Raw genomic sequence first — 558,837 nt, forward strand, 5'->3', positions numbered from 1 at the left:
TTCGTCCTTGTTGAAGTTTTACAGCTATTACTTCTACGATGGATTCATCTTACTATTTCTACCCCAACGACAACGTTCATGATGTCCTCCTAGAGGTAAGCAACATTTCTTAATATCTTTTCTTAATTGATTCATTGTGTGATAGCATGAATTTTAATTCATAATATGACTTTCTTCAGGCATTTGCCATATCTTCGACGACTTCACTGAGGCAGCAGCAGCAGCAGCAGTCTCTCCAGACATCAGCAGCAACCCCGATGACTTCCTCCAGATATTATAAGCATCTCTGATGACTTCTTCCAGGCATCAGCAGCATCATCGATCTACGGTCGGTGAGTCGCATGCTTTCAAGTTCCTCTGGTCACTCAATCATGTCGTAGGACAAAAGGTCCAAATGGGCACGGGTGACTGGTTGTAATTATGTAAATTGTTTAACGAGCATAGTGATAACAAGTATACAATTTATACCTGTAAGCACTACACTTTATCTTGTGTGTATCATTTATTAAATCAGCTGATAGTGCAATTATTCTAAGCTGATAGTGTTATTGTTACGGCAATGTTGCTCCTGTACCATATCGCGGTACTATAATAGTGTCGTGAGACAAGTATCGCCCCAATGCTAAGAATACTGTCTTAGCATGATTTTACCACGGAATTCGTTCCATCCGTTGCCATTGGCGTGCCAATCTATATGTTGTCTGGGTACCTGTTAATGACACTGCATTCAGAGCAAATTCCTAGAATGTTTTTTTACGTAAAAATGTATGCAAATGCATTTTAGAACTATTATCCTGATCGATTAAACCAAAGATTGTACACATTTTGTTTCGATGTTCCGTGTACCGCACGCAGTACAATCAATACCCTTTCCGCGAGAAGTATCTAGGGAAGAATGCTCAACCTTCTACCATCTTCTAACATCCCCATAGAGTTGTTTATTCGTTCTCTGTCCTTGGTGTTTGATTCTTCAATTTCTCTTCAGATAGAGACTTTCTCCATCCTTCCAGGTCCTACTTAACGCGCGGGCAGAGGCTAATGGACATCAAGGCATTAACATAACTAACGCATACTTATTTCCTGTTACTCGCATCATAAAATATCACGCGAACTCTCGATTCCCTGTTTTCCTGTTCATGTGAGGCCGAATGTTTCGAAGTTCGTGAGTAGCCAGAAGCTTCTGTTCGCAAAACATCGGTCCCCCAGTGCTGCTATACATGTATGTATGTACATATAGTCCTTCTTATATTTATGTGTATTGCTTTACTTGTACTAGGAGTGCATAACTCCTTGTGTCAAAGATGGAAACTTTACAAAAAGGCTTACACAATTATCAAAAACCAGAAAAGGAGAACTCGATGCTCAAAGTAGATATCTAAACCAAGACAGAAGTTGGGGAGATCGAAACTGTGACTCTAGTTTCCCAAATGAAGGACTTTACAAATTCATAAGTGTACTTGTGCACTAATAGCGGAAACCCATAAATCCCTGTAATAAAATATCTGCACGCAACTGTATACCTCTATGGAACTTGTCCTGCATCGCGCAGACTTGTGGATTTTCATCATTATGAATGTGATGAACACCCTATACAACATTAGGAAAGCACAGGGTGCATTCCAAAGAAGCTTTTTGGATATGGTCTCCTGGTTCCCCACAGTCTCAGTTTGGTATCAAATGGCCGCCAATAAGCGGGCCAGTCACGAGTCAGCAACGAAGAAGCTTTATAGGTCCATTCGCTCCTCCACAGCTTCCAAGATCGTGGAAGTCAAACAAAGACGCTCTCGAGAGGAATCTGTCCGCGTTGCTCCGTCTTCTGTTGCTCTCCTGATTCGTTGGCCGTTTCTGTTTCTTTCAAAGCCACTGGAGCGGCAAATCCTTCTATCCCCTGAGATATTAAGGGCGGTCCCTCAACAAGGCTCGTGCGAGATTCGCGCCTTGATGCATTCCTATTCCTTCTGGAATCGTCTTCAGAGACAAACTCGACTTCCATCCCGTGAAAGTGAAGCCAGTCGTGGACTTCCGGTACATCTTTACCGCGACAGCTCATCATAACTATATAAGTCCTCCAAAGAATCAGTATGTCTAATTAGGGATGCAATTGCATACTGTTCGTGGTAACAAAAATAGAAATTATATCAAATCAGTTATAATGTGTAAACTTTTTGTTGATCCCATCATATCTTGATCTACCATCAATCATCTTTGCAATATGAAAAACCATATTCTGGAGAATCGGTGTCTCCGCAGAGAGTTTAGACAAATGGTTCGAGTGTCGTGCAGATCGGTCGCAGTCGAGGAATGGCGACAAGCACGATGGTCAGTTGTTGGTCTTTTAAGGGATTCAAGTAAATGATTTCGCTTCTATTGAAGTATACGAATCCCTATAAGCCTTAATAACCTGTTAAAACCTAACATTTTGGGCACACGTGACTTCAAGAAGGAAACAGGAAATGAAGTTTCAAATTTAATGATCATTACGTAGGACCACCTTGCAAAAGAAGGAATACTCGACGGAAATAAGATTTCACAAGGGATGAGTCGACCCTACACGGTCTCATGGTGTCCTGGTCGAAGGTGTTTCGTATTACACGTGCCTGTAAGCTTGAAACATCCTGGACAACACCGAAAACGTCCCGCTGGACAGTTTTGGGGGAAATGCCCGGCGATAGAGGCGGCTCCTTCATAATTTCATGCTGTGCTCATGTAAAATTAGCATATTAATAAGAAAGACGGCGACAGCGGTCAGGATAGCAGGATGAAATCGCAGGAAGATCATCGTCAAGGTTCCTCCTTCCACTTCCGAGGATCCTTCACGGCTCTTCAGGTTCTCTGCGTCCCTGGTGATCGAGTCTCCGCATTTAGAACTCAATGGAGCGGATCTAATTGCGGTTATTACGATGATATCCGGATGTTATTGCCTCGAGTGGCCTCCGCAGACTTATGCGGTTACTTCATTACGACCAAATAAGCCTGGCCTGACTGAGTTCCCTTAGGTAACGTGCAAGCATACTCCAATATTGCACTTGGGAACAAATAGTTGCACATTTATGATAAATAAACGTAGCACCGTGTATAAAAATGATACATGTTACAGTTTGCTATTTAAAGATTACTTAATTATGGTAACAAATTGTACTTTGTTCGTTTCTGTATCGATTCTCTATCTGGATTGATAATCACCCTTAGAGTATAATATGATATGTAGTTCAATATATATGGACGTAAGAGGCATTCGTTTTATAATGGGTCCAGAACATTTTTTAACGTAATTAATTGTGATCACAAAGGTGATCATTGGGTAACAGGCTAGGCGCGTTTTAAAGAAAGTCAAATGCCAACCTGTTTCCGGGACGGAACTCCAAAGGTACCATGGTCTCCTGTTAACAGGGATATCACTTTTCATTTTTTTCATATCTCGTCGTGGTCTTTCGGTGGTTTGGGGGTCAGCCAGTCGATTCAGTTTCTCATTTCCTCCTATTCTTCAGAAGAATACCGACGCTCTTACTGTTTCCGTTCGAGTGTATGCCATGAAACGTGCTACGAAACTGCTTCTATAATCTCCACTTAATTTTCCACGGTGAATAGTCAAATCACTGTAATAATTAATTTCGTAATTAGTATCACCATGCGGTGGGTCCAAGAATTTTAAATAAATTATCTCAAAAAGTCTTCTGAAGGTGGTAATAAGTATTCTGAAAGAGACAGACGTCTTACTACCGTGAAAAGCCCTCGAAAAAAAGGGGGATCGCAAAGATCAGAGGTTGGGTCAAACACCTCCTTGGGTTCCGCGGTATTTACGATAAAATTCGTTCGATGGAAAGTTCCTCCATAGGATCCTGGACCCCTGCTACCAAGCGTATCGTGATTTGCTCTCAACGCTACCTTTCCTCCCTTTCTTTTCCCTATTCGTGTAGGGCCAACACGAAAACGTCCGACACAACACTCCAGACCATACCTAAGGAACATGGGATCCTGATTGCGGATGTATCGGGAACGATTCGACTTTCTCCTCAATTCTGATATCTCTAAACACTAAGACAAGCCAACCGGAGATGTAATGACTTCCTCGACTGATGTCCTTGCGAAATCATTTACATGTCGTTCATGCACCTCACTAGCATACTACTCCTTGAATTAATAACGGGGCGGTAATAATGACTGGTAAAAAATGTTTGACTACCATTTATGCAGTAATAGGAGAATCGTGTAGGAAGGTGGCCATACAGATTTGTAAGTTACATCACGAGATTATTATATCGTATACAGGCTGTAATTGATGATTAGAATGGGGAAGTCGAGTGATAGTCTTGTATCGGAACTAGAGGGACAGGTCTATTGGAACCATTAGGGACACGACGTGAACACGGGAGCGCATTTGGTGCCATATTACATGCGCAGTGTAAACAACTCCGTTACATCGATGTAGCAGGGGAATAAAGCGTGCGAGGAGGTACGATGGCGGGAAACTAGCTAACCAGAGGCACATATCGCCGCGAAGCACAACACTGGGCATTCGATATCCCCTGAAGAGGCATATAAGGGGCAATCCAAAGGGACAGAATTGAATACAACAGATTTTGCGCATTTTACCACAGATAATGAAATCAGAGATTCTCTCAGGGGACCTTTCTATTGAGTTATGTGATAAAGTTAGGATGTATTCTAGGGATTTTTTTATGGAAGACGAAGGATACTGTCCTGTGTTATATAGTCTCGTTATCCACAGTATTTAGTGTGGATAGACGTATTCATATCTTTCATATATTGCAAGGTAGGAAAGCAGCATGCTCAAGAGCTTCGTGTTATAGTGTGGTCGTCATATTTTCATGGAGTACAGCATCTCACCATGGCAACACCCCAGCGGCCATTGCGTGATACCAGTTATGAGTATGTGCTGTTGTGGAGAGAAGAATTATTGGGCGTATCTAAAGAGATACTTCATAGGCATTTAACGATGTATTTATTGTACATTTTGAATTGTTCGTTCAATCTGACTGTATCTCACGATTCGGGATACCGGAAGCCTTCAAAGCATATATGATTCGAGAATCTTATATTCACCTTGCAACATCTGATGAGATCCTGTTCAAAATGCGTAGGTGTGTCTCGTCGAAGAAAAAGCGTGTAGGGGGATGAATATATGATGAAATAACGTTCCACCGCGCATCCACCGAAGCAACAGTCGAAAGCTAAAGGAAAGATTCCAACTTGAAACCTCGATGGGCATACCGAATCGAAACTCTTCGAGTTCCCTGCATTGGATATCGATTTTATTGGAAAACAATGAAAAAAATCTGGAATTAATGTCTATGGCAAGTATCATCTTTAAAATATAAATGAACAATTGAAAAAATTGATAGATGATACATTTTCAAACAACGACTGATTCATCCCTTCAGATAAGCCAGATCATCCGTTTCACCTTAAGCTCCAACTCTCAAGACACTTAATTCAATCTACATACAACCCCCCTTCTTATTATCAACAATTCTTAGCTTTAGAATCCAGTAACTCGTCGATTCTCCCAGCGTGTGACAAAACTCATCGAAAGGCGACATTAGCTCGCGAGGATCGTAAAAACTCGTTTTCCCCACTACCAAACCAATGGATCCCCAGGAACGCAACTGATGGGCCGAGTTCTCTCGACCCTTGGCGGCCCTTACAGGGGACCAGGAGATCTCACGACGAAGAGCCTCGAAGGCTAAACGAGCTCCATCCACGTGCTGTGATCCTGCTGAAAATGCGTGGGCGCGGTCTCCCCGAGGGCTGGCCGAGGCCAGCGAAGGTCGCACCCTTTTTCGACTGGCGTACGCCTGGCCCTTTCGTCCAACCTCGTGCGACCATCTGTCCCCTACCAGCCACGCGACCGTTGTCCTCCGACCTCTCCACCTTTCTTCCCGGCGATCCTGAAGGAACGGCTTGTCCCGCCGGAGGAAGTCCAAGCGCAGGCGCCATGCAACGGGACGCCACGTGGGCTGGTTGCTCGCTATGCATCCCGGTGAATGCCCTTCGTTCCGTTTGGCAAGTGTTCACTCGTTTCTAAAAACCTCCACGACTAAACGAGACTTTCGCCAAATTTAGAATACGTCTGCCAACGTGATTTTAGTCGATGTTAGATTTTATCGTATCTAAACTTGCATCGCGATTAGACACGTCGTTACAATCGCGCATGCGACGTCGAATCGCTTTTCGTTCATCATACAGGTCAGCCCACCCTTAACCTCCACCCTCGTTTTCGTCCAAGTTCCCACCAGTATTCATTGAGCATACACCGACAAGGGTACGGCTCGCCAACCCCTCACGCATGCTCCTACACCCACCTACCGCGGCTACCCTATCGATGCACAGTGGGATCGGTGAAAAGGCGAACAGTGTTGCGCAATGCGGCATGCGCGATTCATTAGGACGCTCTTCGCCTCTTCAAGCCGCGATGCCTGTGTTTACGCATGCCAGACTGTCGATTTGCCGGCCTACCAGACCCGCCTGATAGATTGATTCGGAAGTCCCTCCAAAGCCGATCGGAGGACAATAAGCTAGCTTCGTGGGTTGTCGTTGTGACTCGATTAATTCCTATGCATTCTATACCTTCAAAGAAACACCGTACGATAACAACAATTCTACTGTAACGTTTCGAAAAAGTATAAAAGTTCCCCCACTGAATCTATTAAACCGTACAGTCAACACGAAGAATCCCATTAGAAGTCGATAGGAAACCAGAGCGCAATTTGAAACGCGACCGAGATACCATGCAACCCACGTACACACCTGTCGACGGTCAGTAGATCTCCCAACGCGACACTCGACGCCCACTCCAGTGGCTCCGGAACGCTCCCAACGAGAGCTCCCACGCCCCCGTAGCCTAGACGGCCGGCGCCAAGGCCAAGTTCACCTCGTCCGCTTGCCCGTGGCGTCTCTGAACCGGGGTCGGTTCCTTCGCGTTCCTGTATTCCTGTTCGAAGAGCGGGGGCGGCTCCCGCGGAGGGCAGGCCGTCAAACTCGCGGGGCGGAACCATGACGTGAAGAGGCGGTGCGGAACCGCGACCTCGTGGCCGCCGGCACCCGGTGCAAATCCGTGGACGAACGTCCGCGGCGGGTAGATCCGATCCCAACGGATCCCCTCGGATTCGCGCCGCGCGGCGGCGACCGTCGCTGGGAACGGGCCGTGGCGCCTGTGGAAGGCGCGAGAAAACGGTCCCCCTGGATGGAAGGCCGCTACCGAGACGGAAACGCCCAGGCGTTAGGTGGATGCCTGCGTGGCGTCGCTGATGTACGCCCAGAAGACGTTGCCGTGCCTCTTAACCCTAAAACCAACGATGGGCAATCCGCGACCCGTTACGGTTACGTACACGTGCAACCCACTTGGCTCCCGATCGGCTGAACGGAAATACGTGCGATCGATAAGGAAAGTTCGCGTGCGCGTTTCGAATTTCAAATTTAAGGGGCGACGGTCTTGGGACTTTTGTCGGTCTATTGATTTAGGAGAACGAGTGAATGGGGAGACAGGTATTAGGTGGGTCGTTCGGAACTTCAAGTAATTCTGCTATCCCTTCTAATGTCTAATGTTCAATTATTTAAACGTTTCACGCGTTCTAAAACGAGATAGGTGTATAAGCGATACGTTCAGCCTTTCGATAACTTCGTACAGCGATACAGCACCCCGTGTGATTCACACCCATTAAAGGGGGTCGACAGAGAGTACCGTTTATCCTCGGCAGGTCCAATAATCCCACCCCCAGCTTCAACTACACAATGACACAATCCATTAATCCACCGAACCGCCTCCTGGCGGAGAATGAACCGGCCTGGTGCCAGCCCTAGGGGTGTCGCACCCCAATTCGCCGTCCCAGCGATCTCTTCGCCGTTCATCCTACCCTAACCATCTTGTTTACTCTTGTATTGTCCGGAACCATCGTCGACCGTCCCTTTGTTGCCTCATTACCGGGTAAATCCCCATCGCGTTTAGGAACGAGGACAAAATTCGTGGCACGGATTTATGTTCCCCTAACACTTTTGTGTGTCATCCAGTAATCAGCCTGGTTGCTCATGGTTTCCGGATAGAGCAGGTCCATCGATGGTCTGAAACGATTTAATGGTCAGACGTACTGTTTAGCCTAAGTACCCTCGCGAGGCGTTCGACATCGATGGCTTCGATGGTGGCACGGAAGATGGCGATGATAATGGCGTACGGTTTCGTTCTGTAATGAGATGCGGTTACGGGACGCCGTGTTCATGAGGGGTATATGTATGAATATTAATTACACCGCAGGTGACACTGTTCAGGCCGCCATCAGGACACAGGAGGTCTCCTGGTTTGAATAAGGAGGCTAAAAACCCTTTGACTCGGGGTGGGGCTTGTGGTCTAGGCTGGGGCTTGGTCCCGGGGGAGTTGGGCCGATGAAGATCGTGGTTGGCTGCAGGGGAGTTCCTAAAATGTTTGAAGCCAAGTTGCAACAGGTTTCCAGAGTATTTCTTGCCAATATCGATCCTCGTTAGTTCCATCTTCAAGACCCTAAAAATACTTCAAATATCGAGTCGGATTCGATGTACACGGATTCATAGATTCTTCAGAATCCGCCACGGTTCTCATATAAAAATACACGGTACACAATTTCAATTCTAAAGACTAAAAATATGCTATCGCAAAGTAGAATATTCCAGTGGCTCGAATACTCGAACAGTGCTCGAGGGCTAAATTGGTAGGCCTAGCACGACCAAATCCCATCGCTAACCTAGCCTAAGTCTTCGAACAGCGCGGTTCCCGAGGGGTTCCTCGCGAGGATGCTATCCTGTGAAAAAAGCGTGGGTGGAATCCCGGACGAGGCGAACCCTTTCTCTCCAACGAGGACAACCCAGATCCCTGACGGGCTGCCCTCGATCACCCGCCGTCAATTTCCCTCCACCGCGTTCTATTCGTTTCCCTGACCTATCGTCGTCTGTCCATTCACCGAACCGTCCGCGAAACGACAGTTTCCGAAGAACAGGACAGACCATCAGAGCAACATAAGTCCTTAAGGGCGTGCGGGCCTCGGATCGTACACGAGGGAACACCTTCTTGCCTCGCATGCTCACCTGCTTCGAATATGTGAATATATTTTATTCAACCCTTTCCCTCGGGCCACGGATTAAATTATTCCTATTAAAGGGTTGCCCGTCGTTCCGTCCGGACCGAACTGGTCGCTGCAAACGTAGAAACAGCCGTGGCTCTCTCCATCGAGCGCAATCACGCCTCCGATTCCCGTGACGCGCTTTCGAAAGCATACTGCTCGTGAGCAAACCGTGTTGGACTGCAGTCAGGGTTACGTACCAACGCGCTCAGGCCAGGTAGGAATTTCGTACAACCGCCAACCAGCTTCTGTTAGCCTGGGACTAGGGGATCAAACCAATAGACTGCCGATAGCCCTTACGATTATCGGAACGATCAGAACTCGACCCTTCCCCCTGTCTGACTCGGGTTCCTCGAGTTTGATTCTAAGAACGACTTAGTCAGCGGAACCCGCGCGGGTTAGCTCGAACTCCTCCGCGTTGATCGCACCCTGTTCCTTAGTCGAGTTATGATGCCATCGATCTGATGCCTTAACGGACAGTTTTGACAGGTGATGATTGCGAGTTCGCGCGCCTGGTAGCTTGCGAAGTAGCGGAGAACCGAGGATTAGCCGAGGACTCGCGTGCAAGGTACCTACTACTTAATTTGGGCAACCCGCGTAACCCCGATTTACGGGTACTATGAAACATTATACGTTTGGTATTTATGGATACATTGTTCCAGAATAATAATACGATTCCTTGAAAGATTACAGAACACGTTTGTCTTCGTTTATCATACAGTTTCTTCGCCGGACACGTCATATATCTTGGCTTTCGAGAGTTTCTAATCGTCGAAGTGTCACGACCAAGAACATGCCCATATCCGTACAACATTAACCGCTTTCTAATCTAACAGCAAGTGTTCGTCTATCGATAGAGGAAGTATGAGAACTGACCCTAATGGTAACAAGTGCTGCACATAAGAGTGCATTTGAGGAGGCCTCATTAGCTCCTCCCGTTATCCATCTCGTAATTAACTCATCCTCTTTTTCAACGGACGCTCGAGCCTCGAATTTCGAGGGTCCATCGAAATCCCCTCCACGTCACTGCTGTCCAGTGCACGGCGTCCGCTCGAATGGTTTTTGGGGTGAACGACCTGGGCGAATATTAGGACACCTCTTGCACGGTTATGTCTGCCCTGTCGCGATGTGTGACTCGAAGCACTTGAACGACTAACCCTTTCCTTCGGGCAGTGTCGCGCGGCCGTTCTCATATGTGAAAGCGGGCCGATCGCCCGACCGAATCGACACGGACCGCCTTACCTGCCGCTTCTTTTCCCGTCTCGCGGATGTCTTAGCCACGCGGACGTCTATCAGGAGCGACGCATCGGCGACACGCACGTTTTTCTCTCGCGGAAACGATAGGAAAGTTCGGTTTTCCCGAGGCGCTCATGCTGCTCTGATAGCACCGGAAGCCACCGATTGATTGGAAACCGAACGAGGGACATCCCACCTGATCGCGGGACCACCGCGACGCGGCTATGCCGTCCTGGTGTCGAAAAAAGTCGGACGAGACTTTTTTTTTTCTCTCGAACCTCTGTCCTGCGATTGCGTACGGGGGTGGGTTCGACTCGTGACACTTAAGGGTGATCGCGTGGGGAGGAATGATGCGATCGATGAATCCTTTGATGCCTTAACGAGGTGCAAGTGACCATTATGGAATTGGAGCACGTACATGCGATTCATCGATGTATTTATTTATTTTATTCGTTTATTTATCGTAATGGATCTTTAGTCATTCAAAGGGTTTGTGTTATGTAACTTTGAGTCGTAAGGGTTCTGATGAGGTTGCGTTACTGTGGTTGGAGGTATTATTTGCTGTACTTAAAGGTTAATGGTCTGCGTCGTTTGGAGTGGTATGGAGAGAGGCAAGAGAGTCGATCAAAGTGTATAACGGGTTATAACGATATTGTCACGAACAAAGAGAAGTCGAGGAAATTCCTAGGGTTACATAGCTCGATAGGTGGTAGTAGCGTCTCCCTTTGTGTATCGAGGGACAAAGGGGATGGAAACATTCCTTTTCTCACCCTCGCTCTGTATTGCAGAATATCCGTCTTATGCTAATGTACAACTAATAATTAAGGAGAGTAAAGGAAATCAAGTCTGCCTTATTACTATCATTAACATCCTAAAATGTTAGTGTCAATTCGTGTGCAAATATGGCACACGTGCCAGGATCATACCCTCAGGTTTTGTCCTTCGTATCAAGGGTCTTGGTGCTGATATCGAGGACCAATGTCCGTCATCGAACCGAGAATCGATATCAAGGGATATAGAGTATAATGTGACGAATTCTAAGTTATTTTAGAAAACTGTACGATAGCGAATACAAGAATTTTTCCTAACAAGCATAATACTGTATTTTGTTAGTGATATTTCCAAAGGGTAGTGACAAAATAATCAAAGCGAAAAATTCTTTATTCTGTATCTTCGTTTCAAGTGAAGAAACTTGTTCAGCTCTGCTTGGCGGGAGGTCGGAACGGAAAGAAAGAATGGCTCGATAGGTCATCGCCCTGGCGCCGGTGGCACAAAGCTCAGTCCAGAATTAGCGACCCGCGCACAGTCGTAAAGGGGGAAGCAAATGCCAATTGACCTCCTCGTGGCCCTGAGGGCCGGATAGAGTTTCTATGAATGTTCCGTCGCCGCCCACAACCCTTTCTCGTTCCTCGGCACGTGCGTCTCCCACGATTCTCGGACGTGCGCCTGGAACGCGATCAGCTTTGAACGTCTCGATGGCCACGAACGAATTTCCATGCGAACGGCCGCGGATAAACGAGGGAACACGCTAAAGGGGCGAGATTCTCGCCAGTTATGGCTTCCTGATCGCTGTCACCGCATTCCTTTTATGCGGACTCGCTCAAGTGAAACGACGGAAATTAGGAATCCCCTTGAAGCCGCCATCAATCAACTTAAAATCTCTCTACGCGACCGCGATTTACTTCCCTACGTGGATTTTAAGTCCACGTTTGCCTCACGTCGTCGTGAAAAATCCATGTTTCTATTAAGAGCACGTAGAATATATCAAGATTTAAGTTAGGGGTAATTTTCCAGAGGGTAAACGAACTTCAATGCGCGCCTGTTTGCAGGCATTCACATTCGATCGAAAGATGGCGGCTGGAAGGGACGTTATGACGCTCGTCAGTGTCAGTTCGCAATGTCGAATGTGACGGATCGATAGTGACAAGTGGGCATCGAAGCATGCTACCCTGTTACAGCACCCCAAGATTCTTTTGTTCTCCACGAATTGTCGCGGCTGGTGATTTCCTTCGGCATCGGACGACCATTTCTCTGACTCATATTACCCTGTCACGTGGAGATGTTGCTCCATTGTCCTCAGCTTTCTTGGCTCGTCCCAAGACACCGGTTTCGACGGTTCGAAACGACGTCCAATTGAAATCTGCCTCCGCGCGCGGATCCGGAGAAGTTGAGACGTCGGGACGTTTATCGATCCTCCGGTTCTCAGAGGTCACGTGACAAGTCTGACTGGGTGGCTATGAGTTACGTATATATACAGCTGCGGAGGTGGTGGGTGAGAAGTTGAAATGTTCTTGGTGGTCTCGGTTGTCTCTGCTCCTTTCAAACGTTAACTCCACCGCGATCATTCACTCCTTGCACCCAGTTTCTGCAAATTACTTACTGCTCATGAAATCCTGATACTTAATGGTATTTGACTGCCATCATTACTGGTGATTGATCCATCGACGATCATAGCAGGATACCATGGCAATTCCTATCCAAAGGGAACCCGTGCCTTACTCCAGGGATCGAATACTGAACAGGGAATTTGTTGATTCACACTGTTCCCATTAAAGATAATTTCTCAATTATAATCGCAGAGACCAAATTCGATTCGTCGTTAGTAAGCTTCCATTCGACAACTAAAAGAATCCTCGCTCTAAGGAACGGTTCGGTTGACAGATTAAGTGACTATGTATATTAGGTCCTGCAAAAAAAGCTGGTGTACATAATAATTATCCTTCATAAACTACTGATGCCTACGTCCAGGAATATCTGTCTTGATACGTGGCTAGTACTGCTTGGATCACGGACGGTCATGGCGTGCAAGGAGTTCGAGTCGAGTTTCTTCCGGTGAACACAGCCGACTGGGAGCTACGTGCAGGGAAACAAGGAACGCGGCAACGTCATGGTGGTGACGTGTCGGAATTAAAAGGCTCCCCGCGAACCTCCAACATGATCATACCGTCCTAGTACCGTTGACATCTGCGCGATTTATCTTTCTCCAGCCGGGACAAATTGAATTTACTCGTGCCAGGGTGGGGCTTAGTCCCTCGTCCTCGTGTACAAAGCCTTGGCGGGCTTCATGCTTCCCTGATGGTGCGTGTGCTCGCACTATAAAAACAAAACCGTCGGACATGTCCACGACAGGTGAATCAAAGGGACGTGCGTGCACACGGGCGGGCAGGTGCGGGCGAGCGTGTATGAAGCGGCGGTCGTCGTCGATGTCGGTGAGTGCCGTCCGCCTTCAGGAGACCAGAAGGTACGGTCCGTCAATGGTCAGACACGTATCAAGTTATGCTTGCCTGGTGACGCTCGTGTCTACTCGTCTCTGTCCGTGCGACAAGCGAGCATAATTTACGAGGCCCGCGACCCTTCGAGTCTGCCGCCCTAGTAGCCGGGAATGACTCGCTAAAGCGAGGAATGCGGCTGTAAAATGGAGGAGGATTAAGCGTTCTTGGTGAACAGAGAAGTATGACGCGTGCAGATTGATGATGCGAGACGATCCGTTAATTGGGTTTCTCTTTTTTTATACGATAAGTAGCGCGCTGGCTTGTTCTTTCATGGCTGACAAATGGTGACCAAGTCTAATTGGAGGCTTTCCATAAGAATAAGGCGTATCTATGTATGGAATTCCTGTGGAAATGATTCAGCATCGAAAAATAATGAAAAAAGTTTCTGTAAACAAATGTCGTATCCCATTTCGTTTAGAAGATACAGCGAATTTTGTTTCGTTATGGTCAGACAAGGCTGGACAGAGCCTGTAGTGTACCGTCAATTAAGTAGATTCAGCCAACGCAGTGTAGGTATGTTCAGCCAGGTGTAAGTAGATTTAGCTATGTCTATACTAACCAGTAGATTAAGCTAGATTCGCCCCTGCAGCTACCGTGCTACACGACCGACAGATAGACTAGAATGCAACTAGCCAGACACAGTGTGTGGCTGGATCTACTTACAGTTAGCCGAATCTACGTATAAATAGCTCATACACCACGATCTTCATCAGCCTCTATCGACCGCAATTCTAAAGTGTCAAAGATTTTAAATAATGGAATTTAAAGGGGAAAGAACACAGAATATGGACATATTTTTTCAGATTTTTCTGAACTCGGGAAGAGGATAAAATTTGGAGAACAAAAACAACTTTTACTATTTTGCGTGGAAGCACATTTTGTTCCAGTAAAATGCAAGGGTAGATTATAATATACTGCCATGTGTCCCAGATATCCAGATATTCGCGCGAAACATCCTCCCCAAGGACGACTGAACCCTGCGAGTCCATGGTTTCCTAGTATCGTTGACATCCGAGCGATTTGTCTTGCTTCCCCACCAGGCAAACGCATTTTATGGTACGTTTTACGTGTCCTTGGCCAATGGCGTGCCATCCCGTTTCCTGTCCACGTTGGAAGCGCCAGGAACACCAGGTTCCTGACAGACCTCGTTCTCTCTATAATTCCCTGATTCCATGTTATTCCAAACTGTCAGAAAAAAAATCGTCCAATTACTCTCACCACATTCATTCCCCTCCATAACACACTCATAATGACGCTCCTCGTAAAACGATAATTCAATTCATGGAAACACCGAAGGATATCACCTGGACAACGTATAAAGATTGAACTCTTCCGCTGAACATTAAATTTTATTCTCTCTGACTTTACGTCAGACCACACAGTTGCAGTAGCGACATTCAATCATTTATATCTTTATACAGAGGAAGGTATTGATTATAGATGGAAGATGATATGTTAATGCGTGTAATTCGTCGCTCTGTCGGTCGCGTGCCATTCGGCTCATGGTTTCCTGGTCGGAGCTTCCGGAAGTCGGTGGAAAAAAAATTCTGCCCGGATCGAAGTTAAATGAACCCCCTACCCTGCTAATTAACCTGATATAAATTACCCTCCTCGATGAAAATGGAGCTGAATCCCAACAACGCTCTTTTCCCCTCATAAAAGCACAGTGGTTCTGCGAACACTTTCTGATAAACCTTCCATCTTTGCGAATCAATCAAGTTATTAAAAAATATATTTTACAATAAACATAATCCACTTAGTTAATTAATTTAATTATTTTTATCCACTTTCATCCTAGTTTCTAGAGTTAACTATCGATCAACGGAACCATTTTACTCCACAGTGGTAATAATCGTTTTTACGTAATAATTAATATAACTGATAATTAATACAACTTCGAGGACGGCTTAAAAGGGCGCTCTCACGATCGTGGGCACGTTGTGCTGAGTTGAACATAAACTTTGGGAGCAGGAATGCATGAAACTGCGTTGGGATGCTGATCGAAAATTGAATGGGACACCTTCGAAGGACAAGGGAGCCCTTTTATGGCAGTACGAGGATTGTTGGTCCCTAAAGGGCATACGCCTACGCACTTTTACTAGGAAACCATAAGAAAACGAGTGGTCGTGCCCTGTCATGGCCCTTTGCGAATCCTCCGAAAGGACTAAATTCGTAACAACCCCTTGCATGGGATGGAAAGGGACAGAGATATGGACAGAAAGGGAGAACGACGAGAAAGAATGGAGGAATGCTACAGAAACGCTACTTTATCTTCCACTCCACTTAAATTTCCCCTTTCCAATTTCGAAAGCTTTCAAAAATTTACCTTCATATAAGTTACGTTGAAAGATTCTTAGAAACTTATAAAAAAAAATCAATCCAATCGACCTGGGATTCGTACAGATTCTAAAGCGATATCCATTGGAAGTATATTCGACGCGAAAAAGTTACAAGGATATTCGATAAGAAATTTGAAAAAATTCGTCGATTTTCATTTAAAATGCTTGATTGTCCTTGGAAGCGACAACTTGAAGAAATCTAGAATACCCTTTCCAAGTGGTGATACCAATATGGAGGCATGTTCTCCTATTCAGTGTCACCAGTCGACTTCCCTTTGGTATCGAGTGACAATTTCGACGAAGGGCGAGTGCCGCGCTACGGTTGTGGTGAATTTACACGGGCTTCTTAAACCCTCTGGGGACGTTTCACAAAGGGCCACGTTCACAGGATGTTAGAAGACGATGGCAAGTGTTTTAGGGTTTCTGGCCATGGTCACCGCCACGTGCTCGTACGAAAAGGGCCACGGAGCAATGGCCGTTGCCTAAAATATGGCGCTCGACCCATAACCACGACAATGTACATTACACATGCTTTTTAACCGCGTAGTTTTACTAAAAATGCTAGTAGAATGCATCTAAAGGATCTAGAATAAATGGAAGTAATCAGTTTTTAGTTGAAGGAAATTGAAATGATTTTTTTCCGGATAATCATTCATAGACTTCAGACGTGTCTCTACAGATTTATGAGTCCACAGTCTAACTGTGAGTAACAAGCATGGAATTTTCATTTCAGATAGCACGGAGAAAACATGAAAGGAAAGTATGCGCAGGAACAAAAATAACTTCGATGCAATTTGTGGCACGATTGATACGATGGACGTTCGTGGTAGTATCAGAAGGTGAAATGTCGGGAATGAAACCGTAGGTCGCGGTGTTATCTGAAACTTCCCACCCTGACATCGTTTTTCTTCGATTCCTTCTCGAATCCACGAAAGTAGGCGAACAGCCCAATTGAAATCGGTGATCAAATTTGAAGAAACAAGATGGACTAGACGAGTGTCATTTCGTGTAATCGATGCTCTCGATGGATGAACGATTTTAATCGCTGTCTGAAAATTTCCGCCATTTTCGTCCGCGTTTCGCAGGGAATACCCTATCACAAATACTCGCGTAAATGAATGGGGATCGGATAGGGCAATGTAACAGGCTAACAGGGGTTAGAAGGAGCGTCTCAAGGGTCCTGAAGGCCCCTACATCTCAGCATCAAACGGAACCAGCTGAATGGCGTGCCTCCGCGTACATACACGCGCATACTTCCCTTAATTCCTATAGGAAACCATCCAAATATAGTGTCTTTCAAACTTTTCACTTCGCATCTCACCGAACTTTCATTCCAGTTTCGTTAATTATCGCCGTCAATTTCCCCAATTTATTCCAAATTCATCAGAACAACGAGATGTAAATGAAAAATATTTATTAACAATTCAAAGTACGATTAAAAAATTGTGCAAATTTTCCAAATGTCACTTGAGATATTAGGAATCATATAGTCTATTTGAATACTGTATCATCGATACGAATATCACAACGCAGAAGCTACGAACACAGTAAAAACATGAAAAATAAAAATGAGAAAAAGTAAAAAACTATATCCATGAATAAACCACGATGATACCCTTGAAACCACCCGTGCAACCCCTGTTACATCCCCGAACAATATGAAATAGCCCCCGCGAACGCCGCTACTCCCACTCGTTCGTCCCTCACCGAACCACCCCTCGAGGGTGCCTACAAAGGGTAGCTCTGACGTTCTGACACCCCAAACGGAGGTGTCATTCACAGCTTTCAGGGCAATCACGATGCAACCCTCGTACGGTTCCGTTACCAAGCTCCCAGGAACGCTCAGGAAGAACCGCTGGGCGTTAGGGGTGGTTTCGCGACACCCCCCAAGCAAACACGAGAGACATCTCAGGGGTGTCCGTCAGTAGGCACGTATGAGGACACAGGAGGTTGTTTTCATAGGGGTTGAAAGCCAATAGGGGATGTTGAACGTACTGGTTTCCACTTACCAGGTCGTGTCCGTTGAAAGGAACCCCCATAGCGACGACTATTGATCCAGGACGCTACTCGAAGCACGTGTTCATCGATCGGTCGCTCGGTTCATTCAGAGGTTTCGCTGGATACGTCTTTCAATGGTTTCTGGGCTTCTTTCTGAATGGTGCTGCCTCACGAGTGTGAATTCTAAAGCTGTTTCATTTCGAACAATGACCACCGCACTCAATTTTGTGTACCAGAGTACATTTCTGTCTATTTAAGAACTGTTTTGGAGCAGGCTTCGTCTGAAATGGAATGTGATCTCGTGCAGTAAATTATTCTCGATTGACGTCACTCTGATCGCCATAATTCTCGCGATGTAGCGCAATCTGCCACCACAAAAGCTCCGTCGACGTCACGACGCCGCACGAGCGAAATAAACCAACGCGGATTGGTAGACGCGACCGACCGCCTTTGATCAGTCTTAATTAGCCGCGAATTAGGACAACGAGCGAACTGAACGCAGCCGTTCGTTCCAGAACGTTCCAACGAAGAAAGACTCGCCTGTCTGGATTCCATGAACCAGTTGAGGCCCTCATGCACCTGGACGTCCGTAGGACGTTCTCTGCATCTTGTTTCTCGTATACTGGAAACACTTTACATTCATCCGCTATTTTTTACCCGACTTCATTCAACTTGATTTACCATAGAAACATACGACAACAATTTCTTTGAACTTCAATCACTTCTGACCATTTAATCTTCAATTCTTAATATTTTTATATCCAGAGAAGAATTCAAATAGAATTTTGTTCAATTAAAAAACAGATACGTACGAGTGAAATGTACGAGTAAAAATAATTATGTTAGAAAGAATCGTTGCAAAATTGATTTCTGTGGGTTTGTGGGAAGAATTCGTCGAAGAGCGTTCGCGAAACAGAAGAATGCGACCAACCCTCTGGGCCAGACGGACTCGGAGCCGCTCGTCCGGTTCCGCGAGGAAGTTCTCCGCATTCGTCCAGACTTTGTCAACAGCCGAGGAAAGCAGAGCAACGTGGCAGCGGTAGTGGGGCGCGATAAAGCGTCGTCGTACACATTTTTCAGTGATTAGTGCGCGCGGTCTGCTCGATCGGTGAACTCCGGTCTCTGTTCTTCCGCTGTTCGATTCAGCTGTCCGTGACTTTGAACCCTGCAACGTGTCGCGTTCCTCTCAGACTTCATTCAATTCTTACACGGTGTACGTCGACTCTTAAGTTCGAACGATGAGGGTTGAAAGGGGTGACTGTTTTCCTTTTTTTTTTTTTTCTTGGTCGACTAATACAAATTTTCAATATCCCAGTTAATATGTTTTGTTAGTTTGATAATATTAAGTGTTAGATTCGTTCAGTTTTATCTTCTCATTAGAGATGACACGTCCGATTCTTACGTAACTCGTGTTATCTATTTTTCAGATTTGTTCAACAATATCAAAGTCGTTTATAACATTGTTGTGTTGCATTAATCGCGGCTAAAAATAATAGCGACTATTGGGAGAAAAGTTTCCTTCAGCGGACGTCGGTATCAATGTCCGAGAGCGTTTATTTTGTAACGAATCGGTTCTGCACAACAGCTATCGCTATTTGCGTCAATCGATTTTCCCTATATAGCATCATTGTTACAGACAGAATATCAGTATTAAGAATCAACGGGGATATGAACGGTCCTTTGTAATCCCAGAAGAACGAAGCCGTTGTCCAATCGAGAGATCTCGTAAAACTCTCGCAGGCTGACTGTGATCTAGCAGAGACCGCTTTCCGATTTATCGATACAACAGCGTTTCTTCGCGCGTGTTTCTGTGCCTCCTTGCAATTCAATTCGTGCGACGTCAACCGCGAAACATAAAAGATCATGAAGAAAAAGGAAGAGGAGAATCGCTGCGGATAATCTCGTTGAGTATGCAACAAAGCGAGACTCGAACTCCCCAAGTGAGAAAGTTTAAACTGTGATCGTTTTGTTTGGCGAATTTACTTTTCTCGTCGACGCGGAGGATTTCGCGAGCCGTACAAAATGTTCGTGAACACGACGATGCTGATACTGGCGTACACAGCGAACATGATGGCCACGTTGCCTGAGAAGAATAATTCTAAGGCTGCTGAGGCCAATGTCCAGAGGATCAACGTGACCTCGACAACTTTGTCCCCGGAAGAGGAAGAGAATCAATTCGATTTGATGGATCGTGAGTAATTTAAAATTTCTTTCAAATAAAATGGAGGAAATAATTTTTTGTTTAATTATCAGAGGCAGCGATGGTCCAAGGTATATTTATTTTTATGTATGCTAAATTAAATGAATTGAAGGTGACAGGAATTTGTAGGATATAGCTGGAACATTAGGGGAGACCCTTCCATAACACGGTTATAATTAGCTATTATCGTTCGTTAACCCTTTAGAGTGCTACGAAGCTTGCAATTAGAATTTCTATATTAACATATCCAGTGACGAGATTCTTCTGGAATCTAGACATCAGGAACGCGTCAGAATTTATTACTACGTCTCGTAGAAGACGTAAACATTCAATAAAGGGGAATTTTATTACCACATTAATGTTTGCGAAGCGTACGTTATCGTCTATCAATTATTAACTGTTTACTTCTTGTGCACTGTTTTTATTGCATTCACGACTGCACGTTGCACTATGAACTGTCAATTTCAATGTTTTCTCTTTGCGAAATTCGTACTTTAATCTTTAGCAGACATTCCTGGTTGCGACATAAGAGAATCCTAAGAGCTCGAAACCTCCTATTTAACTTATAGACGGTGCATTTCCACTCTCGTAACAACGCGAAACGTGCTTTCATTCGGAAGTCACGTGCGTGAAGCCATAAGTCTCCGCTGCGTATCTCTCTGCGTAAACGCTGATCGTTAATCCGTTTCGACGATAAAAATGCGGCGAGACGTTCGAGGAACGGACATCTACTCGGGTTCAGTGCAATCCGCGGAGATAATGCGTTAACACGCGAGATAACCCCGTAGCTACAATGTTGATCTATCGTAAATAGCGATACGCACTACTCACGACTTGGTCAGGCACATACGTTATCCGAAATGGCCATGTCCAAGCATAGGCTACAGCTAACATCCGACGTGTTCGCGATTCATGATTCAAAACCATCGACGCATCTCTTCTCTTCCCACAGAATGGTACATGTGGCGATGTTTCGAGCCCTACGGCTGTTTCTACATCGGCTCGCCATGGTCAGGAGAGAACAGACCAGTATCGACATTCCCAACCCGTCCCGACAGCATCAACCCTCGTTACATACTGTACAACCGCGAGAACGTGGACAAACCCTACCATTTAAAGATCGACAAGCGCGAGATCATCCGCAACGCGCCACTCAAGAAGAAGAGTTACTTCTATCTGATCATCCACGGATTTCTCGAAAACGGCGACAAGTCGTGGATCATGGTACGTAATTTCAACTGGCTTCGACGCGATTCTGTGTGAAACTTTGTCGAATAATTCTCTAACTCGATATTGCGATCGACCGTTGAAATTTTTATCGCAGAGAACAGTGAAGGAATTATTGGTCAGGGAGGATTGCAACGTGATGATCGTGAACTGGATCGACGGCGCGGGTCCACCGTACACGCAGGCTGTGGCCAACACGAGATTAGTGGGCGCCATGACGGCTCGCCTTATTTATCAGATGATCGAAATCCGGGGCGTGAACCCACTGAAGATACATTGCATAGGGCACAGCCTTGGCGCGCACACGTGTGGCTACATCGGGTACACTCTGAGGCAGAGATACGGGTACAACCTTGAGAGGATCACTGGTAAGTCGAGGAATCCTGCGTTCGTGTCTGTCGATGCCCTTTAAGGGGAGACGTCCACGCTTTTGTCAGACACCCGAGTTTCGCGCGAGTCTAGTGAATTTCTGAGATGTGACTGTAGAACGTAGAGTACGATGTGGGCTTTAATGGTTCGCGTGACACGGTTTACGTGTTTTAAAAGATGTTTGGATAACGCAGAGGTTCGCCAGAGGCAGAAGTACCGCTCGAGACCGCGACCTCTGCCTCACCGCCGTCTTGTTTCACTTATTTCGGCGCGTGTTCGCGGTACGATCAATCGTGTCGAATAAAATTAGCCCCACCAGTGTGAGAAACTGACGGAGACGTACGAAGATAGCCGAGCGAATCAGAAATGATCAGGGTAACAGTCGAAGGAAGAGAGGAACGACCGAAAAAGTGTGACCATTTTGTTCTCACGCGAGGGATTGCGTAATTAATTCCCGCTAAGTATAGAGTAGTCGATATCCATTAACTTTAACTTGAACGACCGAATAATGCAATTGAAGAACGGTGACTGTTACGAAAGAGCAATCGATAGTAACGATAAATATTATAATGAAAAAACCATAGAAACAGAGGCAATAACTTATACTTCGTTCACTACTGCCTAAACTAATTCCTTTTCAATAAATTTCAGTCTATACTATAGTAAGACTCTTCGAGTACATAAATGCAATAACTAAAACGATTTCTAGTATCAAATTTCTCGTACAAAATTCTCTTCGTTTTAATTTGAAACAAATCTGCGACGAAGCAATCACGTAGGCCGCAGTGGAATCAGCCCATCGAAGCCAGCCACACTCCACCCTTCTAGCTCCCTCCACACCCTCCACTGGCAACCCCCGGGAGCCACGAAACCACCGTCGTAACCAGCCCTCCAATCGCCAGAAATCCTCCTCGATGAGAACCGTTTCCCATTTCCGATCAATCCACCCCTTCTCCAGCCCCTTCGAAGGGGCGCCCGCGGGGTGGGTTCGATCGGATTGACCAAGCCACTGTCACGTAAGCTATCGATCCCATCGGGAATTACCAGGACACCATGAGCCAATGGGAGCTCCGCGTGGCACCCAGCAAACGACCAGGCAAGGGTCGGTTCGCGGTGCACAGGATCCTCCTACTGGCTTGGCCCTCGAGCGCGGGCTGGGTTGTTCGTCGGGGTTGGAGGGTGGTTGTTGACAAGGTGTGGACGAAGCTGGGTATCGACGTTCGAAGACACGCCCGAAGACAAGATCCGGTAAACAGAGGGAGTAAGGGAGCAGCAAGGGGCAGGAAGTAGCTTGGAGGGTGGATGTGGTTCGAAGGGATGCTCAGGGGTTGAACTCGGGACTTGGGCTGGTTCTGGTGGGAACGGTTGGTGTCGCGAAGCGAGATCGGGACTCGATTGTCAAATAAGGAATCGTCCCCGTTTAAACAAACGCGACGACGATTATTCGCGAAACGTCGGGATAAATGAGAACGCGTTACATTTTCGCGAATGTACACTCGTTATCGTAGAAGTTGCGAAACAACGCGGACGACCGTGCGTACGAGAAACTCGAGCAAATGAAAACAAGCCGGTGCGAGGTTCGACAATCGACTTCGTTTCACTTCGTAACGCTCGAGGCGTGCGAGAGCAGTTGCACGCGCGAGCGAAACGTGGAGAGCGTACCGGTTGCAGCAACGCTCGCCAAGGCGTCTCACGTCCCGCACACGGTTTCTCTGTTTCAAGGCCTCGATCCCGCCGAACCGCATTTCAGCAACACGTCCACGATGGTACGGCTCGACCCGTCCGACGCCACGTTCGTTACGGCCGTCCACACCGACACCGGTCCTTTTATCAGCGGTGGCTTCGGGATCGCCCAACCCGTCGCGCATATCGATTTCTATCCGAACGGCGGCCGCAATCAGCCTGGTTGCAACGAGGGTGTTCTAGATTCCATCACCTTCGAGCGCGGCAGTTTCGTTCGCGGTGAGCACTCCGTCCTTTTCCATTCTTTCTCTATTACCATCGAAACGTTCGTCGCCTCGAACGAACGCATCGATTATACCTCAGACGGGCAGATTATGATACGCTTTATTGTAGGGATGAAACGATTTCTCAGCTGCAATCACATACGCAGCTACGAGTACTTCATAGAAAGCATCAACACGAAGTGCCCGTTTCTAGCGGTTCCTTGTCCATCCTGGGACGTGTTTCAGAAAGGCAACTGCTTCGATTGCGTGAATCAGTACTGTCCAAGGTTCGGATTGGACGCTGAACCCGGTAACTACCATGCGTCCGTTTACCTCATGATCGGATCGTCCAAGCCGTTTTGCAGTTTGTATTCTATTGCTGTTTTTATCGTCGATGGTTTCTTTCAATGATTTTTATGCTCTACCATTTTTTCTTGTTCGTTCGCGACGTTTTAGAGGGTCATTACAAAGTGTCCATCATCATCTCGAAAACGAACGAGAGCCTGGACCACGGTGGCGAAGTGGGTATGTTCGCGATCAAAGTGCTCGGCGAAAACGGCGAGCAGACGGAAAAAATGCCGCTCAGCAGCCAGTCGAAGTACTACGAACCGGGTAGTACTCATACGGTGGTGTTACCCGGCAACGTGGTTGGAAAACCGCAAATGGTCGAGATCGTGTGGGAGTACCACGCTTCCGTGTTCAATCCTCTGACGTGGAGGCTGCTGCACACGCCGCACGTCTACGTCGACTCGTTAAGAATCGACAGCCTGGAGGTCGCTTATGGGTATGTACATCACGTTCGAATTACTCGTACGTGGTCTTGGAAATGGAGGAGCCTTAAATCGTGTCAGAAGTATAATATTGTATGCATCGTCCTGCGAATAAATACGAGTAGAGTTTTTATTTTACACTTTTAACTCCTACTTCTTCTGTAATTTTATGGTTTTTTTACGTTTTTATAATTTTGTGTGTCCAATGCAGGATAACTGTCTGTCCGGACAAATCGAACACCCTGATCGCCAACGAGCCAAAGATTTTAACCATCGAGAACTGTCAGTATACCGAACAGAACACGATCTCCACGTGAGAAGTCATCGAGTTCAGGGAAAATATCGCATATCAGAGATCTTGAAACGTTGATTGATTTCATTTGCATACGTACGGTAGACGATCGAATCGACGTAGATACAAGTATATTTATTTAAGCGTTGATTAGGTTCATACGAGAAAAAGCTAGCGTCTAGAGATTGTTAATTTATAAACGCTTCATCTTACATTATCGATTATATTTATAATAAACGAACTGGACTGTGTATCGAATTAATTATTGTTAACGCAATCGCGTAAGCGGACTATTTTTACCATTTACTGGTTGTTTGTTGATCCATTCATTTTTTTTTTTTTTAATAAATGAATGTATCTTTTTGTAATAATTTCTGTAATTGTCCTCAGTATTTTTCAGATTAACGTATTTGGGTCATTTAACATTTAGGACAGACTTCGCTATGGAAAAGTGAATGGAGGTATAATAGTACGGAAGATTTATTTTACTAGAGAGATTAAGCTGGAAAGTGAGGCGCTCTGAAATTAACAAGTGAGAGGCACCAATCAGACCTCGTATGTTCCAGAACTGTATAACAGCTTTTTCGTCTACCCTGTGACAATCAAATATTTGTTATTAATCCTTACCTGTTTGTTCGCAGAGTACTCATTCGATCCGCTTTCTAATTACGCTCGACTTTCAGAATTATTTTAAATTCCATCTAGCTTTTAATAAGGTTAATTAACATTCCTTAGGTGATGATTTAAGATTTTCAACTGAACGTCTCTTCCTTACTTTTGTATTGCTTTCGGCTCCGCGAGGTGACGCAAAGAGGCTCGTGCTAAATCAATTTGGCGCTATTCACTGACCACGTGAATTCTTCAGAAAGTTATTACGTAATATCATTTGATGAACAACCATCGGATCGATCATTGCGCAAACGCCTTCGCGAGAAAGCTGTTCTAAATGAAAATCCACGAAATGTCAACCACCCTCTTTCGACATTTCCAACCGCGTAAAATCGTATAAAACATGGAAATTATTTACTGTGGATGAAAACCTCGGATAAACTCCTCTATTATTCCTAAAACAGAAAAAATGCATGAAACAATTGGCCAAAACTTTCACAATGCATCGCCACGGACTCCCACGGTACATCGCCAGAATCGCAATATGCAAATTCCCACTTACATCCATTGCAACGTCAGACAGACGAGTTCACGGTGCATAATTTGGCTGAGGAAGGAAAGCAGACATCGCAACGAGTTCCAGAGGACGGTTAGAACGTAGCGAGACGAGGGACGCGCAGCGACGATCTCCTCGAGCGGAAAAACGCGACCTCCCCGAAACGGAAACCAACGTTTTCCGCTCTCCGTCTTTGTTGGGGCTGGATAATAGTCTCTGGTTCCGGTGGCGGTCCCAATGGCGGTGCAGAGCTTCCTTTCACTGCCATTATACGCGCGTGCCTCTTTCACCTCGCCGACCGCTTTCATGCGACGCGGGTAAATCGTTGCTCGCGGAAATCGGCACGAGCCCGTCCTCCTCGACGGTTCTCAGCGATCTACATCAGTGAAATGGAAGCCTTTTGTAACCAACGGTGACATATTTTGCAAGAACGAAACTAAAGGCTAGCAATTTTCAATTGAAATGTAAATTTGAGCCTTTTCTCGAGCTTTGAAAAATTCGGAAAAAATATCCTCGTAATCCATGATCTTTCCTCTTTGAACTTCATTTTTTAGATTCACGAAGACTCTAAAATTGTGGGTGTGACAGTCCAATAACCATGGCGAGGTACAGTAATTCGTGTACCTGTGCTGTGAGTAGATTCAGCCAAGCGCGTCGTCTAGTCGGCCGCCTAGCACGGAGGAATCTACTTGTGAGTATCGTGAGGTGATGTATCACCACATCGCGATCTTCATTAATCCGTTCTGATTACAATTTTCAACTTTTAACAAATTTTTTTAGCGGAATTTCAAGAGGAAGGTTAGCAGAACGTATATACATACGTGAGATATTCTTTTTAAGCTTGCAAATAACTTATTTTCAACGAGAACGTAAGAATCATCTTCCTATTATCGTAATTTTTGTGCTCGATCTTTACTCCGGAATTTCTTCATCCTTTCTTTTTGCAACGCTCAAAGCCACGAGTTCTGAACATTATCGTGGCCTTAATACATAACAAACATCCCGACTCGGCTCTTTTCACTCGCAAAATGCTTTATTATCCAGAAGTTTCAAAGCAAACCGCCTTCTGTTGTTGCTTCCCTTTTCAAGGAGCGGCTGTTCAAAAGCGACATCAATTATAGCACGCGCGTAATGCTACTGATACTCCTTCGCGGGGACGAAGGGAACGCGGTTTACTTTCGAGCCGTAGGTGGAAAAAGGAGACGAAAAGGGGTGACATAACTCGGACATATGCCCGCGGATAACATTTCGGTCTTATTACGTGATCCCCGCGGGAGAAAGCCACAACTCCGCGCGATTTTATTCGATTCAATTATGGTCGCTTCGCGATTTCTGGTTTACCAACCATTCCGTTGGATTATGTAAAAAAAAACGAACGATTTTCCACGGACCCGCATGGAGTTTCTCTAAAATTGCTTGTTACGACTTGAGAATTATCGCGGACTATTACAGCGGTAGCTGAATTTATTTCCCTCGCTTTTTGCAGCGATTACTACTTCTTAGGAAGAACGCTGGCAAAATGCGAATTTTTTAAAATAAAGTATAAACAGTTTCGAAACACTGGTAGCTATAAAACGCGAGCGTTGTTAATAGAAGAGATATGTCCATTCGTTCGAGTAGCTCCAAGAGAATTTCTCCGTTGCACCACTGAATTCCTTTAATTTTACGATGGGAAAATGTCGGTCGTTACGAATACTTGTCGCTCGAAAAAAAGTTTACGATGAAACGGTGACGCAGTGGAATGACGTTAATCTTCTCTTATCCACAATCGAACTAACAAATTTATATTAAATAGAGTATTATAATATACACTAACCTTTGTCGAACGACAGAAAAAGGAGCATCCGGTTCACTCGAAAAACCGAATTCCAAGCAAGGTCGCGGAAAACCGAGCCAACAGTCCCCAGCAAGCCAGCCAATCCACTCGCCCTTCTCCCAACATTCGCGGAACAACAACAACCGAGCGGTGGGTGCGAGATTTTGGTTCGCTCGAGCGAAATGCGCAGGTAAGAGCTCAGTCGAGCGTCGGCCTCTCACCGCGTCGCATCCTCGCATACAGCAGAGGTGACTCGGGCGACTTTGCGACACGAGAAACGGAAGCTGCCGCCGTAGACAGCCTCCAGCAGCTGGTGACTGTGATGTGAGACCGTTTCACCGGAGGATCAGGCGGTTTCTTAGTTGTCAGCTGACCGTCGTCGACCACCATGCGACCGTGGGAGACGTGAGGCTGTGACATGATAGACAGACACCGAAAATGTGAGTTCATTTTATCATTAAGATTCCTACCCCTATTTCGTTGAACGTATGTGTCTGTGATAGTCGTTTCTTACGTCCAAAGGTTACATACGATACGTGCGAGTGTCAATTTCGTGGTAGAGAAAATTTCTGCAACTGCGATCAGTACGATCCTGATTAGGACACTTGTTTGATAATACGTGCTCGATGCGTGCACCCGTGTATATTGGTTACTGCGTATGTTGGTTAGCAGTCAGTTAGCATATTACGAAGTTATCTGTAATTATCAGTTAGTTGCAAGCTCGACGAGTTTTTGGAAAAAATGGTTGGAGTCGACAGTGTCAGTGTCAGGGCCGCGGATCGTGGATCAGGATAACGTGATAGGCAGTTTCCGCATAAAGTTCGCGGCGAACGATGGATTAATAGTTGGGTTGGAGGACGAAGGAACGGCACAGCTGGTCGATGCAACAGCACGCGCGTACGCCGGTGAAAGCAACCGTTCACGACGAATACTTAATGATCAGCTGATTAATCGTTTTGCTTAGGAATTTTCGTTGGAAAATTCGCACCGTCTTATTTGAAGAGGACAACCGTAGTTTCTAGATTTGCAAATACTTTATTCCCTACATTTAGAAAAGGAAAAGCAGACGCAATTTTCAGTTACCAGTGGCATTGCTCAATTTTTTTTTTTTTTTTGCCTTTACTTTCCGCTATATAGTTCATGCAGATACGTATGGAAATTATATAACTGATGAAATCCAGGCAGATAACGAATAATAATATATATTTCGTGATTGCAAAGTAAATCATATTTACACGTAGTTGTAGCCGTGAATACTGACATTTACGAGGTGATTAATCGTAGCCAGGAACATTGAACCTAACATTTTTAATGCTAGTTTTATGCAACTAGTAGAAATTTCGTGTTGTACAAATAGAATATGAAACCAGTACTAATAATCACTGTAATTATTTCTATAGCCGTTACATGGAACTCTCACGTTCACCCGTGATTCGAGGCGATCGGTAGATTTTACTAATTCATAGTCAGACACGAAGTAAATTGTACGAACGCAGTCTTTGTTTTATCAATAGTCATTAACTTTACATTGACATGATATAACATCACTAGAAAGAATCTTGCAAAACGTGATATCCATTAAAAATCGCATCGCTAACAACGTCTGCAAATATGAATAAAAACCGATATCGAGACGTAACCAATCGAATTTCCTCAAACGAAATATGAATCTACGGAGCAGTATTAAATTCTGACGACAAATTTGTTCAATTAATAAACTTAAATTGCAACATGGCCGACGTACCGAAGCGTAACGAGTTGCCATTCAATTTAAAAGAAGAGACGATCTCTTCGTCCAGTTTTTCGAACGAATCTGTATCAATGCCATTCCCTCGATCGTAATCTACGACCATAACAATACAACTAACAAACCGTTCGTCCCATTCAGTCGCGTCCCAGCCATTGCCCGCTACACATCGAACATTACAAAACCAGGAGTTGTTGCATTCTGTTGCGCGAGGCACGTTTTCAGGTGACCCTGGTAATCGTATCGTTGAACTGGATTGAGGAAAAAATATCGGAGCCGCTCGTCACACGGGTCACGATCGCAATTTCCATTCGTGGACGATTCGAATTCGCCGCACGCGGCGGTGCGCGTCTTTTAACGGCGGTGTCCGCTGGCGGAGTTTTCGGGAAGATTAGCCAGCAGGAAGCACCGAAACGTGTAATAAATCGTTTCTAACGATGAGCGACGAACGTCGTATCGAAAAGCTCGGTAAACGATAAAAACAGACGCGCATAGCCGCGTCCAAATTGCTCTGGACGATCAAGAAGAGCCGAAATTGTCGATCAATTTCAAAGACATGTAAACGTGAAATCGGTCGAGCAATCGGTAATATGTCAGAAATGTAATAAAATTGGAGTAAATCGAATGGGAACACGGCTCGATCGCAGAGGAGCGTGGAAAGCGTAGGAATCGCAGAAAATAACCGGGGATTTTTCTAAAGGCAACGCTTGCGAGTTAGAAGCAAGCGTTTCGTACTTTCTCCGGAGACATGCCTGCGTCCACGTAGGCGTGCACAGGCCCGTGCGTGTACACGAGTCTAGACTTTTCGTCTGACCAACGTGGATTATCGAAGCTCGACCGCGTAGGAGCGTTTCGCAAGTGCCGCAGGAAGTTGGCGATCGTCCACGCTCCCAGAATCTCGTGCGATTGCTAATTAACCTCCATCGCGTTCTACGCGATCCTTTAATCTTCCATTTCTCCCGCATTTTTCCTCGTTTCAACGGAACGTTCGAGACGAAACTTTGAATTGAATCCAATCTCGACGATCTGACACGCGCTTCCTGCGGTTTTCGTTCGAGATAAAGCAAAGATGGCTGCGAATACCAACGGTGGTAACAATAATAATCGCGCGATCAATTCCACGGATTAAACAAATTAATTCGAGCTACTCGCCAGGCGGAAGTGCACGAAAATAATATTACGAAGCCGCGGAGATAATTACTGCGCGATTTGAAAAAATGATACACTAACCAGGGGCCGTGGAAAGGTGTATATATCATCGAGACCCATTGTTTCCTGGAAAAGGCGGTCTCGAGGAAGCGATCGCGGATCCATGAATACGCTCGACCAACCAACTACGTTCGAAAAGTTACGAGAGACTATTTCCATTGTTGATCGACTTCTTTGGGATTCAAACGAAACGCGATAATAGATCTCGAAGGGTAGAAAAATGGTTTCAAGGATCCACGAGACGAGGCAAACGCGATTTTTTTCAAACGATCTCACCTGCCCTGAAAAATGAAACTTACCGATTCGAGCTCAATGTAAACTCGTTCCATGCCTCTCGATAAAAACAGGATTCGTTAACGCTACCAATTACGCCAGCCGCAGCTCGCGTTTCCAAATGATCTTTGATAATATCGAATAGACCGAGTTTTATCACGCGATTAGCACGAGACGCGAGTTTTGCCCATCTTGCGAAACTTTTCTGTTTGATCGTTCGACTCTCCCGCATCGTGTCTCGATTTTTTTAGGTCACTTTGCATAATCAGAGCACCACTTCAAAACAATGCCGTTCGCCTCTCTCGCGCGGACGATTTCACGCGCGAGCGTGATCGCGATCCGTGGCGAACAAAAAGAAATCGTTTCGAACGGGACGCCTCGATAAAATGGAGAAAAGATTCAACGTTCGAGGAAGTTCCCGTTGGAGATCGCAGTCGGATTCGCATGGTCCGCTACGCGCGGCCAACACGCGATTCACTTGGCTCATTTTCTCGAGACGTTATCCCAGGAAATCATCGAAAATTGGAGCCTCGTCGATCATTTTTCATCGCGATGTTTCACGTCGAGAAACGAGTCCGTTTTTCTTCTAATCGGATCTCTGTCCTTGGAAAAATCAGGCTGTTGAGAATTTTCCACGCTCGTTCTTCGATTCTCCTTCGCACTACTCGCGCAGTTCTTTATCGTTCGCAATTTTCTAGACCGCGCTGTCGCTAGTCTTTATCATTAGAACCATTAGATTGCCGTCCGTTCGAGCATCCTTCGTTTCTCGTCGCTGAAATATGAGAGAAACGCTTGGATCGTGCACGCGCAATATCAAACGGCGAGACGCAGCTGATGCAGCTTTTACGAACGGGGAAAAATGCATCGAATCGAAGCATCCGATGTGGTCATTACGTAGAAACTTCGGATGTAACAACCGCTTTCGCATCGTCCGCGTCCGCCTCTGCATCCTTGGACGGGCGCGTCTTCCGGCTAAAACAGTCGCACGACTTCCGCTATCTAGAAAATTGTTCGATCACCAATCAAGCTTAGCTATCGATTTTGTTCCGAACAAAATAGGAAAAATAAGAATCGTAATTACTCGTCGAATGATAACTTCAGCTAATCTGATCGTTCGTGATACAATTCTATGCCGGAATGTCGCAGAAAATTTATATAATTGCGTTTATACAATTTATGCGAAATGACTAAGAATCGTTGCGACGTTGTGTCTCTCAATTAGAATGATCGTACATTTATATTCGAAGGTTGATGAAATCAGTCTGCGCTTAGATGACGACTGCATTATCGCGATTAGTCTTGGGCAGGCGTGATAAATGTTTATCAATCACCGACGATTAATTCGCGTTCTTAATGGTTTTCGAGTAATATTCTCCCTCGCGTCGGTAGGAATCATAAACAAAGCAGAAAGTGAAAACCTGTTCCACGATCAGGGAGCATCAATCCTGTAACTCGGAGATCGAATCGTGCTCGAAGGAAACTCTTCGCGGCGGCTGGAGATCGACCCGTGCACGCTGTATCGCGATGAACCCTTGAACTAGAAAGTAACCGAGCGATTCCGAGGAAGGAAACAGCTGCGACGATCTGGCAAAAGTCATTATTCACGATGGAAATGTCAGAGGCGGAAAGCGCCGTGGGACGAGTCAATCTTCGCGTTTTTCCGTAACCCTCTGAAACGAGACGTAGCCGAACAATTACGTTTCGGTTCCTCGAGAGCAGCTTCGACGCGCGATAACATCGCTCGAAGGGGAGCGAGCGTTTTACGAGGCGACGGTGTGCGATTAAAAAAAAAATCGCGCGAATAATTTATCAGGTGGATGAAAAAACGGACGTGGTTTCATTGAAAGTTGGAAAGGCAAATTTTTGAAAGTTGCCGGCTGATTTATCAGGAAACGCGTTTCCTGGACACTACGTTGGTTTATCGTCGAAACGCATTCGCCGCGGTGAAATTCACGCAGCAATAAAGTCGAATTCGCCCAGCTGCGAGTGTGTCCTTTCCTCTTTCCTGGCTTTCTTTCATTTACAGAAGCCGGGAGGCTGCGGTTTCCGTCGCCTGTTTGCCAGTATTACAACCGATACGCTCTCTCACCGCGAAGTGTAATCTCGTTATACAAGATCATCTATAACCTGTTACAAACCGTACTCCTATCCGTTCTTATCGTCCCGTTTACCAGCTTCTTACGCTACGATAGCTTCTTACCCGTTATCCGCTCGTTAATACTTAGTTCTAATCAGCGTGACAACCTCGACGTCCAATTTCACCCCTGGAACGCATATTTTATTCGAACTTCCATTAGAGCCGAATTGTTATATAAAGAGATCGGCTCGTTCTATCCCGTTGTAACTTTCTACTTCGCAAGAAATGGACCTCACCGATTCGTATCGAGAAAATTCTCAATTTCCCTCTGATAGCGGCTTGAAAAATTAGCCTGCTCGTTCCGCGAGGCCTTATCTGATCGCGCAGACAACGTTAGCACGCGCGACTCCCCTTTGAACCACCCTGTAGACCGTCCGCGAACCGCCAAACTTTCCCCGTATCGACTATCTCCATCTACTTCCACCTTGCAACCTACGGTAAGCCAATAAATCTCGTGGTACCGCGTCGCCAGGCTGTAAAGCCCGTTCCTCACTTGGGAACCGCGATGCCTAAAAATCCATGCCCAAACAGGGGAAGTAGTGGTGACTGGTCATCATCGACACTCGACCAGTGACCGGAACGGTCGATTAGTCTCGTCGAAGGCCAAGAAATCGACTCGACTGGGTACAGACGCCGGCTATTTCTCGTCAGACGGAAGGTCGTTCGTTACGAAGAGCACTACCATGATGCACGTCCGACGATCGTTGATTAAGCGGACGTGAAATTGTCGAGAAAGTCGAGGTTAGGTCCCGCCTCCCCCCGTTTCCTGTCCGCAGCTCTCACCCCCTTCCTGCCTGCGGCAGAACGCTCTAATAGGCGCCAAGGAATGTGGCAGATCGTCATTAGCGTGTCAACGCGATGCACCTGAACTTGGCGGTCAAGGGAACGGCGATTTGTTAAGGGCTGTAAATCAACTCTTTGAGTAGAGGTCTCGATCGAGATAAATTTAATCCCTGACGTGTACGAGTCCATAAAATCATTGAAACACGGGGCGAAGGAATTGGTGACCTTATAGAGTCGCAGTCCTTGACGACGATCGTTCTCCAGCGGAGAAGAAAATGGAGAAAAAAAAGAAGCCAAGACGAAAAAAAAAGAGAAACGCGAGGAGAATGGTCGAGTCATCCTCATGACCTAATCCACTGTCCGACAGGCAGAGAAATGCTTTCGGTTTTTAGTTACGTGTAACGTAATCGTGTCTTTCTCTCTCTTTCTCTCTGTCTCACTCCTGTTTTCGCAATTACGCAATGCGCGTGGTCAGAAATTCGCAGTCCACAAAATGAATTCCACTGTTACGTGTCTCAAACTTTTGCTTCGTCGAGATACGAAAACAGTGATTCATCGAAAATCTGTCGAAGTACGAATAACTTAATGACAACGGACAAGAGAAGATTAATCAAAAGCGAGGAAGGTTGCGCATGGTTATTCTTGTTCGCGGGATTTCTAACTGAATCTTCATTAAACGATCGAACGTCGAACGTTAAAAGTATCGTTCGGGAATGAACGATCGAACTTGGACTTAATTGCAGCCGATTGTTTACGTCGATGAAAGGGAAACGAGGAATCCATTGCGCGTACAATGGCCACTTTCACTGTTTGAAAAACCAGTAAACAACGTTTCGTTCGCAAGGCAGCGCGTGAAATTACACCACCAAGGAATTTCCAATTATTATTTTACCTCTTTAAACTATTAATTACCCTTCGGATTTCTCTCTCGTCCGATGTAGCTGATAATTTTTAGAAATTTGTCACAGAAAAGGTTAGTTATTTTCAATTGGAAAAAACCGTTTCTAATGGAGACGAAAAAAAGAAAAGGAAGAAATTGCTTTCTCTGAAGATTCATTTCGAAGTAACAGCGTGCGAAGAAAGAAACCTCGACTTCGTCAAAGAAAATGCAATAAAATTGCATTCCTGCGCCTCGATTCTATCGGGCAATCTCAGTAATTGCCACGGACACTCGAAAGATGTTGTACAACGCTTGCGGGACTCGTGGAAACGCGGCACTTCCGGTACCAACGCGCCGCTATTCTTCCTGTACAATTAGCGACGCCAGTTCGCGAACAATTATCAACTGTAATCAATTCTTGCAACCTTACGTTCACGCCAAAGTATTAAAAAGAGCAATAACGCAGCTTTGAATAAAAAATTCTACTGCAACATCTTAATTAACAGCGATTCGTAGAACGCCGTTTAATCCTAGGCTAAAAACGAGACCAAAAAGAACGTCTTGGATGGAAATTCCGCCACTTTCGTTTTACGAGCGACAGTCAAACATTCTTTGCGTTCATGAGAAGAAAAAGATAACGTTCTGCCTGGTTCTGAACCTGCAATTTGTTCAGAGAAAAATTTCTTCGCTGCCATTAAGAATTTACAACGTCGTGTCCGTATTGTGACATAAAAAATTGATGGCGATGACGTAACGTAAATTCTGGCCTCCAAAAAGTGATGGAGGACAGTTAATGGTGCCTCGATTAGATTACATGTATTACAGACACTTTTTTATTTATACTACTGTGGTCAGGATTGGTTTAGAGCTCGTGGTCGTGGCACGGGTGGTTTTCTATTGCCGGTAGCTGAGATACAGTGGGAGAAAAAGAAGAAACGACACGACACCGCGTAAGTGGTATGACGTATACGTACGCGTTATTATGTACATATATGACGTAATACACGTTATGTGTAATAATATACAAGTTATCATGATGTAATGTCCTACAACTACGATTCGCACAAGCATTGTTGCGCGAATTATCAGATCATTGTTGGGACACTGTAAAAGACACCGCTTTCTACTTCGTTTTAATCCTAATTACTAATGAAATTATTTCCTATAATTTCTTCCTCTCTGACAATTAGAAAACTAGCAACTATTATACAAATTACAACACATACATCCTTACTTAACCATAGAACATTCCAAATTTCCTTAACTATTACGTATCAATCATTGTAAACATGTAACTTATTGTAACGATCACGAGAAAAATTTCCCTATGTCTCTGTGATAATTAAAAGAAGATCCGCAGCTGTCAGTAAAATAAAATTGCTGCCAGTGCTCGCTGCACTGACCAAAAATCCATGTTTCTTCGAGTGACGAACGCTTCTAAGGGAAAATGATTCGAAGAGGACGCGCATGGGATGACCGATAGCAGGACGACTCTTCGACACGACGAGACCGCACGAGCAAACATTTTTGCTCTACGTCCTGTCCGCTTTCGCCTCGCACGCCGTTTTAGATGACTTTCATCCCGCGTCGGAGCGTTCCCCGTGCTGGACGGAAACAAGAAAGCGAAAAGCCGGTGGAGCGAAGAAAGGGGGAGGAAAAAGGCGGTGCGTCGATTCAGGGGAGATGAGAGAAAGAAAGAGAGGCGTGTGCAGGAAGTGGTACAGCATTGCCGGAGGGAAGGACGTCGAATCTAGGCCACAATCGTGTTCTTCTCTTCTTGTCTGCGCGGATATCGAGGCCCGCCAGCGGTTCTCATCTCTCGTTTCAATTAACCGGCATAAACAACTTGTTTACTTGTGACACGTTCCTGGTTTATTGCTTGACAGGTGCGCGAGAAAACGAGCTGCGAGCCGCGTACACCGGAGCCATCGTAATTCAACGAGAATGGAGCTGAAAGTCCATGCGATTATTAAAGTCCGTGCAATTAAGGAAACAGTCGATTAACCCTGTTTCATCTTGGATTAAATTTCCAATTGAAACGTTTAAATCGTCGACAATATCTAGAAGAACTCGCTTCCGCTTCCAATATCAATTAATAAAGTCCTGTGGCTCTTGAGAAAGGAGAGCGAATCGTCGATAAATTCCATGGACTGTCCCAGAAGATCCATAGACTTCGTAAGTGGGACTGTTAGAGCGAATTTCCCCGTCATTTTCTTCGACCGAATTTTTCCCCGCGATTCAGGTCGCGCAAGACGACTTCCACGATAGCTGACGCGCGCGAGACGCGTTTAAACGTAGGTCTCTTGCTTTCTGCAGTAATATCCGGCCTGCTGCACGACGGGGGACGTAATTAGAAAGCTCTAAACGCGAGTTATTCAATTTCGTTGAGGCTGCTCGTCGGAGGATACGAGATCGTTCCATAAATTTCTTACAATCGACGACACATCTCGCGTGGGCTGTATGCGCGGTAATTGGAGTAAAACGGCAGCATCTCGACTCGTTTTATTGGGAACAGTTAATTAATTACGTTCGAGATTTGATTCAGGAATAAAGTACATCTAATTTGAATCTTTATTGGATTGTTCGCGCGTTCTATCATCGTCTTTCACACGCGCTGCGCGATGCGACGCGTTGGAAATCCCGAATTCGGCGCCAAAAATGAAATCCACGACGAGGAAGTTGATTTGCATCGGAAGGGGAGAGGACACGGCGCAGATGCGAATCACTGGGGATGCCTGGCGCCGTGGTTACACTCTCGCTTTCGAAATAATAATTATTTAATACCCGAACCAACGGTGAAATGCGAGCGACCGGTTTTTTTGGCCAGCTCCCGGACCATCCACCGTCCAAAACCCGTCCCTCCTTCTCTCCCCGGTCCGCCATTCGACCACGCTTTCCACATAACCGCGCGTGGTGAGCGCATTTTCGAAAAGACGATCCCTGCTCAATCGAGGAATTAAACTGGACTTTACGTAACGGGACCCGGTAAACATTCGCGTGCTCTTTGGGCCCAACGGTTTCTACGAGCCCCTCTGGGAACAGTATAAAGTATCCCTGGAATTATGCAACCCACTCGACGCGCTGGCCAAGTCTGTCGTATCTCTGGGAAACCTATTTTGCCACGATTCTTAAAAATTCCTCTCTTTCCTTCGTTTAAATCTTGCAGCATCGTCAGTTCTCTACTCGACGGGAATCAATATTAAAAAAATAAATCGCAGAAGCTGTGATTTTTCTACGAAGTTAACAAAATACCACTTTGGTGGAATGAAAAGGAAGTATATTTCCAACTGCTCGATTCAGTTGACAAGAAAAAAAAGGAAACGAAATTCCTCCGAACATCCCCAATTCTTCGTTCGATCGTACCCAATAATTATCATACCAAACTCTGAACGTGACGCGCATGCACGAGAGCCAAACGCGGTTCCGTCGATGATTCCGATCGGCCGTTTCGCGGCTGCCGACGAGAAATGCAGAGGAACAGGTTATCGTGCGACATTCCGCGCGAACACCGACCTCGTTCATCGTAATACGGCTTCCCGAGGCTATGCCCGTTACTTTTCATCCCGTGCTCCCCTTTGTTCCGGATTTTTCTCCCGCGGCCAGCCGCCGCTCCGCGCGACCGTAGCCTCGGATCGTATCGAAATCTCGCGACGGAACTGGTAGAAAGTATCGATGCGTTCTTTCCTTTTCCATCTTTCCTCTCTTTTTTTCTTTCTTATAACGCTGATTTCTCTGTATTTCCCGATAATAAGTCGCGTAATAATGACGCGGGAAAGTCGGGTTGACGGTCTATCTATTGAGACGCTAGAGGAGAGTTTTCTGAGTCAGTTAAAAATTACTTTAAATCAGGAACAGTCGCGATATTCGCAGTGTACATTCAATCGTACGTCGTTTAAACCTACAGGAATTTATTTACAATTTTTATTCGCGATCAGAGACTTGTAGCAGCTGTTTTAAGAAAAATCGTTGCTTCATCAATTCTTAATATACATAAATAAGCTATGTACAGATTGTCCCTACTAAATTAGAGAATTGATATTGATTACGTCACATTTGGACGGTGAATTAATCATTTTCAATGGCACTTCCTGTATCCTTCCACGTACTGACAATTAATCGCCGAAGTGTACTCCAAAAACAGCCTGAGGGCATCATTTGTCCCGTCGAATAAACGTCTGTGACGATGACCCTGAATATTTCACAATTTAGTAACATTTAACCAAGGTCCCGCGATCCACGAAGGCCGTGTCATTCTCCCCTACTGAACGAATCGGTCTGCGAATCGTTTCATCCGGCTCTCCGATTCATTTGGACATTTAGTAACGATTTTATCCTCCGCGAGGTAGGATTTCGCATGTGCCACGTTCTCTCGACAATTCCCTAGTGACTTCGTCTCGTTTCTGTTCCTCGATATTTGACAATAGGGCAACAAATTGTTCGACGCGTTTAATACGGTTGCGCCCGAGTGGTTTTAAAAAAGAAATTCGCATAAACAACAGCTCTAACGTCACTTTCGAGGCGTTTCAGGATTCTCGAGTTAACGGCATCCGCTTAAAACGATTAACAGAATTCACGTTCGTCGCGCGAGTTTCCGAGTGCTTAAACGAGCACTCGACACATCCAGGCAAACTCGAAGAGCTCACGGAGTTTTGCAAATACGCGAAACCCCGTTTACGTAACGGCTGAACGGCAATTAAAGTCAGAGGCAGCAGCGAGTGCGCGGCGTCTGACACGCGACGCCGCTTTCTACTTAAGACCGCGCTGACGATTAAGCCTGCGTCACAAGGGACGGACTTCCTGCCAAATTATTTCCACCCTGACGTTCGCAGTGTACAGTTGCCTTCTCAATATCCCTTTCTACATTATTAACCAAACAGAGTCGCCACGAGAGAATATTGTTGTAAACTACGATTTTCTTTCGTCCACTTAACTTTGCGCACGTTGCACTTCCTTCACTGCTAAAAAATTATAATTTTTTCCATAATAAATTGAACTTAAGAGGTACACCTATCAAATTGATTTTTTGTCGAAGAAAAAAGGGTGAACGAAACAGCGTGTGAAGATGTTAATCGAATGTAAATGAACCAGTCGAGTTTACCTTGATGATATCAAGATTTTATCAATATCAGATTACATGTCTGATCTTATCGAGCCAATTCTACTTACACCTTGTAAATCTTTGTTCTTTATTTTTGTAGAGATAGGAATCTGTAGGCTTAATACTGTTGTGTTTATCGAGGTTGGATTAAACTGCACCTTGTAAATCTTTGTTCTTTATTTTTGTAGAGGTAGGAGTCTGCAGGCTTAATACTGTTGTATTTATCGAGGTTGGTTTAAACTCGAGTCCTTGGGGTTTGTTACAGGATGAGGAGGAAGAAACAAGGAGACATCGAGGGCGAAGGGGCATCGATCCTGCTACTCGTCGCATTGGCTCCTGTTATCTGCTCCGCCGGAATCCTGGACCCTTGGCAGTGGGCACGTAGTGATCGAATCGAGGTCAACATTCCTTGGCTGCCATGTAATTATTCATTTGCCATCCAACCTGTTTAACAAGGGTAACAAGTGATTTACAAAGAGAAAAATGTATGTTTTCGCGGTTCGTTTTGTTAGTCGAGAACGAGACACGTTGCTACGACGAGCTAGGCTGTTTGAACATAACCAGGAGCTGGTACCACCTCATCCATCGACCATTAAATGTATTTCCTTTGCCGCGAGAAGTCATTAACACGAGATTCATTTTATATACGAAAGAGAATCCTACCGAAGTGAGTACAGAAATTTGCCAATAATTTAATCCTTAATGTTAACCAGAAATGTAATCAATTTTTGTTTTTTTTTTTTACTTCATGCCAAAGTTCTGGGCGAAGGAAAAAATAAAAATAAAAGACAGGCTTTCCTTGACAGCTTACAAGGCTGTTGTTCTCGTACATATATACATATCAAAATGCCAGTTATTTGAATCATAATCGTTTAAGGAAATCTACAAGCAAACTCTGGAATTTATTCACTGAACAGGTTCTCTCCGGGATGATAATTAATCCCATAAATCATTTCTGCTCAGAAAATGGAATTAAATCCACGACTTGTGACGTGTAAAGCGTGTTTGTTTATGTTAATCGCATTCTAAGCGATTCATAATTAAACGGAGGATAAAAAGTTGAGAGAAAACCTATTACTTATCTTCTGATCTTCGAAAATTTATAAGGATCGTTCACGTAGATCTTAACTGGTAGATTATACAAATGTAGAAACAGTACATTACACATTGCTAATCAATCTCCTTTTCTACAAGATTAAATGAAATTTCATATCATAAACTTTAGCGATATAAAAATAAGATATTAAGTTGAAGTATATATATTTTCCAGTATTTGATCTCTTTTTATGTCAGAGTACGCCACGTAAGATCTTTTGATAAAAGCCGATAGACTAGTATAGACCCATTTACCATCATATGGAACCCTTCCAGGGTGAACTCCTTGGGTACCTCTCTACATATACCATAATAACTTATTTTTGTTACAGGGCCAGGTGTTGATAGTCGCTAAAGATAAGTCGATTAAGCGATCATACTTCAGTCCAAAGAGAAAAACGAAATTTATTATACACGGATTTATAGACACTCCCCTCAGCAATTGGGTCAAGGTAGATCTGCATTTAATATCGAATTGCTGAAATTAAATTTTGTTAAATTCGCTAAGAACCTAGAATTATACTCGCAATTTATTTTCCTGAATTACTGCCGTATACAGGAAATGAGAAATGAATTACTGAAACACGATGATTACAACGTCATCATAGTTGACTGGGCCGGAGGAAGTTTGCCGCTTTACACTCAAGCGACGGCCAACACGCGACTGGTGGGCCTTGAAATAGCGAATCTAATCAAACACTTGCAGGTAAAGTGGATTTTTAACCCGATTAGACGAGCTGTTCGAAAAAACTTACGAAAACTTACGAAACGCTGCGCGTGTGACTTAATCTCATTCTCAAACAAACTTTTAGATCACTTAGGTTCATTTTTAGGTGGTACAGATATCTCAAAAGCAGAACTCGAGGAAATGTCGAATTCTTGACTTGAATGATGAAGAAAGCTAAAAGTATGTTGCATAAATCTATAACTTAAACAGCCGGTCTTTTCTTCTCCACTGCTTTCGGTCTGGTGAATGTTACCCTTAATTTAAAATTTCATTTACGCAAGCTTGGCTTCCAGAAAAGTTTATGTCGACAGTATCAATTTATTTTACTTTCGAACACAAACAGTCTCAAATGAAAAAATTTCCGTAGAGTCAATGTATTCTCCACACAGGACTAATAATTGTAGAGAATTATTCCAGTTGGTAATTATTACACTTTATTAGTCAATCATTTTTCATATATGGCTACATTAATTGTAATACGACATATACACATACATATATAAAATCTTATACAATATTTCACATAATACATAAATAGCATTTTCTACAGGGAAAATAATAAAAAAAAAAAAAATTGAAGTACCGTTTGTTGAAACGCAGACCAATTATGGACTGGACCCAAATGATGTGCACCTGATTGGACACAGCTTGGGGGCCCACACAGCTGGATACGCAGGTGAAAAATTGAGCGGAAATATCGGTCGCATTACAGGACTGGATCCTGCGGAACCCTATTTCCAAGGCATGCCTAGTCACCTCAGGCTGGATTACACCGACGCCAAATTGGTGGACGTCATTCACACCGACGGCAAAAGCATCTTTTTATTAGGTAAAAGAAAACCCACTGGGTGTACGTAACGCTAATTTCATGCGAGTTCTAACGATCCCCTGCCGCAGCTCAATCCAAATACACGCGCGCCCCTTACGAACCGTAACCGCGATTACCGCCCTGTTAGACTAACTTAGTACACGATAAGGGCTTCCAGGGTACGGAATGAGCCAGCCATGCGGTCATCTGGACTTTTACCCCAACAACGGTAAGGAACAGCCAGGATGCACGGATTTGAGCGAGACCACACCTTCTCTACCGCTAACTCTGATCAGGGAGGGCCTGGAGGAGGCGTCCCGGGTTCTGGTCGCCTGCAATCACGTGCGTGCCATAAAGCTGTTCATCGAGAGCATCAACTCGAAGTGTCAATACGTTGCACACGAGTGCTCCAGCTACGCTAGCTTCCTCAGGGGCGAGTGTTTCTCCTGCAAGAGCAACAACAGCCTCAGTTGCGGGGTCATGGGCTACCACGCGGACACCAGTCCAGCTCTGGTCAGGAGGCAGGACATGGGGCAGGACGTGCTGTCCTTATTAGGCTCGAAATTCTTCTTCACCACTGGCAAAGAGGATCCTTATTGCAGTGAGTGTTAAAAATTAGTCGACTTTCACGAAGCTTTTTTCATCTCGCGACAAATTTAGGGAAAGATTTATTTCTATACAGAGGGTTTAGTCGCGTAGCCTTCGCTTTCTCGATTTCTTCTGCTCCTTAATAAAGAAAATGAAGGTGTCCACGTCTCGAGGTGGTCGAAAAATCCTTGCTGGATCTTGTTAGATTGGCGCGACTGCCGGTACAGGTTTCTAATCGAGACGAACATATGTAGGGCAGAGTTAAATCAGCTTCGAGGCACGTGGTAGTTTCTCATCGTGACGATAACGGGGTGAAAGCAGCCTGCCGCTGTTTGTAATAATAAATAATCGAGCGATTCCTACGTTCGCAACTATCCAACCTTGCTTGTACCAGTGCCGAAATGTTAGCAGCGATAAAAATCGTTTAAAATTCTGACTTTTACGAGACTTTCATTGTAATGCTTGCGTCATTACGCAAGAAATATTTCTCCTAGCAATCGATCTCAACCATTTTCTAGGAAGGCATTATAGGATCACCATCAATCTAGCCAGACCACCAACAGCAGAAAGCTGGGTCCAAGGCTTTATGAAAGTCACTCTCCACGCAGAAAACGGCATCATTCGAGACGTCGATCTTACTCCTAGGTAATTCCCCTCATATTTGCTCTATTGGTCTCTAGCTTGCGAAAATATTCGACGACGCTATAAAAGTGACTCACGGCGAACGTGCGTGAACGGTACTTTCGAGAAGATAAACTTTACTGCTTCTTTCACCCACGACTTGTAGCGGTTACATGAAATTGGAACACGGATCGACAGTGCGAATGGTCGTCGCGCATCCAGCTGGGGCGTCCGGTGAAATCGGAAAAGTCAGACGCGTCGAACTCTCGTGGACGTACGACATGGACGTGTTGCAACCCAGATCCCTATGTTTCTTTTGGTGCAACGATCGTCTCTACGTGCACAGCGTCACCGTGGATATCATGGAACTTCCAGGAAGGGGGTGAGTAAACGTGTCTCGTGAACTGTTTAAAAAATTCCTACTTTCCCATTTGGTCCGCGAGAGAATAAAATTTTCGTTTTAACGTTCGAGAATCGTATCTCGCGAAAGTGAGAAGTATGCAGTTTTGTTTTAAAACAAGTTTTGCGCGCCTATCGACGAGCAACCCGTCATACATCCGTGCTTCCGTCGGTAAAATCGCACATCGCTAGGCGCTCCAAATTTAAACTCGTTAAATCATGAAATACTCGCAGATATTTTTGTTCACTCTCGTACCTCGTTTTGTACGTAGAAAAAGAGAAGCAGACTCCACCAGTAAACTGTGTTCGGCAAGCAGGCAGGAGTACACTGAGATTGCCAGTGGTTCCACGGCATCTTTCATCGACAATTGCTGACACTGACTTATCGGATGCAATTATTTGAGGTTTGAGGTTTTCGTTCCTGTGGACAGTACAGAAATTTAAAGAGGTATCTCCGCTCCTTTAATTTAAAAGAGATCATAAGGTTTGGTAACACGAGTGATCCAAATCACGAAAATTGGATGGTTGTTTTCGAAATCGTAGAGTAATTACGATTACGGGAAGTATTCGTAAAATTGTTCATTTTCGACGAAAAAGAGACAAGGTTCGTTTCGACAAAAAATTTATTTAAAAAAAGAAAAAACAATCGTACTTCCATATACATAATAGCAACTGAAAAAAAGAAGGACACGAGGTGCACGAGTCACAAGTAAAAAAGAAGTTCGTAAAACGGCAGAATACTTATCTTTCGAAAGCGAGATGTCGATGGAATTATTTTCACGTATCACAAGAAAGTATTTAAGTAGAAGTCTAATAATAATAGTGTTACAGCTAGGATCGTTTTACAAATGAATCACTTTTACGAGGGAGTTCACATTCTTTTCTTTTCTTTCCTTTCACGGAAGGTGCGTTGGAATACAAAAATATCGAAAGCTCGATCGAAGTGTTAAGTGTGTAATGCGTAAGGATAATCGGCGCGTGTCTGCAGCAGTATTAATTACCATCAATTTACTTTGTACATCTTGTATATATAAAGTTGGATAGATGTAACTAGATAATGCTAGTGTTAGTATAAAAGCAGATAATTTTGCGAGTGATCGCGGCGGTTTTTGTGGCGAGAACTTGCTAACGCGGGAAACCATTTGGTTCAACGTTCGAACAGTATCTCTACGTACACTTTTATACACAATATTTACATTAAAAAAAAAAAAGAAAACAAAGAACAAAAAAAAAGATTCCGTCCATACGACCTAACATAGCGACAATCGTTTGTGATATTTTTTTCTCTTCTTTTCTTCTTTTATACATATATAATTTAAATACTACGCTTTCTTTAAATACATAATTTACTGGTAACTTTCGACGTTAGAGATTGTACAAAAGCTGAGAACAAGAGAGCAGCTGTATACGATACTATATCTTGTACTGCGTATTGTTGAAACGTCTTAAGCATTAAAAAACGATTTTATATATATATATATCTCAATGTAAAATATAAACTCTCGTTATGCCATACAACGACAGCCTTTCTGGTTAACAATCACGGATGCTCGGTAGTATCTACGAAGAATATACGATCTTTTTCTTTTCTTTCTCTTTCTTTCTACAAAGGTAAGTTCTCTGAGTGGCTACGGGAAAAGAAACACACTTGATACAGCTTGCTAATCTTTTGCAATGTTTACTCCTCGATAAAACGTTGTACACGTCAAATTCGTATCGCTTATACAAAAAAGATCATCGCGGAGTGCAGATCTATACACGGTAACACATGATTTCCTTATTTCATTTTTTTTTTTTCTTTTATCTTACACGAGATTCAACAATTGATCGAGTAAAAAAGCCGTCCGCGTTTGTTCAACACGGTTAACAAGGGTTTGGTAAAATATATAATATGAATATATATAGCGATATACATAATATAATCTAATAATCTCTATCTGTATAACGTATATAATCTGCGTATAAATAATAAATAGGAAAAAAACTAGAGGAGCAGTATCGGGGATCGGCGTGATTAGCTTGCGGTGGTAAGACTTTAGCGCTAAATTACACATTACGAACATTCAACGGATCTATTGGAGGGGTCATCGTGTGTGATAATGACGAAAGAGAAAAGAAGAAAAATGAAAACGAAAAAAGTGAAATATATAATAGAGAACAGTGAAGTAACTAACAATACACGTGAATATACAGCTGATTTCATTTGGCATAGTAGTCTAGAGCGTTCTTTTCATTCTTTCTAGCGCGCAATAGAATATGGTCAGTGAAGATCATCGACCCAAGCGGTATCTAATGACTCGATAAGAGCACGAACAAAAGCCATTTCTTTTCGTGCATTCTCCAAGATCACACGCGGATCCTGCGAAGTGCAACGCAATATATTTGGCGCCATCACCATTGCTAAATTGTTCGCGTCCATTTTAGTGCGTACGACGACTTCCGGCCTGGCGAAAATCTGGAACAAACGTTTCATCAATTGAGGGGACTAGAAACTGGGAGAAAAGAGGTCATTGCAGCGAGATCGTTAGCTTCAATTAACCTTTCCTGGTAAATGTATGACAAAAATTAGCGAAACACGTTTAATTCGTACGATCAGTCACCGTTCCTTGCAGTCTACGCTGACTGTATCATTATTTAAATTATTAATGTGTCGATCAGCATTTCTATCATCAAATTTATCGTTATTTTTTTTTCTCTTATTGAACATAATGTATATTTATTGTCGTTACCATGGAAACGATATCATCAATTGAACGATATCTTTGATGGACTAAGTAAAAACGTTTACCTGAAGGAATCGTATAAGGTGACAGAGAACACGACGATTCAAGTCAGGTAGCCGGTCTACGAGCGCAGCAACATTGGCCGCCGATGCGTCGACGTCGTCGTGCCTCATCGACACGCATTCCGTGTAAAATGAATCAGGTATCAATGGTTCGTAAAGCTCTCGAACCCATAGTTTCAACAAGGAAGCGGGCGCGTGCGCGTCCAGCTTCCTTATCAGCTTCGCGTTATCCTCAAACTTATCCAAGCACGACTTTAAAGCACTGACTTCGTCCGCGTCTGCGGACACTCTGAATATACCCTCCGTCAGGATACCGCCACGCGCCAGCACTTGCCGCGTTAGCGTGGTTTGTATCCATGGTAACTCTAGATTCGGATATCTGTCTCTCTGGAGAGCCATTACCTCCGACAGCGTAGCCCCGAACATGGACGCTCGGAAAATTTGAATCTGCAAACGAACAAAAATGGTTGAGAACAGTGTGATGGCTCGCGCTGATAGATCGATGGAGATCCATGAAACGTACTCTTGCTTGATCAATGTCCTCCATAGTTGCCTTGCGAGGCTGTCGCTTGCCATGCGCTCCGATTCGTTGTAACCGACGACAGGCAACGGTCGCATAGTGACTAACTTGCACGTGAATAGGCCACTTGGCCACCTCTGGGAACTGGAAATTGGGATCACGATGCCTGTTCATGTAACCCTCGAGGTAAGGCTCAAACGTGGCGCTAGGCGGAACAAACGCTAGGCAGACGGCCATCAGCTCCCATCCTCTGCGCAGACTGTCCTTACGCGGGTTCTCCGTTGTCTGTCTACAAATCTGTACGTACAACTCGTCCCGCAACGGTGGTTTCGAGTACGCTGTGTTTACAATGTCCATAGCTACACTATCCAACGTCATCCCCACGTTTGTCTTCCGATCACCCATGTACACTTGCACCAACCTAAACAAATTGCAAGCCTCGCGTTTCAATAGCTTTTCACCGTCCACGACCACCAGCATCGGCTGCGGTATTGGATCTTTAGACCAGCTAAGGATATCACGAACGCTGAACTTCTTCCTGAACAACAACCTCAACCCCTTTGGACGTCCGCAGTTCAAATTCAGATTATCCTGCGCGTACTTCTCGATGTCGCCACCGCCAGCACTGTCGTCACGTCTCGCCTCGTCGACGTCGGTGCTTTCGACAACGCTGCAGACGGCGGGAACAGAGCTTATCGCGGGGGACGGTACTAACGGTTGCCTCGCAGCAGTCGTTACAATGGGCTCGCGCGTCTCTGGTTGCGAAGAAATGGTCGGTGGTGACGGTGGTCGTACTTGCGGCCTTGTTAGAGTATCCGCGGTGTTGTAGTACGTCGCGAACCCGGCGGTATCATAGTTGCCCAAATCTGTAACGGTTACATATCGGTTCAGTATTTTACCTTAATTTACGTATAAATAATAACTAACCTGCATAAGGATCTTCGAGATATTCTTGACTGGAAGAATCGCCTTGGTTGCTCGCCGCTTCATCATCCGCGAACTGATCATCGGAATCATCGTCAGCCCTCGCGCCAACTTCGCCCCTTCCACCCTCCTCGTCCAAAGAATCGTCACCTTCTTCTGCTAAATCTTGAAACTTGTAACTACCTATAAAATTAAAGGATAAAAAAGAAGTGTTACTAGGTATTTCTATAAGATGCTGGATTCAAAGTTTTATCACCAGAGACATACTTAAGAGTTCTGCTTGTTGCATAATATAATGCTGAAGTGGCAGCCAGGCCTCGGATAACAGATTTCCGTAAGACGGAGGCGGACTCGGGTTACCGTTGCTCCTCTTCTTTTTAGTGTCATCCACTTCCGTCAGCCCTTCCGTCTCCTCGCCCACGGCGCTATTATTACTGCTACTATTACTGCTATTGCTACTGCTAGTATTACTACTAAGCCTTTGCCTAGGTGGCTCATGACTCTGACTGATAAGATATCGCTCGTGCATAGAATCGTCATCCCTGTCCCTTCTCCTCGATTGCTGTTGCTGTTGATGCAATTGCTGCAATTTTTGTTGCTGCTGTACAAAACTGTAACTGCGAGCCAATGGCTGTGGTACACCTTGAGAAGTGCATTGAAAAAAAAAGTAAAGAGTTGACAATTAATTTGATTATCTTTAAAGGCATAAGAAGCATAAAGAAGACACAAAGGCGGTAAAGGAACTTACAATCCAACGAATTATTGCACGCCGTATTCCTTCTGTACTCCTTCTCTCTATCACGTTCCCGTTCCCGTTCCCTCTCCCGTTCCCTCTCTCGTTCCACAACGTCCATGCTCCTCTGTTTCGACGCGTTGCTCAGAACAACTACACCTCTGACGAGACTCTTGGAAGGCTCGTTCCTCTCGGCTAACGTCGCGCCGTACATATCCCTAACGTTCGCCTCAGACAGTGATACCGAACAACCATGATGCCTTCTCCCTATACTACCAGTATTATCTTGCTTATTCATATTACGCGGATGCATGGAACTTGGATAAAAGGCTGAAGTGTTTGTCTTGTCCAAACTGTTTACTCTTTCTCTATGATGAATCTCCCTTTCCCTATCTCTATGATAACGGTTACTACTTTCCACAAGGGAGCCATATTTCTCACCCTGCGACTTATAACTGTGACTCAATTGAACTTCTGGCGGACGGTACGGGGGCATCTCTTGCCTGAATATCCTGGACTCCATCAATGAATCACGATATGGCGAAGTACTTGGTTCAGGACCATACGAGCTTCTACTACTTTCTCTTCCTACAACAGTACAAAGTACGGATTAAGACAATTTTTTTTTTTTGCATCTCACCTTTCGCTCGAACAGAAATATGTGGCAAAGTTTAATCAGACCGTGTTCAACAAAAAGGAACCAGTCTGTTCGAACATTCTATAGGAGTAATCTTTTTTCTGTTGTTGTTACTTGTAAACTACGTAGGCTGGTTCTGTTGTGCAAAACGCGGACCGATTCTTTATGAAATTTAACTCACATTCTTACCATTTTTATTCTTCTCCAATTCTAAATTTCCTACCCGACCCTCGCGTTGCGAATCGATGAATGATTTCTTCTTAAAGAGCGGAGTGCTCGTCGAGAGAGATAAACCTAGTGGCGGTGGCTCGCCCAACGGCACCGATTTGGTCTGATTCTTCACACTCTCTAGAGTGCCGCTCTTATGTCCTCTGGCTTCCAATGTACCGCTATGTTGTCTAGGCGAGGATTGCACTTGACTGACTGTCGTTTGGGTGGCAGAACGATGATGATGCCGATGTGGAGAGTCCAGCAAGCGATAACCAGTCGATTCCAAGGACGTTCGACTATGAGAGACGGAACTGTCGCTGGATCGACTAGAATCCTGAGAATGATTATGCTGACGTCGCGTAGTGGGCACCTCATGGTGCCTATGATGTCTGTTATTGTGGTGGTGATGGTGATGATGATGCCGTCTAGAGGATGGTGATGGCGATGGAGGAGATGTCTGGAGATCGACACCAACGCTCGGCGTTCTCGTTTTATTTACACTAGCGGTTTGCTATGGCAGAAATTTAATCATAAGTCATTTCTTTAATGTCAGTAAAGATTTCACGAAAAACATTGGCGATCTTTAGAACTTACCAATGAAGAAGATAAATTGGAACTTTCTTGTTGATGATTGAACCTTACTGATCGGCTAACCGAAGGAGTTTGCGTTTGCGTTGATACGGACTCTTTCTTTCTTGGCTCGGTTGATTTCTGAGTATCAGCTCCGCTGCTACTTGCTGGCTCTGTATTCTGTTTCAACGTCTACAATACAGATCAAACAGACTTTAATCATTTTCTTTTCACTGTTAAATTCAGTGCTAAAATATGCCTAATATCTATTAAATAGCAAACGTACTTTAAAAAAATAAAAATCCTTAAAGAGTCTTATCAGAACGTTACTAACGCAACTTAGGATCATCGCGGTAATACAAAATAAAAAAAAGTCGATTTTTTTTAGATCCAATTCGCGCAAACACTCCATTAAATGATTCTCACGCTTGTGGCATGGTATAATGTAAACCAGAGTTTTTTTCTCCTAGCTACAAATGTCTATTTATAGCTGTAAGCAAAGCAGACAGCTTGCACACTTATATCCCCAACATTCTACAGAGAGACTACATTGATGTATAGTGGTATAGACTAAGCTTCTAAATCATTATGTCTGTACGTACTGTTGAATTTTTATCTTTAGTAACTCAAATACTATGTTCAATGAGTAAATGTATATAATGTAAACAGACATTCATTGTTATCTCGGGTCCCAAATGTTTGTCTGACCCACCTAATTTTTAGCGTAGCATCAGAGATACCTTTCTAGGTATATCATAATTTCCTTGAATTAAATATTTGTTATTAAGCAAAACTGAGTCACTCACCTGAAGCTTTGCTAAAGGTATTATGTCACAGTCACTCGGACGGTGCCATACTGTTTTCTGGGAGGTTGCGTTGTAATAGTAAAACCGTGAAGTATTATGATCAAACAATTCCCACCACTGATTGTTGTCTGTCTTTTTCCTGTAATTGAAAACACAGCTGTGAACTGTATACCTAAATATCTAACATTTGTGAAATTATTAAATTTCTATAATATTTTAAAGCTACAGATTTTAATTACTCGGTTGGAATGATCAGAGATTGCAGAGAGCATTCAAATTCAAGTCAGGTATTAAGTAGAAATCTCGTTTGGATTATAAACGCTTCCTGTATCATAAAAGGAAAAGCTTACGCTATGATAACTTTCACCAAGTTAATTAGAAAGACAACCTAATCTTGGTCAAGTAATTATCTTTCTTAATGAGAAAGTTGTGTTTATAGTATTCTTTCCAAAGTAATGTAGCGTAAAACTAGAGTTGAAACTTCCTGGTAATGATAGACAATTTTTTTTAAACTCTCTTATAGCGTGGTCTTAAGTAAAACTTGAGTATAAAACCTTTGACTGTAGAATTATCAATTTTGTATTTTAAATAGTATTGCATGCGACATAATTAAAAATATTTATTACTAGACCTTATTGTTTGTAGGAAATTGAAATATGCAAACATGCACATAATATGTAAAAATGTACAAAAAATACCTAAATTACACATTATAATATTTAAAGGGCAAAACAAATCTTTACTTAGGTTTCATTTCGTATAAATTTGCTTAGACATCTATATCAACAGTTATAGATTTTGGAAAGAAAGAGGTGCATTCATTGCAAGTGCGAAAATCTTTGTTAAAAGTGAAGTAAATATTTTTTAAATCCATCTTTTTATGCTCCTTATTCCGTTGTCTTACTGTAGAAGGATTAATTGTAATTAAAAATATTAAAATTAAAGGATGTAATATATATTTATATCTTACACTGGTACACCAGGTGGAGGGTCCCATACACATTCTCCGGTCGTAAGATTAGCATACATATGCTCCTTGGTACGAGGTTCTATTATTTCCACCCATTCCATTCTACTGCAATTACACATAATGCTTATATATATATCTTTACAATTTTACTTATCTATATACTCAGAATTTAATCGAAGATTTATTCGAAAGGAACACGGTATTAAAATTCACTGTAGTTAAACCTAATAAAATAGCCCTCACACGTTCGATCATTAAAGCGTGTAGGGTGCCACTCGAAGATAAATTTGTTGCTCCTTTTTATCACTATAATTAAAAACTCTAAAAATAGTGCGGTAAAGTGAGAGAGAAAAAAGGTGCAAACAGTTAGGTGTTCGATGCACAGATTAAAACATGAAACACAGCGGAAGAAGTGTTCTGAACGTTTCGGATGACAGCCGATCGGATGAAACTCCTCGAGATGAAAACTAAAAATGCCACCCGAATTAGCTGCAAGTTATAAATAATTAATCAATATCGTACTGCCAAATGCACGAGGGAACGGGACACGACGAAGCCACTTTCATCGACGATTTTTTTCCCGATAATGAAACTATCGATAAGCGTGCGGAGGCTCGCGAAAAAGCGGCGACTGTCACCGTGTGCAGATAAAAACAAAACGGGGAAAAGCGAGGCTCGCAACGAGGGAAGAGAAACATTTGAAATCGAGCGAGGAGTTTCGCCGTAATAAAAGGGTGTCCACCCCCCCACCCCCATAACCATAAATTGATAGGAATGCTGGCTGCAATACGAGCAACTGTCTGATGTCATGCTATCCGTTTAATTGACTGAAATAGGCAGCAGAAATCCATTCGTACACATAGTTGTATACAAGGAAGAGAGAAAAGAGAAGAAAACGAGGCGAGTAAAAAGGAGAAAAAAAAAAAGAAAAAAACGAAAGTGGTGAAAGACACAGAGAGGTAGAGAGAAAGAGAGAAGGAGAGAGAGAGAGAGAGGTAGAAAGACACACACGGCTTCGATAATGCGTGCGAATTGTAAAATGCGAAAGAATTTCAAAGAACAAGACCCACCCAGTTCGATCGGTGAACAAAGTAAAAGTAAAGAGAAAACCGCGATTGTGCGTTGAGGAATTACGACGAGCCTATCTATCCGAAGAAAACTGGGACGGGTCACTGGGAAAAAAATTCACTATCGATCCGCGAAACACACAGCCACTATATATCGTGCCGTATTTCCATTCCCCTAGAATCGAACGATTTGTTTCTTACCCGTCGGATGCCATCACGGGTAATTAATCCGGCGGTCAAGGGGACAGAAAACACTTCACGTCACTCGGTGAACACTCTGGTGACACTTGACGAGCACGACGGTGACACTTCGATGTCGCAACGTCCCATTTCCACGAGCACGAGCGACGCAGCCCCTTCATGGCAGCCTACCGGCGGCCATCTTTTTTTTTTCTCCTCCTCGTTTTATCGTTCCTGCCACTATAGCGAAACGAAAACCTCGCTTTATGTATCCTAGATATCGGGCACGTCCAAGGATGCGCTCGCACGCTCAACTTTTTTAGCGCTGCCACGCCGGTGAGTACTTATTGCCAGTTCGAGTAGCGATCGTCCCTGATCGTTCGTCGATGACATATTCGATTAAGAACCGCGGGCCCTTCGTCTGCGTCGTTTCTGCTGTTAAACGAATTCTAGAAACACCCAAACGATTCGTTCGATCGAGGCGCTCGCGATCGAGTTTTACATCGCGCGCGCGAGAACCATCGCCAGCCGCGTTCCCTATGCGAATCGACGGTGTCTCATAGTTGACATCTTCGATAAGACTGTTATCTCTTTCTGCGCGATAACGTATGCCTCGCGTCGTTGAGGTTAGGAACGCTGACGGCCATATCTTTCCCCATTTCGACGGCTAGAATTATCTTGACAGTTCACGACGGTTCGTTCGTACTTTTCGATTTGAATCGAACTCGTCATCTCATCTGTTGACGCGTTACGAGCAACGGCAGGTTTGATGCGAATCCCGCGCGCGGATACGAGGCGATTTGAAACTCGATATTATAAATTCCGGATGATATTTTTAGACGAATCCGTTTTGTTCCGCCGGTGAGAGAAACAAAACGTCGTTTGTATTCGTTTTGGACGTTTTACGTGGGGAATTACACGCCAGTCGCGTGATAGTCTCCCGATTTTTAAACGCGTGTAACGAGAAAAAGCACGAATTCACGTAAACAGTGAACGTTTCTCTTGGCTGCTCTACGAGAGACAAATACAAACGACATCTGCACTATTTTGCGACAACTATAACAATTGTTTTAACGCTATCTTTCCTACCATCTAGGTCGCATTACGATAATAGTACACTGTAATTTTTATTCGTAAGTTTCGAAAAACGATGAGATCATTCGTTAGATTTGAGTGACGCATTCACGGTAAGCAACTTTTGTTAACAATTCACGTAATAATCAAGTGAATTGCTGGCATTTATATCGATTTCTAACCTTAATTGCGTATAAATATCTTTTATCGTGTTTTGTAAACAATATCCGTTGAGATTTCTGTACTCGATCTTTATTATTGTCGTTAATATCAAGTGCCATGTAATTGTACAAATTTCTATGTTGTATATTGCAGTATAATTCTCACACGTATAATTTTTAAAAAATTCAGAATCCGTATTAAGATAAATACATTCAATTTATGATAGATCGACCATTCTATAGAAGTGTAATAAAGTATTTACGTTGGCTGCTGTGATACTATAATGACAGCGATTATGGATCAAGAGGTATTAACAGTGCTAAAGGTGCTAATGATAGGAGAGTCGAATGTCGGGAAGTCTAGGTAATCGTCTTGGCAAATATATTATTCGATCGCAATTTAATTCGGATGAGTTGTGTTTACATTAATATTCTTGTTACTAGCATATTGCTCAGATTTACAGAGGATGAGTTCCATGAAAATATGCAAAGCACGGTTGGCATGGATTATAGGACTAAACAAATTACAATCGATGGCAATACAGTGAAACTTGCAATATGGGTCAGTCGTAGGATGTAAATCGGGGAATATTTTATAAATAGATAAACGAACAGAAAATTATTACAGGATACCGCCGGACAAGAACGTTTTCGTACCCTAACACCTAGTTACTACAGAGACGGTCAAGGAGCTATATTAGTGTACGATGTTACAGATAGAACCACTTTCATGAAGTTAGATACATGGCTGAACGAGTTGAACACATATTGCAACAAAACGGATATCGTTAAAATGGTAGTGGGTAATAAAATAGATTTACCAAACAGAGAAGTAAGCACCGAAGAAGGTCTACAATTTGCCAGAAGGCATCAAACTCTATACATCGAGAGTAGCGCCAAAACAGCGGATGGCATCAAATGTTGTTTCGAAGAACTCGTGCAAAAGGTATAATGATTTATTTCTTGTAGAATTCGCCAGGTACTATTAGCGTGTATTATTTACAGATAATACAAACACCAGGTCTTTGGGATCGACATGCCCTTGTTAAATACGGTAATGGTAGTATGGGTGGTGCGAGACATAGAGGTCAAAGGGCAATACAATTGGCAGATGATTTACAGGCAGCCGACACTTTCACAAACACTTCAAATTGTTATTGCTCTTTGATTTAATTAACTGTAATATAAAAGTTCTGACGGTGATATTTAAAAGGGAATCATACCTCGAACATGGTCTAAACTTTACTTGAAAAACTAAATAGATATCGAAGATGTGTAAGAACTTTCCGAGACAGACGTGAATAAATAATTACTGCTTTGTGTATGTTACGAAAAGAAATGATTCGTATATGTATCAAAGATATATGTATGTACACACATATATGAGTTTGCTTGTAATTTATATATTCTTTGTTAAACAGTTAAATTTTATATAGCTATTTGTAATACAAAATTTATATTCGTGTAAATACATATTATGCATACGTGCGTAATTTAATGATTATTAAATGTCGGTAAGATTCAATGATATCACAAGCAAACATACTATTTTTATCTCTTGCAGAATATACATTGCTTTATACATATTGTAGCATTTGCGATTTTAAAGTTGTCTAGTTTTTCCTTTTTTTATTATTAGTATATTACCGATTTGATTTCTGTATTTGCACAACAAATGGAAGCATATCGTTATATACATATATATATATATATAAACATAATATATGATAATATATTTATTAGTTCTGTACTTTACAAGATAAAACAGTCGTGTCTCCGTTTTTAGTAAAGTTTATTTAATCTTTTAATTTTCTATATGCTTGTTATATATAAAATGTGATTGAAAGAATAATAGCTATCCTATCTCTATTAAAGATATTTTAAACTGTACTTGTAAATAAACTTGATTCTGCATTTAAAATATTCTTTATAATTAATTACTTAATACTGTTTATTACAAACAATTGCCTGTTAAATTTGTTGTATTTGATTTTAAATAACCATTTCTTTTGTAAATGTCAAACATTGATAAATTAATTTAATTTCCATCTATATATAAGAAATGCACAATGCAGCATTTCGTGTTAAATGATCAATGTCATGATAGAGGCAATGAAAATCTTTATGAATGTTTACATAGTAAAAAGTAAAATATGTTCCATTACCATAATTATATTAAACTGTTAATTCTATTAGCTACACATACAATATTATCCAAAATCTGTTTGTACCATTTCTAGAGAAATCTCTTCTGAATCGTGTTCAACCTGTTCATTAACGTCGTCGTTAGAAAAAATATTGCCAACCAGTAGTAGTTCAGAAATAATACAAACCATCTGTAATGCTAGTGATTCTAAAATCAGTTCCATTACTGATACATCAGAGCATTTACAACAATCCATTTGTCAGTGTCACATTCTAGCAAAAAATAAATCTGCAAATGAACTAAATGCACAACGATGTGATTACTTAAGGTAATCGATAATTGTACATCTTTAGAATAGTATTTTTACCGTTTAATTCACTATGATTACAGAAAAAATGTTATGGTACCATTATCATGGGCATTAACTAGAACTCTAAAATCCAAACCATCAGATCCAATACATTTTACAGCATATCAATTATTACGTTGGGTGCATGGTAATATTTCTCAAACCAAAAAGGACACCCTACATCAATTGATTGCACTTTCTACTATAGCAATGGATCAAAAACTTATTGTTAGTATCATCTTTTTAATATTTGAACAATAGTTAGGTAAATATGTTGCACTGTAAGATAATTAGAATATATATAATTAATTTCACATTAGATGAAAAAGCATTCAGAAAAAGAAAAGTTAAGTAAAAAACTAAATGAAGAAACCATGAGGAATACCCCTTGTAATATTTGTAATCATCAAGAGATATGTCATATTAAAAATAATGTTGAAAATGTGTAAAAGGACCCCTAAAAAAATTAAGAATTTATGACTCTTCTGAAATACATAGTTTATGTAAAATCAATGTATCAGACCAAGACTGACGAGTTTCTAATCGCATTTTAATTCCTTATCGTTTTGATAACAAAAAAAAATGCTTCAAAAGAAATTACTTAAAAATCTCGTTTATTTTATAATTTGCCTTGTACATTTGTTTCGAGTTTACAAAAAAATGGTGCAGCGTAATCCCGTGGAAGTATTATATGGAACAGAAATGGAATGAACAAGTGTTGGATTCATTTCATCGCAATACAAAACATCTCCGAATACAAATTGTGGCAGTGATTCTAATTACAGTCTTTCTTAAACATATTGAGAATATTGGTATGAATTGTTTTTTATGAATTCTTGTGTTACATTGTCAGCAGTTCTAAAATAAAATTGTATATAAAATTTCGATTATATTCACTACTGAGACGTGGATAGCCTTAATTATAATACGTATACATGAGTTTTCAATAGCATATGGTGTGTCCAAAATCGCGTTTTCAATTCATTACAAGAACCTCCCAAGATATATTCTATACAATACAGTAATTAACATTGTATATCTTCTTGTTTCACTGAAACTTTCGCTTGTTCAGTGTAACCGTGAAGCAATCCTTTAATTTAAAATGTATGATAAACAATGCTGGATTTTGAGAAAAATATTGTCCTATCCCGTAGTTATATAGTTAAAAAAACGTCCCATAACTTTGAACACTGATATAAATGAGTTTATAAAACGCTCTTCGCGCGTTCAATATAAAAACAAGTATTTAAAATGTAAAGTCCGTCTTTGCTCTGTATAGTGGCATGTAAAATGTCTCTATACATATATTGAGTATAAGAATGATTTCTGCTGATTTAATGATTCAGGTACTACTGTAATGAATCAATGACATACAGACTATTTGCATTTCTAGTACATTAAAATAATGAAAGGTAAATGTATAACGGCAGTATTTGTTAAATTCCATAACGTATTCTTTCCAGTTCCCAGCACTCTTCCTCATACGTGTTCAACTGTTTCTGTTCTCGTTAACGCTAGAACTACCAACTCTGAATGTATACCTAAATATTCTATTCACAGGCGATCGGGGAAATTAGAGTGAGGTATCAGTAAAAAATTGATATAAATATATAATAACTTTTCTATATCTCAACGGGGGTCAACATAAATTTTGTCAACAAAGTAGAACCTCGATTATCGAAACACCAATCTATTGAAGAAAATAGCTACTTTCATTCCAAGAGAGAGTAATGTTCTCTTGATATTAATATTTATAAAATAATTAATATCTTTCATACAAAAAGAGAATTATTTAAATATCGTGTGTTATTCGGTCTGGATAAGCAAGGTTCTACTTTATGTTCGACTTTATGTTTTTGGTAATTGTGAGAAAAAGAAATCTAAAATCCGTGAAGATGACGGATTTGGTAATTCCAGCGTTAAAGGCACAGGCTGTGAGAGAAAGAGAGTGTACCTCAATAAAATAGCAACGTATCAAAATATATTTTTCGCATCTATTCGTTTGGTCTATATCCTGAGCTACTAACAGAATGGGGTTCCCTATTATGGTAAACTTTTCATCGTTTTACGTTAAGTAAAAATGGAAGTATAAAGTAGAGAGAGAAAGAGAGAGAGAAAGAGTTAGAGAAAGAGTAACAGTTAAGTCTATACACTTTATATGGACGTTTTTCGCAGTCTATTAATAAACCGTTCACAGATCTTTCAAACCTTTTTCTTTAAGTCGTTAAGCTAACTTATTTAACCGACGGTGATGTGTTTTTTTCATTTACAATACGACTTTCTCTTTTTATTCCCTTCTTTAACTGTAATAATGCTTGCGATGAATACAGAAAAAAATATTTCCGAGCTTGTCGACGACCGTGGCAAGGTTCAATCAGCGAAATTTATCTCGAATAATCGAAAATTACGAATTGTTTACGATTTTAAACGGAATACACTTGAAGTTTGTTAATTTTAGCTTTCTCTTCTTCAGATTCATCTCGACAAATCATTAGCGTATGAGAGAGACCACAGGTAACAGCAGTAATGTACAAACCTTCCAGCGCTTTCACCTCCATGGGAGTGGTCGAGGACTTACGCATTTCACCGAAACCCTGTAATTATTAATCGAAGAAGAGGTGATTTAGCTTAAAAGTCTCTGCAGAGGGTCTATTAACGTATTTATTAAAAAATATTATACAATTATTTACCAATTCACCGAAAGTGGGGCTAGCACCCCAAGCGATAACCGAATCGTCCGCTGCGACAACTACGCTAGTCGATGAACATCCGACGCATCTAATCTCCCAGCCAGACAAATCCTGAATCGGTTTCGGATACATGTTCGCCTCTCCTGTACGTTTCGTTTGTCCAAACATTAAGGCTGAACCGTGCACGTTAATGGCGATACTGTAAGTACTACCACAGTGTACAGCTCTGACACCGCGATTAGGCGGCTCCAAGTATTTGATCAGGCGGGGCACCAACTCGTCCCGTTGCTCGTTGTGGCCCAAACGTCCTATACCTCCGAATCCCCAGGAGAATGCGCGATTTTTGCTGTCGATCGCGACGGTATGATAGTGTCCGCAACTGAAATCTGTGATCTCGACGCGGTCCAACGGCGTTACATGCCCATCTTTCGCTCTTTCGATGTATAAAACGATTCTTTTAGGCACTTTCTCAAAATGAAAAGCCATTTTCGTACTAGTTATGAAGTATTTTCCGTCGGTATTGTGGCCCAACGCCCCGTATTCCGGGCTCCCAAACGAGTGTAGACCGCCTTTAATGTCCAGGATCATCGAGAACTCTGCACCGCATCCTACTTTCACTATTGGCGGGCCGGAATACTTCACTTTAGTGGCAGAGATAATGCTGGTATCGGATTTACCGACGCCGCACTGCCCTAATTTATTGTCTCCCGCGGCAAACACAATGCCGCGACTTGTTAAAAACAAAGTATGATTGCGACCGCAGGATGCTCCTATAACCGTATGTCCTTTCAATGCTGTAACCTCCGTCGGTTCATCCCGGCGCTTCGTGTCGCCAACACCTAGTTGCCCTGGAATTATTATTTTGTAAAACTGTATTAATTCGAAAACGGTACTTCAAATGACAGTACTCTTAATATAACGGGAAGTTTACTCTAGCCAATAACAAAGTATAACTTTGCGAGATCACTTGTTAACTTGCAAAAATTGTTAACCCGGTGCCAATCAGAAATAATACGGTTTAACGAATCCTGGGAAGTTCTAGCTTTTCGTTCGAGTCTCATTTACTTACACGTCATAATACTTAATTGTGAGATAAGTTTTGTTTACCTTTAGTTCATTTACCTTTATCATTTCTACCAAAAGCTAAGCATCTGTTATCCTCGGTAACGATAATACTATGGGAGGCAGCTGGACCAGAAGCGACTAATCTGATTCTGGCGCCGTTTAGATTTTTGAAAGTGTGAGGGGTCCACAAACTACGTCCGACGTTAGCTTTCACACCTTTCGGCGGATTCTTACGGCCAGCCATATCCCAGTTCGTGAGGCCGCACATGAGCAAAGTCCCCGGCTTTCCCCATCCACCCTGTAACAAACGAACGTGAGTCCTCCGTTCATCACAAGACAAAGATCATTCGATAAACTTTACCAAGAACCGACTCTACGATCCATTCCAGACATTTCTCCCTACAGTCAAACAACTCAATTCCACGAGATATCTTTACTTCACGCTATTCGTCTAATTCATCTCTCGGTTCGAGAAAATAATAGATTTCTATCCAGACGAGGAGAATTAGGCGTCTAGCGGAGAAAATAGCCCGCGAACGAATACAAAACTTCGTACTATCCGGCGATCAGAAAATATAAATAGCGCAAATAACGGTGAACCGATCCTCTCTCTTCTGAGATGACCTTTTTACAGGAGCGCGGGGAATGCATGGCTGCGAGCCGCCCACCAGCGTCGTAAATACCAATGTTGCTTTCTCGTCCCGTCAGAGCCGCGATTCTAATCTCTACCTGGGATAAATGACCGTATGAAAAGGATGGAAATGGTTTCACCTCGGGTGGCGGCAATTCCGGGATACTGGAGACATCGGTAAGATCATCTTCGGCAGCATCCTCACCGTCGGCATTCGAGCCGGTCTCGGCGTCATCGACATCCGACTCGCTCGAGATGTCCTCTTCGTCGTACTCGACTTTCCGTGATTTCGCGCGGCCCTTCTTCGTCGCCTGATTCTTACGCTTAGTCGACATATCGACCTGATCCACACTATCTCGAATTTAGGCAGCTAGCTGGCGGAAATCAGTTACGCGGGACGCGGATACATACGATGACATTAATCGATGTAATGGCGCTGAGACCTGTACTGTTCGACAAACGGACAACAAAAACGCGGCCACCTGGCGCTCAAAAATCATAATAAAACCATGCTCCAGTGATAAGTACAAAGCAAACTCAAGTTTATGATTGTAAATCGCCGAGAACGCGCTCCACGTTCCGTCAGTTCCCGTCTACGCGGAACGCGGGAACGGAACGATTGCTTTTGAACCGTGGTAACATTTCTTTTCCACTGAATCGCGATTTTACATTTCATTTCAATCGTAAACCTTTGTTTATTCCGCGTAATTCAGAATTTTACCAACACTTAATATTATCGTTACTGTTTACTCATTCATTTCTATTCCTGTTTAACAGCGACATAGATTTTCTTCTTCGAAATATTCTTGAAATTGATACTAGAAGAAAGCAAATTATTAGCAGAACAATTGTATAAAGAGGAAGAACGAAAGATAACGTAATATTGTTCGACGTAAACTTGAAATTATTCGAAATGTATTTCTCGAAATTTTAGTGCCTGTTTTTTACGAGCCGAGTCGCCACTTCCAGTTTGGTTGAAAGCAACGTCATGATTAATTCGCATTATTCTTTCAGTGACGTGATTATTCCGTCCGTTTCGTAAGTTTACGATAGGTATATATATGTGTACATGCTTTCAATTCGCGTCAAATCTGACAAGTCAGTTACTCGTGCTACTTCGAGAAAGTTACACGTTTTAAGTTTTGTACTCGAAGAAACCATATTGTCGAGGTTCACATGTTTTTCGTGATAAACTCTACAAATTACTAATGGTGCACTAAACGACGAAATTACTCGAAAATACTTGTATCTTACTGTGATATTTGTTAAACCTGAAATGTTCATTTTGACACGTCAAAGGAGTTGCAACAGATCAATTTGAGCAAGTAACTTGAGGTATATTTGCATATATTATTATAGCATAGTATTTCTATTCTACGTATCTTTCCAGATTTACTCAATTGTCGATAAGTTTCTCTTATTTAAATCTATGATCTGTCAGTTTTCAATTTCGTACAGTTTAGAGGTTAGACATGGTGCCTAAAGCGTTAGAGGTTATGACGTTCAATTTTTGATTATCATCGTATATTGACTAAATTCTTAGAATAGTTTCAATCTCGTTTAACTTATTTCAATGTTCTTAAATATTAAAATGAAACACATAACAATTAGAAGATGTATAACGTTTTTTATTTGCGACATGTCTCATACAGGTTAAGTTATGATTTTGTAATTTTGTATCATTTAGAGTTTACGATTTTTATAATTATTTTACGAAAGTTGGCAGATAATAATCAGTTGTTATTCTTAACAATTTCATCTTCTTGTTGCTAACGTTACCATCGTTATCATTATATAATTATAAAACTTGTGTAATTTTCATTCTAGATTCTTCACATCAAAGATGGAATTCCCAAACTTAGGCGAGCATTGCTCAGAGAATAGTTGCAACCGATTGGATTTTTTACCTCTAAAGTGCGACGCTTGCTCAGCAATTTTTTGCACCGAACACATATCATACAACAATCACAGTTGCCCAAGCGCTTATCAGAAAGATATCCAAGTGCCAGTTTGTCCTCTTTGTAATGTTCCAGTGCCTGTTAAACGTGGCGATCCTCCAGATATCGCTGTTGGACAGCACATTGACAATGAATGTCAATCGGATTTGAAAAAACCTAATCAGAAAATCTTTTCCAACAGGTGATTATAGACTTTCGTTCGAAAGTATAATTCCCATATTTTTTCTAATAAGTATACGTGCTAGTAGAGCAGAACAATCTTTGTTATTTCAGATGCTCATCGAAGGGTTGCAAAATCAAAGAAATTGTGCAGGTGCGTTGTTCTGACTGTGGTAAAAACTTTTGTTTAAAACACAGACATCCAACGGATCATGAGTGCATAGGTAAAGAAGAAACAACTCGGAGAAAGAGACTCGATGTTTTAGAGAATAATTTAAAGGTAAATAGAAGGAACGGCGAGATATTTAAGAATTATCAAGGCAGTATGAGCGAAGATGAGGCGCTTGCCAGAGCTCTTCAAGCTTCGATGCAAGAGGAAGATGGGGATAGGCGAAGAACACTCGAGGCTGTACCTTCCGGAAATAGAGATAGATGTAGGCTTTCGTAAATTTTAATTCCATAGAAATTTTTACAATCGCTTCAAAATACATTCTTCAGCTGCACGGATGTAGGAAAATTTGTTAAATCTTTCAGACATTTTAATCTACATTCAATAACTATTCATCTCTTTCCATATAACTTTAGCTTTCTATTTCACTACTTAATCTATTTCACTACAAATTCCTCGATCTTATACTGAATAATCAAAAGTTATATCAGGTTACATCTTGCTTAAATTTGGGAGCATGAACTTTTACTTATTTAAAAGTATCAACATGCTGTAGGTAATAATTTAAGTGCAAGATGTACATAAAATAAACATTAAGGACAATGGAACAATCTATTCCATATAACAAAGAATTAAAAAATAATAAAAAAACACAAATACCTGTTACTTCTCACATACATATAGTTTGATCTGATTTTATATATCAAATCTTTTGTCTTCTAGATAAATCTATAAGCAATTTTAAATGTATAAAAATGAATATGTACAGATATTTTCATTAGAAATATTATTTATATAGTTACGTTTTACTTTGTTTGTATTATTTGATTATTTATAAGTTTTTATGACAATACTATATCATCACGTTCACTCGTTTTTATACTATTTAATTAAATCTCTGAGAATGAAGCAATATAAATTAGTTTTTATATCACATAGATTATATGATATAGAACAATCCTATTCCTTCTGATTTTATTAACAGATATCTCTATCATTCTGAAAATGTGTCATAACTTCCACAATTATTAATTAATGTTGGTATTGAAGTTATCACATAAAAATAATTGATAAATATCGATATAACAAGCTTTGCATTTTTATACTTTTTTAATATGTGTACAGTAAACATTTTTATCTTCAACTTCTCTTGTTTCAAACAAATCTCTATTCCTCGTAATAATTTAGTAAAATATTTTAATTGTACAGTTAAACTTATATTTATATAATATAAATTATTCCAAGTATGCACTATATCTAGTTTAAACATATATACACTATTTTCTAGAGTAAGAGTACTTATGTTTGTCTAGAATAATTATAGTATTAAAAGTTATCTTCAATTTATGAAGAAATAAAATATGAGAAATCTAATGTATTTCTTTCCTACTGTTATATAAATAATTATAAAAATTGGGTTTATATGTTTAAGCAAAATATAGCAAATACATAAACTATTATAGTTATACTTTTTGTACAAATGTAAAATATGAAATTAATTATAAAAGTATAAGAAATTACACACATGATATTCGCATTGTAAAGAGATTGTTTTAATCTTACAATCTAATCACTAAATAATAATTAGTATTAGTAACGTTACCTGCCGAATAAAAGCGATTTGAAGAAAGCAATCAAAGGGCAGCCTCGAAGTAGAGTGCCTTAGTAGATGAAGCTTAATTTTTATTAAAATGTACATTCGATTTATCGAATAAAACACAATCAATTTTTAAATTCGTAAAGAATCTTGAATAAGAACAATATCAATACAATATCAAAAGTTTATATTTTATTCAGCAATTGTATTTGTGTGTCGAATTTATATATAATATAATTTCACTTATTTGAAAAATCTATAAATAAATTGTAAATTTATCAAATAAATATACAATTCGTTGTTTGTCTTTAATCTTGCGTTTAAAGTCAAACAATATACTATATTCTAAATGAACATATTAACGAATTAATTGTACTGAAAGACACTTACAAACAGCAAGAAACCAGCTTTGTGTATATATATATGCATACATATTTAAACATTATTTTTAATATCGTAATAATTTCGTAATTAATAAATCAAAATTTTCGGAACAGTATTTAGTGCATTTACCTTAAACTTAACTACACTATAAAACGGTTTATCTTAATGTGTAGATCGATTTTCTATGTTCAGAAACTATATATAGTATCTAGTTATTATGATTAATACATTCTGGTCGCATCCTTATTCAGACTGAGTTTGTGATAGTTTGCATACTTATGGTTTTCACATAAAGACAAATAATATACAGCTTAAAGATTTAAATACTTTTCAATAATAAATAATTGGCATACATACGCACAAGATTAAAGAAATACACATTTAGTACCATTGTATTGATTGATATAATATTAATATTGAAAAACAAATCATTGACTAAATAAATATCCGAATGCATGAAGAAAGGAAAATCAATTCAGTGAGAGAAATCTTATATCTGCCTGAACAGAAAATAAACTTGTATATTATTTTATTAAATTAGAGAAAAAATAACTTGAATTATTCCTTTCTTCAAAATGTCAATTGACTAATCTGCTTTTGATTTTTACGCAGGTATTTTTTCCTAAATAAATAATAACAATACTATATATCTATATATACGAAAAACACATTAAAAAATGTACAAGATAATTAAGAGACATCATTTCGACTTTTCGTGCATTTTTATGCATGAAATACAATACATGATTATGCGAAAATAATTTCCTAAATCAATATTATATAGCGGCTTTTTAACAGAGATTTTTCATGATGTAAAAACGATAAAATATTAGATTTTTACCGTATTTGAGATATACGATTAAATATCATAACAAAATATCAAAATTACTATCTATATTAGTGTAATAAATATGATCTTTATTTTCCAACTTTTCCTAACTTAGTGTCTGTCTTGGGATTGGCTGTGATAGTTTGCACCCGCACGATCACTTCGTTAATTTTCGTTTGAAGATTTCTAATGTCTTGAATATAGAGAAGGGCAAGAATCTTCGCAGCATTTTCCACGGCAGGTTTCTTCAGTTGAAAACCAGGGTTAATATTCATTACAGGAAACGGTTTGCCACGAATAATTTTAGAATTAGGATTTTGTAGACATTCGGAATTTAATCTCCTTTGTACCAGTTTACTACAAGCCTTCAAGGTGATCAGATGGTTTGGATGTCGTGGAATTCGAAGTAGTTTTGCTACAGAGTAGGTTCCATCTTTGAATTGATTACTGTCAACTAATAATAATAGAACAATCAAACAAAGGTAATGTGCGTTGTTCAATATTCAATATATATATATATATACTCACAGTCTAAATTATCAAGTGGATTCTTGGACTTAAGTTGAGGAACCATTGCTTCCTGCTTTATTTTCAATTTCATGTCCTTCACATTTTGCGAGTACTCCTCAACTAAAATATAATAAACATATAATTATTACAGATACTTATCAAATTAAATTATCCATTTCTATTGAACATCGCTATGTTATAAATATAATTATGTAATGAATGTTTGCACTGGCATACAAAGTGTTACAAATAAAAAATTGTATTTACCATTATTTTCCGCTTCCAACCAGATTGCATGTCCGACTAGCCATTCAAGTTGGTCTATCATGTTATTCGAAATTGGGCAATTAACATCCTTGCAATACTTAGCAAAGGCTTGCGGCCAATTTTGACTTTTTATATCACGTAATTCTTTTCTACTTTGTATATCGTACTGTCGTATTTTTTGATCTTCCAGCCATAACGCTACCTTACGATAATGCTGCGGATCTACAACATTTTAATCACATGTATAGTTTTAATATTATCTTAGTAATTAAATACAAAATTAAAGGATAAGGACACGATATGATTCTTAATAGAATAAACTAGATTGTCATTAAAATTCATTACAACTTATCATAGTACAATTAAACATTATTACTTTCTGTGTAGTTTAATCTTTAACCATCAGAAAGGTATGATACATTTTTATTTATATCTTTAGGAATTTTCTTCAAATAAATTTACCTTGTGTCTACCTTTCAATTTTATCTAAATTAAACTAGTTAAATTAAACATTGTAAAGCGGTTAGACTACTTAATTGTTAAACAATAAAATCGTTCAAAGAACAGTAGAATTTTCGAAAATGATAGATTTTACTAGAATCTTGTACGATATGTTGTAATTTCGAGCCAGTATTGTGTTATATTAACCAACCATTTATGTTAACTTTATCCCATTCCACGAAGCCGAGGGCTTGAAGTCTTCTTTTAAACATGCTCGACATTTCGAATAAATAGAATTTTTATAAATTAAACGTACAAAATTTGGAAAAAAGCTTAGTTCACTTCACGAGATCTGACGTTACATTGACGCTAGACACATGCCTTCTTTACCAAACCGGCGAATAGAAATGTGTCCAACGTGTCTTAATGGTTTTCCCTAGTAAATGTTGTTAGAAGTACAGTAAAAACAACTATTTGCTTTTGTCAATTCATTCGGAATACTTAACCTAGGTTTTTTCAGATCATTTGATTAATTCTTCAATTATTTTTGTTACGTTTATTTGCAATCATACGACTTCGCGCAATATTGGGTCACGTAACTCAAATCAATTCAAATGCTAGTACTGTTAACTAACAATAGCTTTCATACTACAATTTTATGAAATTATCTCTTTTCAATAACCTAAATGATATTTCTGACAAATAAGCATGTGGCACTTGAAATCTCTACACGCGTATTTAGAGTCAATGTGTAATTGAAATACATTACAGTAAAATCATGCGAGGGTAAAGAAATGATTCTGTACATTTGTAATATTGTATTACATATTATTTCAACATGCATCATATCGTTTAAGTAATATTGCTTATATTAAGTTTAAGCATTTAAAAAAAAAAAAGTGATATACATAAGAATTCTTATTGTAATTTATTGTACATTTCGATAGTTTTATTGTAATTCCTTGTATACTTCAATAGTTTTATTGTAAGTTCTTGCATATTTCAATCGTATTATTCTAATTTATTGTATAATTTAGTAATTCTATTGTTTTTCCTTCTATATCTCATTAGTTTTGTTGCAATTTCTTTTATATTTCCCGCTATAGAGGTAAGAGAGAGAAGAATGCTATAAGAAAGAGTGAGATAGATGCCGCTGGCTATACTTTAGAACCCCTGGCGCCATCTCTGTGAGAAGTGCTCAAACTGGTCGCTCAGCATTATCGACAGTGAAGTAAACTACAAAAAACTACTAGAGCCATCTGTTGGAGAAGCTCTGAAACTAGTCGGGTATTAGTTTCACTACTTTCCACAGAGATGGCGCTAGTAGTTTTTTGTAGTTCACTTCACTGTCGATAATGCTGAGCGACCAGTTTGAGCACTTTTCACAGAGATGGCGCCAGGGGTTCCAAAGTAGAGTCATCATCAGCTGTCTCACTCTCTCCCACAGCTTTCATATACATCATTCTCTCTCTTACCTCTAAAGCGGGAAGTACAATTTATCTTCCTCGTTCTATTTAATGAAAATTAAGGTATTTCTTTAAATAGTCGACAGTACTCTAAAATTCTGTAATTAAAATGAGAGAGAGAAGCAAAGAGAAGGGGAAACGAAGTCAGGAAGGCAATGGATGCTGGTGCTTTGAAGATTAAGTGTATTCAGATGAATATCCTTAATTAATCACTAATTGTCCAATAGTATACTTCCAAAATTATAAGGAAAAGTGGACTACGAGGAGCTGAAAGGTTTCCATAGAAGAAAGAAGAGGATAATCTATCTATATCTAATCTATATTTATTCTTTGTCATTATATATAAACTTTAAAGCATAATATTATATTTGCTGGTATATTATGCCGCTGTAAGAATGTTCTACCTGTAAATTTATAGAAGAATTCAATAAATCTTTAATCATTACTAATTAATTGTTTAATTAATTAACAACCTATCCAGCAATCCTAGAAACACCAATCCCAATCCTTAAACGAGATAGAACTCGTAAAAAATAGTCCTGTACAGAATTAAACCAGTTATCAGGAGAACATGAAGTCATAGGAGGTATCGGAAATTCCAGGAATTCTTAATGACGTCATTTCCAAGAAATGGCACGCTAAGATACCTCCTGCGATGTCATGTTCTCCTGATACAAAGTCGATTTTCGAGGTTTCGATCGAAAAATTGCGAAAGTATCAGGAGAACATGACGTCACAGGAGGTATCGGCAATTCCAGGAATTCTTGATGACGTCATTTCCAAGAAGTGGCACTTTCGGATACCTCCTCACATGTTATGTTCTCCTGATACAAAGTCGATTTTTCGACCAAAATCTTGAAAATTCGATTTTGTATCAGGAGAACATGACGTCATAGGAGGTATCCGAATAGAGCCACTTCTTGGAAATGACGTCATCGAGAATTCCAGGAATTCTGGCGATTCCGGGAAGTGACGTCATTTTCCTAGAAGTGGCACGCATACCTCCTCACCACTTATATTCTCCTGATACAAAGTCGAATTTTCAGGATTTTGGTCGAAAAATCGGCAATGTATCAGGAGAACATGACGTCATAGGAGGTATGCTTGCCACTTCCAGGAAAATGACGTCACTTCCAAGAATCACTGAAATTCCAAGAATTCTCGATGACGTCATTTCCAAGAAGTGGCACTATTCGGATACCTCCTATGACGTCATGTTCTCCTGATACATTGCCGATTTTTCGATCAAAATCTTGAAAATCTGACTTTGTATCAGGAGAACATGACGTCATAGGAGGTATCTGAATAGTGCCACTTCTTGGAACTGACGTCATCGAGAATTCCTGGAATTTCGGCGATTCTTAGAAGTGACGTCATTTTCCTAGAAGTGGCCAGCATACCTCCTGTGACGTCATGTTCTCCTGATACTTTCGCAATTTTTCGATCGAAACCTCGAAAAATCGAGTTTGTATCAGGAGAACATAACATGTGAGGAGGTATCCGAACGTGCCACTTCTTGGAAATGACGTCATCAAGAATTCCTGGAATTTCCGATACCTCCTGTGACGTCATGTTCTCCTGATACATTGCCGATTTTTCGATGGAAAACCTCGAAATCCGAGTTTGTATCAGGAGAACATGACATCACAGGAGGTATCCTAACGTGCCATTTCTTGGAAATGACGTCATTAAGAATTCCTGGAATTTCCGATACCTCCTATGACTTCATGTTCTCCTGATAACTGGTTTAATTCTGTACAGGACTATTTTTTACGAGTTCTATCTCGTTTAAGGATTGGGATTGGTGTTTCTAGGATTGCTGGATAGGTTGTTAATTAATTAAACAATTAATTAGTAATGATTAAAGATTTATTGAATTCTTCTATAAATTTACAGGTAGAACATTCTTACAGCGGCATAATATACCAGCAAATATAATATTGTGCTTTAAAGTTAATATGTAATGACAAAGAATAAATAATGTGATAGATTATCCTCTTCTTTCTTCCTCTTCTTTCTTCTATCTCTGCGGAAGGTAGTGAATCAAATGCCCAACTAGTTTTAGAGCTTCTCCAACATGTAGTTTTTGAGTAGTTTACTTCGCTGTCGATAATGCTGAGCAACCAATTTGAGCACTTTTCACAGAGATGACGCCATGGGTTCTAGAGTAGGGTCAACGTCATCTGTCTCACTCATTCTTATAGCATCTTTTTCTCTCTTACCTCTAAAGCGGGAAATATAAAAGAAATTATAAAACTGTCAGATTTCAGCATATGTTTAACATATTGAGTATTGACAGACATTTTAGTTGTTGTTGGCCAATGCGACGTATATGTATAAATACGACATATTATACTTCTTAAGTTACCAAATTAACAGAATATTATACTAACTAAATTATAATTGAATTTGACTTCCTAGTGGTACATTTGCAGTAGAATATTTCTTGCTTCTATTATTATAATTCTATGTACATATATGGCGGTGTTTATGTAACTTTAACAATTTACTAATATGAAATGATACCAAGTGAATATTAATTCAATTTTTAAGAATAATTACGGAATATTTATATTTTAAACTATTCTAATTAACAGTGGAATTGCAAACGTTTTACATCTATGATTATTGGTAATTAAAGTACCTCAGTTTCAACAGGTGATGACGTTCCCACGACTGCAAGTTGCGCATCCCTCATTGTACCGAGGCAGACCCAAAAAAATGTAAGTGAACGTCCTCGCATGTGTATACCGGGTGATTGAATCAATTTAAGTGTATTACACGTGATTTAAGTGTAATATGAAATGTTATGGAAGAAATTACTCCACTTACACACCGCCTTACATTTCCATTTCATCTATACAGGAAATATAAACCACCAACGATGCGTTAAACGTTACGAAAACGTGTACTCAATACTGTAAGACCACTCTATATAAGCCATATATAAAGATGTGCCGGAGGCTGATGTCCTATTCTTCGATGAACCGCCGTGAAAGTTTCCTTAGATCCTCTTCAAATATTTATGAAAACTAGCATCACAAACGTGCACGGATAATTAATTATGAAAAGCGTATTTTTCGTTCAAGAAAGGAAAATGTGATTAGTTGACAATTTGGTAACAATCTTCGATCAATGGTGAGCCAGGAAACATTCTGAGACGGTGCGCTTTTGCTGCAGTTTCGATCGATTCTAATTTCACGGTTCTCTCAAAATATGCGGTCGCAGTTTCCTAAAAGAATTACCGACAAGGTGAGTAGAATAGAAATTGTTACTTCTAAAACGACAATATTTTAAATTATACCCGTAAGATTCTTTGAAAAAAAAAAGAATTAAAAATGCTTCATTTATATAGATTTTAATCTTATTAGGGTTGTACTATTAAGGAATCCTGCTTGTTCGCCCAAACGCTAAACTGCAAGATCAATAATTACAATACTGTACAATTATAACGATATCTATTGTTACACAAACCTCTCCGTATTAAAAAACGTTGATCTTGAGATTTAATAAGCCTCTAAATCAACCGATCACTTTTTACATCTTGTCGTTATTCGCGCTTGCCAATTGAAAGTGCGGTTGCCTAATAGGAACGGTTCGCAGTGAGCAAGAAAGATGGATGAATATCGATTGCCGCGTTCACTCGGTTCCTTCAATGCATTCGACTCTTTCTCACGGAATGAGAAACGTGCATGTCCTTTTTTTCGATTTACGAGACGCAGAGCGTGTTAATCGTGCCCAAGGTTTGGGATTCAGGTTACTTTTTATCTGGCAATCATGCGCGAGAACCGTTGAATGGGGCACCTACGCATACACATGTCTATACATTACTGTATATACCCACTGGCTCCAGAGTCTACATAGCGGCACTCCTCCGGAGTGCAGTAAACGCGTTGTGCAATTCAGAACTCGATCCACGCATACGCGATAGATCCTGCAGTTCTTTCGAGTCTCCACTGCAACAATCGCCTGCAATTTATATTTCACAGGTTATTTATAATATTTAATTTTATCTATTTGCAGGCTGTGATTCTGTGCTGTTTTTTCAAACTAACCATCGCCGGCGTTCTTCAACAGTAAGATTACACAACTCCGTAAACTTTCGTTAACCACTAGACGTTCTTATCACTGTACAAATGATATTAACAAGTAAATTCCTACGAGTTCAGAGATTTATGTATTGGTAATAAAAATAACAACAGTATTCGCAAAAATTATACAAATTGGAAAGATATCGGAAGAGATCAGTTTTCCTAATTAAAAGAGATTCATCTACGGGATATTTCGTTCACAGAAGATTTCCTTGCACGCCAGTCGATGCTACCTCCGCGAGCGGGGCGATAGTGCCCGTGGCTTGCGCCCTGAAATCGATCGGGAGCAACGTCGAACCGGCACCTCCGGCTTACGTGAAGGTTTCTACGCCGATTTCGTACAGGCCACTGCCAAAGACATCGTCGCTGGTGTACATTGCTCCGCCAATTATCAAAACAGCCTCCGCTGTCGTTGCGAGTGAGACGAAACGAGGAAAAGAAGCAGAAAACACGGTAACTTCACAGAAACCAGGTCCTAGTAAAATTCTACGCGTATAATTTGCAAGCTATGCTTGGCCATCTGAAATATCGATTGCTATAATTATAATATAGAAACTGAAAAGAAATGAAGAAGATTACAGTACGATACAAAATAGTGTCCGTGGCAAAATGTATAAAAACAAAGTAAAATGGAAAAGGATCGTTAGACTAAATTAGAATACGTATTTCCATCAGGCCTATCCAAGATACTCGTTCAACTATGGTGTCTTGGACGGATATACAGGTGACTCGAAGTCAGCGTGGGAAGAAAGGGACGGCGATACTGTGAAGGGCGAGTACTCCGTGGTGGAGGCGGACGGGTCAATTCGTACGGTCACGTACACGGCCGACGATCATAACGGCTTCAATGCCGTTGTTACGAGGAACGAGCCACCGAAGAATGTGAAGCAAGATGATAACTTGAAGGCATTCCTACCGGCAACTATCGTTCTTGAACCTCATTAACCCCTTAACGTATACTTCTTTCCAAGCAGAGTGGTGAACGATGTGATTCCGTACTTTATACGCTACAAACGAGAATGATAGTTTTAGCACAATAATTTATAGTAAACTATTGATAGTTTATTGAGAATATGTTTAACTTTATCGATAGAAATTATTTATGTCCATTTATTTAAATTAGGTCGGGTATCAATTTACAAAATGTAATGAAAGTTCAACATACTTTTTATCCTAGACGTCTATAAAAAATGTTATACAAACGTGCAACGAAGAGGATGCGAAATTAAATGGACATCGATGTACGTTGAGACTTCTAACATTAGAATAATAGTTTATTACCTTCGTATAGATATAATGAAACGTGGAAAATAGCGCGTCGAATGTCTAGGAGATTTATCATACAATATGCACAATTATATTCTATAGAAGCGGTAAAATGTTACAACTAGAATGTTTTCGAGTCAATAAATATAAAATCAAGTGAATGAAATTATCTTACAGTCGTAATACCTGATAGAAAAATCGTGTTACCTGGTATCGCTAATGTCAAGCTTATTATGTAACTTGTTTCACTTGCCCGTTGTAATGCTCAATGTTTCACGGGTGCTATCGCGGGGAATGAAGTGAGATCTGATACGTGTTAAACAGAATCCAACGGAGAACAAAAAGAGAAATACAGTTCCATCGACAGCCCCCAGTAACTTAGGTCCTTTTCAGAGCGGACACCACTTTCAGATTGTTCTACCTGTTCCTGGACCTTTTGTTGCTATTCTTTTTCGCGCTATTTCCCGATTTATTCTTCGATGGCTCTTTCCCGGTATTCTCTTTCAAGGAGACGTGCTCAAGGCTGCCGTTGCTCGCGTGCCCGTTGGCGAATTGACCAGAAATCTCGGCTGAGGACGCGACGGATCCGTTCTGACTGTATTGGCTGGTCACTGAGTGGTTTTTCCCGGACGATTCCTTGTTACCGTTGCTGCTACCGCTGTTCGCGGTCATCCCATGAGAATTGACGAGGCTGCAATTGTCTTCGCTGCCGCTGTTGCCGATCTGCGACTCCGATTCGCTGTACCGGTCAACTGGAATCAAGTTTAGAATGGGAGATCCGCGATCCCTGATCGCCACGTGGCTCGATCGACCAAAACAACATTAACTCTTTGAGCACCCTCCCTGGAGGCCTCACCCTGGCATCTGCCATTACGATGGTTTCCCTATTACATTATTATAATCATTATCATTATCATCACATGCAAATGAATGAATTTTATTGCAGAAAACCGATGGTGCCACTTTCACAGATTATTCCCTCGTGCTCAAAGAGTTAAGAGCTTCACTACCAACATCGCATGTACTGTAGGGTGCACTACTACATAATTTTGGTGGAACTTGAATGGTTCACAATTTCTCATTTTCATTTTCACGGTGTGCCATCACACAGGTGTCACTGTCGAGTTATCACTATCCCGTAATTGAAGAGATTATTTATGGCGTAAACAAAATTGAGTACGCGTAAAGATCTAATCCAACAAGGATCGTCTAACGTGTTGTACGCGAACGACACGTTTATGTTAAAAGATGCGGAGAAATTTTTAATCGTTTGACCGACCAAAATCTATGTTTTCTACTTAATTTCATAGCTTTCTACCATTACAGATTTCTCTACAACTTAGACACAGAGGAAAGATGAACAATACAATAATGATGCGAGAGCTAACTGTTTTCTACGATTTCGATACATACAAGTAAAGCAAATTACTAATACACTACGAATGTACACGTAGAACATAGCAAATGTAACAGACAAAATCCAGATTGCATAGAACGTTTTAAAAACGTTCATAAAATTTGTATGCCGCCCGGAAGACGTCTTTGAGGTAGCCTGTTTTGCAACATAAGACGTTTATAAAATACTTTACTGTTTTATATGTTGGAAACTGTTAGAATATTCGCAAGGCATTTTTATGCTGTCCAGGAACTGTTAAATCGAGAACAACGTCTTATAAAACTACAAAACAGGAAAAAGAAATAGATATTTATTATAAGTAGATGCAGAAAAGATATGAATGTAGATAAAAATAAAGAGAAAATATCAACAATATAAAATACAAACGAAAAAGTTTGAAATGAATCATCATTGAAATAGACTGTGAAAGAAAATAAATTAAAATTTATTTATAAATTAAATACAGAAGAAAAAACTCAAATTTATTTCGCAAAAATTCAAACTGATTATTAAGTATCCTTCAAATTTCTTTTTTTTGTTACTTCATTAATTCAATCAACTGTACTTCATAATAATCCACATTTATTATGTTTTGTTCTTTCTATTGGAAGACAGTCAGATCGATACAATGACAAGAAAAAGAAATACAATTAAGGATAACTTAAGAACTAAAATAGAATTATTACCAAGGAAAGGACAAAAAGAGAAGTCGGAACGGAGGATAGGATGAGAAATAAATTATACTCTTTCTTTTTCCGCTTAAAGAATTAACTATCTCAGGAATATCCATTGAGGTCCTTACTTTTTTCCTGGGTGTTCTCGACAAGTCCACTAACAGCCTGCAAAAGATGTATACTTCCAATTTATTAAAATTCTACCATTATTCTGCTCCATCATTCATAAAAAATGTACAGCGAAAGACTTTATATTGAAATAATGTAAGATATGTTCTCGAATTTTATAAATCACTCATTAAAAGTGACAAAAAGAAAGGATTAGTAGATTAACTAAAAGTTAAGTTGGTTTGTATAAATATTTTGGTTCATACTAACAGCCATAGAGGTGATCGAAGATTTTGAGAATAGCCTTTCAGCCTCTTTGAATTTCCTATTCCGTTTGTCTGCTTTGCTGTTCGTATTTTTATTGCTGGCCAAGTATCTATCCCACCCACGAATTATGTTACCGTATAATTGTGTGTCTTCCAAATAGCTACCCTCGAATGCATAGATTTGACGTTCTAAATTAGCAAGAGTGTCCTGTAAAATTATAATACCTTATGAAAAATGAACTATACACATTATAACGTAACTTGAGATACTTGACAAATTTAATATACTACGAGCTAAAAATTTGTCAAATAAATAGTATTTCACAATTAATAGTAGTTGGAAATTTCGAAAATTAAAGTGAAAAATAGCCAAGGTGTCAAGTTATTAACATAATAGGGAAAGGGCAAGAAGTTAGGTTATCCTAACCTCAACGCATCTGAAACGTAATACCAACAATTGCGTGTTATTCTTTACTACAACATTCTTAATATATCAGAACGTATATAACTGTAATTACTATACACCTACAGGAAGATAATTAATTTAATTGTATCAAGGAGACGATTCGCCAGGAAATTGTAAATGCGTAGAAAAGAGAAACGCAGTTGTTTCGATACTCACAGCTATTTCTGCCTTTCGTTTCACTAATTCAGCGAGATCTGCTCGTAGATCGACGGAGGATTTCGTCGACATCGTGTATTTAAAATGTATCGATAAAAGTAGCAACAGAGCGAGCTTTTTTACGTGAGAACGTTTCTCTTTACGAGCAACAAATAACTCGTCCGACGGGAACTTTGCTGATCCTCCTGAAGTCGTCCGTCTGAGGTCTAAATCAAAACATTGTCGACGTAAAGCGGTAATATTTGAAACATTTCCTCGAGTTGAACGCGGCGAGTGATTAATAATGATAAAACAAGAGTAATCGTAATTATTGGAATGATACCAAGTGAATCGAGGCAAATAAATCAAGCGATAGAAGTGTTTCCATTTACTCCATTTCTTCCATTCATTCCTTTCTGTACTGTACAGTAACTTCAACCGTGAAATATAGACATTCGAAACAACCACAACGACCCAATTCCTAGAACAGTAATGAAATACATCTCCAATTACAGGAATTAACTAAAAATTATACACGTTACGACAAAAGTCGTGGGATATTAATATTGCACAGTAGCCAGCGGCGGAAAAAAAGTTGAAGTTGCAACGTAGCTCTAAGAAAACTATTAAAATCGCTCTGGCTACCTGTTGCAAACGATTTGAACTAAATCGCGAAACCAGAAATTTTGCCGTCCTCGACTTTTTTTTACATAATTGTATGTTTTTCGCTATATAATTCAGGGTCGTATTTGCAGAGAACAAGAAATGGACGACTAAAGTGTGAAGTAAAGAGAGAGAAAGAGAGAGAGAGTGAGAGAGAGGGAAGGCATATAATTTCTCCCCTCCTGGTACAGCAACAATATACCTTCTTGACAGTTGCAGTTAATATATGAAAGAACTCAGTCCACCTATGCGAATCACTATTGTTTATTCTTAACTCCGTGAAAAGGATTTATCTTAAAGGATTTTGGTGGCTGACTTGATTTTAATGTCGAGTTGAATTCGCAGAGCAGTACGTGCACAAGAAGAAGGGTTGAAAGAGAAGAGGATGGATCCTAAAAATGAAACGGAAGGCATTAATGAAGAAATTAGCTACGTAAGATTGTTCGATTTAATTAAAAGAAAACTTGACGATAATCTATTTAATTTTTCGGATCTATAAGTATTCGATGTGTTTCTATTTCTTTTCTGACAATTCCTCTGAATTATTTGTGCAATTACACTGTTAAGATTATTAATCAAGCTATACCGTAGTAATAATTGGATGTAAAGTTATTAATATATATTCTTATTGAGCTGAATGTGAAAAATTGTTCGATATAAAATCATAGTTTATAATAAAAATTATCAATCTTACGCAAAGGACAGTATTCCTTTTAATTTACACGTATTTACTTATGTTGTAATAAATTAACTAACTTGCACTGTTTCGTTTTTTGAAACACTGAAACTATCGTTAATTACACTGTTATGAAACTAGATCATAGATTATCGTTGGTTGCGTAGTCTCTCTCTCTCAGTCTCTCCTTTTTATCAATAACCATGAAGATAAATGTACGTATTGCATTATCATTATGCATGTCATTTGTAATACAATAAGAAACTGGACGTTTTCTCTTCAAAGGAATGAAAGAAACTTACCTTGTCAAATTGCCATTGTTTTTACGAGATCTCTATGTATACATTTATGTATACTTGCTTTTATAGATTTTTATCATTAAAATTGTTCTTATATTTTTATAGCACTTCCGTAATAACGAATTATTGGCTTATTGATGTCCATTTATAAACAGAACTTTTTTCTGAAAAGAAGTGGTGGTTAAATGACTTAGTCTTCCTTATTTCTGTTTAGAGCTGCTTAATTTTCCGTGTTTAAAGTGTATCATGGAATTCTTCGATCCCACCAGCGAATCAAGATACTTTCTTTTTCGCTTTCTCGTTTGACAGAACTTGAATCTTCGATAGTCACATCGAAGCTACGCATCTGTACACTTTCTCCCTCAACGTACATCTTAAACAATCAAATTAAAGGTCTGAAGTGTATACAGGCTACATTTTCCGCATCGTAGTCAACGTTAATGAAATTCAACCTGAGTGAGAAATAAACTGTTTCATCAATTAAATAATTACGCGTACAATTCGTCCAAATTAAAGAGTCAAAGAAATCGCGGGGCAAAGTATACAGATCACAGAAATCTAATTATAATTATCGTATATAATGGGGATGTACATGAAGGATTTGTTGCAGGATCGTAACGCGCAAAGAAAAGTTGGTCAGGTAAAAAATACGTTCTCTTTCAGTTTCACAACACAATGTTCTACATTCTTGTTTAACTGAAACAATTAACTATTTAACGTTCGTATAAATGTAAAGGTTGCATGTTTAGTATTAACGTACTTACAGAGTGTCGCGACGAATGTGATGCAGCAGGTACATCATGTGTCGAGAGAGAGACGAGGAGAGGCTTATGGGAAGTTCAAAGGATTCCGTGGATGTACCATTTGGCTAACTGGACTCTCAGGCGCTGGGAAGACTTCTATTTCGTTTCAGCTTGAAAACTATTTCATTTCTCAGGTTTTAAATGTTTTTGTCAAATAATTTGAGAAACAATTATTTTCCCAACATCGATGATTACTTTTGAATCGTCCTAGAACAAGAATTTTCTTTTTGTAGGGGATACCAGCCTACAGCCTCGACGGAGACAATGTTCGTCAAGGATTGAACTGTAACCTGGGTTTTTCCAAAGAAGATCGAGAGGAAAACGTGCGAAGAGCAGCTGAAGTGGCGAAACTGTTCTCAGACTGCGGTATAATCACTATCTGCAGCTTCGTGTCGCCATTCGAGGCTGACAGAAGGCTAGCCAGGAAGATCCATGACGATTTCAACCTGAAGTTCTTCGAGATCTTTGTAAAGGCTTCCGTGGAGACCTGTGAAGCCAGGGATGTCAAAGGTCTCTATGAAAAAGCAAGAAAGGGCATGATAAAGAGTTTCACAGGTATTGGCCAGCAGTACGAAGAACCCACAAACCCTGATCTCGTGGTGAATACAGAGGTTTACAATTTGCAAACGTCGACAAGAATGGTGATTGAGTTATTGAAGAAGGAGGGTATTCTTCCAGAGATTCGTAAGGGGGTTGACGAGTTGTTCGTTGAGGCAGAAAGACTCGATGAGGCGAGAAGAGAGGCGGAGAATCTTTCTAGTATATTACCTTTTTTCTTATTAATCTCATGGCGATTATAATTGATCCCAAGCGCGACTTAATTTAGAATTTATTTCAGGTATCGAAGTTACGGACATCGACTTACAATGGATTCAAGTGCTTGCTGAAGGTTGGGCAACTCCTCTCAGAGGTTTTATGAGGGAAGACCAATATTTACAAGTCAGTATAATTTTCTTCGTGCATTACACAATAATTATGTACCTGAAAATTTGCACCCAAACGATTATATTATAAATTATAATTGTAAAATAAAGATTATCATACAATAATAAGTTGAACGGTGTTTCCATTAGTGTCAGCATTTTAAAACCATCGAAAAAAATGGAGACACTATTAATCAGTCGATACCAATTGTACTGCCGGTTAGCACGGCTCAAAGAGAGAGGTACATAAATGCACTAGGGTTGACCTTGAAGCATAAAGGTCGAGCTATTGCGATTTTGAGAAGACCAGAATTTTTTACTCATCGAAAAGAAGAAAGGTTTGAACAATATTAATTAAGTATCTATTCTCAAATTCTCAGCATTAATAATAAAAAAAAAAACAAAAAAATTGTAACAGATGTTGCAGAGAATTTGGAACGAACGATCTCGGACATCCTTACGTGAAAATGATCCACGAATCGGGTGACTGGCTTATTGGAGGGGAATTAGAAGTTTTGGAAAGGATCAGATGGAACGATGGCCTCGATAAATACAGACTCACTCCCAATGAAATTCGGAAGAAGTGTGAAGAATTGGGGGCAGATGCTGTTTTTGCCTTTCAATTGAGAAATCCAATACACAATGGCCATGCACTGCTAATGCAGGTTTCTACGATTTTTAATTCGAAACATTTGAATATTCATTAGTATATTTTATTGATTGATTGTAAAAGTCTTATATATTATAAATTATAATAGGATACGAGAAGATACCTTGTAGAAACGCGTGGTTTTAAGAAACCTGTTCTTCTACTACATCCTCTGGGAGGATGGACGAAAGATGATGATGTACCGTTACCAGTAAGGATAAATCAACACCAAAGTGTTCTTGAAGAGGGTGTGTTACATAAAGACACAATTCTCGCTATTTTCCCAAGCCCAATGCTTTATGCTGGACCTACAGAGGTATTAATTAAGTACTCTCCCCATTACCAGAACGATTGAACTAAATTTCTAACTAACCAACAATAAATCATATAAATAACGGTGTCTTTCCGCTTAATTTTAGGTGCAGTGGCACGCGAAGGCAAGAATGATAGCCGGAGCGAACTTTTATATCGTTGGTCGCGATCCTGCTGGTTTACCGCATCCTGATAAATCCAAAACACCAGATGGTAATATTTTTTATCAATAAACAATTAGCTTAAATGTTAACTTAAAAATGGGAAACTTAACATTATATGCTCTCCCATTTCCTCTTATTTTACGCCTTTTCTTTGTACACATATATGCTGAAAAAATGGATAAAAAAATCATAGTAAATTAAATGTGATATTAAATAATTAATAAGATTCAATTAAAATTAGGAAATTTATACGATGTTACACATGGTTCGAGGATACTGTCTATAGCACCAGGTCTCTGCGATCTTGAAATAATTCCATTCAAAGTGGCAGCGTACGATAATAGAGCGAGAAAAATGGCATTCTTCGAACCAGAACGATCGCAAGACTTCGATTTTATATCAGGAACTAAAATGCGAAGTAAGTTAATTTTTTATTAATAGCACAAGTAACATAAGTAAATTAATATTTACTAAAAATAGAATATACTTTATAATTGCTTAAAAATCAATTCATTATTTCAGATTTAGCCAAATCAGGCGAAAATCCACCAGAAGGTTTTATGGCACCAAAAGCTTGGCAGATCGTCGCAGATTATTATAAAAAGCAATTAAACAATAGAGTCTGAATATTCAAACAAACGATTTTCATACAAAGGAATGAATTTCATGAATGCAACAATATTTGTTGTCTAAATTTAATTTAATATAATTGAAATGATAAATAAAGGTATCTATTCTGCATTGAAAAAGATGGCTTGTCCTTCCTTTATAAAAAACAATAATCACGTAGGGTACAAGTGAATGCACGTAAAAGTAATTTATTTGTAACTTTGCTCGTTAAAAATGATCCTCTAAAAGGTGGGAAATGGGGAATGAAAGTAAATAACTTTAATTTATTTTTCTCTAATATCGATATACATATACGTATATACTTACGTATATTCATTTATATCTATGTATATATGTTTACGTTTATTGCATCAGACACGAGAAATCAGTAACATAGAGCTCTTTCTCAGGGACGTACTCTTTTCTTTAAGGGTTACCTTACTTTTTTTCTGTTTCTCGTTCACCTTTTGCTCAATCGAAAGACAGTGGAAAAAGAAGAAGGTACAGCGACTAGGATTTAGTCCGTTCACTCTCTAACGACACGCTGCTTCTTAGTCTGGTACACCTAGTGAAAAGAATTAACTTTGACCTACGTTGACTTCGAAATTTTAAACGAAATTATAGTATTGATCAATAATTTGGCTTCACCCTCTTCCTCAGAATCGGATATTCGGGTGGCCTGTAGGGAGCTCTGCTTCGACAGCGTTCTACCATGAGCACGAGGCCTAGCGGGTGGCGATTGTTTGTTCCAAAGCGCCTCAAGTTGATCGAAGTGTTGAGACTGAGCGAGGGCTGCCTGTTCCGGTCCTAATCCGGACGGGCTGCTCGTTAATCCGACTTTGCTTATCTCGTCCATTGAGGCGCTCACGCTGAATCGTCGTTGTAATCCATCCTCCACTGAAGACGTTAACGTCCCTGAATAAAAACGGTGCAATATATTAATTAAAACTCCTACGGATAAAAAAATACTCGTTATTAACGATACCTGAAGTAAGATGCCCGTATTTTCTATGCCACGTGTCACTGTCAAGCGACACTTCTTTCTTCAGCAACCTCTTATTCGGCCTCTTCGGTCCAGGCGGCCTCAGGTCCCTAGTATCGCGCCAGGGTGCCACATAATCTGGCAATTTAACATATTGCGCTGGAGTATTGTGCAAACAAAGGATAGGCATGCATTTGTGCTCCAGCAAATGCAATGCAAGCCTCGATAGGTCCGTAGCAACCTCCAGGCTTAACACAGGGACGTGTAACATGATGCTGCTTAAAGGGCAACCCTTTTTGGTGTCCCAAGTGATTAAACTTTTGTCCTCGCTACCGGAAGCCGCTAAACTTCCGTCACCTGACAATTTGACGCAAGTTATATAGCCCAAATGGCCTTTCAGAGTGTGGAGATCGCTGCCAGTATTTATATCCCAAACGATCAGATTCGCGTCCCTAGACCCAGACACCACGATGGATTTATCCAAGACGGAAACTCCGACGCATGTAACGTGATCTGTGTGGCCAACGAGAACCTGCGTAGACGTTTGTTGTATGCTTCTTTTCATTTTTAAGACAATTGTACGCGTAACCAAACTTGGATATAAGATACTTTATCAGATAAGTGTTACTTCAATGTATAATATATTGATCAAGAAGTACACGAACCTGTGACAATTTACCACCAGCAAGCTGCCAGACCTTCAAACTCATGTCCCTCGAACCCGTAATCAGCGATCGAGAATCTGGAGTGACAACCAGACAGGTAATTTCCTGAGAATGTGATACTTGGTACTTTTCTTCAGGGCCAACTCCCAAACTTATTATTCTCAATTGATTGTCTCCTGTCCCACATACCGCGTATCTGGAAATTGAGAATTTAGTTGTAGAATTAACAGTATTAAGAAGATGTACTGCTCTATTAAAATTGTGTCAATTGTTACTTGACCTCATATCGGAAGAAACTGTAAAACAACGACCTGGCCCGCACACTGATTGAATTAGAGTGCCCGTGTCGGCTGCCCAAACTCGAATGGTACCAGCTCTATCCGAGCTGACTATCCTTCGACCATCAAACATAGCAGTTACCGCGGTAACAGGCGCTTGGTGTTTGAAGGTTGCTACCACTAAACCTAAAGTCAGACCCCAAACGCGAACCGTCTTATCCTCGGAACCTGTATTCGATTAAACTTCCAATTAATAAATTTCTAAAAAAAAGTTCATATGTATACGTGTACATAAAATAAATATGCAACTTTTATAAACTTGTATAACTAAGTATTGCAAAAATAATATAATTCAACATTAATAAATGACGGAGAATTCGGAAACATGCGAAAAGAAAAATAACAGTATGTATTTTAATATGCAAAGTATGTCTAAACGAAACACTACTTTCTATCGCTATACCTACCGGAAGCAACAAATAAACCGGAAGCTGAAAAGGCAATACAGGTCACACTAGCGATATGTCCCTCGAAGGTGGAAAGTAACTCATGCGTGTTCAATTGCCAAAGATTTACAAGCGAATCGACTCCACCAGTCACAGCCATTGCACCGTCCCTCGATATATCCAAACAAGATATAGGAGCAGTGTGCGGATGCAATGATTCCTGTTTACTGGATTTTTGGGGTTTAGTGTGAGCCTCTTCGCCACGAAAACTCCAATAAACCACTCGATCACCGGAAGCTGTTATAAGAAAGTCGTCTTTCTCTGTCACCTTTCAAAAAAAAATCATTTTAAGTAACGTATGACAGAAAATTAACATATTTGTTTCTTTACCATTGTAGAAGCTTATTGCATTGATAGTATCGTGTTACCTTAACAGCCGTGACATCCGTCGAAGGATTCGCTGGCAAAGTTCTGGTCAGTCTTCCGCTGTACATGTCAAAAACGGAGACCTTGCCTTTGGTACCGCCGGCAATGGCCCTTCTGCAATCCCTCGCCAAACAAATACTCTTCACTTCCCCTTGGTGTCCTCTCAACGTGTGGATCTCGGTTCCTGTGGCCAGAGATCTTAAATACAACTTCTGGTCCTCGCAGGCCGCTAAGAGGAACACGGAATCCGACGATACATCCAGCATTGTGACTGCAGTGGGCAAAACGATACTCTTTAAAAGCGTGAATCTGACCAGGCACCATAAACAGACCGTGCAGTCGGAGGAACCGGAAACGAGGATCTCGCCGGCGGAATCGACGCGAATGGAATTCACTGGACCTCTATGGTGATCGACTTTGATGAGAACGTCACCGGCTAAAAGGCTGGTCACGATTATTCTTGAATCCTCGCCTCCGCTAAAAGCAAAAAGGTTTGATGTTAATTTTTGGCGCAATTCATTGTGAACAATATAAGTAGGAGTGGTTACAATTAATATCACGTAATAATAACTTTAAATAAATATTAAAAAATAAATGTATTTAAATAAAAGAGATACAACGAATAAATCATTTTATACACATATTAAAAAAATATATCTAATTCTTTCTAAACTAAGGGGAAGACATTTGGCCTTGTACAAGATGAAACCATGAACCTGACAATCACAGAATTCTTGAGTGCGGATGTCAAGCACAGAACTGGGGCAATATGTTCTTGGATCCGAAGCTTGAGGGTAAATTCTTTCATGTCCCAGACTATAATCGAAGTGTCTTCCGACCCTGTCAGTAGGTACTGTGAGTGCTGTGTCACGGCCAAGCAAGAGATTGGATTCGAGTGTCCTAAAAATATTACAATGCACGTTCTAGTATGCTCTAAACAGACCTTGATTTTTGTATAAAAAAGAAAAAAGTGTTTTCCATTCAAAAAATTAAGAGAATTCATAAAATCAATATCTTCAACCAGCGTCGAATTCCCCTTTTATTTCTTCACGGAATGACGTGAAATGCGATGATAATATCGCATACTTAAAATGCCACTTTAATCTACTTTAGAAACTACTCCTATATTCTCGTAAAAACCAACTACGTCATCTACTTTGACTTGCAAATTAAAGTGGCGCTATCGTTTAAGCACATTTTAAAAGCAAATTTAAAAACAATTCGTACCGTAAACTTTTCATGGCAATCGCCACGTTGCATATAAATCGACAAGTTTGTATTAATTTTCATTTTGCAACGAACAAAATTTTCTGAAATCGAACGAATGCTCGCTTTATTATCAGTTACCTTTAAACGTGTGAACCAATTGTGCAGACATCACGTGCCATAATTGAGCATCTCCCTGGAAAGGAACGATGATAACGTGCTGTCCGGAAGGGGCTGCCTCGACGAGTTTCACGCCTTGCGGACAGGACAAAGTGCGAATTTGAAGAGGTAGGGGAGGTTGAAGCCACCCACTTAATGGTACCAATAATGGTGCCGTGTAGCCGTCGCACCATGCCATCGCTGCCGTAACCATTCTACTAACCTTGAATCAGAAATTCCCCTTTTTTTCTACGGAGACCATTTCACAAAATATCAATATTCTAATGCTGTAAATTAATTTTTACCAATATCATTAAACCTTCGCCATTTGAGTTTATCAATTTATAACAATTACCTTATAATTTAAATATTGATAAATATAAATGTTAAGCTGTTTACTCACTAAATCACCGCCATCTTCAGCAACAGGTCTCAGCCAACAGATCAATTGCGCTCCCAGTTGCAGTGGATCTCTCGTTAAAATATCACTGGACTTCCTTACTGTATAGTACACAAGTTCCAGATCTCTCTCCAGCAAGTATTTCCTTGAATGTTCAAGGACGCATCGCAAATAACTAACGGAGATCATTTGGACTGCAGCCAAAAGGAAATCGAACGCACAGACTGCCAGTTTCTTCAACTTTTCAACGTCCCCAGCTCTTAACAAGTGCAGCCAGGCTTCTTCGACGTGCCTCACGTTATAGGCTGTGTCCTGTGACCTAGGTCGGCTTTGGAACGGTGTTTCCTTCTTGGGTGTCTCTTCTTCCGGAGATGATTTGTCGTCTTTTTCGTCGAAATCCTCCGAGAAGAAAAGATTCGCCAATTCACCGTGGTAGCTTTTCACGATCTCTTGGTTATGGAAGTATCTTTTTCGAGCTAGATCACGGATTGGATACCGCCAAGAGAAGAGCATTCTTCCGCTCATCACGCGAACCTACGAATAATTTCGTTTCTGTTTAGAAGAATTTTGTTATTCATATTTAAAGCAATACCTTCAAGAATTCATTGAAAGTTCTCCTAACTAAGCACCAGGTCGCAAAATTGAAGTGTGCCTCGTCCAAAAATAGTGGCCCATCGCCTCCAGTAGGCATAATCATTTCGAGAATCTCCGTTTCGGATAATCCATACTCGGTGGAGGCCAAAATAGCTCCAATTCTATTCGCCGCGCGTTCACCAACTAATTTCTCCATCGTGTCCAAGACATTTTCCTTTTCCAGCAAGTCAGAACTGGAATCTTGGAGCTCGATTAAAATTTCGTTGCTACGTAATCGTTCTTTTTGCACAGGGGTAAGCCGCAGCAATTCGGGAGGAAGAGTTGTGGTTATTATTAAATGGACGCCTGGAGGAAGCAGAAAAATCCTATTTTGGAATTTCCATTAGCAAAATTGAAAAGATTAACCTTTTCAACGGAATTTATAATTTTAGCGGCACGTATAGTCCTCCTCTGTGGTTTCTCAACCACCCTTACCTGGCGGCAAATTTAGTGGCAGCCACGACAGAGCAGCGACGATGTCGCACTCGAGCGGATGTAATCGATGAAGATCGTCGAGTAGGATCACCAGTTGCTCATTCATCGGCTCCTCTTCGATCCGTCTCATAATTTGTCCCAGCCAATTGTTCAAATAAAGGGGATCGAAAGAGGCGTCTTTAGGTAAATTCCCGTCCAATAAACCGGAAAGGAAGCCGACGTGTTGACAGAGCACTCGAAGCAGTTCGAGGCTGTACGCTGATCGAGGGGTGGAAGCGCAGCAGCGGACTACTTTGAAAGTGGCACAATCTAGCCAAGAAGCAGCGTCGGTGTAAATTCTTGACAGCAAAGACGATTTCCCGGAATATTTGCCTCCTTTTATAAGTATTGGCCCGTGCTTCTGTGATTTGCCTGTCGAACGTTTGGAGACTTACATAAATAACGTAAAACAGATGCAAAGAATGAGAGGCAATAGCCTCGCAATCCACAATTCTCGCGATAAAATTACCAGCTATCAAAGTCTCCTTAATCCTCTCAACATTCTCGTTCTCCTCGCAAGGTTTGATCTCTCTTAGGCGCGCCAGGTGCATCAGACTCTCCGCATAGATCTCCTGCACCATCTTCTTTTTGCTCTTAATCTCTGGATCAACCTCGATGGAGGCATTCACTAGAGTTTGCACGCGGTTCACGATTAGACGGCAAAGATGTGCCAGATATCCTTTGTGAGTTCGGTTGTCAGGATTAATGCCGCCTATCTTTTGTTCCACGTCGACGTTAATTATATTGTCGGCTGGCAGGCGACTGCTCACCAACGATTTCAACGACGCCACTGCCTTTGGGCTTTTCCTGCCTTTCCAAGAGCGTGTCACCGCTATCACACCCTCACCCGTTTCGTCTAATTCTGTAAAAGTTATTTCAGGGCTAAGTGATAGTGGGTCTTTAATTTAAGATTCCGTTAAACAATGTTTTAACGAAAGAGAGACTGTTGGAAAATGGAAGAAAAATGATTTTCTTCTTTAATATCGAAGCTTCTGCAATTTGCCATTTTCCTTTCATCATAGCGATTTTTTAACGTTGCACTGACTGCTTGGTCGTTAGCCACGCGTCATTAGCTATGTGGTCATTAAATCTCACGTGAAAGATTAATGGTCTCTAGCTGGTTTACCGTGTCCACTGTGTCTATCTATTTTTAAATTGCTTCTTGGTGATTACAGTTTTAAATAGAGCAATCTCACAATACAATGAACACCTCTAAAAATAGCTTGACTCAGGATTTATTTAATTTATCAACGACTTACTTAAGGCATACTCGAGCTGTCTCTGCGCGCTGCTCTTCAATATACTCTTTATCTCTTCGTTATCACAATTTTCTGAAATCGCAGACTCAGCAGCCTTTTTCAACGCATCCCTAATCGTCGGTTCTGAACTGTGCCAACTGTCTTTCGCAGTTCCCAATCTGTCAATTGCGTACACAACACAGTTTTTTTATACTGATCCGGGACAAAAACAATTTCAGGACATATTCTCTTTTAACAACTAACAAAGCATCGGGTGAAAAATATTACAGAACAGTACGAAACAAAGTTCAGCCAATGATTTAAATCTTTTTCAACAAAATGACGCCTCGTTTCTTCCGTGAAAGCTCCGATAAACGCTCGCAGAAATGACGAGGACGCGAACAGAAGCCAGGACAAGAATAATTGTGCGTGGAAGTCCTAAAAGAGCAAACAGGAAAAAAATGAAAAAATTAGGACGAACGAGAAGAAAGTTCGAGTGGATAGAGAAACCTTATGTAGACGTGGAAACGGCATTAATAAAGAGAAAAATGGGAAACCTGTGAAAGGAACCAAGGGTAAAAGAAGAAATAAAAAAATTACCGCGCGATAAACATTAATACAATAATAATAGTAGTGCATACAATATAATAATGGACAACATAAGTGAAATTACAATTCTCATCACAGGTATCCCGAGTTCGATCATAGTAATAGAACTTTAATATAAAGATACTGGTAACGTTCGTGCAAAGAAATGTTCCATTATTGGAAAAAGTCAAGCAAGATACAACAGAACAGAGTACGATATAAAAATATTAAAAGAAGGGGAGAAAAAAAGAAAAGACAACAAGGACGGCGCTATTTTCATCATGCTCTGAGTGAAACCATGTGACCTCACCGTAAAAGATTCCTTCCAATATTGGAAATGAGAGAAACATTGCAAATGGAAAAGGTTCCATATAAAAAAAAAAGAATGGAGAACTTAAATTAAGTACAACAGAACGCGGCAGAGTATACCAACATTTACGATTGGAAAGAAGGTATATCACAACCATGAAAATAAGACGACCACGCGTCGCAATTCCCGTCGTGCAACGAGCGAAACCGCATAAATTTTTCATAAAATATTGGAAACGACGGAATGTACCTCTACCAAAAAAAAAAAAAAAAAAAATGATAAAAGTCGAATCGGATAAAATAAAATACGACGAGACGGTGCATTAACGTTTAAGGAAGAGGAAGCAGTTTTACGTTTAGCAATATCCATAAAATGCCTGTTCGTTTTTTAAATATACAAACTTAGGTCTCGTATGCACGCTTCTGCGATTAACGTGTACACTGGGACGCGGCAAAGGTAGCCAATGTTTAAACAAAAAGGGGAAAGCTCGTTACAATCTCGAGGGCGAGAAATAAAAGAAGCGAAACGGTCACAATGAAAATAAGGACAGCAGAAAATTGCGGGCTCAGATTGGAATAATAAAACCAGCGTCCGTCCCTCTTTTATCGCGTTCACCCACGCCTCCGCCATTTCCATTCCACGTCCATGCAACAGTGTATTAAAACGTAACTACCTGCCAGCCTTTAGAACGTAGCAATTATTATCGTGTTCGTAGTGCTCCTCCAAGCTGGTACACCGGCTCGAGAGGGTTTCGTATGTACCGGATGTCAGCTTCGTTGGTACCCATCCAACGTTGTACTCGTCGCCAATTAGCAGCTTTGAAACAGAAATTTCGGATGTTAGAGGTGATAGTTTGTATGGCGATTAGTTACCATCGGTGGGGTGGTCTTTTTAGCGTGGGCGAAGGGGAATAAAATGACGGTACACTGTTAATGTAAGTGACGAAGGGATGGTTTCATCGCATGAGAGTGATAATGGATTGCCGATGACGAGATTTGTAATAGCTCTTTATGTCATTGGCACATAGAGTTCCTTTTATGATAGGTAAATGGAAAAAGTATAGGAGAAGCGTGCGTTATTATTTGTCAACTAATTGAAAATATAATCTGTACTGGTACTAAAATATCGGTATCAGAAAATAATATGTTAATAGTGTAGTGTAGATGTTAATAATTCTACGTATCATGATTGTTATCTCACCAATAGGAAGCAACCCCTCGAGTGTTGGTAAGCAGCGTGTATTTCGTCAAAAAAGTGTTCAGCTAAGAATGGATTTCTATCAGGATTCACGTTCGTTGCATATTGCATATCCACCAACAGGACCTACATTCAGTTCATAATTAATCAGGCTAACTTAATCACACTGAAATTAAATGAAACGTTCTAGAGAGGTACGAAAATAGGACAGGGAAACGTTTGACAAAATAAATTTCACTTAATGTGTAATAAACAAAATTCATCAGGGAAATTCTGTTCCTTATGTACCTCGATTCCCATGTCGTCATAAATCGATTGCAGCTCTGGACCGACCAGTTCCAGTAATTGCTTCCTTTCCTCTACAAATTCTAGAAATATTAAAAGCAAAAAAAGGAATTATAGTAGCACGATCCCCCCAAAAGGAAAGAGACACACACGACCACTATTAAATTTCAAACATTTATAAGCACGCCCAGCAATTCCAAAATAATTTCATAAATGTTGTAAAAATTTCACCGAGGAACTTAATATTCAAGAAATTCGCGGTATAGAAATTCATCCTTTTAAGAGACAAGAATACAGCTTTCCCTTTATTCTGTTTACTCGTGGACATCGTTCTTTAATTATCTCGAAGCATAAAAGTTTAACGATCCTCCGTTAGACCAGAAATTCTCCGGCGATAACTCTTTTAAACAGGTGTCCTCGAGAAGACGTTTATTGGAACACTTTTACGTAGTTTCACCTCGCTTTACAGACGCCCCTATTTAAAAACAAAAAGTCAAATACAAACAGTTGATAAAACAAAGTATAAGTATATATATAATTCGCACACATGAGTGTGTATGTACGTGCAAATAAACGTTTCATACCCGTTGTAAATTGTACATAGCTTTTGTTTTGCAACAGACCCCGTGTAACCAGACTTGGTAAAAGTGCAATTTGATAAAACAATAAACACGTGGGAATACGAGTAGAAGCATTGACAGGACGAACGGACAATTTCACACATAAACGGACAAGTGAATGGATTAACAAATTGCTTTATTCAGCGATAACCAAGTTTATTAATTTTTCCCTCTTTGGTTCCACCGGTTTTCATGCGTACTGAATGGAAATATATACATTGAACATTCGTGATAAATACAACTGAACGCAAATAATGTGTACACGGATATAAAGAAACGCATTCGTCAATACCCAAGCAATTAAGGTGGCTGCATACACCTATCTTTTCTATCATCGATTAAGTGGATGCGGCCTCTTTAACGAATAAGTTTAACGAATGATTACGAGCGAAATGAACAGATAGACAGACACAGATGTGAAATGACGAACACACGTGCCAAAAGAGCAATTGATCACATTGATTCATAGACAAATTATGATACATATGCGCGTGAACGTATAGTATATAATTTTTTTAAATGAACAAACGAAGCGTATTTTTGTTTCTTTAACCCATCAGACACCAGAAATACAGATTTGTCCCTTAAACGACACACTTTTCACGAATGCCATTCTAGCATGGCTTTATAATATTGTGAGATAACAATCAAGCGATAAAATGATTTTTATTAACAACTTACTTGAAATCTGTGTCATTTAAGAAACGTTAGATATAGACAAGTCAGAAAGTATTTATAGAAGAAAGTGATTAGAGGATAAGACCATTCCGTTCTCCAGCGATGAAAATTTTAATGAGTCTCGGCGCTGGCAAGTTTTTAGGAGGCGGCCCGCCCTTAATCACCCCGGCGATAAGTTCCACTTCTAGATTCATTTTGGTGCCTCTCAGCTACGCGACTTAGAGCAACATTATCTCCTCTCCGTGGAAATTTTGCTGAAGCATGCACTGGTTCAATGTGATTAAATAATTACACCTTTGAATGGGAAACGAGATGAAATTTTCAACTTTCGAACGAACATTATTCCGTTTCAAACTTCTCTAACTGATTTCCAACTAACTTAACGAAATTTTGATAGATCAAACTTTAATTTACAAAATACTATTATGGAACTAAAAAATCTTCAAATATTTATAACAAAGTATAGTACATTAAATAATCACCTTTATTTTTCAATATTTTGGGTCCATCGATCTTTCCTCTTTCTCTTCTTTGGAAATATTTCTGTTCCTCGGTTATTTTCAGCGATAACAATAAAAACAAATCTATTTCTGGATAATCTCCCTAAATGTGGTCCCCATGGACACCGTACAATTATACAATAGTATATTTTCAACGTCTACGTATAATTTCAAATGCAAACAACTCTATTCACTATAATATCGATGCCTCATGAACTGATTGTTTTTCCTTATTAGTTTTCTGTATTGTTCTGTTTCAGTTTTTTACTTTGTTCACGACAGGAATAAGTTCTTTCTCCTGCACACTAATTAATATCAATATTTTTTCTGCTACTTTTCTGTCCCATAATTTCTTTATTTGGTTCGCGATAGAAATTTATTTCTTTTCGTTCTAATAGTAATACTTTAAAACATTGAATACCTCTTAACGTTAACATTAATAATAATAATCTCTCGTATTAATCTTCAATATATAATATATGTATATAGATGAATATATATATATTCTCAGTCGTCAATAGAAATACGTATAATAGATTCGATCTGCTAATTAATGTATGTCGATTTAATCAATTAGGTAACTTTGTTCTAGATTGTCCTCGCTTTGTTTTTGTTTCTCGTTCTCCCTCTTCGTTTGTTCACACTTTATTGTACTTTCCTCGGAAAAGACTCTCGTTTCCTTTCTTTTTTTCGTTTCGTTTCTTCGAGTCTTGAATTTCAGCGTCTTTTTTTCTATAAATTTCGTTTCTTCTTTATTTCTTTGTACTGAATTTATATTGCTGGTTAAGGTGGTCCTGGTCAAATGCCGATACGCATTTTCTCTTGCTTCGATTTTACCGCCAAAGTTTTCTTCGTTGATTACATTGAGCTCATTTCTTGGAATTCTAATGAATCTGCAACAGAAAAACGGAGCAAGCACATTGAGAATTTTTCAAATTCACATTCCTTCTTCTCTTTCATTCGATCCGACAGTTGTTGTACATATTGGAGGAGGAAAATACTTGACCTAGCAAAGACAGCCTATAAAACTAGACCGTTATAAATATCCTTCATATAAAAGCGACTAAAAACGAGGATGAAACGAAGAAATGAAAAGGAAGATTTACTTAATACCGTTCTGTACGTTTACAATAAGTAAAACCAAACCAGAAGATCCGGCACAATGAAGAACTTAAACAAAATTGCTCCACGAGACCCGACGGAACCTACCCCAAGTACTCTGCAAAAATAAAAAGATATAAAAGAAAAGTTCAAAGAGGATAAGGTGGCGCTCGAGAGTTTCGCAGTAATCGAGAGTTCTCGCTTGAGCAATCTAACACGTGGACCGTTCGCCCAACAGTAAGTGTCTCTGCTTCCAAGCCACGGATCCACGAGGTAATCTTACTAACGAGCCTTCTACCAGCTCCGCCAGGAAACGCATCTCTCTTTTTTTCTTCAATTTTCTTTCTTCCTTTCTCCTCTCCCCTCATTTTATTCTCTTGCAACCTTTTCAAAAGCTTCTCGTGCCACCAGAGGGATTCCAACGATGTGATGGCTGGAAAAGTTTGGCCTCTGAGCGAGTTTCCCGAGAGAAATTTTATATTATGTATATCGGGTGTCACGGAAGGTGGTTGTTATTCTTTGACACGACTGAAAAGAAATTGTATAAAAAGTGAAAAGTGAACATTTCTCGAGGAGGCGATCGCGTGCGTACGGTGTAACTTCGAGAGAGCATGTACAACGAAGTCTGTTGTACGAGATTCTCGAGTAAAGAAAATTAATGTCCCTCCCAATGTGTAATGAAATTTCTGCCACATACGATCCACGTAATTAGAGCCAATCGATTATCCAGTCTGCCACCACGATGGTGACACGAGACAGATAATTAACCAGCTTGATTCATCGAATTATTTACCAGAGAATATTACGGTTTTCCTCAATTCTACCATAATAATACTTCGTCAACGGGCCTTTACATAGTAACGCTATTTGCATTTATAACAGCAACAACTTGCGGATACTTTCCATTCAGTCCGTCTCTTTCGCCCATTCGCTCCATTCATATTCAGATATATTAATCCCCAACAGGATTTCCTGCAGCACGGGAACGTGCGTCGAACAGCAGATTTTTTGAAAAACACTAACTCCGCTCTGCGGAAAACTGAATTAAGCGGGAAAATATTGTTTTAGGGATGGAAAATTGTGCAAACTATCCACGTCCGCATTAAAGGGATGAGAATTGCACAAGCTACGCGGGAAAAATAAGGCGAGTAAAGGAAACGAATGAAATTTTTAAAACTCCAGCATAAAATCAAACGAGATGACAATGTTCGTTGCTTTAAGAAAACCATCCCGTACACGTTCCACCTTACTTCATCGTTCGTGGCATACCAACCTACACTAATCACTTTAGAAACGTGATTACGACGCGGTTGGGGGATAATTTAGTGCCCAACGAGAAACTTTGTCAGGTCTAAGGATATTAGGGGTCTAGAGAACACGTCGCCTTTCGGACGAATCTGATACGTCCGATCCATCGACATCGACACCCTGGAATTGGACATTAGCGTGATTATCGTGGCGCAATCGAATTGTGGGTAGAAAACGTTAGTATCACCTCGTGAGAATGCGAGATGTAGCACCAGTACCGATGCAGGGGAATCTGGCGATCCGGGTCAGACAGCGCGGTGGTCGACAATGCCCGAAGGCTGCGATGAAAGATTGCTAGGAAATTTGGTTAACGGCCAACTCTGCCGAGCAATTATCCAGATTAAATTCACCCGTGATAATCGGATCCATCGACTCATACTGCTAACGAGGATTGATGAGAGAAGAAAAAACGAATCGTTTCACGTGTGAACACTGGTAATACTAACGGGAATACCCTACATCGACTACCCTGAAAAAAAAAGAAAAGTGAAAATTCTACACGAAACTTATGAAACATGTGGTTCTAGAAAAGTTTCTACGGTAAATCCTTGGTAAGAAAGCTACAAATATTGGAGAAGTAATAAAATAATGTTTACGCTATTGACTGCGCGAAAAAGATACCGCCAAACAATTCCCGTCCACGTAGTGTTCTCCTTTGGGTTGTGTATATCTTGAGATGAAGGTTAATGAGGGAAGTTTTGGAACTCGACGGTACAAAAAGCTGGAAAAGAAGAGGTACGACATTTATGTAATGCTACATTAATTAGTTTTTCTTGGGGCAGGGGCTGCCAACTTGCCTTTCGCAGAAGCTTAAAGCTACATCGATTAAATTTGGGGCTCCAAAATAAAATTCATTTCACAGGAAACATCACTTATTAATATTAATATCTTAATCTCACTTAGGTGTTGCGTAGCGGCTTGAAAAATGGGTCGTGTACGAGAACATGGTGTCTCCTGTCTAGCGTAACTTTTTATTATCGCGGCACACACCATCTGGCCCGTAATTTCACCTAATTACGGTTTCGTCCTGACGCGTACACCCGTGCAGGACAAAGGCTTAATTTCAAGGCACAATCGATAACGCGAGAAATTCGTTGCCAGGCTAAAGAGCATTTTCTGCATAGGATTGCAGCGGGGTTGCATATAGTGCACTTAACATCAATAAAGCTGCCGGGGATACCGTGTTATCGCGCGGAATATTGCAACTGCACCCTCGAACAGGAGCAATCAATGCGAGAAAGAATGTATTTTAGGAGCCTGGGCATGCATTCCTGGCCAAACTTGATATCGTTCCTTAAAGTTTTTGGAATTAAAAAATGTTTAAGACCTAAAGAATGTACGTCCTCGTAGCTGGAATGCGTCTCATCATTTTTCCAGTGTTGTAACATGCGTTGGTAATGGGGCAAATGCCAAGGACGACAAACCTGATGGTCAAATAATAAACATTTAATGACTAATTAATGATATATTAACTTTGATATTACGAGACATGATTATTTATTGCCATTACCATAATTGTCTATAGTTTGGCCTTTTGCTTCGTCCAAAAAGTACGTTTTATATGTAGAGAAGAGAGTATTATCCCTTTCTTTCATTTATTGTCAGTGGCTCAATTGTACTGCAAAGAAAAAAATGGTAGAGAGAAAATGACGAATGCTTCAAGGAGAACTACATTTCCAGGGCCAACTTTTTTTTAGCAAATGTAACAATGCATATATATAGTCTACAGTTGTAGCCTTTTTTTCTAAATATTCAGCAATAGACAATTAATTTTCTGAATGTTATTTAAAAAGGAAGAAAATATAAAATACCATTCGAAGAAGAAAAGACAATTGACAATCAACGAACACAGCAGCAGCCAGCTCGTTTCACTTACTGGCAAAGAGATTGATCATACTCCCGCACCACGAGTGCTTCTCACGCACTCGTGTCGCAACTCGAGGCCGTTTTATCGAACGACGTGGAATGGACCTCTGTTTCTCCACTATTCTGTCGCAAAGGTGCTTGAAAGAAACCTAATGCGTCGCAATTATCGGAAAGAAGAGCACAGCCAAGTCGATTAATATTCAATTTTTATATAATCACTATGTAATTGATGCATTAAATGCACGATAAAAAAAGTTATCAGAGGTCTAAAGGGTTTAAAGCGCAACTTGATACGGTTCGATGCAATTCAATTACCATTAAACCCCTCTGCGCCTTTTATTTTAAATTCGAAATCAATGCATAAGCGATATTTGGATTCAGACCCCAGAAAGGGTTAATTACCATATCGGAATTACTAGAAACCTGCTTATTATTCATAGCCCCGTGTAACCATGGAGTGTAAGACAAAGAATAACGAGAAATTTCAATTTCACCACCGCTGAAATTGTGCTCGAAGAAACTCTAATGTTCCCCGATTATGGTCGAATCGTAGCTCGCGCTAACGAGCGTTTTTCCCGGTGTAACGAGGGAGGAAACAGGTCGTCGTGGTGGCGCGTGCACTTCACGTCACCAACAAGAACCAGCCGAACACGGCGGGGCATCCTTTGGAAAATTTCATCGGTACCGTGAATCCATTAAAATCGAGGGGGATGAAACTGAGCTCTCGTGAAATGGGAATCGAGTCGGATCGTGAAACGGACACGGCTCCTTCCGCATTCAGGAGCCACTGAATCGACGAAAACGGATCGAGCACCGTACCTGGAATAGGAAGTTCTTAAATCTCTGTGAAGTGGAGTTTCATCTGATAGCAAACTACTATAATATTCACCTGGAAAAAACGTCGAATTCAACCCCTCTCCAGCTAAGACTTCGTCTATTTATGAAAACGGGGATTATAATTTAATTTCATGTTAGAACAACGTTTCGCTGGAATCACCGAACACGTCTAAATGATCGATCTTATTAATTCCACGATTTCTTAATTCCATTACGAACTTTAAAATTCGATTAAACTCGAACCCCTCGAAGTTTCCACGGACTTGATGAATTCCAATGTCCAACGTACCCGGACACCAGCTGTTTCTCCTTTTTCTACCGGCACAATTTGCATGCCCAACAGTGCGATTAACGTATCGTGCTCCTAAGTCTGGCTATAAAAAAAGAAAAGCGTGGCTTTAAAAAAAAAGTGGGAAAAGAGGACGAGGACGGGGAACGGGAAGCAGTGACTCTTACAGAATGAAATAAATTAAAAGAAAGGTGTCTCACCAGGTGTATTTATAATTGCAACAACTGCGACCCGATCCACTGGTCCGCGATACGTGCACCCTCCAGGTGAACCTCTGAACTTTTGACCCGGCTGGCCCTGGAGCCAAGATGCGCCGATACACGTGTACATCTATGTGTCGTAACGGGTTGGTGAAATTACGTGATTCCAATTATTTCTTTCTGACAAATAAACGAACGCCCCTCTCGCTCGTAGAGTCGGCGAATTACGTAATTGGAGCACCGTCCATGCCCTCAACGAGCTAGCCGGCCAATTTTTATCCGCTTTCGGCGGTGAAACGTTTCCAAAGCTGGGCAACCGAGATCGAACGACATGGAATTTCTGATTCGATTAATTGAAGTAAACGTGAGGAGAGAATTTTTCGTGAGACAAGACGTGTGGAGAAATTGAAATTTTCAGACTGTATGACAACAAATGCACCTCTGAAAGATGCCACGTCGACGATACGTTGCGGTTATTGTACTATTTTTATAATGTAAAGGAAACGCAAGTAGAAGCGCGGAAGGAAAACTTCCAAGCAAACTCTGCATCGTGAGTAAGAGGAAAACAGCGAAGAACATTACTTCATACTTCCTTTCGAACAAACAAACCGTGCAATAAAACCAGCAAGTTCGAACAGAAACTCTTACGAAAGTAACATCCGCCACCTTGCTGGGAGTTTCTAAAATCGAACATCGAGAAAGAGAGAGAGAGCGCGCACGCGAGAGAGAACGAGAGAGAGGCAAGGCACAATACGGCAGCTTTTTATTCCCCTGAACCCGGGGACGCTTTTCGTTACGTTCGAACTGCCGTGCGGAAATTTCATCCGAACTCCCTTTTCTAACGCCCCGCTCGGTTTAGTCCCTTTTGTTCGCCTCCCAAGCGGATTCTGCACGCTTTCAAACACTGTCGATACGTTTCTTTAACGCCCGCGCTGAATGGAACCATTTCTCACGTGTTTCTTCCGTATAGAATGCGGGCCAGAAGTTTGGGATCGCTGCGATGCTTGAAGGGACGACAAAGGATTGTACGCTTGCGTCGATGGTAAGGAGAGGTTTTTGGGAAGAACATCTCTAAACGCTAGAAATAGAAAAATTTGTTGTGAAAAAAAGTAAAGTTATTTTTAAAACTATTTTTATAACGTTAAAAAAAAAGACTATAATTTCAACAATTGCCGCACGATAAATTTTGTTGGTCACATTACGGGTATATTTAAGATATCAAATTTACACCATACCTATGCGTAACAACATGCGACGCACGATTTCGCGAAATCACAGCAGCGTGGAACAAAGGCATGAAAAGCACGCGAAAAACAGCACGGCAATGTTTTCAAAACTCGTACAGCTCAAGCCGTGACGGAAGTACGTGCAATACCGTGGAATGGAACGCACGGGAATTTTCCTGTTCGCTTTTCCAGCTTTGGTTCTAATTTTGCACGCAAATATTGCGTGCAAAATTAATTTACAGATATCAATAAACGACTAAAGTATAATATATACATGTACATGTATGGAATGTTATCTAATATATTTTAAAGTATTTCAAGTCTACACGTACAAAATTCCGATCATGCTAAATTAGTCTTGCAAAGTATTTCGTTACTCGACTAATAATTCTGAATGTAAAGCAAGTAATTCGAATAACGGCGAGCATTCTTAAATTTATTTTTGTAATATTGTAAGATACGGAAACGTTCCTTCCTGGTAGTCAATCCAATTGTAAAACTTCTTCATAATATTGTATTACATCAATGCTGTTCTTAGGAGATAAAGTTTCAGACGTGTTCGCTTGCAACGTGTCTGACCATAAACTATCCAATTTCCCTTATGCTCTTCCACCGTCCGTCCACGCTTCCTTCGCTCTAACTCTTGTCAGTAGTAGTCGTACACAAATGAATCACGCCGTACGTTGACACGATGTTTTATGTCTGCATTAACGATTCTAGGTTTCTTGCCATCAGAAGGACCGAAATGACGAGGAAAGTTCGAGCGTGCTCTCATAGCCCTTCGAATAAATTACTTCTTAGAGGAAAAACATACGACAACGAGCAGATTTTGCTACTCGTTTGTTCTTTTTACAGATCAAGCAAACAAACAGGGGTGTAAAGAGAATTTAAAAATAATCGTATGAAAAATTCTATACGCTGTGTGTTTACATTGTCGTTGTTGTATGCGACATTTTAGACAAGAAATTGTTATGCACATCGGCATACAATAATTTTTAAATGTTATGCTACTTTGTTTAAAAGTGCACAACGAAGTGTTTAAAAATAATCGCTTAAAAAACTGTAAACATAATATACTTCTATATTAATTTTTATATATTATTATTATCATTATTAATATGATTTGTCTTTCAGAACATCGAATCAAACTTAACAGAAACTTATGAAATACTACGTGAAAATCGTACCAAATTGCGATGCGCAATAAAATAAACCATTGAATATCCTTACCATTTGTCCACAACCTATCGATTGTAAATATTTACATCCCTCTCTCTTTGTACCTTTAATCGACGAGACAATAAACAATAAACGAGCAAAGCGTTACGCGCAACACGCTACGTACAGTGTATTTAAATTGTAGATAACGACGCGAAAAAGAACAAAGGGACCATGCAGTCGTCAAGGAAAAAACCCAAGCGCCACCTGTCTATCGATAAGCGATAATAATTATTTTTTAATTCATCGCGGTCAAAGAATCAATCACCGCGTCGGTAATACCGCCAATTATCTTCACCCTATCGATCGGTAAGGACGAGCCAAAATGGCGGTGGGGGGTGTTTATCGAGCTATATAAAGCAAGCTTCAAAAAGACAAAGAGCTATCCTGAAAATAAGAATCGCGCGCGCAACACCCTTATCCCGCCAAAGTTGACGATGCATTTCGCACAGAATATAAAAGAAAAACTACTAAACGCGTGGCGAGAAAAAAAAAGGCGGGATAAATAACAGGAGGATGAACTAGAGCGGTTCCAGGACGAATTGGAGGACTGAGTGTGTACGAAGAGGCACTTACCGGTCTGTTGTCTCGACTGGAACGAAAGACAGTACCCCTCGCTGCGGTCGCCGCACCACTACTGACACCGGAAGCCTGACCACCGCTCGACCGAAGCGATAGGTCGGCGCGCATGCGCGTTAGACCAGTTTACCTGGGAACAGGTTGACGCATCGCCATCTGCCGAAGGGTTGACCAATCGAATCTCTCGCACTTTATCATCCCTTAGCCGAGAGCTAGGAAAAATTTCAAATAAGTTTAGAGAGATATCGTGAATTGACATGTTACCGTTTAGAAATTTTATTTCGTCCAGAATGTTTATGTTAGGAACAAATATAAAAAATGTAACAAAAAGTAGATTCGATACAATTATGTTAATGTGTGAGAGATGAAAAGAAAACTACGGGTCGTTCTATTCGTTGAGGTGTCAAATTCCAAAAACGACGCTATAGTATTCAGAGTTTTATTTGTCGCACCTCTGACAGCGCAGTTTATAATCCTGAACAACTTACATTATCCGTCTACCTTTGTTTCCTTTTCTCGTTGAGTTACGATTCGTTCGAATCTTCGAAAAAGAAATGTTCGAATACTTGTCTTCTTCGCTTGGCAGCATTGGTGGTAAGAGAAACGGAATTTTCGAAAACTCCTGTTTCTCTGCACAGACTTATCTCGAATTAACCAAGTAAAACATAGTATTCATATACATATATATATATATATATATCCAACAATGAGTATAGTCGCACGGTCTCATAGCATCTGTGAAGATATTAAAGTTGCACACCACTTCTTTTAGAACATGTCTGAGTGCTATAATTGACTGAAAAGAAGATAGACTTATATATAATAATGTGCACATTATTTATTACCAATTGTACTCTCGTATCATTTATGTAAATCGAAGTATAAGTTCAATATGTAAACAGATTTTGTATTCTTTAATTATACAGCTAATTTCCAAAATAATTTTCCTAACTTTATGAATTTCTAAAGTATTAAACATTTTCTCTGGAGTAGCTCTAAGAATAAATATACTCCTACAAGAGACATTTGAATATATTGAAAAATGTATTTCATTTTACTTGTAAGAGTAATTTCTTAAACGTTCAGTACATAAATAAAAAGCATGCACTTAATCTCAATTTATTTCTAAATTTAATTAATCAGAGTTCAATTTAAAAGTAATTCTCTATCTGAGTCACAATTATTACTACAGCAATCTATTAAAACCGATACAAATCATAAAAATGTAAAGGAATATTCTACTGCCATCCAATCATAAATTTCACATGTATCTCACTTCACATACTTCATTTGAAATAAACGAAATATAAAATCACATAAATTTGAATTGTTCTTTGATTACCCCATGATTTGTACTCTCTCTTCCATTCCAAACCAAGTCACTAAATGTGGTTTTCGAAAAAAAAAAAAGAAACAAAATGATTACAATTAGGAACGATTTATGTACTTGCATTGGTATGCAACGTGAATCGTGTGTTCATGTGATATCGTGCTTTCATATTTTTTTTTTTTTAAATACATACACGTCCTACGTGCCTCGTATACCCACATGGAATTTCTTCGTTTTGTACTTCTGTTTGTATGTCTACAAATTGTATTCGTAAAAAAAGAAAAAAGCATTTCCTTATAAATGTGACGTTACATTGTGTTCTTCGTTAATTCGAGACCAGTCTATACATATACATATATACACGTACATCATACACGCATGTACACCTACGTAGGTTCCACACAACTCACAGCACGTCTCATTAAACATGATAAGCAAGTGTAACATTCTTTTATCAACAGTCCTATAAAGAAAATACTTACTGACAGTTGTTAAACAATTGAATTGCACGATTAACGCAATCCACGGACGCAAGTGAATCTTTGATAAACGAGCAAAGATGCTCATTATAATAAGATCAAAATATAAAAATCTCGTGTCTCAATTCATAATTTTCATTTGTTTTGGGAACAGAGCTTTTATTCTCTTACTTGTCCTTCTGACGAATAAATAATATCGTTTCACTTCCTCCTTTACTTTTCTTGTATTTATACTATCTAAGATTACTGATAAATAGACACACGCTACAGTATTTTGAGAGCGCAAAAATTTTCATTTTAGGGCAATCGAAGTGCAAGACGAATGCCAAGCATACGCGATGGAAAGAAATTCCATACCTGAGTTAATAAAATTATCACACAACCGCTTCCCTTGCAAGCAACAATTTTTAAATAGCGGAGTAGCAGAGTTTAGAATGGTAGTAACAGCTTAAGTACTTAACTTGTTCACAGCATAGTACGAGAGACTCTGGTAAACTATATGTTATATCACACCAAAATATGATTATTAAAAGATGTTTAAATCGTTTCTAATAAATTTCTAATTTACAAAACATGCAAGAAGTTTGAGTATATAAAATATTATTTTATCAGTAAGTAATTTTTTTCATAGGATCATTAACAAAACAATAATATCACCATACCACATTTAGTGGGACATTTTGTGCATACCATGTACAGACTGTTTCATAAAGAGTGGTATATTCGAAAGAGGTGTAAAATTCTTGCATGAAAAATAAGATGACATTTAATAGTTCTTTATGATAATTGTTAAACATACCTTTATCTTAATGATAATTATGATTAAACATATGAATACTTAGAAGATGTAAATAATTTCAATATATCACACCGCTTTCCGCATAATTCTTTGAAATATCAATATATTGGTACGTAGACTAGAAAGCTAATTTCTGTCACTATCTTCAATCACCTCGATGATAATAACGACTGTGATTAAAAATATATAAGTTAGTAGTAAAGAAATAAAAGAGAAATTAGAATTATTATAACACAAACCACCGCGCTTAAAAACGATTCTTATCATAGTAGAAATAAAATAACACAAATACTCAAAATGGATCTTTTATACACTTTATAGCTACCATCATAAAAAGTGACCGAATAAAAAAACACTTTAAGACTCATCTTATTTAGAGCACACGAATTTCTTCTTTCTTGGACACACCATACCTTATGAGATACATACTCTGCCTGCGTATATATTGCTTTATATCATGAGAGCTGATAAGTCGTAATTCGTAATTTATTGTAACAATTTTTGCTTGAGGTGCGCGTAAAATACGACAGTTATTTACAAAATTATTTCGGCCAAAGGGGAAACTTCCTGCGATACATGATAAGCAAGTCTAGCTGGCTGATCATTTTGATAAAATATATTACAATTTAATGCATACGAATTATTGAAAATGATTGATTAAAGATAGAAAGTAATAGATTTCGTAAAAATTCTCGAAACTCGACACGATTATTTGAACCTGTCGAAAAAGGTATACATATAAGTATCTTCAAGTGAAATATCTAAAAAACAAAATTTATCGTCATTAAAGATTACGGAGAATTGGAATACTGCCAGAGAATTCCGCCAACATCATAAAATCGTAACTAAAAAGAAATGTCTTAAAACAGGAAAGCATTATACGAAAAGAATTTCAAGCTCTTTTCAATCGATAAGCTTTGAAAGATATTGCAACTAAATGAGAATAACGATAATCGTTACAATGATCGTTATAATAGTAATAAAATAGTAATAATAATTACAATTCAATTATATTTAAATGCTTTAACACTTCTTAAAACAAAAATAACATTCATTCCTATATACGTGTAGGTACATATATGTATACGTGTAAATACTTACCAATATACATACATATATATGTATTGATACACATAAATGCGTGCAGATTCTACATATATATGTATATGTATATGCATATGTATATACACACATATATGGTTATTTTTTATACTCCTAAGTGGTTCATTCTAATAAACCGATTAAACAATCGTTTTAGAAGGTTCGTATTATTTTGAACACAGTTCACGATTGATAAACACTTTCACTGTAATCAACAACAAGTTTTGCTCATTAACGTTTGGTTGTCTTTTCCGTTTTTCGTATTCGTTCAACCTCAGAAATGATTTCCTTTACTATTATTTCACTTGAGTCTTAAGGTGTTGCAAGAATTCATAGTAACTGAGAGAATTCTCGAAACGATCTTCAATTAATCGTTCGACAAAGAGTGTCCTGAAATGGCTGTCGTCCCTAAAAATAAAAGATTGAAGATTTTACAACAATATAAGTAACTTAAAAATTAAGCCAGCGTCGAAACGACGGTGCGTGCTTCGACGTTTAAAAATGTGTTGATCACTTCAAGAATTTAGAGCGTGACGATCTTCTATTAAAGATTTAAAAAGAGCTTACCGAATAATTTGTACAGAAGCTGCATACGGTTTCTCTTCTTGCAAACTAAATACGAAATTACGCAACCTTTCGCTCTCTACTGTCTCGATCTCCGGTAGCTCATACTAAAAATAAAATTATTTTCAACTATACGAAATCTCATAAACTATATCTATTATGTATACTGTTATTTCAGAAAGTTAGCTAATTTAATTGTTAAACGTGAATTTTAGAAACATTATCTTACGAATTCTTCCGGTATCGAAGGGAAAGCAGAGATTCCAAGTACGTTACAGCAGAAGGAAGGATGAATGTTCTTGCCGATCAGAATAAATATTTTATCACCAGCATCCATCAAGAAAGCACCTCTGGAGTCAAGTTTCTCTGCAGAAAGGTGTAATCTAGGTGGTTGCGGGCATAACTTCCCATCGATATCTTTCGCATTCCGATCTTCAAGCGCGTGAACCGGATAAAGATCTGGATAGATCATCTGGATTAATTGAAACAGTGGCAGAGTTTTCAACTGGCACATCGCGAACACCCGATCGTCGAGTCTGGTATTTGTCCCTGATCTGAAGGCAACCTAGAAACAAAAACATTTATATAATACATGAAGAGAAGCTCAAGAGATTATAGATAGGAAGAGGAAGATTGACAAAAGTGTATTCAATTAATTCTTACGCATTTGAGTAGAGCAATAATATAAAGAGGCAGTAATTTTAAGCTTCCTGGAGCAAGAAGTCCACCAGAGGCCGCTGATTGAGACAATTTGTAGGCTGTTAAGACGTCTATGGCTACGTTTATCAGAGCATCTCTCGCGTCAGACAAAGAAGACTGCTGAGATCTGTCTACAGCTATAAAAATAAAACCGTAATATGTAAATGAACTCACGCAAATCAATGAGCATTACTAAAATATTTAATTCATTACTAAAAAAGAAATCTTACCCATTTTAGAAAGTAGGCCTACTATGCACTGTTGATCAGCGGAATGAAGGACATCGGACAAAGTAGACACTACTGGTAGGCACAATGTGTGTACCCTAATCCTCCTTTCACCTACAATATACATTTTTTTGTTAATTATAAAAAAAATGTGCGAACAATAAGAGATAGAACTTACTTAAAAATATTTAGTTACGCATAAGTATATTTATTGCTTACCTTTGCTAGATGTGTAAAGTAAAGCTGCTTGGAAACAGACACTCTGTACATCCGAAAGGCTTTCATCTATAGAGATTTGCATCCCAAACCCAGCATCCGGATTAACGTTAGGCAAACTAAGAAGATCCGTCGATCTAACGAAGAAGTTTCCGTGGAAAGTGTGAATACTCAATCCACGTGTGCACCGTATTCTCATCACTGCTTCGAAACCGATCTTTCTGGTGAGATAACGTCTCAACATTTTATCGAGAGTTTCCGCAAACTGTGGTTTCGAACCGCGAAATAGAGGAAGGTGATATATACAACCACCAGAAAACTTGCACATACCAGCTAAAACAAATAAAATTTGTATCAAAATATTAATAAATTCAAATAACCAATGTATGTATAACAAATGACACGTACAAAGAGTAGCTAGATCACAGTATTGGCTGTTCAACAGAAATAGATCTACTGCGATTTGTTGGCCACTGCAGTCTAGCGCCAATCGTTTATAAAAATCTGTAACTGGATTCAAATGTGCCACCTCTTTGCTCGCTCTGTTATTCGGGTCTTCTCTTGCTTGTAACACTCCTGGACCAATATTCGGCAAGCAAGTTTGGAAGACGGTCACGCGTCCACCAGTTGGTGACTAAAAATACAATTAAATGTAGACGTTTACACTTTTTTCATATCATTCACTTTATATGCTTCGTGTTTAGCTTCTCGAATATTATTTCTCACATACCATAAGTTTATAGGCAGCTTGCAATGCCGCACCCAACGCACTATTCGTATCATGTGTTCCTTGGAATTTTGTGGGTAATTGGGCTAGTAAATCTCTCACTAATTCTTCGCGTTCTTTCAAATTAACAATTAAATTTTCCGGACACGGAAGAAACACGTCTGCATAAAGATATTTTTATATATTTAAAGGGTTTAATGTGTAAGAAGAAGTTTAAGAGGTAAGAATTATTTTTTTTTTTTACCATTTATGTCAAGCATAATCATTTCCTGAGGCTGTGAGACGTTGTCGGGTATACCAAAGAAATGTATCGCAGAATCTACTGCCAGAAATCCGATTTGCGTTCTACCGTCGCCTGGCAGCCTTGATAATTCTTCTGAAATTACGTTGCATACTATGCTCAGGTAACCACTCTCTACTGCCAGTCTCGAAACGTCCAAAACAAACAGATATACAGCTGGCTGTGGTGGACGTAGCTTAAACATATTTATCGTTCCAATTATTTATTTGTTTTTAAAAAAATTTCGGTCAGTCTTAGCATAAATAATTAAGCCTTATCTTACCATGTATTCGCTAGGCGCAATGAATTCAATTGTACTAGTCTTTACTTCTGGCCTCCTTGACGGATCTCCATACGATTTTGTAACAGGATCAAATTGAAATTCTTCCGGCACTGTTCATTTGGATTAATACGTTTTAATAGAATAATAAATTAAACGAAGCATTAAAATGAACGAATTGTAGACACATTTACACTTACATTCATTTACTCTATAACACAGATTGCATTTCCACCTTTTTGAATCATTGAAGTATACGAATGGATTAATATACGTTCTACAAGCACGACATCGAACTATTGTGCTGCATTGTATTACTGGTAAGTGCTAAAAATGCAACAAGGATTTGTTACTTTCAATAATCACAAGAATAGTTCTGTATCTTAGAAATACAAAATTTATATCTTCGCAAATCTAGATACGATTCTAGATCCAAAGAATTATATCTCGATTGTTATCAATATCGAATTGCAATCGTTTTTCTAAGATAGTATATGATATAGAACAGTACTGAATTGGGAAGAAAATGTTTTACGTACGTTCAAATCTTTGAAAGGGTGTATTAAAACTCCTAGGGGTAATCTGGATTTTTGTAACAACGAATTTGACTCTGGAATTTTTGTAAGCGTGCAGCGGAAAATACTGAAAGAATTTCCAAGATTATTAAAAAATCACATACAGAAGCCATAGTAACTAACATTACCATAATAAATGTCTCAATTTATATACCAGTGTTTTAAATAATTAAAAAAATGTACATACAAAGTACTTACTCTGGACTACAATTAACACTGTCTAGAAACTCTTGGTGAAGTTTGATCTTTGGTGGTTCTACCTTCTCTGCAGGTAGAACATTTCTACATTGCAAAAGATCAAGGGTTTCCATTCCCTGAGAAAAAATAAATATTCATTGCTAGTGATTTGTTACACAGTGATAATGAAATGAAGATAATGATTATGAAACAATATAAAGAAATTACTTAGAAATTATTTAGGAACATGTTTGCTTTAACTACTTACCCATAGTTTATTGTAGCCAATTTGTGTGACATTCATCATGTTCATCTGATTATTTAATTGATTCATTTGATCAGGGTACGATTCTGGATATCGTTTACTCATTATATCTGGCGCCATACTCATTGGAGTTGGTGGCTGATTTACATACTAAAAAGATTAAACATTTTCCTATATAATGCAACTATACTGAATAAGACAAAACAGATTTCTTTCGCATGAACTCATAAAACGAAACGGATGAAAAATATACCCTTCTCTGTCCAGAGAATCCTGTACTCGGAGTTGGAGTTTTTCCTTGAACCTGTCCACTACTAGCCATACCGTAAGGCATTGTATTTGATACAGCTGTTGGATGTGATATACTATACGCATTTTTTCGATATATTCTTTGCTCCCCAAAATTTTGCTGATAGATATTCTGTCCTCTAGGCGGTTGTGCAGCAGGTGGTATAGCATCTTGCTCTTGTTGCTGACCGTACGATTGTGCACCTTGCACAGTGGTATTTAGACCATCCGTTTTATACGGTTTCGAGTCTAACGCCGAATTTTGCAGTAAATTTTGATCGAACCCTGCCACTGTTTTCGGAGGTTCTATTTGAGAATTTACATTAGTACTTATCGACTCGTCTCTTGGAGGACCTTGGCTTGTCGTAACTGGCACTTGGTACTGATTCTGGACGTTATACATTGGAGAATATTGCTGCGCTTGTGGTAACCTTGTTGGTGGTAGCATAGGTGGTGGTGGCATTGCAGTCATTGGATTTGTTGGAATTAATGGATTTGGTGGGTTCATCGGATTTGATGGGTTCATTGGATTTGGTGGATTCATTGAATTTGGTGGATTCATTGAATTTGGCGGATTTATTGGATTTGGTGGATTCATTGAATTTTGTTGCCCATTCATTGGTGGCATTGGAGGCATTGGAGGCATCGGTGGTCGTTGTAACGGTGGCCTGTATTGATTAGGAAGGTATGGAGTTGGCGATGGATCCCTTGAAGTTTCCCTCGATGGATCTCGTGATGACTGTGATGATGAAGTACCTAAGTTTGAAACATAGTACTTAATAAATTTTGTACATGTGTGTGGTATCGGTACAGGTAATCGTTTTACATAATAAACATTTGATAAAATTTTACCAGTAAAATTATAATTAGTTGGTTGCATGCCATTATGGTGTGCCGCGCTTGCCTGTCCATTTACCATTTGAGGGGGAGCACCCCCTTTTAAGCTACCCCCAGTACCGTATGTATGGTATTGATACTCCGTGGGTTGAGACATGTCGACAACTTCCAAAGGTCGCTAAAAAATTATTAATATAAAAAAATGGTATTTGCCTATATCTCAACCTGTAAAATACTATACTAATTTAAAGTGTACAAGTGACAAAGTTTATATGGAAACTACTGAAAGACTCTGTACACAAAACTATCGATCTTAATCAAATATTCAAATTTATAATTAGTAGATTACATTTACACATTTATTTAATGTAATTGCATAGCAATTAAGGCAAAAATAATTTTAAATTATTCATTTGCAATCATTATGGGAAACCCAATGTTACTATGTACTATAAACTTTGCACTTGTTTGACAATGTATACATCCGATAAAAGCATAAGATACTATACCTAGAAGGCTGAATATTGCCTGGTGAATTAAAACATTATTATGTTATTCTTATACTACATTTATCCAATTATCTTTTCATGTAAATAAATAACTACCGTCTTAATATCAATAAAAAAAAAAAGGAAAAGAAATAATGTAGTTTCTTCACGTATATATTCATAAACCGTATATAAACCTGATTAACATAATTATGCGATTAAAACAAAGTAAAGTAAAATGAGAATGAAGTTCATACCAAAAATGAGGAATGTTGAGAAGCAACAATATCTCGATACCGTGTATCTAATTTGGAAGAAAAATACGAGGCGAAACAGCAAATCACGATAAGGCAAATCGAGATGAGTAATATTTAAACGAAAACCTCACGAAACGTAAATACGATAAATGACTGAAAACGTTCCAGTCGACTCGTATATACATTGAATATTTTAATCGAATAAATTGGTCGCGAACGAAAGCGACGAAACGCGCGATTCCTGGCGTGAAAAGACAGAATCGACGAGGCAGCGAAATTACGCGATCAGCGGGGCCACGACAGAACTCGCGTAAAGTTCACGAGGAACAATAACACAAGGCTGATACGAACGGTGCGCACGGGAATGATATGACAAGAGGGGAACAAATCGACAGGTGTGGAGAAGTAACGCGAGAGTAAATAAAATCGGGACGAAACGCGCACACCTTTGTCGCCTCGAAGGCGGACGCATAATTAAAACGCTCGCCTGGGAAGCCAGCGGAGCGAGGAGGATCGTGGCTGACTGGGAACGAAAGATTCGCGATCGAGGGAGGAGAGACGAGATGGCTACAGGAATTTTCAAAGATTAAGGGACCAGGGGGAGATCGAAAGGTTAAAACGTCACGTCGAGACGGACTTAAACGCGGGCCACCCCGAGTTTTCACCCAGCTTTCCCACCGTGGACACGGTTCCTCACCTTCTCGACGAGGTTACCACGACGATGACGCAGAAAAGTTTATACCTCCTCGCACCACGAGACGTGCATTGCACTTTTTACAGTGTAATTCGCCGTTAATTATCGAAGAAACGTATCTCGTCGACGCGACACACAACATTACGTGGCAGCCCAGTTGATTGGGGCGCCATTTTCGTTCGACGGCCCGTTCAGGAACTAGACGGTTGAAATCATTGACGCGCGTGTACAGAGCTGTCCAACGAAAACGGTCCTCGCGTTCGCGAGAAACTTGTCTGCCCTCGTGCACCACACAATTAACCTTTCCACTGACTGTCGATGACGTTGCGTTGTCTTGGCGAAGAATGGTAACACTGGTCGTACATCGACATTGATGGTAAAGTAGATCAACGATCGACAAGTGGCGCCATCTCTGTGGAGAACGCTCAAACTAATCGTCGTTTAGTTTCAGCGTTCCGCCCAGAGATGGCGCCACTAGTGGGTCGGTAACTTATTATCGGTAACAACGTTCTTCTGATTTGATAATTGTTCAGAGAAATGGTATTACTGGAGGCTTCTGAATTCAATATTATTCGAGAAATATAACTATTTATAGATGTGTTAAATTTTGTTAGTAAAATCGGTCGTGTATCATTATTAACAATAAAATGAGTGGCGCCATCTCTCGGGAAGTGGCTTAAGCTAATGATCGAACAGATTCAGTATTTTTTACAGAGATGGCGCCACTGGTTTTTAAATGTTCACTTCACTGTTGATAACGATGTGCGAGTAGTTTCAGCGCTTTTTGCAGAGATGGCGCCACTGGTCCTTAAGTAGTTCACTTCCCTGTCGATAACGATGTGCGAGTAGTTTGAGCACTTTTTACAGAGATGGCGCCATGGGTAATTAAATGTGGTTCGTGTGAACTCTCGCGCGCGTTGTTGCGTTTCGAGTAAATCGTCCTGTATATCTGGAGGGTGCTCAGAAATGTCAGTAAAAGAATGATAAAGCCTGATTTTGCATATTTAAATGTATAACATAAAAACAAAGAGTTAATAACATTGAAAAATATACCAGAACCGATAATAATTGTATGACTGTCGGAATTCCGATCTGAAAATTTATTTCCATATCAATCTGACAATTGGTCACAAAATATACTGTTTGGTCAATTTCTTAAAGCTATGTACACAGATTTTTAGTATCTTTCCCTCTTTTTTAATTAGTTAGCTGATCGATCACATTTAAATTATATGATGAACGATACATATAATCCATATACGTATCGATTAATTGTTACATAGTCGTGGAAATTTCTCACATTCAACAACACATTTAAATTTGAAGAATAAGTTTCAACATGATATTGATCTAATAATGGATACATCGAATGGATTGAAATACTTTTTTAACATAAAATAGTATCACATTTACGCATATCCCGAAAAGACATCGACAACAGGAAAATTTATAGTAAATAATAGAATATCCTACGATTGGAAAACATAAAAAAAATAATTGTATTTTATTCTTTTTTTTTTTTAGAGTAAACATACATTGAAAATTGACAGACGTGCTTGAAAATTGCACGTTTACGTTACCTTCATATTATTTTGATCATTGTTGATTAAAAGATCATTAGACAGGAGTAAGGAAGAATCACGTTTTGCTCTAAATTGAAAATACTTTGCATTTTTTATGCTATTACTTTAAAAAAGATTGTACGTTTTTTGTACTTCTTTTCCTTTTTCAATTAAACCATGCGTTCGCAAATTTTTTGTAATTTTTCATTGAGTTTTGGATCTTCTTTAATTTGGTCTGTCTTTTGACATAACGTTATTAGATCAATTTTTTTCAGACGATCTTTCAATGCATCTGCAATTTAAATAAAATTAAATGTTCCAGTATAATATATATTTTATACACTCTATATTAATTGTTTCATACCTGAATTAATAATATTGTCCATTAAGGACAGAGCATTGTGCAAAATTGGAACTTCCAAATTGTTTACGTTATTAAAGAAACTGCAAAGCTTTTCTTCTATGTCAGCCTCGAGTAGGAGATTCTCACATTCGGTCAAGGAAATTGTGGTCAGTATCACTAAGCTAATTAAGGCTTCGTTCTGCATTAAAACATGCGGTGCGGATAACATTTTAATTAAATGCTTTACTGCTCCGTGTTCTGTTACCGCAAGTGCTACTTCTTTATTCCTGGTGTCAAATAAAACATAAATATTAACACTCGATAGATTTTAAAATAAAGTATCTTCCAATGAATACTGAGCTGTTTAAAAATATATTGTATGTCGTGAAAAATTTAGGTAACCTGCTGTTATTAATTAGCCAAGCAATCAAACGATTTGCTTCGCCCTGAACTCCAGGGTGTTCTTCAACTTCACACCATTCTACAGCTTTTTTTATCAAACCATCCCTCTTCCCTAACTCTGTAGCAACCTCACCTGCAATAGAAAGCATACAATTTATTCTGTAATAAGTATTGAAAAATAACTAATTACTACAAACGTACTTTGGCCATCGATAACGATTCTTAAAGTTCCCAATAGCTTGAATACAACTGGATAGGACGGTATGTCCAGCATAGAATATAAGATATCTATTAACCCGTCTTTTAAAATTAAAGATTTATTATCCACAGGAATAACGAGATTCCTTAAAGCGCTGAGTAAAGCATGTTGAAATCTTATATCACCAGCGTCCGTATTCTTTCGAAGCAGTTTCAAAAGATTATGATGAACACCTTGCGTAACCATTAGTTTACAATGAGCATCTGTACGTGCAAAATTGCCCATCGCTAATACCGCTGTTATTTGTAAATCTCTGTCCTTGCTTTCAAGCCACTCGACTAGCTTTTTATACACGATACCATTACTGTCATCGTACAAACTGTTCATACTGTCATCTGAAATAACATATATTACGATACATAACGTGATTAATATTTTAATTCTCTATTCGCATCCTTATTACCTCCAGTTAATACCAGAACAATTAAGTTGCAAGCAATCTTTAGTACAGACCGTGTTTCTTCGTCTGTACAGTACGGACTGTGTTTCTCTAAAAGTTTCAACAATAATTCGCACACACCCGCTTTGGCAAGCAACAATTTTGCATTCTCTGAAATTTAAACACACATTCAACATAAATATCACATTTGACATCGATTTTCAACATTTTTGAAAATATGACGATACCATCTTCTGCCTGCCCATGAAGAAGTTCCAAACACATTTCAGATAGTTCTGATGAGGTATCAGTTGTCAAAATATTTATCAAAATTTTCGTAAGCCTCTCGTCTAAAAATATTATGTTCGCATCGTTGAGTATTCCTAGTATCAAAAGAGAATGCATAGCAGCCTCTCCACCTGTGATTCCGTCAATTTCGAGAATACTGCAGATAATGGGTACTATTTCCTGTTGCAATGCCTAAGAAAAATTTCCTACAGATTAATGTATTAATTATCCATGCACGTTCTTATAGGACATTTTATACCTCTGTATGAAGAGATGGTCGATCGATAAGAAAGTTTAAAAGAAGTCCAGCAGCAACATTACGAAGAAAAGGTGCACCTTCCACATCCTTCAGTATAATACTTTTCTCCAATACTGCCACAATTGCCATTAATCCATTTTTGTCCTCAACAAATTTCTTACCATTCTCTAAAACAATATTTTAATTAAAATTTACTAAAGATACTTAAATGCAAAGAAATTTATGTTCTTATTACATTAAAATAAACTTAACTCTATTTACTTGATTATTGTATCAATACCTATACTGATAACTTTTAATCCTATATCCTTCGTAAAATCTCTTTTAAATTGAATCTTCTTAAATAAATCCAAATATATATAATAATCTGAATTGTTGATTTTAAGTAAAATCATTTCCAGTAATAATTCGATAATAATTTATATACAATTAAAAATTTATACCAAGCTGACCAAACAATGTATCGCTCAAGTCACTATTTCTAACGATATAGCATTATAATAATGATGGTGTTAATGTTAACTACATACATGAACAAAATTTGGATCATTAGGGATTAAAGCTCCCTACCATTCTCGTAACAAATGTTTCCCAAAGCTCTAGAAGTTTGTGTCAATATATCGATGCGATCCTCCTTTAATAAATCTATCAATGCATTTACTAAGTCCATAGTGGTACACTTTTCTCTTCCTCTTTCACTCTTTGCGATCTCTGCGATCGCTTTCGCAGTCTTCGCAATAATCTCTTTGGATTCATGCCGCAGCAACGTTAAAAAGACATCGTCCATGGTAAATTCAGTGGCCTCTAAAGAAGCGAATAAACATTGTTCCTTATGAAAACAATAAATCCACAGGAAAACAATTATTACCTCCAATGGAAGTTTTGCTAACATTGACGATAGAATCTAACACTTGGATAATATCTTCAATTTCTTTCTCAGATTTCACAACAAACCTCAATTCATCGACCAATTTATCAATATTATGTTTCAATTCACCTGGAACGATTATTTAAACAATTAGCCACTCATTAAAGACGCCCATATACTAATACGCATAGGTAGAAAAGATTATTTGCTCGTAAATTGAATGCATTAAGTATCTTAACCTATAAATAATCTATGTTTTGACATAAAATATTTAACACAAACGTTCAGAAAATTCGATTAAAACTTCTTTCCAAATACGGCACATTGAACACATCTTTTTGTAACATTACCTTCCATCATTTTTTCGTATTGTAATAACGAACTCTATATGAATTGAATTTGTGCTTTTTTAAAATATACTAACAAAATTTATTTAACAGTAAAGAAACATCTTTGAACATCCTTTCATAAATCGTGAATACGTAGAGAAGAATCGCTAGAAAAGTTAAAGATTTCTGCGGCTACATAACTAGGGAAATCTAAACTCAGGTTCATATGTTATCATCGAACGATCCACAATACTAAAGTAACCATGTATGCGACAAAAAGATGTTTTAAAAGATGTACATTTAATTTAAACTAGTATTACTATTATTGTAATCTAAATTACTATATTATATATATTATACATAGGTAACATATATTAAATAACACATAATTTATATAGTAACCACCAAAGAAACAGCATGGTGATGGCTTCGTGAGTTCTACTATTTAGATGTTTTACAGTATTATAACAAATACGCTCAATTATTGATATTCAGATAACGTAATACGTTATAACGATAAATGAGAAAAATAATATAATGTAAAACAGTAATCATGTCAGAGGCAGAGAAAGAAGCAAAGAAGAAAAAAGAAAGGTTTTATGGCAAGTATTTCATTTCTGACTTATGTATGATAATTTGAATGTTAATATTATATTATATATAACTACGTTAATGTAAATTGTAATTCATGAAATTGTGAAATTCTAACATTGCACATAACCTATACTATCAATATGTTTACCGTTTCATCAAGATAAAAACCTGCAAAATTTCAACATGTTACTAGACTTTACCATAAAGTATCAATACTTGTTTAAAGAAATTTTTTAAACGTTACAATAAATTGTTAATTTACATTTCAGGTACGTTGTTCCTTGGTGGAATAGCAGGACTTTCTGCACTGATTGGTTTCAGCAATGCTTTAGCAACAACTAAGAAACGAGATACCAAACATTTCGATATAGGTTTCATGGGAGGCAAAGGTCTTCACGAGTCTGGTGCTGCACTCGCCACAAGAGCTTTGTTCTGGGGAACTGTATGGGCAGTTAGTGGTTGTGGCTTATTGTTCTATGGAATTTGGAAGCTTTCAGGGGCTAAGACTGCTGAAGAGTTCCGATACAAAATGGGAAACATGTTGCCCAAAATACCAAAAAATGATCCGCCGCAAAGTAGGACTGAATTTGAAAACCTTACTGACTTATTAAAATATGTTTCAGAAGAGTGGGGTAAAGAAAAATAGTTTTATATATAACTATCTGCCCATATACAAGTTAGACGGAATCAATAATTTTTACATAGTGAGAGGAAATTGGTGATGCATAGATAAAAAGTTTTATAGCGATTCGTACACAGAATAGAGTTTCAAATGTATGCATTACATGATCTTAGAACCTTGTGCTGGATACTGTATTCATATTTTATATTCCATATTTATGTATATATTGTTTATACATAGTTATATGTATTAATAAACAAAACCGAATGGTTCGACTCGCGCATATTGCATATATGTATATAATTCTAAATCACACAACACAATTTAAAGAAAATGTATAGTTACTTATGAGGAACAAAGTCTTTATAAGATGAATTGTTCTAGTTTATAGCAGTAAACTGTTATATTAGCATAATTCTGTAAAAAATAGATTTGCTTTAATTACACTTATTTATTTTAAATTAATTGATAAATCTGTAAATTTGTATTATATACAACTGTTTCCTATTATTCTCTTAATACTATTTTAATTATCTAAGACTTAATGCTTGTAAATACAATAACGCAATTTTCGAAATAAAATCTGTACCAAGTGTTACTATTAAAACAAACTGAATTAAACTTACCCAACTCATTATAGGAACATTTATAGGAATATTCTTTTTTTTTTTTAACTTAGGGAGACTATCACATAGAAAATTATAAAGAAATGGTTACAGAATTTAAATACCTGATCATAAATAATAATGGTTTAATTACATTCGACATTTAAAAGAGTACCTTTTATATCTCTCATCATAAATTATTATTATTATGTAATATTCATGTATATAATAAAAAAGCATAGGTAATAACAAATTAAATTATACTAATTATATAATTATATTTTCTGCGTTCCACGCTCATCGTATTCATTTCATTCACACGCAAACATACAACTTTTACTTCGGTTTTGTTTATATATGTGTATGTTCTTTCCTGTATACTTGTCAAATCATACCTACCCGAAGAAAACAGAATGAACCAAATTTTTTTCTCTATATTATTATTCCTATATAAATTTGTTGCTCTTTCGTTAATTCTTGTTCGCTTTTAAGCACGGAAATTGAATGCTCAATGAAGTTCGCATAAACAACCATTAGTTAATAGCAGGCAGATTTTTTCTCGTTTTTGTTACTCTATTTCGTATTTCGTTGTTGATATGGAACATCTCTTCTGAACTTCTTTTCCAATTGCTTGCAATTTTGTTACAAGCATATTCTACGCTTCTTAACCCTATGGAGGTCGCAATAAACACTGAGGTATCATACGATGCTATGTCCATAAGATATATATATATATATATATATATTTATCTTGAATTTTTGTAGGAAAATAAAGAAGATTATTACCTGGTAAAGTTTACGAATAGTATGAAGAAAAAGTGCTCTCAGCATATACCCCACAGATACTGCAATCCTCTGATGAGGGTTCAATACTTCTCTGCGTACTTTCTAATTGGAAATTCTTTTAAAAATTTATTTCTTGTTCTTCTCTTTAAAAATGTCATTAAACAACGATGATTTAATGTTACAAAATTTTTCATCGCAGACATAACAAAAAGCGTAGCGTTTAATCGTATTATTTAACATTATAAATATTTGTATCTGATTTTTACCAAATAGACCTTCTTTGTTTTGGTTTCTTTTATGCGCTTAATAATTAGCCGATTAGCCTTACAGTTAACCGGTTGCGGCCGTAACAATAAGTGAAGCAGTACTCAGTGAAGTAATGGCTTAACTACTAATCAATGTTTACAATATACGATCGACACAAAAGAGCAGTGATCAGTTACTTAATCGAGGCCTAGGAAAATCCTCTCGAACGGATACAAGTATTTGCAATAATTATTAAATAAGAGGTTTTATTTTAACATCAGTTAAACGGAAGTTATAGTACTAATATACATACATCTCTTATAGTACAAATTATATTGTAATGTTCGATAACTGTACAATAAGTTTCACAAATATATAACATTAACTTGAAATATATTTTCTGCTTTTCTATATATTAAAATAACGATGACGCTGGCTAATATAATATTTACGGTAGTTAGTTTATTCTTTATAAATATCAAAGTTAATGTTAATTATTACACATTATAAAAACTTATTGTTGTCGATATGGAATATCGAATGACACATTAATGGAACTAAACTGTACGGACAGTATATATATCAACTTATTGCAAATACTTTTTACAAACTACTTTACACATTTTTTGTTACTCATTTCATATTACATTACATATTTTTATTCTGTCTGCTTTAATAGTTACAAGTGTTACTGCTATACATTACTAGAAAGGATTTCCTATAAACTCGTAATTTTTTCTTTCATCCTAATGTATTCTTTTTTTATGTATATATATATAATAACTTATATAAATATTTTATATAAGAACAATTTTCTCAATTCTTTTTATCCACCAAATGAAACACGCACCGTTCAACCAGTACCACTAGTTACTGTGTATTTTAACATTATTTATACTAAAAAAAATAGGCAAGTTGAATTATCTAAATCCGAGAATCGAACACAAAAATACTTTAGTAATATTTCCTGTTAAATCAAATATTGTCTTTGTTAGAGTTTTCTTTCTGCCACTAGCGACATACTCTTGATCGAATAAGTAAAAGGATGCGCATGTTTGGACTGAAATAATTGCTATTATTCTATACAAATTAAATATTTACTAAAAGAAAAAAATTGTACAATCGTTCATAGGACTATCTATCAATCGTTCTAAAATTAAATATAATAATGAAAGCAACAATTTGGAATAATCAGCGTGTACTTAAATCACAATTTAGGTTTCGAACCTTTATTGGCAATATTTGTGCGAATTTAAAGGAAAAGAAAGTAAATGTAATTGGTCGAATACAACGCGCATGAGACTTTTGGAAAAAAAATATTTAAACAATTTCAAGTATGAAAGTGCGCGTCGATCAGCGGCGTGAACTGTCGTTTCAAATATTGAATTATATTTTAATAAATTTATCCCGGCTAACGAATGTTGCTATTCTGACCATGAGACTAAAGATGGTCAGTTCATGTTTCAAAGAACAGCCAGTCTTATAAAAATATGATATTCATGAAAGACGAAAACTAAATTTTTGTAATAAGGGATCGGACACACCACGAATGTTTTTAGCAATATACAAGTCCAACAACTGTTTGTCTTTTTTTTGTTAATTGAACAATTCATGATCTCGAACTTTGTAACTCTTCTCTCTCGCAATGAATATTGCAATTTTTTATTACCATTATATAGACTGTACGATATAAAAAAATGATTACAAAAAATAAATGGAATGAACGTTATTGTAAGACTGGCCCTTTGAATATTAAAATACATCGATGAGCGGCTTGTTTTATTATTTCTAGTGACATAAAACCGTCGTGATAGAAAATAGTAAATATAAATCTTCTTGTTTTTCGTATTAAGCTTTTCTCCTAAATGGTTATGAACAGTTAAATCGCACGTAACAAATTGAAATTATAAACTCCAATTATTATCTACCATCGCTTTTTTTTTTTTACTATTTTCTACAAAGGAAAATCTCAGCTTGTTTTGACGGTAGGCCTAAATGAAATTTCACTCTTAATTTTTCCACTCTTCTTTCTTTCTTTTTCCAATTTTTATTTTAGTAGAACGAGATTTGGAAGCAAATACTGTTTTTGTTTCATTGCCTAGTAATATATAGTAATGTTTTTATTTTACTGCATAATATCAAATTTAAACTTAAAGAAAAAGTTGTAATAGTTGGATCGTAATATTTTTTAAATATTAATGTTAAACCGTTTTCCACATTCACATATAAATTATAATATGTCCTTCATTATACTTTAACGTATCTATACATTCTTATATGCATAACAATAAATATGTTAAACATATTATTAAATTTAATAAAAGTATATCGTATTTACGGTTAAATCGCGATACGTTTAATATATTAAATATACGCGTCTTTACAACGTATTATATTATTATGAATATCTTCATTTAGGTATCTCCATCCTCGTTCTACCAACGCTTTTTGCAGTAAGCTAACTTCGAAAAGATGTTTCAGAAAAACTGTTTATCAAGGATTGTTTCTAAAGAAAAAAAACCTCAAGAAATGCCTCTAAGAAGCTCTGTTATTAATTTGCTGATAACGCGTCTAACGACTAGTCCGTTGAACGAGTTATCACCATAGATTTATCGTTAAATTGAATGTGCAACATTTATAATATTATTGTAAAATTCAGTGTGCTATATCATCGCATAATGCATCATCGCACCAGCTTTATGCTACCGCAACAATGTTTTACGACACTCGAGTTGACAAAGACTTCTAAAAAAACATTTCCAAGGGGCATTTATTGAAAAATCCATATAAAAAAAAAAAAAAAAGAAAAGAAAAAAGAAGACAACATTCCGTTCGTGCATAACATTCTTCGAAAATGTATTTTCAATAAATGCCACTGGAAAGCGTCACTAGAAAAAGTTTTCAAAAATTTCTCGTGTGCTATCCTTAATTACCCTTGAGCTTTTCGTACTCCATCGCATTGCCGTTAGTGTAAATCTTTTTGCTGGCTTTTTTACCAGCCCTGGCGGACAAGTAAGCCTTTTGGAAGAATTTAGCGAAAAGAACAAAGTAGCTGAAGTACATGGTCAGACTAAGTGTGACATTGACGCGAGAAATATTGCAGTCGATCTGGCCGCTTTTCAGGTACTGATAAGCCGTTACGTTTATAAAGCAGCCGATAACCATTTGTGCTAGCTGCAGCGCAGTAATCAGCATCGAAATACTTTTCGGTGGCCTATAGCGCATTGCTTTCAATGCGTAATAGGAGTACATTATAGAGTGAACGAAGTAGTTCATTACGACAAACCACCTGGCGGATGCCGTGTACTCTGAGTACGAGAACCATGAGTAAAGAAGAACTGTTATATGATGGTACCAGTGTAGAAAGATCAACGGCTGCTTTCGTAACACGATGAAGATTGTGTCGCCAAGCTCCGGAAGCTTGGACAGGACGAACATCCATGTCCAGAAACCAGACACACAGTCTTGCTCGATGAAGCTGAAACAGATAACGATTACGTTGTTAACAATTGGACGTTAACAATTTGGAAACATTGCTTCGGGAGAATTTAAATGGAGTGGAACATTTGGCGCTCGACTAATATGATAATTCATTAACACTTCAAGTTTGATGTTTGTAACCTGTCACATGCAAATCAAATATTTATTGGATTATTGGCTACTCTGTAAGGCAGCGATTCTTAAACTATGGTTCGTGCACCTCCGGGGGTCCGCAAAACAATTTTGACATTAACTTTATTTATTAACTGTATTAATTGTTACTTAAGTAGTTATTGAGCTTAGGGTTGGAATAGGGTCCGCAAAAAAAAATGTCCTCGGACTATATAAGTTTAAGAATCCTTGGTTTATGAGATTATCGAACCAGAAATTAAGTCTCAAAAACGACGTAAAATGCCTAGAATTGAAATGGTATCTGCAAAAAAAAAAAAGTAGTTCAAGAGGGGATAAAACAGCTAACAATATTTAAGTAAACAGTACAAGATCTCAAATGAGAAGCGAAGCATAGACGCTACGGTATAATGTGTGTGCGCGTGTGTTAAAGTTCCTAAAACATCAATGGTCTATAATCTTAAAAAGGTACTCAAGATCAGAAACGAAATTACCTTGGTATACAAACACTATGGTGAAACCCATAATGCCTCAGCACGTGGATCAATTCTGGCGCTGTTCTGGTAAATCCAATAATGGAGAACGTCGCGAGCAGCGTATTCCACAGTGCAAGTATGCCTCTCAGCTCGAATTTCGGTCTATTCGACATGTACTGCTGTCCACCGAAAATTATTATCATGTAGATGCCACAGTAGTAGAAACAATTCGTCCAATTCTTTGTCATCCATATTTTAGTGTCCAAATGTCTGAACGCTTCTTCGAAATTGAAGACGTACGAGTAGTTGGGTACAGTGACCTCCATGTAATCCACTTTGTTCATCTTGGTATTTTTCTTTTTTCTGTCCGCTTCTCACAAAAAACTTAGAGAAGCACCTTCCCCTCGTCGTTGCTCGCCAATAGGCTGAAAACAATAAAAAATCGTCAGCATACATATGCAATGATATCTCTAAAATTTAAGGAAGACATGACAAAAAATCATTTTTTCCAGTATTGTATTTTTGCGAAATAAAATATTCTAAAATTGTAATGCATGGGAACATACTGAAAATTTATTTCCGTTTCATTGAATGAACAAAAAGCAAGCACATCCGAAATCGGTCATACGTCTTCCTTATTTCAACTTATTTGCAAACCAAGCAAGTTTTACATATGAATTGCAAATTTTTTAAATCTGAATAATTGCGATGTTGTATGTTTTAAAAATATGCATGCCTTTTACATTTTACAAGCATGTGCAATTTGTGTTCATATATTGTTATTAGGTAAAAATATGTATAACTAATCTTGTTGCTTGTTCTGATAAGATTTACTCACTAGTCTTTTGTTATAACATGAATATTTCCATATATACATATCAGAAAAGACAAATGTTCGTACTAAATAATTATGTGAAATATCTATGCAGCTAGCAATCAGTAATCAGCTATTAATCGACGAGATACGATTAAAATTGAAAACAGCTGGACCTTTGATCAATTATTATCTGAGTTATTTGATGAGTGGCATTTTAAGTCAGTGTCATTACGAGCAGTGCCATGCTTTCAGTTGATCAAAATAGAAAGTAACTAAACTTCTAATTTTGATCAAGACAGAGCCACTTGAAATTATTAAAATTATTAAACTATTAGCAGTCAGTAATTAATCAATTATTCCAATCATCTTAGATAAAAATGTTCTATGTATCTACCTTTTTTTCTCAATATTTTCAAATATTCCAAAAGCATATTTCTTGAACTTAAAGAAGGAAAATCATCTCTCGGTGTTCTCATTTCTGATGATTTCTGATGGTGGTAATGATGATTCGAAACGCAATGAACCGTGTAAAATTCCTAAGGTCGAATCGAATGAAGTCGAAAGAACTTACAATTTTGTTTAACTTTTTATAACGTTTATAAAAATTCGACCCTATTAAAAACCATTGCTACCTTTATAAAAACAAAACGATTATTACTTATCAAAAATGTAAAAACAACCAACATCAAGTTAAAATGAATCGTGTACATTGTCACATTCTGCATAGCATGCATATTATTAAAGCATCAATTTTAAAGTCCTATTTTTGAACAAGTCATGCTATTATGTCCATTATCCTCCACGTCTCGCCTAAGAGACGTATAAACATATTTCAAAGTGTTGCAATAAAGAATTGTAGAGAGGCCAATTACGAAACTACAGTTATCGTAAATTTCAAATTGTCAAATAGAATTTAAATATCACGTTCAGTACGTTGAATATTTTCAGAAAATTGCCCGGTGTAATGTTTAACCGGTTCCCCTTCGGTGAATATACTAATATCATCATCTAAGTGGGGAAATCATTAATTCACAGTAATAGGCAATCCCAGATGTTTCCCAGAACTGATTTTTCGGTTAGTTTCATTATTGTGTGTTTAACCTTTCGAAGTGAATTCAGTTCAAAACAAAGAGAACGAATATTGTAATTATGCCACACTGTTGAAAGAAAAAAATGAATGAACTTGTTATTTAATTTTCCTGGGATAAACTGAACAAATAATTTGATGTCTAGCGAGTAAATACACCATTCTATAAGCAAGTACCATTTTGCTGGTATCAACCATACTGATCATAATTATGTCAAAAGATTGATTTATAATTATCTTAATTTACATTATGCTTCACCTCATTCACTTATATACACCATGACCCACTTTTTCTAATCACTCTCTACCTCCTTTCTCTTTTTCACACCATCTGCGGTCTTTAAACATCCAGCCACGCTTTTGCCCCCTTCCTCGTTCAAAATTTTTCGTCCACCTTTAACCCTCCAAAAAGTATTTTCAAATATTAGATATTATCCAAACATACTAGTTATACTTTTTAAATTTAACGGACATTTCGATGGGATTAATTTTAGAATCTTCCGGATTATATGCACGTATGCATCTACTTCTCTCATATTATTCAAAGGAGACATGTGACTTCTGGGAAACTGAGGAAAAAACTGTTAGTAGTATCATTTTTAAAGTAAGTACATACATATGATAATTGAACTTTATCATAAAATGAATATATTATAAAAAAGTGACATCTTCATATGACACGTCAAATAAAAAAAAAGGCTATGAATCAGTATTATCTTTTACAGTTTAGTGAATAGAAAAATAAGAATATATTATATAATATATGTGCATACGTTTTGATCTTTCTTTACACCGACGCTGTTTCTCTATACTACTACGAGTCATGATTGAAGTACAATATTTTGTTTAGTGACGCACTCAACAGGGATGTGTTTCGTATTTACGTATATTGCATATTTAAGCAGAATTTACGTCAGTTAGATTTCCGTTCTTGAATGAAATAAAAGGTATACTTTGTGAAGTATTATCATGCATCGGCATGTAAACGAGCAAAAAATGTTAACGGCGTGGCAATAATATCTGTCGACATTACATATTTATAAGAATATAAGAATGATGAAATATCCAAAATTAAAACCATAATTCCTACGAACTAATATTAAACAAGTACATGTATCATCATTTCATTTTTCTGACATTTTTTCACTTATTCGACAATTATTTTCAATGAAGTTAATAACAAAATATCAATTTATGTATTATGTATTAAGCTTGTTGGATAACAACGTAATCGAATAAGCAGATTAACAGTTATACAAGTGAGGCCTATCACAGGCAATGTTCATTATTTTGATTTTTCTTATGCCCCTCTGTATTTTCAAATATTCTTTCCTCTATGTTATTTTATTATAAGAACCTATGTAAAGTATGTTAATTTAGTGTTATGTTTAATGTTATCTATGAGGTTCCAATCAAGAATAGGTTATCAGTAAAAATTTTTGGAAGTCAAAGAGATACACGTGGAGCGTTGATTTGTACAGATCGATATAACAAAAAATGTTTACGATCATTCGCAATAGTCAAAGGTTAACCACATTTTGATATTCTAAATATCTACAATTCAATTTCTTCTTCGAAAGAAACAGATAATACTCGAATCCGTATTAGTGATTGTTTATTTTTGTGTGCAAATAGTTATAATATAATATCTGTCGACCTTTATTTTATAATTGTTAGCGTAAAAAAAAAGGAAATAGTACGTAATATAAGAAATGTAATGGAAAATGTATTAATAGAAAAAAAAAAGGAAAGAAAAAATTTTAAAAATATAAAGACAATAAGAAGATCCTACTCCATTAATCGGTTCAACGTTTTATGTATTTAAATTCAAACGACTTCTACTCTTGTTTTACATTTGCGTAACAATTTTTTCCGCGTCACTTAATTATGATTCTATCCAGTAAATAAAACCGATATTTCCATCCTATGGATACAAAGTTAGTATAAGATCGATAATTAAAACGGATAATTTCAATCAAAAAGTTCCATCTTCTTGGAATGAATGAATGATGAGTGGAAACTAAGTTTACTAAAAATAAATAATGAAGGTAAGAAATTGATGAACATGCAAACTTCACATTTAAATACTGCTGCGTTGTTATTATCATTCCGACGTGAACTTTATGAAAATGTGTAATCACTGTTTCTACCAATTCAAAATAGAATAGACATTAAATTTTACAGATTTGATAAAATTACAGAATTTTTTGCGCTAAAAAACATAGCAAAGTAAAACTCAATTCTTCGCAGTACGAACGTAAACATAAGAGTGTAGTAAAATATGTACAATACCGATGTTCTCGTATGTAACCTTTGAAAAATATTTACCTGAATTATACGACGCAAAGAGAAACTATAGTTGTATGAAGGAATATCTAAAATTAACTGGAAAGTAACATGTAACATTTTTTACTTTGTTTGATATCTAGTATCTCTCAAACGTATCACGCCATTTACTTATCAACACGAAGTCTTAAAAATGTTTAGTTTTATATCATCCTCTAAGTATGCATTTATTTTTCCATCAAAATATATGAATGTAGATAATGTACATGAATAATCAAGCTAAAATAAAAAACAATATTAATGTTACATTGATTATGTATTTATACAACTTTACGAATGATCACGCACGTGTCAATCATAACATTACCACTACTTTATAAAGAGTATAGTGTGAAAGGTGCTGACCGCCACAAGAAATCAATGCGCGCGCAGATCAGCTCATCGTTTGATGGTGTAACGGACGAATCAGCTTCTGTTTGTATAGACGGTCAAAATAAATACGATTGCCCATTGTGGGCAGTTTCGAGTAGGTTTTCGCAAATTGTTCTTCCTGACAAATTATACGAATTACCTTTTGTTACTAAATTGCAATCGAATGAAACATAAAGCTCGATCGAAGCACAAAATTAGGAGACATAATACTCATTCATAAACATAATAGTTAATTTTTAGCCATTTTCCAATCTTATACCAACTACTTTATATATAAATGTACTAGTCAACAGAGATAGTTACTAAGATTTGCCTTGGATTTATAATTCGACACTCAAAATTTAATAAATCGATTCATTCAATCGAATAATAGCAGTTCTGACAGAGTGATTCAATTTAAATCACGATGGAATGCCAACATACCTACAACCAGAAAGTTAGTTACGACACTTTTAAATTTATCATTTAAGAAATGAAATGCACGTAACATTATCTGTTTCATCCTATAGCAATATTGCGTTAGAACAGAACAATCGAAAATAAATTTCGTTAAATGAAATGCATCACGAGTTATTGTGTGGTAAAATAAGGGACATTTGACATAAAAAATCTTTTGATTCTCGATATTGAGACCATTTTAAGAATATCTCTAAATACTGAGCTTGTTAATAGCTTGTTCATAAAGAAAGATTATTAGTACGAACGTTCAAATTATAACTAAAAAAATTTCATTCAAACAATTAATTTAAACGAAATGTAGCAGAAACTATGAGAAATAGACATAATAAGACAATAAGTAATACACGTAGAAATACTTCGTTAAAAAATGAAATTGTAATTAGTATTGTTGGAGAATAAATTTTGAATGTGACAAAAGTTTTAATAAATATCCATAAAGAGTAAATAGTGATGAATAAAGAATAAAAAGTAAATACTTATTTAAAATATAAGCGGCTTTAATCAATATAACGAATCACTAATACAAAAAATTTCAAATACATAATTACGAACTAAAATATGAAATACCAATACACAGAATAAAATAAATTACCAACTAATTATGGCATCCAAATTTTACTTGCACATTAATAAGACTTTCGTACGAATAAGAGAAAACCGATGTACCGCGAGCAAAACTGTAGAATTCAGCAGAAACGTGAAAAATTCTCAGGTAAACTCCGAAATACACGATATTCGGCAAGTTAAACTTTCACGACACCGATCTTGATTGATTAAAGTTAAAATCAGGAACGAGAATTTCCTCAACGCTTTACACAGAATGAGTCGCACGAATTTCACAAAAATATTTGCCAAACAATTCTAGACGAGGAGCGGAAAACAGGCAAAAACGATGAAAATATTTCTTTGGGCATACATACCTTAAAATGGGCCGAGGAAGTTTCCGAACAAGTTGATGGAGGAAGAAGACACAAGGTGGATCACAGGGAATCGTAGGTTTACTTCGTTTTATGCCCACGGAAAGACGGATACTCGCATTAAGAAGCGGGCAGTCGCGGCTGCCTGTTTTAAGTAGGCATATTCGTTGAACACAACGAAACAAGGTTGACTTCCAGCACTAGTAGTTTTTACGCACGCCGCCGGCCCATCAAGATGCAAATGGTAGAACACCGCAAGGCGCCATCTCTACTTAAGTGGCGCGCACGCGCATTTCCTATATATATACCGCCATCTTATAGTGTATTATAGAAACTATAAATAAATACAAGCAGAATGAAAATGAGAATGCTCGATCAAGGGATTTGTCCTTTAAAAGAATTACTGCACCACGCAACTATTTCTAGAAAACAAAAATAAAAATCTACTCGGCTGGCGAGTTTCAAATTATATTCTCTTCGAAGTCATATATTTAAGTCTTTTTATAGCAAAATGAAACCGAACAGGATAGATTCCTACTACATAGGTTCTTGTATATGCTAGAACGGAACTAATCGTGGTAAATCCCTACTTGTTTTAGAAATGACCGTTTGGTGCAGCACTTACCATCCGCCATTTACAATCCGCATCCACCTTAAGGCTGATAATGTAAATCTAACGCACGGGTGAATGTGGCTTTATGTCCTGAAAAAAAAAAGGAAAAAGTATTCGATGTATTAAAAATTGCTATCATGTTCTAACTTGATAAACAGTGTTATTTTGTAAACTTTCAAATAAACAAATCCACTTTAATATAATCATAATTGCTTTGATAAACTTTTTCACATTTCACGCAATAAGAAAATGTATCTATTAAATACAAACTTACACATACGAGTTTCTTCTCTTAGAACTTAATTAATATCGGGTACTACGGGAAAAACACATGTTTATATCTTTAACCTCTTTCTCAAGTTAACTATATACAAAGTGAAAATGTGACTGGGATGTAATTAGAATTAATATATAAAATAATCAAAATAAAATTACTTGCTAGTATATATCAAATAGACTTAACACTTTATGGAATTTATCTTCATGTATAAAAAAGATTGTAGAACTAAATAGTAAACAAAAAATGAAACGTTTAACCGAAGAAAAAACGAAACTTGTCCTAGAGAAACTAACAAAATAGTACGTGTCATATGATATTCAATTTACATTGAAATTAAAATGAAATAATTTGCATATACTATTCATATAAATATTACAATCAATAACTTTGTACTTTACGTTTTAGTATCGGAACCAATGTAAAACTATTAATTGACAGACCAGATGGTGTTTACTGTTTCCGAGAAAAGAAAGGCAGAGTATACTATGTTTCAGAGAAGATTTTATCATTAGCAAGTATGGTGAATCCAGATAGATTAGCCAGCGTTGGGACATGCTTTGGAAAATTTACAAAGTCAGGAAAATTCAAATTGCACATCACTGCATTGTATCATCTGGCTCCTTATGCACAAGTAATTATAATGTTTTTCTGTATACTTTCTCAAAGTAATTAAATTTTACTATATTGAATACAACCATTGAATGCTAATGATAACATAAAATTTTGTATAATTTAAGCCTGAACTTTTGAAATATGTATGAAGTCACCTTAATATTTCCTTTCAGCATAAAATCTGGGTAAAACCATCAGCTGAGCAACAATTTTTATATGGACATCATATTTCGAAGTCTGGTTTAAGTAGAATTACAGAAAATACACCTCAATATCAAGGAGTAGTTATTTTTTCTACAAATGATATTCCACTGGTAAATGAAAAAGTTTTACTGTTCATTACTGTTTGCTAGAAACTAATTTTTGATACTGTTTTAGGGTTTTGGTGTCACAGCCAAGAGTACAATGGATTGCAAATATGCAGATCCAATGGCAACAATATGCTTTCATCAAGCTGACATAGGAGAATACATTCGATCCGAAGACTCTTTAATATAATAATAATGTATAAAAATATTTTTTATATTTAATTTTTAAACTGTTAAATAAGTGATGCTACAATTAAGAATTATATATTATATATATTATGTTTAGAAGAGTTATAATTATTGTTTGTATTTAAAAAGCCAATAGAAGATTTCCTAACTAAATGTAGTAAATTTTATTATAAGTTCAAATAACTTTCAATAAAAACTTAGTACCTTTTTTATTTTACAACCATCGTACAACGTGATAATTCTTTTTCCCAACTCTAAGTAACGACACATTATTACTCAATATATGTATACCAGGGACAATAACTTCTTCCATATTTGTAATTTTTTGATAATTAATATAAAAACCACCAGCTTCAATAATTCTTCTTGCGTCATGGTCTGTCTTAAAACAATTTGCTCTTTTAGCTAATTCATAAACATTAATACCTGGTTCAGCTAGAAGCTCTACTACAGTGGCACCGTCTAATATCTGTATTAGGTCATTCACATTCATTCTTGCTAAACTATCGATAGACTTGTCATAGAGTACAGCTGATGCTCTTTTTGCTGCTACTAGTCCCTCTTCTGCAATGAAACAGATTTTTCGTTTTATTGATAACTTACACTTTTGTTATCAAAAAGTATTCTCTTACCCCCATGAACTAGTAATGTAACTTTCTCGGCTAGAATTTTCTGAGCACTTCTTAATTCAGGCCTCGCAAAATGCTGTTCTACAATCTTTTTAATTTCATGCACAGGTAAAAATGTAAAGAAGTGAAGAAATTTTTCTACATCAACATCCTCTGTTCTAATAAAATACTGGTACAATTGAAAGCTAGAAGACTTTGCAGGTGAGAGCCAAACTGCATTGCCAGTAGATTTTCCAAATTTCTTTCCACCCTCTGCGGTAATTAGCGGTAATGTTAATCCATAAACTTGATCTTTGGTATACCTAGTAACTAAATCATAGCCAGATACTATATTTCCCATTTGATCTTGGCCTCCGATTTGAAATTTACAGTTATATTTACGATGTAGATGAAGCCAATCATAGCCTTGGAAAATTGGATAAGTAAATTCTGTGAAGCTCATACCACTATCAGATTCCAATCGAGCCTTTACAGATGCACGACCAAGCATTGTACCTATTCTAAAATACTTTCCAATTTCTTTAATAAAGGAAAGGAGATTTGTGTCTTTGTACCACTCTAAATTATTTAGTATTTGTATAGGAATTAATTGACTATGGTACTTGTAGAAGAATTCTGTATGATTTCTAATGATTCTTTTAATATCGTTTTTTATAGATTCCAAGTTTTCTTTTAGTATAACATGTTCTATTTCTGTTCGTTCTGATTTTCTATAACTGGGGTCACCGATTAAGCCTGTTGCACCTCCCAGTAGAATAATTACTTGGTGGCCACAACGTTGCCAGTGTAAAAGATTTATAAGAATTAGTAAATTTCCTATATGTAAACTTTCTGCTGTTGGGTCGAATCCTGCATATACACATTGCGGCGGATTCTTCCATAGCTTTTTTATATCGTCTCTAAAAATTAAACTATTTTCTTATACAAAAACATTATAACATTAGAAGTGAATATAGCGCAGTAAAATAATAATAATCTTCATGCAATATGTACATGATACATAAGTTTTCATACAATAACACTTACACGCAAATAACAGGAAAAATATCTTCATACAGTTGCCTGTTCTCGACATCTAATACGTATTTCGCAGAGTGTAATTGACGGCTATTAAAGTACTTGACGAATGAACGTAACCTCAATAAGTTGTTCATTTTTTATTAATTATCAGTAAACTTATTTAGTTCTCAATTTCAATAATAATATCAGTCACCTATACTTAACCATTCGTTTGTCTCGTTTATATTTATTTAATCGAGTATGTACCGGCAAGCATAACCTCTGATACACATTCTGAAATACCGATTGTGTAAAAAAATTACAGATTTTGTTGTACTACCTCCTGCAATTTACATTCAATTTTTAAGTAAATAAAATCGACCCCAAATAACTTAAATCTAACACATAAGCCTTGGTGTGCTATCGTTTTAAAAAGACCGGTCTATAAACTATAGTACAAGAACTATAAAAGCGCTAGAAGTTTCCTTCTTTGTCATTTGAGATGAACGTCGTTAATACAGGATACTACCATTTCTTCAGTAGCCCTCAAATATTAGAAAAAACTATTTTCATGCTAGATGGCAACGCATTTGTAATGTTTAATTAATTTTTTCCTATTAAAAAATACATAATGTATGTATGTATCACACATATGCACATCTAATCATGATCACACAATACAACATTTATTATGTTTTAGAAATATCATGCTCTATTTACCATATTATTAACTCCAATTATCTCAATCATTCGCAATAAGTTTTCTTATGTTCCTCAGTTTTTATGCCACTATATCAATCAAAATACCGGCCAAATCGATTCCACGAATCTGAACTATGTTGCAGGAACATGAAAATCTTACATTTATCAATTAAACGGCGTTTATAGGGTAGAAATATGTAAGAACTGGTGTAGAAATCGCGTTCTTCTTTTGAAGGATAACAAGTAGCTTCTTTACAACCGGAGAAAACGCCGATTGTACGAACCATTAAAGGACAAATAGATCCTCACTGATTGCCTTGGCTGATGTAACGATTGCGTGACTATTCCAGCTCGAGAAACTTCAGTTTCTCGATTACCTTTCATTGGAATATATAGCGTTCACATTCATTTTCACGCATGGGGATCAGGATTTTTATTAGAGGCCAACGAAAGGTATTGGATTATGAAGAAGTGGTAGTATGTATGCATGGTTGAGTGGTGGAAGACTTCTGCTTGTTTACAGTTTAATAAATGGACAACTATTTGTAATGGAATCTAGACACGTTACAGCATTGATAGTTCCTTAGTCTGATGTCATAGTTTGTTGAATTTAATCGATACAATTATTTCTTTTCCAGCCGCAATATTTCTTATGTTTTTCTCATTTCAGAGTTCTATTTTTTTTATAAACTTTCTTCGTTAATTGTGCAACTTTATTAAATTGTTTTGGCAGTATGTAAATTTTCATTATAAGATTCAGCGGACACATCCTCATTGAAATTTCCTTTTACATTCACTTAAATTTTATATCCGAATACGAAATATCATTTCGAACGTATTTCGAAACAGTTTCCAGATTGCTTCGTAATTGTCGTTTCAAAACTGTTGAGCAACAGTTTCTAGGTTCGAAACAAACTGGAAATAGCTTTTTTTTCAAGCTTCTTCCTTTTCTGCCACACTATACAAACACTTCTCCAATGAAACAATTCCAAACTTCATCAATCACTTCAAACACCTTCAGTTTCAATCGTAATCACTCCTGATGGCCAGAAAAACAGCATCATTTCCCCGGACTTTTCCTGGAATCCTTTCCATAAAAGACAATTTCAATTCCTTTCCAACGCATTTGCTATGTCTCTCTTTTGTAAGGCGGTCGACGCTACAAGATTCTTCCCATGACTTTATTTCACAAAGATCTGATAAAAAAAAAAAAAAATACCACTTCTGTTCTATCAAGTCTCGACATCGTTACAATTACGCTCATCTCTGAATCACGCTCATTTGAAATTTCATTATGTCACAGGTCTTCCGAAGATTTAAATTTGACAATAGTTTTAAAGGTGGCCGTACAAAGAAATTTCCAGATCTCGTTTTCTGATTGAGTTTATACTATATACTTTGGTATAAATTTATCTTCTTTGCGTTTAACATGTTAAATTTTTTATGTTTAATGCGTGGTACGTGTCCGTTAATAAATTATGTTGCTGAGTACATGAAATATCGCAGTTTAGTCGTAAGTACGTGTGTTGAAGATAAACTGAACGGAATCACGGTCAAATAAATCTCCGTGTACACCGTGAACATAATGAATGCAATTGCAATTGCGGACACGAACGAAGTCACGTACGTACATACAAAGGTGAAATCTTGTGTCAGTTTCGTTTTAGGAAATAGAAAGAACGGAAGAGATTATGCGAGTACATGATATTATACGTAGAAGTATTTTGAGACTGTTTCAACGTGGATTATTATAAAAAGAGGGCAAAAGAGAGCAAAAACAGATGGTGACAAGGAAATAGATTCAATGTGGCATGAGGCGTTTGAATTTCAATTTGCTGAAAACTCCCTTTCTAACGCACTGTCGCTTTTTATTGTCTTTAAGATTCAACACCATGTTCCCATGACCGTTTCACATGCATTCATCACAGTTACACTTTTCCGTGACTGATCTTCGACAAAATTTCACTCTTAAATTTAATCACCAAGCGTTCAAGCTTCATTGTTCTTAACACTCCTTGTTGCAGCTTTTTCATATAATTTATTGTTTCATGGTGCCTTATCTTTACGTAACGTTCGGTCGTAAATTATAAGTTATGGTAAGAAATGCTTGAACAAGATTAATTAATGGAATGAAGAATATGTATTGCAACGGTTTGCATTTAGTTACGGTGCTTAAGCAGTTAAATGGCCGGATGGAGAAGTATTAAAAAATACTTTGCTACACGGCATAAGAGAAAAACTGTAAGCCGTGCAATTTGAAACACTAATTTGCAAAAATCAGAATTCCAAGTTAGAGCATCCATTAACAAATACCTACGTATGAATCACACCGCTTAGAACAGGAGTTTCATAAATTTCTAAACGCCAAAGTTGCCATTTCTTAAAGCAATAACAGATCGTGGACCATACGAATGAAGCACACCAAAGTCCGCTCGAACGACTTATCTTAAGGAATGAGAAACGATAAAAAATATATAGATCGGCAGAGCAGTAATGATGCACGCATCGCGCGACACTCGTTAGAATTTCGATTTGCTGAAACTTCCCTTTCTAATGCACTGTCGCTTTTTACCCGCTTCGGGATTCTACTCCATGTTCCCATGGCCGTTCCGCATTTCGATCGGCCGAAAGAATCCGCGAACCTTTCTACCTCCGAGCGGTTCTCCTAGTGGGATGTCCGGCGTTGACTGATCCACACGTATACCAGCCAAGAAGGTGCATACATAGACGCAGCTGGCTTCTTCTTTTTCCATTCACCAGACTTACGCGGCTGAGTTACGTGCTCGGTCGTTGTTACTCCTCGTGGTGTCTGTTCGCGATGTTCCATCCTAGAGGGGCGATTAAATCGTCCACTCTTTCCCTGTGATTCCTCATCGCCAGCGGTTCTCATGCGAATTTCACGGGGAATATGACGACATGTGACAATATTTAAGGATATTTGGGGTAATTGGTGTTACTTCATGCTGTTTCAGGATATCTAGAGCTATCCAACGACGTTTTCACATTGTTTCTGATCCTTTAGTGCTATCAAACTACATCTGACATTGTGTCAGATTGTGTGGCGTTTTCTGATGATTTTTTAAGTTGTTTGACGTTATTATACGCTGCACAAATTCTCGGCGATGTTGTACAAGGTTTAATCCACCGCTCTGTAAATTATACAATTCTTTACTGTAAATAAATAACGTTACTGGATTAAATAAAATCAGATACACCAGATAAGAATCTATGAGTAAATGAATTTCAACACTTCCAAAAAAAACGAGAAATACACTGCGTTCAACGTTTTTACTGTCGCCCGAAATAGGTCGTTGAATCTTGAATTGTAATGAACACCGCAATGATTTCGCTCGGTGATAAGTAAAATGCAAAAAGCGATGACGCTACATCGATCACATCGATTCGCAGAAGAAGGGTATCGCGCGCATCTCCACATTACGAAACTGAAAGTCTTCCACTTCCTGCGTGGAAGCCCCGTCCTCGAGAACGGAGAAAGGGAACCTCGAAAATTTGACCCACATCATTTTTTTTCCACGAGTACGCAAACACGGTACTTTCTTTTTTTTTCTTTCGCGGCTGCTTTTTGCCTTATCTCGGAGGTTGATTATCACATTCTCGGATCTCGATACTCGCGTGTATTTCTGTTCGATCATTTAAATGGATCAATTTCTTAAAGAATGATTTCCCTCGATATTCAATCGACAGATGGGTTATCATTAATTGTAGTTTCTGTCTTTTGACACTTTCATTTTTCCTGCAATGTTTTCTCTTCAAATGCTTAATGACATCACGCAAACGATTTCATTTATTCATCTTCAAATCTGTAAGAAAAAAATGGAAAATTTTCAAATTAAAAAGTATATCTTAATTAACTGGAATGTATAATCGAATGAAACATTTATGTAGACGTAATTGTTACTTTTACGTAAAAGTTTAGAAAATCGTTGTCTCAAAGGAAGATACTTCCTGGATGTTCATTTAGATGAAAGTACGTTTAACCAAGCTCATGTGATTTATAGTCAAACGTAGTACACCGTTTAATGGTCATCGTTTTCTCTTTGCTCAATGAAATTTCAAACAATGTTTTAATGAAATTCAGTTTAGACGATGTTACGAATTCATACAGATACAATATAATAATCAACTATGGACAAGGAATTTTGCTTCTAACATCCCTAATACTTTCACTACGATTTCAAAGTTGGTACATGTTACGATACTTAATAGTTCGAAATGAACAATCTTCGAAGTACTCAATACTCGCACTATCCTACCGCTAAACAATACCTTAAAACAGTCCTACGAAATTCTTTGTAAAATAGATATTCTCAGAAGCCCTGCAACAGTCTAGAAACGAAAAAGAAAAGAATACTATCGCACCTGCATTACGTAAAACGCAAATTGGTATGTCTTACAGTCAAAGAGCGCCAACAAGCAATCACACACAAGCGTGCATTAGATGGATTTAGAAAGTGCGTACCTCTTGTACAGCCGAAAAAACCCATCGCCCACCATGACGGTGTCCGATGATCAGCTTGAGCAAGCCTAAGGGAGCCAAAGTTCAGGGACGAATCGAAGTTCGACAGGAAAGGGTTCACGAGGATTGGAAGAGTCAAGTTCGCGGTGTGTCGGAGGGAAAAAAGCTGCAACGAGATCGGTGACAGTGGCGTGGAAAGAAAGAGGGATAGAGAGGGAAAGAGATTCGCCAGGCTTGGGTCTCATCAGCATAGGTGATGGGTCGAGATGCGAGTGGGGCCAGGGCTGGTATAAAAGGGGCACCGTGGCATCTGTGGAGCATCAGTCCTCAAATCCAAGGAACAGCAGCAACCATGAGGGCATTCATGGTGAGTGGTACTTCTTTCGTCTACACGCTGACTCCCTTTCATCGATATCCTCCTCCTGCCCGCCGATTATGCTCTCTTCGCGGATTTTTCTTTCAATTCTGGTCCGTTCATATCGGATTTCTTCTTTTCTCTTGATCTCACTTGCTCGTTTTTCTTGCCCTTGAGTTTTTTGTAGTGGTTTGGAGGGTGCAAAGTGTTACTTCAAGCAAAAGGATTTTGGATGGAGTAGTAGAATTGGGTGATAAGACTGATAACGTGTAGCAGGGATGTAGATTACCTTGACAATCGGTAACACGTGGATGGAACTTTTGTTGAGAACGTGAGACCTGCAACAGTTTAGAAAAATTTAACGTTACTATAACTTGATAAACTTGAATGGAAATTAAGATACTTGTCCACTCAAAAATCAGTAGAATCATAGACTCGGTAATAGATACGATTCTCACTGGGCAAATAAAAATAATAAGAGGATCAAAATAAGTTGATCGCAAAAAGTGGCAAGTAATTGTCTCCGCGTGAAAGTAGTATAGCTATGCGAGATCCGAAGAGAGGAAAGAGAAAGAGAGAGGAAAGGAAAATGAGAATTCGTGGAGAGCTATAGAAAGGGAGAGGGTATGGGAGAAAGTAGAGAAGAGTGGGAATGATGTCGACCCAAAAGGCAGCACAGATGCAATTGTGCTCAATATAATTGCATTCGATGATCGTATCAAGATGCATGATTACTGACAATATAAGAAAAACTTTCCAATCCCATGTAATCTCATTTCCTGTACTCCATATTCCACTGAATCTTTTGTTACCTTGCTCACTTTTCACGAAACTTATTCCATCTTTTACATATACTTTTGACCCTTTCCTTTATTCTTGTATTCGACCATTATTTTATCTTCTTATGCCTGTTACCCATTAACTTCCAACTCCTTCACGCTGCTCCTGTAAAGTTCCAGATTTGATCCCAGATCAACGTTGCATAACTTAATCGATTGATCTTAATTTTCCAGATCGTGGTGCTCGCCGCTTCGGCGATGGCGCGGCCAGAAGCAGGTTACTCCTATTCGCAACCTAGCTCCAGTTACGGAGCTCCCGGAGGCGGAACCACCGGACTTGGTGGTGGACTTGGCGGAGGATTAGGCGGTGGACACGGCGGTGGACTTGGCGGTGGATTAGGCGGTGGATTAGGCGGTGGATTAGGTGGTGGATTAGGCGGTGGATTTGGCGGTGGTTTCGGCGGTGGTTTCGGTGGTGGCGCCGGCGGAGGTGGTGGATTCGGTGGCGGAGCCGGCGGTGGCGGCGGCGGTGGTTTCGGTGGTGGCGCCGGATTTGGCGGTGGCTCCCTGATCCAGAAGCACATCTACGTGCACGTGCCGCCACCTGAGGCGCCGGAAGACAGGCCCATCAGGCCAATCGCGCCACCGGCACCGGCCCAGAAACATTACAAGATCATCTTCATCAAGGCACCTACTCCGCCTACTCCAACTGCTCCTGTCATCCCTGCTCTTCCTCAACAAGATGAACAGAAGACGTTGATCTACGTGTTGGTGAAGAAACCGGAAGAGGCGCCAGAGATCACTCTGCCCACCATTGCACCCACTCAACCAAGCAAACCGGAAGTTTACTTCATCAAATACAAGACCCAGGTAAGAGATGCTTTGTCCTTTTACATGGAGTAGTCTTCTTGTAGACAATTACATAGCGTGTGATACAGATTTCTTTATGTCACATGTCTCTATGAATGAGGCTGTGCGTCAATTATTTTCTCCAAAGGCTAACGTTTGCCAAACCTATACTAACGATAGCAAACGCTAATTCAATTACAGAAGGAAGTTACCTCTGGTGGTGGCGGCGGTGGCGGTGGAATCGGCGGCGGAATCGGCGGTGGTATCGGCGGTGGAATCGGCGGTGGAATCGGCGGTGGAGTCGGCGGTGGAATCGGCGGTGGAGTCGGCGGTGGAATCGGCGGTGGAATCGGCGGCGGCGGTGGAATCGGCGGAGGAATCGGCACAGGGCTGGACGGCCACGGCGGAAGCGGGCCAAGCGGGCCCAGCACGTCCTATGGGGCGCCCGGCGCTTCAGGCCCTTACTAGTCACTCGAAACGCCCGTTGAACCCCCGCAGCTCCTCCTCCACCCGCAATCGAACCCATTTCTACGCCCCGCGACACGCACGCATTCACGGCTTCGGCCACGGCTTCAGCCACGGCTCAACGGCGATCCTATTGGACGCAACACACTGTGATCCCACGTGGACGACCGCGGTGACGAGCAGGAACAGAACGATCGAGCGTACAATCGATGGTAACACGAGGCTCCTGCTCGCGATTCGGTGTTACACGATTAGCAAGATTAGTAAACGAACAACCACGATCATAAGGATGACCGTGACGACCACGATGATGACCACGATCATGATGATGATAACGATGATGATAACGATGATTATAAGGACGACGATCATAACGATGATGATGATGATGGTGATTCTAATGAACGTTAGGAACACGATAACCAAGACGACGACGACGACGACGATTAGGATTAATGTTTTTTATACGTTACTTTTTGCAAGAAAACGGTGGCGAAATAAAGCTTTTTTATGTATTTTTACATAAAATAATGATGTGTTATTTTACCTAATCTTTAAAACCCTTTAGCTCTTGCGTTAATTAGATTTACGTTGAGTTCTCTATTGGAGTCTTGGATTAGCAGTTTGAATCAAAGAGATTTGGGCATTCTTTTCTGAGACTTGTTATAAGTGTTGTAGCAGTATACTTTTGCTTTTCTTTCATTGGTGTTGCTAAAAGTAATGTTAACAGATGAGAACAATGATCACGTTTGGGATATATCAAAATTATAGAAACGTATATTGAATTTCCAAATATGTAGATACTTACAGATACTGTTGGTTCGTGCAAATTATGGAAATGTAAAGTTAAGCCTGATCGATCCTCCCACCGTAATTCCCTACATGGGCCGGAGCATCGCGAACTTTCAGTTTCTACTATTTGTGCTCCTTTTCACCTGTTTAAGAGGGCCAGAGAGAAAGTTGTCTGTGAAATCGTCCTTCGAGAACAAGCATGCTTCCTCGAAAAATAAAAATCGTCATCCTCTCCGCCGAAATAAACTTTCTAGCAAAAGTAACACAAATGTAAAATCGTCGTAAAACCAAAACGACGCGGATTAGATCATATCTACTACTTTTATGGTTTAACCAAATGATCTGAACAACCTAAAAACGGAATGACTTACTTAATTCCAAACCTAATCTTTTGACTCGTAGTCGAAAGTAACAGTATAAAAATAACTTCAGAAAAAATGAATTCCATACGTATTTTCATTGTTTGTAATTCGTAGATTAAACAACTTGATAAATGGTAAAGAGCTTGTGCGCTAGAACTGTTATAATTGTTATTATCCAGTGTTCAATGCTCGTTCAGTAGCTTGTTGAAGAACATGATCTCGCAACGAGGATCATAACATAATACTTATAACTACGTTCACGCAATGGTTGAGGTAACAATCCAGATAACGATCGATAGCCACAATTGCACCAGTGACCTGTGTTTATCCGATGACAATGACGACAGTAATCGTAATTTTGAGGTAATACTAAGGCTACGTAAAACTGCATTTTTACACTGCATAGTATATAAATAACAATGACTAAAAAAGCACCAATTTTAAAGTGAAACATATCATAGTTTACGTATATAGAAAGTTAAAAAATTATCAATTTTATGTTAAATATTTTTAGAAAGTAACACAACTGGTATTGACAATATGAGAGATCGTTTCTACTTCTATCATTGAACAAGTAAAAGTCATTCTAATATTCATTAAACTTCTATATGTACATTAGGTGTCCCGTAATGTTCAGAGTAGTCATCATTATGGTAATAATCTCAAGGTAAAAATAATGCAATGGGAAATTCAGCTGCACGAGGCCAAGTTTCACTTTAATTTCTCTGCATTCGCGGGAGCACGTATAACGAAACTCTAAATTGACGCAGAGTCATTAAAATATTGCAAGACGAAGTGACCTCGTGCAACAGAAACGTTGATTGCAAAACATTGAGAACTTTGAACCAAATAACACGAGCGGTGGAACATTTACAGAGCAGACATTCGATCGTTTCGATACGCAAGTGTTACTTTGGAAATGAAAGGATATTAAATGAGAAGATTTCTCTCGAGCAAAACGGCTCCTACAAATCGAACGCAAACAGAAAGCACGTTAAGGACTTTTAATTCGCACTTCCCGCGAAGTCAAATGCCAAACGGAATCCACGCTCTAACCACCCTAGTCGTTTCGAAAGTATGTTTGTTAAAGGAAACATAGGATTACGTTAATCAGACGGTAAATAATTTCCATACAACTTCAGTATGACATCCACGCGTGAGTAGAGTGAAACCAACTCTGCCACGCGGTTTCGTATCGCTTAATTCAGCGCGTGATGAGATAAAACGTGCAAACGGCGCATTATGCAACGAATCCTGGTCTAAAATGTTATACAAGCTGGCAGGAGCGTTGGGCCCACGCCACCCCGTGTGGGAAATCGTAGCGTGGTCCACCAACGCGCGCGGTCCGTTCGCATGAACGCTCGTCACCGTTGCGTCACGTACGCGCGTCGACAAAAGATTCGTATCAACCACATTCAAACTTATGCGTACTATTCTTCTGTCGTCTTTCAAGATTACATTTCGAACGAAGACTAAAAACGTCTTGCTTGATACGTTAATGGTCAAAAGTTTAATTCGTTATTCTTTACGGTTTGTTTGATCAGAGAAGAATGGATCATAGAAAAATACATTCATCATTCGACTGATATAGAAAATCATGTCTTGAATTAATAATAAAAAAAAAAATCACGCAATACCTTTTCTAACCCTCTGAACAACACACCCTGTAATAGTACCAGTACTTTCAAGGACTGATTTGGGTCTACACCTCCTAATGACTCTCATAGCAATATGTACGTGGAACGTGATCGTTTTCCAAGTGTAAACGCTTTATGTATCAGTCGATGAACTCTCCGACCACCAGCAGCGACTAATTTTTACGAAAGCAAAGCGACGAAGGTTCGCCAAGGAGGCTCGACCTCGGGGACGTTCTTGGAGAACGGCTTCACAGTGACAGTGAGAGGCGGGGAGAAGAGAGGGGTACTTTACCTGGTAGTCGTCTTCATCTTGATTAGTGGCTGTTTAAGAATAGTGAAAGTTTCTCCGGCTTGCGTCACGACGCCTTTCCCGAAGAAGACGCGGAAATCGACGCCTTCCTTTTGCACGGACGATCGATCTTTTCCGCAACTAACTTTTTCTAATCCGCCCTCCATACTTGATGATCGTTCCCCATATTTGATACTTTCGTCTCTCGTTTCTTTTCCTGAAAGGTAAAATTAATGAATATCTTAATAACTAAAATAACTAATGGACAAAAACTTTCTCACCTAAACATATTGCTTAAACGACACGACAGAAAATAATACATTTGAAATAAATGTTTGCTATGTCAGCCAGTCTTTTGCTCAGGAGTTAAGGGCACGTGTGATTAATGATTTTGACGCTCTTTGTGAAAGAGAAAGTGCACCTGTGCGGTGATAAATCTTCCAACACGAAAGGGTACGCATTATTAAACGCCTATAAAGTCCGTTTGACTGGATACGAAAGAAAGTAGCCGATAGAAATTTCTCTATCGTGTTTTCAATAAAAAGTGGCTTGCTTGATCCAAGATTTTGTTAAGCAAAGATAACGTAGTAGTTAATTTGTATGCTCACGTTCTTGTGTTGAAATCTAAGATTTGTATAACGCCTGAAATCTAAGATTGTATAACATCTGAAACATAGGTCGAAAAGCTTTACTATTTTGCTATTTTGCATTAATGACGCGTACCTATAATCTTTCACGTGATAACTCCTTTCCATTGAAGATATAACTTCCTGCTTGTAGAAATCTCACAAATCTCAAGTTACAACTCCTCCCGAGTCATCAGCGTCAGTGACCCATGACAATCGCTAAAAGGACCTACACCAAGAACGTTCTACTCTCCTCTCTCTCTCCCTCTCTCTTTCTCTCTCTCTCTCTCTCTCTCTCTCTCTCTCTCTCTCTCTCTCATACTAAAAGAACAGAGAAAAGTCATCGTGACTGCATCAGACACTCTATACCATTCACCATATCCATAAATACAGCTAAATATAAGGTAGAAAATAATCAGTGAAAGGTGTACGTGGCAATCGATACAGCAGGCAATAACGAAGCAAATAAGAAAACAAGTTAAAGAACCAGACCACTCTGAATTACACAACATTTCAGTAGAGATAAAAAACAGTTTTAATAACTTAAAATTATTATTATAAGTTAGGGATATTGGTATATAAAGCCGTCTGCTGATTTCCTAATTCGGTGAAGAAACTTTGTTACGTAAAACAAAATTACTTATGTAATAAAGATAGACGCATAAACAGACTTTCGTGCAATCTACTCGATTTTACGGTATGGATTAGTATACTCGTTCGATTATGTAAAATTGCAATACAGACGAGTATAATTTTCAAACGAGTATAAACTAGATATCCGAATGTCGCACTTGCGTAGGTGATTGAACCCAATTTGCCAGAAAAAGAAAGAGGAGAGAGGAGAGATGGTGACAAGGAGGCCAGATCGAAATTCGTTCCGATTTTTTCAAAGGAGGTCGACGAATGACCTTTCGAGCTGACCGGCTTCTCGTACTTCTCTTTTCACGGTATAGTAACGATACTCTTGATCCCGCGGTCTGTTGCAGGAAGTCGAAAAGGGGATTCACGTGGTGGCCATGTGAAAGTTGCCTCTTGGCAGACGTTGCTCCTCTCTATAGCCCTCCCCCTCCCCCTTCCACTCCCCCATCGTACTCGTCTTTCTCGATAGTTTTCCAGGGTTTCTCAGGTAAGATTTCTTACGAGAGCATCTTCTCAGCTGCGTAAGAACGTGAGAGAGCCCGCTTTCGTTTCCTTTTTCTTCCTTTCACGACGCTAACGCATTCCGCTTTCCCCTCGATCGCGTCGGTAGCATCCTTCATCTCTGTTCCACTCCTCTCACTTCTGTTGTTGGTCTGTCTTCTTTTTTTTCCTTTTGCTTGGTGGGTCCTTTCATCGGTGGATTTATTGGACTGCTTGTACGTGTCCGATTAAATCTGGCTGAGCCTGAAAGAGATAATCCTTCAGTAATTTAAAAAAATCGTCGGTATTGGAATTAATGCAAATAGTATTGGTATTAATCAAATATACAAGACAGTACATAGTAAGAGAAAGAATTATTCACTAGATTCTGGACTTTAATTATCTCGATCAGTGGATATAATTGAAATTTGGATAATAACACGTTTCACACGTGACTTGGAACCTATGCGCCTTTATGAAAGTGCGTATGCTTGATTTGAAATCTAAAAACGTAAATCTAATCTAAAAATAACCGATTGCTCACCTACTATTGATTCAGGAAACTACTGAAAAGTAGTACAATTTACAGTTATAGATATCGAGTAGCTAAAGAGCTGAAATTGAGGATAAACGATTAGAACTGAATGCACAATAGAAGAGATGATGATTGATAGTAAAAGCTCAGAAATTCTTTATCATCTGAATATCATTCTATCATTCAAATATTGTGTTACTTAAACATGAAGAACCTGTTAACAGAAGCACGCAACGTTCTCTAAGTAGTGCAGATAATCAACGACTTTTCGCCATGTTTAAACAATTCATTATGAAGCCGATAATAAATCTAAGACGCTCGTTAGTATTTCCTTCGCCAGTTTTTCTTTGTTTCACTGAAATATGGACCATACATCGTAGTAATTCATTTCTTCCATGTTTCTTCCTCTCGAAATTTCGCAAAATCGAGACGTCGAGGCCAGCGAAGAAATTTCTAGACAACCAGGGATTGCTTCTAACAGATACCAGGCACTCTGTGACCTCGTCTTGATATACGTCTAATCTGCATGGAGTGACCATCACATGATCGATCGCGTTATGCTCGCACGAATCAAACGATTCAATATATTTAGAAAAATCGTATTCTATAAAAGAAGCAAACATTATCATTCTAATGTTATAGTTACTTAATTACTATCGATATATAAAAATAAAAATTCAATATTGCTAATTATATTATATCAGTTATATACACTGCCTTCATTTTACTTGTGTTATATATTTCCTACTTACTCAAAGTATTTTTTATCACATAATCTGTTGTTAGATAATTAATTGAATCATTACCGATCTTCTATTGATTAGTAAACGATTTAATAAAGATACCATACTTTCCAATAGTCTATTATATACATGAAACAATTAAATAAAAAAGAACCATGTTCATATATTATACTTTCTTCGGAATTTAGTTATTGTGTAGGCCAAAATTCACACACGAGATGTTATCGCTAATTGTAACAACAAAACAACTATGAAACATGGAAACTGTGTCAAATTGAAAATTAAGGAATCGTGGACGATTCATCGAAAGTCAAGCGTCTATAATATTTAAAACAATGGACAATAATTACCCAAGCCTGTTTGGATGAACTTACTTGTCAGCTAACAGGCTTAATTAGCTATTATATCTTCTACATATTTAATTACAAGTTTCTCCATCATTTAACCACTATCTCTCCTGAAATTTCCTACAATAGAAATTAACCCTAATTTATTCCCCCTAACTACCTCAAAAAAATCGTACACGATTCCAATGAACGACGCAATCCGATCGATTCTACAATTTAAAATCAATCGACGTCTCGGATCATTCGAACAGATTGCAGGTAACATAAGAAAATGGAAAGTAGAGAAACGCAATTGGTATTTTGCTATTATGCAGCTTATCGGCTCGTCCGGGAACGTTTATTGGCCTTTTGACCTTAGCTTTCACTCGATTAGGTTCTTCCTTGTTTCACTGCTCGCATACTATAGTCATTTCATTTTTACACGCGTCTTGCATCCATCTATCTCGTGACAAGCTCTCGTGTTCAATGCTTCTAATCGGTTTCCTTAAATGTGTTATCGTTATTGTATATGTATTATATAACGAACTGATATTCTGTAACATTGTATTTGTTAGAACCTGTTATTGTTACTTTGTGGATGAAAATGCTTACACGTAACTTCATTAAAGTTATATTATTTGCATAATTATCTCTGATCGCACTTAACACAACGTGTGACAAATGTTACGTGGTACGACAAGAGAACGATTTATGAATGTGTACATAAAGAGTCAAACCTGTTCTGTTGAGATATACCGTGTAGCACTTAAGATGCTTAAACATTTCAAAGTAGTTTCAATTATGATGATTCGTATAAATAAATCTTAAGTTTCATTTTATCAAATTATTGTACAAATCCAGATTTATCCTCTAGTAACAATTAGTAAGTGTCGATAGTAATTTTCAGATAAATTAGCTTACTTGATATTGAACATTTCTTGTGTCAGTGTAATTTACAAATAATTGGAATTATACACGAAGAAAGAAATTCTATCATACTGTAGGCATACCTATAAATTAATTTAAATTCAAGATTTAAAATATCTTTGCAACAATGTTTGAAATGAAATTGACATTGTTTTGAATTTTGTAATCCAATTGTACAGTAATATTGCATATTACTTGCCTCAAATACAGTTTTTTGTGGGGAGAAAAGGATATTTTTTCTACATTCAACTTTAGACAACAAACGATAACAATGGTAACGGATTTCTCACTAGTCCATTTTTTACTGACCGGGATCGTTCTACTTGATATTTACAAATGAAATGATAACTTAAATGTACTCGTACTTTTAAATATCTTAGCTGAAAGAAATTAATACGAAGTTAATAAAGATCTCTTTGTAGGTTTTTTTAGCCAATTATAGTTTTGTTTCTCATAATTTTACCAAATTTTAAAGAACCACTTCCTTTCAGCGTATACTCTAGCGTCGCGATACGTTCTTGAAAACGTCGTCATTTTGCTTGTACTTTATTTCTTGTATGTGCGCGCCAATTTTAAACAGATGACACAGATAACTATAACAATAAATTGGGATAATAAGAATAGACACATTGTTTTATATTTTAATCACATTTCAATGTAAAAATATTTAAAATTTTTGTAATAATCATTCTATAAATGCATTTAGATAAACTTTCAATAAACAATCCAAAATTACAATGTTATTAAAACCTATTTTCATATAAATCTGTCGGAATAAAAATGACCGTCTTTTTTTAGCATAACATATCCAGACCACTGCAGAAGTTTTGTTCATTGATATTGCACAAAATATAAAAATTTCTATGCCAAGAAATTGCTTGCTCATTTTCCTAACTTCTTAATTGTGTATTAAAAATAGAATGAACAAATCTTTTCCGATGACTCAAGTTCATACAATTTGAAAAAGACTAAATTTAAAAAAGAAGATAAATTTTCGCTTAAGTATTCTCAGTATATTATAATACTGATAAAAATTTCTTTAAAAAAATAAAATTTAATTTAATATTTTGACTGCCGTATCATCCGTATTTAGGTGACAACAAAAATTCTGAACAGGCAATGTTACACTTGCATAGCAGTCAAAGTATTAAACAGTTTAAAAAAATAAAGTAATCCATTTTGTACAGTTAAAAGATTGAACTAGAAAAGAATCAAAAAATATCATTTAAAATCCATATACAATTAATATAATAACATTCGCTAAAAATCAATTTCATATTTGTGCCTGAAATTTCTAAAGGGGGCAAATACCGCATTTTGTGATATACAAAATTGTTATTGCTACAAGTCACAAAAAATAAATTCATCAGAATTTTCAGTAATTTATAGACATATCCTACACGGACGCCAAGTCATTTCATTTTTAATGAATCATTAAAACATCGTAAAACCTTAAGGATCCCTGATTGCTTAAAATTAACATGCTAATTTTCTTTAATATTGCAATTGCTCGATATATATAATGTATGAACAAATAGTAAATACTATATAATTAATTACAAACAAGGTCATTAGATTAAGTTATGCATAATCGAGCAATTGGAAATATTGTGATAAAAATAAAAAATATCTAAATAAATTAATATTTTTCTAACTAGATCAAATGATTTGTTCAAAATGGTCAATTCTGAAAATTTGTGCAAAAATATTTGTAATTCCTTTGCCTATACTTGGTACATATTAAAGACCATTTTGAATAATGTTGAAGGCGGCGCCCAAGGCCCAACTTAACTCGTGTCCATTGATCTTTTTGTAAAGCTGTTAAAAAAGAATAATATTAAGTATATGTTAATTAACATGAAACGTTATATCATTGTCCTAATAATAATGATGATAATGATAATATTATCAACAACAACAATAATAATATACATTCTCCTTAAATATACTCTAATTTTTAAAATATAAATTATATAAACTTACATAGAGTTTTGTAGTAGGTTCCAAACCAAATCCATCGCGAAGTAGAATATAAATAAATGTTAAGTCAAGACAAATGAAAGGTTGATCTGTATTTGGATAATCACAAGCATCCATTGCTTGTTTTAGAAACGCACTTACTTGGATAACTCCACCACAAAAGGGGTCGACTAGACTAACCTAAAGTATTAATAAAAAATAAAACTATAAAATTACTTATAAATGTATTAGAACTTTGTAAATGTTTTTCGTCTATCTATATTAAATTTTTTTATGTATTCTTAGCATACTAGCATCCAAATATTATATTATTGCATTAATAATTTACCTCCGTGGCACGGTCAAAGTAATATGAAAACGCGTAAATTTCATGATCTTTTAAACCTTCAGGTTTATTTTTAATCATGCCAACATACTTTTCAATAATTTTTAAACATTCTGAAAAATTAACGATTGGCTTGTCCACTTCTCCGCCGGCAAAGTTTTGCGTTTTGACCAACTTATGAGTCCCATTCACAGGCCCTTTAACAAGATAATTAAGGCCTCCGTAACTCCATTCACTAGAAACTATTGGATTCACACATTCAGATCGTACTTCTATCGTATCTTTCTTGTTCACGTTATCCAAGTTCATTCCGTGAGTCAATATCTCTTTTCTCGCTGCCATAAGGCCCATACCCAGGTAGCTGTGTGTATAAACACTCATGTTGTGGCTAAAGATATTAACAGAGTATATATGTCCGTCGAGTTTCTTCTCCTGCATAAATTTTAAAAGAAAATTTTTATTCTATCAAAAAATTGTAGCTTTGATGTCTCGTTTAAGTTCTACCTGTTCTGCATTAGGCGAAAATGTCACTTGCGTTGAACCTCCACCAAGATCTAGTGCAGCAACAGTGTTACCGGGATTGTACGCGTTAAATCGTTCCAAAAGAAAATTAACAGTGAACCAAGAGAAAATACCTTCATCAGTTCCATCCATTATAGAAATCGAATTTTTTGCAATCTAGAATACACATACAATTAATGATAAAAACCTCAATTAAAGACTGAAGCAAAAATTTAAGTAGCAAAATAAGCATTTCTTCATTATGTGATCGGATTTGTAAGTATTTTACATTAGATACATTTAATGTTTAAATATGAAATCATTGTTCATAATAACTGAGTGTTGTTTAAACAAAGATGTTAAAGTGTATGCTATATTATATTTCTGCAACTTTTAAACTTTGTGCAAAAAGAAAAATACATTATTCCTTTAATGTGAAATTCATGCAATATACTGATCTATTACATACACCACCTAGTTTCATCTCCAGGAAGAAATATGTGTGCAATCCTACTGAAGAGAATAGAAAAAATATTTTATCACTGATGAATAAATGTTTAAAACAAGGAAACCATAATATAATGAAGACATGAGGATCTTAATAAATATGTGATTCAGAATTAAGTACACACAAAAAGCAATTTTAAATTGACATATTAAATAATTTCATCTGTTTGCTCAACGTGTAATTTATCAAATTAGAATTATATAATATGCCAATTTATAGCTATGTATGCTCTATAGATTCAGAAAGAGGAAACAATGATAATGGAATTAAAGCGAATCACATGCTGAAATCCTTAAAAAATTCAAAAATTAAAGCAAGTTAATTATTTATTCTTAATCCAGAGTAGATGAGTAGATCTATAACAAGGATTTACTAAATTTTAAACATAATGACTACATACTTGAAAACCTGATTCATCAAACATTCTCCGACACTCTTGAAGTATATCTTGAGCTTTGTGATTTGGCAGAAGTCTTAAACCAGCAGTTGCTCTCATGCTGAGAGGTGTGTGCTGCCATTCTGATCGTGGAATAACATCTTTGACCTTGTCCAATAATACTGTTAGAGACTTTGCTCCTTCTTTAGGCTTGTCTGCATAAGCACTAAGGCCCGGTTTCGTTTCTGTATAAAGTTCATCGTCCAAAATTAAATTGCCACCAAGTATCGATTCATGGAAACTGAATGCCAATGCACGACTGCCTGTTGAACCAGCGTCTATCACTACAACGTAAAATGGTTTCTGCAAATTGAAGGAAAAGGCCAATGTATCGATCGCCTTGCTTCCAAGCCGTACTGGCTTTAAGTCATACCTGAAACAAATAAAAAGTAAAATTATTGAAATAACCATCCATAATGTTTGTATGGAAAATATTGGTACCAATTGATTTTATGTAATCAATCATTTCCGTAAAAATTAATATATTTATGGTGTATGAAGGATGGTTTATCTGTCATTTAGAAATTCGCAAAGTCATAAAATGCAATATAAAAATTAGTAACCATCCATATAGAAGCATTCGCATTATAATTATAAAGCAATAAAATCAAATACTTTAATTCATATACTTTTATCTGCTACCACTTAGTACTCTAACATCTCTATGTAATTGATATCATATTTATATCGTGATTTAATAAATGAAGATGATAGATCAATAAATTATCTATGAATAGATGATAATCTATTAGTTATCTAGAATAAAATCAAGATATGAAGCAATATTTTGTGGATCCTTTGTAAGTCATTTTTAATTTATTTCTAAAGATTGTGTGTCACTCAAAATTTCCAGTTTCTGCATAACAAAAAAAAAATATTAGTATGTTAGCTTTAACAAATAAATGAACATTAATAAATAAACAGATAGATTGAGAGTAAGAAAAACATATCGTACGCTATTGCTATGTATCCCAGGAACAGAATTCCCAATGAAGCAACAACAAGGAAGTATCGTTTTCCTGGATGACCCTTCTTAACTCGAACTTTGGAATCTGCTTTAAGATTATCTTCATTTTCAGCTTTTAACTAAAAATACAATACATATTCGTATCATTAAAACCATACTCCTCAACAGTAAAAACATGTAAGGTTCAATGGCAACATTTAGAAAACGACTACCTAATCTAGCTCTACGAAGAGATTAAGAAAAATATTGTTTCAAATACTATAAAAGATCATTTTGTAATGGCAAATGAACTTCAACGATTAGCTAACCTCAAATCTAATAAAATTTCTATCGATTTGACACATGGAACGTGCAATCGATGAATAAAGTTCAAAGAATTTCAGACTTACTTGAATATATTGCATCTAAAATGCAATACCAAGCAATCTGGTATAGACAATGAAAGCAGGTTTTGTTTCTTAACTCGGAGAGATTGTTAAGGAAAATAAAAGCATCACATGTTCTAACGAAACGCGGAAGTTTCAAAATCTTACAGATATACTATACCTGTCAGTTTAATACAGAACTTAAATTTAAACATAAATGAATTGCACAATTTTTATAAAAGTTTCCACTTACAATTTTAAATATATTATCATTCAAGTATTATTTTAATATAAAAGTTTACCTATAAATCTACGAAGGTTATTAACTAATTCAAATATATTTATATTGTTAATAATATGTGTTGTATTATATTTGTATGCTAATCCATTCCTTAAATTAATATATTTCTTTAATTTTAAACGAAATTCTGTAACGTCGTAAGTAAACAACGGAAATAGGAATATATTGTATTGCCAATATAGTAAAATTCCCTTCGAATGTTTAAATTTCAAAATTGTTTACAATTTCAATTTATCATAAATTAAAGTATCATAAAATGAATCAACGATTTGTTAAATGCGTAAAGAAATACAGGTATTACAATTTAGTAGTTTAAACAAATGATAAACGTTTAAAATGCTCGTCACATGTGTAAATATTCAGATTAGTTTAATTTAAATCTTACATAACTAATCTATTGATTATAAACGAGTATTATATCATCTAATCGTACACATTTCGTAAGCACTTAAGGCACAATCATCGGCATTGTACGTCAAACAAATGAAGAACAACATTATATTGGTATATTTCTACTTCAACATTTGAACTTATACAAAAACCATATGCGATGCGAATAACCTAACTATTTAGGTTATACGTTCGTTTTTTTTTTTAAATTTGAATAAAACGATTATTTGTAAGTTGCGTTTGAATCTTAATTTAAATACCCTGCACGAATTTGACCGAGAATGAAAATTTGTGAACCAACCTTTCTACGTCTGACGTCCATGACAGAAATTTTGTCCCGAATAAAATAAAGAATGCGGTAAAAATGGAAAAAAATGTTGCAACTATTACTAATGAGACGCTTTGCGACTATTCGGCCGCTAGCGATACGTTCCTTGACGTGACGATCAGATGACTGTCCTGAAAGATTGCTTAGAATATGTGACAAACAAAATGGCGGTGATAATGGTTCAAGGTTTTAAGTACGCTTCATTTAAAAGAAATAGAATATCGTGAAGGTGAACAAAGAATCCATTGTTATCTACTGCTATTTCAACAACTGATAGAAATATCAATACAGTTGATTGATGCGATCATATGATCTTGGCACAATGGATACGGTTAAACGCTAGTCATGTTCTTTTTTTTGCTACTGTGCATTCAAACATTAATGTAATTAACAGAGAGTGTCACAAGTTTTATACTATTAATCAATGATAATACTAGCACGTATCAATTAATACATCCATACGTTTGAAGTGTTTTAATCCTGTAAACAAGGCAACAAATACTCAATCCCAAAATAAAAGCATTAAATTTGATGAAGCGAACGGAAACGTGAAGCACTAAATGTATCGTACGAAAACAATTAGTTTTATTTTTTAAATAGTTTACTTACATAGAAAATAGTTTCTGTACAAAATAGCACTTAGTTGTTACGTATGCATATGTATTTTTAACCTTGAATTTAAATAATTAGAGCATTTATTATTATACGATATTGCAATCTAAACAACTAACGATTCAACTAAATTAGTTTAATACATAATAGTATTAGAAATAAGACTTTCATTGTAAAAATTAAAATATGTTGTATTTTGTAATTGTAATATAATTGTTGGAAAAAACATATTAATGCTTCACATTTTCTAATTCCTTTCTTAGACAGAATAATCTAATAATTTGTAAACTCTGTTACTTCTGTTAGTATAAGGAACTATGTTATTCAAATGCATGCATATTTTTGTAATTAATCAGTGTATAATCTGTGTAACAATTAAATTTAAGTAAAATTAAAGTATGATGTAATTTCCTCAGTAGCTGGAATTTTCCTTGTATCACATCAAAATTCTTAGAAGATTTTGAACACTTTATTATTGTTATATCATATGTAACGTTATGAATATATTATTATTACTTTTATATAGTTCAAAAAATGGTCATTAATAATGACAGCTGATCATTATTTTTGAATTCAATTTGATTCAAAACGAATTTCGAATGCATTTAGTGCGCGTTCATACAAACGCAATTATAAATTATTTAAATGCAATTATATCATGTTAAATATAAAATTATAACATGATAAAATTGAAAAAAAATTATATACGTATAATATATACAAAAACAATGGGAAAAACTAATTATATACCCTGAAGTAATTTCTAATTGCTTCACTTACAATAACGCAATTTACAAGATCCAATAATAACGAATTATTCCAGGTTTATGATTTTGGCTTAATCAACAATTAATTTGTGACAAAATTTTGCCACATCATACATTTCTATGTATAGTTATATGTAGTTTTCCTGCGGGTACGGTTTTTCGAGAGTCATCGTGAAATTGCATATTAAAAGGCGTAATTATTTCATTTTTTTCATTACTATCATAACAATATCTTTTTGCGTAATTCTACTAAAAAAAATAAATGTATGTAAATATGAAGTATGATTCTACGATTTTTTCAAAAATGAAAATAGAAAAGTAATATATATAAGTAAAATTTTTTAAACAAACAAAATTTGTATTTGTGCTAGGTGTCTATCCTGGAAAGTAAGAGAAAAATATAATGCTTTCTTTTTTGTAAGAAGTTAAGTTTGCAAAATTACCAGTCAGCTGAGCATTTATTAAGGAAAAGTAGAATAAAATGGCTCATATAGAAATTGCTCAACGTAAACCAAACTTTTTGAAAGAAGCTTCCATTCAAATTGCTGCAGGAGGTTCTGCAGGTTTCGTAGAGGCTTGTATAATGCATCCTATGGATCTTATTAAAACACGCTTCCAACTGCAGGTCAAGATGAGATCACCGGATACTCTTTATTATACAGGCACTGTATTGTTAATTTGTACATATCTTCATTTCAATATTACTCTTATAGCTGTTTCACTAATTTCCTTTGGAAACTTGAAAATTTATAAGTACCTTTTAGCTTTCTTTTATATTTTAATATCATTATCACAGGAATTGGTGATTGTATGAAAAAAATGTATAAAAATGAGGGTTTAGGTGCATTTTGGAAAGGTATATTACCACCAATCATTATGGAAACCCCTAAGAGAGCTGTAAAAGTATGTAATCTGAAAAAATTTGCTTACTGTTATTTTCCTTATTGTTTAAGAAGAATAATATATTATTAGTATATCTTTTGCTCAATTCAGTATATCTTTTTTTCAATTTTTTAGTTTTTCTCCTTTGAACAGTATAAGAAGATTTTTAATAGTAATATATCTAAACCAGTGGTATGTATTACATAGTAATTTCAGTTATTCCATTAAATCGTTCAAATAATACTATTTTATACAATAATATTTTTTTTAATAATAATGTCATTGACTTTTAGGCATTTTTTTGTGCTGGATTATTAACAGGTGTAACCGAGGGAATTTTAGTAAATCCATTTGAAGTAGTTAAAGTACAAATGCAATCTAATCGTAAACGCATCAGTGATAGCCCATCGACTATTGCCGTAACCAAACGTATTATATCCGAACAAGGTTTCGGACTTAAAGGTCTTAATAAAGGTTTGTCTGCTACAGTGATGAGAAATGGTATTTTTAACGCTTTCTATTTCGGTATTTACAATTCTACCATTCCACAATTGCATAAGCAGCAAGAGTATGTTCCAGAATTTGTTCTTAAGGTATGAAATATGTTAATGGTTAATAGATTTAGAAACAACTAGTTTCATTTAATTATACCTAGTTACTCAGTAAAACAATACATATACTTGCTACAAATATCAGAGTTGAAAAAATATTACTATCAATCATATTATATATACCTTTTTAGTTTGCTATAGGTTTTATATCTGGGATGGTAGCATCCTGCATGAACATACCTTTTGATGTTGCAAAAAGTCGTATTCAAGGTCCCCAAGGAGAAATTCAATATAAGGGTACCTTACAAACAATTTACTTGGTCTACCACAGAGAAGGGTAAATAAAATATATTAATTTATAATCTATAATTTTGTTTAGCAATTATTTATGTAACTGCTTTTATTTTTATAGTTTATGATTATATTCATTTTAGATTTAGAGCTTTGTATAAAGGATTACTACCAAAAATATTACGATTAGGCCCCGGCGGTGCTATTATGCTTATAGTTTATGACAAAATGAAGGCATACCTCAATTTACAGTTTGGTGACTAACTAAAAAGTCTAAAATATGGTGCAGACTAAATTGTGCATTTTTTATCAACATTACCAAAAATTGTTTAGAAAAATTGTTCCTCAACAAGTGTAATTTGATGGTTCTTTTGAATGTGTGTTTTATGTAAGTAATTCAACCATGTAATAAATTATGTAATTGTCTTTTGTAAAACTTAAAATATTAATAATTAATAAGAATAATTCATACTTAATCGTCCAATACAGAATCCAACCACTTCTCTAAGTCTAATGGCTTTGTAGATGTACTAGGTGTATGTTTTACTTTACAATCTGAAAAAAACATACATTTCAATACCTGAGAGAGAGTTGTTAAAATAAAGAAAATTAAAATTATATACCACTGCTCAGAGAGAGAGGTAAAGATTTCGCTAACACCGAAGAATCATTTACAGGCTTTTGAAGTGACAATAAAAAGTCTAAATCGTCAGTTGAGCCTTCTAGTGAATATTCACTCGAAGATTCTTTGTCGTCATCTTTTGTATCATTAGTAACTGTAGTTTTCAAATTGCTTAACAGTTCCTTATATTTTTCTTTGCCTTGCTCTGCGTTATTATAAATATCTGCTAGCTGGTCATCCTAAGATAGTTAACAACAAATCAATAATACATTTTTGATTAATGCATAAACGCTTATGGTTGAGTTCTTAAACTTACAGTGAAATATTTCTTGTCAATATCAACAGTTTCATTGAATGGAATTGATTCTATTGCTGCAGATAACAGCTTTAAATCAAGCATAAAAAGTTCAGAATATTTGGAAGCATCGACAGTCCAGTCCTTTTCTGATTTGAAGACAAAGTGATCGTCTTCAGAAACTGGAGCATTCAATAGAAATTCAAAGTCCTTTGCATTATTTTCCTCTATATGTATAATATCTTCAAAGTATGGCTCTTCCTTTTTCTCTTTCTTTTCCTCACTTTCTTTCCCTTTTTCCTTTCTTTTCTTATTTCTAAATTTTACGTATACATATATAAAATATAATGCACAATGTCTTATTGTTTAATAAAATAATTATACTGACCTTAATTGATTTCTTTTAGGAGGCATTCTTTCTATTCCTTTTTGTCTAATTTCATTTCAAACCTAACCTATAGTATACCTGTAGAGTAACCTATTGAAACTGTCAACTACGATGTAAAGCAAATTACGATATAGCGTACTTGTGATCATGTGACCACTTCTCATTGGTTCATTTTGGCGGAACTTTAAACTCACTCTCTAATAATATTATTTTTGACAATAAAATTTGATATATATATTTTCTCGAATAAAAGTAACAGAAAACCATTTTCATTTTTTTAACTAATGAAATAAATGTATTACATTACTGTAGAATTAATTACATCTTTATTCATGCATATATGTGTATAAGATATTTTTCTGCAATTGTTTCAAAATTTTTCATGTTAATATAATGTTTTAATATTGTATTTATAAATAGAAAATATTGTAAATAACAACGCGTATATTTGTAAAATAATAATTGTTAATCAATGTCCATCAATAATAAATGTTGATGAATATAATTTAACAGAGTAGCGTAACAATAATAAATTGTCTATAACCAAAATTTACCATTCAAAATTTATTCCTCCTTAGGAGACAAAATACTAGAACTGATGTCACTCAATAAAGAAGATGGTACTTGTTCAAAATTTTTTACTGATTCCTCTTCCTCAACTTTTGGAATATCGTTCATCTTTTCTGCTTTAATATCTTCTTTTTCTTTAATGGGCTCAATCAGTCCCAAACATCCCATAGTATATGTGCAATTAATATTGTCAATCTATTGAACATAATTAAATTATTAAAATTATTCTTTATTATGTTAGATGTGTAAAATACACACCTCTGATGCCGTATAATCTATGGCACTGGTAATGGTTTCAGTTTGCAATATTTCTAGGAGAGTTTTGAGCATCTTTGGTCCCATACATCCAAGACATTGTTTATTATTATAAGCTTCTTTTGCAACCTACAGAAATAATTTCAAATTATTACAACTATCACTAGTCGGCTGTTGACCTATAATAAAAATTACTTATCCATCGTACTAACTCTGTGCGCTTATAAAAAATGTTTTGAAGTTTCATTTAAAAATATAATAAAAAATTACTTGCAAGGCCTCGTCAAGGAAAGTACTGGCATCATTTAAAATACTTGTTAGTACTTTTAACTGCTTCTCTTGTTTGTGAACTGTTTCGACCAATTGTCGATTTTCTTCTCTAGCCACCAAAACATTCTGTTCATATTGTTTAATCTCCTTATTCAATTTTTCGTCTTTTTCTTTGACAATGTCTTCCAAAGTCATTTGCAATCCCCTGAGGCGAGTATTGGTCCTCTCTATTTCTCCATAGTACGTTAACAATGATTGGAATTCCTATGGAATTTGTTTAATATTTACTTTCTATTATCCGATATGCTTGATAATATATTTTTTAAGGAATTATATACAACACTTGAACAATTTGTTGAATAGCGTCTCTTTGCTTTAACGTCTTATTCAACGTTATGTCAGATTCGGCTTCGAACAATTCGCATTTCAGTTTCAATGTTTGTTCATTCTTTTTGCGTTCGGTGTTGATGATCTCCAGTTCCCTGTTGGTTTTCAACAACTTATCAAGGTCCCGATTCAACGCCACATTTTCACGAATAGCACGATTCATCACATCCGTTATTCGCAAAGTGACTGCTTTTAGAAGCTTTTCCGACAAAATTTGCAAATGTTCTTTCATCTCCTTTTGCAACCTAAAGGTTCACAGTTAATTATAGTTAAATATAAAATACTATAAAATTCCGAACGTTTAAATATGAGTAATATAATTGAACTAATTCATTTATCGCAAATAATTTAATACTAAACTGTAAAAAAGCAGTGCATTTCTTAAATATAGTTTTATATTTCCGTCGAAGTAGACGTACATCGCTTTTCCAACTATTACGGACTTTTCAGCTTCGTAAAGTTCTTCCTTATGTCGCTTCTCCTGTTCTTCGATTTCCTTCTCCTGTTTCTCAAATTTTTGCATTAAGTCAAGTCGAGCTAATCGCCAATCTTCCAGTGCATTTAATTTCCCAGCTAATCAAAAAAGGTATTTAAATAATGATAAATAAATTACTACAATGTTTATTAAAAAGAAATGAATATCGTATACCAGCTAATTTAACTTCTGCACTCAAATTGCTTTCCATTGTACGGAACTCCAGTCTCATCGCTTCTTCTTTCTTCTTGTAAGCTGCCAGTTCATCTTTTCGTAATTCCTCTAAAGCAGAGAGCTTCTCGGAAAGTTCCTTCGACTCATCGATTTTCTCTTCCAAACTTCTTTTCAAATAAGCAATCACATCCGAGCGATCCTCTTCCAATTGCCGGAACTTTTCTTTCGTAAATTCAGCTTCTTCTTCCAACTCTTCATTTCGACTCCTTAATCTAATTTTTAATTATGTTAGTCCAAAAATTTGATAAAACGCATATTGTTTCATTTTGATTATACAAAACATTGTTATTAATTGTAAATTTTGTAATATTTTTTTTAACCACCTTGTGCAATTTGAACAACGTATCTAACATTAAAGAACTTGCAAAGTAAGTTCTCGATTAATCGAAATTTTACTGCATTTGTTTTTTGTTTATTTATACCACATATATGCATGTGGGTAAAGAAATTTATTTACCGTGCCAACTGTCTATTTTTGTCCAAAATCTCTTGCTCATAAGAGAGGGTTTCCCTTTCGTCCATGCATTTCTTTTTCACCTTTTTCCGTTTACCTTTGCCTTTCTTCTTTCTGGCCCGTTGCATTTTTATCAGCTATATTTTATATTTACGAACAATTTGAATCTCTCATATCACATTAACGAACAATACGTTAAATCGTGTCCTGTTAAATCGATAATTTAATGATTCCACGGTAACGAAAAGGACTTGACAATCTTTCTTATTAACATATTATATTATTGTACTACCTATTGAAACATGAAACTTAAGAACACGTACATTATTGCTATATGTGATATTAATATTTAAGAACTGTTATTGAAAAATATATATTAATATATAATAATACATAATACTTTCTTAACGCTGTAATCGGCGAAGCATTGTTTGTACATTAATATATAAAATATGTATCTTTATACAGATATTCGCAATTTCATCCAAGGAACAATATTCAAAACAGTATATACTCGCAAATATTTAAAGTAATTAAGTTTATGAGCTATGTCGAACTGAAATATTCTATATAAATTTATTCTAACAAACCTTAAAGATTTTTATACATTCTCGTAGAAATATATTTTTTAAAAACTTACCTGTTATGATTAATGTTACAATTAATGTTACGAAACTTAAACGATTCTACTTTTCACTTTAAACGTTGCGCTTCATTCGCAAGCATTTATACCTCTTTTTCGTAATTTTATATTGTTACATCTTTATATTTTTTTCGAAATATGTATATATATATATATATATAAATTTATTAAGAGATAGTAAGCATTAAAGTGTACTGCAAATTATAAAATATTTTATAATAACTAAAAACTATTAAAAAAAACAGTCTATTGAAAGGAAATAAATAACGAATGCCTAAAGTTTGAAACAGTTCAAATTCATAGAGTTATGAATAATTGCAGTTTTATAATGCGGCGTTCAATGATTTCATAATCGTACGTACAGAAGACAAAAAAACAGCATGTTTCTGAAACAGAAAGCTAAGAATTCATGAACATAATACAACATAACGAAGCAATTTTAGGATTGCACCCAGACGAATGTAATATAACGTATAGTACAACATGCAATTAAACGTGAACATTGTATCGGATATCGTCTTACATGCGTCTGAATGCATCCTAGGTATAAACAAAATAAATACAAATGGATTTTACAGAAATTGAAACACACTCACACACGGCGAAATCTTGAAGTACAAAATGTTCACGACTTCCATAGAAACGAATCGATGCGATTTTGTGCAAACAAGGTGGTTCAATAAAAACAACATATCAGTATGCACGCAAGTGCATATATTTACGAACCATCAGTAACAAATTTCATTCGATCTAAAAAGAAAAAGAGGAAAAGAGTCAAACAAAAGAAAAATATTAAAGAACTAGTTGACTCTAGGCTGAGGTGGTGGTTGTGGCCTGCGGAAGTAAATTATTAAACTGAGCATGCCAGTGAGCAGTCCGATAAGGTACAGGTCCCAGTTCTGGCCTAACAGCTGGTCCCATTTATTTAAATGGTCAACGAGGCTAAACTCTTGCAGGTAATCCAGCCCAAAAAGGAACGAAAGTTTAATGAGGGCCAAGGCCACAGGAATTCTTGCATCTGGACTAGCTTCAGCTGCAAGATCATAGCATCGTTTCGCTAGATGTCGATCTTTTGCTAGTCCCAAGCCACGTTCGTGCATATATCCTAGGTTAAACATTGCTTGCGCGTTGTGTTGTTGCTCAGAGGCTGATCGATAGTGACTAGCCGCAGCCTCGTAATCGACTTTTGTTCCCCGACCGTAATAATGAGCATCCCCTAATTTCACCTATTTAATTACATAAATGTTCATTTAAATACATTTTTCCCTTTTAAAATTAATTATTTAGAGACGACTAATAAACATACCTGAGCCGCAGAATATCCTTGAGCTGCAGCTCTGGCCCATAAGGCGAGTGCCCTAACTAATCCCTCCTCTTCTGATAATATCGTAGTCTCTCCTTTATCCAGTATAAAGGCAGCATTACTCTGCGCAACCTCGTAACCCATCTCCGCAAGGAGAGCATAATTGACAAAAGCCTCGTTTATTCTTCCTTCTCTATAATCTGTGTGAGCAACCATAAGTTGGTCACTCCATTTACCTCTCTCAGCGACATTTTTTAAAAGTTCTACAGCTGTGGGACAACTGCGCATCATTCCTGTACCAGTGGCATGCATTTGTGCTAAGTTGTAGAATGCTAATACGTGACCAGACTGGCTAGCCAAATTGAAGTATTTGTTGGCTAACCTGTAATCACGTCTTACTCCTGTACCACCTATTGTACGATTGAATTATTAGTACAAAAAAATCTCAAAAGAAGTTATTAGCTTGAGCTAATTTTTAAGAACTTACTAAAATACATATTGCCAAGCTGAAGCTGTCCATCGACCCATCCTTGCTCTGCAGCTTGGCTGAAATACTGAAGCGCCTTGGCAGTATCCCTTTCAACTCCTCTTCCATAAAGATACATAAGACCTAAACCACTTTGCCCAACAGGGTTACCGAGCTCGGCAGCTTTTTTGAAGTACTTATATGCCGTTTCATTATCTTGCTTTACTATGTCACTTCCTTCTAAGTAAATCTGTATAGAAAGATAATATGTATTATTAAATATAACTATAAATTAAGTAATATAAACTGTTGAACAGTAGGATGATTACGAATTACAATAGAGCCATGATTATTTGAACTATATAATAAATAATTTATATAGAAACGTGATGTATATCACCTTTCCTAGAAAAGCCATAGCAAGAGGATTCCCAGCATCAGCGGCATGTTGAAAATATTGCAACGCCCTTTCATGATCTAGTGGTACGCCTCTCCCACCCTGATAATGTAACTGCCCTAATCCCACTTGAGCTTGTATGTCACCCTTCTTTGCTAACAATTGGTAGTATTCTATTAAGTCTTGATCAAAGATCCCCGAGCTGTACGCTGGATTCTCTTGTTCGTCCAAAAGTCTAACTCTCTGTACAACAGGTCCCCCACTTAAAGACACCTCTTCCGCGACTTTATTAGCCACCTTGCGATAAAAGTCTAGAGCTCTCTCGCATGAAGCTGGTGTTGTAATTCCAGCCCAATAACGATAACCTAATGCCATTTGTGCACGAGTATCTCCACCAAGAGCTGCTGCTGTATAATGAAGAAGTGCCTTTGCCTGTGAAGCATTTACTCCACCTAATCCTGTTGCATACAAAAAGCCCATACCCTGGAAATTATTTATACATATTGTTTTACATAAATTACCATAATCATTTAGTAGTACCCTCAAATGATTATAAAAATTTGGTACTATAATAATGAAATACGAACTTAAAATAAATCTTTGTAGGCATACTATATATTATTCAAGTAACTTATATATGTACCATATGAGCGGATGGTAGGCCTACTTCAGCGAGTTCTTTAAATATCCCATATGCTGCTGGAATGTCTTGGCCAGAAGAAGCTGAACCATACTGAGTTCCTAAGAGTTGAGCCCATGCCAACATCGACCAAGCTTCACGGTGTCCAAGAATTGCTGCAGATGTTAATAATTTGTAAGCCTCTTCTTTATTTGACCGCGTAGCATTCAGGAGACTCTGCGCTTTCCTAAATATTTGCTCCGCTGTAAATTTTTTGCAAATTTATTTCGTTTTACAATTTTTACTTGACAGTTGTTTTTTTAAAAGAAATTATTAATATGCCATAAAGGTTTAATTAATTTTTACTAAAATACCTTCTCGTTGCGCCGGAGTAAGGGGTTCCCCTACCACTTCACTAAGCCATTCAAGTTGCCTTTCACTCCATCCTTTGATATCCTCTTCCTCAATTTTTAAATTACTATTTGGTACATCTAAATTCTTAGTCTGAGCTATCATTGCTTTCATCCAAACATTCCTCATTGCAGGACTTTCTTCCTTTGGTTTTGGTTCATTTTCTACCTTTTCTTTCCTCTTTGTGATTTTATCATTTGGATATGGTTCTGAAGCTGGTACTATCTTCAGGATTGTGTCATGCAAAGCTTTAAGCTCTTGCAAATGTTCAAATGCATTCTCTTCTAAACTTACATCCTCTTCTGCTTCCTCGTCAGAAGTATCTGAACGTTTTTTGGAAACTTCAGGTTCAGAAGCAACAGACATCACCAACAAAAGTATAATCAACTCTTTTCTTAGCTTCATTTTGTCGATTGTATTTTGATTGTACTTTCGTTAATCAGCTGACCTTAATGTAAGTGAAAAATAATAATTATTCTGTTTAGAAAGGTTTAAAAAAAAGTTTGATGACATTAAATTATTTTTAATAATAAAATCACACACAATGAGAATATATATGTGAACAATTGTATACAAATCTTCCATATATAAAGGTCAAAAGAGATATTAGATTATAAAAATTTATATAGTGAACTTAAGTTTTATTATTAAAATGAAAATGATCATTTCATGAGTGTGACCAAGAAGAAACGTTAAAATACGTTTGACACAAACATTATCTGTACTTTGATAATTGCAAAAAAAAAATGTTACTTTGTTTTGGTATGTAACCTAGATATCGGCACGCACTATGTAAAAAGATGAAGTCAAAATAAAATAAATATATTGGGAGCCTTACTTTCAGTTCGAACAGCTGGATAAAAACATTCTTGAATTCATCTCAGGATACTTTTCCGGAGAATTCAGCTTTTCGTGACAGAAAGACAAAGTTACGTCATTGAGACACGTCAACGCACATCTTTGGTTATCGCTCAAATAATTTAGCGCGGTTATTTGCGAAAATGTTATCCACTCATGCTAAACAGACGATATTTAAATTAACAGTAATTATTAACCGTGAATGTTATGTCCTACGTTTAACAATCGATGGATCAGCTGTTTCGTGATTGCTTTGAAAAATTTTCCACACTATATTGTTCCATCTGTTGAATAACTGAAGTTAGCTCTAAATTGCACTAATAATGGTTAAATTTTTTTAAACATTCAAAAAAAACAAAGCTAGCACCTGAAAAAGTTCTGATTACTGGCGATAATGAATATGTATTCGTGCAATGAATTTTATTCGGCTTACTTGACAACATAACCTGCAAACGTGTATGAGACGATGCTATATTTACTTTATCCATAAATTGTAACATGCAATATAGCTAAGATACTAAACACTTGCAGCAATATTCGCACGAATACAAAATTTGTAAATTATTACAATTAACCGTTTCATATTAATTTTCCACTATCTTTTTCGAATATTTAAGCTTCTGTTTCTTTTTTCTTTTCACGTGAAAGATGGATTTATATGGGAAAGATAAAGGAAATATTTCATTACCAGCAAAATTACAATCATACGAAGATGATGATCAAAAAGCTAAACCAACAATCATTAACTTACAAAGAACATTTTACGATATTAAAATTGCGGATATTAAAAATAAAATAAACAGGTATAAAGATACAGTTAAATTTCACAAAGACATTGTTTTAATATGTACATAAATAAATTTCTATGCTATTTTGTTAAATTTTTTATTCTCTTTCTCTCTCTCTCTCTCTTTCTTTCACTCTCTCCTTTTACAGATAGTACAAAAAAAAAAAAAAAATAAATATTAAAGAAAATATTTAGGTTAGAAGAAAGAAATAATGAACTGTTAGAAGAAATCGAAACTACAAATGAACTTTCGGCTACAGTAGATTCAGAATCGGCTGAAGAGATTGGAAATTTAAACAAACAAGTATTAGCTCAAAGTAACTCGGTGGAAAGCTTAAAAAGTAAAATCGATACCGTGGAAAAAAATCGAATAGAAGATAAACAATCTCACGAAGAAAAAATTAAGTTGTTCAATGAAAAGTATAAAAAGAAGAAAGTTGAATTGGTTTCTCAGCTCAAAATTTTAAGTAACTCGCTAAATTTTACGTCCTTACCTTTTTTTGCCTATTTGTATTTTGTTGTACCTTTTATAAACTGTATTTTTTTTTTTGCAAACAATTAATTCCATAAATTAAAATCGTTTTTCTAGATGCGAGAATTAATGTTTTGGAAGAATTCAAAAAAGCACAAAATGCTCTAGAAGAAAAGCTTAAATCAAACGAGATACAAATGGTAGAAAATGAAAAGAAAGTAAAAGAAACTGTAGAGATCATCGATCAAAAGATTGCATTCAATAAAGAAATGTATTCAATTTTTTCCATAATACATACGTTTTGTTTAAGAAAATTATTTTTTCTTATATGAGAGTAAAACGTATGAAATTTTGTCGAATGCGGATTTCTTCTATTTAGACTCAAAAATGAAATGTACGATTGTCTTCTACATTTGGCGGCACAGTTTCAAGTGGAAATCAATAAGCATATAAATTTACCAAATCAGAGATTGATGCGAGAAAATATCATGCTGAAAAATGAATTATTACAAATTTCGCAATATATTTCATCAAAAACGAACGCTCGAGACACTCTTAAGTATACTTCTCAGATATTACATACTGAAATAGTTTAAACCATATTTTTCTCCTTTTTACGACGATAACTATCTGAAACATTTCTTTGTCCTGTACACATAGACGTTCCGTTACCGAATACATAAAAAAAATCAACTTACGATCATCGTTGGTGAAAGAAAATATAGTAGTCGCGAAAGTGCAGCATGAAGTATTAATATATTTAAGAAAGAAATTCCGAAACTTAAAAGAACAGCTTTCGTTTATTAATGTCTTCGACCCTGCGTCAGAAAAAAGATATTTGATGTTAATAGAAGAAGCTCGTCGGGATATGAACGATGTCAATTACCATTTATCCTCATTGAAAACTTTACTTGATAAAGAACGAACGAAAGTTAGCGTCGCGAAATATATGCTGAAAAGATTAGAGTGCAAATTGAGAGCAATTACCGAGACAGTTTATGACTTAAAATATAACGTAACGTGTTTACTTATGGTATGCCAATATTTTTTTAAACCGTTCATTATTTTTTATTTTAAAAGATAATTAGTTTGATATATTTTAAATTGTAGTGTCCTTCTGCACGCAAGGATTTAATAATGTTGAGTTGCATCGAATTGTTTCTGTTTCTGAGGGGCATACTTGTCAAAGGAGAATCTAAATTTCGAAGTCACATTATTCCATCGTTAGTAGCAATATATATTAATAAATATACGAAGGACTGTTATATTTTGCTAAATAAATTATCAGGAAAGTCATTAACTAAATGTTTGTAAATGAATTAAGATCTGAAAGTATACCACAAGAATTGGAACTTGTCCCTATAAAGGAAATTCCCGAAGGTATCGACTTCAAGATAACAGCAGACTTTGTAAAGAAAGAACCAATAATTAGAGACATCATACATGAAGTAAATGGACGATTGTATCAAATTATACATAATATGTTGCGATTATATGTTAACTTTTAACTGTTTATTTATATTAGGAAAGAGAGGTCAAAGATTGGGAAAAAGAAATGTCTATCGAAAGTAGTACATTTGAAGAAGTTATTGAAAAGATTTTAGAACCTACTGCACCAGTAGATTTACATGTAGAAGATAGCTATGAGTTATTTAAAGAAACCGAATATGTAGGAGAATCTTTATTTGATATCGATGAAGAATAAATTTTTTGCAAATTCGTATAGTATGTATTACTATTAATGAACTAATAAGAAATTGTAAAACATATGAAAACTTATTTTTTTAATTTGCGATATTCTCTGTTTTTAACAAAATCATATATTTTATTATAAATTATTGAATCATATCTTTCAAAAAGATTACACAATGCTGTGTATATATACATCTTATAATAATAAGTTTAATTAATCGAAACCTACAAATGTCTTCACGCACAATGTGTGATTCTCATTATTTTCTTGTTTATGTACATACCTTTTTAATAGTTATGTATAAGTTATTTCACCCGAGTCACATCAATTTTGTGATCTGGTTTTATAAAACGTTTTACTTTAGCTTTGTCTCGTTTCCTGTAACAATAAAAAGATACTATTAGTTAGTATGAATATAAAGAAACTTAGTTCCCTGCTTACTCTAAAATTTAATATTAACTTTCCAACAATTTTATACAGTAGAATATGTTATACTTACAATTTAATATTGGAAGGTGCAACAATATTTCTCTGCTGAAGAGACTTGAATCTGTCTTTTAATAGATTACCAGTCGGTTCGGCATTTCGCAAATTGCCGGTCAGTTCATTTGCTAATTTAAAATCAGGTTGCAAAGGTTCAAACTTAACTTTGCTAAGGGTTTTAGTCTCCATTGCTTTAAGAGCTTTATTTTTCAATCTTTTTCTTCTTAACATGCTTTCTTTCCTTTCTTTAGTAGCTATCTGCTTATCCAATTGCTTTAATTTATATATATCTGAAATTTTCTTTTTCTCTACTTTTTCCTGTTTCTTTTTATGCTGCAAATCTCTTTGCTCCCTTTGTTTACGCCTTTGTACTCTGGTTTTTTTCAAATTCCTAACAGGTGGATTTATAGACTTCACTGTTGGATCATCATCCTCATCCTCATTCTGATCCCTATCCTTATCCTGATTTGTATCTCGCTTGCCTTTTGGTTTTAAACCCTCTGATAGTTCTCTAATTATGTCATCTTCTTTCTCTTCAGCAGAAACCTAAAGTAAAATTATAGCGTAATAATAATTTATCTTTAAATGATTCATTTTGTATTAACCAGAGAAAGATACCTTTTTAAACATCTTTGTAGTAACCCTAGCTAAATGCTTTTCTTCCTTTATCAACTCCATCTCTTTCTGTGCTATTTCATGCAATAATTTCTGGTGATCTTCATAGGAAGGGTTATAAGACGTTCCAGGATGAGGCGCTTCGACTGCTGGTAGAATCGAAGGTTTCTTATGCAGAGAAGTTGGTATTCTCTTCTTTTTTACACCAAAATGTGTCAATGTATGTCTGATGGTGTCCGGAGACATCCAATCCGTATCAACTCCTGTTACAATCTTCTCTTTCCAAACGTCAGTATTAAACTCACCTCTCTTTGGTTTACTTAATCTTTTTTTCATTGCAACCAATCTATTTTTCAATTTTAACTTCTCTTTTAGCTTTAAAATTCCCTTAGACTTTCTGATAGCCTCTTTTTTTACAATGAGAGAATTTTTCCTTTCCTCCTTGGTCCTCACACGGTTTCTCTTCGCTATTGGATCCGGAACTGCTGAATGAGGTTTTAAAATGTTGAAACATCGTGGCTCTTTGGACTTTACTAATTCTCGACGCTGTTTTTTAGAAAGAACCTCAGACGTAGTGGATACTTCAAATAGCTCAGAATCCTTACGGGTATCAAAAGAACCTAACCTCTCCTCCAATCGAAAATCCTCCAAAAATTTATCGACATCTTTTACGTCCACGTGTTTGCGCCAAGCTTTTTTCGTTTTCTTTGAAACTTTACGTTTCTTGGTTCTAATTGCAGTCATTTTATTGGAATTAATAAAGTACTATTTGCTGTAAGATTTGTAGTTTTCAAATACAGCGTGACCTCCTGCTTGAAGCGTGGCTCCTTGCTTATGCTTCTTCTGATTGGTGGATTCGTATCGAGAATCATCTAAAAGTGATGAGAAGAACCATAAGAGAAGTGATTTTGAAAAAATACTACAAGTTTCTTTACGATAGTTTAGCAAGATTTCAAATCACTCCTCGTCGTGTATAATTGAGTGAAAAGTTGTAGCACGATAAAATACCGTCCCTAAGACAAAGAAGAAAAAGATAAGTATTGAAAACGAAAAATAGAAATACCGATATAGGCACAATTTTCATTAGCGTGTTATTCGATTGAGATAGACTTCAGATTTGAAGCGTAGATAGAATGGCGTGAATTCTTAATCGATACGTACGATTAGTCGTCGAAGTGTAGCTTATTGCCTGGAGAATTATCGATTTTATATGAATACGCCATAACGTGTATGCTCACGTAAAGATTCAGCTTGTTCCCGACACACGTGTTGCGTATGCGTATACACACGCGCGCATCACCTGTGGTGCGGTCAGAAGGCTGGCCACAACAGCAAAGAAAAAGTAGTACTTACCGATGGCTGTCATCGCTTTTTCTGACAGATGTTTTTTCGTGCTCTATCACGCGAGTTTTGCCTTGTCCGAACAGATTTCAGCGATAATCACACCTTCGGGCCCTCTGTGAACCTGATATAGTCGCGATAAACTGAGTAGCATCGGGTCGGGCGTGCTCGTTTTAAGTTTAAAGGGTGCGTCATCGGAATTCCAAGGATCACGATCGTTCGAAAAGATCGTGCAAAAGGGGGCCGCGTAAAGTATAAAAAAAAAAAAAAAGGGGGAGAATAAAAGAAGTGCGAACCAGGAATCACGTGAAATAGAAAGAGAGACTGAAAACAAAGGGTATGGCGAAGACATATGATTATTTGTTCAAGTTGTTGCTGATTGGTGACTCAGGGGTCGGCAAGACGTGCGTCCTCTTCAGGTTCTCCGAGGATGCTTTCAACACGACCTTCATCTCGACCATTGGTAAGTATATCCTTTTTTTTTCCCTTCTCCCAACCGATTTATCCTTCCTTCCATCCTCTTGTCCGTTTACTCCCGATTTGTTGCTCACCGCTCTTGTGTTTAATAGTAGCATTTCCTTCACGAACGTTACGAACTATCCATGAAATACTCGCACACTATCGAAACGATTAATTATTGGGGCAATAATTTTACATGAAATTTTTTATGTTAAATGCAATAAACGATAGCATGATCTTTTTTTAGAATTCTGTCCTTGCAGAAGGGAACAATTCAGCTTCAGTCCGATACTTACTTATACAATGATTATTTAAATGTATTTAACAGTTACGCAAATAATTCAGAATACAAAGGTTTCCTTTGCTAAATACAGTATAGGAGAGAGTTACGATAACGTGATTGTACAGTCACATTTTATACCTAATTGTACATACCTAAGGCCTCTTTGGATATCTACCGTAGATTGTTTATTTTCATTTACCATTTGCTCATGTACAAATGAATACTTGGAATTACTAATAGTACTCCTAATTATATTCATTTATTTGCTTGTTTACCTTCTAGAATTAATTTGCATATATGTATATATGAACATGTACGCGTAACATGTATTTTTATTTTACCTCTATGCAACAATCTATTTATGTGTTTTTCGAAACATTTGTGCAATGCCATAGAATATTTTTATCAGTTCACATATTTGTATACAGATAACGTAGTTATCGTTTTATCATTATTTGCTTATTTATATACATAATTAATTAAATTACTATTTATGTACAAGTGTCATAATTAAACGCATCTATTAGCAATAATAGTATTAAAATATATGTACAACCTACAACTAGAAAAGGTACCGGCATATCGAAAGTTAACTTTAGCAGTTACACAGCAAGTAATTAAATATATCAAGAAAATTTCAAATTATTTAAGAGTTATAAATGTTAATTTATTTACCAAAAGTAAATATTAATTCATTTATTAAAATCTAAATAACACTGAAAAACTGACAGTACCTTGTACATTTATTTATGTGAGAACACTAATAAACTGAAAACGATTTTTTATTTATAAAAAATTATATGTATATTTACGCCGTTAATCACAGTTAACTGCTCTTTTATTGGGAAATCATAAATGAAAATGCATAGACTGAGCCCGACCAATTATTAAGGTCACCCTCCTATGTTTGTGTACAATATATATTTAGAATTGAATGAGATCAAAATAGATGTAGTTGTTGTCGTTTTCTTGACATCAAAACAAAAGAATAATATTGAGAGAATGAATTTATGTTTCTAGTATTTATTGCTTGCAACGATATTAGAAGTATATTCAGTAATTTTACTGTAGATATGTACATATACATCATTATCTATTTATTTACCAGCTGAATAGATTTCTTTGGCCATATTTATTTACGTTATACATTTTTTTCTTTGTGCTTCCAGGAATTGATTTTAAAATAAGAACAATAGAATTAGACGGCAAGAAAATAAAACTACAAATATGGTAAGTACTATGTAATTTTAGATTGATATATCTAGAGTAAATTAGTTCAAAATTATTAGAGAATCTGTTAATATCGTTTTAGTAATATTATTATTAGTAAAAATTCTAATCTTTCTCTCTTTCTTATAAACTTTTTTGTACCGTTAAAAAGAATCAAAATAATTTAGACCTTAGTTCTTTTTTAGGTAATTCTACCTGTACGTCCTAATAATACACCTTAGTATTGACTTTTAATGCTTAAAAATATAACAGAAATTTATTAAATGTAATTTTTTTAATATCTGTTGCAACATAATTATTCTACGAATTTGTAAAGGGATACAGCGGGACAGGAAAGGTTTCGTACAATAACTACAGCGTACTATCGCGGTGCAATGGGTATAATGTTAGTTTACGACGTGACCAACGAGAAGAGTTTCGAAAACATAAAGAATTGGATTAGAAACATTGAGGAGAATGCCTCAGCGGATGTTGAAAAAATGTTGTTGGGTAACAAGTGTGAGCTCACGGAAAAACGGCAAGTCTCGAGGGAACGAGGAGAACAGCTCGCTGTCGAATATGGAATTAAATTCATGGAAACCTCTGCCAAGTCCAGCATTAACGTTGAAGAGGCATTTTACACCCTTGCACGAGATATTAAAGCTAAAATGGAGAAGAGATTGGTAAATATCTTTTTTCGTTATGTCGTCGCTTCTAGTTTCTCCTTTTTCTTTCCCCTGTTACGACAGTGAATCACTTGCAGTATAGCAAATAATAATTGTAATTCTAGTAATTGTGGAAAACATGAGACATAATTCAGTTACAGGTAACTGTATTCTCGAAATATGTCATTATCAGATAAACGTGCATTATATACGTCGGAAAATATATATTCGTTTATCATTATGCAATCAATACAATTTTTATAGAATTTCTGTACCTCATATGAGAAATGCAAATAGTATGTGAAATATCTTTTCTCAGATAAGATATCGTTAAAAAAACGAAAGATAAAGTAAAATCGGATTCCTAAATTAATTCGCGAAGGATTATTATAAATATATGTAATGTTAATATTTTTCAGTGATAATTCTGGAAATCAATTTCACCATTTCCTAGAGATTAAAATTGACAACCTGTTTTAGATATAATTTAGCTGCTTTCACAGATTTGTTTTAGCAAATAGTTTTATATTGATTAACCACCGTTTCTTTGTTTCCTGTGTCTGTTTCTCTGTGTTTGGTGCGGGTCTGTCTCGGCAGAAGGTAACTCTTGCTCTCTCTATATATTACATATATCGCATGATTTTAGTTCCTTCTTTTTATATACATTTGTGGTTCACTGTATCGAAATACATACATAAATAATCAACTAACAATTATTACATTATCGTTAACTTCATGGAAAAAAAAAAAAGATTAATTTTGATACAATGTGGCTAATACTGACGTCAACTAACATTACTACTTAATCATATGACATTACTATTGCGCGTATCTTATTTTTGCTTACATGGAATGTGATCTTTTTTATGCAGCTACGCTTTTTGTTGGTTGACACGATACTTAATACATGTTACGTAATATTTTTTACAACTTTCTGTTCGCTACGCGTTATGTAATAATATGCATATTAGTTGCCGCTTAGATGTATATACTAACGTGACATAAACACTTTGTAAATCTAATGTTTTATTTCCAATATAAAACGATGCCTTTTTAAGTATGCGAGGACTAAACGAAAAACTAAATGTATTATTTTCGTATCGTTTGTTAACAGTTCGATAGTTCATTTGTTATTTATACTCGGGCATATTACTTAATTGTTGGGTTGAGAATCATAGCGATGTATAGAAGTGGAAAAACATTGAGTTACACTACGATTTCAGCTTTGATTCTCAGCCCACCATTGTTGCATAGAAATAAATATTTAATGGCGGGATTGTTTTATACAGGAGGCGTCAAATCCACCGAAAGGAGGAGGACATCAGCTAAAAGCATCCGAGCCACAGAGGAAGCCACCAAGTTGGCTTGCACGATGCTCTATACTCTGACCCATCAGCCGGTATATTTTCGACCGTCACCCTCTACTTTTTATCTTCGGTCTCCTTCGCTCGCTGCACGCCGCGGGTACTTCTGTGATTTTACTTCTTGACGGCCACCTTCGTTTCCCTCCGCCGCTGCCGGTCTCTCTTTTTTACTGATTATTCATAGGAGCTCTTTTATCCTGGAGGAGAAACTGTCCTTCCCCTCTGTACAGAGCTGGAGAAATATCGATCGTCGTAAATTACATTACTAGTCGTCAGCAATTTAATATTATTGACGATTGACTATCCAAAATTATCGATATGTTGAATAATCATTTTCACGCGAAAAGACATTTTGTAGTTGATGTTCAAAAATGCAAAAATTTGATTTCTAAATTCATCTACTTTGCAAGGAAAATAAGTTCAATGCTGCCGATATAAGTATGCTTGGAATAACGCTGACAGTCGTAATTATATTGCTAATATACAGTATAAATACAGTGTTAAAAGTGAGATCCGAGTTTGGAAATTCTCTGCGGGTACATGATCAGGACATAAAAATATCGAATAATCGATATTTCTCCATTTCTACCTCTCTATTTCTGGAAAAAAAGGAAAGAAAAAAACACGTTCTAGAGAATTTCCCAAAGGAAACGAATCTCGAATTGTGATAATTTTTGATAATTTTTTAACGACGCTCGAACACCATCTAGTAAACATCACATCGTTTCCACTTTTATCACGTTTCATAACGAAGTATAATACCGGGAGTGCAATTGATCGAGCGGTCTTAAAACGCTTAAACGCCGGACAAAATCGATAGAGTGTCGAAAGAGGTTGTAATTTTAATTTCTAGACCGATCAACGAGCAATTTAGAATGTAAATCGACTTCGAGGATATCGCGCCTCTTAATAATCGCGCGATTCTTAAATTTTCATTTAGTGGGTTATATACGTTGCAAGCTTCGCTGTGAATGAAAGTAACGACGACGACAGAAGAAAACCGGAAGTTGAACACTTGTGAAAGCAATAAATCGTTGACCTGTTTTTTTACATGTTAACTTATGTTTGTTTTGCTTCCATATTTTAATAATTACTCTAGGACTGCGTAGAAACAGTTATGCAGTGGAAATAATCATGGACACGTTCTGGACTAGTTCTACAAATATAAAAACCAAAACACGATATATGGATTTTAATATATTTAATCCTTTGTGTAATTAATAAAATTTCAACTTGTAACCAAGAAATAAGGAACCAAAACAAACTTTATAGTACTTTAGAAATCTTCGTTCTCGCCTGCACAATCGTTCGAATAAGATATTTTTACGAGTTTAGGAATTTTGCTTGTATTTTATAAAAATCCATCTACGTTAAGTGTATTCTTAGAATGCATAGAGATAGAAGAAGGACAAAAACACAAAATGTATTTTATATTTTGTGTTCGCGCCTGTCTCGCTTACAAAGTTTCTCCTCCACGTTTCAATTAATCAGGGGGTACGATCGTTTTTTTAAACGCAGGTTTCGCATTCGCTTTATTTATGAACGAATAAAAGAAAAGGGAAGTGAATAGGAAAGAAGAAATTCCTCTCCACGTAAAGTGAGAAATTTCCTCTTTTTTAGAAAGCGTTTCGGAGCTATTTCTTTATAAGACATTGCAAAATATTAAAAGAAAAAAAAAGCAAAAAGAAGGGGGGTGCGGATAGGTGAATAATGTGCGGTCACATTTTTTATATATAAATATATAAATAAATATATAAATATATATGTATACACATCGTCAAGTTAGCTTTTTCACCGGATCGAAGAGAAATTCTTCATTGATTAATTCAATAATTGATTAATTAGCGCAAATTCAGGACTCCATAAGAGAAGGCTATTTCCTTTCCAACACTTTTTATTTCTCCCTCTTTTTCTCTATTGTTAAAATAATTAAAAGAAAATGAGGAAAAACATAAAAAAAAGAAATATCGAAAAATGGACAACGGACTTCGTCTTCGTTTGAAACGCTTGTTGTAATAGTTTTTCTTTTCCAAAGAAATAGGGGATTCTCTTTTTCTTTGTTTTTTTTTGCGAACGAGAAAAAGAGATTCCGGTCTGTTTCCACTTATACTTAAAATATACGATTATTATAATACATTTTATATTAATCCTATTCGTCTATTTTTATTGTTGAAACCTGCCTTTCCTTTAATATAGAGTCCAATTTTTAATTGTCATCCTCATTACCACCATCATCATCATCATCATTATCATCATCATCAATATTAACCGATTAGTTGCGATAATTAGTTTTACATGATTCCATTTGTATATTATTAATATTATTTATATTTAGAAACGACTTGACGTCAACAATGTCTATTTTCGAATTTTTCTAGTGAATAGACACGGCGCTATTTAAAGAAGGAAACTATAATGATTGCGTCGCGCGTACGATCAATTTTGTTTTAGAGGAAGAAAATTTGTTACACATAGTCAAGTTGGTATCAAGAGAGTAAAACTTCCGGTTTCTAGTTTTAAATGATAAGGCACATTGAAAATGGCAACGAACTAACGGCTAAACTCCCCTTAGGTACAATCTCAACCGCATTCAAAGCAAAGGTGGCGTTGTATATAAAAATAATTCATTAGTAATTTTTTAACATATTTTATAAATGATAAGCAATGTATTCTTATTTTGAAAAATATTTTATCGAATCGAAATAAACTTAACACGTATCAGATGTATCGAGAAATTAAGATCAAATAAATGTTGGTAATCATCAAGTCGAATTGAGCCCATTCATTTGAATGATGTTTTTTATCGATCACATGATATAGATCATTACTCTATTTTTGTTAAATTGATAGACAATTCATTGACGATCATGTCTAATTTTTCTTCAAGCGGTGCTGAATCCCGTAATTTTGATTTTAACTCCGTTATCATCTCCTTTAGCTGAAAAATTTGCAAACAATTAGATACAAATACGATAAATAATGTCTACAGTGTGACCATGATTTTATATAATAGACCTTAAAACACAAATTTTCTATTTCTGGATGTAATTTGTCATTGTTAGGTAATTTTCTCAGTTCATTTACAGAGAGAGTAATTAGTTTATGTTGCAAACTTTTTATCTGTGCTTTGTACTTTTCGATAACTGCATAGGAACAAAGACCAAATGTTTGTAATCTTTTGTTCAATTGAATTATAGATTTGGCACTTTCCGATAAGTATTTCTGTTCTTTCGAAATTTTTGTAATATTCCTAATTTGAAAAACCATGAAACAATAAAAGTGGAATTTAGGAGTATATAATACAGGAAAAATAATCTGAAGATAACTTCGTAAAAATATCAAAGATATAATTCTATATGTAAGGTATCTGCTAATTTTTATCTTTTTTTACATGTCAACATTAGCAATAATTTTTGCGTTGTCATTTTTTAAATCCATTAATGCTTGTTCTAATTTTTCTCTCTGTCGAATTTCCCGCTGCAATGTATTTTCTAAGCTTTCATGTGTCAATTTGAATTTCGCGATTTCTGTTTGGCATGTTAAGAGTTCCTGTGTTAAAATGTCGCGTTCCTTAATCAAACTTTCATAATTCATTGATAAATTGGAGAGGTCGATTTTACTACGCATTTTCTCTTCTTCCAAACGGTTTATCATTTCTGAGGTTAATTTTAAACGATACTGTAATTCATTTGATAATTTCTGTTCATTTTGCAATAGAGAACTTTTTGTGCATAACTCCGAACGTATTGAAAGATTTTCTTTTTCTAAAGTGTCTAACTGTCTCTGAAAAAGAAACATATATGAGAAAATTGTTTTAATTTATATTGAAAAACCATTAGAATTGCACTTACTATATTTCGTTGAGCCTCGTATATCATCTCGCGAAATTTTTTCTCAAATTGAGAAATATCCGGCATGTTCGGCCTAATATTCTTCATCTCTTACTTGTTACTTAAGAATTATGTTACTATTTAACTATAATTATACCTTTTCTTGTTGTATAAAACAATGAAGATTTCCTTTGTTACAAACTATGTTTAAAGTTTGGAATGTTACAGATGTCATTTCGATATAATCGACCTATCGATTAAATCGATCTCGAGGAAGCAAAATAGATAGAGGGTAAACATTGGTACAGATATATAAAACAATTTATTTTATTTGAAATTTTCAATGATTCGTGCAAAGAGTTAATGACTATCCATAAATTGAATGTCTGAGAGTAATAGAACCGTGTTCGGCAATGGTCTCGGTTGCGGACTCAATACTGTAAACGTTTGCCTCTCTACATCAACGTTTGTCCTGTGAACAATAATTACCCTCAAATATTAATGTCTCTAAAAATGAAGTAAATATTGCAAGCATTATGTGCATTTAAAACAATTTTTCTACAGCTCTCCTTACACGCAGACAAATCCAGCAACATTAGTCTGCACCACGTCGTCTTCTGGCGAGTCAGCAAACGAAACTGACAATAAGTGGTGAAGAAGATTTGGTCCAGGTGTAACAGCGACCAATTTCGTTAAATTATCCTCTGCCTTCATTCCAAGAGGCATGCACGACGCAGGAAGCACAGGCGCTCCAATTTTATACAATCTAGCCTCGCTCCATTTCACTTCAAAACTGTGTGGATAAAGAGGTGTTCTAGAACCATAAAAATATTCCCTAACACCCTGATCTCTGGCTTCTGTTCTTTGTGCTTGACTCCTTTCCACAACACCGCCGCTTTTCGGCAGAAATACTACTTTGACAAAGTCTGGCATATCCCTAACAAGTTCATTGTAAAGTCTCTCTTGATCGAGTACCAAAATTGCATCAACCTCAAAAGCTTGGGCGGCATGAGTCAACAATTTGTATCCTTCTCCTTTTACCCAACCACAAGTATTTATTACAATCCCTGAGACTCTGGCCTTTTTATTTGCTTGGAGTCTGTCAGAACATACTTCTGCGAGACGTGTTACAAGTAAATTATAAAGAGCCACATTAGCTTGTGGAAATTTATGTCCAAAGTGGAAAACCAATGGTGCTTGCTGGCTGAAACCATCTACTACATTAGAAGGCCGCTCTACCAATAATGCTCCAACAGTACCAGGTATCGCTATGTGACCCTGGCTAACATCTAAGTCTACAAAAATTGGTCTACGGCCCATCCTAACAGCATAATTTAACAGAAGTCTACAGAGTGTAGATTTTCCTACATCGCAAGGGCCTACAACCATTGTTATTGGTCCTCTGGTATCATCCTTTTCAGCAGCTTCTCTGAGTCTTTCCATCGCAGCATGACAGTTTAAGTACAGGCCCATTGGTGTCTCTTTTGCGATATAGCTGACATCAGTTTTTCCAACCACTTCTATCGTACATCCTTGCCAGGTGAACACAGCTACCTTGGCACCAGCGGTGAATTCATATTTCTTTCCTTTTACTAATTCAGTACCAAACACTTCTGCCAGTCCGCTTTTTAACTACAAAAAGAATAAATTGCGAATATTTTTAAAAAGTGTAGAATATTATAATGCTTACTTCAAGCGCGACTTTTTCATTTTTTGTTTCAACTTCAAACCGCAATTCACAGTCTGGATCCAATTTGAATTCCTGCGTTTGAGTTTTTTCATCAGTCATTTTTTTTTAAATAAATTAGTACACATCACATGCTTCTGAACAGTTTATCTTTAACACTTTTGCGTTGTTTACTTGTACCCTAACCTGTACGATAATATTTAATACTATCGATACTTCTGAAATGAAAGTTACGACTATCGACAGCGCTCGATGCACGTACTTATCGATAGTACCGATAGAACGATAACACCACCGGTGCCACGCGTACTAACGTCGCAAGTTTAGTAGTCCAACCTTAAAAGAAAACGTCAGAGTATTTACAAGAAAAATGACCGTGATAGCAGTAATTGCCAAATTTTGGCAAGAGTACACAAAGACTACATCGAAAAGGCTTAAAATAATAGACGCTTACTTGCTTTACGTGTTTCTAACCGGTGTTATACAGTTTGTGTATTGTTGCCTTGTCGGCACATTTCCGTTCAACAGTTTTCTCAGTGGATTTATTTCTAGTGTTTCGTGCTTCGTTCTTGGAGGTATTGTTAAAATTGATATTTTTAATTAATTTCAATAACTAAATAACTTAGGTAGTTACCAATTATCGTATCGATTAATATTCTGTTTTGCAACAAACACATACACATACATACACATATACCATCTGTTTCTTTTCTTGTTGCATCAAAGCTTAAGAAAATCTTGACATTAAAATTATTTTTATATGATATTTATCGATAAATAGTTCTTAAATTGTTTCTCCGGTGTGTGTTTCAGTTTGTTTACGGCTACAGGTCAATCCTCAAAATAAGAGTCAATTTTATGGTATAAGCCCTGAGAGAGGATTTGCGGACTTTATCTTTGGGCATATAATTCTTCATTATGTTGTAATGAATTTCATTGGTTGAAAATGAAAAGATTTTACTTGTAAATTTGATCAATAAAATAGTAAAATCATAATACATTGTTCTATATAAATCGCTGTTATATATAAATTGGATTAAAATTGCTTTATTTATGTAAACTATATCTTTCTCTTAATTTAAAAAAAACTGTATGGCAAATAAGAATACTATATAAAATAATATTCCATAAAATAAAATTTTTTACTTTTACATATTTTATTCCGAGTATTTTGTTTCATTTTATGTGAAACATTATTTAGTTCTGTGTTTAACATTCAGATATAAATAAAATAGAATTTTTGTACTAAAAAGAAAGAGGAACATTCCTTAGGAAATATTTTTTTGTATTTTGTAATGGATATTAAAGCTCTAAATATGAAAGAATAACAAATAGTTTTCTTCATCGTATTACTATTAAATAATAGTTTATTTCCAAATATACGTATTCTTAGATATTACTTCCTTGAACGCATTAAATATTTACTCACAATTATACTTACATTTTATATATATGTATACCTCTAAAATCAAACATTAAATATAATAAAATTAATAACAAAAATTGCAATAACCATTAGCTATGAAAAACACTAAATATATTTTTATCTTTTATTCGAATGAAAAGGAAAAAAAGGAGAAATTACCTTCAATGGTACATTCTTATTGTTATCAGTCCTCTAATCCACCGATGAGTATATAATTCACAACCAGTCGATATTAATTGTTATAATCTTTTTTCTATTTTTATATATACGAACATTTTAAGAAAATCTGCTCATGAATAGAAAAATAAGATTTTAACATAAGTCCGTTTAAAAGAAAAGAAAAAAGTAAACAAAAGTATTAAGATAACTGAGAAAATATTCTTCTTGAAGAAATGAACAAAAAAAAAAAAGAAGAAAAGTTGTTAAATGATATTCTAATTCTTAAAGACAAACATATTGACATCATTAAGAAGAGTTACTTCTTCCTAGCATGTAAGAGGTTGAACTTCCCAAGGACTTTCATTCTTCAACATAAAATTAAAGATCTTTGGGAAAATTTTGCAAAAAGATAAAGAATTAAGATTTCTGAAAAATTGTGTTTCTTATAGAGACATTATTTTAATAAATAAAGAATAAAAAAATAATTAAGCGAGTAATACTTTTAAGTTAATCCTTATTATTGCTAAAGAATTAAATGGTTAATACTTTAAGTTAATTGTCCTCATTTTTTTCTTAAGAATATTAAAAAAAGGCGTATTTTTAAGGAAACTATCTTTTCCAAGAGGAGTGTATTAATTTTGAAGAAAGCTACTTGCTAAAAGTTGGGATTTTAAATTACCTTATTAGAATGACGAAAAGAAATACTTATAACAATGGAAAAAAGCAGTTTTTACAAAGATTATGAAGAAAGAATGGATAGAACAAAAAAATCGTGTCTAAAATCATATTTTCTTAAGTGTACGACAATGATTATGGTCGCTGAAAAAATTCTTAGGAACAAATATAAGGAATAAAGTATATGATTTTCTAGAAAAAAAAATGCAAGAGAAGGAAAGGAAGATGTGTAAGATTTGAAAGCAAAGGAACAAAAACAACAGAGAGGAAAAGAAAGTAAATGGACGTCGGTGGACGTATACCAATAAGGAAATCAGTCGTTATACTCTTCTTCGAAGAAGATGGCCGCTACGAAGCACGAAAAATTAAAATTTTTCATCGACATGTATCCCCCTCTGCTTTCCCTGTCTTAAGAGGTGGTAGTAGAAACACGTTGGTCGGTTTCATGCTTTTTTCGACGTTTTTCAAAGTACCTCCTCTTAGCAGCAAGTCTCATCAGCTCCTTGCGACGTTGCAAAATTTGCTCTCGTTCGGACGATGATTTGGAAAACCGTCCTCCTAGACTGGAAGGTTCTTCACCGCTATAAAGCATTCGTTGTGAAAATTTTCGTGTCTATCAAATGTTACATAGTCATTTGAGAGGGGGGGGGGGGGGAGGGGGGTGTGCGCGAGAGAAAGAAATATTACCTATCAGCAAGAGGAATGTCGAATTTTGGATCCGAGGGTAGCGGCGTCGAGGAGCTATTCAAAGAAACATTCGTTTCATTGCTGCTGGTATGGATTTGAAGGACGGACTCCGATTGCGGTTCTTCGATTAAATGATGAGGCGATATCAGCACTCCATCGAGAATATTTTCAACTGTCCACTCGACTGACCTTGTCATTCTGAGGTCTTCTACAATTAAGTTTCGAGGGAAATGCGGGAATAGCTGCTGCACCTGTTCCAACAATAGATAACATAACTTTTATATTTATTCAATACAAAACATTATTTTCTCATTCGATTAATAATATATTTCGATTGTACAAAATAAATTTTAATTGAGCTTACTTGTCTGATCATGGTATCCATTTGCGAGTTACTATGTGCAATGGTAGAGATATTGCCGCGCAGTCTATTATGTGAGACTTCAACGGAGAAACTTGGTAACCAGGAGACGTATCTCGAACCATCGAAATGGAAAAAGTGATTTTCATTTCGTCTGGCTGGTGTTTGCGGTTCAGTTGGTAATTCCTGCGTATTTTCTCGGTGACTGGGTTGCATGCTTAAAGCGAGCCTGCAAGTTGGACATGAAGTGTCCTGTTCCAACCAGGACTGTAGACACGAGTTGTGGAAAAGATGGCCGCACGGTAGTTTTCGAGCGGTTTCCATCTTTTCCCAACAAATAGCGCAGTTGTCTGAGTTCTCTGCTAACTCTTCTTGAGTTGCCATTGGATAGCTATAATAAATATTTTAAGAGTTAAAGGATATTTATTTGAATACTCGAGTACCTTTTACAGGTACTGTAATTATGAACCTAAGAAGAACTTACTTTTGTTCCATGTGATTTAACACAGCAAGATAGTTTCTGTGTTTTGTTATCTTACGTTGTATCTCATAGAAGAGATACCTGAGTTGCATACAGATTACAAGGGAGGCCATACTTAGGAAGATATTGCTCCAAAGTAGCATATGTATGTGATGAAGGAAATCTACAGCTAATACTATCAATTCTGCTGCTAGATCTGTGTAGTAGGTTAAAGGACCTCTTTTGTCCCAAGACCGTTGCGAGGAGGTTCCAGCTCCTCGAGTGTCGTACAGGTGAATAATGTACCTCACCATTACATGAATCGTTCTGACACCTAGTAAAATGCACTGTCAACATAAAAGTAAATGTTAATCTTATTTTTATTTATTTTTTCGTTACATTAAAATAATTCTACGATGCGATATTCATTTCGACATTTTTTGTCATTTTTATTGTCGATTTAAAAATTTTACGTTACCTCAGCTGCAGTGAAGACAAACGTGTTGAAAGAAACGAAGAAGAAAGCCGCAGCTGTACACAGAAGTAACATAAAGGAGGATAATGCGAGAATTGTCGCGAGAAGTCCTAGCAGCCTCGCATGACTCCATCCTGGTGTCGTTGGTGAAAAAGATAACTGGAAAATAATTAAAATGATATTCGTTGATTATTTATTAAAAGCCTGCAGTTTTCAGAATGTTTGTACTTATAAATTTATATGTAACATTGATGACAATACTGTAAAAAAACAATCTGTAATTCAATTAAACATATAGTATAGTAGTATGCTTCACAAGATCAGAAAAGCAGTGCATATGAGATAAACCAAGGAAAATTAAGTGCCGTATTACTGAAAGCAGCGTTAACCTGGATACCTCTATTCGATTATACTAATGAGATTCACACGAATTTATTGCATAACAGTGTCACGAGATTCTTCATTTTCGTACTGTACCTTCGCTCAATTTGCACATTAGCATATTATTTGTTTTCTTTACCAAATTTTTAGAGCTTCCATTCATTTTTACAATTTTCTATTTGCAACATAATGAAAATATCTAGGGTCGACTTATAATTTTTCATTACTCAAGATCACTGTTATCCGTTTATGCTAACCGATCGAACGTGCACTGGTGCATGTCACGAACTTACTCGAATAAATAAGCAACATTGATTCACCGTTGCTATAAACTACGTATAAATAAAAGATACTGCGTAACGTGGCGTGTGTGCCTGCTGAGACTTCAATTGGGCGCATGGTCTAGAAAACTGTTGCCTACGAGTTTATAAATATTTGAACATTTTGATCGATTTATAATAGCACGCAACATTTTTTAAATGATACTTTTATGTTTCCATAACAATATAAATTTGAGTTGCTTGTTAAGAAACTTATCAATAATGTGTTGAAATTCGATGTATGATTGATTAGATTAATAATATATCGCTAATTGAATTACTTGATTGAGAGAATATCACTTATCTAATTTATAAATTAACAATAAAACAACATAGAAATGAAAAACTTTTTGAATAACAAAATAATTCTTTTCTTCCTTTTTTTGTACGTATTTTAAAAAATCGTGATCTCTGCAGTTCTGCAATAAAATTGTATTCTTATAAAATTCTCTTTAAAAAATAGATAAATATTTCTTAGTGGTACATTCCAGTGCATATTGTATATGCATAAATGATTACCTGTCCAACTTGTTTAGCTTAATTATTCCAACTTAGCTTAATGTACAGTGAAAGGAAAAGATATTATACATTAGTATAGCCTATTATAGAACAATTTGTATAAAATTACTAGAGCCTACCAATTCTGTCAAATCTAAAATGGGCAACATTGTCCATTTGTACTACTTAACAAGTTCTTTGTCCAAATGACTAGAATTATTTACTTTGTGTCATTTCACGAAATCTGTTTAATTAGACGATATAGTGGCGAATCTACTTTGAACTTTTGCAATGTGTCGTTTAAAATGCGCGTGCCAACTTGACCGACTCATCTGTCCTCAATTCGCGTTCTTCTTTAAGATATGTTAAAATATTCAACTAATTCAATGATCTCGTTGGTAGTCACGGGAGAGTATGACTTTATCAAGGTCTATCAAAAGTAGAATGTCTGATTAGCGGCAACACGATGGTGGGGAATTTTGAAATAATTTATTTTAAGGACCTATGTTTCTTCGTCAAGTTTACGTTACATACGGGACAGATGTGCCGGTTATACTGTCTTTATGCACAGGAAAGAAGTTTGACAGGAAAATGTATAATATGTTTGAATTCTAATTCATGAAATTATAATATACGCAGTATCTTCGTACGGTCCTGAACGACAGCTGGAATCCTTGGTTTCTCTTAAATCTGCCAAATCTTTTACAACCTCCATATTTTTCCCAGACGCTATACTCGAATTAATTGGGCAGAATGCCAAATTTGTAAAATTGTGTAGATTTATGTTTTCTGGTATTATTACACGTACTGTAACATATGCATACAGTTTAATAACAGAATATTGGATTCTAATGTAGATTTTTATAAAATTTCATGTAAAAAGAAAAAAAGTAGAATAGCCTATTTAGGCCATGAAAGGGTGAATAGAATGCTTATTGCGGACAGGAAATCACTTACGTATTCGAATCGATCCTTGCAGAGCTGGCTGAGTAGGCTTAGGAAGCCAAGCGCGGTGAACCAGGCCCACCATAGTACCACCTCGTCCATATACTGTACGTTTAACACACCGAAGACGAAGATAAATTTGTAGAACACGAAGTTCCAGAATTTGTCCTTCAGATGCTGCCTCTCAGAGGCCCGGAGCTCGCCGAAGACGAGTTTCTGGATCGTCTTACCCAGTAGAATTAACACACAGTACGCCATGTTGATCAGGGTCTGTCGACAAAAGAAATAGTCAATGTTGTTTTTTTATTAACCCACTCAGTAACAGCATTGCATAATGTAACAGTAAGTAATTTTGTTAAAATGTTATTTTCTAAATTTGTTCAAGATAAAAACGAGACCAACAATTATGTTTGATATCTAAATTCCCCTGGAATGATTTCGAAGTGTACTGTATGTTTCGAAATCTGATATCTCAGGCGTTACTTTTTCGATACTGGTTATTCTTGCTTCAAGGTGCAGGAGTATTTGGCACGTTTCCATCTTATGCACCCTACTGAAAATTGTCTGTCAAAAACCTGCAGTAAGTTCACACCACGGTAGAAATACAAAAGCGCAAGTAAAAAATCTATAAAATACTGCATGCAAGAAACTGGAACTTTCTCCAACATGACTCTTTATATTTGTTTGGTATGCGGTTACTTTTAATAGAAAGATTTCTAAATGGAGAAGGCATTCCCCCTATTAAATTATATATTTAAAGTTATCCCTAATAAACGTAACAATATTCATGTAATAATGCTTAATCAACAATCATAGGCTAAAATTTTTGTTAATTATTATTAACTGTTGTATATATTTGAAGAATTCAGTCAGTTTACAGGATCAAACGTTCATTTGTATCGCTATGCTGGTCGTATTTGTTTATCAGACGCCTTAAATGCGTCTGTGAGGATGGCCTCCACTTTGGCAAAGAGGGCAGGAAGTAAAAAGTGACGAACAACGTTTGTTTAAGTTGCGTACCAACAATGGTGATGTCTGCCAAGCATCTTGAAATAACGTCTAATTTTAGTGTCAGCCGAAAATTTTATTCATTTAATATCTCAAATAGTTTAAGAAATGCAATTAAATGATTATTCAAGAGTTTCGGATAGTTCATTGGGATGATCGAAAGGAGGATAATTCACACTAATTTATCACTTTCAGGTTAATGAGATGAATGGAGATACAGGGTGATTCAATAGAGATTCTTGTATATTTTACTAACGCTCTTGTGTAAGTCAACGACAGCAACGGCATCAAGAAGTCATAGATAGTGGCGCCAATGAATAGGTTCATATCTTTTTCACGTGTCAGCGTCATATGAGAAGAGTATACGATCGAAAGGGTTAACATGACCTCAAAAAAAAAAAAAAATCGCTTGTTTCTCTTATCAGTAATTGTTTCACATTGCAAGTAATATCTATCACAGCTATCATTTCACAGCAGAGAACATTAAACCGGTGAATCATGGAACTTTCCATGAAATTGAAGATTCGTAATGTCAGCAGAAAAAATGACGTGATCCGTAAATGATTTGCTTTCGAGTATAAAATTATTAATGATCAATCTAATAAAATAATTATGTATATCTGTTAGATGTCTCGTATCAGAGAGAAGACAGCCCATGAGATGGAGTTGCCTAGAAACCTGATACAAATTATACTAGTAGTAGCAAGAGAAAGGAGAAAGTTCACCAGTTACGGAATAGTCGATAGAAGTTGACCCCAGGGAAGCATACAAGAGGCCACGTGTCCTGTTGCACTCGCTCAAAGCGTACGATACAAATTCAGAGCAGACTTCACTTATTGGTTCTAACATCGAGGAGAGCCTCGAGTACTCTTTATAGACTTTTAATCATTCGATTTAAATTGAATGATCGATGAAGAATTGCAGTACTCAATTGAAGCCGAGATATTCACAATGAAAGTTGTATTGTATTTGAAATTGTACTTTCACGACAGACTCGCAGTCCCACTGGTTCCAGCAGAGCAGGATCGAATCCCACCGGTCCGAATAAATCCGCCTGTGAGTTACAACTTACCCAGATACAGATGGGCTCGTCGAGCATGCACTCGAGCAGCTCCTTCAGATGCATCACGAAGTTCCTCGGATCAGAGTCGATGTCGCTGACCGTATCGCCCTTGGTCTCTACGTATGTGTGGTTGCTCTTCCATGTCGGGTCCTTGATGATCTGAACAGCATAGTAGACCGAGCAGGATAACACAGCGAAGCTGATCGTTGTGTATACCCGCAGATTCGGGATCGGAAGTCGATCTAAGAATTCCATCGGCATCTTCGTGCTTCTTACGGTTCTCTGTTTCCTATAAACAGTATTTGTACGGATTGTGTCGATCATAAGCATTGTTTAACGTAGACGGCATTCAGTGATGGAATAAACCTGACGAGTTTAAAGCTAATTTAATTAAGTAATTTACACGTTGGTTGATCTTCAACCGAATTGAAAGTATCGCGAAGGAATGTAAAAACATTAATCCCATTGGCCATGCGGCTGAAATTCGATCGACAAAAATACCGATCAGTTTCCTTTCGAGGTTCGATTCGTTACTCGTGTTCTTCTAGAAATTTCTAAACTCTACAGTTTGCATCTTTCGATGGTCTATCAAGGATAATTTGTTACTCACTAGAAATAGACTTAACTGATTTCGTAATACTCTGATCCTCGTTACAGTTTGTTTATCGATTTAAACGTAACGAGTTCGAACGCCGCGCACGCACACTTCTTTATCCAATTACGTGGCGCGCCTCCGTTTATGCATGTTACTATGCATTTCTTCATTACATAATCAGTTAGTTAAAAATAGTGATTCACTTAAAATGATGCTCGGCACTTTTTTTTATCATCCTCGAAAGTTCTTGCACAAGTTGTAAACTATGCATGTAAATGCATTTATCTGGAGAGGTTAAATGTATTCAAAGAGCAACACCTTAGGCGTAATTCTTAATTCCGTTTTTGTACCAAGTCGGTATTGCAATTTATTATCATCAAGCCAAAAATTGTCGTACACAAAAAGTAACAAGCAGTGATACACATTTAAACGTTTATAAAATGTTTAACATCTGAATTCGCAGCTATCAGTATGTAGTCTGTTATCAACGCGGGTCATTCCAGATGGTGCAACTTATAAAATACGAAACTAATGCGTTCGACCGTTAGTAGGGTCAAACATTAACGCAGACCCATGAAAATTCGAAAAAATCCATGTGTGCCAACTTAAGAAACGGTGTCCGAAAGACAGCGGTTGTCAAGGATAATATAGCAAATTTTTGTCATTATTCCCGGATATTTCCTGCAATAAATAACTCTCAACAGGTTTTATCGTGCTGTCAGTGATTAAACGTCTGTCTATTCAACGAGAGACAAATAGCATGTAGATATTTTACGGCATTGCTGTCCCATCAATTTCATTTAGTTTTTGTCTGTAGATTGTTATTTTATAAATATGTTACTTTATGTTGTTCCCTTTCTTTCGCCAAAATGAATATTTTATATATATTAATATTAAAAGGATACAATAGAAAAAAGATAACTTGAAATGTTATTGAAAATTAACAGGTGAATACATTATTCAAATTTTTTTCTATGAAAAATGATTGGAAATATGCATTGTTCATAGACTAACTGCTTAATATGAAATAACACGATAAAGCGAATTAAAATGACCTTGAAATTTAATAATTATGTCACGAAGAATAAAAGTGACTGCAGTTACGAATTTGCTGTCAGCTGTTTTACATCTTTATTATCTTATCGTTTAATAGATCATGTTTTTTCAGTCATAAATGTGCCTCATTATTTATGTTTATTTACATATCTCCTTTGTTTATCAAGTTAACCTTTTTTTTTTAAGTACGTACTGTTACATATGCGTACAAATTTTTATTACTTGATCCCTTGTTTTCTTTCAATTAACTAGGCAGTTAGATATAATCAAACAAAAGTATGCATTTATCTCTTTTTCAGTAAATTTGTGTACTTAGTTTCTGATAATTTCATATACTTTACCATTCATCCTTCTAATTTACTTATCTTTGTTTCTCATTGTAAACGCGGCATTCATTTCCTTACATCTGCTACTTACTCTGCTTATTCCTGGTATTTTCTAGTTCCCTAAGCTAACCTTGGGTATCCATATCATATTCGCATATAATATAAGAATATATTACGTTGTACATACATATTAAATAACATATTACATACAATCAATCACACCCGATATCACGCTCCTATAAAAAGACGCTCCACCGATATGGAACAAGTGGACTCACCTGAGACTGACGACTGAAACACGTTGCCCTTAATCCATCGTCGAAACTAAAGAGTATACTTTCGAAAATCAAACAAATGACGGCTACGAGCCCACTTAACGCATATCTGCATTGATTTTTCGGAAAAAAAAAGGTAAGAATACCGCACGAAGAAGAGAAGCCGGAAGGCTGCTGACAATAAGAGACTTTCTCGGTCGAAATCGTTCACCAGTTAATAGCACACGCGGTCCTACGCGGTTTTACATGGCACACATATGGGCAGAGTTCGCGAATTGGCCGTGTTCAAACGTATTTCGAGTTGCTGGACCACTTTCCTCACTACCGTTTCTTTAGGAGAAGGTTTCGGGATCTTATTGCGACACAATACGACACAATGTGTCACGACAACTGCAGTGCTCGAGACCGCTATGGAAACTGGCTGCACAGTCGGTAAAGAAGTATCGATTAGTCTGGGTGTGTAAAGTGGGGATGACTAGGTTAAGTTTGCTAGTTATTGATACTGCGCGCGAAAATTTGGATCTTTACCTTTCACTTAAATTGTGTTATGTACGCGGTCCTAAAATTTAATATATGTCGTATATTTCGTAAGTATACAAATATATACAAGATTATTAATTTAAATGTAAAATGACAATTCTCTTATTCTTTTGTACTAGAAGATTAACCTTAACTTTGTGTGATCCTTGCTCTGTGATTCTTGTTTATTATCAGTAAAGTGTGGCATCCTTATTTATCTTTTATAGGTTGAATTTAAATTTAAGTTTATTTAAGATTAATAAATTAATTAAATTATTAATGATAATTATATAACAGCTAAGTCGGAAATTTCATTATCTAGATAGATGGCGACATCTTTCAAGTGTTTCGAGAATCTTGTAATCGATAACACAGTTAGCGCTAAATCTAAACAAGAAAATAGAACAAAAAAGAGCATATTTCTAAAGTTGTGCAATAAATATCTACATGGAATTGTATGTGAAATTTAGAAAAATTATTTTATAGCATTTACTTCCTGAAAATCTATATTATATAGGTATATAGAACATAATTCATATTTATATTTAGAAGATGACTAGTTTTGTTAAAATATAAATAATTATGTTCAATCATATTAGGTATTAGATATTATGGTGTATTATGTTGTATTTATCATAAAGAACTATGCTTTTACATACCTACTACAAGATATAATATCTTTATAATAAGTAAAACATAAACAAGTAACAGTGCTTTACATCGTAATGTTCTTTTGATTTAAATTTCTATTTTGCAATGACAATTTACAAGTTTCAAATTGTTTTATCGTGCTATTAGTGATTGTAAAAAATTGCAAAAAAAGTGGTCATGTAATTCAAGGTAGACTCGTTATTTTTTGTTTGATACCTTTTTTGCTGGTTGCGTTGCCTTAGAATTATCGAAAACAGCGGAATAATAGTACATATGAAGATATAATCCTTAAGCAATAATTGTACATAAATAGGACAAAGGGTCGCGAATAAAAACAAAACATACGGGCATATTATTTTTTTCAATAAAAGTCAATAATTCTTTCCTCAATATTCTTGTAGCGCGCCCATTTACTGTCAATTACACCTGGAATTTGAATTCTTAGTAACTATCGATAAGTCACGAGTATCGATATTTTTCCGCCTTTAATCGGAGAATTTCGACTTCGATGTTAAAACTTGTCTAATTATAATTTGTACATGGCGCATGTGATAGCCGTCTGCGCAGCATTCGCGCAAACGCAAACAGGTTATTGTTTCAATACACGTTCCTGTGAATCGTAGACGGACGGAACGGGAAACCGTGTGGCATCATTCCTATGCACGCGTCGAACACCAACGATAGTTGGTAGAACAGTAGCGCGGTTGCTTTCCGGGTGATCGGCTGAAATATCGCGAATCGAGGTTACGCATGCGCGTGCCGTTCCTTCTCATGGCGCACAACGAGTGGATTTCTTGAACTATCGACAAAATGTAGCCGCGAACGATCGTCTTGTCCTTTCGACGGCTGTTTACCGCCAATGGTATTTATCACCGATGCAACTTGTTTGGTAATTGCTAGCATTGAGGTTGGTGTTTACTAAGTCTTCAAACGTGTTTACGTACACGGTATTTGAAGCGTGGAGGGGATACCGCTCTTTTCACCGGCGTTTTAGGTAATGAGGACCCTATTAATTTAAAACAAATGTAGATTTGGCTTTCAGTAAAGTAGTAGAGAAGTTAGAGTACTATTGTTTACTTTTCCTTTTCATTTGACACAAAATAATGTGATATTTGTAGTTAGGATTTTGGTTAATATAGTTTAGGATAAGTTCGTGTTACTGAATGAAGAGGTCGCAATGAACGCTTTTTGAAAAGAAGCGGGTTTAAGTGGAAGGAGTTGATGAATGCAAATGAAATTAATGTCCATCGAGTTCTTTATGTTGCTATACTGTTTAGACCATGTTACTCATCATTACTTTATCAAATAATAATTACATAAAATGACATAACCCATAATTTTGTTACAATATCGAAATAGTTAAACAAATCTGGAATACGCTGTTTGGATAACTTTATCAGTATCACATTTTGATAAAAACTACATATCTCTAAGGAATATTTAATTTCAGTTATACGAAGCTACACGCAACTGTGTATTCATACAACTACGATTTACTTATCATGTTAAATGTGCATGTAAAAAGATAATAATAACGTGGTTTATGTACGAAATATTCCATTCTGTCTGAGAGATTGCGGAGTAAGATTCGGATCAAGGAACGTATGCCAGAACGTTTTTCAAACAATTATGTCAATTGTTTTTTACAGTCAACATTGATTCGTTTAGTCTAAAATATTGACCCGCTCAATGACCTAAGATTCATTTCCTTTCCTTTGGATAGACTTTTTTGTCTATGATATAAGTGTTTCGCGTTAATTTCGATAATAATTTGTATATGTATGTATCATCCGTTATATTTATGCAAGAAATTCATTTTATATTGATATTCTACGTAGCATTGTTCTGAGTTACCATTATCTAAACCATTTAAATTTTCATAACATCATGTTTTTTGTACATCTGATGTTGTAAATTGTATGTCTGAAAGACAAATCTATTCTAAAATATCTATGAGACATCTAATAGACATATGAGACGGACATCCTAGTAGCATTTGAAATTTACTCTAGTACCGTTTACCCCAAAAACAGACGTAAGATGATTGTCTATATAAGACGTCCTGTGCAATCCAGAGTAGTAGAAGTATGCTCATATATCTCATTTTACCGATTTTATAGGATCGTTTGTCTAAATCCTTTTAAATTTCTTTTCAAATTGATACAATCTCGAGGACTGTTCGTTTCATTCTGACCAGCTATCTCATCGTTCTGCGCTAGATAAACAACTGCTCCCACTGCATCTGTCAAGTTGACGATTGACTAATCTTCGGCGAAGAAAAAAAAGGAAAGAGGAAAAGGAACGACAGGTTCGACGACAACAAGTCAGCAAAAAAATATCTTTCCCAGTGGCCAGATGTATTTCCGAAATATTTACCGTACCATTTCAATGCGGAGTTAGAAATCACGGTAAATCGTTCGCCTGCGAATTTATGAGCACACATGCGCATCGGTGTGGTGTAACTCTGGCGGCGTCCTTGAAATGGAGGGGCAGACGAGAAACCTCGAAGGGCTCTCCTCATCTTCTGGGGACGGTGAGTGATGTTATAATATCATTTTGTTTACTAAGCAGTTAAAATGCTGTTTTCTTATACGATAATTTACGTTGCATCGATTGCACTTGGACAATTATTAGCAAATACTTTGAAGATAAATGATAATTCAGAGTACATGGCGCAGTTGAGAACTGTGGTGTTTGGTTGTTAGTAGACAGTTAATTATATGCGTTGCATACTAGTGAATTAGATTTGTATGTCTAAAATTGAAAATATATAGCAAATACTAATAGTAGTTTCCCATGGAATTGTATCGTAATTAAAAGCAGAAAACGTCTTATTCTGCAGATCTTAAGCAAAATTTTTGCAGAATTTATGTTTTGTTATAAACACATGTTGATATGTATTAAAACGATGATAATAAGTATATTTATAATTTTACACATTCGGTATGAATAAAATAAAAAATTGCCAAATACAAAAATGCCAACATGAACCAATGCATGCAAATACATTTGTAAACATTGGTTCGATGTGGAGTGTAAATATTATGAAAGAGATGAACTTAAGAACATGAAACTCGTAGCAAAATTATTTTACTTAATATCTGAAGTATACATATGTATCATTAATCATTTCGCATACTACCGTACGTTGTGATCCATAGAGTACACAACTGTACGAACATTATTCAGCGTTTAGTATGTTAAGTGGAGTATCATATGCATTTGTCAAAGGCTGTAAATGAATACAAGAGATTTAGGTGCAGGATTGCAGTTACGAGTTTGTAAAAGTGTTTACTATTATTATTACAATGAGATTACAAATTAACTCTTATCTAAAATTTTCATAATAGTTTTAGACATGGTTGTTATGTTTTTATAAATGAACAGAATTGTTTTTATTAAGAATGAAATTTCTACAGTTAGAGTTAAAAAGGCTATTACACATTCATCTTCATAATCATCATAGAAACCTTGCTAAACAAGTGATTGTTCCCTACATATATATTTCTTTTCAGTTACCCAAATCTTAACTTCATGCTCTTAATGAATTGATTTCCATTAGGTTTTCCAAGTTCCATGAATTCTATGCGAATAATAAATAATTCAAAAATCTTGAGAATAGCTACAAAATGCACTTGCCATGGAGTACATTAAACGGCTATTAAGAAATTCCATTAATTACGAAAGTGTCCCCTTGTAAATCCGTACACGGTTACGCAATTAATACAGAGATTCCGCCAGTGTGCGTGTATTTGTTAGGCACGCGTGTGTCTCGCAAAAATCTCGGGTGAAACGGAGCGAGACCTACGACGATAATGCTCAATCATCCCGCTCTTGCTCAGGCGTGATAACCCCGTGGACCCTGGGCTGCGCAGCAGCGAAACTGAATTCATTCGCGTTCGTTTTCATCTTTCGTGCCTTATAAGATGAAACCACGCTTCTGATAGGCTTGTCGATGCGAGACATCATTGGGGATAGGATACTTCCTACTCCTCGCGTGCTTCACACGTGCTGGTAGGTGCTGCGTGGAAATTCGTTTGATATAATTCGAAACAATATAGAGGAAATTCTAAATTTTTTACGACAATCGGAATATTGTTAATCATCACTACATTTTAAAAAGTGATACGATGATATCCGCTACAGATTTCAATCTCTATCTGGAGATTATCGATTCACAATTACAAAATTTGCCACACGAAGCTGTTCCAAGATAAGATTCGATCTCAAGGCTTTTTACAAGTCGTTAATAATAATACTTATGAAACGAGAAGATTCTCGATGACTGTCGTCTATTCTCAATTTGACATACTAATTCCCTATTACGTAATTATTCATATAATTATCATTTAAACCTATCGAGCTTCTAGTCAGGCTCTGATATATTCAATCGTTGTGAAAAGCTGGCTTCGAGTTGAAGAGGCTTTTGAAACGATTCGCAACGCTCCCGATGTTTTCTAGTGTGTAATAGTATCGATTATGAAATACGTACAGGCATAAGTAGGTTTGTGAAGAATATTGACGAGGACGTTTGTGACATAAATTGTTGGACTTAGAGAGTGAGAATATTCTTCTATAGGAGTTAAGATTTTTGGGTTAAAAGAATTTCAGGTGTAAAATGAATATGTTTTCCTTCCAACATTAGTAACGGTTTAACTTTATTACATACTAGTTATGATATTAGTTAATAGTAATTGCTTGTATATAAACGAATAGATAATAATTATTCTTCATTAACTATTATTATGTTAAATCACTATAATGTTTTCTAAGGAACATGTGACAAAATTAAATAATATGAATTCCGTGCTTTCATCTACTTTTATTTCTGTATTCATTGATTTTTTAAATTCGATAATTACAAAAGATCGACAATCTTTGATAAATTCGTAATCATCCATACCGTATCATGACATCTACATGGTAAATTCTCACTTATATATATCAATTAATTCGCGAAACTATATAACAGTATCGTTTGAGTGCAAGGCATTTATTATGAAGCAATTGATAAGAGCCGATAAAAAGGATTAATGTCGATAAACGCATAATCAATGTTAAGGAGAGGAAACCATGACCTTCAATTCAAAATGACATTTATATTCAATAAATTCGAGTGTTAAATTTGTTTAAAACTCAAATTCCGTATCGATTTCGAACAGTTTCTATAATCACAATGAAACACGCATAAATTTATCAAAAAATAATTAACCTGGAATAGAAATGTTTTATACGATAACGTAAAACCCTTTCTTTTTTGGAACAATTCCTCCAATCGTTGTCGTAAATGTAATCCGTTACAGGTTGGTCAGTCGCGATACAGGTAACGATTTATTTCTAATCTCGTATATGATGCATGCAAAATCTCATATTCAATTCTTTTGAATATGCGTATAATGATTATAGGAACATATGTTGTTTTCTATGCTACAGGTGGATATTAACATTCACGCATCTCCTCTTCAACAATTTGTCATCTTATTTTAGACCTAGACACGTGCTACGCTATTCGCTTTTTAGTTTCTGTTTTTATGAATAAATTTAGAAATCCTTTTCATGTGTCGTACGTGGATAACGTTTGGAATTTTGTTATTTTTTTTTGCACCTTGTTATCTATTCGAGAATAAACTTACCTTCAAGGCTGGTGTATTCACCTTTTTAAATAGCTGGAACACAGAAAGAGCCAAGTAAATGAAATAAAGATATAAACATGCACCAATAATTTTACTTTGTAGTACAAGAAAAAAATTGATTTAGTGTAACAGATATTCACTTTTAAGGAAGGGATGTGTATACCTTCAGTGTGCGTAGGATATTGGGTAACCATCATTACTCCATCCTCTTAATACCTTTATTGCCACGAAAAATATCCTCTCGACATAGTTGATAAACGTTTCAAAAGTTTCTTACGGCGGGTTTGGAATTTTTCTACTTATATTCTATCACGTGACCGACGCAAATTTATTTTATTAAAATAACAAAACTAATGTCGTAACATGGAGGGATGGCTTTAAATAGTCTCACTGGAGAAGGAAGAGGAAGGGATACATAATCTTCTTATCGCGTGCAATATGTGTCATCAATTTTGCAGATTACCGCTGCTTAGAAATAAAGTCACCCTTGACTCAGTCTTTGCTGGAAAACTGTTTGCTTCGCCGCCGGCTACCGACGGCGACCAGTAAACAAGCAATAAAATGTTATTTACTAGGCTGTGTAAAAGGGGAGGACGGTGGTAAATCGACTGAAGGGCTGTATCTGAGTCATTGAAATCTCTGACAGTCAATACGTATACGTGCTATTTGTATTTACCTCTTTTGGCGCAAAAAAGAATAGGGATTTCAAGATAAACATGCTTTTGCTTCCTACGCATATTTTCTTAGATATTCACTAATCTCTCTAGACAATAGCGTGCTTGATTTGATAAGAATTTGGTGAATGACGAACGCTTTCGAAGAGATTATTATTGCTCTTCTAAATAGAGATAAAATGTTAGAAATAAAATGTTAATATGCTACAATAAGTTCCTGTCATTCGGCAACGAAGAACTACGTCTTTTTTAAGTGCTTTTAGCACAGTATTACTCGCGAATGCTGTAATTTATTGTAGCTACGGCTTCGACAATTATTGATAACACTTATCAGTTTGTCCTTTTATTACCAGGGCTTTAAGAAGCTAGGAAATGGAAAAATAACGATATAATAATTATATCTAACGTGAAAGAAAATTAATCTTAAAACAACTCTGACGATAATGTAAGTAAGTTTTAGCAGAATTTATATTTAAAGCATCGATACATATATAATCGAATATTTTGGTTATTCATTATATTTTATAAAGATAAAAGGTGTACGAACTCTCTCTCTCTTTCTTTCTCTGATCGAATTGGGTGAGCCATGTTGGAGAACGTTCGCATAATCAATGCGACGGGTATTCTTCGGGGTTATCGAGTGACCTCTTCGTTTATAAACTTTATTATGAGCAACCTTCAGTTTACCATGCGCTTGAAACGTGTCGTGATTTGTTAATTCGAGGCTTTTCTTGCTCTTTTTGACCAATTTCTTTGCTCATTTTGTCTTTGGAGAGATAATTATGCCGAAATATTGAAGAAATGCGAAGCAAACTTTAAAGGAACTTTGGAAAATCGAAATACTAATTATTGTAACTTTTCACTGATATAATTTAATTGAAGAAGAACTTTTTTATCTCATTTTTTCTCATGATACAAGTAAAACTGGTTTTTTAAGTCAAATGAACAATCTTTAACAAAAATTTTTTCGTTATCAGCATAGACAAAGACATAAAGCACATGGTAAACATAAATGTTTTCAATGTACGAAAATGTGATGTTTGCTCTTCAACTCATTTAGTGGAACTTTTATTATGCACTACATACTTTCACGATTTCTGCATTCGTAAGGAAAATAGTTACATAACATCTTGAAAGTGTTATCAAATATAAGTCTAATTATTTTCGTAATTTTCCGTTAGTTTAATGAAACTAATGAGTGAACTAGAAATATTATTTGCTTTTTATCGTAACAGTCCCTCATTTATATCACTCAAGCCTAATATTCTCATTCTCTCGACATCTTAATGTCCATTTCTAACTTTCCTTCGAACAGTTCCTCGACTATTTTCTTCATATTTTCCCTGTATAATATAATGGAAGCTATAAATACAAAAAAGAGCAACAAACTAAAGTATATTGTTGTGCATTCGATTTATTAGTTGTACAAGCGGCTGTACACGCAACTATCGATATACACTGATCCCCTCCACGGGCCCATATTGCCCCCCCCCCCATCCCCACCATACCCGTACTGTGTCGAGTGACGGAACGATATTTTGATGTTCAGTCGCACGACGACCTTCGTGCGCGATGGTTGTATGGTTTTATGTATATCGTAGTCGTTTACCACGGCCAACCGTACAGTGACAGAAGCATGACAGCCACGTGAAGGGAACTGTTATATGTGACTGTGTTGTTCCTGTGCACGCGCACACAACGCTTTTACGCTGAGTTTCCGCGGCCAGTTCGAATTAGACGAGATAGAGATCGAAATGCGGTTCGACGATCAGCTTTTCGAGGTTCTCGGTAAGTTTTGCATTCGTCCATTTGATGATTATTAGACGTAAATAAGCGCGTGTGCAGCGAAAGTAAACATTTCGTTTTCTTGATCTGAAGAAGAAAAAAATAAACTTATTGTTGTAGAAAAATGAAAAATACCTATTCTCAATGTAAATAATAACATATGAATAGAAACTATAGGTTCGAGTATAGTGATAATGCCAATTCTGTTGAGTACACTGAATACGAATATTGGATCGAGTACTTGAAGTTGTATAATTGTGGGAAAGTGCAAATGATAGGAAAGAGTAAGAAATTTTCCTAATAATGTTCTATTTCCAAGTACAGTAAATCTGTTACCGATTGTTGAACCATAGTTTACAATTTAAGGAAATAGCAATCTTTCAACCGATACGATAACCGTGTACCTTTTTACTCGAACGTTAATTAATTAGGACTGTAGGACATCGTAGTCAATTAAAGTTAATTTAACAATCACTATCTGCAAGAGTTTTTTAAGAATCGTGATTAAGCACGTTCTTGACGCAGCGAATAACATTTTTTCTTTCTAAAAATGGATACATGATTTTATAAAGACACTTTTGAGTTTTATTGTTATGTGGAAGTGATTTAAAGAGAAGAAATTTCTTTGGAAAAAATTCCTGATAATCGCCAATGGATTTTCTGAAATATTTCTTCTTGTTCGAAAGATAATGGAGAGCATACGTGAAACACTGAAATTTTTCCACTGAGTAATTAAAGTTTAGGTATCTCAGAACACACGTTTGCACCGAGATTTTTATTCCAGCGTAATTATCATTCGGGCAGCCCACCCGATAGGCGGGCCAGCACATAAAATGATTCATTTGGCGCTCTCTTATTGTCTCTCTGTCGCCAGCAGAAAATGCCTCGTTCCTTTTTCTGTTTATCGTAAACTGACTCATTTGCTAGCCACCGGCTTTGTTACCATTTTCTTCACCCTCGTCTGTCTCTTTCGCATCGTGTTTTTTCCTTCTCTCCTCGCACGTCCTTACATGGAAATATTACATTCGCGTAGAAAATAATTAATCAAAGTTCTTTGTCGATCGGGAACTGACCAATCCCGATGGAATTTCTTCTTGAAAGTTTCATATCTTTTCGCACGTGCGTGGATTAATCGAACGTGATACTTGGTTGGATTGTAAGTAAGGTGGTTCGTCGCATCGATTGCCATGTTGAAATTAATTTGAAATGAATGTTTTGTATTCACTTAGAAAGGCTTGTGGGATGATCGGGAGGTGATTGAACATTTTTGGAAACGATAAGAGTTGGCAGTCGTTTGTATTCGTATAAATATTCTTCTTTGTTACTGTATTATATAAACTTAATGGTGGTTACTTAATTTTGTGTTCGTAAGAAAATACAAATATTTTCATAAAACAATTATGCATTTTGTGTCATCTTATGAATGAATATATATCACGAGTGACACGATCTCAAGTTTCTTTACTCTTGACGCAAGTTCTTTGAAGCAAAAATGCTGTTGGATGATTTTGAATGTCATTCGAGTGGCCAGTGACGCAAGATACATCCTCCAACCTTCGATTCACGTAATCTCGTAGTAGGACTCATCTTGCTTCACGTATTGATACATACTTTTCCGTTTTCGATAACTTTAACATAATCTTGCTCATTTTTAATGAAATTTTTAGTGTAGCTTATTATAAAGCCATAGTTAATATATACAAATGATTTTCTCTGATAAATCATCTCATGAAAACCCATTAAAAGTAAATTTCCAAATAGTTTCTGATCATACGCGTGTTTTTTAATGTTCACTATTTCCCTGAATGTTCTTTAAACGACTTTCGCGTACATACAGTTCCAAAATCAACCACCAATACTATTTATCCGTCAAATTCGCCCTCTCCCCACTACCAAAATAACGAACCAAGCTTTTTCCCCACTATTGGGCTTTTATATCAGCTCAATCGTGCCCCACTCCAAGCTGTTCTTCGCGACTGAAGCTATATCCATTCTATGCCCCCACTATCGGCCCGCGGGACGAGCGCAAAACGCGTCAGCTGCTCGCCAGTCATCTTCGCGACATTGTCAAGAAAGGATCGAAGGTCGTTCAAGCGGTGTTTTATCTACCTGTTCGTCATCATCCTTGCACGAGACTTTTCAACCCCTCACACGGTCTACCTGTTAAGCACATAAATGGACACCGGTTAGAGTGTGTTTCCGGTCGATTTGTATAGAACGATCGTGCACGATGGTCCGGCAATTGCACAATTAAATACCGCGTCGCGTTTGTAACACGCACAATTCGTTGGTCTACGGTCGCCTTAGTGATAAGAACGATAATGGAGGCTACCTGTGAGGTGCTTCTTTCGAAAATGATGGGAAGGATCGGTGAATGATCGATCAGTAGTTTCGAGGCCTCGTCCGGTGGTCGTGTCCGTTGGAATTTTGGAAATGGGGCTGGCAGGTAAATTGTCTTTACTCGTTGGTGTTTAGGCGAACTTTTCCTGATTAGCGATAGGAATGTGCTGGTCGTCGTTGACGCGCTTAATGATTTGTACCTCCTTTTTGGAGTGTGCGGGGAGTACAGCGTGTTTCAGACAACGTATTCAGAGTTTGAACGTTTGATATTACTTTCAAGAAAATTGAAAAAGCATTACGAAATAATTTCAGATCTTCTCCTGTAGCAATCTGCAAAATTAAGAGAGTTGATATTTTTTCCTAATCGATCGTGTATTCATATCTATACAAGATAGACACCTAATTAGACACAGGGTGCTCTAAATTTTTTTAGTTTGTTGCGCACCGTGAAGGTATGATAACTTGCAGTGTTTATTGGTTATATTCATTTCAGTATGTACGTGAATCTTATTTATACATGTTATGATATTGTTTAATAAGTATAACTAGATTAGTCAGTTACAAAACTAAACAACATTTGTGTAAGAGAATTATTCCATGACTGACTGTTCTAAGAACTGAATATTTATAATAATTATATTGTTACATTTGTTAAATGCTAATGACAATAAATGTCCGCACTCAGATCTGTCGCGTTTGTAGAATCGATTAACGTTGTTATGCAATTTTGTATGCGTGTGTTTATATAGAACGCTTGTTATATGAAAAGCGGAAAATTTCGAAGACACCCGGTTTGTAGGCCAGTTTACGTCGTGTAATTAACCAATATACGCCCACTCGTGTTTGATTATTTATTTCGGAGCATACATTCGTGATTTCTCCAAATATTGCGGTTCGCGACAAGAAACAGAGGGGAAACCATTTTTAATAAAATGGTAATTTCCTGTTTTGGCTAGGGTATTAATTTTATCGAATCGTAATCTATAATACAATGAAGATAATAAACGTCATTTCAATAGTATCATAGATAAGATTAAATAATTGTTTTACAGATTATATATGAAATGAAATAATACGAAGGATTAAATTCTAATTGAATTTTTATTTTAGTATAAGCTTTTTGTATTTATCTCTGCGTTTCGAATGGCAGCTGAAAATCTAAAGAAATAATAGAAATACTCGATGAATTGACATAATTGATGTTAACTGCAAAAGAGCAACTAATTATTGAATTTTTCGACAGGCACCATTAGTCAAATAGACAGCGTATGCATCAATTCATTTTTTACGCGATTTTTAGTTGTAACTGAACACCTGGAATTTTTTGTTTATGTTAATTAAAACGATTTATGATTGCCAGTAAAAATTATTCTATTGAAACGTGCGCAATTTATGTTAATTTATAACGTAATAATTTTTCTTCCATTCGAATAGTAGGTAACATCATTAATTAGCTGAAATTTTAGAAACCCAACTAAGAATTATAATTTAATTTGCCAAAAGTATTATATAATATTCTTCATAATAAATTATTTGGCTTCTCTTATGGTAAATTATTATTGTGCTTATATAAAAATTATATAATATCTATAATAATTTGCACGCAGTACCTTGTGCTGATGCAGTTCCGAAAATGAATTTAGTACTGAATAATTAGTAGAAGTGAAAAAAATTTCTAAATGTTATGCGAAAAGAATCGCTTTATTTATTTTTAGCCCAGAAATCTCTCGTTTACCGGATATGGTGCATTTTACGGGACCCGCTATAAACTCGTAGTGGCACAATGTGTTTATGCGTTGGAATATTTATTGCGATTTGCATACTGCAATTTACGATTGTACAATGCAGACATGGACAGCAGAAATGTACTGCATTAATAGAAAAAAGATAAGGACACATTTATATCTTTAATTACAAATTCAATTAATTTCATATGAAACTGAGATAGAAGAGAAAATTTTATTAGTTCGATAAGACATCCAGTAACCGTATATGCATAGAAATCGCTATAAAGGATGTAACAGAAAAATTACGTATTAATATTCGAATATGACAATTTTTTATGGGCTATGAATCGCTGTCCGTGAAATCGAGGGAATCATTCGGGTATCGGAGGGCTATTTTCGAACGTTTCTCTATTTGCTTATGCTAATACTGTTTTTAGTTGACAAAGATGAACTGTGAATTAACAAGTAAAAGAAGCTTTTAGCTGGAAGAGCTCGCATTAATTATTTATACTGTTAGCCAATCATGTAGACGCATCTCGAAAAAATATGAGGGTTCACTCGTTTTTATTTTGCTTCTTCTCGTATTTCGTTATGCTGGGTTTTTTTTTTTAAATAAATAGATGATAAACAGCATAAAACTGATTAAGTTTCGTAGACTTAGAGTTAACGAAGAACATTTTAAATTATAATGTGTCTTGCAACTATTATATTTCCCGTTTAAAATTCGGATATGATTTATACAACTTTGTTTCTTTTTTAAATGTACCTTAAAAACGTTCTCAGATACTTTGAAATTCAAATAGAATCGTATATGATTTAGTGTTCTAAGATGCAAATGTAAAGTTTCTGTTTTACTTGAACTTTAATCCGATTTGTCTTCAAAAATTCATTGCCTCGTTTACAAAAAGTGTTATGTCATTAATTTGTAACTTATATCGTATAATTCTGTCTTCGTTATATTATTCTCGAATGAATGGAATCTTTCTTAAACGTTCAATTTTTGAAATTGAAAGTTTCCTTATTTTCAATGTTACAATGAAAAAAATTCTACAATCGAAAAGGACATCGAAGTGATCTTCAAAACCTGTTAAGTCTAATTCAACTTTCAAACAGGACTATAATTTTATTCGCGTAACCTAATTTGAATCTTCCTTTATTATCGAAAAAAATTGATTAAACCCGGTAAGTTTTTATTTATGTACATTGGTTAACCATCTTGTTCGTCAACTATATTCTTGCTTGCACTTTTTTGCTTGGTGTCTGGAATTAATAATTAAAAAACGTTCAAATTATGGCGGAAATTCGAGTTTATAAAGTCCAGTTATTTTCTCGATAATAGTCTATCAGTGTGTTGCAATGCCATCACATCGTGCTATTGCCAAATCTAGTTACTACATTGATAACCAAAAATATTAACAAGTAAATAAACTATCATTTACAATAGTTTCAAAAAAGTATTAGCATACGGTCCTCAAAACCGTAGTATTTAAGTATCAACCAGTTAAGTGTAGAATTATTGAATTTTAAAAATGTTAAAGTTTAAAATGTAGGAAAGGGTAACGGTATTAAAAATGTGGCGTCAAAGTGTGATTCACATCGGATTACTTGTTATTCTGTAACATGATTTTTCAAGTGTTAATAAAAATAGTGACATTGGTGGCAATTAATCATTTTTTCGATTGAGGTCAGTCAATTTTTTTTTTTATTACTCGACAGTTATTTTCTGCTGCTTTAAGATCGCATGCATTTTCATAAGTTATTAATAACCACAGTATATTATCAAAGTCAGTACATAACTGATTTATAATCACATAATAATGAACGTGCTGAGTTTTTCCGTCTTCCTTGAAAAATATCATATTCTAAAATTACTTGGTGTTCTTATGTCACCTGCCATCATTCATTTACCTTTTGTATTCAATTTAGAAGCATTCACCCATTAATCATTTGTTTGTGTTCGTTCGAAAATACTTGCCGCGCGTCTTTGAGACATAGGCAAGTCTCTTCAACTTCGATTAAGTAAATTCAACGGAATCCGATCGGAAATGGCGTTCGACTAGCAAGTGGAACTGGAATCCAGTGGTTCGTTCCCTTACGTAATATAATGGGACCCGCACGCGACGCTTCTCGTTACCTCTCTCTATTGGTTTCTCTGCTCGAATGCAGACACGATCCCTGTCCCACGATTGCTTTCGTAATTCCTATTATTCAACATCGTGGATGAACCGATTGATTACCTCGTTTAGGATGACACCCGAGCGCGATGAGCATCGGACGGTGTGCAGCCGTCAATGGCGGCACCAAAATCGAGGACTTTAAGTGGAAAGCGGAGATGAGGTTGCTAAATAGGAAACCGTTGGGAAACGAGGCCTGGGTATCTCTATGGTTGTTTTGTAATGGGATTTCTTGGCTCAGTTCTGGAAATCGCGGTGGCAATTGACGAATGCCTATTTTCTTCGACTGTTCCGCGGATTTCGTTGTCTGCGCTTTCCCACGTTTACAGTGAGAAGTATATGCAACGAATAACGGCAGTAATATCATTTAAATGTCCGAAATTATAGTTACACGAGAACGTGAATGTTGGAGACGGCTTCATTTTGCTTTGACTTATATAATGAACAGAATATATTGATATTAGCACATTGGTTAACTCGAAGATACTTGGAGCATGTTTGTGAATATAGTAGCTTACTAGCCTTGATCCAATTCTAATCTTAATGGAAGACACGTTTTTGTAGATTTAATTGTCATATAGGACTAAGCTAGTAGAATGAAATATTTTCATAAATTGTCCCACTAAATCAATTATAATAAAAGGGAAGTTTTGAATTAGGGAAACGATTGTAGTATGTATTTGTTGAGTAGGTGTTACCATTCTTGATCAGATAGTAGTATAGAGACGCGTATTAAGACAGTTGAATATAGTATCAATCCAAAATACTTATATTTAAACACCGTTTATGCGATTAACACGTTGTTAATAACGTTTAAGCGTAGATCATAAACGGTTGTCAATGTTAATTCAATGAAAATCTAATTGTATAATGATTATTATAAGATTTTGTATGATCTTACGTAATTATTAAAGCAAAAAGATGGGGAATACAAATTGCATAATCTCGTTAAGTAATCAATTCATTTATTCATTTATAGCGACAGGAGAAATTACGTATTTGTAAAAAAATTTATTGCAGCAAAAAATGTATGAATAATATTACAATTTCGAATAAAGTTCAGTTGTGGTATATTTGCTAAAAAAAGTATTTAGTTGTTCAAGTATATTAAAAAACTTAAAAAAACGCTGGAATTCTGTTTAATGAAACGTTACATCAAAGATATCGAAGCCAGTGGTATAAGCGGAATACGATATTGAATTGTCAACGAAAACGCTGCAACCAGGATCGCTTTAATGAACAATTAATCTCGAATCGATGGAAAAACATGCAAGGGGACGGCTTCGTACTTCGCGCGTGGAAAACATTCCACGTTTCTTGCTCGTGAACCAAGTCGACGACGACTTTTATCGCCCCACTAAAGATTTCTTTCGCCCATAACAAAAAAGACCGTTCTTTTTTTGCTTCCCCTCCCCTCCATCTGTTTCCCCGCCACTCGCTCTCCCACCGTTTCGTTATCGATTTTCGTTAATGTTAATTTTCATAATTAATTTCAATAATTGGTCTCGCACATTTTTTGCGTTTGCCCATTTAAAAATTGTTCCCTTTTCTGCCTCTTGTGTGGCTCCATTCGTTTTTCACCTTATCTATATTTTTCTCCTTTCGTTTTTACTTTTAGAACTCGTTCATACGTCACCCAGTTCTTAATAATTCATTGCGTAGCAAGCGCATTAATAATGCATCAGGTGCAATCAGAAGTTACGAGTTACACGGCCTAAGGGAGAGAAAATGAACGCGAATTGGGGAGGATACGGACGCAAACTAGCTACAAAATCCTCGAATGAATAAAACTAAATATTTATCACATCTGCTGACGTCAGACACCCGTTACACTCGCGATCCAGCTATTCCGTACACGTAAACATTATAAAATACCAATTTTTATTCCGCGTATCGCTTTTCCTTACTGTTTTCATAGAGAATTGTATAGTCTGCATTGGGACGATCTTCACCAGCAACTGTACATGCAACTGTACATGATCCATGAATTACGTTCGTACCCACCCTCTGTTGTCACCTTATTTATATAAATTAAATAACTTTCCAGATATTGAAACTTTCTCCCTCCTTTCTTAAACTGCTTCATCTCTGTGACAGTTTATTGCTCTTCTAGAAATTTATCTTGCTCACAGGAACAGACATGAACCAGTGTATCTTATTGATGTCTACGCAGGGTATAAACGATATATTCTATCGCAGTGCGTAATATTTCAAGTGAAAATTCTCTGTGTACGATGTAAAACAATGTTCGACAGTTGTTTTACATAATTCTTGGATTTTATTAGCGATTAATCAATTTTATTGTACAAAATTGCTCGCTTGTCTTTAGGATCTGTAAAATCTATCATTGTTTCAGGAATTTTTTATTGTCTTGGAAGAGAAAATGTTTCGTCAGGAGTTTAACAAATTTTCACTTCCTCGATGAGGATTTCGATGACGATCATCGATCGCAAGGCCACGTATACTTCTCTAAGTGTAATTTTTCCACGAAGAATCGTGGCCATGGCCCTAAGTAATTATTTGCACGCTAGAAACGTGTGTTTGCTCTTATACTTCATCGTTAAATATGACATTCTTGCTGGATACTCAATGACAGCTGCAGGATGATAGGTCAGTGGATCGAAGCTGGGTTAATTTCGCAAAAATCCCATTCCCTTGCGTTTATTATGCATCGGGACGAAGAGAAGGTGACACATTAGCATGATAAGGTGGAATGTATAATAACCATCTAGCATTGACAGTACTTTTTTCCACCTGCCTTTACCATTATCATTAACCATTAGTTTTTTGCCGGAAAATCGTGAGAATATTCAATTTATTCAAAGTATCACCTTTAAATGATGCTAGAAATTCCATGGGAAGTATTTGTGTTAAGTAAAAGTGATGAAGTTAATGATATCTGTGGTAAACTGATCGATTATTTTCGCGGGCCAAGATTAATTTCTTTTTTTTGTTTTAAACAACGCATTTCTGATAATATATCATCTTGCAATTGGTTGATCGTAACCTTGAGTGGAACTTGTGCATGATAAAAAGCAACGCTTTGACTGATGTACATCGAAAAGAATTTACATTGAAATTCTTATTTGCAGATTCGTGTTTGATTTTGGTGTTAGACGGTTCGTGTTGAAGAATTGCGTTTTATGCAAATATGCTCAATAATGCATAAAGAACTGACAGAGACTCGATGAGACAACTGCGAGATGAAAAGAATATTCTTTTTTGAATAGTGAAGTATATAGTATGTGTAATGTAAAAAATATGATGTATACGTACATAGCTTGGTAAAAATTAATTACGTACCCGGTTTTTTTAGTGAAACATTTCTTAATCTACACATATCGCATCTTAATTATTAATTATACGGCACGCAGTATTTAACTCGATACCAATCTGATATATCGCGGTCCACATTTTGCGTCCATTATGCTCGATCAACTCTTTACCCGCCTATCCGCTACTAATTTTAGCAGTTATATCGTTGGGATTACGTAAAATTTGTCTAGTGTCGCGCGTGTGTAAATATTTCTGAAGTAGGTTTGCGTTGGATTCGTGTCAGACTTGGGTTATTAAGTAATGGTCGCCCATGTTTAATACGCAGAGGAACGTGATTCGTTTGAATGCGAGTGGAATCGGATTTAAATTATTCAACATTTCGATGGAAATTAATATTGCCAAGTTTCCATGAAATTTGCTTGGAAAATCAACGTTTCGTTAACACATTTATTTTTTTTTTACCGCGATGGAAGGTTTAAGCTTACGAATACGTGTCAGTGCATACTAATTATTTCTAGTAGCAGCCATATTCACCTATCATTGTAGCGAAATAATCCCAACTTTCAACTTCACTTTCAACGCTTCGACAACTATAGAGAAAACTTTTACAGAAATATGCCAGAGGTTCAGCAAACAAACGTGTTCCTCCGTGCTTGTCAGTGTGACACTTGCCATCGAAGCAATCGGTGATTTAACGATCCAGTCGAGGATTAGGAATATGGTGGATACGAAAAAGTCTACGAGACGCCAAGCATCTCGTCCGCGAGATCAAGGCCCGGTCAGCACTCAGTCATTCTGGTTTTTTTGCGGCACTCAATACGGCGTTACAAAACCACTGGCTCGCTTGCACGGTGTCAAGGTGTTGCTCAATAAATCCCATCAGGTGGAAGGGAGAGGAAAAAAAGGGAGACTTGCTGGTTAACAGGTGTTTTTACGTTTGCTGTGCTTTATTTATCCGCTTGCCAGTCTTTTCCTCTTTCTCTCTCTCTCTCTCTCTCTCTCTCTCTCTCTCTCTCTCCCTCTCTCTCTATTTGTCTCCCGTTTTTTTTCCCCGCTTTGTTGCATTCATTGTGCATCATTTGCATCGTGTGGAGAGGTAATGCGGTCGTTTAAAGAGCTTTTTTCATGTTACAAATATGACTAGTAATTTAAAAATGTTTACTGGTAGGCCTCTTCGATTTTACGTTTGATGTTTTTTCTTCTTTTAAGTAAAGTTCTTCGAATGTCAGAGAGCTTGTATGTTATTTCAACTTGTTAAGACTTCTTTACACTCTCTGTACCATCTGCACTATTTACGTAATTTTTGTTTCCTTCATTATTTACGAAAATTTGTTGAGAGCAGCTCAGAATGCTAATCGGTTCCTAAATCAGTCGTTCCGTCTCGATTTTCCCCGAGCGTAAGTCTTAGTCGGCCCGAATTTGGAAGTCAGAAATCTTAATTTATCCACTGACAGTTCAAGCATGCCGTCATTACTCTATTAATTCCACATTTCTACCACTATTTGTCCCAAAAAGTCTCGAAACATGGAATCTGTCTGCGAGTAGGGGAAAAGTGAAAGTCCTCTGTGGAACTTAGAAGGGGCCATTGCCAAATTGTTCGCTCTCACACTGGCGACCGTTAATTATCCTCGGAGAACGTCTCTGTCAATCGTTGCAACGAATTGGAAAGCCTCCAAAATCGTTCCTACGATTGTGTCCGTCGAACGTAATGGAACGGTCACGTATGAGCATTACGATGAAGATTGGTAGAGGAGGAGGCAGAATAAGTCGCTCGTGAATCGCGATTATTACGTCACGAGGATCAGTTCTGCATGTCATCGCGTGTCAGCAGAATAACTCAGGGGATTCTTCCATAAATACTGCCACGTGAAATTTATGGGAAAGTAGACATTTTTTAGTGTTTAACATTTCGTGATTATTTATCGTTTCTTCTTCTTCTTTGACGCAGACTCTCTCTTATTTGTTTCTGTTTTCTTTTCGAAAAAGCTGGATGAGAGAGACTTATTTGAGGTTAGGACAGTTTTATCGACTCTATTAATTGCTTAACACGTGCTACTGTCCTTGTTGAATTTGTACATCTTTTTCTTGATGATGCACGCATGGTGCTTAGGGAGCTATTGGTGTCAGTATGTGTGTAAAATTATGTACACACGTGGTAGAATGATTTAAAATGCAATCCGCTCATAAAAAATGCCCTTGATGGGTTTTAAACTTGTATATACTAATAATAACTAATTATTTTTAGATTTGTATTATTCTTACTATAGTGTGATTAAAATTGAATTGCCTTCTTTAGGGAATTACGGCTCTTGTGATTATCGCCAAATTAGAAATTACGTACAGGAATGTCGATTACATTCAGAATGAAATTTGTACTGTCTGGCAGAAATATCGAGACGCATAATCAGAGACATAATCGTTAGAAGATACCAGTGAATAGGGTCAGGAACTAGACTTTGGCTCGCGTTAAGGCAGGTCTCGTTCACTTTGGTACGTGACGCGGAACAGAACCGATATATTGCAATAGTAATCTTTATATATCGTTCGCTGTAGTTAGTTACATCGTATGTATATGTGCTTAAATTTCACTTGAAATTCAAAGCTGGTATTGTTGGAAATCAAAGTTCTAAACGTAATCGTTTTCTTGTTCATTACTTTGGTCTTACCTTACCTTCTTAAATTGCCCGTATTATTTTATATGTTCTAAGCCTATTGATATATTAATTAGAAATAGATTTAGTTCATTCACCTTAGAATTACAGTTTTGCAGGTAAAACTATAAATTAATTTGGAAGATTATTTTTTATTTTCAAATATATCATGCTATTCATAGTCTGTTGGCTTTCCGTAAATGGTTTCTGCCCGTTTCATTATTGAAGGGAATCCTTTATCTATCGCGGCCAGAAAGCGTGGAAAATCTGCGAGATAAAAGAAAAAAAAGTATGAGATGTCAGTGATTCAGAATGGTACGGAAAAGAAGAAATGTAATGCGTCTACTTCCACGGGAATTGGATGTTTTCTGCGTACACATAAGACGCATTGCAGGTGTGAAAAAAAGCTGGGAAAAAATCGAACGTGCGTCGATCCTTGGAATAATTTATAACGACGTCTTCATTAGTCTTTACTACTATACCATTTTTCACAGTGATCAATATTCATCCTTTTTCCTACCTTGTCAGTGTTACGAAACGCTTTTACGACGATCTCGATCTTCTATGTGCATTTAATTCAAATCTGGAAAAAAAGTTTTAAATTAGTTCAAAGAATTTTATGGGCGAACTTGATTTCAATCGATGACAAGAAGTTACAGTTCGAAATAATAGGTCACTGAAACTATTTGATTATTTTCATTATAAAAATGAGTTTGGTAAAAGTAGTTTTATTCTACGTAGAGATTAAATATAACTTCCCAAATAAAATAATAGACAATGTATGTACAGCGTGTATTCATTCATATGTAAAATAAAACATGAAATATCGTATTTCATTTGTCGGATAAGATACATATTTGATGTAGCAGAATTACTTGTTGTATTTTAGAGTAACGTTAATAGACAGGTTAAGATTTAACGTTAGCAGTACTTGGCAGTAAGCACGTGGACATTTGCGAAAATGTTTATCACGAATATTCAAATATTACCTCAAGGACCTCGAGTACTTTGCATACTTAACCCCGTAGTGACCTAACCTGATATTTTACCTCATGAATAGACAGCGGTGTGTTTATGTAAATTCATATTTTTATAAGCAGCGCTAAAGAAATGGAACCTAAATAAAGATTTGTTTCGTTCTCTAAACATCACACCGTGCATCTTAGCAATAGATACCTCACACGTTTTGCATATCATGCATGAATTTAATTTTTCCATTTCTCCTTGGGGGAAAAAAGTTCGTACTTTCTAATATTAAATTTTGCGGTGTTTAATATTACGGATTCCAGAAATGCTCCGCGTCGAATTCCATAAATTTTCGGCTACCAACGAATTAAAAATACAATTTCCTCGACCTTCGAAGAGGATGGACGAAGTAAGCGGTGGTCGAAGAGGATTGGAAATTGTTCTCTTTGTTGTTTCAAGTAGTAAGAGCGTATCGATGATCTCTTGGAACAGGATCAAACGTTCAAATATTTATCTGTCTTGTTTTCATGTTATTTTTAAGAGTGTTCGCGATAGTCGTTAAGAAATCATACTAACTTTGTCGTAAAAATAGGCTCCTGATCAGTGTTAGAATAACAGGCGGTTTAGAGAGAGAGAGAGAGAGAGAGAGAGAGAGAGAGAGAAAGAGGCGTACATTCAAATAACACGTTGTAACCAAAAGTGTTGCCACTTGTAGAAATGTAAATCGAGATTTATACGACTGTGCACAAGGTGGAATTAGAATTGAAATTTAACGTTCCAAATGAATATATTATCATTTCAAAATAATATATAGTAACATTATAAAAGATAAGCAGGACACGGATTTCGATTTAAAAAAAGGAAAGGAAGAACTACCGGTTGTCACGTTCTCACTTCCGCAGAATTAATGTGAATTTAAGTTGCAGTCGTTATCATAAATGCAGCGACCTTCACAAACGTCGTTTAGTCCAAGATTATGAAATTCACTATTTAAAAACTTCAACTCATATAAAGAATTATTTAGTACAGAATGGAAAAACTTGTAAGAATGTATACAATGTTTTGTAACTGATGATATAATCAGGGAGGAAGTAATTCGAAAGTATAAAATAAAGTTTGCTCGTTCGAAACCTCGTTTTTTTAAGGAAAGCAGATTAAAAGTTTGCACGATTTAATTCAGTTAACTGCTTTGCAACTGAAATCAAGTGTACAGCTACGCATGTAAAAGGTTATTATACGATATTATACTATGCACGATGATAAGACTGCCAAGTTCATGTGTACTTACGAAATTTATAGAAGTAGAGGCTCCAAATGGGGAAATTGTGTTCTACATCTCTCTCACGTGACGAAATATCTGACTACGTACTCGCTTATATCGAATAATTTTAAAGTAATTCTAATTTTCAACAATTATATTCTTCATCGCTATGTAAAAACTTGGGAATCCTCGGTACGCTTCGTTAATTAAATTCGAAAGTTGTAATTATTTGCTCCGAAGTTTCCTCCGGGAAAACAACAAAGTATCAGACATGCGTTAGAATGCGTGATTGATAACGAGCGAAGCTTATCAGCGGACTTATTACGAAGCTAAAGTTTCGTGAAAGAAACGTGCTAGAAAAGAGATGGACGTTCCTTATCATTGGTATGTCACATTATTTGTACGTCTAGGACCGATAAGAGAACCATTCCCGTTCTAAAATTGAGATTTTAAATGGCGCTCCGTTTACCATCTTTGGGTAATGTCGGTTCCTGCGCTTTTACTAAATTTCCGTCCAATTCTAATCGATTCTTAATCGTGCTGGTTTCATGAGAAACAATGTTAATCGAGTTCCAAGAAAATTCTTGCCGTATCTGGGTTATTGACTCGGCCACAGGCTTGATAAAAATAATCTATTGGGCTAATTTTAGCTTCGTCAATGGCTGGCGGGAAATTCAAAACGAACAGAAATTAACACTAGCTCATCAATCATTTCTGCGGATCATTGGCAATGGTATTTATGTTTATAACATATTGAAATAAAAATTCTACAACAAATCGAAAAGTTATGCATTTTATACAAATTCAATTTGATTTAAGAAATGAGATTAGGCTCGATTAGGAATGTCCATAGCGTTCAATATTGATTCTTTAGTAGAATATCTTGTGAGAAGATATTTGTGGAGAAACGAGTAAACTAGCAGTCTCCACAACGATGATAATAGCTATCGTTCGGTTTACGATTTTGCTTGAAACTGGATCACTTGCTGTTCACTGTTTACAGTCAGCTGGTTTGAACTAGGTTTAGAAAGTAGCTACGCCAATCGTAACTTATTTCTGTTTAATTGCAACGTTACTTATACTAAATTCATCGTCCCGATGTTCGAGTAGAATCTGGCGACGAAAGTGCCAGAGGCAGCCAAAAACGATAAATACGCGACGAGGACATACGAAACGATAACAAAGTGTATAAGAAAATGATAAACAGCTGGGCGTTTATTTGAACGAATAAAGAGAGGAGATATGACATATAGAATGATTGATGTATAGATAAACAGGTGCATATATATTAAACTAATGTAATACACGAATAATTCCCTCCGTTAAAGGGAAAGGAGTAGAGGTCTTTGAACACACGTGCTAAACGTGACGTTAGAAGAGTAAGAAGAGAAGAGACGACGTTAAGAAATTTGGTAAATTCGCTTAATTTTTCTATAAACGAATTAAAATCTGTTTGCAGATGCCGATCTGAGCATGGGCGCGGGCGCTGCTGGGGGCTCAGTCCTCGGGCTGCCAGGATCGGGTGTGGGTGGTGTGCTTTCGCAGCATTGCGCGATCTGCGGTGATCGTGCAACCGGGAAACACTATGGTGCCGCCTCTTGCGACGGGTGCAAGGGTTTCTTTCGGCGGTCAGTCCGAAAAAACCATCTTTACACTTGCAGGTCGGTAGAATTGCTTTCTTTGTTCATGAATCGAAATTATTCGATGCTGAGGAACTCCCGTTTCATAGAGTAGATAAAAAAGAAAGCGTTTGGTAATGTAATTTTTGTTTCAGATTTAGTAGAAATTGTGTAGTAGATAAAGATAAGAGGAATCAGTGTAGATATTGCAGATTACGAAAATGTTTCAAGGCTGGCATGAAAAAAGAAGGTAAGTTTTGCTGTATTAAATAAATAAATGCAACATATCAAACAGTTTGTAATATTGCTCTACTTCGTCGACAAAGGGAATTTTATTTGAGCGAATAGAACATCTAGCATGTATCTGATGTCGTTTCTAAAGTATCATAAGCATAGTCTGATGCTTAAGGGTCTTTTTAGCAAACTCGGAGGTTCACCTTCAGCTATTAATTGACGCTTCATAGTTTCCACTTCTGTGGAATAATAAGCTTCCGTAGAGGGAGTCGAGTGTTGCCGTAAAGAAACTAAATTCTTTGTTTATGTAGCAGTTTTTTTTTATTGCTAAACCAGATCAGATTATGCGGAGCGGAAATATCTGAGGTGTTTACATTTGACATAAAAATTGATGTGAATAATAAATTAGCATTGAAAAAGTAACTTACATGTTTATTATACGTGTTTACTTAGATTAAAGATAAATACTAATATTTAGTACCGTTACTTGTTACCCAATCGTAACATTTTTTTGTACTAATTATGCGATCAAATCTACGTATGTGTAAAATTTCACCATCTTATGCATTTCATTGCCGAACGTCTCACAAGATATGTTCGAAATGTAAATTTGTTCCTATAAATATAAGACAAAAGAAACGTTTATTGCAATTGAAACACTTGTGAGACAAGATGGATAGGAAACGAAGCGAAAGAATGGTGAGAAACAACACGAGCTCGTTAAGCCATCAATCAGTGACTGATTCAAAATAAACACACCAGCAACGTACAAAGGAACTTATGCGAATGAATCAACTACGTATAAATCGTTATCATGCAAAATGAAAATACATTTGCAAAGAAATAACGAGGTTTCTTTTTTCCCGATTTTGTTTCTACGCAGCCGTACAAAATGAAAGGGATCGAATAAGCTGTAGGAGGCCAAGCTACGAGGAGCAGAGCAGTAACGGAAGTGGACTTTCTGTTGTATCCCTCCTTCAAGCGGAAATGCTCAGCAGACAAGTTGGTGCGGCCCTCGAGGTCAGTTTGTATGAATTATTTTAATATTAATTACATGTAAATGAAAACACTGCTGTGAGAGGGAAGAAGCTTCAAATACATTCACTCTTGGAAAATTAAAAATAACAAGAGACAGTAGTACAAGAATGAAACAATCGTAAGACGAAGAATTTGTCAAATTTCTTAAAAAGTGATGAGAGACTTCGTATCAAACGTGGTAAATAAAATCTATGCTCCGTTTATACAGACGTGAACGCGCTAAATTCAAGGTTTATCCTCTTCTTGCTTTCTCGGTATTAATAGAAGGAATTTAATGTCACAGCATTAATGAGTATAGGGAGAAGGAGAATTAATAAGGTCTTGGAGAATAATACATGTTTCCTTAATGTAAATGACAAGACCGTCAGACATCCGGCCGTTTTTCTTTCTCAACGGCGGATCGTTATTTCCACATCCTTGAATAATGCCGAAATTATTTAAATTCTTCGTCGTTTTGAATACAGTTGAACCATTGTTGTGGTTCACTTTAGTTTGGGCCAATGCATTTCTGATTTCAACTTTAGTACACGACTGAATAACCGCGTAAAGGATAATTCAAAGTTATGTTAAACAGCTAGGCAGCCCGGGCGGCGACATCGACCTCAGCACGAAACAGATCGCTAACATAAACGACGTTTGCGACAGTATGAAACAACAGCTTCTTATCCTGGTCGAATGGGCCAAGTACATACCAGCTTTCAGTGAGTTAACCCTCGACGACCAAGTGGCCCTTCTTAGGGCACACGCGGGTGAACATCTTCTTCTTGGTGTTGCCAGGCGTAGCATGCAACTGAAGGATGTTCTTCTCCTTGGGAACAACTGTATCATCACCAAAAATTGTCCTGGTACATATCTTTCTCTATGCTCCATTCTTGGGTGCTGGTTGAATGTCTTTTTGTGGTAATCCCTTGATAAGAGTTAAAATATACCCGTAATATTAATTCAGAATGAAAACTCAATGGCATTATAGGCTAACAACTTATTAATATATCCTTAGAGCTATAAATTAATTATTATTTGTGCTTATATAAGACGTACTACGGATATTAATTTAAAATATATTCAAAACTATGTACATTTGTTGTTAAACTATTCGTGACGCTAAATGCAACGTTATTTTTACATATAAGATAAAAAAGAGTTAAAACTATTTACCTTATGACGTTAAGTGAAAATCATATAACATCATGTTTGCACTGCGTTTCGCTCCTCTTCAAATCATTTACTAGCAAGATTGAAATACCCTTACATTTTAGATGAACGATTTAATTGAATCTAGAACCCAGAATTCTTCAATATAGAATTTGTGAACTCATTATCGAGGGATTATAAAAATAATTTTCTTTGTGATCATATTTTGTAAACTAACCCAGCGTTGTTCGCTTACTAATTAAATAATTGTTTAAAAACATTCATTTATTAACTGCTTTAATAATCACATAACTTTAATAAGGGATATTTGGAGAGTGATCCAATATTTATATAATGATCAAACTTTTCTGGATGAAAAATTAAAGTAATTCTAAAAAAATAAGAGAAATTTTCAGAAGATACTATATAATGTTATTTTCCAAAATAGATCACTAATACCGACATAACAAGAGAAACTCTAGTACCGAGATTTACAATCGATGAAACGAATACTCCTATTTATATTTAATTTGTGCTCTACGTCATTTGAACAGCGTGTCATTCAAGCACTAATCATTGCAGACGTCATTATAGCCTTTACGATACTGATTCATAGGAATATGATTACCTCGAAGTTGCTCTGTGTTATTATCTTGATTAGCAATTTCGAAAAATGAAAATTGTACGCAATCTCCTTAAAAAAAAAACGATTAAAATGCAATCAGTTCATTTCTTATGTCAACGTTTTATTTTGTTCGTTTTTATATACATATACGAAATAAAAAATTGTTTGTATATTAATTAATATTAAAAGTAGATTTTCTAGAATAGTCATTCGTTATGCGTTAATGCATATCCATGATTAGAAACTCTGAGTTTATTTTTAGTTTTTTATTTAACAGTGACATTAATTTACGACAAATCTGTCTAGTTTGCGTGATTATTTGCAATTAATACTATAAGAATTAATATTCATATCAAGGAATCAATAGATGATTCGTAGCCTCAAGAATTTTATCATTTATTACCGATTATCGAAATAGTTATTCCCAATCATGTTCGGTCACACCCTGTTGTTCATACAAACAATTTGAATCTCCGATTTGGATCAGTACTTGTTAATTGAATGTTTATGCAATCTTGAGTAATATTTTTGCAAATCATGCAGACACACACACACACACACACTGATAATATTTAATGCGTACAATAAAGGGAATTTTAGAATTTCCTCCAATCTATATAAAAATCCCAAATGAGAGAAATTAAATATTAAGGTTAATCTGATGCTAGTATAATACTTATAATAAACAAAATTTTATTTTATATTTTATTTTTGACAAATTTCTTGAGTTCTTTTGATCAGCTTTCGATCAGCTATCGATTATCACGTCAAAATATTTTTTTCCGTAGTTGCCTGATAGCAAGTTTTATAAGATGAAACAGCTGAATGTATTGTTATCCTAGCTTGATAAAAATTTTATCGTATTATTTCATCTGACGATGTCATCGACAGATAAGATTTTAATAGATTATCAATTTTGCAAGAGATGAGTACCAGTTATGTTGGTTTTAACAAAATTTCCCAACGACTATCTCTGTTTATGCGGTTGATTTTAGAGTATCAACGTGGATTTGCAATTCTTACAATTCATTCTTTCAGGAATAAACCCAGTATCGTTTATGTTCTATATTTTTTTTTTTTATTATAAATTTGTACAAAAACAGGTCTGGCATATTTCTATTTAGGAAAATATCGGTGAGTGAATAACAGCATGCATGTGAGCAGTGTATACTAATTAAAACAATGTTGACTAACAGTTATCTTTAGAAGATCCACAAAGGTTCGGCAGTTCCATACTTCAGAATCATTTCTAAAGTATCTATCATTAAAAGTAAATCGATTCAATCATTTTATTCGTTACTATCTAGGTTTCGTTGAATTTTTGTGGATAAATAACAGTGTACGATGATCAATTTACATCGAGAGGATATAAAATTGTTTGAGATAAATGTTGTACGAGACAGTCAATGGATAGTTTTAATTCTGTAATTTTATAAAGAAATTTTCTATATAATATAATAATGTAAAGAAAGGAGAAGAAGCTTCTTGCGCTAAAAAATAGTGAAATAAAGAGGCGACGATGAAATAATATATTTCAAGTTTCATTCGTTAAAGTAATTTGCTAATTATCAAGCTTTAACGAATAGATAGTCTCGTCTTTACGAATAAATTGCACGAATGGTACTTGGGGTAGTAGCTAGTAGACTGAGCCCGGCCTTCACGTTGCTAAATAGTCGCACAAGCATGAGTGCAGACGTGGGCTAAGTTCGAGATTCGTTCGGTTGATGGGTTTTCCAGCTTTTCTTAATACCTCACCAACTACAATCCGGGCTCAGTCGAGTGTTAATAGGTGCCGATAGGAACGGCCTAACCGTGGTTATCAGTCATATCTTTGTCCTCAGAGGGCCGTAATCAGGACCTGGATATCAGTAAGGTGGGGATCAGGGTGATGGATGAGCTGGTGAAACCCTTGAACGAGGTGCAGATCGACGATACTGAGTTCGCTTGCTTGAAGGCAATCGTTTTTTTCGATCCCAGTAAGTATCTTTCCAGTGCGGAGATATTTTTCTGGACGTGCTAACTACATCTGCTAGGTCAGAGGTCCATTTGATTGAATCCGTCGATTTAATAAGTTTGGAATATATAAACTGGTATAGCAACATAGTATGTACATTCTCCTATCCTATGACCATAGTTATCGATAATATCCAGTTTAGTTGTGACAAGTAGAAGACTGCGTAGAATTTTGCGTGTCATTCGACGAAGATTTGCCGGCACGCGAGAACGATTGTCTCAATGAGATTTAATTGACGATCGGCGCGGTCACCGCCGCCATACCAAAACGAATTGCAAACGATCGCAAGCTTGCTCTGCTTTTTCATATTACCTACGACTGGATCCTCTAATTTATTCAATTCTTTCAGCCCCTCTGTTTACGGTATTTTCGATATCATTGTTTGATCAGAAACGCTGAATTGATTACGGTAGTTCCATGTACGTCCTGCTACTTATTTTAGCTGGTAGATCACATTTCAATCGAAAAAATTGTTAAAGTTGTAAGACCGGAGAAATGAAAAGAAGTATTTCATTTCTGTGTTAAGGAACTTGATAGAATTAAATTTTTATACGCCTGTCATCGAGCAACTCACCTTACACCGCCCATTTTCGTAAGAAGTTTTAGCGGAACTTCCCTTAAATGATGTATGACGAGTTGTTGATCTATAGGCGTTTGAAATCTATCTTTTATAATTATATTACTCATAGAAATCATTGACTATATAATATGCTGTTAATCTTGTAAGAAACTGACCTGGGCGAACCTATATACATTTTACAACTTTTTTTTAATCATTTTTATTAACAGATGCAAAAGGATTAAGCGAACCACAGCGAATCAAGCAGCTGCGTTATCAGATACAGATCAACTTGGAGGACTACATAAGTGACAGACAATACGACAGTCGTGGTCGATTTGGCGAGATCCTCCTAACTTTACCAGCTTTACAGTCCATATCCTGGCAGATGATAGAACAGATACAATTTGTTCGATTGTTTGGTGTCGCGCACATTGACAACTTGCTGCAGGAAATGCTCTTAGGTGGAGCAACAGCAGAGCTAAACGGTGCTACTACACCAATCGCAACTTCGAATGCTCCTGGGAGTTATGTGAGCAGTAACGAGAGTCCCAGCAGCCCTCTAACTCCAGCCAATGCTCCTCCATTGAGTCCTCAAGATCATCTTTTGACTAGTGGAAGTCCTGTCATGATCTTGAGGGATCTTACGCCCATTCAAAGTCAAGAAGACGTGACGAGCGTGACTGGGTTCAGAATGTTCAAACAGGAACCTAGTCTTGAGAGCGAGTCCACCTTTTAAATTATGTCTAAGGACATAAATGCATTAAGAACGACATCTTTTGAAAATACTGGAAGATACTGAAGAATTTGTTTAATATAGCTTAACTTTAAGAATATTGAAAGATATTAAACGTGGAAAGAAAAAGTTTGGAGGATACAGGACAAACAGATGAGGAAAGGATGTTGGCAGAGTTTGAAGTTGGTGTACTTTCTGGTATGTCAGCTGGTGACTATACTGCTATGGTGTGCGTAGGATGGCTGATTTTCTAATGTTCAAAGAAAAGGCAAATGGAAATATGTTGGAACGTCTTTTAGAAGTTTCAGTGGAAAGACTTTAAAGTTACCAAGAATGGTGGAAAAAATTAGGAGGTCAAATAAGGTGCATTAAGTTCGCATTTTTATTATCTGGATGGGAAAGTTTTGCACAGTTTAAATATGGTGCATAATTAGAAATCACGTAGACATTCATTTTGCAAATATCGAACGGTTTAACAAATCCTACGTGACTTGTGAACTGCCTCAGATATTTTTCTTGAAAATGAAATTATTCGGCTATGAATAATCGTTCGCTGGATAATTTCACAAAGAACTTTTTGAAGTGGAAGTGTTTCTTTAAATATTTGTGATCTAAACGAATTGAGAGAGTTTGTTGAAGATATCTAAAGATGGTAAACAACATGAAGGATTATCTTCGGACATTTTTAAAGATCTCAAGAGACACGATAAGATTTCGAGAAACGTGTCGAAGATCTAATGAGATCGGAAATTAAAAATAAATTTTTTAAATCGTCTTCATTCTACCGACAAAACTGACATTCAGACTTTTGACGATCTCTAGTGATCTTTTTGAACAATTTTTAAATGCTAGTGACAAATCCCTATTAAAAATACAAGTGAACACATTTTTTATATTCAAATTTTACACGTTTGTAAATGTAATTGCGGTTTAAGCAAAAGAAGCAAATAGAGCAACAGGAGATAGCCTTTTATTTGAAAGTACAGTTCAGTAGTTTTTTTTTCGTAGACTAGTAACTCAGTTTGCCAGAAATAGAGTGTAATCGTCAGAAATGTTACCATATTCCCGAATACAGAGTAAAAGTCACGCTCAATCGATTGCTCAATTAATCATTAATTACCTTAATCATAAGGTTTAATCAAAATCGGTCGATTTAAGGAGAAGATTCTTTTGTCACTATAAACTTAACTTAAATCACGCGATGACACAATCGTTCATTTTTTTTTTGCATAATATTTAATAATCATATTTGACAAGTGAAAGATCGAGGGAAGCAGTAAAACTAAACACGACGAGGGTCCAAAAGAATGAACTTGAACTGAAAGCTATAATAAAAAAGTAAGAAAACGCGCAAACCATCGTTTTCCATTTTGTAGAAAACTACAGATTGTAGATCCTCATCGTCTCCCTCCTCGATTTTTCAATTATTATCGAAATAAAAAAAAAGAAACGGTTTTTTGACTTAAAAGAAAACTAACAAAAAAAAAAAAAAAAAAAAAGAACGACACTGCGTTTATTCGAATTTATTATTATAATAGGAACTACCATATTTTATATATCGTAGGGACGTATTTAACGAAACGGAAAACTTTTTCTATTTTAATATCCAATTTCGTCGAAGAAATGATATATTTTTTTAATTTGATCTTGTTTTATATAATTACAAGATGGAATGCAAACGACCGACCTCTGAATGCAACAATAATGATTAATTTTAACTGTTATATTCGTAGGAAGTAAGCGTATTGTTATTTATACAAAGGGTTTATTAATTATATTATTTATAATATATTCCTACAGAGACATATTTTTATTAACGCAATAAATATATTGTTATCCCTGTTATAAAGAATATGCATTGTATTATACGTACGATTAGCGATTTTAAAAGTAACGAAACATTTTTATATGAATAGTCTGTCTTTTTCGAACGATACCAGACGAACGCGCAATACATCTCATAGTTTCTTTTTTACTTCACTTCAACAGAGATATGTATACATTTAAGAGAACAAAACAAGAGTTATAAATAATTATTGTACATAACATTTGTAAGAATATAAGTTATACGTCGAACAGACACTGATATATTTACAATCAGATCATCTTCATGTACCGTGCAAGCGATAGGATATAAATTCTATTTTCTACAGATATTAATGACAAAATGACGGCAACATTTCTATCTTTGTCCGTTTAAAAGATTTTCTATTTATCAAACGTTTGCGTATGAAATTTTATGCAAACTTATTTAAATAATTAGGAAGTATACGTATTAGGATCGTTTCGCTCTAGTAAAAATATTTATTATAACGAAGAGAAATGTTGAAACTATCACTCTGGGCTCCATTCACCTAAAGCATCGTGCATTTTGAAAATTTTTGACGAGAAAAAATAGAAAAAAATTTGAAACATTTTTCTAATGTTCAATGATATGAAGAAACTACTATAGTTAGTAGAAATGTTTATGATTAAAAATTTTTATAAATCCTATGATATATATTGTATATTCTTAGGTTCCGGACGATTTTAAATTCACATTCCATAGAAGAAATAAAAAATAATTAGCGAGTAGTTAGCACCTCTCTCAATGAGGACAGGAGCATACGCCATTGCAATGCAATTTTTTTTTAGGGAAGGAGTACGCGTGCTTTTGTTAATGTCCTGTACATTTGGAATGCACTTTGGTTTCTAGTTTTATTCCACGAGAAATTTCTACCACTGTTCAATGTATTTAGGAAATTTCAAATTCAATTGAAAATGTCATTAAACATTATGTTATGTATACATATAAAATGTGTGGGACATAAATACTCTTGATCTAGAAAAGTGAAGGAATACCATGCAATTTGTAACAAAATTAATCTTACACTTTATTAATAAAAATTCAGAGTACATAGTAATTGATATTTAAACGAACTGAAATCATTACTGTACAAAAAGTGTATAATTTTAAGTAAACAAATTGTTAATTCCAAATGTGCATCGCGACTTCTGTTAGGTTTCGTATTTATGGCCGGCTAAGAAGCAATAATGTAATTAAATAAATGTAGATCTATTTTAAGGTATAGAATTACGATTAGCACATAATGCTAGAGATGAAATTTTCTCTCTAATAATACAAAATATCATATAAATAAAATTTACAGTTTTTCTTTTTTTTTTATGTAACATGAGTTTAGACGTATACACGAATTGTAAATTACTGAAAGTGATAATATATATATATATATATTATCGTTAATCAACAAGGAAATTAGTTGAATAAAAATAAAATTTACGACAAATTTATCCGCTTAATTTGTAATTGAGACATAATTTTATACTATTTTCCGCGTTTCTCAAGGTTTATAAGAATACTAACTTAAAAAATAAATTCAATATAAAAGGAGACCCTTTATTTATTAATTACATACAATTTTCGAATTATGGAATATTAATATACCTTTAGTAGAATACTACAATATAAAATAAAAAAATTCCTTAATTTTCATTTAATAGAAAGAGTCAAATAAATTGTATCTCCCGCTTTAAAGGTAAAAGAGAGAATGATATATAAGAAAGCTATAAGACAGAGTGAGACAGATGCTGCTCCCTCTACTTTGGATCCTCTGGCGCCATCTCTGTGAAAAGTGCTCAAACTGGTCGCACATAATTATCGACAGCGAAGTGAACTACTCAAGAACTACTAGCGCCATCTCTGCGGAAAATATTGAAACTAATGCTTGACCAGTTTCAGCGCTCCTCCCAGAGATGGCGCTAGTGCTTCAGTAGTTCACTTCACTGTCGATAATTATGTGCGACCAGTTTGAGCACTTTTCACTTATAGCTTTCTTATATATCTTTCTCTCTCTTACCTCCAAGGTGGGAGATATAATTATTACTTTTACTCTTTGTGTTCAACGAAAATTAGGGAATTTATTTAATCAGCAGTACTCTAAAATTCTGTAATTAAAATGGGAGGTATTGTTTGTCATTTTCTTGGAGGGCTTACGGTTTGGAAAATACAATCAAAAATATGAATGAAACTGCTGTTTCTCTGAAAAGAACAAAAATCCCAATTTTGTCTGCCATTTTTGCAAATCGGATTTAGATTTATATGAACTTTTTTATTGCTTTTTAGGTGTAGTATTAACTGTAAAAATCTTTCGCACGAGTAGTAGTGAATCAGCCTTGTATATGGGATTTGTTCAAGTATGAAATCTATCTGTACACTTGTTAGAAAGAGAGGGTAGCTCTTTGAATTAGATTACTTAAGTAATTACTTAAGTAATTCATAGTTGTACAAGATGTAAAAGATTTAGGAGATTGTAATAGATGATTTTCGCGCGTATAAGTCAATTAGAGGAACAATTGAAGGACGCTGTAGGTGGTGTGAGGATAATAATAGAGGATACTGTTTCAGCTTTGTCCCTGCCACCTGCGTATTAATGACTGTATTTTCATAAGGATATTAGCAGCGACTCAATTAATTTTACACACGTTTCAGGGTAATTTCGTTTGTTTAATTTGGTATTTCGAAGAAAAACTCTTCTCCAGGTATGTCGAAGAAAGTAAAAGGACGAAATGCGTTTTATTTCTTTATGGTTGACTGGTGTCAGAAACAAAAAAACGGTAAGAAGAGTTTGAAGGAGGCTGCAGTGGATCCAAAATGTAACGAGGAGTGGAGGAACATGACGCCCCAACAAAAGGGGATTTATGAGGCCAGGGCGAAAGATAGTAAGGTTAAAAGCCAAAAAACCGCGGGACTGAAAACAGCGATCGGGGAAAGCATGAAAGATGTCGAGGCGCGCGAGAGAGAGGAGAAAGAATTTGAGGAGCTTATGCACCAATACATAGAATCGGTCGTGTTGATGGGTAAAAGACATAATAGTTTAGAAAAGTTGAAATTCATGTTTATACACGTGAACTGGTATTTCGGAAGGGACGTGGGTATTAACACGTACGAATTCTGCCCGGCCGAGTTTGCGCTGGCAGAGTTTAGTCTAAAAGATGGTATCGTTAATGTATATCATGAAATATTAAAGGTAACTATACCATTAGGTTGGAGGGCAGATGCAATTGAGTTTAGCCAGCAAACGCACCAAATACCTATAGAACTAGCCGAAGGTCAAAGTGACTTTCAGCTTATGTACAGCAAGTTCATCAACATTTTAGAAACGAATAAAACTGGCAACAAGTTTCCTCCATTGTTTACCATAAAAGAAATGACTCCTGCAGTAGAATCGTTGCTAATTAAAATGACTAAGGCTGGCAATGGATCGATCGAAGATTTTGTAGTCTATTCCATAGAAGCACTTTTTGGAGAATTACGAAACGCTGCTGTGCAAGATGTGGACGATCAGAGCATACCGCTAGTAATCGCTGAGAATGAATTTAAAAAGGATAAATTTTCCTCTGTACGAGATCTCGAATGTGACTTTCATAAGAATATAGACGGTACATCACTGTATTGTAGCAAGGCTGTAGTAAGACGATGGGGTTTCACGATATGCGACTACTGCTGTGAATATGTCGGTATAACACCTATCAATGATATACATTGTCCTATTCCTCAATCGTACGTTCATCAAGATGATCAAAACAATGAAAAACAAGATGCTAGTAGCATTGATTTCTATCTTAAAAATTTAAATATAGCGGACAAGCGAAAATTTATTGAAATGAATGGAGTATCTCAAGATCATAGAAGGAAAGTATCTGAACGCAATTATAACGATGAGCAACATAGACGTAACCTGTGTAAACCATTGGAAATAATTGACCATAGTAAAATTGACGCGAGCGCTTCAAGCTCAACAGTCGTAGATATGCCGTCACGGCCATTACGTTTACCCAAAACAATGGCCCAAGCGCTTAACGGAATAGAGGATACTTCCAATCTATTTAAGCAAGAAGATTTCCCTGTAATTGGAGGAAGAGGTATTATGTCTAAGAAACAGACCACAGAGATTAAGTTTCCTCTAGGAAGGGGACGTGGATATCATTAATCGTTTAAGATGTTTGACATAAAAGAAGGAACTTTACTTTGTTTATAACTTTTATTTTTATACTAATGCTAGATCTACAAAATGATGTTATATTAGCTATATCTGTGAATAAAACGAAGACTATTTTTGTACTGATAATTCCGAAACATTTAAATTCTTCCTCATTTAACATCATTTTTCTTTAAGATGGGCTACTTTATAAATGAAAAAACGAATTTTTTAACAAAATATTACATATATTTGTATTTTCTTTCAATATCATATAAAAAAAGAATGTTTCTTGGTACATATTACGTAAAATACTCGTTACAATATCAAGTAACTACACACAGTTGTCTTTTATAATAAAATAATATGATTCCTAAGTACAATAAAAAAATTGCTTTAGAATGAGCAGGATTACATTAGAAAATATCACATTCTTTTTCAATTATTTTACGTAATTTACGTTACGTTATGATAAAATAAAAAAACTGAATATTCATGCACTTGCATCTAGCTTATTTTGTAAAAATAATATTAATCGAGCTCGCAGTGTATACGTTTTCGTTTTTTCAAGTTAGTTGAGATCTCGGATGGCAGAATGCTATTAGTGCCCGCTTTGAGCCACTCTAAAAGCTTGAGCTTCGCTTTACGACCACTAAGAAATAGATCTCTTTCGAGTCGAGGAAGTTGACTGATCAGCATGGGATCGGATATAGGATTCTGAGCCCAATCCATGACTACCCGGAAACGAGACTTAAATGTCTACAAATGAAAAAATAAAGTACTCTCACGTACACAGAAACATACTTAAAAACTACTAAAATTGTAAAATCTAATACTTGATTCCACTACGACTCACTTGTAACAAACTTTCTGTGATTTGTTCAGAATCTCTATCATTCAACTTTCTTACGTGTATTCCTAACTCGTAATAGAATGGACTCCAGTTACTTAAGACGATAGCATCAGCATCCGCATCCAAAATTTCTCTGTTAATGTACAGATAGAAACAAATATAAGTAGGAAAATAATGAGAGAGTATGAATTAAAAACAAAACAATTAAGTAAACAATAAAATTAGAACCTGTATCCTTCCTTGTATATTTTTGGTATATCGATGCTAACTACCGAGTTTTGCAAACTTTTCAATGGCTCTGCCAACCACAATGGAAATTCAATTTTTGATCCTACTTTTAAGTCATCCGTTCTAGATGAAGAATCGAGGAAACCTTCAAATGTAACATTAATAAATTAAAATAATGTAATAAACAAATTGTTATGGATGTTGTGTGTGTTACAGGATAAATGAAAAGTTTAAAACTGAAAGTACAGAAAAGTACTTTCAACAAACTCTAATTAATTAAAGATTACCTAGTCCAGGTAATTCTACCTCAATTTTACATAATATTCTTTCCTCAGAGGATAGAATATCATTTATTGCGAAATAATCTGGCGCATAGCTCTGACAACAGGCCATTATTTAAACAATGAAATTATGTGGTATTTAAACATATCGAATAATATTCAAAACAAAGACAAATCGTTGCGAGCATTTAAGTAAATTAAAAAAGCTTGTGGCGCCATCTATTCGAAAAGTGTTGAAACTTTACGGCGAATAGTTTGAGGACTCTTCACAGAGATGGCGCCACTAATCGGTTAATAGTTTCCTTTGCCAATAGAGGCTGCGCTATCTATTCGCAAAGCTCTGAAACTCTTCTTAGAAAGCTCGTTCACTGCCATCTACTTCCACTCCTTGGAAGGTACATTTCGTTAGGAAATGGTCCCAAAAACAGTTGAATTTAATTTACAAAAGGATTTTAACAGAAAATAGAGACGTTCGTCATTAAAGTGTTATTATTAAGCGTAATTATTTGTTAATAGAAATTGTTATACAAACTCGAGCAACGTGATAGTATTCGTTAAGAAGAAAATTTTTTATCAAGGACCCCAGAAACGCGCGATTCTCACGGAGTGCTATCAACTATGTATCGCGTAATCTATGAACAGAAGGTAAAGTTGAGTTGCGCAGGAGCGTTGCGCAGTCAGTTAAGCAGAGTCCACTGGCGAAAGTAGTGGGGCTGCCCAGGAGAAAGATGGCCGCCACCAGCGAGGAACCGAGTGTTATGGAGCCTTCTCAGACGAATTCCAGGCAAAGCCAGCCCGTCGATCCTTTAAAGGTGCTCTATCCGATGGTAAACGAAGAGGAAACGCCGTTGCCACGCTCGTGGAACCCCAAGGACAAGTTCAATTACATCGGCCTCTCCCAAAACAACCTTCGTGTTCACTACAAAGGTACGTCCGACCAGTCTCGATCTTTCTCAACGTTTTACTCCGCCGCTGGTACCGTCCTCGCGGACGATTTTTAACGTCTACAGAAACGAGGGATCGAGGAACGATCCCGGCCAATCGGATTCGATTCTAGCCTGATACGGACGAATCGTTGACGGAGCTGTAATATCGATTGAAAATGGCAGGGTCTCCGTTTCGCGTGTGTCAGCGACCTAAACAAAGGAATCAGCTGATCGGTCATGGTCTCTATTCGACTTTCCCTCGATCGCTCCTATCCTTTATCATGCCCAAACGTATCCCTGGAATATCCGCCCCGACGATCGAGGCCCCCCCGTCGACCCCTGCCGTTTCACGGCCGATATTTTTCCCACATTCGTGGAAAAAATGAATCTGCGTAGGGAAGGCGCAATGGCAATGACAGCTGCGATGTTTGAACAGTTACTTTCCTCTCTCTTTCTATCCCATACCTTCTTTCCCTTTCTCCCTCTCTCTCTCTCTCAATCTCTCAATCCTCCTCCACCTATAGCTCCTAACTCCCCCTCCCTCCTTCTTCTCCTCAACGTTTTCGTCGTCGATCAGTTTCGAAGTGGACAAATTTTACCATTGAAATTGTTCGAATCACGCGTTTCTACGCGTTACTGAATAGGTCGACGTGAACCACGATGCCGATAAGGACCGTGTTATTGTTGTTATATCCTCGTTTCCAAATTATTATCGCGCGTGGCTGGTTCATATACCGAGAATGTGGTATTTTCTAGTTTGAAAACGATGTTTATCATGTTAACATACGCTCAAGGACACTTCTCTTTTTAAGTAAATATACAAAAGGCAGTTAGATATCTTGTTTATCCCATTTTATTAATATTCTTTTTTCATCTGCGATTGCTTGTATCGTTAAATAATTGATGGTAGTAAGCTTCGAAGCAATGGAATTAGTAATTTCATTGTATACATAGATCGTTACAGGGATAAGATAGTAATCTCTGTGAAGTGCATCGTAGAAGAAATGGAAGTGTAAAATATTTTTCCATTTCTAATCGGACCGGAGTAGATTATACATTTTCTGCGTCAGATGTAACACGATGCATTATTTCATTGTTTTGTATATAATTTCTTTAATCGTTATTCGGTACTGACTTTTCTCAGTTGTACATATACATCAAAAGTGTTTATTTCACAATTTCATACTCGTTTTCAAAATATATAGGTAGATTATAAAAGAACATTTGCGGAGAGTAATAATCTGGTTTCTTCTTTATTCTTATCTATCATAAAGCCTTTATGTTAAGATTATTAAAATGGTAATGTGCCTTATTATAATTTAATTGAGAACGGCTAATGCTATTACCTCAATTGAAACTTATAAGAATACTGCCTTTTCAGTCTTTACATTTACGAGTAAATAACATTGTAACGTGTGGTAATTCCATTTCTGAAGTAAAATTTAAAAAGATATGGTAAAAGTTAAACAGCGTATCTTATTTGATTAATTATTGGCCATAGTATTTCTTCCATAACTTGTAGTTGAATGATTTTTGTTGTTACTTCATTCTTCCTTAATATTTTTGTATATTTTAAATCTTTTATATAATTTATTCATTATAATTATTTAAATTTTATTATACTATTAATATTTTGAGATATCTTTTTTAGATAATTTTGGTAATTACACCAATATTTGTATATTTAAGAGATTGAATAATTTCCAGCTTTAATTGTAAGTAATTAAATGGCTGTTTACTAAAATTTGTATTATTCAATTAAACTAATTAGTTTTTCTGCTAAATCAATCAGCATTTCTCAGAGAGGAACGAATTAGATTGCAAATAACTCTATACAGAATTGAACAAAATGGCAGAATTGAAAGAACGGAATTATCATAAGTTGTTCGAATAGAAGGAAGTCGAACTTAATGTAATGGGCATCAAATCAGTTCTATACTATTAGCAATGTTCTTGATCGTATTTTCACGCGCGCTGATTCTAGCTCGTTCATTTCAAAGTTTTAATATTTTATTAATGAACATAGTGACAGAAAAAAAATAATTTTATTTATTTTATTTGCTTTTCCAACATTCTAGTTAATAATTTTCCTGCTTACATCGTGTGAAACTGCAAGGCACTTTTTAATTTTAATTTTCAGATAACGGAATGAAATATTTCCGCGAATTACTGATGCTAAATAATTTCATCGAAGATATTCAGTGGGCCCCAGCAGTTTATTCTAACATCTGCGTAGTATGTCAAACAAATCAGTGCAGCTTTATTTATTAATCACGACAGACGGCGTGTTTCGTAAATTAATTTGTTACATCAGTATTTGGGCATAATTTACGCCCGATTGTTTCGATGCGAAACGACACATGGCACAGGCAGGTATCGCTATCGCTTTCGTAAGGCGCGTTAATAATTCTTTTATACTTAATTAAATGTGAAATGTGGCTAACTGTAGGTTATTGGGTCGACAAACTGCACCGTTGCACTGCAAGTGCATCCAAGATTAGCGATTAGATTGCGACGAACGGTCGCTTCTGTTCGCAAATTTCTTAACCCCCCTCTCCGAGTTTTTCACCGTGAATCACTTTCTTCGGACTTGTATTAAAACGAAAGTGACACCTTTCCCACGTTTTATCTCTGAACAAACAATTTCAGAATTGTTTCTAAATTGGTTCGAGACCTTCTTATTTTCTTTCCTTCTTTTTTTAAATCGTACGTTCAATCTGAATAATTAAAAAGGCTTTTTTGTATTTTTTAGAAAAAACCAGGGAACGATTTTTTTCTTTTTTGAGGCGATATCGAAGGGGAGCTAAAAAAAATCCAGGAGAAACCGCCTGGAATTTCTATTCCATTAGAAGTCTATTTATTGAAATGAAAGCTTATTCAATGTCTAATTAATTAAAATTCTGCTGAGAGTTTATCTTTACTACCGTGGAATGCCTCTTCGATTGTACGTAGAGTTTCAAACATTTCACGACACCCTGGAAGAAATAGAATTAGTGGTTAGAATATCTTAGCTCAACGAGGCGGTCCTCTATATTTGACCTATCCGAACGCATAGTTGGCAAACAATATAGGTAATGGGAATGTTTCAGGTTATGGAAAAACTCACAAAGACGCCGCGAGTGTACGTACAACGCACTGCATACCGGCAGCCTGCGGTCTCTACTATTTCGAGGTGAAGATCGTCAGTAAAGGGAGAGATGGTTACATGGGAATTGGCCTGTCTGCTCATGGCGTGAGCGTGAACAGGCTGCCAGGTTGGGACAAGCACTCGTACGGCTACCACGGGGACGATGGGCACAGTTTCTGTTCATCCGGGACTGGCCAACCATATGGGCCCACGTTCACCACCGGGGACGTGATCGGCTGTGGTGTGAATCTTGTCGACAACACTGCCTTCTACACGAAGAACGGACACCATCTTGGTATCGCCTTCACCGATCTTCCGGTTGGTTGCAACATTCTCTGAAACATCGGATATTTAAAAAACTGTTCGGTTACGTCGTAGAAGAGAACTCGTAGATTTGGACCCATAGACCTTTGACACAGCTGATGGATTGTTGGCTATTTAGGGTTTTGCTTGAATCACAGGATGAAGGTCAGAGTTTTTTTGTAGGATACCAGGTCTACGGGTCGTCGTAAAGCGTTAAGATTTTAAGGAAATTCGTCGAAAATTAACTAATCTACAGCCCTTTCCACTGTTCCTAATTGTCTAAACTGTAGTACCCTCCTCGAACGTTTTTTAAAACAGTTTAGATTATATGTATGTAAATGTTTATTTACGAGGAACTCAAACGTGTAAAACGGTTTGAAATGTACAGTAATTGTTCATTTTACAGCCAAATTTATATCCAACGGTGGGTCTTCAAACACCCGGGGAGGTGGTCGATGCGAACTTCGGTCAAGAACCGTTTGTTTTCGATATCGACGACATGCTTAACGAACTTCGCGTTAAAACAAGATTGCAAATTATAAACTATCCCACACCAGATCACGGGCAGGGTCAGTGGCAAGCAGTCCTTCACAAGTAAGTTGAATTTTCGTAGTTGTTATATTATTTCTTACATACCACATACTAAAAGTTCTTATTTATGTTTTTTTTTTAGAATGGTGTCAACGTATCTGGTTCATCACGGTTATTGTGCCACTGCCGAAGCGTTTGCCAATAGTACTGGTCAAGGATTCGAGGAAGATCTTAACTCCATTAAAAATAGACAAAGTAAGCAAAGCGATTAATAATCTTTTTCACTAATTTTTTCATATAATCAATACGCTAAGTCTTCCACGTAGAAGATAATATTTGTATAAGGAAAAACATGCCGTTCACGTTCTTTTAGAAATTCTAAAGTTGGTATTGGCGGGCAGAATGGGCGAAGCAATAGAGTTAACCAGTCGATTATACCCTGGTCTCTTAGAACGAGACCCGAATCTTCTTTTCGCGCTCAAGTGTCGGCAGTTCGTCGAGATGGTGAACGGCAGCGACTCCGAAATCACTCAAAACTCCAACGTCAATCAAACTAGCGTTATACAGTCTACGAAGGCTTACACCAAGTCGTCAGCGAACGGTAATGTGGAGGAGATGAACATGAACAACACCATGAACGGCTCCACTGAACAGCAGCTCGTTAACGGACAAATTGAGAACGATGTAGATATGGAGGAGAATGTTATGAACGGAGTGAAGAGTAATAATGAGAATGGTTACCAGAACGGTGATCTGAACACAAATGGATACAAGTGTCAGAACGGAGAGGACGTTGATATGGGTGAGACGCTATTAGGTTGCTTCCCGTTCGCTTGATTACTTTAAACGCAATAAAATCTAAATTAAAGTTATATAAACGCATAAGACTTTACAGGATACAGTCAATTGCAATATTTCGCTCTCTAGATTGGTCCATATATTTTTTCACTTCTTCTTGTATCGCGAGAACTTTATATAAATATTGGTCCCCTTCAATTTTTTCCCAGAAACGAACAGTGTCAATCAAACTCTACAACAACAACAACAACAGAACGGTAGTTGCAATATGGAAAACACGCTGAATAAGAATAACAAGAAGCAGCTTTGCGGCGGGGACAAACAGGCAATCGAGAAGATGTTAGAATTCGGTAGGCAATTGTATTCTCAGTCGATACATCTTCGACAGCAGCATGGAAAAAACGAAAGCAATAAAAAGATGCTCCAGGATGCGTTCAGTCTTCTAGCTTACGCGAATCCATGGAACTCGCCGGTTGGGTGGCAACTTGACCCTCAACAGAGGGAAACCGTTTGCGCGAGACTCAACTCTGCCATACTCGGTGAGAGAGATATTATTACCTACGTATATTTCTTTAAGAAGGAAAGTTGCAGTAACAATTGATGTGCTCCTCTACTACATAACGTTAACTCGTTAAACCATTGCATAGATATATACATACAGGTCGGTCAATCGAGTTTTAACATCGAACGTGAAATCGATTGTGAATTTAGCCTTTACACGAGACTCTGATGCATTAAAGATGAATTAATCGATAGTTCGAAAACACCCTGTATGTATTCTGGCACGTTATGGCTTTCAGAATCGAGTAACTTGCCACGACGGCCACCGTTGGAAGTCGCAGCATCTCACGCGAGAGAACTGGTACGGCTGATGTCTCACGCTGGTCTTGGGGCATGCGGCTTCGCGGTTGTAGACAATATCATCCAATATTGACGGTGCCTACCCCTGCTGCCACGTCTGCTTCTTCTGCCGGCTCGAGTTTGGTTAGTAACTCTCTTACGCGTACATTACGCATCGATTAGAAGAAGCTGGGGATAGTTGATACACGCACTACAGTACGTTACAGAAATTCGCCTCGTGACGTTACGCGATCTATAACGGTAGTTGTGTACCAATAAGGAAAATGGGGGAAAGAAATAGAGAGGGAGAGAGAGAGAGAGAGAGAGAGAATGAGTGAGTGAGGATCGTCAGTTTTAAATTAAGTTGTACTACATTTGTGATAAGAAGAGGATTTATACGTCGTGGACCGTTCACACGGTAATGACTTTATTGATTTTGTTCACTTTTGCTGATAATAAAATGTCCGTTCTCTGTGGATTGAATAAAGCATTTTGATTTTCGTTCACTGTTCCGCTACTCGAGGAAACTGGTTCTTTTCTATGGTGTGTCGTCTCGTTCTCCGTTCTCCCAAATTTAACTGATACCTACACCTTTTCTGACGTTTCTCTGAAATGAATTTCATTACACATTTTCGACGAATACGATACTCGCTGTTCGTTTTTCTGTACAAAACGTTCCGTAATCGATGGTACGACTGAGAAGTTTAAAACGGAATAAGTTAGAGGCGAGGAACAGTAGTTTTTTCTACAAGTGTTTATATTCGGAATAATGGATTCTAAATATTAATCAGGTGTCTGTACTTAAGTAAGTGGTATACCCGGTGAATATTTAAAGTACGTTGCCTCGAAAATGGAGACTGGTACGAACGAATTCTGTTCTATGATTTTTGACTTATCTCCTTATTCGTTTGTTCGTTTAGGTTTTGCTATTCAAAAGAAAATGATCGATATTATTCCCTATTGAATGGAATTTATGTGAATGCGAGAGAATGAGAGTGTAATGCGTTTTAGCTTCTTAAATTTTTGCAAGTTCTTAGAGTTTTTTGAATGACAATAATAAATTCACTTTGATGTTGTTGTGCAATTAAGATATTATTATTATTATTAAATATCATAGAGGCTGTTTGCAATTGTGAATCGTGCAATTAACCGAGGGCTTTCGTCATTTGTCAAGAGATTGATATACCTCAATGTATCAATTATCCCTGGACTTTCGAGACGGGAACGTTTTTTGTATCTTTGTACATTTTTTATCTCCGATGTAGATAGAGGTTCGATTAGCCATTCATATATATAATTTATGACCATTTACATCTTGTAAAGAAAACAGAAGAGTGCCACGGCTCTTTAGTTGAAACATCATTTTGTAAACAATATATATAATATATATATATATAAATAGCTCTTAATCCTTTTTCATGTAACTGTTACATATAATTGACTTTATATATTTTTCTAAAATTATACGAGGTTTTAAAATACAACACCGTCTCGTTAAATCACTTTTAATACCCATGCAAAATCGTTTTTGTGTTCTCATGCATTAAGAACTACAAACATGAATTATTATTATTTTTTTTTTTTTTCTTCTTTTTTGTCTTTCTTATGAATGGTGCTGTAATTTAGAAAATAAGACACAGGTGTTGTGAACCGTTCCACGCGAATTAACGTTTTGTGTCACTGCACCTGTGATAATAATAACGAAATACGTGTAATTCTGTTAGTTTAAGTGTTTTATGAATTTTTTTCTTCGTCAAGGAGTGCAAACAAGTACTCTTGTTGCGAGCAATCGTTTTCGTGTCGTAGTCATGCAATGTTCAGTGTTAGAGGAGACATTTCAATTTTATGTTTGCGAATATTTTTAAAATTATGTATGTTTCATTTTTATTCTATAATCTTCACTTTTGGTTAATGTGATGTAGAGAATTGTAAACGTTTGCCAAAATTTTATCTACCCATTAAAATATTGTATCATTTTTTATTGTAACTTTTGCAATACTCATTGTATAAAAGATAACTTGAAATATAATTTAACGATTTAGCTTTAAGTTTGATAAATTTTTTTTTTTATATATTTTATTAATTATTACATCTGTTAATCCATGATCTTTCTATTATATGGATAAAAATTGAAATATCATAGCAATATATTCTAACAGTAAGGACATTAAAATATCTACATAAGTATATCCCTTTGTTTGCGTGGGGTAGCAAATTTTTAAGAATGAATGAAGAGTATTATGTGAAAGTGTTATAATATTTAATATTGAGTATATTATTAATAAAATTATACGATTATTGTCAATATTTATATTAACCATAAAGAGTTCAAAAAATATTTTATATAAAATTCACTATTGCCTTCATGAACATTCCTTATATTTAATTAACATCTATCTATTGGAACATTCATTTTTTTACCTGCATCATGTTTTCAAGTTCATTTTATATATATCTTTGGAAGATTATAGTCAGTATATAATATGGTTTTAAAGTTCCATTTCCTCAATTAAAAAAAAAAAAAAATATTAAGTTCGAGAAGTATGCTAAAAAAAAAAAAATCATTAATCTTCTCACACCCCCATCGCATATTTATAGGTTGCCAAGAATATCGTGAGAGGAGAGCTTGGTGTTTAGATGTGGGCTGTTAATTAGAATAGTATCTATAATCTTTTAAGTACATTCGTTTGTATTATTTTCCCATAAAATGAGTCGTTAAACGTTGTTGAAAGAACGAAGTTCAATGGTAATGCCGTTAGAGATTCGTATTGACCGATTGCGATCTCGTTTGTTCCAGGATGTGGAGACGGAACGTGGAGCAGATAATACTTTTGCAGCAACAACTTCGCGACATCGCGTGCCTCTTCAGCTAGAGTCCGGAAGTTGGCTCTCTGGCTCGATCTCACACATGTACACCCGACACACAAGCGAGTTACAAAATACACACGCGCGAGACCCACCAAAAAAATGTACACGATGTTATGCTGGCAATGGATACGGGAACGTGGATGATTGCTAAACCGGAAATCATCATTACAAGGATCATTGCACGGATGTAACGAAAAATTTCTCAGAGCATGTGTAAGAGAAAATTGTCTCAGAGAGAAGCCCAACGTAACGGAAGAGAAGATGTTGAAGGTGTTGAATGAAACCGCGGAAGAAGAAACCGATATAATCGATGGTCGAGATTAAGATCAAGATGGCAGGCAAAGTTCCAAGGAGCTAGATGGCGCTGACGGTTAAAGGAACGCCAGAATAATCTAGTAAGGGAAATTACGATTGCGAAGACGCAACTGAGAGGATTCTCACTTGACGATTGTAAATGTGATTCTGAACGAGGAAGAGATCGACGATCGAAGACGGAGGACAAGCTTAAGGATGAGGATGCGAATAAAGTCGAGGATGACGTTTAAACACCTGCCAAGACGACCCTTTTCTCGTTTCCTCTTTTTAGCCCTGTAATTCATCATCATCGTGAGGTTGTTCCCTCGTTCCCATAATCGACCGCCACCGAGTTATCGAATCGTTTCTCGCCACGGGACATGCTTTTGTATTTTCGCCTAGTTTCCGACCAGCAAAACGATCAACACCTCTTCAGGTAGGTTTTTCAACCTTATTTACCTGATAATTATTTTTCCTCCAGCCTTTCGTCGTTTCGCTTCACCGCCATTGTTCCCGCTCTACGTTATTCAATTCAATTTTTGCTCTCCAAAATTATTCCTACCTTGATCTCCATCATCTTGATTGGATTAGTTTTCGATGAAACGATTGATCGAAGCGTAACGTTTATTCAACGTCGATGAATATTTTTAGCGTTTTCGAAAGGATTTTACTTTTTTTCTATTTCTTATCGGTACTTCGTCCCGTTGTTTATTCCAGTAATTTTATGCCCTTTTACAACGAAAATTTTAACATCACATCTCCTTTCGCATAATTACTGAGATCAATTATCGCATCTGCCCTCTTCTTTTTTTTTTTTATCGAGAAAATTAACGAGAAAAGAGCCTCGTCGACTTAACTACGATTAATTAATCCCTCGTCGATTATCCTGATAGCCTTTCTAATCGTATTGTCAATGAGTCGATTTTTGTATTAATTCAATTATCAATTAACTCTTAATGGAAGTAAGCAAGGCGAGAAAGAAAATTAATAAGATTATAATATAAGTGAAATAAAGGGAGTAATATTCTTTGATCTTTTCATTGTCGTAAGTTAAGGTTAGGACAGACGAGAGGACCGTCTTTCCTTTTCGACGATCGTTCAATTTCCGTCTGATCTCTGTAGCAAACGAACAGACTTTCGATAAAGCAGTAACCCTTTATTTTTAATCATTTCCTCCTTCTTGGTATTCACTTTTTTTCTCTCTTTCTCTCTCTCTCTGTCTCTTTTCTTTTTTTTTAATCGTCGTATATAGGTTGTTACTATTTTCTATTGTTACAAATTGTTATAAACGATCTGTCGAACGATCGTTAAGTTTTTTCCTTCGATTTTACTCGTCCTAGGTTCGATCGACTAAACGAAACAAAAACGGCAAGAGAAATAAATCGTGTATTAGTGAGATATATCGTGTGATTGTGAGAGGAACTTTGTAAAGAGGAAAAGGAAAAACGACAAAAAAAAAGAAATGCTAAAATTGAGCGACGAAATTTACAAAAAAAAAATATTAATTATGCGATCCTGAACGATTGTAAATGATCGAAGATTATGACAGTTATATAGTGAAGATTAATAAAAAGTTGTATAATTAAAGAGAACGTTGTAAAGTATGCGCTGTTTTCTATTTGTCTTTTCTCTCTGATAATTAATTTGCGTGAAATATTTATTTTTCTCTCGTTAAACAGAAAATTCTAGTTAGTTATCTTTTTTATTTCGACAGAGGTTTATTTGAGATTAACGCAGAAATTGTAGACTAAGTTGACGAGAAATTGTTGAAAATCTTTTGCACTTAACAAAACGTTTTAAATCTGAATAAAAGTGGCTGTTCTCTCGATCATATAAGATATACAACTACACTTCTTGGATATGATTTTTTGGAATGCGAAAAGCAGAATAGACTGTTCGATTAAAATAGAATTACTTATATAAAAAATTTGTCTTTTCGCGCAAAATTCTATCAAATGATTAGGAGGAACGAACAAATTTTCGGCCACGGAACGAGGGAACGAGGGGGAAAAGGAGGAAGTAGAAGATGGAACAAGGAAGGTGTTGTGAGAAGAGTAATTAAATAATAACAAATATTAACGATGACGAAGATGCAAGAATTTACACTTAATTAATTAAAATAGAAATGGAGGTGGATGGAGAAATGAAACAAATCAATAAATAACAAAGGATATATATATATATGTATGTATGAAACAATCTTGTATTCTATGATAAGTAATTGTTTTTTATATGCGACATAGTATATTATATTATACAATATGTGATACGTATATACATGTGTATGTATGCATACGTGTAAAGGTATATAAACATGTATATGTGTATAAATGAAGAAGGAAAAAAAAAAGAAAAAAAACGAAAGGATTAATAGCGTACGCGTGAGATATCAAGGACAAAAAGTTTATTAACTATTTTATGTGTGTGGGTATATGTATAAGGCACGCATGTCGCCGTATGTCCGTGTGAGTTGTATGTATGCGTTCGTGTCGTTCTTCATACATATACGCAGACATGGCGAACGAGTGCAAGAGAGAGGGAGAGACTGGTTGGCGTGAATGTGAGACAGAGATCGAGTGTATGCGAGAAAATTCGTTGATTTCAAACGATTAATGGAAGAAGAAAAATACAATTTGACGATTTTTAGTGTTAAACGTTTTCTTTACTATAGGTAGAGAGTCTCGAGTAACTTGCGAATAATACAGTACGATTTGGAGACACTGTTCGTTGAATTCTGATTCTATATCATTCGCTTCGATCGGAACCCTGAAAATTTTGCTTACGTACGTTTTTTTTTTAAATTAGAGGGCAATTGCAATCGGGATTTTTCGTTGTTCTCTTTCTTTTATCTCTATAAGTATCGCGAGAGATTTTGTTAACGTACGTAGAGAAATTTGTTTCATTTGAATTTTTCACAATGATTTTGCCATTTTGTCGTTTTACGAAGGTAATACTTTATAAGACATTTTTCATTTTATTAACAGTAGGCTAAACAATTTTTGCTAATATGCTGTGAGTGATTAAATTTGTTTCTTATTGCGTTAATGTTTTTTTTTCGTATTGCTCACTTCCCTCTCTTTGAGAATATGTATAATAGTAGTAAGAAGTAGTATTCGTTTAATTTTGTTTTCAATCGTTACCATAGTCGATGCTACATAAATTTGTATTTTCTTACTTTACTTTAGAACTGTAAAGATTATTGCCAGCATTGTTGTTACTTTTTATCATTATTATTTTATTTCCAGCATAATTTTTAAAATTATATGTATTATCCACAGTTGATATCGTCGATATAATTGAATTATCGTTTGTTGGTCATACCGTATACAAGAAGACACTATCAGACGTACAAAGAGGTTTCACATTTATGGATTCCTTAATTTCTTATTATTTGAATATTTTGTACTTTATAGTAACATAACAGATGAAGAAATTAATACTTTATCTTGTCAGAAGGTTGATGAATATGAATTATCATTTCAGTTGGCGTTTGTTACAAGCATGGTTATGAATATTTCGTGAAAGCTACAACAGATCGATAAAAGTGTCGCACTTTTAAATGAAACAGTTAATAAATCAGAAGACGTGTAATTAGCAGATCGTGTCAGAAGGTTAAGAGTCACCATATTTTTGTCTCCCATGGACACCAGGGGTCTTTGATACGGTTGTCAAGTGTTCGTCATCAATTTCTTCGTGAATGTAGCCATGATGTCATCCAGATTTCCATTTTAAACCTCATCGTTTGAGGGACCTTTGACATTACGCGAGGAGAAACTGTTGGAAACCCGCCTTGGGGCAGTCGGAAGGGATGCAATTTAAGTGTCTTGAATTAACCATTAATTGGTAGGTATAAGATATTTGAATTACTTTAATCCATCATATATTGTCTCGATTTCTCGTCGAACTGCAACGAGAGCGAGTAGTACATTCGATAATAATAACGACGCATAGGTAACCGCAAAAGAAATGATAATATTACCTTGATTATAACAAAAGCAAATACATAATTATAATTGAATTGTAGGTAATCGTGAAGTACGCAGCATCCAAGAAAACATTCGAGTGTAATAGCGTATCGTGTAGGAGCCGATGGGCGGACGGAAAATTTGAAACGTTCGACCGGGCGATCCCGCGGCGGTCAGTCGATTCTCGATAATCGAGGACGAAATCCCGCGCATGCGCGTTATCTCGATCTCTCCTCACCATCTCAGAGACTTAGGTGGTGGGGTCAGTCGGTGGATCGATCGACGTCCCGTCGAACCTCGCGGCCGTGAGCGCCGCTGCGCCTCTGGGCGGGGCGAGAGGGCGCCTCAGTCGTCTACCGGAGCCCATCAGGGACGCGTCCAGCTCCTCGAACGCTTCGGAGTTGCTCGTTCGCTCGGATCCTCTCTCTTTTCTCTCGATCAACCTCCCGAACGGAAAAACCCTCTTCGCAGCTTTTGAGGGGCTGTGTTCGTCCACGAAACGGGAGGCGCTACGCTCGCGAGATCTGTCAACGTGCAGAGAAAGAAACAGAGAGAGAAAAAGAGAGAGAGGGAGAGAGAGAGAGAGTGAGAGGGAAAAGGAGAGAGAGCAAACGTGAGAGCGGGTTTTAATAGTGTTCTTTCTCCGGGATAACGTCCTTCTTTCCTCGTACCCCGTAGTTAGTAGTACGAAACCTGAAGCTCGAGTGCAGAGTACTCCATCCTCGGCGCTGTACAGTTCCGGCGGCGCGGATCAACCAGTGATCGGTTCGACGCGGCGCCGTCTGCATCGCACGCGAAACGGACCCCCCGTTCGCGTTCAATTATTTTCTCCCCATTTTTGAAGGCAGCCGGCTCACCTCGTCGCGCGTTCGTTGCGTTCGCCTGTTCGAGTTCGCGCGGTTCCGTATCGATTCGAGAGGTGATACGGGCGTACGCACGCAGAGATACACGCACGTCCCAGTGAGAGAAGTGATAGATAGGGTATACGTTTTCCTACGGAGAGGTGCGTACCAAAGGGTTTCCGAAGTATCCATCGGGGAGAGGCGTCTATGTGCGCGCCCGGAGACACGGAGAGCTACCCTGGCACCTAGCGGACGACGTGGGGTGGCTTCGCAAGTGAGTTCCCAGCCTTTACGCCCTTATTTCCATTTACTCGCCGCGGTTCCTTTCGACGCTTACGACACAGCTTGCGTATCCGCGTAAAGCTTGCCCCGTGATCCTTTATTGATATTCAATTGTGCACGGGGCCACAGCGGTTCTCAACGCACCTCGTCGACGCGCACTGTACTTTTTGACAGTGTGCCTGACCGCTGGAAACGTCGCGAAAAAGGTTCGTTCGCAGTTGCAAGCGTTGGATAATCGCCGGTCCCGCGATCGAATTTAACAGCGAATTTTTTTTTGTCAGGTATCGAAGAGGAGTGTCGAAAGGAAGCGCGATCGAACATTTCGTTAGCGTTCTTTTTTCCCATCGCTGCGGGATCTTGAACGGGGCTACACCGGCACAAGTAAATTCCCGAATAATCAATATCAATCTCGTATCGAAATTCTGCTCTCTGAAATAATTGTAAATTTGTTCTTTTACTTTTCAATTATCGCTTTATTAACTTGTTTATGAACGGAGCAGGATTGTATTGCGAAATGGTGTTTCTAAGTGCTCGGATATATCAATACCATGATTTTGCTATTATCCCTCATTGAGCAATATTTCTCTATAATTCGTGTGCTGTCAAAGCGAGTTTTATTTTTGAAACCAGAGAAACCTTCGAATATTTTTGACCCTAGTACTTCCTTTCCTCACTGTAGCCGTACCAGTCTGTTCGTCGACCCGAGTTTTAAACACCTTCGATAGATCACGAGGTTTAATTGATATCGAATTGCGACTGCTGTGACAGTGTCTCTCAACTAGGATCGAACAAATATTCTCTCGTAGGATTACAAAACGGGTATGTTACACGTCCTATTTGTTTCTGTTTATTTGAACGAAAATCTTTTTTTTTAGAAGTAACGTGCCATCTTGAACATTTCAGTTCAAAGACGTTTAGTTTAAGTATGAAAGAAAAATTAGCAGTTTGTAACTTAGGCGTTCACATAAATTTTATAAGTGTTATCTATCGTTTTTCTGCTAAATTCGTGTACAACACGATTCTTTATCTATATTTCTCAGTAACTACGAGAATAGATTGCAATGATGTAACTTATTCGTTTTCAAAATTTCTTAGAATTAAAATAAACATTTTAAAAGTTCTACATGATATGCAATACTTTTTCTGAATCATATAGATGATATGTAAAAATTAGAAATTTAAAAAGCACAACGTAGCAATTCATGTAGGGCGTAATTTTTATTACATATAGAATGACGCTTCCGCTAACTTTTCTACTTTGTATGAACATTTTTTATAAAATAATTGTAAAGTACTTTTGTTTCTTTCTTATCGTCGACTTCTGCCTTCCTAGCCATGGAATTAACTTTTTCCTTGAAAAGAAATGATAGCGTAGCACATGAAGTTTATAGCACATATATATACATTGTTATAATAACACTATGTACTCTTCTATATACTCTTCTTCTGAGTAATTTTCTGTTTCCTCGATGTCTAGGTCGCTTTTCGAAAAGTTACAAATCCAGAATAACATACAGGGTGTCCAGGATTATCCGATACCTATTATTAGAAATTCGAAGTCCAATCATTGTTTAGTCTCACGTTCTTAAACTATTTACCGTGGAGAAGTAATGTTTGCTTGAAACATGGATACGTATAGGGTGTTCTGAAAATAACTGATTACCACCCCCCTCTGGCGGCTCGAAATTTTTTCCATTTGTTCGCTGGGATAAAGTAGTTCCTTCTTGAAAACGGGATCCTTGAATGAAATTCTGAAAAACATGCTCCACTCAGATTAGAGAAAAGAGAGAGAGAGAGAGAGAGGGAGAGAGAAAGAAAGAGGAAGATAGAGAAACGCGACATTACCGATGTTACAACGTTTAAACGTTCGCCCTCGAGCCGAGGCCTCGTTCCATTTTCGAAACTTCCGAAAGGATGCTTTTATGCGACGGATCGTCAGGCGAAAGACGTGTCTCCTTTGAACCCGCGAGAGAAAATAAGGCCGGCAGCGGCAGCTACACCCTGAGGAACGCCGCGATTTATTATTGATACTGTAATTCTGAATGAGTTAGGGCTCGATTACACGCCTCAATCCTTTCGGATTGAAGAATCGAATCTTTTTCTTTCCTTTCACCACTACAGATTTTCCGTAGGATCCTCTATTTTCTTCTTCTCGATACTTTCGGATATGCGTGTCAACTCTAAACATATTTTTGGTTTTCCATACTGCATGAAATTTTCAGGAATATTCGTAGCATCTGTTCAACGTAAATATCAAGATTGATAAAATGTTAAATTATTGTATTTATAAATTTACGTGGCATTTTGTTCGCCGCAATTCATTTCCTTCGTGAAGTATGCGTGTATAATGAATTAAAAATTGTAGATTATCAAGCAGATGACTCAATGAGCGTTTTACTATCGTTCGCGGTTTCCTCATTAACACGGAACGTATAAATCGTAACAATTTTTTCATTCTTAAGTGCGAGTTTCGAAGCATTTATTGACAATTGCATGTAAAAACCAATAAACATAAGAGTACAGTGTAACCAGAAATACGTATATCGTGTCAGAGTGTTCACTATATTTTCAAGAAATCGATCACAGTAACACATGTTGTCTAATGAAAATGTTAAGGAAATTAAAATACTCGTTCTTGGTTAAAAAAACACAGCAGACTCGCTGTCACATTCAAAAACTTTGCCAACAACAACAAGTGTTAAGAAATAGCCCACTTCTACTCTAGACAGAGTGACAACGAGTCTGAAGCTGTTGCTTCACATTTTTCTCGGTGTTAACATTCGTTGAAAAACATTTGTTTACCTGTTTTTTATATTTTTTTTCTTTTTACCACATGTGTCTGAGATCGTTTTGCAGAATATGGTTGAAAGGACGATCTGATATTTTCCACGGTAGAGCCTCGGGTCATTTTATTTTTATTTAATGCTATAACGTTGCATGGTGCACGCTAATGAATATAATTATAACGACGAGCAACTGAATTCTTTTGAAATTAAAACAAATATTATAGCAATATTTATTTTCAATATCAGATTGTTATTAATATTCAGATGTTTTTAATGTTAATTAAAAATGACCAGATTCATCTCGAATTACCTTTGAATTCTTGTACTTGCTGATTCAATTATTGGATTGAAAACTATATTTTTAGTAATGCACAATACATGTACACGTAAATCTGGTTGTTGAATAATTAATTGTATCATGTTTTGCGATAACAACTATTCTGACGGCTTTCCGTATCGGCGTGTTTCGCTTTACTTTTATTTTAAACAAGCGTTATCTTGGAATATTAATTATCATTTCAAAACACGGAATAATCAGTTAGACCTCTCATTTATACACAATTCGCATTCAAAGCATAATATTAATCCTTTACTCTGGAAATGAAAGGAATCAATTGAATTTGAAAAAAATTAATCTCTGCATTGCCACGAATGATCGTAGAATTTCTAGAGCTCGTTAAAATCACAGATATCGTTGCGTCGTTCCTGAAAAAATTCATCGTTACGATTATCAAATTGTTCGACGTAAAAATGACTATTATTCCGTTTCGAGCGGCCCAATTTTCTCAGGTAATGACGAGAACGGCTCCGTTGAAAATTGATTGATAAATGGATGCGCTCGCACGGCGTCGATACGCGTTTGCAATGTAACAACGCTGATTGCGAACGACGTTTATCAATCTAGAGTTCGTTTACACGCTCGATAACTTTTCAGCGCGATGAGTAATTTGTTTGTTGCGCAGTGCAAGCCGGCGATACCGGTTTTAAACGCGAGCTTTTTAAATTATTTACATTTTGCTCAAACGTACACTCCATTAATAATCAAATCAGCATTCTACTTTTTTTAAATTACAAATGTTTTCCGTGCTCCACGATGTGTTCCGTAAAATAATCGTTCGAATTAAGAAATCGTTCGTGTTCGAGGTATCTTATATTTTTCTTTCAATCTTACAAAAAAAGATTACGCGAAAATATTTTTCAATGATATTCAAAAGCACGTAGGAATCATGAGAAAATGGAAGTTAGCGTAGTGACCCGAAACCTATGACCTGTGAAGTACAGGTTCGATGCGGTGAAACGATTCGATCGATTACCAGGGTGCATTAGCTCCCATTATCCGGTTAATATTTCAGCCAGAAAACCGCAAATTGAGGCTGTTCGTTCCCTGCGATTATTGTTTACCCTCCTCGAGTCATCGTTCCCTTCGTATCAAGAAAGTGTAACGCCTTCCTTTTTCTAAGCCCTCGTTCCTCGAGCTCCTTAAACGACAACACGCGAAGATCATCACGTATCCATCGATGCATTACCCATTTGCTTTGGAACTTAATTCGTAGACCGCGTCAATTCGAGGCGAGCCGCGAAGCAACATCAGCAGACACGTCGCACGCGTTGCTTCCAGTTTTCATGGAAAACGCTCGCTGGCCGGCGTGGCTGGGCACGTAATTCCCAACGCAACCGGCTAATACCATGGGATACTCTCTCATTAGCATTATTATCCTGATCCCTTGTTATCGTCCCTTTATTACGCGTAGACGATAAACGGTGGTGATTATTCTGTTCGCAGAGCTAGTGGTCGCGGGAGGTTAAATTCGTCCCAGGGTGGCGGGCTCCGTCAGCAGGAGGCGGCGAGCGTCGCGGTGCAGCAGCAGCAGCTAGTGAGGAGGACGACGAAGACGAAGACGACGCCGTCGAGGATAAGGAGTCCGAGGGTGGCGGCGGTGGTGACGCGCAGGTGGTGGCGGCGGTGGAGGGTGGTGGAGAAAGTCTCGGGGCGACACCAGCGACGTGAGCCGCGAGCCGTGCCGGTGGTGGTGGTGGTGGCCAGGAAGAGGGTAGAGTAACGGTTTCCGGCCGGCGAGGGTAGGGACAGAGGCTTGGTGGTGGCGTTTGTAAAGGCAACCTGTGGCAAGATGGGCTGCGCTATGTCCGCGGAAGAGCGGGCCGCACTGGCCCGTAGCAAGCAGATCGAGAAGAACCTGAAGGAGGACGGCATCCAGGCCGCCAAGGACATCAAGCTACTGCTGCTTGGTGAGTGCGCGACGCTGCTCCGTCGACATTGAAGGATCTGCGAAATTCTCCGCTTCTGAGCTGTTGTACTTTTAGAAAAAGAAAAGAAGGAACAGAAGATCGTAGAGCACAGCTTCTGCTTGCGAAGTCGCGTTGAAAGGTTGACGAGAGGAAATAGCGTGATACGATGTATAATATGATTCGATCGATTAAACTGTTGTACAGTAATGGTTTAATGGATCGGAGAACGGGTAGGTCGGTAAAGTAGGTGGCGCTTGGAAACAGGTAACTCGAAATAGTAACGGTGGGATTGTGTTGCACATCGGGCAGATTGGTATTGATAAATGAACGGGGTGTTGATATTTAGAATGTCTGAATTGATGTGATTAAATGCAAAACGGTTAGAGACAAGTGTTTGTTATGTAATAACGAAGCTGGTCGTTTGTACACGTAGACACGTTTAGAGAACATCTTTCTAATTATACTGGTCTGTTAATTCCTAAATATTTTCGTTACCTCCGGATCACGTATTCTGGGCCCGGATTAAATTTTTAAAAACTTTCCTTCGTTATTTACACTAGAAAGAAATCCGTAATGATATTATTGATTCTACGTTGTTAAGTACCATTAAATCTAATTGATCGATTAATTAGTCACGTGTGGAGAATTTCCGGTTACCAGTAGGCGGATGCGTGGCGAGAAATTTCAGCTGAAAACAATTGCTGCAGTCGTGAAAGAGCATTAAGATTCAAGTATCTCATTAATTAGTTCACCGGTCTCGTAAATTCCGTTTCTGCCCGGCCTGCCGTTTGCTTTTAATGAGTCCCCTGAATAACACCCGCGATCGTGACACCGAAATTAATGAACTGTATCGTAATTAGCGTGCAATTATTATCGCGAACGTGCACTCGCAAAATCAACGGCTCCGATTCAATTACGTTACTTTCACACGGCCGCGGAATTAATCTGTCGAAATGCAGGGCCATTGCTTTCTTGGCGAAAATGTAGGCCGCGATGTTATCAACAGAGATTGCATGAAATACGTAAACGTACAATTCACGATTTCATTATCCTACGTTCGTACGGTCACCGGTTGCATGTTAAACCATCGATTGCATATTTTATTACGATTAATTAATTAGCGATGTTGCTCCATTTAATTATTTTCTAATTTGCCTGGCTACGAGGCGTACCTTTCGACCGACAGAGGGGAACAATTTCGCGTGTCACGATAATTATCATTGTTCGTTAATTGACGGGTTGAAGTTAAACGAGCATTCGAATTAGCGAGTGATACAGACGGGTCGGAGTAGAAAGAGCTGCCCGTGTGAGCTTCCTGCGGCATAAATGGGATGAAAATACTCGTGGAAGACGCAAGCAAAAGGGATGACGTCATTGGTAACACCAATAAACAGGACCCAGATTTCCCTCGAATAATCTCGGCATTTGAATGCCGAGGAGAGAACCAGAAATTCTTTGTCTCTACCGCGGGATCGCACGTGAGATTTTCAGATATCGATGACGGATACGTGAACGAGAATTAGAAACGCGTATGCTTCTAAAATTAAGGAGGAAAGGCGCGCGTTGTTTTAATAATTTGCCAGCAAATTTTTAGCTTCAGTTATCCTCTGTCTCTTACTTGAATTATTTTTTTTGTTCTTTTAACGATCGCTTTTTTATTAACGTTCAATCGCAAGCTATACGTGGGTGCTCTTTAAATATCCAAACGGAGGGAAATAAATGCAAAGGAATAGTGAAAATTCCAATGGGAAATAATCGCGTGGAAAACAAAAATAGGGCATTTGTTTGATTAACTGGGCGGCTTTTAGTCATGTAAAATTAGATTTGTACAGAGCAAATACGTGTATTTTTAGCGTATTGTGTTCCAGAATTTGCCGCAGGTTTCAAGGAGCATAATAGACGAATTTACTATTCATTGGAATTAGTTTATTTCGGGCCTAGATTACAAACATCGTGTCCCTTAAATACATGGTGCAATGGTATAAAAATAAATGTGAACTTTCCGGAATCCGGCACTTCATCCGCGACAAGGTTGAGAGCGCGCGATTTACCACTTCGCCCGACGCACGTGCTAACGTGAATCTTGCGAACCTGAACGACGACAGAGTGATCATTGTTTCCGATGATTCTGGCGTGCGCACAACAATTTATTGGCGTTCGGATTACACCGCGTGTCAATCATGCAGTTGCACGGAATCGTAAAAGTCGTGTATCGGTCGCGATAACGCGAGTAGGTAAGAACAAATGGAGTGACGAGCGTGAGAGCAATAACGAGAATGCCCGTAATATTAACAGGAAACGGCAATAAAACCGATACGATGTAAATAATGAATTTGTGAACCGTGATTCGTAATAGGCGCATGTCTTTCTAATATTTTTCTCTCTTTTCGTTTACAATCTCGTCCCTTCTCCTACTATATTTTCTAAATTTCAAGTTTCACGTTACACGCGATAATTATACATTTTAACGAGGTCCTCGTGCACGTGAAATTAGGGAGAGGGGAACAAAAGTATTCATGAAATTCCTAGTTAACATTTATTTTAATATCCAATTACCACGCCACTGTCGCCCTGCGTAGAGAAAAAGGGACAGCAATTAACTTCTTCCGCCTGCTTTTCGAAAATTCCAGTTTAAACAGCGAACGAGCGTTGCGTCATCTAATTATAGTCGCGAACTGGTCAAGTTGATTCACTTAGACTCTGTTACACACGAAACGGTTGCCGGGTTACATGTGCTCGTCATAATGCGTATTTACAGCTTGTACCGATTAAAGGGCCATTTAGTCGAATGATTTTTTATCGCCCCGTTAAATTTGATGCCCTAAAAACGCTCGAGCGTTTCCGTGTGCACACCCACGCGTCCACTTAGGCGATGTGCGATGGAAGAAAAAAAATTGGCGAAACGGAAACGGAATGTTGCACGTTCGAACGAAGTAGAATCGGAACTGTTCCAGCCGATCGATACCAGTAGACGTACGTGGCTCAGTAGGAGCACTGGGTTCGGGATGAAAGAGCTTTTTAAAAGAGGGGGCGACCCGCCACCCATAAGCAGGAAAACAAGTTCCGCTGGCACAGTGGGCCGCGTCATTTCCGGTCCCATGCTTCCGTCCCGAGCGCGCAGCTTTTTCCGTTTCGTACATCTTCTTCTACCGGTTTTACTCCTTGGCCAACGGAGATTGAGACGGTTTCGCGTGAAAAATAAGACCTCGAAGGCTCCTACTGGGGCCAAAAACCAATACTCGATCGGTTGCTTTGCGTTCTTGTTTTTCTCCACGAACTAGCTAATGCTGTTGTCGTTTTCCAGGTGCTGGCGAGTCTGGGAAGAGTACCATCGTCAAACAAATGAAGTGAGTAGCAACGAATCGTTAATTTTCCGTGGCACGGATTAAATCGAAAGAATCTCGCCAGATATGGATGAAAAAAGAGGCATTGTTGTCTGTTAACTTCATTGCGAGTATAGCAAGTCGATTGTTCGGCACGAAAAATCGTTAGCTTCTACTTTGTAAGACCAGTTGCTGATGGGACGTGTTTGAAATCTTGTTTTCCCGTGAATGGGCTCATTCATGGTGTCCAACGAACAAAGCCACGCGTGTTCAGCTGCCGTGGAACATCTCTGGAACACTAGATCGCAATTAACCCGCCGATTATTTAACGCGAAACAAATTTTTCGCAACCGTCATCGCGGAATCGAACGCAGCTTCGAAAATAGAGAATCCCTTCACTAGAACGATCGTTAACGATCGCTAACGATCGTCCATCGATCGAGTTTCACCCTAACGAGTGACCATTATCTCGTTTTACAGAATTATCCATGAAAGCGGATTTACACCCGAAGACTTCAAGCAGTACAGGCCCGTAGTGTACAGCAACACGATACAATCTCTAGTCGCTATTCTCAGAGCGATGCCGAATTTGGACATTAGCTTTTCGACCAACGAGCGGGAGGTAAGTTGAAGTGACACTTCCGGCGAGATGCTACTTTTCAGCGCAACATGTGGCACGGACAAGAGGAGACGAATAAACGCTCTTTGATCGACGCGTACCTACGAAGCTTGCCAGATCAAACAATCGATTTATCCTCGCTGCCTTCCATTGAACTTTGGAATTTTAAAGAACAGTCTCCCCCGCACACGACCACAGGCTGCCGTTTAAATTATTTCGGCTCGAATCGTCCGGCTAAATGGAAAGATATCGATCCGGCGCATAAAAGAGTTCGCTGGCGTGCTCTTCACGAGGGCGAGGCAGAAGAAATTCAGGCGGAAGCGGTGGCTTTTTTCTACGTGAATCGAGTGCCGCATAAATTAAAGGATAAAGGGTGTATCGCTCTCGTGGCGAAGTCAAAAATTATCGATAGCCCGGGAGGCACTTAAGCGATCGATGCGCATCTCGAAGCGGGCCGTGAAGAGCACGGCTCTTCGGGATATTTACCGATCGTGCTGCGTCGCGGCTGCGTCGTTTACCTTAGAGCCAATAACGAGCCCCTGCCTCGAAAACAACGAGCACGAGGGTCCGCCTCGAGAGCCGATTGATCCGGCTCCTTGAACCCAGTGCCTCTCAATCCGATTTATCTTTCCCTCCTTTCACTAATCATTTTTATCATGCCGCGCAGGCCGATTCAATTTTAAAACCGGTCACTTGGAAATTGTTGCCGGATCGTGGACGCGGCGCTCGTGAAAGTTTGTCAAATCTGTAAATCGATGGTGAATTACGAGGGGACGATATGTTCGCCACGGTGGTCGTGGAGCAGCCGACATTGACGCGTGTAACAAACATTGTTGCGTACCCAGCAAGATTTACGTTCAGCCTGTAACACCTCCACTGATACGTTTTACTATATCTTTAAGTGGTTAAGTAGCGTTCACTTGTTGAAGCATTTGGCAAAGACGCAGTTGGAAAGAATATGGTGAACGTTTGCAGCCAGTTGGGCGTTTCGTTTGAATCTGAACGTATTTTTCACCTGTTGATCGAATCCTGCCTTTGATTATCGATGCAAATCGACATTGCGTATGCGAATTAGAGTACGATATAAAATTGCACGTTTTTGGAAAGTTGTCGGGTACGAGTTTTCCTACGGATTTCCAAGGCCAAGTGATTTCCAACTGCACGCTCTGCTGAATATTTTTGCGTCCATCGATATCTGATTAGCTCGAATCTGGTTTTTCAGCCGGACGCGAAAATGGTGTTCGACGTGATCCAAAGAATGGAGGACACGGAGCCATTCAGCGAGGAGCTTTTGGCTGCGATGAATAGACTCTGGGCCGACAGCGGAGTCCAGGAGTGCTTCGGCAGGAGCAACGAGTATCAACTTAACGACTCGGCGAAATAGTGAGTGAATTTATATTAACACCGTCCAATTCAATCGTTCTTCGTCGTTTATTCGCTTCTCGAGAACATTTCCATCCATTGTATCCGTGTTCCGGGTTTATTATGAACAGAGAATCGATTTTGTACGAATTCTTCTGCAACATAGACATCAAAACGAGGAAACTACATGCGAGTTGCTTCCTTGTACTTATCAGGGCATATTATGAATGCAAATTGATTGAAATATTATGTACGCGAAAATGTACACTTCATATATACATATAAGAAAGTAAATTACGCGAGGTTTTCATTGTATTATCATAATGCAAGATCAAACAAACCGTCGCCTCTTGCTTAATTTCTTAAGGCAATGTTTGTTGCTGGAAGTTACTCGCAATTTATATTCAAGTTTACGCAGTTCGTGGGTTACCTACTTGATCATCATCGAGCATCGTTAAATAATGAAAGAAGAATAAGGGATGGGAATATTTGTAGTGGAAATGCTCGATGCAGAAATCTCATATGCGAGATCGCCTCGAGCATTGACACGATTTTACTATGTAGAGGATATTTACAAACAAATTTAACCGAGAAATCGTCTGCCAAAGTCCTTGGCTCCACCACTACCTAATTTGGAGTAGATCCAAATCTAATAGAAATCCAACCATTTCTGATTCCATTCATATTCAACGGTGGTACCTGCCAACTTCTAACAAATTAATTACTATTTGGCCAGGGATCAACGATTTCACTACGTTTACGATCTCGTAGTTTTACTACGGATTGTACTCGTCGCAGATGTTACAGAGAATTGATACGATTTTCCTTTTTGGATTCATAATCGAAACTGGGTCAGAGCAGGACTTGTTTAGCTACAAAAGACGCACGCGAATCGTTGATAAGAATTATTAATTACTTTCTCGCGATCGAACGAGGTACCGTTATGTCATGTGGCAAATTGTTTAATGACGAGTCTCTGTTAGCAACCTGTTGTGTCCTGATTATAGTGTGCGTAGCAACAAGCAGCGCATAGAGGGGTCGCGATTCATTGCATTACTCCTCTGCGGGTGTTTGCAGATATTTTTTTTTTTAATGTAAAAACAAAAGAGCACTTACTCGCGTTTTCGATAACTGTTTTTTTTTTACATATCTCACAAAATGTAAAATATAAAAGTAGCTTACGCGAGATGTTAAAAATAAAAATACTGCGAGAGAATGGTTTTTAAATATTTGCCACGTGAAATATGATTCGAAATTCAAATTCGGATTGGGAAAGGTACAAAGTGGATTTACTCTGTACCTAGTTGCAGCCACGTACCGGGTGGAACAAAATCGCGTTCGTGGAAATGCTTTTTGATTACTGAATGATTTGAGTAAAATACGAACAGATTTAGTATGACCTTTATTTCCAACAATTTTGTTAATTTGTTACATCGTTCTTGATGTTTATAAAAAAGAGGAAGGAACAAGCAACGTTTAAAAGCTTCGAGTGTTGATCAATCTTAAAATCTTAATTGAACTTTTATCCAAAGTGATCTAGCGTCCATCGCGAGGGACTTTAAAGGGACCCAACGTCGACGATGCATGCGCGTGTCGCGGACCAAGTTTCTAATCGCACAACGTTGTAGCATTGCCCAGCAATTCTTGCTCCAAGTTGGAAGTCGAGCCCAAATTAAACTAAACATTGCTCAATGTGCATTTAACGCAACAAATTTCATATCTCATATGGGCGCCAGTCTCAGATCAACTTTTTGAACTTTGTCCAATGGAGAGGCTGAGTGGTAACGTGGCCAATAAAGAGCGGACAGAAGCCTAAGGAAGTTGAAGGATTCGAGCATTCCCCTTTTCAATTTTTCCCTTTTTCCTTCTCTCTTATTTAGGTTCAGCGGTGTATTGATCGGCGATGACGTCACGCCACGCCCGTGTCACGTGGCCTAAAATGGCCGCCGACACCAACCCTCCACCACTTTTCTGCCTATTCTGCTACTGTGTTCGCTCGTTTTCACCCCCTGCCCACAATTGTTTCTCTTTTCATTCCGTTAACGCTTCTCTGTACGCTGAGATGAGCTAGGAAATATAGCGACACGCTGCCAGCGAATGAAAGGGTGAAACAGGGGGAAGGAGAGGGGCAGAACAATGGGGGCGAGGAAAAAAAAAAGAAAAACACAGCACTCGTCGTTAGAAAATTCGTGATAATTGGACACTTAATTATTAAGGAGAAAGGAAACTAGGGCTAGGGTAAAGGGAGGGAATTGGATGCAAGGACACTGGAATTTTGACTCATCTTCAGGGAACGTAACTCTCGATGAGAATATTTTTAAGTCCAGTTTAACGAAACATCCAATTCCTCGATCCCTCTTCTTGTAAAACTATTTTATCCTCGACTTTCTTGGGGATAAAAAATTTGTTTCATCCTGTTCATTTGTTCGTTTCTTTTTCTTTTTTTTCTGAAGTACGATGGTCGAATTCGCGTTGCACCACCCGGTACACTTTGGCCATCGTGCTCCAGTGTCGAAAATAGTATCGTAGGTGGTAAGTGAAAAGCGAATGATGCACGATGTTTTTCGGGAAGCAACTGGTGATAAAGCCACGTTGCAACTCGTGCATACAGGGTGTGTGAGCCGTGCAAATAAGAGATTTCTGAGAAACGTAAGCTGTTACTTGCTCGGTTATTGGTTATCAGCGTTCCGAGTTATCGACGACGAAAGGCGATCCGCGTATGCAAATCGAAACTAATTCCCTGCACACCATTCTTTGTTAGTTACGGAGAATAGTTCACCGTGTGTGCCACGATTGACATCAACCTTTCGTTCATTCGAACCATAACGTTCTCCTGTAACATATGTTTTTCTCAATTTTTTGTTTCATCTTCGTACGAAAAAATTTAATGGAACCTCGTCGAAACAATAAAATAGCTTATCACTTTTTCGTACACCCGATATCGATTGAACTGGCCGATATCTGCGAACGATGGCCACGAAAAGTAATATAAAACCCCTCGCACTTAGCGATAAGATGAAAGTGCTTGGGTCTGCTACAGGTGCATCCAACTTTGGCAATGAATGACGAATCGGAAATGGGAAAATCGATCCTGGCTCTGATTACCATTGGAATTTCGCGTATTATCTACCTCGTGGAGAGCGTGCCTCTCAGGAGCATTTATTTGCTGGAAAGAATAACATTTTGTCTAAACTCTGACATAGAGTGGATATAAATTATATATTTGTCAAAGAGAATTGTACTGTTATACTTCTTTAATCATTTTTTTCATTTGCAACATGAGATGAGAGATACTCGAGTCTAAAAGTAGCCAGTTGGAGATTAAAAATATAATGTCCAGAATAGCGTCGATTCGGGGAGGAGAGCACGAGCTTTCAAGAACCACTAGAATTCTCCAATCTTTAACGAAAAATAATACTCACACCTTGTTAATTGTATTTATTGTACGACTGCTTTTTTTCTATGTCTGCAAAAATGTCCGACTAACGCCTTGCTCGTTTGAATTTCCAGCTTCCTGGATGATCTAGACCGATTAGGGGCAAGGGATTATCAGCCTACGGAGCAAGATATTCTAAGGACCCGTGTTAAAACAACGGGCATAGTCGAAGTCCACTTTTCCTTCAAGAATCTTAATTTCAAGTGAGTAGCTGCAACGAATTTTTACTTGGCGAGGAGGATCTGAATCTATTCAGAGTGTAAGAATGAACGAGGGAAGAATGAAGAGCTGTCGTTCTAATCTACTGTTTACACTCCAAGTGGAATGCAGGTGCATTTTTATCGACATCCACCGGTAGAAAGAAGCGTTATCTGCTTAGGATGTTTAAGGTGCATCAACAGAGGGGAAACTGTTTTCCGTTCTCTATTCGAAAGATGTTACAAAGTATTGCTTCAATGTCTCAGTGTTTTAGACGATCGGTTCTAAATTCTATCGTACAATGATTAATATTCATTTTTATGTGTGAATGCTTGAAAAATTATGCGCGTAGGTAATGTAAATTGCGAGTGTTAATTTAAACTGGCGGGCAACTTTGACGATCCCGCCCGTGAAAGAAGCAAATTGAGTAAAGAATGTGGAGGAGAGGGTGACGAGAGAGAGAGCAATGACTTATGAATGATTGAGCGTGAATCATTGGTCTGATAATTTAAGAAGCCGGGAACGAGCATTCCTTCTTTCAATTACTATGGCGTTAAATACTCTGTGTTTCATATCTATTTTCAGTAATCGAACGATAAGACGAACATACGCTATAGGAATTGAATAAATAGTCAAGGATGCGATATTAAATTCATCTTTCTGGTTTCTGTTACGACTGAAAACAATTCAGATAAAGAATCATCTCGAATTTACGCTCTTTTTCACTCGGTTTATTTATCGTTGTTTCAATGCTTCTTCTTCTTTTTTTTATAGATTATTCGACGTGGGTGGTCAAAGAAGCGAACGTAAGAAATGGATCCACTGCTTCGAGGACGTTACTGCGATTATATTCTGCGTTGCAATGTCCGAGTACGATCAAGTCTTGCACGAAGATGAAACGACGGTGAGAATTCGAATATATTTTTAACAAAAGACGCGACCACCAACAATGGCGTGCTCCAATTTGTAATGTGTGTCGAAAGAAATTTCACTGTGGTGGAAGAGAGTTGAATTGGAAGCTTAAAACAGAAATAGTATCACTGAGTATATGTATGTAAAAGGACACGCGATACGTCACGCTAGCAAAATTCATGACAATAGTGTAATTCAAGAAGCTGAGGAAGCCTAACTTCGTTTACCCGCTAAAGAACCGCATCGAAAGTGCTGAAACTCTATAGTTGGTCAAGATATCTAAATGTTGATCAACAAAATTAATATTATTTCCATTCAACTGTTCCTTTACATAAATATTAATGTACTTTATATTGAAACGAACATTTCAACGCAATGATTATTTGGTACAGAACCGAATGCAGGAGAGCTTGAAGCTGTTCGATTCAATTTGCAATAACAAATGGTTCACCGACACCTCGATCATCCTGTTCTTGAACAAGAAGGATCTCTTCGAGGAGAAAATCCGCAAGTCTCCGCTCACCATTTGTTTCCCCGAGTATGCCGGTAAGAATAGGTTCCTTCTGCACGTTTTAATCGTAGCCAGAATGTAATACGATATCTTGCTGTTAATAGATTAATGCGAACGTTTCCTTTCCTATTCGATCGGCGTAAGAAACGATTTTCGAAGGTTTAACGGGCATTCAGATACGTTTGTCGCTTTGCTGCAGGGACGCAAGAGTACGGCGAGGCGGCCGCGTACATCCAGGCGCAATTCGAGGCGAGGAACAAGTCAACCACTAAAGAGATCTACTGCCACATGACTTGCGCTACTGATACAAACAACATTCAATTCGTGTTCGACGCAGTCACAGATGTCATTATCGCCAATAATCTCCGTGGCTGCGGTCTCTATTAGGATAAATATTCCCGTCGCGGAGCCGATCGACCGACACACACTCACACTCACACACATGAACACGACAGGCATGCATTGCGAGCACACGGAAGCGTATGAGGAATGAGAGACTGTCAGCTGCCGAAAGAGAGAGAGAGAGAGAGAGATCGATTGTGTGACAGAGGGAGAGAGAGAGAGAGAGAACGGCTGAAAGAACGTGCGAGAAAGAGAGAGAGTACGTAAGAGAGCGAGAGAGGGAGAGAAAGTGATACACCTACGTATGTACCACCGCTACTACTACCGACCACCTGCGGATACCTTCTCGATTTTTTTAATCAAACACCCCTTTGTGGCGGACCCTTTCGACGTTCTTTCCTTGACACACTGACACCAACGATTCGAAGTCGATTCCAGTGTTTGCAAAAGGAGGCGTTGCCTGTGTGTCGAGACGCGGAGGCTTGGGAACTCTTTACCAGGAGGAAGTCCTCCGAGAATCAAGGAAGAGACGTGCGGAGGTCAGAAAAGGGGAATGTTGAAAGGGGACGTGTGCAGTGATCGATTCAGATTTTTCATAGATATCGCGACGAATCGCACAAAGACCAATCACGATGTACACTTGGATCTTGGGATCCTTCATCCGATTTTGTCGTAAATTAGGACGGAAGGTACTGAAATATTAAATATAATTCATCGTTCGGGTAGAAAATTGAATCGATTTGATTTTTCTGTGTGTCAAATGATTTTTATATTTTTCGTTATTGTTTATTTATTTTTTTATTGTTTGATGCTTAAAGGCGCGCGCGTGCGCCTTTGTATAGTACAATTATCAAATTTGTTTTAAAATGAGTTTAAATTATTAATTTTTTCAGTGGAATTAATACTTTAATATCTTTTAAAACAGATGATAGATCGTCTCGCGTAGAATTCTTTAAGAAATTAGCCACTTAAGGTTGGAAATAATTTATTTGAATAATTTTCCAGTTAATATGAATTTAATTTTCTACCTGAAAGTATCGTACAAGACAATTTATTACGTGACACGCGAGTTTTCTTTTTCACGTTGTACTGTGACAATGATATTTTCAAATGTTTTAGCTCTATTTGAACAAGTATATTACGTTTATCGCCGGTCGCACAACTAGCGCGCACAACAAATCGATGAAAAATCTATACGTTTTCTCTGTTACAAACACGTACAGGTACTTTTTATTTGCCGTTAGCGTAACATTCAGTTTCCGATCCGTTCATTTGAATTGGAGAACTGAAGGAGAGACGCGCAAAAAGAAGCCGTGCGAAGAAACCCAACGTGGCGTAGATCGAGCTGTAGGGTAAAAACGAAATTACAGAAACGTCGATGCGCCAATCGAGGCGGCCAAGTGCTATAAAGTTACACGAGGGAAAAAACATGTACGCCTCAAAGTACAGGAGTGCAATTAAAGCTCGACATTTGAACCTCTACGGAGGCTAATCTAAGACGAAGCATTTTCGCGTCAGATGTCGACGACCTTCGACGAATGACTCTTCGTGTCTGAAACGATGGATTCTCGATCATTTTTCTTCAACTAAGAATCGAAGACTTCGAATATTTTCGTTTCATCGTCACGCACATTCACGCGATTCTACGCACACGAACGCACGAACACGCAAGCACACACACACACACATATACACACACATATATACACACAACTCTATATATATATATATAGAGCATGCGTTGAAGTGTTTGCAATGCGAAAAGCGTCTCAGGTTCCACTGGAACGAACTACATAGGATCCTTGAATTTCCGAATTTCTCTCGAATAATTTAATTATTTTTTTACCTTTCTTTCGATCGGGATAAATGTGTTTGAACAATAAGAGATATAGTAATTGCGTTTTCACGCTTCTTTATTCATCGAAAGAATCCCTGTTGGCTCTAAAAACGGACATCAGTACAGTCGAAACATTCCACGTACAATCGAATGCAATCTTTTCCTGTTTTGTCTTATTTTTTATTTAATTAACGCAATGCAATCGCCAATTTTCATTACCGTTTTGTTTAATCGATTCGAACGATTTTTTGTGAAAAGGATTTTCTGGGACTGCAATTGCGATTAACGAATGCGGGGAGTCTCGAGTGAATTTTTTCGGCAATTTTTACCAAAGATACAATTTCTTTAACGATACGAGGTGTAATCTTAAAAGTTTATTTCGTATTTAAAAAATCGTAGCATGTATTCATTGCATAGAACTTATTGGACATTCGAATGTGTTTGAAATAATTGCGATTGCAATTCAACGCTACTTAATTGTAATATAAATTCGAATACCGAGAAGTGTGTTTGACCAAAAAGAACCAAAGAATCGAGTAGAACAATAAAATTACAAATGTAAACGAAAGAAAAAAGAAAAAAAAAAGAAGTAAGAACAGAAAGAAGAACAGAAAAAATATCGAAATTAACCGAGCGATCCGAATTATGTACAGAGGATAGAATTTTGCTCTTAAATGGAATTAAAAAAGAATCGTTTCTGCTTTTCATTTCTCTTTCGCGACCGCCGCGAACAGCAAAAACGGAAAGGAAACGTTATCGTTGGTTCGATTTTTCCGAATTTTTTTCTCTTTTTGTTTCTACACGCCGACTTTGCGAATTATTTTTATATCGTTAGTTGGATCTAGGAGATAAAGAAAAAGAAAAAAGAAAAAACAAAAAAAAAACAAGGAAAAAGAATAGTATTACTGTCACCGCCGTTGCCATATTATTGTAAAAGTTAATATATAAATTCTAGGGGTATCGATTTATTAATTAATTAAGTATTCCTATATGTAGTAGCCGTAATTATGTATAAAGTAAGTACGTATATAGAATTTCTAGTCAAATAGAGAACGTGCTAGCTCGTACGGAATGTGTAACGATCGGGGAAGCGAATTGCTTTTTTCAAATTTTCCCATTCGGAGTGACGATCTTTTTATTTCCCTCACGATCAGTTTCCGGTTCGATTCGATCGCTTGTAATCGATAATAAATCGACAGGATAATGATACTTTTGTATTTATAGCGTGCCGTTGTTCAGTCATAAGTTAAACGTGTAACAAGCGAAAGGAAAGAATAATAATAATAATAATAATAATAATAATAATAATAATAATAATAATAATAATAATAATAATAATAATAATAATAACACTAATAATAATACTAATAATAATAATAATAATAATAATAATAATAATAATAATAATAATAATAATAATAATAATAATTTTTAAGCGAATCGAGGTTGAAGAATAATTGTAATACGAAACGAATGTGCAATTTCGAGTCTGGAAATTGTAATTCAGTTCTAATTATAATCGCCTAGGATAAATGCAATGAATTAAACTGTATACAGCAGTGATCGCCTTGGGACTGTTCATTCTTGTCGGTTATTCCCCGATCAGGCGTACCAACAGCGATCCACGCTGCTAGTTACATTTTTCCGCGTTTCTTCGCGTTGTTTTTCAATTTTCAAAAGGGGTAGGGTGTGGGAAGAGACGAGCTTTGGTAACTTGAAATTTTCATTCATCGACTTAACGACTGCACGGGTCGGGATTCTACGTTTCTCTGCTCTTCATTTCTTCGCGTTGGAGTTTTTAAGTTTTCCCTTAACTTTTTACTCTCTCTGTTCGTTCGTTGTTCCGTGGCGTGAAATTCAGGGATTTTCAACAGGATTGCCGCGAACTTTTTCGATTTTACCGCAACGTATTTCTCTGCTCTCGTTACTTTGCATTAGATCGAACGAAATGATTAAATCTTCTCCTTAATAAGCACACACCTTCATTGCGACTCGTTGTCGAGGCAACATCGACTCACGATTATTCGATCTGCAACTTGCAACCGGTTAGATCGACCAACTTAATTCTCACCGATGCGTTTCAAGCGATAATTAACCATCGAGACGTGCAAATTTTGTATCCGCTTGTAGCGAAACGAGATTAGACCGCGGATAGGGAAATCGTTGCTCTGAATCATCGAGAACCAGCAACTCACGATGCATAAGTTCCAACTAAAGTCTAGAAACTCATTAAAAGGGGATAACACGAGAAAAGTGAGAGATGAAAACATTCGAGTAAACAGCAAATCGTTTGCGAATAACTAAGAAAAAAATCTTCTCTACTGAAGAGCAAATAATAGTTAAATAACAAACTGGAAGTAATATTTTTCACGAGAACGCTCTTATCGCGAAGAGTGATGCGTACGCGCGAAAGAGAGAGAGAGAGAGTGAGAGAAAGCGAGAGAAAAAGTGAGGAGTAAATGTTGTCGAGAGTAACGGAGCGAAGAATGAAAAAGTGGCGCAGCATTTGCGATTAATCGAATTGCTATCGATCTTGGGAGGAAATACAGGAGGAGATACGTTCAGGAGGAGATGGAGATGATTAGAAGGGGTTAATAATTGAGGATTTTAACGTACCAGGGAGATTAGTGGTGAATCAATATTCGAATATCGCGCCAGGGTTCCTGGATCAGGATTGGTGGCCGCGCGGTGGAGGTAGATGGTCAGGCGGGGCAAATACGGAAGTAACTAACACTAGTGTTATTATCGTAATTGTAACGATTAATGGTAACGATCATAATCTTATCGATAAACGCTAAATGATAATAAGGGTTCGTGGATGCGAGGAAAAAGAAGCATAAAAGAAATACGAAAAAACGAAAAAAAAAAAAGAAGAAGAAGATGATAACATCGCGGGTGATGATGGTCGAACGATGATGACGCGCCCAACAAAAATCGTTTCGTAAAATCATTCGTAGATCTCGACGAATCGACGCCGTTTCTTTCTTACTTTTATTACCTTTTCATTCTTTTATTGTGGATAAATTGAGAGAGAGAGAGAGAGAGAGAAAGAGAGAGTGTGCGTGCGAGTGAGAGTGAGAGAGTGAGAGAATGAGAACGAACGAGAGGAAAGGAGGGGGAGAGAATGAGCGAGCTACCGTAAGGGCAACGGGAATTTCTCGATGGATGAGAAAGGGAAAATTGCGAGAGGAGGATGCTCTCTCATTATACATATATAAATATATATAATTATTATATAATAATTGTCCATACATCTTGAAATGTCGAAATAAACGAACAAAGAAACACGAATGGCTTTTCTCGTCTCGCTGCGTAATTTTTTGTATCTAATGAGATGTATTTAGAAATTGCAGTCACTCCAATGGTGCAAGTTAAATAAAGTCAACTGCAAGTCTCAGGAAAGGATCACTGGAAACGGTGGCCCCTGGTAACTTTATTCGTTTCTGTCGATCCTTTTCTTTATTTCATTTTTCTCTTCGAATGCAATCTTCAACAACGCAACTTAGTCACAGTAAGAGCACTGTGATGTTACTTGTGCCGCGTGACATCACTTCCATAGGCATTTACGCAAGCACTCGTCGATGGTTCTGATGGCACGTGGTAACACGACGTTCTGAAACATCATAGTACTACTATATCACGCCTGTTACATGTTTATTCAGGAACTTTTTACCCTTTTAGCTCTTGCTCTGTAGTTCTTTTTCTATTAAAATTGACAATATGTAGTAAATATATAATGTCACGCGGCACAAGTGACATTACATTGCTCTTACTGTGACGAAGTTGTCGTTGGGATGTATATTTTAACAGTTTTATTCTGATCTATCGTATATCTCCCGTTTTGGAGGTAAGAGAGAGAAAGATGCTATAAGAAAGAGTGAAACAAATGATACTGACCCTACTCTAAAACCCTTGGCGCCATTTCTGTGAAATGCATTCAAACTGGTCGCACATAGTTATCGACAATAAAGTAAACTACTCAAGAACTACTAGCGCCATCTCTTGGAGAATCGCTGAAACTGGTCAAGCATTAGTTTCAGTACTTTCCACAGAGATGGCGCTAGTAGTTCTTGAGTAGTTTACTTCGCTGTCGATAATGCTGAGCGACCAGTTTGAGCACTTTTCGCAGAGATGGCGCCAGGGGTTCTTAAAGAGTGTCCATAATATCTGTCTCACTCTTTCTTATAGCCTTTTTATATATCTTTCTCTCTCTTACCTCTAAAGCGGGAGATATAATTTATCTTACTTTTTCTATTCAATGAAAATTAATAAATTTCTTTATTTAATCAGCAGTACTCTACAATTCTGTAATCAAGATGGGAGAGAGAAGCAGAGAGAAGGGGAAACGAAGTCAGGAAGGCAATGGATGCTGGAGCTTTGAGAATTAAGTGTATTCAAAGGAATATCCTTAATTAATCATTAATTATCCAGTTGTACACTTCGAAAATTATAAGAAAAAGTGGACGACGAGGAGCTGAGAGGTTTCCATGGAAGAAAGAAGAGGATAATCTATCACATTATTTATTCTCTATCATTATAGATTAACTTTAATGTACAAATTTATATTTGCTGGTATATTATGTCTCTGTAAGAATGTTCTACTTGTAAATTTATATAAGGATTCAATAAATCTATAATTATTACTAATCAATTGTTTAATCAATTAAAAACCTGTCCAGCAATCCTGGAAACTCCAATCCCAATCCTTAAACGAGATGAAACTCGTAAAAAATAGTCCCGCACAGAATTAAAGTAAGAGCGAGCTGAAAAGCATTAATTCCTGGAAAATGACGTCATTCCCAAGAAACGTGGAAATTCTTGGAATTACTGGTGACGTCATTTTTCAAAAATACGAATACCTCCTCGCACGTCATGTTCTCCTGATACAAAGTCCGAAAATCGAGATTTCTCGAGCAGAGGCAATTTCTGAAATTTGAATTTCCCGCGCTTTTTTCGGATACCTCCTATGACGTCATGTTCTCCTGATACATTGCCAATTTTTCGACCAAAAATCTGAAAATCCGACTTTGTATCAGGAGAACATGACGTCACAGGAGGTATCGGTAATTCCAGGAATTCTTGATGACGTCATTTCCAAGAAGTGGCACTTTAGGATACCTCCTATGACGTCATGTTCTCCTGATACAAAGTCGATTTTCGAGGTTTCGATCGAAAAATTGGCAATGTATCAGGAGAACATGACGTCATAGGAGGTATCCGAATAGTGCCACTTCTTGGAAATGACGTCATCGAGAATTCCTGGAATTCTGGCGATTCTTAGAAGTGACGTCATTTTCCTAGAAGTGGCAAGCATACCTCCTATGACGTCATGTTCTCCTGATACATTGCCGATTTTTCGAACAAAATCTTGAAAATCCGACTTTGTAACAGGAGAACATAACATATGAGGAGGTATCCGAATAGTGCCACTTCTTGGAAATGACGTCATCGAGAATTCCTGGAATTTCAGCGATTCTTGGAAGTGACGTCATTTTCCTGGAAGTGGCAAGCATACCTCCTATGACGTCATGTTCTCCTGATACTTTCGCAATTTTTCGATCGAAACCTCGAAAATCGACTAAGTATCAGGAGAACATGACGTCATAGGAGGTATCCTAACGTGCCACTTCTTGGAAATGACGTCATCGAGAATTCTTGGAATTCCCGAAACCTCAATATTTTCGATCGAAACCCCGAAAATCGACTTTGTATCAGGAGAACATGACGTCATAGGAGGTATCCGAAAAAAGCGCGGGAAATTCAAATTTCAGAAATGGGCACTTTGCTCGCGAGATCCCGATTTTAGGACTTTGTATCAGGAGAATATGATGCGCGAGGAGGTATTCGTATTCTTGAAGAATGACGTCACCTATAATTCCAAGAATTTCGACAATTCTTGGAAATGACGTCATTTTCCAGGAATTAGTGAATATTAACTTTATCTCGTTTAAGGATTGGGATTGGTGTTTCTAGGATTACTGGACAGGTTGTTAATTAATTAAACAATTATTTAGTAATAATTGAAGATTTATTCAATCCTTACATTAATATTAATAATCAAAACATTTAATTACACGTTTCTTCTTTTAATAACTCTTCCGCTTTTTTCTGTGCTGCTTCAATATCTTCTTCTGTTACTGTTTGCTCCAAACCATATTCTTTTTCAGTTTCCATAATAGATTTCAATTTTTCAGCCTTTTCGAGATAGAACACCTTCTGTTCTGCTTTTAACTGGTCCCTATAGGCGTCCAATTTCTTTTGAATAATATCCTTGCAGTAATTTTTAGTTAATCTTCTTATCGAATCTTTCCGTGACACCATCTGAGGCTTTCTGTGGTCAATTAAAAGATAAACGATATGTACATGTTAGAAGTATGCGGCAGAAATGTACGCATAGAAAGAACATAATCGTACCGTGGTTCAGGTACATATACAAGATTCAAACGCTCAAGGACCCATTCGAACCGTCTATAATCATATGAACGTAGTATCCTTAAATACTTGTTTCTTTTTTCAACCGTCTCTTTCAAAATTGTTTTTACTTTTCCATTTCTTGGATGTTCTTCAATAACTTTTAGAAGATGAGGTATATGGCTAGTCAACAGAGCGACTGGAACAATTTATTCCAACAAGTGTTATTATATCCTTTGAATTGATGTTATATGATTATCGTTAATTACTTTATACCATCATAGACTGTAATTCCTTTTTTATAAGATAAAACATATCGTTAATTGCGTTACATAGAGGAACAAAGGTAAACGTACTTTTGACTTCCATAGAACCACGATCGCAAATATGTCTTTTCACGAGTTCCATTGTTTTCTCCCTCTGCAAGCTGACAAAATCCTTGCCCGGTTGAAACGCTATGCTGAACATTTTCTTCACAAGATCGTCCGCACTGCATTAATAATCGATCGATTAACGATACGATCCCTTGGCATATGTTTTACAATCTTTATTTTCATAAAGAAATTAAGACAAGTAGAACGCAGTTCGAAGTAACGAAGGAATACAGAAAAAATCCAATGTATTTATTAAAAAACATAAATTTTCATGAACTATGACTATTTTATATGACTATGAAGCGTAAGGATGAAAGTTTCACTCACTCTTCCCACTCCTTCGAGTTCTGATAATACTTTTTAAAATCCGTAGGCTTTATGGTTACAGGTAATCCTACGTCACCACTTTTTTTTGGATCGTATATTGGGACTCTTGGTGGTCGTTTCCAATTAATTTTATAATCTTCAACGGTTGCAGCACCTCGACTCACATAACCTCCCAATGTGTAAACATTATTCAATCTCGAGTTCATTAATTTACAAGAGTTAGTTAACAAATTCATTTTCGCTTGTAGGTAATTGAAACGTTGCGATTCGAGTCAAGTTCGAGGCACGAATGACGTTAATTTGTACGCATATATTCCTTAATTATTAAGAGATCGAACCTTACGCTGTACATCTGAAACTTACAGGTTATGCTCGATTTAAATGCCCAATGTTTATCGTACCGCATGGAGAACGCATTCAAATATACGCGGGAATTCTTACATCATTTTAGATTTACACGTGAACTTAATTAAACAAACATAAAAATAAATATCCAAACTTGGTTCGTATGTGCTAAGTAAAAAAATGTTTATTCGCTATACAATCGTATTTAACAGTAAAAAATATATTCATTTCATTACGAACAATACTGACTTCCCCTGGCATAAGTCTCACTTGCACTTATTAATGTATGCGACGTTAAACAGGAAAGGAGAAGAAGTCGATGGTGAAAAGAAAGAAGAAGAAAAGAGAGTAATGAATTTGAGGAATTTGATGTGAATGAAAATCAAATTGATCCTTATCATGGAAAGAACCAACCAGAAATAGAGCCAGAGCTTCTCGATCTTCCTTAGAAACTGTTTTTATGTGTCAATTCTGCCTACAATTTCGAACCACTGTCGTAGAGCATCGCTAAGAACCACTGGGAGGCTATCCAAGTCTCGAAGTATAACGTAAAATGGGAATGGAAAGCTGTCCATGTAGGAACGTATGCCCAATAGTTTACCACCTTCGAAAACGGGCATTCTTATGTCTAGTATCGAGTCCTAAAAAAGACGACATAAATAATTTCTTTGCATATAAAAAATATATCCAAGAATCGTTCCTCTAACTTTATTCATTCGCTAGTAAAACGTAAAAGTTCTTCCTCCTAAAATATTCAATAGAAACCTGATTAATTCCTTACCTTGCTGAGGGGATTGTCAACTACTATAAAAACAAGGAAAATGTTCAGTAATTTAGCACGCCTTACGGCTGCAGTCACTTTATCTATTCCTTCAGAAAATATTCCTCTACCATCCGATAAGATGGTCAACAATTTCGCGTTATCAGAGGAACTGCTATGAGACGCGAACATTTTTATTGCGAAGTCAAGCAGCTGGCTCATCATAGTCTTCTTTTGCTCAAATTTCATTTCTTGTATCAACCTGAAAGAAATTCGATTTCCTTGGATGAAGAAGTTCAATTTAATGTCCGATTGAATTTTATTTAGACAACGTTTTTTAGTAACAGTTAAACTTACCTTGCTCCACTCTCTTCTGTGAAGCTTTCACCAAAAGGATGAAGGATGTTCACTCGTTCCCCAAAATTAATAACTGCAAGCTGGCCAACTTCTAAATAAGTCATCGCCTTGCCAATTAACGAGAGAGATTCGAATGCTAATTCTTTCGAGTGATTATCAGCCATGCTACTTGAATCGTCGATGGCTAATACAATTTGATAATCCCTCTTGGAAGGTTTCGTGCGCCTCAACCAAATTTTGTCCTTTCGAAACTCGCTGGCGATGTAAGGGATTACCTTTCTCATGTTTATACGTCTACCAGTTCTGTAATCACCCTTCAGATGAGACGTTAACGTCGGTTCTAAGACTAATCTTAACTTTTCAGACAGTTCTCTGGCAGCTGACTCGGTTAATGTGCTTATCGAGTTCCAAGCATTCGCTGCTTCGACTGAAGACGGTACTCGAGACCATTGACCTAACATCTTTTCAATTTCACACCTCTTTTGTTGAATATCCTCCATGGATAAGTCGTATACTTCTTGCTCCAACTGTTTCGTGTGAATGGTTGATTCGTTTCCTCGTAAAACGCGAGTAGTTTCCACTATCTCGCCCTCAACTTCGCCTCCCAATTCGATCTGTTCAATATCATCTGTTTTCTTGTCTCTGGCATTCGTTGACTTGTTCTTTTTGCTTTCAGAAACTTTCTCGGATTGTTCTTTCTTCGTTTCTTCTCCACGATCTTCTGTTTCGGATTCCTCGTGCATTTGAACGTCATCATCTTCTAGTTTGTTATCCGTTTGCTCTTCTTTGTCTAAAAACATCGTTTATGTTAGTATATGGTGTGGATTATGACAAATAATAGCGCAAGATGTAATTCAAGAATAATGAATTTTAATAATATAGAAATAAGAAGAAACTGACCTTCTTCTAAGTTCAATGTTTGCTTCTTAATTTGCTCTTCAGTAGCAGCGTCGAGAACGTAATCATCGAACTTCTCAGTACTCTTAATATGCTCGTAAGTTTCACTATCACCACCGCCTTCGTTCTTCTCTCTTTCTTCTTGAGCGTCTAACTCTTCCTGCGTTACAGCAGTTTTTAATTTCTTTGGGGCAGGTAGATTGTCATCGTCGGGCAAACTACGATTTTCATTGCTTTGTCCTGGTTTCCTTCGCGTTGGAACTGGTGTAGATTTTTCCTTGCCAGAGACAGGAGCGTTCTCTTCCTGTTTGGCTGTAGAGTGACCTGTGCGTTCTTCTGTTTGGGATTGACCAGTTCCTGCAAAACGTAAGGGAGAACGGTGTTTGTAAATAAAAATTGCACATACATAGTTATTGCGATACAGTTATAAAACAGTTTTAAATTACCATTATCTTTCTTATCGTCTGTATCATTTTCTGTGGTGCTTGTGTCCATCTGTTCTTCGTTCGACTGACTTTTCACTGCGTCTCTAGAGCCATCTTTCTTCGATTCGACTTCCTGCGAAGCATCAACTTCTTTGCTACCTGCATCCAAACTAGCCGGTGCTTTATCCTCTTCCATCTGTTTTTCCTCCTCCGCATCTTGTTTGTCTGCATCGTCCTTTTTATCCTCTTCAGAATTCATCGTCTCGTCTTTCCTTTTGTCATAGTCTGCATTCGGATCTTCTTCATCGTTGTCTTCTTCATCGCTGGAATTCGGTTGCTTATCCTCTTCAGGCCCATCTTTCTCTTCAGATTCTTCTTTCTCTGGTTCCTCTGGTAATTTCGACTCTTTCATCTGATCGATATCGAAAGGATCCTCTTGCTCGCCCTCAGGATTATCCTCTTTCATTTCCTCATCTAAATTAACATCTTCCGGAAGATCGAACGGTTCTGGTTCGATTTCTGGTTGATGTTTGCCGTGATAAGGATCTATTTGATCTTCGTTCACTTCAGGTTCCTCGAATTCATTGATCTCTTTCTTCTCTTCTTCTTTCCTTTCACCATCAGCTTCTTTTCCTTCGTCTTTATTCTTGGCCTCATCGTCGTCCTTTCCGCTCAATTCTTCCTTCCCAGTTTTCTCACCTGTCCCTCTCTCTTCTTTCTCGTTCTCTCGAGCATCGTCTTCATTGTTCTCTTCCTCATCCTCGTCTTTCCAAATTTCCTCGTCAAGCTTCTCCGCGGTTTCGTCAGTTTCACCCATTTCTTTATCAATATCCTCATCGTCGTCTTCGTTGTTCTCTTCGTCTTCTTCGCGTTCGAGATCTTGCAAATGACCCTCAAAATTCTCAGACATCTCTATACCCTTCTCTTCTTCCTTAATGTCCTTTTCTTCCTCAGTTTTCTCTTCATCATTTGGACCTTTGGTTTCTTCTAATTGATCTTCAGACTCGATCTTCTCTGAAATGTCTTTCTGGCCTTCACCATCGGCCAAACCCATCCCACCTTGGGCTGTGCCACCCTCTTGCTCGTCTTCAGGAGCGTCCAAATTCTTTGGCTGACAGAAACCATTTTTTGCTAAATCCAGGAAGACGTTCAATTGAAGATAGAGGAACTTGCAGGTCAGACGAAACGCTGCTACTTGTTCGTACAGATAGTAGTACAGGAAGAGGGTATATTGTTCCAGAAGAGGTACATATTGCGAAAGTAACCTGGAGAAACGATACGAATTATAAGAACGTGTGTATTGTAATTTCTGCAGAACTTATAGATTATAAGTAATACGCACCGCATGCAGTGATGTCCAGATTCTGGGTCGCAGTCATAAATAGTGTTTAGCAATTCTCCAAACATGCGTGATATGGTCTCCAGTCGTAAATCTGGAATAACTTTTTTTAACGATCCTATTAGTCCCTCTGTCATCAAATTCTCTTCAAAATCATCGGAGGATTCTTTTTCCAAGTCATTGTTCTCTTCGCTCGACTTTTGACTGTCTTTAAGTTTGCTCTGAATGACAAGAAGAATCTGTGTAGTTAACATCTCTAATTTCGATTCACATTTTAAATTTGTCCCACTAGATTTTTTAGACGACGGTACCAGAGATCTGAAGGATCGATAAGAATCATCAATCTTCTCTAGACAGCTGCACACATCTTTAGAAATAGGACTATCTACGTTTTCGAAGCGCTGAAGAACATCTTTTTGCATGCCTAGGATTTTTTGGTAACTTGCTTCAAGGAAATCAACGTGTCTTCGATGCAAAAGGAATACTTGGCCCGACTTCTCGATGGTTCTTGAAGCTGTGACCAATGAATTGAGTTCAGTGGCTGTACTTTTGACCAAATTCAAGAAATTCTTCGTCACGTTAATTAATTCTTCTGAAACTACATTTTCTTTTGTAACGGATACAGAATCAGTTTCATTTAAATCAAGGAGATTCCCTTCTGTTATGGATTCCATTGGACAACTTTCCAAAAAGATTACAATTTGTTTGATGGACAACTGTAACGCTGTTAATAACTCTTGAAAATTTTCCATGGCAACATGTAACATTAATTGTTCAGGGACATAAACCGTTTGAAGCTTTTCTTCCGTAGACACGGCCTTAGTCACATCCTGCATCATTAACATAATATTGGTCACCTGAATTTTAAATGGAAGGAAATGCTTGAAGAAATTTGCAATAACTTCTTTCTGTTGATGGGCGAGTAGCATAAGGTGAACTGAAAGCCCGTGGCAACGTTGAATATTTTGGACTTCCAGCTCACATTTTCCTGAATTTAAAATAGCGTTGAGGGAGTTCAGCTTAATTAAAGATTCGTAATAGTACTTGCTGCAATCGGACCATTGTTCAAGTAGCATCTCTTCTACGTTCTCATTCTTATATCTTCCAAATTCATATCTACGGAGCTCTTTCAAGTCTAAAGGTGTGGATAGAAAATTTCGAATTTCATGCTTTCGATTTTTCCAAGTTAAAATGCCTAATCTGTAAGAGAGTCCAAGTCTGCTAAGTGTTTTGAAATAATTAGCCAATGCCATTTTCTTCTGTTGAAGCGTGCTTTTCAATTGAGCCTGTTGTTTCGCCTTCGTTAAAGTCTTATCGATCTCTAAATTCCTCAGTTTCTTGCTCTCTTCCATACTTTCTTCTATGAAGATTTCAATGTCTTGTCGGATGTTGGGAAACTTGTTCTGTACAAGAATATATTCGCAATAGTTACAAGCTTTACGAGTTAATGACCCTATTCTCTTTGGTTGCATTTTGATTTCGGACATTGAATCGATCAAAAAATTAGAAGGCTTAAGTTCTGGCCTTAAATTCTCTCTCAAAATATCTGCGTTTGTCTTCACAGTCAGATAAGATGCAACATTTTGTTGCACGCTTTTTTGGAATTCCTTGACAAACTTATGCAAAGTCCTACGTGTCTTTTCAGCGGTGTTCCTTACAGACCAATAACTTATATCGTTCCACCTGGTAATTTTAATAGTCTCTTTCAATTTCTTAGCAATTGGTTCTTTCATTGTCTTTATTTGATTTTGAACGTCGACCTGGAACTGACTGTAGTACAGTAAGACGTTCCAGAAGATGGCTGATAATTCATTTCGTCTTTTGCTTTCTTCTAAATAATTAATGTGTTGATAAAACAAATTAATCAATCGAAGTCTCGTGTCGAATTCGATCAAAGATGATTCCGTCAAGAAACGTTCCAAACTCTCAATCATTTTCTCCTGTGAAATATTTTCGTTTCCTTCTCGAGCGTCTTCCGCAATGTACTGATCAACTAAATTGAATAAAAAGAACCACCACTTGGAAGCATCAGTTTTCAAATCATGCTCAAGCACTTCCAACGAGTCTTTCCATCTTGAAATTTCGAGCTTCCTCCAGCGAAGGATCTTCTCGCCAAACGACTCGATGAATTCCGCCAAGCTAACGTCGAATCGAGCATTCTCCTCCCACTGTTGTATCTTAGTTAGCAGTAATTCTACTCCAACCAAAAATCTAGATAACGGAGAGTTGATTGAGAAACTGTACAGTCTGTCGATTATCAGTTTGATAGAGATTAATATAGGATTTTCAGGCCACTCCTGTAGAAATTCACTGATCCGTCTACAAAGTTTGTCGAATAGCGGCTGGCATTCTTCAACTTCAGGGATATTTGGATCCCTGTAGAAATCATAAATGTTTCGATCAATGCCTCTTGCGTCAATGTTAGATTTCTGTGCGATTAATACGCTTAAACTGCATATCAACTGAGAAGACATGTTCTCTGGCCATGCTTTTACCAGAGGCCCCAGCACTTCGAATCTTTGAGCCAGAGGTTCAACGAAGTTAGGCTCAGACTTGATTTCGCAAGTTTTTAACGAATTCATTTGATCAGAATAGTTTCTTAAGATGTTCCAATGGATCTCTTGAATATTTCTAGCGTCCTTCGTGGATATCAGCTCACTAAAAGATTCTTTCTTATCTGAAACACTTTGTGGGATTCTTTGGAGCTCTGGGAAGTCTTGCTGATAACCCGGAAACATTTCTGCCAACTCTTCGAAGTCCTGCTGATAGCCTGGAAACATTCTCCAGAAGTCCATCTCCTCCTCTTCTTTTGCCTCAAATTTCGTTCTGAACAAACTTTGCTTCTCTTTCATCTCCTCCTCCCTTCGTTTCTCTTGTTCTTCCCAAACGATTCGAATCTTCGCTAAGATCTTACTTAATTCTTCCCAAATTAACGCGATGTTACTTTTAGCAGCCAAGGAAAAGTTTTCAAGCTCCTTCAAAGCGATCATGGCCATCGTAAACCTATTTCTCTGAATGCATTTCGAATTCATCTGCTCCCTGAAAATGAAGAGGAATTTTTCCGAAGAGCAAAGACTCGCCAGGTTTATATAGTCCTCCAGATTTAGACTGATAATAGGGAAACGCAGTAATTTGCAGAATATATCGCTACACGAGTTTTGGAAGTGCATGTTTGAAATTTCGTGAATTAAAATTGATACTCCGTGATGGAGCGTGGTTGTGGCGTACATCATTGGTAAAACCAAGTCTGGAAAGTTAATCATGAAGTTCCTCTCTAATTTTTCAGTGAACCTTTCCAACGATTTCTTCCAGATCGCAGCCTCCTGCAATTTTTCTCTATGCGACTTATGCAATTCTCCTCTCTGAAGTTGCTTTCCCACCTCGTTCAGGCTGTTCATTTGCTTGAACATCGACTCCAACGAGCCGATATTTTTGGAAAAGTTTTCCAGCTCGTCTTTCAGAGATTCGAACATCGACGTTGGTCTAGCTGCCTGGAAATTTTCAAAGCTTCTCACTTGAGTCGACAACATTTTCAAACGATTGACTCTCGATGATGTTCTTTCAGCTGGTAGAGAGGTACCAAGAACGAAGGACTGCAAATTCTCGATGCACATCAGGTGTTCGAGTTCCAAGATGTTCTCGCGTGCGTATTTTGATTTTAGAACGATTTTTCGAATTGGATCAATGTATCCCAGGTCGTGAAAGAGGAATATTTGCAGATAACCCAAGATCAGCCATGCGTTTCCCCTTTCAATCCCATCGTTTTTCAGCTTTAACTTCTTCTTTATTTCTTCCAACAGTTTCATTGGTTGCAATAGTCGATTTTGTAAATCATTTTGTTGCTCATCGTTTAATTCGAAACTGTGTATTACTTTCTGAATGGAAAGTAAGTCTATGTAACGATTTAAGTAAAATTCAAGCATTGTTTTATCATTATTTGTGGTCACAGAATCGAATAGACGATGATTTATCCATAGCATTGCGTTAATTGTTTGTAATAGCTTTTTACGGTTTCTGTAGTTGCCAAAATTGATTATCTCTCTCTTGCCTCCAGATTTCGTTAGGAATAGTTCAAAGATTAGTTTGTAGAGAGTTGATATATTTATAAAATTTGTCTGAAAAACAAAGAGAGAATGATGCATAAATTAAAAATGAAATATCTTCTCATGGTTACTGATTTAAGTTAATACGTAATAATACAATATTAAAATGGCAATAAGTACTTCTAAAATGTTGGAATTGTCCTCTTCATCAGCTTCTCTGCCATCAGACCAATGTAAAAGGACACGAGAATTTTTAACAGCGAAGGATCGATCCGCAAACTGTTCGAAAGAATAAATAAATTCAGGGAACAAAGTTATCTTCCGTTCCACATACGTTTCACCAGAGTTTAAAGTTTTCATCAAACCAAGCAACTGAGCTGGTATCGTTGGAATTTCCTCGAATTTTCTGAACACACTTTCATCGTAAATTATGTTGGTATTTTCTTCATCAGGTGGACATTCACACGACTGTTCCTCATCCGCAATATCTTCAACAATCTCAGAGGAAAAATGTTTGTTATACATTACGCGAACTTTTTCATTGAAATAGTATTGTTTGCACAATCTACTTTGGAAATAAGAAGCTGAAAGCAGGAAGAAAAATTCGTAGATTGGCCAGATTTCGATATCTGTGAAATTTTCATCGATTTTATTGGTATTCCCCTCGCTTGCTTTAAGTTCTATAATGTCCTTTGCAATTTCTTCAATCTCCATTGAATCTTCTTCCCTGTTTGGCCTTGCCCGATTATTCTTGAAATTTTTCATGTAGATCTCGATTAATTTCTTTCTGATGGCCAAATTTTCAGCTAAACTAATGGAAATGATTTTTAATCTCGTTCTTGATAAATCAGTTAAGTCCTGGTCTGTAATTTGAAGCTTTTTCGATGCGAATTGTAATTTTTCATGGAAAACAATCGCATCTTCAGGGAAAGGGGCGACTTGAATTGGCAGAATCTTTTTGATTCTTTTTCGAATTTTTCGTAACTTATCCACGCCAATTAACATGCTCAGATGTTTATTCGAAAAACTATCGAATTCCTGCAGTATTTTCGAGTCGAAGAATTCCTTATCGAAAAATGTGAACAATTTTTTGAAAAACTTTACTAGCCATTTGTAGTGAACTTTCAGAGACGATGAAATTACTCGTACATCGAAAAACGTGCCTTGCGATTTGTCGATCAATTCTGTTACCCCTAATTTGTGAAATCGTTGGTACCATTTTATTTCATCTCGCAATGCAAGGTAATTTTGATCGTTTATTGGTAATTTTCCGTTGCGAAGAATAATGTTGATGAATTTTTCAGATCCTTCGGTTATCTTCACAAATTGTAGTATTAATGGCTCGTTCTTTAAATTGGTGGACAGTCTCTCTAAAAAAATTGAAAATAGTTAGAATTTAGAATGAATGCATCGTGGCACTAGACGCTCGATTAAAATAATATCCTCTATGATCACAGTGCTATACAATTTTCGAAAATCTTACTCGAACAAACTGCAGATGAGTATTCTTCCAAATTTATAACATCTTTGCGTTTTTCAGCGTTTCTCTGCGATTGACAATCCAGCATTATTAATCGAAAATATAACGCAATAGCTAAATTATTAGACCACGTCGAAGGATCGATGCAATGCAGTGGAACATCTAAGGCTGATTTATCTCTAAATAAAAATTCCATGGACTGAACTTCTTCGCCTAGGCACTCGTTATATCTTCCAACTTCGTCGAGTACGGATTCTGTGAAAATCTTTGAGCTCCACATTCGTCGAATCGCGAGATCATCCAGGGAAGATCGTTCGTAAAAATCGAGTAAAAGAAGTTTCAAGAATCCCATCGGATCCTTAATGGGAGTGTGCTGAAGAAGATCCTGGAAATCAATTCTATGCGGGTCTATGGAGATGCTGAGAAAATAGATTTAATATATTAATCATTCAATATTTTCAAAGCTAATTATATTCATTGCGTTGATAAATCATAATTTTGGAAATTAAACAGATACTAATATACATTTTACGACTAAGAACCTACTTTAGTTGCTCCACTGCAGATCTGAGAAGAAATCCCTGCTGTTTGACCATCGCTAGCCTCGAGTTCTTTTGTAGATCGCTCATTTTCAATGTTATTGCATCGAGATCGTAACATAAATTACATCCACCCTGTTCAGAATTCTCTGACAAGATTTCATCAATTTTTCTTAAAGCTTCCCTCTTCGATCTGAAGTCGAAAGTCCCGCAAAGCACCCGATAAGAATTTCTCAATGAATTCTCGAGGGTGAAACCCTTCGACATTTGTTGGCTGGTGAACGATGCCACTTGTAGCATTTCATTTAGTCTGTATTGCTTGTCATACAGGCTCTCATGAATTTTTAACAATAATTTTTGATGATTCACATCCCTAATTCCGCAGTTGATTAACAAAGATAGAACGTCCAGCGGGTTGGATGGTAAGACTTGTTGCGGCGTTGGTATGCTAATTTCAACACCTCTGTTTCTCATGGCTCTGTAACAATTAGAAGAAACAAGATTCTCATTATTAACGTATATTTTAACACATATTTCATTCTCTTTATGTTAAATAAATCAGACGTATACGCTGACCGCCAGTTTTAACGAGAACTGAACTCAATAGTAATGTCTTACTTATTGGAATATTTGATGATTTCACACTTATAGAAGTGTAAATCTAACTTTAATTTGCATAAAGTTAATTAACAATTATATATATCATTATGACATATTGTTAGGAGCATTAAATTACACATTTTAATGTGAAGATTAATAAATTACAGCCGACTCTTGTGCAGCAGTGATAGCGCATACGGGGTTGCAATCAACCGTGAACTTCCCAAGGTACTCAGGAGGGGACAGGCCAGGGTGGGGATGGGGAGTAGATAAAGCGTCTGCGAGCGCACTGGACCCTCATTTGGTGCCTGGGCGGTGGGGGGAGAGGTCGTCCTCCGGGTGCAGCGTGATCAGAGCGGATGGAGCGGTAGCTGGTGACGTCAGCGCTGTTGGTGGAGGTGCTGATGGATGCTCTGGTGGTGGAGGTGCCTGGTAGTGGATGCTCCAATGGTGGAGGCACTGATGGTGGAGGAGTTGATAGTGGAGGCACTGATGGTGGAGGCGTTGATGGTGGAGGCGCTGATGCGTGTACTGGTGGTGGAGATGCCTGGTAGTGGATGCTCCAATGGTGGAGGCACTGATGGTGGAGGCACTGATGGTGGAGGCACTGATGGTGGAGGCGTTGATGGTGGAGGCGTTGATGGTGGAGGCGCTGATGGGTGTTCTGGTGGTGGAGATGCCTGGTAGTGGATGCTCCAATGGTGGAGGCATTGATGGTGGAGGCATTGATGGTGGAGGCATTGATGATGGAGGCATTGATGGTGGAGGCGTTGATGGTGGAGGCGCTGATGGGTGTTCTGGTGGTGGAGATTCCTGGTAGTGGATGCTAAAATGGTGGAAGCATTGATGGTGGAGGCACTGATGGTGGAGGCATTGATGGTGGAGGCGTTGATGGTGGAGGCGTTGATGGTGGAGGCGTTGATGGTGGAGGCGTTGGTGGTGGAGGCGTTGATGATGGAGGCACTGATGATGGAGGCATTGATGGTGGAGGCATTGATGGTGGAGGCGTTGATGATGGAGGCGTTGATGGTGGAGGCGTTGGTGGTGGAGGCGTTGATGATGGAGGCACTGATGATGGAGGCACTGATGATGGAGGCATTGATGGTAGAGGTGTTGATGGTGGAGGCACTGGTGATGAAGGCGTTGATGCAGAGTTGCTGGACGATTATGACGACTCTTAACAACTAGCCGGTGAGTTTAAAAAATTTGATTATTTAAGTAATAGATAGTGGAGTAGCGATATCAATAATATTGAAGCGAATTTAATTAAATATATATTATATATAAATGTATGATGTAATAAGTTTTGTTGATTATCTGAATCTTGAGAGAGCGAGAATTTACTTACCATTTATTTCGATAATTATTAGTAAACGATATACTATTCTGTCTATTTTTACACAATTAATATTAAACGCTTCTTATTAATTCGATGTTGAAATATAAACGAATTTGAGCACTCCACTGTCTATAAATGTACAACAATTTGAATTGTATTGGGTCCCTGCGTAGTCACCTCCACGGGGTGGGCCTGGGTTCTTGGTAACGTTTTCGAGAGATTGCGCTCTCGAAAACGGTATCATGCTAAGGACTACGCGCGTAGATTTAAGTACTGATGTAAATTCGACGCTAGAACTACCAAAGCATTTAAACTGATTGTCTTATATAGATGTCATATATTAATTTTTAAAGTTTTCTATAACTTTGCATCAGTTAAAATTTCTTTTTCACTTGTTATATTCTATTATTTGCTTTCCCTTTCGAGTATTTTTACCTTTTTGCATAACTATCATTCTACTTTGTTCGCATGAAATCGAAACACTTTTTAATTGCGGGTAGTTCTAGTGTCGAGTTAGTTGTAAACTTTGTAATGGATTGTAAATTGTATAATTGATTATGGTGTTGTTTAAATTAAGTTAAATTAGATTTTCGCCGCTGGATCGCCGATGGAGCGCCGTTGGAGCGCCGTTGGATCGCCGCTGGATCGCCGAGGGATTTTAATTCTGATTATTTTTCTTTTATATTGTATGTTTCATGTATATTATGTATGTAATACCCTCATTCCCTTCTTCTTTCCTTATTCTTTTCTGTAATAAAATTGTAAAAGAATACATTTCCTTATCCAAAGTGAGAGAGCCATTTCTACGATCGCGTTTAGTCAGTACCGATGAACTTGCGTTAAATACTCCCTTGAGCATTCTAAGTTTCTCTGCGTGAAATCGCTTCACGTAGTTTTCTTCTTCCGTATTCGTTCGAGATTCCAGTTTAAATCGCCACGCATCGAGACAGTCGATACTCAATCAAACTGATGTGGTTTTCGGAGCCCATCGAGGTCTTGCAGCCCTGGCCGATTGGTACGCCCGGGAGTACTTGGCCAGGGTATGGGTTTAGCACGTGGATGGACCTCTCGACGACGTCGCGACGTTGTTTTCCTACCCCGTGTCGCTGGGGTTTCGGCCTGCTGTAAGTCGGCACGGATGGTTTACTCGGTTCGTTCTTTGTCGAGAGCAATGCATCCACTTGCTACGCCTTGCTAGGACCTCGATAGTACCCGCATTCACCATTGGGGAGAGCGTGGTATCAGCAGTTTCGACGTAAGACGTGGCATAAGTGTAATTTGCTCGCGATTCGCGTCGGGTATGGTCCACCTAGTGACTAGATCATCGGGTTAGAATGCTCTCGCGAGGATCTAACGCAAGTTCATTTTTGTTCGTTTTGCTCGCGTCGCGAATTTAATCTTGCTTCTAATTAGTTTTCTCTTCTAACTTTAGTTTCATCTCATTTTGCTTCCATCTTCTTAAGTATCGTACCGAGTAACACTTGAATTCTTCCAAAGTGTCCGTAGATTCATTTTAGAAATTTCACTTTGTTTAAGAGAATGGCATTTCTTGTCGTCCCTTTCGTAAATCCATCCATACTGCAGTCTCTAGAATCTATGTAAAGAGAATGTATTATGGATTCCGCGTTTAAATGATTAAAGTAGAGTCAGTCCTTGGTACCTTCTGTACCAAGAACACCTGAATATAATGGAGGGTGGATGGGATTAGGGTTCTTAGGGATGGGTCCCTGCGTAGTCACCTCCACGGGGTGGGCCTGGGCCCTTGGTACCATTTTCCAGAGACCGGTCTCTCGAAAATGGTACCAAGCTAAGGACTACGTGCCTAGATTTAAGTCGAAATTTTCCAAGTCCTTCTCAGGACTTTGAAAATTTCTATTCGATTGTATTTTGTAATTGTATAATTCGATTGTAAATTGTATAATTGATTATGGTATTGTTTAAATTAAGTTAAATTAGATTTTCGCCGTTGGATCGCCGATGGAGCGCCGTTGGAACGCCGATGGATCGCCGTTGGATCGCCGAGGGATTTTAATTACAATTATTTTTCTATATATTATGTATGTAATACCCTTATTCCCATCTTCTCCTAATTCATGGTTATTTATATATATATATTGTATATGTTTTATGTATATTTTGTATGTAACACCCTTATTCCCATCTTCTCCTTTCTAATAAAATCATAAAGGAATCCATTTCCTTATCCAAAGTGAGAGAGCCATTTCTACAATCGCGTTTAGTCAGTACCGATGAACATGCGTTACATTCTCCCTTGAGTATTCTAAGTTTCTGTCACTTGAAATCGTTTCACGTACTTTTCTTCTCTTTTCCGTTCGTTCGTGATTTAGTCTTCCATTTCCACGCAGCGAAATAGTCGATACTCAATCAAACTGATGTGGTTTTCGGAGCCCATTGAGATTTCGCAGCCCTTGTCGATTGGTACGCCCGTTGGGTACTCGACTTGGGTATAGGCTTAGCACATTGGACGCGCTCATCGCGGTTCGTTCCGAGTAGCTCCTACCCCGTGTCGCTGGGGTCTTTGACCTGCTGTAAGACGACTTGGGGCGGTCTACGGAGTTCGTTCTCGTCGGTGGGCAATGCGTCCTACTGCTAAGCCTCGCTGAATTCTTGATGGTAGCCGCATTCACCATTGGGGAGAGCGTGGTATCAGCTGTTTCGTTGTAAGACGTGGCATAAACTTCATTTGCTCGCGATTCGCGTCGGGTATGGTTCACCTGGTGACTAGTAGTGGACCATCGGGTTAGAATCCTCTTGCGAGAATCTAACGCAGGTTTCATTGGTACTTGTTCGTTTTGCTCGCGTCGCGAATTTCATCTTGCTTCGAATTAGTTTCTTTTCTTAACTTTAGTTTAATCTCATCTTAGATATCGTACCGTGGGACACTTCAAATTTTCTAAAGTGTCTGTAGATTCACTTTACAAATTTCACTTTGGTTAAGAGCATGGCATTTCTTATCATCCCTATCGTACAAAGTCCATACTGCAGTCTCTAAAATCTATGTAAAGAGAATGTATTATGGATTCCGCGTTTAAATGATTAAAGTAGAGTCAGTCCTTGGTACCTTCTGTACCAAGAACACCTGAATGTAATGGAGGGTGGATGGGATTAGGGATTATTCTAGGGATGGGTCCCTGCGTAGTCACCTCCACGGGGTGGGCCTGGGCCCTTGGTAACGTTTTCGAGAGATTGCCCTCTCGAAAACGATATCATGCTAAGGACTACGCGCGTAGATTTAAGTACAGATGTAGATTCGACGCTAGAACTACCAAAGCATTTAATTTTGCAACAACTAAAATTTTCCTTTCACTTTTTATTTTCTATTCTTTGTTTTTCCTTTCAAGTATTTCTACCTTTTCGTACAACTATCACTCTATTTTGTTTGCATGAACTTAAAATACTTTTATTGCGGGTAGTTCTAGCGTCGAGTTGGTTGTAAATCTTGTAATGGATTGTAACTTGTATAGTTGGTTAAGCTAGAGTCTAAGTTAAGTTGAATTTAGGTTCTCGCCGTTGGATCGCCGATGGAGCGCCGTTGGATCGCCGAAGGATCGCCGCTGGATCGCCGAGGGATTTTAATTACTGATATTTTTCTATATAATATTCTATGTGTATGTAATTTCCTTATATCCTTTCTCTCACATCCCTATCGTACAAAGTCCATACTGCAATCTCTAGAATCTATGTAAAGAGAATGTATTACGGATTCCGCGTTTAAATGATTAAAGTAGAGTCAGTCCTTGGTACCTTCTGTACCAAGAACACCTGAATGTAATGGAGGGTGGATGGGATTAGGGATTATTCTAGGGATGGGTCCCTGCGTAGTCACCTCCACGGGGTGGGCCTGGCTCCTTGGTAACGTTTTCGAGAGATTGCCCTCTCGAAAACGATATCATGCTAAGGACTACGCGCGTAGACTTAAGTACAGATGTAAACTCGATACTAGAAATATCAGAGCATTTAAGCTGATTGCCTTTTGCAACTTGTAGATCCTCAGTAACTTTCTATGTAGATCTCATAGAGTAATTTTTAAAATTTGCTATAGTTTTCCATGAATTACGATTTTCTTTCAACTACTTATTTGTTACTCTTTGGTTTTCTTTTCGAGTATTTTTTCTTTTTAATTTAACCATCATTCTACTTTGTTTGAATGAAATTAAGATACTTTCATTGCGGGTAGTTCTAGTGTCGAGTTAGTAAACTTTTAATTGGATTGTTAATTGTATTAAATTAATCAGTTAAACTGTTGTTTAAGTTAAGTTAAGCTTAGGTTCTCGCCGATGGATCGCCGATGGAGCGCCGATGGAGCGCCGTTGGATCGCCGTTGGAGCGCCGAGGGATTTTAATTATTGATATTTTAATATGTTTCGTATATTTTATATGTATGTAATTATATGTATGTAATACCCCTATTACCTTCTTCTCCTTTATAATAAAATTGTAAAGGAATACATTTTCTTATCCAAAGCGAGAAATAGTCACTTCCCCAATCCGTTACCGCTTATCTATCAAAGTAGAACAAATCGTTCTCTCATAAATCGGTTCGCGTTTAGTCTGTACCGATGAAAATGCGTTACATACTCCCTTGAGCATTCTTAGTTTCTGCTACGTGGAATCGCTTCACGTAGTTTTCATTTTTCTTTTCTCTTTTTTTCTTTATTCGTTCGTGATTCCGTCTTCCATCGCCACGCAGTGAAACAGACGAGACTCAATCAAACTGATGTGGTTTTCGGTGCCCATTGAGATTTCGCAGCCCTTGTCGATTGGTACGCCCGTTGGGTACTCGACTTGGGTATAGGCTTAGCACATTGGACGCGCTCACGCGGGTTCGTTCCGAGTAGCTCCTACCCCGTGTCGCTGGGGTCTTCGACCTGCTGTAAGACGACTTGGGGCGGTCTGCGAAGTTCGTTCTTGTCGTTGGGCAATGCGTCCTACTGCTAAGTCTCGCTGAATTCTTGATGGTACCCGCATTCACCATTGGGGAGAGCGTGGTTTCGATTGTTTCAACGTAAGACGTGGCATAACTTGCTCGCGACTCGCGTCGGGTATGGTTCACCTAGTGGATAGTGTCGAACCATCGGGTAGAATGCTCTCGCGAGATTGTAACGCAGATTCATTGGTACTTGTTCGTTCCGGTCGCGTCGCGAAATTTATCTATTTTATCTTCAACTTAGCTTCATTTCTCAATTTAAGTTTCATTTTCTTAGTACCCATTTTTTTTTGCAATAGAATAGAATTTAGATTATCGTATCGTATTCCCTTTTGCGAAACACTGAAATTTTTCTGAAGTGTTATTAGAGTCACTTTAAAGACTTCACTTCTGGTAAGACAATGGCATTTCTCGTCATCCCTCTCGTAAAGTCCATACTGCAATCTCTAAAGTCTATGTTAGATTTTGGAGAATGTATTATGGATTCCGGTTTTAAGTTCGCGAGTAGAGTCAGTCCTCGGTACCTTCTGTACCGAGAACGCATGGATGTAATGGTGGGTGGATGGGATTAGGGCCATAGGGCTGGGTCCCTGCGTAGTCACCTCCTCGTTGGTGGACCTGGGTACTTGATAACATTTTGCTGAGATCTATCTCAGCAAAATGATATCATGCTAAGGACTACGCATTAGATTTAAGTAGTACGCGAACCACTTTCATTTAGTGTGTGTTGCAGTCGATAAAAACGAATGCGGAACTTGGCGATCTACGATAAAGTAACTTCGAACTGATTGTATGCTTCTGATTAAACTGTGGCAATTCTAAGTAATGGTATTAGTTTTTGGCACAGAAAATGTGGAGCACATTTGGAATGTCCACCGCTTACCTGGATATTTCTCCGTGGCGAGGATCCATTGTGAGGAACAGTCGAAAGTTTTCGTGAGCCTTGACGGTGAATACATTTCCTTCTTGATCGACGCCCCTTTCACCAATCCTCAGAGCGCCGTTCGGTTCCAGCAATTCGTTCAATCGGTCCAGAATCGCTGGACTGCAGAGATTCACTTGATCCAGTAGTAACCACGTACCATTTTGCAGACACTGGAAATGGATACGAGATTCAGTAGTCGAATCAACTAAATATTTCAACACATGCATGTACTATATAGAAATAAAGTAATTTTTAATGAAAACCATCGAATCTACCATTCATTCAACACGACCCAATAATTATTATTAAGTTTAATCATCTCTGTACTATAAAAAGCAAAAGTAACGTGTTTTATCTGAAAAAAGAAGAAGAACAGTATTCTTTAAGAAGATAAGCATATCTATTCGTTAGAAAAATATGGATCTGCATAAAATCCAGCAGATTTGCTCATCGCCCCTGGTTCTCTTAAACCAGACAATATACTTTAACGATCCGCTCGAGCAGTAATATTGTTAAAATGAAATATAAAGCGGTCGCTCACCTTCACCAACACACTGTCGACCCACTCGAATTTTCCACCAGCGTTCAGACATTTGTCCCTTCCAACGGCGATCGATAGATCAGCCAGTTTTCTCTCGATCTCTCGCAGCTCCGATTCGCAGGGAGATCCTGACGCTCTCATAGTCGACACCAGCTTCGATAATTCCTCGGTTTTACGTAGAAACAGCTTCGTCTCCGTCGACATGCTCGTCCCCATTGTTTTATCGTCCCCTGGATTCGAATAAAGGATTCGTAAACCGAGAACATTGTGTCGCTGGGAACGGCTCGCGGAAAAACGAGAGAAGAGAGAGCCGTACCTTTTTTTATTTCCATTCCCACCCCCTCTGTTAGGGGGTTTAATATACGCGCGCATTTAAGATAAAGAGGCTATAAGGGCAGCTTAAAGGGGATTGCCAAGCCAAACGTTTAAAGTACATCAAATTGCGCGACAAGCTACGATAAAGAAGGAAATATTGATTCGATTGGAATAACTTGCATCAAAGGATCCAGATAAAAGAATTAAACAAGTCATCCCAATCGAATCAGTATTTCCTTTCTTACTAGCCTGGCTAATATTTTGCGCAAGTCGCATCGAAGGATCCAGATGGAAGAATTAAACAACTTGCGCAAAATATTAGCTAGCCTAGTTAAGATACAATTTAGACGCGATAAATCGTCGAACGAAGTATTATTCGCGAAGTAAAACGCAACTAGTAATTCATGATGCCACAGCGTTTAGAGACGCTGTACATACCACTGAAAAGTTACGAACTGAGGGAGAAACTTAGATCCTCGCGAGGTCCTCGAGAATACGTAACGAGAATACAAATTTACCTTTTATCAGCTGTGCTTGAGCTTTTTCGTAAGAACGCGAGGGATATTTCTAATTAGTAGAATTTCTACATTTTATTCAAATTATATATTAAAGATCGAATAATATATTAGTAAGTTTGCAAGGACTTAAAATGTACCTTCAGACACGCGTCGAACGTTCTCCAGAAGAGCATGGAAATGGACGATCGCGTCTAAGTTCTTCTCTGTCAGATTCTTCTTAACAATCCCAGTTAACAATGCTTCCACGCGTTCCAATAATTCTTCCAAATGTCGATTGTAATCAGTCTGGAATAAAAATACAGCGAGAGTTAGTTTCTTTCGAACCACCATTTTGGTCCCCGTTTCGCGGAGCATCGAAAATGAGTTAATGCAACGTGCACATTCGATGCGTTGGTACAGGTTTCGAGGGCAGGACACTTAAGTTGAAACAGTTCTCCCCTGCACTATCCACAAATTGAAAAAGGTTCCTGGGCCGGCTTCATTAATTTTCTCCGCTTCCACTTAAGCGTCGCCTCCACTCGATAATTGTCTTCTTCGTTTTCGCCTGGCCACTCGTCCGCGACTGACAAAGGAATTGGTCGATTCGCATCCCCCGTTAACGATACTACCCTTGGTCACGCGAAACCTTCTCCATCAGATCGATCATTTTCCCATCGTCGATGCTCTTTGAAAATTACTTGGCACAAAAATCGAACAAAATATGGAAGCATAGAAATTTCCTTTTATCCTTAATTATCCTATTATTATTATTATTCTATTATTTCTTTTATCCGTAAATAACTATTATTCCTTTTATCCTTAATTATTCTATTGTTATTATTACCCTATTATTCTTTTTATCCGTAATTAACCCTTTGCAACGCGAGACAACATTAAACGGAGAAAGAAAAAGAGTTTCTGTTTTTAAAATCCCAAACTTCGTCAACTCTTTCTTTTTTTTTTTCTTCTACGATCAACCCTTTAAAATGCGAGGTAACTACGAAAGTTTCGCTGCGTTTGTCCAGCGGTTCTAGGCGAGAATTTCGCTGAAATATTTCGAGACAGAGAGGCAGAAAAAAGAGAAACGTGAAAGAGGAGGCGAAAGGGGGGGGCGATAAATTTTAATTAACCAGCGTAAATTGTCGTTAGGGGCGACCGTCCGGACAGAAAGCGGGGCGCCGCGCATTTTAACTTCTAATGTTGTTTCCCTTGTACACATTTCTCTCGTGTCCACTGAAAACGGGGTAAACAAGTAGAATAGGGGATGGTAGAAAAGAGAGGAAAAAGAAGGGTAGAGCAGAGAGACAGGGGTTGGTGGGAGACGACAACTTTCCTACGCGAATAAACGGACCAGCGAAATGCAAATGAAAGAATCAGGGTGGGCGGCAGGGATGAAGAGGGGGGTGCGAGTATCGAGAAATATAAAGGAGAATCGCGTCCTGAAATACTGCTGAGAGGCAAAATTACAAATAATTCCAGAACCAAAAGGATGTTTCTGGCTCCACCAACATTTTTCGTTAAACTGCGATCTTTTTTTCTCTCTCCCTCATCTTAAATATTTCATTTCTACAAAAGTACGTGTATTTCTTTTCCACGCTGCGTTTGTATTTAATAAAAAATGCAGAAGATCTCTCGTTGCTTCTTAAAGAAACGCGACGATTGCGAATCTCGCGTCCCTGCACGACAGAGCTAACCGTACCCCTCTAATAAGGACATCACGCGATCAGGCTTGTTATGTGGGCGAAAGGGGTGATTCCTCCGGCAAAGATGGACGCTGGAAAATCCATACCACCGAGGACAGGGTCGACGGAGATGCATCAATCACTTTGATTCGCCCAACCAAGGATAACACCGAGGAACACCCCTTTCCACACCCTAAAAGCAACATCTCGCGTCCCACGCTCTATATCCAACCCTCTTTCTCTCGTCCACGATCCTCAGTCGATTTGTGGAACAATAACTCGCACATTTACGCGTTCGAGCACGCTCAGATACGATTCGTGCGTCCTTTCTCCGTTTCTCGAGCAGGAAAAGGAAGCATCTCTGGGTCCTCAGAATATTTCGATAGATACGAGTCGTGGACAAAATTATTCGCGTTAGAGGGAGGCAACCTTATTTGTCATTCAGCAAGCGTGTCCTGCGAGACTGTATTCTTTTTTTTTTTTGGGCAGAGTTCGGAGATTTTACGAAAATTGCTTTCGATGGTATTTCCATCCGCGAAAGTTCCAACTCCGCCAGGTCCCGTCGGGGATCGAGCTATGAATCAGAAATCACGCGTCGAGGGACAAAGTAAACAGTGCTGTTGGTATCGTGGCACGGTTGAAAGGTACAAATGGAACTTGTGGAACTTCGATTTCCACGAGGATCGTCCTCGTGAACGGTATTAACGTCCCCCCTCGCCCCTGCGCCAGGCGAAGAGCTCAGAGATCCGTCGAAAATAATTTATTCCCAGCCATTCGAACCGCGGATTACGATAAGGGGCTCATTAGGGGGATTAATTAACGATTAAGACACAGCGATGCGTATTTGAAGGTACGAGTTATCCAGTGTCGTTAACGAGGCGGTTTTCTTTCTTTTTTTAACGACCACAATAGGGGATGACATCGACTTCTGTCTCGTTTCGACTGGTTTTCTTTATTTTTTTCTTCCTTTTTTTTAAATGGCGAATTCTTTATCTCGTTTCCTTGAGCCAGGCATTCAGAGGCCTTTTAAGATTTAACGAGGACGTGGCTGCCTTTCAATCTTACCGGTGCGAGGACTGAAAGGGAGCGAAATATTGTCGCACCGGCTCTTGCTGACCATAATTTGCCCGCCAGTTGAATCGACGCCCCGAATTTTCCCACCAAAAAGAACTTCAGCGGACTTTTCAAAGCTAGACAAGGTTCGATCTTCTATTCTCTTTCTGCTGACGAGGATTCGACATTTCCAGGACAATCAACGCTTCAAGTTATCCAAACTAAACTGTAATTAAACTAAAAAAATATCAAATTAAAGAAACGACTGATGATACGATCAATCATTCCCAGTCACATCATCGCAAATCTAGCATCGTACGTAATCAAAAATTAGTCTTCCAGTTGAATCGACGCCTCGAATTTTCCCACCAAAAAGAACTTCAGCAGACTTTTCAAAGCTAGACAAGGTTCGATCTTCTATTCTCTTTCTGCTGACGAGGATTCGACATTTCGAGGACAATCAACGCTTCAAGTTATCCAAATTAAACTGTAATTAAACTAGAAAAATATCAAATTAGAGAGACGACTGATGGTACGATCAATCATTCCCAGTCACATCTTCATAATTCTCACATCGTACGTAATCAAAAATCAGTGTTCACGTCGTAAAAGAAATTGGACAGAGGAGAATAAGAAACGTCGAGATCGCTTGAAACAGATTCCACCCCCGTTCGAGGGGGTCGCTCGTTGGACACCAACCGGATGAAGATCCAGTAAAATTAACAACCGTGAGACGCGGTGGATAAACGTTGGGATAATCGCGAATCCTTCGACTCGGAACGAATTAAGAAACGATGTTGTCACCGAGCCACAGACAAAAAGAGACGCTGCCTCCGCAGTGCCGTGGAAAATCAATCGACGGGGTGGTGGCCGTGTGGCGAAGGGGTGGCGCGTAATTCCACCCTCGCAGGATCTCGCATCTCGTAAAAATATCTTGTTAAATCGCGCGGGGTTATTACCCACGACGACTCGTCGATTTCGCGTGTTACTCATCGAATCTTCGTTTCACGCGAGCTCGAAGTCGTTTCGAATGTACGACACGATTAATCTCGCGCGACTGCGACAAATACAAACATTAATTTCCTCGAGAAGAGGTACAGAAAGTCTTGGATCTTTCTTCGACTCGTTGGAGTCGAAGTTATTCTCAGCTTTACGAAATCGATAGGGAAGTATATCGATACTATTCTTATCGCGATGCGCAGTTGTCTGGAAAGTTTGGTCCAGTTCAGTTTAAGTCCCTATCGAGCAACCAAAATGTATTTCCGGTTAAGATACGGAACACGTTGGACCAAGAGATAGTGCGCGCAATATTTAATCCATCGAAAGAACAGTGGAATCGTGTCGATCGATCTTTGTATTCGAATAACATGAATATTAAGACGATTGAATTTAAATAGATTTTTAAATCCGTTTACGCAAGCCAGAGGGGGCGAAAGGGCGAAAGGGGGTTCTTCTAATTATTAACGCGGGGAGATTACCTCGTTAAACATTGAAAGTCGATAGGCTTGAGGAACAGGGTGGAAGAATGCAAATGGCGCTTTGTAATCCCTCTGCAGGCTAACAGGAATTAATCGGGAGGGTGAAATCGCGGGGTTGAGTGGCGAGTCGACGAAACGCGAGGAGGAACGACAGGCACCGTGTTTCGTTTATTGCCTGGGTATGTATCAGCGAATGGATTTAACAGAATTAATTCTCGAGCGTCCTCGAACGACGACAGTCGGCCATCTTGAAGCGAAAGCCTGTTGACTTCGATGCATCCGGTGGAAATAAATGTTTAGCAATCCGACAGCGCGGCCAGTTCGAAAGTAATTAACGGTGGAAACTTGGAATGAATTTCGATGGGTAAATTTGAAGGAGCTATTAACACGTTCCAGTTTCTGGCCGCGATCTTGGCGCGCGGTTGAAATTCTCTGCTGCGTTTGTCGATTTTATTAATAACGTAAGAGGAATTGAAATTAGCGCCAAGTTACCAGCGCTCCTGGGCGCGAAACCGTCGAAGAAAACCAGCACAGTCCGACACTTACGCGAAACCATAACGTTAGCCCAAACTTTTGATAACTTCCTCGCGCGACTGCAAACAAGCCTAACTCAAGCAAAACTCTAACTCGCGCAACTGTTCTCCGGCTCGCTAGAACCGTGAAACGGATTTAAACCTCGCTTCTCCGTTGCTTTTCTCGTCGAGCATCGACGATCGTGGACAGTCGGATCTTTGGAGCATCGACGAGTCTGATTTCAATTCGAAATCGCAGGTGAAACGGGAGATGAAAACTGTCGGGACCGATCGATTTCTATTCCAGTAACGCGCAGCTACTTTGCGTACCCCCACTTTTTAATATGCAATGACACAAACTTTCATCCTCCTGTATAATCGTAAAAAAGCAAAAAAAAAAAAAAAAGAAAAATTCTCAGGAAAAAAAGAAATTCCACAATCTTAAATGAATATGCAAACTATTCGTAATGACGTACGTAATCGTCAGCGTTATCGATCTTTATCAGAAGGCAAAAAAAAAGAAAAGTTCTCGGAAAAAAAAAAGAAATTCCACAACTTTGAATGATTATGCAAACTATTCGTAATGATTTATGCAATCATCAGCGGAATCGATCTTTATCAGAAGGCAAAAAAAAAGAAATTCTATAATTTTGAATGAATATGCATACTATTCGTAATGCGGTACGTAATCGTCAGCGGAATCGATCTTTATCAGACGTCGAGGTGTCATTTCCGCTCGTGGGTGGGACAGGTGATACTTTCCCTGGAACTCTGATTGCCTCGAACAGGGTGGAAGGTGGCGAGGAGTGAATTAGAGACGGAATTCGGGGCTCGAAATATTCGTCTTAAACTCGAGGCTGCGTGAAAAATTAACGGTGCAGGCACGAGGGATTTTTCACGGCGAACAGGCATCCGGAGCGTCTTATTATTGGAGCTGGTGGTTGGTATCCGGGGTCAACGTTCACGTTCCCGATTATTCAGTGGGCGAAAACGCGGTATTAATAAAGACACCAGGGGATGGTGCAGAATATTCTAGTCAAGGTTGGAGGTTGCTCGAATAAAATATTCCGCACCCTCCATCGTTTCGATCCTATTGTGAACGAACGAAGAGAACGAGGTGTTCGTTTGGGATTCAACGGATCACCATTGAACGCTACATCGCGGCTAAAATATTAACCCATCGAATCGCTTACGGTTTGTGATCGTTAAACATCGAGTCGAGTACGATTTCATTAAAACGCGATGAGAGCAGCTTTTTTGTACAGTTTGCAGAATGAAATACTATGAGCGTTAATTTGAAACGCGAGGGGGAAATAGTGGGAGGTGAATGCAAATGAAAGAGTGGCTGCGAGATTGAACCTATTCATTTTCGACTCGCGTGTTCATTATAATTGATAATGCAATCATTTTGCACGTGCAAAGTGTTTATGCAGCCACGAATACGAACCGTTTTCACGGTACGCAGTCTGGTTAACACGTGTATTACGAAGACTTCAAACGCATCGCTCTAGAAATAGCTAGTCACTCGCGTTATTAATTAGAATAGTATGCTTATGAAGTCTCAAGTAATTACGCGAGAAGTTAAGATAAGACAGTAACGAAGAGCAACAAAATTGCGATCGAAGGATCGCTAAAACTCTTACGCCTGACGCAACTCTATACGACTGCTCGCGAACACTCGCGTTGCCTTCATTCAGGGGCTCTTACTTCTAAGCCACTCATACATCAAAAATTCTCGAAGTTCCTCTTCAAAGAAACAAAGCTTCGACCAAAAATTTGTTGCTCTTCATTTTCATCGTATTTTACCTCCCAGAACCATCATTTGATATTTCTCTCAGAGATGTACCAGTATAAAAAACGATACAAACGCGCGCAGTAAATCATTCGTACGAACGTAACAATGCTCGCCTCGCCCAAAAACGCAGCCGTCAGTGGAGGAGCGCGAGGGTCGATCTCGAAGAGGATCGTGGATAATCCGAGGCGTCAGAATTTCTCCCGCAGGACGAGTCGCAGAGTTCGAGGCCCCCGAGTAGCACTCCACGAACCATCGGTATCCCTCAGTTAACCCAACCCTCTCACCCTTCGCGCGACTCCTTCTCACCTTCTCCCACTCCTCTTACCCTTCTCTCTCTCTCTCTTTCTCTCTCTCTCTCTCTCTCTCTCTCTCTCTCTCTCTCTCTCTCTCCTACCCCCATACGAAACAACACCGAGAACACGCTCGAAATACGCGCGCGCGTCGATTCCACCGGAGCGAGCGGACGTTTCGTGGCCGCGTCCCTGTGTCTGTGTGCACCCTCGTATCAGGGGCTCCATCCACTTGGAACTCAGTGCTCTCTCGCACCCCGAGCCGAGAGAATCGCAGGGGCTCGCGGACGTTCCCACTGGACACCCTGTACACGGATCCTGCGCTCTTTCCTCCCTCGACTCTCCTCGTCGCGCGAGCAACCCCCGTTAAATTTCACGTGCACAGAGGCCGCGCGCAGAAGACGTACGTGCGGCACACGCGTCACCGTTGGTGCACGTTACGACCAGCACTGGGACAGAGGGAAGGTTTCTTCGGCCAGTGAGAAACGTGGTGGTAGCCCCGGTGGTGTGGCGTTGCCCACCGGGTGGGCGGTGGGAACGAAAAGTGGCGGTGCTCGTGCTGGTGCCGGTGGCAGGCTAGAGGGTGGTGATACATACGATTAACGTAAATATGGTGAATTTTCACGGAGACACACCCCCCAAGGAGACGTGACACGAGGGGATGAGAGGACCGCAGGTGGCGTGCTGCGAGCGGCTGGATTCGAGTCCCGCGGCTACGGGCTGCCTCTTAGGCTGGACCTTAGGGTGAGGATTATATATCCCGCGACTGAACTTGGACTAACGGCTGACGGTATAGCTGGCTACGCTGGTTAGAACAGAGACGGGATCTGGGTTAATGGTTTATTAGCAGCCGCGTCTTCGTTAACGTTGCGTCCGTGTACGGTTAATTGGGACGATTAGATTTTTCGCTCGCTCCGCGGAGGGTGGCTTTTTTTAGCGCGTGTGCCGGTGACACTAGCACGACCGCAGTGATCGAGGAGTGACGGGCTGAATTGGCTTTTCCTTTCTCTTTCTATCTAGCTCTATCTCCATCGAGCTTTTTTATCGAGTTTGCTTTGGAACGAACGTTTTTCAACCCTTTTTCGCGTGGAATATTTCGGGGGTTGTAGTTAGAGCACTTTATATTAATTACGATCAGAACTGAGTTTTATATTGGTTTTTTTTAAAATAATTGTCTGTAATCGTCGCTTTGGTTAAGAAGAATTAGAATGTGGGTGGTTCGTGAAGCGACCAGCTGATTTTTCTTTTTTGCTCGCGTGGAATATTTCAGGGGTTGTAGTTAGCGCATTTTATTAATTACGATTGGAATTGCGTTTTATCATGGTTTTGTTTTTAATAATCGTCTGTAATCGTTGCTTTGGTTAAGAAGGATGAGAATGTGGGTGGTCCATAATGCGACCAGCTGATCTTTCCTTTTTTGCTCGCGTGGAATATTTCAGGGGTCGTAGTTATCGCATTTTATTAATTACGATCAGAACTGCGTTCTATCTTGGTTTTGTTTTTAATAATCGTCTGTAATCGACGCTTTGGCTGGGAAGAATGAAAATGTGGGTGGTTCATGGAGCGACCAGCTGATCACTCCTTTTTTCCTCGAGCTTCTTTTGTCAGCCAAAGCTTGTTTCATAATCCCCCGTGATGAGATCTTTTCCAGGGGGTTAGGTTGATACCTTTTATTAACTCTGATTGAAGTCTGCGAGAATATAAATTATGATTGATCGCCGTTCTTTATCCGGTTAGGGGATTCATCGATTATAATCATCTGCTTTAAGTCGAGTCCAAGGGTGGCTCAGAGCCTACGCATTGTGACGTTACCATAACATTTTGGAAAAACTAATCTCTCGTCGATTCGATTATTTAATGCGGTTACGCGGATTTAATTCCTTTCAGAGCGGAAAGGAAAGGGAACGAGATTGAAATGTCTCTGGTAAAAAAGTTCACTCCACTACTCGAGAGGGGCGAGCGCTGTTGAAAGAATCTTCTACCCCCAAGAAATAAGATGAACGACAAAGGAAGTCACTGAATTTTAAACGGAAACCCAACGACGATCGATGACAGGTCCGCGAGGCGAAAGCCACGGAAATTTTCCCTGGCGATCGATCAACGATGTTGTGTCTCGTTTTTAAGATTACAAGGGATTAGAGATCCTCGAGGGGGATGGAATGAAACAAGATTTATACGTACCCCAGTAAGAACCTGGAGGCTCTCACTTAAGAAGTAAAAACGCGTTACCTTGGGAATTCGAGTGGAAAATGCTAGTAAATAAATTCCAACTAGTATCGCGTCTGAATTAACAGACAAGTAAAATAAAATTAATGAACAAGTGTCGTCTATCAAATTGAATTGCAAAGCGAAACGCAGGAAATCAAGTTAAAAGTCAGTTGAGGGGAGGAGGTAAGGAAGGAATCAGAGCTCGTTTAATTCAACCCTCTCGCAGTTCCCGTTTTATAGATTCCATAAAAGTGACCCTACAAGAGCGATTCGTCTTAGAGGGTCATCAATCTTGGGGAAATGAATTAACCAAGCTTAAGAAACGTCCGAATACGCAATCGAATCCACGCTATTTCTCTTCTTCCTCCCCTTCGTTTCTCCTCAACTTCTTTCAACTATTTTTTTTTTTTTCTCTTTTTCCAAGCGACAACCAGCGAATGCGATCCGATTAATTTCGAGGCTGGGAAAGTGTGTCATCGTAGGAGGAACGCAGGCGAACCCTTGAAACAATCTTTCAGGCCTGCCGCCGATTGAATCGCGAGAGCACTTCGGGCTAATTAACCCCCAAATAGAGCTTAAGAGAGTGCACACGCGTTCGTCACAATTAACCCTTAATTAATAATCGCGGACACTCCCCTTTACTTTGCTCGACTATCGATACCTCGATCGTTTCCTTCGACATTTGTACTCGAAAGAAAGCTCGAAGAGAGCTTTCGAATTTTTGAATTTCTTTCTTCACCCAAGGGGATGAAGATTTGAGAAAAAATTAAAAGATTTGAAGAGAAAATTTGAAGAGTTCTCATTTTTGAAAAGAAAGGAAATTGGTGGATTCTCAAAAGATGGGAGCAGTCTATGTTCGCGTTTGATTCTGTGTAATTGGAAGATAAAGGGAGTTGATTAAGAAACCTGTGGCGAAAAAAATCTGTTCAGTCAGGGAACGAACGCAAACGTCAGCGAAATTGGAGGAACGACGGGGATTCTTCACGCTCTGCGGGTCCAATAAACGTGGAACGTCATTAAGAGTAGCGTTAGGGTGCACTTAAGTGCCCAGGAATGTGATCTTGTTCCCTATGGTTACGAATACCGCGTGAAATTGCCTCTTTCCATGCATAATTAAATCGTCGGTGATACCATTTAACTATTACCGTGCCCTCTCGATTTTAAGATCGACGATAAAACCATCCCAGTAACGTTCATTAAAAAAAAAAAAAAGCAGCAAACCGTACGACTACGAATGTTGATCCCCATTTCTATCCAATTAACCACTCTTTTGTCGCGAAAGAAAATCGTGATCGCGATTCTAAAGCGTTTTGCACTAAAAAAAAACCAACCACCCAATTCCATTCAACGATTTAAACGCGGCGAAACGAAATTAAAATAACAATCCCCGAGACATCGTAAAATCCTGTTACGCAAACAGCCGTGAAACGAACGTTCCACCCTCGCTCTTTATTAACCCCGACGATTTCACGCCCGTCATCGCGGTTCACACGAATTTCCACGCGTTTCCGCGCCTGGCGTAACCAAAAATTGGGGAAAGCCTGGTCGAGAGGGTGAAAGAAAGGGGTGGAAAAAGAGAGAGAAACGATTTAGGCCGCGCGATTCACCGCGATCTCTCGCATCTCACGGTCGTTAATGCCACCCCCTGTGAAATAATAACTTTTCAGGCTCGAACTACGGGGATAAAGTAACGAGGCGCCTTCGTTGGCTCGTTAACGGGGCTCTGCACCCGTTAATTCGCGGGAACGCGTGTCGCATAATTTATCCTGCAGCCTAACGTTCGCCTGCCTTGATCAACGACGATGCGACGTAAAATTACGACGATCGTCGAAGAACAGAATTTTTTTTTATACATTTTTTGACTTTCTTTTTGTCGCGAAGTCACTAATAAACGTTGAGCTACAGATGGGCTCTAGTATAGGTGGTAGCGATCTGCTAGAGTGTCTGAGACGTTAAAAACGGATGGAAAGGTACGAAAAGTAATTTACAGAGAGCCTCGAGAAGCAACGTCAACAATACCGTGCACAGTGCAGCGCGAGATATAAAACAGCTGGAATCAGTGTATTTGGTGAAGTGCTACGGGAAACAAACGAATATCGACACTCGAGCGGATACTTTTATCCTGGAACCTCTGTTCTCGCATCGACAAATTAAACGGAGAACAGAAATCGTTCTTAGAAGAATTTTCAGAGTCGCGAGCTACGTTCGATCCTTTCAAACATTGAATTATACAATGGTGAAAAGAGACACTGGCAAAGTTCAAAGCGAAATTCCAGCGTATCGCGCGTACACGTGCTTTCGTGGCTCAAAAGACACGCCAAACCCCCTCTTTGTCGAGGAGTTCACAATAAGGGGCGAGAATAAAGCGCGCGGAGGCGCGAAATAGCGTCACCCGTTTTTCTTTTCCTCTATCGTCGCTCAGGTTAGGATGTTTTTGACTCTGAAAGGGGATTCTGCTCTAGGAAACGAGCCGCGTTAAGACGAGACGAGAATTCTGCTTCGAAACACCGATGGAGGCGCAGCAGCCTCCTCGAATCGAATCGAAACCGTGGCAGCCAACCGTTACGGAAACGAACCGCGCGGACTTCCTGGTTCCGCGGCTTTTCCGGTCCCAGCGCCGCGCGTGCACGTATTCCAGAGAGTGTCTTTCCCCTAATTTCGTTAGCCAACTTCGAGAACAATTTCGACCGCGCGCCAGATTCCCATCGAGCCAGCCTGTCACTGCTAGTCTGTCAAACTGGATTAGACGAGGAATTTTTCCGAACAAATTGCGGAATTCCTGCAATTCTGTCGTAGGACAATTTTCAGGCTTTTCAGGCTTCGATTTTCGTACACCTTTTTGTCTATTTCATGGAGGAACAATTTCACGTTGATTTTAAAAGGTTAATACTATGGTAACTGCTCAGTACTTTGCTGTAGCAAATAGAAACGAATTATATAATTTACAGTGGTATATCAAGGTGTTTGTATTTAAATATCCGTTGTTCGATTAATATTGATAACATCAGGCTTCGATTTTCGTACACCTTTTCTATATTTCATCGAGGAACTGTCCCCCTTTTGATTCTAAAAGGTTGCATTATGGTAACTACCCAGTATTTTGCTGCAGCAAATAGAAATTAATTATACAATTTACAGTGGGATATCAATGTGTCTGTATATAAATATCCGTCGTTCGATTAATATTGGTAACCTCGCTTGAATAAATCAATTATTCGAATCAATAATTCGTATCATACGGTGGAGTATAAATTAAATGATACAGATGGTCGATGGTAACCGATAAAAAGTTCATTAACTGCAGAACGTCCAGCTCGATGGACATTTTAAATGTTATAAAATGCTACGATCAATCTAGAGACCATCTCTACGGTTTGTCAATAGTGTTTTGTCGGTTTCTAGCCGAAAAGCGTATAACGTTTCGTATTAACTGGTATTATGCAGCTCCCAGCGATGTTTCGAACGTTTTACTGGGACGCATATTGAAATGTGCTCGTGTGTTTGCTTCCATTTTTACTCGAAATCGTAGTTTAAATGAACGAACCTCAGAAATATCTCACATATTGAAAAATAAATTTTCGCCTACGTATATTTGTTTTTTATTAGCAGAAACGACGTACGTGTTTGTTACAATCCGCTGTCAAATTGTAATGGTAACAGGTGCGATAATCGCGATGAGAGCCACGCGTGCAACACGCGCGAGATTGCCTGGAATTATTATTCGCATCTGCTGGCAGACCACCGGTTAACCATGAATTTCATTATGTTCAATTTCGTTAAGCAGTTTGCTCTTGAAACGCTACCAGCGTAAAGACATAATTGTTTCTGGTGATCACAGTTTTCCACTGACCCCTTCAAAATGAATCACAAATTCTCGTATCGTTCGATAAATGCCAGCGGTATTTCCAGTTTCTCCGTTTTTCGTCCCACGTGAATTTCAATTCTACATTTTTCGAATACTCTCCAATGGAGAAATTAAATTCGCGATACTATACAGCCAGATGTTTTTCATTTCGTCCCACGATCTTCATTTCTACATGGAATTTTCCCGTCCCTTACCCACTTTCATACCCAATTTCTCGAAGAAATAGCCTCGACGTAGAATTGCACCCGCTGATCCTGATATTGAATTTTTCTGATAACTACAAGCGAATTTTTGTCAGAGCTCGTAACACTGCCCCACGGTTCAGACTTCGTTCTTAAGCTATCGCTGAAGAAATTCTTTAAAACAGTCGCTAAATCGCCTCGAGTCTCAAGCTAGATTTCAAGCTAATTGAAACGCAAAATTATGTATAACAATCTTCCGCGATATTAATGCCATCGAGGTCGAAGCGAAATTCCGTCTAATTAGAATGGGAAATTTCGTGTAACGCGCTTTGCTCCGTCTCGCAGGGGAGAAGAAAAGCGCGTTGAAGAAAGGGTGCGCGAGACAAGTATATTAAATTAATTCCAGCCAGGGGTATCCAGAGGAATTAAGCCACGGTGGAAAATTAAAACGAGTAATTCCGTAGGAAGCCCGAAAACGGTGCAATTTCGTTCGCGCGTTTGTCTACGCTGAACTTGGCTGCGTTAAAAATCGTTGAAAACATTTAGCCATCGTTGAAACACCATCTATGGAGAAACGCGTCAGCAACTCGTGGGCTGTCACTCCGTTATGACGCACAGCGCGTGGGACGTCGCAAACGTAACGACGCACAAGAGAGAAACACGTCAGCGGTTGAGAAAGATCCGTTCTGTTTTCGCAGAACGAATCGATATAATTCGCAACGATATTTGTACGCGTGAATCTGGCTTAAAGCTGGTCAAACACCGCGCGCTGTAACGCGTCAGCTGGTACCGCGCTTCTTCCTCCGAGCGATCCGATTCGAGCCACCGCGCGAAACGTTACAGTCGACCCTTTAAATCATCGCGGATGCACAGAGGCGGCCCACGGTTCCGTGAAACCAGGACATCGGAACAACAGACACCCAGGCTCGATAATTCATTATGCAATCCGCAGAAACGGACGAGCGAAAGGTGCTGGGGAATTTAGAGAGGCCAGGGATCCCCCTCGGGCGAGATAAAGTGTGGCGAGGAACGACAACTAATTTACCAGCGTTTGACACCGAATCGATGTTAATTAATAAATGCACCAGGCCATCCTTTTCGAATTAACGCGACGCGAGATCTACGAGCCTTCCAGCTCGCCCCTTTCATTCTGTTCCGCTCGACGATCCTGCGCAACGTGCGTTTAACGAGGTCTGCGTACAGTTATCGAGTGTCCCAACAGTTTTTTTGGAAAATATCGCTTGTTTTTTACGTGCATCGTACAATAAGATCGCGAGTTAACTTTCGAGGACTGTAAAATGTGAATGATTGTTCCAGTGAATCTTACGCAACGTGCGTTTAACGAGGTCTGCGTACATTTATCGAGTGTCTCAACAGTCTTTTTGGAAAATATCGCTCGTTTTTTACGTGCATCGTACAATAAGATCGCGAGTTAACTTTCGAGGACTGTAAAATATGAATGATTGTTCCAGTGAATCTTACGCAACGTGCGTTTAACGAGGTCTGTGTACAGTTATTGGGATTTTACACAGTCTTTTTTGGAAAATATGGCTCGTTTTTTATGTGCATCGTACAATAAGATCGCGAGTTAACTTTCGAGGACTGTAAAATGTGAACGATTGTTCCAGTGAAATTTGTATCTGAAACGAACGGCTGACGTTACTGAACACCTGTTGTAAACCCACCCATTTCGAGATTATCCATCAATTGCTCGGCAACCCCTCGACACGTTAGGTATCAATCATATAGAGGCGATCTGTCGAGTGTATAAAAAACAACGAAACTGTCCACTCTTCAAATCGAACGCGTGAACGTATCGTAAAGATCGGTTACCTTGTTTCCATTCGTTCTTTACAATTTTTATATACAACTCGACAGTTCCATCGCGATTCTAAAATCAAATTAAGCGATGGTATAAAAATTAATCAAGAAGAAGATTACGTTCAAATCGAAAGTTTAAACGTTGAATGGGATTTAAATGTCGCCAATAAGGCACTGATTACCTCCAATTGTCCAATTCTTCAAAAGTTCGCGATTATGCAGAGACTGAACCATTTCTCATTCTCTGACTCAGGAATAATTCGAAGGGGATGGAGAAGATGAATTACTCGCGACGATTCGCGACACGTCCGACAAATTTTTGCGGTTGATACGACAAAGATCGTTGGTTGCATCCGTTTCACGGGATGAAAACTGGAGTTCCCGAAATAAATCGCCGTGGAATGCAAAATGCACGCGGTCGTACATCACACTCGAGGATAGGAAGAGTCATCCAACGCCACGTGCGACCAGGAACCGCGATCCTTTTTACGACTCGCGCGAGCCCTGATGGGTTGTTTCATATCGGACGGGATCGTTGGGACAGTATGCCAGAACTTTATCCTCGATGCGACCTCGTAAAAAGACGAGTTTAACGACAGATCGCCACCACCTTTCGATCGCATTCGGGGAATTGCTACGGACGATTGCTTTGACATGCGATTACGTGACCGATGGCACCCTCGTGTCCGTTCGATTCGATTCTCATTGGCTACTTCGAGAAATAGAAGAGGGATCTATCTTGGAGAACGCGACGTTTTACTGTCTCGTTCTTTCTTCTTATTTTTAAAAGAGTAAGCCAAATTATCCAAACGCTATAATAAATATTATTAAAGAGGGCTTGTGGGTTTCGAATAGTCGAGAAATAGAAGAGGGATCTATCTTGGAGAACGTCGTGATGTTTTACTCTCTCGTTCTCTCTTTTTATTTTTAAGAGAGCGACGAAATTATTGAAACACGGACTGATAATAAATATAATTAAAGAAAGGGTGTCACTTTCGAATAGTAGAGAAATAGAAGAGGGATCTATCTTGGAGAACGTCGCGACGTTTTGCTCTCTCTTGTTCTCTCTTTTTATTTCTAACAGAGTAAACGAAATTATTCAAACGCCATGATAAATATAATTAAAGAAGGGGTGTGGATTTCGAATAGTTGAGAAATAGAAGAGGGATCTATCTTGGAGAATAGATTCGTGTCGAATGTTGGGCTGACTAGTTTAAAGAACTAAAACCCTCCAAGAAACTACCCTGCTCTGTTCAGTTGTTCGAAACAGCGGAAACAGAAAAAGGGGGTGTTCCGCTATCAGAGTCAACTAATTTCAGGTTGTTTCTAATTAAATCCGGGCTACAGGAACACATTCGTAGTTGGAAAATGTTAAAACCGTGCGAGCAGACTTTCGACTTTAAAAACGAATACATTCACGAGGTAGTTGGACGGGGTGGAGAAAAAGTTGACGCAGAGAGAGAGAGAGAGAGAGAGAGAGAGAGATGACGGGAGAGGGTTGAAAACCGTGATGGCAAAGTGGTTGCCTCGCTGCTAATTTGAAGCGAGCGTAGCAGGCCGCGAGAAAAATAATTAACGCCATGGGTGCAGCCTGAGCCTCTCAAACGAAGGGGTGGACCAGGGGGATCCTTCGCGATTAACACGCGAAAGAAGCGTTAAGTTAATCCTTCGTCAATTTCCTCGTCAAAGGGTCCCGCTAGACAACGCACGAACGGGGGTTGCAGTTCAGAAAAAAGAAACGAGGAAAAAGAAAAACACATTTTCCTAGCTTTTTTCAGCGGTTGGCAACGAAGAGGAATTTAAATGGCACAAATTTAGCAAATATGTATATACAAAATAGAATAACCGGAAGTTGTAAAAGTCAGAGAGAATTTCAGATTTAACTCATAAATAATGAACAAACGTCAAGGAACATATAAACTTCTTTTTATTCTATGAGACAGAAGAAAAAGGAGAAAGTTTGTCGATATTGGTCTTCTAATTTATTTACATTTACTACTCGTTTATAATCTATACTAATCGCTTCTAAATACGTATATCTCTACCACTTATTCCCACATCTATCTACTTTGTACTGCTTGTCCACTTATCTGTCTATCTGTACTACTTGTTTCCCCATTTGTCTATCCACGCTACTCGTTTCCTCGTTTGTCTACTTCTACTACTGGTCTCCCGTCTCGTTTACTTATATCACTTATTTCTCGATACCCTCGCGTGTCCCTTCATTTATCTACTTCCACCACTTGCCTCCAAACGTATCACTGCAGCCACCGTTTTTTTAATTCAATTTCACCCTCTAATATTCCTCGTGTCATTTCATTAGACCGTTAAAAGGGGTAAATTAGAGGAAGGCGTGTACACCACGCGTGTACATCAAGAGTTTCATGAACACATCCATCTATTATGCGAAATGCAACCAAAAAGAAGATTCGTTGATTCACAGAAAACTCATAAAACTGTTCACAGTCCTCCGCAAGAGGTCATCAGGCCACTTTTACCCCGTTTCACCACGACTTACTCGTCGACGCGGGTTATTTTCGTAGCCTCGAAAGGGCAATCGGGGGTGGCGGAAGTTAACCGTTCCAAAGCCAGCTGGAAAAATAATACAGACAGCATTGCTCTCGTTTATCTTTCGCGAGTGGCTTCGAATCCTTGACGAACCTACCCTAATCACTCGATCGCCAACGATCGGTGGCTGCAAGAAAAATAATCCTCGAAACTAACTTCCGTCGGTCAGCGGCGGTGAAACGTTGATTCAAGGGTGGTGGAAATTAACTGAGCCGCGGTTGAAGAATCCATTCGTCCGTAGAAAAGCAATTACCCCTTGTCTCGCTAGGCATTTCGTGGAGAAACGTTTCGCCCCGTTATTTTACCTACCCTCGTTAATAAACATTTCTGAAATACTCGAACGGAAACGATTCGAAATAGTTTCGATATTTAATCGAATAGAACGCAACCGCGTTAATTGGCGCTCTGTGTACGCTAACAATCGAGGCAGCGTTGAAATTACGAAACGATAATAAACGACCGTTAATGAATAAACGGGAACGGGTTTAGGAGGTGCGTCGATAACTAAACACAGCCTGCTAATTTGTATGCTAATTCTCTAATTTAGGACGCTCTAGCCAGAGCTGAAACGGAAACACCCTTAACGGGACACGCTGCGTCCTGAATGAACGATCGTGCACACGACAAAACGACGCGTTTAAGAATAGTCGACGTGCCATCTCGAGGACGGTGTCTCACCGTTTCATTCGTCGAGAATAATTAAACGTCGAATAAAAACGATCGCGTTACGTCGAGCTGGACGAAAATTTATTACCATCGAGACGGGATCTGCGATCTTATCGGGGTAGCAATACGAGGAACGTAGTCCTGTTTCCAGCTGGTGGAAATTCAATTGCAATGGCGGCTCTGCCCGCGGACCGTTCACTCATTACAGGATTCAGGTCAAGTAAAAACAACATTATGCCCGTAAACCCGTGACGGTCGTCGATGGGACGTGCACGTCCACCGGAAGTGTAACACGTGCCCTGACAAAGGGACCAGCCCGCATTCCAATCGAAGTGAGACCGATCGAGCGTTAATCGATTAACGAGGACGATAATGACGGCTGGGCTTATACAAACGAGACAATGGTATATCACGCGAGGATCGTTTCCTGCGCGATATCCTCAGGGATTAGCTAATGAAATCAGTGGAACGACTATTGGGGACGCGTGGCGCGTTCCAGCGACCGTTTCCCACGATTCTCAGGTAGAAACGGTTACTTACGTGGAGATATGTAACATTTCGAATGTTATCCAGTGTTTTGATCGTTCGTGTGAAATTTCTCGCGACGTACTATTTTGAATACAAATGAATTTCTGATCGACGAGAGCGGGCGCTCGAGTGCTTTTTAATGGAAAAACATTTCAATCTATGCAGAAATTAGAGAGAGAGAAAAGAATCGATTTGGGTACGAGAATAAATATGAATCGTTCGAGGAGTAGTTTTAGATCGACGTCCCTTTTTCTCGCGAATATTCTTGTTCGACACGAGGCAAAGACAAGGGAAATTCTGTCGACTAGGTTTTTCACAAAGGATCGACGAAATTGAAGGACTGCGAGAGGAGCTGCGTCCGCGTCGCGCCTTCGAAAAGGATCCGATATCAGCCTGCGCCTTTTAAGGTCCTTTCAGAACACCTCAAAAGGAATATAATCGATTCCGCCCCGTTCTTTTTCCTCTCCACGCGTCTCTCGATAACTTCTTCCGATTTTCGAGGCGTTTCCCTCTCGTCGATCTCGAATCGATCGCGTGTAATAATTGTTGCGCCGTTTAAGAGGGTGGCTTTCATTCGAAATCTGTTGCTCACTTGCAAAATTGGATCCAAATTGTCTATGAACATGGTTTTCATTGAAAACCAAACACAAAAATTAATCTCTTGTCCTCGAGTGAGAAGAGATGGCATTTCTTTACAGATATATATTTCTATTTAAGATTTCTTTTATATAAAAGGCCTCGCACTCACACATGATTAGCAACTGATGCTTTAAATCATCAGTTCTATATGTTTTAACTTCAGTTCAGCTCTCTACAGAGAAGCTAGGCAAAGGTCACATCCAGTGCGTAGAAATGAAAGAACAATTATAGAAATCGCTGTTGATTATTCATAAAACCCATTTCCAACAGAACATCATTTTATCTCGAAGGGGGTGAGAAGTTCTGGTAAGGGAGAGAGACTACATAGAGGCAGAGAAAGTTCGATAGCAACGAATTTTCAGCGGGTCACAATGGCGAACTCTACAAGTATTATAGTTTGATTCCGCAAACCTATCGCAGCAGCAGGGATCGAGCAACTTCGGGAGATTGGGGAATTCTGTCAGTCGCGAAATTGCATAGTTCGAAAAACTGCCTGGGAACTTTCGCTCGAACGCTGCTGTACACCGAGGAAACTTTATTATAATATTTATTCCGCACGAAATCGAATCGAGTTTCGTCTAAAAAAGAATACATAAACAATCGAACGAAACGAGAGACGAATCTTGGAACTTTAGTTGCGCTTCGAATTCCCCACGTTAATTGCACATCCCGTGCAATTATCTACGAGCGCTGCTAGAACGTGGCTGTAGACCAAGGAAACTTTATTATAATATTTATTCTGCACGAATTCGAGTAGAGTTTGGTCCCAAAAAAATGCATAAAAAATCGAACGAAACGAGAGACGAATCTTGGAACTTTATTCGCGCTCCGAGTTTCCCACAAGGAAACTTTATTACAATATTTATTTCACGTGAATTCGAGTCGAGTTTCGTTGACTAAAAATACATAAACAATCGAATAAAACGAGAGACGAATCTTGGAACTTAATTCGCGCTCTGAGTTTCCCACGTTAATTGCACATCCCATGCAATTATCAAGCGTCTACGTTCATTCTACGAGCACTGCTCGAACGCAGCTGTACACCAAGGAAATTTTATTATAACATTTATTCCACGCGAATTCGAGTCGAGTTTCGTCGACTAAAAATACATAAACAATCGAACGAAACGAAGAACGAATCTTGGAACTTCACTCGTGCTTCGAATTTCCCACGTTAATTGCACATCCCGTGTAATTATCGATCATCTACGATCGTTCTACGAGCGCTGCTGGAAGCAACCATATTAAACGACGGGGATGAACGAGCGAGGCATTAAACAAAATAACGTAGTGATTACGAGTAACATTCTCAGTTGAAGAATTCTGCTATAAATCGATAGGGGCCTGTGCAACAATTTCGACGCAACAAGCTGGTAAACGGTGGGAAATTGTAGGTGTGTATATCGAATGAAATGCATGTTGCATCTCAAATAGCTCTCGCAGCGGTGCAGCGTGCCGAATTCTACCTCGAATGGAACGTTTCGGACGAGACAATTACCTCGTGAAATTCGCAGGCCCGTTGGAAAGAACCGTGAATCGATCAAACCCACCCATTTCGATTTATACATCAAATGCACTCTTTCGACCCTTTCTCTGCTTCAAACGCACACCAAAACGAGCCATACTTTTGCTACAATACTTGCGAAACCTTATTTTGCATTTAGCAACCATGGCTATCGAACCACAATCGTACAAATAAATTCTCATTCGTTAACATAAATCGTAACTAATATAGTACAATACAAATAATCATAATAATCGTAGCAATCGTTAACAAATGTCCAGCGAAACTTGGCTCTCGCGAGTAATCCCGTGCAAGGGGGTTGATAGCGTGCGTTGGAGACACAGAGGAATCGAGAACCGTAATCTAAGTACCAGAATCTTCACATGTAAAAACGTTAAAATCGAATGCAAAACAATCGAGACTTCTACTTCCATGGGCGACTACACCCCCCATGCTGGAGTTGAAAGCCACAACACTTGTAAAACATTATTTCCATCTAACAATCGCAACTATCAAACCAGGATTGTACAAATAAATTCTCATTCGTTAACATAAATCGTAACTAATATAGTACAATAAAAATAATCATAATAATCGTAGCAATCGTTAACAAATGTCCAGCGAAACTTGGCTCTCGCGAGTAATCCCGTGCAAGGGGGTTGATAGCGTGCGTTGGAGACACAGAGGAACCGAGAACCGTAATCAAAGTGCCGGAATCTATTCCGTGTGCGATCTTTGTCCAATGACAACAGGCATTCTACCCCGTTTGGGCTGCGTTTCACGTGTAGAAACGTCTAAATCGAAAGCAAAACAGCCGGGACTTCTACTTCCCTGGGGCTGTACAGGCGACTACACCCCCGTGCTGGAGGTGAAAGCCACAATACTTGTAAAACAATCGTAACTAATATAATATAATAAAAATAATCATAACAATCGTTAACAAATGTCCAGTGAAACTTGGCTCTCGCGAGTAATCCTGTGCAAGGGGGTTGATATCATGCGTTGGAGACACAGAGGAACCGAGAACCGTAATCAAAGTACCAGAATCTATTCCGTGTGCGATCTTTGTCCAACGACGAATCGTACCATCGTCAACAGGCATTCTACCCCGTTTGGGCTGCGTTTCACGTGTAGAAACGTCTAAATCGAAAGCAAAACAGCCGGGACTTCTACTTCCCTGGGGCTGTACAGGCGACTACACCCCCGTGCTGGGGGTGAAAGCCACACGGTGCTGCTGCCGACCGACATCGACCTCGATGCGGATTTATTCTCGAGCGTAAAACACGCGATCCTCTTTGAAACTGAACAACGATAGCCGATAGAAATTGGATTTCGGGTGCGGAATTTCGGGGAACACGGGAGGGAGGAGGAGGAGATACATTTTATCGCAGCGATCGTTCTCGATGGGTACAGAAATAAATGAAAATCGTTAAATATTGCAAATACCCTGAATCGTGATCGTTTATCAGAGGTTTGTTGTATTTTATGTGCAATAATTAGGGTTTATTCTACTCCAAGTGCGATTTTTAATAGTTTTCTGTGGTCTACGTGTATTTATCAAGGGTTTACCATATATATTCTATGAGAAATTTACGTTTCATTAAGTACAAACGATATTAAGAATTGCAGGTTTGTTCCAAGCGTGCACATTTTTCGCGGGCGAATGCACGCATTAGCGACGGAAGTGATGAGTAAGCGAGGGGTGGAAGCTCGACGTTCACCATTTCCGAGTGATTTGCCACGTGTCACGTTGCCCGCGGCCACGATTCGAATATGGGGTGACGTGCAGTAGCCGATGTAATTTGCCGTAGGGCAGGGTCTAACGTAAATTTTTGAGTGTCTCAGCGCATAAAACCGGCGATTCTGCGATATGAAGTGACCACGTTTACGGCCAGCCCCGTTGAAAGGTTCTGAATTAACTATTTCCGTGGTACGTACGCGTTGCACGTCGCTACTGGGTGACCCGAAATACCCTCCCCGCGGACGTACAATTTTTACAACCACGTCCAAGCAATTAGCCTTTTAATTCTCTTTCGATCCAATTCGGTTAAGTGGATCGCATCGATCGTTGAAACGTGGAACGTTGGCTAAACGCGTGAAGGATGGATCGGTTTAATTGAAAATTAACAATTTCCAATGGAAATATATAAAGTAACAGCACGATCGATGTACGTGACTCGAGTACGGGTACGAACTACTCGAGGAACACTTTCGATGTGAAAGGGTTGCTTTCGGTTAGATTGGGGCTGGAATTCCATCGATGGAGAGTAAACGAAAATTATCGAGGTAAACGGAAAAATCGACGAGGAGTTTCGCGAAAGTGGATTCGCAATTTTGCCTACCATCGCGATGAAAATTGTAGCATCCTAAATTGATGGCGGAAAGTTATATACAGCGGCAAATAAAGCCGCTAATTTTATCCAGAAATTGATTACGATCACGTCAAGGAACGGAACGGGAGTTTGTTGGATCAAGTTCAGAATTTCCGGTCCCCCTGACCCGAATGCCGCGCAAACATGTTATAAATCCGCCAGGTTTTTGGACAACCGAGAAATTAACTTCCTAACCGTATCCTCGGATCAATAAAAGATCTCGCGACGCTTTTCATCGATGAAAACGCGTGACCTAGAACCGTGCGAAAAGGAAAGACCGTAAAAAGTACGCGAATTTCCGTCAATTCGAGATCACTCGAATCGCGCGATGCATAGAAAACTGCGATACTTCCAATTTTCCATGTTGCGCCTCTCTCAGCGATCACGCTAATAAATAAACATACTTTTCGCCCACCACGTATGAATACTCTTTATACGTTCAATTTTCGTTCGCTGTATATTAATAAAAAATAAAGTACAAACCCTTCGCGAAACACGTATCGCATTTGAAAGGCAGTACCTGGAGAGTGAGTAAAAACGTTGGCTACATAACGAATATACCGGCTGGACATGGACGACGTGATATACTGCGTCATGTAGTGCATTGTCTTTGTACGTGTATAAGCGTGCAAGCATCGAGCTGGCATGCCTGAGATAGAGTGAAGGAATTCTGAAGAAGAAGGGATGAAATATCGAGCAGTATATCGTAGCCGTGCTCTCAATAGCTTTGAATAACCAGAACTTGTAGCTCCCACTCCACTTTAGTTAATCCAGAAGCTTTCCCGTGATCGGTAAACGTCGACTCATCAATACTCTAACCATCAGCGAGTCAACTTTTTCCCCATCCCACGGGACAGTTGATGTCGTCGTGCAATTTTGTTCGACGGTTTTCGACAACAATAAATTGTCGATACACACCAAGAGCGACGTCGAGACGGACGAAGGATACAGATCGAAAGTTCGTTGGAAATGGACAGAAGTATTCGCCACGACGAAAACACCAGGCTGCAAGAAAGTTTGGACAAACGGAACAAGTGGGATCAGAGGAACTGGAAAAGAACACGACAACATTCCAACTAAGTCAACCACACTCCGCTAGTTTTGAGAGACTGTTTCTGATCGTCGCGAAATGGTCCATCGTTCTTGCTATGAAGTCAGAGACACTTCGTGCGATTGGCTGCGTAACGATAGATTACGTATCGTATAAATAGAGAGTTTAGTAAATTCAAATGGTACAGAGTTAAATGACTCGACCTGTATATTTTATTGTACACAATTAAACGTTTCTCGTCGTCGTTTTGGTAGGGAACGTTCTTTCGACAGGAAATTGCTCGCGGTATATACCAACTGTAACCTTTTACTCGCGCTCTCAAGTACCTAAATACACGTACATATATCTCCACCAGGAGACGCTACCGTGACAGAACCATCCGCGCAGCAGTCACAAAAGAAACGGCGTTCCTTTCCATAAAGCCGCGGAATAAAACGAGCATCCGTTCTGAGATAAATTCCAAGGCGAGACTGTCTCTCAACGGTTAAAATATCATCGTCTCGCGGCGAATCGCGGCTGCGTCCTCCCCGCGACCTCTTTTTCCGATGGCCCAAACGCGTTACCGTTTTGCTCGATCTCTTCGTTTTCCGTTTAGCCACGGATCGATGCTCCCCCTCGCAGATCAGCGAGCAGTTCAGCTTAAATTATTCGCGAACGCGCGACGTACCCTGGTTTTAATATTAACGTTGACACACTGCCAGCCACGAACAATGTCCCCGCGTAATTTCGAAAATCTACAGTTGGTCGCCGCTGGCAGTGTTCTACGTCAACACCCGAGATCTACAGGCTGGCTACACTGTTGGCGCTGCTCTACGTCACTTTCGAAACGTACAGCTGTTAGCCGCCGGCGTGGCTCCACGTCATTCCAAAGTCCGTGGCCGGCTGGTATATTTTTTATTTCCGCTCCCGTTTCTGCGCGAGCACCCCCCCAGGCGACCCTGCTATAGATTTTTGCAAATTGCACGCGCGGAACTGTTAAGTCACTTAAAGCTCACGCGAGACAGTTGCGTTAGTTAAAAAAGTACCCTTTTTTTTCAATTTTATACGCTGCATCGAGGAATCTACTTCACTACATGCAATTTGATCGACACTTTCATACGCGCGCAAGAGTTAAGTCACTTACAGTTCTCGCGAAACAGTTGCGTTAGTTAAAAAAGTACCCTTTTTGCAATTTTATAGGGTGCATCGAGGAATCTACTTCACTATATGCAATTTGATCAACACTTTCATACGCGCACAAGAGTTAAGTCACTTAAAGCTCACGCGAGACAGTTGCCTTAGTTAAAAAGTACCCTTTTTTTTCAATTTTATACGCTGCATCGAGGAATCTACTTCACTATATGCAATTTGATTAACATTGTCACACGCGCGCGACAGTTAAGGCACTTAAAGCTCTCGCGAAACAGTTGCGTTAGTTAAAAAAGTACCCTTTTTGCAATTTTATAGGGTGCATCGAGGAACCTACTTCACTACATGCAATTTGATCAACACTTTCATACGCGCGCAAGAGTTAAGTCACTTAAAGCTCACGCGAGACAGTTGCGTTAGTTAAAAAGTACCCTTTTTGCAATTTTATAGGGTGCATCGAGGAATCTACTTCACTATATGCAATTTGATCAACACTTTCATACGCGTGCAAGAGTTAAGTCACTTAAAGCTCACAGAACAGTTGTGTTAGTTAAAAAGTACCCTTTTTGCAATTTTATACGCTGCATCGTGGAGTCTACTTTATTATATCCAATTTGACCAACATTTTCATAGAGCAAGATCTAGTTTTCTTAGATATATGTGTATATACGGTGTTTAATTTACTAATCCCCTGATTCAAGTTGCTTAGAGGCATCGCGACTACTCAACGCTCTTGTACAATACGTTTCTCGGTGTTTAGCTGGATATTGACGCTCGCTGGGTGGAGACACAGCTTTGGTTTCAACGCAGCTGCATCCCTCCGCGCGACGAGTGATCACACGACCCGTGGAATGGTCACAAATACCGTCAGACGCGAACGCAGAAATCCAATTACCCGAGGCGAGCTCTCTAACGTGTAGCTGACGTTACTTTGTATGGAATTACGATAATGGCGAGATTTTAATATCATCCGTGTCGATTACCAGCGGAACGTTTCTGATATCGTTAACTTCGATTCGTCTGGCGTCCAAATTAACAAATTATACCTTCAATTTCGAACACCACGTAACGTAATCTCATCGATGGTATCAATGTTATTTTTCCTTTTTTTTTTGTTAATTGCAGAACGCAGAAATGACCGTGGATATTGCACGTTATTCTATATTTGGCGAATGTTACGCAAGAGAAATGGGTCTGGTTGACTTCTTCGTACGTCCAGTACACGAAGATATATATATACTGATATATATATGTGCATGTACGATCTTAAATGAGAAAAATAACATGGCGGAAGTTGAATCGAAACGGTGCATCGAACGAAAACAAAGTAACGCAGAAAAATAGCTCGCAGGTAGAGAGAAACGCGAGCGTTCGATATTCTTGCTCGCAGGGGGTTGATTCTGCGAGGGGCGAAAAATTCACCCACGATTTTTCCGGGCACAAACTCCGACTGGACCGTGGCCAGGGATCGCGATCGTCTAAGTAGAACGGCTAGTTAAAATCGATCACTCGTCGCGTCTAATTTTTACTCTCAGGTCGTCTCGAAAATATTCGCTCGTTTTTAAACGAATGGAAATCGTTTACCATTTAATTAAACTACTTTCCCCTCATTTTTTACCAGTCAGTCTAATTACGAAGCTTCCGAGCTATTTAAAGTTTTAATTACACCCATCGATCGTCTCAAAACTCATCCACGGTGGCACGCTGGGTAAAATCTGAAACGTACATTCGAAAACTTATTTCATTTGAACATTATTAGAGTGCCACTTGTCGCGCTGAAATGTTTCTCGAGAAAATGTTACTCGTTTCTCGTTCGTACCCTCGCGGAACCGAATTCTTATCGCGAGGATCGGGTGTATCGAATCTAAATCGAAATCTGACGCAGTCACCCCTCAGCTACAACCACGCGAACAGCAATGTTTAACGCGGTTGGTACGCGGCGAACAAACTGGAAACAACGTCGCACCCATAAATTAGAATGACTTTTTGCAATCGCACGGAACGTATGCTCAGCGGTAAAGGGTCGCGTCTACCGTCAGCGTTTCTCATTGGACAGCCGCAAAACTCGTTAGCGGGGTCGCCAGGATTAAAATCATTGCGAGCGTTTACACGAAACGCGTCCAACTGGAAGTGGCTCAATCCGCTGTCGTCACTTTTCACTGAACAGACACCAAACCGCTGTTCCTCTGTGTCTGCCATGCGACAGGGTTAAAATCACCACCCAAAGTTCGTACGATAATTAGAAAGGGCAATTGACTCGCGTGTCTCGAAATTGAACGAATTGAACACGTTTCCAAAAAAAAAATAAAAAAAAAGAAAAGGAACGATAACGTTTGTGAATAATTTCGAGTGCAAATTGTAACGATTGGATAAATGTAAATGGATTTTTTGAACGCGATACTCGATGACTGGAAAAATGGGCGTGGTCATCCGGGGCGGGAAGGGTTCATTGTCTATTTCGACAGGGTAGCTGGCGGAACTGGAGCTATTTAAAATTTTAAAGAGCAACCGACTTTCGCCAGGCAAGTGCCATTTTAAGCTTCCACTTTACTTTCCACGGAATTCCTTCCTGGCCCGCCTTTTTCTTAACCAGAACCGTCGCGCTCCAACGGAAGGGGTTGTTTCTCTTAGCCGCGATACGCCCTGACGGACATTTTCCCGTCGCTCCTCTGGATTCAGAGAATCGTCCGGATAGTTTTTAATCTCCATCGACTTCGATATTTAATCGCGAGCACCTCGCGATAAATCACTTTTTACAAAATCAACACACCCTTCGCGCGTCTGATTTATGGTCGCTGGTAATTTATTTTACTCCCAATTTCACCGCTGATTGTTTATTGTCCCCGCGTCCGCGTAATAAATTGGCAAGCACGGGAAGCTCGCCCGTTCGTTCCAGCGGGGTGATAATTTTCATCGTCGAGTAAAAAAAAAAAAACCAGCTAATTGTTCCGCTAAAATCCGTTCGTTAGACGGAGACTGTAATTTCCGCGCGTCCGGAGCGGATTAATAAAAATCGCACTTGTTGCGTATTCGTAATTACTGAGCTGTTATCGTTGTAATCAGCAGTCGCTATTTGGACAGCCATTAATGCTCCAATTATAGCCATGAGCGGCTGTATTTGTACGCTGGAATTGTACGGAAGTCGTGGGCGAAAAGTGGGGGGGAAAAGTTCCACGTTTTAATCCCTCGAAATTGAGGGAGAAACATGAAAATGAGAGGAGCGCCAGTGTATCGCGCGAGTCGAAGGTAGGCGATGTTATCGCGGCGGGAAGGAAACGCAGAAAAATGTTTCCGAGGGGAATTTTCATGGCTGGCTGTAAAAGCTCGCAGCAGCCCCGCGCGTCCGTAGGATAGACCCGTAAAAGGGGTTATCGAAGGTGGAAAATCCGCGTCTGCTCCCGCTGCTTCTGCCGGTGGACGGCATTTTTGTTTTATGCATGAAAGCCTGTCTCGAGAGAGGGAAAGAGAGAGAAAACCCCGCCACCGCTACAGCTGGCACGATTTTCGAGGAATTCGCGAGCGTGAAACTCGAGTCGCTTGCGCCTGAAGAATATCGAAAGGCAAACCGCCGAGGTCCCGCGTCAATTTTATATGGTTACGTCAGCAGCGTCGCGTTCAGCCTTTTTCACACGCGTATATATAAATATATGTATATGCACGTCTCAGTGAACGTTTCTGAATCCCTATTGAGAGCAACCCCGGATGCGCGAAAATAAATCATACGTTTTAATTGGACGCGATTTTGGTTCGTGATTCTACGTTATCTGACGATTCTACGTTTCTAGAATCTGCATTTTTTCCAACTACTTGTATTATATATATGTATGTATTATATTAAAATTAATGGAAATGGTGCAGAGTAAGAGACAAGCCCCTTAGACACTGCAACGCGTACGCCTGCCTGCAGACCATATAGTCGCGCGCCTGCAGTGCCTCACACGTGTACACACACCCCTGTAGAACCCAGTTACACCAAAAACCTGCATTCTGTTCCACGAATGTGCATCGTACACCGACAATTTCTAACTGGTAAATGGAAAAATTAAATTAGCACAATTTATACGGTGCATCGCCAGGCAAGCTCACTGCAAACGCGTACGCTCGCCTGCAGACCGTGTCGTTGCGCGTCTCCCATTGCCTTACAGGCGTTTAATAAAATTTCATTTGAAAACAGCCTGCCATCCTGAAAACTCGTACACGTAAAAAGTGTACACGACAGACGTGCCATAAATTGAGACGAATAAATAGATATACAAATGTAACAGATAAACCTGAAGTGAAACGAAACGCGCGATAGGACGTATAAATAAATAAATAAATGAATGTCGAAGTGTGTCAGGGATACCTGCAACCATCGCGGACGCAGGTGCAACTGAATGCAATTCCGTATTAATCGATACCCTCCGGCTACCTGCCGGAAATCGAACTAATCCCCCGGATATTCATCAAATATTACACGGGTTTTTATAACCTCCGATATCGAGGAATTATTCGCGCGATAGATAGTCGTTAAGCTAATTTACGGGGGAAACACGTAAAAGGGTGGTGAGAACGAGCGAATACAGGCGACGATAGAAATTATTCGAACGACAGACACGCTTTTATTCGTTTATTCGTTTCCACGCGGACATCTCGACGAGCCGAAACAATTTTTTTTATTTCACTCGAGAGAAGATTGGGAGGCTAGATTTTCGAGCGAACAGCCGCTCTTGTTACCATTCAATCGAGAGTCTTAATCGAGGAACAAGAGACGAATTAAGAAGCAGAAGGAATTTTATCAACGCTCGCAGCCGTTCGCTACGAATAACAGAGACGTCTCGTTCCGAAAGAAACTTCTCTCCCAAGTCATTAATGCACCTCCGACCCCCTTAAGATTCCCATTGAGAACTTCCGACAGCTTTGTGCGAGGGCGAACAGCAATTTCTGATACAACGGCGAGATTAAGTATTTTTTAGAAGCCGTCTGGAGAAGATTGTGAAACGAATTACTCTTTGAAGAAACGAACGGAGATTTCAGGAACGAGCTTCTACAAATTCTCGCGAGCAGAGGAACACGCTTCCGCGATCTTGCAAAATGAATCATCGCGGCTGTAATCGAAGCGTTCGCTCATAACTTCCGTCTCGTCCGACTATCTTTTAGCAACTCTGGCAAAAAAAAATGAACAAGAGTGAACTTTTTTAATACTAACTTTTTCAAACGGACGTTAACAAACTTTCCAACGAGGAATTACGTCTCTTCGGTTCTATATACCCCTCGATTTTGAAATATAGTTTAGCGGAAGTGCGCACCAAGCGTCCCGCGTTCCGAATCCAGTTTGCGAGACGTGAGAGGACTAATAAATGTTCGTCGAGCGATTTTCCGGATTTTGCACACGAACCGCAAATCCTGGCCAGGTAACGCAGCCCAGGGGCCTCACCCTTAATTTCGGACAGCCGCAATCCTAAATTGCGGTCTGACCGTCTCCCCTGAGTTCACGTTGCTAAATATATATCACCATCGCGTCTGGCTAGCAATGGTAATTTCTTGGTTGTTAATTGAACGAGAATGGAATACCAAATCAGAGCTAACCGACAACACATTCGTCCCTTTCGAACGTGTAAAAAGCACAATTTCCAAAGGTTTAAGTTGCTTTATATTTTATTGCAAAAATAAGCAGAGCAAAATTGCGCGAAAGGATGAACCAGATTGGTATACGTTTAGCGAAGTGGCGAAATTCTAGACGCCGGAAAAATGCTCGAGCGAGGCAGTGGCTGCGAAGGGGGTTGTTAAAATTCGAACGGCATACGCGAATATCGAATTCTCCTTTAACAATAGAGCACGATCTAGCAAGAATTTCCTGGTACAACGCTGGGTACAACGGAGTTTAAAGGCTAAACCGATGAATATGTAACGGCGAACTAAGCGCAACCACCGTTGAACTTTATGCGTTACAGTCTTTGAATACACCGGATACACCGTGTAGCTTCCGTTGTACCAATGCGCCAAATAGAGGGTCGTAAATAAAAAGAACCTGAGACATTCTTCCATAATTCCAACGAATTATCATCCGAAAGCTCGTCGTAATTAATTCTGCTCGACAAAAACAAGAAAAAAAAATTCATATCCGTGAAACACTAGAAAGAGTTTTCGTGTGTTTCACCGTCCACGAAACAGGGAACAGAGAACTCTGCTACGAGGTAAACTCGAGCCAACTCGATATACGAAAATACGACCAACCCCCAACGGAAACATCGCTAAGGTCCATCAAGCGAACTCGCCAAACAGCAATAATTCAATACCCTGATGAAGCTGAAGATACACGTCCACCAGGGAGTAAAACTATCGAGGGTTGTTCTCCAGAGCCAAATTTATTAACGGACGCGCCACTGAGAGACCTACACGTTTACACTGGTTAACTCGACTCCCAAGAGCCATTGGCCATAGTTCCACTCCCTGGTGACGGTGTACCCAATATCACTGGCATTGATAAAGTTACGCCCTCGAATCAACGTTACGTGAGCCCAAAATGACCAAAGTTCCATCGACGGTCAACCAGACTAATGAACAATTTGGCAGGTGAATTGATGGCAATGATCGGGGCCAACCTGAGATTCGGAATCGGCGCGTCGGGGAACGCGTCCTCGAACGCGACCAAGGTGTTCCAGTGCCATCCAGGGGGCGCGACGGAGGCCACCCTCATCTTCAGCCTAGGCGCGCTGGGCATGGGCGCCAATTTTCTACTGATGGCCCTGATCCTGGCGAAACGACAGTTGCGCAGGTAACGTACCTCGAAACCTCCAAAAACTCTTCAACGGGACGCTTCGCGTGTGAACGAGCAGTTGGCTGTTACAGTACACACTACCTGCACCATCGCCAAGTGCTCTTAACGAGGAGTGGAGGGCGTTTGTTCCTTTGTAACTAGCTGATGATGATGACCGGAGAGGAGTACGGTTGATTTTCTCGCGGCTAATGCGAAACGTTGATGAGAGAACGCGTTTGTACAGATCGAAATTGTAATATTAGAAATTAAATTGTAATATTAGAATTTCCAATAATATTAGAAGAATTTCTAAGAATGTTAAAATTTCTAATAATATTAAAAGAATTTCTAGGAATATTAGAATAAATTGTAATATTAGAAATATTTTCAAACTGACTAGCCCTATCTGGAATCGCGTGGGGTGTACTGTAACGCGTGAGAAGAGCAAAAAAGAAAGAATTATGTAAATGTTAGTGAAACGGTATCGATGATTGAGTGTAATAAGATATCTGATCGTGTTTCACACGAAGGTGGTCGCAAGGGTTGCTGTTCCATCAGGCGATGGTGGACTGCGCCCGAGCCGCGATTTTATTGCCCCTCGGATCGAGCATCCTGAACTGTCAGCCGATGACCAAGTGCTCCCTGGTCGAGACAGCGTTTCTACTGTTGGTGACAGTCTCGACGGTGAACATGTTGACGACAGTACTGAACGACAGCCCGATTTTCCCGGAAACCGACGAGGAGGCAGACCTCGCCGCGCCGTTGCTCATGGACTCGCCCCAGGCAAGTATTTACTCCTCGTCCACCTTCGTTTTCGTTTCGTACCCTACCTTCTACCTTCTCGAACATCGCCAGAAACAAAGAATCAACCTTCTACCTTCTCGAACATCGCCAGAAACGAAGAATCTACCTTCGACGATTCTCGACATCGCCAATGTCAATTTTATCCCACTCTCGAGAATGTTCAGCTCTTTTCATAAATGAACATCGCCAGAAACGAAGAACCTACCTTCTACGATTCTTGACATGGCCATTGTCAATTTTATCCTGCTCTCGAGAATTTTCAGTTTATTTCATAAATGAAGAAACGAAGAATCTAACTTCTACGATTCTCCACATGGCCACTGTCAATTTTATCCTACTCTCGAGAATTTTCAATTTATTTCGTAAACGAACATCGCCAGAAACGAAGAATTCGAACGCGACGCTCCTTAAATTGAAAAGCGAAACGTTTAGAGACAGTTGGCTTCCAAGGTAAACGGAACTAACTGGTTTGCGAATTAACAAGTTAATTCGCGAGCAAACGAGTGGTCCGCGGGTTAATGTTAAACGCGCATATGACTACGTACATTAAGTCATCAACGTTTAAACTAGTTAGGAGCCGTGCAAACTTGGGGAACGGTGTAATCTTGTATCCGTGTTATCTTCAGCGGTACGAAAACACGAAGTCGACGAGATCTCGAGTGAAATTTCCAAACGAAGAATAGATTAATATCGAATGAACACTCGTCAAGTGCATTTACGATTTTACGGTCAATTGCTTATTTAGAATTCTTCCTCGTTTTCTACTTTTTCCTTTTCGTCAACTTCGATAGCGCAACTTCGATAGTTCAATAAATCAATAACACGTTATCCGCTTCAAAGTGGAGCTTTTAATGGGCCGTAATGGGTTAATCCTTTCGGCCCCATTACGATATACAGGCTGACCGATCCGCGCGTCATCGCTAAATTTCGCTCGTCAATTTTCGAAAACGAGACGAGCGTCCAAAGTTAACGAAATAACGGATATCATCAGAAAGAGTCGCGCGATAAAATCCATCGGAACGCCGCAAGTTCGTTTTCAGTGATTTACGGGAACGACGAGGGGGAAGAGCCAACCCTCCTCTTCCTCCTCTTCCCATTCGCAAATGAAATTTCCCTCGAAAATACGTTTCTTCGTACTCGCGTGCATTTCCACGCTCGTGTGCCTCGCTTAACTCAATTAGATACTTAAGCGACGGACGAGTGCGTTTCAGCTAGGCTCAAGTCTCAGATCGATCTAACGAGTAGAGTTGATGCGGAGGGGGTGGCTCTAAAACGCGACTTCCGCGGTCGAGTCGAGTCAGGACGCGTGAAGTGTCGCTAAAAAATTTTATTTATTGTCCAAGCTACGTCCCGTTGTGTTTTACGATCAAGAAGTTTCGTTCGAATTGAATAACTCGCAGTCTGAACCAGGACAATTCGACAATTCCCTAAGTTTGCTCTAATTGCTCGTACAGAGGGCTGAATTGGATTAAGTACGGGAAAGAATAGTTCGTTGGGGTTAATTGAAGACGTAGCACGTAACTGATATCGCTATATCTATATAGAGTAATATAAGTCTCGCGTGGCTATAATCCAGGAAGTGATTTCGTACTCTTGGCTACTGTGCAACGTATGCAGTTGCCATGGTAAGAGATAGCATTGGCACAACTGGTTGTGTTCACTGTAGTTTTCGCATAATGGTTATATACTTCGAGCATATAAAATGTTTAAGATAAGATTCAAGCCTCTATACAATTTTTATATTGTATAAAAATAAAATATAAAATCTGGTTAAAGAACAGATTGTTTTTTTATATAACCATTGTACATAGTGACACAACCAAAAGTACTTATCGCAAGTTCTATCAAATGAATACACGAATCTGCATAATAATCGTAAACTAGGAAACGTTCATCGATTACATCGTCGTTATCAGACAAGATTAACCGCGAAGCGAAAATTCAGCGGATCGAGACGATAACGTCTCCCCAGCCAGCAATAATGTAACAAAAATTCCAATGTACGTTAAAATTATTCTTGGAAAGAGATAGATATGTAACCGATTTCCATGAAAAGAATTCGTCGGTTTTAATGACGAATGATCGATTTAATCGAGCGCACAGAATCACGTAGAGAGACTTCAGAAATAAAAGCGATAACGATTGCCATTCGATCGGACGTACGAACGATTAAAAGACCGATTAATAGGTGATCGTGGCGTTAATCGAGTCCCAGCGACGTTGATAAAAAGCCAGCACGATTAAACACGTCGCGTCACGGCTAATCCAGCCGCGAAGTCATCCCCATTGCGGACAGTTTACACCGCAATCGACCACCCCTTACCGAGTCCGTTCGCTCCAACAATGCGTGTCACGCCTCCATTATATATCCTCCGCCTGCAACCCTTTCCGTGTCACTGTCTACGCGAGCCTCTTCCTATTTCCACTTCCGTCCCGTTCAAAAGGAACCACCCCTTCCGAGTCCACCGCGCGGAATTACGTCCTTCGCGGCGTTCCTTCGTGAATTTGGCAGAAAGCTACCGATTCTCTAATTCCAAAGCTCACGCAAGGGTGGAACACACATCGTATATTATTTATATAAATATAGTATTTACATTTATAAGTATAGAGCAATCCTAATAGAAAATCACAGATTTAATAGAAAAGCAAACGTAGCTTAGAGAGCTACAGAGCTTTTTAGAAGCAAATTAGCTTAGTAGAAGAAGACGTGAATTTGGCAGAAAGGTACCAATGCTCTGATTTCAAAGCTCACGCAAGGGTGGAACACACATCGTATATTATTTATATAAATATCGTATTTATATTTATAAGTATAGAGCAATCCTAATAGAAAATCACAGATTTAATAGAAAAGCAAATGTAGCTTAGAGAGCTACAGAGCTTTTTAGAAGCAAATTAGCTTAGTAGAAGACGTGAATTTGGCAGAAAGGTACCAATGCTCTAATTTCAAAGCTCACGCTTCGTAAAGGTGGAATACACATCGTATATTATTTATATAAATATCCTATTTTAATTTTTAAGTATAGAGCAATCCTAATAGAAAGTCACAGACCTAATAGAAAAAGCAAATGTAGCTTAAAGAGCTACAGAGCTTTTTAAAAGCAAATTAGATTAGTAGAAAGTTGAAATATAAAATAATTACATCGTTTCCAGTGCGTCTTGTTTGGAACGTTCATGATATGGTTCGCGAGCATCACGATCAACCTGGGCCCAACGTTTCTGAGCGGGGCCCTGGCAGCCAACACGGAATCAGGGCACAACGCACCGAGTTGCCCTTTGGTCCACGGCCCCTTCCGCCATTACATACTGAACGTTCTCTGGATCGCCATCAACATGATCTGCGTCGCCCTCACCCTCATCCATCTAAGAAAACTGCACAAAGACCTGACCAAGGCGAACGTCGAAGCGGTACGTACCATTGTGGACAACGTTTTCACCAGCCTCACGCGGATTCGCGTTATTTCGATCGGCATGCATCATCCCTTACTTGCATCTACCCCACACCTATCGCTGCACGTGCATTGTCAGCGTCATTTTTTTGTTTAGGAAGATACCACGCGAGAGAACTCAGAGTCTCTGAATATTAAAAAAAATCGATGACATTTCCAGTATCATTTTTTAAACAAAAACCTGCAATTTTTCGAAACTGCAATAGTTAATGCATGCCAAGGTTAACGCAAGAGGGAGATTCATGCATTGTCAGCGTCATTTTTTTTTTAAAAAGATACCACGCGAGAGAACTCAGAATCTCTGAATATTAAGAATCGATGAAACTTCTAATATAATTTTCTAACCAAAACTCTGCGATTTTTGAAGACTACAATAGTTAATGCATACCAAAGTTAACGCAAGAGTGGGATCCATGCGCGCGTTTCTCATCGAAGCGCATTCCTCAATCGAGAATGGCACATTTCTAGATTTACACTAGGAATAGAGTTGAAAACTGGATGATTATTTACTGGACGAAATCCAGTTCTTTGGCGGGAGATACACCATTTGACGCATTGAGCGCAAACCATGTCTGACTACAGACGGAGCACTGTCACTAGCGCAGCCTGTCGGCCAATCTCTCTCTTTCACTTCCTGTCATTCATCACGCGTATCTGCCTCATAAAGGGTGCCGATAGCAAGCTTTTACGCGCCGATTTCGATGAAAGTTTCCGGCCAGATGGAGACTCGAGTAGCCTGTCCCGCTTTTATTTAAGCTCTTAATACACTTTCACGCAATTTCTACCGGAAACCCTCTCGTCTGGCTTCGTTAACATTCCCGACGCTCGAGAATAAATCATCCCCTATTACTCCCCACCCACTCACTCGCCATCTTTCCAAGCAATATTGCTCGAAACCACTTTACCATTGATATTGTACGCTACAGAAGGAGGTCCACGGTTATATCGTTGCGAAACACGAGCCATCGTTGCACCAGTTTATTATTCGAACAGTGTTCCCTGCAATTTACCAGTCGGTTTGCTGCAGCAACGTAAACTTTGCTCGCGATGACCACAGATTAAAATCGTTAATTGATATCGTTGTTATTTCGCCACGCGAATTTGCTGGTTCACTCGATAATCGCGAAACTGTACGCGAATGTTATATTTAATACGAGTTACTGTCGACGATACTGTACGGTTACGACAGGATTCGCGATTCTTTAAATAAGGAAGTTTGCTAGAGCACAGAGCAGATTCGTTTCGCGCGTTTTACGTCCCTTTTATGATTCGGGAAGATCAAAGAGATTGAGGGACAGTTTTCGTAGCTACGAAATGTATAAAGGAAATTTGGAGACGGCTTCCTTTTGGGGTATGATCAAAGGGATTTTTGAGGGCTGTTTTCTTTGGTAAAGTAGCGAAAATAGTTTAAAGTAGAGTTTCCTTTTTACGTAGCGTATCTAAATTTACACTTCTTCTGTTACGGCATTTTTTTTTCTAAGTAGAGCATGAATAATTGAAGTATCGTTTCGTTTTACCTATATTTCCGACAATTATACTAATTATTCCTGGCGAACTGTTGAGAATTTAGTTTGTAGAATTTTCTTTGCGATGCATTATTTTACTTATCATTTCTAATGTAGCTTTAACGGTTCAGTTTTTATTAATTATTAATGATTTAACGATTGGACTGCTGATAAAAATTTAATAGCTTTATGCGTGAAATTATTTTGAAAATTTCTCTTAATGAATAAAAACAGCATCGATTAAGAGATCGACGAATTCCAATTGAAAATAATCGATTTTTGTATCAGGTAAAGGTAGCACTACTAACGATTCTCGTGAATACAACGGGTAACCAACAAACGAACGCGGTGCCTGAAAATTCAGCCGCATCCACGAATGGTGGCACGCCTAAGGTAATAATAAACAATAAACAATAAATCTGCTTCCTTCTAAAAAAAAAAAATAACTATTTCTACTAAAACTACTATTCTAATCTTTCTAATAGATTCTCGTTTTATAATTTTGTCTCCAGTTAAGAATTTCTAATTTTCTTTTCGAGCATGATGTATTATCTTTCGACTATCATGGAAAATGATAAAATACGTGGAGGATACAGAGGAGATATCCACGAAGTATGCATAATGCATACGAAGAAACGCGAAATATGCAAAATAACGAAACCGTGCGATGACGGAACAAATACTCTTATCCAGGTCACTGTTCTCTATCTATTTTAGGTTGTCCACCAGAATACACGCTCGAACGTACGGGTTAAAATTGTGGTACAGCGCGAGACACCCTGTAGAATCCCGTGTATACACACACCGCGATCTACTCAGTCTCGATAAATTAAAAGCGTCAACAGCAGTTGTTTCACGCGCGACCAGCCTCATATCTTCTTGAAATCTCATCTGCATTGTCCAACCCCGTCACCCGCCCTCATTATCAAAGAACAACGCCCACCCGCGTGAAATATGTTCCAATTGTTCGAGCAATTTCTCATCCAGAGCCTCGTTCAGCGCCACTTGCCCGGGTCCCTCGCTGGCTTCGAATCACTTCTGTCGATTTAAGTGTGACTCGACGTTACCTCGCCGATATTGCTCGACTCGCGCTGAACAGAAACTTGAACCGGGGCTACGTGGCTCGCAACTCTGAACAAGGCTTAAAACGCGACAAGCGGCATAAATCGCCGGCCATATTTCGTCCCGTCGATCCGTTGAAAAAGAGTTATTGCTTCAGAGAAGCGGTGCTGCGGAGGAGCACCGGAAGATGAGGAACTACTTGAAGAGGATGGAGAGGGAGGGCGTGCAGCGGGTGAAGATGTTTCTGGTGATCACCGCCGCGTACGGGATCTTTTGGGGACCACTGTTCTTCGTCACTCTGGTGGATCATCCTATTATTGGGAATCCCACTGGCTACGAGGTACTTCCGTTCAATCTCTACACGAAATAACCTGCAGAATTTACAGAGATATGAGAGTTGAAATTGAAAACTGCCATCGTTGAGAATAAATATATGTGCACCACGAGGATGAAGTCTCGAATACAACCAATCTAAGACCTTTAATCCACATTTACTAAAGGATTTTCAAACTTCTCCCTTGATATGTTCGATTCCAGGTGACTCTACATATCGCGTACGTTCACGCATTCGTGAACCCGGTGCTCTTCCTCAGCTTACATCGAGGCCTACGGCAAGGCCTATCCGAGTTCTTCTGCGGCTGCTGCGAGGTGATCGCCAGCTGGATTCTGGGTCCAAGCATCCCCATAGAAAGTGTCCAGCCGCCACGTTACCAAGAGCCAATCGAGGCAGTGCCGTCGCCGCCGGAACCGCCGTTGGTCCAACCGAACGCGTGCCCGGATCTTACGGATGTGGCGCTTCTCAAGCCGCCATTGCCACCTACTGGCAAACATTTATTGGTATCTGTTAAGAAACATCTCCTTCTCTTTTTCTCTCTCAGAATTTTTCCTGGTTTGCCTGATTTATTGTGGGATCGTGGCGATAGGGGAGAACGTAGCTTTATGAGCTGCTGCTTTTATGCATCTGGGACGGCTGGCTGGCTGGCTGGCTCTCGAGGAATGGCTTGCCTCTTGCTTTGGAAGTGCTTTACGGTAGTTTTAGAAGCTTGCTTAGACGATGTGGCCGTGGAGCAGCGGTCGAGGGAACGGTGATGAGTCGAGCAGCTTTTCCTTGAAATTTTAAACACTGTTGACACGTTCGCTGTTAGGGGTAAAAACGGTGGTTCCTCCCTTGGGCACTCTTTTTTCCTCTTTTTTGGATGTGTTCCTTGTCAATTGAATTCTCACATCTTAATTAGGTTTCCGATGTAACACTTCGCGTATATGGGTAAGTAGACTTTTCAAACTACGTAGATACACTCGAGTACTTCGATTCTTCGTTTAGTTCCTCTCTTCGAAGTTGTTACATTTGTGAAATTATATTTGAGCACTAGTTTAGGAGGCTTTCTGAATTTTTGTACGCTAGGTTTCTGTTTTGAGTTGGATTTAACTGAAACACTAACTATTGCTCGCCCTTTGTGCATGCGGATACTCCAACCACTGTTTTAGCATGCGAAGAAACTGGTGGCCCCATAATGTGCGTCATTAATAAAGGTGTCCTTCTCTACACTTTCTGTTTAAGATTAACTAATCGTAATTAATCGCGGCATTAAACCGTATAGGACGACTCCATGATCGTACCCCCGGATCCGTGGACTCTGGTATCAAGATCGAAAAGCACGTCGAGCGTGTACGAGGAAGACATTAGTAGAAGATCAAGCATTTTATTACCCCCGCCTCCGAAGCTGAACGACCCGAAAGTGAACGTCAGTCCGATCAGCAGCGATTTGCCTAGCGAATAAGCCATTTCCTTCGCTAATTTTTTATTTTGTTCTTTCGTTAACTTATTAACTACTGATACAACCTTTCTCACATTTATTAATTCTCCATTTGATTTGTATTCGAAATTATTCGAAGAAAAAGTCCCCGGGAAACTTTCAACGAGATCTATGGAACGTTCACTTTCCAGTCGGTAAGGTAGGTCGTCTCCAGATCTACCCTCGAGACATTACAAAACCATGATCCTCTGAGAACGAAGAGAAAGTGGAGAACAACGTTGCCAAAGTGGTTCTATATAAGAATCGTCCAAAAAAATCTTCGAAAATTGCCAAAATACAAGAAAGCGATAAGTGTGTAGAGCAGGCATGGGCAAATGGTGCTCGTACGGTCAAGAAGGTCCTTACCCACAAACCTGTTAATCTCATTTATCCTGAACGCAAAGAATTGTATTTTACACTTCGATCCTATTTTTTATCCGAAGAATTGCTCGTTTCAAAAGGAAATATCTAAATTCGAATCTTTTGTCCATGCCTGAACAGTAGGGCAATCGTTCGCCAACATTAAATATGTTTCCATGTAAAACTTCGCTTTCTAGATGACTATTTAGGCGATGCGAATTTATATTAAGAGAGATAAATAATTATAAAAAAAAAGAAACACTAATTAAATAAATACGGTGCGGTGAAAACGATGCCAGCGAATATTACTACATAGTAGAGAAGTGCAGAGAGACACAGACGAATATAGTTCCTTTAATTGTGAATCGAAACAAAATTTAGGTGCACCAATTAGCGTTTACAATTAGGGGTACGGTAGGTAGTCTGCACCTTCGAAATGAGCTTTCCACTCAAATGGGGACTCAAAACGATCGAGCTTCCGCCTCGATTATATTACTATCATATATATATATTATTTCATATTACTATTACCGTTATTATACATTTATTATATACAAATACATATACAGAAGCGCTGTTGCATGTATACATATACAGGGTGTACGAGAAATAAATGACGATTATTTTTTACCTTCTGTTTTCCCATGCAAAAAAAATTATATCGAATCGAACATCGTTTAAAAATTGAAAATTGTCTGCTTTACGAATTCCGTGTCGTTTTAACAAGACACCTGCAATTAATTATTCCAAGTAGATTTTCTAAAAATCTATAAATGCAATAGCTACCCTGCGCATGTATACGTGTAAATAAAAAAAATATATATATATTTTCTATGCAAAACTTTAGGGATTTCCGGACGTGCGTTCTCTAGCATGTTTTATCTTACAAAAAAAAAGAAAAGAAAAAGCATATTTCGATATACGAGTCAGTTGTATTTGTCCACTTGAAAGAAGTATTTTACAGCGCTTGTTTAATTCTCGACGAGATCACACGGAATGATTTGTACGCGAATTTCAAACGAATAGAACACGATGGTTCTTCTTCTTTTATCGAGATCGAATGTGTTAACGAAACAACGCGGTAATTAAAATGAAAAAAAGTCGAGGTGTACGCGAACAGAAGTTCACGCGTACGACGTTTAAGGATTTGTAGATTTGTACTTGATTTGATAGAAATATTACAACGATCGATTGTATTATAATTGAATTTTATAGAAATATTATAATTGACATTTCTCCATTTTGAAACATTGCCAAATATATTTTCTATTCTTAATAAACAGTTAAGACGAACGGCTCGATTTCTTCTTCTCTACAGTATATATACATTAACGACTCTTCGATTTCTATACGTGCCTTTTTCCTTCAATTGTAATTAATATTTCTATTCAAATTGTATATACAAGCTCGTTGCATCGATTCGCTGAACAATTTCATTGGGAAGTCGACCGTTCCCCAAACCCACCTGCGCGCCTATCCTCAAACGCTTTCGACCTCTCGCGTAAAAATATGGCGCGATAATAATCCAGAGATATTATGCGGACAGGGCAGAATTCGAGCAATTGAACATCATCGTGCTGTGAACGCTTACCAAATGGATCGGACGTAATGCAGGATTTCGCGTAATTACCAAGCCTCGCGGAGAATCGCGTGGATTCGATCTGCAAATGCAAACTGTAATAGCTAGAGCGTTTACTAATATTGGCCTAGATCCACGAATCTAAGCATTGTCCACACGAAATACCGTCTCGTCAACGTTGCTAGGAGCATCGTGGATTACCATCCTCGTTCCTCGTGCAGGGTGTCTCAGCCTCGAACGCGGTACGAACGCAACAAAAAAAAAAAGAAAACGTAATTCGATCCGCGTAAATACAGCCGAATGCAAATTTCATTCAATTCCAGTTATACGCCATGAATATCGAGCAGCCGGTATTAAATTACGTGAAACCTATTGATTGGAATTTGTACGACAAATCCGATTACTGTCCACCGGCGACGCATTGTATTAATTCGATGCTCGCGTGATAATTGTTTATAACGATTATCATCGCGAAATCAGAATTTCATGCAACCATTACCTGTAATTATTACCTTGGTGGGGATCGGAACTTTTAGCATTTTAATATTTAACGAGTCGAATCTTTATTCTCCCTACTGGGTGGTGGGCGAGGGTGCAATTTAATTAATGCAACCTGGAAACTCCGCACGATTTAATCTCATCGTCGCTTGATAGTATCGAAACGATTTTCGGTATTAATTATTGTTTCGAATACGCGCGAAGGATATATCTGCGAATTGAAAAATGAATAAAGTCCCAGAAAGTCCGGAAAATCCCTGAATCGATGTCAATTTCTCCTGAAAGACTTTCGTAGGGAAACGTGGAGTAAGCTTACGTAATTACGAGAATCAATCTTAATTAAAACCGTGGTTATTAACCGGAGGGATAATAGGTTTTAAGGATAATATTAATTTAAGTTGATTAAAACAGTGCCTAGCAGGTCGATAGATATTACAGGTGGATCGTCCAACAAATTGATTGCAATATTTGTATCGCTAATTATACAAGCGTGATTTGTGTTTATAAACCTATGATATCGATGTTACTGGATGTGTAAATAAAGATAGACCGTCTTTAACAGCGTAAGATCGTTCAGTTCTTCTTAATCAAATTATAGAACAGGATATCTAGATGATTAGAAAATGGGGAATTGAAAAATTTATCGAATGAAATTTCAACATTTCCCCTCCTGATAATGTATTATGAATATGTAAAATTCTAAATGGAGAACCGAGGAGCTACTTCATCGTATCGCGATGGATAGCGCGAAAAGCTTCTGAAAGCGAGACTGAAAGCACGAAGCACCTCAAGTCTCCGGGCAGAGACATTATTCTAGCTCCTACAAAAGAACTCTCATTGATTCTTCCCAGCTGCGCGCTGTTATCGGGTCTCTCGAGACTAACTTTACCCGCTTATCAACTTATGACACTCTAAAGACTCCCATCGGAACGTAAAAGCCGAATATTGCCGTTATATGAGACTACGTTACTAACCGCGTATAAGAGAATCGCAAAAGATTTTAAATTGCCATGGCTTAATATTCTTAATTTTCCTTTCCGCGTATAATTTGCTTTCTTTCATTTATTTTAACATTAAAAATGAAATTATGCATATGCACTTGCTTCGAAGCACATGTTTTTCTGCTTGCAGCATGAAATTGAAATAATATTATTTTTATAAAACCACTTACCTGTTCGAAGCCACCCAAAAGTTCCGTGGTGTCCGTCGCGGAATTAACGACGATTGTCTTCAGCTGCTGCCCTGCCAAGTTCGCTAGCAGATGAACAAGACTACTCTTTCCGGTTCCGGATCCTCCGATCTATTGCACGATAAATTAATAACGAAAAAAAAAAATTAATATAAAGAAACAAGTATGCAGAAAAACAGATAAGTGCAAATACTTTTTACACGGTGTTTACGACAAACGAGCTGTCAAACTACTTACGAGTATCGCCATCCAATTCATGTTAACACACTGTGCAAGTCCTCTGAGAACAGCTTTTTGCTCCCTCAGGAGCAATAAATCATCCTGTTCGTAGAATGCAGAGTCACTGCGACGCAATATTTCATCCCCAAAGAAGACTTTCTCTTTGGTCAAATGAATCGGAAATTCTGGATCTGGTAAATGCCAATTATCATCACAAAATATTTCGTTATATATATCGATTACCTGAAATTGATAAAAATCGATACAGAAACAAATTTTACTTTACGTAGCGTGATAACAATTAGTTCTTAGACAATTGAAACACAAAGATCAATTTTATGCGAATATATTAACTCTTACCCTATTTTTATCTTCCATCGTCCGCATTCTATCCACGTAAATCAACTGAGCACCATTTCCAGGATTGTAAGTTCGTTCTAAACTCCGTTTGGAAGTAGCTATAGTAATCTCACACCATCTAATGAGATCTCTCAGGTTCATCTCCCATGGCGAACCAGAGTGACCCCAGGTAATTCCAACTTGAGCGCTTAGCACTTGGTTGAACTTGATCATCTTGTCCACCAAATCTTCTGGTAAATTCGAGAATTGAGTATTCAAAATGATTTGTAGATCTTCTTCGTCGAAAGCGTTCACGAAAACCTGAACAAGAAGAATATTTTATAAATATTTAACTTTGTTCTTTGAAATATATTTAAAATTCTTATCTTTTTTTGTATATTACTCTACATACTTGCGTAAAACGATTGAGAAATGACTTTGGAAGCCCTCTCCTTCCTCCTCCTTGACGAAGAGGATTTTGACATCCGAATAATCGCGTTCCTGGCTTCACAGTAAATGTCATTCCCAACTCTGGAATGTAGATTTCGCCACGATGATCAAGACAAGCATTCAACCCTTCGAGGACCGACTGCGATGCGAGATTTAACTCGTCTAGAAGAATCCAATCTCCATTTCTGAGAGCCCTCAAGAAAGGACCGTCCCTCCATGAAAATTCACCAGGCTTTCCACCTTCCACTGGCAAATCGGCACCAAATAAATCCGAGATATCCTATATAACATCCCAAATTTTAGCAACGTTCGAAATAATATTCTTAATTAGTAAAAGAATAAATTTATATTATTCAAACAAAATGAAAGAATAAGTACCGTTTGATCACTTAGATTTAGACGAAGAAGACCATGGCCAGATGCTTTAGCAAGTAAGCAAACTAGCGTGGTTTTGCCAACTCCTGGACTGCCTTCCAATAAAATTGGTTTCTTCAATTGCAGAGCACGTAAAAATTTCAAACTATTACTTGCGATTGTTGCGCTTACGCAAAGCGATTTTTTATTGCATAGGATTTCTTTGTTTCCTTTTTCTATATAGAATGGCTGTATTCCAAATTTATTCTCTGTCCATTCGAATCCCTTAAGACACAACGAATCATCTAATACCAAGGTAGACTGTAATGTGGTATTTACTTGCTGTTTGATAAACGCTAATGCAGAACGTTTGAAGTTGCTTAATTTCAATGAACTGAAATAATTCAGAACGGTTTAGCAAGAGCATGATTGGTTATTAAAATTACTATTTGCTCCGTGAAATGCTTACTTTTCCGCGGCAGTCAAACCGGACCCAAGACCATCGATATAGCTTAGAGCGGCACCATGATAGAAAGCATCACCTATTGCTAAGTTTTTGCAACAATTAACAAAGTTCACCCACGTGAGTACATCTCTAACACTAACAACGAGCTTCTTCCCTATTTCTGTGGTCTGCAGCCACTTAATAAATTCGATTATCGCCGTCGAAATACTCTCTTTGTACTCTGAGTCTAAGTTATGCGCCATAATACATTTGAGATCGTCCAACGAGACGCAACCTTCGCACCAGATCTCCGTGAATCTGTTTCTGAGAGCTGGCGAAAGTTCCTTCTTACCGTAATCGCCACCAGGATTCATTGTACCGACAAAGATGAAATTCTCGTGGGCAGTGACTGTCGCGTTCTCTTCAGTCGATGGTTTTTCAGCGATTAAAAGTTTACGTTCGGGTTCTGTAAAAACAAAGCAAAATACATTAAAAATCCTGTGCATTAAAAGATCAAAGGAGAGTTTAGTCACAAGCGATCACCTAAAAGAGAGTTCAATCGTTCGAGCACGCTGTCATCCGCCAAAGAGATTTCGTCGACCAAAAAGAAACCTCCGTTTTTCATAGATTTCACCAATGGACCGTCGACCCACTCGAACAGCTTCTGAGTTTCGCTATGGTCCCTCACTGGTCGAAGGCTTCCAAGAAAATCCGACGCCTCCGTGTGCATGTGACAATTCACAATGCTGAGTTCTTGCTCTCTGATTACGGACAAAAGCTGACAGACTGTAGTCTTGCCACCACCCGTTTCGCCAATCAAGAGAACGGGCTCCTTAAAGTCGCAGGCCTTCGAGAGAAGCACCGCCATTTTACGCATTTGGAACGTCCAGACTACGTGCTCGAATCCAGGAATCTTTTTCGACAAGAGAGACTCCAAGATTGATCTGGTTACAGTAGACGTTCTTTCAGAGAGCGAAAACAAAGCGTCTGGATCAACATCTCGTTTCAGATGCTTCTTTAATACCTCGATTATCTCCTGACATTCTTCTGGACGACGAGCTTTCGAAGATAAAACTAAGTAGCCCTCGTCAGCTAAGTGTTGACTCCAGTCGTACAAGGTACCTCCAGTATCTGGCGCGAGATGATATCTCTCAGCCCAACGGAACAGATCTCTGAGGGTTATGAATCCCTTCTTCCCAGCAAAAGTTGCAGTACTCTTCCGCCGTATTTGAAGTTCTGTCATCACGCTGATTACTTGTTTGCAATAAGTTTCTGGCATTTTACACCTTTTATGCAATATTATTTGAAGCTCCTTCGGCGGTATTTCATCGAAATGTAGCTCGACGAAGCGGTTTCTAAACGCGCGTGAAAGTACTTTTCGTCCACCATATAAGCCTGGAGGGTTCTGAGTAGCGAAAAGCATAAAATTGTCATGTGCTTTGACCACTTGTTGAGTTTCTGGGATGAACAACTCTCTGTTGTCGTCGAGTACTCTGTTCAAGGCTTCTAAAACATCACTTGGTGCTAAATTCAATTCGTCCAAGATTATCCAATATCCTTTTCGCATAGCGTCCACTAGAATGCCCTCCTTAAAAACTAGTTTTCCAGTGGAATCAGCAACATAAGTACCAACGTATTCTTGTAAATCTGTATGTTCATGGTTATTAATTCTGACACAGATATGTCCAGAGGCTCTTGCCAAGTAAGTTATCAAACTCGTCTTTCCGACAGAAGTGTCACCTTGCAACAATACAGGCATTTTTCCTATGGATACTACTCGTACTAAGTCCTTTAAATTTTGCTTCACTGTTTCGGTGAGGACGTACTGTAATCAAAGAGATTAATGATAATGATAAATTTATTAACATAAGCATAAAAATGTGACTGGATATATTCGAAATACAAGCTTACATTTTCTGGTGTCTGTGGATCAAGATCTCCTTTAGGTATCCAATATCCCTCGAAACTTATAAAACATTCAGCAGGGCCATTGCGTGGTCTAGGAATCGGAGCTTTAATAATGGCACTTGCAATCGCATCTCCCAAAATTAACTTTACAATCATTCTATGTACCAATGGATAGGAGTTACTGTCTAACTGCGTCAAGAAACTTAAACAGAATGCTTCGTATAAAGATCTCAATGCATTTGCACAAGGATTTTGCGCGGACACGCTCAAAGCACGGCATAATGTCCTTAAACTGTAATGTGGTTTGTGCCCAGTTCCATCGAGGAGTCTAGCTTCAGCTTCTTTTCTGACATTTAAATAAAACTTAACGATATTCTCGATCTTCTCTGGTGGAAGGTTCAAATCGTTCAAGTACGAGCTCGCTAGGAATTGCAAATCCGACTTCTCCGTGAGTTCGTCGACAAAAAATTCCGTAAACCTATTCCTAAGTCCTACGGGAAGATCTCTTTTCCCAACATCTGTTGCGGGATTCATGCAAGCGAAAATTGCAAAGGCCTCGTGTCTTTTAATTGGTTCTTTGTCTCCACGTTCTAACAATGACAGAGACCCACAGGATCCTTCTAATAAACCAGAAAGGCATTCCAACGTTTCCGCAGTGGCTAAGTTGATTTCATCCAACAGAACCCAATCTCCGTTCTTCAGTGCTTTCACTAAACTACCCTCCATGAAAGAAAATGCCAGGGAATACTGGCTCTGCACTTGGGACTGAAGTTTCTCCAACTTCTGCGCCATTTTCTGCCATTTCTTCAAAAGCTTTGCTTCCTCGTGCACTTTCGATGACGCCTTCAATCTCTTCAAAGCAGCGGTAGTGCTGTGGATCATTAGAATGGTCAACGCCTTCCACTTTCGTTCTTCGAAAGTACGTCCAAGGTGATTCAAAAATTTTAGATTCGGTTCTATTGCAAAGTAAGATCGGAACAAAATCTCGAACTCCTCGCGAATCGGCTGGATCGAAATTTTCAGATCTACTGGCTTGTAACCGCCAAGTAAGTCTGTACTCTCACTCTGCTGATTCATATTTATTACTATTAACTTGTGACCTGTTATTTGTGCTAGATATTGGATGCAACTTGTTTTCCCCGTTCCAGTCTCACCAACTAATAAAACTGGTTCCTTCTGAATCACACAAGTGGCTATCCTTTCCAAAAGACAGACGGATGGCCTCGTGTAAGAAAAATTAGACCGTTTAGACTCCAATTTTACCCTGTCAGACTTTTTTATTCCTAATTTTGCTCTGCCAACGATGAGGCACTCTTTGTGGATATTTATCGACGGTTTGTGTACATCGCAGAAATAATCTGCTTTCGTTTTTACGATGCCCAACTTGTGTGCTACTTCTGTAGCCAAGTTTAATCGTTGCACAGAATTAGGTACGGAATAGCAGAAGACGTCCAGAGCATCCTGAAAAATCTTCAATGCCGATATAGGGGAAGATACATCGAAATCAACAACAGCTCTGGAACACCACTTGATCAAATCCCTCGTGGAAATTTGCCTAGCATTTCTCACGTTACTTATAGCATCGTCATCGTGATTTCCAACGGAAAACAGTAAGAACACATCAACGATTCTCGTAGCTACTGTATGTAGCACAGGAAACAAGGATTGGACTATCGTCACGAGTTCTTGTTTCGACAAGGATTCTATGGTGACACAAGCCCAATGCTTCTGCAATGGCATCTGGAATGATTTTTGCACCCCTCCTGGGTTTAATCGTCTGGTAACAAACAACTGGAACCCACTCTTCGCGTGTATAAGGTCTCTGTACCCTGGGACTGATAACGTTTTACTTTCAACGAGCTGACCAATAACGCTAATAACATCTGTTGCGGCGCAATCGATGTCCTCCAGAAGGAGCCATTTACCAGACAGCACAGCCTCTGTTAATACACCTGGCTGCCATAGAAATTCTCCAGGAATATCTGTACATCTGTACATTCCCAACAACATCTTAGAATCTGTTTGATCGCCCAGTTGCACTTTCACAAAATTCTTGGCATCGCGACCAGTAGACTGCGCCAAATACTCTACTAGGGCGGTCTTCCCTGAGCCAACGGCGCCTTGTAAGCACACACATTTATTAGAGGACACTGCGAATGCTAAATTCTGCAAATTTCGTTCCGTGGATGGCACAGGAACTAAATTTAAATGTACTTTAGATTTAGATGTACTAAAAACTGGTAGTAAGATCCCTCCAATGGATACTACCGAAGGTACATTGAGTTTTTTATCTAATTCTGTGGTATCTTTAGATGTTACAATATTTTGATGAGTTTCTTTGGACTCGATGAAGAACTGTTGTATGTTTGAAACAAAATTGCTAGCACGAGACAAATAACAAGATTCCGACATTCCTAATATAATTGCTATGCAATTCATTGCTACCCTGAAAAATGATTAAAAATGATTTCAGTATTTTCTTCATTATATGAGTGAGACAATACTTTGATCAGTGCAAGACCTTCAAAGATATTGTACACGGTATACATATATGTATATTTTACCATCTAACATCCTGATCCTTGTGAGTCAAATATTTGTAAAACTTGGACCAGTTCCATACATGCTTAAAATGTATTGGTGCACTACATAGGATGTCATAACAAGAGATAACTAAATGATAGTCTGATATTTCTGCGAAATATGCTATTTTTTGTTTCTTAGTCCTTTTCGCAGGAGGACTATAATCGCTTTGTATAGATTCAAATGGAGCTGGATTTATTTCAAAATAATTCTGGACAAATCTGTAATAGAATAGTAAATATTTGATGCAAAAATTATATAAACAGAATACAATAGTAAATTGACACAAGATTAATACATAAAACATTATATCATTAATAATAACAATACTTACACTAGTACCTCTGAATTCTTACGAACTAACTTTCCCAAAACAACAGAATTCAATTTATGAAGTGCATCTCCGTCATTGGGATAAACTTTGTTCATCGGAATGCTCATGCAAACCAATGCAATCAGTAACTGAGGGAAACATTCAGCGACATCCTCTGTACAATCCGGATTCATCAAGAATTCACACAAGATATCAAAAATTTCATTGTACTTCTTCTCGTTTGGTTCCTACAGAGAACATATTTCTTAACCACTGTCAAATTACATCAAATAATAAAAACCACTTTATATGTGCATATTACAATTAAACAGACAGTAAAATGAACGTGTACATCGTCAGACTTTTTTAAATAACATTGCAAGTATAAGCAAGTAACACTCGTGCTCAGTAAGATATATCGACAAGTATAAGAATCGAAGCAGAGTATTTAAAATATTTTGAAGGACAATTTCACACTTACCCCATTAGTCATGCAGGATGCAAGTCTCACGGCATAACACTCTTTTCTTTTAACAAAAACCGCAAAACTTTGTGAAAACATGTTGGAAGCCGCATCACATGGTCAAGTCCACACGCTGAATTACAACTGCGCAACTGATATCACCACGTGCTTCCGTCGCGTTCTGTAGAAGGTTTAATCAAGATATACCTTCAGTTAATGCTTCAACGATACTGCTCAAAAGCATTTTAAGCACTGCAAGTAATTACACGTATATACATACACGTATATATAATTGTAAGTAATAATAATATCAAATGAAACGATACCATTTCGTGGAATTAAAAATCGCGCTGAAAATTCTAGATTCGACGCACATAAGTGATGTACCAACGCTGACACGCAACAGTTTATTTATTGCCCTCTGGACTGCGTATGAACTTAGTGGTTATAAGTTGGTAATCATGCAGGAAGATGCAGGAGAAAGTAGTTTGAATTTTGAGATATTTGTGCAAAATTGTTCGTGAATTGTGCGTAATTAACAACAATTTCGTGTAACCAAAGGTAAATATATATAGTGGTAGTCAGATCTTCGTGTTTCTTGAAGTAACATTCGTAAATTGTATATATTTTACGTACTTTATTACGACGTAATTTCAAAACATTTATTTCAACATTTTCTTGCCTATACGAAGAGATATATATTCTTAGAATAAAAAATATTGTTTCAAACGAATAATATTGTTTTGTCAACATATTATGAGATATTATTTTTATGTATATATACATATATAACACTGATACAGTTAAATTTAGTTTATTTAATATTTAGATCCTTTGAAGATTATAATTCAAGGGGTATACTGATAGCTTCGTGCAAAAATTCAACACATTTTCTCAAAGATAAGTACATTGAATTACGTATACAATTTTTTACCTATTCATAATGACACTGATTTTACATATATACTGCTATTCAAAAGTTCTGGAGCATACTTAATTATATGTAAATTTTCTATGTTCGTTAAATACAATTTCTTAAGTGTAACGATATATACTTTTGAAGATTTGTCAATTATAAGAAAATACACTTTGTAATAGTTATGTGTCCTTTCCATGTAGTAAAGGATGCTCCAAACTTGTAGGCATTAATGTACATGTATAAGAATTATTTGTGTTAAATTGGATATTTAAATATGAATTTCAAGAATAGATTTTCATTCGCAAAGCTTAGTATTACTTAAAGAAACAAGGATGAGTGTTTCGTTTAAATTAAGTTTAATATAAAACATAAAAATTGTGATCACATATTAAACACATTACACAATTAAACGTTACGTTTAGTTTAAGATACATCTGTACAGTATTATCGATAGTTGTTAGATTAGAAAATCTCTGGATGCGAATTGAACTCGTCTCGTAGCTTCCTTTCTAAGATAGGTAAGGACAGATTATCGATTTGTACATTGAAGCTGACATAAACAGCCATCGAAAGTTTTTTTGAGAGCCTCTTGGCTAGACTCGTTGAAGATTCATTGGCGATTGGTCCCATAATTTTCGTTGCAAGTGGTTCCTTCTCGTAAGGCGATCCGATTGCAAAAGACAAGTCGTTCATGGCGTTTTGGTTGAGATCACCCACCCATACGTAAACACAATTTTCCATTTTAATTATGTGGCAAGCGACTGACAAGTCGCCAACTTTGACCGTAAAATCGTGAAACTTAAAACTACATTCAGGTTCCGACAGTTCCTCCGATTGGTTTCCCATATTTTCACGAAATTTGATTTATACCTTTTGGTTTTTAGTCGGCACTTTTGTTGTCGTTTTCGAGAATGCTGATTGTGATGATTATCATTCTACGAGAACATAACCTTAAAATTTAAAATCCTATTTACCGACTGCAGATAGTTCTCGAAGCGATTAATAATCATTAAATTGAAACGTAAGTATTTTATTTGCATGTTTACACGTTATTTGTCGATACACATAATCAAAACGAAATGTATTTAAATATATACATAAATTGTCAGAATTTTTTAAGTAAGAGATCAAGAAATTTTAAGTTACGAGTCGCACAGGTATGAGCAAAATCAATAAGTGATGTACGAGTACAATTATAACGTAATTGTAAAGAATATCGTATCGTATGGAACTACAAATAATACGAATATTATAAATATGTCAAATTCATGTATACAAATTGTGCTGCAACGAAATTCATTCCTTTATCCCGTCATCCCTTATAATAAGCTGTGTGTCTATACAGCCAAGCTTATTGATATCCTCCAGCTGAATCACCTGCATGTGCAGTGAGCTGTATACCTAAATCTTTAAACGTTCGTGGCACGTATAATTTATGAGTTATTATTTTGTACTATAATATTGGCCCCACTGTACGCGCGGCTGTTTCAAGTCGCACCAATGGGGAGTCCCATCTTGTTGAAAACTGAGATAAAAAGCACTCCCATTGGCGTAATCTATAAAAACACCGTGAAGGTTTGAATTCATATTTTTTTAAATAGTTTATACAATGCATTTTTTTTATATATTCCAGTAGTCTGTTCTGTATGAAAATCCCAGTGAAAAAATACCTTGCATTGTTTAATCGATTCTTACATTTACTAAGACCTGATATTTCCTTTAACCTTCTCGTTACTAGGGGTGAGGAATCATTCATCATAAACAGTGACATCGAAAGGGTCCAGTTTGTAACGTTCAATTGTATTCAAATTAATAAGGCTGAAATGAATTTCATCAAGATCAAAGCAATTAACTCCAACTTGATTCGCAGGTAATTAATCCGTCTAACCCAACGAGAAGTATACTTTCAATATTAATAATTCAGAATTTTATATGCCGTTAGTATAAGTCTCTCATAGAAAAGAACTTCAAAATGTTAAGAAATATCTCTACGTCAAGAATCCGTCTCGAGAATTTTGAATCAGACGTTCATAGTTACAAGTATAGTTGTAATCGTCCAATTAATTTCAGTTATTGTTTCCATAAACGCATAATCTCGGATCTTCTACATTCTTTTCCTATGTTATTAGCAGGCATAAAATGTAGCTTAAGTAGAGCACGGAAGCTCAAAGTAAATAATTATCTACACGCACCGCATACCATACAATATAACTATTCATTCTACTTTCTTTTTCATATATTCCTCCTCGCCATGTCTTTAATGCGTTCAGCAACATTCTCTCGCTGAATAGTTCTCTTCCTCATTATATCGATATTATTATCATTTACAAGTTCCGCTGTTAGCCAAGTTTCTGACAAACCCACTTGGCAACATTCTGAGACACCCCAAATCGCTAACACTCCTTAACAACCCCCTAAACATCCCCTAAAACGAGCTTCCACCCCAAAACTCACAACTCCATTCGCTCCACTTGCGATACAGGAAAATCCCCGTTTCGCGAATTATCATCAACCAAACTATATACGTTCTCTTATTTTAACAGGAGGGGTGCACCAACCTAGTCGAGCCCAACCTAACCGGAGCATCGAATGGAAGGGGGATACCCACGGTCCCCTGGATCGGATCAGACGTCTAACCAAACAAGTATCGCCTCTGTCGGACGGTATCTCCGGTAGATCGGATCGCGATCGATAGTTACGCCAATGGGGTGAAACGAGGCACCAGAAGGGAGACGGAAAAGGACAGAGGATAGAGGCGGCCCATGGCGCGGCAGGTAGAGGCGAGGGTCTCAACCCGTGTATACTATAATTACGAGTAACTCAGCCACATTTGTGCGTTGATCCGACACCTTAAAGATAACATTTAGCGGCCCCTTTTATCTCCGCGGCAAACAAACCAATTTATACCTCAGCTCGCTTTGTGCCCGTTCTCTGTCTCACTCCCCCTGGCCGAAAGGCCGCCTACCTCCCTCTCTATCCCCGAAAAAACCCCGCCCCGAACTACGAATTAGGAGCAACCTTCTCCTCCTTTTACCACCTTACTCCCATGCGCCTCTTTTGCTTCCCTTTGTGCTGCTTCCCTTTCGCCTGATCCTTCTTCGTCTTGCTCGTCGTCCCCTTTGGCTGTTCCTTCGTCGTCCACTCGAAGCTATTTTGTTCTTCTTCTTGCACTACGGAGGCTATTTTGTTCCTGGCCTTGATCCTATTCTGGGGTGCCCTCCCCGGGTTCCCGCTGGCGAGCGGATGGTTCTGGTTTATTGGTTCGCAGCTCGGGGTGCACGTTAACCGACCCTTTTATTAAGGGGTGGTTTCTACTGTTTTACGAGACGAGGGTAAAGTGTTCCACGATTGTTCAACACAACGTGTTGCAATCTCGATTATCGCGTGTAAATGTTGGTAATGTTATAATTATTTTGCAGCAGTTCGATCATCGTGGCGAGTACAGCGAGAGAGAGAGAGAGAGAGAGAGAGAGGAATGAAATTTAGGACAGGGTGATTGATAGAAGTCCACGTGAAGATCGTCGATCTGGAGAGAAATTGAAATTAGTCTGGGATGAATCGTTGGTTTCATTACCGACCGTTTTGTTCTCGAAAAGAGGAGAGTTTCTCAACGAAGCAGAGGTGGACTTTCTCGGATTTCACGTGTATTATTTACCCAATTCGTCACGGTCCTTCCCTCTTGCTGGCCTCCTTAATAGACGGCCGGATAGAGTTAGTCAATGCCTAATGAATTACTTATCGCCCAGGAAGGATCGGAGGAGCGAGAATAGGGCGAGGGTGCTTGATTAATGATTACAGTTCTTCAGTTAACATCTGAGATTCTACGCGCGGCCTCGACTTTCCTTCTTTTTCTTTTTTTTTTTTTTGCTCTCTTATTGGGATCTACTGTAAACTTATTAACCCCACGTTTCCGTCTATCCTTCCTTTCGTGTGTTTTTGTCCGTGAGTTATTATAGTGTCCCGTTTCTGACACGGATTCCATCGAGGTTACGATCTTGTAATAATTTCCCCAAATTTTGACAAGCATTTACCAGCGAATGTTGAGAGGAGACACGACAAAGACGAGCGTGAAGCACCTTCGAGTGTAACAAAGTTATTTTAAAACATTTCAAGCTTCTATGATTTTTGGTTTTCAGTTTTAACAAGCGGATGCAAATATTTGAAACCGATCGCGTGGTTCAATGTTGCACAGAAGGATGAGGCAGAGGAAGAAGGAAAATTTTCAAGAGGCGATCGAAGCCGTAAGAGATACGATCTCCGGAATCGCCGATCAAAAGGTTCGAATCAGATCCCACGGTTCTGATTACGGCATCATGAACGGTAATGGGGCCTGAAATCCACCTGAAATTTTATTACTTTCAATATTTACGTCTAGCGTCTGACGTACATAAATCATCCTCGTTCTTTAAAAATTTCTATACCCCACCAGCAGGTCTGTTTAAAAAGCCATAAACCCCGAAAAACTCGACGACACGTAAGGGACACCAATTAGCAGGTAAAACGCGAGCTGGAACCCCGAATTCCCGAGTTCTACGACGAAAAAACCGTGGACGCTGGCAAAAAGTAACGGAAGTAGCCGCGCGCACCTCTGAGTCCTGCTACTGACTACTCGCAAAAGGAAAGAGGCGTAACAGCGGAAGGGAAAAGCCCTCGAAGTTCACAGTGAAACAGGTGGCGAGGAAAGATCGAACGTAACGATCCCGTCCGAGTGTATCAAAAAGTCGCCGGCTCCGTTAGGCGAACGAGCTGCTGGACATGCTCGAGAACGCGCCCCGACGGACCAAGGAAAGCCAAGTCGAAAATAATAAAGAAGTAACACGAAAACAGACGGAGAGGGTGGCGGACGAGCGAGTTGGTAAAGGACAGAGGGGAGGCGAGAGGGGCACGGAACGAGGCCCAGGGATAAAAAAAAAAAAGTAGGAACGCGCGTTGCGGAGGAGAAAAGGATCAAAGGGATGGGGTGGAGAGGAGCGCGCGAGAAGAGAGGCACCGTGAGGCGAGAGTGGCGAGGATCGAAGGTGTTTTTCGGGGCGTGGCGAGGGCCGCGTGATTACCAGGAGGATCGGTTAGCGCGGTGAGAGTTCAAAGCATCAAAGAGGCCCGACCAGCGAGAAATTGCTTAGGATTCATCTGCCGGCACGGGACCCTCCGGACGCGTTCGTTTCTCCTCTGTTCTCGTCTGTTCCGTTCCTTGGGCATTGTGCGCCACGCAGTGGGGAACGTTTCCTTCGCGCGTCTCTCTGCACCTTTAACGGATTGCCCTTTAACTAACGATCGGGGGTTGCCTTTTGCGGTAATACCAACTCCACGATCGCCGTGCCCACCTCCGTTCTAGGTGCGCGCCGTCGCGTTTCGGGCCTCGATACGATTCGATTTTCGCGGGACAGGGACTCGCGTATAATGGGATCGTTATTTGGATCGTGCCTATCGTGGCTATCGTTAAGCTCGCTCGAGGGATACACTGAAAAAGCTGCAGTTTTTTTTTTAAGTAAAGAGACGAGAAGAACCTCTGATTCGCTTCAATCTTGATTGGAGTGGTTCTTATTAGCAGATGGGAGGTTAATAACATAGTTCACGATACGTTCAATGCAATTAGAAATGGTATACGCACCAGCTAGAAGTTCAACAATGGAGTGTAATTGGGTTGTAGAGAAGTTGATCGCGAAAGTGTTAAATTACATACTCGTATCGGTGTTCACGGGAACAGTTTCTTGGTACACTTGGAATATTTGATTATTAATGGTATTTGATGTTTTTTCCCCCCCTGTTCGTTTTTTTTTTTCATTCACTCTTCTCCTGTTTTATGTTGGCTGTTTGAGCGAGCCTGGTGGAATATGAGATGATGCGGTCGGCGAGGAATTAGTGGTATTTTAGCAGAGAGCTTGGACATGCCAGAGGATGCCGGCATGCGCGTTATTAGGTGCTTTATATTCTCGCGGGGATTTGCCGATGTGCTTTAAGACGGTAATCAAATTTCATTATTCGCTTCTTTACGTTGCCCGTTTTGTTTGGAGGACTACTCTTTAGGATCCGTCCAAAGTGAGAATATCGGGACCTCGGCTGCGGAATGGAATCCTTCGTTGATCTCTGATTTATTTCGTCGTTCGAAGAAACGCCGCTCGAAGCAGTCATCTCCGTGGGGATTAAAGAATCGTAATTGAAAATTAGAATATTTGCAGATATATCTCTTTACGATAATGATGGTCTTAGCCATCGAAGGTCCGTCTTCAAGTGGTAAATGAATTGGTAGAGGCGAGTAATTAATGCTAAGTGAAAAGTTCCGTACACGGAAATTGTTTAATTAAAACTGAACGGGAAGGAATTTTTAGTTTGTCGAAGCAAAGCGGGCTTTCAAGTCTGCTGCGATATTTCCGAGAGCACAAATTCCATTTTACGCTACGTCCATCGGATTCGTATTGTTTGCACTTTTGTTGCAACAAGCCTGGTAGCACGCGGTTGCCTTTAGAAAAAGGATTCATGAATTTCGCATTATTGATTTCACATGTCGTGATTACGCTGGAACTACGGTGAGAAAGGAGGGTGAGCTCGCAGGGTATTAATTGCGCTTAATTACGTCCCGAGATTCATTACTTTGTTGCATTTATACAAGACAGATTCTAATTACACTAACTTTCCCCGATTTAATTGCTCAGCCAGAAGCTAACCATTATTTAAATACCTTGTAATTATACATTGAGAACAATATCTAAAAATCTTGGGATATATAATTACCGTCGATTTTTATATTACACAAATAAAATTAACAGCTACGTGATTAATGCAATTGATTAAATTTCAAGGCGAACTCCTCCTCATCTTCGTACATTTTCGATGTTCTACACGGAGAATTATAACTTCCTTTTATTTCGCGATTACATTATCTGGTTTTCAACGAGAGAGTCGCGCATTCTCTTCTCACAAAACAATTCGAATCGTTAACCAAAATAGCTTGCTTCAGCTCGATTCGATCTCTCGGAATACATCGAAACGCCTGTGTATTTTTTCAATTAATATCTCTGAATTAGAATTAATTTTCAAACGGGATTCGTTGCGCCGTCGTTCCGTATTGATTTATGCCCTCTTAATCTAACCGATGAACGATAACCACATAGCTGTACAACTGAAATAACTCGCTGGAGTGCATCCACTGGCTAGCTCGTTCAAATAGAGGGATATTTTCGCGGGGATCGGTTTGTTTGATCCTCAGGTTTCCTCCGATCGAAGGTAGACGGTGTCGGACAGTAGGTACCCAGGGGTCTCCGGCTGAAAGGTTATTTGAAGTCGTCAAAAGTGTGACGTGAATTAAACTCGCAACACGGCTCTCGCGATTCACCGTTACTCACGGGTTTCGAGCTTCCTGAACTATAAAGTGTTTTATAGCGTGTCAGCCGTCACGCTGGTGATTCGAGAATTAACACTTGCCTCGGCAAAACCAACCTCTGAACCTTCTGCGAATAAATAAATTAATTCTTGCAAATATTTTAATGCTACCACGCATTTCCATACGCGCACGGGTGCGAGTACTTGTTGAACGTCGCGATCGAACGTCAACGGTAACAGCAAGCGTAATTGAAATACATTTTTCGATGGCGCGCATTTTCACATTTAATTTCTTCGAACACGAAGTCTTAGATGGGTCGTTCGATGGTTATTTATTTGGACTTTTCTCGTTACCCGGTTAGCAGAGTCGGACAACATCCTCTCGTGATCCACGCGGCGAATTAAATCGGACGTCTCGACCATTTGTAGATCCCTTTCGCGGCTCGTGCTCGCCAAGATGAAAAACGGATAGATCTAGCGGTAAACGAGCGGCGGGAAAAAACGTAACAAGCGCGCGCATGCGCAAACAGCCGCGAACGTACCTTTTGAAAATCAGATAGCGCGCGTCGTTTCGATGCCCGCCAGGCTTCCTGTTTTGTTTGTTTCTTCGTTCCGCGTACCTGTTTTGTTTAATTAATATTAATAAGCGCTCGACCTACCCCCTCTCCCAATTTTCTACCATTTTCTTTTTTTTCTCTCATCTCGCAACACTTACAGGCGCGATGTTACCGAATCTAGATCCTAAAGTCCATCGTAGGGGAGTAATCTTTGCAATTAATCGGGTTACTCGATGTTAATCGTCTGTTTGTTTAATTAATATATTAATAATTCCGTGTAGATATTACACGTAGAAGTTTCGACGAGAAGCACGATCAATTGCCCGACGACTGCTAATTCAATTTCACGATTGAAGATTCTCCTATCCTCGCTGGTTGAATTCAGCGGCATTTCTTTCACGGTCCGCGGACATTCGGGACATCAACGCGATGGGCTTATTAAATCAATTTTAAACGGATTTCTTTGCTCCAGAATCAGTCGAAACAATCGCCCGTGCGGTGTAATTAAAAAAAGCGATATTTTCATGCACACTGTGCAATCTCTTCTCTGTTGTCGAGTATCCGTGTTCCTCTCCACGTTCAAATTCGCCGTGAACGCGTGCGAACATAGATGTAACCGAACGATACCAATGATAATCCATCGAACGATCGATTTCACGGAACGTGCATCGATTATCGACGTGGCTCGCGCGTTTGTTTGAATAGAAATCGGTCAGTCTCGAAGCGGCAGGCTGCTTTTTCATCGCGAACGCGTGAAAAATAACGCGGCGCGATGAATTCGCGGTATTCATGTTCGTTAGATCGCGTGCATCGGATTTCAATTATTTATGAGCCGCGTTAACTGTCGATGGGCATACAAAATTTATGAAAAATGATTCTATTGTCGGTCTGGAAATAGCCTACGTATGTGTGTGTTCGTATGCGTGTGTGTGTGTGTAATTGATCGAACCGTTCGTTTGAATTGCAAATTTCTACTTTATCCGCGCAGAAATAATGAACGCGCGGGTTTCCTTTCTTGCGGGAACATATTCTTATGATGTAAAACATCGCTCAGAATGAAATTAGTAGCCCCGTTTTCGTTTATTTTAGGAACAGAGTTTATTTACACGCGGATGTTACGCAGAGGCGTTCTTAAAGGTAATTTCAACAATCGATCATACTTTTCGCTTGATTTTAGTGACATTTAGCGATGCTGTTCCATTTTGCTTCTCGACTCTTGACAAGGTGTAACTAATTGAACGAGAAATCGTTTAGAGAATAATTTTTTTTTTTACAATAATAACGATTTTCAATATTTTATATGTGATACGTTCAATTAATATTGATTATACAACGATCAAACCTTTCTACGAAGTTGGCGGTGCCAAGTTTTTCGTCCGTCGGACGCCATTTCTTAGACGAAACTCAAACGATAATCAAAAACGAGCGATTTCTTGTATAGAAAAAAAAAACAAAGTTATGTCACAGAGACATGTATGAAGTTCTTCTGCTGTTACGAGGTGAAATGATTGTAATTTGTCAGGAGCAATCGATGGATAATAGAGTTTTCTTGTCCGACGGCTGCTTTCACCGCGATATCGTTGCGTAACACCGCTGAAAGTAAACCCTTTATAAATTGAAACTGCTCGATAAAACGACGTCGATCCGAGAATAATAAAATCGAAGTTAACTTAATAAAGTTTGCTTCCTGCATTTGTCTTGCTGTTACCTTCTTAAAGTTTCGTTTCACGCTTTAAAACGTTTCTTTCCCTCACAGAATTATCGCTCACCAGATTTAAGTTTTTACTTAATTTATTTGATACAATTTCTTTAAACCCTGCGCGATTACAGTGATACGTGGATGAAAATGAATTTTGCAAATTGTACAGAATAAAGTATAGATAATCGATTTTTTTAAGGATTCGAAATTGTAGAAGCAGAGATGGGTGCAGGAAAAATTGTCAAAAATAGAAGAAAACCGTGGTTAAGGGAAGTGACCACTTCTCACGTGATTAACAAGCTCCTTTTCTCATGCAGAAACATTTCTATCGTCGCTAATTACGGTAGCTGATATCGAACTCATAAAAAAGAACAGCTGAATGTTCGTCACGATAGCATTCGAGATATCCGCAGGTTCCTTTCCGTCGAGATTTAAACGATTTTTTCCCCTTTTCAACCAGCCGATGATTTAAGCGACTCGTTATCTAAGTATGGCTTAATATGCAAGCTGACTGGTCACTCAATCAAAGTTTGATAACGTAATTCACGCGTGTCTATCTTGCGCGATAAAATTGTCGTGTAAATACACTTTCAGAAATACTTTTCTGCCAGCAGATATTTGAGTAACGTCCAATACGAGGTTGCATCTCAACATTGTTACGAGGAAAGAAATATTCGTGAAAAATACCGCGTCACAACGAACCGTTTCGAATTTATATTTCACGAATTTATTACGCTTCTCGCCATCAATTTCTCAAATTGCACACAGGGAATAGTTGGTAAAGAGATCGTTATAAAACTCGAGCAGATAAACATTGGGACGTTATTTAACGGCCATGAAATAGCGTCTCGACGACAGTATCGGGACATCTGGCCAATTCGTCAGCTTTAACTCCGCATGACTTCTTTCCGTTCTCCAAATTGAAAGGAACCGTAAGGGGTCATCATTCCGGCCATATAACGGCCATAAAAAGAAGAGATAGAGCTCCTTTCTTAAGGGAATGATAATTTACGGATCCCAGGAATATTCGTGGCGCCAAAGGAAACTTGTTATTGCGACAAACTGCAGAGTATTTGTGGTCATCGTCTCGCGCAATCTCCATAGTCTGCTTTCCACCCATAATCAACAGAACAAACGAAGAACATATCTATAAAACAGCTAGCAAAACACGGTATTATTACATTCAGTATGAAAACATCGATATTAAATTTCATAGAACACCTGCCTCAACTGTGACAGCAAAATAGCGTATATTTACCTTCTTTTTTTCTGCGATAATCCTTATTTTTTAATAAAACGTATCCACGTGTATGAATGGCACCTTTAATCGATCGTTTTGTCGCGTCGAAGCGTCGTCCACTGAGAGTTCGATCGCCAGGACATCGATTATAGGAATGTTCGCTCGACCAGATACGGTGATGCGAATTGAACGTTGCACTCGTCAGATTATCCGCGATTCGCGTATACAAACCGTGCGATAAATTGCAACGGATGAACGATGGGATAATATCGAGAATGGTTGTTACAAAGACAGCCTAAATACCGCGTAACGAACGAGCAGAAGAATGAGTGAATGATTCTCGAGAGATGCGTCTACGTTCTCGTAATTGGTCAATGTTCGTTTATTTATTTATCTATTAAGCGGCAGCGGAAAATGGCGCACGGTACCAACGGGCGAGCAAAGTGTCCGTGGCAAGCGGTGAACGCTTGGGTTTCGATTGAAAATACGATTCTCAGAGCGACGCAACGCACCTGAAACCTGTTTACAACGGGGTAATTTGTAAGAAGCCAGCTTTCGATCGAAATGTATTCAAGATACATGAAACATTCAATTTAACCGTGGAACTTAACGGGAGAATATGCTATCCGTATAGAAACTAGAAACTTGCGGTGAACATTTTTTTCGATTATCCTACCAGAAAGTATTAGCGTAATTACACGTTTCTATGGGTTTTACTATTAAAATATGTATAGAGAGAAATATATATTTTGATCACTGTGTACAGGTACCACTTAATCGCAGTTTGTATTTCAATTATAATACTCGATTTGTAATGGATTCAGTGGAAGAATGAAGAAAGTCGCGAGATCGCGTTTCTTTCCCTCCCCCGTTCGTTCATCTCCGGTTTTCTCGATCGCGCAGGTACATGTAAACCTGATGCTTCATATGGCTTTCTTTTTTTTCTCAAAATGTCTGTTTGTTACTTGCCAATAAAATCACAGAAAAGCAGGTCGAATTATTTGAAAAAAAAAAGTATCGAAATAAATGGAGGTTGATAAGTGCGTGGCATCGCGTGTATAATTCGCGATGCAGCTGCCAAGAAACTGATTCTGCGTGAAATCGATCGATTCTGAGATCGTTTTTTAGTGAATCGAGTTTGAATATTAACGTTGGAAAATAATATATCGTTCCAAGATTTATTTTGCATTAGATCAACTTAAATTTGATTTCTATAATAGATCCATTTATTTTACAATGCTTAAAAACGATTTTTGGATATCTACTTCTTCGAAAACGCAGTTCCAAATAAACAAAATTCGATTTCATCGTTTCCATTGATTATCAACGTGAGCAGTGAAAATCTCAGTTCGTGCTATCAATTACGCGACACCCTGTATCGCACTTCGGCCACCGTGCTCGCTCGATTTAAGTCCAACACGCTTTTTTCGCGACCTCCGCCGGGAACAGGGTGCACCACCGTTCAAGGGCCAACCGAACGTGGTAGAACAAATTACCCTCTCCCTCAGGAGCGCCAGCAAGAAAGCGTAGCTTTCGTGTTCACGTAACCAATCTCTCGCATTTTCTATTCCACTTCGAAAAAGAAATTTTCTATAAGAACACACGTGCAATTTGTTTAGATCGCATGGAACGCAAGAAGATGGTGGTGGAGAACGTGTTGGCATAAATATCGCGATGGATTATAGTAACAGTACAACAGGACACCAATTTCCATTTTGCTCTATTTATACCATGGTACATCGCTAGACTAACCAATCAACGAATCGATACTTCACCAATAAGACTATAGAGAATATTATGAAGAGAAGTATGAGTAGGATTGTAAAATAATAAAATGCTCGAACATGAGTGAATAATTTTGAAGAAACTCTGCTACGAAGAAGGTAACATTCAAACACATTCGTCTCGAAGACTTATCAAGATTACGAAGAATATCACGAAGAGAACGTGGAATTGTAAAATAATAGAATGCTCAAACAAGAGTGAGTAATTTCGAAGCTACTCTGCTACGAAGCAGGTAACGTTCAAACACATTCGTCTCGAAGACTTATCAAGATTACGAAGAATACCAAGAAGAGAACGTGGAATTGTAAAATAACAAAATGCTCGAAGAAGAGTGAGTAACTTCAAAGCGACTCTGCTACGAAGTAGGTGACGTTCAAAGGACATTCGTCTCGAAGACATTTGTCACGAAGACTTACTAAGATTACGAAGAGTATCATGAAGAGAAGGTAGAATTGTAAAATAACAAAATGCTCGAAGAAGAGTGAGTAACTTCGAAGCAACTCTGCTACGAAGTAGGTAACGTTCAAAGGACATTCGTCTCGAAGACTTACTGTTTAGCACCGGATCTGTCGTTTCGTATACCGATATGTACAATTCGAGTCTCCTTCGACGGCTATGCGTTACGTGATTCCCGAGCGGTTGAATAATGGCCGACTTCCGGCCGGGCCAGGAACACGCGACGCTTTAAATGTTGTTATTAGCCCCTTATTTGCTCAAGGAATGTCATCGGGTTCTTTCAGCCGCGGCGAACCCTTGGGATACGCGTTCTGCCCTGTTTCCTCCGAACGCACACGGGTTTTCAGCGCTTCCACGCGGGAATTACACGTTCCGAGACCGCGAGGACGTAACGTCACGGACGTCGAACTGGATGGAACACCGGTCCCCGGCTCTTTCGCGTGTTTCACGCACCTCGACCAACGCGAGTTTCAATTTTCAGATGATATTACCCTTGCGTGATCGATGGAGAACGTTTTGCCTTCTGATACGTGGGTACCAAGTGAAATTATCGAAACGTGAACGTTAAGACACTGTCGGACACTTTTTCACTTAAGACTGTCACGTTGACAGTTCAAATAATAAGAACAGAGCTCGAGAAGAAAGTATTGCGTACGATTACTGATGATCTTCATTTATGGTTCGAGATCGAATTTACCATAATCCATGAGATTGCATTCTATATCGACGAGCAACGAATTTTGCTTTCTGATATAAATACCAAGTGGAATTATCGAAACGTGAACGTCAAGACTCTGTCAGACTCTTCTTCACCTGAAACTGTCACGTTGACAGTTCAAATAATAAGAGCAGAGCTCGAGAAGAGGTATTGCATACAATTTCTGATGATCTACATCCATGGGTTCGAGATCGAATTTGCCATAATCCATGAAATTGCATAGCACATCGACGAGAAACGCGCGCTAACGGAAATGACGGGAACGGAACGAGCAGGAACGGTCGAAAGGGGTTAACAGCGCGAAAGGAAAGGGAGAACGGAGAGAAAGATGAGGGTGCAAAAAGCGTAGGGACGAAAATTCAACGAAAGCACGACGGTCGAGTAATTAGATCAGGCCAAGCATAATTAATAACTCGGAGGGCCGTTTTTTCTTTGTTCCCGAGAGGAGGGCTGATTTATGATATCGGCCACGGCACTTATCGAAACTTTAAGGATAATAAAAGGCCGGAAGGAGCTGGGAAGGATTAAGGAAAGTGATGGACGATGACCGATCAGCGCCGTCACAATAATGATCCGCGTAAATAATAAGACTCGTTATGGCCAACCCCTCCGCTCTCCGAAACCTTTTCGCTCTCCCCACTCTTTATCTCTATCTTTCTTTGTTTTTGATCGTTAATAGCGAGCAACCCTGGCTTTTGCCACGCCTCGAACGACCGGATTACGATGGAAACGTGACGAGCAACCAGATCTCTCGTTCCCTCAATCGCAGTCGCGGATGATGTTGTCCAGATCTCTTGTAGAAATAATTTGTTTAACCACCAAGTAGCCGAGAGTCTGGTTTTAACGATTGTTACTTGTTTCAGGTTAACTGGGTTCGAAGACTATCGCGTCCTTGTATTGAACCATGCGCCAAGTTTGTTTAAGTTAGGTCCATTTAAATATGCGTTTCGTATTATTATAGTCAAGTTAATGTGAAATTCTGTGGATGGTTACTATTTTATCCCTCTTTTAGATTAACTGGATTTGAAAACTATGGCCTCCTCGTATTCGACTACGCGATAAGTTTCTTCAAGTAAGTTTCATTTAAATTTGTGTTTCTTATTATTAAGTCGAGGTAATGCAAAATTCCGTTTTTAAACCCTCTTTCAGGTTAGCTAAATTCGAAGCCAAGTTTCTTCAAATAAGTTCCATTTAAATATGCGTTTCGTATTATTCTAGTCAAGTTAATGTGAAATTCTGTGGATGGTTATTATTTAATCCCTCTTTCAGATTAATTGGATTCGAAGCCAAGTTTCCTCAAGTACGTTCCATTTAAATATGAGTTTCCTATATTATTAACTCGAGGCAATGTAAAATTCTGTGGATTGTTATTATTTAATCCTTCACGGTTGTAACCACGTTGGCCAATAAAAAGATCCTCGACGTTGTACTTGGATCTTGTGGGATGCCTTGGAATCTCAAGGTGAGAAGTTTGTATCGGCAATCGTTGGCACGTTTTAAGGGTATCGAAGTGTCGTAGAAGAAAGAAAAGCTGGTTTGCATTATCCTAAAAAAATAATCGGACAATTTCGCGTCGTAAAGATCGGAATATTAACCGACACCATTGAGCATCGTCCATCCATAAATATGATAGGCCCATCAAAATATTCCGTCTGTATAATTTGAATGGTTAAATTTCTGTTAAATCATTCGTTCGTTAATATGTACCAAAATCGAACGGTTATTTGCCAATAAATATCGCGTATAACGGTCACCCCCGAGAGTTTATGGGGATTGCCCGGTACAATTTACAATAATTACGTTTTATGTTGCAATTTGAATCGGTCGGATTCATCGCTTTAGGCTCGGTACTTTAATTATGGCGTTATAAATTGTGTATTTATATCCCATAATAAACAAGCTGTTCCGCCGATATTGTTTTATTTTCATATTTAACAGATACGTGTCTCGCCTTCGACATGTGTGTATAAATATGCTATAATTCAGTTGATAATATTGCTGCGCCAGGAACAGTGTGCACAACAGCGAGGCTTAGAACAGCACGTAACACCAACTCTTCCTACTGCGCTAACTAGAATTCATTTCTCAACGGTTAATTCATACAGCGATTCGTTATCACAATTTTTCCAAATTTTCTCACTCACAACCTTCTCCTCGTACCCATTTACGCACATTTTATTCCGAGAAGTTGTACTGGTGAGACAGCATCTATGAGCTAGAAACAGCTACCGTTTGAAATTCATTCGATGCACTCGTTCAACGTTACAATCTCTATAACCAATTCCTCACTTCGGTTCTTAAAAATCCATACCACTCCTTACATCCTATTGCACAACTCGAGTTTCTGCATTTGCAAGTCGTGAAGGGATCGTTAATCGCACGGTTTCCTCCTTACCTACCGCGTTTAGTTTAGCACGATCTACATAGTAGAGTAACCGGGGCTACCCTTTCCATTGTAAAGATTTAAAAGCGCCGCGTCTTCAGGGGCTAATTTGTGCCAGCGTTTGTTCCACTGAGATGGTACGCGCGGGAAAAGAGGCGAGAAACAAAAAGACGTCCGAGGGAGGGAGGGGGGACTGACTGAAAGGGGAGGAGAAAAAAAAAGGAGAAGAAGAATATGGTAACTCGTTATTATATGGGAGTCGACAGAAAGAGGAAGCTAGCGTAGAAATAACGTGCGCGTTTCTTACCCACGGTTCAGGCCCGATCCCCGACCAGGCCCATCAAATGCCAATAATTAAAGCCCAACGTAGGAAGCGAGGGCCCCGGTTATTTCGCGGTTCCAGGTCGTTTCAGCCGCGCATTACGGAAATTAATGCGCCGCGATATGCCATTCCGATGCAGTTGCGCGTGCACATTTCGCGAGGGAACCTCCCTCGCCTCCTTCGACCGGTGCTGGCACCACTGTCGCTCTGGTTGGTCGAGCAACGGGTAACTACCGCGAGACACATTGTTCTAGACGGGCCTCTTCTTCCTTCGCCGGTTCAACCGGCTACGAATGCTCGTTCCGGTGTCTAACTGCCGCGCATCCACCACTGACAGCCAGTTTAGATGCCAGGCACGACTGTTAACCCCTTTAAGCGCGCATGCAGTTGCCTCGGAAGCCGCTGTTTTCTTCTCCGTTGCTAACTCTTGGGCTTCTGTTCGAAATATCTTTCGAAGAGCACATAACCTGCTTGTTATGATAGTTCTAAGGCTCGATTGAAACTTGGTTGAAGACGTACGAGGCATTTAACGAGAGGTTTTGTACTAGGAGGACAGTGTCAAAAGAATTTCGAGTTCTCGTTGTATGCGTTACACTTGTTTGTTAACTGTTTCAGTCCCTGTTGGCGATCTTGTTCTTGTTTATTGAACTAACTTGGAAATATTTTCTAGGGTACCAGAGAGCATCTCGATGCGAGGATCAAACTTCAGAGTCTTGATTGAAACTTGGTCGAAGATGTATAGAACATTTAACGAGAGGTTTTGTACAACGAATATGGTATCAAAAGAATTTCGAGTTCTCGTTGTATGCGTTACACTTGTTTGCTAACTGTTTCAGTCTCAGTTGGCAATCTCGTTCCTGTTTATCGAACTGAACTTGTAAATATTTTCTAGGGTACCAGGGAGCATCTCGTGGAACCAACTTCAGACTGTGAAATCATCGTGAAAACAGTCTCCCTCGGCCAGCAACGGGAACAATAACCCAAACCAAACGGTAGGAAACAGAAAGGACGCAAGAACGAAGAGAAGAATGAATGGCGAGCACAAAGAGGAGTCAAAGTTTTCCGTGAAAGCGATCGAGGAATCGGTGGCTGCGTGAACGCGGAGGGCATTCACGGCGATTATCTGTATAATGGCCAGGCAGGAAATTTCGGTGGTCCTCAGGAGCGTGTTGGGGCAACAAGATCGAGCTTTCCTCCAGCGGGAATGATTCACGGGCCGGGACGTCGACAAAGCGCCAACTCGGCGGTTCGCAAGAAAAACGAGCCACGGGCAATTTATTTTAAATATAACCGCCCGATTCGCGCGGCTACGATTTGTTCTGGGCATTAAAGGGCCGCCTGTCTGCCCACCCCACAGTGCACCCTGCTCTGCACCCTCGTCGCGCGATCCGCACAATGTTAACCCTCCCTTCTCTCTGTGACCCTACCTACTCTCCTCTCCTCTCCTTCCGAAACATGTCTGTAATTCGAATATAATGGACTGGGATATCGCGCGCGCCCCCCTCCCCCTTTTCGATTATTCCCAACTCACCCTTGGACGCGTTCGTGGGGTGGTTTTAGACGAGCGCAAGCTTGGCGCGACGGTGTGATCGGCGATTGACGATTTGACGGGACGCGTCTTTGGTCTGTGTGAAATCAGGGTGCGTCAAAGTGTTCTTTAAGTTTCGAAAATGCTATCGAGGAAATAGATTAAGAGGATATATATCAGAGTGTGCTTGAAATTTTGAAAATGCAATCGAGGAACTTGATTAAGAGGTAATCGAGTATATATCAGAGTCTTCTTTAAGTTTTGAAAATGCAATAGATGAAATAGATTAAGGGATAATCGAATACATATCAGAGTGTGCTTTAAATTTTGAAAATGCAATGGGGGAACTAGATTAAGAAGTAATCGAATATATATCATAGTTTTCTTTAAGTTTTGAAAATGCAATAGAGGAAATAGATTAAGAGGTAATCGGGTATATTTCGTTATTGATACGCGATAGAGTAGGAAGGATGAAAATTACGACGAGGTACGAGTTTCCTGTAAGGGAAATGATTAGCAAGGAATCGAAATCAGAGCAGCTCTATAACGTACGAGGCGCGAACATCTCGATAAGAATATGCGGTTGCTGCACTATTATCTCTAAACAAGTCTATAATTTGAGGATAATGGGGTTGGATTACCCCGTGTCCTTTTCTCCTCTCATCCGCCTCTGTTTTTATCAACCATTGACTCGTCGTTTCTTATCCGATCGCGTTTATTGAGAATTGGAATTCTCAAAATAGACCATTATGTTAATCATGAAAATTGGAGTAGTTCGTCGAATTGGCTTAAAATCATTATTGGATTATTTCGAATTCACTGTTTCATCCCTGTTACATTTATAGACGCGCTTCGATAAAGTAAAACTTCTCCCCTATTCGATGCTTTTATGATTCTCGTCCACTTTAGAGGAGTTTGCGAGCAATCGAGACGGATTTCTGGCAATATCGTTTCAACTTTACGATCCTTTTGGGCCATTTGCTAGAGAATCACATTTTTGATGCCACGATAAGTAGTATACATAGTTGATGGTTCGCTACCGATTTTTTAGCAGCTATTCCTGTCATTAAGTGTTTCAAATCTGTTTCTTTCGACGGTCCTCAGCGGCGGCTACCCCTTCATTTTCATTGCAAAAACCGGCGATATCTATTTGCTCTCGGACCTCTCTTTCAGAAACGGGCTGGCAAAACCCCGCACAAGACTTCCTCAATTTGAGAGTCATCACTCAGATGTTGATTCTCCAACGTTGTCGCGTGGTAGGCGATCAGGATTGTTTGCAGCGACGCGTCCCAATTTTCTTGCCGGCCGTCGACGGTGAAAAAGTGACGCCCTTTTAGAACGACATTTCTCAAACTACGGCCCTCGCTGGACCGTGGAGAATCTCCCCGATATTTTGAGTGATCCAATTTGCCGCTTGCTGCCAGCCGTAAGGACGCTGCTCGCCTATCGCACGAACGCGCCGTGAAGTTGAAAGATTCGTGAAAGGAATTCGTACAACATCGAATGTTATCCTTGTGCACCACCTACATATCGCGATAAATCAGCCAACAGAGTGAGAAAGATATTTTCAATTCAATTTTCCCAATTTTCCTCTTCGCTTACCCTCGTTAATCTCCAAAAATTGATCCTTGCTGATTATAATCATCCAATGGGTATGTGTTCCGTCGAAGGTATCCTCGTACACCATCTTCATGTCGCAATAACTCAACCAACAGAAAAATATTTTCAATTTAGTTTTCCAAAGTTTTCACTTACCCTCATTAATCTCCAAAAATCGATCCTTGCTGATAAAAACCATCCAATGGGTACATGTTCCATCATACAACATTGAAGGTACCCTCGTACACCACCTACATGTCGCAATAACTCAGCCAATAGAAAGATATTTTCAATTTAGTTTTCCAAACTCTCCACTTACTCACATTAATCTCCAAAAATTAATCCTCCCTAAGTGAAACCATCCAATGAAAAGCTGTTTCAATCACAATTTGTCAAGGCGCGACCAACGAAAATCCAATTTCCATCCACGAATGTCTTGGAGCACCCCCGCTAACCCCGAAAAAATCGTTTCCTCCCTGAGCGTCGCTGACAAAAACCATGCACGTCATTCGAAGCCTGACCCGAGGAACAAAAAAGAAAAAAAAAAAAAAAAAAAAAGAAGCAAAAGAATGGAAACAGAGGGTCTACCTGTCCAACGAACGGAGGAGCGAGTGAAGTGAAACGGAATCGGCGGTGGCCAGAGCCAGAGGGCTTTATTATTTCGGCGGCATTGTTATTAATTCACCGTGCGGCTCGAGCGTGCACTAAGAGCGTAAGCTTGTCACGGCTCGGCCACCCTCGCGTCCACCCCCTAACCACCGCCCAATGGGACCGCGGCCACGTTGTTCTTTATGGAATTCATTAAATCATCGGCATTCCTCGCGGCACGTGGCCCCAGTCCCCTTTTACAAGCTCTTTCGCTAAATTAGGATCCCGCCTGTACCTCCGTTTCTTCTCTTACTTACTCTCTCACTCTCTTACTCTCTTCTTGTACGATTGCTTTAGAGTATATGCGAGAGAAGAGACTTAGAGACGAGATCCAGCGAGCAAAATTCGATAAAAACTTCTTTTGCTAAATTAGGATCCCTCTTGTATCACCGTTTCTCTTCTTACTTACTCTCTCACTCTTTTACTCTCTTCTTGTACGATTGCTCTATGTGTACGCGAGAGAAGAGACTTTGAAGAGAGATCCAGCGAGCGAAATTCGATAAAAACTTCTTTTGCTAAATTAGGATCCCGCTTGTACCTCCGTTTCTCTTCTTATTTACTCTCTCACTCTTTTACTCTCTTCTTGTACGATTGCTCTATGTGTACGCGAGAGAAGAGACTTTGAAGAGAGATCCAGCGAGCGAAATTCGATGAAAACTTCTTTCGTTAAATTAGGATCCCTCTTGTACCTCCGTTTCTCTTCTTATTTACTCTCTCACTCTTTTACTCTCTTCTTGTACGATTGCTTTAGAGTGTACGCGAGAGAAGAGACTTCGAACCGACATCCAGCGAGCGAAATGCGATGAAAACGAGGAATAATAAAATTAGGTTCGCAGTTTTCGAGAGAATGGACGTTCATCACGCGTGACGAAACGTGACGCGTTAACACTCGCGCCCTATCGATTTATGGATCCTTGTTAGTGGCACGTTTACGCGATGGACTCCAAGCTGCGTATTTTTCACCAAAACGAAGTCTCCGCGATTTACATGGTACCTGACCATTAACGCAAATGATCTAGCACCGTACGAGTTAACAAGTAGCAGGAAGCCTCGAAGACGCTACTTTGGCACCATAAATCTGCGGATTTTCCGTCCGTGCTCCGTTCTAATTATAATTCATCGCCCATTGATCAACGAACTTTTCTCCGTGAAAAAAAAAGAGGGCAACGCTTAATGGCGGACGCATACGTGAATGGGCGCGAGATGCGTTTATAAATGCATATAATAAAACATCGCAGAGGATGTCGGAAAGATTAAGATTGCTGCGTTTAGGTTTATACACAATTAGGAATTTCTTCATTTTTTTTCTCTCCCTATTAGACTCTTTTTTTCTTTTTTTTTTTTTTTGAAGTTGTTTTGTATCGTTGAAGTCGTTGGTGTACGCAGAGATAATACACATAGTGAAGTTTCTGGAGGAATTTGCATATTCATGGCCGATCGTATTTGCCAGGTTGTTTATACTGGGTTTTTATAGTTTACAAGCACACGCATTAGATATGGATCTAGCCGACACGCACCGGGTGTTCGGTATAAAAATGAACCTCTTACGGTCTAGCGTGTTTGCTTTGCTCTTATTCTTAGCACACTGGGACGGTAATTTCGCTCGGCTATCGGGCTGGAAATTCAAATTGTTTGCAATTACGGTTAATTGGGATTTTTCAATTTCATCGAAAAGAGTAAGTACCACCGACTGCGGTACATTAAATACAACGCTACTTCGTAAATAGCTAATGACTCGCTAGTTCGACTTGTACACCTCTTCGAGTGGAAACAATCGAGCGACATTGGATCATCTGGTTCACAAAAGCGTCGTGCGTTCTCTTCTTTCACGATCTTCCAGTTCGCTCTGTGGGAAAATTCAAATTGTTTGCAATTACGATTAATTGGGATTTTTCAATTTCATCGAAAAAAGTAAGTACCACCAACTGTGGTACAATAAATACAATACTACTTCGTAAATAGCTAATGACTCGCTGGTTCGACTTGTACGCTTCTTCAAGACGAAACAATCGAGCAACATTGGATCATCTTTTAGTAAGCATCTGGTTCACGAAATCGTCGTGCGTTCTCTTCTTTCACGATCTCCCAGTTCGCTCTGTGGGAAAATTCAAATTGTTTGCAATTACAGTTAATTGGAATTCTTCAATTCCATCGAATAAAGCAAGTACCACCAGCTGTGGTACATTACATACAATGCTATTTCATAAACAGCTAATGACTGAGTATTTCGACTTATACGCTTCTTCTCGTACACTTTTTCAAGACGAAACGATCAAACGACATTGGATCATCTTTTAGCAAGTTTCTGGCTTACAAAATCGTCGAGTCTTCTCTTCTTTCACGATCACCCACTTCGTTCCTCCACTGTTCTTAAATAACAAAAAAATCAATCATCCTGAATCGCGACTGAAAAAGCAAGACCTCGCCCCACACGCGAGACCATCCCACACGCGTAATGTAATCCAAGGATTACCATCTTCCAGAAGAGACGTGCACTCCGCGAATCCTCCATTATCCTCGAACAAGAGGACGATCCATCATCCACGACGAAACGGCGCATCCAACCCTAAAAACCGAGCCCCCTCGACGCACTAAAAGCGAAAAAGAGTTACGATACTCTCGATATAGATTCGTAGCGGACGGGTATCCCCCTTTAAGGAGGCGCGGATAGCGAAGAGGAACAGGACGAAGCGTGGCAGCGTGCACGAGGAGGAGGGAAGAGGGAGAAAGAAGGAAAGAAAGGGAAGGAAAGGAAGAAGTCGAGGGGTGGCTCGACAAAATGGCCTCGAACGGGCTCCTAATGGCCGGCACGGGCCGTTTGCGCGGCCATGTTACATAACTCTGCCACGGAGAGCGTAAATACGCTCTGTTAAGGAGCGTTACGAGGCGTGCTGGCTCGGTTCGCGCTGCATTACGCTGCGAGCACCGCGTACGCTTTTACGAGCGCCGCTAATGCGCCCTTTCCCGACTCTTTCTTACCCAGCTGCACCCTCCGCGGCGACCTTCTTCGATTCTATCGATGATCTTGCTTGCCTACCCCCTCTTTTGTCTTCGATCCACCGCGATCGAAGAACAATGGACGAGCCAGGAAACCTTTCCAGAGAGATGCGACCATGATCGCTGTTTAGTACGTATTTGTGACGCATACAGCGCTCAATTAACTTAACCTCGTCTAATCGAAAATATTTCACGATAACTTCGTGTATTTTAAAGGTAAGCAAGTATACGAGTAATGAAGAAAATGGAGCGGAAATGAGTGTAATTTTATTGTGATTTATTCGAATATTATTATTGCTTTAGTGTGACCATAATGGGGGATGAATTAATCGTCGACATGACAAACGAGGGAACATTTCGAGAGAGATGCGGCTACGATCGCTGTTTAGTACGTATTTGTGACGCATACAGCGTTTAATTAACTTAACCTCGTCCAATCGAATATATTTCACGATAAACTCGCGTACTTTTAAAGGTAAGCAAGTATACGAGTAATGAAGGAAATGGAGCGGAAATGAGTGTAATTTTATTGTGATTTATTCGAATATTATTATTGCTTTAGTGTGACCATAATGGGGGATGAATTAATCGTCGTCATGACGAGCGAGGGAACATTTCGAGAGAGATGCAACCACGATCGCTGTTTATGACGCTTAATTAACTGAACCTCGTCTAATCGAAAATATTTCACGATAACTTCGTGTATTTTTAAAGGTAAGCAAGTATACGAGTAATGAAGGAAATGGAGCGGAAATGAGTGTAATTTTATTGTGATTTATTCGAATATTATTATTGCTTTGGTGTGACCGTAATGGGGAATGAATTAATCGACGTCGCATCGATGGCGTAAAAATGTTGAGAGGAAAATCGCGCGGACGACAGAAACGTCCGTGTAATTGAATACGTCGAGGGTGTACCGATGGTTTCTTGAATCGCGCGTAATTCAACGGATTTTTGCAACGGCACTGTTTACGAGCAGATCTTATCCCGTTCAGAGGGAAAGAAACAGGCATTGTGTGGTAATGAAGTGCAAGCCTTCGGAATATCGATGAATCAGCGTGTGGCGCGCGTATAGCGGCGTGTCTATCCATTCGAATCTGAATTGAATCGCGAACGAGCCAGCTCGCGGCCGATCTAGCGTAACGGTGGAAAAAGGGAGGAAACGATTTTTCAAACGTTATTGCAGCCGATATTTCCCGGGTATCCGATGTCCGACGAGCTCCAGACGAATGTTATTTGCGCCCGTCGAGCTGTAATTAAAAAGGGAAAAATAGATCCGTTCACCGTGGGAGTCCATTAATTTCGCTGGTGGTACCTTTGAAATAATTAACTCGCGAACAGTGCCATCGAGATCGAAATTTCGTTGCGCGATAATTTACATTGCTCGCGATAACTATAAATTACGATGTACGACTTTCATAGCGTCGAATTTTTCTAATTTCGCGAAAGTACGAATCGAACGATAGGAAATTGGGATATTGGTTGAAGTAAAATGGCCAAACACGTTCACCGTGGGAGTCCATTAATTTCGCTGGTGGTACCTTTTTAAAATGATTAGCTCGAGAACAGTGCCATCGAGATCGAAGTTTCGTTGCGGGATAATTTACATCGCTCGCGATAACTATAAATTACGATGTACGACTTTCATAGCGTCGAATTTTCCTAATCGAACGATAGGAAATTGGGATATTGGTTGAAGTAAAATGGCCAAACGCGTTCACCATGGAAAACGGAAGGTACACACCTCGTAAACTGACTCGCTGTTCTGTAAAATGATCGTGTAACACAAGAACTAATTGGATACGCGAGAAAAAGCGGTGTTTTTCCACCGAAACAACGAAGCGCCTACGTCCCAGAGATTTTTGCGACCGCGAGGGTAATAATTAGCGATTGGCAGCCCCGCTTTACGGGCGCCGCATAAACTTTTCCTCGGCTCTAAATTCACTGTCTTATGAAGTGTCTGATGAATGATGAATTATAATGAATTATAGTCCGCATAACGTAACCAGGCTATTATAATGCCTATATATGATGAATATATAAAATGTAATTGCGAATTTATAAAGAGAGAGGGACGCGGACGAAAACACACATAAATTCAATTGCCGGTCTCGAAAGAATTCAACCTAATAATTTATATCGGGCACACGGTCCTGACAACAGGCATGAAAGCATAATAATGATAATAACAATTTGAATTACATAAGCGCCGCGATTTATGCGAGGTCAGAAAATTACGAAACCGCGCGCTAGCGGAGCAATGTTCCTTAATTTACATGCTCATCAGGCTTGCGCGATCGTATCGTCGGGATGGTTTTTTAATACAGGAGCAAAACGGAGCTAAATTTTAGTGGCATCGTCAAGATTAATGAGCCCAACGAATATATCGTAACGATTAGGTGGTGGTCGTCGGTGCGAGCGCGCGCGCGAAACGCGCGTGCCTAGCATAATTCAATTAAATCGTAATCGAAATTATTTACGACGGTTGAGCCAAGCGACGTTCGCCTAACTTTCGCGATTAACCTTTCCTTTGCCAGCCAATAACCACCTTGACTGTGATCGGTTGAAAGAAACCTTGCACGATTCCCTCGTTATCGCGTGTATCCACGGATGGCTTCGAGGTTTCGACACAAAGTCTTGTTTATTTTACCTAATTAGCACTATTTTACAATACTTCCAATCTGTGATCGCAAAATTTCAAACTGTGGGAATTTCGCTGCTATTTCTATTTGTACTTAGAAAACGTACATCTTCGAAGACGTCCATAGTCTATTCGTCGTTTATAACGCGTGTCTTCGTAGCGTCGGTTTCATAAATTCAAATTTCAGCTATTGTCGCGACAGGATTTATAGCCGTCGTCTCGTATAATTCCCGAAAATGGAGCGCGGTTTTAATAATCCGCCAAGCGGAATGAAAATCCGCCGCGTCGACTGTACATCCCCTGTGGCTGGATAATTGACTTTGCCGGTCGAGAAATTTGATTTTCCGCCACGTCGAAAGGCTCGATACAGTTTTTTGCAAACCTCTCGCGAAATTTCAATAAAACCGACATCCCTTCCAGTCAGAAACCACACTGAAACCGCTCGAGAGACTCGAAACGAACGATTATGGTAACCACATCAAAACTCACACCTCTCTGACCGTAATTATCATCTCCTTCGGCAAAGAAAGTCGTAAAAAGAATGGTGGATATAACAGCGTCAATAAACTGGAATCTGTAATAAAGTGAAAAACAAACAGGGGCGAACCCTCTAATCCTAATCCGCGTTTAACCAAAGAAAGCGGCAATTATCGCGTCCCGTGGCGACGTGGAGTCAGCGAGATTATCTCGGTCGATAAGTCCGTTTCCTAACAATGGCCCAATCCTTTGCGCCACGGCGTAGGGTTCGAAAACGATTACGTTCTACACGTGTTCAGGGTTAATGGTACGGGAACATTAGATTCACGAGGGGGCAGCGACAACCACTCGAGGGATGAAGAGCAGATGCTTCTTCATAGACCACCACCACCCTCTACCTCCAAGTTAACTCCCAACCCTCTTCGTATCTGTGTAGAAACCCCTGGCAGCGATCTTCCGGATGATCTATCGTCCGGCTGAAAGTTAACGAGCCGATACATTACCACGGATAATGGGAAGACACGGGCGCGATTTTAATGTCGCGTTATATCTCTTTCGTTTATGGCGGATAATTATTTTCTCACTTCTGAAAGGCGCGTTCGACGTTTCTTTGGAAATCCTCCGGGGCTTAGCATCGCTCTCTCCGATCGTAGTGCGCAGAGGTCTTTTAATGCGCGCCGTTGATGCGGGGAAGCGGTTTTTGCCGCGATTTTTCTTCGCGTCAAATTAGCGGATACGAATGGGTTCGGTGTTATTTATCGTACCTGCCGGTGCTCGCTCGGACTCTCAACGATCGTGGTTAGGGTCCGCGTTGGAAGCTTTTGATCAAGCTTGTCACTGCGGACGCCGCGGTCCCAGTTTTTCATGGGCTCGCGTACTTTTTAGCTCGCCAGTGCTGCCTCGCGAGGTACCCGAGATCGACTCTTTTTCTCTCCCTCGTTCAGAAACGATACATAAATTAAGTAGACACGTATACTTAATTTCGTTCCCCGTCATTTTTCTCTCATTCTCTTATTCTCTTACTCCACGATCGCCCATTCTGCGAACTGAAAATCTTTCGTTTCACCGTTTCGTCTCGAACTCACTCGATAACTCTCGACAGCATCGAACCGTGTAACCATCCGCCTCAACGAGCTGTCCTTCGACAGCACCAACAAGAACTAACCTCTTCCGTCTCAAAATGGAAGAAAAAATAAAAATACCCCAACGAATGAAAAAATGAGATAAGGTGGAAAACGAAAGAGAAGGAGGACAAAAAAGGAGAGGAAAGGGGGAGAGAAAAATAAATGAATAGGAAAAAGAGAAAGGCGAAACGAGCGGCGAGCAAAAGGTGTAAGGAAAGAAAGGGCATGGAATGCGGAGGGTGCAATTTGGCAAAGCACCGTGACGGAAAAATCGTATCAACGATCCGCGCGAGCAGCCTGCTGCCCGAAGGCGTAATAACCGCTGCGAAAGCTGGGAATTTCGGCGGGTTTTGATTACTAGGCGGCGAACGGGCCGGGGCCCGGGCTCCTACAAATAAAAAGCCATCTCTGCCTGTCTAAATGCCGACACGCCGAAAATCATTTATTTATTTATTCGCCGCGGCGCTCTTTCTCTCTTCCCTGCGGTGGGATGGGCGCAGGCTCGTTCCTTTTCACGAACGCGCGCGCGCGCTGCGCTACGATCCTCGCCCTTTGTTTGTTTGTTTGTTTGCCAGGACGGTTGGTTTTGGGCTGGTTGTGCGGATTTTTTTAACGATTTTTTAATCCCCTCGCGGGAGTCCGTGTTAAGTAAATTGAAAGCCCGAAAGGTGGAGTCGGCGAGTGTCCACAAAATTTGAATCTCTCGTTCCCTTCTTTTTCTACTCCCCTTCCTTTTTTCCTCTTCTTCACTTCCTTTCGGTTGAACGATCGCGGCGGCTGCCGAGTTGCCTGAAATTCGTTTGTTTCTTTTAAAAGGCAGTTGGTCCTGGCTCCTCAAGATTTTATTTTAATCCTCTCGCGACAGAGTCGAACAGAGCTCGCCTAAATTAGTAGCCGCGTTCACCAGTATCTATAAACACTGTTACACTCTCCTTTTATCCTTTTCTACACCCGTGAAACGCGAACCCAACGCGCACTGCAGGACGCGAGCACTTCTCGCGCATATTGAATAACGTTTCTGTTCGACACTTAATCGAGCAGGCGATTCGCGAGCGCGTTACATCGGGGCTGGCTCATTAAGAGCCGCGTAAACGCAGACCCGGGACGGGCTACCGTTTCGAAACTGGTTTCCCGTGCACGCGATTTGCATGGCGTTCCGTTTTCGCGCCCGTTCCACGACAAGTCGTCCCTCTCGAGGAGACCTTCCGGTCCCCGCGCGCAACCGTGGAGGACTCTCTTCCCTCCACGAGCGTAACCGCTCGATGAGTTATCGCGGTTTAAAGCCGCGAGCACCGCGATGGAAAAAGATGAAATTCGCCGTTGGCTGAATAGGCGGTTCATTACGGGGGCCCGTTCGAACGATACTCCGCACTGGGACCTGGACTCGGTCGAGAAATTCGGTGCCACACACGAGCCCTCCGCTACTAATCCATCATGTCCACGATTCTTTCGCCGTTGTTGCGAGCGGTAAAGGAGCGTACGGGCGAACAGTCGGGTCATTTGTCGAATTTAGTCGCGCTTTAATTTATTGGCACTTGGCTGGTCCCTCGCCAGGCAATAGCGGGCAATTCTCTGTTGGTACGGATGTTACAACGGTACAATTACTCGTAGCAACGATTCTCTCTTGGAAAATAATTGACACTCGTTGATATATAAATGTCGTGGTTTCGATTCGAAAAAGCTGGCTCACTTGCCAGAGCAATTCTCTGTTGGCACGGATGTTACAACGGTACAATTACTCGTAGCAACGATTCTCTTGGAAAATAATTAACACTCATTGATACACAAATATCGTGGTTTCGTATCTAAGCGTTGCTGCGAAACGATTCGAAAATACGCTTAAATGGTTGAAATTAGCTTTTATCGGATTACCTGACGTTCTCTGCGCATCTCTCTGTTCTTCTAAATCGTGTCTATATGTATGTACGTACACCCTTGGCGTAATTTACGAACAGCCCCAAGGACCTATTTCTCAACAATACTTCTATTCGAGTGGCTCGACTACTTTATCGCCCGAGTACTCCTACAAAATATCGCATTAGGCATCGTACGTGCTTAAATCACGAGCGGCGTTACTGCGGAACGGCGCACGCAGAAAGCGCACCGGCGCGGGGCAGATCTAAAGGGGACAAGAGATATGGAACAGAATGGTTATCGAAGATCATCGGCGATGATCCCGATGGAAGGAGTTCGAAGGGTGCTGGCCGTGGCGGCGCAGCGTGGAACGATCAGAGGGAAGACGGAGAACGGTGTACACGGCTGTGGGGTGGTGTTCCCATGATGGTAGGTGTGCGGGTTCTGGTTCCCTCGGCCGAAGATGAAAAGATGAAAGGCATCCCGGCGTTGGAGCCACCGCTCTGCTTCTGCCTCCCCTAACCCATCGGCTGGACCTAACCATCCTGTCTGGTCATCAACACCTGACCGTCTTGCAACACCGTCCGACGTCCACCTTCCCGCGTTCACCTTTCTCCGTCTCTTCGCAGTCCTAACCGTGTCGTTTCTTTCTTTATTTCCATCCAACTAGGTACTTGTCCGTGAGCAACTCTACTTTGGTCTTATTGGTATCCCACGTGGGATCGGTCTGCTCGACGTTCGAGAATGACAATTGCAGGGTTCCATTGACGAAACATTGTAGGATTCGTTCTGATAAAGAATATGAATTCTGTAATTTGTAGAATGATGTTTCTTAATTGTTTGGGTTGCTGGTGAAGAGTTCCACTAGCTCGTTTCTTTATTTCCATCCAACTAGATACTTGTCCATATGTAAGTTCCTCTTGGTCTTAATGGTATCCCACGTGGGATCGGTCTGGTCGACGTTCGAGAATGACAATTGCAGGGTTCCATTACGAAACATTGTAGGTTTCGTTCTGATAAAGAATATAGATTCTGTAATTTTTAGAACGATGTTTCTTAATTGTTTGGGTTGTTGGTTGAAAAATAAAAGGGTCAACGTTTGTATTGGAATGTCAAGAGTTTCACTGGCTCGTTTCTTTATTTCCATCCAACTAGGTATTTGTCCATAAGTAAGTTCCTCTTGGTCTTATTGGTGTCTCATGTGGAATCTGTCTGGTCGACGTTGGAGAATGACAATTGCAGGGTTCCATTGCGAAACATTGTACATGTTCTCTTCTGATAAAGAATATGGATTCTATAATTTATAGAATGGTGTTTGTTAATCGTTTGGGTTATTGTTTGAAAAATAAGAGGATCACAGTTGGTATTGGAATGTCAAGAGTTCCACTGGCTCGTTTCTTCATTTCTTATTGGTATCTCACGTCGAATCTGTCTGGTCGACGTTGGAGAATGACAATTGCAGGGTTCCATTGTAGAGGTTCCCTTCCGATAAAGAATATGGATTCTGCAATTTGCAGAATGATGTTTGTTAATCGTTTGGGTTATTGTTTGAAAAATAAGAGGGTCAAAGTTGATATTGGAATGCGAGGAGTTTCACTGGCTGGGTAGGACCCACCTCCGTCGGTAAACAATTTCACGTTTAATCGGGGAATTATCAAAATGCCGAGCAGCAAACGAATACCGGCGCGGGCGAGTCCTTTCGTTCCTTTTTCACCTTCCTCTGAATTCCCTCCGCGAGCCGAACGGAGAGGCCTCGCAAGGTGAGAAAGAGGAAGCGTATAGCCTGGAGCGCTACGAGTCGGCTGGAACACGCTCTCTCACACGGTCGCCTCCTACTTTGTTCGCTGGCTCGTTTGACGGATGGAATTCCTTCGACGAGCTACAGCAGCCCGCGACCAGCTGAAACGCGACATGCTCGATGTGCACGCGAATCAATTTTACCTTCGATCCTTGGTCCACGTCGAGTCTGTCGCCTCGCTAACCCCACATCCCTTAAGGTTTGCCATTTTTCGAACTGACGATAGATTTTCAACTCTTTGTAGTAATCTGACGAGTTTGATTCTTCTTGAGAAGTGTCAGATAACTTCTACGAATTATAATTATAAGTTATGATTATAGGTAATTTATAATTATAGGTTGGTTCGAGAAGTTAGCGGGTCCAACTAGATCGTTTCTTTGGCTGGTCTTTGGCTCACTCTGACCGTGTGGCGCACCTAATGATCAGGGAGGCAGAAGGCATAGGGACATAATTATTTGTTTGCATAGAAAGGCAGAAACGGCGAGCACAAATCACGATTCAAAGAATTAATTAGCGGCTGTTCTGGAAATTCCATTGAATTTCGGGATAAAGGGAACCCGTTCGGTGGTTTCGGCACGCAACGGATATGCGGATCCATTCAAGCCTCACGCGAGCGTGTTTCATGTTTCGACTAATCTCACTTCCTCCTTTTCTTTACTCTGCCTTTATTATACACTTTCTTTTTCGTGCGCTTTAAGACACGAATCTCTCTGGCTCGTTGGCGTTTCTTAGATACCTCGTTCGAGTACAATTTCCTTACCTTAAAAATTGTATTAGACAAAATTAACTCGTGGTACCTGTTAATCAGATCTGTTTCATCGATCTGGTCTTAACGACCAAATTACCCCGCTCGATTCATCAAACTCTTCTTACCGCACTATCGTCGAAAATCCACACGGAATCGATGTGAAAAAATCCAATTCGTCAAAATCCAGCCGGCTATTTAGCCGATGTCGGAAGATCGTTCCGTGGCTGGATCCTCGATCAAGCAGCCTGGAAGCCCCGTGAGCGAGGCGGATGATTTATCGTCGCGGGCCTTTGTTGGGTCGAAAAGCGAGCGGCGAGGGAGGTGATCAGCCGAAAACAGGATCGACCTCTTCTAGACAGCGTGGCTCTTGTTCGCCACAGGTGTGCCGCTCTTTCCACCAGCTTCCTTCCTTCCTCTCGCTCGCGCCACCATTACCGCCACCCACACGAGCAATTCTCTAAACTCCATTACTTTTTCGACCGTGGCGAATTGACCTTCGACTTCTTTCTCTCCTTTTTCGCCTCTCTCTCGTTCTTCCCCCCGCCGTTCTATTAGCCGGCTAACGCAAACGAACTCCGTTCGATCCTCGAGTTGTCAGCCGTCTCAACCTTCTCTCTCTCTCTCTCGATACTCGAAAATATCATCTCGACGAAATTTCCATCGATTTACTCGTCGACTCGAGTGTCCCTTTATTTGGTTTCTCAACGCGAGGGAAAATTGTTCTCTCGTGCGACCAGAAACCACAGCGCATAAATCGAGAGGCGATCGCAGTGGAAGCGCGTTGCGTTTAAATGTGCATCGAAGAGCGATCGGGGAAGTCAATTGGATGCTGGAAATTGGGGATGGTCTCTGTTTCCGTGGTGTTTGTCTGGCTTTTTCGGTTTATTCGATTCGCTGCTGTCTCTGTTGCTCTCCGCGGCGAGGGAACGGCAGGGACGATACCTGTGATTCCACGCTAACTCGATCATCCGCTCCTCTGCAGGCCAGCCGGCCCCTTTCTCGAATTCTTTACACGTGTCTCGGTGTCGGGGATAACGAGAAGCTGTTTCGTGAGAGTGGCGAGGTGATCCTGGGAGATCTCGACGTGTCGAAGTTGTTTCGACCGGGTTCGACGGTAGCCTCGTGAAAAATGGTTGGAATATTCATTTGACGGCTGGTCTCGTGATCTGGAACGCTTCGTTTGCTCGAACCTTTAAATGTACAGGATCCTGTTGCGCAAACCACCAGTGTACTGTTCTGCTACGTTGTCACAGTTTTCGTAGTTTCTTCACGCTCGCGGTGTTACGTAACGCTCCACGCTTAAGATTCCATTCGCTTCTGGGGATACTTCACTCTGTCAATTATAAATTAATCGAGACTGACAATAGAACGACCGCTGGCAGAAATTCCAACGGTGCAGTGACAAAAGTCAAACACAATTAATTATTTACATTTATTGGAAAATTCGCAACGCAAAGACGAAACTCGAAACTCCAGCGTCGCTACAGAAAAGTGTCTTCGTTCAAACGTTTTCACGACTCTTCTACAAAACTCCAAAACACAAACGGCTGCACGATACGCGGATGATACAGCAGATTGCAATAGCAGATATCAGAAACGGGAAGAAAAGATTGTTTGGGCATCGCTCCTGTTATAGACGGTTAACCTTTAGCAGACTTGTACAACGTCTATCCTAGAACCACCGTGGCGGTTTCCTATCGACTGTGTCGAATGGCCACCGTCGCGAATTTCCACACTTTTCTCGCGCCCCCTTTGTTGCCCAGCCGTCGTCGTTTCTACGTTTTTCCCAACTCGGTGGCCTGGTATTCGCTGAATCACACCGCGGCCCACGGCCGCGCGAAACCGTCCGAAAAAACCAGGCAATTAAGGAGCAACCGAAGATTGCGTGCCATTCCATTCAATGAGCCGGACGTTCTGCTCGCGGGAGGGCCGCCATTCTTCGTCTGTGCGCCGTTCAGACGCCGACGGTCGGCGAGAAATCGTTGAAATCCGAGAAAGAGCCGCGGGTTTCACGCTCACGGGGCCCCAACCGTGATCTCCTGATCTTCTTTTACATACATTGTCTCGTCTATGCTTGTTTCTGGCCGTTACGCTTGTCGATCCGTCCGTTTGAAAAATGCGAGGGTGGCGAACGACGGACGCGCCAGGGTGGCCGCTCGTCATTGTTGGCGAGTGCAGAGGAGAAAAGGACACGCCTCTGAATCCGAGAAACGAAGCGTGAATTGCGGTTGTGCTTCGGGAGAAGCGCGAGAGAGCTTGAGCGATTAGAAAAATTGCAATTGTAAGAACAATGCACGTTGTTGTATTTCGCTTTCGAGGCATGACCGCCTCGAAACTCGCCAGGGATCGCAATAACGTCCCGCGACCGCGCTTCCGCTCGCGAATCGATAATTACAACAAAGAGTAATCGCGTGCCAGCTCGAAATCAGCCGGGCTCTTTCGCCTCGTCTCGAGCTACCCGACGGTGATTCAATGCACGAACCAAAGAGGATCCCCAGAGTTGGATTAATTGGATCGTGCCTTCGATTTATTCTGGAAATTCTAATCGACTTTTTATTTGCAGAATATAATGGCAAAATATATTTGCTTCACTTTGTCGTTGTAGGATTTATGATTTTCATCGTAATTGGCTAATGGATACCAAATAAGCTGTATTTAATTAAATTATCATACTGGAAAAAGAGAGAGGAGAGGAGGGTTTTAGTTCGTGAAACGTAAAAAAAAAAAGGTTCTCTATCCCCCCCCCCCCCCCCCCGTTATTAACATCCACCAATTGAAACCATACCGTCGGGGCCATAACTCGGTGAAATTGCCAGCAAATTGTAAGTTACAATTTAATCCGGCGTCATTACTTAAATTAAAAGGGAATATATGCATTGACACTAAATTGCTGATCATTTGTTACGACACATCCTGATCAACTCGTAATCAGGTTTCATTATTAATTACGCTCACGGATCCTAGAAAGGGCATTTTATACGCGATACCAGCCGGCGAGAGTGTGTTATTTTAATGTCGTCGAGATCTCGAATTTATGATTTAATAAGATACCATGCCCGGTAAGCAACTGCACGTTGACGTCTCTGATGGATCACGTCGCGCTCGTGTTCTCTTTTATTCCGATACAGCCAGTTGTCCAGCATGATCTATGCAACGCTTACACCGCGACATGTGTATTTTAATTCGACCCTGTTCTGTCCCGTATTTTCCATCGAACAACCGTGACTAATCACTGAGTCGGGTGTACGAACCCTATCGCCATTTAAAACGCACCATTCAGAGATTTTCCCAATTTTCTAGCAATTGAACCATCAGACTCCATCGTACCTCGCACCCCAAACCAAAACCCCAACGCGTTCAGTAATCCATCTGATGGAAGAGTAAACAGCGAACAACAGCTAAATCCCTTTACACGAACACTGTCAACAAGTTTCTCAAGCTAGAATCTCGCCAACACTCGAAAACCATCCCCAAAATCGACGATTTCTGACAGCAAACCATACCTGACTGGTAAGAGTCGAAGCTCTACCCTTGCACACAACGATGAAAACTCAGTAAACAGCGAACAGCAGCTAAATCCCTTTACACGAACACTGTCAACAAGTTTCTCAAGCTAGAATCTCGCTAACACTTGAAAACCATCCCCAAAATCGACGATTTCTGACAGCAAACCATACCTGACTGGTAAGAGTCGAACCTCTACCCTCGCACACAACGATGAAAACTCAATCGTCCGCGAACACCCGTCGAACCATCCCCGAATCACGAGGCTATCACAACAAACCCGCCTAGCTGCCGACACCGCCGCGAGATCATCCGGATAAATGTAAATGAAGCAAGAGAGTAGCCGTGGCAGACGCTCGCCATCCTTCATCCCGTGTAACTCGTTCGCCGGTCATTCAGCGATATCAATCATCTAAACAGAGCCGAGCCGCGGACTGTTTTCAAGCGGAAAACAGAAGAAGACTAATAAGGAGCGGCGCTGCTGGGTCGAATGCTGAGGGAACGAGGCCATAGAACAGAGAGGAGGACCCCAAACAGAAAAGGAAGAAGACGCGAGCAACGAAGAAACAGCGGAGAGGTAAGAACCAGAGAAAGAAGAAGAAGAAGAAGAAGAAGAAGAGGTAGAAGAAGAAATAGTAGTAGAAGAAGAAGAAGAAGAAGAAGAAGGGTAGCGATCGTCGAGAGGCGGTCCGGAGGTAGTCCTTTTATCAGGGTCTCGGATGAACGCGAACGAAGGCTCGTTAAGTCTTGGCGGCCACGTTCAGCCTTACGCGGCTCGCAAGCAACCGGCCAGACCGAGCTATAATGGCATAAATAATGACCGGTCTCGGTACTTACGCCCGTTTTCTTCCTGCCACTCGACGCACGACCGCCACGGCCTTCTTCTTATTATTCTTTTCTTCGCCGTGTTATTATTCCTCTTCTTCTTCTCCTTTATGCTATTACACACTCGCCTGGCAGAGGAGACGGACACCGTGGCTACTGTCACTACACGCGGGATTTCATTAATCCACTTTGATCCTGTTTCTTTGACAGTTTACGATCATCGGCTCGTTTGAGACGCGGGGACCGGGATAGGATTCGGGTGCGCACGGGTGGCCCATCTAGCTGGGCTGTTAACGAGTCATCCTCTTCAGCTGCATCCCGACTGATCTCGGATTCGATCGGTTCTTAGCGGCTCTCGACCCGTGGTCAGGTTTCATTTCGATGCGATAATCCTATATCTCGATGTTCATACGATGCATCGTGTCGTTTGGACAGTTGTACAGTTCTCGAGGAAAGTTGGAAATGGTCCACACCCTCTCTCGTGGTATTAAAGTCGCGTTGCGAGAGGATTGAGTGTATATATCGTCTGTCGAACTTGGTAATAGAAGGTTTGCAGTTTGATGTTACGTAAGAGTCTTGTTGGTGAACAAAAAAAGAGTTTCGACGATGCATCGCATCGTTTGGACAGTTGTACAGTTCTCGAGGAAAGTTGGAAATGGTCCACACCCTCTCTCGTGGTATTAAAGTCGCGTTGCGAGAGGATTGAGTGTATATATTGTCTGTCGAACTTGGTAATAGAAGGTTTGCAGTTTGATGTTACGTAAGAGTCTTGTTGGTGAACAAAAAAAGAGTTTCGACGATGCATCGCATCGTTTGGACAGTTGTACAGTTCTCGAGGAAAGTTGGAAATGGTCCACACCCTCTCTCGTGGTATTAAAGTCGCGTTGCAAGAGGATTGAGTGTATATATCGTCTGTCGAACTTTGTTAATAGTGGAAGGTTTACAGTTCGACGTTACGTAAGAGTCTTGTTGACGAATAAAAAAAGAGTTTCGCGTTGCGAGAAAAGACGGGAGCGGACTAGCGGTGGTTTTTTTTGCGGGCAGCCTTCAATTCAGTACCTCGCCACGCTGAAACGTGGGGACACGCCCTACTTCTTGGACTTTCGAAAATGAATAATGGAAAATGAAGAGCAGAAGAGTGTGCTCGAGCGGTAATTAATTTCGTTTGAGCGGGACAGGGTGCGAAACGATCGCTCGGAGAGTATCGTTGCCCGGCTGCTACGTGTTCGAGTCAAAGACCAGCGCTTAAGTGCGACATTGCTCTTCGTCGAAGGGATTGCATTACGTAATGAAGTATGCAAAACGATCTTCCTTTTAATATATCGTTTAAACGAATGGATTTTTCTCGAGCACCTTTTCAAACTCGTTCAGAAGTTTACGAGCACTGTCTTCTACCCCTAATTTGCAAGACTGACTTTCCACCCTCTCTTCTCACGATGTTCGCAACCTCATTTCACCCGCGCTTTTCCAGAGGCTGTCCAAAGTTTTCCAGCTGGAAAAAAGAGCCGACAGTTCGTCCGTTGCTTTCACTTCCGCCTTTCCTTTTGCTCGACAAACGAATTACACGCTCCTCCACGTTGTTCTGCAAAGTCGAGCTCCGTAGGAAGCTCGATCGATTGTAACGCGGACTGCTTCTTGTCGACGATTCGAAGGAACGAGTCTATGGTATTGAAGGTGGAATAGAGAGTTTTTTCTTCGATCGTTGGATTATTGTTTCACTCTGTTTCGATCGACGCTCGAATCGCTACTTATTTCCCCCTTACCGTATTATTAGGAATACCATCGTATCGCTTTGTATCCGCTTTAACAATAGGGGTTGATTTCTGTCCACGTTTCGTCACGTGGATGGTAACATCGTGAATATTTAAACGAAGCGTAGGAAAATTCTATCGCGACTTCAGCGAGAAACGCGGCAAATTTTTCGATCGAACGACGCACTGCTTTCCGTGTACTTTCAATTATAATTACACTTGTATATTAATTCTCGCTATCCAGCGTCGATTTCCATGGGAATAGAACCGCGCGTAGGTTCAATTCATTACGTGACGCGTAAATTCTAATTAAAAGGCGGGCTCGATGGTTATTACGCCGGGTAGAGCCGTTTTACGTGAAACAATTTATTTAAAATATATCGAACTATCGCGGGGAGGCAATTTAGCGGAGCGTGTGCGATATAAATTAGACGAAAATAAAGAAACCGTTCGCGAGCGGTGTGCGACGTCGAACTATACTCGCGAGCGTAATTTTCATCAGGAAAAATGCGAACAAATTTCATCATGTAAATTGCAGAGGAAACCTTCCACATTATTCGAAATTAATTCCCGTACAAACGCAAACACACGCGGTGCAGTCCCATATAAGACCAATCCGTAGAAAAAGGAGCATTAAGAGCCTACGAACGTGTAGAAAAATGAAAAAAGGGCAACAGAGAGGGACAAGAGACGAGGGATGGGGGCAGAGAAAGAGAGAGGAAAGCGCGAGAAACAGGCGTGTCCGTGAATTAAGTGGAAAAACGTGTCGATTTCACGCACGGCACCGAATTAAGAGCACAAAGGCCGCGGTTTAAAAGGGGCTTTGTCCTGGCAAATGGGAAACCGTCAGGGACAGGGCATCCAGAGGCGAGGATACGCCGCTGTTATCAATACGATTACACCGTAATCTCGATACCTGCGAGATTTAATAACCAATCGAGATCGTTGGTGGTCCCCAGCCACCCTCTACGCCGCTTTTCTTCCACTTTCGCTTCTCCTCCACCACCGTTCGTTCGCCATTTCGATCAGAACGCGCTCGCGTTGTTTCTCAAGCTGCGCACCCGCGAAGATCGTAATCTCTGCGTGTTCATTGTCGCCAGTCAGACGTACGCGAACGTGTTTGTACTGCGACGGTGGGACACGTACAGTCACGCCCCTCTGAAACATGAGTTTCGTTATTACAATGTTCGAGCAACGTGTCCCTAGAAAATCTGCAAGTAACGAGTCCATTACCGGCAATTACTCGTGTCCACGGATCCATCGACAGCTTTGGAACTCTGGCAGGAATACGAACGCACCGCACGTAATCTCCCTTGACGTTGTTGAGTTGTTTTTTTTTTAAATCACAAGCTCCAACAATTTCAGAGTCGAGTTATTTTTTCACAGCATCTTTTCCAGGGAACAGCAGAGTTTCAGCGATTTTAGAGTCACCGCGTGGTGTTGGAGGATTCTTAGGTTATGTGCAACTTCAAAGTTGCATAGTGTCGTGAAAAATCTAGATCGCGTGGAATGCAGATCAGTTGGAGAAGAAACGATTTCTGTCTCTAATTGCGCGTAATTAATCTGGATCTCGTTGTTATTAGAAGAAGAGGTTCCCAGCGAGCATATTGACGGTGAGCGTAAATAAGGTATCAAGTATGCGCCCCGAATGTATCGCGTCCGGCGGGCAATTATTGCTATTAAGGGAAGAAGTACGGGCTTGCTACTTTCAACCACGAAATTCCTTCTAATTTAATATCCCTGGCCGATAAATCATTCGAGGTGGTTTCTAATTTGGTAGGAGGCCCTTTGGCCCAAGCCAGAATTGGCCCTTTGTCGGGGCACCGGCCGAAGTGCGAAGAATCCCATTAAACGCTATAAAGAAAGAATTCCTTTTTTTCTCGTTTTTCCTTTCTTTCTTTTTTGTTTTCGTTTTTCTCTCTCTCTTTCTCTCTCTCTCTCTCTTTTGCCTCGTACTTTCTCCCCTTCTATCCACCGTTACCAGCACCGCACTCCTCGCCACCCCTTCGATAGTTCTCCTAAGGTTACTCCATATTAATTATCTCGTGCCTCGATCGTCCATTACAAAAACAATCTAACGTCGTTACTTTCTCTCCCGTCCCCCTTCTCGCTTCTTCAGCCTCGTGTATAATTCCGTGTGCCAAAGGGGGTGCCTGTTCTCTGGAATTACAGAGTGGTTTTTCGATGGGAAGTTTGAAAAACGCGTGGACGATTCGATATCGTTACTTTCTTCGCTCGCTCAGCGAGGCTGTTCTTCGAGGCGGTGATCGGAATGGAATTGTATCGAATATTAATTTGTTTTTCAGCGAGGAGAGTGGAGTTTATTCGTGACGCTGATCAGGAAAACGGTCGATCCTTTGAACGAGGGGAATTTAAATAAGAAAAATCGGTGTACGAGTATTCCAGATATATACAATAATTTATTTAACCACGAAGCAATGTTTACATTTACGGGCATCTTCGTGAAAGTACGATCGAGTACATTAATTATATTTTACGCCTGTAGATCGTTTACAAGCGGTTCGCACAATGGTATGAACTTCCTTTCGATAGATTCGCACGTGATCCCGTTGAACAACGAAATTTACACAGGCAGATCGAACGATTCGTTACTGTTCCAAACGGACGCTTTTTCAATCGTTTTAGCTTCGAAGAAAAGAAGACAAATGATAGAGAAAGGATAGTTCGTATAACCCATCAATTATCATGCCTAATTACAATTTGGAAATGCTTATTTCCGTTACACATGTATCGTACATCTGCCTAACCTTTAGTTCCGGAGCTACATCCTTGTGGATCGAATGAAAACAAAAAATCGACAATTAAGGCCTTTACGTCTAACATTATTGACTCCGTCAAATCGACGCTCTCGTCTTGTATTTTAACTCTCTAATCCGAGCACTATTTCCTCTTCGAGTATGATTCACTATTAATGGGAAAAGACAATGGAAAGTTCACCTAATTTTCGCCCTCTAATTTTTCGATCACCAAAGATAGTGAAAACTGAAATTTTCCCAGCCAATGTCGCGGATTTATCTTCGAAAATCCTTACAGCGCAAGTATATAAATAACGGTTATGATATGGCAAGCGGTATTTATAATAATCTCTGCGGAAATTAAATAAAAAAAAAAAAAAAAACCAAGCAGAATTATAAATAAACTCACTTTCGTTCGTAACTACAATCACAAAACTATTTAGTATACGGTAAATCTATGAATTAAAAAATTATGTAACACTTAACAAGAGACTCGTGGAATTACACTCGGATTCGTGAAGATAACAACTCTAGGCGAGGGGATAGTAAAGAAAACTGCGCGCCGTTCATAAGTCGAAGAGGAAGAATTTTTTTTTTTCTCGAGAGCCGTAAATGATCTTCTTACACGTTAACTAGACTCGTAATTATGCATAAGGGACGATAGAGTGTGACTATTAGAAACTACGAGTATGCACCAGCTACAAACTTGTCGATTCTCACGTGTTCAGTGTTCCTCCAACCGCCATATTGGAGAACACGATTCTTTCGTTCCGATTACTTCGAGGGACTTGGTGCTCGCGATCAGTCAGCGAAAGATTGATAACACTTTAACACGCTTAAGTATCGTTACGTATGGAGTATCTTTAAGTATCGTCAGGTATAGCGATTCTTTGTACTCGAGTCATTTCTAGCTTTTTAATATTTTCGCTCGAGTAATTCTAGTTGCTTCTCGTCGTTGACGTTGGTACACTTCTCAGTGCTGTCTTTCGTGTTTTTTTTTTCTTTCTTTCTTCCGTCGAACGCTTCGCTGCATGTTTGAACTTTCTACCTTAGTAATACTCTTTTCTCTTCTCTACAGAATTTTAAATAGCTTCGAAAACTCTTCTCCCCAATTTTCTCCCCTTCAATTACCGTCGTACAGAGCTTGTACTCGTTGCTGAACGAATATAAAATGTTACAATGTCCGTCTCGTTGCTCGTTAAATGCAAATACGTTGTTAAACGTTAAATATATTACGTTCGATTTATCGTTATCTACAGGATGTTCGAGAATTATCTTCGATCGTGCGTTTCTACCAATTAATCATCGAGTATCTCATTTTTAATCGAACAGACGCCACATTTAAGTACTCAACACGGCATAGAATCGATGCAAAGTTCCCTGAATCGATCCACGAGAAGACTAATTAAACAGTACAATTTACAATTCGATTATTCGACTCGATGAATAATTTTCGAACACCCTCGCGTTATCGCTAATCAACTTTTATTTATCATTTCCGTTAAATTACATTTAGCATTGTTACCTGTTCAAGTATACCATTTCGTTCCAGGAAAATAACTAAGCTCCACCAAAATATATTCCTTTCTCACTCTTCCAGCACACAATTCTCTCTCTCTCTCTCTCTCGAAAAAAGCAAAATTGGCAAAAAAAGAAGAAAGAAAAACATGCGAACAGGAGGACTGATTCGATGAACCACAGATCACCAGAATCATCCTCGCCAACGTCCCGCGAACCTCGCGCCCCTAGGGTCGACTCATCGAATCCTCTACTAGACACACATCCGTCTAGTAAATTCAGGTGGCGGTCTCGTACGGGACCTTGTTCGCCGACAAACCGAACGAGAACCCAGCGTAGAGCGGCCTGGGCACGAGAAGATGCCCGTTGGACCTCTTCTCCTCCTCCAGATTACCAGTGATCTGCTCCTCGTCAGGCGCCATGATGTTCTCGATCGTGAACGGCTTCTTCTTCTTCTTCTGCTCCGGCTGGATGCTCGTCTGACTCGAGATACCAGCGCCCATCGTCGGATAACGCGTCTTACCATCGACAGCCGTCGTCTCCATGAACACCCTCGAGTCAGTCTTTTCGGGTACGCTCGGTTCCGCGGCACCCACGCAGAGCTGCCTGCTCTCAGGCATGTCCGTCTGGAAGTAGGACAACTGGGACACGTAAGGCGAGACCTGGAACCCAGGGAAGCTCCAGCTACCCGTCTGCAAGAGGTTGCTCTCGTAGCCGCGCAGGATCTCGTCGGTTCCCGCTAGTCTCTGTCGCACCTCAGGCGACAGCAGGTAGTAGCTGGAGCTGGCCTCGGGCGCTGCGAAGCCAGGCGAGCTGTTCCCACCGGAAGTCATCGTTAAACGACGCTCCTGGAGCTCCCAGCGGAGCAGATCGTCGCGCAGACGGTGGAGGTTGGCGACGGTTAGGCTGCTCGTCTGCGCGGCTGGGTTTATCGACAATACCGGGGAGGATTCGGAATGGGGCGGTGGCATGGCTGAGGCCAGAGCTTGGAGCTCGGATTTTAACAGTTCTTTGTCAGGTTTGTGGAGCTTGAACCGCTTCCGACGTCGAAGCAGAGAGCCGTTCTCGAACATCGACAGAGCTGCCGGGTGTAGAGCCCAATAGGCGCCTTTGCCTGGTCGATGGGGCCCTCGTGGAACCTGCAAAGAAGAGTTGCGCTGGTACAGAGACTCGTTTCAGTGAATTTGGTATAGTTGAGTTTGCGAGTGAACGTTTAACGTTGGTTCGAGAGGGACGATCGTTGAGCTTGTTGGCGGTAATGGGTTCGTACGTCGTTCAGTTCGATCGTTCGACGCTAGATGGTCGCGATTTGGTCCCTCTCGTGCATATTGGAGCAGCGATTTAGTTTTTCGTACGGAACTCCTTGGTGGCGGGAATGAACGTAATTACCGGGTTTTAAATAAAAAAAAATACCGCCTGGTATCGCGGTAGGTTCTCCACCAGGCCTGTAATGTTATATAAACAACAAACGGTGCATAATGCGCATTTCTATGCGCTGATGTAACGCGTTAGAGGCGAGCGTACCGTGTACATAGAGCCATTTAATTAGCATAAATGCATATAGAACGGTTCGTATCTGCGCTGAGGAAGTTGTATTTCACGCGCAGATACCCGGTGTATCTGTGTGTTTGCACTGTCGAGGATTAACAAACGGACAAGATTTAGTGCCGTTTTGTGAACACTGTTCAGGTTTGATAATTTAAAAAGGGGCGGGGTAGAAAAAAAAGAGAGAGGGAGAGAGAGAGAGAGTAGGAGAGAAAAAACGCTCGTCAGTACGCGGCGCGTTTAAGAATGTATTATTTAAACGAATCCACGAGCTTTCTTCAATAACAACGCGCGTTTGTATCCGTCTGCTATCTCCGCCGCGTTCGTTTCGTTGGGCACATTTAGAATCCCCTTATCTTCTTACTCCTTTCTTAACCGTTCGAACGGAAGTCTCTCATTATTATTATCCGATACAGGTCTCCGATGTGCCACCGTGCGTTACATCATTTTCATCCGAGAGGAGGAATTAGCAAAATCGTGCCACAATTCACGCTTAGCGTCAAACGCGTCCCGCTATCGCATAATTAATCTCGTCTCAAAGCAAACTGAACGATCGAGAATGTTAAATGGAGAGTAGGAGGAAGCCAACTAATCCACGGAGTTCCCCCAAGCGGTCATCTCGACCTGGCATTAAGGATCACTCGAAGCGTTCGACGTGGCTTAACTTAAACCAACGATTGGGACGGGAACTGGTGCGCGACTGCATTAAACGATCGTTCGCTCGTAAACTATAACGCACGAGGCGTCGATTCTCATCTATGTTTCTCCAATCCCAACTCTGAGACCAACTGTAACTGTATTTCCCTTTTAAATGCTCTTAGCGCGTACGAGGCAAGACCCAATATATGAGTCCCCAGTTGTTCGTTCGTTTCGCGTATCTTTCATGAACTACTCATTTGTATCCGGATAAAATTGTAAGAGGAAGAAAATTGGCGGGTACCACTTGTACAATCTATTTACGATGATTGGAAGGCGGAAAGAGGGCAATTGAATTCGGCTCGGATAAAAAGACGAGCTTTTTATTACTGTCGTCGTCTTTGCGACCCTGTCGAGAAAAAAAAAGAGGAGGAACGTTGCGAGACAAGGTTGTCTTGGTTTCTGTTATATTTCTCTCAGCCATCTGTTTCGCACCTGCCTCGAGCCGAATCACCGAGGAACGCGTTCGACTCGGTCTTGAGGATCCGCTGGATCGTTTTGCTCCTGCCTCTATCGCTTTTTACTTTTGTTTCGCCATCTCGTGTGATTCGTCGATGGTTTTCGGTTAAGGTAACCGCGAATCGCTCGAATCTTGTGTCATCTTACAGCATAGCGCAGAATCTATCGCTATCAGACATCTTATCGAAGATTCTAGTTTAGAGAATACATTTTCCATAGTTTTGGAACAATTTTCCGCTTTTATAGAACTGTTCCTGGGTTTTAATTAATACCAACTTCCGTGTGCTTTCGTTCGAGTCTATCGAGGTGGCTAATATCGTTCGCGACACTATTGAATCGATTGTTATTAGACGTCTTATCGAAGATTCTAGTTTAGAGCATTTATTTTCCATCGTTTTGAAACAATTTTTCGCTTTTATAGAACTGTTCCTGGGTTTTAATTAATACCAACTTCCGTGTGCTTTCGTTCGAGTCTATCGAAGTGGCTAATATCGTTCGCGACATGGCAGAGTACAGCATAGAGCAGAATCTATCGTTATTAGATGTCTTTTTGAAGAGTCTAGTTTAGAGCGTTTATTTTCCATCATTTTGGAATTATTTTTCGCTTTTATAGAACTGTTCCTGGTTTTTAATTAATACCAACTTCCATGTGCTTTCGTTCGAGTCTATCGAAGTGGCAAATATCGTTCGCGACACGGTAGAACGAGAGGAACTTTGTTTCTCGAGCACCCTCCCTCGCCAGTTCCATTAATCACACCTAATAACTGGACTCTTCGGATTCGCAACTTTCCGCGCGATAAAAATACGGGGAACGAGATAGAAACACGGCGGTGTTATCTTTGAACATGAACGAAGAAAACGGATGCGTTCGCAGATAACAATCGCCAAGAGTCAAGTACACGACGTTTCATTTGTAAAATCTAATTAGCGCACGATTGCATCTACCAGCCGGGGGGGAAAAAAAAATCCGCGCGTATGTACATTTTAATCCACGTGGTTGCGATGCGGTTGCATTTCTCGCGGTGAAGATGAATTCGACGTGATAACAACGCGAATAAATATTAAGATACGGAATTTATGAAACTTCGCTCGAGTCAATTTCTATCTCTCGCGAGTCTTCCCTTGCAATCGTGCACGCACGACTTTCAAGGAAGTCATCCCCGTGGTTAACGTCCCGACGGAGGCGTTGCATGAAAAAATAAGCGCCTGTTTATCCAGAAATCGCAGATTCTTCTCCTTTTTTTTTTTTTTATTCATACCTCAGCCTCGTTTTTACATATCGTTAACCGAAGATCACACAAAGCAGAAGCGTAATGATCGACTTCCGCGCTTCCTTTAAACCGCGCGCACGAACAATCGTTTCAAATTGGAAAGAGAGAAATTAAGTTTCATTAATCATGTCTCCACTTTCTTTATCTCTGCGCCGCGATCGCATCGTTACACCACCAGAAAAGAATTATATGCTTTTCTGAACGTTTTCGCCGTGCCTGTAACATCCTACTTCCCAATTATTCGTTTCTAAATGTTCGAAACGCGTGTTTCTCTCTCTCTCTCTCTCTCTCTCTCTTTCTCTCTGCGATCGGATCTGTTGCCCGTTGCGGCGAAATTGATTTTCGTTAACGGGAACGGTTGAGTATTTTTTGTGCCAGTAGCACTGTTCCAGGCGAATCGGAACGTTTACCAGTGCAACATTACCGAACGATCGTCTTAGAAAGTCCTGCGAAGAAAAAGCGTGAAGAGAACCTTTCGAAATAGAAATTGTGGCTCGATTATCACGCATTCTATTGCATCCAACGTTTCAAACTCTACACTCGACATTACTTAAGCCAATACACACTGTTCTCACCATTGTAACGTGAACAAACGCCAATCGTTTACAAGTTTCCACACGATATACAGCGCTATAACACTTTGCGATGAATATCTCGTGTATACACTTCACAACTTCTCGAGTATCGCCTTACAGAGTTGCATCGCATCCAAATAACAACGAGTCTCGAGTGTAAAAATTAGTTAAGGCGCTGAAACTCTACGTCAGCCCTTGTTTGATCCACCAGATCGATCCATAAGCGCGTCGAAATCCCCAGTACCAAGCAGTTACCTAAATTACCAACGCATCTCTCGCCTCTAAGTCCATCATCGTCGACCAACGATACGTCTGTCGTCGAAACGAGCCACCTACCTTGATGAAACAGTCGTTGAACGACAGATTGTGCCTCAAAGAGTTCTGCCATCTCCTGGTGTCCTTTCGATAATACGGGAACCGATCAGCGATGAACTTGTAGATCTCAGCGAGGGGCAGCATTTTGTCCCTCGACGACCAGATAGCCATCGCTGTCAACGAGATGTACGAATAGGGCGGCTTCTGGTCGCCGTAAGTGTCCCTCGATGGTCGAGGCATCTTTCAAACTTCTTCTTCGTCACCTCGAGCTCTTCAGAACACGGACGCCACGCGTGTTTCGCCTGCTTTTCTCATCGAGCGTGCAGTCTCCATCCCATTTGCCCGTCACACGTTACCCTCGCGCCCTCTGACGCTCTCGAAGCTTGCACGCGGCCAACATCGAGGACGATTCGACGGACAGTTCGGTTGGCTACAAGCTGGGATCGATCGTGGCCATTTTCGATCGAGTCTTGCTGGTAAAAACGAGGGAGTTCGATTCAGAGCCGCGCTGAAATCAGAAATACGTGTTTCGTTTTTAGTGCCTCCATCGGATCGTTCGTTCTCGAGGTGGTTCTCTTTGCCATGGCGGAGCCGGCTGAGCAAGCGAGGGGATGCAAATCAAGCGGGCTACTAACGGGGATGCAATCTAGACTAAGTAGACGAGAAGGAGAGGGTGAAAAAGCGAACGCAGCTGTTCTTGATGATAAAAAATTGGCAAGAAATTATGCTCGCACCGTGAAGCCGTATACAAGGTGCATTAAGAAATGGCATTTACGCCGTTGGTGCGGAGGGAAAATGATACGTAGGACTGGATCGACCTAAATCTTGGTAATCACACGGCCAGAGAAATGACCGCGAGGGAAAACGTTATCGCAATCGGCGCATTTGTCACTTTCGTCAGCGGTGCCTTTCTTTCTCGCGAGATATTTGCATACACGCGTTACACAATCCCTGTTGAGTAGCACCGCTGATGCAATTGAAACGCGTATCGATACGTTTCGGACAACGTTGACGCCAGAGAAACCGCCTGCCCCATCAGACGCTAACGTTTCACCATAATTTGTAGAATACGTTGGTTTTCGATCGAAATAAACGCGCACGCGTGTGCATTGTCGCTTGATTGTCGGTAACGACACGCATTGTGCACGAAGATTAATTATACACCGTGATATCTGCGTCGAATATTGTTCGAAATGAATCATTTATAGACCGTTTACCATAGCTTATCGTGTGCACAGCGAGAAAATTGATTTAACGTACGAATGCTGTAAAATTATAGGGAAACAACGCATCTGATATCCTCCTTCGTTTCATTCGTCGGTTATCGATAATCGTGGGCAGCCGCTTTCCTGACAACAGCCCGTTAAAGCATCCCACAAGCTCTGGCTGCTTGAATATTTTATAATAATTAAATTCGTGGCTTGTAAACAATCATTAATGCCACCACGCGTGTTCGCCACTGTAAACTTCGAGCCTGAGGCTTCATTTCTTATTAAACGCTCTGCTAATGAGCGCAGAGCGTTGTACAATTATAAAATACCATCAACTACAGCTAGAAGATCTTTACATTTTTAATCGATGTTACGTACAACGAGGATAAAGAAAAAATAATAATATTCATAGTTTAATGAGTGAATAATTTCTCCGTCGCTGTTTGGAATCAAATAACGCTCCCGTGCTTTTCAACCCGTTCGCAGCAAAACCGCTCGTTAGGCCATTTAACAAACACCAACGGCTGGGCTACGTGATTCATGAGAAACGAAGGAGACCAGGCTGAGAGGGTCCAGGTTCCAAGAATCTAGGGACCAGAAGGTACTCCCCCTCATCGCCACGGAGAAAGAAGGCGGAAGAATGAAGAGAACTATGAAAAAAGGGGCAAACAGTCCGCAGACAATAAAGGCAAGGCCAGAGAGCCGGATCAGAGGAGGTGGTTTATGGTACCGCAATACGCGAGAAGTAAAGTCGACATTTTCTACAAACCCGTCCAATGTCTTCTGAACTTGTAACCCAATCGCGTTACCATTTTTATAATAACGCAACGTACGAGTACACAGAAGAGACGCGAAGCTTTCGTTCTCCCATTTTACAAAAATTCCAAGCAAAATGTACGTCTAATTGTCTTTTCTTTATTTTCCACTGACAAAGGAAGTGTACGCAGATTTAATTAAAAGAACAGCTGTTCCACTCGCTACGATCCGCGATAACAACGATTTCTCGAGGGCAGAGAACGCGATCCGATTTTTAAAAACAAGAAACAGCGGGTTCGTGACCGATGGAGTTACGCAATGGGATATTAAAATCGTGGAATCAAGTTTTCCGTCCGGGTAGGCGCGCGGTTAGCAAAGGGCTGCGTTTAACGCGGGTTAATCGCGGGAAATAAAGTTTCCAATTGGACGGATAGGATCGCGGTGTGACACACACGCGAATAACTTTCGTTACAGGGCGATAGGGGCCATTAACAATTACTGGTCGCGTGAAAACGACCAATACTGGTGTCCCTGTGTAATGGGACGTCGTGCTCTGTTACATCGAGCAACCCCTTTGACGTTCACCCAGATAGCGGTAATTCCTCGACGAGGTGAACTGGATTCTGAGCCCTTCGATACTTTTCGCGTGGCTCTTAAGACGAATCTGTCCAGCTGAGCGTCTTTTAAAGTGCATTTACGCGTTTCACATTGTCTGCAGCACGCTTTTCTCGATAGAATTGTCTGATTGGTTAGTAGAAAAGAGTCCTGGTTCGCGATCAACGATCCACAGCACGAACAAAGATCGTTGCACAGTGTTGTAGCCGCAGGTGGACCAAAATGGAGGACACATTAGAGTGGAAATTAAGTTTACGAGAAAAACGATTCTTCGAGGGACTCGAGTAATGGAAATCAAACAGTTTTAATTGGTAAATAGCTAATGGAGGTTCTCAGAGTTGTCGATGCGGAGGGTACTTTCTATTTGAACGTGACTAAACGGCTGCTAATAATCGAAACGTCGAGTTTAATTGGGGAAAGTGAAATCCAATTAAGAAGTATCGATAGGGTGTGCGATATCAAATAGAGCGACCGTGCCAGCGTAATTGGTGCTGGTTCTTTTCATCAGCAGGTAATGTGCACTTCGCTCGTCAGAAGCGGTCCTTCTCGACTGGCGAATAGTTTCGTGACAAGCAGCCTTTGCAAGGATAAGTACGCCAGAGGGAAACATGATAAGACACAGTGAAAATAACCGGGATTAGAGTCTCGCTGCGCACGTATCGTACGGCACATCGAATCACGAACGGTGGTACGTTGTTTTTGCAAACGGTGCCGCGTTGAAGTCTGCAAATGACACACGCCAGCCGACGCGAGCCGCGATTACATTAATTAGGGAATTATTAGACGCTGGATTAAAAACAGAACAAACAAATGCTAGTTAAAATTGTAGCCTGTCGAGACGTTTAATTGTTTCCTTTTATTCCTGAATTTTTTTTTTAATTACAGCTACAGCTGGCTATGTTGCACACTTTTTTCGTGATTATCGTTGGGAATATAGTTTCAAGAATCCTTTAACTGGTACAAAGTACGCTGCTAATGAAGTGAGAACAGTCTCGATGCAGTTTGCGTCGCAAACACACCTCAAATTATACAACTATCTCCGTACAAAGAGTACCGTTCGTTTGTAGAAGCACATAAGTCGTCTGCAAGGTAATCGCATCAGAAAAAGTTGTTCCAACGCTGGTTATTACCGCTAAAATTATAAACGATCTCGAATTTCATATGTACCTCTTGTCATACTGTAGACATCAGTGTCCAAGAATACAGTTCCCGTAGCGACATTAGACATTCGACTCGTATCCTCCAGTGTCACTGAAACCCTTAAAAGTCTTCGTTCTTGCGCTTGCTTAACAGATATTTACAGTCCTTCGCCTCGTGCCCCTACGATCATTGAATCCATCCACTATTACACAAACTCCATCGTCCCACGAGTGCCCAAAGCAACGCCAGAGTCCTCTCCAACCGACGATTAACAGTATCTCCTGCTCGAAGCACTGGACTTGTCACCAAATATCAGCAACCTCTTCAAAACCACTATTACTCTCTCTCTCAACCCTCTCAACAAGCCAACAATGTCCATATCCCCACCAATGCCAATCGACTTCAACTTAACTCTCAATTACCTCGAGGTTCACAGAAACACGTCTCTCAACGTCCAAACAAAATCCTCCGGAACTCTGCATCCAAACTGGCAGACGAATAATTCTCAATCCTTCTCGAAGCTCTCTTCGAACTGTCCTCTCGCGTTCTCCACGAAATCGCCCTCGAAACAGCGTCGAAGTCTCCGCGTCGACGAACGCCAGCCGTCGAACCGTTCGCAGCGGCTACTTTTCGACGAGAAACTTACCCCAAATACGTCGACGCGACCGATTTCCCTCGGACGAACGACACTTTGTCGAACCGGAAGCGACACTGGGCGAGCGCACGCGGGCCGGAAAACGAGTCGATGGAAAACCGGAAGGTCGGATGAAAATCGAGCAACCAGCGTCGCGTCTCCAGGGACACTGCGCTCGAACGGTACCCACACTCCCGATGCGCTCGCTCGCCCCCACTCCGCGGACGGGGCCAGCGAGCCGCGAGCCGGTTGCCCGCGCCGCGCCACGCCCACCGCGCGCGACTCGACCGCTGGCCCGCTGGGCGTGCCGCTCTGCCCCCACCACGCGCGACACTCTTCTCCTCGCGGCGCGTACGCGCGTTCCCCTCCTTGACCAGCCGTCCACCGCGTCGTGCGTACTCCTCCGCCTAGTCGTTACGCGGACGCTTTGTTTTAACGCTGCTAGAATTGCGTCCGCGTTGCGCGATCGTTAACCCGTTTCGCGAGAGGACACGCGGGCTTCGAGTATTCCTTGCGTTTCGTAGCTTGTTGGGGAGGAAGCTGATGGGCGCAGAGATGCGGATGATGTTTATTTTGTTTATTTTTCTGGTTTAGTTTAATATCGAGTTGTCGAGTTTTGTATGTCGCGGGGGTGGATGCTTTTTTTTAAACGCTGGTCGAATTGCATCCGCGTTGGGCGATTGTTAATCCGTTTCGCGAGGGACACGCGGGCTTTGAGTATTCCTTGCGTTTCGTAGCTCGTTGGAGAGGAAGCTGATGGGTGCAGAGATGCGGATGATGTTTATTTTTCTGGTTTAGTTTAATATTGAGTTGTCGATCTTTGTATGTCGTGGGGGTTGCTAAGTTTTTTGCAGAGATGCGGATAGAGTAGATGTTTATTTTTCTGTTTTAATCTCGTATTGAGTTTAGAGATGATTCGAGCTTTTATTTGTTACTTCTGCTGTCGATGAATGGAGTTTAAAACTGATTTGGTCTATGTAGGTTTATTGTATTATAGTAAGGCATGGGATAGAAATTCGTAAGAAATTTATTATTTTGTAAATTGTAGAAGTAGTTCTCTCGAATGTTTCGAGTCGTACTCTCTACGTGTCTTTGATTTTACTTAGGATACGTAGTGCACTGGTAGAAAGCTAGCGTGCGCTCGTTTCGCGATACGTTTTGATTAAGTTCGCGTTCGCGTTCTTAGTAGGAATTATTTTATTATCCGTACGACAGACGCTGGGAGTTAATCGGATGGGATCGACCACGTTTAAGTCCAGTCGCGCTCACTTTCATATGCGATTAATTGCACATCGAGATGGATGAAACGTTTAATGGGTAGGCAATGTTTGATGTAATGAGATGTTGGCTCGATAAACGGACCAAGAACTATTTTTTTCAATACAAATAATCGCTGGTACAATTTAAATCGCCACAGGTTGCTGCGTAGAAGAAGAAAGCCTGTATTTAGACTTTCCTCGAGCAAAATGCTAGAATACGGTTCGATTGCTCGTTAGATCGTCGAAATTACATGGTACGATTAAAAAGTTCAGTTTCTATTTAATTAAAATTCACAAGCCTCGCGATTCTAAGTACTAATGGATATAAAACTGATACGAAAATTATTACGCGTATACTTTCGATGTATCCATTTATAAAATATTTTATTCTGCAACAAATTCGAGAGAAATATATATAGAAAAAAATAAATACGAAGGAACTTCTAAACACGTCCCATAATAAGTTCAATAAAGATGACAAGTTCAAGCTTGATTCTATTAAACTCGTTACTCAAATACACAAAGTGTACAGCCATAAAAATTTCTATAAAACCCACCAGACTCTGTCCAATCCCATCAGTTGGAAATTAGAACGCGTGCCTTCAATTACGCGCAGTTTAAGCGATCGCAGAGTCTTCAGCGTTTAAACTCGCACGCGAGGACGTTCCCTCATGTTCAGACGAGGGTCCGTTTCAATTTGCGCGAGAACGATCACGTTCCTCCGTTAAAACCGTGTATTATAAGAGCAGGAAGAGGAGCAGAGCGCGTTACGTCGATCGTACCACTCAATAAACGCGTGGATGAATTTAAAAAAAAAAAATGGACGCTCGTCAATTCTTTGATGCGTCGTTTTTCGAAAACAGCAGTGACTTTCGTACGATGGAGCCACTTGGACACTTTATCCGCGATATTCCTTCCAGAAGGACCGCCTTCTTATTTGCACGAGCAGCTCGACGGTAACCGTGACCGTCACCGTGACAAGTCGCTCGCTATAGAGTCACCAGGATGACTTATCCCTCAGCCGCTTTTGTCGCGCGCCCAACCGCGCGAGTACCCGGCGAACATCGTAAATTTACCCACCAACCCTCGCCCCTCGCACGCCTCGCGTTGCATCGCGCGATCATTTCGCGGTGCTGATTCAATTTACTCCCCTTTGACTCGTATCCGCCTAGAACGATCTTTTTCACTTACAGATACATCCGTTGGGACACTTGAGCATTATTTGAAAATTGGACTTAATGAATCGTGTTAAGAATAGAAAGAATATTTCGAGAAACAGAACTTTAGGGACACTTGAGCATTATTTGAAAATTGGACTTAATAAATCGCGATAAGAGTAGGAAAAATATTTAGAACTTTAGAGACACTTGAGCATTATTTGAAAATTGGACTTAATAAATCGTGTTAAGAATAGAAAGAATATTTCGAGAAACAGAACTTTAGGGACACTTGAGCATTATTTGAAAATTGGACTTAATGAATCGTGTTAAGAATAGGAAGAATATTTCGAGAAACAGAACTTTAGGGACACTTGAGCATTATTTGAAAATTGGACTTAATAAATCGCGATAAGAGTAGGAAAAATATTTAGAACTTTAGAGACACTTGAGCATTATTTGAAAATTGGACTTAATAAATCGCGTTAAGAGTAGCAAGAATATTTCGAGATTCCTAATAGAACTTTAGGGACACTTGAGCATTACTTTAAAATTGGACTTAATAAATCGCGATAAGAGTAGGAAGAATATTTAGAAGGATAGAATTTTAGGGACACTTGAGCATTACTTTAAAATTGGACTTAATAAATCGCGTTAAGAGTAGCAAAAATATTTCAAGGGCTCGAACTTTAGGGACACTTGAGCACTATTTCAAAATTGGACTTAATAAATCTCGTTAAGAGTAGGAAGAATATTTCGAAGGATAGAACTCCATTTTACAGAGAGCAGCCTCGTTGAAGGAATGATCCGCGCTGGCCGCTCGAAATTTCGCTTATTACCGCGAAATTCGATTCACCGCAGGCCCCCTCCAGCCGTGCCAGTATTAATCAAACCCGAAAACATTCCGCCATTCTCCCACCCGTGCCCCTTATCTCGCCGTCCGAGCGATTCCTCCTCCATACTCGCAAAAACACACATTCGTTTCCCCCCTCTATCCTATTTAGAGCCGACTTTCTCCACCCTCGTTCGCGTTACGAGCTTGGATCACGTCGAACGCCGCCGGTCTCTTTATTGTTTCCCCCTCGATTACCTGGGCCCTCGTTACTCCCGCCACGAGCAGCCCTCGAGGCTGCTACGCGACGCCCACCGCGGTGGGCGTGGCCAATGACCAACCACGATGCGCGCGACGCGTTCACGCTGACCGTGTCGCGTCTGTTCACCGCCATGAACGCTGGCCACGCCCATCGTAGCCGCCATTCGTCCGCCCCACCCTCTGCTGGGCGTGGGCATCGTTCGCCAGCCGATTCAGCAGCTTTGCGACGCTGTTCTCGCGGCTCTGTCCATGAAAAAGTCTCGCAGAGCTGGAAGAAGGCGAGGTAGAGAGAGAGACAGAGTGAGAAAGAGAGGAGAGGGTAGATGGAAAGGCTGTGCTCTCGAAAATCCTGCGAACCTCCCTCCAAACGGCTACCTACGGACGGCTATGCAGGCTCTACGGTAGCAAGCACGCGCGTGATAGCTCGTCGGATCGATGCGAGGAGGTAAGCGTCGTTAGCTGCTCGTTGCGCGGTAAAGAGTGTGGGATGCATACGCTGCGCGTTATTTATTCGTTTGTTATGGCTCGTCTGGCGAGCTCGTAGGACAGCGTGGGTTTAGGGATGGTTTTATGGATAAAACCACTCTACGCTTACTTCGTTTAGGACACTAGTATCAATAAACGTGGTATGGTAGGAGGTTGCGTTTATCGATAACCAATGTATGTCTGCGTAAATCGGTGTAACGAGCAGCTGATTAACGTGTACGCGAGAACGATGAACGACATAGATTTCGTACATCTTTGCATTTGCAATTGTGGCACAGATGTCGATTCCAGTATTGGACAATAAAATAAGGAACGCGCGACGACGCTCAGAATCCGTGGAGCTAGCAACCGGCTAATAGATTGATCAGTAGGACGGATAAAACGATTGCCTGGCCGGTCGTTTATCCGTCGTCTTTTTGCTCGCGACGAGCAGCCGATTCGACGAATTCAATAACTCGCTGCTCCTCGTGCTTCCCTGCAAACGTACCGCCCGTTTCCCCACCTCAGAAGCCGCGTGGGCGGAATCGCGTCAGCGGTGGAGTGCGATTCGCGGCGAGGCGTGGCGAGACGCGCCCACTGGCGTCGCCTCAGAGACGCTGGTCTCTCGTCACGCTCCACGGAACCGGATCGCTGGTCCGCGCGTTGTTGCGTTACCGCGTACGGACGTGCGAACCGGCTCGAGAGACCAGCCCTTGATGCTCGAGTGTCAGAGAGAGAGAGAGAGGGAGAGAGGGAGAGAGAGAGAGAGAGAGAGAGAGAGAGGGAGAGAGAGAGAGAGAGAGAGAAGGGGGTGAGGGAACGGGCCCAATGCGAGGAAAAGGAGTTATTGTTTTTTTATCCGCTGATCCCGCGGAATCGATCGAACCGATTTGCTGGATATGCTCGATTCGGGTTCTCTCAGAGTCGCGTTCTCCAGCCAGAGATGGGATCAAGCGTATCGCGTGTAGATCGGATTGAAACTCGATTGGGTAACTCGCAATCGAGGACTGGTTAGGAGATGTGGAGGAGTAGCGTTGGTAATTGAAAAAATTAGGCTAAGACACTACTGGGTGTAACGATTACGTTTTCATTTTAATGCTGTCTACAATTTGAGTGCATTGAAACTCGTAATTGAGGACTGGTTTGGAGATATGCAGGAGTAGCGTTGGTAAATGAAAAAATTAGACTAAGACACTACTGGGTGTAACGATTACGTTTTCATTTTAATGCTGTCTACAGTTTGAGTGCATTGAAACTCGTAATTGAGGACTGGTTTGGAGATATGCAGGAGTAGCGTTGGTAATTGAAAAAATTAGAAGAAGGCACTACTGGGTGTAACGATTATATTTTTATCTTAATGCTGTGTACAGTTTGAGTGCTCCTATGGTAGGTTTTATAAAGAGTCTTTAAGGAGTGATTACGTATGTGGGTTCAATGTAATTGTTTGTTAATTGGTTCAATTGCGTTTTGCAGATTTTCTGCAGTTTTTATCTGCGACAGGGATGTGAAAGGGACCAAAGGGGCTGGATTTCGGTTGATAACGAAGATTGGAGCATCTTGCAGCAGGAATCGAAGAGATACAGCGGAAATGGACGAGAAATTAATTGTTTGACTACTCCAGCTAGGTCTGTAGCTTCTTAATTCGAATTAAGAAGAACCTTAAGAACTAATTTATCGATATTATAGATTATAATGTTTTATATTATAAATTATAGGGTTTATAATATAAATTAGCCTAAGAATTAATTGTAAGATATATTTCTAATAAGTTTACAGCAATAGTTTGTAGTAATTAGTCTGTAAGAACATTTTGTAGTTTGTAAAATTATACAATGATGCAATAAACGCTTGAATACTGTTAATTAACTGTTTAATTACTAAATAACATCCTGTAAAGACCGATCCCAGTCCTAAAGCGAGTTAAAACTCGCAAAAAATAGTCCTGCACATAATTAAACTAGTTGTAAGCTTGAATTTCTTCAATTACCGGAAATGACGTCATTATCAAGCCTAAAAATCGAGGTCTTTCGATCGAGACAGCAATTTCTGAAATTTGAATTTCCCGCTTTTTTTTCGGATACCTCCTATGACGTCATGTTCTCCTGATACAAAGTCGATTTTCGGGGTTTCGATCGAAAGAATCGAGGTATCGGGAATTCCAGGAATTCTTGATGACGTCATTTCCAAGAAGTGGCACTATTCGGATACCTCCTATGACGTCATGTTCTCCTGATACAAAGTCGATTTTCAAGGTTTCGATCGCTAAAATCGAGAAAGTATCAGGAGAACATGACGTCACAGGAGGTATGCTTGCCACTTCCAGGAAAATGACGTCAGTTCCCAGAATCGCCGAAATTCCAGGAATTCTCGATGTCGTCATTTCCAAGAAGTGGCACTATTCGAATACCTCCTCATATGTTATGTTCTCCTGATACAAAGTCGATTTTTGGGGGTTTCGATCGAAAAATTGCGAAAGTATCAGGAGAACATGACGTCACAGGAGGTATGCTTGCCACTTCTAGGAAAATGACGTCACTTCCAAGAATCGCTGAAATTCCAGGAATTCTCGATGACGTCATTTCCAAGAAGTGGCACTATTCGAATACCTCCTCATATGTTATGTTCTCCTGTTACAAAGTCGAATTTTCAAGATTTTGATCGAAAAATCGGCAATGTATCAGGAGAACATGACGTCATAGGAGGTATCCGAATAGTGCCACTTCTTGGAAATGACGTCATCGAGAATTCCTGGAATTTCGGCGATTCTTGGAAGTGACGTCATTTTCCTAGAAGTGGCACGCATACCTCCTCACTACTTATGTTCTCCTGATACAAAGTCGGATTTTCAGATTTTTGGTCGAAAAATCGGCAATGTATCAGGAGAACATGACGTCATAGGAGGTATCCGAATAGTGCCACTTCTTGGAAATGACGTCATCAAGAATTCCTGGAATTACCGATACCTCCTGTGACGTCATGTTCTCCTGATACTTTCGCAATTTTTCGATCGAAACCCCCAAAAATCGACTTTGTATCAGGAGAACATAACATATGAGGAGGTATTCGAATAGTGCCACTTCTTGGAAATGACGTCATCGAGAATTCCTGGAATTCCAGAGATTCTAGGAAGTGACGTCATTTACCGGGAATTAATGCATTTCAGCTCGCAATCAGTTTAATTCTGTGCGGGACTATTTTTTTACGAGTTTCATCTCGTTTAAGGATTGGGGTTGGGGTTTCTAGGACTGCTGGACAGGTCGTTAATTGATTAAACAATTTGTTAATAATAATTAGAGATTTATTGAAACCTTATATACATTTACAAACAGAGTATTCTTACTATAACATAATGTAAAAGCAAATATAATATTATGCTTGAAAGTTAATATATAATGGTAAAAAATTAGTACTGCGATAGATTGTCCTCTTCTTTCTTCCATGGAAACCCTTCAGCTCCTCGTTGTCCACTTTTACTTATAATTTTCGAAGTATACCACTGGATAATTAGTGATTAATTAAAGATATTCCTCTGAATGCACTTAATCTTCAAAGCTCTGCTTCCAGCTTTATATTAACATAAAAATATAACAATTACCCTAAAAATAATGAATACCAATAGAAATATAATATATATTACACATCTATTACCTTCCTGACTTCGTTTCCGCTTTTTTTGCCTCTCTCTGTCTCTCTCTGTCTGTCTCTCTCTCTCACTCTCTCTGTCTGTCTCTCTCTCTCTCTCTCTGTCTCTCTCTCTCTCTCTCTCTCTCTCTCTCTCTCTCTCTCTCTCTCTCTCATCTTAATTACAGAATTTTAGTGTACTGCAGATTAAATAAAGAAATTCCTTAATTTTCATTGAGTAGAAAGAGTCAGATAAATTGTATCTTCCGCTTTAGAGGTGAGAGAGAGAAAGATGCTAGAAAAAAGAGTGAGACAGATGATACTTACTCTACTTTGGCACCCGTGGCGCCATCTCTGTGAAAAGTGCTCAAACTGGTCGCTCAGCGTTATCGACAGCGAAGCGAACTACTTACCGACTAGTGGCGCCATCTCTGTGGCGAGCGCGGAAACTATTTGACGAGTAGTTTCAGCACTCGCCACAGAGATGGCGCCACTGGTCGGTAAGTAGTTCGCTTCACTGTCGATAATGCTGAGCGACCAGTTTGAGCACTTTTCACAGAGATGGCGCCACGGGTACCAGAATAGAGTCAGTATCATCTGTCTCACTCTTTTTTATAGCTTCCTTATGTATCTTTCTCTCTCTTACCTCTAAAGCGGGAGATTTAATTTACCTATCTCTTTCTATTCAATGAAAATCAACGAATTTCTTTATTTAAACAGCTGTACTCCACTAGTACTAGAATTTTAAATAACAGAATATTTATAGATTCAATTTTGAAAAAGAATCATAAATGTAATTCGACGACAGGTTAATAAATTGCAAACACTGTCCAAATTTGTATTAGAACAGTTTAAAACATTATCGTAGCCAAAAACATAACCTCTTAGCGTACTCGAATTTTGCAAATAAAAAAAAGCATCGATTCAAAACACATATGTAATTTGTTAATCGTTCACGATACAGTAAAAGATTTTATTTAACGTCAACCAACCGATGTATCGCTAAACGCTGCATCTATTCTAAAATAAAAGAACTAGAATGACAAATTACTGGTGATTTTCACTTTTCCGTCGAATCTTGCGCGTACACTGTGTGTATACACGCAGATTAATTATATACAGATATTTGTCAAACTCTTTTGTTTACCAATCACTAAAGCATCCGACGAAATTATAATGAGCGACGATGATCGAGACATCGATATCGAGAGTGATGTAAGTCCTTAAAGACGCCCCATCGACTAAACTTATCAAAGACATCGTTTTTCAGGAAGGTGACGACTCCGATTCTCGACAGAGGCATTCAAATAACACCCAATATTACTCCCAAGTAAGTTCATCGTTCGCTATTTCTTCTATCTTCGCTTTCTAATTCCGTTCACTTCGCGATATTTCTTATTCGATCAATATTACAAACGTATATTCTCGATAAATTGCACAATATTGATATTCTTGAGGTTAGGTTGACGTTTTCCGCTCCATTTAATCAACAAGTCGATGAAAACGTTTCTCTGTTCTCACTGGATTGTTCAAACACGTTTTCAAAGGCAACGAAAGTATTCTAATCAATACATCTTTACTAAACTTTAAAATTGTATTCTAAATCTGATTGGAAAACGATCAATTTTAATACATTTAAAGCGCATCGGGATGTATTCGATAGCGATAGTCTTTGGCTAAAGGTAGCGATTAATGTTTGGTAATTACAGCTTGAAATGCTTGAACGACGGTATAAAAAGTAGAGAGTAACGAAGTTATACTTTCAGGCAGAAAAACGTGCACACCACAATGCGCTGGAACGCAAACGCAGGGATCACATTAAGGACAGCTTCTCGAGCCTTAGAGATTCTGTACCCGCATTGCAAGGAGAGAAGGTTGCAAGTAGAGCGCAAATACTCAAGAAGGCCGCTGAATATATACAGTTTATGCGGCGTAAAAATACCTCGCATCAACAGGATATCGATGACTTGAAACGACAGAATAATCTGCTAGAATCCCAAAGTAAATAGTAACGTAAAAACTGGAATACATTCATACGTAATACTCGAGTAGAGTTTACAAAGAAAACTTAATAGTGTTTCAATTCTATTGTAGTTTTATTTTATTTATTGATAAGTATTCAGTGCTCTACTATGTTTGCAGTTCGGGCGCTTGAAAAAGCAAAGATAACAGGCAACTTTGCTGCGGAGACGTGCGAAGTGACTAAATCAGAAGGGGTACCAATGCCTGGATACAATGACACAGAGTCAGAATCTTCGGACAGCGAGACGAGCAGGACGGTACGCCAGTCGAAAAAGCTGAAAGTTGGAGGCCTCCATCATTGACCACTGGTTTGATCCAATCCCTCGTTCTTGCAAAAATTTATTTTTTCGTCGCAACCAAACTCTATATAAATATTTATTTCCAAAAAAAAAAAAAAAAAGATATAAGACACTCGCTCGCTGAGCAAAAGACAGGATGGAATGAAAATGAATCTTTCAGCGGAGAATGTCTTAGAACCAGTGTACAAAATACAAACTGTAGGTAATATTGCTTCATTCGAGTCGAATTGTCGGTGAAACAATACATTGGGAATTCTTCGAAGCAACCTTCGAAAATATTCAATTGAATAGCTGAGTAGAAAAGAGGATAACACTGGTACCCCCTTTCGTCGAATCTTAGAAGTCTTTCGTGCTTTTCCAAAATGTAGGATATATGAAATGTTATCCTTTTATCGCGCAGCTCTTCAATTTATACATTTATAGAAAGTTTGGGATAATTTCATTGATTGAATAATTATTTCATATAAGGAGTAAGTAATATTGTATCGCTGCATATGCTTGTTTATTTCTTTTAAGTCACTGTATCGATACAGTGAACAACTTCGGTTAAAGTAATGTTGATAAAAAATCTTTCGATCATTTTATTAGTACAATTCCGAGCATTTCAATATATATAATTTTTGTAAACGTTCTAATATCAAATAGTAACCTTTATTTGATATATATTTGCAATTGTTTAATTATTTATTACAGTCACTGTTTATATAGATATGTCGATGAATGAAAAATTACCGAACGTGCGCTCTTGTAAATGAAATTTTTTAAATTATTTTATTATCTGTATGTGAATAAGAGTTTAATTATATTAATAAAAATTTTAATATTATTAGAAGATAAATAAAAATTAGGAAAGAGAAATTATTCTATTGTTTAGTCGATTATTGACCTTACAAGTGTGTGTACTGTAATAAACGGATATTGGTAATGGTGCAATATACATTTTGATTAAAATATAGTTTGTTTTGAATACAAATATTTCTTGTACTTTGACCCCGATGAAACCTTTGTAAATAGGCGAAAAGTACAGAATCAAATTAATCGATGATAGAATAATGTTTAAAATTATAGCAATAAAACATTGTAATCCATAATGTTAAGAAATTTATTTTCCGAATTATCCAAAATTTGTTAGTATCAAGTGTAAAACTCTATTAAAAACTTGTACTCATTGAACATTGAATTATTATATTTACATTCCTTGCCCCTTATACTTTATTTTAAAAATCAATTATCTATCTTCCCCCTTGTTATCAATGCTACAAATTATTGTCTCTAATTTCTATGTGATCTCAAATCATTTTTGGAACATATATATAGTTTCATCTTTGATGGCATTCATCCTTTGTCTGAATACATTTTCCTAGTAACTTTCACATTTTACAATTTCGGCACAATATTGATACAGACTGCTGCGTAAATTCTGATCAATTATCTAACACTAACGCACAATCAGTGGCCGACAGTCGCCCAATGGGGAGTGGCTCTATCTAGTGTTACAATTTCTCATTGATTGGCCACATTTATGTTGGTATCAAAAAATTGGTCAAAATCAATGCAACAGTCTGCATTTACAAATTTCAATATACGTAACTAGATCACGACAAATACTTTGAATTTTATTTAATTATAAGAAAACAATATCAATTTACATGTAGAAAAAAAAGTACCAAGTTTAAGTCCCTTAGTTTTTTAACTCCCTGTCAAACATTTCATACAGGAGAAAATATGCTCGGATGAATATGTTTCATTTAACAGAAGTCCTGCGAAGAATAGAATGCAAAGAAAAATGAATACAATTTGTCAACGAATGCGTATCAAATTGAGTATCTGAAAGCGTTCACAAGATAGTCTAAAATATTCTAAAAAGGAAAATACTTGATTTCAATTTTGAATCGTATACTATTTTATAATTTAACTTTGCCATTTTACATTTTACTAAATACCTTATATATCATGTAAAGAATAAATCTTTTATACGTACTAGCTATCAACAAATACCATTAAAGACAAAACATCTATCATAAAAAATCAAAAGTATACAATATACATTATTACATATCTCTTAATTATACAGTAATTATATCTATATGTGAACAAAGTAATTTACTATTATCTTTAAAAAGGCGTTTATATAAATATAGAAAAAATTAGATGAACATATGTTCTACTTAACCTTATTTTTAAAATGCTACAATTTTCATATTATATTAAGTTTTTCAACAAATTAAATTAATGTTACCGACTATTTTCAATTGTTCACGATTATGTATATATATGTATATATAAATAAGTTAATAAATAAATACGTATGTACATATGTAACTATACTGCTTTGCACTTTACAAAAACTTATTGCATAAATGTTCCTGTTATAACGAAAGAGTGCAATACGCGCGTCAGCTGTGTTCAAAATGAAATTAAAGTACTTAAAACAGATGATCCATAAACCATTGGGCAATAATTGTTATGGAATTTAATATATTTGCATGTGAACTATTAAATATCTATAAATAATATTTCCATGGGCATGTTGTGGTAAAATTAATTTCACTGAACTCAATTTTTCCCTCGAAAATGAAATTTCATTCGACGATTTTGAGTTTTTTTACAGTTGCATCACGATATCCTCGAACGCAATTCTTGGGAACGATTTCGATAAAATCTATTCACCATACGACATGCAACTTCAGAAAGATAATACATGCGCGAGCTTCCTCGATGTTTCCTTAATACACGAAATGCTTGTATCCTTTTGCAGCGCGACAAAACGATCCTAAATCCGTCGTTTTCCGATAATTCGCCTCGGAAACGGAACGAAAATGCAATCGTACGCATAAAAGAGAAGATACACAGTTAACATACAATTTTGCAGGGAATCGTAGAAAATCATATGACTTGTCTTACCGCGTTGAATATTTAATCTCCTCGTACTCGTCGAAGGGATCTTCCTATCAATTCGAGTCCCACGAATGCGGCGATACGTGCTCGAATGGATGAATATCAAGATTTTCGAAATTTTCCAATAGAGGTTATAAATGCCGCACGAGAAAAACTGTTAATTACCAACACACATGTACTACTTTGATAAAGAGCGTGTAACAATATTTACAATGAAACGAGTGATTCGTAGATTTCTGATAGTAGAAAGTAGTTGTTCATCCGAGCACAATTTCTCTTATCGAGCACACATTACCCACACAAACTGCGATAATTTATTTGAAAAGTAATGATCGTAATGCACGGATACATTTCAATTTTCATTCGAGCAATTGATATTTACGTGGTTATTGTCCTTTTTCAAACATTTGTACATGTATGGTTTTTAAAAATATAACTCTCTTGTGTTGTTATATATATATATACATACATACATACATACATACATACATGTACATACATACATGCATACATATTTTTATGAAAATTCATTGTACTGTATATCAGAAATAAAAGGAAGAACAGTTACATTTCCGCCTCTCACGTTGGCTGCACAAATTGCGCGCGGCTAACTTCACCTCGTCGCTCCTGCGCTGTAAATTTGATTTTCAAAATACAATAATTCATATCGTCTAGAATACACATTCGTCCTAGGCTGGTAAAAATTTTAAATCATTGAAAAAAATCTTACGCAACGTAGACATTTAAAAAATATCATTCCAAATAGAGCATCCTTTTCGTCGTACGATTTAAATTTCTATCTCGTACTCCGATGATCGCTGTTGCACGCTACCCAGTTTAAGTCTCGGGTACACTAACCAATAGCACAAGAATACAATAAACGCGCAAAGATGCGTGCAAGGCGGAACGTTTTCAAAAAGAAAAAGAAAAAAAAGAGGATAAATTTTCGATAAAATTGCTGAAAGGACGAAAAGAAGAGCCGTTTGAAGTGAGCTGTGAAATTCCGTTCCCGATTCGATTCGAGCGGCTGGTTGTTAGGTGGGGGATAGAAGGGAGGTGTGATAACGGTTAGGAGTCTCGTCCAACCACGAGAGGAGCTAGTAGCGTTCGCCTGGCAGTATGAGGCGGCGTGGGGCTAGGGACGATGCATGGGCTGCGACTAGGAGGCATTTGGGAGGTAGGGAGGGCATGCGAGCGGAGCACAGTTCAGTAGTCGCCATTGCAAGTCCCCCCGTGCTCTCGTATTCGTGACACTCGGACGCGTGGAGCCGATTTTCCGCTAACCTAATCTCCCCGCGAGGGCCCAAAGTGTGCCCCCCCGATGCAGAGATATTGCACCGAGCTCACCGAAAGATTGTTGAAATCACTTGATAAGGAATACAATGTAAGTAGCGGAATGAATCCGCGATGCGCCGTCCGTCCGTTCACGCAAACGGCTATCGGGCCACTCTCGATCCCCCGTGCGCCGTGTGCCTGTACCAGTGGCGTGCGCGAGAGTCACTAAGAATGTAGTGTAGCGGCGGCTCCGCGTGTGAGTGAGTAATACGCTTCCTGTGTGTACGTCCGATGCCAGTCGACGAGTATCCCCTTTGCACGAGTGTGTGCACCCACCGTCGGGAACGTAAACGCGTTGTCGACTACCTGGAGCATAACCTCAATGTACACAGGTGGAATGACCGAAAATCGAGATGGAACTCGCCGAGGATCCGCTTTCGTTCCCGTCTCTCGTTTCTGGGAACAGCCTCCACTGTTTTAGACACACTGTTACACCCCGGGATACCGCACTATATTACCGCCAACTTGCATTATCATTTCTCGTACCTTCGTGAATCACTGGCATTTAACACGCCCGCGGTCCTCGCTACGTCTACCCGGAGTAATATTCCGCGTACCAGATCCAGAACGCCTCTCGTCTCTTCTACCCCCTTTATTTTATTCTACCATTTCTCGCGTACACCGTTCCCCCTGGCCCGATCGCCGTTTTCACGAACTTTTCCCCGGATAAACGTATGCATCGCCGCGAGTCGAAACGCTTCTCGCTCGCTGCAGATTAAAAAAAATGTATATAGACACGTGTTGATTATTTATATTCGTTGTATTTGTTGAGAATTTTATACGTTCGCATATGCGTATATCCATGTATATATCATGTACCAATAACGAAATTGCACTATTATTGTTTACCTTTTGCAGTTCGTAGGGATTCGATCATTCATTTTTCACCGTGCAATTCACACGTTGTCGAACGATAAAACATAGAATCGAGACTCTTTTGTTACGTTCCGAATTATTAACGTATAGATCGTAAATATTGCAAATATATTATTGTCGCTAAAACGATGATCGTTTGCTGTTTAAAAAAGTATAGAGAACGTTAAATGTAGATATTAATTTATTAATGTTTTAACATTTTTTGTGTACCGTTAAAACGTTTGATTAAAGCATTTTATTAAGTATTGAATCTAGACCTTTTTATTTAACTTGTTTAATTTAGTGAAGCCACTTGGGTGATGTAAGAGAATTTGTGGAATGTGTACAAAATGTTTTTAAATGAATTTAACATAAATTATTTATTCATTTCCGTTTTTAGTAATAATTAAAGCCGATTGAATGAAATTGCACTAATCTGTTTTCATAATACAATGCAGTGAATATCTATTAATATTTCATATGTTATGTAAAAACATGCAATGTGGCAACAACAATTTGTAGCAATTATTCAATTTGCGCAAAGGTATTTATACTAATTTATACAAATATTATACAGAGAAAAATTAGAGAAATGGGCAGCTTGTGTATATTATTATAAAAGAATCTTTTCAATTACAATATATGGTTAACTTTCTATAAAATCGTTTGAATTTGTTATAAACTATACTCTGCGAAGGAATAATATTTCATCAAATGAACTGATTCTTCGAAATGACATGGTTAATAAAATTTACTAGGTCATCGACATGGGAGCTGTTGTGGATGTCATTACGGCCCTGGAAAAGACGGCGATCACTAAAGAGGTGCTTGAGGTAATAGCTATACAAATATAGTATATTAAACTTTACAATTTTATGATACTCAATAGAGTGCATCATCTTGTCGCTATATAAAATTAATTTATGAAGTTACGCCGAATATTTCCACAGAGCACGGCAAGTGTACAAGTGTTTTGTTATCACACTGTACTTTGTTGCTTTAAGTCAATCGACTACCCACTTATTTATACTAGTTTTAATTCAATTTGAACATATTCCAGATTACAAGGCTTGGAAAATACATTAATGAACTCAGACGAAAAACAAACAATGACGCTTTGGCAAAGCGTGCAAAGGATTTGGTACGGCGATGGCGAGATATGGTTCTACCCTCTGCCCATTCTACTCCACAACCTACACCAGCAGACACAGCACCACCTGCTCTTAACGGAGCAAAACCACATAGCCCTGCATTAAGATGTTTCAAACCACAGAGTCCGGCATTAAGAGGTCTAATGCCGCCTCAAAGTCCATTGTTGAGAGATACTACCCCACTCAGAGTAAGTAGCTAACGTTTTCTTTTTTCATTTGTATCGTATATAAATACCTTTGCTTAAGTAATAAATATTGTGCGTCAGTGTATGTATTCTATGAGCATAAGTAGGTGGAAAGTAAGAAAAGTAATAATTATTCTCCAACAAATATTGAATTAATTTTTGTGCGTAATACATTTTCCATTCAGGAAAGACAGTTGAAAATACGATATCATTTCGATTACAGGTTCTTAGCCCAGTTCTGTCTGCGCATAGTGATCATTCGCATTCTCCTAACTCATCATCAAACAAGCAGTCAATTACAGTGACCAGCAACCACAGGACGAGTTCCGACGTGCCACCGACGCTCGGCTCGTCGAGCCAACACCACTCGATCGAAGCAGTGCCACGAACTCACAGTTCAAACAAACGCCTTCGAAAAGATGAACACATAAAGGACCAACAAAATTATCAGCATCACGACTCAGACTCAATCACCGAAAGTGAACCCTTCGTTAAGAAACAACGCCTAAACGGCGAGAATATAAGTGGTAATTTAAATATGCAAGTGCCTAGCCCCGCAATTAAAGAAAGAATCTCTGATCAGTTTACGGAGTCTTCCACCGATCCTGACGATTCAGGACCAAAGAAACGTGGTAGAAAGAAGGGCAGTAAGTCGACGAAGAAGCAGCCCGTGCTGGAGGATCGCGTGAAGGAGAAACTAGCTAGTATCTCGAGGAATCCTAAGTTAAAGACGACGCAGGAGCTGCTGGCTGATTTACGGGCACGCGGCACTAATTCTAGCGTTAATTCGAGTGCTCTACCTAGTCAAAGTGTAGAATCGCCCAGCATGGATGACGTTCTGAGGGGTAGCAACGAGCAACAAGTATCCAAGTTTCTTCGCGGCCCCCAGAACAATTTGTCCCATAGGAACGCAGTTTCGGAGGCGTCGCCGGAAAGCCGGCTGAAGCCCACGGAAAACTGTCAGGACGTCGTCGCATCATCCAAGTGCGACGAGTCCGGTTTAGTGTACAAAGAAAAGTCAGTTACGAATGTTGTTCAGAAAAGCCAACCCGAGAAGTGTCAGGATCTAACGGTCGAAGAGATATTGGCCAAGTTACCGCCTATAGATCCGAGTACGGTAGATTGGAGTGATTGTGAAACGGAATCGACGGATGATCGAAACAGTACCGAATACCGACCTAGAGAAGTCACTGCGGAGGATATAGAAAGGTTACACGCGCAGTGTATAGAAGGACTGAACGGGAACTTCCAACCTAAATTGTCCTCTTTAACTTCGACCTCTAACGAGAAGCCAGAAGTAAAGGATGACGTAAAGTCGGAAGTAAACGGTGTAAACAATGTGTATAGTCAACCAGACCAAGAATTTCGTGAATGGCATCAGATGCTAGCTAGGCCCAGTTACAATGGCCAGATCCTCCACATATTGCCTTATGTTATTATTGATTAGTAATTTTATTATCTTATTCTATTATTATCCTGAAAAAAAAACTTGTGAAGAATCCCTGCAAAATATTAAAGAGATTGATCGACGATCAATCTATTAAACCGATTTCTATTGCAATTTATGATTGCTCTTTATTTCTATAAAATGCTCACGTTAGTACCACCCTTGTCACTCATTGTCGACTCTCATTAATTAATCGAATTGATACTTCGATCGTTTCAAAGTTATTAAATCGACCACGCTACTAAAGGAAATACAACTGGGAATTATTTTCTAACGTGATTATCATTCTCGAGAACGTTCGTTATCATTGCAATTATTAATTTTACTTTATTCATTTATTATCGTTATCGTCGATATAATCATCTTCGTCATCGACATCACAAAATTACCTTTATTATTATTGTTATTGTTGTTATTATCACCGCTACTATTATTGCTATTATTATCATTCGCATCATCATTATTCATAATTGACGTAGAAGCATCTCTTAGGCAAAACAGAAGCATGAGAAAACAAATGGTTGAAAAAAAAAGTCCGTGATACGGAGTCTCTTGATATACATACATGTGTAACACTTTAACTCCAACACCTGTGACAGTGTATTAACAAATTCAAAAGATACTCTTTGAAAAAGGCTTCTTTTTCGTCGTCTATATTGTATTATTACTATTATTACCATCATCATTTTCATTGGCATTGATATTGCTTGTCATTACTGCTGTATTATAAAAACATTAGGGAAAACCAATTACAGATGACAGAAGTAAACAACCGAAGTGGGCAGTTATTGGGCGACTGTAAACGAAAGAATACCTAGAACACAAATGTATATTAGTTTTTTTAAAAACTCAACTATGAAATTTTTTATAAACACTCGAACTAGATGAACAGATTTAGGGAAAGAAATTTTTTTACAGGAAACATCAACAATCATTTGTGTCAGACAATACAATGAAATTGATCCACTTCCTAGGAATAATTCTTCTGAATTATTTCGTTTTCGGTTTCTTTTTTTTTTTTTTTTTTTTTTTAACATGAAACGAAAGGCACATAATCGAAGTGAAATAATACAGTTCAACCTACGCATGAAAAGAAAGATTATTTTAGGAGCGTGAAAAAGAAAACGTATGAGAAATTAAGAGCAGACATCTTATTTGCTGTAAAATATTGTTCGGTTCGTTGAGACAAATATTATTTGTAAGCCATCCTTGAGGAATGATACGAGGCAAAAAGTATAAGGAATGATTATAGCAAAGTGTGTAGTATTGTATGATGTGACTAAAAAGAGGAACGATGCTATAATATTCTCAAATGCTTTTTGAACATAGTAATATTTTGTTTATGAATTAAAAATATTTATTGAAATGTACAGAGACCGTCATCTAAGTATAATACGAAAACATAATTTTTTGCGCGTGGTAAAAGTAGTCAAACCGAATATAACGCGGGGCCTTAATTAAAGATTAAAAGTTAAAAAAAAGATACTTGTCTAATAAGGTATTATGTTGCATATACTTCTAGGGGAAAGTAATACGATTCGAGTGCATTGTAAATTTTTCTATCCCAGTCTTATTTCGTACATTGCAAACGCAGTGCAGTAAGATGAAAGTAAAGATCTATAAATAAAATGGTAAAGAGAAATTTTTGTTTTTTTCAAAGATTACAGTAAAACACACCCGATTATATTGACGGAAAAGAAAAAGATGCATTATGTGCAATGTTCAACGTTCCAGTGCAACGTTTCAATTATCATAAAATTGTGTACCTTTTTTTTTTTGAAAACAAAATAGGATGGGAAAATTTTAATTGCTTAAAAGATGTAAATAGGTCGTTCGAGATCAGAAAACACTGGAACCAAAATATATTAACAATTTTCCGTAATAATCAAATAATATTATGTGTTATGTAAAAAAAAAAACAAAAAACAAAAACAGAGAAAAAAAAATGTACATACTATGCAACTATACCGTGTATAATGAAAGCTTTGTGAAACATTATTGAATTAGAAAAGAAAATGTCTGATTTTATATGTGTTCATTTTTTAATGATAGCAGCCACCTTTTGTTTGATTTCACTTTGCGATTAGATTGTTTTCCCGAGCAACTTGAACGTTAAACGCTGAAAAAGTATCGAGAGGATCGCTGGTGAGCCTTTTTTGTTTCGAATCGAGAGCGTCGTGAAATAATAACGATCGAAATATAGTGAGATGTTTCCAAAAGAATGTACATATAAATATTTCTAGTTTCTCGTGTTAGTTGCCCAGTTTATATTAATTAAAATGCCTTGCTTTACGAGTATATAATAAGTATTTCGTTTATACAGACATTTGTATACCTTTGTATTTAAGATTAAAGACACAAGTTAATATAATTAAATATCACAACACGCATGTAAGCACACAGTAGTTTCAAGATTGTTTAAGCGATTGTTTCTAATAATTTCTAAACATACAGTTTCATTTATTATCTAGATTATTTATGTAATTTCTAATTATATTAATTTCCTGTATATTTAGTTACCTCAAGTAACAAGTTTTCTTTTTTTTTTTTTTTTTGTTTAAATTCTTGTTCTCTCGCTGTTCACTTCATTTCTGTTTTTTTTTTTTCAAATAAAACGCATAGATGTCGTTTGCTATTGAAGTACCACGAAACTCGTTTAACTTGGATGGATTTTAAACAAACGTTGGTTTGCATACAATTCTCTATTATCGTTACAATTGCAGAACGTATGGTACGTTATTACGTAACGCATCGATAGCAATTTTCGAACTAATCAACGAAATTTATTCCGTACGAAGGGATAAAGGTTGATGTTGAACCACGTTCGCCGATTGTTTATAACACGATGAACGATATTATATGAAACGAAATCTATATTTCTACAATGATGCGCTTGTACTAAAAAAAAAACGCAGTGTTTTCACCTAAGTTGTATTAGTAGCCTCCTGCTTATCGAACGTAGAGACACACGATCGATCGTACGATTCAATGTACTTTTATATGGAAAGCGCTTATCTTTGAGATGAAGTCTCCCGTGCCTTTTGTACCTCTGCAATTCTATCGTAACACACGACGATTGTTGGAATGAAAGAAAGAGAAAAACAAAAAAAAAGAAGACGGTATAATGCGAAATAACGACCAAATAAAGTGGAACGAGCCTGACGTGTAGTAAAGCAATACGAAAACGTGATTTCAGGACACGAGATATTTTTGTTTCATTCAGTTATCGTCTGTTCGAATCGTTGTTAACACAAAAAGAGCCTGAATATCTACATTTAAAATCCATCGGCAATGCTATTTAAGAGAGTTCAGTAATAAACCAGATTCCAAAAATATCAATACTTTATCGATGATTTACTCCTGTTATCAGAGCGCCTCGTTTTAATCGAATTTTTTTTTTTTTTATGTAAATTGATACACTTTGTGTTGGCGGATTCTAACAAATAGGGAGCACACCATACTATATACATAATTTTTAAGAAATATTTGATTTCAATTAACTTAATAATTTATTATTATATTTAATTTCCTAATTTGTTTCGATATTCTATAATTAAATAATAAAAGAGTTGATTATAATTAAGCTGAACGACGATGTTAGCGTAATTTACTGTGTACGTGTGTATGTATATAATTTCCTTTATAAGTTTAACTTTAATAAACTTATTTCCTCTAAAATAATTAAAAGTCCAATCGTGAATTCAAGTGTACAGAAGTCGAACACATTTACGTTACGAATAGCAACAATATACCTACTGAATGCGACGCGTTTTTAATAATAATACAACATACATATACCGTTTGGTCCGAAATACGTTTTCAGATGAAAATATAGAAAATTTTTCCTCCTTTTAATAACGGACAGGACAACTCCTGGGGACTGTTCATTCCTGAAAATAGTAGCTGCAAACGATATCAATTTGCGATCGGTATCGCGATGGAAATCGAGTGATTTTGAAACCGTTTACTTCGCAAGATACTTTAAGTAGGCATACGCGTATATAAGAGGGCGGTATTGTAATAGCGACTGCGCAATCAATCGAAATAGCAACGATATGGGTATACATGCACGTGAACACCCGCACACGCGCGTAAAGGCACACGTACGTGGTGGAGGGGTATTTCTTCCAGTACCTCTTTCGTTTCATTCGTTAGCATAGTTTTCCGTAGGTTCGCGTTTCTTTCTTTTTCCTTCCTCTTTACAGAAGATCCACGGCACCCAGTGTTGCGCTGAAGTGCGCGAACATCGTGGCGGTTGGCAAGGAAATAATGCAGCACTCGGTGTATCGCCACATCTGACGTAAAGGAACGCTTAGGTGCTCGCATGTGAACGCGCCTCGATTTTATATTTTTCTACGTTTCGTCGTTGCGGTTTTCGATATGTGTCACTGAGATTCCCCTCTAAATCGAGCCAAAACCCCATCGATCATATGAAAAATGTCGAAGCCAGGTGACAAACAGAGCTACGCGCAGACATACAAGCTCGTCGTCGTTGGCGCGGGTGGTGTCGGAAAATCTGCGATTACAATACAATTCATTCAAGTGAGTACTTTTTATGGCCAATAGGTGTAGCCGATATGTGCGTGGGCGCGCGTGAACGTATATATAGCGTGCGTATCGTCTGCTTGTGTATGTATAACGTCTGCTAACGTACACGTACACGCGTTACGTGCACGTACACACGTGTCATTTATTTGTGTATACACTAGATTTGTCAGTCGAATTCATTTTAATGCATACGTAATTCCTGGTCCGTTTGAGTAAAGATAGAACGATCATTTTATATTTCAGTATCATTAGAATATTTTCACATTTAAATGTGATGCTAAGACTACCAATTGAATATTATATTTTAATTATGACCATTCGCGATGTACATCCTCCGACGAACATGTTAAAAGTAGGAGGTAGCCCGCTTTTATTACTGATTATGTCATACAACCTCAGATAGAATTATCGATATAGTTACGTCGAGTTCTGATAATTTATTCGATAAAATCGCATATTCTATTCTATCGATACGAAATTATTTTTGAGTTACTTTGAAACACATTACTGCAGATTGTAAACTTTTATGGTTGTAATTGTCACTATTATCTGTAATGTAATCCTTATTCATTATTTATGATTAGAAAATTTTGCAAATGTGGTTAATATATATATGTATATATGTACATACTTTTTCAGAGTTACTTTGTTACCGATTACGATCCCACCATCGAAGATTCTTACACCAAACAATGCGTTATCGACGACGTTCCCGCGAAACTTGACAGTAAGTAAATTGGCAATATGTGGCACAAAACGTATTATTAATTATTACTTTACTTATTTTACTGGTTTATTTTAAATTACGCAATTAAACGAATTCCTTATTTCACTTAATTTTAGAAAATTGATACTTTATAAAAAACATTAGAATGGTCAGTTAACGAATATTTAAAAAGCAATATTTGTAGGATGATTTCGATTGCAAAGCTAATAATATTTATGTAATTTTCTAGTACTGGACACAGCGGGACAAGAAGAATTTAGTGCTATGCGAGAGCAATACATGAGAAGCGGCGAAGGATTCCTTCTTGTATTTTCAATAACAGACCCTTCATCCTTTGACGAGATACAAAAGTTCCACAAACAAATTCTTCGAGTGAAAGACCGAGAAGAGTTTCCAATGCTTATGGTTGGGAACAAAGCTGATTTGGATTATCATAGAGTAGTGAGTAAAAAGAAATGAGAGAAGAGTTATTAGGTGCTAGCATATGTGATGTGTTTAAACATCTACCATTTCTTAGTACATTATACCTTTTAGAACGTATAGATAGTAGTTTGGAGAAGAAAATATTTCTGAATCGACGAGCGAAGACAGATCTTATCAAATTAAAAAGTTCTAATTCCTTCTATGTCAGGAGCATTTTATAGTCTATTGATGGCACTAGTAGTTATTGCCTCGTGTGGACTATAAAGTGTTAAAAGTACTGTAATAACGGAGAAATTCTGCTCTGGAATAAAGAATGTTAAATTAATAATACATGTTATTATTAACTGTTTTAGATTGATATTGAGGAGGCGCAAAACAAAGCTCGACGACTGAAAATCCCGTACATCGAATGTAGCGCGAAATTAAGAATGAATGTCGACCAAGCATTTCACGAATTAGTAAGAATTGTTAGAAAGTTTCAGTTGTCCGAGAGACCACCGCTAGAATTAAAGTATAAGAAAAACAAAAAGAAATGCTGTATGTTGTAACGTGCCATATGTGTTCTTAATCATCCACCTTTGCACCATAGAAATGGTGCAAAACGGTTGGATTGCAATCACAGTTATAGAACCAATTAAATCAGAATTAATAGAAGCTTTAAGAGATCGAAATAAGAATTTGAAATAAGAAACGAAGGATTATTGAAATAGTTTTGGAAATATTTACACTGATTTGGAAATTTTGCACGCACAATCTTAGAAAATTTTTTTTTCTAATGGATATTTTCGAATACTTTATACTCTCGATTAGAAAACGAATTAATGCAATGATAGTTACGAGATCTGAAGTGTAACAACAAGAATTCGTTTAATCGTGTAATTTTAATATAAGAAATAAAAATAACTGTTTCCATATTTTATTAAAACTGCATCAGTAACAATGTAAGTTTTATATTAAATATACTAATATATTTAATACTATCGTGAGACACATATATCCCTATATATTAAATTTATTATCGATTTTTAACGAATCATAACATTATTTAAGATATTTATTTTGTATATATGTATGTATATATTTATTTAATGCAATGTAGTAAAAGATATTAACATAGTGACGTGAATAACAGTTCTAATCTGATGATTTAACATAATGACAATAAATATTATATTTTTTATCTTTTACTGCCACAACTTGAAAAACATACGAGTTTTAAGTACTTCAATGTGTTCATATAATTGCAAAACTGAGCTTAGTTTATTAATATTGTCACGAATACTGTCTAGTATGTTACCTTCTGTTAAAAATAAAAGAAGAAATTAATTTATTGTAGAAATCTCGCACGTACACGCAACTATATGCGAATAAATTATCATGCGTCGTAATAAGTGATTTTTAAGTATATACTTGATACCCAGTTTTCTGTATCAAATACGTGCGTATTAAAATGTTTCATCAAAAAACATATTAGATCAAAATCTTAGAATCTTACTCGTGTTGTAATGCTATACCAAATTTAATAAAAACCAATTTGTATAACTACAATAGTACTGGAAAGCTGATATAGAATATAAAATTTCATTTATTTTTATAGTTATGTATTTTGTAATAAATGTTTACACATAAATTGACGTATAGCTCCAATACGTGTCTGTAAAAAATTTCTAGTAATAAAAAATTTTTTGACAAGATTTCTTGTACTCATTTCTGTTCATTTTTATAATTATAATGAAATTTTAACCGAAAAAATGAACCATATTCTTGTTATTTTTCATTGCTTACTATACCAACAAAAAAAGAGGAGTACTGAACATTCTAATTTGATAAGTTATTAATTATGTGCTACGAAATTGAATTTGTACGTTGATAATAATATTCCATCATTTAACTTTGAAATGTGTTTCTCACAGAACAAACAGTGGTGATATGATAGCAGTAATAAATTATTTAACAGTTTACTCGGAAAAACAAATTTCTTTGCGTCAAGAATGCATATTATGCGAATATATACGTTAATACTCTACAAACAGATCTCGACGAAAAGAATAGTTAAGAAAAAGTAAGAACAAAAAAAAGTAGCAAAAAAATAACGTACCACATATTAAAGTACATACACGTAATAATTCTGATTTTGTTAGTTTACATAGGATTATATTTTGCTATCCTGTAGATAATTTTAGTAACAATCGAACGGAATGATATAATTTAATATTGTCATTCGATAAGAAAAATAATAATGATCGGTTTTGCACAACGGAACATTCACCCTAATTTAGTCAGTAAGCAACTGGCACGCAAGGTGGTCAAACGGGATTCCCATCGTGGCTATTCTTAACCAGACCAGGCTAATATTGAATCTGCTCAATTACTTCCAGCTATACTAGCATCAGCAATAAATATAACTGTTACTATGAATTTTTAATTCCTTTTACCATTACACGATAGACTTAATGAATGAACGGCGCCATCCCGGATTCGTCTGTTTTTTATTCCGTTCCGCTCCGTGTAAAACTTTCGTTTTACAGAAAATATTCCAGCAAGAACAGGCTTTCTGTTTAGACGTTAATAAGTTTCGTACACGTCCGTGTAGTACGTTTATAAACTGTACAACGGGAAATATGTACCGGTGAGAAAAAGCAACGTTTCGTTTTTACAATTATGTAAACAATTTTGTTTAAAAATAGAAAAAAAAATGGAAATGCAGATGTAACGCCTGCCTACGGGGAATATTTGCGAAGACGGAGAAGAAATTTGATCGTTGCTCCGCGAAATTACCTCGTGCAACATCGTTATTAAAAAGTAAAACGATTTGCAAAAATGAGACGAAGTTAAACATGTATAAGGCCCCGTACGAACGGTTGGGGCCGTATTTTTATTTACCCGAGGGAAGAGAGATGCGGCGGACTTCTTGGTAAGAAGAAAGACGAGCCGGAAAGAAACAAGACCGCGAGGAAGAAGAATGCCCAGGTTAAAAATAGCAGCGGGCATTTTCAAATAAAAAGTGATAAGCAACCTGCGGGATAATGATTAAGGGGGAGGTAAAGAAGGGAGCCGTGAGGGAAAAAACGAGCAATACCGGCGGAGCAGAAGAAGACAGCCAGCAAAACAGAATGAAAGAACGTAACTCCGCTAAAAAGAACATCTACAAAGGCAACAGCACAACTGTGTGTGGAGAGAAGGAGGATTCCCGCCGATATCTTGGTCCGCTGGAATAATATCAAACGGTTCCACTTTCTCATTTGGCACAACCAATATAATTTAACTACCAAAATTTATCTCCGATTGAAGTATCCAATTTTTCCCCTACCTCGAAATTTACGCTTCTATCCGAGGAGAAAACCCATTTTTATTTTACAACGCGTCGCGTTCCCATCGAACGAGTGGACTTCGAGCCAGCTTTTTTGCACCCGTTGGAAGGAAAATCTGATTCACTGGCATTTACAACAATTTAATTTTCACGTATCGATGCCATCGGTGTGTTGGTCAAGCGTGGCTTGGTACTGGTTCGAATAAAGGTGAGAATCGGTGGGGTGTATAGGGCCTGGAAGGAGGAATCTCCCACCCTGTAGCTTTTACCCGTGTATTTCGGTTTACTTGCCGTACAATCAAGTGTATCTAGCATCGAGCGACTAAGTGAACTTACCTGTGTTCTATCCATCAACGGAACCGCAGCATGTTCAACATACAGATTTGATTAAGATCTGGTACGTACGTGGTGGCTATAAGGTTTCGATAACAATTGAATAAAACCGAGTCGAGGCGACCGTCGTTCACCGTCGAGGATTTCGCGATAAAATCGATCGCGTTGGGAATCCGTATGTATACGCAGGATACGCACGCGGTACGCGTATGTATGTTTGTGCAACGTCGCAGTAGTAAGTAAATTGTGATGTAATGGAAACGCGCCCGATTTCTATGAAAATGTCCAAGTTTTACCGAGTTTCACTCTAGACGGACGTAAATAAATGATATCTATATATACGTATATATATATATATTTATGTAAGGAAATCTGTTTATGTAAGCGATATCACGCCAAAGATCGCGTTATCGATAACGTGTAACAACGTATTTTAAATGACTGCGAATCGCATGCAAAAAAAAAAAAAGAGAAAAAAAAAAGTGAACGACCATCGTAATGTAAAGAGGCATGCTTTCTTTTACGCTCGAAATTTCATTCAACTCGTCCCGCTGTTTGCGATATTTTCGTCGAAATCATTCGGGTGCGTTCAAACGGAATAGTAAAATATCGCGTGTAAAGGAAAACCGTGGATCCATTCACCACCGTCTGCTTTTCTCTCCGGCGTTATATAAACGTACCTACATGCATACATGCGCGGACGTTGTTTTCGCGTTACACATTTGAATAATACATGCGGAGCCTGTTCTTTTTTCCTTTTCTTTCGTTCGAAAAAATAAAACGCTCGCCTGGGCTCGCGCGTAAAATTCGATCGGCTATTCAGATCGGATCGCGTGTACTTATCGGTTGTTCGTTAAAACGGCCGTCGGGTGTGCCCGGTCCATAGATCAGCGGTGCGGAGGACACCGGCGCGATCTATCAGAACCAGGCCTCGAAAGTTGTTGCACGAATGAAGACGCCTCGATTTACGATGCCGCGTTATCCTAACCATTTTGGTTTCGTTAAAGCCGAGGGCAACCTTCGGGTGTCCCTCCGCCTCCGGCTTCAGCTGAACTGAAAGAAAAGGAAGAGGGAAAGGAACGAGTTCTTCGGTGCCTGTGCACAGTCTAGTTCAAGACTCACGATGATAGTGAACGTCCCATGAAGATTCCTCCGGCCGGCTGCCCTTCTCTGCCCAAAGCCAGAAGCTAGTGTCATCGAGCATCGTGAACCGATCGCCGTTCGAACAGGTCGCGTAATCTCAATAGGTCAGTGCACGTTTATCTTTCGGCCTCCTGGAGAATTATCCGGTGGCTGTCTTTCGCGAAACCGTAACACCTCGACTGGCTATTTTTTTGCGCGTCTGACATTCGACCCGACGATCATCGTACACGTACATATACATGCATGCACGTCTGGACCTCGGACGTGCTTATCGCTCGACATTTTTCCTTTTCCTTTTTTTTTCTTCACCTCTCGTATTTTTCAAATATACTGCAACAGAATTTTATTACGATTTGCGTGTCTCTACGTATGTACGTTTAGTCACGTTTTGATATGTTTATGGGAGAGTGGATATCTGTTTTATTCGCGTGGCCAAACTTACGTGGAAAAATGTACGACGCCAAAAAGTACGGGAAATCCTGATTTTCAGGTTTCTCGCGAGTTTCTACGGACACGTAAATATTATTGCGGATTAAATCATTCGGTTCGAGATTTAAATCGCGGCATTGTAAGTAGGCAACGACGCGATTTTTATCGGTTCTGCCGATTGGAAATAATGAAACGAGAAATAATCGCTGTGCAGTACGCGGCGAGGCATAAGTCATTGAGACAGAGTAGTTTTCTCGTCGCACGTAATGCAGATTTTACAATCTACTAGGACTACACGTGAGACTAATGTTGGTCGATGGAAGCGAGTTAAAAAACTCATTCGACTTGCATGATGCGATTGTGTCGCCATGTAATTATCAATGACTAAATCGAAAACAGATTACCAAATTAACAAGGCGCGCGGATAAATTCCAATTAAATATCTTCATCTTACAGTTGCCAGCATTTTTTCAAACAGATTTTAAGAAACGTTTAAGAGTGGAGACTCGTTTCAATTTTATTTCAGCCATGCATCTTTTGATTTCTCTGTAAAAAAAAGAAAAAAATGGTTTAATTCTAATTCCTTACACTTTGATTTTTTTTAGAGAAAGTTCAAAAAAGTTCAGTCTTACGCTTTGCAATTTTTCACGCACGCGATTGATCCATTGATACTTGCAAACGGAATTGTTGCAAGTGCTAACCAATCGCGAAATTCTGAAAGAAACCTTGCCAAAAGAAATGAATACCATCATCGTTTTTATTTCCTTGTATCCAAGACGAATCGAGAGGCTTCAATCCTGTTGGCGATAGAAAAAAATTGTCGAACAAATTGTATAAATTAAACTAACGCATCATTTAAGATTTCACGGTACGGACACAAATGTACCAAAGTCGATGTCCTTTCTTTCATGGTGATCGATCGACTGGCTTTCTCGTCAACGTAACTATTTTTACGCGAAAGTGATGTTTTCATCTTTTTAAATAATGATCAACAAATATAGACATGCGCTTTGCGCTGTAACGCGAACTTTCAAGGAGCTCAGCATTTAATGACTCTATGATTTGCTAGCTATCTGAAAACCTTCGTCTGATCGCGAGTAATGCCGAAGATAGTCGCCGATTAAATTACTTTTATAAACACGAAGAGATTCAAAGATCTTCCCGTTAAAAATAATCTTCCGCGAATTGCTACTCTACGTGACTGCCAGAATTGTTCTCGACATTGTGTCGTGCTTCACCTGCTCGCGCGAATTGACGCAAATTTTTGTATAACAAACAAACGTAAAATAATGTTAACGATTTATGAAGATAGAAATTCTGATGACGCATCTTTCCATGTACCAAGACATACGATACGCGTACTTGCTCGTGTCTAACTAAGAAAAATCATTTTTGCACGAGGAAAATTTCAATGCAAATTGTTGACTTGATTTATTGGATGATTGCAATAACAAAATCGATGACCAATAACTTGCACGCACGGAATCCTCGTTTCTCCGACGGTTTGATATTTAATACCTGTGTACAATAAATTGTATATTTTTACCATTTCAAATAATATGCTTACTGTCTGATATTTTTTTTTCAATCATTCGATTATTCTGCCCAAACTGTTTCCCTTAGTCGTACGCAATATTTTCTACATTTAATTTTTTACGATTTAAAATATATCTCCTCCATTCGATTCCGTTCTTCTATCGTTCAGCGCTGTTTCATTTGTATTTCCCGATTTCCCAGATCACTGAATAGCATCTTTGGCTTCATATTACGTAAGCAGTTAATTAATGAATCGTTAATGATCGAACAAGGCAAGAATATTATCGATGCTTTTGGTTCATTATTCTTTTCCATTCGACCGTTCAATGTCAGTGATGAAAAATGATACTGTCCAAGGGAACGTTAAGTAAGCGCTGCGTTGTAGAACGCGTGGACGAGATTTATTCCTTTTTCTCTCTTCCACGTGACCGGCAAAAAAAAAGAGGTGAATTGAATCAGGCGTAGCAAGTTTAAGGTCTCGCACTTTTAACCCAAAATGAACCCGGTGAAGAAGACGCTATTTATAGATATCCGTATTGAGAAATATCAGCACAAGTACGGTTGTAACCTGCAGGACTTGTTTTCGCCGTAAAGAGCCATAAGAGGTGCAGAGATCAGGGTATTTAAGGAGTTCTTTACATTCTTAGAGGTCTGTTCCAACCGTCACTTAACGTCTGTAATTTAAAATCGTCGTATCGCCCAAGGCATTGCCGCTAACTTACAGTGGTATTTCCTCTTCTAGCGTTATTTGACCTTTATGAAAACGATTCAACAACCGTGTACCCAGACAAACAACTGAAAGCTTCGTCTTTTAAAGGAGGCTTTACTGCCACCGCTTTTTTCCTTTTTCCTGCGTCGTACGACGGCAAAAAGGAAAATCATCTTCGCCGCGAGAGAAATATCTTCGACTTAAGGAATTTATTGTTGTTTTTATCTTGGGATGAATTTCTATTCGTTTAATTGAACGAAACTGAGTTTATATTGAAAAATCGTCAACTCACAGTCGATCGAATACGAATTTCTATTTTTTTAATTTGGCAAAATTTATATTTGAACAAATTCTAAGATAGTTTCTTGCTAGTTAACAATAACGGACTCCTTTTGTTCAATAAAAGCTAATCTGAATACATTACGTGCCTTGTACCAATAAATCATGTCATCCGTATTAACGATTTTGTTTTTTTTTTCTTTTACACGGGCACAGATTAGACATATTTTTTTAGCGAGCAGTAGGCAAGATAAAAAGTAAACGATCGCGAGGTGTATATTAGAACTTCTCCATACTTGCTCGATTCACGCGCAATTTTAACACGTTCAAGTACGTACAGCGAAGTGTCAATTGCTTCGTGGTAATTAAAGTCTCGTGTTGCCACTGAAAACTGTTTCACACGCAACGAAAGGACGACCAATTATTTGACCGCCATCGCGAACAGTTCGAAATTTCGTTTGTTTTGCTGTTACCTTGCGGCTAGAGTAAAAAAAGTAACAATTACCGTTACGTCTGTCAGGCGTAAGATATCTTAAAAAATGAAATTTTCCATTTAATTAACACGAAGCACATGACGCTACTCATTTTCAAATTGAATTTATAGAGTTATTGGATTTTAACGTAAGAGACGTTTACCTTTCTTAGTTCCCTTCGAAAAACGTTGTCAATGTCCGATGTGTACTGTTAATCCACTCCCATGAGTTTTAATCAAACATTCGCAGTACTTGTTTATACGAATTAAACGGTTCGTATACCTTAAACAGCATGAATCTACAGTTATACGATCGCCGTTTGAATCGGTTGTTTGCAGACGGCAATAAAAACCGGGAACGGAAAATCCAGCTTTTTACTGCCAATAACATTTTGAATGCCTTATCCGATTCGTCGCTATAATAATAATAATAAAAAAGACAAAACCTGTCAAACATCGGTGGGATTGAAGATAACAATCGAAATTTAATGGTGTTACCAAGGAAAACTGTTTCGCGCGGCATTTATCCGTGTGCTTATCTTGAAAACATAAATTAACTTTGTCCCCTTTAGCAAAATCGAACGAAAGTCATGCTTGTTACTCAGTTTGGCACGCGTTCACTCTGATTGCGGCAAAGTTCATCTATTTTTATTAGACGGTTGTGCGTTCGTCGCACGTAAACACAGAAATCGTTACATTCTTGTTTACTTCGCGTAATCATCAATGGTAACCGGAGCACGTTTACCTTACGGTTTCATTGAATGCGTGTTCTAATGAAAATCGCATTTATTCTGCACAGGCAGGTGCGTTAGGCTGATCCCGCATGCGGCAACACGCACAGATCTTTCTAGAGTAACACTGCGAAAGACGCAGCTAAACACATGCTACAATTGTAGGGCTTAAAGGATAATGGTGTTACGTAACGTACTTTCTGGGAAAATTTTGCTACTTGATGTACGGGGTCTTCATTCAACCGAACTTATCCTACTTTACTTCAGTCTGACATATATAGGAAAATATAGTGCCCACAAGAAGTGTTGCCTGGTTAAAAACCTCGCAAACGGAATTATTTTATAGATTTTTTTTAGCCACTATACATTATATACTGCTAAACACGGATAAATATTAAAGAAAATTTTAATTAAAATTTCATACTTGTAACATAAGTGTTTGTCCCCTTGAAGGCCTTCAATTGCATTCGTCATAAATTACCACAATGCCAATCATCGATAGATACATTTTCATCTATAATTGGTAATAAAACTGAATGCTAATTATAATTAGATGATTCATTTAAAAATTAAGATAAAGAAGCATTACTGTTATCTAAAATGCAAATATAGAAGTATAATATAAAATGCGACAAGTTCGAAAAGTAAATGTGGATGTACCTCGTGATCGCGAATATAAATTATATATGACAGTAGTTTCTGATGGAGTTGTGAAAGATGTTAAATCTCTGTTATTTGCGAAAATATTCGCAACTTTTAAATCACCGCAATTTACGTGCAATTTGCATTGAAGTTTTCCTCAATCATTAATTATTTTCTAGAAAATCGTTGTTAACAGGAAAATCGCTGTTTTTCTTCGCTGGAAATTAAAATAACAGAGTATGAACAAGTACGTGCACGCATACACATACGTACGTTAAATAATTAAGATATTCATTTTACTAGGTTTTGCTGAATGAAAAAAACAATACCTGGAAGGATACGTCACAAATGCAACTCACCTCGAGTCGCGAAGAATGAGATAATTTATGCCGTTAGAACAGTATGTACTTGAATGGGAAAGAAAAATGCACAAATGCGAAAATTTGTAGAAAAGCTACATTAACCTTTCGTCTTTCACTTACCCGCGTGTACGTGTGCGCTTGCGCGCCGCCACGTGACTATCCCATTCAATTATTCATGGACGGTAGTACCGTATAATTATGGTATCACGAATAACCCATTTCATAATTTATTATGTTTTCAGTTTCGTGCGAGATCGTGCTAAACACCATCAAACCATTATTACGCGACTTCTGCAAAACAAATATCGAAAATAGAAGAGAGGTTACAGATACGTCTATACGGAATAACAATAATAATACGATACAATTTGTTTTCCGAGAGAAACATACGTACAAAGACATTCACTTTACACTTTGGCCTTGTTCCAAATAGCAGAGCTAAAAATTTGTATTTATTAGTTAATTTCGAATTAGTTAATTCTCGCGATGCTCATGATGTATGTTATTAACCCGTAGCGGTTACTGTTAGATAGTTATCAATAAAATGATGCACCGCCTTTGTCGTCGTGAATTAAGCTACCGATATATTTGAATCGTAGATTGGTTTGATGTATCTCGAATATGAATTATGTATCCGATTACAATCGTCTGGAGAGAATTATATTGTGAAAATAACACCTCTGGTATGGGAAAATAGATGAGTATCTTCAGGATCATTATATGTATTACGCTTCTTTGGCCAAGTTAAGAAAACTGAAGTTCTTTTCTTTTTTTTTTTTTTTTTTTGTCAAAAATGTAAAATGTAAAATTTCAAATAATAAATAATTCATTGAATGCCGGAAGTAGACGTTCTATATGTGATCGACCGATCGCTCGTTTATTTTGTCTCACTTACTGTCGGTAGAGTAGAATGTCTTTTAAGTTGCACAAGTTTTGGCAAAAATTCAATGCCCTTCACCAGATTAATTAATTAACGTTAACCGTTGTGTCTTGTAAAATTGCAGGTCAGCTTTATCGCTTGTTTTCCGCCGCATTTTCACCGACAGGATGACCGTAAAAAATACAAAGACGAAATTGGTTCCGCCGGACGGAGGATGGGGATGGGTGGTTCTTGGTTCGGCTTTAATCGTAAATTTGCTTATTCCTGGCACCGTGAAGTCATTCGGTGTCCTTTTCGTCGAGTTTCTTCACGTTTTCAAAGCCTCGTCGACTGCCGCCTCCTGGATGCCAGCTTTATGTTACTTTTTATACAACTCCTTAGGTAAACCGAGTTTCTGCGTCGTGTATTTTTCAAAGTACAATATAAATCGGTACGAATAATGCGAAAAATACTTTTTAGGTCCACTATCGAGCGTCTTATCGACCAAGTACTCTTACAAAACGGTAACCATCATCGGTGGCGCTTTTGCGGCTTGCGGAATGATGTCGAGTTATTTTGCTAACTCAGTTTCCTATTTATATGTCAGGTATGATACAATTACTTTTAGAATTGTAATACTTTACTTATTACTTGTAATAATTAAAAAAAACTATGGGTCGCGTTATGGATTTAGGCGCCAGACGATATACAAATTGCCAGCGAAAAGTTCGATGCGTATGGCGGGTTGTTCGTTAACAGGGGCAACGATAATCAGTTTTAAACTCTTATGTGATTGCAGCTACGGCTTGATGGTTGGAATTGGAGCCGGGTTAACGTTTCCACCTACAGTGTATATTGTGACTGCATACTTTGAACGACTTCGCGGTTTCGCAAATGGTCTGTGCATCTCTGGGAGTGCAATTGGAACTATCATACTACCGCCGTTCCTTCAATATCTTCTCGATTGTTTCGGATACAGGTAACAAATGATTTGACAACTCTTACAGGACGTAAATTACTCTTCTAAAATAAATCTCCAACTGTAATATATCTTTGTATTAATATTAAAGTCGATATTTGAATTTTCTCAGAGGCGCAGTATTGATCATGGGTGGGCTCACGTTGAACACATTGGTTTGTGGTTTATTATACCACCCAGTCGAACAGCATATGATTGCAGTACCCATAGAAGGTGGAATCGATAATGAGGGATTAAGTATAGATGAGCCAGTGCTTGATAAGAAAAAACCAAAAGGTAACTTGAAATTATTCAAACGTACAGTATATTTATGGATGTAATCTAGTCTAGATAGTTAAAAGAAGTGTTTAAGTTCAATAGTTCTGTTTGATCAGAAATGGTGACAAAAATCAACTCGAAACTAATTGTCTAAACTAGAATACTCCTCTAGTAAATAGTAATCGAACGATAGTAGACTAGAACACTCGTTTGTATCCTTCAATAACGCAGTAACCGCAACTACTGAAAATGAAACGTTATGCTGTGACACAAGATCAAAGAGCAAAGGAACCAGTGAAGCTGGAAGTGCAGTGAGTGACTCGAAAGGAAATCAGTGCGAAGGCGAAGGTAAAAACGAAGATGCGATCGAGGATAAAGAAAGTGAAACGACAAAAGAAGACGCTGACGACGTGAAAGAGTCAAGTTCAAAGAAAGACAAGGAGGACATTATAAATGACCAGAATACGGATTCGCTACGACGAGGAAGTTGCTTGTCTGAAATTAAATTAACACCTCATAAATCCAAAACCGTGTGTCGGGAGCTAATTAACCTTTCGCAAAGTAAGAGCAAAGACGAAAAATTGTACGAACATCCGAAGAAAGAATTTGGAGAATTGTCAGAGAAATCATCATCCAAGACATCGTTGTCCAAAGACGAGAATACGGGTAAACGACAATTTTTTGACCTAAGCGTACTTAGGGATCCGATCTACTTAGTGATTCTTATTTCAAACTCTACCTCAGCTATCAGCAACACTAACTTTATGATTCTACTACCTTCTTATGCGATTTCGCAAGGTTTCGATAAAAACTCCTCCGCGTTACTCTTGTCCGTTGTCTCTGCCCTCGATTTAGTTGGACGGATTAGTGGCGCTTCGTTATCGGACATTGATTTTGTGCCAAAGTATTATTACTTCGTTGGTGGGCTTGGTACCAGCGGGATAGCATTAGCCTTGTTACCCATGGCGACGAGTTACACTATGCTCTCCTTCTTCTGCGCGCTGTTCGGTTTGTCCTCAGGCATGTACATCGGTATCACGACAGTGATCTTGGCGGATATGCTTGGGACAGAAAAGCTCAGCTCGTCCTACGGAATATCCTTGTTCGTTAACGGGGTTCTCCAGTTAATCGGTCCGCCAATTTGTGGTGTTGTATTCGAGACAGTAGGAACGTACAAACCCATTTTCTTAACTTTTGGTATTATACTTATTCTTGGTACCGCATTATGGGCAGCCGTGCCTCTTATAAAGAGGAGTCACAAAAAGGCGTTACAGGTTGTATAACATTTCGTAATTATTAGTTTTATAGGATGAATCAATATTGCACAACTTTAGACTTATTAAGTATTATAGACTTTTTAATATCAGCATCATAACTGCCATCTAAACGATAATGTATGTTTTTAGAAAAATTTGCCGTTCTTAACCATTCGAAGTTGGCGATTAATATCCTTTTTCTTTTCTCAGAAACGTATAGCGATACATCGATAGTATTACTATTCTTTCGAATGTCGATACTAAGACACTTTATGTATATTGGTGTGACTAAAGGATCGGTCCGTATATTTTTTAATAATTTACGGTTATTCTCTTAATTGAATTATTTGATACACATGATCGTGCGTGTGAATGAGCGTATACTATGAGGTTGACGATCAAATTATGATGAAATTACGATCAGAATAGAGATTGATACGACAAAAATGTATATTGTAAAATAAGAAGTGCTTAGTTATTGCCATATATTTATCACATTGCATACATTCCATAATGAATAACGCAACGAACAATTATAGCAATAATTGAACAATTATTTTAATATAGCATAGTATAGTAATGCATGAAAGTAAGATCGTCACGATATTTTTAAAAGTTTAGTATTTTTCTTTTTAGGTGTTTCGCTGAAATCAACGAGATCGCCTAAAAAATACTAAATATTTAACAAATACATGTAAATAGTATGACAGAAATGATTCGTACTGATAATTAAATTAAATGAAAACAAAAGGAAAGAATGAAATATAAATTTTTTAGAATTTTACAATCGCACACCAAAGTTCTGTCTCGCTGTTATACTATTATCAGCTTTCAAGAATTTTTTGGTTGCTTCAACTTGATGGAGTGTTAATTTTATCTGTCATTATGCTATACAGTACAATTTGGGTACTATGCGTTACCGAGTGTTTCGAAAAAGTATCGTACGTTAATAAATATTAAGTAGAATTGTTATTGTGCAATATTTTTACAATTACTAGCGTCTTTTTTTAATAGTACTCTATATATACATGGACATAATTTTAATAATGAACGTCTATTTTTATAGATTTTGTTAGTATTAAGGGGTATCCTACTTTAGACTGGTCACATTAAGGCTTTCACATTTCGTATTTAACGTTTCTAGTTTGAAACAAAAAAAAAGTAACAATTTCTCTAAACAAATATATTATAAAACGTTAATAAAATAAAACATTCGTAAGGTAACTGTTTTTGCTAAAAAGGCAGAGATGAACTCTTCCGACCTTTTAAAGTACAATACTCCATATACCAAATACTCAATTCTTTGTATTTATGTTAAGCTGTAAATTATCGTATGCATAATGATTATCGATAACCTGGATTTCTGTGCACACGTGTCGTGGTAAAAATTAATTCTTTTTTTAATTTTTATACAAACTCCACTGTGTCAATCTATAACACATTAGGTAATATTTAATTTAAGATTTATCTACGTACATGTATGTCTTGTAAGGAACAGGAAAACCTAATTATATATACACATATTCTCTTTTTAAATAATATGAAGAGAATTTTTGTATTAATGTAATATCTCAGAAAACTCAAATCGAAGTGCTAGACATAAGTTATTCGCGTAGCTCATTGCACGTAATTCCTTTAAAGAATATATTTCGTTATATTCGAAGACTAGATATCATAAAAAACTTGTAAGAGAAACTATGTAAAAATTAGTCCCTCAGATGGTATGAGTCCAACATCTATAGTGCAGATACACAGATTCAAGACAATTACCTCATCACAGGGGCCTTGAGAATGTGATATGATACTAGTCTATGTTCATATAACTGTAATTCAATAACAATCCTTAGCTTGTGATGAATTTGGATTTTGTTTCACTATTTGTTATATTATGTCTATCACTCTCGATTATGGGACCAAATATTTTAATACCGCTATTCATTGTTCAAGTCTCGTTTCCTGAAAAATAACTGGGTCGTTCAGAAAATTTATGGTTTTCGTAACAGTGCATGTTTCGTAACAGGATGCAACTTAAGTGTCATAAATTTAGTTTTTATATTCGTATGCCGTTTATAGTTTACGTCAAACGATCTGTAAAATAATATGCAGTAAGCTCAAATGTTATGGTAAAAGAGAAAAGAACAGAAAGTGAAATGTAAGAGGAAAAGAAAGAGGAAAAATCAGAAAGTATTATCGTATGTATTTTCACCTAAAATAAAGAGAATTATGTCTGTGTATAACTTTTTTATATCCAATATTGTATGTAAAATATTTTAGAACAGCTTCCTTAACAATTCAATTATTTGCGAAACGAAAATTTAAAAAAGCAAGAAAAAATTCACTTCCTTTTTTTCTGGGAACCTACAGGGTAATTTTCTTTGCTATTTTTGCAAATTGGACCTAGGTTTATATGAACATGTTTGTTGCTTTTGAGGTGTAGTATCAGCTGTAAAAATTAGAGGAAACTTAAGTTCGAAAATAGAGGGGATAAAAGAAAGTTGTTAATATTATTAAAAAAAATTAGTGACTGATTCTAGATATTGCAGCCAAAGTATTATTAGCTACACATATGATTATTTTAACGATACTACCTTAAGCAATTTATGGCAGTTGTTTAAATTCTTTTTCATCTAGAATTTGTAATTCTACAGTTTTTAAAGGTTTTGAATTAACAAATTCTAATACTGCTACATAAAAATATACTTAACTATTCCCTTTAATACTACGTTATATTTACATTACATTTCATTACTCTAATTTATCTAACTATACAATACATCTTTAATAAATATTACAATATTGCAAATGTTTCAGTAATCTCTCGTATAATACAACTTTTTCTCACTACGGCCATATATATCTGTCTATTCGTGAAAAATATAATCGATATGAAAATAGGTGTGCGATATCCTATTGTTTCCATTCTTTATTAATCTTAAACAAATATTGTAGAATTATGTAAGCATCGTCGAAGATATTGCAGCTGTTATATGTTATTTAAAATAAAAAAAAGTACGGGATTATACTTTTATTCCATCTCTGATCAATATCATATTTACGAACATTTTTCTTTAAGATACGGACGAACATATAGTGTGAACGTGTTTTGTTGAAACTTTTATTGTTTAATAATCACTATTGTATCGTTAACTATTACTTATCAATTGTGTACCTCAGATTATGACCACTGCAAAGACAAAATACAGTATTTTCCTCCTTTTTTTTAAATCAAATATATGCATAGACGAATGCAATTAAATAATTCATCCCAATGGAGCAAGGTTTGCAATCTATGTAATAACAGGAATAGTAAACGTGTTCAAAATTGAAGTTCGAAGAAAATATTGACAGTCTGAAGTTTTACGTAGAATTGTTATTTTACGATTGTAATATTAATTTTAAGTAGACTATATTCCAGAAAAATATATTACAGTAATAACGGATGTCTCAAAGAGCATCGTAACGATAATATATATTACAATCGAATATTACAATCTATGAAATAAATATTTATAGACTTTTTCTATACACCTCTACAGATTTTCTCTCCTGGCGCGCACTAATAATACATACATAGGAATAAATTATTTACAAAACTTATTTTTAAAACCTCGAATCACCTATTAAGTGGAATTTTTTTAAAGAAAAATGTAAGTAGCGAATGGGACATCGCGCTAAATGCTAGTTTTTAAGTATCGTTCAGTACTTACTCTTGTATGGTAACAGTGACGAAATTGTACGACGAACTTCTCCTCAAGTTGTTCCGCGCAAGGAAACGTGATGCGGGATTCGGGAGGATTCCCAAACATCATTTGTGAAAAATAAGCGTGGTGATTACGACGTGGCTGTGTCCCTGCGGCCGCTGAACGACACGATGGAACGAATACCTTTTACTGAAGTCTGAAATAATTGAACAAAAGATACAATTTTATTAACAAACAAAACCACATATATAACTGTTTCAGAATTAAGGAAGGAAATATGAACGTTTATAGGTTTTATAATCTTGATGATAAATGATGACGACGATGGCAAAAATTATGAAATAAAATAGTAGTTATATAAGTACTGCACGTTGAGGTATTATTGCTTGTAGCATTGCACTAATGCGTTAATATATAATTTATAAATAATATATTGACCTTTTTCTTCGAGCCACTGAGAAAATCCTTATACATTTCCGAGCGAAGGTACCTCGAATAGCTATCACTCTTCATCAGATGATAAACGTGGGCCTAAAATTTAATGGCATAGAATATTACTCTTATTACCGTTTTCCATCGTTCAGTTTTTAAGTCTTCAATGCATTTCTACATCTAACTCTAACGAAAATGTTTTGTTTATGACTTGTACCGCTGCTATGTCGAAACACCATCGATCAGGTTTCTGCAAATTCTTCTTCGTTATCTCGTAGGACTGAGAATCGACGTTAATTGGACAACTAGCGTCTGGACCAAGAAATTCATTCCAGATCTCGTTTACCTTAGTCTGAACTTCTTTCTGTGGTAATGTTTTCAACTCTTGCACAGCTTCCCAAAATCTATGTGCGTGAATGAAAAATTTGAATTTTCGCTGAACCATCTGGACTAAAATGCTTTCCTAATATAGTAAAATTAATAAAAACTTACTTTAAATTTTCACCGCTGAACTCTTTATCCAGAAAACGTGTAAACTGTTCTCTACCAACAGGATCTTGTAACAATTCTTGAAGACTAAAAGCCCACCTCTTTACTCTCCTAGTGGATACTTCTTTCCTGCGTAAAGAAACTCAAATTTATTACCAGAATAACGTCAAGAAAAAAAAGCATACATACATATGGCAAAATTTGGAAATGTACGTACGCTAATTTATCTTGCTCCCACATTTCAGAATTATCTGATATCCACGGATTCGTGAGTTCAGGTTGTATAAAAAAAGGATCATACTCTATATACTGCTCAAAATATGCAATTAAACTGGAATAATTGAAAGTAAAAAATAGTTAAGAGCCAGCTTCGGCAAGAATTTAATATAAACATTTAATAATATTTACTTACGCCTCAGAAACTTTTGAAACTTTTGTGCTCGATCTATCTAATCTAGCTTTCAACACTTCTATCTCTTTACTTAGCGTTTCTATCAAAGACACCGTACACGGCTCTGATTGCGAAGGAATATCAGTACTAGCTATACCTAATTGTAGATGTTTGCTCGATTTCGAAACTGGCCTATAACTACGACATGCTTTCTTAATATCCATTTCCGTTGTGTTAACACATCCAGGCTAAAAATATACATTATAATACTTCATCAAATATGATGTCAATACTTTATTGTTTACTATTTTATACGTTTAATTTAATTTATTTCACGTTCTATGTAAATATATATAATTACGCGTGTTATTACCATTGGCCTGTACACGTCCCAAAAAGCTCTTTCTTGACTGTCTAGTACCTTTCTTTCTAATTTATCACGTTTTTTGTCAACTTTACTTTGTGCTTCAGCTTGCATAAAGATAAATTCCCATTTTCTTGAAAACATTTTTTGTAACTTGGCCAAATTCTCAGCCTCGTAATCTGCTAATTCTAGACGAGTTTTGTTTTGCATCGTTCGTTTGCATAAATAAACAGCTGGAATATTGAAAATAAAATATAATTTTCTTTAAATCTATGTACATTTGTGTAAATTGGACTCTAGAAAAAATATTGATTTTAGGTCAATCAAATTGGTACTAATCAAACAAAATGTCATACCATAGTCAGTATTTTCTGGTTCCCAACAATTTGATGGCCAAAAATATGGTGTTTGAAACCTATAGAAAGTATTATCATTTTTTACGGTAAGGCAGTGGTCGTCAATAGGGAAGAAATATCCATGAGATGCCATAAGATGTGCCACGTGAAGTGCCTCTATTATATCAATTATATTGTTAATTAATTATAATTATAAATGCAACTTTGAATAAGATTTTATGTATAATTTTGATATTATTATATTTTGATATTTTCACATACCTTGATCATCTATAGCCATGGTCTTCATCATCCATGATATTAAATCTGTGCCTGAAACAACAGATAATTACGTTACGCAAAATGAAACAAAACTATAAAAGAACTTTAAAGAAAACCATAATATATTACCAGTAAAGACAGAAGGCGTTTTTGTCATAAAATTCTTTACCGTTTTTACTGGAACGCCTGTAACTTCATCCGACATTTTTTCTACGATAGCTTCCATCTAAAGTACATGTATACGCAAAATTACAGAACGGACATTAACAGTAAACATAGTATCTAACAATTTTGGGAAATATTAGACAAATTACTTTCTGATACACAAGGTAATTAGGTGTATCTTCGGCACATGAGGCAGTGATATGATATGTGGGGCTACCAGGAGATTTGTCGACTGCATCACCATTTTGATTGTTACATTGATTCACTTGATTATCTCTAGTTCTATACCGATCAACTGTCCCGCCAATGTCACTATTTTCACCTGGCTTTCGGCGGCATGCCGATTGTTCAGAATTCATAGTTACCATATCCACGCTAATCAAACGTTCAAAATAAAATGTTATGTCATGGAAACCATTTATATAAAGTCCAGGAAATATAAAAGGAACCGTACCTCAAAGTAGTTTATTTTCCATGTCACGAATAAAACAGCAGTGTCTTGTTTAGATTACATTTATCAGGATCTGAGCCGATATCCGATGAATTGACCACTCAGTGTCCCAAAGTCATTCCAATCATACATTTCAGTAAGATGACACAGGAACGGCTGATAAAAATAAAAATATATACAAATTGAACACTTTCTCGCATTCGTTACAATTCCATAAATGAAATCTAGACACGATTTACACAAAAAATTCTACTTTAGCAGAAGTACGAATTAATTGGCAGCAGTATTACCAATTTTTCAGAACAAGAACCAAACTGCAGAATGATCAACAATGCCGATCACACATCCTCCTTCGACAGGCAGATTTTCTATTGAAAATAACAGTTCTGTTTTCTCACGTAGAATGATATTCGCTGTTAATGTTTCACGATCGATTCCAAAGCTTTTCCCGAAGCCGAACTATATTCGAAACACAAATCTTTCTCATTACACGATCAATATTCCAAAATCACAACACATGAGCGTTCCATGCTCCGCAAGATTTACGTTCGTAGAAGACTTACGTTTCGAATAGACCATTCTAATCGTTTGACAGATGGCAAGAATTATGTTACGTTCGTTCGTGGATTAACAATAAATCGTTTGTGCCACAGAATGAAACAAAAGATGTTTTTAGCAACCGCGATTCCTTTGTATAGCCCAAAGCACGACTGCGCGTACGATTTCACGTTGCTGCAACGATGGAGGAAATTAAATAACATTTCTGTTCTAAATAAACGGATGCGAAATAATTCACGTGCACAAGGAACTGAAATTATTAACAAAATGTTTTTATAAAAATTGCTTGCGACAGAAAGGAGGGTATTATAGTTTATTTACCGGTGAAACTGTGGCGGGAAATTTCAAGGTCGAGTGAACTTTTTTTTTTAACAAGTCTTTACATTTCTCAATGCGAGCTAACGTGACTTCACGTTTTGTAAAATACTGAAATTTAGACAAAAATAATGGAAAGTTCTTGTATGGTTTAAATAAAAGTATGAATAATACAGCAATGTATTGTAGTTACTATAAAATTATTAAACTTGCAACATGTTAGTAAACCAACTTTATTCTTTCATTTCTCGATGCGATAAAATTCTTAATAAATTCAATTCCTTCTCAATATATAAATTATACATAATTCATTTCACGATATAAGCGCACACATTTCATGTGCACGCGCATTCTATGCGAACTTAATGTGCACATTGTGCACACACGCACGTACATACATATATGAAAAATAATTGAAATCCTGTATTAATATTGCTAAATTAACGGCAATGTTCCTTTAAAGAAATCTTTCTGTTTCGTTTAAGAAAGTCTCACATTTATGGAAAATACAAATGTTGCCAATCACAACTGTTAACTTTTAATTATTTTGTAATCCTTCGTTCGCTAATGAAACATATTTATATTGAAAGAAATATAGTTAAAAATTATTAATTTATTCATTACCCTTGCTTCCGCAGAGTTGTCATTAATTATAAAATAATACTTTAAAGTTTTGTATCGTATAAATTTTATCACTTTTTTTTTTGTTTATTGAATAGAAACAAATTTTGAAATTACGAATATATGTACAAAAGACAATGTAGATGTAAAACATAATTTATGGGTTATTGATCATTGGTGTTAATAAATTTTTAGCATAGATCGATGAATTAATAAAATTACATTCATGTATCACGTCAATTTCATTCTTCCTTCCCTTAGCAAGTTGTATTCTATTAACATACTCATAGAAATAACATATTAAAGAAAAGCTTTATGAATATACAATATAACAAATATACATTTTTGAATAGCAAAGACTCAAGTCTAAGTTCATTGACTTACAGTTAAGTCAGAAACTCCTTATTCTGTACTTATATGTAATAAAAATATATTATGTCAATATTGAAATCGTTTACAATCCATAAATAAAAATCTGATGTTACGTATAACAATTTCACTAATACTTTCCTTTTTTTTTTCAATAACTGAAACCTCTTTTCAAAAGTAACAATGTATTCCATGATGTGCGTCTAATATGAGTGTGTATACATTGTTTAAATTATGTTTCATATACACACGCCCATGTACACGCGTAATAGTACAATATTACAATTATATACATCCATCTCTACATTATGCACAACTTCGATTATGTGCAAATCATTTGGAAAGCTAAAGTTAGCGATAACACATTTAAATAATTATGGTTTTGAACTATATTTCGAAATATCAAAATAGCCACCGTTAGATCTTAAAACTTTGTTGTGACATCTGTATGTCCGTTATAAATCTTTTCTTTTAATTCACACTATAATATATAAGATAGATCAAAATTGTTTTCTAGACTAGAATCAACCACGTACTAACATTATTCTTAATACACATAGATACGCGTACAAGGTCCTGTATTTTATGTATTCGATCTTCTCCGTTCGTCGATCTAAATCTCCAAACTGTAGCTGAACGAAACTAATGTACAAAACACTGCAAATTGTCTATATACAACAACATTTATAAGATTTATCTATACGTTTTCTTTTGTACAATATCCTGGGACAAATCTACGATCTGATCCTCTTATCATTCCTACAGGAAAAAAAAAAAAAAAAAAAAAAAAAAAAAAAAAAACATTTACTGGCTATTAACAACTGTCTAATAACGCGTAGCTTTAGATTCTCCATTTAGCGTATCGTTGGTACTTTGGTTCGAGATGCATTTTCAGTTGTTCGAATTCGTCAGGTTCCTCTTCATCAAAATCATAAAAGTCATTTTTTTCGATATATCTTTTTTTCTCCTTTTCTATTTCTATGTCTTTAACAACTTGCAATTCCTCCTCTTCTCCTTTTCCTTTTCTGCTTCTTCTTCCTCCTACTTCTTCTCCTTCTTCTTCTTCTTCTTCCTCTTCTTCCTCTTCCTCTTCCTCTTCTTCTTCTTCTTCTTCTCCTTCCACATCGTTAATTTTATTTTGTGCTACAAAAATTATTATGATCATTCTTAGAAAGTAATTCCACAATCTCGTACTTGTATATTGCATTAATTTACAATGTATGTAATAATTTGTAATAAATAAAAAAATCACTGCTGATAAAAATTTTAATTTCTGCTTACACTGCATTATATTTTTGAAAGTTAAATGTTAAATAAATTACGTATTATATGGATAAAACTGTTACGATTTTATATTAGCATTGGAAGTATATGATATTTTTTAACTAGGGAAATTAATATGATTTCATTAACGATGGACATGAAAACTGTTATAAAAAGTGCAAGCGAGACATAAGATAATGTTGAAATCAGCGTATATAAAAGAGAAAGCATTACTTTTGAAATAAAATACAAAGTTAGATGTAGAGTTATACAAGTTTTCCATACTTATTATATTTTCCCAGCAGATTTAACTCATTTTATTACAAAGAAATGCATTTTATAAATTTGTACATACATGGTACATAGTCGGTCCATTTTATGTACAAATCAATTTCTTAATTTGTCATATGATACAGCATGATAAAGGACAAGCAGTATAAAATTATTTATACTAAGTATGAGATATCAAACAAATTTTTGCATCGCAACATATTTTACATTTTAATTTAATTGTATATGTAGTGTATTTTTTCCATTGTTCCAAACAATGATGGGAGAAAGCAATTGTTTAATAGTTGACAAGAATGTTCTTCTATGTTATTTTGCATAATTGAAATTTAAAAGTGTAATAAAAAGTATGTCGTACAAAAATGTAATCTTGAATATGTAATACACATTTTCTTTTTTTTTTTTTCAAATACCCGATATATCACCAGTGTATAATGTAATAGTGATCACAATGCAACTTTTATCAATTTTGTATGGCGTATTTTACTCACCTGGTTGCACGAATCACTGATGAGGGCTCAGCAATATTAGTACTCTGATCAGATATAATGTCAACCGTTGTATTGCCTCTTGTGTTCACTGTAGCCGTTGAACACATAGTTGTAGCAACTGCACATTTAATTACATTTAAATATTGTTGAGTCGTGTCGCTTATATCATCTGGATTTGTGCATTTTAAGCATTGAGCAATGTTCGATCCAAAGTTACTGAGCACGTGAATATCTGCTAAGCTATTATCGCTTGCGTCCTCGCTTTCTTTTACATAAGACACATCTCGTTCTGAATAGAGAACAGGATCAACCATTACAGGTACAGGTGAAGAATATTCGGAAACAATTCCACAAGCATCATTTTCCATCGATTTTTGTTGCTCTTGGAAACTGGTATTTTCTTTCTGATCAATGATGGAAGAATTTTCCTCAACTCTAGAGGCTTCGTCGCTGCTATCAATATTTTCTGGCACTTCAGTTATAGCGTTCATTGGCGTACGAGACATCTGAGACAAATCATAAAATAAGGTTTTTATTTTAACAATATTGCTTGGCCAATTTCTAGGAGTAAGTTCTAACGAAAGCCTTTTGATCGGAGTCCCATTGATAGAGATATCGGCCACGTGGCGTATAAGATTTCGAAGGATCAACTGATTGAAGTCCATTGTAGAAATGTACATTCGTGGTATAGGCATAACGATGTTCACATTCTTGAACGTTCTACGCGCATCACATCTTACAACAGATTTAGTGGTTTGTCTTTCATTTAGGTTTCTTATCTCAAAATATTTGTTGCCTTTCCTAACAAATCTGTCTAACGCTTCTCGTTTTATCGGCGTATTTACATCTTTATAAACTGTCGAAGTACACGAATCTGTACTATCACCGCTAAGTTCGAAACTACTGTTTTTACAGATACAACTTGTATTTGATATCTTTGCTTCTGGTACATTATTTACAACCGCACTATCCCAATTCATACTATTATTTACACGGCGTACGTTTATCCCCTCTACGTCATTGCTTGTTGGCATGTTGTGAACATTTATAAAAACATTTTTATCACTATCACTGTCAATACTATACATTCTGGTAACTTCGTTATTTAAACAATTTGTTTCTACATTTACCTTTAACGTATCGTAGCATTCGAGTGATTTATTATTTACATTACAAACACACTTCTCGTTACATACAAAACATGCCGTATTATTCTCTGTACTATTTACATTAAAAGCAGAATCATCACTTTCAACATCATCCTTTGTACTTAAATTTAATATTACTAAATTGCGCATTCTGTCAAGCGTACGTACAGTATGCGTGTCACTGCTTCCATCGTACGTTATACTACAGGACAACGAGTCGCTATCACTAGTAAAATTAATACTGTCTGTTGAAGTTTTATTATTCGTTTCTTCTATCGGCGTAGGATCTACTTTATCTAGTATCCCAGCTCTATCCCGTATCTGCACATCGTTCGCGGCTGCCTTTAAAGCAGAGTATTCAGGTATACCTAACAGTTTAGGTACAGGTACAATCGTGTTACTATTCGAAACATGCATTAATAAATTATCGTTCACGATTTTAGAACAGGTATCGATTACATTCGAAACAATGCAATTCGCAGCTAATACTACATCTTTGTTAGTAACACCAGCGGGAAATTTTGATTGTATATCCTCGGTGAATGATCGACGATTATCTAAAGTGAGAACACTAGCTGCTGGCTCTTTCAAATAGACGTTCGTATCCTTACTTTCGCTGATACGATCAGTAGACTCCTCCTTTTCTGTGCTAGGAAGATCCGCAAAGGAATCGTTCCCGCAATCGTCCTCGAACAAAGGGTTCGTTTCTTTGGGACAGGACTTTTCGCACTGTTCGCTAGTGTTTAAGTTACCCTCGAGTTTGAACGATGGTATCATATTTGCTAAACTCTGTAAGCTTGGCAATTGCGAAACGTTAAAAAACTTTGATCTACTTTTCAGCGATACCGAGGACTCTTCTGTTTCCCGATTATAAATCCTATCTGTCTTATCTTTTATGTAATAATGAAATTTGTCTCCAAGTGTCATCATGCTATTTATGCTACCTTGCAGCGCACTTTTACCCTTCAACTGATTAACAGAGGTCGAGTCAGAAAAGAGGCAACTAGATTGTTGAAACAGCGAGAGTAGTTTTCCTAAATTAGAAGTACTTTTCTGTATAGGATCGTGTTTCGTCTGTGGCTGTAACTCTATGTTCTCGTTGGTACAAGTATTTGTCCCTTTCTCTGTTGTATCGTAATCTTTGTTAATAACTATCGATTTATCGGTTATCGTAACGCAAGTGGAACTTTCTTCGTTTTTATCTATATTTGCAGTTGTATTATTTATAGTCTCATTTCTATCTATAATTTCTACACTTCTTGCATCCTCTTTATAGCTTTCTACATTCTCGTTACTTCTTGCCGTTGAAATCTCCTCCGAACGAGTATAAATAAACTGATTGTCCGGCGCGTCATCATTATCCTCTTTGTGTACCGTAGCAACAAAACTTACATCACTGTCAGATCCCGTTCTAATGGACGCTTTCGCAAAAGTCTTATCTGCGTTTAATTCTTCTGCGTTAGGACATTTCTCAGGTATCGTTGGCGGACACGTTTTCTCTACGATATTCGAAACTAGACAAGACGCGCTGCTCGTCGAAGTACCTTGCCAATTTTCTATAGTCTTATTCTCATTGTTCGTTTCTGATTCGGACGCGAACACGTTGTCAGAGTCATCCGAATCAGCTGACTCTGGAACGTTTATTTTCGAACATAAATCGACCGTAACGTCAACCTCAGTGGTGGTGATCACGGGTTTAGGCAATGGTACGGTATTTGCTGATTCAACAACCGAAACGCGGAATCTAGATGGCCCACTTGCAGAAGTGACACAGGTAGGTGATGATCCAAGGGATGATAAAACAACTGATGATGAAGATACTGGGGAGCCCGTAGAACGTAACGTTTCCGGAACTCGGGACACCACAAACCGACTTCGTGAGGGACTTAGTATCGGACTGGCTACGGGTGAAGAGGCAGGACTAGGGGCTGGTGAACGAAGACGACCTCCGTTGATACGTTTCGGTTCGAGCATCGATAGTCCAGAATCATCTTTTTGCATTGAGATCATGGATGATAGAGAACATGGCAGTGTTTGACAAGTAAGCGAAATTTTACGGGATGTTGTACTACAGAATCTGCTATGATATGAATTATCAAAACCTTCACTATTTTCTTCTAATGTACGATTTTGTTCGTTTTCCAAACAACTGCTTCGAATCTCTGCTACAAGCTGCGCGTACTGATGTAGGGACTGGGATAAATCGTCCTATTATTAACACAAGAGAAAAATAAGCGGTAATAATGTAAGCGGCTGTTGAAATGATTGCAGAACGAACGATACACGATGTTTACTTACTGTTTTGTTGTCAGGCTTGTCATCCAAGTCAATTTTAGTAATACTTCTATTCTTTTTCATAGCAGTACTGAGGGCCTTTATTCCGGTCATCTCTATGTTATTATTTCGTAAATCTATCCTCTAAAACAATAAAACAGACAACGATTTCAATGTAAAATGATTTTTGCAGTTTTCCTCCAATATTTTTAAAACCTTCGATATTTACTTGTAGAACCTGATTTATTTCGATAATTTCAGATAACGTGACAATTCCATCGCATGTAAGATTTGTCGACTGTATACCCAATTGCAATAAGACACGGTTTTTTTTCAGCACATCTTTTGTAATAAATAACAACTCATCCGTCAACATGTTTTTCCCGATATTTAATGTTTCTAACGTTTTGGACAATCCCTATACATATATGTAAATCAAGTTAATATAACACAGGTATGTATAAATATACTGAAAGCACTAAGAGAGAAATTACATACTATAATACGTGCGAAATAGGGAGACGATTTTTTTGTCAGTTGATTGTTCCATAATACTAATATGCTTAAACCTTTACCATCCTTGTCCTCATTTATTTGATTGATCAGACCCTCTAAGATATCACGTACGCCATCGTCTTGAATGACGTTATTACTGAAAGAGTATACAATATATATTATAATGTACTTAAAATATAAAGAATATTGTTCATCCCTGGATTATTAATTTTTTCAAAATTAATATCAATTTTGTACTGTCGCGACATTATTTTTCAATGGTATATACCTAATATCAAGTAGCTGTATATGATTATTTAACCTAAGAAGAGAACCAAGCTGTATCGCGTCATACAAATTCAGCCCATTGTCTGCTAAGTAAAGTTCTCTTATTCCAGTATTCATCTTTAACGCTGCAACTATTAAAAAGAAAAAATATATTGTTATCATATTTTTAAAAACATTTCTACTATTAAAATTAAATCTACTAATTAAAATCTACTATTAAAATACTTGTTTCATGATATATACATCATACTTTTATAACTTGTTTCACTCAATTCAAGTACTATTTTTGTATTTTACAAATGTCACATATTTAATAATTTGTGGACTTTAGTCAACAATTTTTGTTGCAATAAAAAGTAAGAATAGTTGTACTCAAAGTTGTACTTTGCAATCACTTAAAAATGAAATGAAAATAAAAAGTAGATCTAAACAAATTATATTACATAATAAATACCTAAGGTGATGATAGATCTTCCTGAAAGTCCACAATTTTCTAATTTAAGCACATGTAGATGGCAGACTAATCGTAATGCACGACTCAAGATATTCATGTATTGTTCATTAAGAATTACATCCTTAGCTTCAAGATGTTCTAAACATTCGGTCTAGACAAATAATGATTGCATTAATTATGTATTAGATAACAAAATCTCAATTTCAAACACACATAGCTAGCATCATTTCTAATTTTCATGTTCTTTGCAGTCATCCTACACATAATAATCAAAGAGATAATAAAAAAAAGGAATATATTAAACTAATAAGTATATGTACGCTTAGTTTTAATGAAAGTGTAGATGTTACGTATACCTTTTTTATCATATTCGCGCATGCCTGCCAGCCATAAGTCTCAATTTTTGGATTGGAGGAAATATTCAAGTGTTTTGCAGATTCATAATACTCTATCATATCAAATAATATCACAGCACTCTGCAATATAAAAATGATCCATGATATTTAATAGCATTTTATAATTTATAATTTTTCTACTTTTCTAAGAAAATTTAAGAGAATACCTCGTCATTCAAAGATGTATTTTCTAAATCAATTTTATTGAATTGTATTCTTTTAAAAATTTCCTCCAATGGTTCCGCATGATTAACATCCAAAGTCTGTCCCTTCAAATTTAATTCTCCACCACGCAATTCAAATGTAACTAAATTCTATACAAAAATTATTATTATTATTATGTAATTGTGTATCTATTTTACTATAACATTCTAAAAATTAAAGTTAATTTGAACCTTAAAACTTAAAGCTATCGAGGGAAAGGATTATTTCTATTTAACAAATAATTTTACAGATCGAAATAGTTATCACGCATATACCAATATTAAAACAATGCAATTTTACCTCTAGCTGGTTTATAACAGTTTCCAGTGGATCTGAATTATGTTTTAAACAGGAATCCTTGTACGCTGAGATTAAATCTTTGCAATTCACATTTTCAGCTGTGAACAATTAATCAATATATTATTAGAGTATATAAAATAATCTTTAAAGGTAACATATTAAAATGTAAAATGACTGATGTGTTGAGAAACTTATGGAGTATATACACTCGAACCTATTGAACAATATACTGCTAACATTATTACAAGAATGTTACAAATAGTAATTTTACGATTCCAATTTTGTTATTTGCATTTCATAAATATAAAGTTTTTTAACACGTTCGCTGCGGTGTTCATTGGTGACTCACCAAGGTTTTCATTTGTAGCAATGACTTGATCATTAATTAGTGTCTATATTTCCATTGAATGATCACCTCTCTATCACAACAAAGCAAGTTGATAAATTTGACCCTGGAAGCAGAGGATCAAGAGGAAATCAACTCTACATCTTTTTCTTCAGAATACACTCATCCCTTGATTTACACTGAGTACTACTTTCATGTAATACCTTTTTTTTTACATGGTTGATAGTCATGTAAACAAAGTCTATTGCATAAAAAAATATATACAACAAGAAGAGTTGTGTACATTATACAAATATTTATTTTATATATTTGTATAGTGCTAACAAAAAATTAGAAAAATAAATGTACATTTATGTTTGTTGTTATTGCTAGTAAATATATGTTAAAAAGTAGTCTACATTAAATTATAATTTATATCGTTAGAAATGTTCGAGTACACTGTACACATTTGCTCTCTTTCTCTCTCTCTCTCTCTCACTCTCACTCTTTCTCTCTCTGTAGCTTTAACAAATATTATAAAAAGAATTATTTTTCAAAATACAAAATAAGACCATAGAAAATTAGGAACATGTGAACAGAAGAATTATTTATGTATCGTGTAAAATGAAAACTGTATCAATCAAGGGATGAATATATAGCCAAATATTTACTTGCATTTTATTTTAATATGGATTACACATATTGTACTTTATAATATGAGTATAAAACATACACATATAGAAACTGAATTAATCTTTTTTGCACACCAGTTTCTTCTGTATTAAAAAAAAAAAAAAAATTAGCTTCCACTTTTTCTACACGCGCAATTCCACAGAGAACGTATTAATACAATAATATAAATAAAATGTCAATAAATGTTGCATAAAAATTATACAGCAATACTAAAAAAACATCATCACACATTGTAATTTTACCTTATTATTTTGTTACAAAGAGTTTCATTTATGTCTGCTGTAGAATACTTTGAGTACTTGAAGAAGAATTAATATAAATTAGTAATTAATTGTAAGAAATTATTTATTATGCAAAAATACAATTTTTAGATATACAATTGGTCTATTTTAAAGTGTCTAAGTTACTTTTATTAGTTAAGAGTTTAAATAAATACACGTATATATTGCTAGAGTAATTCTTACAGGTTAATTATATATTGTACATACTTTAATATTGCATCAAACTTATAATTAGTATATGGTTCACATTGTGAAATCTTAAACGTTCTGCATTTGGCACGATCTATAAAAAAACCACTTAATGTCCTGATAATATGTTACTTACAACTATGCAAGTAAATAATTACAGAAATTACATACAGTCTGTATGATTTCAATTAATGAAAAAGTTATCTTACCATTACAATTCATACAAATTACAATCGATGGCTTAAATTATATTCTTTAATCAATAATCTTACTTTGCTATTACAGAAAAGCATTATTAAAAACAATTTACATATAATTGAACATGTATAAAAAAAAAAAATTCAAGACACAAATAGTTAAAGGTATCATACAACAAAATGTGTTTTGCAAGCGGAATATAGATATTTATACAATTGAAAATAAAAAGAACACGGAAATAAATGTAAAACTTTTATATTTGCACCATTTCCTTGGTTAAGTTGCATAAATATCTGCATTCTAAATATGAGTAAGACTAATTTCAAAATATTTAATTAGAACTCTTTTGTGCATTCAATTGTGACGAGTTCTTTTGTAAAGATACAATATTTTAAAAATAAATATAATTGAATGCATAAAAAGTTTGAATTAAAAATTTTCAAAATCAATTTTACAAACATTCTGTAAAATGATACCTTCGTTCACTTATGTCCTCAATTATAAAATCTAAATCTTACATGAAGAATTAACATATCCGAAAAGTATTAAATTCAATATATAGAATGAACTGAATTAACCTAAATGTTACCTTCTAAATGTTTTTATGGAAGAAATGATAATTTTATAAAATTTTATAGGATCAAGTTTATACCTCCCTCTAAAACAGATATGCAAAAAGCATTGAACTTAAAATAATTTTATGAAATACAAATCCCTTTTTCATAAACACCAATTGAATTCTTTATCTTATGAAATATACATAGTTGTTATATCATTTAAATTGTTTATACAGTTTGAAAAGGCATATCGTATAAGTTGTTCACGTTTTAATAAGAAAAAATTGTACCTTAAGCAATACTTATATATAATTCTATTTAGTAAACATTTTGTTACTACACGAGCATAACATATCATGCACGTAGTATTAATTTTCAAGTAATTCTATTGTTAATCCTTTATTTTGTATACATAAATATAACATCAACATTGCAACGCTCTATATTCCCAACTATTTTTAATACTCTCAACTGAAAGATAAGTACTGATAAGTACTTTAAAAACAAGTCTGTAAAATACCTTAAATTATCAGCTCGAGTAGTTGTTTAACTTGATATTAAGAATTGATAACCAACTCTATACCTTTCTAATACATGAAAGATACCAACACACAAGTTAATGATTGTTTTCCAATCATTAACGTTAAATCAATTATTATCGAACACGGGTTATTAACATTTATCGATATTGGGGAACGAACCGTATTTTCATCTGACAAAGTAGATGGCGAAATTATACTTTGATTAAAGTTTGGTCGAACAATGCTATTGACATGGCAAAATTCAACGTTTTATTCGAACGGCAATTTACATTCCTTCGTTTAGCGGTCGAATTTTGTTGGATCGCAAGCGCATTGTTTAATAAAAAAATAAATCGGTATAATTTCGCGTTAAGGTGATAGAGAACTTACGTACGAGATGAGAAATGTGAATACAAAGTTGAAACAAGACAAAGAGGAATTTATCCTTACCGAGTTTCCATGGATTGGCCGGTTCCAGATATCCTGTAATCAAGTGATTGTCATTTGTCGGAAAATTCACACGTCGTGGAAGCTTTTTTTTGCTCAATGCCAGGGAACTTCGTAATTTTCTTCCGTCGATTAGAATGTAAGGCGAAAGGGGGACATTGCCTGTACCGAATCGTGATCTCCTTGTAGTGTGCGATATCGTTCTCGGAGGAAGTTTTTCAGGATCGACCTCATCATCCAAGGTCGTTAGCGAATTCTCGCAGATCTGCGGCATCGAATTCGCTCCCTCGCTCATATTCAACAGATTTCTAACATATTTTTTTTAACAGAAATTTACTCCGCGCACACACGCACAGGCATGCACATATATAACGCACAATATGTCAACGCGACTATTTCGTGGAATTTGTTAACGCACGTATCGAAGCAAACATCAGCTACTCGTATGTTACGTCCGCCATCTTTATTACCGTCTAACAAGTCGGCAACTGTACAACTTCGTTTCACCTAGGGAGGAGCTCAAATTACATTTTATATTGTCGAATATCCTAACGATTTGTTACATTTTCCTGCGTCCTATTACTCTACTGCCGCTCAATCTGTCAACGACAATTTAACATTATGGCTAATATACGGATTACCAAGTACGAGATATCAGCGTGAACCAATTAGATGTGATATTTACGTAGCGATGGTTTATTAATGTTTATTATATACATAATATAGCGTTAAAGATTGGTAAATATATTGATTGTTTCAATTGAGCTTGACAGTTTCGTTCCAACCTTTGCAACTTCTTTTTTAGTCAAATAAATGTATCGAGAACCTGTTTAAAGGCGCGTTTACATTGCTTCAAAGAACAAAATGCAACCATGGCACATATATCTGTCAGAATAAAATAGACTTAAATTAAAATTATTAAATTTATATTTCATTCTAAATACAAATGCAATTTATAAACGATTTAAATGTAAATTTCTATACGTGTAAAGATGTATATGTATCTTTGTTTGCATAACGAATGTAACATTAACTTGTAATGCTAACTTGTTGTACATCGCAAATAAAAAACAGAGAATAAATCCTCAGATACGGTGTAACAAATATTTCAGCGGCAAAAATTGAAAACGTTATATCGTGAAACGGCATGTCGTTCTATTTGCTTTTGTTCCTTCCTTTTGTATTCAATTTCTCGATAAATACTATTATTAATCGTAACTCAGTGCGATTTATGCTACGAGTCTGCGTGATGTTACATAAAAGGATTTAAAAAGGTTAGAAATTATGTGTTCGTTCAAATAATCCTGTACAGAAGCTTTGCTGTGCCCTCTACAATTGACAGCGATGAATTTAGCAAGTGTATTTACTATAAACATTGATGTTGGTAATGTCAACAGGTGTAAAAAGGCCGTGTTTGATTCTATTTATGCACAAATTCAAATCCATTAACTTAATCGTATCGTTCGAACGAATACTACGAAGTATGTCTCAATGACAGACGAATTTTAGCTGTTCTTAAAGTAAAAAGATACAAATCCATACGGGAGGTTAACACTGTAGCACACACTCGAAGTATAATCGACGCAACACGCACGGTAGTTGCGATGACACTGACGCACGACACCCGCGCATACGACCACTCCCCACCCCTCTCCACTCCCCACCATCGCATATTCTATAATGCATAAGAGAGAGAGAGGAAAAATAAAATATTTTTGTAATATTAAATAAACTATTTTAAACATTCTTCTCTCTCTCACTCTCTTTTTCTTCTCCTTAATTTTTCTCTATTTCAACAACATAATTGTTAGTAAATACTGAATATTTTTATAACTAATTAAATTGTTTAAATATTGAAATACGATGAAAACATTAAGTAAAATTCGAACAACTTGTTTCTAAATGTTTCTAAATTATTATAAATATTTAGTAACACAAATTTATAGTAGATAATAAATCTATCTTGTACATAGTCTGTGATTTTGGCTTGAAGTTGTAAATGTATATAGGTACATGTACGTTCGATTGGTATACAATGTATCTTTCTTTTCATTGAAGTTTGACAAGCACCTAAGGAGACTCCTTATATGGTAAAATTAAAGCTGCATCAGTAAGGAGTTAATTAATGGAAATTTTTGATTAATAAAAAATTTGTATTATACAATGGTGCTCAATTATTCGTATACCTTGTAAGTCTGGTAATTTTGTAATTTTTATTAGAAATGGAGACCGCTTTGCAACAAACAGTTATAGAGGCAACACAATGCGTCGAGAAACAATTAGATGCCGAAATAGAAAAATTGGACAACTTGGATATCGGTGATTTCGAAAAGTTGCGTGAACAGCGTCTTAAGAAATTGAAACAACTTCAACAGCAAAAGCAGACCTGGTTGTCTTTGGTAGAGTATAATTTATGAACGTGTAATAAGTGAATTAATACAATGTTTTCAGTTATAAAAATTTCTAAAGATCTGTATGGAAACAACTATTATAAATCTAACAGAATGTAACTGTTATTTTAGGGTCATGGAGAATATTCAGAATTGCAAGATGAAAAGGAATTCTTTGAAGCATCAAAAAAATCTGAGAACATTGTTTGCCTATTTTATAAGGATGATTCACCGAGGTGCAAAATAGTAGATCATCATTTAAAAATTTTGGCAAAGAAGCACTTGGAAGCAAGATTTTGTAAATTGAATGTAATGCGATGCCCATTTCTAACTGGTAAGTTAAGAATGCGTTTTTACTTCTTAAATTTGTAAAGATTCAATGCGCTAATCTAAATTGATTGCTTTCAGAACGTTTAAGGATCAAAATCATTCCTACAATTGCTCTTATCGTCAATAGTAAAACTAAAGATTATATTGTAGGATTTACTGACTTGGGAAATCGTGATGATTTCTCAACAGAAACATTGGAATACAGACTTTCGTTGTCTGGTGTAATTACGTTCGAAGAGAACTATTCATCAGAAAATAATAAGAAACCATGGTTGTCACAAGTCCCAAAGCCTAAGACCATTAGAGGATCTAATAATTCACTGTCTGATGAGTCAGACGAAGACTAAGAAGTTTTCAATAATTTATTCTTTTTTACTATGTTCGAATTTTGATCACTGTGCAAATTTTTAATTAAACATTTGCAGTTACAAAATAAAGATATAGAAATATACAAAGAGATTATACTATGTCAGACAAATTGAAATATTACTAACATTATTGTATTTTTGTTGCTGTTTAGAAATTGTTGGCACAATACATCAATTTGGTATAGATTTCTTTCATTTTTCTGACCCATTCTGTATTTAAATCTAAAGAGAATAAAAAGATAAAAAACTTCACTTCTAAAGTATCAAAAATCAATGGAATAATTATGAAGAGTAACATGTTGTACATATACAATATATTTATAAATTTATAACTAAGATCTAATAGTCCAGTAAATAGAAATCTACTAAATTAAGAATCTTCACTTATACGCGGAAATAGTATTAAAATAGATATATTTCTCTAATATATTATAAATATTTACAAGTGAATTTTATACAAAAAGGAAGAAAAAACCCGATGTCTTTTTAACATAATTTTATTCTCTCGCGCGAGCATCGTTGGCGTTGAAGAGTATGGTATATAAAGTTTGTTATATGAAAATATTTAAAATTCGAGCGTAAATCAACTTCAAGCAAATAACTGACTAAACAGATATAATTATATTTTTAATCGAACAATTTATTATATAATTTTCCCCAGGACATAGTGTAAAATACTTGTGTGCTATTTGAGGATTAACTACCATGCGGTTACAAAACTTTTTAAAAGCCATAATTTTAAAAAAGTAATAACATTCAAAAAACGTATAAAAATTGTATCAATGATGAAATAATAATGTTTCTAATTTGTACAATAGAAATAAAAGGAAAATATGAAACTCTAACATTTAAAATTCATCTGATCCAACTTCACTCAATTATCATTTAGGAAATTTAATTTGATTATTAACTATTGATCACTCGTGAAAGAATAACTTGTTTGTTACATTATTTTACGATAGATTATGATATTTCTCATAGCCATTTCACTATTACTAATGTTATTTTTTTGTTTTTTTTTTACGTCAAATTAAATCCAAAGTTAATTTACTTGAGAATACATATTGATGTAATTGCTTTAAACGTATTATTTATATACAATGTGAAATTCGTATAATTTCTTGCTAGATTGATTGTGAATCGAAATTTTGCGAAGAATATTCCATTTTTCATACGTTTTTACATATTTAATAACTAATTATTTAGCATTATAATTATGCAGTGTATCACAGAGATAATTTTGCACACATACAAATTTGTCTATATGTACATATATATCGAAATAGAGACTGTATTTATATTAACATACTATCCGATACTGACGTAACTTGCATACGTTATTATAATAGAACTTGGAAAGGTATGATAAATGAAGATAAACGAGTGTATAATACTGTATCCGTAAAAAAAACTGTAAAAAATTATATATAAATTATTTTATAATGCCCCTGCCTATGAATTATACACGTTTTAGAAGATATTTTCATGAAATTATATTAATTAAATATATTATGTAACATTACTAGAGACTCTATTTTTTTTTACACGAACGTAGAAGTATCGTTGTTATAAAAAATATAAACATTTACGTACATAAAGTATAAAAGTGTATGTTCTAAAACACATATGGTATAGCAATTCAACTTTATTTGAATTACACACTAGGAAGTTAGATTTGTTTAAAAATGTGTTTTATTACATATGTATTAACTGTTCCAAAAGAAAGAAAGACGAAGAGTGCCAAAGAAATGTAAGAAAATGTGATTATATGCTTTAATATAAAACATAATTGTTTGCGTTCTAAATTTCTGACTTTATGCAATGAATATAAAGTATACTATGATTATCGCAAAAAGTCCGCTAGGCCTCACTGAAAACCTTACAGACGCAGAGGACTTGTTATGTAAATCAAAGTATAAAATCTTTCCTTTCGATATATATAATATTTAATAATCGTGCAGGCAAGGCAGATTTGAAAATTGATGATCTCGCGAGTTTGTAAAATATCCGCGAATTTGCACCGCCTACCTGCACGCCTTCATATACAATGGTTACAAAAATTATTAGCACACCATTACATTTACTTTCATCTAACTATCAGAATTTGATACTGTGGAAATAAATCATTGAACCTGATCAGAAACAGTCTCAGTAAAAGACATGGATACGGGTCAATATCTTTTGGAACCACTGTAATTTACTATAGACATACTATCGAAATATCAACGAATAAAAAAGAAAACACACGCGTCTGCATGGAGCCTAAAATGATACACCTTACTATTGATTTTAATAGTACAATGTATAACGGATAAAGAGTAATTACATATAATGGTAATTATTCTTAAATACGTGTTATCGAACAAAAAGTAATTACACTTTGTACACATATTTTTTACGGTTTATGCTTTTCCTTGACAAAAAACCGTAAAATATGAAAATTTACGTTTACGCCAACATAGGACAAAATATCTGTAGAATAATTGCGTATATATAGTTATGCTAATGTTTGAAGTATCAAGAACTCAGAAATGCAGTGGACAAAATCGCTTATTGTTCTATACATGCTTTGCATTATTTTTATATGTCACAAGTATTGGAAATGAATGATTAAAAAGCTTGAAATCACTTAGATAGTAGAAAGTTATCTTTAAGAAACGTATATAAAGGTTATTGATAAAGTTCTAAAATGGGAAACGCATAGCAAACAATAGCTTCTTTAGCTTGATACTTATTAGCATTTGGAGTCGAATCAACTAGTTCAATTACATTATTAGATTTTCCTAAATATGTATATTCTTAATTTTGTCCATTATCAAAAAGTGCTCACATCCACATAATTAATGTGATTTTACATTTTCTCACAACGAGAGGGAAAGAATATTTAAATACTAAGATAAAATAAAACTTTGATTCTTTTTTTCACTTAACATCTATGTTAATTGATAAATGAATAGGTTTTTGAAAGATTATACTCAATGTATTCACAGTATTTTAACAACTTATATATTATCTTGTTCTTAATGATGAAAATAAACTTGACCAGCCTGTTTAAGTAATGTGGACAATTTAACTCACTGTACATAGTTTGACGTTTGATAGAGTCACAGAAGTATGTGCCTTCTGCCTTTAATACGATTGACCAAATTGCATATTTTAAGAGCTGGTCCAAGTTTTAGCCCCATATATTTCATCATCATATCAGAATTTAAAAGTAACAAAGCTCTTCCATCGATTTCCTGAAAAAATTCCGTTTTCGTTATTAATAGTAGCAAATAGTGGAACCTAGTCAACCTATGTCCTATGAACCTATGTCAACTTACGTGCTTCCTAAATAAATCCGCGTGCTGTCCCAATGCAGGATCGGTGATACCAATATAGTGTATCACGTCTTCAATAGTCCATTCAGCTGGTTCAGTAGAAGGTGTGCGGTTCATAGAATTTTCAGACTGCGTGGTAGACGTTGCAGCTTCGAGTTCTGTATTAAAATATTAATTTACCATTTCATCCTATCTCGTATCATAAAAGCTATTTTACCTGGAACGGACTTTCGCGGTTGCTTTACAGGTGTTGGTGACGATAACGAAGAATTGTTTGTACTTTGTACGGAATTCTGTTGCGTTTGCTGTGGCTGAATAGTGGACGTTAGGTTTTGTTGGGTTTGGGACCACCTTCTCTTTTCTGTAGTAGAAGTGTTATTAGTTGTACCAGTAACAGTATTGACTGCTTCCTCGTTGTTCGTCGACTGTGGTTGTTGACTATTGGGGCATTTGTTGCAAGGTTCTTTCCTTCTAAACAGCATATGTTCGCACGCGCAAAGATCCTCGAGTTGCCGCCTAATGTATATATAAAAATCTTCCTCTTCCATAAATATAGGTAACCTAACGGAAGTAGGTTTACTTTCTAAAATTAAACTTATGGTTTCTCCCTCGCCACGTTTTAGTAGACTCAACATCTGTCTTGGACTCATTGCCGCCATCAAAAAAGCTTGGAATATGTCTCTCGTGACGTTTAGTATAGGGCCGGTACCGAATTGTGCTGGCATTGCTTTTACTTTGCGCGGATCAAAGTACGGTCCACACGTGCAATTGTGATTTACGTAAATTGTAACTGTAAAATAATCAGATATCTAATTCATTCTCGAACGAAGTGTAGCCACAAACATATTATTATTGCATGTCCTCGAGTTTATTATTAGTCAAGTAAAACTAAATCATAAACACTAGAAAAAGGTCATACGATCTTTGTACTGTATATTATCGGTACTGCAATATTCGCACGTGAAGGATTAAAGTAATATATACCATTCTCCAAAGAATGTGGTTTGGTATTAGCTGTACTAGTATCGGGTTCTGTAGCTGGTTGCGGCGGAGCACTTGAACCTGCAGGGCTCACTAAAGCAACAGCTGGTTCTCCGTTAGTGCCTCCACCGGATACTGCCATTACTGGTAAGACATTGCTAGTCCTTGACTTAAATCTATTAGGCCCTGTTGCTACAAAATATTCATATGTATTGCTTAACGAAAACACAAACGATTCAATGAGATAAATTAGAGGCATATTATGTAACAACATTTACATTTCTGTCTTGGTGGCTGCAATGGATGACCACTTTTAAAACACCAGCCAGCAGGAAAGATATCCCTAGAGTCGTAACGACACCAATAATCAAAAGCACCTCGCCAGCCATCAAATGTAATATGGATCATATCATCTTTAACCGCGCCTACAGTTGCTGTACATATAAGCTGCGGATTCTTTTTATCGATGGCTTCCAATTTGTGTCCAACTTCGAACATGTTTGAACGTGGTGTTTTTGGTTCGCGTTTAAATACTTTGGCTGGCGCCATTTCTGCGCCGTTCAATGTCTTCAGGAGAAACATCGGCCAACTGGAAGCATTCATTCGGAAGCCCAACGGCGGTTGTAACATACCACCAGATTTCTCGCAATGACCGATCGGATGAATTTCGTTACTATCGACCAGGCGCCAGAAATCATTTTTATTATCCGAGCCATCCAACCTTAATCTCAAACGAGGACCTAGAACTCCGACTACAGTTGCGATACATGTTGACGTTAAATTGCGAGGATCGAGTGCCTCCAACTTCATACCCATTTTAAATTCGTTAGTGGGTGGGATCTCCGGCTAAAATATAATTTCAGTATCACAATACATACTTTCACAAGAAATTTGTAGTTTAACATATACCTGTTTAAAACATTCTATAGGTGCCGCCTGACTATTCGTTTCCTTCAAGTATAGATCCCAGTCGAAAGTTTGATATGTTTCATATTGAAACGGACCAGTGGAAGTTGACGGAGAATGAGATATATTTGTGTGGCTCGTATTTGTGAACGACTGAGTTGTAGATGGAATATTATTTCCGCTTATTAAGCTAGACGGTCCAAGAGACGGTGCCGGCGATGACTGGTCCCTATTATCTATCGAAAGGAATAGTAATTACCAACAAAATGCGTTAACAGAGATATTTTTATATAAAGTACCAACTTTTTTTCATATCCGTTTGCCCTTCCTTCTTCTGATGTTTGTTCAAGCAGAACGAAGAGCAAAAGTCTTTCGTAGGCCCGTCCTTCTGTTCCAATCTAACCGGCGTGCCTCTGATAACATTATCACATTGGACGCAAGCACCTCGCACGTAAGCCTTGCGAAATTCCGACAAACAAGTCTCCGAGCAGAACTCCTTTTTCCCATGTTGCGTCGGGAGAACATATTTCAAAGGCTGTTTAGTCTCACCACACCATGTACAAGAGTTTTTTGATTTTGGTGGTCTTCCAGGACCTGTATTTTCAAATTATTAAATCTCAAATTTGACGCCACCTTAATATACGTAATTACAGTTACTATTGGCAAAGAACAGTTTGTATACATTACAGGGAATAATAAGAAAAAGGTGGAAAATATATAAAGTACAAGGTTACTTCGAATTGTAATATCTGTGTACCTCGCATTTTGCTTTGTGTAGACGACATAATTCTTCATAGAAAGACGATATTTGATACTGAAACTTGCCACACAACAATACTAGTTTATATCGCTAATTAAGGACATTATTACGTCCATTAATAAAATAAATCTTGTGGAAGCACAATCCAGTTTTGAACTGACAGAAAAACTTCACTATTATTCGGCTCGCGATTATATTACGATCAAATTCGTGCAGCAGACGATACTGTCTCGTCGAGCCTCGTATAAATCGAAACTCAATTCAATTCTGTGATGATTATTTTGTTACGATCAAAATAATATATTCCGTATCAAAAGTTATTATGTCAAGCCGCCATGTTGCTTTGATTTGGCCGCGCAATCCGTAGATAAAAAGGTGATAGAAAGGATTCGCCTTATACGAATATCGATATTAATTGCACCAAGTATAACTTCCACGCTATTACAACGAAATTTTATCATTCTAAATAACAATAACCGTTATCTCTCTGAATTAAACGGAACGACCCTTTTCATTTCCTAATTTTTTAATTCCCCATTCAATTATAACATGACTCTCATCTTTTTTCCTCCTTATATTTTAACATCCTAAAAAGACACGATACTATACATTCCAAATATCATCTATAGCTACATATTTATCTGTTAAAAGATATTGGAACGTAAATATCGTTCAATTGATTCGTGCGACGAAAAATATTCGCAATGCACTCATATAACAATATGGAACGTAAATATATAATCAGTCTGATTGACGCTTCATGTAAATTTATGGCCCACTGGTGTGTTCACTTTTACACAAAATTCTCCTCTTTTTCTCAACGTGAATTTCCAACTCATTGTGAAGAAAGCTTTAACTTCACTATGATTAGAATTTCAGTTCAAGCAAATGGTATCTCACGGGTGGAGGTCGTTGCGTCAAATTTCACAAATCATGAATGAATTCTAAGTTCTGTTGTACATTTTCTACAAATTTGGAACGTTGTTAACGCCAGTAAGTTTTCTATTCACAGTTACGCGTTTTTTATAGCCACGCATAATTCCGCATCGCGGAAAATCGCTAATTTATCATACGGTTTAGATAGCATGTAAACAAACATTGAATTACGAAATGTTGTCATATAATTTGTACACTTTCATATATGTAAGCTTATCAAAAATTTGTAAAGAAAATTGTAGTTTCATTTGATTCTTTTCGTTGCTCGTTACACGGGCAAAGAAAAAATATATTTTCAGAACCTACAAATGTTCTGCCTATTAAATTACAATGCTCCTTCAAAACGCAGAATATTCCAGTATTTATGTTTGTAGTTAATTTATAATCACTAAATGTGTGGATAAAAAACTGTTTTCTACAATTATTTCTACTCAATTGTATACTGTACGAAAAATATGTTTATCGAATGAAAATTTGATACACAAGAGACATTAATTAATATTTTCATTTCGAACCATTGCGTATAAGGCAATTATGTATTATGCGTGGATAAAATTATATAAATTTTGTTAAATTTATATATATATATAATTTTTATATATATATATATATACATATATATAATGATTGTGCAGTGATTAAAAATATTTTGTAAAAAATATAATGGTGTTACATTGTTGCATATGTGATGAAGTATTCAACGAAACGCACGTTGTACAATGAATGAGGTAAGTGGAGGGAAACAGGACGTACCAAACACTTCTACTTGGGAAACTTTGTCTGGACAGTCTGCATCTTCATTATCTACTATGCACCATCATCATCAGTCCCTACAACAAGATACAACGCCAGCAGTTACGCAAGTGATAGTTCCTACACCTGTAAAACTTCAAGCACCTATGTTAAACTCTGCGCAAACTGTACCGGATCATTGCTCACAGCTTGGTCATATGCAACAGACAAATCTAATGACACAGGTACACACAGAACAATAGTGCCACTTACAATTATATATTTATTGGAACGACAATTTTTGTATTTTATTTCAGCGCATTATAATAATGTATGAATTTAATTTGAAGTAATCCGAAATGAATAAAGAAGATTTAACAAAATATTTGTTTCTGCAACAAGTTTGTTTTTATTAATTATAGGGGACATCGCCAGGATCATTTCCAGAACCTGAACTTTCACCCGAACTTCAGCAACAGGGCTGGAAAAAATTCTGGAGCAAACGGGAAAATCGTCCTTATTTCTGGAACAAATTAACTGGAGAATCCTTATGGGTAATACCACCTCTGAAACCTCAGGTACTAAGGTATATAGTTTGATTGTAAATTAATGAGAACATAAACTTATACTTGTCAACTATACTTATATTCAAGTTTGACCCAATTACGGATCCTCTTGGCATTTGTGGTGTACCACCTGTATCTGGGAATGGAGCCATTCCTGCGGGAGGAACGCTTAAGCGTAGAGCTTCCGAGGATAGTGTTGTTCCAGCTGTGAAAAAATTTGTATTGGCGTACGTTTCAATAACTGACATTCTTCTGACTGAGTTCTAACGTATTAACAACAACTTGATAAGTTCTAATACGTTTGAATCTCTATAATAGGGGTCCATGGGATCTGGAGATTCCAACGAACGTTGTAATATATGAGAGAGCCCCATCAAATTTACCCCACGTTCATCCTGAAGCGGAAGCATTACGTTGCGGTTTACTCGCGAAACTAAGACAATGTTATCAAGAACTATGCCACACACGTGAATCAATAGATGCCCCAAAAGATTCTTTTAACAGATGGCTGATGGAAAGAAAAGTTATAGACTGTGGCTCAGACCCTCTTCTACCGAGTCAGTGTTTTCCCGAGATCTCTATGTCCATGTATCGTGAAATTATGAATGATATACCTATCAAATTAGTTCGACCGAAATTCACTGGTGATGCGAGGAAGCAATTGTCGCGGTACGCAGAAGCCGCAAAAAAGATGATAGAGTCAAGGGCAGCTTCGTCAGAGAGTAGAAAAGTCGTTAAATGGAATGCGGAGGACACGTTTCAATGGTTGAGACGAACAGTTGGTGCTACGTTTGATGATTTTCAGGACCGTCTAGCGCATTTGAAACGACAGTGTCAGCCGCACCTCACAGAAACTGTGAAAGCTAGCGTTGAAGGTATCTGCCTAAAAATATATCACTTATCAACGGAATATGCAAAGAAAGTTAAGGATAAAAGCAATCAAATATTAAAGGATAACGGTTTGGGGAACGTTATACCGTTAGGGGGGCCGGCTAGTACGCAGAGAAAAGTTTGGTGTTATCCAGTGCAATTTTCTCTTCCAACACCTCGACTTCCACAAGTGGATTATCTTCCCGAACGTGAACAGACAATGTTGCGTTTTCATGGTGACACTGTGTGTATTAATAATATGCATCTTGCTAAATTGGAACATCTCTATAGATACAATTGCTTCGACGACAAGAAGTTCGAAATGTTTTTACCTCGCGTCTGGTGCATGTTGAAACGTTATCAAACATATCTTGGGATTAACGAGGGACAAGCAACGCAAATGGCCCTTCCTGTCACGGTCTTCGAATGTCTTCAACGATCGTTTGGCGTAACATTCGAATGTTTTGCGTCCCCTTTAAATTGCTATTTTAGACAATATTGTTCAGCATTTGCTGATACTGATTCTTATTTCGGATCAAGAGGACCCTTTTTGGACTTCAGACCGGTAAGCGGCTCGTTTCAAGCTAATCCACCGTACTGCGAGGAGCTCATGGAAGCCATGGTCAATCACTTCGAGCGTCTTTTGGCCGATTCAGCTGAACCTCTATCGTTCGTAGTATTTTTACCGGAATGGCGAGATCCAGCACCCAACGCTCTTATCAAATTAGAGAGTAGCCATTTTAAGCGTAAACAAGTAGTGGTACCTGCCATGGAACATGAATACAGACACGGATTTCAACACATATTACCAAAGTACATTTTACTATTTTAATTTGAACTTAACATCCTACTAACTAACTAAAACATCCTGTGATTCATAAATTAAATCCTCAAGTAGGTGGCATTTAGAATCATGAACTATATTCTGATCTAGAATTTTGATTTCTGACTAGTTTTATAATCACAAGATATTTTGGTCTGCAGTATTTACAAACTGATATCGAAGCGATAAAAACTGTACGTAAAAGAATATTTTTCTTTGCAGAGGCGAAGTTAATATTAGGGCAGCGCATGGTACACTAGTCGTGTGGTTGCAAAACGCAGCGGGTACTGCTCGTTGGGGACCTACGGAAGATAGAGTTGAGGCATTATTAGAAGCTTGGCGTCCGGGAAGAGAGAGAGAACGCGACAGACAAGAGCTTTTATCACCACCAAGGCAAACGCATCAGCAAATACCTTCAACGCCTATTCCCGTTCTAACATCGCCCACAACTCCAACAGTACCATTACAAACATTATCCACGCATCCCATATAATTCTGAGACAATGTCCCTGGCAGTAGGCAGAGAAAAGTAAAATAAGTCTAACAATTTATTTTCAATTCGTTCCTCTAAAGAAGTCGGTTTTTTACAGGGGATATTTGATATACAATTTATCAGTTATAGATTTCATATGACATCTAAACAGTAGTAGACTTTGAAACATTTCGAATCACTTCAAATATGTACATGTAACAAAAAATGTAAATTATTTCGTACATGATTCGATAATTAAAAGTTTTAAAAGTCTTGATAAGTTTGGAACTTCGATGACTTTCAGGAATTTTTATTGAAAAATTTAAATTGTTTCCAAATTAAGGTTTCCAAATTAATTCATTTATACATACATCAATATTATCCATCATGTTGATTCCTATCGATTCAATTCCTTTAAAGACGACATATTCTTGCAAAAATAGGTATGTATATACATATGTATACATAAAAATCATTCAAACATTATGGTTCTTTACTGCGCCATACAAATTTTATGAAAATTCTTTCTATTAAAAATAGCAAGAATTTACCACTTAATTTTAATAAGTTTTCTTGTGATGTTTATCATAGATAGAGTGCAATTCCATTATACCCATTTCCACAAGAAATGTTAAAAAATGTATGAGACGTGACAATGAAAAGTATGTATCTATTATATAGGTATAAAAAGAGAAATGCATCATTCGATAACAACTGATATAAAATCATGTTGCGCGGAGTTTGACCTTTATAATAGTGTTAATTGTTGGTAATTAATTAAGAAGACGTTGTGAGACGTGATATACCCCAAATAGAGGTACTTGCCATGCAAGAAAAAAATAAAATTGGTACTATTATGAAAAGGATTACAAAAGAAATGCAACAGTGCGTGTATGCGTGTGCGTGCGTATGTTCGTGTGTGTAAATAATGAAATATATAATTATATTTGCTTGTTTTTCATATCGGAAAATTAGTTTATATGTGGAAATAATTTAAAAGTAACTTCTCCTTTTTATACCTTTTATCCATGACAATCTTTTTCCGTTTTAACATGGAGCAACAAAGTGTGGTAGAAATACCCATTTTTCTAAATGTATCATTGGTGCAATATTTTATATATATATATAAATCTTTAATAGAGAACTTATAAAAGAAAATATATATAGAAAGTATATCAACTTCTTTCATAGAAGTCATTTCCTTTTTGTTACTTTTCGATCAATTTTGCAATTCTAGAACGAATATACGACGAATTTATAAATTTGTATGAGAACGTTACCTTAAAATGATCCATTTCTCTGTTCTTAAGAATCATTCAAAATAAGCTCGAAAAACTACATTTCTCTTAACACTAAACGTGTCCTAAGTTCGAAACACATCTGTATATATATGTATTAAAACATCGAATTAAGTATCAAGCTTACAACTATTATTTTCACGTAGATGAAAATATTTCCTTTTCACAGTAACAGATCTTTCTTTACGAATTCAAATATATCGTAATTTACACAGAAATAACATAAAAGATATGGTACTACTTATTTACATTTACTTTCTGCTTCTATTAGTTATATAAGAAATTCTTTAATCCTTGATTCATATTTTATGTCCCCTATTAAGAAAATGACTAATTCATTATTTTTACAGAAATATAATAATTAAATAGATAATAACTTGTAATAATTTAGAGGTATTCTATATATGTGAGATTATTATAACGTCATACAGTTTACTTTGTAATTTTGTTTCATTAATTGAAAATGAACGAGATCACATAAACGCACTTTTTACCCAATGCTAATATATTTTTACAATTGTTTGTGTTTATAGATGCACATACTAATATCTATACATATCTTATACATTTTGTATATTTTTAATATTAATGAATTGTACATAATTGTACATAATAGATACATATGCATAGACGTAAGACATGGAGGCACATATAATTTGTAAGACATAAGACAATATTAAAAAAAGGTTTTTGGGCACTTATTATTTTAGTACTTAAAATTCCCATGAAGAGAAGAAGATGATAATACTCATAAGAAGATTGTATTGTTGTTGAACACAATATAAATGAACTAGTAGAATTTCGAATTTTATAAAGCAACTTGCTATTGTTGAATTAAAAGAATATCGCATTTTCTCTAGATATACAGATATATTTAAATTTAAAACAAATAAAGTATTTAAATGACTAACTAATTTTAAAAAACTGAGAAACTGTTTCTAACAAAAGTTATCTAATGTTGTAGCAATTTCTTACTTTGAATTGTCTGAGATACTGAAAGTCACATTTCTTTAACACACTGTCATATTTTTATATTTATATTGTGTTAGATGTTGAAACATTTAAGAATAAAAATAAAATATTTTTCAAATTATAAACCAAGAAAAAGACATATTTACTATGAGATAATACATATTGATCACAAGATTTCTATTTCATCAGTTTCGAAATAAATCAATTAATTTATGTTACACTCATATCTTATAGATGAAGAATACGCAAATTTAATATAATTAAATAAGTTACAAATCGAAACTGTTTAAATAACAGTACAAAGAATTTATCTAATTATATAATTATATACATATAGTTATATAATTTCTATTTTTATTAGACTCTTTACACAGTATTTACAATCATGCAATCTTGGACCTGCCTTTTATATAAAAATTTGTTTCTCGTGATATATACATATATATATATATATATATTACATTATTTACATACATTGCATTATTTACATTATAGTAATTATCCATTATATAGAAACAAGAATAAAAGATTTCTCTTACCTTAGTTTTGGTTCTTTTATTATGTAGATAAATCATCTTTTGTGTCATGTGATTGCAAGAACAATAAAAGTTTGTTTAACAATTTATGACCTTGCTGCTTTTCGCAAATTATATTATAAATTGATTTTTCTTCCATATCATTAATAAAATCTATCAATGTCAATTTTATCGCATGAAGATCAAATATGCAATGATTAATGCCTAATTTGTACTTGTTAAAACTGATCGCATCTTCTTTGTCTATGGCCATACTTAAACGTTGTTTGGCTATGAATATCAAAAAATCAAGAAATAAACCGTAATCCATTCCGTATGTTGATTTTAATATCAGCTGACATTGTTCTGCCCAATTGCTCATATCTTTACAATCGCTGACTTCTTTCATCACAGAATTTAATTCTTTCTTCAATCCACGCCACACATCCAGAATATTGCAACCGTTGATCCAATTATGATTCAGAGAGATTGTATCCTCCTACAATACAATATTATAATGCATATAAACTATCAGAGATCTGAGATTTAACATCACAGTCACTCAACTCTCCCTTGAAATTAGCTGCAATGCTTGCAAGAGATCGAAATAATATTTTCACTTACAACGTTCCAAACTTGATGATGCCATCCAGATGGTACGAAAATGATTTCGCCTTCTTTCTGAATCACATCAATATACTTTATTGCTCGCCTATCATAAGCTTTATATTGTGCATAATTATTCAGTTCTTTGGATGTTGCGTCATATATTAATTGACCATGTATATCTCTAAGAAAATCCTCCTGTTTCGGAGGGAATAATAACCAACGTTTCTGTCCAACTATGTTCGCAGACCAACTATACGAACCAAATACATCTGCGTGTAATGGAGTCCTACATATAGAAATCAGTTTTTTTTTATTAGTATAACATGAAAAGTACATAATTTAATACTGCACATGTATACAAATTAATTTTTATCATTTCGAACAGTTTGAAGTTACCATGTGCCCTTTGGTCCCATATACACGAATCTATAATCATCATTTAAATAAGGATTCGCCATATAGTATTCGTTTAGCCAGTCCGATGCAAAATACTCAGGGACAGTATACATAGGAGCATTGGGAAACAATTTTGGACAATGCCAATCCTTTAGGTACAAAAGTGGCATAGAATCTGAATAATTATTCTTTGCAAAATCAATCCAATAATTTAAGTATTCTCTCATTTTCATGTCATTTTTGGATTGCGAATTGTAGTACTGTTTGTTACAATCCGCTACTGGCACCGTACAATCTCCTGTAAAGAATAATTCTGATTAACATTAATTATATTGTTTATAATGGTATCAAATAAATTAGGTTCATTAAGTCACTATGATAAATGCGAGATTCTTGATAACAGTAGTATGGAACGTTAGCTTATAATTGTAGTATAAAATTACAAACGTGATATGTTAAAATGTGACTTCACGTAAAGTGAATAAATTTGTTTTTCGATATAAATAGAATGATATTATTCATTAATTTACCAAACGATATGTCAAGAACATCAAAGTCTGGTGTACCATCCAGATTCCATTGCCTTCTACATGACCAATTTTCAGTTATGTTTGATTTGAATATGCATGGTTTGTTTTCCAATAAATATTTCGAAAAAAATTCATCGTACGTTATCGACGGATCTAGATAATCAATCCAATCAATAACAGCGGTGTTTTTGTTGACAGATAACCTTCTACTTTTAATCTCGAGTTCTTGTAACATCACGCACTTTTATTTTGCATTAAGCTTAACAACTAAACTTGATCATAATTTTTTCATACATGTATATATAGATGTCCATTGAAGAATAGAAATCGGCAGTGATGTGTAGCTGTTTTTAAAAAATTGCGACACTTTTTCAAATGGACACAACGCCATGTAACCTAATTAAAAACCACCTTGAAATTTTATTAATCTAAACTCCGTTCATTCGGAACGTGCAACAAAGCATAATAAAGCCACGTGACATTTTTAAAAATGGCGCGACATTGAAATACGAAGTGAAGGAGCAAATCCCCAATAACATTTAATTACCATTACTTTTTCAACGTTTCGATTAGACGAATGATCGTAGTCCTTACAGAAATACGCGCCCACTTATATTTTAATTTGTAACAATTATCCAGAGTTACATTTCGAAAAGTTACTAAGCAGTTTTACTTCGACTTGTTAGAGTCGAGCAATTTTGTCCGGCAATAAACGCACCAATGAAAAGTTCGTCACATGACTGCGCACGCTGCTATTACTATTAATCTTCGTGCGCTATATACATCGAATAAATAGAATGCATATACCGCTTGTGCTATATTTTATGTTATATTTACATCATTATCTTTTATTAATACATTTATCGCTATGTGATGTTAATGATTCGCCGACAGGTAATTGTTACTTAACAGCTTTCGCTTGCCGCGTTACACATTGAAACCTGTATATTAACTATTATTTTTATTTAACGTTTATCCATTTTTACGTATTTGTGCAAGTATCAAACACTATTTTCTATCAATTATACAAAAACTTACATAATATAAATGTATAAGGAGATACAAGCATATATTTTAAAAAGTGCTATTTTTTAAATTCAATTTGACAGAAAAGAAAAAAATTGTCGTTTGAAGTAATTAGAAATAAAATAAGAACATGTGCGATTATGAGAAAATATTCTTCGAATCTCCCTTTAATTGTATACGTAATAGGTAAGTGTAAGTGGGTATATAATTTTGCTTCTATTTTTCAAATTGTATTAGCTTCGCATTCATAGGTTTGAAAATCTATTGAAATTGCAAATGTATGTACTAAGTGTATTAAACGATACTGTGATACTTTCTTAAATATTTTCTAATTTGCAATAGATCAATTATATATACAAAGTGCGATACAATTTAACGAAATAAATTCTTAATATCCCTAGCTTCCTACCAATGATAGTGTAGGTGTGTTAAGAAAGTCCGGATATTCGAGAAGGAGTATTTTTTAACGTAAAACCAATGAAAACATATGATTAGATTCAAGGGAAAACTGGTGAAGTCAAGCCCCTCTAATGGAATACACGCAATTTATATAGTTTATGCATGAATATGCAATATCAAAACAGCGGACTCAGGGCGACGTGCGATAAACACGTAAAAATATTGGGAATAATCGCATTAAATGTGCAGTAAGAATGAGAATGGCGTGCAACGCGTACAAAACGTATCGAGGCTCGTCTACACGAGCAGAAATGAAATTTGACTGACCGGTGATTTAAAACAATAAATCAACCGGCACAAACTGTGCTTTAAAGGCGTTGTCAATGTAATAGACGTCCCGTCGCATTGCTAACTTCTAATAAATTTCTATAGTGGGTTTCACAAATTTCTAGCCGTAACTTTTATCATGATACTATTGTCCATGCGAATGATTTTTCTCGATCGTACACGGTGCTCGCAAGCATCGATCTAGATGAAAGTACAGAAAGAATGTATATTAGTATTACTGATGGTTTTATCAGCTGATTGTCATCCGAGAACAACATGTGAAGGATGGTGCCGTGAAAAACTTTGAATTGAACCATCCATACGATCACTGTAATACCGAATATTACACAGTTCAATTTAGTAGAGATACATATATAAATACATACAAATATATCTATATATTTATATATATATATATATATACATATATAGATATTATTTTATGAACTTTCAACCGAGGCTGGAAACAGAGCGGAGACAGTTTGAGAATCTCTAGAAAGAATGGGAAATAAAAGTAGCTGCTGCGTTTATTCCAGCCCTCAGGTTGGACGCAAGGAATTAGGGTCAGAAGGTGTTACACGTGGTCTTGAGGAGCATCTGCCCGAAGGTGGGATTAGCGTTAATAATTTACAACATATTAGTGAACGCGAGCCGGAAGACTGGGACTCTGATCCGTCGTTACATCCCTGTGCTGGTACAATTTTTATGGAGAGGTCTAAACAAGCTATCGAGAGTATGTACATTGTGACTTTAACAATTTCAACATACGTTATACGCTTAGAAAAATATAATTTCAAATTTGACTGGGAATCAAAATATTCAAATACCCAAGAGTTTTTGCGCATTCAATTTTTGACTAGTGCATTTTCCTTTAGATGGTATGGTGAGAAAAAAAAGTCAGCACCAGATCGCAGACATAAGGCCTTTAAAGAAAAGTAGCAGTTGCAGTACAATATATTTAGACGACAGTACTGTGTCACAACCGAATCTAAAAAATACTGTGAAATGCGTTGCCTTAGCTGTTTATTATCACATTAAAAATAGAACCTCACAGCGACAGATTGATATATTTGATGAAAAACTTCATCCTTTAACGGTAATTACATATAAGATTTAAATTTAAGGAATATATGTATTAATGTTTTCATTGTTTGTAGAGGGATGGTGTCTCGGAAGATTACGATAAGCAGAATCCAGAGCATAAACAAATTTACAAATTTGTAAGGACATTGTTTAATGCTGCTCAACTTACAGCTGAATGTGCCATTATAACATTAGTTTACTTAGAACGCTTGTTAACGTATGCGGAAATAGATATAACTCCGGCCAATTGGAAACGAATAGTACTTGGTGCTATTCTGTTAGCATCGAAAGTTTGGGACGACCAAGCAGTATGGAATGTAGATTATTGTCAAATTCTTAAAGATATTACAGTAGAGGATATGTAAGTTGACATTTGTATTTCATTACAATTCACAGATGCGTGAATGTTTATGCATGTGTAATGAATTTAAATGTGAAAAAATGTACAGACTGCATATGACACATAATTCGCATAAACATTCACAGTTTCATGACAAAAGGGGAGAAAATATAATATCTAAATAATATCTAAAATTGTTGATTATTAAATAATTGATATTCACACAGGAATGAATTGGAAAGGCAGTTTTTGGAAATGCTACAGTTCAATATAAACGTTCCTTCAAGCGTGTACGCTAAATATTACTTTGACCTTCGCACACTCGCAGAAGCGAATGAGTTAACATTCCCTAGTGAACCGCTCAGTAAAGAGAAAGCTCAGAAGTTGGAAGCTATGTCCAGAGTTTACGAAGACAAAGTAACTGCTGAAGCTCTACGTACTGGTATTAAAAGATGGTCGAGTTTAGATAACGTATGCATAGGTGGACCTAGACGTAGTATTGCCATTCTATCCTAAATTCTGGATATAAGTGAGTATTTCTTACTTATGTCCGCAGTACCTTCTCAATCAAGGTATGTCAACGTGAGAAAAAGTTTTGCAGACCTACTTCTAGCATAGTATTAATCAATTAAAAATTTTTTATAAGCATATCATTTTGATCAATTAATCGATTATTTGTACGTTCTTTTAACTTAAATATTTTAATGCAATACAAGTTTTACAGACGTTATTTAAATGAAATCCTCAAATATTTTTCTAATCAGTTTTGTTCAATTGGCATGTATGATTCTATTTTTTGTTATAGTTTCAATTCCTATAATAATAAAATATTGTAATATGTCAATTATCCTATCAGTTTTTTAAATGGAAAAGAGAAATGATTCGACTTAACTTGAATTAAATTAAAATTCTTATTTTATTCTGAAGTTATTCGTCGAAAAATCGTCTACTGTTTCTAGGAGAATTGATTTTTTAATCAGGGACCTTTCTTGATATGATATAATAGAACCAAAATATTAAAGTGTTACATAAAGTAAATAATAATAAATTTTGTACTATATTATCAGTGCTTCTTTGATTAAAAGGAAGAAATTGTGATATAATATCAGTTATTTTCTATGCTTGTGAATTAATTAAGCAAGTTAATAGGTAATAATCTGACACATTAATATCAGATTCACACACAATAGTTATAAATATATACAGACATTTCACGCGTTGCAAACATTAATTTGAATCCAGTTTTATTTAATTTCCTGTGCATTAACTTGGTGCATTTCAATAGAATCTATTATCAATGTTTCTAATAAATATATAAAAAGTCATTAATATACAAGGATCATTGATTAATGTGATACGCGTATAAAATGTCTTTTTATATTTGAATATTTTCCAAATTTGTGTTCATACTTAGTTTAAATTAATATTAGAATCATGGAATATGATGAATACGTAAAGTAATGTATATTTTACAACACCATTATAAAGACATGGAAAATTGTTTAATGAATATTATACATTTGGACTAACTTATCATTTATCAACTTATATTAAAGTACAATTGAAACATTTAAAAATCTTGCTAATTTATAAGTATAATTGATAATTGATCTTTAATATTTCAAAAAAATTTATTTATCCTTCTTTAATTTGGCCAAGTTTAAGTTTACAGTACGTATATAATTGAATATAATTGTAAAAATATTATATTTTCTTTTACATTTATAATGTATCACGTTTTAATTGAAAGTGCGGCTTTAATGTACTGATAGCCTTATAATTTCTTGTCTTATTAAGATTTACATATAAAGTTTGTTTTTTTATATCATAGAAAATAGTAAAATTTTGTCCTTTTTTGCACTACATCATTTTTGTCTAATTTGATGTAAATTTTATCGTTCTTTTAAACGAAAATTTTGTTAGAACACATTTTGACCCATTTGTTGTTTTTGTGATAACTGTAATAGCAAACAATATAATTTCATTTGCTAAATTCTTGTCACGGAATACAATGAACAACAATTACCATAAAAAATATTAATTATTAATTTATGTTATTAAAATAAAATAATAATTTGTAGTAGTTGAGCTATTGCAATAAATACATTGAAACATTAGCTTTTTCATTATAAATGGAATTGTATAAACAAAATGCAATTTACATTATTAATAAATTTGATTATCTCAAATGATGATAAGACAGTATTCCAATAATGAATAAAAAAATTGCTTTTACACGTAACTTTTTATAATTAACTGACAACTGGGCATAGAGTTAATTTAAAAATAGTTTAGAAGAAATATATAAATGACAAGTTATATTTTGTATGAGAAGTTCACATATTTTAATTTGAGTACTTCAGTTAGTTTCCTTTAGAAATTTGTATAAATATTTATATAATATATAAAACTTTTATTGCATGACTTGTGAAATGTTATACAATGTTTTATCAAAATGTGGCAATATTAAGTTCCATTATATTAATACAATCAAAGAAAACAGATTTGTTTAAATTTTTAAAAGGACTAATTATGTTCACTATTACTATGTACTCGTGTAGAAAGATATTTTTAAATTACTTCCATTTTGTAAAAAGAAATTTTGATTAAAATTGATGCATGTTTCTAAATGGATTACTCAATTTATTTACAATATTTACATTTTGTACTCGAAGATTGAGGTGGTATAAATCTTAAAGTGTAGACATAAGGTAACATTTATATTGTAACTGATTATGTTTATAAAAGTTAAAATAATCTAAATTTCTATTGAATCTCTGAAAAACACCATCATAGAATAATCGCAGCTTGTTTTTATTTTTGTACTTTACTACCAGAAATTGAGCAAGTCGTTATAAGGAAATTGTGGAAAAATAATAATTACGTGTTAACATTGAACTATATAATGCCAAAACATTATGTCATGTATAAGTAATTGTGAATGGCATCCATAACGTATTAGAATAAGGATAATATATATTAACATATCTGCAATTTTTGCCTAAACAAGACTTTTTTCATTTCTCAACACAAGACAAAAGTATATATATATATATATATTTTTTACTACAACAAATGGATTGGTTTTATATAATATTATAAATTAAATAAAGAAAAACAAAAGTGTAAATAAACGAAAGCATTAAGAAATGCCAAATACTTGCTTGAAAGTAGCCAAAATGTGTACGCGATATGAGTTTTTCTTTTCTCTTAATATTCTGTTCTCCCAAAGAATTAAGATTTTACCATTTTTGTATGCATAACTATTTTTAGTATAAACTATTTTTATAAATAGAATCGCATTGTAAAGACAATCTCTAAGTCTGATTGCGTCCTACGATAAATTGCTGTACTTGGTCTATATGTATGCCTCGTAAGGTTGTATTATAAATGAAATAATTTTTATTGATACCTTGTTGACTACGCTATTCGTAATATTAATAATTGAATTGTTATTTATTTAAAATTTATCGTTGAAACTTATTATCTTTCTGACCATTGTATATTATTCAAAATAATTTGTATATTCTTCTGAAACGATTAATTTTTAAGGATTATTTTGTATAAATGAATGTTAAATTTAAGCGATATCAGCTTTTAGCATTAAATAAGTTTGTGTTGTGTTATATACTTTATAACATGTTGCTTTATATAATGTAATCAACGCAATAGTCAATGAGATGTTAATATTTGTAGTACAACATACTGTACTTGACAACAAATGGTATTAATAATATAAATTTTCAAGCCTTCCATCTTGACAACAGCTTCAAGATATCTTTGCTTATTTTTAAAAATAAGGTATCAATGATATACTGCAATAATGCTTCTGAAGAAATGAATTGTGATATATAGTTAAATATGCACGTATGATAAACTATAAGTATATACATATATATATATATAGAAGCTATCAAGTAACTGTTGTATGAAAATTTAAGAGGTGATTTTTTTGTTCCATTTCGGTTTCTAGAATCACTCCCTTTAAATTTTCTATCAACGATTGCAGAATACACTGTATATGTTTAACTTCAACACATTCGAAACAGCTACTTGTTTCAATTATAAACCATTTTATTATTTAGAATACATCATATTATTTACCCCCTTTAGTTCAAATGTTTTGTCTAACAACTTTTCATTTATCAGATTATTTTAATAAATATTTTGAGTTCCACGTATTTTATACTTTTCTGAAAGTAAAATTAGACTACTCTACCTAAAGGTAGAAGTCTGGAAACATTGTATTTTACTTATTCTATCATTTTATAGTTATTATGTCTAGTTTTATTACTTCATATCATTATATTTCTTAGATGTTCAAAATATCAGGACAATTAAACTAAAGAGGGTACATATGTACTACAAATATTATTCTATTATTACTCTGTTATATTTTGTAACGTTCCTAATACATTTTCATTTGTGCTTACTTAATATTTAAAGCAACATTTTTGTTTTCATTTGATTGTCCCAAGTTTGCTGCATGCAAAATATATCTTAATCAAGTTTCTTATTATTATATGTAACAATATTAAGAATTATCATTTATTCTATATTTATAATCACTTTCTAATAAAAACGATTACGTTTAAGAAAGTAATAGATGCATTTGCTGGAAAAAAGACCATGGTGAAGTAAGTTCTCCCTTTTAAAAGAATTACATTTTTTGTATACAAGTAGGGGCAGTAATTTCAATAAGAATAGAACGATAGGATTTATATTAAAAAGTAATTAGCAAAGAAAATTTACATCAATCAAGTATTTACTGCCCGGGATGTACTTCTGTATTTATATATATATATATACAGTTTAAAGGGATTGAAAAGGTTTAGCTCTAATGTCTTATATTATATACATAATGTACATAGAATGTATGCAATATCAAGCTTGCTTCATATTTCATACCGACGTCTAAGAAACTAATGTTTTATAACAATAAACTGTATCTGGAAAAGATGTCTGGGGATATGCATTTGTATCTATATATTTGATATTATAATTTTTAAGATTTGTTAGAAATAAAAAGCAATAGAACAGATATTGCATTTTGAATAAATTAACGATTATGTTGTTAATACTGTATCGTACAGTATAACATCCAATTTTAATCCTCTCGTTATTGAAAATAGAAGAACAGAACAGTTACATGGTGTCCTGTAAAAAGTCGTAAAACTAATCGTTCCCATGACTAAATAAGATAATAATACGATTACTAATTCTTATAATTTATAGTTAGACAAGAATAATGATCTTGGAATTTTCTATTTTACAAATTCTTGAACCGTTTATCGGTCTTTTGTATTTTTATAAGTGACAATGTTTCATTGAGAACCCCTGCGAGAGACAGTGCGAGCAGCATTTACCTATTTACACACAGGAACTTATACAAGAAAGTAAATTGAAGAATTTTTAAAGAAAATGTTTGAATTGTCTGCTAAAAAGTTTGTAGAAATTTCGAATCAAATATTTATGAACATATTATATACGGAAAAATGTTAAACTAATAACAAAACAGGTTGTTGTGATAAAAATGTGGAACAATTTACACGGCTATGTATGAGATTTCTTTATGAAAAATTTCGTGCAATTAAGCAATTTGTTTGATTCGTTTTTCGAAGTTTAGTGACAAACGTTGTCGAGTATATAAAATAAATAAAAGGAAACGATGATGTTGCATAAAACAAGCTTGAAGCTGTGTCGGCTTTGCGGTAAAGAAAAGCAGCAAGGAACAGATTTATTTACAGATAAGATAAAAGGAAGCGTATTAATGTCGATTATAAATAAATATTTCTCCAAAGAGGTAATTTCAACGTGCGTAGTATGTATGCATACTTTCAAAATGTAACATGTACTTTAATATCTTTTTTTTTTTTTTTGAACAGGTGATAAATATTTCAAATTCGGATGCATTTTCTAAGTATGTCTGCATTGATTGCGAACAAAAGATTTACATATTCGACGAGTTCTGTCTGATGGTTGCAAATGTGCAGAAGCAACTCGCTGCTCCATCTTTGGAAATTGACTTTGCAGAAGTATAAAACGATCTTTAATCACTTTTGTTAAAATGTTAACTACTATAACTATTTCTTTGCGTGTATATTAATCGTTTCATTTGCAGGACATGTTGTGTCAATTAAAAGAAAATGACACAATATCGAAGAATACTCTGAATAAACAAGGAGTAAAAAGAAGCACGTGTCCAATATGCGCAAAGAGTTTTAGATGTCAAGCACATTTAAACAGGCATAAACGTATTCATAGTGGACAGAGACCTTTTGTCTGCGATGTTCGTAAAATAGCAAAATTGTCCATTTTGAAAATAGTATAAGTGTGACCTAGAGAACAACGATAAAAATTATTTAACTTGCTGTTTTCAGATTTGCAAAATGTCATTTAATCAACAAGAGATTTTAATGAAACACAAGGAAAGACACGAAGGGAAGAAACAATTTCAATGTGCCAATTGCCATCAATCGTTTCGTTACAAAGTTTCACTGAAATCTCATATGATAAATTTTCATATTGACATGGAGCCGACTGTCAATAACCAGAATCTGCAAATAGAGAGTAATTCGTTTGTATGTTCTGAATGTGGTAAACAATTTGTAACGAAGTACAAGTTGCAACGGCATTCAAGGTGTCATACGGGAGAGAGGCCATATCATTGCAATTTCTGTTTGAAAACGTTCTCGCAAACTGGTAATTTGAAAGTGCATCAAGTGAAGTATCACCAAATGCATGGGTCTGTGACTGAAATAAGGAGGCAGGTACAATACAACAATCAAATGGTTGGATGTAATATGCCTGCAACAATGAACAATTTCCACGCGGTGAACATATCGGAAATCGAATTACAGAACACGATAAACGAAACTATAAATTCTACCGAGCAAAGCAGTTCGTACGCTTCGAAAATGTATGATAATTCTTTGTACATTGACGACGAAATTGAAACGATACTGGATCGTGATCTTGGCCAGTTGGGGCAAAGTAAATACTCCACAAGTGTACAAGACAAAGTACCGCTTTGTTTGAAACAACCAGAGACTCCAGAATTACTGCATAGCTTGTTATACGATGACGGTTAAATAGTGTTTGTAATTGCATGAAGTACCATTAATTATCTGTTATGAATACTGTCAAAATTATTTAAGATTGTACTGCGTATTGCTTTTCATAGCTTAATTGTATACTAACGTTTTGAGCATTTAGGAAAAGTGACGCTATAAAGTATATATCATCAATACCTATAGGATGTAAAAATAAAAATATCAACTATAGAATAAGAGTTCAATTTAATAATAAAATAAAAGTAAAAATGAATACACCTAAATTACAGTATCGTATTAGACTGCTCGTTTAAATGCATAATACTAGGCTAGGCGTAACTTGCAATTAGTGCGCGACAATTTGGTTGCTTCTATACTTACCGATAGAAGCGAATAGCTAAATAAAAGTTATTTATCTTCTCCTAATGAACATTTAGTTAACATATTAGTAAGATTTCTTTTTTTTTTTTTTGTTAAAATGAGACCAAATATGATATAATTTATTATAAGCAATAAAATATAAGAAACTGAATTATGAATTAAATAAATAAATGTGATTTAAATTATATTGTGTTTGGTCTTATTTTTTTTCTTTCTAATCAAATAAAAATTCACAAACATGTTAATAAAAGTTTCATTAACGAAGTTACCTCATCGATGGATGAAGTAGAAAAAAACTAATACGCAGCTGAAAATACAAGTCGGGCGTTAACCTTAACGAGAAATTTTCATTATTTTCGAGAAAATATAAATTCTTGTTAAAAGATATGTAACAACGAACCTCTCTCTCTTTCTCTCTCTCTCTCTCTCTCTCTCTCTCTGTCATCGCGTTTAACTTCCAATAAAGAAAGTACGCGTTTGAATTTCTATCTTTTTGTACAAAAATATTACAAAAGTGTTAATGGATAATTGCTAACTGACCTGTGCTAGTGGCATAAACTAATCCTTGACCAGGTTGTGGTGCCCACCGGATGCAATTTATACTATGTTCTGTGGTCGATTGATTATTTTGGAACAACTCTCTAACTAACCCGCACCTTAACGATAAACCTCGAATGTACGTTTTATCCCTTTGAAATTGTTTGTGTATCAGTTCATAGATATTAGCCATAATATATTTGCCCTGAATAGTATTCCTCGCCAACCCTACTAAAAGGTGTTCCTGTGTTGGCGAAATAGATACAGAAACTACCGACTGCATTGTTTCGGTCCAATAAATTTCTACCCCTAACGTTTTCCACTGTAAACTGTAGATTCCTAATGAAAAACATCAGATTTAGAATACAGTATTCAACATAAACATATAACGCGTTATAACATATATGTGTAGAGCACGTTATCTAAAGTTTAATTCTGGAGATGTTATTAACATCGATGTAATTAAATGTTTTTTCTTATTGTGATATATTTTTCGCAATTTAATTATTTTATTTACGAATATAATATTTTTACCTAATGTCTTATATGAGCCCTCCATAAAACGTACTGCCAACAGTTTTCCATCCGAAGAGATACTTATGCTAGCGTCGTTGTGAATTTTGCAGTTCCTTACAACAATATTTTGATAAGCTATAATACGATATGTGAAAAAAGCTTTATGAATAATAATAATATAATTACTAACTAAAATTAATAATAATATAACATATTTACAATTCGTGATATCAGGTATCTCTCCTTTTGAAAAATCCCATGCTTGTACACGGTAAGTAGTATTTTCTGAGAAGTCTGATACTAGTGCTGAGACATGTCCTAAAAAATTGTATATGATACAATACCAGGTAAATTCTACCACTGCTATTACTACCTGCAGAAATTGCTGTTAATTTTGAATTTTTTATATTACATTCACCTGAAAAAGGTGCTTCGTTATCATCGTACGAGTCGACTTCCGCGTTCCCACGGCCTATTCGGATCCACGAATTACGGATATACTGTGGCGTGGAACTCCCGTTATCGTTTACTGTCGCAGAACTGAGTAAACGTGGTGGAAGACTGTGCGATGGACTTGCATAACTTCTCGACAATTGTACCATCTCACTTTGAGCAGTTCTTTCACGAGAATTATTTGGTATTTGGCTACAATAAGTTATACCACTATTCCTAAAACGAAGTCCATGAAAATCCATGCCAAAATAAGAAGACTTAATTGTTGATATATTAAGTGACTCATAGTAACTTATATACCTCGAAACGTGTTGTTCGCTTACATAATTATTTTCAATGCCTGTAATTAATTTTCCTCCTAAATTATCGAAAGCTACATATCTGGAACATACAATCTAATATAAAATAACTATGCCCACAATTTAATTAGATTAAATAAAGAATTTATGTTAATCATAGAATTTTTTATATAATTTCAAACGATATACAAAATATCAAAACATACCGTACTTTTTGTCTCTCAGATATAGTTGTTGTTACTGCGAACGGTTCAGATTGACGCCAATCCCAAAAGTAAATCTCATTATTTGTTGCTATAACAAGTAGTTTCTCAGATGGATGAAAAGCGAGAGAAGCTATGACAGCCTGACTTTCTGCATTCCATACTTTAGTATCGTCCTATTTTGACAAAATGCATTTACCAGAGCGATCGATACATCCCATATCTGTGTGTTAAATGAAATTACAAACCCTCAAATCCCAAACACGAACTTGCCCGCCAAGGCAACCAGAGGCTAAAATGTGATTGAAGGACGGATGGAATGTGATGCACCATGGAGTACGTGGGTGACCAGAAAGAATTTTAATGTTTTTCCCACTAGCAATATCAGTAATATAGACACTGTGATTTCCATGCGTAGATGCCATTGTAGTGCTGGAATTGAATTTTATAAATGAATTTACAGGCTAACTGTTTAACACGACTAAAATTAATGTTGCAATTTCTCACCCATCTGGACTAAAAACCATTAAAAATGTCGCTTTCGGATATCCTGGCAAATTATATTCCTACAAGAAATTGAAACAGTAAACGATGACAAAGAAATTTATCTCTATGGTAAACAAAGATATAATTACCAATTCTTTATGCTTTTTCCTAACTAATTTCCTTTCAGCTACTGACTCTAGTTCACATACATTAGGTTCGTAATAATTATAATATAAAAATCCAAAATCTCTCAGCCTTAAGTTCTGCAATATATTGTGTGGTTGATCGTAACGGAGTAATTCGTGACTCTTTTTACTTTTCTGCTCCATTTAGCAGGATATCCTATAAAATGCAAACAGTACGTACACATACAGTTTAGATGCGAGATATTGTTATTATAATCGACACACACGAACGTAGGCTAAATTGATTGTACAAAAGTATAAATGACATTACACTGACAATACCTGATGGTATTTACAACAGTTTGTTATTAGAATGCCGCCGTGCTGATCGTGATATCCCTACCGCTTCTTATAAACAATTCGAATGTAGGAACCAACAACAGTTCTCGACAATCTTCGTGGCTAAATGACGAGAACGGTAGAAAATAATCACAGTTTCACCACAGTATACAGTAGCGAAACTTTCTGTCGGCAACTTTGATGTCGGCGTGCAAAAAAATTCAGTGCGCATGCGCGTCATAAAAATCCAGTTCGCAGAGCCATCTGGATTTTGGTCTCATTTTCTTATTCTCTATCTGCCCAGTTTATTTTTACATTTAGTCAATCAAAATTGAATAAAATTGTTTCATATCTCAGCTACCTCGATGTAAATAACTGCAAAGTACGGATTGAAGGTAATGCCATTGATTTTTGTAATTCCTTGTAAGTTTGTGGGCTTGAAAAAAATAATAACAAGGCAAATTTCTTAGACTGTGAATCATATTTTCTGCGTTCACTTTTATATTGTGTGTCTATTTGTCTAGCTATTAAAATCTTCTTCAGAAGAAGAACTAAAGCGCAAGTGAGGCAGAAGTTCAAATGGCTCTACGAACTGGAATTTATTGACACGCATGCGCATTAAACTATATTTTACTACTGTATACTGTGGTGATACCACGAAATGTGGCGCGAAAATACGTTGTGAGAACTATAATATAGGTTATGAAACCTCTCACACGTGCGTTCAACACTGAAACAAACGCGGACACGGCATTCGTCGACGACTTGGCACTGTTACCACTTTGGTTGCAATGTGTCACCACTTTTGGCGCCAAAAGTGGCGCCACTAGCCTCTCGTACCTGATAATCTGGTATCAATCCTTTTTTCTCTCACTGGACGTCATTTTCTATAGTTCGTTCACGACGAATCCACGATGTGTGGCGACATAGCGGGAAAATGGCGCAGCCGCTGTCATGTGACGATCGCCATTGGTCCATCGTGTGTGGTCACGTGACACGCCTCTCATTGGTCCGTTCTGTGTGGTCACGTGACACACCTCTCATTGGTCCGCTCCTTCGTCGGTCTTCTGACACTGTGCAGCTCAATTCTTAATTAAAATTATTCAAACTGTGAAAGCTATTTATCAACTAGGAATTAACAAAAAAGAAAAGAAAGATCATAGCAGCAAATTTGTAAGCATTGGAATTTTGTTACTATTTTTGGAACAGTATATATTTACTTTCAACTTATAAATTTTTACACATTTTTATTAGAAAACATATCTCACTTTCAATATTGAACGAATGTACACTATACGCATCTTTTGTCGACTTTTAAATTGTGCAGCAGATAACTTTCTTATAATATTGTACTTAATGATTCAAAATACGTAGATTGCCGGAGACTATCTTATTTTCCAAAATTGTGCCTGCTGGAAGATCAATACGTTCCCCATGATTTGCAATAATAATAACGGTTCCCTTTAGGGTTACACCTCTTCCAAAAGTGACATCACCAGACACTGTAAGATGATCTAATTCCAGAATGTCTGGGATAGCTGGAAATCTTGTAAGAAATTCTTTCACCTAGGGGAAAGAATTTTTTTTTATTTCTATATTTAACGTGTTTTCAATATACCCAGGAAATCATAAGAAATATAATAACCTTTGCAAAGTGATTATCGCTCAATTTTATAAGAGGTGTAGTAGGGAACATTCGTTGAGGGCTCATAACTAACGAACCATTGCGAAGAGTATATAAATTGCTCATAACGAGCATTAAATCTGAAGTCTTTTTCACTGGTAAGAATCTACTGCGTGGAACATTGATACCTGTGCATAGATTAACGTAATTGTTACCATATGATTAGAAAAATGCATTTTATCTCTCATTGTGTACTGCATTGTTTCTTTGTATTTATTTAAATTACTGTATTGTTCACTCGAATGTGTTTCTAGCGACGTTGGCAGCTTCGAAATATATTAGTGGCAATGAGAACGAATAAAATTTCAAAAAATGGATGAACTCTTGTATATACTTTGAAAGTTCGTGATCTTACCGATACTCCCTCCGAATGATTTCATCGCTGCTCCCACAGCTGTTTCCAATTGAATAATATTCAAACCGTTCGAGAAAGTTTTATTATTGACAATAATTTCCATGTTTAAGGAATTCTGTTCAAGTACTCTTTTGATTGCTAAAGACAAAATACATAATACACGTTAAAATTATGAATTACATAATTGGAAGAAAGAGGTACATACCGCTAAGTTTTATCCATAAATTGTTTGTATTGAAAAACTTGAACGTTTTTACAGACTTGAAGTCATCCACGTGATCATTTGGAACTTGTGCGATTTCAAGAAGACGTAGCTTGTCCTCGTATTTGATTAACGTTCCACCCTGTAAGCATACACCAAATTTTGTTTATGCCCAAAACTTCAAATATTTCTTCCTTCAAAAAACTTTGAAAAGAAGAATTTTTATTACCTTAACATCGGCTCGAGTTTTGTCAGTAACTTCCATGAGGAATTCAAGAGGTGGTTCCTCACGCTCTAATAGTAATTTCAAAATTTTGCAGTCTACAATAGCGCCTAAATTATCGATATTTGAGATGAAACAATATTCACGTCCCTACATCAAAAAAATATTCACTCGTAAATAGATGATTTTTAAAGTACAGAATTGAGATATCAGCGGAGTCTTTTCAATTATAAAAACATACCTCGTTTATGAATTTCTTCAATAAACCAGAATTTTGGAAACTTTCATAAAAATCTCCGTGACCTGGAGGATACCACCTAAAAATGATAATTCGTAAGCATTTATACAAATATAAATTTTTACCACTCGACGAGTATATAAAATTGTGCAAGATAAACCATACGCTTCAATATCCTCAGGAACATCAGCGTGCTTCGCGATTGGAAGTAAGGAATCTCTGTTGATGCGGGGATAACAGCTCTGATTAAACGTATGAATATCAACGTCTATCCCTTTATATTTTCTGATGATCCGTTGTGTGTCGTCGTCCGTGTTGAAAGAATTCATTAAAACGAGCGGGACGTTTGCGTTGTAAGTTTTGTTCAGATACTGTTCGCAATAAATAGCAGATAAGAATACAACTTCGAATATATTTCTACTATAATAATTATACGTTCCATAATATAATGTAATCACCTCAATTTGTTGTACAATGAGATCGAGGAATGTTAGTCCGTTACGTACTGCTATTACAGATTTCGGTCCATGGCATCCCATGCTTGTTCCCAATCCTCCATTCAGTTTCACGACAACCAATTTGCTCAGCAGAGCTTTCACCTCTGCCCCTTCTGGAGCCGGCAACGAATTATAATCTTTTATCTGAAAATGCAAACAATACATTAACTGATTTATACTTGCAATAATCGAAGACATAAAGGAATATAGCATATCAGAGCAAATGTTATTTACCGCATCTTCGGGTAACTTTTGTATACGATCCCATTGTAACGACGGACCTTCCTCTTGCAGGAACCGTTTGAATAGATGGATGAAGCCCTCGAATTGGCGACGGATCGCTTCTTTGGCCTCTCCAGTTGCCGTCTCTTCGAGTCTCTCCAACTCATGATGGAGCTCTTTCAGAGCATCCCTTTTAGTCCTTTCGCGGAATGCCTGTGTATCTGAGGGACTGCGTTGATGACCGAGTGCCTACGGATTTATTCACCAGGATAGCGTAAAAAATGAGGCGATAAATACCTTTTTTCTTCATAAACAGCCTGCCCTCGCCATCGTCACCATCCAATTTTGAAAGACCGTACATGACGTACGAATGATTTTACGTTTCTTTTATTAATTATTATTATTATTATTATTGTTGATTGTTGTTGTTATTATTATTATTATTATTTCGATTGATTTATTGTCTCTTTCTTTTTCATTAATTCCACTTGGTACCGATTAACGAAGAAACTTGTTAAGAAGGAGCAAAAAGAAGCTGGCCGTTATCGTATGGTAATGCACTCCTAGATCTTGTCAAATTATCCTTACTCAAAATAATTGCAGGACACAATGACTACTTTTTGTTTCTCGATCGTAGTTTCTTTTCGTTAAAATTAATCGATTAATTGTGCCTGTCTACGTAAAATATAAAACGATACATTAGATCAATCATTTATCGACTGGTTGTTCGATGCGTAGTATAAAAAGAGATTCAAGCTGAGAGGAATGGTAATCTTTTTGTAAAAAAATACTTTCCGAATAACGTGATTTCATAACAATATTTTTGTTAGAATTCTCAAGTTTTTCGAAAGCTGATGTTCTCGATTCTCCATTGTGCGACATAAAGCAGTTTTTCGAATTTCAACGAATTAATTCAGAAAAGGAATGCGTCCGAGCTATGATAAGAAGTACGAATATTTAAAGTGTATCATTCTTTTGAATTTCATTATTACAAGCCTCGAAGGATAATCGCACTATTATTTATGTATATGAAAATTGATAAAGACTGTACAGAAATAAGCAAAGAGATAAAACAAAAAAAATGAATAAATTTTTCTGATAATTCCTTCAACGCTTACATAATTTGTGAAACAAGTAAATTCTGCGAAAACCAGCGGAGAAATTGATACACGTGCAATGATATTTTGACGATAACATGATAAATCTAATGAATAAATTATCGGTTGAACGCTCGAATAAAAAGTTATCTAACTATAAACCACGCAACGTTTATCAATTCAGAAATGCCAATTTATTTCTTTGAAATGAAAACAGTTGTTTCCGAGACTCTTCCTATCTATTCTGTAACAGCGTGACTAAAACGTTAAACGGATGAAGATAAAACAATTTTAAAGACTAACTCATTTCTCCGCAGAGAACTAAAAACACTTTAAACGATTAATCGAGAAAATGTGTCGTTTTTTCAAAATGAATAAGTAATTAATTTCTTGCCTGTACATAAGTGTCTGTATATAGAATAACAAAATGGGACTTATCCACGAAACAATGTATACGTAAAACATGGACCGTGAAATACCAAAAAAAACGCAGATAACAATTACTTATATTCTATTTGTCATCAATTGTACTATAATTACGTAACGAAAGGTTGGAAAAAAATGTACTACGGAGGAACTCATCGGTGGTAATGATCATGACAAGCGCGTTTCTGCTGGTTTCTGCTCCGCCACTATGACAAAGCGCGCGATACCAACCGACGTGATGTAACTCTAAGTATACACTTAACCCTAAGGCGCCTGCATGGCGCATACTCAAGGAAAAATTGCTCAAGTTCCAAGGTATTATATATCTAACTGTATTACGTTAATATGCGCCCGTCAATTCTTACAATCAGATAACAATCTGCGCATACGATAAAGCGTTCAAAAATATCAGTATCTCCAATCGCAGCTCAACTATCTTTATCGATCTACGAGCTGTCATTACATTAAATCGATATTAAAAAATCGACCTGCTAATTTGACTGTCGTGGCGAGAGTTCACTCCCGCGATTTCTTCCTGGTTTCGAATCCGCTTAAGTCCAAAATCGAATAATCGTACAACATAACCTCTCATTAATTAAAATAAAAATTCGACAAGTATACGTATAAGAAAAACTGGCTGAAAAATGTTGGATTCCTATTAATGTATCTAAAAAATGATTGAAACCAGTGATGACATTGCTTCTACACGATCACCTGAATTTATTATTCAGTGGAACACGAACACGAGCACGATCGTAGATACGAGTTGATTTTTCTAAAGTTTCCTACAGGTCAAACCGATTAATTCAGTCACGCGTTATCATCGTCGCTTTCATAACGCACGATGGACGAACGACGTGCGGTCCCACTAAAGTCAGTTTGTCGGCGGTCTCGAAGGATGATGAATCGCAGAGAAAATGGGATCGATTCTAAGGCGAAACGAAGAAATAGTAAACTTATGAAAAGTATAAAATACCCTCTGTCTTTTTGCTCCACGCACAGAATCACTTATATACATTCAACAAGTATTCAATTCGTATATACCTCTGTTTAAAAGCTCGGCGAAACGATCGACAGTGCGCGCGCGCGTCGACTTTCCGCTCGCAATCGCTCGACGGACGAAGGAGAAACCGATCGTTTGAAACGTCCCGTTCGACCAACGACGAGCTTTCGATCCTACGGGCGAATAATATCGATTGAACGGGACGTGGCGGCGGTTACGAGTTTAACGTCGCGCCGCGACAAGTGCGAATGCGTTGGCTCGGAATGGTGGCTGCGAACCCACCGCTATCGCTCGGTTCGAAATGAATCGCCTCAGACGAACCAGACGAACAGTGGCAGAGGTGGAAGGAGAGAAGCAGATAAAAACGTATTTTCATATTATCAGGACTGATCTCCGTGTCCGCAATTTCTATCGCGACAGAATCGATCGATCGGTCGCTCGCCTCGCTCTCCGGCGCTACCATCGGTCCCATCCTGTTGGTTGATGCGCGATCGATTATGATACATTACGAGGTCGCGAGGCGATACCAGCGTTAAATCACTTGCACGCGTCTCTGACTCTGCTTCTCGCATTCGTACCATAGTAATGAGATCTATTTAAATATCGTTGGTACATTTTTTTGCTTAGAATTGATACTTGTACGTCGATCCATTGTACGATTCGATTTCAAAACAATTGGAGATCTAGTGAAACAAATGGCTGGAACGCGTAAACAGTTCCAGATACTTAAAACCGAATCGAATTATACAAATAAATGGAGTAAATATTATCGAGATATTGTTTGGAATCGAGTACACGGATATTGGAAGAACAAGTAACGGAATAATTTAATTCTTTCGTATAGTTGAGAGATATAAGAGATATACGAAACGCATGTATTTGCGCGAATAATAAAAATAACTTGTACTATCGTACTGTCTTAGCTAGCAAAAGTTGATTGCACAAAATGCCGTCAGTTGCTTATCAGCCATGTTTATGGAATCACTTTTACGGAAATGCACCGTCATTTACGTAAGAATTAACCACTAATGGGACGATTTGAATTTCTACGACTGTACATTGTGTAACACACTAGGGGTAATCGACAAGTTTATTATCTTACTATATACACGCGAAATGCTTTTAATTTAACAAATGTACAGTTTTTTTAAATTTATGGATAGGGAAAAACTGCGATTATCTATATCCACGTATTACCCAGTTATCTTGTTTCTTACGATTTTATCGAAATATGAGTTTATCGTTTTTTTTAATTGTCTCACTTTAAATGACCATGGCAGTACTGTACAACATTTCGCGCGACACTAAAACGTACAATTTGAAAATGAATGTACAAAACACGCGATTGTTCTCCCTAAAAGGCTAAAACTGATGCAATTTTTAATTCAACACTTCACATTAATACCAATATCGTGTAATTGTAATTCTGAATAAAAAAAAGAAACAAAAAACGGTTTGCGAACAAAACAAATATTTACTGTCACAGAACAGCATGTTAAATCCGCACGTGATTTTCCATTCAACTCGGCCGTTGTAAGCAATGACCATCAATACCGATAATATAAACTAAATTACTCGCAGAGAATAAAATAGACGCTAGTTGATCGAGCTATTGTTTGTACACCGTCATCAGTCGATATATTAAAGGTAATTAGTATATCGATGCGACAACAGTTTAGCGTTTTTCTAAGTTCATTTAAATACACAGAAAGTACGTATAATTTCAAATCGTTCCTTCGCTAAATTTCCTGTCGGGTGTCTTGGAAAATTTCATCGATGTCGATAGAAAAATAAAATGAACGCAGTTTGCATTATTGATGCAATGAAAGGGCTAGAATAGAAGCGTTTAAGGTTATCGTTCAGTGAGATAAATCTTGACTCGTCAATGCGTCCTCAGCAACAATATATATAAAGCGCTTAAACTTTCCAAAGAAATTCAATCGCAGCGAGCCATCCAGTATGTTATCTTGTATTTAATGAAATTGCAAAGCATCGAGAATGTCTAGTGAATAGTATGCAAATCTATTTATCTATCCTTGAACACTGTTCAAATTGTTCCGTAACGAGCAAAATCATTACGAAGACCTACGAAGAATAATTTTAAAATTACTATCTGGAGTAAATACTGGATTCGTTAACTTATTGAAAGATGTTTCATTTGTTAAATTTGGTGTCAATTATTTTGCAAATAATACCTTATCCCTGTCAACGCTATGGTAATTTGGAAATGTGCATAAAGCATTAAGTGAAAAGCTATGTACGCACTGTATGTCACATTAATGTTTACAAAAATAAGTATCGCGTCTTCTGCAACTTAACAAAGTGTAACCGCAGACTATCCCACGTAATCTTACGTAATAAACGTCTCGCAAGGAGAAATATTATTCTATTGCCTATTCATCAGGCGTAACGCGAAGCGATGTAAAATTTAGTACGATGAAATACACATGCGAGTAAACAAATCGAATTTTAGTAACTTCAATTTTTACTCTCATTTTTTAAAGTAGATCTTGAATATACGAGACGAAGTTCTTTCTCGTATGTATAGTCTGTTATTACATCATAATGCATATGAAAAAATGAAAGAACAAAGGAACCCATTTTTAAACTTTATCGTCTCGTCTATCATTTTATTATCTTTATTACCTATTTTTTGATAAACGAATGTATCGGGGAATAATCCAGCTTCAGCTCTAAGATTCGTCACGATACGCATGTGTGTATACTTATATTCATCATAGTTACAGCTAACCTTCTATTCTAGGAATAATATATCCACGTACACACGTATATATGTATAATAATATCTATAATTTGCGTTCGTGCGTAGACTCTAATGAGACTATTTCATAACCTATTCTATTTTATGATATGAAACATAATAATAAAGAATGGTATTTATGGACGCACACATAGCAAGATTGACAGTTGAAAAATAGAATACTCGTGGAATTAGGAACATTACAATTGTACGCATACATTAGGAGTGTATAAAAATAAAAAAAAAATTATGATCACATCGAATCAATATCAATAACTCGCAATGATAAAAAAAAAAAAGAAAAGAATAAACGTAACCTTACACACGGCATATCGAAACCAACTCCTGTGTACGTACAAAAAGATAAGACGTTACAAAGTGTACACTGCTTGCTACGCTTAATTGCAACAGCTGACAGAGAGCGAGAGCTATGGAAATGTTGTGAATCGAAAATAAATTGCAACAAAATGCCAGAATGGGAAGCTATGATTAAAGTAACGTTTAAGAACTCAATAGAGGGGGCAGGCAATGATTAGATGGTTTACCTTTCTGTCATCTACTTGTAGCATCGTTAATAACCTCTTAGTCCACGCAGTAGTTGATTTCTAACGTTCGCCTTTAGTAATCTTGCAAAGGTTACCAAAAGGGAGGTCTTCGCTTTGGATCCTAGCCACCGTGTTTCGATTCCATATATCTACATATCTTATATGTAGCAGTTGTACTCAATCTGTGGATCCTGCATTTAGATCCTCGTATGCTTGAACGCCAAACAAATCTATATACGAATTTATGCATCTACATACGTGTGCATTTACATATATGTACAACTAATAATTATTTTCTGGCTACGTGCAAATACGTGAAAAACAGTAAATACAGTATCGACGAGTTCTACGGCTCTTACACTTGCGGTCGTATAACCTAGTATAACCTACAAAAACAACATTTAATATTAACAATTACTGAATAGTAATAACGATAGACCACATGTAAAGTGATATAATTCAATAAAAAAGACAGCTCGAAAAGTAATTTATAATGTTTTTTTACTTAGCTTAAACAAATTTCTTTAATTGACCGTCGCGCCATCTCTGCGAAAAGTGCTGAAACTGGTCGCACATTTTTACCGACAGCGAAGTACACTCTGTGAGACTAGTGGCGCCATCTCTGTGAGAAGCGCGCAAACTAAACGCAATATAGTTTCAGCATTGTCCACAGAGATGGCGCTAGTAGTTCTTGAGTAGTTCACTTCGCTGTCGGTAAAAATGTGCGACCAGTTTGAGCACTTTTCACAGAGATGGCGCCACCAGTCTTACAGAGTGTACTTCGCTGTCGATAACAATGTGCGATCAGTTTCAGCACTTTTCACAGAGATGGCGGTACGAGTAAAAAATTCTGTTTTCTCTGTGTGAGTTTGTATATTAAATATAATATATTATAATTAAATATTTTCAGAATCCTTCCATTTCAATTCATTTTCTCTGGTCTCGCACTGTGTTCTTGAAAGAATTACGTTTTCTTCACATTTCGATGCACAAACGTAACTGTGTTATTTTTAAATTAACCTCGAACATTGTTTGTAAAGAACGTCATCAACAATGGCGGAAGTATCTTCTAACAACAGTGTGGATGAATGTAGTCCCGCGAAAAAGGCAAAGTTGGAGACAGAAAATGTGTTGAAGGACTCGAACAGTATACACGATACAGAATTTTGTTCGTCCATATTTAACACGAAAAGAGTGTTGCAAAATAATTGTACAAGGAAACAGATATGTATAGAAGGTGATTTCAAAGGGTACGAGGGTTCAGCGGTTATCGTGCTGGAGAAAAAAAATTTCCCAGACGACGAACAATCGTTGAAAGAATTTTTTCATAAAGACACAGTATTGCAGAAATTATATAGCAACGATGTTTATGGCAATTACGAATGTTTCCCAGTGAAAAAGCACAGTGGTAAATCACGATGTATTTATAACCTGTTACGATTTATTTTCGTCTTCGTTGATTAAGAAAGATTGTATTTGTTTAAGGTGTTAATGCGACGATAATACACCCTGCGACGCCAAAGCATATCGAGAAATTTCAAAGGAAAGAACTTCATATTGTAAATGAAACTTATGAACTCTACCAAAAAATTACTCTACCGTACATACAGTCGAGTAGTTTTTCTATAGACGTACGTTCACTGAATTTTATTTCATGCGAAAGTGAATAATTAAGTTCATTGTATGTATAAGGTTTTAATAATTGAAAAGTATATGAATTTTTATCTTTTTCTAGTGGATACATAATATCTTAGAGCACAAGGCGGAGCAGGACAAAGTTGTATATGAAGATAAAGATGAAAAAACAGGGTTTATATTGATAAATGATTTGAAATGGGACGGACAACCGAATACATTGAAATTAATAGCGCTACCATTTCAAAATATTCGATCGATAAGGGAGTTAAATGCGTCTCATCTTCCATTATTAAAAAATATAAGAGACAGCGGAATATCAGTAATCGCTAAAAAGTTTAATATTCCTGCTTCCCAGCTTAGAATATATTTACATTATCAACCTTCTTATTATTATCTTCATGTTCATTTTGCATATCTAATGTTCGAAACACCAGGTAAGTTAGAATTATATTCGACAGTACATTTTCGATTAGAGATGAAATATTGAAAACCTTGTAAAGTCTTTGTCATTGAAATCTGTTTCTGTTACAGGTATATACGTGGAGAAAGCACATCTTTTATCTACAGTTATATCAAACATAGAGCTAATACATGATTATTATACGAAAACTGTACTTTCATATGTAGTCACCGAAGGAGACCATTTGTACACTAAATTTTTGGAAGAAGGATCTATAAGTAAAATAAAACCTAAGAGTGCAGAAATTGAAAAATAGAACAATTAAGAATTATGTATTAAAATGAACTGTTCTAGCATTTCCATGTGCGAAGACAAATATGTACTATCACCTTTACAATTTGAATATAGTGGATATCGTCATTAGTAACGATTCTGATTTTACGATTCCACACCGCATACAATTCTTATAATATATATACGAAGGATCAGTTGATTGCATTTTTTCTAAAAACAAATTGTATACGAAAAGTTTTGATATTATTAAATACTTTACACCGATTTAATTAAAGATCGACCTATTGACAACAGTATGCGTTAAGTATTTATTATGAAATTCTGTATTATTTGTAAGAACATGTCCATATCAAGTGTGCGTGGCTGAGTACAAGTACAAATAACTTTTAAATAAAGGCATGCTACTATAAAAGTGAAAAAATCGTAACTTTTTTTATTTTATACAGTTCTTTATTTCTATCCGTATGGAAGAAACGCAAGTTTTGTAATTGAGAAAGATAACATTTATGGAAATAATTCTGGTATTTATGACCGAGTTAAAACTGTTGTTAGTGATCTTTCTACACTCGTATTCAATCTTTCTATCTCTCAGTATCTTGTGTATAAAACATTAGGTGAGGTAGAGAATTGATAAAATAACGATAAATTTATATGTACACGTGACAATTTAATCACATTACTTGTAATATATAAATTAAACACGTGTCATTTTACAATATTTATTGTAATAAATATTTCTATCGTATAAATGGTGGTACACAGTACACAATGAAAAGTCATTAAGTACTAATACCAGGAAGTACCTATTCTTTCCGTATTTTTTTTGTTCCATTTTTCTTTTAAACCTTACAGCGTAAAGGAAAGTTGTAGAATTATTTACAAAAAATGTAACAAGAAAGATTGGGATACATACAGTAGTTTTTATGAATACTAAAATATTATATTTATTACGTATGAAAATATTATGAAACATTTCGAGTTTTTAAATATGCCACGAATATCCGAATTGTAATTCACTGTGCTGCAATTAAGAGGAGAATGAAATTAGGAATTAAATCTTAATACAGTAGGGCTTCGATTATCAAAACATCAAATTGTTCAAACCTTTGATTAATTCTAATGTTCGCTGAATATTTGAAAATAAGTGATACTTAATTATGCGAAAATGAAGCTGGTCTGGATAATCGAGATTCTACTCTATTCTCCAACATAGAGTTATAAGTTTCACGGGACATTTTAAACTATCAGTTTGCTTTAAAGATGATCTAAATAGTAAAAACTATGACAGAGTATTTCAATCGAAGAATATGATCTTGTCACCTTTTTATAGCAATGTTTGTGGAGAACGATATTTTCATCATGTTATGTGTGCATCCTTTCCAATAAAAGAAAAAGAACGAAAACTATACATTAATTGAGCCGCTGACAAAGATGATGTACAAAAATCTATCTTCAAGATCAGAAAAAAAACAACTACATGTACTTGTATGGTGTAAGAATGCAATTATTATATAGAAGTTATGCAAAAGTTTCACCTCCAAAGATTCTCACTTGTTGGACGACACATTTCCCTTATTTACATTTAAATATTTTTCATGTGAAAAGACAAAAAGTCGAATGAGACATTCTTTGCAAGGCTTGCTTAAATAAATTATAAAAATGTTCCATTCTGTAGGATTTTTGACGAACTACGCACATTCATACACATTAGACAAATTTCAATGATGCTGCGTGTTCTGTTTGAACCGAAACGATTTAAACAGTTGAATGGGAGAAGGAAGAACATCGAAAATTAGATATCATTCTCTTTTCTTCTTTTTTATACGAACACACAAGAAAGAAAGGGCATTTGCGTGCATTGTCATCACATTGCGAGATCAAAAATGTAACTTTCGTTAAGAAAGTATATACTATCAATTTGCAAAATTATCTTAACTCTAAGAGTAGAAAAAACTAGGATAAGCGAATAAGATAATTAACTTTTAAGAAGGAACGCAATTAATTCTTACAAAGTTATTTCGAACGCGAGAGAAAGTAATAAGAAGATAAATTATACTCTTTTAACTAAATAAACCAAACGTATATTCCTAGCGGTAAATAGAATTGTTAATATAATGTTGTACAATCGTTATACACATACTTCGACTTGTGTATTGGCATGTTTTAAAAATTGTACAAAATCTCATAAGCATGACAAATCGAATAGTTTTCTTATAACATTCTCATTAAGAAAGCTTCAAACACAGATCGTGTAATGGAAATTTAGTTACATATATTTCAACGTACCGAGAAACGTCCAGATAGAAACAATTTGATTTTCCTGAACTTTGGTTATAAAAATACGTATATTTAAGTTATATTAACATAATAATCATTTACTCGTGTTATCATTTGCTGTTAATTTCATGAAAAAGATATATATATATATATGTATATACACAGCAACATTGATATCTTAGGATATAGTTGTCAAAATATACCTTCGTCTCGTTTAACCATCATTTCATCGTCATGTACAGATCACTTTGTTTTTCTTTTTTTATTTACGAATGTACACAAGTATTGACAAAAATTATCATGTGCATTAATAATGTATATAATAAAAAAATTCGTTTTATGATATATTAACTCGAAAGAATGGTACAAAACATACGACTACTAGCTCTCAATGAACACATGTCCTGACGAACTGTCATTTATGCGTATACACACGTGACAAGTAAACAGATGATTTGTTGGGGGTGCGCATGCGTACTGTAACTCCGTTGAATCCGCGCGAATACGCTCGGCGTTCAAATCGGAACATTTGAATATTTGAATGCTAGAAAATGGCTAAGTTCGATGGTCGAGAATGTGGCAGAATGTATCCGATGATTATTTAAAATTAACATACAAAAGCGAATAATAGTTTTTCAGGATACGCATTCACTGAATCCGTAGCACAACTATCAACACTCTATACCATATACATAAATTTAACTTGAACGTTTTCTTTTTTTTTTAACGAATAAAATTATCATATAGATTCATTCCGTGTCGGAATATTTGTTACGGCTTGAAAAAATATTTTCTTCAACCGACCATTTCTTTTAATATACGTAACAAATTCGTTATACTTTTATCCTTCATCCGAAGCACTCTCATAACAAAAAGCAATAATCATTATTGTCATTAAAATATCCTTTCTCGTACAATTCCAACAATTAACGATCGTTTAATACAAAATGATATGAAACACACGGCGCCTCGCAAACTGTGCAACATAACTATTATGCAGCCACGCCGGGGTCGCGTATAGAAAAACGCCTTTTCCTCCACTAAAGTTTACATGTTACACGTTGAAATATAAACGACTAATCCCAAGTTATCTTCTTCGAAAAATAATTAAACGTACATGTGTGTATGCTATGAAAATTAAGCGAACATAAACAATAATGAGATGGGAGTGTACATATGCAAAGACATGTGCGTGTGTGCCTATAACGTATATCACATTAACTCAATATAAACGATACGAATGAATTAAATTAGCAAGAGTATACTCGTTCGTGAAACCAGCCTTAGAATGGAATTAAATCCATTGATAAGTATATTAGCCGCAACTATGATGACGCTCCCTGATCAGGTACTTAACGTGCACTTGGATAATGCGATATTTTGAAGAAAATGCGCTCGTACTTTTAATCGATATTTCCATTTCTCATACAAACGTTCTACACTTTTCTCATTGGATTAACTCATTTATGTTCTGCGGCAATTTTTCTCTACGTTGCATTTACACTTAATGCGCACTGTATATGCATGCTGAATAAAATAAACTAATCAGTAGAGTTCGATGCGCATTAGATGATTCCAGAAAATGTATGTCTGTACAAATTGAATGATGCTTTATTCCAAATGAATCATCGTTTATAAATTATTACACGTTATCCGACATGAAATGATGATACTACTTCCAGTCTATCAAGTTTCTTGTTGTAATACTGATTTTGTTTCACTCTAAAGAATTTCAAAAAATTCTTGTACCATGAATCATACTTCGAGATCGATGAAAATTTGTTCATTGCCCATCGTGAGGATGGTACTAGAGGAACAGATACACTTTACCACGATTTAAATTTATCTGGAATTTAAAAAAACATACCGCAACGTTGATCTTAAAGTTCAAAGTCATGGTTAAATTTTGTGGTATACATTTTTAACTTTTACTTCCTTCCATCTTGTCTAACTAAAGTGATCAGATTTATGTAATCTATTCTTCTCAGTTTCATGTCTATTTGAAAATTTTAATTGGTAAAAATTTGTACAAATAACTTTTACCAGAGTGCAAAACGTTTTATCAGAAAATCGATTAAAATTGAAAAAAGTCACATCATAAATGAGTTAAAAGAGCGTTTCCATTTAAAATAAATTAAACTAACAACCTTTATATAACACTTTGACTATGCTACGCAAGTGCCCAAACAATTTTAATAACTCTTCCTTTTACGTTTAGTCTATTTTAAGTAATTATTTACATTTTTTCATTACATTATAAGGGCTTATGGACATAATGATACAAGTTGACACAGACACAAGTCCAATCGATCTTAACTAAAAAGAAATTAATCTTAATCATTAAACTAATTTCCATACCAGTCAGATGGTAATCAATGAGGGGAGACGATGAATTTCTCGCGCGTTTGAACAATTAAACAGCTTAATTATTTTTCCTTCGCAAATCTAATATCGAAATGCAGCAGCACATTAAAATGAGCATATATTATTCTTCAATGGTTTAATTGTCAACATCAGTGAATTATTAAATATAAAAAAAATCTTTATGCAAATTTAAAAACAGAAAAAATCAGCATAGTTTATTATAGGAAAAGTAAAAAAAAGAAAAAAAGAAATAATGATTTTTTTCCAGTTACACGACTTTTGTATTGATATGCTTTCAATTTCATCTTCGAAGCAAAAATTAATTTCTTTTGCAACTTGCATAAAAAAGCAACTTCTTAAATAAACGTTGAATCGGAAGTTTTGTAACTCTTTCAACATAATTTACATACAAAACATCTAAATTAAGTAGTTGCGTTTCGTAATACAATTATCGTGTAAATTGAAAAGTCCTAGTAGAATATGCATTGTGCATTAACGTTCTGCAGTTACGCTCAGTACGTGGATCATCCAAAAGACATGAAACTAATTAGCGAACATAAATTTAACGAAAGTATTGATTAACTTTTATGATGTAACAAATGAAACTAAACATGGTAATTCTTATTGCTTCTTTTTTTTCATACGAGGGCATATTAGATATCTAATAAATATTTGTGCTTATAGAATTCCATTTGACTAGTTGGTCATGATCCACTATGCTATTAATAAATTGTCATGACAGTGCTTTATATATACAATCATGGAAGAATGACTTTTATGATTTCAACCAGTCGTTAATTGTTCATTGAAGCAAGTAGGTACTGGCTTTCTTGCGGATTAAAAGCATACATAAAAATCATTAAGATCTTTTACGCGAAATGCCATTTTTGCTCTGAAACATCCTCTTTAATTGTTTTTCATTTTGAACAAAAGATTAATTTGCCATATCTCAAAAGGAACACTTTATAATAATGTATAATCTGATGATATTATATCAATGAACAACAAAATAAATTGTAATTGCTGTTCTCACGCTCTTCGATATTAAATGTACATTAACTCTAAAAATTATAAAAAAAAGATGAATTCAATGCTTTTAAACATTAAATCTAGAAATGAAATATACAAAAGGTAATATAAAATTAATACAAGAAATAATGCATCATGCGTGTATCATACATTGTGTTTCCTTTAGGAAATGATCAACCTTTACTAAATTATATTATCACTGAATGATATTAGCAAAACCTTACTGTATTTTAAAAGGAACATGTATTATATTCAATGTGTTCGTCAAACGTATGAAAGGAAGACGTTCGCGGATAAGCTTTCCCTTCTTTCCATCCAGACTGGTTAATAAGACATTGTACAAGTCAAGTATTAATGTGGCTATCAAAAAATAATCAAGAACTTCAATTGATAAAAATTATTCAACTATATCTTAAATATATATATATATTTAAGTCACTGAATGAATCAGAAATCTTTAAGATAAAAGCCCTATCTTCTCGTATTATCAATTGTACAATATATCTAACTTAAATTGTTTTTTCCTTCTTTACAAAATTTCTATTTATCACATAAAAGACACTGTACATGTTTCAAAAAGCTATTACCAAGCATCAACACTTGTTTCGTACCGTTCGAAAGCCAATACACAAACTGTACTACTAAATTAAAAAGTTATAGACGTTGAAAAAATAGAAAAAAGAATCTTAGAGAAAATTAGGGAGCATCGATGCATTAATTACCATTTGAATATGAATTTGGCGTATTTTCGACTTTTATATCAATCCTTTTCGAATGACAAACGGCAGGTTTTTCAATGTATATTAATGGCTGGTTTTGGATGATCACATGACTTAAAATGGCCTCATTCGCCAAAGACATTAAATACAGTTTTGTATGCTGGACTAGCTTCGGATTACGACTTGAGTAAGATTTCTCTCTATAACAAGTCGTCAGATTTAGGCGTATGCTGTAGGAGGAAGTACAGATTAAATATTCATTAGATCTTTCTAACAAAAACAAAAGGATACAGCGCTACTTGTTCATGGACCATTTATAGTGTCTTATACTTTTTCTTATTCGCAAAAGATTGTATGTAAGAATTGATGTATAATTAGAGTGCCATAAGAAATTAATAAAATATGCAAGCTCAGTTAGACAACAACAACTAATTTCATCAAATAGGAATACTAAATTTAATTGAAAATTTAATAACTATCTGAATTCCTCTCAATAAGTTTAATGCAAGCACCAAAAAAGGAAAGTAATGAAAACACCTGTTAAATCAACCCCTACAGCACTTTAAAACAGAACGCAACTAATTTTTAAATATTTTTTAATTTACCATTAGTCACGTCCCATGGTCATAAGTAGTTAATAACGTTGTATTACTTCAGGTGACAAGTACAATATAAAACATGTTTCTAGAAGCCTCCCATGGAAGACATCACGAAAGATATATAGTCTGCTACGAATTTATAGCACGCACGAGCCACGTTTTCAAGCAAGTGTTTACACAAATACTCTATACTATCCTCCTTAGCTAAAGTGTCCTAATTAATTAATTTTCCATCTTTTAAGATATTTTAAAATATTTTCAACTTCACGCGTAAGACTCGTAGAAGCAATTTATTTTCCTTGTTCTGATTGTTTTACGAATAATTTCATTAGTTTATACTGTATATTTTTCTCGTATGTTCAACATTTTAGGACAATTGAACTATGGAGGGCAGCATAAGTCTTAAAAGGATGTGATGCTTTGGTTAATTCTAAGTATTTTAACCGTAAAACTTTGATCTTAATGAAATAAATATATCAACAAACGTAAATTTTTGCTTAAACTTCCACTGAGAAACAGACTGAAACATGCTTATAAAATATATACCCAATTTTTGTGAAGCCGTTTGTTACGGCCAGGAAAAAAGGATCCTAGCTGTTTTAAGCTTCGGTAGACGCTATCAGGGAATTCTTGGGTGTATACGCTGTCGCATTTGGATCCAAATTTGACACTGTACACCCTGGACAAGGACTTTCATTTGAACGTATTTTTGTACCTGCAACTCGCACTTCGTTATTTAATCGAAGCTTAGATGTCGCGCAGGTTGGCGCAGGTCCAAACGTATCTTGTGGCATCACAGCTAAATCTTGGGCTATTTTTGCTTTTAGCATTTCAATTTCCTTTTCTTGTGATCTAATTAAACCTGATTCAACACAAAATATACAATATATAGCATACTGTATTCTTTCACGTTAATGATTTCATTTAAATGTCGAATATGCAACCAAGTACTAAGAACATTCAGTATACTCAATTATTTTCAAAATATGTTATCTTCTTTTCAAGAAATGCCTAAATATATAGATTTAAATATATATACATACTATATATACATACATATCTAGTGGGTTGAAAATATATTCAGATAATTATCAAAAGTGTCAAATGTTAATTATAAAATATAGGAACTTTACTTACTTTCTCTGATTTCTAATTGCCGCTTGGCTTCACCAAGTGCAGAAAATAAATCAAGTTTTATACGCGTCTCCGCACTTAAACTATCTTCTAAATGCGCAGTTTTATCTTGTAACGCATTTAGTGCACCGAGTAGAATTTCCGATTCTTTGTGGTTCTCCTTACAACGTGTTATATCTTTTTCTAATGCGTTGTACCTGAATGAAGCAGTTAGTGTGTTGTAAAATTTACATTATAAAACAGTTACAAAAAATCGTATTGGCGCAAAACTTATCATTCCTACTTCAATGTTCTAATTTTACCTTTCATCTTTCGTTTTAAGTTCTCGCCGCAAACTCTTGAGATCTTGTTCCATTTGCGTCCTACGACTTTTACAAGTATCTGTACATTCTTGTCTAATAAGCGGCGGAGGAGGAGGCGGGATCGCAGATCGTGCCTCTTCTGCGGCTCGTCGTGCTCGCCTTTCAGAAATCAACGATGCCTCGCAAGCTGTACGTTGCTTCCGTTCTTCTGCGATTCGTTTTTCCAACGAAGACATTGTTTGCTTATCTAATTGACGTGCTGTTACTAATCCATGCAATCTATTCGCAATAAAAACAAAATCTCAGATAGAAGATAAAAAAGTAAACTGCATGGATTATAAAATAATCTAACAATTTAAAGATAACACTGTTTTACATACTTAGTTTGCAACTGATCGTTATCGTATTGAAGTTGTTGTATATCACCCTTGGCTTGACGCTCTCCACTTTGTAGAGTATTTATCTGAGAACGAAGTTCTTGTTCCAATTGTCGACTGGATTGCAGATCTGACTTCAGGCGCTTTACATCAGCTTCGAGCCTGCGACACATCAGTAACCTATTTAAACGATATTATATTACACTAAAGTAAAACTCAACAATATAAAAATGCGTATCTTTCGATCTGACAAAACTTACAAGTATATACGTACATTTTAAAACTAAAGAATTAGAAGAATACAAATATACATAGTATCGATTCTCAATTTCGTGTAAGTATGAAGAAATAGAAAAACACCAAACATGTATTAGACAGAATATAACACTTTTTTGTTACTTCTTCGAATAACGTAAATATTGTACCTTTGACAATATTCATCTTGCTGTTTCTGTTGTTCAGCTATGTTATCTACTGTTGCTTTAATTTGACGTGTTTTTCGCTCACGCTGAGTATTAACTGTAGATGACGATTCACGATTTTCTTTTATATTATTCCATTTTCCTGTTAACGTACCATTTGTCTGTGACTTTAGTGTAGTATGGCCACAGTTTCCACTTTTAATAAATTTATCTTTCTCTACTTCGTTTGCATCAAAATCATTTACAGATCTGTAATATGCATTTAAAATATTAGAAAATCTGTTATTACATTATATATTGTGGGCGTATCAGGAAAATCCACTATTTTCAGACCAGTGTTTTTACTTAACAAATTTAGTAAATACGAAGTAGTACAATATTTATATGTATGTGTATATACTGCATACTATACTTTTAAAAATAAAGTATTTTAACTATAATTTAATGTTAAGATAAATGTAATAAGAAAAATGATTGAAAAAGATATGAAAGTAATAAATACTTCTTATCATAACTTGAATAGTATAATAAGCACTTGTACACACATATTTTTTAATATATTCCTTGTATAATTGTAATAAAAAATTATATAATTTGCCCAGTTTCGATACATACATACATTACTCACCCAACTCTTTCAATGAATTGCATATCACTGTGATTAACAGTATTTCCATTTGTATGTATAAACCGTTTGTCATTTTTATCAGATTGTGATACACTCGTTACATTATGTTTATTATGCTGTTCTTCTTGCTTCTCACCTTTATCCAAGGACTTTCTGTGATTATTTTTTGTTGTTATATTCTGATTTTGAGATGTAATTTGTGTACCTATATGTAAATTACCATTTTGTACACCTGATTCCACAGAATTATTACTATTTCCTGTAATGTAATTAACTTAGTTATATAATATTCTTACTCTTACTTTCAATACCGTACATACAGAGTAGCGGCTGAATAAAAATATATGTTGTTTATAAATATTTTACATTAATTCAAATCTATTTATATGATCAAATTCGTTGCGTCACTGTTGCAGCAAATGAGCAAAAGATTCAAAGTTGTAAATAAATACAAACTACCTCTACTTTTTTCAGGACTCGGATTGCACTGTGAATTTAATTTATTATTTTGCGATTTAACGTGCTGTTCTATCGAAGTAGTAATATGCGTTTGTGATTGAACTTGTATCGGTTGCATCGTAGTGGATGTTTGTTGCTCTAGAGGCAGTGCTTGCTGCAATAGTTGTAGATAGAATTCGTTTTCTTTTGCTACATCTTTCTGCTTTCTCTGTTGAAAAAGAAAACAAATCCAATGTATATAAAGACTGTAAAATGTTGGTCTTTAAATTAATATACTTTACTGCACATTTACCTGTCTCATTCTATAACCAATATAACTTTTAAATCCAAAACCTAACGTAACTACAGGATAACCAATGCTGAAAGAAAATAATATTTTTAATCAGCTTTACTGTTATTCTTATTTCACCCTACGATGAAGTGTAAATTACAATCACTTTGAAAATACTCTGTATTTATTATATCTCTATTATTAATGCCAATTAATGCCAATTAGTAAGAATAGAGCAACGGATCCAAGTCATTTTCTTGATAGTGCCTAATACCAATAGTCGATATATAAATGAAAAAAGGAGTATATGTACCAATGCGCTGCAAATGGTCGACAGAGATCCAAATGAAATGGCATATGTCGTAAATCTCTTAATCGAACTGCTGCTTCTATGTATAGAAATAGTAACCATAGCATCACAGTTGGTAGGCACACACCTTTATCTGTTCCAAATAAACAACGTATTTACATTATCTTCGTAGTTATGATTTATTTACACAATCCAATTTGAAATGTTTGTATTTACCTGTGTGCCAAACATATTGTACCCAAACATAAGTGCTGGCAGCAAAAAACAACCAATGTACTGGTATGAAAAAGAAACAAATCATATCTGATGTAAGAGCAATACAGATAAAAAATACAGAGAAGGCCTGCAAATGTAACGGTAAACATTATCTTAAAATCAAATACAATTTATCGTGTAAACGTACGTACATTTTATAAAACATACATTACTTACCAAGCCTTGATATTTAAAAGAATCGTAAACACTTCTGAGGAGCAGCCAAAATGGCCACAAAAATTCAAAACGGAATTCTAAAATAAAGTCTGCCAAAATTACCATGGCCCATAGTAGAAGAAATTTTAGATAAAGTAAAGTACTGAAATAAAAGATTATATTATTTCACTATTTTTCCTTAATAATACAACTATTATAGGATGTTTCGTAAGTTTCTGTGTAAATATTATTAGTCGAGTACAATTTGTACGGAATCCTACGAGACATCCTCCATAATATATACACAATAAAATTGTTGTGTAAAATTTCCTGTATCCCATACATACACGTTACTTTTAACACCTTCGGCTATGAAAAAGCCCGTAAAGATGGTCGCAATGAAATTCTTCCAAAACGAAACAATTCGAAAGAAGCAAAAGCATACGATATCGAGTAAAAAACAAATAACGATAAAGAATATAGGAATAAACCCGAGTCGTATAAAATCTTAGTTACATAATTATACCAATATAGCGTAACGTAAACCAACGGTTAGAGAAAAAAGGGGATGAATAAACGAAAGTCTGGCTAACTTTGAACATATTTTAGCAATAGCTGCGGACAGTAGTTAAGCCAGATTGCACGTAAGGCGACGAGGTGTAATACGAGCGGTGAAAACAATTGTAAAATGCGAAGATGAAACGAATGTTTTTGACGAAAACAGGTACACATGGTCAAGGTTTTGGGCAAATGTCAAGTTATATCACGCAGCTTCTGGAAAGCGGCTGATGATCACGTACTGACACTACGCATCGCAGTGACCTTAAACACTCGAGGGAACGAGAGATGTAATAGTGCTCGGCTGACGTATTTAAGAGCCGAGCAAAGGGACGGTCCGTCAAATTTTTGGTTATTTTTAAAATTAGCCGTTCGAACGGGAAGACATATGGCGGCGGAAAATTTACCTTCCGTAGATCCCCTCGGTGAGCTTGTTGCGTTTCAAGGGCCTCCGAAGCTTACCGCACTCGACATTTCTTCTCTTCATATTCCTCGACACTTTCACCACGACCAAGGCGACGTTATTCGCGGCGGGCAACAGAACGGAAAAAACCGCAAATCCTCTGCGGGGTCGTGAAAAAATCCACTGTCTCGCGCGCGACTTCTATCAGTCTCTTTTGTTGTCATTCGTCTGCAGACAGATTCGAGGTTTTACGGCGGTTTACCAAGCAGCTGATTGGTCCATTGTGGGACATGGCGCTAATCAGCAACAAAAATCACCTGCTGGAATATTTATCCGAAAATACACGCAGAAATAACGTCTGAACGTCCGTTTCACGATCCGCGGACGATAAATACTTCTGATATGCTCTCTGATAATATTTCCGGGGAACGTTCCCCAAATTATAGGCTTTATCGATCGTGTACGTTTTCGATTCTACCATAAGTCAATTGACTTGTCTCACTCGTGCACGTTAATGGCGCTCTGATCTACCGATACATCAACTATCCTTATCTTTCCCATTTTTATTTATCTCTGCAAATTTCTCTTCTCTTTATCCTTTAACGTATCTCATTCTTCGTTTTTTGGTTTATGCGACACCATTTTTAGAAATTTTATCATGTATATTTCCTTTTCCCATTTTACTGGGACTCGATAAATTTTTACGTCTTTTTTAAACGTTTAATATCTTGAACAAGTGATGAGAAAGCCTTTTTATTGTTTTTAATTTAGTAGATTATTGATTATCTATTGTTTATTAAGTTTTTATTACACTATATGAATTGTTATCGATACACATGTCTCACTTGAAAGTTTCAATGTACGTTCGTATCCACGTATTTTGTATTTTGTAGAATATTGTACGTTTTTGTAAAATATTTTTATAATAGATCCTTGTTAAGCGTACGTACAATCATATACTGTATACAAATTTACGCGAAACACGTTAACGCACCAACATACAGTGACTTCTGATAGCACTTTTGATACAAATTTCTCAAAGCTAAAAGTTAGGTTATTTCTAACAAATTGTTATTTCTAAACATATTGTCAATCTTGACAGCAGGAGTATACATGGAGTTTATCAACGAAGTTTTTTTAAATTTAGTTGTCCCTACGTCTTATTATTTTGTATTATCCGTAACATTGCATATTTTAGTAAATATATACGTCTGTAATAAAAATACCAAGACTCTAGTACAATTTGTAAATACAAATATGTTGATACTGAGTCTTACTGTGATGATGATTTCTATATTAATCGTCATTTACCATCACTATGTTTATAATTATATACAGCCGCACAACATATTGGTTTGTTCGATCTCATTGATATTATTAGAATACTGTAGAGAAAGTATAGAAAACCTGTTGAACATTTTACTATATAAAGGAAAGAAAAGACTTGACATTAATTCACTTCAAGGCTTAGATTATGGCACAGGTATGGCACATAACTTTTACAATGGATACCTGAAACTTATAGTGCCTCCGACAGAATCTCTCAACAAAGGATTAGTTGAGAAAATAGAAAACATGGAAGACATACAAACCATAAAGATAGCTACGTACAAGCTGTTTATTTTAATTCCTTCGTCGTCATACATGCCACCTGACCTCAAAGAGATCTCGTGCGGTTGGATGGAAAGTGCGATGAATTTAGAAAAGGAAATACGTAATCGAGCAGGAGTTAAAGGGCGAATGTATCATAATAGTGTGTACAAAATTTATCCGAATGGTGACAGAGTAAACTGCAAACCTACATATGTAGTAGCAGAAGGAGCAACACCTTTGTTAACTTTCTTTGAAGTTACGAGATGCGCTTATAAGCAAACAGAGATTTATAAAGAATATTGCAAAGATATTGTATTAAAATTTTATGAGACACTGAAAGAATTGATAGATAATGATCCAGGATGTGCTGGACGATGCGAACTAATTTATTATGATGATTACGACAGTAATGGAAGTAAAATAAATGTCGCAAAAATTATTTTGGACAGATTAGATGAAATTCAAAGGATGGACTCTATGAATAATGCTTGAGGTGTGCAATTATCTGTACTCATTGTACATATGTGTAAAACATATTGTACTCATTGTACACTTGTAAAGAATTTAAATCTCTGAAATGTATACCATTTTTATAATAAAAGATGTATATCTTCTACTCTATTTAATTTCAATTTTATGTCTTATAGAAAGTTTTAAATGATTATTTTAGGCTGTCAAAAATTCCTAATCATTTTTATTGTCAAAGAAAGTAGCAACTCCCATGGAATTAATATAACAATATCGATTATGTTTAATATTTTTTGAATGAAGTTGTATAAACACTTATTACTATTTTATATATAAAGGCCACTGATAGTATATACTTATACAAAAATAATATATCGGTAATATACTTTTGCAGTTGTATTGGTTATTACTATTCATTAAAATAGCTGGCACAAAGTGAACATATTATAATCACAATTTCTTACATATCCATCTCAAATTGCTCTGCAGATTCTTCAATTACTGGTGTATCTGTAACATATTAACATTAATGGATTACATTAAAATCAGACCAGATTTACACATGAAAACAGTATCGCATAAACAGTATTTATGTTTTGTAATATTCTCTTTTATACTTTGCATCCACTATTATATATTTAGTGTACAAATAAAAATGAAGTAAATTTATAAGTTATGCTATGGGAAAAATTAACGATGCAAATACCAACCTTTGTTGATCTGATTTTTTACTTGCACCGCAGGGTTTGTATTTTTTAATAATTCTCCTGGTATAGACGGCATGTTTCTTGGTGGTGTCCGTGATATGGGAGAATTTCGTAAGTTCATCAAAAAGTCACGATCATAAACTATGCGAGTACCTGCGCAGTTTTATTTACACATTGTATTATATTATTTATCTGTTTAATTTACTTGTTTCGGCCTAGATTATAACTTATTTGTATCAGCTGATCCTAATTTCTCAATCTATTTACAAAGTGGTATTACACATTTACCTAGTTCTTTAATGAAAATTCAATGATTTGAAAATATTTTCTAAACAATATCTTTGTAATCTAATTCATTAATTAGAATTGTATCTTTTCCAATATTTGTTTAGAGTTATACACTTATCTTATTTTACAAACTATTGGGAATGCATAATTAGTGTTTTATCAATCTTCTTACCAATCTCTTTGTAATTTTTAATATAAAAAAAATAGAATGACTCATGAAACAGCTATCAATAAACACATTGTTATTGTTATATTACTTAGCTATAAATCAATAAAATATTATAAATGTACAATATGCTTTATAAAACAGATTCTGTTTTGTCAAACGAAAAATATGTTTACACTGAGCATTCGAAAAATGTTGTTTACAAATCTTAGGTAATACGGTTTAGTAATGTATGTAAGTATAGGTATGTACAGAATGGGTATCTATAAATATAATAAACTACACAGGGTGCGGCTGAAAAGATGGTGAAAACCGGTAGGTGGTATTTCCTTGAGCATAAAAAAAACAAAAATGTAGAATAGAATTTTGTTATTTACCGTTTAATTTTTTAATAGTACATGTATTATGTACTTAATTAAAATACAATTAGTCGAGCGTTTATGCGCAACGTGCCTGATTTGTATATATGTACGAAATTTTCACGTCTAATGAGATTTAAGAAAATTTCCATGAATAAAGATTTAGTTCATCAGTTACAAGATTATTAGAGCTATCATCCCTTTCATTACTGCGCATACAATATTCAATTCGTCTAATTACAAAATTTATCTTTAGTATCACGTTTCTTCACATATTTACGAAATTTTTCATAAAAACTAACAACACAGTAGACGAATTATTATTACACCTTTCTAAAGTACTAATCTAAACTCTCCATAATAACTAGATAAAAATTTAAATAATATACAGATTGCGTACACGTGAAAAGCTGGTAGGCATGTGTACAAATGTGTATAGTCTGACTCGGTAAATCGTGTCTTAATTAATCGTATACGTATTTAATTTTGTCGAAAATTATGTCTCGGATGGAAAAAATGTTTTTCCTATGCACTTCATTTATTTTTCCCTTAAAAAATATATTTATCTATAATACTGAAATTTGATTATATGTATATACATGTATATATATTCGAGAAAAGCTATGTGTAATAATGTAACAAATGGAAAATGAGAAAGAAAGAAAGGCACAGACCTCCAGGTGTAGTTGAAAAAAGCGTTCCACCAGGGGTTGATGAATAATCGGTGGGTAACTGGCTGGGATCATTGATAACAATTCGTTTCGAAGGTATGTTTTGACTCTGGGTAGCTTGCCTCGCAATTGGTGATGCAGACATATTTAAGTTTTTTCGTTTCTTTGTAAATAACGAGAATTTTCGGTTAAAGACGATTAGCTTACACGAGGCATAAATGTATGATCTGTAAATGGTTCACTGTTGCCGCCGATAGCAGAGCAGATTAATTTTACTGCGTAATTCAGGAAAAAAACAACCGCGGCTTGTGCGTACTCGAACTTAAAAGCTGAAATATAAACACACAATCGTTAAACCAAAAATAAACGAAAAATTGTACTTGTCCAAGTATTACACTGATATCATGCTAACTGTATTCAGCGGTTCGGACGATGTTGCACGTTCACGATGATCTTGATTACGTATAAACAATGTGTAACATACGTGTAACCTAAAAAATCGAACCACAACCGAGCACGACAATTCACAAAGTCGTACCACGCGATAAATAATTGTTTTATATAAGTTCACAAGTTCTCCCCACTTCTAAAATGCTGCCCAAAGCGTTACCAATCATTGGCGCGAACTATCGTGTTATCATTGTACTACATTCAAGTATACTAATTAAGTATTCAGCTGTTACAATACAATTTAAATATCTCTGTAAACCGATGACTAGTTATACTTACGTTTATGTAAGAAATTTTTTATAAATTTCTACATGTAACAATGTTGTACAGATGTGATTAAAAATAGACGTTAGATGTAACGTTTAGTCACAGAAACTTATTTTTTTTTTTTTGTAGACATAAAATATGTTAAAATTGATTTTAACAGATGAATATATTAATATACGGGACAAAAGTTTACAATATAATATATACATTCTATTTTCATGATTTTATTTCACCCCATGTATATACTCTCCAAACTTTCGCATAATTGGTATAAACTTTTTCAAATATTTAACTGTGTTAAGTACTTAACTTACGCGCACTCGAGTGTGTGTGTTACAGTCTTAAAAATCGTATAATATTGTACAATTAAAAATCAAAATACGCATATACTTTTACAAATATTTAAACGGAACAATTTGTTGACGAAAAATCAGGAATTGCACTTAAATACCATTGTCGACAGACGAAATAAATTATGTGTTATTGAAAAATTTCATTTTTTATTGTTATGCATTAATTAATAATTTGTAATTCACCACAACCAATATGAAACATATGTGATATAATAATCTCATTTATATACACGTACCCATGTATTCGTATTTCATTCTTGAAATTAAAATATCTTGTTATAATTAAATTAAAGCTGCTTAAGAAAAAAAACGGATAAAAGTAAATGATATACCGGTAATATTATTTTTCATAGAGTTCTTAAATATTACCCTACTTCCGTTACTGTATGTGAGGCACGATTACATGCTTTTTACTTATGTATTCGCTTAATATATAAATCTCAATTTCGAAAGCGTAAATTAGTAAACGTGTTGGCGTTTGCTAGTGGCAGATGGTTTATAACAGTTGCGAATAATTGTTTATTCTTTAAGCGAGAAGAATTACTAGTTTGCGACCATTCGTTTTCATTTCTCATCTTGTACGAAGTCAAATAAAAATGTATTATCAACGACTCTCTTCTCAAAACAGATGTATTTGATAGAGAAGTCGGATTGTTGCCGAAGTTCACTCCATCAGTTTAAATACCGCATTACATGTCCCTTTAAAGAAAAAAGCGCACAATTTCTCGTGTGTTAATGCAACATTTCGTTTGTGATTTCTTTTCAAATCTATTTGATACTATAATGAAGGTTGATTGAAAAGAATTGTAAATAAAATATGTTCACGCAACGTTGGCATGTGTCAGTCATCTGTTATATTAGACGTACATTAATACACATTTAGTTGAAATAAATTGCGTTCAAATGAATGTACCACCCCGATGATTTCTGGATAATTCGAGTAGGCGGTTTAGAAGATTACATTGTCAGAAACCGTTATTATAGCCTTAGCAACATGCTTTTCACTTAATATAAAATAAACATATGTGAGAATACTTTTAAAATAAATAGATAATTAAAGAATAACGATGCGAATGACTGTATGCGAATCACATTCACATTTATTCTGTCGATTGTAAGAGTTAAATTATTTTCAATCATAACTATTATTTGTATATAATATATAATTACAATAAAACTCACAATGATTCATCGTGTCAAAAGAAATCGTTATTTACAGAATTTAATATTGAATAGTTTTCGGAAATTCGAGCAGTTTCTAAATATGCATGTGTACGAGCAAATGAAATTCTAAATTATTTAAACAGTACCATTGAATGTCGATATAGAAAGTAGAAGTCTATTTAAAAATTGTAAGAAATTACTCTAACTTTCGAAAACCATTGCGAACGCTATATGAGATGTACTGGAACAATTGCTTATTTAATCCCCATACATTATTCCTTTGCAATGATGTATAAAAGTTCTCACAATATATATATATATGTATATGTATATATATATATATGCACACGAAACCATTAAAATTGTAATCCCAACAAAAGCGCATAAATACACAATTAATGCAATCAAAATTGTATTTTCATAGGTACTTTTTTATTGACAAGATATAAAATGATCATGTAAAAGTTTGGCTTCTATAATCATTAAAAATAAATAATGCAAGCGTATGTATAAATAATAATTCGAAATTTATATTATATTGTTAATAACCTGCAAAGGGCAGGAAATTAGAGAGGTAATCGATTTACAAAACTTCTATATTGAATCACGAAATTTGGTCTTTATTTTCCAAAAATATCTCCCTCATTTCTGGACCGCTCAAAATTGCCTGCAAATACAAATAAAGAACTGTGAGAACTTTTTCAATGATGCACTATAGTTCGTAAAACTTGTTCCCGATATGCTCTGGTGGCGATAATTTAGCAATATTAGTTGTTTCTTTTTTTTAATACACGGTTCCTCTCTTCCTTTATTTCTTTAAAATATATTTCCATCAAATATAGTTTTCATCAATATAGAATGAAGTTATTTTTAAAAATATTTTGAGCATGTGTGTATGTGAAAAAAATATGTAATAACAAAAACCACAATTAAAAGGTCAAACACTTTATTTCTTAATGAAGGTATGTACTTGGGGTTTGGGACATACAAAAAATTCGTATCATCTAAAGCCTGAATGTACATCTCCTTCGGCAACGCTTGTGATTAAAGTACCCCTTCCAATACCCAACTAAACCTCTCCCTAGGAAAACACGTTGTAATCGCGGCGGTAGTAGCGTCGAAGGGGGCCCACGAAATACGAAATGAATCATCCAGTTAGAGGAATCATGTAGGAAAGAAGACGAAATGAGATGATTCAAGATAAAAGGTTTGAAATTCATAACAAAATTTAGACTTGTCTGGTAAAATCGTGGATGCATCCACGCAAAATATATTAAAATACCTCAAACAGCAGAGGTATAAAAAAAAGGAACAACCGAAAATCGGTCGGATTGTCTCACTTTCTCAATTTTTCTATTTTTCACTTTTCCGCCTCACGCTAACAGCAGTCGAGATGATCGTACTCTATCAGCGTAGTAACGCTATCAACTTATACTGGAAAGTTGCAGTAATCGCGGTATTTGTGGTAATGATAACAGGAATATCAGAAATATTAGTAATAGAGTTATATAATAGGGGGATAGTAACGGGAAGAATAGTAGTAATAAATATTGAACAAGAAAAGAATAGCGCAAGAGTATATACCAGTAACAGTAGTAATAGTAAGAGCAATAGTGGTAGGAATAGCGGTATAGTAGTAGTAGTAGTAGTAGTAATAGTAGTAGTAGCAGTAGTAGTAGTAGTAGTAGTAGTAGTGGTAGTAGTAGTAGTAGTAGTAGTAGTAGTAGTAGTAGTAGTAGTAGTAGTAGTAATAGTAGTAGTATCCGTAGTGATAATTATAATAATTATAATGTAATAGTACTACTTTTTTTCTTCTAGTGTAACGGATAACTATTTCTGTACTCTACTGTTGTAAAATGAAATTGAGATGAGAACGTTTGGAATATTTCGGTAGATCGCGTTTACATAAGCGATTATAGTTCACCAACTCACTCTATATATACTCACACACCATGAGAGATCAGCTGAGAGCTCCGTATTTCACTTACTTTTATTTTTTTTTTTTGTAATTATAATGAATTATAGCCAATAGTCAGATTTAGATCAAATCTGCGACATTCATTGGCATTTCCTCGATGCTAGTGTTATAGAAGTGTTCAATATCTTTCAGGGTTCGTTTGTCGTCTTCTGTTACGAAGTTAATTGCCACACCTTTACGACCGAAACGACCACCTCGACCGATTCTGTAACACACAAATCAACATGTAACACCTAATTTTGCACACATTCTACATTAGCGACTTCAGCTGTCACAAGTTTTAAATTAATCATAAGTTACTGCAATTGAAATATCACGTTGTATGCAAATACAAATTGCTTACCTGTGAATGTAATTTTCACGATTGGAAGGTAAATCATAATTGATGACAAGTGAAACCTGTTGAACATCAATACCACGGGCTAAAAGGTCGGTAGTTATAAGAACACGAGATGATCCAGTTCTAAACTGTCTCATAATAAGGTCACGTTCTTTTTGTTCCATATCTCCATGCATAGCAGAGACAGTAAAGTCACGAGTACGCATATTTTCCGTTAGCCAATCTACTTTACGTCGCGTGTTACAGAAGATAACTGCTTGGGTGATACTTAATGTATCGTATAAGTCACAGAGTGTCTCGAATTTCCATTCTTCACGTTCAACATACACAAAGAACTGTTTAATACCCTCCAACGTTAATTCCTCTTTCTTGACCAAAATACTTATTGGATTTCGCATAAAGCATTTGGACACATCCAATACATCTGTTGGTATTGTAGCCGATAGCAATATAACCTAGAAGACATAAAAGTTTTATTGATTTCCATAAATTTCTTGTACTCTGATCATACGTTGAAACTACTTTACACTAACTATTTCACTTGATCTTTAATAAAAAGAATATATATTACTGATCGGAAGTGTAGAGTTGTGAAATTATTTCACCTTTATTTCTATGTAAATGTTGTAAGGTATTTCATGCCAGACTTGAAATATATTGGTGTTATGCCAAATTTCAAAAATATTCATTGCAAAATATAGTAAGATTACAATATATCTACAAATACAATTACACGGAGAGAAATTTATTATAATGGATAGTATTATTAAAATGAATATTTTCATTTTAAATAATCTGGAAACTTGCTCAAAAGATATTTCAATAATTAAATATATGATCAACTAACAAATAAAATCCAACGTTAATATAATTAGTGCAATTGGAAACTTTGTATACCTGTACTTCTTGAGGTAATAATTTGAATACATCATGAATCTGTTCTTTAAAACCACGTGAGAGCATTTCGTCAGCTTCATCCAATACGAACAGTTTGATGCTATTGGCCCGTAATGCCCGTCGACTAATCATATCGTAAACTCTACCAGGTGTACCAACTACTATATGAACACCCTGATCTAATTTCCGCATATCTTCGCGCACATTAGTGCCTCCAATGCATGCATGGCATTCAGCGTGCATAAAATCTCCCAAAGCGATAACAACTTTCTGGATCTAGAAAATAAAGAAAAACGCATTTGTATTGTGGAATCTGTAATGTTATGTTTAGCTCAGTTGTTCCTTAATACCGTAATTATATCAGTACTCACTTGTTGAGCAAGCTCACGAGTTGGAGCTAGAATCAAAGCTTGGCATTCTTTGATACTAGTGTCAATTTGTTGTAATATAGAGATGGAAAATGTAGCAGTCTTGCCAGTTCCTGTTAAATATTCCATGAATTAGTAGCAGAGTATCATCATTTTTACAGTTGCGATTCAAATTATTGTCACTTGACAGATTGAATTTACGACTGTGGTTCAAAATTACCTGATTGTGCCTGTGCAATCACATCATGTCCTTTTATACATGGCAGAATGGCACGTTGTTGAATTGCAGATGGTTTTTCAAAGCCATAAGCATAGATACCACGCAGTAGTTCTTCTTTTAGGTTCATTTCATCGAAGTTGTCCACAACCTAGTTGATACATGAAAAAACGTACGCTAATATCGATCGCTTTAATAAACAAAATTGTACGTTTAAGGAATGTTGGACACCAACGAAATTTTTAATCGTAATTATTAACTTACAACATCCCAGTTGCATTCGATGATCCCATCGGGCTCCATGCCGGGGGGGCCATCGTATATCTGTTGATCACTTTCACTAGGACCATTTTTGGAATCTCCTGCCCATTGATCATCGTTTCTGAAATATAGATTACAAGCTACGATAAAACTTTCGTATCATGGCATCAGGGCAATTTACATGGAAAAACGTGCAGAATAATGTTTCTTTCATTTCTTACGTGCAATTACCGTAACAGAAAATAATAAATATATCGATGTACCAACTACTTTCGGGTTACATATGTTTACTGTAAAATAATAAAAGTAAAATCATGTGATTTCCCATCTTAGCGACCTTGAAACGTAAAATAAAATTTTTACGACAAAAGCTGACAGGGATTCGATTTTTCTCGATAATACGGTAATCTTCTGTCAGAAGGAAATCAATTTCGTGTAAAGGTAGCAACGCGAAATCCTGAATGAAAGACCAAATAGATACGGTAGTGCATTTATCGATGACTTGATAGATGCGTTGACAGTGACTCACGCGAAAGCATGCCCGAACAGGTAAGACGTATCTAAATCGCGATTGATTCCGAACGGTCAATTTTGTGGGGGATTTTTTAACACTGTTCATTTTCCATCGTTCCGTCCCGCCAAACGGGAGGAAATTAATTTTTTTATTACGTAATTTCAAATGCAAAGTAAAACGTGTTTGCGCGACGAGTGGGCATGCGATTTCTCTGGGATCACGATTAATGTACGTTCCCGACAGGTTCTGGCGTTCGCCCTCCAAACGATCCCGTCCCGACTTCGTGTCGCGTGGACAAATTCGCTACAAATACGAACGGCTGTAACGGGATTAATATTAATTTAGCGAACAATGTGACAAAAACGAACGCACGCCATGTTGTCAGTCTCGTGTCCATGCATTCGCTGATTGCGGCACTATTTTTTCAGTGTTTGTCGTGAAATGTCGATGTCTGATCGTGCACAGGGGAAGATTTACAAAAGCACTACGTAAACAAAGAATTTCCGATGCTCAATAAAGCGTGCATCTATTTCGATTACGCGTGAAAAACCGAACTTACCTTCGCTCAGACGTATGCGACATGTTCCATTCACGGTAGGTCGACGGAAAGGACGAGTTCCTATTGCGTCACAAGGAATATTCTTATGAGTGCCGCACAATGGCGCTGCGAACAGTCTTCAAATTTTCAATGAACTTTTTCCGCGATCGAACTTAACCGAATCTCCTCGATACAGCTGAGCCACGTTTGATTACAACTTTTTAAATCCGTATATAATAACTTTTCGCACGATTACCTCAGTTTTTATGATATTTGTTTTTCCGAATGTCCATTGCGCATAAGGGAAGTACGTCAATTACCCACAATCCCGTGCGACCTCTCACTGGGATGTGTGAGCCAAATACAAATATGTTGCCAATCGTCTGGATATATTAATTTTTATTGTTAATTTTTTTTCACCGACAATATCCCTCTCTCTTCCCCTATACTTTTCTATATTAGTACTTTTCTATATTTTCCCTATCATTAAACTCGATAAACACGTATTTTAAAGCTTTCTCGCTATTTTATAATTGAAATAATTTTAATCATATACGTATGATGTAAACATAAATTTTTTAATTTGTTGTATAGTAGTAAGTTTTGTATGTATGTACATGCTGCTGTTATATGTATAATATAAAATATTGTAATATGTACAAATATTTCTATATTAATTTAGTTCAAATGGAAATTATATTATCAATTTATTATCTCACATTGTGTACGCATATTAAAATTCTGATAATAAGAAATTTCATCTTCGAATCTCTTAATTTACTAAATATTTTAATGAACATATACATATAGATACAAATGCTTTACAATATGTAGTTTATACACTACAGACTACATATGTATTTCTAAATATACGTATCTTCGGTATATCAATATATTTAAAAAAATTTTTATTAATATAATCTGTTTATCAGTTCGCAATTTTTTGATCACAATTTACACGCTTAATGTACATTATCTTACAATCGTTCAATAATACATACACAGTATGTAAGAGATGTGAACTGTTGCATTTTTAACGTAATGAATCGAATGTTACATGAAAGCACAGGCGAGAATAAAGAATAATACTGCAACAGGGAAAATTACGTACACTTCCATACGTGGATGGCAAATTGACAGAAGTAAATCAACGTTATCTCTTTCGTATTCGAGATCCCCTTTTGTCGGTATTTCAACGATTACCCTATCGGAGGATAATAGATTTATTGAGAATGAACATTCCGTTTGATTGATACAAGACCGAGTTACATTTTCGTAGCGAAAAATGGGCTTATAGATATCGAACAATGCGTATATGTCGTTTGATACGATATCATTATCGCTATAAAAAATATAATAATAATAACCATTTTCTACAACATTGTGCACAGCTTGCATGTGTTTGCCGTTGAGCAAGTAATTGACATCGGTGCATTCTTTGGAAGGTGGGAATTCTTGGGCTATTAAAATTGAACCACCGTAACAGTTAAACAGTCCATTTTCAAAGCTGGATGTCGAAGAATCAGCATTTACGTCTGTTCCATTTTTGCCAGCATTTCCACCATGTTTAACACCTTGATCGAGCAAAAATGTTGGCTTAACAACTTCTTGGTTCCTTTTGACTCTTCTATTTGATATTTCTTCTTGTGCTTTCACTTTCATATTTTCATCTGAACTTAATTTTTCTTGCAATCTTTTTAAAATTATATTATATTCATTATCTGTAAACTGTTTCGTATAAGACTCGATTCCAACATTTCTTTGCACTCTTTTATTTTCCTGGGATACGATATCTCTTTTTTTATCTTTCATTTGCTCTTTGTGGTGTCGTCTTTTAGCATGCCTTAATCTCCTGATGCTATGTACTCTTTTTGTTTCTACAGGTCTCCTGTATTGCTTAATATTTTCATCCCAAATCATTCTCTTTGGTTCTTCTTCCCGATTTTCCTTAACAGACATAAGATTGCCTCTTGCGTGTGAATAAATATCTGTATGTTGGTCATCAGTATCGTTTAACGCAATATTCCACGAGACTTTATCTTCTATGCCGCTTAATGTATCGTTCTGATCGTTACGTGTAATATTATTGTTTCCATTCACTTCTTTTGTATCCGACTTAAATGTTACTTTAACTTGCGTTTTTGCATCTGGTAAAAATATACTTTCCACAGCTTGCGTATTATGATGTTCTAACATACCGCATGTTCGTAAATTGCGTTCTCCTTTAACAACGAGTATAGAAGCACCTTGGAATCTATATAGATATATTATAGATAACGATTACATATTACAGTAGCCAATACATAATGTTTAACATTAATTTAACTAATATATAATGTTATTACACCTTGAACAAACAGATAAAGCTACGCTTGCACCTTCCAGAAGATAGAATCCCCAGTATTCTAGTGTATCATCTGGCAAAATCATACTCTTTTTAAGACGTATGTGTTTTCTGTATGAAGTTATTTCAGGCTTCTGCGTCATTTGAAATGCATTGAATGTTCTATTCATTTGTAAAGTATGTTCCTATATAAATAAAAATGTATCGTATTATTAATGTAACGCAATTAAGTCTTTTAAATCGAATCAAATTAATCAACAAGTGGATAAAAACAGAATGTACAGCTATAAAAAATAATCTTACCGAGCAAAATATTGTAGAAATTCCATCTGAAATCTCCAAGATATCAGAATCCGTTACAGCATATACTACATTGGCATAGAAATTATGACGTAAGTATAATGGAGTTACAAGAAATATAATTGGTAAAATAGTTGTTAACGTGCAGAAAACAAGTATTCTCTTGATCCCATGCATTTTTCAGAAGCCTACAAATTATGATAATCCAACGTTAATTTTTCATTTTGTATTAGTAATTACGTTTTGAAATAATCAACGTACATTGTATTATGTGAAAAATAATATAGATTATATCTTGCAAATTTACAAGTAAAGTATTCCTGTAGAAAGAAAATTTATAGATAAGTATAAATTAATGACATGTTACGATGAATTATAGATATTAGTGAAATAAATGTCGTTAACATAATATGTATTTACATATGCGAAGGAAACTTGATTATAAGTGCAGATTAAATAGTATAACAATTATATGAATAAATATAATTTCGAATTTTGTATATATTCAAGTTGGTAAGTTGGTAAAAAGAAATTAAAATAAATTTTTGATTAAACATCGCGCCCGTTAGACGCTTCAAACATTTCTCTAACAAATGTAATTAGCGTTAGTAATTACAAGTTAATTGCCTTTTAAATCTTAATGCCTCGTATAATTACACAGAAAAGAAGAGAGGTTAGAGTATTTACAATGATAAAAAATCGAAAACTTAAGTTCCATTATGTGAATGACTAGATAAAAGCCATCACATGACCCTGATTCGTCTGTTATTTTGACGTGTGACATTCTTTCGGTACTCGTCTACGCGTACTTTTTTCATTTACATGATCAACGTGAAATTATTCTTTATATTTCAAACAGTAGAGAATATTGTCGGACGCACACAAACTATTTAAACAATAATATAATATTAGGTAAAATGAGAGAAGTTGCGAAATTGAAAGAACATTTTATTTTAGTTTTGTATAAAATAATTAACATATTTACATATTTAACAAGTACCAATCGATAACCAGAACACATTAGTTCTTGGCAATTTCAAAACACGAATGTTATATTCTTGTTATTTTAATAATATTACACATGAACCTAGACATTTTAAAATGATGCCTTTTATGTATAAATTAGTAAATAATTAATTGCATCTAACAAACTCATGATGTAGTAAAAAGTAGTCACAATCAATTATGAATAAAAAATCACCCTCTGATGAAGAAAATTAATAAAATATATCACAACTTCACAAGTCTCAAAATAAATTGTAACATTGTAACATATGGAATAAAATCTTCATTATATGTATATGACAAAGATCACTTCAAATACTCATAAGTACAGAAACAATGTATACACTTACTATGAATCCATTTACTCTTCTGGGTATAACTCGAAAAATTTAATTTTCTGGGCATAAATTGATATAAACTCTTTCCTATTTTGATATGTAAAACACTCAAAATATTCCCCAACCTTTCAAATATATTTTATGTATATGCAGCCTGAGTTGATTAAACTGAGGACATTTATATTAGCATCAGATTTATATCGGTATACTTTTAGTATCACATATTTAAAATTAAGTGTTTAAATATGAAAATACATCATTCAAATTTGGATATAGATAAAGTATTCGCGACGTTTTCAAAAACTGCAATTTTCGAATTTTCACACAGATCCATCTGTAAATATAAATATAGCATAGATCAATTTTTTTTTATTCATTTTAACCATTTATCATTATCAATGATTGCACTATAATACCACGAAACAATCATATTTGCATATTATTTTAGCTCATGCCATGTCTTAGCAAAGTAAGAAGAATCAAAATATGACAGTTGATTAAAAAAAGAAAAGGAGTGGAAACTAAAAAATGTGTTAAATTCATTCTCAGGAAATGTGATTTTTAAATCAAACGTTTCTTGCAAATTAAATTATCTGCATCCAAATTATGTTTTAAAGAATAAATCTATCTACACAACTAAGCACTACATATCATTTATTAACCTTCGAGTAGATTAATCTTAGCAGTTGCTTGATAATATCCGTTACTGCTAATTGTATGACGTTGCGATAGGTGAATTTGTTTCAATGTGGTTTCACCAAAAACTGTATTTTCGTGAGCCTAAAAATGTTTAATTTATTAATTATGCTGCTCTCATATTCTGTAATGGAAATAATTAAGAATTTACTTTTATTATTTCTGTTGCATCAAATGTCGTTCTATTTTTATAATTCCTTTCCTCTTCGTCTAATTGAAACTTTGTATTCATAAGAGTAAGATGTAATTTAACATTATTCCTTTTTTTTTGTAATAATCCTAAACAGCATATTATCCTATTATTAGTACATTTAATACATTCATATTTTGCAGAGTTATATACAATAACCTTAATAATATATTTATATTCTGTTATTAAAAATATACATACTATCTTACCTACGCTGGCGTAATAATCTACAATTTCATTTGAAATTTTCTGCAAAGTTCCATCTTTATCAAGTATTTTTGCATACAAAACGTTTGATTCGCAAGGATCATCATTCATTATTTCAGTTCCTTGTATGTGTATAGGAATCTGTCCATGTTTTTCGATTATAGGCCTGAAATTTATGACAAACGAATAATTTCTACATATGCAAAAAAGAGTGGAGAAAGTATGTGGAATTTTGTAATATTTTTCTTACTTGACGATATAATCTTTACAATAATTTAAAGCTTCTATAGCTTGATTTCTTTCCGTATCATCGACTAATGTTAATACTCCGATAGTAATGTGCAATTTGCTTGGCGTTTGAAAAATTCTTTCATCTACACCTCTGGACATTTTACCCGAATTTGTTAACACCTCATTTTTAAACATGTTAAATTTCATTATTATATGACCTTCATTTAAAGGTATGGATAAAAAGTGAGTACACTCCAGCTTCTTCCTACTCGCCTCGATTAGTAGATTTATTCTACGGCGTGCTTTCAGTATTCCCTTGCGGTGAAAACCAATTATCACTATGAATATATAATTGTATCGATCAAGCATTAGATTTTACTTTAGACTGCATTTGGAACAAACACTCGGACCGTTCCTTCGGCATACAAACATGTACCTTACGCAAAACTACTACTTTATAAAATATAAAATACAATTACCAATATCTCCATCCTGACCCAACTTTGGAATCTGTATGGTTGTTTTAGTTTCAGTTTCTAGTCTTTTGCGTACCGCATGTTTAGAGCCAATAATGAATGGGAAAAACGATCTAAAATATTGTAAGAATCATTGAATATCCTTGTACAGGTTTTAACTTGTTGTACGGCATATATCTAAGGAAACAACTTTTACTTCGCTACGTGAAACGAATGTTTAAATCTTGCCGATCCGTATGGTTCGATCTCAATGTCTGTATCAGAATATTCATCCTCGGAATCTTTGTAGTCCGAAGGGCAATTATCCTCGACATAAGGTGAAATATTACTACCATCCGACCAACCGGTACTTTCTAATATTCTATAACATCGGCCATCTACCCACATCAACGCAGGATTTAGAACGTTCATCATCGTTAAGGAAACTACTTTATTACAATGTAGCCATAAAGACTTATCTTCCTTATTTACAATAACACTTTAATGATAAATATAAGAAACAAACATTTTCACCACGGCATTGTACCTCATATTGTACGTGATGAATTCTCATAAACAGACATCTTTAAAATCTATAAAGAAAAATAAGTTTGCGCATCATTATTTGATTTCATTAACTATCGAATTTTAAATAGTCACATTCAACTGTAAATACGTATATAAAATGCATTCATTGTAGATAAATAAATAAGATCATAAAGGTTAAATTTTGTTTAGTTTTCTTTATACATACATAGAATTGAATAGAAAAACCAGAATATCCGTCAAAAATGACGCGTGCGTTCGCAGAAATTCACAAAGATCGTTTTTAAATACAGTCTTTGATTTCCTTTTACGAGTAGTCTGAAATATACGAATTTAGCAGAAATAGAAGATACGTAACCTTCTGTGTGTGCGCGCTTTATTTTCTAATGCGATCAACCTGCTCTAGCGCCAGTAAACTACTGAATACTACTAGCGCCATCTCTGTAAAAAGTACTGAAACTAATGCACGATTAGTTTCGGCACTTCTCTAAGAGATGGCGCTAGTAGTATTCAGTAGTTTACTTCGCTGTCGATAACTCTGTGCGACCAGTTTGAGCACTTTTCGCAGAGATGGCGTTACTGGTCTTGCAGAGTGTACTTTGCTGTCGGTAACAATGTTCGATCAGTTTGAGCACTTTTTGCAGAGATGGCGCTACGAGTTAAAAAATAATGAACCCCAAGTCAGCAAGAAACTATTGAGAACACTAAAATTAATGAAAATGAAAGAAAGAAATATAGCGTTTATTTTGTACTGAAACCGTGTAATAATAAAAATATCTGAAATATCTAAAATTTTGATTTATTGTAGTAACCTTTCCACAAGAGCAATTCTAAAGGATGTCTGCGTTTCAATTCATTAGATCCAGCGACTGTTTTAGAATTTCCTTTTATTAAAATTTGATATTATTGTCGGTTATCAATTACCCGAAACTATTTTAAATATATAATAAATAAGGTTGTAAATGCAAAATTTATTGTTTTTAATTTCACCTGTCTTTTTATACACATTAAGGAGATAGTTGCAACTTAGTTTCATGAAACAGTTAAAAAAAAAAACTCTTTTACAATGTGTTATTATATGTACAATATGTAAGATTTTTAATATTGACATCTAATAATAAAGTCACGGTTAATTCAATTAACGGTAAAGTAAAGTGAACGTCACATTTTTAGACTGCCATAAAAGAATAGATCGGTACATAATATACTTATGTAAAATGTATATTATAGCAAGACTTAAAAATGCATTTTTTTTAAAAGATACAACATACATGTTATTCTGTACTAAATGGAAATATAAAATTTATACATTGAATGTATGAAGTTAGAAATTTGCTAATTTTCCTGGTGACCTTAATTACTAGAATGTTTATGAAGCATGTACAAATTGATCTATATTACAATAATAATAATTACAGATATATCTACATACAGGCATTACTTAGATATATTTCTAGTAGATATATATTACAATATTCGAATTAAAAGATTCATATAATAAATAACAATTTCATGTCATAAGTTATAATAATCAATCTTCGTCTGTACTTTTCTGATAAACCGCCCCGAATTTACTCATATACTTACGTACAAAATCTTTAGCTTTATGTTTAACATTCTCATTACATTGTAACTCATCAACGCTTTTACAATGCTTTAATTCTTTCGCAAGTACAAAATGTGTAAGCTGGAACAAAATATTTTTATGCTCAGTTCATCGCTAAATTTGATTTTTAAGGGAATTACGTCCGATATAATGTACAACGTAACAACGTCCACAAGATTAGACTGATAGACTGAAAAGAATGTTTTGCATACGTACCTTTCTGGCGAGATGTTTAAAATCTTCTGTATTAGTTATTCTACCTTGTTTACAGTCATTTTTCCTATACGGATTCAAAAAGTGTACCATCACGTTCGCCATATTTATCCTAAAAGTGTCTTTAATCTTTCGTTCCGACATTGTCGATAAATCGGACGAAGGTAACTGTAATTTATTCAAGCTATGACGTGAATGCGATTTAGATTTATTACTACGTCTGTGCCTTCGAATTTTCTCGACGTGCTCTTTGAATTTTGCTCTTTCTTTTTGACGGCGTAACTTCTCTTTTATCCCCTTGTGCGTTTTATGGTCCATGCGGTCCTCTTCTCGACGTGGCTATAAAATTTACAAATACGACATGTAAGCCTTGTGAAGTGGACATTTTAGAAGTTACATATACTAATACATTTCCTGACATAGTACTAACAAAGTTTCTAATAAAACAAGTAAAATTCTACGAGTAAGTTTTATAAATCGCAATAACGTACGCTAATAATTCTCTCTTGAACTAGACCTTCTCTTCTTTTTTTGCCTTCTGGAAAAAGGCCTAGAATTCCAGTTACGCCGTGAACGGTATTTTTCTTTGAAGTATTATGTTTAGCACTATTCACCGGCTTTTCTATTAGACTGTTGTTTAAGTTTACTTCTTCGTTTTTCGTATCTTCGTTATTTTCTTCGTCGATTTCTTCCTCCTCTTCGTTCGACGAACTAGACTCTTCGCTGGATTCCGAAGTCGATGACGAATCTGGTTGAACTCCGATGTGATGTGGCGGAGGAGGTAGCCATTGCGATATTCGTTCCTTTATGTGGTAGTAATACGTTCTGCCTCTAGCGTCAACGGCACTTTTCCATTTTGGTGGCAAATCTATAGGTGGTACTTCGGGCTGCGGTTGTCTGTACGCTCCAGAGAATTGCTGGTCCGATTGTTTCTCGATGTGCTCGTAAAGCGGTTCCGTTTGAATTGTTCCAGTGGTAACTAAATTGTTCGAAATCGGCAATTGACCATCGGGGTATTGTTGATGACAGTGGGACAATAGAGAATAAGCTGTTGTAGTTTGATTGAATACAGGCGTTTGGCTTAACGTGTATACTACTGGAGGTACACCTGCGGGTATATTACTTGACATGCCAGGTGATATCTCGGATGATATCGACGATGCTAGAACATGTGAGCTTTGCTGTACCATATTGGCTTGAGTATGGCCAGTTACTGTTTGTGGCCCGCCTACGTATACCGGTGTGCATTGTTGACTCATTTCTCCATCTACAATAAAACGTTATGTTAATAAATGTAATGTTATAAAAATATCTACAAAACGCACGCATATGTGAATTAGAACCTTGCGTAGGATATTGTTGCCATTGCCCAACTGATGGGTTGTAGAAAACTGGGTATCCCGTTTGCGGATCTACCATAGCTGTGGTATGGGGATCTATGCCTAGTGCTAGGCACCTAGTTTCGTGATCTTGCCATGATTCTTGCTGTTGACGGCGTTGTCGTTCCTCCTCCTCTTTAGCTACCTTTAAAGCGAATAATTGTCTTCGCTCATATTTCGTCATTCGTGGAATTGGAACTAAACTACTTCTTTCCTCTATTCTTTTATCTTTTGTTCGAGTGTGCTCGGATTCTGGAGACTCTCGTCCTCGTCTTCTATCTCCGCGTTTTTCTGTTTCGCTTCTTCCGTATCTGTCAGACCTGTGTCTACAAAAATATACACACGAGATTCGTATTTTAATATTATTAACTATAAAATTATACATCACCAAATAAAGTTATACCTGTCATACGATGTACCCCTCTTCTCGTCTTTTTCTAATTCTTCTCTATATCCTCGATCTAAAAGAATCAAAGAATGTGTGATCTTATTATTCGATTATACTATATTTTCATTGTTCATATTACATTTTCTAGCCTTTAAAGTCATTACCTGCTTCTCTTTCGTGTTCTTTCATTTGTTCAATTCTTTCTTTCTTCGGTATACGAAAAACCTCTTTCAAATTTGACCACTCGGCTAACAGACTCGAAGCTAAATCAAGGATAATATTTTGATCCGCATTGTCAGACCTTATCTCAGTAACTTCAATACTATTTTCCTGTTTATCCATGTCGGCTAACTGATAGGAGTTTCTTTTTTCACTACTTTCGTAATTCATTTGCAATTCGTCGCTATTCGATTTTGGTTTCGCTTGATCATCTTCCGGAGAGTCTCCGCTCAGAGAAAAATATAATCGCTTCGACCATCTCTCGACCACATTATAAATTTTACTGTCCATCAACATTGTTTTATTAGGGATTGGAAGTGTGTTTAGAGTTTTTAAAACTTCCAATCGAAACTGTTGCGCTTCATCGGAATCATTTGTAGAAATGTCCATAACGTAACTCCAGATCAAGCGTAAACCATGATAATCCAAAAACAATCTTCGACATGGTTGTTCTCCGCTTTGAATGAGACGCAAGAGACGCGTTCTGTGTTCTAATTCTCTGCTGCGTACCATTAATCTGCTTAATGTTAATGTGTGAGCTCTATTTTTCAAACCACCTGAACATAGTTTGTCGATTTCCTCTTCCAACTAGCATAAAATGAGAAATAAGTTGAATGTAGGATAAAAATAATAAACAAGAAGTTCTGGAATTACTTACATCTTCATCTTCCATGTAGTCGGCTTGTTTCTTTTCACCTTTCTTCTTTCTCATATCTTTATCTCGTTTCTCTTTCTTCTCGATTTTCTCCTTTTCCTCCTCTGGTGTTTCACCAATCCAACCACGACAATTTGGAGCCTCGCAAAAACATTTCTGTGCCTCTTTACTAATTTTATAATAAAATTTAATATAAGCAACATAATTCTCCCATACTGTGATTTTCAGTAAAAAAAATTCCGCTGGTATGCATTGAAAACTCACTGATGTATAGAACTATTATCATACATACCCATAACGTTGAAAGTGATAGTCGAATGTAATTTCTTCGCCAGCAGCTATAAATTTTTTGTTAAAAAATCCTATTCTCAATTCACCATTCACTGTCCACTGTACAAATCCCAATTATGATGATAAAAGCTTATTTTACATTTAGTATTTATTTGTATTACACAAGGCATGCATAGTTTGTACTTACTTTTTGCGTTTCAGAATTTGGATCACAACTGTGATTTATAAATCGAGAAACGTTTCCTTTCATAGTGGCATCGATAATTTGGTCAGACTTTAATGCCATAAAATAATAATGCCTATTTTTATCTTTTGAGTATTCTTTAGCTCTACGTCGAAAATCTTTTGGATCAACTACTTCACCTACATATTCCATTATAAATTCTCCTCTGGTATTTAGAAACAAATTCCATTAAAAAATAAATAATAAATTAGTTAGTTATATAATATTAAACTTATCTTAATCGTGCTTAAAAATACTTACGCTAATAAATCGACTATAGCACGTAAGCCAAATCCCTTTTTTTCCGTTCTAAATACTTCACATTTTGCATATTCACAATTTTGAAATCTTTTATTTGTGCAACGGTCACCAACTACACATCGAGGTCCACTAAACGAAAATATAATTATATGATTCATTAATATAATAACTTAGACCAATTTAGATAGTTACGCTCGATATGTACCATTCTATCATAAGAAGTCTATTCAAACAATCTTCACCACAACCCAGTTCTCCTCTATCGATTTCTTCGTCTGTTAAAAAGCAATCACATACCATTCGCTTTGTTTCTTTATTTGTATACCTAAAACAATTATTACTGTTATACTTCATATTTTTACACGCACAATTTTCGTTTACACACCTCTCCGTTAAATATAGATTTTCACGCAAATACTCGAATTGGCTTAGTCTTTCTTCCATTTCTCTGTCTTTTATCTCAGGAACCATAGGTAATGATATTCTCGCGCCAACGGTTTTCGGAATTTGTACGATATTGTTATTATTAGTCAACGTCAACGTCTCTTTTGTATGTTCCGTGTCTGCGTTGGATTGAATATTTATGGTCGGCGCTAATCCAGATGTAGAATCTGAAGAATTAACATCTACCGCAATTCCAGTTGTCGATTTTAACGCGGATGATCCAGATTCAGAAATATTGACAGTTACGGTCCCAAATATGGATCCGATTGTTGATACGCATAAAGGCCCTATACTCGATCCGCCCATCTCAAGCTCGCTCGTTCTTCGCCAACGAGATTTAACTTTAACAGGCTTAGAGGAATCCGAATCGTAGCCAGTAGTATTACAAGTAGATGACAACGACGTAAAGGACTCAAACGTATTTGTTGTTTTACTGACGTTATTTTCTTTGTCTGTTTGCTGTTCAGGTGGATTATCTACTTTTACTTCTTGAGCAATTGAAACAACGTTATTAACTACCTTTTCTCGTTCTAACTGAACACTTGACTTCGAAATATCTATATTAGGCTTTGTAACTAGACCACGTCCACGAGATCTGCAACATAATATTTACATAATATTAATTATGCATAATATTATACATACATATTACAAAGTACATACCTCTGTTTCATTAAACCAATCGATCTAATTCTACTGCTTCTTCTAACGGCGGAACTATTCGATCCACTCTCTGAACCCGTTGTATCGGTACTACCGCTTCTACTTCTAAACTCAACCTTTTTATCAATATCGTTGGAATTATTGTTACACTTCGTATCGAATTCAGTTAATTTACAATTACTGAGAGATAACAAGGTATCATTACTATTATCGCTGCTACTGGATAGTTTTGTATCTTCCGTGTCGATTTTGTTGTCCACCTCACTATCGCAGTACGATTCCTCATTAACATGCTGCACGTTTATATTTCTCTGTTGATTCCCATTCTTTTTATCTGGCAAAATTTTTGATTTGAGTAAATGCTGATTCATACATTGCACTTTATCATTACAAGAATCAGACTTATTTAATTCTACTATATTTTTCTCCACATTATCAACCAATGAGATGGAATTGTTTGATTGATGCAATTGCTCCATTTTATCCAATATCGAGGAACTGCTTTCATCGTCTACACTTATTGGTATTACTTTCTCTGTGTTACCAGCAATTTGTAACGGAGACATTACACTTTCCATATTAGACAAATCGTTAACCAGCTTCTGAATTTCTTTCGAAGGTTCGCTAATCTGCATATCTGCCAATTTGTTGTCTATCTTGCAGAACACATCATCTTTAGATGAAGTTTCTTGAAATCTTTTTCTATACACGTTCTTGTTTGTATACAAGCTTTTGTGACTATCAACATTATCCTGGTCATGAATATATGATTGCTCTAAATTGGATGATTTATCATTTCTATCTTTAGAAGTCATTGGCACGTCTATACATAAGGCTGACATGGAGTTCTCCATTTTAGTTTTATGTAAATCACACACGTCTCTTTGCGTATCGCAACAACAATCTTTATTAGACAGGTTTCTAGAATCAGACTCCGCCAACATGGATTCCATACTCTCGTTATGTATCACAGTATATTCTACAAAATTTTTTGTTTCTAAAGTTGGGCTGTCCACGAGTAACACTTCTTTAACTAGTACGTTTCTTTCTTCCTTCAAACTATAATTATCTTCTTTAACATTTTCCTTAACTTCCATCTCTTCACATATTATGGTCTCCTCTATTACATCTTCCGGCCATATCTCTATTTCAGCTGAGTCAGACTCAGTTACAATTTCCTTATTTGGATTACCAACAACTACTTGCTGAACGTCTTCAGGACTCAGCTTATCAGACTGATCGATCATAACATCTATTCCATCCTGACTGTCACTTTCACTAGCATCCTTTTTATATTGTGACGTTGTTGAATATGAACACTCTTCATTATTTACGAGTACATTACTATTAGAAACGCTCTTATGCTTGTTATGCTTCCTTAAAAAATTTTGATTCTTTCTTGGAAGCGATTGGTTTTGGTATTCCGTTGTACTTCTACTATCCTCAGAGTCATTCGTGTAAGATATTTGCAATATATCCCCATTAATTTTCTTCTCTTCCAATTGTTTTTTGGCTATTTGTCTGCTAGACTTTCGAACAGGTACATATTTAAGCGATGATTTTACTGATGACTTCATTTCGCTTTTACGCCTACGTGCCATTTTGATTCCATGTATTTCTCTAATCTGAAATGTGTACGAGAAAGAGAATTTGAAAAAAACTATGTCAGAATGCATACTATAATTCTGAAAAAATTAATCTACATTTCATTACAATACAAGAGATATTAAAACATGTAATTACACTAACTACATTATATTAATGTACCCGATAAACATCTATGTGTTTTACAGATAGATTAAAAATAACTGAAACCGATAGTAAATGTATCACCAATTGTTTTTTTACCACAGTCTTTTATTTTAGGAAAATGCAATTCTATCTTATGATATTGGTGACGAATAAATAAATACACAAACGTGAGTGGTACGTGTAAGTTTCATTTATGTAATAATTTATAGGTCATGAGAAATTAATAAGGTTATATATATATTTCTCCCCTTTCCAATAATAGCTTTATTTACTTCAAATAAAACTGAAAAAAAAAGTAAATGCATACTATACAATGGGAGTTTAAAAACTTTCAGCCATTAAACTTGCAATAAAGATATACCCTGTGCATATACGGCTCCAAAATGGATCACTCACAGGTTTTGTGAAAATCAAAATGTTGACTTACAACCAATGCTAATTTGCTAATTTCCTACTGCTGTGGCTTTCTTTAGAATGATACATTAAACTTCCATTATTGTCTGTGGAGTATCATAGAGTTAAGGCTATCACAAAAATAGTTATTATTAAAAGGTAACAAAAACTGTTTCCCCTTCAAGATATCTGTCTAACCGTCTAATATCTGAATAAAATCGTACGAACCAACAAGTGTACTTACCATATGCCCCTGAAACTACGTTTTGTAATTTAATCGCGATCATTGTTTAAGATATTTCATGATCATTTTTTAACAACAGACATTCTTCTGATCGTTAAATCGGCTGCGATGATCTAAACGTAACGGATTCATTAGAAATCATCCTAACGCCAGTTGAGCAAATTCGTAGGGATAGTAATCGCAAACGTTATATTAAAAAGTTTTAGAAGTTCTATAATATACAATTATGCACAACACACATTGATAGAAGCTTTCAGGAGATATAGATATCCTTCCTTCTCTCTGATTGTTTCACTTCGCATTCATCACCTTCAACATAAATCGAACATTACAGTTTTCTGGTGGCATATATTTTTGGAGCCGATTTACGGTTTGTTTAGGCAAACATTAATCACCTGAATGAATTCATCACTAAGAAGGGCAAAGGATGTGTGATGCCTCAATGATAAAGTGTATATCTCGAGCGTGTATGTATGCAGTCGCCACTGAATATTGCTTGTTTGGAACAATACCGACTATGTACAAGATACAAGGCTGGCGCTTTAGTGACTTCACTAAACGAGTTCTTATTTAAAAAACGATATTCCCTAGGTGGACAGATATGTTTCTTGAATTCCGCTGCCTTTTGTAACTCTCCAAGTAAAGCGCCAGATGTATAGGAGCTCGTTCGACAAAACCTGGACTCTGTCTAGTGGTATCATTTGTTATTGGTTGGTTGCTTCAGTACTGGCACACAATCACCAAAATTCAAGTGACTGCCTGCATATTGTACATAAAGAATGGATATACTTAACGTAAGCACAGTACAATAGAAAACTGTTCGACGTACCTTGATTACCTTTAAGTTCTCGATAATACTCCTGGTAACCACCTAGATGCGCGAGTGCAGAGAAACCGCAGGCTGTACTCGCGTTAAACTTTAATCGTGTTAGGCACTGGGGCAGGGTATAAAAACGAGCGTTACCTCGAATTTCTCATCTGTATACTTACGTGTATACACCTTTGTGACTACGATGGCGTTAGTAGCGACTCCTAGAATTGTCAGCCAATAGTATACAAAAAAGGATGTCCCGCGTTTGCTACGGGCAGCTTCTCGTAGAATGCGATGCAACGCGTTGCATCGCACAGTAACGACATTTCGTGCACCGCGTCGCACGATTCACGTGTGTGTACGTGAACAATTTTCATGTGTCGAGCAAACCAGCGAGCAGGGACGACTGTTTTGGTTCTGCACACGTGCGATCAACCTTAACGTTTTCAAAGGGAACAGAATAGTTTATGAATTTGTTACGACTTTACTGTTACGCATCTGTGCGGATGCGAGTGCGACTTTATTCGAATTCGATCATTTTTTCCGTACAATATTGCACTGTAAGTTATCAACGGACTTTTGTGGGTTTACGTTCAAATTCTATGCGCCACAAATGCATGCATGTATAGCCGTGGAACCGTCGACAACATTGTGTTGATTGGCCAGTGCGAGAATGGCCGTTTCTAGTATTTTAAATTTGAGTTAAGAGTTACTTTATTCTGCTAGATACATCTAAATACGAACGATTACTAACTGATTAAACTATGTCAATTAATGTTACCGTTAATGGGAATCATTTGAATATTCGTCGCGGAAGGATGGTGCTGTCCGATTTAGATCAGATTAAGAAAAATGAGCGTGATCGACGACGAAGGTTACGCTTGGAACAGGTACGTATGTTATGGATTATTTAAAGGGAATTAGGTATTGATAAGACCAAGAACGAGTGTACAATAATGATAAGGGTAACGAGAAGAAATAATTGTCTACACAATATATACATAAATAGTAATAAACGTTGTTCATATGAAATATATTTGTAGTGTATTATAGTAATTGTTTTGTTACACCGAAAGTAGATAAAGTATTAACATGGTCGATGACAAGATTCGTAATAAAACAATCAGAAGAGTCATTTAAGGAATTTGCACAGGTGCGACAACAATCTAAAGAAATATCAGATAGACTTTTGGAGCGTACGAAGAACATAGCTAGGGAAGAGCTTAAGAAACTCGAGGATAACACTGAGTTCAGTTTGAGACAAATATATAATGGAAAAATTATGGAAGTGCAACAAAAGTATCAAGAGGACATGGCTGATATTGGTCAAGCACATATATGCGCTTCGTTAGAACCCGATCATGATATGCTGATTGAAGAGCAAGAGAGGAGGAATAAACTGGCAGCATTGAAAAGGGGACAGGAAGCTGCCAAACAGATTAAAGATATTCAGCAGGTAAAACACTTAATTTTTACATATTTTTACGTACAATGAAACCTACTGTACAAAAATAAAATTTATTAAAAATTAAGTAAAATCTATATAGAAAGAGACTCAGCAACAGCAGCATCAAGAACGGTTACGTCAAGTAAGAGAAGTAGAGAATCTCAGATCTACAATGATAGCAAATCTTCCTAAACAGACAGTACCAGAAGAGGATACTGTATGCATTACTATTCAAAATGAAGTAGACAATGAAAATAAGCAACAGAAGTTTGCTAAGAAAAGAACGAAGAAACTCTCTTCTAAAAGATCAGCTGGGAAGGTTACAAAGACTTACACAAAGGTATGACCATGTTATATTGAGCTTTTTAAGAATTTTTTGAATTTTCAAGTAGTAAATTTGTACATATGAAATATATTTCGTAATTTTTCCACAGGTTGTAGGAAGTGATTCTAAAACACGTTTACATGCGCCAAATGGAAAATCTAAACAAAAAACATCAGAAATTAATCTAGAACCAGAAAGTTCAGACCTGCAACAACAATCTGTTTCTAACTCAATTACAGAATCACTAGGTAAACAGATTGAACAGGGAACTGAACCCAATGATGATGATAATGGTCCTAGAAAGCAAGTTCCAACAAAAGTAGATAAATCACAAAGGTATATCCTAATAATTAACTTAATTAAAAAAAAAAAAAAAATTTCTGACTAACGTTTCGAGTATTGTAGGTATAATCCAGAAGATTATGTACAAACAACTTCAGACTCTAATAATAATGATAGTTCTAGTTCGTTTAGTGATGATTCGTCATATTTTTCCGACAGTGGTGAACAGTATATTAATAGAGAAGTTAAGCCAACAAAATATGTTAAATGTCCAGCTTTTGATAAAGTGCAATTATATGATCACAGTAAGCGTCAAAAAAATGAATATGTTCAACCAGTTGGTGCAGTTGAGAAGATAAGTACGTGGAATGAGGTTTGTAACTGTTAAAAACATGAAAAAATATTGTTAAAGTAAAGTGATTGTACTGAATGAATAAATAATACTTTTCAATATTAAATTTATATTTATAGCCAAGTGCTATAGACTTGGCCCAAGAAATTGAACGGACACAATCTGCTGAATTGCATTTAACGGAAAGTCGTAAGTACAACGCACAAAAGCGTGGAGAAGATGCAGCTTTAAGAGAAAAAGTACGTAGGGATTATCAGACGCTTATGAAGAATCTAGATCATCTTGCGAGTGAAGAACGAAAATTAAAAGCTAGTCAAGTTGAACGTTATCCGGTAAATTGCTTATTTTATATTAGTTCGTATCATGTGAAAAATGTCAATTTATAAATTTGGCTTTCTTTTTATTTAGAAAGGTGTTTACCTACAAGAGGAACGAAGGAAACTTTTGAGGGACCAACATAAACAAAAGTTGAATCATGCATTAGAGACATTATTAAATGATGAATCTTCGGAACAATATGTACGATGTCCTGGAGAAAGACAAATTACTCTTACGCCATTAGAAAATAATAAAGATACGGACGCCCACGTCACTTGGGAACAATCCCATTGCTTCAGTCAACGCCCAGAGACTAGTAGAATTTCACAAAACCAAACTAAAGTCATAGAGAGTGAGACCTCGCGCGAAGAACAGATATTAGATATGTTAAAAAAGGTTGAAAGACAGAAACGGTTATTGTTACAAGAATTCGGAGCGGACTTACCAAACAATATTTTTAACGCCTCTATAAAGTCTCTATTCGAAAGAGATAAATCAGTTCAGACTCAAACTGAGACTGAGCTTCAGGATGCAGATGTTCAAAAGCCGTTGTCACCAGAAATTAAAGTGATAAGTACGTCTTTCGAAGAAAAGAATAAAAAAGATAAAACAGAGAAGGTGTTAGCAGATTCAGTTGTGAAGAAAGTAGAAATTGCGGTGCAAACTACGACTGAAGATAAAGATAGTATAACTCAAGATAAAAGCACGCAGGTAGAGCCGATGCAAGAAAAGACAAATGAATTTACTTCGGTTAGCAATGAAGTTCACAAAGCTTCGAAACATTATCCTCTAGAACCGGAAATTGTCGTTATTCAACCTGATGTGGATAGTAGTGAGTCGACGAGCTCTGAAATTGTAAATGTGGTTACTGAATTCGATAAGCAAGCCGCTAAAGTAGTAACACCCAAGAAGAAAAAATCTAAAGAGAAACCGTTGAGGCAGACTCCGTCAAAGTCGTACCATAAATCTCGTATGAGCAAAACTACGTCCTCCGCTAAAAGATTTCCGAAATCGTTAACTAAATCGCAATATACTAGTACAAAAAAGTGTACGAGTTCGGACGACGTGCCTGATAAAAAGATCAAAATGTATATCGATAAGAACGGGTTCAATATTACGATGAAGCCACCTCAGGTTGCAGAAGTTTTGGTAGACGTGAGTACTCAAAGCGCTCAGGTATATTCGACAGGTACTCAAAAGCAGACTACGAGTAAGCAGCAATGGATTCAATCGAAGTCGAAGAGGATTAAAATAAAGGATATCTCGGATACATCGACGTCTTTTGCCAGTCCACCGCCAATAAAGCCTAAAGACATACTTGAAGCATTGCATAATAATATTTCTATACTTGAAATGTTAGATTCTTCGGCAAGCGAGAGTATGAGATACCTGAAAAGGGATGTTAGTCCAGTATCGACACCGGAAACCCCGTCGCCGCGTACTATGATGATGCCCTCGAATATACCTCGTCCAGAGAGAATCAGAAAGTTTTTACGATATTCATCAACGGATTCTCAAACGAATGATTATAACACACTATCGTCCACTAAGAATGACTATTCAACGTCAACGGATTCGTCCGAGTATCAACCTCAACCGGATGAACGTTTATCGACGGAAAGCGAATATATCCAGAAAGAAAGTCCTATTTCTTTGGAGTTTTGTTTATGTCATAATCCAGAATGCAGACAAGTGCATGCTAAGTTCGAGCAAATTCGTAATTACGCATTGAAAAATTGTCCTCAGATATTACAGAAATATGAGGATCTCCAAAATACTTGTGCAGAGAGAATAATTTCATTGACGAATCTTATAGAAAAAGTTCGAGACGAACAAAAAGGTACGTGATTTTTATTAGTACTTTATCATAATAATTTTGGAGTTAGCAAGAAACATTCTATTAATTGTAAATGATTTTAGGTGTGGAATTTTCCATGGTCGATCCAGGCGATGAGACTAGTTTGATGCAATTACCTCCACCGCGAATAATGGCTAACGATCTGCAAAGTATTCGTAAACTCGTAGAAAATATAGAAGCAATCCACAATCAACTTGCGAAGACACTAATCGATTCTCAAAAGATAATTGAAGGCAAAACAGTCTTTATGAAGGAAGATGATGAAATCAAAGAAACAGAGAAGATAATATCGATAGATGATGGTGTGGCAAAAATGACACTTGACCCTATTGATGAGAAAATGCAAGCGGAGAAAATCAAAGCCAAACCAAAGATCATAAGCGACGAAATAGTGAATATTCAAATTAATAAATATAAAACCCGCAAATCACCTCAGATGGTAACATCAACACCACAACGTGACGCTTGGCTTTCACAGAAACATATCGAGGAAAAGATGATAGAACAGTTATCTAAAGAAATTTTGGAGCAAAGTAAGGGTCTTAATAATAACAATTTAATTACATCAAACGAAATATATTCGACTGTGAATCATTCGATTCAAACTTCAACGGATAATGACGATTTTAAGACTGATACTTCTACAACACAAAGAAATTATACATCCGTAAGAAGACACTTTAATAAAGAGGTAATCTATTAATTCGAATATTTGTTATAGATTTTAAGAATCTAATGATAACAGTACTGATGCAGAGTTATATAATGTATCAATTTTAATTAAATTATGTGCGTTGATTATTTTAATCTTTTTTTTTTCTAGTTGAAAAGAACTAAAGATTTTATCCCATTGCTTGACGATATTCCAAAAGTATCAAAAACGATGGATAATTCGACCCATACCAATGGAAGAAGTAAACCGCCAGTGAGTTTACTTAGTGGGCCATATAGGTGAAATTTTGTTTTATTTTTTATGCTTTTCTGATTAAACACAATCCTAAATTCTCATTAATGCAGTATAAAATACAAAATTGAATTTCAGGGTGGAAACTGAATCGCCGGGCCATGAATTGTCAACGATAATAGAATTTGATACTCCCGATACCGTGAATAAAAGTCAAAATAACATAAGAAGCCCGTTACAAGCGAAAAGGCTTGCAGAAGCTCAAATAACAAAATCTACCGCTATAGTTAAACCATCCGAACATATTATCGCCTCCCTTAATTTGTCTGATTTGCGTCCGGAGAAATTATGTAATTCTTCGATTAAAAAATCACCTTCGATGGCACCTGTACAAAAATTAAAAGAAACCACAATATTTCCTAATTTACAGAATATGTCTAAAAATGTAGGAAGTCGAGATACGACAATTTGGAATAAAGATGTGAAAAAAGAAAGCATTATAGAAGAAAGAGAGATGAGCAATCAAAAATTGCAATGTGAAATGGTTCATCAGGGATTATCGCGAATAGAGGAAGTACAACCTTTCGGTTCTACAAGCTCAGACCCAAATAAAGAAAGTAAAGATAACAAGGACAAGATAACATCCACAAGCTCAAACAGTTTCTCCGAATTATCCGGAGTCTCGCAGATAGCAAGTACCCCATCTTCTACTATGTTAAAATACGCGTCGTCCCCGGAGGAAATGGAGATTGCCCTTAAAAAGCTTGGTTTAGGATGGGCGATAACGACATTAAAAAAGACACGTGAAGCAAGTGCTCTGAGCTCGTCGTCTAATTCTGACGTAACACCAATGAATACCGCCAAGAGGATATCGCCTGTTAAAAAGCAATTTGACAGCAATTACGGCTTGCTGGATTTCAGCGACGTTTCTTCGATATCTATCAAAGAAGCCAGTAAAAGTACTGAACAAGCGGTTCTTTTGAAAGGCCGGACTTCCACGCCAAAATTGCAAAATTCAAATTCAAACAGCGTAGAAATAAGTACGAGTAACACAAATAATTCTGATAATTTTCGAGAACCTGACAATGCTTTAATAATTCCTAATATATCTCTTACTAAGACGAAATCTAATGTTAAAAAATTAGAAGATCTATGATCTGTTGATTATATATTTTTTACCTAGTAAATCATTTACTAAGAATATTTAAGAATATACAATAAATTAATGAAAAACTATTTTAAATAACAATTTATACACTACCTTTAAACATTATTGTTGTTAATATTGTTGTAATTTTATTCTTGAAACTGCAAATTTAAGAAATAAGAATTTTATGGACAATCCTATATATCAAATTTGAATTTTTAAAAATAAAATAATAATACTAGTCATTTTTAAGAAATAAGTTATAAAATGACACATTCTTAATGATTTCTTTAGTGTTACTTTTATTTCAACGTAGAAAGTAGAAATATTTTTATAGTTGTTTTATCTTGTATAGTCACTTCAAAAATATGAAATTATATATTTTTAATTATAACTGCTACTGCAGTACCCTTAATATTTATTTTTATTATTTTTTTCATAAAAAATTGTAGTATTTAACGAAATTTGTCATATATAATATCATCTTTTTGCAATAAAATATTCAATGTGTTAACAATATCTTTTTTGTAATATTGTATAAGCATTATACTTATTCATCAAATGTAAAAGTACACTATGAACTCATTATTGCACTATACATTGATTCCCATAAAATCTTTAACATACACATATTGTAAACTTTGAACATCGTAAAATATAAGAGAAACAAAAAATAATTTTCTTTTTTGTACAAAATTCATTAACTACTTACGTATAATAAATATAATTGGTGCTTGTGTAATTTTACTAGTATCTATAGTTATCAACTACACTTTAAATGATTATATGTATAATCGTACAATTGTACGAAACTTACCATTGTCCTTTTTCATAAAGGCATATTTTGCAAAAGTTTGCACAAACAAGTTTAACTTATAAATTATGGATGAAATTAAAATAAAGAACAATATTCAACTCCACACGTCACTCGAATATCGTTTCTGTGCGTCCATTTTCTTGATATAATCCGCAGCATCCAATTCTGACATTTTTCCTTTCTCCATTACAACTTTTAATAAAATATTATGTACATCACGTGCCATATTTTTTGCATCACTAAAAAAAAGAAAAACAATACCTTGCTAATATAAAGCATACTTTTAAGTTTAATATTATAAATATGGCTTTGTACTAACCCACAAACATAAATATGTCCCTTTTGTTCACCGATAATTCGCCACAATTCCTCTTTGTTATTTTCCAATAGATGCGTAACGTACACCTTCTGCGGCTGCTCTCTGCTAAATGCAGTGTGTAACACTAAAGTACCGTTCTTCACGTACTCTTCGAGTTCGTCTTTGTAAAGAAAATCTTCATTTTTTTTTCTACATCCAAAGTATAAAACTGTATCGCCCACTTCTTTCCCTGAAAGAAATAAAAAATAGGGACAATGAAAGATTATGTCCTTGTATACAAATAAATTTCCATTTTAAATCTGTCTAGTTACCTTCCTTTCTTGCAAGGTCGCGTTCTTGAATAAAGCCTCTAAATGGGGCTATACCAGTACCTGGACCAACCATAATGATAGGGGTTGATGTCCGGGTTGGTAAACGGAATTGTGATTTCCGTACGAAAATAGGAACATAACTTGGTGGATCGGTAGGATGTTTCTCCTTTAACCAGCTAGTAGTTACACCTTTGTTAATTCTACCTGTGGGTGTTTTATATTCCACTACAACGGCAGTAATATGGATCGTAGTAGGATGCAGCTAGAAAAGCAAATTAATCGAGAAATCATTTTAAAAATGGTTATTATTGTACTGTGTAAATTATAAGACTTAAAAATTTTAACTTAAATATATATTTACTATAGTTATTATTTTAATAACTTATTATAGTTATTATTAGTTATTATTTTAATAATTTACCTTAGGAGATGAAGAAATTGAATAATAACGACACTGCAATCTTGGTAACAGTTCACAAAGATGATCCAAGGCTGGCTTCAAACTAGGAATGTCCTCTAAAATGTGTACAATATTTCTATTTTCTTGAACCACCCATTGCTGATATGCAGCTTTGCCTTCCGCGCTAGTTGATGTCATTAATTTTAGTTTTTCTTTATCATTTGGATCACTGCAATATTCAGCTAATTCCTTAAGAATATGAGTACGGGGATTACTAGTGATATCTAAGTAATGCGTTAAAGCAGTTCTATAAGAAGTTGGACAAGGGAATGGATGCTTCTTTGTAGATTCCTCTGCAATAGATGAAATAATTTGCGTTAAAAACAACATCTCCGAGTGACGTCTTTAAGACGTTAAAAAGAACCTTTTTATGTTATCTATCATTAAATCTGTTTCTAATTTACCGTCTGTATTTGTAAGCGTTATTATTGTATCTAAATCGACACCACATTTTTCTCCGATTTTATTTACTAGCTCCGAGCTATTTACGGGATACACAGCCAAATGATCACCAGTTTCGTAACGCATTTTCGACCCTTCTATATCAAACTCTATATGCATGCACGATCTGCTAGAAGTTGGACCATGAAGTTCACGATTAACCTTCACTGGAGCTAAATAAGGATTCTTTGCATCGAATGGCCTAAAAACCAAAAATAATTTATGAAAATGTTTGGAGCATTCTGACTATATTTACATTAGAGACAAGAAAATTAATTTTTAAATCCACAAAATTTCATATTTTTAATATCTCATCTCTAATTTATGTCAAATAGATAGAACATACGCTCTCTGGTTCGTGAACGAATGGAGACGAGCTATTTCACCAGTATAAATGCGTTCAGCTGACAAGTCAACGTGTTCAGTGAGTTTGTACTGTCTAATACTAACATCTTCGCTTGCACCTTCAATTCCAAAGAAATCACAAACCACTGGCCAAAACTTATCTTTCCATGTGATAAAATCATCTTCTATGCTATGAACATAAATGTCGCCTTATACATTCAAATCATAAAACAACAAATTCTAAAAGAGTAAGAGATAGAGAGAGAGAGAAAACTTACTTTGCATCATCATCTCCTAAGCCTAGTTCAAATACACGTGTAGCACCGAGTTGTTCTAATCTGTGATCAACATATATTGCTACTTCATTATAATGTTCATATGTTTTATTTCCAAGACCAAACACCTATAAAAAAAAAAAAAACAAAAAAAAAAAAATATTGTGACTAAAATACTTTTCTGATTCATATAAATATCTGATCATACTCATATAATATATTATTCATATAATTAATGATCAATATAAATATCTTCTTTGATTAAAATATAAGGGAAAATATAGAAAATGCAAGTTACAACATGGGAACAATTTTTTGTAACAAAACTATTATAAAATATATATATCAGTGAATTGAATACAGAATTGCACGGTTACAACAATAATTAAGAAATCGTCAGATGTTCACAGAATGAAAAAATTGCCATCACAAATTACCTTAAGCGTTGGCGGTAAAAGTAATGTTGTAACATGCCGTTTGGCGTCGCTCTCGCATCGACAATACTTGATCATCACGTGCAAGAATTTATCAAACTTTCTGAAGTTCATTGTAAATAAGTTGCAAGTCAAATATTTACGAATTTACTAAGTATTTTGCTGCTACCATAAAATTAATATATTAGTCACGAAAATGAATTGATCTTTGATATAAAAACGATAACATCACACTACCTACACAGTAATACAAGTGCACGTAGACTGGCCGTTCAAATGGCTTACGTAATATTCATAGCTTCTATCGTTGTATTAAAATACATACAGAATAAATTTTGCTATCATCGAAGAGGTAATTGATATAGCACTACTTATAATGATATGATTTATAACAATATCGGAAGCATTTAATTTAACATAAATATATGAAATGACACACAATGCCATCTGTTGAACAAAAAATGGACTTTAGATTTGTATTATGGAAGAAAATATTTGCTTGCACTTTTAAAGTATAAATAAATGTTTAATAATGTTAAACATTTCAGATGTTAATCGTAAATGTTTATTAACAATGTCGTATTGAATGCAATCTTGACTTATACTGTATATTTTTGCCAATTTAATAATGCATATAGAGGTTGAATATTATGAAATCTGAAATTACCACGATACCTTCCATTTTCTACTATCATTTTATAAATGTAAATGAGAGAATAGAAATAATACTTACAGCATAATTTAATCCATTTAAATCAGCACTACCATTTTTTAACCAATCAACAAATTCCATAGCATTGTCTGTAGGATCACCTTCTCCATATGTAGCTAAGCAAAATACTGCTAGACTGTTTGGAATCGTTTTCAAATGTACTAACTCTTCCTGTCACAATAAATTCCAGTTATGTAAAATTATAATATACAAATAATTAGGATAATAGTGTAAAATTGCCCTTTTGATTTACTTAATTTATATTACACAGAGTAACACACATTTTAGTTTATAAATGCTTATTAGTCATATTATGATATCTATATTCCATTAGTTGGAAAACATAATGGAAAATGTGCTTTTTACATTCCTTAATTAACTCAGACTTTTTTCATCTAACTTACTTCTAGAGATATCGGCATTCATGAATTAAAATGGGTTACTTTGCAGATAAATCTACTATGCAATTATCTCCTTTTCTTGTTAACATTATTATTGAGTATTATTGAGTCAGAACAGATTAGGATGCTAAAAGTATAAGTTACTTTATACCATTTCACATTCTTCAGGATCAGCAACCATGCCTTTCATTCTGTACCGAATACCCTCCTTAGCCAGTCTACTGGCAAATTCCTCAGCAGTTCCAGTTTGACTGCCATAAAATACTACTAGACTTCTTCCTGAAGTTTTTAATTTCTTTATAAATGAATTCTCTGATGGGTTTGTAGCAGGAAGCAGCGTTGGCCTTTAACAAAATATTTTAGTTAATCACTTGGAGCACTTCAAATCGAATCGCAATTCATTATCAATTTCTTAGTCTATAACTATTGTGCTAATTGTTGTACATATGATTAAAGACAAGAACAGTACAGACAGTTTATAACAATGAATGGATAATAAAAATATTGATTTTTTCGTGTCAGATTCAATGTTGAAAATATGTTTGTATTAATATTTATGGATTTCTTGTGAAATCAACCAAAGATACATGACAATTATGTATATCTCCGTTACAAGTAAAACTAAAAATAAAAAAGAGCAATAGCTAATAAGCTGAAAGTGATCCAAGGTTTTCAGCTTATTAGTCTCGAATAATCATCTCACTTTGATAATATATCAAAGATTCTACTTTATTATATGGAAATCTACCAAAAATAAATTTCTACTGCTTTCTTTTGCAACCCATCATTTATAACAGTATCTAATAATAATAATAATAATAATTCATCATTACTGAATGGAGTAAGATTTTGTAATGGGTGTGTATTCCTCATGCTTGTTCCGTCGCAGTAACCACCACAGTGCTGTCAATAAAAGGGCACTGAGGAGTATGATATCAAGAGTACTGAAAAGTGGCTCGTCAAGGACTTCTGTCCTATCTTCATTTTCCAACACCGGGGGACTTGCCATTCTTATTGCTTTTGGTTGTGAGGCGCCTGCAGTCTGTAACAAGATAACAACCATCAATATTAAAGAAAGTATTTATTCAAATGAAGTTTATAAATATTTATTACTTTTATCGCTTTCTGTCTGTTAGTAGGATAATTTTAATGTAGTCTCTTACTTTAAAAAATAATTTAGAACGCTTCCTAAACCAGAATTAATTGATGAGAAATATATAATTAAATAATAAAAATATTATATAATAAAAATATAAAATTAACAAGTGTTTATTTGAAGTTAAAATACGCAGACATTTTGCTCGGCTTTCATAGCTATTGGGCGAAATAGACTTTAATTATGAGTCATAAAGAACACGCACGCGTTCTCATTTTCAATTTTGACTGGCAATCGAGATGATTAAGCGTTTTCGTATTCGCCGGAATTTAATAATCTTAACTTCAATGAACCACTTGACATCTGGGTCATCAATTGTATCGATAAATTAAGAAAAGAAATAAGTCCGAACTTAGTATCTCGGGAAGTTATAAGAAACTGTATAATTTAATCGTTATTTAATTTACTAAAAGCAAAACTTTTCTCAATTTCATTTTTCCATCCATGAAAATCCATTTATAACAAATACTATTAACTCGCAATATACGTATATTACGTAAAAACATATAACAATTTAAAGTTTTTGCTAGAACGTGACCACGAAATTATGTAAAGAACAAAATATTTAACTACCTTATATCTTTAACGTATACTTGATAGGCATATAAAATATTCTTTTTAAATCATTTGATTCTATTTGATTATCACATTTCCTGTATATATATCACAGATATAAATCATTTTAATCCTACAAAGTTTCGTTATCGTAAGCAGGTGGCAGCAGTCATTTAATGAGAAACAATGACGGTAGATACGGCTATTTCTTAATCGGACGGCGCGCCGATATTGCTTGCATAAATCTATTAGTTTTGTTACATTGTAGATGGTTAATGAATATTTACGCCAATAAAAAGTAAATATCAGGCTTTATAATTTACATACAACACTGTATTAGGTCGATTCTATGATTAAAAATAAATTACAATTGCGTTACGAGAGAGTAAGGCGAATTAAGACGCTATTATCGTTCCGCGTTTCTATTTATAACACGTTTAATTTTCTCTTTTTGCTAGTAAACTAAATATTGCCTAAAATTAATAAAATTCTATAACAATAATATTAGCAGCAATTCTCTAATCGTGTCAAACGTAAAATAAAAATACGTTTATGAGAATAAAGAAACACAATTAGCAATTACAAACGATGAATTATTATCGAGTAATTATGAATTATCTAAACAATGGATCTGCTGCATTATACTAACTTCGAAATTTGAAGAATAATTGAAAAAATTTATGACATAATTGAAGCATTTAGAAAATAAGGAAAATGTACACCATTACTATCATTTTCACTGAGCAGTTATCACCAATTGAATAGTTGCTAAGATATTAGCTCCCAGGACACGTTACGTGATTCACTTAGTAGAATAGCAAACTAGACTAATAGAATAAATCTTGACAGTATAGAAGTTGTTATTTTGTTAAACCAATGAATCAACTTTATCATTATCAAAGCAATTAATAAATTATTGTTTAACTGTCAAACCTTCATATTTTCCATCGCTGCTCGATAGTATACATAGTATATTTCAAATCTAAAATCTTTACAAATACGTGTTAATTTCAATAATCAACTGTATCAAGCAAACCATGCATACAGATTAATAGACAATGTAAATTAACATAAATCGTAACGTCAATACGATTAGCTGGAATCTCACGATTTTTAAATATCGATTCTTCAATTCCGTTTTAAAGTTCGCAGAGGAATCGGGACCTATAAAATGATCTTAAACCTTTAAATTATAAACATCGTTATACTTAAGAAATTTCTACAATAAATTGTGTTCATTGTGGATCGATTGATCGATCGGGACCCGAGTGAACGACTTTCAAGATCGTTAGAAATAAAAATCGATACGTTTCGCACTCGTCTCTCGTGCTTACCGGTAAATCCATGCCTTGAAGGAACGATGCGATGTCGTTAGATCAATAAACGTGTTCGATGAAGCGGTGACAAAACCTGTGCGAGCTTTCGATAGTACGATTATGCACGATTTATTTCAGGAAAGTAAAACATACCGACGCGGCAACAACGAACGTAACTGATCGCGTATTCGCGATATTATGACGAGCGCTCCATGTAACACGTCCGTCCGCGCCACACACGAGCAAAGCGATAAACCAGCAAGTCATTGCCGATCGAGCCTGGCTCATGTTGTTCGCATATGTATACACGTGCTATCTACGTAATATCTGTGCACGTGTATACGCTTGAATGACACGTCCGAAGATACCAAATTTCATGGACACTTTGATGACGTTCGATCGCAATCCGTTCGGCCCATAATAATACCCATAATAAGTGTATCCTTCCTCTGTCGTCCACCCACTATTGCGATTAGGTTAGTTTTCGCAAGTAGACCACACGGTTTAACACCGCATCCACCAATTTAAAAACATTTACGTAATACAAATGAAAATTTAATCGATGAACGATTCAGTTCGCTCTATTCTGAATTTCCTTTATTTTCCGGCTTTTATTTTTAACTCCGTCAACAGTTGGTGAGGCGAGAGGTTATTGCAAGAATGTTTTCAGTTTTTCATTGTTCATCGCGAAAATGCAGAACATTTTGGGATCTTTTCACATAACTCATTACACTGGGTAATTGACTAACGAACGTAATCCGTTTAAGTAGCCCAATGTATATGGATACGTGTATAATTTATTCTGGATGTAACGTAAAGGTTTTTGATTTACATTAGTCCAATGTCATCACATTTGAATTAAATTCACAATTTTAGAGAAAAGAATTATAAAGATTATTAGTTTTTCTTTCACTTTCAAGTGAATGCCTGTTTAAACATAATTAAAATAAACATAGGTCCTTAATCATCGAAACCACAATCAAATAGTTGAGGAATAGAAAGCTACAGTATTCCTGTTCTAGGGAAAGTATTAAGATGGTGAAAATTCAACCGACATAAGAGGAAATTACATAGGTGCATTTATCTTGCAGGAGAAAGTGAAAGGTAACAAAGTGGAATATTTCTACCGAAGAAATTATGTAGATATGTTATCATGTAACTTTATCTAATTATATGGATACATATTGAATTTTATTTATTGTAGTCAACAAAGTAATTTTAGAGTCAAACAGTAAGGTACCAAAAGGAAGTAGACAAGCAAATACTCGAGGTCTGTATTATAGATATTTTTATCTATATTTTGCCTGTCGTAGGTAAAATGGCCTGAGCTTTATATAATAAGTAAATAAATAATAAATAAGAAATTCTATAAAGCAAGTAAAAGATATTTTAATGGAATTTTTATATCAATGTGGAATCACATATACCGTGTAATATGCATATGATTTACTCCTACAAGCACTGTATTATTAAGCAAGAACTACTATTGTAAATGTCAAATAGACCATTGCATAGCAGAAAAGTTGTACATTATAGCATAGCAGAATTACATGCATTTTCTGGAATTTTTTTCCAGATATCATCTTGAATTATAAGTTGATTTAAAGAATGATTACAAAATGTACCATATCATTTATAATCCAGAAATGTTTCATCACAAAGAAAAATTTGTTATTAAAAATTAATAATTATATTATAAATATCTAAAAAAATATTTTATTCAAATCTTTAATAAATGTACTTTATTGTATAATAAATATATAATTTATATTTAATAAAACTATACTTATGACATCAATATTCATATATATGCACACAATATTAACAACTAAATTATAATTGCTTTTGATTGTCAAACTAAATTGTGAATTTTTAATTCTGTCATGCATATTAGTTGGAATGAAGTACCATTCTTTAATATATTAAACAATTGTACAAATGTCTTAATTATGAATATACACAATATTACCATAATATTGCACATATGTACAATTTGATTGTATCATAAAAGTTATTCACATACCTTCAACCTATCATTTTTGTATCATAATGGAACAAGTCATGATTATAGTCATTCCTTGAAATAAAGTTATTTTATCATAATAGAAATGTCATTATACTGATAAAATTATAAGAAACAAGAAAGATTTAAAAAATGTTGAGATTTCGTAAGTAAATGTTGGAATTGTAAGAAGTTCATATCTTATTAATGTGATAAGGAACATCATTTATAATCATTCTGATTGCATCAAAAAAATTTAATTTTATGAAACAAACATTCTGAGATAGTTATACTGTGCTGTTAAATTAATATCTGCTTTGTTAGATTATTACTAATAAAGCAATGTAAAATAATAATAATATAAAAAAACAATAATTAGTAAGTAAAATAGAGAATCTATAGTCTAATAATTGTCAAAGTTTATGCAAATTTAAAATTATTAAATGTTGCATAATGTATAGCCAACATTACACATTAATTCTAGTATAGAAATAAACTATGATTTATTGCTTGTTTAAGTAATTTTATCAAAATCATGTATGTACTTTTATTTGCATTATAATCTGTGAAAATATTTACGAATGAAATAATTTTATTTATTTGACAAGTATAGACTTAAACTTAGCATTAATTATAAGTGAAGTTAAATTTGTACAATCTGATATTTATGGAAGGTAATAGTAAAAGTAATTAGCTGTAAGTATCGTATAACATCTAATGAATAATCGTTAATGGATAGAATACTTGATAAAAATATTAATTCTCACTGTAGAGAAAGATATACAATATCTTGACATTACATCGAAAACTGCCGTTATTACAATCATCGAAACTTCTTTTTCTCCCTATAAATTTCTTTCATGCGCACGATTAATGATCTTGCACCCTATTACCACCTGTTGGAATGCAACTTTACACTTACCTTAGAGAAACCGTTGCGGGAAGAACGAAATGTTAACTGAGAACTAGTGGTGTTTCTTTCAGGGAGTTTAATCTTGACAAAAATTAAATGCACGCAATGGCCATGTGACAACACTTTACCAATACAATTTCACGTTCAGTACGTTGCACTTAAAAACTACAATCGTAGTTGTACTAGTTTTGTAACCGTGAGTAATTGACGTACGTGATAGCGTATGTGTACTCGACACGTCGGCATTGAATCATAAAACGATTCGCCTCTTCTGGATCGTATTGCTGACGCTGCTCCTTGAATTTATCAGAATACGTACTTTTTTCGGTTACGTCAAGTATCGCAAACAATGTGAGTTCGAGAAGGACATGATAATGTACATAACAAGGAAGAACATCGGATGAACTCACATGTGCATAGCCGGAAAGACATCTCGAGCGCGGTTTATTTGAAGTACGTTTTGGAATAAAATTGAACTTTTAAGTACACATTTCTTTCCTTTGTTATATATATTTGTCATTTTCTAGTATATTATTATTAACTGTTACTGATTCTCCAAGTACAGTTTAATTATTGTTATCCATGTTTCGTATCTATCAATGCAGTTATGTTGTTAAATATTATATTAAGTCTGATAAAAGTATATGTACGATACAATATTAGTTACCGTCTTTATAGTTGTTTACGTTGAACAATCAAAACACGTTTTTTTCCTTTTCCTCGTTTTAATCCTGTCCCTACAGCCATTTAATGCTGAAATCATTTATAACTCGATAAATAAAAATACCAGACAAGCAGGAAGTAAATAATAAAAAAATCCTAAATATATTATACATTGGTAAAACATTTAAACTACAAATAGGAGAAACGTTCTTAATTCCGCAACAAATTTCTATTGCGATTTATTACGAAATAATGACACATACTTATTAAATCTGAACCGATTTTAATCGATTCCGATTTCATATCTTCTAGTTCGGCTAAAATCATTGCGTGGAAAGATAAAACAGCTACTCTTGTGAATAATTCTGACACGCCATCCCCCGTTCTAGCGGAAACAGACCAAAATTCAGCTTTCATTTTCTTGGCTACTTCGGCTGCACGTCTTTCCATTATTTTGTACACTTCACTGGACTGAGAATAATTTCCTTTCGTTTTTATTTTTATTTTATAGTCGTATAATAATATCAGACAAAATAATTATACATAAAATTGTTTTTGTTCAGTTTCGAATATAATTTTTTTATAGAAATGATTTGCGTGCTTTACCAATAGGTCTCGTTTCGTGCCTATCAAAAATATATGGTACGGTTCCGTGTTACTTTGTGCAGCTTCGTTTAACCACTGTTGACAGTGTCCTAATGACATTAAATTGGCCAAGTCAAAAACGACCATGATCACTAAAATATATTTACACGTAAACGTATCGTTATATCGTTATATTTATCATAAATTCGATAGTATAACAATCTTTTACATACCATTTGCACCTCTATAATAAGACGCAGCTATTGATTTAAATCTCTCTTGACCAGCAGTATCCCATCTAAAACGTTCAGTAAATTTATTACCTATTCGTGTGAAATTATACTGCTCGATATTCTTAATTCTATTTGCACAAACATTACGAAATTAAATAAATGAAACATTTTTAACATAAATGGGCATACATCTGTAAGTGAAATGGTACGCCAAGAATATCAAATCTCTCCACTTCAAAATCTACACCAATTGTTGCCTTGTAATTATTGTCAAACACTTTGTGACAAAACCTGAAATACAAATGAAATTACATTTTTCTTAACAATATGTTATAGTTACAGCATAACAGTAGGCAGTGAGTTATAATTTTTATAATAATAGTAATTTCGTTTGATAAATTGTATTTAAAATGTTATTATCTTTCACATTATAGTTATGTTTAAGTTCGATTACCGATTTACTAGACACGACTTCCCAACGGAAACATCACCGATTACGATTGCCTTTGCAATTTTCAGAGTAAAACCCCTCGTTTTACACGAGCGTTTAACAATCGGATCGAAATCTCTATCTTTATATTCCGTCGTATCGATTGAAAATGGCGGTGGCCAATGAAGAACCTGAAAAACATTTATTCATTAATTTAATGCACTTCAGATTATTTAGAAAGTGTAAATTTACCTATATCACATTTTAGTGTATAAAAAGAGATATTCGTCGGTGGAATTGCTGAATTTCAAATTCAAATTTACCTCTAACCGTACATCCATCCAATTATCAACATGGATTCAAAAATGGTCCTCGATCATAAAATTGTGCAAAGTTTCCCATTGCTTTGCAGGTTTTCTTAAAAAGTACACTTGTATCGGAATAAAATTTTGAAATCATACCTGTCTGTCATCACGCGCCACTTCAATCATTTTATAAACAGCTGAACGTGTTTCCAACATTATCTATAGTTGTACACTGCTTAAATTAGTATAAACACGAATAAAATTCACCTTTGTATCTACAATATACGTTTGCATGCGAGAAATAGATATTCGTGATCACGAGCTTCGTTCTAAAATATTAAAATATTAGTAAAAACAACATATACTAAGATGTCTCACGATATCTTCTACATTAAAATCAATATTATATGTTTAATTAAATGAATCTTACAGGACGAAAAGGAGTATGTGTACATGCTCCAGGTACGTTCAAGTTGAACACCCATCGCTAATATAATTTTGAACTAAATGAAAACAATGGTTGCTACGGCAGGTGATAGATAAATGCACCACCTTCCTGTTTTATTCCAAATCGGATATATTCTAATTCCTATGAAATTTAAAATTCGTCAATTTTAACGTACACCCCAAATTTATATAAAATAGTACAATAAAAGAATCAGTTCGTATGCGTTTAATTTTGTTACTGTTAATCGCGTCAAAACATGTTTGAATAATGGAATTCGAATGAAGTATAAAGTGTAACGTAATTTAATGCAGTAATTAAAGTAATCAACTATTTTTGCGAAGTATAATTTAATGTTGTCTATGAATAAAAATAATAACATTATTATTTTATTTTATAATACTACATCTAGATACGAAAATGATTAAAGTAGTACATTCATTTTCCATATGTCTGTTTCCGGTTGAGGTATCGTTCTTTTTAGCAAAATGGCTCCAAAACCGAAACCCACGGACAAGTCAGGTATATTTGGAAATATTTAATAACATTTAAGTTTCGTCTGAGAAATTTGAAAGTATTTCACGAACTTATAAAAGAGGATCATATTAAAAATATAGTGCCAATACAAGTAATGTAAGAAGAGCTTGTTTGTTAAACATGTTTAATTTTGACTTTAACCATGTGGTTTATCGGCTATCTTTGTCTGAAAGAAATATTAACAAATACACAATTGCTTTACATTTCTATATTACTATAATATCTGTTGTGTATGTTTCAATAACGGTTATTAAGAAATCATTTGGTGAGCGTATTTTCATTCGTGATTTTTATGCCTATTCTAACCTACATAATGTCCAAAACATTGATCTTTAGATCTTTGTGTTATAAGTATGTATGCGAAATTTTTATAACGATTAAGACTTAAAAATATAAGTTGATATAATATTTACAGCCACCAAGCCGGCTGAAAAGAAGACAGAGAAGAAAGCTGAAAAGAAGCCAACTGCCGCAGCTTCGACATCAAAAGTCACTAAGCCAGCGGCAAAAGCATCCACTACTGCAAAGAAACCGGCAGCAGCAAAATCTGCAAGTTCTACAAAAGCTGCAGCAAAGCCAGCAGCAAAGCCTGCGCCTAAAGTTGCTGTAAAGCTTGTAGCTACAAAACCCAAAAAGAATGTTCAAGCTGCAAAGAAAACACCAAAAGGTGGAAAACCAGCTGCGCCGCTTCAAAAAGCACTCAAGGCTCAGAAAAAGGTTTAATATATGAAGTACTATTAAAAAATGAGAGGAGATTGTGTTCCATAATCGTTGAATAACATATTTTCAATGTATTTATATACAGATACTGAAGGGTGTTCATGGATCGAGAGTAAGGAAAATAAGGACATCTGTACATTTTTATCGGCCAAAAACATTTAAACCACCAAGACATCCAAAATATCCACGAAAATCTGTTCCAAACAGAAACCGGTAAATACTGAGATCTTCGTAATATAAATAACTATGTAATTTATTCTACAAAAAGTACTAAAATGCTTTTTCTGTTTAGTATGGATGCATTTAATATCATAAAATTTCCTTTGACCACTGAAGCCGCGATGAAGAAGATTGAAGACAACAACACGTTAGTCTTTATTGTCCATACCCGTGGTAATAAGTACCACATCAAGGCTTCTATCAAAAAATTGTACGACGTTGATGTGGCTAAAGTTAACACTTTAATCAGGCCAGATGGTAAGAAGAAAGCGTACGTACGATTAACCCGTGATTACGATGCGCTTGATGTTGCCAATAAGATCGGTATAATATAAGTGTGTATTTATATGTGATTGGTACAGCAAGAGATACAATTACACTTTTCTGTGCTAATAAAACATGTTGATACAAAAATTGTGTTATTTTATATTCCTGTTTAAAGTTATATTATCTAAAAATAAAGTAAGCATTTATACTTGGACAATGTTCCACGTATCATATAGATTAGAAAGTTATCTTTTGGAAAAGAATTTTAAATAGTTCAGAAAACATTTTACTTTCTCATTCAAAATGTGTTCTAAAAAACATAGACTTCATATTAATTTTTATTAAAAATCAATTTGTATATTTATATATAAAATCACAATAGCGCACCATAACAGGTTCATATCGTTAAAAATGAACAAAAATACTAAAACGGGAGTTATTTATACCCTAACATTACATTTTATTATCATGTATTTACATATTTTGAAATTATAATCCCAATCTACCTGGGGTTTTCCGATAAGGAGCGGGTGTTCCTGGTTCTCTAATTCCTGGTGTCAATATTTCTTTTCTGTAAATAATATACACAAGATATTAAATACTGCAATTAAGTATTATCAAACAACTAAAATGATGAACTGTTAAATATTCGATAATTAAAAGTTAACAGCGTACTTTCTGATAGAGGCTTGTTCCCGTTCAAGTTGTTCCTGCGCCCGTGCCTTCATTTCTTCCTCGGCTTCTTTCATTTGCCCTTCCATTTCATGTAAATGTTGCATAGCTTGACGTCTTTTTGCCCGTCCGCTTCGTCCGGTCTCCTTAACGCTAAAGAACATAGGACCCAGTTCGGCCAGCCAATGCCCATCAACAGCAGTCACACACTGCATGTATTCTTTGGCAGTCATTACAAGCTCGTGATACACTACGTAATCAGGTGTGAATCCCATACCGAACAGAGCCGAAGTTGGATGAAGATGGCACGGCATCCCCGTACGGCAATTCACATATTCACCGATACCTTTCAAACGAGCTGCCTGGTGAAAGTACGCCGAGCAAATACACTTTCGTACAATATCCCAATCGGTGCCGCAGCTCACGACTTCCATTTTCTGTTGTTTCAATATCTCTTCGAGCTGCTGACGAACTTCCCTCACTTTGCGCATAGCTTTCGCGTGTATAAAGTGATCGTTACACCAGGAACTAGAGTAACCGTTCGCTTTCCACTGGTTGTACACATTCAGATACGTTAGATGATCGGATTCTGGTACTTGAAACTTTTCTCGAGCCGAATCAGAATCTTCCTCGCGACCTTTCGGTCGATAAAATATCGAAGGCACTGATAGCATTGAAACTGAAAGAATAATTTAATTTATGAAAAAAAGCCATTTGTAGGTAGAAGGGGTATATTTTATTATCTTACTTGCCTATAATGAGTATGTCTGCGGTACAGCCAAGTTGTGAAGCTACTATAAGCATCTGACATTGAGGTGGATCTAAAGGAAATTCTGCCATTTGCCTTCCCAAAGACGTCAATCGTCCTGTATGATCTAAAGCGCCCAAAATCCACAATTGATACAAAGAATTCAATATGTTATCTTGTGGCGGAGGATCCATGAAATGAAAGGCGAGCAAATCCTGGACACCCAATGACTTTAGTAATAGCACAGTATTTGCCAAATTGGTACGTTGTATTTCAGGAACTCCAGTTAAAAGTAATTCATCTAGATATTGCCTCCGCGTATACAGCCTATAACAGGTCCCAGGGCTTGTACGTCCTGCTCTTCCCGAACGCTGGTCAGCGTTAGCTCTAGATACAGGGTATACTTGCAAGGCGTCCATACCAATACGTGGGTTATAAACTTTTAATTTGCAGTAACCAGAATCCACAACAAATACAATCCCATCCACAGTTAACGAAGTCTCGGCTATGTTCGTCGCGACAACGCATTTTCGTAGCTTACCCTCGGAACGTTGGAAAATTTTTGCTTGTAAATCCGAGGGCAATTGTGAGTAAATGGGTAAAATTGAAAGTGGCGGCGCGGATTCAATTTCCGCTAAACGTTCCTTCAATGCTTCACAGGTGACCTCGATATCCTCCTGACCAGGCATAAATACTAGAACGTCGCCAGAACGTGGTTGCAAATGGATTTGCAACACTTGTTTCACTGCCGCGTCGACGTAGTCTTCCACCGGATTTTTCGCGTACATTACTTCAACTGGAAATGTACGTCCAGGAATCTGGAATGTTGCAGCGTTTCCAAAAAACGCTGAAAATTTGCTAGAGTCCATTGTAGCAGACGTTACGATCAACTTTAAGTCGTGCCTTCGAGCTACCACCTACAGTTTGTTTTTTAATGTAAGAAAAATGTAAAAAAATTACATAAAAAAAGATGTGTGCTGTTTTTTATATATGTATTTTCGCACACACACACATACCTCTCTTAGTAAACCAAATAGAACGTCGGTGGATAGAGACCTCTCATGCGCTTCGTCCATAATAATCACACTGTATCGGTCTAAATCTCCCTCTCTTAAACTTTCTCTTAATAATATACCATCAGTCATATATTTAATAACAGTCTGTGAAAAAAGAATGATTTATTATTTGTATTATTGAAAACTATAACATACCCTGTATAATACGTACATCTTTCGAAGTGCAATCCTCGAAACGGATAGCATAACCAACTTTATTCCCTAAAGTGGTGGCTATTTCGTCGGAAACTCTTTTTGCAACGGACATAGCCGATATTCTCCTTGGCTGCGTACACCCAATTATACCGTAACGACTGTAACCATCTTCATGAAGATATTGCGTCAGTTGAGTGGTTTTCCCACTACCAGTTTCTCCAACGATAACCACCACGCTATTTTCTCTAATTACATTCAACAATTCTTGCCGTACAGCAAACACCGGGAGACTTCTCCTTTGATGTTGAATCGATCTGTATTTAGCCTCTCCAGTAACTTCGTCACCACGTATGTGGCGTGCGTACTTCTGACCAGCTTTAAAATCAGTTTCCTGCCCCGGATCTTCTTTATCATCTTTATGCCTATCGCGTACACCCATGATATTGCCAATGTGAGTTCCAGCTAATTCCCAGTGCTTCTTTTGCGCTCTTTTCCGTTCCTTTTGTTCACGATACGCTCGTACCAAAGCCGATCCTTTTCTTGCCACAAGTGCCATGTCAGAAGTGGGATCACGCACAGGTACGACAGGTTCCGGTTGTTTAGTAAAGACAATTCGCCCTAATCCAGCATTAATCGTTAGTTAATATGTATAGCAAATTAAAAAAGAAACCTTTAAAGTCGAGTATCGAGAAAAAGTAAAATACTGTACCATCCAAAAATGGTGGAACAACATTGTGAACCAAGAGATGTACTCTCGTCTCCCCTTCATCGTCAGGATCATCGTCATGATCTAAAGAACTCACAACACCGCTCGTCAACATTCTGTTACGTTCCCACAACTCGTTATCTTTATTTATTTGTCGTTGCTGCGCGGAAAGACGTTTCTGCCTTTTCGCTTCTAGTTCCATTTCTTTTTTACGCGTGTATTCTTCAGACACATCAGCAAATGCATGATTTTCTCCATCATCCAAGGCGTACCATTCTCTGTCAAGTCTAAAAAATAGATGTTTGTTTTACTGAAACACGTCTGAGTAGCTAAAACTTGTAATACTAAGATTCAGAACTAGTATTAGCTACTTTGGTTTGCGCGAAAAATTTGTTTCCCATAATAATACCTTTGCTGTTCTTCTTCCCATAGCTCTTTCTCTTCTCCATCTATGCTTGGCGTGGCTCCACTAGCTTTTCGATCTTTATTCCAAGAATTATATTTGTATGATGGCGTGAATTCACTTCTAATGCTATCTCGACTATCTCTACTATTATAGAGATTCGGTGTTGGATGATCCCAACTTGACTTTTTCGGCTCCTCATCTTCATCGTCGTCCCAATTACTTTTAGACGTTGAATCCTATTATGACACATGTTCTTATTAAATTCTGTACTTTCAACCTTTTAACGCACAATGGAGCTTGGATATTCCAACAATTCCATTACAATGTTACATACAGCTTTATATTTACCTTTGTTTTAAACACCGGAGTCTGTGGTTCATCTTTAAACCTTAAAGGTGTTTGTCTACTACTGTCTCTAACGCTGTCTCTACTCCTACTCCTTCTCCTTTCTCTGTCGTGGTCCCTGTACCTATCTCTATCCTTGTCTCCATGATTATGCCTATGATTCCTGTCCTGCGCACTTAATCTCTGATGCTTTAATCGTGACTCTAATCTCTGCTGAGCTTCAGAATTCACCCCACCTGTGTGAGTGGGAGTCTCTTCGGCGTAAGACCTGTACTTTCTCTCTTTAACCTCTGACTTAGACGAGCTTGATTCGGAGTTCGACGAAATGCTACTCTCCTGCAAATGTTCTTGCCTTTTACGTTTCGCAAGCTTGTCCAGCCCCAAAACGGATGCTTGGGGTTTTTTAAACGTGTGATCCGACGGTTT

At 37.3% G+C, this 558,837-nt stretch overlaps 69 protein-coding genes and 7 long non-coding RNA genes across 117 annotated transcripts in view; 34 read left to right on the forward strand and 42 right to left on the reverse strand.

Moving 5' to 3' along the window:
- Window positions 1-19,905: 19,905 nt before the first annotated feature.
- On the forward strand, window positions 19,906-25,007 carry LOC143426955 (pancreatic triacylglycerol lipase). Its single transcript, XM_076900716.1, has 7 exons — window positions 19,906-20,143; window positions 21,105-21,376; window positions 21,477-21,747; window positions 23,471-23,710; window positions 23,825-24,058; window positions 24,151-24,478; window positions 24,676-25,007. Exons 1-7 carry the CDS (start codon window positions 19,975-19,977, stop codon window positions 24,779-24,781), a joined length of 1,620 nt encoding a protein of 539 aa, XP_076756831.1. The 5' UTR covers window positions 19,906-19,974; the 3' UTR covers window positions 24,782-25,007.
- A 2,869-nt stretch (window positions 25,008-27,876) lies between these two features.
- On the forward strand, window positions 27,877-44,493 carry LOC143427138 (pancreatic triacylglycerol lipase). Of its 2 annotated transcripts, none has more exons than XM_076901049.1 (10): window positions 27,877-28,177; window positions 40,130-40,284; window positions 40,377-40,531; window positions 41,292-41,411; window positions 41,519-41,665; window positions 42,287-42,515; window positions 42,664-43,095; window positions 43,601-43,727; window positions 43,870-44,085; window positions 44,375-44,493. In XM_076901049.1, coding segments are annotated over exons 1-10 (1,686 nt in total). In that variant the 5' UTR covers window positions 27,877-28,175; the 3' UTR covers window positions 44,478-44,493. The 2 variants fall into 2 exon arrangements, with proteins under 2 accessions (XP_076757164.1, XP_076757165.1); XM_076901050.1 differs by having other exon boundaries at window positions 27,879-28,177; window positions 42,673-43,095.
- A 1,261-nt stretch (window positions 44,494-45,754) lies between these two features.
- Rhogap93b (MyTH4 and RhoGAP_KIAA1688 domain-containing protein RhoGAP93B) lies at window positions 45,755-53,721 on the reverse strand. Of its 3 annotated transcripts, none has more exons than XM_076901297.1 (11): window positions 53,526-53,721; window positions 52,258-52,359; window positions 51,288-51,426; window positions 50,506-50,673; window positions 49,891-50,422; window positions 49,080-49,652; window positions 48,599-48,973; window positions 48,335-48,514; window positions 47,411-48,273; window positions 46,891-47,334; window positions 45,755-46,557 (listed from the first exon to the last, which is right to left on the reverse strand). In XM_076901297.1, exons 1-11 carry the CDS (start codon window positions 53,537-53,539, stop codon window positions 46,363-46,365), a joined length of 3,585 nt encoding a protein of 1,194 aa, XP_076757412.1. In that variant the 5' UTR covers window positions 53,540-53,721; the 3' UTR covers window positions 45,755-46,362. The 3 variants fall into 3 exon arrangements, with proteins under 3 accessions (XP_076757412.1, XP_076757411.1, XP_076757413.1); XM_076901296.1 differs by having other exon boundaries at window positions 52,258-52,362; XM_076901298.1 differs by lacking the exon at window positions 53,526-53,721 and adding an exon at window positions 52,420-52,550 and having other exon boundaries at window positions 52,258-52,362.
- An 896-nt stretch (window positions 53,722-54,617) lies between these two features.
- LOC143427327 (ras-related protein Rab-18) lies at window positions 54,618-56,660 on the forward strand. The gene is made up of 5 exons (XM_076901368.1): window positions 54,618-54,691; window positions 54,967-55,103; window positions 55,184-55,301; window positions 55,368-55,685; window positions 55,745-56,660. The coding sequence occupies exons 2-5, from the start codon at window positions 55,024-55,026 to the stop codon at window positions 55,910-55,912; spliced, it is 684 nt and encodes a 227-aa protein (XP_076757483.1). The 5' UTR covers window positions 54,618-54,691; window positions 54,967-55,023; the 3' UTR covers window positions 55,913-56,660.
- Window positions 56,661-57,046: 386 nt separating this feature from the next.
- LOC143427207 (uncharacterized) lies at window positions 57,047-57,683 on the forward strand. The gene is made up of 3 exons (XM_076901137.1): window positions 57,047-57,213; window positions 57,276-57,462; window positions 57,555-57,683. Exons 2-3 carry the CDS (start codon window positions 57,286-57,288, stop codon window positions 57,681-57,683), a joined length of 306 nt encoding a protein of 101 aa, XP_076757252.1. The 5' UTR covers window positions 57,047-57,213; window positions 57,276-57,285.
- A 159-nt stretch (window positions 57,684-57,842) lies between these two features.
- On the reverse strand, window positions 57,843-62,162 carry LOC143426633 (protein RCC2 homolog). Of its 2 annotated transcripts, XM_076900216.1 has the most exons (5): window positions 61,761-62,162; window positions 61,047-61,287; window positions 59,925-60,772; window positions 59,771-59,828; window positions 57,843-58,092 (listed from the first exon to the last, which is right to left on the reverse strand). In XM_076900216.1, exons 1-5 carry the CDS (start codon window positions 61,953-61,955, stop codon window positions 58,076-58,078), a joined length of 1,359 nt encoding a protein of 452 aa, XP_076756331.1. In that variant the 5' UTR covers window positions 61,956-62,162; the 3' UTR covers window positions 57,843-58,075. The 2 variants fall into 2 exon arrangements, with proteins under 2 accessions (XP_076756331.1, XP_076756330.1); XM_076900215.1 differs by lacking the exon at window positions 57,843-58,092 and having other exon boundaries at window positions 59,028-59,828.
- Window positions 62,163-62,531: 369 nt separating this feature from the next.
- On the forward strand, window positions 62,532-64,838 carry LOC143427156 (AN1-type zinc finger protein 2A). Of its 3 annotated transcripts, none has more exons than XM_076901085.1 (3): window positions 62,532-62,658; window positions 63,448-63,759; window positions 63,936-64,838. In XM_076901085.1, exons 1-3 carry the CDS (start codon window positions 62,609-62,611, stop codon window positions 64,183-64,185), a joined length of 612 nt encoding a protein of 203 aa, XP_076757200.1. In that variant the 5' UTR covers window positions 62,532-62,608; the 3' UTR covers window positions 64,186-64,838. The 3 variants fall into 3 exon arrangements, with proteins under 3 accessions (XP_076757200.1, XP_076757198.1, XP_076757199.1); XM_076901083.1 differs by having other exon boundaries at window positions 62,542-62,658; window positions 63,852-64,837; XM_076901084.1 differs by lacking the exon at window positions 62,532-62,658 and adding an exon at window positions 62,687-62,955 and having other exon boundaries at window positions 63,852-64,835.
- Window positions 64,839-66,350: 1,512 nt separating this feature from the next.
- On the reverse strand, window positions 66,351-68,383 carry LOC143426634 (RNA transcription, translation and transport factor protein-like). The gene is made up of 4 exons (XM_076900217.1): window positions 68,146-68,383; window positions 67,494-67,715; window positions 67,245-67,346; window positions 66,351-67,170 (listed from the first exon to the last, which is right to left on the reverse strand). The coding sequence occupies exons 1-4, from the start codon at window positions 68,213-68,215 to the stop codon at window positions 66,806-66,808; spliced, it is 759 nt and encodes a 252-aa protein (XP_076756332.1). The 5' UTR covers window positions 68,216-68,383; the 3' UTR covers window positions 66,351-66,805.
- A 4,621-nt stretch (window positions 68,384-73,004) lies between these two features.
- On the forward strand, window positions 73,005-74,510 carry LOC143426636 (uncharacterized). The gene is made up of 4 exons (XM_076900218.1): window positions 73,005-73,143; window positions 73,424-73,476; window positions 73,695-73,944; window positions 74,167-74,510. Exons 1-4 carry the CDS (start codon window positions 73,093-73,095, stop codon window positions 74,434-74,436), a joined length of 624 nt encoding a protein of 207 aa, XP_076756333.1. The 5' UTR covers window positions 73,005-73,092; the 3' UTR covers window positions 74,437-74,510.
- A 547-nt stretch (window positions 74,511-75,057) lies between these two features.
- Window positions 75,058-77,992, reverse strand: Eaf6 (chromatin modification-related protein EAF6/MEAF6). The gene is made up of 4 exons (XM_076901379.1): window positions 77,824-77,992; window positions 77,206-77,409; window positions 76,956-76,992; window positions 75,058-75,509 (listed from the first exon to the last, which is right to left on the reverse strand). Exons 1-4 carry the CDS (start codon window positions 77,893-77,895, stop codon window positions 75,175-75,177), a joined length of 648 nt encoding a protein of 215 aa, XP_076757494.1. The 5' UTR covers window positions 77,896-77,992; the 3' UTR covers window positions 75,058-75,174.
- A 2,224-nt stretch (window positions 77,993-80,216) lies between these two features.
- On the forward strand, window positions 80,217-83,040 carry LOC143427609 (bifunctional 3'-phosphoadenosine 5'-phosphosulfate synthase 2). The gene is made up of 9 exons (XM_076901866.1): window positions 80,217-80,377; window positions 80,477-81,002; window positions 81,082-81,182; window positions 81,317-81,504; window positions 81,585-81,831; window positions 81,925-82,131; window positions 82,235-82,340; window positions 82,533-82,709; window positions 82,814-83,040. The coding sequence occupies exons 1-9, from the start codon at window positions 80,225-80,227 to the stop codon at window positions 82,915-82,917; spliced, it is 1,809 nt and encodes a 602-aa protein (XP_076757981.1). The 5' UTR covers window positions 80,217-80,224; the 3' UTR covers window positions 82,918-83,040.
- Window positions 83,041-83,157: 117 nt separating this feature from the next.
- Window positions 83,158-94,460, reverse strand: LOC143427608 (protein qui-1). 2 transcript variants are annotated; one of them, XM_076901865.1, is made up of 19 exons: window positions 93,968-94,460; window positions 93,571-93,751; window positions 92,191-92,270; window positions 91,906-92,028; window positions 91,379-91,521; window positions 89,829-89,986; window positions 89,039-89,431; window positions 88,531-88,941; window positions 88,055-88,401; window positions 87,466-87,996; window positions 87,045-87,285; window positions 86,414-86,597; window positions 85,700-86,174; window positions 85,293-85,599; window positions 84,828-85,053; window positions 84,548-84,743; window positions 83,886-84,414; window positions 83,549-83,815; window positions 83,158-83,465 (listed from the first exon to the last, which is right to left on the reverse strand). In XM_076901865.1, the coding sequence occupies exons 2-19, from the start codon at window positions 93,677-93,679 to the stop codon at window positions 83,452-83,454; spliced, it is 4,734 nt and encodes a 1,577-aa protein (XP_076757980.1). In that variant the 5' UTR covers window positions 93,680-93,751; window positions 93,968-94,460; the 3' UTR covers window positions 83,158-83,451. The 2 variants fall into 2 exon arrangements, with proteins under 2 accessions (XP_076757980.1, XP_076757979.1); XM_076901864.1 differs by having other exon boundaries at window positions 93,571-93,779; window positions 93,968-94,003.
- Window positions 94,461-94,550: 90 nt separating this feature from the next.
- Window positions 94,551-102,812, reverse strand: LOC143427610 (uncharacterized). Of its 2 annotated transcripts, none has more exons than XM_076901868.1 (2): window positions 97,294-97,714; window positions 94,551-94,878 (listed from the first exon to the last, which is right to left on the reverse strand). In XM_076901868.1, the coding sequence occupies exons 1-2, from the start codon at window positions 97,338-97,340 to the stop codon at window positions 94,551-94,553; spliced, it is 375 nt and encodes a 124-aa protein (XP_076757983.1). In that variant the 5' UTR covers window positions 97,341-97,714. The 2 variants fall into 2 exon arrangements, 1 of the variants encoding a protein (XP_076757983.1); XR_013102333.1 differs by lacking the exon at window positions 97,294-97,714 and adding an exon at window positions 102,607-102,812 and having other exon boundaries at window positions 94,751-94,878.
- A 2,346-nt stretch (window positions 102,813-105,158) lies between these two features.
- Window positions 105,159-113,065, reverse strand: Sec24ab (Protein transport protein Sec24AB). Its single transcript, XM_076900154.1, has 17 exons — window positions 112,896-113,065; window positions 111,469-111,631; window positions 110,582-111,372; window positions 110,332-110,478; window positions 110,085-110,200; window positions 109,851-109,953; window positions 109,512-109,638; window positions 109,315-109,424; window positions 108,996-109,227; window positions 108,755-108,912; window positions 108,433-108,658; window positions 108,028-108,357; window positions 107,812-107,922; window positions 107,546-107,718; window positions 107,112-107,447; window positions 106,886-106,989; window positions 105,159-106,726 (listed from the first exon to the last, which is right to left on the reverse strand). The coding sequence occupies exons 2-17, from the start codon at window positions 111,608-111,610 to the stop codon at window positions 106,615-106,617; spliced, it is 3,318 nt and encodes a 1,105-aa protein (XP_076756269.1). The 5' UTR covers window positions 111,611-111,631; window positions 112,896-113,065; the 3' UTR covers window positions 105,159-106,614.
- Window positions 113,066-114,442: 1,377 nt separating this feature from the next.
- Window positions 114,443-117,743, reverse strand: Vimar (visceral mesodermal armadillo-repeats). Its single transcript, XM_076900743.1, has 10 exons — window positions 117,603-117,743; window positions 117,253-117,381; window positions 116,955-117,188; window positions 116,385-116,551; window positions 116,086-116,317; window positions 115,862-116,008; window positions 115,401-115,793; window positions 115,200-115,332; window positions 114,819-115,084; window positions 114,443-114,746 (listed from the first exon to the last, which is right to left on the reverse strand). The coding sequence occupies exons 1-10, from the start codon at window positions 117,610-117,612 to the stop codon at window positions 114,625-114,627; spliced, it is 1,833 nt and encodes a 610-aa protein (XP_076756858.1). The 5' UTR covers window positions 117,613-117,743; the 3' UTR covers window positions 114,443-114,624.
- Window positions 117,744-117,986: 243 nt separating this feature from the next.
- On the forward strand, window positions 117,987-118,830 carry LOC143426778 (transmembrane protein 242). Its single transcript, XM_076900412.1, has 2 exons — window positions 117,987-118,183; window positions 118,445-118,830. Exons 1-2 carry the CDS (start codon window positions 118,135-118,137, stop codon window positions 118,819-118,821), a joined length of 426 nt encoding a protein of 141 aa, XP_076756527.1. The 5' UTR covers window positions 117,987-118,134; the 3' UTR covers window positions 118,822-118,830.
- A 1,641-nt stretch (window positions 118,831-120,471) lies between these two features.
- On the reverse strand, window positions 120,472-130,772 carry LOC143427377 (very long chain fatty acid elongase 6-like). Its single transcript, XM_076901444.1, has 3 exons — window positions 130,521-130,772; window positions 124,538-124,944; window positions 120,472-123,912 (listed from the first exon to the last, which is right to left on the reverse strand). The coding sequence occupies exons 2-3, from the start codon at window positions 124,861-124,863 to the stop codon at window positions 123,360-123,362; spliced, it is 879 nt and encodes a 292-aa protein (XP_076757559.1). The 5' UTR covers window positions 124,864-124,944; window positions 130,521-130,772; the 3' UTR covers window positions 120,472-123,359.
- Window positions 130,773-131,617: 845 nt separating this feature from the next.
- LOC143427378 (60S ribosome subunit biogenesis protein NIP7 homolog) lies at window positions 131,618-132,672 on the forward strand. Its single transcript, XM_076901445.1, has 4 exons — window positions 131,618-131,709; window positions 131,816-132,041; window positions 132,196-132,336; window positions 132,401-132,672. The coding sequence occupies exons 1-4, from the start codon at window positions 131,654-131,656 to the stop codon at window positions 132,518-132,520; spliced, it is 543 nt and encodes a 180-aa protein (XP_076757560.1). The 5' UTR covers window positions 131,618-131,653; the 3' UTR covers window positions 132,521-132,672.
- Window positions 132,673-132,699: 27 nt separating this feature from the next.
- On the reverse strand, window positions 132,700-134,321 carry Tyrrs-m (Tyrosine--tRNA ligase, mitochondrial). The gene is made up of 3 exons (XM_076901442.1): window positions 134,175-134,321; window positions 133,152-134,047; window positions 132,700-133,083 (listed from the first exon to the last, which is right to left on the reverse strand). The coding sequence occupies exons 1-3, from the start codon at window positions 134,300-134,302 to the stop codon at window positions 132,734-132,736; spliced, it is 1,374 nt and encodes a 457-aa protein (XP_076757557.1). The 5' UTR covers window positions 134,303-134,321; the 3' UTR covers window positions 132,700-132,733.
- A 1,301-nt stretch (window positions 134,322-135,622) lies between these two features.
- Window positions 135,623-137,933, reverse strand: LOC143427379 (uncharacterized). 2 transcript variants are annotated; one of them, XR_013102307.1, is made up of 3 exons: window positions 137,807-137,933; window positions 137,422-137,734; window positions 135,623-136,045 (listed from the first exon to the last, which is right to left on the reverse strand). It is a non-coding gene; the product is annotated as an uncharacterized LOC143427379 (long non-coding RNA). The 2 variants fall into 2 exon arrangements; XR_013102308.1 differs by having other exon boundaries at window positions 137,492-137,933.
- Window positions 137,934-139,582: 1,649 nt separating this feature from the next.
- Twdlt (TweedleT) lies at window positions 139,583-141,777 on the forward strand. Its single transcript, XM_076901443.1, has 3 exons — window positions 139,583-139,693; window positions 140,695-141,330; window positions 141,511-141,777. Exons 1-3 carry the CDS (start codon window positions 139,583-139,585, stop codon window positions 141,775-141,777), a joined length of 1,014 nt encoding a protein of 337 aa, XP_076757558.1.
- Window positions 141,778-142,582: 805 nt separating this feature from the next.
- Window positions 142,583-145,738, reverse strand: LOC143426855 (uncharacterized). Of its 3 annotated transcripts, none has more exons than XR_013102199.1 (3): window positions 145,578-145,738; window positions 144,858-145,071; window positions 142,583-142,709 (listed from the first exon to the last, which is right to left on the reverse strand). It is a non-coding gene; the product is annotated as an uncharacterized LOC143426855 (long non-coding RNA). The 3 variants fall into 3 exon arrangements; XR_013102197.1 differs by lacking the exon at window positions 142,583-142,709 and adding an exon at window positions 144,591-144,738; XR_013102198.1 differs by lacking the exons at window positions 142,583-142,709; window positions 145,578-145,738 and adding exons at window positions 144,591-144,738; window positions 145,175-145,484 and having other exon boundaries at window positions 144,858-145,095.
- Window positions 145,739-150,836: 5,098 nt separating this feature from the next.
- On the reverse strand, window positions 150,837-155,331 carry LOC143427290 (ectonucleoside triphosphate diphosphohydrolase 5-like). Of its 3 annotated transcripts, XM_076901264.1 has the most exons (7): window positions 155,205-155,331; window positions 153,836-153,966; window positions 152,845-153,253; window positions 151,940-152,113; window positions 151,439-151,867; window positions 151,114-151,290; window positions 150,837-150,948 (listed from the first exon to the last, which is right to left on the reverse strand). In XM_076901264.1, the coding sequence occupies exons 1-7, from the start codon at window positions 155,223-155,225 to the stop codon at window positions 150,871-150,873; spliced, it is 1,419 nt and encodes a 472-aa protein (XP_076757379.1). In that variant the 5' UTR covers window positions 155,226-155,331; the 3' UTR covers window positions 150,837-150,870. The 3 variants fall into 3 exon arrangements, with proteins under 3 accessions (XP_076757379.1, XP_076757380.1, XP_076757381.1); XM_076901265.1 differs by lacking the exons at window positions 153,836-153,966; window positions 155,205-155,331 and adding an exon at window positions 152,406-152,449 and having other exon boundaries at window positions 152,845-152,985; XM_076901266.1 differs by lacking the exons at window positions 153,836-153,966; window positions 155,205-155,331 and adding an exon at window positions 152,406-152,446 and having other exon boundaries at window positions 152,845-152,981.
- A 58-nt stretch (window positions 155,332-155,389) lies between these two features.
- LOC143427291 (mitochondrial 2-oxodicarboxylate carrier) lies at window positions 155,390-158,767 on the forward strand. The gene is made up of 7 exons (XM_076901268.1): window positions 155,390-155,614; window positions 156,982-157,272; window positions 157,407-157,513; window positions 157,628-157,684; window positions 157,786-158,085; window positions 158,235-158,380; window positions 158,478-158,767. The coding sequence occupies exons 2-7, from the start codon at window positions 157,092-157,094 to the stop codon at window positions 158,596-158,598; spliced, it is 912 nt and encodes a 303-aa protein (XP_076757383.1). The 5' UTR covers window positions 155,390-155,614; window positions 156,982-157,091; the 3' UTR covers window positions 158,599-158,767.
- Window positions 158,198-159,708, reverse strand: LOC143427292 (uncharacterized). Its single transcript, XM_076901269.1, has 5 exons — window positions 159,640-159,708; window positions 159,273-159,567; window positions 158,958-159,195; window positions 158,807-158,889; window positions 158,198-158,344 (listed from the first exon to the last, which is right to left on the reverse strand). The coding sequence occupies exons 1-4, from the start codon at window positions 159,663-159,665 to the stop codon at window positions 158,807-158,809; spliced, it is 642 nt and encodes a 213-aa protein (XP_076757384.1). The 5' UTR covers window positions 159,666-159,708; the 3' UTR covers window positions 158,198-158,344.
- Window positions 159,709-160,066: 358 nt separating this feature from the next.
- On the reverse strand, window positions 160,067-162,930 carry LOC143427289 (cilia- and flagella-associated protein 157). The gene is made up of 7 exons (XM_076901263.1): window positions 162,288-162,930; window positions 161,771-162,042; window positions 161,541-161,694; window positions 161,078-161,366; window positions 160,735-160,998; window positions 160,468-160,593; window positions 160,067-160,404 (listed from the first exon to the last, which is right to left on the reverse strand). Exons 1-7 carry the CDS (start codon window positions 162,410-162,412, stop codon window positions 160,204-160,206), a joined length of 1,431 nt encoding a protein of 476 aa, XP_076757378.1. The 5' UTR covers window positions 162,413-162,930; the 3' UTR covers window positions 160,067-160,203.
- Window positions 162,931-163,620: 690 nt separating this feature from the next.
- On the reverse strand, window positions 163,621-167,240 carry Hrd3 (HMG-coA reductase degradation 3). The gene is made up of 7 exons (XM_076901262.1): window positions 166,962-167,240; window positions 166,087-166,571; window positions 165,737-165,975; window positions 165,097-165,576; window positions 164,718-164,946; window positions 164,234-164,640; window positions 163,621-164,153 (listed from the first exon to the last, which is right to left on the reverse strand). Exons 2-7 carry the CDS (start codon window positions 166,526-166,528, stop codon window positions 163,728-163,730), a joined length of 2,223 nt encoding a protein of 740 aa, XP_076757377.1. The 5' UTR covers window positions 166,529-166,571; window positions 166,962-167,240; the 3' UTR covers window positions 163,621-163,727.
- Window positions 167,241-167,523: 283 nt separating this feature from the next.
- LOC143427208 (uncharacterized) lies at window positions 167,524-169,945 on the forward strand. The gene is made up of 8 exons (XM_076901138.1): window positions 167,524-167,784; window positions 167,964-168,235; window positions 168,358-168,511; window positions 168,620-168,799; window positions 168,901-169,273; window positions 169,351-169,463; window positions 169,565-169,688; window positions 169,766-169,945. Exons 1-8 carry the CDS (start codon window positions 167,630-167,632, stop codon window positions 169,943-169,945), a joined length of 1,551 nt encoding a protein of 516 aa, XP_076757253.1. The 5' UTR covers window positions 167,524-167,629.
- LOC143427293 (ribosome biogenesis protein NOP53) lies at window positions 168,860-171,886 on the reverse strand. Its single transcript, XM_076901270.1, has 3 exons — window positions 171,035-171,886; window positions 170,433-170,962; window positions 168,860-170,311 (listed from the first exon to the last, which is right to left on the reverse strand). Exons 1-3 carry the CDS (start codon window positions 171,773-171,775, stop codon window positions 170,239-170,241), a joined length of 1,344 nt encoding a protein of 447 aa, XP_076757385.1. The 5' UTR covers window positions 171,776-171,886; the 3' UTR covers window positions 168,860-170,238.
- A 473-nt stretch (window positions 171,887-172,359) lies between these two features.
- Rab8 (RAS oncogene family member Rab8) lies at window positions 172,360-178,504 on the forward strand. The gene is made up of 4 exons (XM_076901590.1): window positions 172,360-172,835; window positions 174,284-174,344; window positions 174,661-175,006; window positions 176,278-178,504. Exons 1-4 carry the CDS (start codon window positions 172,712-172,714, stop codon window positions 176,374-176,376), a joined length of 630 nt encoding a protein of 209 aa, XP_076757705.1. The 5' UTR covers window positions 172,360-172,711; the 3' UTR covers window positions 176,377-178,504.
- A 545-nt stretch (window positions 178,505-179,049) lies between these two features.
- Window positions 179,050-180,434, reverse strand: LOC143427439 (uncharacterized). Its single transcript, XM_076901591.1, has 4 exons — window positions 180,204-180,434; window positions 179,744-180,135; window positions 179,368-179,602; window positions 179,050-179,290 (listed from the first exon to the last, which is right to left on the reverse strand). Exons 1-4 carry the CDS (start codon window positions 180,288-180,290, stop codon window positions 179,177-179,179), a joined length of 828 nt encoding a protein of 275 aa, XP_076757706.1. The 5' UTR covers window positions 180,291-180,434; the 3' UTR covers window positions 179,050-179,176.
- Window positions 180,435-180,485: 51 nt separating this feature from the next.
- On the reverse strand, window positions 180,486-182,040 carry Cbc (protein CLP1 homolog). The gene is made up of 3 exons (XM_076901589.1): window positions 181,873-182,040; window positions 180,757-181,814; window positions 180,486-180,654 (listed from the first exon to the last, which is right to left on the reverse strand). Exons 1-3 carry the CDS (start codon window positions 181,969-181,971, stop codon window positions 180,543-180,545), a joined length of 1,269 nt encoding a protein of 422 aa, XP_076757704.1. The 5' UTR covers window positions 181,972-182,040; the 3' UTR covers window positions 180,486-180,542.
- Window positions 182,041-182,152: 112 nt separating this feature from the next.
- On the forward strand, window positions 182,153-182,865 carry Dad1 (dolichyl-diphosphooligosaccharide--protein glycosyltransferase subunit). The gene is made up of 2 exons (XM_076900406.1): window positions 182,153-182,444; window positions 182,683-182,865. Exons 1-2 carry the CDS (start codon window positions 182,240-182,242, stop codon window positions 182,811-182,813), a joined length of 336 nt encoding a protein of 111 aa, XP_076756521.1. The 5' UTR covers window positions 182,153-182,239; the 3' UTR covers window positions 182,814-182,865.
- Window positions 182,866-183,951: 1,086 nt separating this feature from the next.
- On the reverse strand, window positions 183,952-192,719 carry LOC143427755 (E3 ubiquitin-protein ligase AMFR). The gene is made up of 8 exons (XM_076902189.1): window positions 192,583-192,719; window positions 190,337-190,616; window positions 188,269-188,526; window positions 186,116-186,271; window positions 185,662-185,984; window positions 185,181-185,568; window positions 184,817-185,067; window positions 183,952-184,710 (listed from the first exon to the last, which is right to left on the reverse strand). The coding sequence occupies exons 2-8, from the start codon at window positions 190,586-190,588 to the stop codon at window positions 184,539-184,541; spliced, it is 1,800 nt and encodes a 599-aa protein (XP_076758304.1). The 5' UTR covers window positions 190,589-190,616; window positions 192,583-192,719; the 3' UTR covers window positions 183,952-184,538.
- On the reverse strand, window positions 189,103-190,143 carry LOC143427766 (uncharacterized). Its single transcript, XR_013102355.1, has 2 exons — window positions 189,990-190,143; window positions 189,103-189,302 (listed from the first exon to the last, which is right to left on the reverse strand). It is a non-coding gene; the product is annotated as an uncharacterized LOC143427766 (long non-coding RNA).
- A 117-nt stretch (window positions 192,720-192,836) lies between the features above and the next one.
- Window positions 192,837-193,465, forward strand: LOC143427767 (uncharacterized). Its single transcript, XR_013102356.1, has 2 exons — window positions 192,837-193,007; window positions 193,326-193,465. It is a non-coding gene; the product is annotated as an uncharacterized LOC143427767 (long non-coding RNA).
- Hnf4 (Hepatocyte nuclear factor 4) lies at window positions 193,052-225,135 on the forward strand. Of its 7 annotated transcripts, none has more exons than XM_076902198.1 (9): window positions 194,347-194,743; window positions 195,762-195,834; window positions 195,969-196,282; window positions 217,696-217,897; window positions 218,011-218,105; window positions 218,973-219,109; window positions 219,702-219,972; window positions 222,707-222,859; window positions 223,687-225,135. In XM_076902198.1, exons 3-9 carry the CDS (start codon window positions 196,231-196,233, stop codon window positions 224,193-224,195), a joined length of 1,419 nt encoding a protein of 472 aa, XP_076758313.1. In that variant the 5' UTR covers window positions 194,347-194,743; window positions 195,762-195,834; window positions 195,969-196,230; the 3' UTR covers window positions 224,196-225,135. The 7 variants fall into 7 exon arrangements, with proteins under 7 accessions (XP_076758314.1, XP_076758313.1, XP_076758316.1 ...); XM_076902202.1 differs by having other exon boundaries at window positions 194,349-194,743; window positions 222,725-222,859; XM_076902199.1 differs by lacking the exons at window positions 194,347-194,743; window positions 195,762-195,834 and adding an exon at window positions 193,052-193,166.
- A 3,595-nt stretch (window positions 225,136-228,730) lies between these two features.
- On the forward strand, window positions 228,731-230,234 carry LOC143426756 (protein maelstrom 2). The gene has a single exon (XM_076900383.1). The coding sequence runs from the start codon at window positions 228,734-228,736 to the stop codon at window positions 230,180-230,182; it is 1,449 nt and encodes a 482-aa protein (XP_076756498.1). The 5' UTR covers window positions 228,731-228,733; the 3' UTR covers window positions 230,183-230,234.
- Window positions 230,235-230,687: 453 nt separating this feature from the next.
- On the reverse strand, window positions 230,688-231,707 carry Psf3 (DNA replication complex GINS protein PSF3). The gene is made up of 4 exons (XM_076900509.1): window positions 231,539-231,707; window positions 231,252-231,396; window positions 231,027-231,156; window positions 230,688-230,929 (listed from the first exon to the last, which is right to left on the reverse strand). Exons 1-4 carry the CDS (start codon window positions 231,642-231,644, stop codon window positions 230,702-230,704), a joined length of 609 nt encoding a protein of 202 aa, XP_076756624.1. The 5' UTR covers window positions 231,645-231,707; the 3' UTR covers window positions 230,688-230,701.
- Window positions 231,708-232,204: 497 nt separating this feature from the next.
- On the forward strand, window positions 232,205-240,995 carry Ranbpm (Ran-binding protein M). 2 transcript variants are annotated; one of them, XR_013102353.1, is made up of 8 exons: window positions 232,206-232,459; window positions 235,548-235,903; window positions 236,295-236,482; window positions 236,562-236,674; window positions 236,793-237,221; window positions 237,427-237,756; window positions 238,018-238,201; window positions 240,855-240,995. XR_013102353.1 is itself a non-coding variant. In XM_076902190.1 (7 exons), the coding sequence occupies exons 1-7, from the start codon at window positions 232,261-232,263 to the stop codon at window positions 238,149-238,151; spliced, it is 1,749 nt and encodes a 582-aa protein (XP_076758305.1). In that variant the 5' UTR covers window positions 232,205-232,260; the 3' UTR covers window positions 238,152-238,574. The 2 variants fall into 2 exon arrangements, 1 of the variants encoding a protein (XP_076758305.1); XM_076902190.1 differs by lacking the exon at window positions 240,855-240,995 and having other exon boundaries at window positions 232,205-232,459; window positions 238,018-238,574.
- LOC143427768 (uncharacterized) lies at window positions 232,467-235,103 on the forward strand. Of its 2 annotated transcripts, XR_013102358.1 has the most exons (4): window positions 234,119-234,177; window positions 234,251-234,370; window positions 234,599-234,831; window positions 234,908-235,103. It is a non-coding gene; the product is annotated as an uncharacterized LOC143427768 (long non-coding RNA). The 2 variants fall into 2 exon arrangements; XR_013102357.1 differs by lacking the exons at window positions 234,119-234,177; window positions 234,251-234,370 and adding an exon at window positions 232,467-233,287.
- Window positions 240,996-251,209: 10,214 nt separating the features above from the next.
- Window positions 251,210-262,781, forward strand: Galphao (G protein alpha o subunit). The gene is made up of 8 exons (XM_076902206.1): window positions 251,210-251,341; window positions 254,646-254,688; window positions 255,145-255,286; window positions 256,506-256,666; window positions 260,156-260,284; window positions 261,054-261,183; window positions 261,584-261,737; window positions 261,902-262,781. The coding sequence occupies exons 1-8, from the start codon at window positions 251,224-251,226 to the stop codon at window positions 262,087-262,089; spliced, it is 1,065 nt and encodes a 354-aa protein (XP_076758321.1). The 5' UTR covers window positions 251,210-251,223; the 3' UTR covers window positions 262,090-262,781.
- A 7,124-nt stretch (window positions 262,782-269,905) lies between these two features.
- Bonsai (28S ribosomal protein S15, mitochondrial) lies at window positions 269,906-271,359 on the reverse strand. The gene is made up of 4 exons (XM_076902208.1): window positions 270,994-271,359; window positions 270,649-270,782; window positions 270,296-270,491; window positions 269,906-270,212 (listed from the first exon to the last, which is right to left on the reverse strand). Exons 1-4 carry the CDS (start codon window positions 271,227-271,229, stop codon window positions 269,948-269,950), a joined length of 831 nt encoding a protein of 276 aa, XP_076758323.1. The 5' UTR covers window positions 271,230-271,359; the 3' UTR covers window positions 269,906-269,947.
- Window positions 271,360-271,782: 423 nt separating this feature from the next.
- On the reverse strand, window positions 271,783-341,885 carry LOC143427753 (midasin). Its single transcript, XM_076902186.1, has 23 exons — window positions 341,756-341,885; window positions 341,296-341,522; window positions 340,943-341,182; window positions 338,382-340,824; window positions 337,014-338,295; window positions 336,495-336,936; window positions 336,050-336,419; window positions 335,634-335,951; window positions 335,243-335,542; window positions 334,901-335,125; window positions 334,646-334,774; window positions 290,502-290,649; window positions 289,532-289,761; window positions 288,949-289,160; window positions 281,186-281,656; window positions 280,643-281,058; window positions 279,340-280,529; window positions 275,120-279,231; window positions 273,799-275,042; window positions 273,356-273,709; window positions 272,456-273,245; window positions 272,120-272,360; window positions 271,783-271,979 (listed from the first exon to the last, which is right to left on the reverse strand). The coding sequence occupies exons 1-23, from the start codon at window positions 341,834-341,836 to the stop codon at window positions 271,797-271,799; spliced, it is 15,648 nt and encodes a 5,215-aa protein (XP_076758301.1). The 5' UTR covers window positions 341,837-341,885; the 3' UTR covers window positions 271,783-271,796.
- Window positions 297,736-331,048, forward strand: LOC143427769 (uncharacterized). Its single transcript, XM_076902211.1, has 8 exons — window positions 297,736-297,897; window positions 322,241-322,442; window positions 322,955-323,207; window positions 326,382-326,636; window positions 328,471-328,575; window positions 329,402-329,584; window positions 329,782-330,081; window positions 330,843-331,048. The coding sequence occupies exons 2-8, from the start codon at window positions 322,249-322,251 to the stop codon at window positions 331,020-331,022; spliced, it is 1,470 nt and encodes a 489-aa protein (XP_076758326.1). The 5' UTR covers window positions 297,736-297,897; window positions 322,241-322,248; the 3' UTR covers window positions 331,023-331,048.
- A 1,233-nt stretch (window positions 341,886-343,118) lies between the features above and the next one.
- On the reverse strand, window positions 343,119-343,502 carry LOC143427209 (proteasome assembly chaperone 4). The gene has a single exon (XM_076901139.1). It carries the CDS (start codon window positions 343,500-343,502, stop codon window positions 343,119-343,121), a length of 384 nt encoding a protein of 127 aa, XP_076757254.1.
- A 41,628-nt stretch (window positions 343,503-385,130) lies between these two features.
- On the reverse strand, window positions 385,131-390,131 carry LOC143426897 (forkhead box protein A2). The gene is made up of 2 exons (XM_076900618.1): window positions 389,787-390,131; window positions 385,131-386,043 (listed from the first exon to the last, which is right to left on the reverse strand). The coding sequence occupies exons 1-2, from the start codon at window positions 390,003-390,005 to the stop codon at window positions 385,183-385,185; spliced, it is 1,080 nt and encodes a 359-aa protein (XP_076756733.1). The 5' UTR covers window positions 390,006-390,131; the 3' UTR covers window positions 385,131-385,182.
- Window positions 390,132-402,773: 12,642 nt separating this feature from the next.
- Window positions 402,774-404,373, forward strand: Max (MYC associated factor X). Its single transcript, XM_076900933.1, has 4 exons — window positions 402,774-402,931; window positions 402,987-403,046; window positions 403,483-403,717; window positions 403,859-404,373. Exons 1-4 carry the CDS (start codon window positions 402,893-402,895, stop codon window positions 404,038-404,040), a joined length of 516 nt encoding a protein of 171 aa, XP_076757048.1. The 5' UTR covers window positions 402,774-402,892; the 3' UTR covers window positions 404,041-404,373.
- A 3,675-nt stretch (window positions 404,374-408,048) lies between these two features.
- Window positions 408,049-412,010, forward strand: Med26 (mediator complex subunit 26). 3 transcript variants are annotated; one of them, XM_076900684.1, is made up of 4 exons: window positions 408,049-408,319; window positions 409,884-409,958; window positions 410,186-410,464; window positions 410,685-412,010. In XM_076900684.1, the coding sequence occupies exons 1-4, from the start codon at window positions 408,257-408,259 to the stop codon at window positions 411,906-411,908; spliced, it is 1,641 nt and encodes a 546-aa protein (XP_076756799.1). In that variant the 5' UTR covers window positions 408,049-408,256; the 3' UTR covers window positions 411,909-412,010. The 3 variants fall into 3 exon arrangements, with proteins under 3 accessions (XP_076756799.1, XP_076756800.1, XP_076756801.1); XM_076900685.1 differs by having other exon boundaries at window positions 408,053-408,112; XM_076900686.1 differs by lacking the exon at window positions 408,049-408,319 and adding an exon at window positions 409,534-409,669.
- Window positions 412,011-416,157: 4,147 nt separating this feature from the next.
- On the forward strand, window positions 416,158-419,023 carry Ras64b (ras-like protein 2). The gene is made up of 4 exons (XM_076902209.1): window positions 416,158-416,450; window positions 417,096-417,183; window positions 417,413-417,624; window positions 417,960-419,023. The coding sequence occupies exons 1-4, from the start codon at window positions 416,346-416,348 to the stop codon at window positions 418,152-418,154; spliced, it is 600 nt and encodes a 199-aa protein (XP_076758324.1). The 5' UTR covers window positions 416,158-416,345; the 3' UTR covers window positions 418,155-419,023.
- Window positions 419,024-421,196: 2,173 nt separating this feature from the next.
- On the forward strand, window positions 421,197-430,931 carry LOC143427757 (monocarboxylate transporter 12). 2 transcript variants are annotated; one of them, XM_076902191.1, is made up of 7 exons: window positions 421,197-421,313; window positions 422,257-422,496; window positions 428,557-428,813; window positions 428,892-429,018; window positions 429,211-429,390; window positions 429,503-429,666; window positions 429,880-430,931. In XM_076902191.1, the coding sequence occupies exons 3-7, from the start codon at window positions 428,600-428,602 to the stop codon at window positions 430,929-430,931; spliced, it is 1,737 nt and encodes a 578-aa protein (XP_076758306.1). In that variant the 5' UTR covers window positions 421,197-421,313; window positions 422,257-422,496; window positions 428,557-428,599. The 2 variants fall into 2 exon arrangements, with proteins under 2 accessions (XP_076758306.1, XP_076758307.1); XM_076902192.1 differs by lacking the exon at window positions 421,197-421,313 and adding an exon at window positions 421,407-421,424.
- Window positions 427,236-428,495, reverse strand: LOC143427362 (uncharacterized). The gene is made up of 3 exons (XR_013102306.1): window positions 428,448-428,495; window positions 427,655-427,843; window positions 427,236-427,407 (listed from the first exon to the last, which is right to left on the reverse strand). It is a non-coding gene; the product is annotated as an uncharacterized LOC143427362 (long non-coding RNA).
- A 3,015-nt stretch (window positions 430,932-433,946) lies between the features above and the next one.
- On the reverse strand, window positions 433,947-438,393 carry Rsg7 (regulator of G-protein signaling 7). 2 transcript variants are annotated; one of them, XR_013102354.1, is made up of 14 exons: window positions 437,805-438,393; window positions 437,518-437,670; window positions 437,213-437,438; window positions 437,028-437,124; window positions 436,899-436,949; window positions 436,638-436,793; window positions 436,291-436,514; window positions 435,939-436,165; window positions 435,744-435,857; window positions 435,530-435,655; window positions 435,255-435,441; window positions 435,044-435,136; window positions 434,612-434,801; window positions 433,947-434,088 (listed from the first exon to the last, which is right to left on the reverse strand). XR_013102354.1 is itself a non-coding variant. In XM_076902193.1 (13 exons), exons 3-13 carry the CDS (start codon window positions 437,429-437,431, stop codon window positions 434,736-434,738), a joined length of 1,560 nt encoding a protein of 519 aa, XP_076758308.1. In that variant the 5' UTR covers window positions 437,432-437,438; window positions 437,518-437,670; window positions 437,805-438,393; the 3' UTR covers window positions 433,947-434,735. The 2 variants fall into 2 exon arrangements, 1 of the variants encoding a protein (XP_076758308.1); XM_076902193.1 differs by having other exon boundaries at window positions 433,947-434,801.
- Window positions 438,394-440,423: 2,030 nt separating this feature from the next.
- On the reverse strand, window positions 440,424-450,483 carry LOC143427754 (uncharacterized). The gene is made up of 11 exons (XM_076902188.1): window positions 450,192-450,483; window positions 446,978-447,075; window positions 446,641-446,787; window positions 446,435-446,554; window positions 446,079-446,229; window positions 445,626-445,755; window positions 445,340-445,493; window positions 445,071-445,259; window positions 444,866-444,985; window positions 441,420-444,775; window positions 440,424-440,520 (listed from the first exon to the last, which is right to left on the reverse strand). The coding sequence occupies exons 1-11, from the start codon at window positions 450,481-450,483 to the stop codon at window positions 440,511-440,513; spliced, it is 4,767 nt and encodes a 1,588-aa protein (XP_076758303.1). The 3' UTR covers window positions 440,424-440,510.
- A 38-nt stretch (window positions 450,484-450,521) lies between these two features.
- On the reverse strand, window positions 450,522-451,860 carry LOC143427211 (uncharacterized). The gene is made up of 3 exons (XM_076901140.1): window positions 451,721-451,860; window positions 451,563-451,662; window positions 450,522-450,695 (listed from the first exon to the last, which is right to left on the reverse strand). Exons 1-3 carry the CDS (start codon window positions 451,858-451,860, stop codon window positions 450,522-450,524), a joined length of 414 nt encoding a protein of 137 aa, XP_076757255.1.
- A 310-nt stretch (window positions 451,861-452,170) lies between these two features.
- On the forward strand, window positions 452,171-453,491 carry LOC143426691 (phosducin-like protein 3). The gene is made up of 4 exons (XM_076900284.1): window positions 452,171-452,298; window positions 452,409-452,587; window positions 452,711-452,912; window positions 452,987-453,491. Exons 2-4 carry the CDS (start codon window positions 452,411-452,413, stop codon window positions 453,253-453,255), a joined length of 648 nt encoding a protein of 215 aa, XP_076756399.1. The 5' UTR covers window positions 452,171-452,298; window positions 452,409-452,410; the 3' UTR covers window positions 453,256-453,491.
- Window positions 453,492-456,259: 2,768 nt separating this feature from the next.
- Window positions 456,260-459,590, reverse strand: Scm (Polycomb protein Scm). Of its 2 annotated transcripts, none has more exons than XM_076900402.1 (8): window positions 459,241-459,590; window positions 458,787-459,077; window positions 458,487-458,719; window positions 457,856-458,423; window positions 457,581-457,763; window positions 456,814-457,386; window positions 456,600-456,754; window positions 456,260-456,515 (listed from the first exon to the last, which is right to left on the reverse strand). In XM_076900402.1, the coding sequence occupies exons 1-8, from the start codon at window positions 459,266-459,268 to the stop codon at window positions 456,381-456,383; spliced, it is 2,166 nt and encodes a 721-aa protein (XP_076756517.1). In that variant the 5' UTR covers window positions 459,269-459,590; the 3' UTR covers window positions 456,260-456,380. The 2 variants fall into 2 exon arrangements, with proteins under 2 accessions (XP_076756517.1, XP_076756515.1); XM_076900400.1 differs by having other exon boundaries at window positions 457,581-457,769.
- Window positions 459,591-460,113: 523 nt separating this feature from the next.
- On the forward strand, window positions 460,114-463,982 carry Pcif1 (Phosphorylated CTD-interacting factor 1). 2 transcript variants are annotated; one of them, XM_076901950.1, is made up of 6 exons: window positions 460,114-460,236; window positions 460,874-461,156; window positions 461,334-461,489; window positions 461,565-461,704; window positions 461,796-463,160; window positions 463,393-463,982. In XM_076901950.1, the coding sequence occupies exons 2-6, from the start codon at window positions 460,899-460,901 to the stop codon at window positions 463,661-463,663; spliced, it is 2,190 nt and encodes a 729-aa protein (XP_076758065.1). In that variant the 5' UTR covers window positions 460,114-460,236; window positions 460,874-460,898; the 3' UTR covers window positions 463,664-463,982. The 2 variants fall into 2 exon arrangements, with proteins under 2 accessions (XP_076758065.1, XP_076758066.1); XM_076901951.1 differs by lacking the exons at window positions 460,114-460,236; window positions 460,874-461,156 and having other exon boundaries at window positions 461,338-461,497.
- A 2,334-nt stretch (window positions 463,983-466,316) lies between these two features.
- Jmjd4 (jumonji domain containing 4) lies at window positions 466,317-468,400 on the reverse strand. Its single transcript, XM_076901953.1, has 4 exons — window positions 467,963-468,400; window positions 467,433-467,730; window positions 467,052-467,322; window positions 466,317-466,926 (listed from the first exon to the last, which is right to left on the reverse strand). Exons 1-4 carry the CDS (start codon window positions 468,195-468,197, stop codon window positions 466,471-466,473), a joined length of 1,260 nt encoding a protein of 419 aa, XP_076758068.1. The 5' UTR covers window positions 468,198-468,400; the 3' UTR covers window positions 466,317-466,470.
- A 634-nt stretch (window positions 468,401-469,034) lies between these two features.
- On the forward strand, window positions 469,035-472,340 carry Cycy (cyclin Y). 3 transcript variants are annotated; one of them, XM_076900887.1, is made up of 5 exons: window positions 469,035-469,174; window positions 470,251-470,447; window positions 470,590-470,810; window positions 470,872-471,158; window positions 471,365-472,340. In XM_076900887.1, exons 1-5 carry the CDS (start codon window positions 469,119-469,121, stop codon window positions 471,651-471,653), a joined length of 1,050 nt encoding a protein of 349 aa, XP_076757002.1. In that variant the 5' UTR covers window positions 469,035-469,118; the 3' UTR covers window positions 471,654-472,340. The 3 variants fall into 3 exon arrangements, with proteins under 3 accessions (XP_076757002.1, XP_076757004.1, XP_076757003.1); XM_076900889.1 differs by lacking the exon at window positions 469,035-469,174 and adding an exon at window positions 469,466-469,818; XM_076900888.1 differs by lacking the exon at window positions 469,035-469,174 and having other exon boundaries at window positions 470,068-470,447.
- A 4,332-nt stretch (window positions 472,341-476,672) lies between these two features.
- Window positions 476,673-478,344, forward strand: LOC143426694 (uncharacterized). Its single transcript, XM_076900288.1, has 4 exons — window positions 476,673-476,940; window positions 477,023-477,172; window positions 477,259-477,426; window positions 477,518-478,344. Exons 1-4 carry the CDS (start codon window positions 476,806-476,808, stop codon window positions 478,226-478,228), a joined length of 1,164 nt encoding a protein of 387 aa, XP_076756403.1. The 5' UTR covers window positions 476,673-476,805; the 3' UTR covers window positions 478,229-478,344.
- Window positions 478,345-478,416: 72 nt separating this feature from the next.
- On the reverse strand, window positions 478,417-481,684 carry LOC143427116 (uncharacterized). Its single transcript, XM_076901023.1, has 11 exons — window positions 481,532-481,684; window positions 481,214-481,406; window positions 481,086-481,144; window positions 480,827-481,010; window positions 480,582-480,754; window positions 480,377-480,457; window positions 480,042-480,292; window positions 479,843-479,941; window positions 479,642-479,758; window positions 479,111-479,446; window positions 478,417-478,877 (listed from the first exon to the last, which is right to left on the reverse strand). The coding sequence occupies exons 2-11, from the start codon at window positions 481,391-481,393 to the stop codon at window positions 478,867-478,869; spliced, it is 1,491 nt and encodes a 496-aa protein (XP_076757138.1). The 5' UTR covers window positions 481,394-481,406; window positions 481,532-481,684; the 3' UTR covers window positions 478,417-478,866.
- Window positions 481,685-482,714: 1,030 nt separating this feature from the next.
- Window positions 482,715-490,977, reverse strand: Ugp (UDP-glucose pyrophosphorylase). Of its 3 annotated transcripts, none has more exons than XM_076902194.1 (11): window positions 490,782-490,977; window positions 485,247-485,624; window positions 484,962-485,170; window positions 484,689-484,871; window positions 484,396-484,601; window positions 484,234-484,309; window positions 483,999-484,142; window positions 483,773-483,911; window positions 483,568-483,705; window positions 483,174-483,340; window positions 482,715-483,094 (listed from the first exon to the last, which is right to left on the reverse strand). In XM_076902194.1, exons 2-11 carry the CDS (start codon window positions 485,308-485,310, stop codon window positions 482,882-482,884), a joined length of 1,539 nt encoding a protein of 512 aa, XP_076758309.1. In that variant the 5' UTR covers window positions 485,311-485,624; window positions 490,782-490,977; the 3' UTR covers window positions 482,715-482,881. The 3 variants fall into 3 exon arrangements, with proteins under 3 accessions (XP_076758309.1, XP_076758311.1, XP_076758312.1); XM_076902196.1 differs by lacking the exon at window positions 490,782-490,977 and adding an exon at window positions 487,449-487,473 and having other exon boundaries at window positions 485,247-485,620; XM_076902197.1 differs by lacking the exon at window positions 485,247-485,624 and having other exon boundaries at window positions 484,962-485,198; window positions 490,782-490,976.
- A 789-nt stretch (window positions 490,978-491,766) lies between these two features.
- On the forward strand, window positions 491,767-493,280 carry Dcps (Decapping enzyme, scavenger). Its single transcript, XM_076902207.1, has 4 exons — window positions 491,767-492,189; window positions 492,267-492,412; window positions 492,517-492,853; window positions 492,951-493,280. Exons 1-4 carry the CDS (start codon window positions 491,835-491,837, stop codon window positions 493,133-493,135), a joined length of 1,023 nt encoding a protein of 340 aa, XP_076758322.1. The 5' UTR covers window positions 491,767-491,834; the 3' UTR covers window positions 493,136-493,280.
- Window positions 493,281-499,648: 6,368 nt separating this feature from the next.
- Window positions 499,649-505,611, reverse strand: LOC143426743 (macoilin-1). 3 transcript variants are annotated; one of them, XM_076900367.1, is made up of 12 exons: window positions 505,381-505,611; window positions 504,437-504,578; window positions 504,221-504,347; window positions 504,008-504,137; window positions 503,716-503,782; window positions 503,421-503,631; window positions 502,965-503,223; window positions 502,340-502,585; window positions 501,918-502,076; window positions 501,538-501,816; window positions 501,239-501,432; window positions 499,649-500,963 (listed from the first exon to the last, which is right to left on the reverse strand). In XM_076900367.1, exons 1-12 carry the CDS (start codon window positions 505,458-505,460, stop codon window positions 500,701-500,703), a joined length of 2,157 nt encoding a protein of 718 aa, XP_076756482.1. In that variant the 5' UTR covers window positions 505,461-505,611; the 3' UTR covers window positions 499,649-500,700. The 3 variants fall into 3 exon arrangements, with proteins under 3 accessions (XP_076756482.1, XP_076756480.1, XP_076756481.1); XM_076900365.1 differs by having other exon boundaries at window positions 501,918-502,094; window positions 505,381-505,610; XM_076900366.1 differs by having other exon boundaries at window positions 501,918-502,094; window positions 503,424-503,631; window positions 505,381-505,609.
- Window positions 505,612-506,489: 878 nt separating this feature from the next.
- Window positions 506,490-507,461, forward strand: Sting (transmembrane protein sting). Its single transcript, XM_076901141.1, has one exon. The coding sequence runs from the start codon at window positions 506,490-506,492 to the stop codon at window positions 507,459-507,461; it is 972 nt and encodes a 323-aa protein (XP_076757256.1).
- A 186-nt stretch (window positions 507,462-507,647) lies between these two features.
- Thor (eukaryotic translation initiation factor 4E binding protein thor) lies at window positions 507,648-510,174 on the reverse strand. Its single transcript, XM_076900865.1, has 3 exons — window positions 509,632-510,174; window positions 508,148-508,297; window positions 507,648-507,947 (listed from the first exon to the last, which is right to left on the reverse strand). Exons 1-3 carry the CDS (start codon window positions 509,771-509,773, stop codon window positions 507,898-507,900), a joined length of 342 nt encoding a protein of 113 aa, XP_076756980.1. The 5' UTR covers window positions 509,774-510,174; the 3' UTR covers window positions 507,648-507,897.
- A 3,081-nt stretch (window positions 510,175-513,255) lies between these two features.
- LOC143427499 (uncharacterized) lies at window positions 513,256-514,008 on the forward strand. Its single transcript, XR_013102319.1, has 2 exons — window positions 513,256-513,534; window positions 513,611-514,008. It is a non-coding gene; the product is annotated as an uncharacterized LOC143427499 (long non-coding RNA).
- On the reverse strand, window positions 513,835-517,155 carry Eif4a (eukaryotic translation initiation factor 4A). The gene is made up of 7 exons (XM_076901686.1): window positions 516,997-517,155; window positions 515,927-516,044; window positions 515,666-515,813; window positions 515,449-515,558; window positions 515,078-515,353; window positions 514,184-514,635; window positions 513,835-514,045 (listed from the first exon to the last, which is right to left on the reverse strand). The coding sequence occupies exons 1-7, from the start codon at window positions 517,017-517,019 to the stop codon at window positions 513,901-513,903; spliced, it is 1,272 nt and encodes a 423-aa protein (XP_076757801.1). The 5' UTR covers window positions 517,020-517,155; the 3' UTR covers window positions 513,835-513,900.
- An 873-nt stretch (window positions 517,156-518,028) lies between these two features.
- On the reverse strand, window positions 518,029-523,226 carry LOC143426806 (uncharacterized). Its single transcript, XM_076900458.1, has 9 exons — window positions 522,959-523,226; window positions 522,766-522,875; window positions 522,306-522,624; window positions 522,058-522,221; window positions 521,810-521,937; window positions 521,625-521,742; window positions 519,623-519,687; window positions 519,323-519,504; window positions 518,029-519,229 (listed from the first exon to the last, which is right to left on the reverse strand). The coding sequence occupies exons 1-9, from the start codon at window positions 523,174-523,176 to the stop codon at window positions 518,029-518,031; spliced, it is 2,505 nt and encodes an 834-aa protein (XP_076756573.1). The 5' UTR covers window positions 523,177-523,226.
- A 1,486-nt stretch (window positions 523,227-524,712) lies between these two features.
- Window positions 524,713-532,863, reverse strand: Set2 (SET domain containing 2). 2 transcript variants are annotated; one of them, XM_076901566.1, is made up of 15 exons: window positions 532,414-532,863; window positions 532,019-532,327; window positions 529,630-531,254; window positions 528,908-529,561; window positions 528,728-528,847; window positions 528,523-528,651; window positions 528,226-528,427; window positions 528,040-528,137; window positions 527,751-527,916; window positions 527,038-527,680; window positions 526,889-526,946; window positions 526,450-526,811; window positions 525,598-526,373; window positions 525,110-525,445; window positions 524,713-524,974 (listed from the first exon to the last, which is right to left on the reverse strand). In XM_076901566.1, the coding sequence occupies exons 2-15, from the start codon at window positions 532,019-532,021 to the stop codon at window positions 524,819-524,821; spliced, it is 5,328 nt and encodes a 1,775-aa protein (XP_076757681.1). In that variant the 5' UTR covers window positions 532,022-532,327; window positions 532,414-532,863; the 3' UTR covers window positions 524,713-524,818. The 2 variants fall into 2 exon arrangements, with proteins under 2 accessions (XP_076757681.1, XP_076757680.1); XM_076901565.1 differs by lacking the exons at window positions 532,019-532,327; window positions 532,414-532,863 and adding an exon at window positions 531,654-531,889.
- LOC143427425 (uncharacterized) lies at window positions 532,749-539,533 on the forward strand. Of its 5 annotated transcripts, XM_076901567.1 has the most exons (11): window positions 532,749-532,812; window positions 533,556-533,719; window positions 533,983-534,285; window positions 534,377-534,616; window positions 534,711-534,937; window positions 535,007-535,256; window positions 535,355-535,567; window positions 535,644-537,393; window positions 537,474-538,102; window positions 538,235-538,362; window positions 538,454-539,533. In XM_076901567.1, the coding sequence occupies exons 2-11, from the start codon at window positions 533,594-533,596 to the stop codon at window positions 539,469-539,471; spliced, it is 4,884 nt and encodes a 1,627-aa protein (XP_076757682.1). In that variant the 5' UTR covers window positions 532,749-532,812; window positions 533,556-533,593; the 3' UTR covers window positions 539,472-539,533. The 5 variants fall into 5 exon arrangements, with proteins under 5 accessions (XP_076757682.1, XP_076757685.1, XP_076757683.1 ...); XM_076901570.1 differs by lacking the exon at window positions 532,749-532,812 and having other exon boundaries at window positions 533,503-533,719; window positions 535,103-535,256; XM_076901568.1 differs by lacking the exon at window positions 532,749-532,812 and having other exon boundaries at window positions 533,581-533,719; window positions 533,909-534,285.
- Window positions 539,534-539,744: 211 nt separating this feature from the next.
- Cpr (Cytochrome P450 reductase) lies at window positions 539,745-550,068 on the reverse strand. 4 transcript variants are annotated; one of them, XM_076901676.1, is made up of 11 exons: window positions 549,929-550,068; window positions 544,811-545,019; window positions 544,129-544,321; window positions 543,598-543,747; window positions 542,434-542,558; window positions 542,157-542,345; window positions 541,774-542,012; window positions 541,331-541,662; window positions 540,910-541,171; window positions 540,599-540,827; window positions 539,745-540,518 (listed from the first exon to the last, which is right to left on the reverse strand). In XM_076901676.1, exons 2-11 carry the CDS (start codon window positions 544,984-544,986, stop codon window positions 540,374-540,376), a joined length of 2,040 nt encoding a protein of 679 aa, XP_076757791.1. In that variant the 5' UTR covers window positions 544,987-545,019; window positions 549,929-550,068; the 3' UTR covers window positions 539,745-540,373. The 4 variants fall into 4 exon arrangements, with proteins under 4 accessions (XP_076757791.1, XP_076757787.1, XP_076757788.1 ...); XM_076901672.1 differs by lacking the exon at window positions 549,929-550,068 and adding an exon at window positions 547,158-547,307; XM_076901673.1 differs by lacking the exon at window positions 549,929-550,068 and adding an exon at window positions 547,023-547,273.
- A 515-nt stretch (window positions 550,069-550,583) lies between these two features.
- LOC143426884 (ras-related protein Rab-34) lies at window positions 550,584-552,376 on the reverse strand. Its single transcript, XM_076900600.1, has 7 exons — window positions 552,292-552,376; window positions 551,855-552,021; window positions 551,590-551,691; window positions 551,401-551,465; window positions 551,189-551,319; window positions 550,846-551,053; window positions 550,584-550,672 (listed from the first exon to the last, which is right to left on the reverse strand). The coding sequence occupies exons 1-7, from the start codon at window positions 552,349-552,351 to the stop codon at window positions 550,602-550,604; spliced, it is 804 nt and encodes a 267-aa protein (XP_076756715.1). The 5' UTR covers window positions 552,352-552,376; the 3' UTR covers window positions 550,584-550,601.
- Window positions 552,377-553,016: 640 nt separating this feature from the next.
- Rpl23a (ribosomal protein L23A) lies at window positions 553,017-554,470 on the forward strand. Its single transcript, XM_076902148.1, has 4 exons — window positions 553,017-553,102; window positions 553,533-553,834; window positions 553,923-554,050; window positions 554,130-554,470. Exons 1-4 carry the CDS (start codon window positions 553,069-553,071, stop codon window positions 554,389-554,391), a joined length of 726 nt encoding a protein of 241 aa, XP_076758263.1. The 5' UTR covers window positions 553,017-553,068; the 3' UTR covers window positions 554,392-554,470.
- A 314-nt stretch (window positions 554,471-554,784) lies between these two features.
- L(1)g0007 (ATP-dependent RNA helicase l(1)G0007) overlaps window positions 554,785-558,837 on the reverse strand; it is a 4,257-nt gene continuing 204 nt past the window's right edge. The window contains exons 1-8 of the mRNA XM_076902147.1: window positions 558,415-558,837; window positions 558,070-558,302; window positions 557,664-557,947; window positions 556,971-557,572; window positions 556,760-556,903; window positions 555,748-556,660; window positions 554,999-555,674; window positions 554,785-554,894 (exon numbers count right to left, since the gene is read on the reverse strand). The exon at window positions 558,415-558,837 is cut by the window's right edge and continues 204 nt beyond it. Of these exons, the coding sequence (XP_076758262.1) occupies window positions 554,813-554,894; window positions 554,999-555,674; window positions 555,748-556,660; window positions 556,760-556,903; window positions 556,971-557,572; window positions 557,664-557,947; window positions 558,070-558,302; window positions 558,415-558,837 (3,357 nt within the window). The 3' untranslated portion in view covers window positions 554,785-554,812. The remainder of the gene's footprint in view (window positions 554,895-554,998; window positions 555,675-555,747; window positions 556,661-556,759; window positions 556,904-556,970; window positions 557,573-557,663; window positions 557,948-558,069; window positions 558,303-558,414) is intronic.

This window comes from Xylocopa sonorina, chromosome 9 (genome assembly GCF_050948175.1).
Source record: "Xylocopa sonorina isolate GNS202 chromosome 9, iyXylSono1_principal, whole genome shotgun sequence".
Taxonomy (NCBI): Eukaryota; Metazoa; Arthropoda; class Insecta; order Hymenoptera; family Apidae; genus Xylocopa; species Xylocopa sonorina.

Bases quoted from the DNA above. Each gene is read 5' to 3' on its own strand.
- LOC143426955 (XM_076900716.1), top strand. From the start codon at position 19,975: ATGTTCGTGAACACGACGATGCTGATACTGGCGTACACAGCGAACATG. The intron at 21,377-21,476 runs GTACGTAATTTC...TTTTTATCGCAG, and splicing joins GCGACAAGTCGTGGATCATG to AGAACAGTGAAGGAATTATT. The intron at 24,479-24,675 runs GTATGTACATCA...TGTCCAATGCAG, and splicing joins AGCCTGGAGGTCGCTTATGG to GATAACTGTCTGTCCGGACA.
- LOC143427138 (XM_076901049.1), top strand. The intron at 41,412-41,518 runs GTAGATCTGCAT...TGCCGTATACAG, and splicing joins CCCTCAGCAATTGGGTCAAG to GAAATGAGAAATGAATTACT. The intron at 44,086-44,374 runs GTGAGTAAACGT...TTTTGTACGTAG, and splicing joins ATGGAACTTCCAGGAAGGGG to AAAAAGAGAAGCAGACTCCA.
- Rhogap93b (XM_076901296.1), bottom strand. The intron at 48,515-48,598 runs GTATGTCTCTGG...TTAATTTTATAG, and splicing joins GCAACAAGCAGAACTCTTAA to GTAGTTACAAGTTTCAAGAT. The intron at 46,558-46,890 runs GTAAACGTTTTT...CGTTTGTTCCAG, and splicing joins ACCTTATACGATTCCTTCAG to ATTTTCGCCAGGCCGGAAGT.
- LOC143427327 (XM_076901368.1), top strand. From the start codon at position 55,024: ATGACAGCGATTATGGATCAAGAGGTATTAACAGTGCTAAAGGTGCTA. The intron at 55,104-55,183 runs GTAATCGTCTTG...TCTTGTTACTAG, and splicing joins TCGAATGTCGGGAAGTCTAG to CATATTGCTCAGATTTACAG. The intron at 55,302-55,367 runs GTCAGTCGTAGG...AAATTATTACAG, and splicing joins CAGTGAAACTTGCAATATGG to GATACCGCCGGACAAGAACG.
- LOC143427207 (XM_076901137.1), top strand. From the start codon at position 57,286: ATGGTACCATTATCATGGGCATTAACTAGAACTCTAAAATCCAAACCA. The intron at 57,463-57,554 runs GTTAGTATCATC...ATTTCACATTAG, and splicing joins CAATGGATCAAAAACTTATT to ATGAAAAAGCATTCAGAAAA.
- LOC143426633 (XM_076900215.1), bottom strand. From the start codon at position 61,955: ATGTCGACTAAGCGTAAGAATCAGGCGACGAAGAAGGGCCGCGCGAAA. The intron at 61,288-61,760 runs GTGAAACCATTT...CGTTTGTTACAG, and splicing joins CGGAATTGCCGCCACCCGAG to GGTGGATGGGGAAAGCCGGG. The intron at 60,773-61,046 runs GTAAATGAACTA...TAATAATTCCAG, and splicing joins TTTTGGTAGAAATGATAAAG to GGCAACTAGGTGTTGGCGAC.
- LOC143427156 (XM_076901083.1), top strand. From the start codon at position 62,609: ATGATTAATTCGCATTATTCTTTCAGTGACGTGATTATTCCGTCCGTT. The intron at 62,659-63,447 runs GTAAGTTTACGA...TTTTCATTCTAG, and splicing joins GTGATTATTCCGTCCGTTTC to ATTCTTCACATCAAAGATGG. The intron at 63,760-63,851 runs GTGATTATAGAC...TTGTTATTTCAG, and splicing joins CAGAAAATCTTTTCCAACAG to ATGCTCATCGAAGGGTTGCA.
- LOC143426634 (XM_076900217.1), bottom strand. From the start codon at position 68,215: ATGTCGAGCATGTTTAAAAGAAGACTTCAAGCCCTCGGCTTCGTGGAA. The intron at 67,716-68,145 runs GTTGGTTAATAT...AAAATGTTGTAG, and splicing joins GGATAAAGTTAACATAAATG to ATCCGCAGCATTATCGTAAG. The intron at 67,347-67,493 runs GTAAATACAATT...ATTATATTTTAG, and splicing joins GTTGGAAGCGGAAAATAATG to TTGAGGAGTACTCGCAAAAT.
- LOC143426636 (XM_076900218.1), top strand. From the start codon at position 73,093: ATGTCCTTTTTTTCGATTTACGAGACGCAGAGCGTGTTAATCGTGCCC. The intron at 73,144-73,423 runs GTTTGGGATTCA...ATCTATTTGCAG, and splicing joins GCGTGTTAATCGTGCCCAAG to GCTGTGATTCTGTGCTGTTT. The intron at 73,945-74,166 runs GTAACTTCACAG...TATTTCCATCAG, and splicing joins GAAAAGAAGCAGAAAACACG to GCCTATCCAAGATACTCGTT.
- Eaf6 (XM_076901379.1), bottom strand. From the start codon at position 77,895: ATGTCGACGAAATCCTCCGTCGATCTACGAGCAGATCTCGCTGAATTA. The intron at 76,993-77,205 runs GTTAGTATGAAC...CATCTTTTGCAG, and splicing joins CTTCGATCACCTCTATGGCT to GCTGTTAGTGGACTTGTCGA. The intron at 75,510-76,955 runs GTAAGGACCTCA...ACTTGATTCCAG, and splicing joins CGAGAACACCCAGGAAAAAA to TTGACCGGTACAGCGAATCG.
- LOC143427609 (XM_076901866.1), top strand. From the start codon at position 80,225: ATGCAGCAGGTACATCATGTGTCGAGAGAGAGACGAGGAGAGGCTTAT. The intron at 80,378-80,476 runs GTTTTAAATGTT...TTCTTTTTGTAG, and splicing joins AAAACTATTTCATTTCTCAG to GGGATACCAGCCTACAGCCT. The intron at 81,832-81,924 runs GTTTCTACGATT...AAATTATAATAG, and splicing joins GCCATGCACTGCTAATGCAG to GATACGAGAAGATACCTTGT.
- LOC143427608 (XM_076901865.1), bottom strand. From the start codon at position 93,679: ATGAATCTAGAAGTGGAACTTATCGCCGGGGTGATTAAGGGCGGGCCG. The intron at 86,598-87,044 runs GTAACTGATAAT...TAATATTTTTAG, and splicing joins ATTGGTTCACACGTTTAAAG to GACACTCGAATCCAATCTCT. The intron at 83,816-83,885 runs GTATCGTTAATA...GTTTTTATTCAG, and splicing joins ATACGGGCATCTTACTTCAG to GGACGTTAACGTCTTCAGTG.
- LOC143427610 (XM_076901868.1), bottom strand. From the start codon at position 97,340: ATGTTCTCGTACACGACCCATTTTTCAAGCCGCTACGCAACACCTAA. The intron at 94,879-97,293 runs GTGAGATTAAGA...TTTCTGTTGCAG, and splicing joins AGCCGCTACGCAACACCTAA to ATTCATTAGAATTCCAAGAA.
- Sec24ab (XM_076900154.1), bottom strand. From the start codon at position 111,610: ATGTCTCAACCCACGGAGTATCAATACCATACATACGGTACTGGGGGT. The intron at 109,954-110,084 runs GTAAGTACTTTG...AAATTCTTTCAG, and splicing joins AGTGTTAATTGTAGTCCAGA to TATTTTCCGCTGCACGCTTA. The intron at 107,719-107,811 runs GTAAGATTTCTT...TTATTTTTATAG, and splicing joins AGGCCTACTTTCTAAAATGG to CTGTAGACAGATCTCAGCAG.
- Vimar (XM_076900743.1), bottom strand. The intron at 116,552-116,954 runs GTAGGGAGCTTT...ATATTGTTTTAG, and splicing joins AAACATTTGTTACGAGAATG to AGAATGGTAAGAAATTTGTT. The intron at 115,085-115,199 runs GTTACCTAAATT...ATTTGACACCAG, and splicing joins TGGCTAATTAATAACAGCAG to GAATAAAGAAGTAGCACTTG.
- LOC143426778 (XM_076900412.1), top strand. From the start codon at position 118,135: ATGTCAGAGGCAGAGAAAGAAGCAAAGAAGAAAAAAGAAAGGTTTTAT. The intron at 118,184-118,444 runs GCAAGTATTTCA...TTTACATTTCAG, and splicing joins GAAAAAAGAAAGGTTTTATG to GTACGTTGTTCCTTGGTGGA.
- LOC143427377 (XM_076901444.1), bottom strand. From the start codon at position 124,863: ATGAACAAAGTGGATTACATGGAGGTCACTGTACCCAACTACTCGTAC. The intron at 123,913-124,537 runs GTAATTTCGTTT...TATCTGTTTCAG, and splicing joins CATAGTGTTTGTATACCAAG to CTTCATCGAGCAAGACTGTG.
- LOC143427378 (XM_076901445.1), top strand. From the start codon at position 131,654: ATGAAACGTTTAACCGAAGAAAAAACGAAACTTGTCCTAGAGAAACTA. The intron at 131,710-131,815 runs GTACGTGTCATA...TTTACGTTTTAG, and splicing joins CTAGAGAAACTAACAAAATA to TATCGGAACCAATGTAAAAC. The intron at 132,042-132,195 runs GTAATTATAATG...ATTTCCTTTCAG, and splicing joins ATCTGGCTCCTTATGCACAA to CATAAAATCTGGGTAAAACC.
- Tyrrs-m (XM_076901442.1), bottom strand. From the start codon at position 134,302: ATGAACAACTTATTGAGGTTACGTTCATTCGTCAAGTACTTTAATAGC. The intron at 134,048-134,174 runs GTAAGTGTTATT...TTTAATTTTTAG, and splicing joins ATTTTTCCTGTTATTTGCGT to AGACGATATAAAAAAGCTAT. The intron at 133,084-133,151 runs GTAAGAGAATAC...GTTTCATTGCAG, and splicing joins TACATTACTAGTTCATGGGG to AAGAGGGACTAGTAGCAGCA.
- Twdlt (XM_076901443.1), top strand. From the start codon at position 139,583: ATGGGTCGAGATGCGAGTGGGGCCAGGGCTGGTATAAAAGGGGCACCG. The intron at 139,694-140,694 runs GTGAGTGGTACT...TTAATTTTCCAG, and splicing joins CAACCATGAGGGCATTCATG to ATCGTGGTGCTCGCCGCTTC. The intron at 141,331-141,510 runs GTAAGAGATGCT...ATTCAATTACAG, and splicing joins TCATCAAATACAAGACCCAG to AAGGAAGTTACCTCTGGTGG.
- LOC143427290 (XM_076901264.1), bottom strand. From the start codon at position 155,225: ATGGACGTCAGACGTAGAAAG. The intron at 153,967-155,204 runs GTTGGTTCACAA...TTGTATTTTTAG, and splicing joins TGGACGTCAGACGTAGAAAG to TTAAAAGCTGAAAATGAAGA. The intron at 152,114-152,844 runs GTATGTAGTCAT...TGTGTATTCTAG, and splicing joins TTGATGAATCAGGTTTTCAA to ATTGCAAAAAATTCGATTTC.
- LOC143427291 (XM_076901268.1), top strand. From the start codon at position 157,092: ATGGCTCATATAGAAATTGCTCAACGTAAACCAAACTTTTTGAAAGAA. The intron at 157,273-157,406 runs GCACTGTATTGT...TCATTATCACAG, and splicing joins GGATACTCTTTATTATACAG to GAATTGGTGATTGTATGAAA. The intron at 157,685-157,785 runs GTATGTATTACA...ATTGACTTTTAG, and splicing joins GTAATATATCTAAACCAGTG to GCATTTTTTTGTGCTGGATT.
- LOC143427292 (XM_076901269.1), bottom strand. From the start codon at position 159,665: ATGCCTCCTAAAAGAAATCAATTAAG. The intron at 159,568-159,639 runs GTCAGTATAATT...CGTAAAATTTAG, and splicing joins CCTAAAAGAAATCAATTAAG to AAATAAGAAAAGAAAGGAAA. The intron at 158,890-158,957 runs GTATATAATTTT...TGTTTTTTTCAG, and splicing joins ACCTCTCTCTCTGAGCAGTG to ATTGTAAAGTAAAACATACA.
- LOC143427289 (XM_076901263.1), bottom strand. From the start codon at position 162,412: ATGCAACGGGCCAGAAAGAAGAAAGGCAAAGGTAAACGGAAAAAGGTG. The intron at 161,695-161,770 runs GTATACGATATT...TTTTTTGATTAG, and splicing joins TGCAGAAGTTAAATTAGCTG to CTGGGAAATTAAATGCACTG. The intron at 160,999-161,077 runs GTGTTGTATATA...CAAATTCCATAG, and splicing joins CTATTCAACAAATTGTTCAA to GAATTCCAATCATTGTTAAC.
- Hrd3 (XM_076901262.1), bottom strand. From the start codon at position 166,528: ATGAAGCTAAGAAAAGAGTTGATTATACTTTTGTTGGTGATGTCTGTT. The intron at 165,976-166,086 runs GTATTTTAGTAA...AAAAATTTACAG, and splicing joins TACTCCGGCGCAACGAGAAG to CGGAGCAAATATTTAGGAAA. The intron at 164,641-164,717 runs GTAAGTTCTTAA...ATCGTACAATAG, and splicing joins GCTTGGCAATATGTATTTTA to GTGGTACAGGAGTAAGACGT.
- LOC143427208 (XM_076901138.1), top strand. From the start codon at position 167,630: ATGGATTTATATGGGAAAGATAAAGGAAATATTTCATTACCAGCAAAA. The intron at 169,274-169,350 runs GTATGCCAATAT...TTTAAATTGTAG, and splicing joins ACGTAACGTGTTTACTTATG to TGTCCTTCTGCACGCAAGGA. The intron at 169,689-169,765 runs GTAAATGGACGA...TATTTATATTAG, and splicing joins TTAGAGACATCATACATGAA to GAAAGAGAGGTCAAAGATTG.
- LOC143427293 (XM_076901270.1), bottom strand. From the start codon at position 171,775: ATGACTGCAATTAGAACCAAGAAACGTAAAGTTTCAAAGAAAACGAAA. The intron at 170,963-171,034 runs GTATCTTTCTCT...ATTTTACTTTAG, and splicing joins CTACAAAGATGTTTAAAAAG to GTTTCTGCTGAAGAGAAAGA. The intron at 170,312-170,432 runs GTAAGTATAACA...TTATTGTTACAG, and splicing joins GCACCTTCCAATATTAAATT to GAAACGAGACAAAGCTAAAG.
- Rab8 (XM_076901590.1), top strand. From the start codon at position 172,712: ATGGCGAAGACATATGATTATTTGTTCAAGTTGTTGCTGATTGGTGAC. The intron at 174,345-174,660 runs GTAAGTACTATG...GAATTTGTAAAG, and splicing joins AAAATAAAACTACAAATATG to GGATACAGCGGGACAGGAAA. The intron at 175,007-176,277 runs GTAAATATCTTT...TGTTTTATACAG, and splicing joins CTAAAATGGAGAAGAGATTG to GAGGCGTCAAATCCACCGAA.
- LOC143427439 (XM_076901591.1), bottom strand. From the start codon at position 180,290: ATGAAGAATATTAGGCCGAACATGCCGGATATTTCTCAATTTGAGAAA. The intron at 179,603-179,743 runs GTAAAAAAAGAT...TTTTCAAATTAG, and splicing joins ATTATTGCTAATGTTGACAT to GAATATTACAAAAATTTCGA. The intron at 179,291-179,367 runs GTCTATTATATA...CAAATTTTTCAG, and splicing joins TAGAAAATTTGTGTTTTAAG to CTAAAGGAGATGATAACGGA.
- Cbc (XM_076901589.1), bottom strand. From the start codon at position 181,971: ATGACTGATGAAAAAACTCAAACGCAGGAATTCAAATTGGATCCAGAC. The intron at 181,815-181,872 runs GTAAGCATTATA...TTCTTTTTGTAG, and splicing joins ATGAAAAAGTCGCGCTTGAA to TTAAAAAGCGGACTGGCAGA. The intron at 180,655-180,756 runs GTAAGGAGAGCT...TATTGTTCACAG, and splicing joins GTTGCTGGATTTGTCTGCGT to GACAAACGTTGATGTAGAGA.
- Dad1 (XM_076900406.1), top strand. From the start codon at position 182,240: ATGACCGTGATAGCAGTAATTGCCAAATTTTGGCAAGAGTACACAAAG. The intron at 182,445-182,682 runs GTATTGTTAAAA...TGTGTGTTTCAG, and splicing joins TTCGTGCTTCGTTCTTGGAG to TTTGTTTACGGCTACAGGTC.
- LOC143427755 (XM_076902189.1), bottom strand. From the start codon at position 190,588: ATGCCGATGGAATTCTTAGATCGACTTCCGATCCCGAATCTGCGGGTA. The intron at 188,527-190,336 runs GTAAGTTGTAAC...TTTTGTCGACAG, and splicing joins ACGAGCCCATCTGTATCTGG to ACCCTGATCAACATGGCGTA. The intron at 185,985-186,115 runs GTAACGTAAAAT...TTATGTTGACAG, and splicing joins TTGTCTTCACTGCAGCTGAG to TGCATTTTACTAGGTGTCAG.
- Hnf4 (XM_076902199.1), top strand. From the start codon at position 196,231: ATGGAGGGGCAGACGAGAAACCTCGAAGGGCTCTCCTCATCTTCTGGG. The intron at 196,283-217,695 runs GTGAGTGATGTT...ATCTGTTTGCAG, and splicing joins CTCCTCATCTTCTGGGGACG to ATGCCGATCTGAGCATGGGC. The intron at 219,110-219,701 runs GTCAGTTTGTAT...TATGTTAAACAG, and splicing joins AAGTTGGTGCGGCCCTCGAG to CTAGGCAGCCCGGGCGGCGA.
- LOC143426756 (XM_076900383.1), top strand. From the start codon at position 228,734: ATGTCGAAGAAAGTAAAAGGACGAAATGCGTTTTATTTCTTTATGGTT.
- Psf3 (XM_076900509.1), bottom strand. From the start codon at position 231,644: ATGGCCTGTTGTCAGAGCTATGCGCCAGATTATTTCGCAATAAATGAT. The intron at 231,397-231,538 runs GTAATCTTTAAT...TTACATTTGAAG, and splicing joins GGTAGAATTACCTGGACTAG to GTTTCCTCGATTCTTCATCT. The intron at 231,157-231,251 runs GTTCTAATTTTA...GTACATTAACAG, and splicing joins ATATACAAGGAAGGATACAG to AGAAATTTTGGATGCGGATG.
- Ranbpm (XM_076902190.1), top strand. From the start codon at position 232,261: ATGGCCGCCACCAGCGAGGAACCGAGTGTTATGGAGCCTTCTCAGACG. The intron at 232,460-235,547 runs GTACGTCCGACC...GGAATGTTTCAG, and splicing joins CCTTCGTGTTCACTACAAAG to GTTATGGAAAAACTCACAAA. The intron at 237,222-237,426 runs GTGAGACGCTAT...ATTTTTTCCCAG, and splicing joins CGGAGAGGACGTTGATATGG to AAACGAACAGTGTCAATCAA.
- Galphao (XM_076902206.1), top strand. From the start codon at position 251,224: ATGGGCTGCGCTATGTCCGCGGAAGAGCGGGCCGCACTGGCCCGTAGC. The intron at 260,285-261,053 runs GTGAGTAGCTGC...TTTTTTTTATAG, and splicing joins TTCAAGAATCTTAATTTCAA to ATTATTCGACGTGGGTGGTC. The intron at 261,184-261,583 runs GTGAGAATTCGA...TATTTGGTACAG, and splicing joins TGCACGAAGATGAAACGACG to AACCGAATGCAGGAGAGCTT.
- Bonsai (XM_076902208.1), bottom strand. From the start codon at position 271,229: ATGAATTTGTTAACTAACTCTTGTAAATTAATGAACTCGAGATTGAAT. The intron at 270,783-270,993 runs GTGAGTGAAACT...TTATTAATGCAG, and splicing joins AACTCGAAGGAGTGGGAAGA to TGCGGACGATCTTGTGAAGA. The intron at 270,492-270,648 runs GTACGTTTACCT...AAATTGTTCCAG, and splicing joins TGGTTCTATGGAAGTCAAAA to TCGCTCTGTTGACTAGCCAT.
- LOC143427769 (XM_076902211.1), top strand. From the start codon at position 322,249: ATGGCAATGATCGGGGCCAACCTGAGATTCGGAATCGGCGCGTCGGGG. The intron at 326,637-328,470 runs GTACGTACCATT...TTTTTGTATCAG, and splicing joins CCAAGGCGAACGTCGAAGCG to GTAAAGGTAGCACTACTAAC. The intron at 328,576-329,401 runs GTAATAATAAAC...TTATTGCTTCAG, and splicing joins CGAATGGTGGCACGCCTAAG to AGAAGCGGTGCTGCGGAGGA.
- LOC143427753 (XM_076902186.1), bottom strand. From the start codon at position 341,836: ATGTTTTCACAAAGTTTTGCGGTTTTTGTTAAAAGAAAAGAGTGTTAT. The intron at 289,762-290,501 runs GTACATTTTAAG...ATTCGAATCCAG, and splicing joins CGTTCGACGCGTGTCTGAAG to GGGACGATAAAACAATGGGG. The intron at 271,980-272,119 runs GTAAGGAATTAA...CGTCTTTTTTAG, and splicing joins TTGACAATCCCCTCAGCAAG to GACTCGATACTAGACATAAG.
- LOC143427209 (XM_076901139.1), bottom strand. From the start codon at position 343,502: ATGGGAAACCAATCGGAGGAACTGTCGGAACCTGAATGTAGTTTTAAG.
- LOC143426897 (XM_076900618.1), bottom strand. From the start codon at position 390,005: ATGCCTCGACCATCGAGGGACACTTACGGCGACCAGAAGCCGCCCTAT. The intron at 386,044-389,786 runs GTAGGTGGCTCG...TCTTCTTTGCAG, and splicing joins TCAACGACTGTTTCATCAAG to GTTCCACGAGGGCCCCATCG.
- Max (XM_076900933.1), top strand. From the start codon at position 402,893: ATGAGCGACGATGATCGAGACATCGATATCGAGAGTGAT. The intron at 403,047-403,482 runs GTAAGTTCATCG...TTATACTTTCAG, and splicing joins ACACCCAATATTACTCCCAA to GCAGAAAAACGTGCACACCA. The intron at 403,718-403,858 runs GTAAATAGTAAC...CTATGTTTGCAG, and splicing joins TAATCTGCTAGAATCCCAAA to TTCGGGCGCTTGAAAAAGCA.
- Med26 (XM_076900684.1), top strand. From the start codon at position 408,257: ATGCAGAGATATTGCACCGAGCTCACCGAAAGATTGTTGAAATCACTT. The intron at 409,959-410,185 runs GTAATAGCTATA...AACATATTCCAG, and splicing joins TCACTAAAGAGGTGCTTGAG to ATTACAAGGCTTGGAAAATA. The intron at 410,465-410,684 runs GTAAGTAGCTAA...TTTCGATTACAG, and splicing joins GAGATACTACCCCACTCAGA to GTTCTTAGCCCAGTTCTGTC.
- Ras64b (XM_076902209.1), top strand. From the start codon at position 416,346: ATGTCGAAGCCAGGTGACAAACAGAGCTACGCGCAGACATACAAGCTC. The intron at 417,184-417,412 runs GTAAGTAAATTG...GTAATTTTCTAG, and splicing joins CGTTCCCGCGAAACTTGACA to TACTGGACACAGCGGGACAA. The intron at 417,625-417,959 runs GTGAGTAAAAAG...TAACTGTTTTAG, and splicing joins ATTTGGATTATCATAGAGTA to ATTGATATTGAGGAGGCGCA.
- LOC143427757 (XM_076902191.1), top strand. From the start codon at position 428,600: ATGACCGTAAAAAATACAAAGACGAAATTGGTTCCGCCGGACGGAGGA. The intron at 428,814-428,891 runs GTAAACCGAGTT...AATACTTTTTAG, and splicing joins CTTTTTATACAACTCCTTAG to GTCCACTATCGAGCGTCTTA. The intron at 429,667-429,879 runs GTAACTTGAAAT...TCAATAACGCAG, and splicing joins TGATAAGAAAAAACCAAAAG to TAACCGCAACTACTGAAAAT.
- Rsg7 (XM_076902193.1), bottom strand. From the start codon at position 437,431: ATGGTAACTATGAATTCTGAACAATCGGCATGCCGCCGAAAGCCAGGT. The intron at 436,515-436,637 runs GTATGACATTTT...TCAATATTCCAG, and splicing joins ACCAGAAAATACTGACTATG to CTGTTTATTTATGCAAACGA. The intron at 435,656-435,743 runs GTACGTACATTT...TTCTTTACGCAG, and splicing joins TGGGAGCAAGATAAATTAGC to GAAAGAAGTATCCACTAGGA.
- LOC143427754 (XM_076902188.1), bottom strand. From the start codon at position 450,483: ATGAGCGAGGGAGCGAATTCGATGCCGCAGATCTGCGAGAATTCGCTA. The intron at 446,230-446,434 runs GTATACGTAACA...TTATTTGTCTAG, and splicing joins GCGCGAATATGATAAAAAAG to ACCGAATGTTTAGAACATCT. The intron at 444,776-444,865 runs GTAAGTAAACAT...TGTTAATAATAG, and splicing joins ACAAGCCTGACAACAAAACA to GACGATTTATCCCAGTCCCT.
- LOC143427211 (XM_076901140.1), bottom strand. From the start codon at position 451,860: ATGCGATGGTGGGGAGTGGAGAGGGGTGGGGAGTGGTCGTATGCGCGG. The intron at 451,663-451,720 runs GTATCTTTTTAC...CATACTTCGTAG, and splicing joins TTAACCTCCCGTATGGATTT to TATTCGTTCGAACGATACGA. The intron at 450,696-451,562 runs GTTTATAGTAAA...GCTCCTCCCTAG, and splicing joins TTGACATTACCAACATCAAT to GTGAAACGAAGTTGTACAGT.
- LOC143426691 (XM_076900284.1), top strand. From the start codon at position 452,411: ATGGAGACCGCTTTGCAACAAACAGTTATAGAGGCAACACAATGCGTC. The intron at 452,588-452,710 runs GTAGAGTATAAT...CTGTTATTTTAG, and splicing joins AGCAGACCTGGTTGTCTTTG to GGTCATGGAGAATATTCAGA. The intron at 452,913-452,986 runs GTAAGTTAAGAA...GATTGCTTTCAG, and splicing joins GCGATGCCCATTTCTAACTG to AACGTTTAAGGATCAAAATC.
- Scm (XM_076900400.1), bottom strand. From the start codon at position 459,268: ATGTCGTCTACACAAAGCAAAATGCGAG. The intron at 459,078-459,240 runs GTACACAGATAT...TTGAAAATACAG, and splicing joins TACACAAAGCAAAATGCGAG to GTCCTGGAAGACCACCAAAA. The intron at 457,770-457,855 runs GTAAATGTTGTT...AATATTTTGTAG, and splicing joins GCAGCCACCAAGACAGAAAT to CAACAGGGCCTAATAGATTT.
- Pcif1 (XM_076901950.1), top strand. From the start codon at position 460,899: ATGAATGAGGTAAGTGGAGGGAAACAGGACGTACCAAACACTTCTACT. The intron at 461,490-461,564 runs GTACTAAGGTAT...CTTATATTCAAG, and splicing joins TACCACCTCTGAAACCTCAG to TTTGACCCAATTACGGATCC. The intron at 461,705-461,795 runs GTACGTTTCAAT...TCTCTATAATAG, and splicing joins GTGAAAAAATTTGTATTGGC to GGGTCCATGGGATCTGGAGA.
- Jmjd4 (XM_076901953.1), bottom strand. From the start codon at position 468,197: ATGTTACAAGAACTCGAGATTAAAAGTAGAAGGTTATCTGTCAACAAA. The intron at 467,731-467,962 runs GTAAATTAATGA...TATTCTTTACAG, and splicing joins TGTTCTTGACATATCGTTTG to GAGATTGTACGGTGCCAGTA. The intron at 466,927-467,051 runs GTAAGTGAAAAT...ATTGTATTGTAG, and splicing joins ATCATCAAGTTTGGAACGTT to GAGGATACAATCTCTCTGAA.
- Cycy (XM_076900887.1), top strand. From the start codon at position 469,119: ATGTGCGATTATGAGAAAATATTCTTCGAATCTCCCTTTAATTGTATA. The intron at 470,811-470,871 runs GTAATTACATAT...CATTGTTTGTAG, and splicing joins AAAAACTTCATCCTTTAACG to AGGGATGGTGTCTCGGAAGA. The intron at 471,159-471,364 runs GTAAGTTGACAT...ATATTCACACAG, and splicing joins GATATTACAGTAGAGGATAT to GAATGAATTGGAAAGGCAGT.
- LOC143426694 (XM_076900288.1), top strand. From the start codon at position 476,806: ATGATGTTGCATAAAACAAGCTTGAAGCTGTGTCGGCTTTGCGGTAAA. The intron at 476,941-477,022 runs GTAATTTCAACG...TTTTTTGAACAG, and splicing joins ATAAATATTTCTCCAAAGAG to GTGATAAATATTTCAAATTC. The intron at 477,427-477,517 runs GTTCGTAAAATA...TGCTGTTTTCAG, and splicing joins AGAGACCTTTTGTCTGCGAT to ATTTGCAAAATGTCATTTAA.
- LOC143427116 (XM_076901023.1), bottom strand. From the start codon at position 481,393: ATGGAGCAGAAAAGTAAAAAGAGTCACGAATTACTCCGTTACGATCAA. The intron at 481,145-481,213 runs GTAATTATATCT...AATTTCTTGTAG, and splicing joins GGAAAAAGCATAAAGAATTG to GAATATAATTTGCCAGGATA. The intron at 479,942-480,041 runs GTGAATGTAATA...ACAATTTTTTAG, and splicing joins TAACGAAGCACCTTTTTCAG to GACATGTCTCAGCACTAGTA.
- Ugp (XM_076902194.1), bottom strand. From the start codon at position 485,310: ATGTACGGTCTTTCAAAATTGGATGGTGACGATGGCGAGGGCAGGCTG. The intron at 484,602-484,688 runs GTGATTACATTA...TATTGCGAACAG, and splicing joins TCATTGTACAACAAATTGAG to TATCTGAACAAAACTTACAA. The intron at 484,143-484,233 runs GTATGTTTTTAT...TTTTTGATGTAG, and splicing joins TGAAGAAATTCATAAACGAG to GGACGTGAATATTGTTTCAT.
- Dcps (XM_076902207.1), top strand. From the start codon at position 491,835: ATGGCGGAAGTATCTTCTAACAACAGTGTGGATGAATGTAGTCCCGCG. The intron at 492,413-492,516 runs GTACGTTCACTG...ATCTTTTTCTAG, and splicing joins CGAGTAGTTTTTCTATAGAC to TGGATACATAATATCTTAGA. The intron at 492,854-492,950 runs GTAAGTTAGAAT...TTTCTGTTACAG, and splicing joins TCTAATGTTCGAAACACCAG to GTATATACGTGGAGAAAGCA.
- LOC143426743 (XM_076900365.1), bottom strand. From the start codon at position 505,460: ATGAAGAGAAGAAATGTCGAGTGCGGTAAGCTTCGGAGGCCCTTGAAA. The intron at 504,138-504,220 runs GTAAATACAAAC...TATTTGGAACAG, and splicing joins ACAATATGTTTGGCACACAG to ATAAAGGTGTGTGCCTACCA. The intron at 501,433-501,537 runs GTAAAATTAGAA...TGCTTCATTCAG, and splicing joins CTTAAAACGAAAGATGAAAG to GTACAACGCATTAGAAAAAG.
- Sting (XM_076901141.1), top strand. From the start codon at position 506,490: ATGGAGTTTATCAACGAAGTTTTTTTAAATTTAGTTGTCCCTACGTCT.
- Thor (XM_076900865.1), bottom strand. From the start codon at position 509,773: ATGTCTGCATCACCAATTGCGAGGCAAGCTACCCAGAGTCAAAACATA. The intron at 508,298-509,631 runs GTCTGTGCCTTT...AAAACTGCGCAG, and splicing joins TTTTTCAACTACACCTGGAG to GTACTCGCATAGTTTATGAT. The intron at 507,948-508,147 runs GTTGGTATTTGC...AATATGTTACAG, and splicing joins AAAAAATCAGATCAACAAAG to ATACACCAGTAATTGAAGAA.
- Eif4a (XM_076901686.1), bottom strand. From the start codon at position 517,019: ATGTCGCATACGTCTGAGCGAAG. The intron at 516,045-516,996 runs GTAAGTTCGGTT...TCTATATTTCAG, and splicing joins TCGCATACGTCTGAGCGAAG to AAACGATGATCAATGGGCAG. The intron at 515,559-515,665 runs GTAATTTTGAAC...AATATTTAACAG, and splicing joins GATTGCACAGGCACAATCAG to GAACTGGCAAGACTGCTACA.
- LOC143426806 (XM_076900458.1), bottom strand. From the start codon at position 523,176: ATGATGAACGTTCTAAATCCTGCGTTGATGTGGGTAGATGGCCGATGT. The intron at 521,938-522,057 runs GTAAGATAGTAT...TATGCTGTTTAG, and splicing joins AGATTATTACGCCAGCGTAG to GATTATTACAAAAAAAAAGG. The intron at 519,688-521,624 runs GTTAATAAATGA...ATGCCAATGTAG, and splicing joins TAAGATTAATCTACTCGAAG to TATATGCTGTAACGGATTCT.
- Set2 (XM_076901565.1), bottom strand. From the start codon at position 531,686: ATGCATTTACTTTTTTTTTCAGTTTTATTTGAA. The intron at 528,138-528,225 runs GTAAGTACAAAC...GGATTTGTACAG, and splicing joins CAAATTCTGAAACGCAAAAA to TGGACAGTGAATGGTGAATT. The intron at 527,917-528,039 runs GTATGTATGATA...TTATAAAATTAG, and splicing joins TATCACTTTCAACGTTATGG to TAAAGAGGCACAGAAATGTT.
- LOC143427425 (XM_076901567.1), top strand. From the start codon at position 533,594: ATGTCAATTAATGTTACCGTTAATGGGAATCATTTGAATATTCGTCGC. The intron at 534,617-534,710 runs GTATGACCATGT...ATTTTTCCACAG, and splicing joins TTACAAAGACTTACACAAAG to GTTGTAGGAAGTGATTCTAA. The intron at 534,938-535,006 runs GTATATCCTAAT...CGAGTATTGTAG, and splicing joins AAAGTAGATAAATCACAAAG to GTATAATCCAGAAGATTATG.
- Cpr (XM_076901672.1), bottom strand. From the start codon at position 547,292: ATGAGCCAGGCTCGATCGGCAATGACTTGCTGGTTTATCGCTTTGCTC. The intron at 543,748-544,128 runs GTATAAAGTAAC...TTATTGTGACAG, and splicing joins ATCCTGAAGAATGTGAAATG to GAAGAGTTAGTACATTTGAA. The intron at 542,346-542,433 runs GTAAGTTTTCTC...TTATGTTCATAG, and splicing joins TTAGGAGATGATGATGCAAA to CATAGAAGATGATTTTATCA.
- LOC143426884 (XM_076900600.1), bottom strand. From the start codon at position 552,351: ATGTTGGAAACACGTTCAGCTGTTTATAAAATGATTGAAGTGGCGCGT. The intron at 551,320-551,400 runs GTATGTAAAAGA...AATATATTTTAG, and splicing joins TTATTATAGAGGTGCAAATG to TGATCATGGTCGTTTTTGAC. The intron at 550,673-550,845 runs GTATGTGTCATT...AAATGATTTCAG, and splicing joins AATCGGTTCAGATTTAATAA to CATTAAATGGCTGTAGGGAC.
- Rpl23a (XM_076902148.1), top strand. From the start codon at position 553,069: ATGGCTCCAAAACCGAAACCCACGGACAAGTCAG. The intron at 553,835-553,922 runs GTTTAATATATG...ATTTATATACAG, and splicing joins CACTCAAGGCTCAGAAAAAG to ATACTGAAGGGTGTTCATGG. The intron at 554,051-554,129 runs GTAAATACTGAG...TTTTCTGTTTAG, and splicing joins TCTGTTCCAAACAGAAACCG to TATGGATGCATTTAATATCA.